We start from the raw sequence: 512,364 nt of genomic DNA, 5'->3' as shown, positions 1-512,364 counted from the left end.
AATTGAAAGCAGGTTCTCCAGCTAACTAATATCACATGCAAACCATCTAAAGCTATTACGGCGAGAGGCATCGAAACCACAGATCAGGTTTTTGGGGATGGGTGGAGGGATGAGGATAATTTTGTTAAGTAGAGCAATACTATTTTTTTTTATTAAATAAAGTGAAGCCCTGTAATGAGATATTACAGCTGCTGCTTCCACCACATGATGGAGAAATGGATACCCCACCCCTCACACAAAACACTAACCATATGCTGCGATGCTTCCAAACGTTGATTGTGTTCCTCAAGAAATACATAGCAAGAACTCCTGTAAAGAGGTCTTCAGAAAACAGCGAGGAAGGGGATGTGCGGAGCATTCTTAGGTCCCATGACATAAAAAGAAGAAATTAAGATATTGAAGAGTAAAGGAATTGCCAGGGGATTTGCAGTACTGGCCCGGGCACAGGCAGCCCACACCTGGCATCCATGCTGCGCTCCGGCTCCGGGGGAAGCCGGTGGCCTGCTCTTCCACGCGTGCGGTGGGAGAGCGCCCCTCTGCATTTCTCCCCGGCTGCTAGTGTGATTTGGAGGCACTGGGACACTAGACCCCACTGTTGCTATGGCCAGGGGGTCATGATTGAAGGACCTGGGGCCCACACGTCTTAATAGAAGGTCTGTGCACAGCGGGCAGAGGGACCTCGTGTGATTGTCCTTGCAGAGACACTGGAAGCTCAGAGAGAGTGGGAAGTGCGTTGTCCACAGTAACACCTGATTTGTCAAATGTTTAGCAAAAATAGGAAATAAATTTTTCCTTCCTTCCTTCCTTCCTTCCTTTGTTCAATTAGCAAACATTCCTGGCGAACTTAACTGTATGCCACGCACGATGTTAGCTATTTGAGGACCTGGAAAGGTCTGATACAACATCTCTGCCCTCAGGAACAGTCAAGTTGAAAAAAGAAAAAAAGAAAATTCAACACAAGGAGGGAAATAATTTAATAGTAACATCCTAAGGATCTCAGGGGAGCCCAAAGGAAGGTAAGCTTAACTCTGGGAGAAAAGCCATGGGGCAGGGAAAGTGTCACAAAGATGGTGGTGTTTGGGCTGGTGTTTAGTCTTGCCATATGAATGTGTTTGCCAAGTAAACAGATAACATTTCTAAACAACTGGAGCTTAACTTTTTGTGTGCTGAACCCTTGTTTTTTTTTTACCAATGGCTTAAAGAAGGAAAATCTTTTTTTTTTTTTAGATATTTATTTATTTATTTATTTATTTATTTATTTATTTATTGACAGAGAGAGAGAGCACAAGCAGCAGGAGCAGCAGAGGGAGAGGGAGAAATAGGCTCCTCCCGAGCAAGGAGCCTGACATGGGGCTCGATTCCCAGGACCCTGGGATCATGGCCTGAGCCGAAGGCAGCTGATTAACTGACCGAGCAACCCAGGTGCCCCAGGAAAATCTTATTTAAAAAACAAAACAACTGTACCAAAGGCACAGAGAACAAATCCTGAAGACAGACTACTTAATTTTAAATCCTAGTTCTATCACTCCCTAGCTCTGGAAACTTAGGTGAGTTAGCCTTTCTGTGCCTGTTTTCTAATCTTTACAATGGGGTAGCAATAGTACATAGCACATGTATTATTATGAGAAGTAAATGAGAGTTAATATCTGTAAACATCTGAGAACAGAGCCTAGCATATAAAAAGCACTGTAACCAGGAGCACCTGGGTAGCTCAGTCAGTTAAGCGTCCGACTCTTGATTTCAGCTCAGGTCATGATCTCAGGGTAGGGAGACTGGGCTCCATGCCTAGAAACTGGAAATCACCCCTGACTCTTCTCCCTCTCCCTCACCCCCAAATCCAATCACAAGCTTTTTAAATTTTCTTTCTAAAAGATTTCAGACCTCTCTCCCCTTCTGCATGCCGACACTGACTTCCGGAGTGCAAGCCCTTGCTTGACGTTGCTCTTCTGTGTGACTGCCGAGCCCCTGAGCCAGCCTCCAGTGAAGCCATCAGGCACCCAGCTGCCAGAGGGAACTTTTCAAAATGCAATCTGGCCGTGACCTCCTCACAGTCCTTTAAGTGCATCCTTATTGCTTGCTGTGTATAAAGCATGACACTCATGGTCCAGCCAAATCAGCCATCATCACATCCAACGGGGCCGCACACCTCGAGCTCTATCCCGAACCCCTCCCTGCCTCATATTTCATCCTCCACCACGAGGGTCCACTTCTGTCCCCACCATACTCCTCTCCTTCCTCTAGCACCTCTATTCCATCCCTCTGGGAAGCCTGCCCTCCCTCCGCTATGCCCCTGGCTTGTATTCGCACTGCCTCCCGTGCATGACTCTTTCACTGCACACAGCGCTTGGCGTTCGGGTAATTATGAACTCTGTATCACTGTGCACCACACCGCACGGTGAGCCCCGCGTGGCTGCCTGGTGCAGAGTAGGAGCACGAGCAATGTTTGCTGAAAGAATATAGCGCTCGATCAACCCTAGCATGACTTCTTTTGCCAGACGTACTGTTATTTTATATACCACTGAGGAAGAAAAAATGCTACCAATGAAACTGACCCTACGTATTCTTGCCATATCTATTTTTTCCCTTATTTTTATTTTTATTGAAGTATAATTTGCATACGGTCTTGCATTCATTTTAGGTATACAATGTAATGCTTCAACAACTGTATACATTACTCAGAGCTCATCAAGATACGCGTCCTCTTGCTCCCTTTTGTCTATTTCACCCCTTCCCCCCTACCTCCCCACTGGCAACCTCCAGTTTGTTCTCTGGATTTAAGAACCAGGGGGCTTTTTGTCTTTTTTGTCCTTTGTTCATTCGTTTTGTTTCTTAAGTTTCACATTCATATCTATTATATGGCACATCTCAACTGCAGAGATATTAAAATGGGAAAGATGGGCTTCTTAGAGTCCATGCACTATAGTAACTAAAATTTCCTTTCATGATTTTATCAGAATAATGCAGTAATAAAGCATGGGCTCGGCAGTCAGACCAAATTCCTGTCTTCAATGATTTTTAGGTTTGTGAACCTGAGCCAATTACATCCCTTCTCTGTGCCTTGGCTTTCTCGTTTATAAAATGGGGCATTTAGTCCTGCTCTGCTTTGTCCTGCATCATTCCTGAGTATTGGACTTTGAATGCTGAAGCCATTGCCTTTCTAGAATGGCCTATTATGTGATTAATAGATAAATGCTTGTCTGCCCAGTTTCCCTTCCTTTGGTGAGGCAGCCCTCACCCCATTCCGGTTATCCCGCTCAGTCCAAGTGGCTCGGATGGGACCTATGACATTTGTCATAGGGAGGTAAGGGGGCTGAGGTAGTGGGAGGAGGAGGACGGGCAGTCCCAGAGGCCTGACCAATCAGAGCACACTACGCAACTTGGCCACAGGGACACACTGGTTCAAGGGGAAAAAACAACACGAGGGCTTCGGTGAGGGCTAGAGAAGCTAATGTACAGAAAATGGACATCAGCCATTCATGGTTATCATCACTAGTAACGTGCTGGCTGAGCTGTGAGGTAATGAAGCCCCAAACAACTTGAAAATCCATCAGGGATATGCCAACATTCTTGACGTACCCATGGATTTTCCGTAACAACCCAGAACTTGCGAGAATGTAAGCTTTAGGAGAACAGAGATCTTCCTCTGGTTTGTTCACTGATACATCCTCGGTATCTAGAATAGAGGCTGGCAACAGGTGCTCAAAAATATTTGTTGAATAAATGAACTCCAGTTTTTCTTAACCTCCTTGCTGTCTAGATGCAAGATTTCATGTGTGCTGATTTCAGTGTGGCTGCCTCTAACAGTCCTCCACCCCCAATTTTTTTTCCTTTTGCTTCTTTTACATCTAATCTGTAATTCACTAAAAAATAAAAACAGCCATTCATATTAGAATTGTTTTTCAGCCGAAGTAAGGTGTCCCTATCTCTGTCCATGTCCACCTGCCAATCCTCATCCCTGTCCATCCCCTCCTGGGACACCACCTTGCCCCGGAGGGAACCCAGGCGTTTCTCCCTGAGCTGACCACCATGTTTGTATTGACAGAACCTCGCCACTGCAGAGATCATTGTCACACTAGCTTCCTCTATGTTTTGCTCCTGGTGGCTTGGCACTGACAGCTCACTACCCTCAGAGACATTCCAAAGAAGGTTTGGGCATTTCAGTCGTCCCGTTTTGCTTTGGCTTCTCTCCTAACTTGTTCCCATTCTTACCACCCATTCCCGGTTGATTGCAAACTTCAAACTGAGATGGTTCATGCCATCACAGCCCAAGGGACCTCAGAGACAAGTTCCCTCTCCCTTGTCAAAAGGAAACATACTACTTGGAGAGGAGAAGGGGCTCCCCTCATGCAGGTCCCATTCCAGGAAGTAACCCCCGGGGCTCACCCTCACTATCTGAGACCATGGGGAGCATGGAACTGCCCTCACTTACAGAGTGTAAAGCCCAGTAAGATCCCAAGGAGAGTGTCCAAGGACAAAATCCCAATAAAACCTCAATCCAAAAGGGTTGTCAGAGAGGTGACAATAGGATACAGAGCACTGGAATAGAAAGCCAAAACACTAGTTAGATGTTTGCCCTCTGACGATGGATGTGTATGTGGCTTGGAGATTTCTAGCACAATTCGGGTGAGCAGCGTACATTTTTTTGCCCCACATGTGGTGAGATACTATAGTGTGGAAGGTCCCCTTCTGGTCCCACCTTCTTGAGAAGGTGCCACGTCAGGCAGCCACACAGCCTTCCAGATGGCCAGGGATGAGTGTGATTTTATTTTGAAACCTGGCTTCTTAGGAGCCTCCCTAGCTCAGAGGCACTTACTGCTCAGCCCGTGCTTGGTCAGAGGTTGTGTTTAAGCACCTGTGCTAGTGCCCTGTCTGCCCTATGTTAGCAGCCCCCACATAGCACCCTAACTTGTCCTGAGCAAGGGCGGCTTGGCACACGCGTACATTCCTCTTAAGTCCAGAATTAACTGTGAGCCCAGGAAGGCTCTTCTTAACTATCTCTTTCTCCGGTTGATCCCTACACAATCCCTGCTCTGCCTTTTTTCCTTGTATAACAGAGCTGCAAGGCTCCTCCTCATTGGCCTCTACCAAGATCCCCGTTGTCTTCACCAGTGGCCTCAGGTTGAGTCCTCCACGCGGTTCCAAGTGAAGTCAGTCCCTCAGGTAGAGCTGTCGAGCCCTTTGGTCCTGGGGGCCTGCCTTTGCCCTGGGCTGAACCCCCGTGCCCCTGCAGCAGAGCTTGGGCAGAGACCTGCTCTTCCCGGAGCATCACGCCCACTCTACGAGGGAGCACCGTGCGCGCAGCAGGAGACGGCCGCCTCTGATCTTAGCTTGCCTCTCCTGGAATGGAACTTCCCTCTTACAAGCAAGCTCGGATGGGGGCAATGGGCTCCAGTGCTCTCAGCCTCTGCGCCTGGAGTAGAGCTGCCAGCCTGAGTCTTGGAGCTGGTGAGCAAGGGAAACTCAATCCCTTTGGCCATGCCTCCCTAGAATAGAGCTTCTCAACATGGGGCTGGGGAAGATAAGAAATAGCAGCCCGCCCCTCCCCAGGTGAAACCAACTCCACGCCGGAGGATAGAGGGAGAGGGAGTCCCTGTCTGCTTGGCTGCACGTGCCCGGAGTACGGCTGCGGGGAGGGGACAGGAGCCAGTTCTGGTTGAACCGCCACAGACTCGTTCTTACCAAGATGTAAGAATCTTTCTCCATTGGTGGTATCACCTTAGAACAATTTTTCAGTCTTTAGGGGATAATTGCTTATAATTTTCACCAGGGAACTTATTTTTCTGGGGAGAGGGTGTACCCAACTTTCTACTCCGTCATTCTGAACGTTTTGAATCCACACAATCAATCATTGGGTTGGAGATAAGCTCTCTTTATGCACTCGACAAATATTTATGGAGTATCAATCAAATGGCAGGCAGTGACCTTGCTGGTGGTTGGCCTCTGTTGTTAACCTGGTGCTTCGGGTTTAGGCGTATTTAACACTCACACCTCCAGTAGGATGGAGAGCGCCTCACTGGAAGAAGCCACGTCTGTCTGGTGCTTGTTGGTCTCCGCGGCACGCGGCACAAAGTAGGATGGAGAGTTAACAGTGCTGTTCAATTCCTTCCTTCCTCACGTCCCCGCTCGACTAACGTCTCATTTTCAAAACTATGTATTTTTTCTGAAGTGCTCATTTCCTCAAGGATTTATTTAGCCACTCATGCTGGATTTTCTCTTATTTGTTTCTGATATCAAAGCGATTTTTGAGCATCGAATGTCATGAGACTTTTACACATGCAAACTCATTAATGCTAGCATTAACCCTGTGGTTAAAATATTCTTTCTTTTTTTTTTAAGATTTTATTTATTTATTTGAGAGAGAGAGAGAGAGAGCAAGCACACAAATGGGGGAGGCAGAGGGAGAGGGAGAAGCAGGCTCCCCGCTGAGCAGGAAGCCCAACCTAGGGCTCGATCCCAGAACCCTGAGGTCATGACCTGAACTGAAGGCAGACACCCAACTGACTGAGTCACCCAGGCGCCCCTAAAATACTCTTATCCCATTTTGCAGATGAGAAGCCCGAGGCTCAGAGAGGTTAATGAATTTATCTAACGTTACAGCAAGTAAAGTGGCAGGGTAGCTCTCTGAGCATAGAGCTGCCTGCCGCCAAGGCCGTTTCTCTTTCCTCCAGACCAGCCTATCCTGAGGTCAGTCCTCCCTACTTCTGAGAGAGGAGAACTGCAGTGAGTTTAAGAAAAACCGTTTTCAACACCTTGAGTCATCTACAGCGTTGCATACTTTGGAAGCCTGCTGCTTTTCCCAAAACAAATATGCGATCTGGCCTCTTGGCGTGTGTCATGCTTTGGCGCACAAAATGACTAATGAGGAACCATGGGAGTGAAAGGAGTGACCTTGTTGCACCACCCTCAAACCCCCAAATGACCCTAATTAAGGCAATGATCTGGCTGATTTACAAAGACGTAGCCCACAAAATGGCAAATATAACTCAACCACAACCAATCTGGCCCTTGTTAGCTGTGTTGTAACAAGCACTTGTATGGATATCATTATGAAACACTTACTTAGGACAAGAATTGTGCTGAATTCAGAATTTTCTCCTACGGGGGAAAAAAAGCAGTCCGGGGAGGTGAAGCGTAGCTACACCTCTACTTTTTAAAAAACGGATTCGGAATGAACATCTTTAAACCCTGCGTCCAGGGGCGCCTGGGTGGCGCAGTCGTTAAGCGTCTGCCTTCAGCTCAGGGTGTGATCCCGGCGTTATGGGATCGAGCCCCACATCAGGCTCCTCCGCTGGGAGCCTGCTTCTTCCTCTCCCACTCCCCCTGCTTGTGTTCCCTCTCTCGCTGGCTGTCTCTTTCTGTCAAATAAATAAATAAAATCTTTAAAAAAAAAAAAAACCTGTATCTGGAGACTCTAGCTCTTCAATGGGATTTGAGTGGTTTGGTTGGATCTCGCTGGTTAGTTCCGCTGAACTAATCTGATCTCATACCTTCTCCACCAAGCTGCAGAATCAATAAAACAAGGAGGGGTAAAACTGGAAAGAATTTGAGTGGAAACCTCTGAGGAAAATGTGGGGTTTTTTCCTTCCATGGCAGGAAGAAACATCGACATCTCAATAAATTGTATTAGACTACAAACTTACTAGATGTTAGATTGCTTCTCCCCTAAGTTCCATAAAACACCTGCGAGAGTATCATTTACCTATCAGTATTATTTACCTATCAAGTAGCCGGTGATTATTGCAGCCCAAATCTTCCCTTCACTGCCCTAGCTGATGGGATCAGGGTTAAGTCACTTCAAGAGTTTGCCCCTCAATCTGCACTATGACCAGTCCTCACCCGCCATATGGCTTATTCAGACCTTCTTTTTTTTGCATCTCTCTGGGAGTTCCAAGGTGAGGTTGGAATGTCGCACATATAATTGGAGCCACTCTGTAGTCACCTCTCCCTTTCGGATCCTCTGACCCGTTTCTCTTGTCTAGTATGCTGTTCTATTCAACCTCATTGCTGTCCTCTGGGTTGGGTTGGGAGGGCCCAATAACACTAATCCCTTCCTTTGCCACCCAGTCCTAGGGAGCAGGTGGGATTGGTTTCCTGTGTCCCTTGTGGCCTAGAGAGGCAGAATAGAATGCATAGCCCTTGGGACAGCTTACTCTCAGAGAGAATAAGGAAGGGAGGAGCGCAGCTGACTTTCCATTTATTCTTCCCCACATTACCAATCAGTTAAGTTTTCCCAACTGTCCTGGGAGGGTGTGAACAAAGGAGCAGAAAAAGGCCAAGAGCGTTACTCTCATCTGGCTCATTCCACAAAGAAGAAAACATCAGGAGTGGCAGAGAAACACTTACCCTCAAATGCCCCGCAGTGTTTTTGGCTGAGAGCCCCCACCAGTAATGGGGTAATGCTGGGGATGCCCTTGGCCTCGCATGCTACTGGGTTCCTCAGTCTAGATCTCTGGCATTCACCTCTCTCTCCTTCCCCTGCCCTTTTCATAAGGAAGAGGGCCAGTGCCAAAGCGGGGTGAGAGGAGGGTTAGAGTTTCCATTCTACTTAGTTTTGTTTTGATAGTTTTCTTCTGTTTGTAGCCAGTTTATTGAATGGTGTAAATTCAGTAGAATCAAACATGAAAAACATTATTTCTTCCAGTGACTGCCCCTAAAAAGCTCTGTTGAATCTCATTCTCTTTTCCCTAAAAGACATTTTAGGTGAAACTTTTCACCATTTTCAGATATTAAAAAATGCAATATAATACAACTGATCCAGCTTAAAGCTTCAAACTCCTTTCCAACTTAATTATCTCCCTCCTAACTCAAGAGACTTAGTGTCTACTATGGAAAGGAGTGTGCTTTTTCTCTTTCACTTCTCTTCCTTCCTTCTCTTTCTTCTCCAGTGTTTTGGGACGTTAAAGAAAGGTGGGGAAGGGGGAAGCAAAATTCTTCCATATAAGTGTTGTCTGGCCTCTCCTTCCTTGGCAGTCAAGGCCCATGAACAGCCGAAGTCTAAATACTGCGTCTCTCCTGAGCTCACAGTGAGTCTCTACTGACATCCTCACACCACACTGTTCCTCTGTGGGACATGACTCTGGCCTGATGCCTTAGAATCCCCCACCCCACCCCGAGTTCCCACTCCCACTGGTAAACCCCACAACATTTTTCTGGATGGAATACCTGGAAAATAGCTTGAGCCTTATGTGTCGCCCTAACCCAAACAGAACCCAAATTTCGTTCTGACAAACAGAATGGAGCCAGGAGAGCTCTCTAGCCTGGGCGGGAAGCTCCACCCCACAGGGTCATTCAGGAACAAGGTCTCCTCCTCTATGTGGGCATCTCAGCCTGCGGGAAGGGGAAAGAGGAAGTCACCATAAGCAGTGTTTCTTTAAAATGATCATTTTTCTTTAAAAGACATCATTCCACTTTCGTCCCATTGGCCCGAAATTAGCTACATGAACATACCTAGTTGCAAGGGAGGTTGGGAAGATGTAATCTTTGGCTGGGTGCCCATGTGACCACCTGAAAACCTGGAGGTGTTTTGTTTTCTTTTTTAAAGATTTTATTTATTTATTTGACAGAGAGAGAGACAGCCAGCAAGAGAGGGAACACAAGCAGGGGGAGTGGGAGAGGAAGAAGCAGGCTCCCAGCAGAGGAGCCTGATGTGGGGCTCGATCCCAGAACACCGGGTTCATACCCTGAGCTGAAGGCAGACGCTTAACGACTGAGCCACCCAGGCGCCCCCTGGAGGAGCTTTTATTACTCAAAGATAAACAGACAATGGATATTGGGGCAGAGTTATCAATCTCTGCCCAGGCATTTTGGGGTACAGCCTCACATTGTACTCCAAACTACTTTGCCTTCAGGCCCCGTGATTGAGTATGGGCCTCAGTACTAGACTTCTTCCTGATTTTCTCTAGACTCCCAATGACCCTCCCTGCAACGCCTTCCTGCTCCCATCTTACCATGCATCAGCACATCTGTAGATACCAGAATGCCAGTTACAAACACGTGTCCATGTTCTTTCTTATGGTGGCACGTGCAGTTGGAATCAGTGTGATAAGTGACATAGGAGTAACTTCAGGGCTCTCTGAGAACACAGAGCAGAGACACCACCCATAAGCAACGTGGAAAGGAAAGAGTTGGAGAAGTTTGCTTGGATGATAGCAGCGCCTGGGCGGAGTTCCGAAAGGGGAGGGGTGAGTCGGTGGAACAGGAGCGAGAAGAGCACATGCTAGAACCAGAAGAGAAGCAGCACGTTTGCAGAAGAGCAAGTAGCCCACTGTTCCTTGACGGTCAAGTTTCAGTTGGAATGGGAGATGTTTTTAGAAGATGAGGCTTACAGGGGCAGACAGGAAGCAAAAAGATGAAGGCCCTTGTAGACTTGAACTTCATCCTGAGGGCAGATGGGATTTAACGGAGAACTTGAAGCAGGGAAGTGACCCAAAGCGATCTGCATTTGCAGAAGACAAGTCTGGCGGCTGGGTGACGGGTGCGTTGAGGCGGGCAAGGCCGGCTACCGCTGGAACAGTTGGGAGAGACAGTTGGACAGATCCAAAGGATGAAATTAAGGGCCTGAAGTAGAATAATGACAGTTCTGCCTCCAGAGCTCACATTCTTTCCATGATAATGATGGTTTTCTTCTGTTTGCTTGTTTGTTTGTTTGTACACTGTCTCGTTCCAAAACGGATTTGGGATGACTTTCACAGATTCATTAAGTAGTGTCCTGAATATGAATCCTACTCTGCAAATTGAGGTACACAAGAAATACTGTCTTTCTTTGTTTTCTATATATCAAATTAATTTCTAATCCAAGCCCACTTCTGCTAGGTGGGGGAGCTGCCACCCTACTCACCTGGGTTCTTGCCAGTTTTGTGAGCTTTGCTTCCCCCTGTTCTCTCTAAACCCACAGATCCAAATAGACTCTGGGAATCTTCTTGTCATTCTTGGGGAAATCCTCCTCTTCCCATGTGTCCCTCAGAAGCCCTTTCTCTTCACGCAGGACACTTAGCTCATCCTCCCTAAAGACTTTAGACTTTTCTAAACAAATCCAGAAAGGGAAGTAAACCATTAGTCTACCACCCCTGAAGCAAGAAGACGCAGAGCCTGTAAGCTACTTTCACAGAAAAGGGAAGAGAAGAAAACTCTTGAATTGGCTCGTCAAAAGCAGTCCTGTCATGATATGATTATTTCAAATATAAATACTTTGTGGTGAAGCGAAAACAAAATAAAATAAAGCCAGTGAGAGAATTAGTGTTTTGGTAATTTTAAACACTTTCCAAAATTAGAATCATGACTTCGGCTCTGAGCAATCAAGCGACCAAAGCAAAAATGGACACGTGAACTAATAGTACAACTGTCATGGTTTCCACTAAAGAAAGTATATCTGGTTTTCAGGAGTGACAAGGTTCTACCTGTCCCTGGGATGAGAGGAAAGTTCCTCCACTGGATCCTTGTAAAGGGGACACCACACGATACAGGCCACCCCACTTTCGACATCATCCCTATCATGAGTTTTGTCAGATAGTTCTTATAACAATATAGGCACCAGAGATTAAAAGAACAACTCAGAAACAGCCCCTGCTCTTGGAATGCCCAGGTCTAGTCAGGAACACAGGTGAACACACAACAGCCACATGTTATGAAAGTACCACGGTGGGGGTGTGGTAAAAAGTGCAAAGCGAGCACTTCTACAAGTTTCTAGAAGAAAGGATAGAGGGAGCCCAAAGATCAGGAGAGCTGGAAGGAGGACGGAAAGTGCTCAGGTCATGACAAGCAGAAAAAATACAATCTTATATTCAAAACAAACTTATACAAAATACTGAAAGGAAGTGCGCTCCTAAATTATTCTTAGTAGTTGTTGCTAGGCGATCATATTGTTGGTGATTTTTATACTTTGCCCTCAGCTTATCTACATTTTCAAATTTTTATGAGGAGAAAGTTATTAATATTTAGAGACTAGTTTTAGTTGTAACAGAAGACCCAAATAAAAGTAGCTTTCAGTTTTTGTCATGCATGATGTAATCCAGAATGAAATAAAATGAGGTCTGGGATTTGCTTCAAAATAATGTGGGGCAGAGGAAAAGTGGACAGGGGCACGAAGGAGGCAAGGCTGGCCATAAGTTGCTAATTGTTTAAACTGGACGATTGATGGCTACACGGGGATTCATTACGCTAGTCTCTACTTTAGCATATACTTTAAATTTTCTATAATAAAAAGCTGGAAAAACAAATAAGGAGAGAGACCTTGGCGCATTAACCCCTCTCTGGTTCAGGTGGTTCAAGTGTAAAATGGAAATAATCAAAATGCCCACTTCTTGGGTGGTTATGGTGATTGAGGGAGTTAACGTGCCTGACAATTGTCACAGTTGTAATTATTATTATGATGGCTTACGCCCGGGGCACGATGACCCCTTCAAGATCTCAGGTTCCTGCCGTCTGCCATCTCAGGAGTGCCCCCTCCCCATGCTCAAGCTAGCCATCGCTGCCTGCACAGCCCTGTCTAGAAGCAGAAGACACGCCTTTCCACATGTGTCCTCTTTTAAGATGCAGGAAACTTTGCAAGAAATCTCCTAGCAGCCTTCCCTTTACTCCTCATTGGCCAGGATGACATCACATACCGTTGCTGAAACCACTCACTTACCAAGAAAGGGATCCACGAGTTGGGCTGTAGCCTAATCAAAACTTCTACCCTGGGGCTTTGGGAGGGGCCCCTGAAGCTTCAGGTCTACGAATGCCTGGAGGAAGACACTCATGGCTCTGTTAGGGAGGAGGAAAGTGAGAAAGTGTCTAAGGGACCGTCAACTAATAGTGACTTCTCATGGCTTGTTAGGAAACGGGGAGTAGTTCCGTTGACTACTGAGTCGTGTATTGTAGGGAACACGGAAAGAGACGGCAACGGTAGGACGGGTGGGTAAGACTATAACGCACCGGGCAGAGGACACTGCATTTTTTCTTCCAGGCAATGGGAGCCACAAAGACTGAGGCACAAAAGCTAGGGAAAGCATAATTAGGGAAAAGATCACTAATTTCATTTTAACTCAGAATATTTCCGAAGACGGTATAATTTTATGCAAATTATATACATATCATATGCAAATGTACTTACTGCTCCCTCGAATATTTACACAATGGGATGTGGTCTGTGCAAGAAAAAAAAAAAAATCTTGGTGGAAATAACTGACTCAGCAAAAATGTCTCTAAGGGGGGAAGTAAACTAGCCTTGGATTCGATTTTTACATCCTGCAACTTTGTTTTCTACTAAGACCTTTTTTTAGCTTCTGTACTAAGTTCCTTTGTAATTTGCCTTCAAGGAGCTGGTGAATATCCACATTGCTCACCACAGTGTCTAGCCTCAGCGCTGAGTGTAATTAACCCTATGTGAAAATGAATTCCACGTGAAGCTTTTGAGGAAGGCGGAGCCACTTAAGGTATCATTTAATTATAAATGAGAAATGCATTATTTGATTCATTAAAGAAGACCATGATGCAAAGAGGTTGACCTCAAGCTGATGAAACTTTTCAAATTAAGATCCTGGGAGCTTCGTTATTGGCATACGTTTTGTTTACAGCGGGTGGGATGGGGGTGGGGACGGGGGTGGGGCTGCCTATGTGATGAAATGCACATGGATCAGGAAGGAGAAATGAGAGAGTGTGCTTGTCACATATGGGACTTTCTAGTATTTTTGAACAGAAAACCTTGATTTCGGCCAGATCTTAGTTAAAAAAAGGAAGATTATTTCTTTTATTTCCATGAAAGTCGAGGTGCTCCTTCTCCTCCATGGACAAAAATAGTGTAAAATAAGAAAGGTAATAAGTTTCCATGTATCTGATATGTTTGAGGTTGGGGATGTTCTCCTTGAGGCATAGAGACTCGCAGAAGTTGTTATATACTTGAATTTGTTGAAAAAATCAATACTACCAATCCTGGTTTAAGCCAAATCCCAAGCCTGGGCAACTGAAAATCACTGTATGTTTTACATGGATCACTACTTGTATCTTTCTTGTCATTTGCTCATTTATTCAACAAATTTCTACCGAACACTTCCATATGGCAGTTACTATTCTAGACACCGGGAACACAGCATTGAATAAAACAGGCTAAAATCTCTTTTTTCTTGAAGTTGACATTCTAATGGGGACTGATATAAAACAAGATAAACAAGTAATGTATGGTGTATGTGTAGATAGTGAAAGATACTAAAGAGATAAATAAAGTAGGTAAGGAGGATAGGGGAAGGCGAAAGTAGTAGAGAAGGCATGTAATTTTTTACTGCATGGCCACGGAAGGTCTCCGTTAGATGATGAACTATGATAACCATTAATGTTATAGTACTGTTCATCAGTATTTCTGGTTCTTCTGGGCACGTGATAGGATTGTATTTCCTTGCTACACTGGAATTAGAGAAGCCTAGTGACTTGCTATTGCTGATGAAATGTGAGTAGAAGTAAGGTATGCTGTTTTGGTGTGGAAGCTCTAAGAGCTAGTTAATGATTCTTCATGCTCTTTCTTTCCCCTCACCAGCCATGTTTCAGTAGTGAGCTTTCTGTCAGCTTGAAACCTGGAGTGAGGACAACATGGAGAGAGCCCCGCCACCCCCAACATGGACACGCATTATGACTGGTTTCAAGCAACTGAGGTGTTAAGGTGGCTTGTTACTGCAGGATAACCTAGCCCATCCTGCCTGACACTGGGATAATTGGTTGAAGACCTGAAGGGGGGGAGTGAGAAGTGTGGAGAACTAGGGAGGAGACTCCCAGCAAGAGTCATAGCGCTGATGCCTCAAAGTGGGAGTGTGCTTGGCATTTTAGAGTCAAATGAATGAGCATAACAGTAATAGAAGATGCAATCCGAGACGTAACGGACTTCCAGATCGTGTAAGGTTTTGTGCACCATTGTAAGGACTTTGACTTTTTCTCTAAATGAGAGATCAGTCATTAGAAGAGGGGTCACACTATCTGACTTCAATTTTTTTAAACATTCTACTTGGTTATTGGGAATAAACTGAGGTGGGGACAAGATAGGAGCAGGGAGAACAGTAAGGAGGCTAGTGCTCTAAACCCAGATAAGAGAAGAGAGTCGCTGGAACCATAGCAGTAGCAGTGGGGGCAGTGAGAAATGCTTGAATCTCGATATGTTATTTTCACAGAAAGCTGATAGGGTTTGCCGGTGGGTCAGATATGGGGTGGAAGAAAAAGAATGGAGTCAAGGATGACTTCCAGGTGTTTGGCTTAGGTAAATGGAAGGATAGAGCCTGTATTTCCTGAAATGGAGAAGACCAGTAAATTTGTTGGGGAGAGCACAGGACCCTAATTTTGAACAGTGTTAAGTTTGGGATGCCCATTAGATTTCCAAGCGGGGATATAGGGTAGACAGGTCGATAATGAAGACATAAATTTGGAAGTCACTGGAGTATAGGTAGTATTTGAGATCGTGAGACTCAATGATAGTACCAAGGGGAAAAGTGTAAAGAGAAAGGTGTAGAGCTCTACGAAATGAGCTTCTTAACTAAATGCTAAGGGATCAGGGAGAAAAAACGGAACAGTGAAATAGGCTGAGAAGGAATAAAACAAAACAGAAACAGGAAAATGTGTTGAAGAAAGAGTGTTAAATTCTGCAGGTCTGTCAGAAAAATGAGGCCTAAAGTGGAGCACGGGATTTAGAAGATGGAGGTCATTTGTAACCTTGATAAGAAGAGTTTCCCTGGAGTGGTGTGCCAGCAGCCTGAGGGGACTACACTCAAGAGCTAATGGGAGAAAAGAAATGGAGACAACTCATTTAAGGAGTTTTGTTGTAAAAGGAAGTAAAGAAACGGAGCTTTACTGGGCAAGAAACGAAGTCAAGAGAAGAATGGGGAGCAGATGGGACAATTAATAGCAAGTTTATAGGGAAGTGGGAAAGATCCATTTGAAAAGAAAAATTTGGTAATGCTGGAGAGAGGGGAGATTGCTGGAGCAGTGTCCTCAAATGGACAAGAAGAGATAAGACCTAGTCCACGAATAGGGAGTTGACCTTTGCTAGAGTTTCACCCAGGAGAAACAGGCATAGATGCGGGGAGGTGGCTGTATATGAGATGGGAGTGTGTGGAAACTGTCATCTGAGCGCCTGTATCTTCTTGGTGACACTGGAAGCAAGCTCATGGGCTCAGAATTGCTCACAGTAAGTGTGGCGATTTGAGGAGAGATGAGAAGGTATGAAATAGTCATTGAGGAGAGGGGAAGTGAATAGCTTAGGAAAATACATGGTGATTGCTAGGCAGCATTGAAGTGAGTGGACAAGAATTGGAAGGAGACCAATTAGCACGGTAGTGTGGTTTCCTCAGGGCACATTCAGCTGTGCGGGAGCAGGCATGGGCAGGTGGAGAGACGGGTTTACACAGGTGGGTGTTGTACCACAGCAGAAGGACAAGGAAGGAAAGGGGCAAGACAGTTATGGGCTTATGCAAGGGTGTGATGATATTGTAATCATCACAGTGATGGCATGGTTGCTGGCCAAGGAGGGAAGTGAGGAAATGAGCAGGCAGAGTTAAGGAAATGTATTAGGATCAGTGGATTGTAAAAACAGTAACAGTGACTATGGCTGACTGAGTGCTTATAATGGACCATCACTGGGGTAGTGCTTCCTATTAATGCAACTTCACAACAACCCTACAAGGTAGGTATTAAAATTCCAAATGTATAGATTGCTAATAGACAGACCTGACGTATTGTCACACGAGTGAAGCCATGAGAGATATTTGAAATTCAATCAGCTGTCATTTCAATATCCAATATCCAATGCATATATTCAATGTCAATAACAAGTGTTTTGAGACTCTAGGAACATGGAAGAAGCAGGGAGGCACTTACAGATCTTAAGGTTTTGCCAAGGAAATGCAAAACTCAACCAAGAGACTACCTGGGGTAGGAGTTACGGGCTTCCTTTATACACATAGGAATGTGCAGAAACGGACTCCAGGGACAAGAGCGACATAAACAACTTCGACCTGAAGTTCAGCTGCGATCATGAAGTTTAACACATCCAAGCAGCATCAACGGCCAGAGTCCAATCAGCACCCTGGCTGAAATCTCTAGTAACATAGGAAGCAACCTCAGAAAGCCAACCTGTGCATCACGTGGGAAGATACAATACTTTTCTAAGTGAGGTGTGAGAGGAGTCACTGCAGACAGCGGAAGTGGTTTAAATGAACTTGGGGACTCTCAGTGATGTTTGTACGAATACAGAAGGGTTTAATATTAAGATTTCAGGCTAAGGAATCTATATTCTAGATAGTGTTCTATATTTCTCATCCTTATGTGAATTTGACCAGGAGAGTGACGGTCTTGGAACTCCAACTTAAATTATGTCATCAAATACCTAATTAAATTTGTGATTTTAAATTTGAAGTCTCACTACATTTATTTAAGAGAACTACAGTTTCCCATATTTGTAAGCTTAATTTATTAGACGTATAAGTGGTTTTTTTTTTTAATACTAAAGAAGTTTTATTTGTTGTCAGGGAATTTACATAAGGAAGGGAGCAAATACATTAAATGTATAACCGCACTTTAAAATATTTGAAGATGTTCAATTAAGCCAGTTTGTAAATGAAACCACCATTAGTCACAGCCACCCCAAAAATGATTGTTAAAATTTGCCAGACTTATAAATGGATTAATAAGATTTGAAGCCAAACTGGAAAGCTTAGGGAAGTACTCAAGTTTTCAATTTGTAACTTTAAGAAAAGTACAGAATTTATAAAGCCAAACTAAGCTTCTGATTAATCTTTCTGTGCACTAAAACTGCTCTCGAACATACCCCAAAACTCTTCCCTACAAATATGAGGGAACTGAGGCACTTACTAAGCGGCAGAGCTGGGATTTGATCCCAAGTCCACCAGCTGCAAAACGCATGCTTTTCTCATCATTATTCATTGCCTTTCCCTGACAAATAATTAGACAACAGTAACATGCAATTAACATAGAAACTTGACAAGAAGACTTCATTCTTTCTCCCATGTCCTGCAATGCCTCAAGGTTATAATTATATCATTACCCCACAGTGCAGACTGAGGCGGAATAGGTGTTTAAGGATTGGGCTGATTTGTATGACTTTAATTATAACATACCCTGGAAACGGCTTTTCTTACTAAATCCCTAACGTCAGTGTGTGTGTGTGTATACTTTGCCAGTTTCTCATAAATGTAGTGTATAAATAGAGAAAAGGAATCCAATAAGCTATGGCTGATCATTTAAACTATGTTTTATAGATTAGCTGGAGTTTCCTGTTCTCAAGGTTTTTCCTTGGATTGGTTCTGTGTGTCCCTAGGAAGAGGGATTGCACGGAGGGGGGTTCCCTGTTGAGCATTCTCATGAAAAACAAAATCCAAATCTCCAAGCAGATAAGATAGGATTATTCTCCTAAGCAGCCAGCGCTTTTGAAGTGCCAGAGAGCTCAGCCTATTATCATGGACCGCGCTCCTAAGATTCAGCTCATTTTTGTGGAACTGTTGTGGTTTGCTCCATCCATGGCTTCTTCAGCAGCACACGTCGCCCACTGTCGCTTCATTTTCTGTTAATGAGAAGAAAGGCCAGTGATGGTTGTGGAGGGACACAGCTGGTGGCCTTCCCAATAACCATCAAGCCCTTCCTTCTTGCTAACAGATCCCCAGGGCTGCTCAGGTATCAGGCAGCCCCGGGCAAGGGCTGTGATTATCCCAGTCTTCTTCCGCAGTGATGCATGGACAGGTGGACGTGGGACTTAGTTGCAGCCAATGAGACATAAGGTAGTGGATAGGAGACTTCTGAGAAAGATTTCTTCCCTGATAGAAGACGGAGTGCTGTGAGCAAAAGATCCTCTGGCTATGCCCTCCCTTTTCCTGGGACACTGTCCTTTAACAGGTGATGACTGGAGTTTCAGTAGCCATCTTGGATCTGGATAAGGTAAAATTTCCACCCACATCAGCACTTGCCTGGAGACATCAAAACTTGTGTTTCATCACATCTCGTTCTAAGCAGCGGAACTTGATGAAGGACCATGAACTTTGAGGGACCCCAGGAATCAGATTCCTACCTGACCAAACTGAAGACCTTTTTCGGGCTGATGAACATTGAGACTGGTTTTGGCAAATCCTGGACAAACTAACAGATTTACTCTGCTTTATCCAGAGTACTAATTTTCAATCCTTAGTTAACCTAACTACCGTGAATCCCTCCTTCTCATCTAGCACTTAAAACCTCAGACTTTTCCCCCTCAAGAAACATTCCCAGTGAATTTCTTCACTGATACATGTGTCCTTGACTATTAATTTAATAAACTTGTATTTAAAAAAAAATTGTAACCTGGTGTCTTTGTTGTATTCGCTCACATGACTGTAAGGGAATCACAGAGCTCCTTTCTCCAGCGTCCTTACCCCATGATGTTGTTGGGCCAGCCCTGCAACTCCACTGTCACACTTCTTGCTAAGCGGGCCGTAAGTACCCTATGATATGCCGGAGAGCCACAAACTCCACCCCATGGGCCAATAAATAAAACTTTATTGGAACACAGCCATGCTCCCTTGTTCAGACATCGTCTATGGCTACTTCTGGGCTATACCTGCAAAACTGAGTAATTGCCACCAAAACAGCATGGCCTGCAAAGCCTCAAATGTTTGCAATCTGGCCCTTTACAGGAAAAGTTCGCTAACCTCCATTTTAAGTACTATTAGATGGGCTTTCTGTTACATTGTTTGAAAGCATGCCAAAATGATACAGCCACATTTCAGCTACCTCTTCCAACTCCTGGATTCCCCCAGGAAACTCCCAGTAAGCTCATGGGTATTCCTCCATACACTGCGTTGTGGACCATGAACTGAACCCAACAGCTACTTAGTCTAAAATCTTGCACAAATGACTTCACTACTGTCCAGTTGTCCCCGCTTTTGTTCAGGTTTGTAGCTGAGCCATGCTCTGCCTCAATAGGATAACACACATGTGGTCTGGAACTTTCTTATAACTTTCCCTTCCCCTTGGCTAGCGTCCATTCATCTTTTATAGCTTTGCTCAAATGCCATTCCCTCAAGAAAAGATTCCCTGATCCACTAAATAGGTCGTGTCCTTATTTTATGATCTCATGGGACCCTAAATTTCTCCATCATAGCATTTATCAAAAACGATAATAAGGCATGAATAGTGTAATTACTTTTTATTCTTTCCCTTCCTCTTTAGAACAAAAGCTCTGTAAGTGCAGGGCAGTCTGTCTTATGTTCTTTATCCCTAGTGCCTAGAACATTACCTTATTTGTAAAAGAAACAAAATAGATATGTAATAAATGAATGAGAAATAAGTGAATGGAACAAATAGTGCAAATTATACTTCGAGCCATTTGAAATCCTATGTTCTTTTTCGAACCATGTTCATCTTTCAGAAATACAGAAGCAACTTGGTTGTGTCAGGCTGGTGTGTTTTATAGGAGTCTGGGAGTGTCCTGACAAGTGTATCGAGATCTGGCACCTCAACCACCCAACCCAGCCAGCTGCCTCTCGTTCTTCTGACGCACCAATGGCTTCATCCACTCACCTGGCGATCTTGCACGTATGTGTATCAACCTCCACCCGACCACAGAGGGAGTTCTGTCCCTCACTAGCTATGGACCCTTCCAGGCTACTGAACCTCTGTTTCCTCCTCTGCAAAATGAGGACGCAGTACATGGATTAGAGACTTCTTCTCCCACTGTGAAGAGGACGTGTAAGGTTCTGCCTAAACTCAGACACCGGCACAGAAATAAGGAGGGAAAAGAGAAAACAACTGGAGGAGGAGATACAGTCATGGTGGTCCTACTAACAGAACCCACTGAGCATTTACCTGGGACAGTTTTAAACCTAGAGACTGCATTGCCTTTTCTTTTTTCTTTTCTTTTTCTTCTCTTTCTTTCTTTCTTTTTTTAAGATTTATTTATTTATTTGAGAGAGAGAGTGGAGGGAGGTGGAGGAGGGCAGAGGGAGAGAGAAAATCCCAAGCAGACTCCCTGCTGAGCACAGTGCCTGACTTGGGCTTGATCCCATGACCCAGAGATCACGACCTGACCTGAAATCAAGAGTTGGACGCTTAACCAACTGAGCCACCAGGCACCCCTCCTTCTTCTTCTTCTTCTTTCTTTTTTTTTTTTTTTTTTTGAGAAACTGTTAATTTTCTGTCAATCTTATTTCTGTGTTCTGTTTTAGAACCTGTGGAGGAAGAGCTGTAAACCACTCGGTGTTGTTCTTATCCATTCAGTGGCTGAGCAATGGCGGCTGCAGACCAGTCTTCAGTGGCTGGCCAGGGGCTCTGGTCTTCAGCAGGAGCTGCTGGACAGGCACAGAGGCCACCTGGGTGCTTCAGGCCTGTCTGCAACCCGGGCTCAGTAGCGGTCAACTCAAGCCATTTACTTGGGCTGGAGCAGTCCATTCACCCTGAAATTCCTCCTCAGTCATGGCCTTTTCAGCAGCGACCAATCTCTTTAGGGTCTCTGTTGAAATGCATCAGGCATGAGCTCCCACAGGTGTCCATGACGGATGGTCGCACACACGCACAGAACTTCCCCAGTCATCACGTACCACATTAGACCCATTGAGCACACAATGACGGTGTACACATAGAATAGGGAAGAGTCTGTGTTACACAGAGCAGTGGTTGGCAGGTTAACCTAGGATGCCTCTGTGGGAGGCTGGTGGTCAGCCCCGGGATCAGTGGCCACCAGAAGATGGGGCTCCTGGAGGGCTGCCTGTCTGGTTAGTGAGGTTCTGGGAGTGAAGTACCCAGCAGGAGGAGTGGCTCCAGGGGCAGCAGCAAACTTCAGGACAGCCCACTCACCATATGCTAGAGGGTATGAGGCTCTGAACAGTGTAAAAGCTTCCGTTGAAACCTCCATTATTTTTCGTTGGCTAATCTGAAGTTTTCCCCCTCCATCATCAGGAATGGGATCTTGAAAGCAAAATGGATCCACAAGGATCCATTTATATATTGGCAATTTCAATTATAATGGCAAGTTTCACTGAGTCTAAATCAAAGTTTCCATCTCGCTTTCAATGAGAACTTCTGCTCTCCCCAGCATCCCCCAATTTGGGACTCATAGGCCTGAGTTATGGTCAGCCCGTCTTAGTGAGGAGTGGGAGTTGTGTGTCTGGGTCTGATCTCCCACTGCAGGCTCTCCAGAATTGCGGTAGAAGAGAGGGAAAGAGGAAGAGAGAGAAACATCTTCTCCTCACGGCTGCTGCCCCTGCTTCAGTCTTATTAGATCTCTCTTAGCTAATAGGGCCTGTCTGTGATTGGAGGCTCCCACACCCTGGGTCTCTGGAGCTTCGGGCATGTGGGTTAGTGGCCGCACCCTGAGGTCCACCCAGTGCGCTCTCCCTGACATTAGTGGGAGTGACACACACTCCAGCTGACATCTTGCCATCTTCCACACCAAGTTTTTTCCGTGACCTTATACCATATTCTGCTGGGGTGATCTTCAAGGAACCTTTAAATCTAGTTACCTTCCAAAATACTCCCTTGGCCTGTGGAAAACTGAGGCATCCCTTCCACACTGACTAGTGGAGTCACATGGCCCCTCTGCTGCTGCTTCTCCCTGCCCTGCTGTGGCAAACTGCTCCTCCAGCCTCATACCTTCCGGCTGCTCAGACAGGATGTAGGCACAGTTCTCTGGGTTCACATGTGACCCCGCCTCTAGGAAAGGGAGTATGTGTCAAGCTCCAGGAACTCTCTCACTCTACTCTGCTTGGGAAGCAGCACCTCCATGGACCTGGAATGTCTGAAAGTCAGCCAGCATCCAGCAACGAGTGAGAAGCCAGGCTCCCCTCCTCTAGGCAGCCCTCATTTCTAGGAATTGTTCTCTTAGTGCTACTCTCATCTGGCCTGAAAGGTGGCTAACTTGTGGGGAATGGAGAGGAAGATGACACAAGAATCCCTATTCAACTAACAGCTCATTAGTATGCAGTTCCTAGCTTAGCAAATTGACTTTGAGTGTCTTGTCTTGGCTTATGTAGGCTGATTGAGGTAGTGGGTTGTTACAAGACTATCTGGTCTACCTCTTAATAGCATCTGCAGTTATGTACCTAGTGTCTCCTTTTTAGAATGTAAGGGTTCTTTCAGCTTTGCAGTTGTAGCCTAGAGTCCAAGACAAGAAGAGTCCCATTTATCATCCCGTTAAATAAATTTAATTATGTACACATATCATATTTTACCAGATTTGGATTGCATTATTTTCTAACTCGTTTTTTCTCACTAAGAATGTGTAGTAAAATATCCCATGCTACTCAAGAGCTTTGAAATTTTTTTTTAATTGGAATGCAGTTAACACACAATGTGATATTAATTTCGGATGTACGACATAGTGATTCGACAAGTTTATATGTCACGCTATGCTCACCACAAGTGTAGCTGCCATCTGTCCCCATATAACGCTATCACCTGTGAGAGGGAGACGAGGAATCTCTCACAGTATCAGTAATAGCTGGGCTGCATGCAAAAGGCTGAGTCACAGTTTTCTAGGGAGACAGAAAGGGAAGCCTTGTATTAAAAGATAATAGAAGTATGAAAGAACATTAAATGTTCTGGGAATGGGAAGGAGAAGGAGGAGGCTTGATCTGTACAGTCGTGTGACATTTGAGTGTAAAGTTTAATTATTATTATTATTACTATTAGTATTAATTTTATTTTCCAAAGAGGAAACTGAGGTATAGACAGAGTAAGAGATTTGTTCAGATTAACTAGCCAGTCAGTGGCAAAGCCAGAATTCAAGGTTGAGATTTCTGGAAACTCAGAGGAAATGGAATGCAAGCAGGAAAGGAAGAAATCAAGGAAATCCAAACCATGACAAAGGAGAGGAGATGCCCTAGCAGTGAGGAGTGGGAAGAGAAGGAAAACCGTCTGCTCTGTGTCCAATCCAATCTCTTTTGTTCTCAGAAAGGCCTGGGAAATTGACCGTCAACTTCCCTCAACTGATGAGTGAAGTGCAGTACGTGTGTGTGTGTGTGTGTGCGTGTGTGTGTGTGTGTGGTTTTTTTTTTTTTTGGACAAATGTGAAGTAGTTTCCAAAATTAGCTCTGTCCAACTGTTAAAATCCCCAAATTCCCAAACTCTCTCAACAGGAAACAAGCAGTGGACATCCAGATGTTTCTCCTCATGGTATTTGTCTGTGTAGTATTTATATTGATCTTTCTCTTGTCAAATCATGACTTTATGAAATGCTTTATTATGCTGATTGATCATTTGCACAAAAGAACTAAGAAGGGGAACTGAGGGAAACATGGGTACAAGGTGCCATGTGGCTCCTTAGCCAATGATCCATCTCAAAAAACCATACTTCCAGCAAATGCTCAGAGTTAAGAAATTCACCAAGTACAAGACTCAGTTGAGACTGCCCCTTTTCTGTATCAAGAAAGCTAGCACAAGGAGCAAACTCGATGAACCCACCCTCTGGAGATTATGAGGGAAAATGATCTGTCTGGAAATCATGGAGTCTACTGAAGCCTGTGTGACCAAAAGAATATCTTTCTGCAGGAAGAAAACTGAACAAAAGCCTGGAATGGAGAGTAATGAATAGGCCATCACCTTGGATATCATTAGTTATCTCATCTTTTGCCAGGATCTGGGCTATATAGGTAAGTGTTTGCATGCCTACTCTATTCGTCCACACCACAGTCCTAAGAAGAAGGTACTGGGGTGCCTGGGTGGTGCAGTCCATTAAGCGACCCACTCTTGATTTGGGCTCAGGTCATGATCTCAGCGTTGTGAGATCGAGTCCTGTGTTGGGCTCCGCACTCGGTAGGGAGTCTCCTGGACATTCTCCCTCTCCCTCCACCCCTCTCCCACTCTCTCTCTCTAAAATAATAAATAAACCTTGAAAAAAAAAAAGAAGGTACTATTTTCATGCCCTGTTTATAAATGAGGAAACTGAAATCCAAGAAAGGTTAAAAACCTAAAAGTTTACATACCTAGTGAGCAGCTGAGTCTAACCCTGGTCTACCTCAGTCCAAAGAGACTGTGCATTTAACTAACCATTATATTCTCAATGTAATGCTATATAATTCTGTTCTTAAAACAAAAAAAAAAGCTTGTGGACCCACTTTGTTGATTCTCCAAGGAGAGGATGGGATTTTTGCCTCAGTTGCTAATACTTCCAGAACTGTTTTGCTCTCTCTTAGCAACTATTTCGTGGGAGCCATTCTCCTCCCTCCGCCATGGCGGCTATTTTGCTTAGGCAATGGAGTCACTGTTGATCACTTTTTTTGTCTTCCTTTTGAGCTACCATTGTCTCATACTTTCTTCGAGCCCCAAAGAAAGATAAACAAGGTGAACAGCCTACACCTGGTAGGTCACAGTGATTAGCGATGCAAAACCAAAAACAAAACCCAAAAAACAGCGACAGGAGTGGATCCCAGAAGCCTTTCTCTTGCAGGTAACCGGTGACCAAAGAGAGAAAGTATCAGACTTCCAACTGATACCACGTTCGATTAATTAGTCTCTCTTCTTCCCCTTTAATTATAATCTTAGCCAAAACTCCATGTTGTTTGTCCCCCTATTAAAGGGAGGGAAGAAAGAAAAAAATGAAGATAAATATAACCAACTTTATTTGGATGGACTACGTCTCATTAGCAATTTAATGGTTGTAGTGTAGAGAACCCTTAGTATAGAAAAGGCATTTTCTCTTTCTATTTTTTTTTTAACTGAATGTTTAATTGGTGTATCCCCCTTTGGGCTAGCGAGAGAAACGCCTATATCCAACATGCACATACTGTATGTAAGAATGGGCCTAAACAAAAGTCAAACATCTGCTTACCAGACCTGCCCCTCGGTCTTCTTCTTAAGCACCAGGAAAAGCATCTCAAGTTAGTCCCCAGTTTGACTTTGCAGGAATGCTGGATTGGCTGTAGCGTTTTTGCCTCTCACCTTCCCTCGGAGTTTATAGGGGCTTTGAAGTTCCTCTGAACAAACAGGGTCTCTGTGTTTCACTTATTGCTGAGCCAACCCTGGGGTCTTGGTTCCATCAGCTCCTTATTAAGTGTTTAGTCATTTCAGTTTCCACCTTTTGGTCTTGCTCGCTTTGCAAACATCTGGAGAGAATTAACTCCCAGGCCTCTGTAACATACCCATTTTGTGGTTCTAGAGAGAGTTGTGGGCTAGGGGATGTTGTTGCCCTTAACGAGCTTTCTTTATGGTTTTTAACTGTAAAAGGTACCCTCGTTAAAATTAACAGACAAAGAGAAAGCGAGGCCACTCCATCCCTGTTTAGCTCTTGCCTTCTTGACTGTGAGCGAGAACTTGGTGCTGAAAAGGAAAGAAGAAATATTTTGAAAATGGGAATGAAGTACAAGATAAAATAATGCATAATACTAATAACAACAATAATGTCCAGACCCTTGAAACGAGCATGTCTATACCTGTCGGATTCATTGTGATCACCGCGAACTCTGTGTGGTAGTGGTACTGCATAGTAAGATTTACGGTTAGGAAATCACACACTAGATTTGGAAGACAGTATAAGAAATCTAAAATATCTCATTAATAGTTTTACACAGATTATATGTAGAAATGATAATAATTTGGAGATAGAAGGTTAAAATTAATTTTACCTGGTTTTTTTTACTTTTTTAATGCTATTATTAGAAAAATTTTAATTACATAAGACACTCACCTTTCTGGTTTGCATCATGTTTCTATTAGACACCAGGGCACTAAAGAACCAGACAAATTATTTAACGGGATATGAGTAGGACTAGCAAGACTCCCATGATGGAATCCATGGGACATCAGAGTGACTAGGACAGGTATTGAAAGAAGTGTTAAGAAAATACCCCAAATTTTAATAAACAGGAAAAGAAGGCTATCAGAAACTACCAATTGGTAAGGTAGTTTGGTGGTTCAGCTGGTTAAGCATCTGACCCTTGATCAGGTCATGACCTCAGGGTTGTGAGATCAAGACCCATACTGGGCTCTGGGGGTGGAGCTTGCTTAAGATTCTCTCTCTCCCTGTTCTCCTCCACCCACCCTGACTGCATGTCACTCTCTCTCTCTTGCTAAAAAAAAAAAAAAGAAAGAAGAAAAAGAAATTATGCGAGTACTGATTGGTAAGTTTTTTCTCAGGACAAAATTCTGGAATCAATGATTAAATACAACATTTATAAGCAGATTAGGAAACAAGTAGATAATCATAAGAAACTGGCCGAGTTCACTAAAAACAAGGCATACTACATTAAATTTGCTACCATTTTTGACTCAGTGACTGGACTTACAAATCTAGGGAATTATATAAACATGCCTGATTTCATCAAACTATTGGATAAAACTTCTCATGGCATCCTTTTCGCCAAATCTCAGAAATTTCTACTGGATAATAGTAATTATGTAAAACTACAACTGGTTGAATATTTGTATTTAGTCTTGAAAATCGATCTATAATGAGGCCTTTGGGGGGGAAACCACAAAACTAAAAAATTAATTTAATACAATGAATACCAAAATAAGTACTCAAAAATAAATAATGCATCCATCATGGGAATATGACATATAATTTCCATAAATGAAAGTGCTGAGCTCATAAAATGAATTGTGTTAGGTACATCACTGAGGTGGCCCAGCTTGAAAATGATGTCCATGCAAAGATTAATAATTTTTTAAGTACAACACAAACTAAATAAAGGTGTCATATGCTTGTGGGAAAATATGACAGGAAGTGGGAGTCTCGCTTGATCGTACTGAACTGGCCAAATCTAGAATATTTTGTTCCGTTCTTGGATAATGACATGGTAAGCATGTCTTAACAGCTGGAAGACAAAGGCCATACAGCCCAACAAAGACGAGCTCTGAGAGTGTCACAGCAGTGTCTCAAGGCTATCACTTGGAGGGTGTAGACATTCTGCTTTGCTGCAGAAAACAGGCAGACCCAAGAACAATTGGTGGAAGTTACAGGAAAAGTAGGAACAAGATCATTACGAAGGAGAATTTTTGAATAATTGTGGAGCTCACCATGAGAAATACTGCCTGGAAGATAATAAATGAGCTCCCTGTCCTTTAGAGTGTTGTTCTGTAGAGGCCAAATGGGCACTCATCAGGAATGTCAAAGAAGGTATTTCTTTTTTTTTTTTTTTTAACATTTTTTTAATTTAAATTCACTTAATTGACATATAATATATTACTGGTTTCAGAGGTACAGGCCTGTGATTCATCAGTCCTATATAACACCCAGAGCTCATTACATCACATGCCCTCCTTAATGTCCATCACCAGTTACCCCATCCTTCTACCTCCCTCCCCTCTAGCGACCCTCATTTTGTTTCCTATGATTAAGAGTCTCTTTTTTTTTTGTTCTAAGAGCTGTATTTTATTTTATTATTATTATTAACATATAATGTATTTTTTATTTCAGGCATACAGGTCTGTGATTCATCAGTCTTACACAATTCACAGTGAACACCATAGCACATACCCTCTCCAGTGTCCATCACCCAGCCACCCCATCCCCCCACCCCTTCCACCCCAGCAACCTTCAGTTTGTTTCCTGAGATTAAGTGTCTTTTATGGTTTGTCTCCCTCTCTGGTTTCATCTTCTTTCCTTTTTCCTCTCTTCCCCTATGATCCTCTGCCTTGTTTCTCAAATTCCACATATCAGTGAGATCATAGGATAATTGTCTTTCTCTGACTGGCTTATTTTGCTTAGCATAATACCCTCTAGTTCCATCCACATCGTTGCAAGTGGCAAGATTTTGCTTTTTGATGGCTGCATAGTACTCCATTGTTTATATAGACCACATCTAAAGAAGATATTTCTACCCTGGAAAGGAGGCTCAAGTAAGTGACATCTTTTAAGTTTCCAATTCTAAGGCTGGAAATCCTTTTATCAGTATGGTTAGTCTAAGATCCTCTGTAGGTTTCTGCTCTGGGAAACCAAGCTAAATATCATCTGGAAACTTCTTAAAAATGATGATGCACCAGAAATGAGACCCCCAAGACATTAGCACACAACTGGCTCTCTGTGTGTGTTTAGGGATGGAGAGGGAGCAAAGCCTTGAGTCACAGGGTTTGCCAATTCCTGTGGTGTAAATACTCCTATCATAGCAAAATTTAAAGTCTCCACAGTTTAACAACTGGCCCGCAAATTTCCCGAGAATTTAACAGGACTCGCACAAGCCAGTATGAGCTGGCTCCAGTACGCCACTGCTCACACGTCACTTCAAAGTCAGAACACAGTGTCAACAAAACAGAATCAATCAATCAATTTTTTAAAAAATATTTGCTATGGGTCACACACCCTGAAAGGTGTTAATATGTGACGTGGTATTTTCCCTCAAAGAACTTAAGGCCACCTGGCGGAAGAGGGAAACGGGTTGAGGGACAAAGATTAACACATACAGGAAAAAAAGAAAGTATTTTAGGACATGACCCAGCGCTGGCCATAGAGGTCCCTAATAGTGGAGCTTAGAAAGCAGTGAAGAGACAAGAGCTGATGTTTATTGAGCATTGAAATGTTCCATGTGCTCCACGAGCCACTACTTCTTACGTCTCAAGAAACAGAATCATACCCCTGTCAGGTAGTGATTGTGCCATCACATGGATGGGACACGAGAGCTCAAAAATGTCAAGCCACGGGCCTGAGGCCATACCACCGGTAGTCGCGTAAATCCATCTTTATCTACACAACAAGCTTGGGCAGCCCGTCCCTCCTGGGCACTGTCAGGGAAGGAGGTGGGAAGACGGAAGCTTAGGGGGAAGGATGGAGAGAATTTAAATGCCTCCTTCCAAACTAGCGGTTTGTGACGCAGAGGACTAGTCCCACCTGCTAGCCAGGCAGTCCGGCCGCAGCTGACGTGAGCAGCTTCTCCGTGTGTCACTCCCGAGTCACAGCTGACTCAGAAGCAAGGCAAAGCGAGCTGCAAGGTGGCCCTACCCCCCGCCTCACCCAGCCTTGCTAGACCACTTCTCCCTGCCACCGAATCACACTGACCTGGACATGGTTTTCAGTTTTTGTTCAAAATTCGAGTAGCTTGAGTTAGGGAAGTAAAAGCTCCCTGAGCCTCAGTTTCTCCTAATGTAAAATGAAAAGGAATACTATCCAATTCACATTTTGTTAAGATTAAATGTGTTCATTAAAAAAAGAAAGAAAGAAAAGAACGTCTAGCAGCGGCAAGCACAGAGAAACATTCAATAAATGTTAAGTCCCCTTCCCTCCATACAGGTGCACGGTTGTCTCCCTAGCTGGACTGTCACGTGTATCTTTGTGTCCCTGGGAACTAACTCAGTACAGGGCAAAGAGCACAAGTTAACCTTGTTCGGTTACAACACTGACTCATTACTCTGGGCCCAGAAACACTTTGTACATTAAATAAAACAAATATATGTGCACATGCAAAAATCCATTCCCGAGTCAAGAAGTCAGTACATCCCCTTCTAGGGCCCGGTCATTCCACGAAGATGAGGCCGTGCAAGCTCTCTGACGAGGCTTCCAGATTGTCAGCTGTCCTCAGTCTGGAAACTGCCTCTACTGGTTTATTTACATCAACAAGGTCTTATCTTTCTACCCATGGCCTTTCAATTCTAGTGAGCTGTTTGTCCCACTACACTCTCAAGGGCCGGGCCGGGGTGACCCCTAAGGGTACAAGGAAGAGGGTCGTGCCGGAGGCAAGGGTTCAAGTATGAGGGCAGCTTAAGGCAAGTTCAGTCAAGGAAACAGCAGTGAAGGTCACAGGGCTGCTGGGGAGGCCCTGGTGACCATCACCCCGTCCCGGAAGAATTGACCAGTAACGCAAGAATGGGAGCTGGAAGGAACGGCAGCCTGAGGCTTGTCATGACTCCAGGGGATAAGAAGGGAACAGAAAAGTGGTTGGCAAGGTACGAAGCTCCATAGGCGCAAGCCGAAGCACCCAAATGGGCACGTTCACCCTTTCCATGAACTCATCTCTCCCCCACCTGGCGCTGCTCACCGGGGCGTGCCTGCGGGCGCCCCCCGACCTGTGCTGCAGGAGCCGGCGATGAAATGCACCGGTGTGTTTGCTGTGGAAGCCGCCTCTGATTTTAGCAGACAGCGTGAGCTGTCATCTGGTTTTTATTAAATTCCATAAGTAAGAGTCATTCATACTCCAAAATGTTACAGACTCGCTATTTACATAATGAGACTGATTGAAAACTGCTTTGTGCTTTTCTGCTTTTCTCTCTTTTGCAAATTTTCTTTAATGAGCATGGAGTACTTTTATATTTAAAAAAGTAAACATCTTTTTAAAAGAGTAAGAGTTTCATGTCAACAGCAGAAGTCAAGGCACAGAAACGGCCATGACTAAACGCTTTGAGAAACATATTCCTACAGCTCCGATGATCAGCAAGTCATGTTAGTAAGATGTTTTCCTCGACTTTCTGTGAATTTGAGTGAGCTTTGTGCTGAGACTGCCAATGGAAGAATGGGAAGTACCCAGTATTAGTAGAGGGATGAGTAATTGAATTCCCTAGCACCAACTGCAGTTTGAGATCTAGGTTAAGTACTTGAAAATGATCATTTTCCTGGGCTTTCTCAGCATGGGATGACAAGATATATGACAGCCCTTTGTCCAATGGTTTACTGAGCAGCAACTGTGTGCCAGGCACTGTTCTGGGCATTGAAGATACAAAGACAGTTTGCGTCTTCACTCTAGTTAGGAGGGTAGATTTGAAACCACTATAGCAGTACCAGACGGTGACTTACATCCAAGAGGGTATGGGTGAATGGTCAGAGCAGGTGTCAGAAAGGCCAAGACATTTCAGCAGTCTTCACTTTAAAGTAAGAATTTGCGAAGCAGACAAGACATGGTTGGGTGGTAAAGGGATGGGTAGAGGTAAGGAGAATCCAGCAGAGGGAAAAAATGGGAGCATGATCAGGGTCCTGGGACCTAACTCATTTAAAGTTCTCCAAGGCATAACAGTTCTTGCCCCAAATGAGAAGTTAGGCTAGGGAACCACTGTAAACCACAATTCCATCGAACACCTATTAGCCCAGCATAAGTATGGTGAAGATTCAAGAAAACAACATGACGTGACCATCCAAAAATCACTTGATGACCAGAGAGTTATCTTACTGTGATGCTTCCTGTCCTTTCGGTGAAATCGCAGAGTAGAATTTAAATGCTGAGGCTGCATATGTGAGAGCGAGAAATCGTACTAGGATTAGCATCATAAATACTTTAAATTTGTATAATCTACTGGAGATGACTTTTCTTGAAAGAAATTACAACCTGGATACTGTCCTACCGCTTAGGTAGGGAAGGGAAGGGGGTGGTAACACGGATGGTGCTTTGCTAGGGGCCTCGGCAGCCTTCCAGTCCAAGAAATAAGAATCATTGTAAGGCAACTTTAATCTTCACCGAGCTCTCTTGAAGCATATCGAAGAGAGTCCCAAACGCACAGCAAAACGTCTTAAAATTGTCTTTCCCCGTCCCTCTCTAGTCATATCTATCATACATCTATGGCTCCCTCCTCCTCATTCTTTCACCCTTCTCCCTGTATGCCTCCAATCTCTCCTAAACCAACTGCAAGAGCACCTGTCCTTCACCCCCAGCTCCCTTCCCCCTTTCTGAATTGATTTCTCCTGTGGCTGGTGACGCTCTCTCCGCTTTCTAAAGTAAATCAATTTCACCTTCCCGCCCTGCTTCTCCAATCAACACCACAGTATTTTTATATTTGTGGCAAAAGTTTAATAGGCAGAATTGGGGGATGCTTTACAGAGGCTGGAATACCCAGGAGAATGATTTGTTTCCCTTGTCATCTGAACAGCAAGCATTCTTAGCCCCTGCTAAGTTTCTTTCTGATGGATCCCATATTTTAGGTCTTGATCACCCTAAGAACGTAAGGCTTCCCGTATCAGAGAAGTGCGATGGAAAATGATCTTCAGAAGTCTATTTTCCCTAAGACTTACTTAAGTCTCTCCCTTTTGTGGACAGCAAATTTGAGCCTCCATTCCTTTACTCCTCCAGGGTGGGTAACTGAGAATATCACGCACCTAGTGCCTGTCTTCCCCACAGTCCTCAAGAGCAGGGCCCTGGCCATCAGCGGGGAAAATAATCCTGCAAAATGGAATGCACTCCTTTCTCACTGTATTTAGTATTTGTTGAAGTGAATTGAAGGTGAGCATAAATTTCTCGAAGGATCTTTTAGTCCCTTGAACCAATCGTGAACCAAGTGTCATTGAAGTCATGAAACCTGGCACGTACACAATTGCATTTCACCCAGCCTCGAGCCACCACGTGAATGGGTGACCAGGAAGCAATCTTCCCTTCATAGGATTTCCTCCAATATCTACGCTGCACGCCAAGGAGCCGTAAGTACAGAAAAAGCCATTTGTTCTTCCTTTCCTTTGAGGGAAATGACCAGCTGCAAAGTTTTCAGACCCAACGCCTGAGGGCTCTGCGCCCATTCTGGCATTGGAAGAGTTAATCTGCTGCCACCTAGTGGCTCTCAGCCAACCTGCCACCCCCGCTCACAGAGGAGGAATGAGTGAGCGGGACCGGGATGAGGTGGCCTTGGTGAAAGGGGCAAGGTTCCGAGTGGCTTTGTCTTTCCCCCCAAAGTACTAGTTAGAAGTGTGGTCTTTTCGAAAGCAGATTCTCTCTCTTTTCTCTCTCTCTCCGCCTCTCTCTCTCTCTCTCTTTCCCCTACCCCAACCCCAATCCCTCCTCTCTTTCTCACTTGCAACTGCGGCCTGTTTCCTCTAGACCCGAGGCAAAACAGTAGTACAGGCTAGGATTTCTTGCAAGTTTTCCACTGTGGGGTGCCGCAACAGCTGTGACCCTGGCTTGATTTTGATGTAGACTTCAAGGGCGCCGTCCCCAGCAGGGGGAACATTTTTACCTCAGGAGCCTATTCACATTGGTAGCCTTGGCAGGGAAAGTTCCAGAAGCTTTGATTACACAAATACCTCTGCTAGGTACAGGCCCCTTCTTGGCAACCTGGGGAGAGAGAATGTGCACGTGGGCTGATTAAACCAAATGACCCGTTTCCTTTGCTGGGGTGGAGGCTGGGGGCTGGGGGCTGGGGGTCTTCAGCTTGGAAATGATTTTTTCCTTGGCTGTGTTGCCTGGAAACTTGGAGAGTTTAATTAGGACTGGGGAGGTTTTTGGCTTCTGCAGCTGCCTCAGCTCTCCCCCAAGGTTAGTGAGAGTGTGTGTGTGTGTGTGTGTCCCCTGTAGTGCAGGCCAAAGCCGTCTGGAGAAGTGAATTGTGTGCCATGGCAGATGTGACTCTTTTTATTTCAATTGATTTCAGTTAATAACTTTTAACCTTGTGAACCAGAGAGGCTGCGTGTGGTTTACGTATCGTGCACTGGAACCCGGACAACGGGGAGGAAGTGGTAGCCATTACCTTACTTCCTATACCCATCAAGGGCCAATCTTGGAAAATTTCCTAAATGTTCCCATGCAAGTCCAAGAAGGACTGCCCCAGGTCGGGGTCTCCCTGACTCTGTGCATTCCCAGGGAGAAGTCAGACAGAGCCCCGTCTGCCCAGATGCAGTTATCCTACTTTGTTAGGGAAAAAGACAAACAAATTAAAATACCATATTTTTATTCTTTATTAACCTCAATGTCATTTATTAACTGCAACTTCATCAATTAGTTATTCTCACATTTGGAGATTTTGAAGAATTAAAGAAGAGTTTTCTTTTCCATATTTTTTTTTTGGTACATGTGTATGTTTTATCTACTTACTTTTCAACTTATATTTTCAACATAATACATATGTATGTTCCAGTTATAAAAGAATTGAAGACAGAAGTAAAACCCTTCTTGCACGAAGACAGTTTTTCCCACTGGAGTCAGGGAGAGTCTAGGCGCATTTTGGTCCTTCTCTTCTTCCCTTCCTCCTTCTTTTCTCTCCTCTCTTCCTTTTCTTCTTCCTTCAGAGGAAGAGTCAGAGACATGGTCCTTCCCTTTATGGAGTGCACATAAGTGAGCCATCGCGTACCACGTGCATGAGTTCCCGAGGGCCACCCTAATAACATGCCACAGACTGGAAGGCATGGACAACAGAAGCGTGTTGTTGCATGGTACCGGAGGCCGGAAGTCCAAGATCAAGGTGTCAAGCTTCTGATGGTTTGCTGTCAGTCTCTGGCACTTCTTGGCTTATAGATAGATTGCTTGATCTCCACCTTCATCTTCACATGGCATTCCCCCTGTGTGTCTGTCTGTCTCTGTGTCCAAATTTCCCCTTTTTATGAGGATGTCAGTCATATTGGATTAGATCCCACCCTTACTTTAACTTGGTTGTCTCTATAAAGACCCTGTCTCCAAATAAGATCACATTCTGAGGTACTTTGGGTTAGGTCTTCAACATCTTTGGGGAACACAATTTAACCCATAATACCAGGTAAAACAATAGCTATGTGTCCTCAGTATTGGGATAGCACCCAGGAGAGAGCTTTTTTAAAAAGCTAATAATGGGATATACTAACACGCCTACTTTTTTCTTTTCCTTTTTAAATTTACTACTCATTTTTGTTAACATTATACACACACATATATGAAAGAGTCAAGTAGTTTTATAAGGCTTATTATGAAAAATATGAGTCAACAAGCCATGCAATGGTCCCCACCTCCATTTCATGTTCTCAAAGGCAGCCTCTTTCAACTCTTCTGATTCTGTTAATATTTAACTGTAAATCTCCAAATAACAGATTTATGTAGCTACACGATTTTTCTTTTTCTCTCTCTCTTTTTTTTTTTTTAATTTTATTTATTTCTTGGACAGAGAGAGACACAGCGAGAGAGGGAACACCAGCAGGGGGAGTGGGAGAGAGAGAAGCAGGCTTCCCACTGAGCAGGGATCCTGATGCGGGGCTTGATCCCAGAACCCTGGGATCATGACCTGAGCCAAAGTCAGAGGCTTAATGACTGAGCTACCCAGGCGCCCCATGATTTTTCATTTATAGATATTATCTATTGGTTTTCCAACATGGCAGATGGTGACTCAGCTCTCTATAGGTACACTCCACCTCTAACACGCACACACACACACACACACACACACACACACACACACACTTCTAGTATTCCATCTGCCCATTATAGTGGTGTTGTGATTCCGTTAGGTTGATATCCAATGTTTACAACACCATGACTGTAAATGCCATAGATAGCTCAGTTGTATGGGATACCAAGAGTACTTTTCTTTCCCGCACAAAACTCAGCTCACCTAGAGTGAATAATTGACTTGTTTCTTTCACTTGCTTTATTTTTAATATACTTACCGCTTACGAAACCCAAATTCTGCCTCAGTTGCAAAAAAGCCTCTCCATACATTCGAACACATTAGTAACTATTGATCTCATCTTCTCGAGGTCTCTTCCAGAGCCCTCTGACCTGCTCCAACCTGGCACCGGGGGTCACATGACCAGACTGTCTCCTAGGGAACCCTCAATGTAGGCCTTTCCTCTTGGTCTGCTCAGATGTCCATAGCGGAGTCCGCAGTCCTTTACTTGGCAAGTATATGCCTGACTGCTGTGTTCTGGGAGCCGAGGGTAGGAAGAAGCCTGGAGCCCAAATATTCAGTTAGGCCGTCTATACACCTTGAGCTCTCTGTGGTCAGTGCAGCACCCCCCATACCTCAACTCTTCCTAGCATCTCCACTTCAGAGACCCCTGTTCACTCTCTCGGAAATAAACCTCTCCTGTCACTTACTGCAGCGAAGAAGGAGTCAAGTGACTTCCTGGCACAGGAGGCCAGGGGCTCAGGGAACACCTACCTGCCTCTGGACCCTCTCCCCTAACCCTCCTGTTTCTGCCCCCCTTCACTCTCACTTCCAGATGTAGCAGGTGCCACTAATTCCTGCTTCACGTTTGCAGTTTCCCCACACAGGCCTGGCATGTGGCTCGGTCGGCCGAGTCTGCTAGGTCAGCTGTCGGTCTGATGGCATTTCCGTTCCCAGGTTTTGCTGTTTTCCCCTTTTCCATCCTCTTTGTTTCTGTGTTAGTAGGTTACCAGAAGAAAGGGAACTAAATATATGTGTCCAGTTTGCCAGCTGTAACTCTAGTCCTTTAACCAGCATGTTCTGGGGATATTTTCAAATCCCAAAGGAGTGATCCTATTGCTGGGCTGTCTGGAAGCAGTGGGTAAGTTTAGGGAGAAGAGAGGACTCCTGAGCGTGTGCACGCAAGCACCCACACCTGCCCGCCCTCCGCTCTGTGTCCTCTACGGCTAAGCTGGGCTGAAGGTCGGGATTCACTAGCTCTAGATTCTTAGTTAGTTCTTTGTGTCATTTTCTTACATTCCCCAATTTTCTTTCTCCCCCCCCTCACTGATTCTTGAAAATACAGCCAAAGCGGTCCTTTTACAGATGCAAATCCTATTGTTCTGTCATTCCCCTACTACAAAGGCTTTGTCCTTGTAATAAAGTCCCACACTCTACTCTTGTCTTATAAGATGCCACAGTCTGGGCCCTGACTACCTGCCCAGGCTTCTAGGAGTCTCCCATCTCTGGCAAAGCTTCAGCTTCTCTGACTACTCTCAGTTCCATCAGGCCTTTACACATGTTCTCGCCTCTGCCTGGAAAGCTCTCTACCTCAGCCCCCCAAAGGCCCTCATGGGAAAACATCCCGTTCCCAGGGAGACCGTCCCGGACTAACTCTCAGCCCCTCCCCATATACATTAAGTTCCATCCTACCTTACACACCCTCTGGACACCCCGCTCTTTTGCTCTGTTAACTCTTTCATTACATGTCCAAGCTAGACTGGAAGCATTAGGAGCACAGAACCCTTTTCTGTCTTGGTCACATCATAACCCTGGAAACGAACACCAGGCCAGGCTCCTAGAAAGTATTCAAAGATATTTATGCAATCAATTGTACTTTTCATTCTAGATTTTCCTAATCCTTGCTCCCACCCTCACCCCAGCATACTCTCCATTCTAAATCTACGGTTTTAATCAGGGAGCACATTAGCTAAATATCGAACGTGTTTGGCCTAGAAAGATATTCACGATCCCCCTTCTGGAAAACTAGGCTTGGTGCCTCTCCTTCTCTCTCCCTTGTAGAAAATAGGCCTAGATGTCCTCAGGACACTGGAGCTGGGGACCAGGTGTCTCTCAGCCTGTTCTGCTGGCTCTGAAAGTAGAGATTATAAAAATTATAAAGAGAAAGGGAAAGACTTGATTTTTGTTTTTCATAGGCAATTGGGGAAGTTGATTATAGTGATAAAGTTAGTAGGTCCTAGGAGGTTCTCATAAAAGGAACTGAGTGGAGGTCCCCATTACAGAATTATAGTTGCAGGTAGACATGTAAATGTTACCCTAGATTTCTTTTTCTCATTGCTTTTCTTACACGAGGAAAAAAAAATGTAGCCCACTGTATGCAATAATTGGAAGTTTGAAACTGAAACTATTTGTTTCTTCATCTGCAAAATGAGGAGGTTGAACTAAGGGCCCTCGAAGGCTGCTCTAAAACTCTCTGACCTTATTCTAGGATGCTTTATAAGAGCTGTTATCACAAGAACTTCTGGGTTTCTGAAAATACATTGCTCTTGAGAAAATCAAAGTTTTATTGCAAAGTTTTAAAAAAAACATATAAACACCTTTATGAACTTGGCAAACAATCAGGTAAAGAATAGTGTGGATTTGTGATCTGCCAACAATGGTTCTGCTCTAAGGGGTCAAGAGCCTGCATTTTAGTGCTCAGCATAGAATCGCGTAAGAGATAGAAGAGCTAAAATCTTCAATAGTAGCTTTCGAATTTTGTGCCTTTGCGCGGGGACAAAAGTGAAACAATACCTGCCCAATGCAAAGGATTATGTATCCTAGACTTTGCTTTAAAAATAAATAAATAAAAGTACTGTGTGAGTCATTGTATTCTTACTCAGTAAATATCCACTCCAATCCCCATCCTATTGTGGGCCTTCACCTTCCTCCTCCAATAATGTTGGGTTTGGCCCTGCGATTAGCAGATGACATGTTTGTGGACATGACACTTAAATGTGCTTTCTCAGTTTCACACATCTTGTGCACTGGTGAGCTGCCTGCCCCATGATGCCCTGAGTAACTACTGTCCCTTTAGCCTTGGCCCTAAAATAAAAATGTGGAGCAAATATAAACTGAACCCACAGACCCTTCCAGCTGAGCTCAACCTAACTCGGCTGGATCACAGCTGATCTGCAGACCTTTGAGCGTGAGATAAACGCTTGCCATTTTAAGTCCTTGAGTTTTGAAGTGGTTGTTACACAGCATTCTTGGGGGAAAGCTGACTATTACAGGATAAAATGTGTAGTCTCATGAGATAGAACATGATGGTTAAGAGTATGGTTTCTGAAATTCAGCACATCTTGTTTTGACTCTCACTTTTGTAATTTACTCGACATGAAATGTTATGCAATTTACTTAACCTCTCTGAGACTCAATTTCCTCACCTGCAAAATGGGAATAATCATAGTACCAACTTCACAGCACTGTTGTATAGACCAAATGAAACAATACATATTAAGCAGTTGAGACAGTGCCTGGTACATAGCAAAGATCCAGTAAATGCTTGCTGTTATTAACAATAATAATAATTTTAATTTCTATAAAATGAATCTCACTTTCTAATTAACCTACATTATAAAACTAGATATATTTTTTCTATAAAATTGGATACAAAGCCTTATTTGGAAATATTTGGTGAAGAAGGAAGAAGATAAATATCTTACCACATGGTATTAGAAGTTCCATATGGTATTAGAAGTTTCTTGTGTATGGGAGGCATATTTTCTACCTAGCAAGACTATCTGTGTGTGTCTGTGTGTATAAGACAGTTTTGAGTTACTTTGCAATGATTTCCCACATTTGAGCTCCTTTCACAATCAGAACGGACATTTCCATAGCCCAGGCTCCAGGATATGAAGTGTGGTGTCGAGTATTAACAGCCTGTGCCTCCCTTCCATGCTCTCAGCGCTCAGCCTTGTTCCTCCACGTTCACATCTAATAGTTCGGTGCTGTTGTACTTCGCCTTCGTGTACTTAATAGACATTTACTAAGTACTAGGTACTGCACCAAGTACCAGAGGTAGAGAGATAAGTAAGACATGCCCTGCACTCACGGCGGGTCAGAGTTTAGCTGCAGACTGGCTAATATGTTTCACACTGGTATCAACTCTCATGCATGTAGAGGGCTGCCCAGAGCACTGGTTCAACCCGATTATAAGCAGCACTGATCTTAGGAGGGAAAAGAACCAGGGGCATGGAAAGAAGGAATGGTTTTGAATGTTTGCTAATCCAGGTTTGGCTGGGGACAGAAATATACACAACAAAATATAACTTAATAGGGTGCTATTTGTGAGGTAAGAACAAAGGATCATCAAACACAAAGCAAGGAGTAATTAATTTTGCCAAGAGGAGAGTGGAGTAAGGAAAGCTTAATTGGAGAGGCGAAATTGAAGCTGGGCCTTGATGGCTAACCGGGAATTTAGTAGGTGATAAAGTGGGGAAAGAAGATCTCAGATCAAGAACACATCCTGAGGGGCGCCTGGGTGGCTCAGATGGTTAAGCGTCTGCCTTCGGCTCAGGTCATGATCCCAGGGTCCTGGGGTCGAGTCCCACACCAGGCCCCCTGCTCGGCAGAGAGTCTGCTTCTCCTTCTCCCTCTGCTGTTCCCCCTGCTTGTGCGCTCTCTCTCTCTCTCTCTGTCAAATAAATAAATAAAATCTTTAAAAAAAAAAAAAAAAGAGCACATCACGAGCGAAGGCACAGAGGTGTATAAATGTGTGGGGGTGTTCAGGGAACGGTGGGTAGTCCTGTTCGGTTGGAACACAGGGTGTGGGGATGATGCTGGTAAAATCAGTTGTAATAATGGGTTGGGACCAGACTGTACTGCTTTATCCTATCAGCCATAGGGCTCATGGAAGACTTGGAAGCTAGAGCATGGTATGGCCAAACACGTGCTTTACAGAAGTTACTCAAGAAGAACTAGACCATAGATGGAAAAAAAGAGGAAGAGGCAGGAGAGCAGAGGCCATAAATCCATGCAGACAAGGGGCACAGGGCATCTAAACTGAGGTGGTGGGGGCGGGGGGGGGCAGAGAGAGGACATAGCATCATCACACAGCATGAGGATGCTCTGGTCTCAAAAATGACCTGTAATTAGGGCTTCCATCAACATAGAGCAAATCAATGGTCTAACTGTTTCATTGCTCATGTTCTAAGATTACTGTTTGAATATGTATCCATGTCACAAAACGACACAGCAATGGGACTTCCAAGAGATTTTTAAATTGATGTCCTTGCAACAGTCCTACAAAGTAGATACTGTAATTCCCATTTTGCAGAGAAGAAAACCGAGGCTCACCACTGCAAAAGCCCAAGATCAGTGATCTTGGACTATGATCTTCTAAATGTCAAAGACTGCCTTTGAACCCCAGGCCACTTGAGTCTGGAGTCTGGAGTCGCTTCTCTATGCCACAGAAACAATGAATCCTGCAGTGCTGTTGTCCATTTCTCCTAAACGTTAAATCTCTCACTTACGGCTTCTTTTCAGTTTTCTGTATCGTGGTCCAGGAGATAAGCCAATGAGTATCCGAGAAGTGTTGAAAACGGGAGAAAGTACCACAAATTTGAAGACAACAGTGACTAAGACTAACCTCTGAGATAATCCAGATCACTTGGACTTGAAGTCTAAGAAAAGCTACTGATTTTTTCTGAGGGCCTGAGAGATTTGTCAAGTAATCCGGAATCTCTTACACCACTGGAATCAGTGCACGAAGCAACCGACTGTGAGCGTACCTGGCACTGTGCTGGGGAACTCTGTCACCGGTGACTCGGCCCTCAGCACAGACGCAGGAGAGAGCCCAGGACTAGGAGACGGGAGACAGACTTCAGAGTCCTGGCTCCGCCGCTCACCTGCCCTGTGGCCTTGGACAAGTCACTTCCCCTGGAAGGAAATCGCCCCAGTGATCACAAAGGTCCTTGCCATTCCTACAACATTTCTGCGCCTGCCTTGCAGGATTCATGCGAAGGAAAAAATAAAAGCACAGTTAATATTCAACATAAAAGTATGGTAATAGAACACATTCGATTGCCATGACTGGTTTAGCAATCACTTGGCTTCTGGAACGACAACCTAAAAATGTGGGGAGAGTGTTTATCATTTCTGCTCCTGTGAAGCCTGACACTTCACTAAGGGACTAGGCTTTACAATTTCTTACTCTTTCCATAACCGTTGCATGTGAATTCTTGCAAAATATTTAAAACTTGTTTTAGAGGACCAGAGGCACTTTTAAGCTGAGTTACTGCTGTATCGCTCCTTTCTTTCCCTCTGGCCTGGAGAATCCTCAGTGGTGAGGTTGAAACATGTCGAGGTACTTCATCGGGGCCCTTCGGGGCTGGGGCAGTGCGGAGCTTGCTCCCAGGCAAAATCGCAAGTAGATTTTTGCATCCCATTGCTTCCAGCGGGAGACCGGAGGATGAATGGAAACACAGACTTGCTTTTGCCACTTGAAAAGCACGGTCTGCCTCACTTGCGGCTCTCGTTCTGGCTTCCGGAGGAACCAAAGGAGCGAATGTGGAGCCTTGCAATCCCGGCTGCCTTCCAGCTCCAACAATCAAGATACGCGTCTCCAGAGAGCCCGGCTCCAAGCAGTTATTAGAGATGATGGCATCCCTGGAGTGCTGGGACCGCATGCTCTGCCCTCCAAAATAAACGCTTCTCTCAGGCTCCCCACTCTGCGTCCTCCTTATGCTAACACAGGAGCTGACAGATCGGTGGCGACGCTGCACCTAATATTTTTGAGGGCATAAGAGATGATTGTGCTAGTTCTCATTCCAGAGCCGATCTTTTTAGCAGATTATGATGGATGACTCGCCACGGTGGTCAGCGACTCCTGTATATTTTAGGTGGAAAGCTTTCTTTTGACACGTACTTTACAGAGACATATGTGTATCCTATTTTAATTAATGGAAGAAATGATTCATTCACAAGTGAAAGATTTAATTAAATAAAGGGTCAGCATGGGTCAGCCATGAATTGCAAAATACCTCCGCTGTTTATTATACTCTCCGCTGTCTCTGCATGCTGTCTGGAGGGGTACGCGGCCGTCAAGGCAGGCCCCGGAAAGAAATGAAATGAAGTTTAATGAATTCATTCATTCAGCTGATATTAATTGAGCCCCTCCTGCGTTCGAGGCGCTGTGCTAGGCTCTGCAGATAAAATGGTGAACAGTCACATGTGGTTTTGCACTGATGGCGGCTACAATGTTGCAGGGGAGACCGGAAAAAATGAGGAACAAATCGAACACTATTCTTGCAGGTTGATCGTAACATGTTTTAGGAAGGAAAAAGTCACGTGTGGGCTGTCCTCCTTGCAATGATTTGGAATGGTTTTTAAAGATCTTCATACCCAAGGTCACAGGGCCTTAATTAGTTAACTTGGGAATCTGTATCTGAAACCAGTCTGACCCCGGTCCGGGAGGTAAAAGCTGAGTTGCCCGAACCTCACTTGTCACACGGTAGCTCCTTCCTCTAAGTAAACCCTGTGCTTCAGAATCCGGCAAACATGAATTCAAATCCTAGCTTCTGAGCCTAACTGATTTCCGACCTTATGTTATTACTTTGCTTTTGTGACCTTAGTTTCCTATTTACAGGGAATATTCATAATAGTACTAAGACATTGCGTCATTGTGAAAAAAATACATGAATGGCACCTAGGGCACAGCATTACCGTGAACCTGCATTAATATTTGTAATTTGTGTTCCAATTTCGTTATTATTAGTGGTAGTATTGTTGTCTCTCTTCTGGAATTTTCTTCATTCCATTTTTGTTCTGGTTGTCCACATCATTTTATTATCCCCTCATTTGATGACAGAGGTCCCAACCTTATTTTTTTCCTTTTGGATTTCTAGATTTATATTCAAAGGGCAGAAACACTTAGACAATTCAAATACAAGTCTAAGCAGAATTACACCGTCAACGTCAGCAATAATGCCAAAAACACGTTCTCACTTGCAGACACTCACCAGTGTCTCCCGAGTCTTCTCTCAATGAAGAAAAGGAGGCTGATATTTTATTCGTGTTCGTCCTTTGTATCCGCGATGTAATCTATGATTTCTTGTGGACACGCGAACTTCTCTGCTTCTCCATCAGGAATTTCAAACCCAAATTTGTCCTCCATGGCCATGATAATCTCCACGTGATCCAAAGCGTCTAAGCCTACATCTTTCATAAAGTGGGAATTTACCAAGTTTTCCTGGGTCCATCTTGCCACAGAGTTTTACGAGTAAAAAATGTGTAATTGATGTTCTCTAACGTTGAAGGGGTAGCATCAGTGTGCTGGAGGCACGACTGTGTCACTCTACCTGGAACCCGCTTGAGCCCCACAGCCGGCTGCCGAGCCCAGGTCTGCTCTCGCCTCGGGGGGGCACAGGGTGGTGCTGGGCAGCTCGACCATGGCCAGCATGTGGCTCAGGGCACCACAAGCAGCCAGAGGACACCAGGAGAAAGGAGATGAGCTGCCGTGGTTACCTGGACCCCCAGGGTCATGGCTTTAGGCACTGGACCCAGCAGGATATATGGTTGGTTTCAGATGAATTCATCCATTCTTTCTTTTTTTGGAACTGGGTCAGGAAAAAAAGCTGACAATAAACAAAGGCTCTCAATGGCTTCCCATAACTCTTGGAATAACATCTGTATTGCCTATCATGGCGAACAGGAGCCTACTTGCCCTGGCCTCCGCCTACCTTCCAATCTCAGCCAGCACCACTTTCCCTCCTGTGCTCAGCTCCAGCCACCAGCCTTGCCTGCAATGCCCTTCCCCTAGAACCGTGCATGGTTCACTCCTGCCAGTCCTCAGGCCTTCAAATATATTCTCTTCCCAGGGGCCTTCTCTGACCACCTTGCCTACTCATTTTCTATCTCCTTACCCGCTTAATTTTTCCTCAGAGCATTATCACTGTTAGAAATTTCATGATACATGTCAGAGTTTACAATTTCACTATTTCCCCCACTTGTCACCTGTGAGCTCCTGAGAGCAGGAACCTCGTCTGTCCCTGTCCAGCCCTGAGTCACCACGCCACTGAATGAATCAAACAAATGAAGCATCCATTTTTCATTTTCCTAGGAAAATATACATATAAAAACTATCCAAATAGTTTCTATAGTACAGTGGCCTCGAAAATTTCCAAAACAAATCTCCTCCCCCCCAAATATTTGCTTGCATCACTGAATTTAATTTTTCAGCACAGAATGGCAGCAAGAGGGAAGATAAATTATTCTGGTTGTATGGAAAGTAGAGACACCGGCACTAAGGGAGATTTCCCGATGCCCAAATTTTCACTGAATTCCTTCACGTTCTACTTTCTCATCATGAGTCTGGCTCTTTTGTAAGTCACTTCCTTTGAGCTTAAAAAGTAGTTTGTTAACTCCTGTTCTCAAAGCCAGAAAACATGGATTTTCTTTAGTTTTCACATGATCTGGCTCAAAACATCAGGAAACTTGCATGTTTCGTTTGGCATCTTTCACTGACCGAGAACGGAAGGAACGGCAGAGAACACGAGAGCAAGAGCCGGTCTCCGGTTGCCCGGAGCGCCTTCGCGGCGGAGAGCAGAGGCGACAGCCGCGTGTAGCGCAGCGCCGTCCGGGCGGCCGTGCCGGTGGCCAGGTGTCCGGTGGAAGGACGGAGGGCACCGCGGGGGCCTTCTCCACCCCGAGCACGCGAGCGCGGCCTGGGCCTCGGGCTGTCCCCGCGGGCTGCGAGCGCGGGTCCGGAAGCCTCTCCAAGGAGCCGAGCGCTGCCGGCTGCGGCCTGGCTCCCTCAGCTTCGTGGTGCAGGAGAGGTGCTTCGGGGTAACAGAACTGGCTCCATTTCCACCATGACCACATCAGCCCTGGTTTCCGCTGTGCAAAAACAAAATTCTAAAAAATGGTACCATACCAAATTGTACGCGGCTTTTGTTTTATAAACAACTTTTTTTTTTTTCTGTCTGTGGAAACTTTAATAAAGACCAATACCATACCCAGTTGTTTTCCAGAAAGCCAGCCCCACTTGGGAGACTTTCTCTCAGCATGAGGTCCTATTCTTCTTTTCTAGCAGATAGTCTTAAAATCCGACCCCAGGCGGTCAAGAGCACAGCAGTGGGTTCTCAGCACCTCCTCTTGGAACGATGGGCTTCTTTCAGCTTCTGGAAGAGAAGGTTTCAGAATCCCTCACAGAGCCCCCAGTAGGAGATGGCTAGAGTCGAGGACGTGTTCTCAGAGACGATCTCAACTCTGCTGGGAAAGGGAGAGACTCCGTGGTTGAGTGCCTTCTGGGCTTGGCTATCCCACGGGCAGTGAGAATGCTTCCCGAAGGCTCTGATATTCTCAGATGCCCGACTCATTCCCTGAAGCTCATTGCTTCCAAATGCCTTTCTCCTTTCCGTGCAATTTCATTTAGGGCAAATGAGATGAAAGCTTGCCCCAGGACGTTACTGATTTTCAAACACAAGAAGGCGAGGATGATAATATTAATGGAATAAATATATTTTAGGAGAAAATCTAGCAGATTCTTATTATTTACACACACGACAAACCACAAAATAGAGATGAGTGCCAGCAGCCTTTCCCTTGGGACTAAGAAACTGCGGGCTCAGCGGCAGTAATCCCCTGAGCAAGGCTCCCGATTGCAGCTGACTCCCCCGTGCATGTACAAGGGTGGGAATTTGGGTCGTGCATTGCATCCCAGATTGCATGACACAGTGCTTAAGACTCAGACAGCCGTTTTCAAATCTGACTCTGTCACCTGCTCCCTGTGCCTCAAATTCCACATCTACAAAATGGGGATACTAATTCACATATTTCAAACTGTTGTTATGGGGGTGCCTACGTGGCTCAGTCAGTTAAGCTTGATTTTGGCTCAGGTCATGATCTCCCCCATTTAGGGCTCCCCACTCAGCGGGGAGTCTGCTTCCCCTCTCCCTCTGTCTCCCCCTCCCCGCCCCGCAGTTGTGCATACACACGCACACACGCTCTCTCTCAAATAAATAAATCTTTAAAAAAATAAAAATAAAATTATTGTTATGAAAAATAACACAATCCATGAAAGTGCTTGGCATAGGATCTGACATATAGTAAGTGCCCAATAAATGTTACTTATAAACATTATTATAACAATTATAATTTATGGCATTATTACTAAATCTAATATTAATTTTCTAATGAATCCTATCCATTTCTTTCTATTTTTTCTTCCGTTTTTTTCACTGCCTTTTGAATTCAGAATGTCTGGTATATTAAGTAATAAGATATAAAATCACTTCCTCAAGGCAAATCTCTCTGCGAAATACTATAGATCACGCTATAGATTTCTTTAAGCATCTGGCTCCGCTAATTCCAGCAGCAAGGTAACACTAAAATCAGCATTCTTCTGGGTGATAACCTCCTTTTATCAGAGTAAAGATGGAGTTCTTTAGTATTCCCTCTTCAGCTCCTGACACATGGGGCAGCTCGAAAAATATTTGTTGAGTAAGTAAGTGTTCTTAATTCATACAGGGGGAGAAAAACAACTACTACTGCCTTGGTAACCTCCACCATTCTTCCATCTACCACTTTTCTGACAAAGAAACGTCTCTGATGAGTAGAAAGTTCTAAGATAGAGGTGACTGGGAGCAAGAAAACCTCTCCACTCTTGCATTGCCCTCTTCCCAGTGGTCTGTGTTAAAGAGGTGGCTCTTAGGAAAAAAGCTATATGACTGGCTAGTACACATTCTTAGATATGTCATTTGAAATACGGACTCATTATTTTAATAGCCCCTTTCTTAACTTAGGGTCAGAATTCTTTTACCAGCATACCCGTTTCATCTATTTTAGGAAAGAGCTGTCACTGTCTCACATCCCCTCTAATCGGATAAGTGATTCTTCCTAACCTTGACAAAACCAAGTGGAAAGTATACTGAGTGACCTTAAAAAGCCTTCTCCCTTTCTAATTGGCATGTATAATCTCGAATTTTTTTTAACAGTGCTTTGAGTTCCCACACCTTCCTATAAAGGGGTGTGTATGTGAGTGGGTGAAAGATGGGACTGGTGATGGAAGCATCTATCGCCTTCATTTCAAGCCAGATGAAGAGCGCTTCCTTGGGCCCACATGGCGAAGGCAGCATGTGGGCAGGAACAACCATGGCCTGTATTGTGACTCCCACTGGGATATCTAGAAGCTGAACAATGGAATGACTGGCCACTTTGATGGTGGCGCCCAGAGAGTTCTGCTGAGTTGGGAAAGTCCTGCACACCCTTAGTCTGGGGGGGACAGAGGGGGAGTATTTCCCATGGAACAGACATGGCAATGCTAAAGAGAGAGCTGAGCCACAGACCTGTGAGGTTCTGTCCAACTGAACCTCCTAGGTAGGAGTGAGCCCATGGAGAGTGGCTCCTGTTAAGCCAGGGTCTACAGAAAGAGCATAGTCAAGCCAAAGAGAAATGATCATTGAAGTTGCAGTTGGAGGGCTGGGCTGGCAACCTCTAAAAAAGCCTGGAAAGCACTCGAGCTTTAAACATCTGTCTAGCCCAAGAATAGGAGGCCAGCCCATGATAGAAGGAATTCAAGTACAGTTGTTCCTGACCTTTATCTCTTCCACTCTCCCTCACTGGCACACGTTTTCAGAAACTGGAAAGCAAGCTGAGGGGCGGGGGGAAGAGAAAGGCAGGAGAAAGAAATATGCAAGGCCTCCCAGACCCCATCCCACCACAGTCTCCCTCGCTCACTGTAACAGAGTCCTTCTGACCTCTCCTCTGTTACTCAAACACCCTAAATTTGCTCCCAACCCATGGCCTTTGTACTTGCTGTTCTCTCTATCTGAAATATTCTTTTTTTAAGGTTTTATTTATTTGTCAGAGAGAGAGAGACCACAAGCAGGGGGAGCAGGCGGAGGTAGAAGCAGGCTCCCCGCTGAGCAAGGAGCCCGATGCAGGACTCCATCCCAGGATCCTGGGATCATGACCCGAGCCAAAGGCAGACGCTTAACCAACTGAGCCACCCAGACATCCCTCTATCTGAAGTATTCTTCCCCTAGATTATCAGATTGTTGGTAGATTTCATTTTCTGTAGAAACATGATCTGATTTACATTAAAAAAATTATTCTGACTACCTTGTGGAAAAATCACAGTAAAGAGACAATAGCGAAAACAGGAAGACCAAATTCAGGGTTATTTCACTGGTCCGCATGAGGTATAAGGAAGGCTTGGGCCAGGGCAACAGAAGTGGACATGTGGAGAATTGATGGAATTCAGAACATATTTTGAAGCTGGTGCCCACAGGACTTAATGCATGTGAGGGGAAAAGAGGAGCCTTCTTTGACTACAAAGTCTTTGACCTGAGCAATTCTTTGAGCGAATGAATTCATTACTGAGCAAATGAATGAATGGGGAGTTAAGATCAGATAAGATCAGATTTACATTTCAGAAAGCTCACTCTGGCATCTTAGTAAAAGATGGATTGAGCTTGAGGTCTAAAGGCCAGGAGAGAAGTTGGAAGGCTACTGAGACAGTCTAGGGGAAAGACACTGAGGTCTGAGCTCTTGTGGGAAGTACAGAAAGGAAGGGATAGATGTGGACAATATTCAAGATATCAAATTATTAAAATGTGGTGATGTGGTAATTGTGAGGGATGAGAAACAGAATGGCTTCCAGATGCCTGGGTGAGGAGTAGTTCCACCCCCATTGATGAAGAACATGGAAGAAAAAATGTGTGAAGGAGGAAAAAAGAGGATAGAAGTTGTGATGTCTAATTTTACATGTCAACTGAAGGGATGCCCAGATAGCTGGTAAAGCATTAGTTCTGGGTATTTCAGAAGAGATTAACATTTGAATCTATAGATAGAGTAAAGATTGCCCTCACCAATGCAGATGGGCATCAATCCAATATGCTGAGGGCCTGAATGGAACAAAAAGGTGGAGGAAAGCTGAGTTTGCTCTCTGTTCAAGCTGGGACATCCATCTCTCCTGCCCTGAGACATTGGCACTCCTGGTTTTTGGGCTTTTGGAGCTAGACTCTTTACACCATTGACTCACCGGTTCTCAGGCCTTCAGGTTTGGTCTAAAGCTACTCCACCAGCTTTCCTGGTTTTCCAGCTTACAAGCGGCAGATCATGAGACTTTTCAGCTTCCATAACTGCATGAACGAATCCTTTATGTCTATATCTATCTATCCATCTACCTGTCTATATAGACTTAAATAGATAGACATAAGTATACATATATATTCTGTTTTCTCTGGAGTACCCTAACTAATACAGATGTTGAGGTCACTGTTGAATGTGGTGGTGGTGGACATGAAGGTATGCCACCCAGATCCTGCTTCAAGGCAGAGCTTTTTGCCCCAGCAACCAGGAGTGCTATCAGCAGACAGCCTCCAGATGTCAGTCTCTTCAGGGTTTGCCTCAGCTGCAGAGAGCCACCTCACCCAAGATCATGTCCTTCCTAGGAGCCCATGTCCGATACTTGATCCCATGGGGCTATATAGGCCCAGCTAGTCTACCCCATGATGAGATAATTCTAACAGCTCATATACACTCTGGAGCCCCCTATAGAGTTGGCTGAGGCTCCGTCAGGCGTGCACCACATTCGGACTGCTTTCTCTGCCTAATCCTGCTACCTCGCCTGCCTTCCACAGGTGTTGACCCCTACTAAACACCCTGCATGGCAATCTCTGCCTCAGCATCTGCTTTCCGAGAACTCAACCTGTGACAGTTGGCACCAGGAATGGACGAAAAGAGCAAGACGTAGGTTGGGATTTGGGAGCTGGATCACTCATCATCTGGCTGGCAAGAAGGACTCCATCACTGGTGACAGGTGAAATACAGATGGACCTTGGCAGCAGGTGGTGATCTAGTTGTGAAAATGCTCCTATCTGGTCAATGAGAATGGTGTATCAGTGGAGGGGGCTGTGCTAGTTGGTAGAAAGCATCAGGCATTTGAGAAGTATGGGGTAATTATGAATTATAAGGAAAATAGGATTGGACACTTGTTGATAAGTGACACTGATAACTTAGAAGAAGATACTGAAGAGCAATGAGGGATCGATCAACAGGCATTTGAAAACCAAGTGTGAAAGCTGGAGGGGCTCCTTGATAGCTTCTAGCAATGCTCCCATCTGCTACAGCAGGAGCGCAGAGAAAGCTGAGGCCCAGACCCAGGACTTAAGTCAATGTGGCTGAACTCTAGAAAAGGTTACATGACCAACCAAACCACATCTGTTACACAGGGACAAGGCTCTGTTTGGGGACGGGGCGGGGGGGGAGGAGAGAGAGAGAGAGACCCAACAGAGGATTATCCAGCTGAATGTCCCTCCAAGTTTTGAACCTCGGACTCCTCTGAACTCTCTCAGGCTTCAGAAATGTCCCACTCTCCTTAGTAAGGGTGAGAATCCCCCTTGCTTGAAGACAATGCAGAGCTCTCTGCCCTGAAAGACAGCATGTGCCCCTCGCAGTATCTTCGCCCTCCTCCTTCTCACCCTTGCGAGTAGGCTGTAACTAAAAATAGGTCACCATGTAATCCAGCTGGAGACATACAAGGTCTAATAAGGGAGGAAAGGGACTATTCCCACTATTCCCCAAACGTGCTGCAAGACACGATCGACATGTACCAGCAGGAGCTGGAGAGTAGGTGTGGGCCAGATTCTGAGGGTGCATGATCGAGGGGGCTAGAACATGAGATTAGGTAGGGATGAGTTTATTTATTTCAGAACACTCTGCCAAAATGCAGGATTTAACATCTCAGCAAGAAATCCAAGAGATAATACAAACTTGCTTCTAGGAGAGCTCCTAAAAATATTGGGGTAAGCAATGGACCACATTAAGTGAAATCAAAATTTCAGAACTGTTGTGCTGGATGGTTGAGAAAGTGACTAGAAGGTTCACAGAAGTAGGCAGGCTGGAATGGATATAATAAGTAAGGCCTGAAGACTCACCAAAGGATTGTGCTCCGTGAGAACGCCAAGATACACATTTACAAAGACCAGAAGGAATGTTGTGGTGAGGATGTCAGAAAGCTGCCAAACTAACCTCTCTAAAACATACGTCTGACCTTATTGCCTCTGTTTAAAAACTCTTCAGTGACTCCCCATTCTTCTGGGCATCATCAGAATGTTCCAGAGCCTCATACAGTAGGCCAGGGCTATTAGTAAGAGTAGGCCACTTCAGAAATAGACTCAGATAGCAATGGGTATAATAAAACCCCCCAAAACAGTAGAGGTTGGGGGTGCTGCTTAAGTACAGAAGTCAAAAAGACATAATTACCCTAAAGAGACCATGGTTGATATGGTAGCCAAAAGGGTTTGACCCACAAAGATTTATTAAGATACCTAATGGAACATGGCATTCCTCAGCTAAAAAGGGTCCTAATCAGGTTTACCTCCTAAGAAATCAAGGATGGATGATAGGAGATGGAAAGCAGTTACCCCCCAAAAAAGTCACAATCCCTAGTTTCTGGACTTCAATCTGTTTTCAGACCCAGACTCACTAACTCAACATGAGGGCATGTCTCCAGGGGGAAGGACCCTCTAACACCCAAGCAAATATACATGGTAATGATTTCCCCATTCCTTCTCCATTGGGACCTATGACCATGTACTTGGGTAGCTGTACACTTAGGAAAAGGAAATATTCAAACATTTCAAGGACTACTGGACACAGTTGGCATGAATACTCAGAGATCTGAACAATCATCATTGGCCCCGCTCTTAGCGTAGGGAACTACAGGGACCAGGTAATGGATGAAATCCTGGCCACAATCGGGTTTACACTGGATCCATGGACCTACCCAGTGATCATTTCCCCATTCCTGAATGTTCACTTGGGTTTGATATACTTGTTGCAACTCCCATATTGGGTCCCTGAAAAACTACCATAGTGGGTAAAGTCAAGTGGAGGTCTCTGAAAATGCCCTACCTAGCTCAGCCAAAAGAATAAATCAGAAACAGTATCACATTCCAGAAAGAGGGCACAAATTAGTCACCTGGGAAATATCTGGTCTCTGAAGGGGCTAAACTGGAGAATTAAATGAAAATATGGTGGGACCTTCATGAACAGGCTACCAAGACAACAGAGGAGTAACAGCAAGAGAAGGAAGAAAACCAGGAAAGAGTGGTACCATGAAACATAAGGGATTAAAGCATGAGTACTGGCAGAGTAAGATAGCAAGGTCTGAAGGTGTCCATTCTCCATTTTGTAATGGCGTGCCTCTAATGGCCTTAGAAATGGCAATTCTAGGCATATCATTCACTCATTCCTTTAAAAAATATTCACTGCATATGTTATCTACTGCTGATAGGTGAGTGAAATAGAGATGACCCCTTCACCCATGAAAATGTATAGTCTAGTGGACAGTAGAGAAAGCCAGGTTGTGTGGAATAAATAATAGGAAAGGAAATGAAATCAGCTAGTATATATGACTTAGGGTTTGAAGATAATAGAAAAGAAGTATAAGAAAACATGCACACAATTAGAGCCAAAACCCACACCAAGCCCCATAATCACATACTCATAAAGCCCAGAAAGTACCTCCTGACCAGTCCTTAGTTGGTTTTCATGTGGGAGGGGCCAGCTTACCCACCCTTAGCAGATGTGCCTCGAACAAGCATCATGATCTGAGAAGTCAATGCTTGAGCTGAGATCTGAAGGATTAAGCACTAACTAGGAAAGCGAAGTGGGGAGAAGGGGAGGGAAGGAAGAAAGGGGAGGGGAAGAGAGTAGGCTCAGACCTCAAGGAATGGTGAGGCTGGTCCCGGTGTTGGCACTTCTATGGGGGAACGGCATAGCTGGTTTGGGGAGCACCAGATGAAGCTGGGGCTGGGAGCCACAGATGCACCTTGTTGCTGTTTGGCTGTAGGGACACTGACACTGGAAATAGCAAGTCCCTTCTTCCTTCCATCTCCCAATCCCCCTCCATTTCTTCCCATTGGCAGTCCATCAGCTAATAGGAAGCCAACTGGCAAGAGTTTCTGAGAAATGCAGTTTGCAGACCCTGAGCCCAGCGTCACAGAGCAGAACGTCGGAGAGCTGTGTCGGAACTGACAGACAAGAGGTAAATAAACACCACAACTGTATCAGAGGAAATGGATGACTGGAGGGGCTTCGCTTGGGGCTTAAACAGGAGGCTGGTGTACCGTGGCTGGGGGCCAAAAAGGATAGGTGCTCGTACCTCCCAGGGAGACAGCAGGTGGGAAGCAGGACCAGGCGTTCCTTCTCCTCTGTTGGCTGGTATGGGCAGCGGCAAAGATGCCGCAGAGCCCGAGGGGAGTGAGAAACAGCACTGGCAACGGTGTTGAGTACATCTGGCAGGTGCCCCTTGGGGGTCCCAGAACCAGCATTCTTTACGCGGAGGAGTTCAGGCAGATCACCACAGTCTCTTCCTCTTTGTTAAGATTTTCCTAGGTGGAAAAGCATGAGGCGGCTTTCTAAGAGAGCCAGACCATATGAACAAAATTTAGAGGAGAATAAATTGCAAAGCATGTTTAGAAGGTAGTCAGAGCATCTCCTCCTTTTTTTTTTTTTTTCCTTTACAAGATGGGAAGGAGATTTTTAAAAAAATGTTTTAAAATCAATTGTTTTCTTATGTGGTAGAGGCAGCTAATGAAAAAGTACAATGGGAAAATATCCCATTCTCAATTTCAGTAGAAATAAAAACCTAGGAATAACCTTAACAAGAAGTGTGTGTAACTTACCCATAAATGAAAACTTTAAAATTTAAAGGACTAAAAATAGCACTGACTGGAATAACTGGAAAGACATAGTCTATTGGAAGTTCAAATATCATTAATATATAAATTATTCTCCAACTTCTCTGGATGTTTAATAAAGTTACATACACAAAAAAACCCTACCAGCCTAGTTTGAACCTGACATATGCTTAAATATCCTGAAAATTAATTATTCTCATGCAATTTGATGATAATCATTCTCATATAATTTTTTTTTTAGAGGTGCCCGGGTGTCTCAGTCAGTTGAGCGTCTGCCTTCAGTTCAGGTCATGATCCCAGGGTCCTGGGATCAAGCCCCCCGTCGGATTCCCTGCTCAGCAGGGAATCTGCCTCTCCCTCTGCCTCGGCCCCCAATTCATGCTTGCTCTCTTTCTCTCTCTAGTGCTCTGTCAGATAAATAAATAAAATCTTCTAAAAAATTATTTTTTTAGAGAGGGAGAGAGAGAGGGGGCAGGGGAAAGGGAGAGAGAGAATCTTAAGCAGGCTCCATGCCCAGCACGGAGCCCAACGCAGGGCTCCAGCTCACAATCCCGAGATCATGACTTGAGCTGAGATCAAGAGTTCAATGCTTAACTGACTAAGCCGCACAGGCGCCCCTCTCATAATTTGATAAGAATATAAGTTGGTAAAATTATTCTAGAAAGCATTTGGCTATGTAAATCAAAGATCGTTTTAAATGTCCACAATATTTTGATCCAGAATTTTACTTTTACTTTTTATTTATTTTTGTAAGATTTTATTTTTAAGTAATCTCTACCCCCTATGTGGGGCTCGAACTAATACAACGCTGAGATCAAGAGTCGCATTCTCTAATGAACGAGCCAGCTAGCACCCCAGAATTTTACTTTAAAGAATTTATCTAAAGAAACAACCAGAGATGCTGATAAAATATGTCTATGAGGATATTTGTGGGATATTTATCATTGACAAAGACTAGAAACACCCTAAATATCTAACTACAAGAGAATGATGAGAAAACTATATCTCAATTGATAGCTATTTATACAGACAATTAAAAAGCATAGTATCCATGAGTACTCGAAGATCGAGAGAAAGTTTAGGATAAATGGTAAGTGAGAAGAGCAGAATTCAGCATTTTATCTAATGAGATTCATGTGTGCATATGTGTGCACACATGTGTGTGTATATATATGCACACATATGCTTCTACATACATAGAAAAAAATGGAAATTCACCTAAAAGTTATCAATGGTTAATCCTGGGGAATGAAATGATAAGTAATTTTTATTTTACTTTTTCTTTTCTTTTTATTTTTGTATGTTGTAATTTTTACCATAAAAACATTATTTAATTAGAAAAAGAACACGCATTTCAAAAAGAGGGAAAGAGAGCCACTTGATTTTCTCTAATTCTTCTTTCAAAAATGCAGTAAGTCTTTGAGTGTGGGTGTGCCAGGCACTTTGTCCCAGGGTCATTTGAAGTTCAGACCACCTCGATCAGAGTTGAGTATCTACATGAGAGAGTGGAAGGAAATGAGGCTGGAAAGATGGGTCAGATCAGGTTGGTCCTGGCCTTGTAGGTCAGACAAGAGAGCTGGGAAGCTCTCTTGTACACTTTGAAGTGTCAAAGGTAATCATTATGAAGAAACACTATAAATGTAGCAATTGCCTGCTGGAAAAAACTAAAGATAGTCTTTAATTCCATTCCAGAATGGAATGATTAAGCACCACTCCACTTTTCATATCACTAGGCTGCTATCCCTAAATTATGAAAACTAAATCAATAAAGCACAATATTAAAATTCTCTCCTTCAGTACAAGGTCCACAGATACAGGCACAAGCGGTATCAAAGCTGTATCAGATATAACAAAGGTCACGGGAACTTCTGACAGTAGGAAGATTAAATATGGTGAAAATTAGTGATGAACTTTCTACTGGGGTGCGCACAAGGGATCCTAAGAAGTCACATTGTCCCTGTTTCTACAGCAAACAACAATGTTCTCTGCAGTGTCCCTCATGAGTCCATTTAGCTTCTGGGGACACTTCAGGTTTGCATTATAAAGATGAGTTTCCAAACCAAAGTTCATGATCTACCATGGTTCTCCTGGTTCTTTATATTGGTGATTTACAGCACCATCTGCCAAGTTACCAAAGCTGGAAAACGTGTAGTCATCTCAGACTTCTCCCTTTCTCTCACTGACAACATCCCGTCAGTTGTCAAGTCCTATCAAGAATGTCTCCTAAATTGCGTTACTTCAATTAGGTCTTCACCATTTCTCCCTCAGCTTACTGAGTAAGGTCTCGTTCTCCAGTCCGTGTGCCTTCCAGTCTATTCACCTACTGCCATAAAACGTGAGCTTGATCACGTAACTTTCCGACTTTAGCTACTTTAGATGCTTTGCAAGTCGTGTAGATCCCTCATACTCTAGCTCTTTATACTTCTTTAGCCTTTTCTCCTGAAAATCCCCCAAAACATGCTGCACTGGAGACTTTTCCAAGTATTTAGTGTTTCTCAAATGGCCTTTAGGCAGTCTCATCTCTGTTTTTGTGTTACATCTAATGCCAAAAAATCTATTCTGCGTCCCCCTATTCACTGACAACCCCTATTTAGTTGTCTATTTCCCTAGTTAACCAAGGAACCATCCCTCGTGGTCCAAACCTGAGTTACGCTCCCCAGTCTGTGTTTACGTACTGCTCTGGGCTTACCTGCACTGTACCAGCTGCCGTCTGACTGACTATTGCAGCAGCTCCTACACTGTGCTCAGAGTTTCTTCAGGAAGGGGCTCAGTCTTTTGTTGTGGGCATCTGTTCTCTTTGTCTACTTAGGACCATTCTTTCCACTGTGAAAGTGCCACTCCTTTCCATGTGGTTCTGCTGAGACCGGGCCTCACAGTGCTCTGCCTACCTGCTTCCAGCAGGCTCGGGCCTGTAACCCAGGCCTGGCAAACTGTGTACCATGTCCTCCTGACAACAATGGTTGATGCAAGCACAGGCATGTGATTGAATAGTCTTTCTATGATATTAATATATGGATCTTGGAAAAAGAAGATCCCTGTTTTTCTTTTGGGCTGAATGCTGTAATGATAGAGGCCTTGGACCACCGCCATCCCCCTTTCCCATCTCACGAAGAGAGCATGTCCATGAAGTTAAGCCAACCCTAGAGAGAGAGGCACAGTTAGTTTATGGAAATAGAGCCCAAATAATTTAGCCCCTGGATCAGTATCTGAGAAGCAAGTACATTCTGCCTTTCCCTATTATATAGGGCAATAAATTCCCTCTTGTGCATAAGGCATATGAGTTACATTCTGATACTTGCAACCAAGAAGCCTGGCTCATATATCTTTGGAATTTGTGTCCCTTCAGAATTGCAGTAACTAGAATTAAGACCCAATAGAAACATGTTACATAGATGAACAAATAACTTAGCAAAAGGTTTAGGAGTTACTGCTGCATAAAGTGAATTCCTTCTACCCCCAAACCTGCTTAGTGTCTGCTGTTCATCAACACTGTACCCATTTCTCACAGCCTGATGCGGAGGCCATACTCGCTGTGTCTACATGTGGTTTCTCCTTAAATAATATTTGCCTGGTTAACCAGTGCCTAGAATGTTTATTAATCTGTAAACACTTGTAAAGCCTCCAGTCTGCATTCTGATTTTCCTAGCTTAAAGTACTAACTGAACCTAAAGTTAAGAAAGCTCTTACCAGAAAAGCCATCATGCCCTGTCCAATTCACTGAACAAAAAGATTTAGGGCTCTCCGTCTGACAGTGGACTTTGTGAAAGGAGCCTTGACTTAAGTGTGCTTGAGCCTCATGACTGTGGGGAAACGAGTCTAAGGAGTGATTTTCCTTCTTGCAGGTATTGATTGGGTAAGTCCTCGAGTGTGTAGCTACTGAGGACTCTGCCTTGAATGGAAGAAAGTGGAGCTTCTAAACCATAAGTAGATTAATCGTCTTTCTTGGTTTTTGGATAATAAAAGGCAGGGTTTCCTTTTTCTTTTAATAAACACATTTTATTTGATTTTTGAAACATTTTCTCCATACTGTGTAAGGTAAATGTCCTATTCAAATTTATTTCTCCCTTCTTCAACACAGCAAATCTAATCCTCTTTCAACATACACGTGAAAGTCATAGCATTTTATATACTAAAAACAATTCAAGGTTCTTTGCATCGGAAACAATCCTGCTTGAATCCACTTAAGTCATATAAATATTTAGCAAGGTCAGCAAGGATGCTTCCGAAAATCTTCCTTTCAATTGTTTCTTAAGGTCGATAATCTAAAATCATGGTCAGTGTGATATATTTTTATAGCAAAAGATAAATACATAAAGAAAAATAAAAGCAAAAATTAGAACTGCCTTATTCATGTGCTCTTGAGGAGTGAGGAAAATCTGAAGGTATCCAATAGTTTCTGCTTGAAAATTGGGTGTAATGGAAGAGCCAGAACCAGGCATGACCCATCCCACAGCAGAGAATGAGGAGGATTACCAAGAAATAGAGTGGCGTGAGCTCTTGCTCACGGTGATCTTTAAGCTTGGACAGAGTTCTTGTATTTACAAAGAAAAGCCAGGGATTGTGGGGATTTGGAATAGGGCGGAGAGAGTTAGACTGCTCCACATAGACAGTGGGAAGAACTGGAGAAGACAGGGGCACAGAAAAGAGAAGGGAATAGAAGCAGGCTCATAGCAGAAGAGCCTGATGTGGGGCTCGATCCCAGATCGCTGGGATCACGCCCTGAGCCGAAGGCAGACGCTTAACCGCTGTGCCACCCAGGCGCCCCTACAGAAGAGAGAAGGGAATAGAGATGGGAAATAATGGGCAAGCAGCTGGAAGACTAGAACTTTCAAGAAGACATCTATCTAAGTTTTCTTTTAATCTACCCATACTGTTGAAGCTTCCATTTGCTTAACCGAACCTCGGTTTGCCACATATACAGAGGCCTTTGGTGATTAAAACACACACACACGTATATGGATTCCATACACACATACACATGTTTCATGTATAAACACAGGCATATGTATATGTACATGGATAGGTAGATAGATGATAGATAGATAGATAGATAGATAGATTGATAGATAGATAGATAGATGGATAGATACGCATGTGGAGAGGGGTGTGTGTTTGAGTTCTTTTGGGGTCAAAACCAAAGTGAAGAAGAGAAATGACCAACCACAAAAAGACAGAATGGAAAATAAAAATGGACTAGAAATACAAGACTCAGAGATGACTATAAGAAATTCGGAGGGGCGCCTGGGTGGCTCAGTTGGTTAAGCATCTTCATTCGGCTCAGGTCATGATCCCTGATCCCGGGGTCCTGGGACCAACCCTGAGTCCAGTTCCCTGCTCAGTGTGGCGTCTGCTTCTCCCTCTCCCAATGCCCCGTCTCCAACCCCCTGGCTTGTGTGTGTATGTGTGTGTGCGTGTGTGCACGCTCTCTCTCTCTCTCTCTCGAATAAATAAATAAAATCCTTTAAAGCAAAAAATTAAGGTCCCTGAGAATCTGCACAAATGCTAGAAAGGGCATTAGACTTTCCTATAAGGGTGTGGAATGTGTTCAGGTTAATCCTAAGAAGATGTTAAGGGACAAGAATGCCCTAGAAAACACTCAGATTATATAAACATGTACGTGATATGCTTTTCCCCAAACCCCGAGATCTAAACACTCAACTAACTAGAGATGGGTCGTATTGATGACTCAACATGAGTTTATTCTATAAATAAGATAAGTATAGGAATTCACAGAAACAACTCATGATGTTTCAAGAACCAGAAAACAGGGGCGCCTGGGTGGCATAGCAGTTAAAGCGTCTGCCTTCAGCTCAGGGCGTGATCCTGGCGTTATGGGATCGAGCCCCACATCAGGCTCCTCTGCTATGAGCCTGCTTCTTCCTCTCCCACTCCCCTGCTGTGTTCCCTCTCTCGCTGGCTGTCTCTATCTCTGTCGAATAAATAAATAAAATCTTAAAAAAAAAAAAAAAAAGAACCAGAAAACAGAGAAGTATAAAAGTGTGGAATGGTAGACTCTCAAATCATGGTAGAAACAGGAAAGAGTCTATGAGGGCAATTGTGAAAAGTAATAAATAACTATGGACAAGCTTGGGCAGAGAAGGTTCAGATTGAAAAAAAAATCTATATACTCTGTATAGGAATAAAAACAGATTAATACCATGTTATTATTTCACTGAATGTAGACGCATCATTTGTAAATACAGCTAGAAACTGTAATTATAGAAAACATTGCACATGGTCTTTAATATTTCATTAGTCTCCCCACTGGAAATCAACCACCTAGAAAAGAAACGCTTTCTCAATAGGTTAATATTAATTACTTAACAACCCTGACATCGATATTTATGGAATACTTATGAAACAAGCATTCATGAACTGGAAACACGCTCATCCGTCTACTGGGAGGCTTACAGCATTTTTCAAAGTGTCAACTTCACTTTGCGCTCTGCCTCTTTATGTTGTGAAAATTTGAAATTACTGTTGATTTGAAGGCTCTTCAAAAGGCTCTTTTTTTATCCTTAGCTGAGGGAAAAAAAAAAATCGGAACAGATTAATCTGGTATTCTTTAAGTATGTCATTTCTTAATCTTGCAAAAGGGCGATGATAACCATATGAGGAAAAGAAATCTTACGGAGCAGAGGAAACGAGAGAGGTAATCACGTCAGCATAGGACACAAAGTAAAAGTTAAAGGCAGCAACCAGCCTCCCAAGGAGACAGAGGAGGAGGGTGAGTAACTCATATAATTTGAAAAATATTAGAAAAGATGCCTCACCATGAGGATGACTTTGTCAGAACCACGCAAGTGTGTTACCTAAGACTGGATCCGCTGTGCCTGGTGGATCACATCGTTCATTTGTTCAATCATTCCTTCAGCCATGTGTATTGAATCCCCACTCTGCCCTACCTGGCCTGGGTGCTGGGACACAGTGACAAATAAAATCCAGTCCCTGTCCTTAGGAGCTCAGAGTCCAGCTGGGGAGACATGCAAGTAAGAAACAATTGCAGTTTTCTGGCTAAGTGGCCACTGAGACAAATGAGACTAAGAATTCTAGGTAAGGAGGGATCACTTTGTGTGTAAATGTATGTCGATTCTTAAATTAATATACAATTCAAAAGACAGCTTTTCCCTTAGTCCCTGAAAATTCTGTTTTTAACTCATCATCTTGTGAGAGCTTGTGGGTAATGATGCAAGGTATACTAGACCCCAGAGGGGTTTCAGAGCCGGCTCTACCCCTTCCTCGCCCTCAGACCTCTAGCAAGTCCTGTGCGGCCTGGGAGCACCGGCGGCCTCCTCCGGACAGTCAGAGCGTTTGTCCCGATGATCTATAAGCTACTTGCTGAGCTTGACAGTCTAAGGAGCTTCATTTAAAATGCAAATGTCATCCTCAAAGAGTGATGCATGAAACCGGTGGGGCTTTATTGTGCATTAGTTAATTAAATCTACTAACCAGTCACCTTGCAGAGCCCTGAGAGAAAGGGACCCAGGTAGGATTCATCACAAAGGGCGCTAGGTTTGGGTGGGTCAGAGAAGAGGACAGCTAGGCCCACAGAGGTCGTACAAGGCATTCGGCCCCTGGTGGATGTCACGGAGAAAGGAGAGTCACAGACAGAATTTTTAACACATCATAGGAAAGTGTTTGCAACTTTGTTTTCCTAATAAAGCATTAGAACACGCATCTGGGATGAAAGCCGGCAGATCCAGACTATCTCTACAGCAAGGGCTTCGGGTCAGGGCTGGTAAGAAACGGTTGCTCCGGGACTGTCTTCAGGGCACATTTGCATTACACTTGCACAAACCACTCTTAATTGGATTGTAGGTTTATTTAGGATGATGGATGTAGAGGGAAAGTGGGGGGTGAGAGTATATGGGACAGTTTAGAGTGACCCAAGTGACGTCTTGACCCAAAACTGACTGAAGAAAACGAAGAGGGAAATTGGGAATCCTCTTACTTTCCCTTGGAAAGCTCCTTCCGAATCACCACTTCTCTCAAGAAGTCCGCTCACGCTTCACCTCTCTGCTGGCCACCTGGGAAGACCCATTCATATCACCTCAAGAGAAGAACTTTCTCTGCTTTCCACTTGCCCTTACACACAAAAGCCCCCTGCCTGGATGTTTTAAACCTGCCCTGGCAAAAGATAAATGTAAAGGCAGATCTCATTCTGTCCTAACCCCCTACTTTTGCTCTTTTTGCATAGCCTAGTTCAAAATGTCTGTTCTTATCATACTGATTTCTAAGGGTGGACATTTTTACTGCAGATAGAACCTCATTGTTGCATTATTTTTCCCAGCCAGAGCTAACTTGCTTTTCAGGGGCTTACAACGGGCCACATCAATGGCTAGAGTTAAGTAACGGAGATCTGGGCTGGCTAGCAGACAGGGAGGACTCTGGGTAGGCTTGAGCAGTGTGGAGTCCTGAGCAACCCACTGATCCATTGTTGGTTAGTTTCAAACATTTCCAAGAGTGAAGAGGGCTGCTTCACAGTGTTCCTCTTTAACACAACACAGTTTGGATCTAATCTGTCCTAAGTAAATATGTGACAACCAGTGGTTTAAAGTATTTGAAAGATGAAATTCCCCAAAATAAGTTATTCATTTGAAAACACCTGGAACTGTATGCACATCTAGTCATCTGTTTTACAAACTGCTCTTGTATGACTGATGTACATATGAGGTTGCCTATGAGCATGCTTCCTGGTTCCTCACATCTGGCAGGGTCCTGCATGTTCAAGGTCCTGGCAGGACCCCCATGGAGTAAAGCCGATCCTCTTGCTTCCCTGTTTGAGGCCAACCTTGATGCCTGTAACCCTAATCCTCACCTTCCCATCTCCTGCAGACCTTGTATGATCAATCATCCCTCGTGTCCTAGTCTAAGTCCTCAACCAACCTCTTCTCTACTCTTTACTCCCCCTCAACCCATAACAATGCTTGAATCCTTTACATCTAAATAAAACTATCCCTTTCCTCTGAATTCTCCCACTAATTACCATCTCATCTCTCTCTTCATATACAAACCTTTTAAAGAGTATACGATTTTTGCTCTTTATATGACCTCATTTCCATTAACACATCACCTCACTGTAGTTTATCTCCCATTTTGCATGAAGCAACAACTGACTGATGTAAGACCCCCCCCCAAAAAAAAGCATTTGGTTTTCTGATATACTGGATAGCATCCATTCTCACCTTGAAGAGCCTAGAAAGTTAAAAATGGCATTTCCCAGACTCTCTTGCAGCTAGCGTTCTATATGCAAATTAGGTTCTGCCAATTAAGACTCTCACAAAAGTTCTGGAAGAAAACTATGGAAGACAACTATCTTCCTATTGCTAACGAGTAAGCTCATAAAAACACAAGTGTCAAAAAGCAGGTCAGAGGCAATGACGACCAGATTCAGTGCCTGGTTAACACCTTTGTTAAGGGTGTCAAGAAAGTTTCAATGGTGACAGAGGAAGTGGCTTTCTAACCCCAGCTACCTGATCTCTGAGTAGCATCTATGATAAGCATTGAACTTAGATCTCCTGATTCATGCTACTCTAACATTTCTAGCCATTTCTTAAAGCATTCAATTTCTTAAACAAAATCATCTAGTGTTTAAAATACCTGGGATATTTTCCATTGCCTATACTGAGCCTTGACTAATACATAGTTTGTGAAACTAGAAGTGTTTATAGACAACAGACTCTCAACAAGGATTTGGATGTGGTTATCTGATTTGGTTGGATCTGAAGGCAGAGATGATTCGGTTCCCACTGAAAAATGGGAACTGACAGTCCGTGGCACAGTTGCAAATAGAGTTACTTAAATTATCACATTTTTTGGAGGACTTAATTTAAGTGCCTATTGAAGGTAAGTCTTTGGTGGATTCATATGGTTGGAATGTGGCAAACAAGGACTATGGGGCAAGCTAAATACTTCTGAAGCCCTGGAGAGCTTACAGAAAGGAGCTGATGTACATTTTTTAAAAATGCTACACTCTAGGCAAAATTAGAGGATTGGAAAGTTTCTGTAACTGCCATCAAATAATCTCTAATCTCTTCAAGCCAACAGGATGACATGTCCAAAAGTAAGATGCCAAGGCTGGTCATGTGACTATTGATTTACGAATGAAATTGAATTCACAGCCTCCCCACTCTTTTATGGTCAAGACAGACTTTGATTAGGGAAGGAATGGAAACTTGAGAACTGAGATGAGAACATCTGGATAAATTCAGATGAATATGATGAATCTCTGGAGCCTTCGGTATACATTGAGCCTTACTTGGTAGAAGTAGCAGTCCTTTCTTCTCGCATGAGAATGCTAGCTCCACCTTTTGTGGAAAGCCTGCACTGACCTTGCCAGAGATATCTACCTTGAAGGAGATGCCAGTTAACCTCATGTTTCACCGTAGCTGTGTGGCTATGTTCCACCATTTTCATCATTTCTTGCCCCATAAAAAAAAGTCAAATCCCATTATGCCTCAAGGAGACCAGTAAAGAGAGTTTACCGTTTAATATTACAATTTCCTGCTTACTTACATCTGTAGAAACCTGGGGAATATGTGTGATAATGGATTCAGAGGGGGAAAGGACTGGATCAATGAGAAGTAATTATCAACATGGATGCATTTACTGGAGATTTTTAATTCAGTAATCTAATTCAAGAGAATGCACCTGTTTGTTCAGCTGATCAATTTAAATCTGGTTTCAACACAGACCTACCCTGAGTGAGATTGAAATGTCAAAATTCCTTGGCAGAATGTGAAAGGCAGGGAAAATACAAAGACTTAGGGAGATAACAGTGTTAAAATGGAATTACTATTTATGACCTGTTCATTCAGCATCTAACTATGTTTGTCAAGAGGGCCCAAAGGATGCTTCCTTAACTAAGACACAGAGAAATAGGTCTGGTTGAAATACCAATATCCTTTAAAACACTAGAGTAGCTGCCCTATGTAGGAGATGCTGGTATTGAAATAGGTTTCCTGAGTTCAGTGGTGATGATATGACTCTGGAGTGACAGAGGTCAAGTGGTAATACTAACTGGTTACCATATAAGCAGCACGAATACAGCTGTGATCAGAATGGTCTGACCTTCAAGAATGAGATTATTTATGGCTGGATTTTTTATGGTTGAAGCAAATGGGTAAAAAAAAGTCAGGAAAAAAATCTGGCATATTTGAGCACTGGATTTGAGTTGCCTCAGTGAAAAGTCAGATTACCTTATCCAAGTCCCAAAAACAGATCCAGTTCACAGTTTGAGGTTATTGAATATAGAAGCCAGGGGCCCCTGAGCAAGGACCCTGTGGCATTGTCTCAAGCATGAATTGTAAACTTCTTTGTCTCCTTAAATAAACTAAAACCAATTGTCAGAGTAACTGCACTGGGAAAGGGAAGTACCCATTCTTTAGGGTATAACTCGACATTGGTTCTTAGCATTAATCCTTAGGGACACTAAAGACAAATGTGACCCACTAGTAAGAGTAAGAGCTTTCGAGGGTCAAGCAATACACGCAGTTTTGGCCAGAATCCATCTTGCAATGGGCCAAGAAAGTCCATGAACCCATTCTGTGGTTATTTTCCCATTCCAGAAAACCAAGTTGTAGTAACATTTCATCAAGTAGGAGATTATCTGCCTTCATCCTCTTGTCATGATGGGAAGGGACTAGAGAAGTGAACCAAATAGTGAATCAAAAACAATACCGCATCCCTGGGGGAATTACATATTAATACCACCATCAAAGACTCGAGGACCTCACCTGTAGCTCACTATAGTTTGTGTTTCTTGAATTGCAATTCCTCTGCTATTCCTGAAAAAAAACCTCAATTTCTGGTAATTCAGGAAGGAAAAATAACTTGAAAGAGGAAGATGATGGTCACAGGGGGCAGCGTAGTTTGGAATCTTGTTGGATTCCCACATAAAAACATATAGAAAAATTTATATATGACCAATATTTACAATAAAACTAGATGATGAGATATCCAGCAAACCCCAAAATACAAATGGGGGGGTGGGGACAATAACATGAACTACGTGTTATCATCATTTGGGTTGGAGAAATCAGAGAAATGTAACAATGCAACTGACGGATAGAAACCTCCTCAAAAAGGCAACAGATACTGACTAAAAGTACAACTGGTCAGTTTGAGAAAAGAGCAGAAACTCCACTAGTGAGTGAGTGTAAGGGGCCAGGAGTAAGGGGCTGGAGTTGTCTAATCCCCTTGAACTCCAGACAGAACTCCACAGGAGAAACTACTGCCAGTAGGCTTACATCTGAGTAGAATAGAAGCAACAGAAATAAATGTAAAGGAAGGTCTAGATCAAAGTGTGAGAGGGGGAAAAGAGCCAGAAAAATCTCAGAAACCAAACCACCATATTTTTAGACATTACATGAAAACAGAAGAGGACACTGTGTAAAATTAGAAGATCTATCTGAAACAAGCCTCCTCTAAAAGTGCAATAACAACCAAATTTATATTAAAATGAGTAACAAAAAAAGTGTCAAAATCAAGTCCCGTAAAATGTTACTATTTGAAAAAAAAAAGAAAAGGAGCAGAATGATATCCCTATAGGCAAAGAAAACACACCCAAAAGCTGTTCTCAAAAACAAACCAAAACTGTAATATACTATTTCAAAATGAGCTAGAAGATATTAAGAAAATAATACAATATAAGGGAAAATAGCATAAGTCAGAATCAGGAAAACTCAGAAGTGATGTGATAGAAGTCAAGGAAGAATAACCAATAAAGGGCAAAAAAAAATTTTTTTAATGAAGATTTCTGTAGGAGAAAAGTAAGAGCAAATAAATACAAGTGAAGCCTCTAAAACATGGAAAGTAAAAAGAAGGAAAATTTTTAATTCAAAAATAAATGAGGAAAAACAAAAAAGAAGTCAAGAGAAAGGGATAAATACTGAAAATAGGCAAAGAAAATCCAATATATGGATAATAGAAGTCCCTGAAGAAACATACCCAAAGCAGGGGAACAGACTAAATACTGGAATCTTTCCTGAAATAAAAAATAAAAGTTTTTGAAATTACGTATTGAAAGAGCACACTGCATGCTTGAGAAAAGATATGTAAGGTGGTCACGGCATTTATAAAGTTAATGTCTCTCTTTTATAATAAATTCTCTGTCCTAATTATTGGAACGGTTTTTGTCTCCTGACTAGACACTGATACAGAAATTGGTACCAGCAGTGGTCTCAGGAAATAGACACTCAAAGATTGAATCTGAGGATTTGGTGATGTCCTGGCTCTGGAAAAGAGTGCAGAACTCTTTGCCAATGGAAAATAGGATGTTAGGTAATCCATGGCATGCAGTGACATTCACAATTAATGAAATTATCATCGGTGATTGATCATGATAAAGTAGCTACACAAGCACTAAGACATATTCTAGTAAAATTACTGAGCTTTAAGGAAAAAAATATTTCAGGCTTCTAGGTAAAAAAGCACACATGCCATTTAATAGGGAAAAAAGTAGTATGATTGGATTTTCAACGGCAGCATTTTATGCCAGAAGAAAACAAAGCAACGTACTTAAGTTGCTTGAAGAGAGAAAATGTGAACCAAGGATTTTATATACAGTAAAACTGATCTACAAATATGAAAGGTGCAGACAAATTATTGTCAACATGCAAGGACTCCAAGGTACTGTTCCCGTGAGCCCTTCCTCAGAGATCTACTAGGGCTGAGCTGAGCAGCGTGCTAGCCACTAGCCACGTGTTGCTATTTAAATTTTCATTTTAATGAATTAAATGAAGTAAAGGTAAAAATTCAATCCTTTACTCAAACCAGCTAAATTCTAAATTCTCAAGACCCAGATGTGGCTAGTGGCTATCATGCTGGATAGCACAGGCATAGAACATTTCCAGCATCACAGAAAATTCTATGGGACAGTACTGTCTTAAGCCATTGAGCTCCAGACAACCAAATGACTGAACAATCATTGACATAAAGACTGACGGTGGGTATTAAATATATACTTAATTGAATAGCAGAAACTAAATGAGGATTAAGAGGGAGAGATGATAGTATATAAAAGCTGTAGAATTTGACAATTGACATACAGTAAAACTATTAAAAATGTGGGAGATGGAAATAGGGGTATATGCAAAATAAAAATATTTTTAAATTATATTTTCAATAATCATAATTGATGGTGTTATTATTAGAATTGTTAATCTGAGACTCAGTGTGATGCAGAACAAAACAAATTAATAATTATAGAATATTCTAATTCTATCGTGTCTTTGCAAACCAAAGTCTCAGTGTGGAAGAAAGGGATACAGATGTAATATAGAAGAGGTTAAATAAAAAATCTCAGAGCCTAAATTTAGATTAGAAATGTTAATATGAACAAGAACCCATGACCAACCCAGTAATCACAGGTATCCTGAGGGCCCATGTTATGGTTTTGAAATATCGTCCCTCACTAAAAGAAAACAGGGATTTCTGGAGAAATTACTGGATCCAGGTCCAGATCAAGACATACAAGACATGCCTGGAACATCTTGACATAATAGATAGCAAGGAAGCTATCAAAGACCACTGGAGTCATGTCAAAAGATCCAGGAGTTGACTTGAAGAAGCTCCTATTGGCCAAAGATGATATAATTTCAGCTTCAGAAAAATTGCAATAGATTGAAACTCACCAAATATGTTTAAATCCATAAGGTTATAATAATAATAATAACAAATAATAACCAATTGGTCACCTTCTGAGGATGAAAAGGAACTCGGTTTACTTCCTTGAGAACTGGAAAAATGAAAGAAAAGAATCAAGCATTTATCTTGCCTATTTTACATAAACTAGCTTAATAGATAGGGGGACATGTCCCTTTATAAAATTACTTTAGGGGCGCCTGGGTGGCTGAGTCAGTTAAGCGTCGGACTCTTGATTTCAGCTCAGGTCATGATCTCAGAGTCATGAGATGGAGGCCCCGTCAGCCTCTGCTCTCAGTGGGAAGTGTGCTTGAGATTTTCTCTCTCTCCCTCTCCCTCTCCCCCTCCCCCACTCCACGCGAGTGCGTGCGTGTGTGTCTGTGCGCATGCACTCGCGCTCTCTTTCTATCAAATAAATAAATCTTTAAAAACATAATAAAATTAGTTCAGCTAGTATGAAAACAAAATGACAGACTATCACAATTTTGATACCTCAAATAAATAAATGGACCTAAGCCTTGAGCTTCACCACTGTTGAAATCATTAAAAGGGTATAAAAATTGGACAGACATGCATCTTCTAATGAAAAAACACAATATCACCTATAGTATTGCCAAAGGGATTGAACCTGAGTCTAGGCCTCTGGATCCAGCGGCCAATTTGCAGGAGATACAAAGGGGGAAGAAGCATGTAGAATTGCCCCATGAATATGCGATAAAAATAAAATAAAATCCAGACTTTGGGACACTCTACAGTTCAAATAGGCTGGGATAAATTGTATGAAATGGGTGTAATTAAGCCATAATATTTAAGGATGCACATTCAGGTGATAAAAGCATAAAAAGATAAGGAAGTGATCACCACACAGAAGTAAGAAGAGTTGTTACTTTTGAAGGGAGAAGGCTGTGATTGGCATGAGGGACATGCAGAAGCTTCTAGGGTGACTGGCGAAAGTTCTGTTTCTTGACTCTTGTGTTGGTTACAAGGATGTTCATTTTAAAGTAATTCACTAAGCTATTAAAAAAAATAAGATTTGAAAGATGCTGGGGTGGTGACTTTTAATAAAGTCCCATTCAATTCACCACTACGACCATGGCAGAAGATGTATGGGTTTTGGAGAATGGCAATGGATTCTCTTAAATTTAGTCATGTAACAGCACTTCAATTGCAATTGCTTTTTCAGATATGGTCTTTTTATTAGAGCAAATCAGCCCAGACCCTGGCACTTGGTATGCAGTTATCAATCTGATAAATACTTTGTCCTCTCCACCAATAAGCAGAGAATACCAGAAGAGTTTGCTATCATCTGTCAGGAAAGCAATTCACCTGTACTGTTTTACTTCGTGGCTACAGCAACTCTGACTCTCCGTGAAAATGTAGTCAACGGGACATTGATTGCCTTACCATCCCACAGGATATCATGGTACATGGATGATAGCCTATCCTTAAGACACAGTAAATAAGAAGCAGCTGTAGTTCTAGACTCCTTGATAAAACACACGTGCATGAAAGAGTGTGAGATAAACCTCATAAAAACCCAGGGCTCTGCCACCTCAACACAGAGATGCTTAGAAGGTCTCTTAGGGTTTTGGAGGCAATTCAAACCACATTGGGATAAACTGCTGGACACATTTACCAAGTAACACCTAAGCACTGTCGACTTTGATTAGGTCCCAGAGCAAGCAACAATTCTCCAGCTGGTCCAGGATGCTGAACAAGCAGCTTGGACATACGATCTAGCAGAATCATGGTGCTCTAAGTGTGTGTGACTGATGAGGATACAGGACAGACAGCTCCAGTAGAAGAATCAAGATACAAGCCCCTAGGGTTTGGAGCAAAGCCCTATACTCTTCCACGAATACACAGTCTCTTTTTCAGAAACCTCTCCTGGCTGGTAGAGACTGCTTGCCTAGCCATGGGACAACCAAGGGATCATGTGACCTGAGCGGCCCATTACAACTGTGTATTTTCTAATCCATCAGTCTATAAATCTGGTGTGCCTAGCAACACTCCCAAATCAAGTGGAAGTGTTAAGTATGCGATTATACTAAAACAGGTGGTGAAGGCAGAGGTAAGCTGCACGGGCACGTCATTTACACCCCCAGTGCACCCACTCCAGTGGCACTGCCTCTTCTTCTATAACTCACCTGATTTTATTTTTTAAAGATTTACTCATTTATTTTAGAAAGAGAGAGAGAGAGCGGGGAGGAGGGGTCCGAGGGAGAGAGAGAGTCCTTAAGCAGACTCCCTAGAAAGCATGAAGCCCAACAAGAGGCTCCATCCTAGGACCCCAAGATCATGACCTGAGCTGACATTAAGAGTCACCTGCTCAATGGACTGAGCCACCCAGGTGCCCCTCTTTAACTTATTTTAATAGCTTTGCAGGGATTTGTTTATGAAAAGTGACCTGAAGAAGCAAAAAAGAAAACCAAACAAACTTGCAGGAACATGCACTGGTTAAAAGCGGACTGCGGGAACAGTGTGCCCTCCTGAAGGGTGGCTCCTGAAGGACACGAGGGAAAGCTACTTCCGGGAGGCAGGACCTCAAGCAGTACATACGACTGTCCCCTTCCCGGGAGGAAGCAGAAGAGGTACAGATCTGCAGACAGTTGTGGGTAGTGCTGAATGGTTTAGCTAGATGATCACAGACTTGGAAGGAACAGATTAAAGGGCTGGTAACAAGGACGAACGGGAGAGAGTAGTGAGGTTGGACCTCGCAGAATGCCCCGGAGCACGAGAATATTTGTGTCCTGCGTGAATGCTCATCGGAGGACACCCACCGCAGACGAGGCTCTCAGTAACAGTAGCAAAGATGATCTGATCTGTGAGTACCGTCAGCCTCTTTCCTAGTGATGAACGCCCGAGCCTACTCAAGGTGCTCACAGATAAAGCAAGGGACCATAGGGGCAGAGAGGGCTGCTATTTATGAGCTCGGTAACAGAGTAAGATTTCTCTCCTCCCTGTGTTGGACCCGGACGGCACCACTGCGGAGTGCTCACTCTTCGACAGCAGAGCCCCCAGCTTAGCTCCCTGTCTGATGCCACACCCGGGGAGAGCAGAGAACCAGCTGGTGGCAGACGAATCGGTCCGCGCCCACAATAGAGGGGCAACGCTTTGTCCTCACTGGAACAGAAATTTGTCCTACGTGTAGTTTTACCTTTCTTGCGTGCAGGGAGGTATCATCACCATATTCTCCCTTAAGAAGAAGAATCAGAGGGGCAGCTGGGTGGCTCCGTCGGTGAAGGGTCTGCCTTCAGCTCAGGTCATGGTCTCAGGGTCCCGGGATCGAGCCTTGCATCAGGCTCCCTGGTCAGCGGGGAGTCTGCTTCTCCCTCTCTCTCGGCCCCTCCCCCCTGCTCGTGATCGCTCTCTCACTCTCTCTCAAATAAATAAATAAATAAATAAATAAATAAATAAATAAAATCTTTTAAAAAATGGAAGAAGAAGAAGAATCAGATAGTGATGTATAGGGGAAAGATTAAAAGCAAGAAGCTCAAGTACAAAGTACTATTAAAAAAAACAAAACCCAAAAGCCATTCAAGGTCAGGTTATATCTGCCATGTGCTACCACAATTCCCGTGACTCCCTTGCTGTGGCACTTCTCATGCCTCTTTGTAATGCACACTCGTGAGAGCAGAGCATGGCTGTATTGCTGTCCCTCGTATCTCCAGCCCTAGCACTGTGCCTCAGACGTAACAGAGCTCAACAGTACATGCTGAATATTTGTTGAGTGTGTTCTATATTTTAATACTTCTCATAATGCTTTGAAAGTATTTGGGTCAAAGTAGGTGCTTAACAGACATTTGTTAAGCGAAAACAATATATGATCGGCTAGGTCAGAAGTCAGCAAACTACAGCATGTGAGTCCAACTTGGCCTGCCACCTGATTTTGTATGGCCCATGAACTGACAATAGTTTTTACGCTTTTAAAGGGTTGGAAAAAATGAAAAGCATAATAATATTTTATGACACAATCCAATTAAAAACGGGGAGAAGCAGCACTTGGGTCGCTCAGTCGGTTGAGTCTGGCTCTTGATTTCAGCTCAGGGCATGATCTCAGGGTCAGGAGATCGAGGCCCTCGAGCCCCACCTTGGGCTCTGCACTCAGCAGGGAGTCTGCTTGAGATTCCTCTTCTCTCCCTCTCCCTCTGCCCCTCCCTCTATGTGCCCCTCTCACTCTCTCTCACTCTCTCTCAAATAGATAAATAATCTTTTTTAAAAAAAATGGGCAGAGGATCTGAACAGACATTTTTCCAAAGACATACAGATCGCCAACAGGCACATGGAAACATCACCAATCATCAGGGAAATGCAACTCAAAACCCCAGTAAGATATCACCTTATAGCTAGCATAGAAAAGACAAGAAGTAACAAGTGTTGGAGAGGTTGCAGAAAAAGGGAACCCTCCTACACAGTTAGTGGGAATGTGAGTTGGTGAAGCCAACATGAAAAACAGAATAGAATCTCCTCAAAACCTTAAAAATAGAATTACCATATGATCCACGTTCTTGAGTTCTGGGTACTATCTGAAGAAAATGAAACCACTAATTTTAAAAGATAACATGCACTACTGTGTTCACTGCAGCATTATTTATAAGAGCCAGAGTATAGAAAGAACGTAAGTGTCCATCAGTGGATAGGTGGGTAAAGAAGACGTGAGATAGATAGATAGATAGATAGATAGATAGATAGAGATAGAAAGATAGATAACTCAGCCATTAAAAAGAATGACATCTTGCCATTTGCAACAACATGGATGGACCTTAAGGATATTATCCTAAGTGAAATAAGTCAGATAAAGACAGTATGATTTTCCTTATATGTGAAATCTAAAAAACAAAACAAACGAACAAGGAAAACGAAACTCAGAGATACAGAGAATACGCTAGTGACTATCAGCATGAAAGACAGTTGTAGGGTATTTGAAATGGTTGAAGAAGGTCAATTATATGGTGACAGATGGTGACTAGACTTACTGTAGTGATAACTTTGTAGTGTATACAAACACCGAATTATGTTGTGCACGTAACTAAAACTAATATAATGTCATATAACGATTTTCCTTCAATAAAAAATTAATTAATTAACCAATAAAGAGTGAGCTCACAAAACCCTAGGCTACCACTCTTGACCTGAATTAAAACAGAACCCCAGAGCCATGGGCTCTCTTTCTCTCCCACCCAGGACCTCGCTGTGTGGGCCCAGGTACACTGTGTAATGTCTAGGTCTTGTGAGTAATAAGTCTTTATTTTTTTCAAAGCTTCCTGATGGTCATTGCCAAAGGCCATCTTGCAATTTTAATAAGAACCACAAGGGCTGGGGCGCCTGGGTGGCTCAGTCAGTTAAGCGTCTGCCTTTGGCTTGGGTCATGATCCCAGGGTTCTCCAATAGAGCCCCTCATGGGGCTCCCTGCTCGGTGGGGAATCTGCTTCTCCCTCCACCGCTCCCCCTGCTTGTGCTCTTTCTCTGTCATATAAATAAATAAAATCTTAAAAAAAAAAAAGCCCACAAGGACTGGTACAACCACAACATTGGTTATCGATAGGCTGTGACTGGCACAAAACACTGGTCCTTTACAGAAAAATTTCTCCGACCCCTGAGCCAGACCTTCCAAAGTACAGAACACAGCAATGTTTAAGACAATGGTTAATACGGGGCTGCCTCCTCCCTTTGCAGAGCACTACCCCTCCACTTCAATTCCTTCTAAAAATACCAAACTGTATTTTTCTATGTCATGGCTTTCGGGTGAGGTTTATTCAGAGGTTTGCCAGTGCCTTTAGGCTCCGTTTGGCCGTATTGGAAACAACAAGACATGTATCAGCCGAGGGAGACAAATACGGAGAGGCAGGAGAGAATCAGCCACGATGAGGGGAGAAGCTGGGATGCCCCACTTTGACACAATGAATCCGTAAGAGAAATTTTACTTCTGTCAGCATCATTCCAAACTATGTAATGTGGCCTTTTCCAAGCTTGGAACTATTTTTACTACAGTAAACTGTTCATTGTGATTACTGAGAAAATTGTTGTCTGAAAACTGATGTTTACTGCAGTAGGGTTTCACCTGTATTTGGTGAAGCTACGTTTTAAAATAATTCACATCCACTTTTCCAAAAGAGAGAAATTGAAGAGTTTCTTTTCCTAAAATGATTATTTCATTAAATTGGAAAAGTTGATATCCTTTTGTTAACTTTTTCAACACTTTCCATAAAATACTCCACTGTGTGATACCTACTATTCATCTGAAATAACCACAGGCTAGTAACTGACTTCCCTTTATTTTTCGCTTTATTTATTCTTTATCATTTAACTTTATTACAGGCAGGCAGAGCCTGGTCTCTATTAGAGTGACAAGAACTATTTCCTTAATTACTGTACAGACAGTAGTAGTATTCTGGCAAATCCTGTGCTATTCAATCAAGCAAGATTCAATAAAAAAAAAAAGCTGATTTGCCAAAATCAGACATTTGTTAAGTGAAAAAAATTATGTAGACACTTATTAGCATAAGTGCCTACAGTGACATTCTATTTTTTGAAGTTTACAGCTCTCAGGGAGCACTTCTTGCTGGAAGTTCTATTTAAAAATTACGTAAGGATTACGATACTCGCATCTACCTGATAGAGGAAAACGAGAAAGGCGAGTGGGTCATTTTAGAAATCACAACTTTTAAGCTAATTGCAATTTCTAAAGTAAACCTAATGGGACTGCAGAGAACGAGAACATCTCTAATCTAATCTTGGCAGCGCTGTGATTTCAAACTGCTCAGCCACACAGTATATTCACTTTCCCTTTGTGTGGGCATGCATATTTACCCTCACCAAGGATCCTTCTCTGGGCTTCGGTTATGTACGGCAGCACTCATGATTGATGAATTATTGTCAAAGGCAAACGAAAGCCCTCGCTTTTTACCGAAACAACTTTTTAGGGAGCACAAATCTTTTTTTCTGAGGGAGAAATGCAGATTTAGCATTCCGGCTTTTTGTGAAAAGGGTAAAGAGGATGGTCTCATAGAAATGGTGAATGAGCAAACTTCAGAAAGCAACCACAAGTGACTGACTTGAATTAAGGGTAAATGTATGCAAATTTTTTGGCCTTGAAGCTGTCTTCTGAGGAAAAAGCCAATGCTACGGATTGTCTTTCAGAAGTTAAGACGCCTATCACCCAGTTGTTTTGCCTTTTATTTAGAACACTAGAAAGAAATACTTCCAACCTAATCCAAAATGTCGTTTATAACGAAAAATTGAGTACATACGCCCAGGATGACCACAAAACACGGAAACATTTTCCAATTTTTTTTTATCTTTTCTCAACTGTTCGGACAGTTTCTTGATCTCTCCACCCCCTCCCCCCACCTCCAAAAACCTTCCTTCTCTATGGATCCTGTGCGCTCACCTACAATCAGACACGGAATTCTTACTAAGTCCATTTCGACACCTGAAAAGACTTACAACTTACAGGTACTTCTCTGTAACCAGATGAACATCCTCCCGATTCAAGTGTATGGAAGTATGTCAGCACTTACTTGATAAATCTCATGAATATTATCCTTTAATGAATGGTGGTCTACCTTTGACCCCAAAAAGAAAAGAAAGAACACATAAGAAACATCAGACAAAAGAGCTGCTGGAAACAGGAAAAAACCATTGTTAAATCTGAGTGGTGGGTACAAGGATGTCTGATGTTTTGTCTATTTTTCTGTATTTGGAAGGCTTTATAATTTTAAATTGCTTTTCTAAAGAAAAATAAAGCTGAAGAAATTCCCAGGTACTCAAATTCTAAATGAAGAAATGAAAAGGAACAGGAAAACTTGCACAGCATTTTTCTTTTTCAGGGGCAGTAAGTTGAAGAAAACTCTGAACTGCTGTTGCATTGGAGGGACGGTGATCTAGGGGGTCCCTGGGAGCAATATTCTTATTCCACTGAAGGAGGTGAGCCAAGATACTTATAAGCTCTAGAGAACCTTTAACACAGGAAGCTATTTATCATAACAAGGTTGGTTGATACTGTTCCCATACTGAACCCATTAGGTTCGCCTATTTCGTCATACTTCATAACTTGGGATGATAGGTTTCCAAGTATGGTACAGTGTAGTAATTGAATTTTGATCAAACACACATGGCCCATAACCCAGTATGTGAAATTTTCAGAACAGTTCACAGCTTTTAAATATCCAGTCAACATGTTGCCAAAAGTACAGGATGTACTTGATACAAGGGGGAGAGGAGGGGAGGGCTGACTCTTGGTAGAGCTGTAAAACAAATATTTTTGTTCTTGTTCTCTTCTTATTTTTCAAATAGCAGTGGAGAAAGGCCGTGGGATATCATATCATAACTCAAGTCTTCCCCTTGCTTGCTCCATGTGCATAAACATCTTTGAGTCTCATTTCAGATTACCTTTTTTTTTTTTGCATGAAACTATTTTCATATCACAGGCCTGTTACACATGACCTGCTAGCATTTCTCATTGCAGCACTATCCAGAACGTTTCTTGACTACCTACTATATGTTAGGCACTGGTGGACAAGTACACTCTTTTGCATAAAGACATATGATCCCTTCCTTCATGTAATCTGCTGTGGATGGGGAGACAGGCATAAATTGAATAAAAACATCAATAATTTTTATCATTGTAAACCTGTGATAATTAACATAAAGAAAAAATAGAGCATCAGGAGAGACAAAAATGGGGAAATGACTTATCCAGGAGAGACGCAGTGGGGAAGAGAAGCAGGGAACACATCCCTAAGAAAGTGCCATTGAAACTGATTTCTGAAAGATGAGAAGTAATCTGAGAGAGTGGATGAGTATTCCCAGGAGAAGTAAGCACATAGATAAGCCTGGAAGTAGGAAAGACTTGGGCAAGTTCAAGGATATGAAGGCTAATATATTCATCAAGAAAGAAGCTAAAAAGACAGGGGAGAGCCAGATCAAACTTTGCCATGTGAAGGCTTAGGCTAAGATTATGTAAGGATTATGCAGCCACTTAAAGGTGGTCTGCCAGGGGGTGACATGATGGGAGGCAGGCAAGACAAGAAGCAGAAAGACAAACTAGAAGACTTTGACTATTGTCCAGATGGGAAGAGATAGTGGCTTAGAATGGAACAATGGCAGAGGTGAAGAACAGTGGACAAACATAAGCGATATTTTGGAGAAGAAGACTTGGTGATAACTGGACATGGGACGTGAGGGAGAGGAAGCTTCCAAGGACACTTCTGAATTTGTGGCTTCAGCAATTTAATGAATAAAGTCTAATAACTACCAATCTGCTAGCATAGCTCGTAAGAGTACCCAAAGCAATAGGAGAACTACGTCCCTCCCACAGGCTCCCATGTCTGCAGTGATGTTCTGCTCTTCTTGGATTGTGTACGAACAGATGCATTAATTAGATGGTGGGGATACAGAAATTTTCTACCTACAAGCACATCAAACTTTTCTTACCATAAGCAGGGGAATGTCTCTCAGATAGGAAAATCAGACTTCAACATAGACTTAAGATGTTTACTCTCAGCTCTACAGACACAGTCATAGATGTCTGGCTGTTGAACTAGGAGAACCTGAAAAAAAATTGCTCCTTTGAAAATAATTAAAAACCAAGCATGTTTCTTTATTCATTCAACAGATTTTCCTAAGCATCTTTAGTATGAGGGGTATGAGGTAAATACGATGTGCTCCCTGCCTTTGCAAAGAATATATTCTGTCAGGAGAGAAAGAGGGCAAAAAAATGTCTAATACAGTGCAGTATGTTATATAGATCTAACAATAGAGTTATATTTAACAGATGACAGGATAATTAATTTTACAGGGGTGTGGGGGACCGGCACATGGGCATGGCTATGAAGGACTTCGGAGAGGTTGCATTTAAGACAAGTCTTCAAGGACAAACAAGAGTTTGCTAAGCAAAGAAGAGGATAGGGGAGGTAGTCCAAGAGGAGGCAACAGAGCAAGCCAAGGCATGAGGGTCCCAAAGAACACGGGGTACTCACAACTAGAGCCCTAAGGGTGTCTGGTCCAAACTGGAGGTCATCCTTCCATTCTGAAGTCTGAAAAACACTACCAGCCTAGTCCGATTTATCTGCTATCGCTTGACCCAGGCAAAGAATTCTAATTCGTACAGACCCAAATCAACAAAACCTCTTCATGTGACTACTGCCTAAATGTCGCCCGTGTTCATGTGAGTTTGAGGTGGACCTGTTGAGATGGGCAGTCCTCCCTCCCACAATCATAATCAGCCCCACAGCTTGGCCACGGCCACAGGACCCAGTTTTTATTGTACCTAGAAAGACACAGCCACGGCCCAAGGTAATGCCGATATGGCCTGGAGAATACAGATAATAGAATGTTTCTGACACTTTGTCCCACAAACCGGCACAGCTGCCTTTGGACAACAGTCAGGCATAGTAACGGCCACCAAAAGAATAAAAGTATGTGCGTGTATGTGTGTGCGTGTGTACGTGTGTGATCTTTACATTTTTTTAATAGCTATTCAGACAGTCCTTAGGGAGTTGGCAGCTTCAGCTGGAGGCTGCTCCCCCACCTGTCTCCAGGCGCTGCAAACACAGCTGCGTAAGGAGCCAGCCAACGCTTCCAAGGAAAGACATGGTACAATCCGGGGGGTTGAGGGGAGTGGCGGGGGAGCCCGGCAGTGGGAGCGCCTTTCTCACAACCCCACTGGGGACACGGCCTGTCTAGCAACTGCAAAAATACACAGTAAGTAAAACCATTCAAGACCCAAGTCAACGGCCACTTTAAAACTCTCTTAAAAGGATGAGACAGAGGACGCGACTCCACGTCCAGGTTTGCTCCCCGCGTCCAGACCACACGGACAGACGACTCAGGCACTATCCCGGAACTGGGGGTTCGTGCCACAAAACACGAACTTCCCGGCGAAGTACCTAGAAACTTCATTTGTATTTCTCCACGCTGAAAAGCGCAGGCATTTTAAAAGTTCAGCTCTTGAGGAAAGTCAGCAGGGGCAAGATTTCAGCAGACGCGCATCCAAATGTTAGCAATTCTCGGGTGGTCAGGGGTTTGCCGCTCCCCACACGGAGGGGAGATTCGAAGAGGGAAAGAGACAAGTCGTTTTAGCAGATGAAAACCAAAGCAAGGAGGTATTTTCGGTATCATTTTAATCACAAAATAGCACGAACGCGGTCTGTGCCTGCGTGCTACCCAAACGTCGATTTGAATACCACTGAACGCTAGTTTGAAAATTTCCATTTTTGTAATTTGCTTTCCTTTGTGAAGCCAAGACTGGAGAGAGAGCTGGCAGCCGTCTCCAAGTCTGGCACGACTTCACCTCAGACGCACTCGGTTGGTTTGGCTGTGGAGGGAGACCGCACAAGAGAGAAGGGGAGAGGGGGGAAGCGACGCCGGGAGCCCGCGAGCTCGGCCGGGGCGGCCCGGCAAGCAGGCCTCCGCGCGCAGCCAGGGCCTCTGGCTCCACCTGCAGGAATCGCGAGGCACGCCGCTTAGATGCCCCGCTCCCGCACAACCCGGGTGGGGGGTGGGGGGCGGGGGAACGTTCCGGCGGGCGCGAGCGCGGCGGGAAGGAGTGGGGAAGTAGGGATGTGCATCACCGAGCAAGGGCGGCAGGCCAGATTCAGGACAGGGACTTGTATTTGGAGGAGGAAAGACATCAAACCCTTCCTCCAACCTATGCTCGGTAAATGTAAGCCCCATGTGAGGGCAAAGGCAGCATTTGGTTCTCGTGCAGACCCAGCACCTAGCATGCGCTCAACTATTGAATAGACGGATGAACAAATCCACTCTATCAAACAACAGAGACGGAATGTGATAAAAAAAAAAAAACCAAAACCTTCTTTTTTCAGGTGTATTTATGAGTTGTCACGCATTTTGTTAATGGTCAGTAATTGCTACAAAAATCCTGCACTATCTACACAAATGCAGGGTTCCGCCTCCAAGGTGGGCAGCACCAAGAACCACTCCTTTCATCTGAAGCCCTTGTTTTGCAGATGAGTAAGCGGAAGTATGAAGAGGATTCCCCCGCCCCGTCCGTCCGAGTTCAGCCGGTTTGTTGGTGATGGAAATGGTTTGGGGGAAATTTTTTCTAACCTCTCTTGTGTTCGGTTTCTAAGGCAAGAGAATTATTCCGCTCTACTGTAGATTGGCCTGCATGGATCCTCTCAGCTGATTGGCTATCTCGGGGGGAAACTGGCTTCCCCACCTACCTGTTGTCCTGTCCCTGAGCTTCTGTCCCAGCTTCTGCTCTGGGCCAAGGCAGCCGCTCCTGCTGCTTTACTCCAAATATCAAATGCTGCGTGGAGCTGATGCCAACCCGTTGCTACACTTATGAATTCATTTTTTCAAGCCTAAAGGACTGAATCTGAGCTTGTGGGTTTGTAACCTACAAACAGGCAGGTGCTTTGTTTTAGCAACACAGGTGTCTTATATCCAGTATCTAGCACATCTACTTATCCAAAGTGCTTAATAAGCAGGTACTGAGTAGCCCAGTGATAGTCACAGATGAAGATGGTGTTTACCAATTGAAAAGGAATTTTTGCTGTAGGCAGTTAGCGCTCAGTTTCCAAATAAAGTGAAGATCCTTCTTGTGAATGACTCCATTTGTGTTATGTCAAATGAATATGATCCAGGGTAAGTTGGAGTTCAAAAGATCCGGATTCCAACCACAACCCATTTATAAAATGGAAGTAATACCGTCACGACCTCTGAAAGGATTAGAAATGAATCATTTTTACAATAATAATCACAATATTAATAATAGCTTTGAACTATTATTAGTGCTTACTACATTCCAGGCTCTCTGCTAAGCCCTATAAGTACATTACCTAATTCGTCCTCATAACAGCTCCATGTGGGTTACAATTATCATCCCCATTTTACAGAAGGAGAAAACTGAAACTCAGATTTAAATACTCACCCGTGGGGGGCGCCTGCGTGGCTCAGTTGCTTAAGCAGCTGCCTTCCTCTCAGGTCATGATCCCGGGGTCCTGGGATCAGGTCCCACACCCGGCTCCCTGCTAAGTGGGAAGTCTGCTTCTCCCTCTGGGCTCCCCTTCCCCCTGGCTCGTGCTCTCACCTTACTTCTGTGTGAAATAAATGGATGAAATCTTTAAAAAATAAATACCCACAGTAACAGCTCACAGTGAGGAGGCCAGTATCGGAACACAAATCCTGCCTGACTCCAGACTCCTAAGCCTTACGCTATATAATAAATACCTATTGGCTGCTTTTCCATGCTGGTGACATTCAAATCTTTATCTCTAGTTCTGAGTTCTCATGGGAACTCTATCCTTTTATTTCCAATTACTGAAAGAATATCATTAATTATATATTTCATGACTGTTTAAAAGGGCCTAAGTTGAACTTCTTCCTTCTTTTCGTAAGCATTTGCTGAGAACCACCCATGTTCAGACCTCCAAGCTCAGTCTCAGCCGGTGGTTCTCAACTGGGGGGTGGGGGGGGTGGGGAGTGATTTTGCCCTCGGGGGGCCATTTGACAATGTCTGAAAACTCTTTTGGTGGTCACAGTTGGGGTGAGGGGATGCCACTGGCTTCTAGCGAATCAAGACCACACGTCCGCTCAGCAGCCTGCAACACACATGACATCTCCCACAACGAAGAATTACTCAGCCCAAAATGTCAATAGTGCTGAGGTTGAGAAACCCTGGTTGAGGAATATGAAGATGAATCAGACAGATGCCATCATCCGTCATCCGATGCAGGAGATGGGTGTGTAAATTTGAAGCACAAAGTTTGCATAGATAACTGTGTGTTGACATGGAATAAAAGCCCCCCCTCCCCCCTCCCCCGTCCATAGAGTCCATAAAGAGCTGTGGGGTTTAGGGGCTGGGGAAGGCTTGGTGGAGGAGGTGGCCTTTGAGCCAGACGCAAAGAGCTAAGATGGGGATTCCAGCTAAAAGAACAAACAATACGCAGGGCGTGGGTGGACTTCAGCAACGTTGGTTGATTCTCATTGGAGCGGAGGATGTGTGACGAGGGTTAGTGGACAAAAGGAGGTAATGTTGTGTTAGGGCCACATCAAAGCCCTGAGCAGAGAGAAAGACTTCGGACTTTGTGAGTAATAGGAAGCGTATCTCACATTTGCACATAGAGGAGTGATATCATCAAAACATTCTGGGGAGATGAATCCAGCCACTGAATGAAAAGGAATTGCAGAGAATCAGGAGCTGGAGAGGAAGCCATGTTGTAACACTACTGCCATCCACCTTACTGTAAAAAAAAACAACACCCAACACTTGAGTGATTATTGTAAGTCAAAGCTACAGTATATATAACATTACTTAGCGCTCCCCATTGTCACAGGGATTTCCCCCATCTTACAGATAAGGGGACAGTCTTAGCCTGGAGAGGAAGTAGCTGAGTCAGGCTCCGGCTTCCAAAAGCTCTGCTCCTAACTGCTTTGTGTGCTGGGTGCACAGTTGGGATTCTTAACCTGTTGACCAAAGCAGACTGTTCTCCTCTCTAAGGCAGGCAATGAAACGAGGCAGCCCAGACCCCCACTGGGAATGGGAAGGTCTGGGACAAACAGCCTCAGGAAATCTGCTTCTCCTTGGCAGTCAGAGCTGACTGTAGGGAGAAAGGGATGTTTCTCTGAGCTAAATTTAGGAGTGTGGGGAGCACAGGCATGTGCCTTATTACAAACACACCTGACAATAGATTCTCCAAATCTATTTGGAATTGAATCGGTTCTTCCTGGGAGGATGATACATGAGAGCAGAAATGGGGCATGGCTTGCGGCGTCGGAAGCAAGGATTGAGCGTCTAATGTCAGGCCTCTCCTGCCTGATGAGGTAGCAAGCAGAAAGATATCAAGTCGGGGATAGAAAGGCTGTGACTCAGAAATTCCTTGTTTACTTGGCTCCTGAACAGATTGCTAACGGGATCCAGGTGTGTGCTCTGGTTTTGTTTTAGAGCCTTTAGGCCAGAGGCAGGGAAGGAGAGGAAAGGTGTTGTCCGTATCTGTAGACAGAGTGGGTGGCAGCCCTAGAATTGGGGACGTGCCGAAAGAGGCGTGGCCATACATGCCGGCTGGCACCAGCAGCCCTGGGGGGCCTTTTGGTGGCTGAGGGCACCAGCTTTTGTCCTGAAAGAAGATTCATTACAAGGAGCTAGAGAAGTAAGAAACAAAATGGTGGCCATTGCCAAGTAACCGAGGACTGGTAGGTGGGTACCCGGGAAAGCCTTCTTAAAGACTTCTAGGTCTATGTGAAAGGAATCGAAATGGTGGAAATTCTCACACAGCAGGCAGGAAAAGAGAGAGACTTCAACGGCATGCAGTGGACATCCCTGTGGTTCTGTATGACTCCATTGCAGGGTAACTTTAAACTACTTTGGAAAGCTCGTGATCTACAGTTTAAAGGTCGAAGGTGCCAGGGCTCCAGGGTTCCAACTGTTCTTTCTAAAATCCCACAGCTTTAAAGAAACACAAATTCTTGCCACAATCTCAGATTTTGACATTCTAATACGGAGACTTTAAAAAAACATCAGGATACAGGCTTCTCTAGACTTGATCTCCTCAAGGTCGGGATTAACTCTGTAGCACTAAACTCAGGAGCTGCTCAAGAAGTGTCTGCTGAGTTTAACTCAGTAAAACTTTCTCCCAAAATATCAAGAGTGTTCACTAAATGCATTAATACAATTTTTAAATCCAAATTTTATGATCACCTAGTAAAAAAAAAAAAAAAAAAAAGCCTAACCTCACACATCAATATGCCTGTTTTCACAAAGCCTTTGCCCACAGTCTGTAAGTTGTCCTAATACTAAGACCAAATGCCAAAAAGCAAATTTTTTTCCTTAAGAAAATCTGGAAGAGGCAATTACACTAAAACACACTACTCAGAAGGATCTGTTTCTCTGTTTTTGCTTGTGTCCATGGCATAATTAGGCCTCTTCCAACCAGTGTCCTGAGAAAAGAGTCAAAACCAGAAATCAACGTTCTCATTCCTATGGCCTCTCCATTTTGTTGCCATACATGGGCTATTCCTTATGAACCTGAGGACTGAGATTACGCATAGCACAGCTATCAGCTCTTGAAGGTCTCCACGCAACGGGAAATGTCCCTGGTCACCTCACACACACCCCACACTTCAAACTAGCGTGCTTGAATCCAATCTGGTGGGACTAGAAGTTTCATCAGGTGGTCAATGACCCTCACTAGGTTAGCACCCTCGGAGGGAACAGGTAGCCTATCGCAGGTAGGCCATGAACCCCCTTACTGATTACGAAACATGTGCCAAGGGAATCTCAACGCAGAAAACCTGAAGTCCGAGTGAGCTGGAATGGTTTCAGCCCCAACATTATATGACATTTTAGCACCTCCTTCCTGCAACTTACCGATTCAGATCTGTCCACATTGTCAGGGTATCCTAAGCAGCCGATGAAGATGCCTCCCTCCAAAGACTATTTATATGCACCAAAGTCTTTCCCTCTAATGAGTTTCCAGTGGGGACAGTGCCCTCTTGTTAGATTGTCAATTGTTTACATTTCTCTGATCTTTTCTTGTACTTTCCATTGAAGCAGCCGTTGCCGCAGCCCCCTGAGCATCGAACAGGCAAGTAATTGGAACGGATTTTATAAGTGTACTGGAGAGGGAAGCTGACTGTTTATGGACCACCGTACTTTCATGGTCATGCATAATGGACCAGGCACGTTTCCACCCACCCGCTTATGCCACCCCAGTGAACACGGAATTTACATACCTGGAAGAAAACAGTATTTTCTGAAACGTTAATAATAAATGCAGAAAATTTGTCTGAGTCAACATCTCCATGGCTTCGCTTTGCGCCATTCCATTTTGGTTAGATGTATCTACCATGTTGCCCCCATATCTTCCTTCTAAAATACACTGGTGGACATTGAACTGGCCCTTCTGCAATCAAGAGTCAGCGTTTTATAAAACAGCAATGAGAAATCCCTCCATTGAGGGGGTAGGCAATGTTGAAAGTTCTTAGAATAAAATAACTCTAGAGCAGAAAGCTTAGCAACCAGGTTGTACTAACAGAGGTATAATGTTCAGAACGAGGGGAGCAATCGTCCCTATCTCCTCGGGGCCTGACACACCCCATAAGAAACATTTTTCATGTCATACTATAGAGGGATAACAACAGGCATGTGAAGGTGGTAAGCATTCTTGAAAAGAAGGCAAATGGCAGTAGCTCATACTCATGGAGTCCTTACTAAAAGCTAGGCACTGCACTCGGCTCTCTATTTTATCTTTATAACAACCCGATGAGGACATTACCATTATTCTGTCCATTTTACAAATAAAGAAACTCAGGGTCATGCAGACTGTAAGTGGGAGAACTAGAACAACACTGGCCCTGTCAGACTCCAATGGACCCTCAGAGTAGGCAGTGGGTGTATTTTCAGTGCATCTTGCTAGAGATGATTGGTGAGTATGACAATGAAGTCATGGCCACCGAGGGCATGCTCGTATGTGAGTGTGTACGTGCGCATGTGCGTGAGTCTTGTTTCACCAATTGGAACACACACACTGTGAGGGCAATGACTATATAATTACTCACATATTTACTTCTCGGGCCTAGCAGCACTGGGCGCATGGTAGGTCTTTCTTACGGCTTTTGCTGAATAAAATAACTAAATTCAAAATGCTTCGTAAACCAATTTACCCATCAGATTACTGAGAATGTGGGGAGAAAAGGACACTCTGGGGAAAGGAATTGTTACAGTCCTTTTAGAGGACATTTTGGCAATAATTATCAAAATGTGAAATGTGTGAACCCCTTGTCCAAAGTTATACATCTAGAAATTTATCCAATCAATTCTACAGAAAAACTGATATATATACACAAAGAATTTATACATGGGTGTGTATATACACACAAAGATATACATATATAAGAAGATACATATGAGCGTATACACACAAAGACATATGTAAACTTATATGCGGATACATATACACACATACAAAAATATGTGTAGTGTGTATGTGTGTGTGTATTCATTACAATTCTGTTTATATTGGCAAAATAAAATGGGAACAGCCTTAATGTCCATCAATAGGGGAATAATTTCTTTTACATCATGGTATGACCATCTAATGCAATACTATGTAACCATTAAAATACTGGAATAGATATATTCGGCTAAAATTCTTTCCTGTTTAGATCTACAGAAATATTAATTTTATATGATTCAAATTAATGTATGTATAGACATGAAACATTTCTAACCGTATTGGTAATTAGAAAAAGCAAGTTACACCATAGTACATATCGATGTTATAAATGAAAATATAAAAAATAAATGAGAAAGATACTCACCAAAGAAGTAACATGGATATTTCTGGGCCTTTTACAATGGTGATTTTTAATTATTTCCTTTTAAAATTTGTTTATTACAACTGATTCCAAACTATTTCTATAACAGTTTTCCTCGTTTACAAATTCCAGACACCCGGGAGCTCACCATGTTTCTCCACTGGCACAGATGAAGAGAGAAATGAAGAATTAGCCTTAATTATTCAGGCTAAAGAACCCAGATTATTATGAGAACACGGTAAAAAGCAAAACTTTGTCTTGGATTATCTCAAGACGATTGTCTGAAAACTTCCTGCTTATTTTTCCTGTTTGAACCTGGCTTTTCAGATTAAAGTGAAGTGATCTGTTTCTCTGTGATTCAGAACCTCACAGAACTTGGCAGGCAAAGAAATACAAAGAAAGGAAGAAAAGGAAAGGGGAAAGTGGGGGATGAAAGAAGATGGGCGGAACTTGAGAAGGCTTAATAAAGTAATAGAACACACCCCAGACCCCCCGGGAACAAAGGAACAAGGCTGGTGGGAGACAACAGATGTTCTCCTTCCCAAACCATGAAACACCACACTCTACACCTGAACTCCTCCTCACTCCAAGGAGTGGCTAATACCTCTTACCGGAATATCTGTGCAACAAAGGACTTTTTTTTCTGATGATGACTATTAAAGGAAAAATCACACTGCCAGGTACTGTGAAGAGCGAGTTATCCAAATTGTCAGTTTCTCTTGATTCTTATTTCTCTAACTCAACTTTAGGGAGGTAGAGTTTACATACAGTAAAAGGCCTTCATTTTAATTGTACATATCCATGACTTCTGACAAAGTCATAGACTTATACAACCACCACCAGAATCAATTTTACTGATCCCATCAACCAAAACCATTTATTTGCACCCTTCAGTCCTCGCTCTCACCCCTGGCTCCAGATGACCACTGACCTGCCTTCTAAAATGTAGATTATATTTGTCTCTTCTCACATTTCCTATTAACAGTGCCACACAGTAGAAACCCTTTTGTGTATGTCTTCTTTCACTCGGCATGTTTTTAAGATTTGCCATGTTGCTGTGTGCATCTATAGTCCATTCCTTTTTATGGCTGAGTAGTATTCCATTGTATGACTACTCTGAACCCACAGTTTATCCACTCACCTATTGGAGGACATTTTGGTTGCTTCTAATCTCTGGCTATTATAAATAGAACTGCTGTGAACATTAGTCTGACTCTCCTTTCTGAAGTGAAATTCAAATCTGTACATTTGGTTGGGACGTGGAGATAGGAAATAAAACTAGTATTGTGTAGACACCTACTAAGTGCTTATCAAATATTTGTAGGTAAGATATAAGGCAGATGGTATTATTTTGCCAATGAGAAAATAGAGGCACCAAGAAGTTAATTAAGGAACTTGCCCAAGGTCACGAAGGTAACAAATAGAAAACCATTTCAACACAGGCCCTTCTGACTCCTTTGGACTTTCTACTACACTGCTTGTCATTGCTGAATTTCTGGTAGACTTGGGAAAGAAAGAGACTCAAAGGCAGAAGGGTTTTGACTAGAGATATTGTGTTGACGTAGATGGGGGAAGCTGACAGGGGAAGCTGGCAGTGACTGGGCAAAGGAGAAAAGAGAAAGGAAATAGGAAAAGATAAAAGAAGAGAGAGGGGAGCATTTTCCCCATCTCCAAAGAAAGGACCATAAGAGGGATTCTAAAAATCCAGCATGGAGGTGGACTCCCTGGAAATGGTCTAAGGCCTGAAATATTTCTGCTCACAATTGAAGACAAAACTTCATCCACCCTTGGCAGCTCCTCCCCTTTCACCAGGTCCCCCTCCCTCAGCCACAAAGCTCACGGAAGGCTACAAGAGGAGTGGGAGCATTTCTCAGTTGGGCAATGTTGCTGGTTTGCATAGTGTGAATGCCACTCACATTTGTGTGAAGTCAAGAAAGAATCCTTGCTTGGAGTTAGGGGAACTGAAAATAAGTTGATTCATTGACATAGTTTGAAGACCATAGAAAATTGAATGATTTGACTCAAAATTAATTGAAAGCCTACTAAGAGAAAAAAGAGGCAAAAGTAAAAGAAGAAGATGAAAATGTATTGCCCTCAATATGTGTCAAGCAGTGAACTAAGAGCTTTGCCTATACTGAGTTACTCTTCATAACCTTATGAAGTATGTACTATTTTTATTCCCACTGCACATATGAGGAAATTGTGCCTCAAGGAGGTTAAATATCCTTCCCAGGGTTACCCAGTAAGTGGCAGAGTCAGGACTCCAACTAACTAACCACTACGCTCTCCTGTTCCCAGGGACTGTATTCCAGATACTCTGTGGGGCAAGAAAAATGTATAAGACATAGTCCTGCCCTTGGGAGAGCTCATAACTAAACGCTGGATGATACTTTCAGTTTGGGCAAGTGACCTACTATTTCTGATAAAAAAAAGGGAATTAATAACCCCTCTCTTACCCTCATTGCAAGGTTCATTTATTTATTGCACAAATTCTTACTAAACATTTATTATGTGCCAGGCACAGTGCTGAAATTCCCTCATGGAGCTTATATTCTAGAAAGAAGAGAAGGCAATCATCATGTATAAAATAGATATATAAGTCAAGAGAGCAAAAGAGAGAGAAAGAGGCAGAGGGAGAGAGAGAGAGAAAAGGTATTAGGGTTCTCCAGAAAATAGAACCAATAAGAGATATGTATGGATTTAATTATTAAAAAGATCAGATTTATTATAAGGAATTGGTTCATGCAATTAGGGAGGCTAAGTCCCATGATCTGTTGTCTACAGGCTAAAGATGCAGGGAAGCCAGGGTGTAGTTCTGAGAATCAGAGGGCCAGTGGTGTAACTCTTGGTTGAGGGTAGGAGAAGACCAGGAGAAGACTGCTCAAGCAGTCAGGCAGAGAGCAAATTCCTTCCTTCTCTGTCTTTTTCTTCTATTCAGGCCCTCAGCAGATTAGATGAAGACCACCCACATTGGGGAGGGTAATCTGCTTTACTGAATCCACTGATTCAAATGCTAATCTCATCTGGAAATACCATCACAGACACACCCAGAAACAATGTTTAATCCGGGCACCCTGTATCCCAGTCAAGTTGATGCATAAAACTAACCATAAAAGGAAAGAAAGAAGGAAGGAAAAAGGAAGATATTTGGGGCAGTAATAAGTGATATGAGAAAAAGGAAATTAAGTAACGGGACAAAGGGAGGTAATTGTTACTTTGCAAAAGGTGGTCAGAGGTCTTCTCTGTAAAGTGATGACATTGAACTGAGACCTGAATAATGAAAAGGAGCCAGTCATGGGCAGATCCAAGGACAGAGAGTTCCAGGTGAAGGGAATAGCAAGTGCAAAGACTGTAAGGCAGGCAAGGTCATGGCAAACTTGAGGAACAGAAGGAAGCCAGGGTGGCCAAAACATGATGACCAAGAAGGAGAGTGGTAGGATGTAAAATCAGAGACAAGCAGGGACCAGATCCTGGAGGACTGGAATTTGGATGTTATTGTTATCGTGGTGAGAAGTCATGGGAAGATTTTGAGTAAGGAAGAGACATGACCTTATTTCCATCTCTTACAGACACTCCGGCTACTCAGTGGAGAATGGGGTTTGGGAAGCACTTGGGGAAGAGCAGGAAGAGTCGTGAGAAGCCCATTGCAGCAGGCTGGGTGAGAGATGACAGTGGCTCAGACAATGGTGGGGACTATGAAATGGAAACTGGTGGTTGGATTCAGGAGTTATTTTGGAAGTGTAGCCCATAGGACTTGCCAGTGAACTGAGAAATCAAGGGTGACTTTCAGATTTTGGTTAGGACGATTGTTTGAACGGTGGGATCTTTAGCTAAGAATAGGAAGAGAACGCATGCGGTTAATTTTAGAACGGAAAAGCATCTGCAAACTGCAAAGTGTTCTCCAAAAGCTGAAGACAAACCACTAGGAATCCCACAGCTGCAAGGAACTGAATTCCAGCAACAACTTCAATGAGGATGGAAGTAGATTTTTCTCTTGTTGAGTCTCCAGATGAGAATGCAGCCCAAGCTGACCTCTCGATTGCAGTCCTGTGAGATTCTGAGCAAGGGAACCAGCTACCCTATGCATGTACTCCATACCCATAGAAACTGTGAGATAACAAATGGGTACTGTTTCAAGTCACTAAGTTTGTTACATGGCAGTAGAAAAGTAATAGAGTTAAAGAGTAAGTTACTGAGTAGCGGACAGCCCTGATGTGCTTTCGATACAAACCTAGAAGATAGGGACCCATTTGGTCCCCACTGGCCCCAGTCACACCTGGCTCCCCACTCCTGGGTCATGAGAATCTTCTCCTTCAGGGAAAGGAGATTTTATGATAATATGACAATTAACCATTGTTATTCTCTCTTCCTTGCCTACCACAACAGTCCCAAATGCTAAGGCACGAATGCTAAAGTTCTTTGCTCAGTCACCACACTTGGTTTTGTTACCCTGGCAGAAATGTACTTAACTCAGGAAAAGCTCTGTCTGTGAGGCTGACATCTCTTCTGCTAAAGGGATAAGATGGAGCTCTCTCAAAACTGAGACCACAACTCCCACCTGCTCCTTGAAATCTTTCCACACCATAGGACCCCGGATGGGGAGAGATGGTGATGAGCACGCAGTTAGCTCTCCCAACAGGTGTCTGAACCCTCCGCAGCCTGTCTGCCATGGCTTCCCACCTGAACACCTCCAGGGAGGAAGTGTGGAGACAGGTAGAGGTGATTCTAAGTTCTGACTTTGTTTCCGATGACCTGCGGATCGGACATGTTCCTTAACCTCCCTGAGCCTCAGTTTCTTCATCTGTAAATTTAGGACAGGAATCCCTTTACAGAATAGTTTTGATGTGACCTAATATACGTGAAGCTGACCCTTGCTTCTCCCTCTGTCTCCCTCTAGTGATGAGAAATTCCAGCTCAGTTTATTTTCTCTCTTCTCTGATTTCTTTCATCTTGTACTCTCTTTAACAACCACATCAGACACCTATCATACGCTGTGTTTTATTGTTTCAACTGCTTTGTATGCATGACTCGTGACCTGCTAAGGAGGTTGAGGACAGGCAGCCATATTTTATACTTCTGGGGGTCCCCCAAAGGATTTAGGTCAATCCAGGGCATATAGCAAGCATACAGTAAACCAGTAAAACCTGCCAAATTAAATTAACGATCCATCATCATCAGAGTAACTTAAAACTGGCTACACTCAATGAACTGTCATTTAATTGGAGTTTCTCGTAAAAGGGCCCCCTTTCTACAATATCCATTTTGAAGTTTAAAAAAAAATACCGACTGCAAAGGCCGTTGCTTTTAAAAAGAAATCTTTTCATGCACCTCACGTTTGCATTTGAAACACAACTTCCTAACCAAGGGGGGAAAAAAGAAACTGAAAACAAAGCACCCTAAATTATACAATTCAGGTATTGTTCCCTATCTTTAAGACCCAGACATACGGAGCCCCGCAATTCGCCCCTTTCCTTTCTCACATGCCTATCCATTTTTGCATTCAAGAGTTAAGATTTTTAAAAGGTTGGTTCTTAAAAGAAATGAATCCCGAATCTACATATGAACTGTAAGGTTCTCATTTCAAGTGGATACAGGTTAGAATGTGTTTGACCATAAAAGCAGAAAGCCTGGAGTAAAGTGCCACGAAGAATCTATTGGAAGAAATGGGATCAGATAGATGTGGTGCACTTCTCTTAAGTGCATATCACTTAACTGCATAATCAACTTGTGCTCCCAAGAATTATGCAGTCTCTGTCTGGCCCCCATTAGATTGAATGTGTTGCTACTCCAGTTAATTGCATATTGGCAAATTGCATAATTCAGCTCTATGCACCCTGAACCGAGTTCCAAATGCCATCCGGTACAATGTAATCAAACTAGGGAAGTGGAGAGCTAGAATACTTATGAGATTCTGTCCATTTGTCACATTTGGTTTGGATCGCCGGGGCTGTAAGGAAAGCAGCCCATTGGCCATAGACCTGTGTGCTTGGGATTCCTGTCCACCCACTCCCCCTCAACAGCACAACCTCACACGGCCCTATCCAAAGATTAATTTAGAATGGGTCCAAAAGAAAACAGGATGTCAACATGTGAAAATATGATTAAAAAGTAAAAACATCTGACTCATAACTATGGCGCTCTCCTTCCTGGGACTGACATCACTTACAGAGCAGAAAAAGCTGGGACTAGTCTCGGTTCTGCCATTAATTAGCTGCGCAAGTCTCTTCATCTCTCTAGGCTTCAGTTTGCTCTGCTGTACAATGGAAAGCGGAGTAGTAGCCTTGTCTACCTCACTAAGCTGTTATGAGGGTTAAATGTAGCACGGCTTGGTAACCTACCAAGTAATGTAGAAATCTTATTACTGCATACCGCAAAGTGAGGATAATGGGCTCTGTATCAAAGAGAACAGTCTGGGGGCACCTGGGTGGCTCAGTCGGTTAAGTGTCTGCCTTCGGCTCAGGTCATGACCCCAGGGTTCTGGGATCAAGCCCCACATGGGGTTCCCTGTGCAGCAGGGAGCCTGCTTCTCCCTCGGCCTCTGCTCCTGTGGTCTCCCTTGCTCACTCTCTCTCTCAAATAAATAAATAAAATCTTTTTAGAAAGAAAAAGAGTACAGTCTGTCAAGCTGATAGAAACACTTCAATAAGGATCTGGGATAACAGCAAGTGGTAAAATAGAAATGGAAAGACGGAAATGCTTCTGACATCGCGGAGGATTCTTAAAGTCACCCGTCGCCAAACTAGAGTAGTTAGCTGCTCATTTATAGGCAGTGGAGTGGTTAGGAAGAGTGGATTCCTAGCTCAGTCTCTTACTAGTTATAAAATCCGGAAAAGTTGCTTGATCTCATTAAGTCTTGCTTTCCATTTCCACAACATGGGTCCAAAAATAGTATCTACCGTTAAGGCTTTAGTGAGCGTTATTGAGTGAGATCCTGTATGCCCAGCAAGAAGCCCAGTGCTCCATGGCGCTACACTTCGCTAGCACAGAGTTCTGAAACAACAGTGGTTTCAACAAAAATTGGGGGATTTAAGGCAAGTCAGCCTGTATGCTGTTTGTCTGACTTAAGCACCTAATAAAGTACCTTTGCTTTGGAAGAAAAACATCATGGCTTAAAATAAAATGTGAGCACAAATTGTTCTAGAAAATTGCCAGGAAAAGCAGTGACTCAGTATTTCTACTCTGACCAATACTATGAGGTGCAGCCATGTTTCATAGTTTGAGAGGACGTGATAGTGTCTTCGAGGAGCTTGCCCAGAGAAGGGGTTTAAATGTTGGTTGCATTGAGTTCAGTATTGGTGGAGTTGAATTAAGGGCAGAAATTCAATTAATCAGTTGTCCCAATTGGAAGTGTATATTATTTCTCAAGAGATGGATCAAAAACTGAACAAATATTTTAGTCTGGCATTTAAATTCTTTCAAAATTTGGCTTTTCATTTATCACCATAGTGATAGCCTGGTACAGTGCCTGGTAGACAGCACTTAGTACAGTGCCTGGTGGAGAAAATATGCTCAATAAATAATGGCTGGCTAGGTTAATTAATTCATTAATTAATGCTTCCAATCTTTGTTTCTAACCTTATCTTCCACTATCTTCTAGCATAAGCCCTTCACTATAACCAGGCCCATCCACTCATGGTTTCCTAAACACTAACTTACTCATTCCCACCACCAAACCTTGCCCACAAGCCTTCCCACATGCTCTGCTCACTCCTTCTCTTATGCAGATTTGTGTCACTTCTTGAGGTGTGATGTTTTGAACTGTGTCAACTTGGCTAAGTTGGAAGGGCATTTCTCGTGATCTCTTTTCCTGTATGATTGCACATTAGAGTTGACCACAAGACAAATTTGCAAGAGTTCCAGAAGGTTGAAGTCTTGGTTAGATGTGATGAGAGACAAAAGCAGTGGCACTAGCTGGTTCAAATGTGTCCTAGCTTCCCCCTGCTCTGTGACCAGCTCTTGTTCCCAATTGCTGGCCCTGATGACCAGCCACTACTCCAGTCTACCACCAGATACAGAATCAACAACCTTCCACGAGCTTCTCCAGCACTTCCCCTGGTAGTCCCATCCCAGCAGCTAGACTCACCTGCCTCCCCAGATTTTCCTTGCAAGCTCCTACCTATCCATCAGTGCCAGGGTTTCAGGAGGGCTGGTAATTTTATTTCTGATCCTCCAGCAACCTTTTTTGGATCTTACTTCCCCAGACCCTCCCACAATGATGTCATGTCTCATTGCTATAATAAATCCCATATTCCATAACACTCACAGTGGTTCTACTTCTCTGATGAAACCTTGACTGATACACAAGGCTCCATTCATGGAAAAGCTATTCCTTGATGATTTCTGGGCCATTCCAGAGCAATTTCTCTACATTTCTGTGTAACTGTGTGTGTGTGTGTGGTCATCTATTGGCATTTGTCACGTATTGCCTTGTACCACATTTTTATCCACATACACCTTCACAGTGCTTAGTACATGGTTGGTGCTCCGTAAGAGTTTAATGAGCAAATGAAAGTCTATGTGCATCTATGTCACGAGTGTGTCCCTTCTCACACTTAGAGCAGACATAATTTTTTGATCTCGCCATGCTTCCCCTCCTGTGTGAGCCCAGCTCACAGTCCTTCGTGACATGAGGCCATAGACAGACAACGGGAGCTGGCACAGAAGAAACCGATCTGCCACACTGAAAAGCTCTGAGTTGACTAAGCGATGACTTATGCTTCCTAGGCACATTATCTAAGCCTAAACGGTCACAGAGCACGCACAACCTGAAGCTCAGTAGATGCCCGTCCCCTCCCTACTTCCTGCCCTCCTGCACCTAACTTTCACACGGTAGGTACCCAGGAAATATTTGTTGAATGAGAGAATGTCAGTGTCACCTTCACAAAGTGAGCTGTGTGGTCTCTACAAACCAAAGTGACTTACAAAAGTCTCACCTTTTAAAATAATGAATAAACGAAAGCAACCAGAGTGAACTTCCTGCACTTTAAGAAGGCCTCTCCAGTCACTGCTGGTCCTTTCGGAGCTAAAGAAGACAAAATACAACCAAGCCCAGACCCCAGCTGATGAAAACACGTGACCTGTTGCCAAGTCCTGGGAAAGACAGAAAACCTTTCTGGCTTCTGTCCTTCAATGTCATTAGCCCCCTTCTTGGCAGTCATGCAGGAGGAAGACCATGCAGGAGAAAAGAAGTTTGGAGGACAAGTCTGTGTTCAAAGAAGTCAGGAAGAATTATTCAATGGGAAATACAGGGTCTAGAGAGGGACATTTTTAATTCATTTCTGACAAGGGAATAGAAATAAAGACATGATTGACTTGTTACTTGAAAATATTATTTTTGGTTTGTTCTCTTTTCTAGCATGTTGCTTTGCCAACCACGGCCCATATCTCTAAGAATTCTGGCAGGTACTTCCCATTCCTGTGCTTACCCTCCCATTTTCTACTCCTGTGAATAGGATGTGATAATGCCCCTGGGTCAACCTCACAATCAGTAATTGAAAGCATGATTGTGAAAAAAAAAAAAAAAAAACAACGAAAAACGAACCAGTGTGTTTTTTCTAATGGGTGAGAAGGCAAATGAAATACGCCTACTCTATTGGGTAGGCGATGCCCTAGTAAAAAAACCTTTCTCCCTGATCCTTGCAATCCACACATACTACCTTGGTGATAAACAGAAAATAAAAGACAATATCGCCCTTCCCCATTCTCTTTCTCACTTTAAAATTGTGTGTGTGATTTCTTTTGGTTTCTCATCAGGAGAACAATTTCAAGAATACCTCAACCTAATTGACACGCATTCACACCCACAGGTCTAGGGTATGTTTAACCCATGGAGTGCTGTATTGGGTCCATTTTCTGCCTCTCCATTAATCAAAGTGGCACCAAGTTTTGGGTAACCGTTAAATGTGAGATATTCTCATTTCTCCCCCACGTTTCAAGAAGTACTATCATAAGATAGGTCCACTGCCAACAGAGTTTCTCCACTAAACTAGATACTATCTATCCACTAGATATTATTTGTATCTGTATTTGCAAACCCAGGGCCTAAAAGAAGGTCTGGCATATACTAGGTGATGAATAAATGGTTGAATGAATGAATGAGTTTTCCTTGTTCAGTAATAAAGGTCCCTCCCCTAGATGTTTACATCTTCATCCCCAGAACCTTTAACTATATTCTTTTACATGTCAAAAGGGCCTTTGAAGATGTGATTACCTGAAGAATCTTGGGGTGGAAGGATTATTATTTTTTTTTTAAAGATTTTATTTATTTATTCGACAGAGAGAGAGACAGCCAGCGAGAGAGGGAACACAAGCAGGGGGAGTGGGAGAAGAAGAAGCAGGCTCATAGTGAAGGAGCCTGATGTGGGGCTCGATCCCAGAACGCCGGGATCACGCCCTGAGCCGAAGGCAGACGCTTAACCGCTGTGCCACTCAGGCGCCCCTGGGGTGGAGGGATTATTATTACTCCCAACGGACACTAAGAAAACCGAGGTCCAGAAAACGGAAGTCGCTTGATCCAGATCGCAGTTAGCAAGCAGCAGAACAAGGGTTCGAACCCAGACAGCCTGACTCCTCGTCATCCTACCTCCCGTGTTAGGGCTGAGTGGCATGGAAAATAACAGAGAAATGTAAGACTCGGTCCCGGCCTTCGAGGAACTGACAGAGAGAATGGGAAAGAGCGCTCCACCGTAAATGCCACGTTCGAGAGAGTTCATCGCAGAGGCTAAGTGATCTATGACCCAGGTTTAAAGAAGAAAAGAGGACAAGAAAGCTGGACTACTCAGAACTGGGTGGCACGGGACCTTCAGGGAATGTGGGCTACAGACAGGCAGCACACAGGGGAGCTTTCTTCCTGCCTGAGGAAATGGAATGAGACAAGGAACAGAAGGGGAAATGGGGAGAAGAAAATAAAAAGCCTGCAAGGGGAAAAATCTGAGACAGAAAAAACAAAAAAGATAAAATACTTAATTGTTTTTACGGCAATGGCAACGTTTACTGAGCACCTATTCCACCCTAAAGGGAAGATTCACATTTGTTAACTTTATTTAATCCTCACAAAACCCCTGCTAAATGAGTATTATTAGCCTCATTTTTCCAAAAGAGGAAATTAAACGCCCAGAGAGATTCAGTAATTGCTCAAAGGCATATACCCTGTAAGTTTGATTCCAAAAGTCATGCTCTGTTCTCTGTTCCTTTTTGCTCCCATAATAATCATCTCAGACCCTCTCTGAGAAGGAGCAAATTCCCATTAGAATAAGACCAACAGGTGGAGCTGCCTAAATCTCTAGAAAGAGCTGCCTTGGACGGCAGTGGGTTCAGGGCGGCCACTGAAGCTAGCGTTACCAGCCAGTTGTTGGAGCGGCATTTGGGACAAGCCCTGTGCTAAGTGCTGGCAATGGAGAGACCACAGCAAAACGACACCTGTCTTCCCCACCTGCCCTATGGTGCCAACCGACTCTTTAGTGAGGGAGACAGAGCAGTAAAGACTTTCCTCACTGACTTCAGGTTAGTGCTTCCCTTCAGGGAGGACAGGTGGAGAAAGGTTTGGGAGGGGTGGGGCTTCAGTATGTCATAACCTCTTATTTCATTAGAGAAAAAAGAGAAATCTGAAACAAGTATGGCAAATCACTAACATATTTAACCTCGGTGCCAAATACACAGGTGTCTCTTACATTACTTTTCTTCATTTTAGTTTAGTCTGCCATGTATCACAATAAGGCCAAAATCAATGAACTTAAGGAGTATTGCTACTGTTTCCTAAAGAGACCATCACGATAATAAATCATCCGTACCGTGCTGGAGGGAAGCTTAGGGTAGTATGGAAAGACAGAAGAAGGCTTCGAACCTGACTCAAGGAGAAGCTGGAAACGGCATGGAAATGCATTCTGCCTGGTACCTCCAGTAGGACGTGCTCCTGCAGATACTTCCATCGTAGCCCGGAGACACGTGATTGGACTTCTGACCTCCTTCTTGTGTCTTCAAGCAACTAAGAGATTCTTCGAAGCGGGTGACCAGATGAGCAGCAGTCAGCACAAGTCTCAGGGTGAGGGAGAGCATCCTCCCCTCACCTCAAGGGGCCTGCTCACACGTACTGGCAGTGAAGAGAGGTGAGTCATGCTGGCTGGGACTCGGTCGGGATAAGCCTGCTAATCCAGCAAAAGGGATTTGGACTTCATCTGATAAATGAAATAGGGACCTGCTGGGCAGTTGCAAGCAACAAAGAGATGATCAGATTTGGTTTTCAGAAAGATCACTGTGGTAGGAGCAGGAATGGTGGACAGAGAGGAAGCTGGGACTGACCAGGTAGACCAGACAGGAGTTCGTTGCAGGTTCCCAGATGCCAGGGAGTCAGGAGCCTGAACAACAGAGTTGCAGGGAGGATGAAGTTATGACTTCAGACAGGGTAGGACTGAAAAGGTTGGCGGTCCATCGGATGTACAGCAAGATGGCGTCAAAGACAGCGGCTGAGGGGCACCTGGCTGGCTCCGTCCACGGGGGATGCGACGCTCGATCTCGGCGTTGGGAGCTCAAGTCCCACGTTGGACATAGAGATTACTTAAAAAGATAAAATCTTAAAAAAAAGAGAGAGAGGGAGAATGGCTGAGTTTCTCTCTTGGTAGAGGCGCTGCTGTCTGCCACCACAATGACACAGGAGGAATACATTTAGAAATGAAGATGAGTTTTCTACAAATGGTGCTGGAACAACTGGATATCCACATGTAAATATATATATATATATATATATATATATATATATATATATATATATATATATATATTTGACTCTGGCCTACCTTACACCTTTCACAAAAATTAACTCAAAATGGATCATAGACCTAAATGTAAAATGTAAAACCATAAAACTCCTAGAAGATGACATAGGAGAGAATCTAGATGACCTTGGGTTTGGTGATGACTTTTTTGATACAACACCAGAGGCACGATTCATGAAAGAATTAAATGATAAGCTGGACTTCGATAAAATTAAAAATTTCTGCTCTATGAAAAACACTTTTAAGAGAACGAGATGAGAAGCCACAGACTGAGAGAAAATATTTGCACAAGACACACCTGATAAAAGACTGCTATCCAAAGTATATGAAGAACTCTAAAAACCCCACAATAAGGACACAAGTAACACAACTAGAAATGGGCCAAACACCTTAGCACACAGCTTACCAAAGATCTACTGATGACAAATAACCATAGGAAAAGCTGCTTTGCATCACGTGTCATAAGAACAATGCAAATTAAAACAACGAGCTACCACGACATACCTATTAGAATGACTAAAATTCGAAACACTAGATCAAATGCCGGTGAACGTGGGGGGGCTACAGGAACTCTCGTTCGTTGCTGCTGGAAAGGTAAAAGGATACAGCTACTTTGGAAGACAGTTTGAAGGTTCCTCACAAAACTGAACATCCTCTTAACACACATTCTAGCAATCATGCCCCTTGGTATTTACCCACAGGTGTTGAAAACATGTCCACATAAAAACCTTCACCCAGATGGTTATGGCAGCTTTACACATAATGGCCAGAACTTGGAAATGACATCCTTGGAAACGATGTCCTTCAGTGGATGAATGGATAAATTAACTGTCGTCCATCCAGACAATGGAATATTATTCAGCACTAAAAGAAATGAGCTATCAAGTCATGAAAAGGCAGGGAGGAATTGCAGATGGAAGTTACTAAGTGAAAGAAGCCAATCTGAAAAGGCTACAGACTGCATGAGTCTAACAATAATCTGGAACAGGCAAAACTACGGAAACAGTAAAAAGATATTTGGTTGCCAGGGGTTGGGGGGCAGAGGAGGGAGGATGAATAGTCAGAGTACAGAGGATTTTTAGGCCTGTGAGAATACAGTAGCTGTGTGATACTATAATAGTGGATACAGGTTACAATACTTTCGTGCAAACCCATTAGAATGCACAACACCAAGAGCGAATGTGAACCATGGACTAATGTGAACCATGGACTTCGCGTGATTATGATGTGTGGGTGTAACTATGGTAACAAATCACTGCGCCACTCTCCCGGGGGATGTTGATAACGTGGCAGGCTGTGCATGTGTGCGGCCAGGATACGTACGGGAAATCTCTGTTCCTCCTGCTCGACTTTGCTGTGAACCTAAAACTGCTCTAAAAAAAAAGCCTATTGTAAAGAATCAAAAGGGCGCACCTTTGTGGCTCAGTTGGTTAAGTGCCTGCCTTCGCCTAGAGCCCTGATCCCAGGGTCCTGAGATCAAGCCCCACGTCACGCTCCCTGCTCAGGTTGGAGTCTGCTTCTCCCTCTCCCTCTGGCCCTCCCCTCGGCTTGTGCTCACGCTCTCTCTCTCTCTCTCAAATAAATAAATAAATCTTAAAAAAAATAAGAAGAAGCTGAGAGCAGTTTTGAAAATGCTGCATATAGGCCCAGCAGAAATATAAATAGCAATGTTTAATGAAGGGGGAGTATGCTATTACCACTTCCTTCCTAATTATGGATGAGGGAAGTGAGACTCAGAGGGGTGAGTATCTTGCCTAAGGTCACACAGCACATTAACTGCAGAGGGTAGAATTTGAGCCTGAGAAGTTTAACTCCTAAGCCCACAGGGATAGCCATGTGTGAAAGAGGTTTTGAGGCTTGTCTTAGTTCCTTGCTGCTACTGTACTATTTTAAAAGTGAAAAAAGTAAGGGTGCCTGGCTGGCTCAGTCGATGGAGCATACAACGTCTGATCTCAGGGTTGTGAGTTTGAGTCCCACGTTGGGTGTAGAGATCACTTTAAAAAACCAAAACCAAAACCAAAACCAAACCAAACCAAACCAAACCAAACCAAAAACAAACAAACAAAAACTTTTTAAAAAAGTGAAAAAGGTAAAGGGAACTAAACTGAGGTAAGCTTCCAATCTTTCACTAACAGTGGTAAAATACTGATACCAGTACACTGTGACAAGCTATGTATGTATAGTGTAATGTTGAGAGCAACCACTAAAGAAAAGTATGAGGGTGATATGCTCCAAAGCATTGTAAATAAAGGAATATCAATTTAAAAAAATGTTCAGGTAATGCCCAAGAGGCAAAAGAAAGAAACAGAATGAGGAACACAGAGAAAGACAAAAAACAAGTAATAAATGGCAGACTTTCGCCTTAACAGGTCAATAATTAATTTAAATGCAAATGGTCTAAACATATCCATTAAAGACTAAGACTAGCAGAATGGACAAAGCGGTGATCCCAAAACATGCTGTCTTTAAGTAATTCACTTCGAACATAACAACTGTAGTAGTTTCCTAGTACGGCAGCAACAAATTATGCTAGACTTAGTGGCTTAAAACAACCCACATTTATAATCTTACAGTTCTGGAAGTTACTAGTCTGAAATGGGTCTTACTAGGCTAAAATCACAGTGTCGGTTGAGTTGTGTTCCTTTGGAGGCTCTAGGGGAGAACCCCTTTCCTTCTTTTTCTAGCTTCTAGAGCCCACGTACATTCCTTGGCCCATGGCCCCTCCCTCTACCTTCAAAGCCATGGGTGCGGAATCTCCAAATCTCTCTCCTCTCTGACCTCAGGTCAGTCGTCTTTTCTTTGGCTCTCCTTCCTCCCTCTTTCCCTTGTAAGGACTCTTGTGATTGTACCGAGCCCACCCAAATAATCCAGGATGATCTTCCCATTTTAAGACCTTAATTTAGGGGTGCCTGGGTGGCTCAGACGTTAAGCGTCTGCCTTCAGCCCAGGGCATGATCCCAAGGTCCTGGGATCGAGCCCTGCATTGGGCTCCCTGCTCGGCGGGAAGCCTTCTTCTCCTTCTCACACTCCCCTTGCTTGTGTTCCCTCTCTCACTGTCTCTCTCTGTCAAATAAATAAATAAAATCTTAAAAAAAAAAAAATAAGACCTTAATTTAATCACATGCAAAATCCTTGTTGTCACATAAAGTAACATATTCCCAGGTTCTCGGGATTAGGACATGGGTATCTCCAGAAGGCTATTAGTCTTCCTACCAACCAGATAAACAGGTCAGGAAAGTACATAATGACACCTAATATGACACATATTAGGGAATTTAGAAGCGCCCCTCCCTCCCCCCCCATCTACCTCCTTCCTATTGTTTCTGATAATCTACTTGCTGGTCTCTTTTTGAGAACCACCTCTAGCAATCATCCATCCCATGGAAGAATTTAATGTTGATAAAATTCTTATACTGTTCCAGGCACTGTCCCAAGCACTAGGACCATCAAGGACTTGAATAAATCAGTATAAGCCCATTTCCTTAACCCTCCCTTCCCTGTAGACAATAATGAGGGTTGGGATCATGTTTGGATGCCAACTCCTAAAGTAGATTACTCAAAGCAGAAGGTTATTTAATCTCGAATTAATTTATATTCCTATTAACCCATTCTAGTGTTCCCATTCCAGTGGGAATATTCTTTGAGCACCTATTATGTTCCAGGGACTGTTCTAAGAACTGAAGTTACAACGATATCCAAGAGAAAGTCCCTGCCCTCACCAAGCTTACATTCTAGTAGGGGAAACAAATAAATAAGGGGAGAATAAATAAACGCATGTCATTTCAGCCAGCATCAGTGCTGTGAAGAGAAATGAAGAGCGATCGAGATAGAGAGTGACCAGTGGAGGAGAAGGACAGTCAGAGGGATGATTTGAGCTGAGACCCAAACAAATGAGGAAGCCAGGCTTGCAAACACCTGGGGAAAAGCACTCCAGGCAAAGTAAAGAGCCAGCATGAAAATCTGGAGGTGGGAACCAATTGGGCATATTTGAAGCATGACAGGAAACCATTAAGAATCAGCAGAAAAGTGACATGTTTTCATTTACTTTTATTACTCTGGCTGCCGCGGGGAGAATATTTGTTATCCATACAAGGGCAAGAGCAGAAGGGGTACACAGTAGGTCAATATATAGTTGAGAATTAATAAACAATAAATTCATGCCTTTTGAATACCTTTTTAAAGACTTGCTGTAGTTACTTAGAGCAATTTGTGTCATGTCCCCAGCCACTTCACTCCAACACTTTGACTCAATCACAAATCACATAAAGAAGACACATCACTTCCCCCATGTTTCTAATGTCGCGATCGTAAAGGAATTTCATTCATTCACAGAAATAGTCAAATGTTGAGGTTTGTCCTAAACCAGAGACAGAACCTTGAGCCTTCATATCACACCCTCTTAAATATAAAATGAGCTCACATGATTAAAAGTTCCAAACGCCACTTTCTAAAGTGTTCTGGTAAGACAACGTTTTCCTTTGGCATATGCAGCCCAGAGAGCTCTAACCTTAATCATTTTTCAAGTTTTACTCTCCACATGCTTGGCATATTCTGATAACATTGACGGGGCAAGAGCGACCTTCTGTTGCATGTGGAGCGATTGCTTGCAATTAACCTTAATTTGGGCTGAAAGTAGCAACGTTTCTGCCTCACGGCAACATTTCTAAATGTATTAGATAAATATCTCCAAAGAACTTCAAATGAAAAAGCAACAAAAGCAAAATCTGCCGCATCGCACCCTTCTCTTATGCGAGAAAGTCTCAAAGCACTGAAGGTGCCAGTCAGACCACTCTCTTCAGGGGCGCCTGGGGGGCTCAGTCAGTTGAGCATCAGCTTTCAGCTCAGGTCATGATCTCAGGGTCCTGGGATCGAGCCCCGTGTTGGGCTCCCTGTTCAGTGGAGAGTCTCCTTCTTCCTCTCTCTCTCCGTCTCCCTCTGGCCATTCCCCACCCCTATTCATGTACCTTCTCTCTCAAATAAATAAATAAATAAAATCTTTAAAAAAAGAGCACTTTCTTGAGAAAGGAGACATTTTTGGCCCTTATTACTCAGAGGGGTTACATGTAACAATAGCGATAATAGAGATAAGAAAAATGTAGGTAAGTAATGTCCCAAGAACACATCTTACCTTCCTTCTGTAAAAGGAACTTTCAAGTCCACTGGCATTTCACGCAAGGTATAATTACACTATAGCCCAAGTATGAGGAAGCCCTTGCAAATTCCAGATGCTCCCCTCAAAGCCTAATGAATTCCATTCCTCTAAAGTATGTTCAATAAATAATGACTGTTATCTCTGTCATTTTAATCTCTCAACATCCTCTAACTGGTATTATGATCCCTATTTATATGAAGACAGAGGGCCTCAGAACTGTTATGTGCTCAGTCACAAAACAAGTGACAAAGACAGGATACAGACGCGGGCCTGATTCCACAGTCCTGCTTTGATGCCTTTCCCATCCAACTGCACTGGTTGGATGTCAGACCTTTGGTATCATGTGTTAGATCTGCCTTTTTCTTTTGAACGTATTATCTAGTCCTTAAAGTCAGAGTCACATCAGAGATTAGGGTAAGTGTATCTTGAGGAGGAAGGAGAGGGGAGGAAGAGAACAAGATTTTCTTGGGTTCTTTGTTCTAATTTACCCATACTGTCACTTACTGCGTCAAATACGTGCATGCGAATAACGCTTGTTTATTGTGGAAAAGTTAGAAAATTCAGATAAGCCAAAAAAAAAAAAAATCCACCTTAAGTAAAAAACACCTGCAATCCCACCATCTACAGATTTCTGTCATCATCTGACCTCAGCAGGACTAAGCAGAGCATGACAGCATGGTCCTACCTAACATCTCTCTCCTTGTCATACAAGCATAAGCAGACTTTTGGTCCAGCAAGTGCTGCAAACGTCAGATAAGGTGGCAGCAGGAAAATCTTTGGGCTTTAGAAAATCATTCCTTTGTCATAGTCTCATTTAGATATTCATAAAGCATGTCGGCATCTGCACGATGCAAATTTGAGAAGTTTAAATAAATGAGTGTTTTAAAAAATCAGCAAACTATCGGTTAAGTAAAAAGGCTCGGCATAGGCTGATAATTTCCATACTGAAAACATTAAACAACATATTAAGAAAAACTCTTATTACAGTCATTAGCAGTGTCTCATAGAATTAGACAGTTGTAACTATCCCATGGTAGGCAGGATAGCAGGTACAGACCTGGGTCTCAATCCAGGCTTCAACATTTATTTCATGACCTTGAGCAAGTCCTTCAATTTTTGTGGGATTCAATTTGCTTATCTGGAAAGTGGGGATGATGATATTAACTCTTTAGAAAGACCCTACAGAAATGTTGTGAGGACTAAGTCATTTAAAATATAAAATGAGCTTAGCATAACATCCTGGACATGGAAAGTGGTAAAAGGACATTTTAACAAGTTAGAATCTTCTTGAAACTTTAAGAATTTAAGCCTTAATATTTTTATATCTTTCCTAAAAATATCTATTTTCTAAGAAGGTAGATAACATTGTCTCCATCAGACAAGGACTAGCTTTAAGAGCATTGCTACGTTTACTAAGTATTAAGATAGTAGGCTCTAGTTAAAAAGATAATAAGGGAGCACCTGACGGACTCAGTTGGTAGAGCATCTGGCTCTTGATCTCAGGGTAGTGAATTTGAGTCCACATTGGCTATAGAGATTACTTTAGAGAGAGAGAGCGAGCGAGCGGCACCTGGGGGCTCAGTTGGTTAAGTGTCCTACTCTTGATTTCAGCTCAGGTCATGATCTCAGGGTTGTGGGATCGAGCCCCACATCGAGCTCTGTGCTCAGCACAGAGTCAGCTTGGGATTCTCACTCTCCTTCTGCCCCTCCCCCTGCTCACGCACTCTCTCTCAAATAATAAATCTTACCAAAAAAAGAGAGAGAGAGGTAATAGGAATAAGTAACAGCTACTATGCTCATCAACTCAGCTACATTTGGGTACTTGGTGCTGTTCAGAATTCTTTGATTCATTCTTAATTAGTAACTTTACTCATTTTCTGTATTTACCTATCTTCCCTTCCCTCTCAGTAGGGGAGAATAAAGACCATTGAGATTAGCTTCCTACTTTTTTTTTTTTTTTCAAAACAATGTCAAAAAGTGAGTGTATTTAACCATACTCAGCTTATAACCGAGCAAATGGATAAAGGGAGTAATAATTCATGCCACAGCCTATTATTATATGAATGGGCAACAGAAAAAGTTGGTAAAGGAAGGCAGACGAACTCCTATCTTTTGAGAATTAGGACTGAGGGGCTCCATAATCATCTGGCATCCACTCAATATTGTACCTCTGGTTAGAAATGCACACGGGCACTCCAGGGATCTTTCAGATCCTTCATTTAAGGTCCTGGTCAACTGTGGCCACAATGTAACACTTGTGAGTTATTCTCTGTACTAAGCGGTCATCTGCATAGGTTCCTTTGTGTGTGAATGGTAGTCCTTCAAATCTTGGATCCCTGGCAATCTTTAGAGTCATACGATACTTCAGCCCCAATTTCTCAATTTCAGCCATTATGCAGTTATTCAAGGGATACACTTGGCAAACACATAGCCAATCATTGACTATACTAAGTCAAGTTTGGCTTTAATGGAAAAGTTGATAAAGTTGGTATCAACCAGGATGTGGCCTGGTGGGCCCAGCTACATGTTATATTGGAAGAATAAGCAGGAAGGATGTTGGGAGACTTCTCTTTCCTTCAGTGCACTGGGATCTTTCTTCTTTCTTTCTTGGATAATCTATTCCTCTCTTTAAGTCTCTCATCTCTGAGACTAAGCATTCACTTCATGGTCACATACTTTGCCTTCTTTTGTTTCCCCATGTTCACACTACACCGGTTTCTTTTGGGATCACCTCCTACTTACTCCTTCATAAAAAGCTTCTATCTTGAAGCTTTCTGGAGGGCATTAGATAATGTAATTATTCAGCATCCTGTGCCAAACTAATCAATTTGCTATCATTCCCCAATACTTCTCCATTACCCTGGTTAACTAGGACTGTATATAGGTATCAAGAACTTTAATATATGATTATTTTTTGACTAAGAATGGCAATTCAAGGGGCGCCTGGGTGGCACAGCGGTTAAGCGTCTGCCTCCGGCTCAGGGTGTGATCCCGGCGTTGTGGGATCGAGCCCCACATCAGGCTCCTCCGCCATGAGCCTGCTTCTTCCTCTCCCACTCCCCCTGCTTGTGTTCCCTCTCTCGCTGGCTGTCTCTATCCTGTCGAATAAATAAATAAAATCTTAAAAAAAAAAAAAAGAATGGCAATTCTAGAGAAAAAAAGAATCATACATGTGTGTTGCTGATTTATTGGAATAACTTAAATACCAAAGAATACATAAAGGAATTACATAAATAAATAATGATACAGACATGGAATATTCCGCAGCCATTAAAAATAATGTTGTAAGCCATTAAAAATAATGTTGTAAAAGAATATTTATTGAAACAGAAAAATCTTTACAATATGAAGAAGCAGGATACAAAACAGTATGGATAATATACCATTTTTGTGAAGAAGCTAATGCATAAAAAAACTACCAGGAATACATAAAAATATGAACGTCGTTATCTTTGAACTGTGAAATGAGTTTTTTTTCTTCGTACTCTTTTGGCGTTTTCCCATAATTTCTGCATTATACTTGTATTAATTTTGTAAATAGAAAAAAGCAAAATGGATGCTGACTTCATGAGAGAAAGGAAGAGAGAAGGTGCCAGAAGCCTGGGGAATATCTACATTTAAGGTGTCTGAATGAGGAATAGGAACTGACATCTTCGACGTACTTTTTAAGAACTAATTTTTCTTTTTGCTAGTTCTTGCTATTAGATCTATTTTAGCTTCCTAGCTGCCTAGCAGTATTAGATGCTTAACCTAGCCTTAAGCATCTAGGTTAAAATAAGGGGAAAAGACACTTTTTTTTTTTTTTTTGTAAAACAAAACATACCCACAAACCAATATTTCTTACAGTCCTAGGAATTCCATGAACAGATGCTGGCCATACACACAGCACAATCTTTGATGTCCTAAAGAGGTCTTTTATTTTAATACAGTGTAGGTAAGAAATCCTCCCGGGTAAAGAGGTACTTCTGGAAATTGTACTAATTCTTTCAGGCTAAAGTAGTATCATTTGAAAATATTTCTATAGAAACACTGTTTCTGTAGCATTGAAAGAACCCATTCCATCCCATCCTAGACGGTTTAGAAGTAACCCAAGGAACGACACGCTAATCCATCTCACAATTTTGGCCCTGCCCTAAAAGCAGAGTTATCATATGAACATTTCATACAGAGGCCTCAAAATAGGATCTGTACACACAGACACTACTAACAAACAGCCAAAATAAAATAGTGTTTCATGAAAGCAAAACAAGACAACAACTGCATTTGTATGCATCCGATGCATTTACATAAACAATAAATATAATAAGACACAGAAAAACCATTTGTTAAAGAATGACATATATTAGGCAACAGAGAATTAGGCAAACCGGAAAATCTGAACTGTTCTTGTCGTGTAAATTTAGGAAATTATAGAGAAAATAAAATCTATGGGTTTAAGAATATATTGTGAAGAGACTTTATTTCTAGATTTTATCTACAATCCTTTCAGAGTACAGCTTATATGAATAAATACTTTGAGAAGCACCTGCTTTGAAAAAGACTTCCCACTGGCCAAGTTAATAACTAACAATCATGCAAGAATCAAGATTACTTTTCAAGATTTGATTGCAGGTATTTCTTACATAATTGAACTTACATGGCTGTAGAAACATTAAGATTTTCAAATCTGGGCTTAGGGGACCCTGAGGTTAAACTCCAAAGCACTGTTTGCAACCAAAAGGACCTAGGAAATACTAGAAAATGGGCATCAACCAGCTAGCTTAACTGCAGCCGAAAACACTATCACTGTGAAAAGTCGGTCCCCAGGGAACATTAGCTCCTGAAGGGCAGGCATGTTTGTGTTTTGTTCACTACTGCACCCCTGCATCTAGAACAGTGCCTCCCACGTAGCAGACACTCGGTATTTTAACTAACGAATGAATCCAAGAGGCCATTCCTGGCGTACATGAGGAATGAATCCAAATTCATTTCACGTATCAATACCGCATCATCTCCCACCAACTGCAGAAGCCGTTACTGCATGACTAACGTGTTATGAAGCTAACTGTATTATAACTGTATACTTTTGAGTAAAATGAGGAATAAAATATCATGGTTCTTACTCTTGAGGAGCGGGTAATTGTGAGATCGTTATACCTGTTACTCAAGAAAGCATGACGATGACAGACAGTATTCTGAGGACATAACATTTCCTGTATTTCCATCCTCTTACAACCCTGCCAAACGTGGTGAGGGAGGCGGTGCAAAGGCACAGGGGTGGCCTCCCTCAGATGCCAGGGCATCCCGTAAGGCACTGTGCCCGCATCTGCCCGGCAGCGCTAGCAGATGGGAGACATTCATCATCTGTCTGGTGTTCCCACCTTGTCCATCCAGCTTCCAATACAACTACCGCGCGAGATGAGTCAGCAGCTGGTCTTCCGAAAGCTAGTGCGTCACTCCCAAAGCAAAAAGGAAAAGGTTCACACTTCAGAGACCTGAATCGGTGCCAGAGTATCCACATCGCCTCAAGGTTTCAGACTCCCTGGTGATCTTTCGCTCCACGGATACCAAGGCAGAGACCGAGCTGAAAGCTGCAGAAAAACAGGTGGGTTCTCATTACACAACTGCGGCCCCAGGAAGTATAGTGCATGGTGTTTGTTCACACTGTGGGTTAACTGCTTTGAAGGATCAAAATGTGGAAGACAGCTATATTCAACATTGAAGGTTTTCCTGATAATAAAGCACTAAAGAAAAAATGTGAATAAGTCATATTTTTATTTTTCAGAAGCGAAAATGACAAGTGGCAACTTGCCTTTGGAAAAAACATTAAAGAATATCGGGGTAATAAGCTATCTATCTCATAGAGACAGTAGCCTAAGACTCAGTCATCACATGGCTCTCAAAGAAAATCCAATTACATAAATCTCAGAATAATACGCTTTTAAGTAAAGCAACAAAACAAAAAATATCAACAACAACAAAAAGTTATATAGAATCCATAAAGTGGTATATGAAGAAGAAAGGAAAATCTGGAAATCCACATACTGAGAGTGCTCTATTGGAATCAAGGAAGCCCAAATCCTAAAACAGAAAAAAGAAATACGTTAAAACACCGGATTTTAAGACTCAAATGAGGTTACTGTAGATACACATTTTAACGCTTCATTTACTCAGGACATTTTTTTTCTTTGTCTTGGAATGCTTCTATATATTTCTGTAGGAGATCGTGTGAATGACAGTGCAGAGATCTGCCTTCTCAATGAGCCCCTCAAGTTTTAAATATCAAATCTGAGTCTGGAATCCCAATTAAAAGTTTATATAATAGACTACCAGAGAATGAAACTACTTTCTAAATTGCATTTGCTTAATTTTTCCACATTATGGTTTAAAAACAATCTGTATACTTTTGAAAGAGACACAACAATTTACAGTATGAAAATAGGGCTATGTGAAACTATACATGCTTTCTCACAAAGTTGGGCCTACAATTTCCAAAATGAAGATGCTTACTGCAAAATGACAGCGTTGGTGGAGGATGGGGTGGGGTGGGCGGGGCAGAAGCATGAAGGCAAGGCACCCAAACCCTGGATTCTACATTCAGCTTCGTACTGACTAGCCGTAGCTTAGTCTCGACTTACTCAGGCTTCAATGTATTCCCTGGTAAGAAGAGGCAGGTGGATCTCAAAGCTTCATTTAGATGTAAAGACTCTTATAGTTTATAAGAAAAGATTTGAAAAACTTTTTGGACAATCAGTTGAATAAATTCCTCAGATCCTAACAGGGTTCAACTCTCATGAAAATAATTATAGGGGCACCTGGGTGGCTCAGTCGTTAAGCATCTGCCTTCGGCTCAGGGCGTGATCCCAGAGCCCTGGGATCGAGCCCCACGTCAGGCTCCATGCTCCGCTGGGAAGCCTGCTTCTTCCTCTCCAACTCCCCCTATTTGTGTTCCCTCTCTCACTGGCTGTCTCTCTCTGTCAAATAGATAAATAACATCTTCAAAAAAAAAAAAAGAAAAAGAAAAAAGAAAATAACTATAAAGTAGATCCCATGATTTTATGTGAAAAAAGAAAAGAAACCTGCCTTCGTGGCAGAATTATACTTCATACCCTATTTATACACTACAACATAGAAAATAAATGTCTGTTCCTCTCCTGGCCTCTAGAAGCATGCTCTGAGACAGAATCAACTGAAAACCCGATGACTAGGACTATGGCCAAAACATCAGCCTGTCTTGGGGCGCCTGGGTGGCTCAATAGTTTGGGATTCCGGCTTTTGGTTTTGGCTCAGGTCATGATCTCCTGGGTGCTGGGACTGAGCCCATGGTGGTCTCCATGCTCAGTGGGGAGTCTGCTTGAGGATTCTGTCCCTCTGCCCCTCACACTGCTCGCACGGGTGCTCTTTCTTTCTCTCTCAAATAAATAAATCTTAAAAAAAAAAAACAACAACAGTCTAGCTTATCTTTCTCTCTGCCTTCTCCCTCTGAGAGCTGCTAGATGGTTCAAAGTGAACTATGACCTAAGAAGTACCCCGCTCCCTACATGTTATATAGGACTTCTCCACTGCAGAGGAGATTGTGCTAGGGAATCATTTTCCTGATAGTCTATCAAAATCCTGAGAAAAATCTAGCATTATTGGAAGATTATTTATTAGAATAGACTAATGTACAGCCCTGGAAATAAAAACCTTGTAGTAACAGAGCCTTAGAGAACCAGAGAGTTGAACCATGAAGACTGATGATATCTCTGACTGACCCAAGAGTACTACTTATGTAAAGCTACGGCCAGTTAATAATTCTCAAGGACACAGCCAAACTTTAGGTAGTAAGTACTTATAGTAGGTCTGGGTTAAGACTCAGTCAACCTTCAGGTTTAGGGAAGAAGAGAAGGAAGAGGTTTAAGGATCATATTGACCCCAGGAAAGCAGAAGAGCAGGAAAGATATGCTGTACTGAACTCTCTACAACACATACTTTCCTCATAACCAGCATGTAATACTATGAAATATCTTTTTGCTTTGATGTTATCTTTTTGTTGTGAACTCTGTCTTCTACCGTAATCTCTGCAAAAGAGAGACTGAATCAGGAACTGTAGGAGCAATAAAAATGCTTTACAAAAGATTAGAGATGTTTCAGGCAAATGGAGACCTGTTTCTAGGTAAGCAAAACTAGAGGTTTGTAACATTAGATGACCTCCTTAAATTTCCTGTGGCGCTCACATTTTCATAATTTTATACAGATAATATACCATAATAAAGATTATAAATGCATGTGACTTACTGTTTCTTTTTAAAAATATTTATGGATATAGCTGTGTTTTTCTAAATGTCTCATTAGTAATACTCAGTCTTGTAAGTCTGGTTCCATAATAATCTATAATGTAACTACTTCCATCTGAAGGTCCAACGATCTAGAAGAGAAAATTTCCAAAATTATCATTTTACAAAAGACGTTTTCACAATACTTTGTGTTTACTTTGCTCAGTTGCTACTAAATTATTTCAGCAGCACCAAAATGCAACTTAAACTAACTTAAGCAAAAAAAAAAAAAAAAAAAAAAAAAAAGTAACTTAGTGGCTCCTGTAGCTGAAAAGGATATTGGGGAGGATCACAGGATCAAAAGAGCTGCAGGAACCCAGGCCTCAAGGGTTTTATTCCATGCCCCCTGAGGCCCTTGGTCTGGCCTCTGGGCCTTTTAGCTCTTCCTGCCTTCATTCTGCAGAGCCGTACTCCTCCTTGCTTGCCAACAGCTCCAGATTTACATCTTCAAAGCTCAGAAAGAAAGTATAATTTTCTTCCTCAGTGTTTGTATACCAATTCCAGGGAAGGACTGATTGGGGGTTTTATGCCCACTGCTGGACAAATTACTATAGCCAAGGGAATAGGATTAATGTGATTGGCTAGGCCAGTCCCTGTGGAAGGTGAGGTAGTATGACTGACAGTCCTTCCAGAACTATGTAAAATGGAAGAGATAGAAAAAAACAACACATGCTCATTAGTCATCTTGCCCACTTCATCACATTTCTGACAATCCAGTTAACACGATCTCTACAAATTATTCTTTAAGGTAGCAATCTTCAAACTGTAGTTTTAGGGGCACACAAAGATTTACCAAGGTGTATGTTCGCCCAGATGGTTTCAGGAAATCAATTTTGAGATCCTTAATTCCCATAAATACTCTTTGTAAAAGTGATCCACCTGATACCAAGCTATGGTGGAGGCATCATGTTAGCTCCCCATTCCACTTCCCTCTCTCTGTGATCCCTTCTCCAACTTGAGGACATAAACCACACCTGCCATCAGAGCAGGTCTTATGATATAGGACATTGCCTCTGATGTGCCAAACAAAGGGATAATTCAAAATGGTAGACTTCAGGAAATCTCCTTTAAATCACTTTTTAAAAAAGATTTTATTTATTATTTGAGAGTGAGAGAAAGCACAAGCAGGGGGCACAAGAGGGAGAGGGAGAAGAAGGCTCCCTGATCGGCAGATCCTAGGACCCTGGGATCATGACCTGAGCCAAAGGCAGATACTTAACCAACTTAGCTACCCAGGTTCCTGAGGAAATTTCCTTTAATCAAGAGTCCAAAAATATGCTCGCTCTGCCTCATCTTCTTCAAAAGATGCATTCCCAGTAACATTTTACTTTTTTGCTTAAAAATAATTTGCAAAATTATTTTTATAATATGTAATATGCTTATGCTGTTTTGATCAATTGTGTATCAACAACTATGACAATCCAGTAATTACAGAAAATTTTACAATCTTTTAATTTTAATGAATCATGAAAATGATGATAATGAAACTGATCAGTAGAAGATTTTTCAAGCATAAAAATATATTACATTAGGATAAAATTCTGTGGGAGAAAGGACTAGAAATACACATTCAAGGAGAAAATGAAACTATGTAAAAATCACAATGGTTAGTGAAGGGTTCATTCATGTCTTTTTTAAATGAATGATATTTAAAATTCTATGGTATTTATATTCTGTTGGATACATTTTTAAATTGATGTAACAGTTTTATTTAAATATGTCAATATTTGCAAACCAGAAATTATATCCTTTGCAACTATTTAAACTTATGATGGAAAACTTAAATGTCAACTTAAAAACGTGTGGAGGGTAGGGATTTTTAAAAAAATTCTTTCAGGGGTTATACAACCAGAGTTTGAAGAACACTGTTGTAGTGCATGCTTCATTTTAAAAATAAGTTTGGTTTTTAAAACTATTTGACAAATACTGAATTCCTACAACACTCCAGGCCCTGTGCTAGGCATTATACATATAACAGTGAATGAGATACAATCTCTGCCCACAAAGAGCTTATACTAGTGAACTATAAATATTAATATTCGAATAACACAAAGCATTTTTGTGCTAAATACCATGCTGGGTACTGTTATGCACTTTGACTTATTTTCCAAAGATTAAATTCATTTGGTTTGACATTTATGAATGTTATTTAAGATTTTAATAAAACTTTGGGGTGCCTGGGTGGCTCAGTGGGTTATACGTTTCGACTCTTGATTGTGGCTCTGGTTCTGATCTCAGGGTCGTGGGATGGAACCCTGTGTCAGGTTCCGCTCTCAGCTGGAGTCTGCTTGAAATTCTCTCCCTCTCTCTCCCTTTGCCCCTACCCCTGCGCGCGCGCGCGCGCGCTCTCTCTCTCTCTCTCTCTCTCTCTCTCTCTCTCTCGCAAATAAATAAATAAATAAATATTTTTTTGAAGTTAAAAAAAAAAAAAAAAGAAAACCTTTTTAGTGGCCAAGGTCCCAGAGGAAACTACTCTGAGCATTAAGCCGAGAAAGAGAACAATGAGTGACTACGAGTCACAACATGTTGTGAGATTATATGAGGGGAACAAAGAAAAAGTAAAGCCCAGCCTGTAGAAATAAACCAAATCATATGGCAAAAAAACTGCCTAATTAGGAATATGTGTATAGCTAGGAACCAGGACTTTTGTCCCATTCTCTTTTTCTTCCTTTGTCATCTCCCCTAACAATCACACTTATTCCTGTTGAAAAAAAGTATTCAAGGTTGGAAATAAGGAAAATATAGGATTAGGTGATCTTTTCATATCATGCATTTCTAATAAGCCTACCTCAGGCTTACCTGCCTCTCTCGGGAAATGTAAAACCAACCAAAAACCAATTAGGACCCACATGTTTTACAATCCTGTAAAGTTAGTAGTTAACATGTAGAAAAATAGTAAGGGGTTGTTTCTGTGTTTTTGTTTTGTTTCCTCTGTTCTGTAGAGAAGAGAGCCTCAAAGGATACAGTTTTATCACCTGGTAATGCGTGATCCAACTCGGTATCTAACTTAGCCATTTTAGTACCATTTCTCTCCACTCAAACTATGTAACTGTGGCACCTCGACAACCAGTTCTATCACGGAATTCCACACCTCCTTCCAGAGACTAGGTCTGCTGGGCACGGAATCCAATTCTGACCAACCACCCAGGATGCAAGTTCATTGTTGGCATATCTGCCTTTAAGAAGAAATGGGGGGGTGGATTTTTTTCTGAAAGTCACTATATAATGAAGTGATACTAATCAAAGAATCTGAAGATGGCAAAGCGAAAGAACAAAGGATAGAGGGAGAAATGGAAGGGAGGGAGGGAGGGAGGGAGGGAGGAAGGAAGGAAGGAAGGAAGGAAGGAAGGAAGGAAGGAAGGAAGGGGAATGGGAGGGAGGGTCCTCCATTATGTCCTTTAGCTCTAAATGAACAAATCTTAAAACTACCTTATCTCTAGATTCTTGGTATGATATAGTAAACAACCATATTATTAAAGAAAATTTAAATTGAGGTTTCTGTTACTTGTAGCCGAAAACACGGGATAACTCACTAGTTTTCAGTGCCCCCTGCCAGATCACCAAAGCACGGCTCTCGTTGCTAGTCTCTGCTAAAACAATCTGAAGAGCTGCCCCAAAGACTAAGAAATTCAGTCACCGTGGGAAAGCACCAGAGGAAAGGAGAACTGGAAGAGAAGGCTGTCCATAACTAGCTGTAGGAGGAATCCTCTCTGGATCTCAGGTTTTTGTGTCCATATAAAGAGGAATAGAACAAGCTGATCCATAGGGTACTTTTTAAGTTCTACATCTTGTATGACCATGACATTAAATGACATCTAAAAGGTATTGTCAATATACTTTTCTATGAACTATCTCATCAAAGAAGAAATTGTTCATCCTACTTAATATTTAAGAAAACTACCTGTTGTAAAATTTTCAATTATTCATATCCATATTCCCTCACCAAAATAAAATTAAATGTTTTTAAGCATCGTATATATACTTATGTACAATACATGTGCCAATTATAAATTCCTTTGAGTATATTATTAAATTGCTAATTATAAAATCTTTAAAATATCCCATGCTGGGAAATTGTTTACTCAGTTAAATATGCCTATGTCCATTTGTTCATTGACAACAGAGTATGAAACCTAAAATTATAAGTTTGGTTCTCTGCTAAGAAATAGCCTGAAACCAAATTCTACAGCATGAAGCATTTCCATTCGATAAGCTGGGGCAGATTTCCAAAATCTGTGGGTCCAGTTCATGGACCAAGAGGTTGCTACAGGTCTTGATCTTCCAAAAGGGGAAACAGGAGGGCCACGACACTGTGGGAAGCTGTTTTGTATAATGGGTATCAAGGTCTCTTGTGTAAGAAGCCTTAAAACCACAAGAAAGCAACGTCATATCCCTCTCTGTTAGTTTCCTGTGGCTACTGTACCAAGTTACCACAAACCTTAGTGGATTAAAACAGGAGAAATTTACTCTCACTGATCTACGGCCAGACGTCTAAAATCAAGGTTATCTGCAACAGCCCCATGCCCTACAGAGACTCTAAGGGGGAGAATCTGTTCTAAACCTCTTCTAGTCTTTGACAGCAATCAGTACTCCTTGGCATTCCATGGCTTATGGCCATGTCACTCCAATCTGTCTTGGTCTTCACAACGCCTTCTTTGCTGTGTCTATCTTTTCCTCTTCTGTCTCCTATAAGGACACTGGTCATTGGATTTAAGGCCCACCCAGATAATCCAGGATGATCTCTTTATATCTAGATCCCTAACTTAATCACATCTGCAAAGACCCTGTTTTCAAATAAGGTAATATTCCCAGGTTCCCGGGATTTGACATGGGTATCTTTTGTCCTACCACACTCTCCTATGGAAATGGTGGTGGTTTGGAGGCACTGGCTGGAATTTAAATTCTTCTTTAATTTGTTTCTGATTCTCATTACCATGAAATTTTATTTGCAGCTTAAATGCAAAAAAATCTTGAATTGTTTACTTAAAGAGGTAGGTTTTTCTATAAGTGCAAAGTCTATAGCAAAAAGAGTAACCAGGAAAAAGGAATATACATTAAAGTTACGAATGTTAAGAAGTGGTCACCAAATTCCTTTTTTTGTTCTTTACCTCTGATCTCCACTCTAATTCTCTACAACCCCTACTCACCATCTGCCCACATAAATAATGAGCATACACTTAATTTAGTATATGAGCTGGATACATATTTATTTTTTAAAAACATGTTCTTTGAATATGTATTTTTAATCTGCCCAAATAATATTGTTGTGGACCTTGCTCAGTTTTAAACTATTGTCACAGTATGCTGTAATTTTAAGACATTTCCATGTGGCGTATGTACATCTAGGTAAGTGCCCGTAATTGCAGCCTAGTGTTAGAGGATGCGTCCATTCTCCTATTCGTGCACACATCTGGGTTGATTCCAAATTCCTGCTACCACAAACAGGCTACAACAGACAAAAATCTTTGCACATGACCCCTTGTGGAGAGCACTACAATTTTTTTAGAGTAAATGCCCTGAAGTATTTATTTATATATTAGTTATTTGGGTGATTCTGTGAATCACCTATTAGTTTACTATACTCATTTAACTACTAGGATCTATCTTTTCTTGTTGATTTGCAGAAATGATTTGTATATCCTACATATCAATTCCTGCTGCTAATATCCTTTTATTCAGTCTATTAAGTGTTAAGTTGGTCCACACCTATGGTATCTTTTTTAAAACACAATTTCTTAATTTTAAGGTATTCAAATTCACTAATTTTTTTTCTTTATGATTTACAATTTAGGGATCTTGTTTGAAAAGACTTAACCAATCTAAGGTCACGAAGATATTCTCTTCGATTAGCTTTATATAAAAGCTTATCTTGGGGCACCTGGGTGGCTCAGTTGGTTAAGCGTCTGCCTTCGGCTCGGGTCATGATCCCAGGGTCCTGGGATCGAGCCCCACGTGGGTCTCCCTGCTCAGTGGAGGGAGCTCCTCCCTCAGCAGAGCCTGCTTCTCCCCCTCCCTCTGCCACTCTCTCCCTCTCTCTCTCTCAAATAAATAAAATCTTAAAAAAAAAAAAAAGTTTATCTTCTCCTAAGCATATACCCAAAAGAACTGTACAGGGTCTTAATTAGATACTTATACACAAATATTCATAGCAAAGTGATTCATAATACCCCAAACATGGAAACAATCCGAGTGTCCATCAGTGGATGAAGAACTAAACAAAATGTGGTATATACATACAATGGAATATTCTTCAGCCATAAAAGGGAATGAAGTTCTAATACATGCCACAATATCAATAAACCTTGAACACATTATTTAAAATGAAATAAACCATACATAAAAGGACAAATATATGATTCCACTTATATGAAATACCTAGAATAGGCAAATTCATAGAGACAGAAAGTAGATCGGAGGTTACCAGGGACTGGGAGGTGTGAGAAATGGGGAGCTATTGCTTAATGGGTACACAGTTTCTGTTTGGGGTGATGAAAAAGTTTTGGAAATAGATCATGGTGACAGTTGTACAACATTTTGAATGTCAATGCCACTGAACTGTATACTTAAAAAAGGTTAAAATAAAAAATTTTATATTATATATATATATTTTTTACCATACCAGAAGAGAGCTTACTTTATGTGAACTTTATTAATACTGTAGTTTTGTTCGTAATTTATAAATTTTTGATTTTGTTAGTGGAATATGTATTTTTGCTTGAATATATTTAGGTGACATTTAATAAATTAATTAAAGAAAAAAATGTGGTTACTAGTAAGTACTTTAATACCTAACCTTTAACAATAGCTATCTACCTATGCTCCCACATTAATGTCTTTGCATTGTCATTGAAGTCATATCAGCTTAGGTAACTCAAATTATCTTACAACTTTCAAATGTTATGAATGAATTAAGGAGAAAAAGGAAAACTAAGAACACTTTATATGACTCTATCAATGCACCTTTTATGTGATCTAACCTACTTAAGAGTTTCTCCATATGAAGAATGCAAATACTAACACTGGCAAGATTAAATCATCTCCTAAAGACCTATTAACATGGTGAAAAAAGTAAAATGACTCAACTACCTGCAATTAGAGGACAATGATGCCACCTGTGTCCATCCCAGTTCTTTTCCCCAAAAATATATTCTTTTAAAAGTCAAATTACATTTTTGTGTTCATAGCTGACTTCTGTGTGTGGTTAATTTTAACATGAGGCCATTAAAACCATCTGATTAGTCACATTTAAATTAAACACCAAGATTCCTACAAAGTGCCAGAAGTTATGCATGCAGACCCCCTGACTCCATTTGATGTAAAGACTGGTTAGTATTAATCCTAAATAACCAATATAAACATCATTCCTCAAGAAATGAATAAGATTCATACATTATATCTCCTGAAGAAAACACAGCTTTGGGATTAGTCTCAAAACCAGTTTAAGATACTCTTTGTTTTTGGGGTACCTGGGTGGCTCAGTCATTAAGCATCTGCCTTCAGCTCAGGGTTTAATCCCGGCATTTTGGGATCGAGCCCCACATCAGGCTCTTCCACTGGAAGCCTGCTTCTTCCTCTCCCACTCCCCTTGCTTGTGTTCCCTTTCTCACTGGCTGTCTCTCTCTGTGTCAAATAAATAAATAGAATCTTTAAAAGAACAAAACAGGGCGCCTGAGTAGCGCAGTCGTTAAAGCGTCTGCCTTCGGCTCAGGGCATGATCCCGGCGTACCAGGATCGAGTCCCACATCGGGCTCCTCTGCTATGAGCCTCCTCTCCCACTCCCCCTGCTTGTGTTCCCTCTCTTGCTGGCTGTCTCTCTGTCACATAAATAAATAAAATCTTTAAAAATAAATAAATAAAAGAACAAAACAAAGATACTCTTCGTTTTTGAACATTTCCTTTAATTCACTAAATAAATATCTGTCCACAGGAAAAGTGAACTAAGTGAAATCTACCTAATTAAGGTCACATGACAGAGCAGAGGCTACACAAATTATCAGTCTCCTCAGTTTTCCAGTTTATTTCCCCAACAAATCACATCAGGATTAAATAAATAATACAGAGGGCTATTTGAAAGACTTGATATCTATAAAATGTCTACTGGTTTTTATATACTGCTGTCCTACATCTACTGAACTATCAAGGACTTTGATCAACTTTTGTAGTACTGGTAACAGATATTGGGTGATTACAGGTTTATTCCTTCCTTTGATCAACGGTATGTGTATGTTACAGGGCAAGGGAGTAGGCTATGTCTTGGACAAAACAAACTGGCTTACACACAAGTGAACCTACAACTTGAGCCCTGCTCATGCTCTAGACTGAAAAGCCTAGGCTTTTAAAATTTTTACTAAATTCAAACAATTTAAAAAATTCAAACAATTTAAACAAGATAAAATCAAGATAACTCACTTTTATTTTACATCTGCAGTTCCCAAGGAAACATTTTATTTCTGATAATAAATGGAATCTTGCTACAGAACACTTCTGGGATAGATTTAACTTCCTCTAGAGCAGGATCTCAACTTATTATACCTGACTGGTGCTCACTAAACCCATTTTCATCGATGGCATGAAACCTACTTTCTATAGCTTATCATATCAACTTTTATTTTATTCATTACTTCTCAAGTGATAACTATGAAATTTAGAACTTCAAGGTCCTAAAGAAAAAGCAAGCACTTTTAAAAACTACCTTTTTTTAGCTTCTCAACTTGCCTCTAATTGGTACAAAGCTACACTTTTCACAAGGTATATTGCATTCAGTTCAAATCAGCCAAAATTTTCGATAGTATATGCTATGCTTAGTGTACTCCAGTGCTATAGTAAAAAACTTTTTTCTAAAGAAATTTATGTGTGAAAAGTCAAACCTGGTGTCTAAAAGTTAAAAAATAACACAGAAGCACTATATAATTCAGTGCTAAAATGAATTATCTATATTAAATATCAAACTAATGAGATATTTTATAAATTTTAAAATTCATTAATGTCTTGAAATTATGCTGTTTCTGTGAATTTCTAGTTATTAGTCCCTTAAGGAGATCTACTCTGTAATGTTAATAGGAATAAAAATGAAAGCAATTTCTTCCATGATGCAGAGAATTTTTTTAAATTGTCACAAAGTACACTGACATACTTCCTTCCAACAACTTTCTACACTCCAAGTCATATTTCCATTTTCCCTCTACCCATCTTCATCTTTCTGATTTGTGGCTATCTTATCTCCACTTAACCGAGGAAACTTTCTTTTCTTTTTGTTTGGCAGACTCCACATCAGTGGGTTTCGTATAGTTAAAAACATCCAGATTGCGTGAGTGAGGAAAGAAGCTGAAATGAAATCAAAATAGTCTCATATTTTTTCTAATAAAAAATTAAATGTCTAATCAATCCATCATAACATATATATAAAATACATAAGCACAAAGAATGTTTGTTTTAAAATCTTCAGAACTGCCTTACAGTAATTATACACAACAGTTACCTATAATTGAAAGACTATATGCTACACATATATCACTGATTTAGATTTTTGTTGAATGCACAAAAGGGCTGAATTAATTCTATGTATTATTTTATACTACTAATTCACACTGCCATTTCCATATTTTTTAAGAAAAAAAGAAACTTCAAAAGTTTATTAATAAATAGATACTCATTAAAGTATTTTCAGTAAATATAGTGACACGTAAAGATTACTTTAGTAATATGTGCATTATGCTTTATATACTTTGGTTCAAAGATGAAATAACTAGACCTATTTTTTTTAAAGAGGATTTTCCTGGATTTTTGTTATAAACACTGTGAAGCAAAGTATGTTTTTATAGGTCTTGAGTTCATGCACAATATGTTTCTGGGATCATAGCCCAAAAGAAAAACATTGCTATTCACTGGGGAACAATATTTAATGGCAAAAAGAAAAAAAAAAAAAACAGGATGGAGAGAATGAGAAAGAAGAATAAACAAAAAGATGATGTACAAATGTAAACGGTCTATGAGAAATTGGAAAAAATATATTTGGGACAAAAACATTAATATCATTTATGATATTTATATTAAAAACATTTTATTTGCTGAAAAAATAATTCTTAAAAACTAAAGTAGTCAACGTCACATGTTAAGTATATTAAATGACGTGTAGAATAAGGCTATCCCTCATTTGGCTACATTTGAAAACTTATTGTTTCCCCATTCTGAAAGCGGTCTAAAGCTAACGTGGCCATACCTGTTAAAATGTCTTACTTAGGGAAATTTACTGCAGAAATTCAAACACTCTAATTCTGCCTCAGTATTCTTTTTTTTTTTTTTAAGATTTTATTTATTTATTTGACAGAGATGGAGACAGCCAGCGAGAGAGGGAACACAAGCAGGGGGAGTGGGAGAGGAAGAAGCAGGCTCACAATGGAGAAGCCCGATGTGGGGCTCGATCCCATAACGCTGGGATCACGCCCTGAGCCGAAGGCAGACGCCCAACCGCTGTGCCACCCAGGCGCCCCCTGCCTCAGTATTCTTAATGCAATAGGTTCAGCTAGAGATCTTTAAGAAAAGAACAATTTGTTCTCAAAAGTTCAGGCATTTGTGTACCAGAAAGCAGCTGCTGAATCAAATAAGCTCTATAATTTGATATAAGTAAAGCTTTATATAAAGCAATGACATCACCAAAGAAAGAACCTAGTGTGAAAATATTAAGTAAATGGGTTTCAAAGACATTGAATTCTGGATATCTTAAAGAATCCCAATAATACATGAAATTCCTTGGATCCTCGTTTAAAGTGAGAAATCCATTTCCAAGCATATGTGCACCAGTACCTTAGCCTCTTCATGCCTGCTTGCCTGTCCCCCAGTCGGAGAAGGCAGGATATTTGGTTAGGCATATGTTTATGAATAAAGACAGGAAAATTCCAACTTTAAAACCAAATATTTTCCTTGTTTAATTCTGGTATCTTATTGGTCCATATGCTGCCTCCTCCTCACAGTATGGTACCCTCCTCACAGTATGCTACCAAAATCTCCTGGATTTTGACTTTCTTTTAAAACATAAGGATTAACATCAAGCAGACAGAATTGAGGAGTGGAAATATTGTATGGGAAAGAAGACCAAAACTGATGATCTACATGCATACTGACACTCCTGCTGAAGACACTGGGTGCTCCATAAATGCTCACTGAAATGCTGTTCTGTGACATTAGTTGTGATAAACTCATCTCCTTCTCTAATTTAAGAATCCTCACAAGTTAACCACAATCGGTTCAGTGTAATTTAATGTAAAACATCTGGTGGCACTTTTAAATGCTAAAGGATAGCATTTCACACTCTGCCTGCCTCCACACCACTGCAGTGGGAAAAGATGAGGTTAACACAGAGAAGCAGAGAGGGGAATCAGAAGAGTTCCTGAACACATCGTTTGGTTGTATGAATTTGGTCTTGCCCGAGGCCAGCCCCACTCCCAGATTTTCTACAGAACGCCCAGACCGTCCTTTTTTCTTTATGGCTTAACCTAGCTGGATTTCAGTTTCTAACATTTACAACCAAGAGAACATTAATATACAGTACCTGTCCATTAAAAAAAAAAAAGGAAACACTGTTTCTGCCTCCATATGTTCATATGTGAATATCAGATCCCCATCAATATCCTTTTATAGTAATTGACAAATGTGGCTGTGACTATCAGGAAAAGAAATAATAAATCTGAGAAATAATCTTAATCCTTATTAGAGATCCATAATACAGATTATAAAGATTCTCAGAAGTTATTCAGTAAAAAAAATCTCATTTGAATTCACATTTACAAATCATATTTGAGCACGGAATCCTTTTTTTTTTAATGAAAAGATAGCAGTCTTTTAGAACTACTAACTGGTAGAACACAGGTTGGGAAATGTTACTTGGAAACATGGCTATAATCCGTTACACGTAGCATCTGAAGAAAAACTGAAAAAGTATTCCTAACTACTTTCTAATATATTTATTATTTTTTTACTTTCATTTTAATTTTTTTTTGAAACAAGAAAGGAATTTATTTCAGTGAGGTCAACACTGGGAAGACAGTGGACTAACGTCTCAAAGACTGTCTCCAAAGTGCTGAAAACACTTCTAAGTTTTTATCAGGAAAATGTGGGACAAAGGTCGGTGGGTACATGCAGCAGGGGCAGCAAAGTCAGGTTGATCACTCTCTTAGGGGTCAGTCACGTGAGGTCTTGCTGGTTTGGGGCAGTCCTTATTGCCTGAGGGGGTAGTTTCAGTTCCCATCAGGGGATAATCTGCCCGTGGGGTCTTTTGCCTCAGTTAAGAGATATAAGTGTGCTTTCTAATATACTTAAAATATACCAGGAAAGATCACAGAACTCAAATTTGAATGGAAAAGTAAATCATCTTTTAGACTGAAACTAACTTACCTGCATTGAAATAAGAATGAAATCAATTAGGCTCCCAATTCCACAAAACCCTACAGTGCAAAACTTTAACAAACCTGGAAAAAAAAGATAGAGTCACTTAAAATCCGGGAAGTCTTATGAATATTAACTTTTCTATTTCCCAATAAACCATTATGTATACTATACCACAAACTCTTTATATCAAGAATATAAAATCAATGCTTTAAAAACTCAAATCTTCACCTGAAAATATGAGAAAGGTTTAAAAGACCCTCTATATAGAAAAGGCACACAAAAATTAATTCACTTAAGTATTATGAACTGAAATAAAAACTCACTGTAATCTCACAAAACTTCTTAAAAGTCCTAAAGAAATAAATCTTTAAATTGCATTATGACAGAGCTACAGAACATCTCTTAGTCCTTATTTATTTAGACTTAATACATTATGTGAGTGAAATTTTAATACACATTTACATTAGAAAGTTCAAACAAATAAAGACTGTCAAGTCACAGAAAAAATTACCAAGATAAAACTTTGATCTTAAACTGAAAAATTTTATTAGCAACCCAATTATCTTTATCCTGTACTTAATTATCTTAAATTTATCCTATACTTTTTTCCTAAGCATCTCATGTTCATCAATTCTACACTCAAAATCAACAATTCGATGCACTATATACATCTCCACCTTCAGTCACAACCTTGGAACTAAGGTACTGAACAGATCATTACAGAGCATAGAATCTAGGACATACACAACGCTATAACACAAAACCATGATGATGGAATAAAGAGACAGGCTGGGGGTGGGGGTGGGATGAGTAATCTCTCCTCTATATTTAAACTTAAATTGCTTTCCAGACATATAAAAATGGTAGGAAACAAGACTCTTCGTGAAAGGGTAGTTCTAAGTATCAACTACAAACAGATGCCAGCTAAAATCACAAGAGTGGATGAGATCACCTCCTGCATACGATTTGGAAATACACAAATAAGACTGAAATTGTAAGTACATTAGATGATTATTTTTCCCTTTTTAGTATTAGACATATCGCAGAATAATGCTGTAAGTAGTAAGAGAACACATGTTGGAAATCACTTTAAAACTACTAAAATATAGAGATTATATAAAATTCTGCTTTCGATTTTCTTCAAAACACTTGTTACGTTACCTAATATTTTATATTTGTTCTATCTGTCTCATGAAGTCCCATTAGGGAAGGTCTTTCATCTGGTTTATTTACTCCTGTGTCCTCAGTGCTTACAACATCATCTACCACATAGCAGATGCTCGATATCTGTAAAATGAATGGATAAGCTGTCTCAGCTTTTCTGTTTCCTAAAGACCTCTAACTTTTTAGTCATTATCTTATATAAAAATTCCTTTAATTATTTTCTTCATTAGTTGCATGTTATTATAGTTGCCCAGGGAACTTGATCCACTCGATTTGGTATATTCTATCCATTCACTCATTCATTCTATTTGTGAAATGTATCCCTCTTCACACAGCATTTTAGTGTAAATTTGGAAATATCACAGAGGTCCCCTTTCTTCAATTTGCTTTTAAAAAGATTAATTTTAAGAATGGTTCTGGGGTGTGTGGGTGGCTCAGTCAGTTAAGTTCAGGTCATGATCTCAGGGTCATGAGATCGAGCCCCCGCCCAGCTCAGCACTGGGCATTAAGCCTGTTTAAGATTCTCTCTCTCTCCCTCTGCTCCCTCCCCAATGCTCTTCTCCCTCTCTATTAAAAAAAGTTTCAAAAAAAGTTTGTCTTTAATTACTTGCTACTCTATTAAGAAAAAATAACCATGTCAGAGCCTTTGCTCTTGTCATGACCTCTTCCAACAATATTCTGTACATCTTCTCATTTCTCTAGAGTTCTTCAGAGAAGTCTAACCTGCCTATCTAAAGCAGCACGCTGCTTCCCCCAAAGCCCCTTGCCCTATCACATCTCCCCTATTTATTGCCTTTTTGGTGCCAATTAAAAATCTGTAACACCCTCGTTTGTTGGTTTGTTCATTCATCCTCTGTCTTCTTCTGCTACGTAAATTCCTCAAGACAGGGTCCTTATCTTACTCAAGTCAATTCTTTGAACAGTATCTGACAGACAGTAAGATTTGATAAATATTTCTCGTATGACTATCAAAAAACTAGTACAATGTAAATGTTCAACAGGAGGAATTATCTCAGAAAACCCATATGCCTAATAAGAGGAGAGAATACTATGCAGCTATTTAAAACAATGACATAAAAGTATATTTATTGGCAAAGTAATGTGGTAACACTCAAAAAGAGAATGATAATAAGTCATTAAAATCTTGATATTCTGCGGATGAACTCCTTCTTAAGGGTGCTTCAGAAAAATGAACATGAGAGGTTCCTGTTCAGATGAAACATTAGATAAGGGCATGATACGTGTGTTTGGAACTTGGTGTCACCTACTCCTGAAGTCACACGTTTAAAGAAACCACAGAACAGATCCAAGATGATACTTAAGCATTTGAGGAATTTGCAAACTGACCTACAGTGACAGACAGCAGATGAGTGTTTGCTTGGGAAAGAGCAGTATAAGGAGGGCCAAGAGGCAGGGATTACAAAGGGCAGGAGGAAGTTTTGGGGAGTGACATATATCGTCATTATCTTGATTATGGGGACTGTTTCATAGGTGTCCACATATGTCTAACTTATCACACGGTACATTTAAAATATGTGCATCTTAATGTATGTCATTTGTACCTCAATAAAGCACTTTAAAAATTAAGGAACTAAGTTGACTATTAAAAAAATTTGAAAGTTCAGTACAGTGATTTACATCCTGTTTCACTCCAAACCTGTATTAACTGTGGTCCATCTATTTCTGCAAATGTAACACAAAGGATGAGTTTACTAATGTAAGTTGCTTATACTGCTATCTTAAACTTGTTTTAGCTTTCCAAATATAAAAATATTTTATGAAAATAAGATAGGAATGGGGTGCCTGGGTGGCTCAGTCATTAAGCGTCTGCCTTCGGCTCAGGGCATGATCCCGGCGTTCTGGGATCGAGCCCCGCATCAGGCTCCTCCGCTGGGAGCCTGCTTCTTCCTCTCCCACTCCCCCTGCTTGTGTTCCCTCTCTCGCTGGCTATCTCTCTCTCTGTCAAATAAATAAATAAAATCTTAAAAAAAAAAAAAAAAAGAAAGAAAGAAGATAGGAAGGACACTAAGACTTAAAGGAGATAATGAGAAAAAGTAAAAACTTAGAATAGTACATGACACATGGCAAAATCTGAAATGTTAGCCCAGCCATTATGTCTCCTACCACTGTTTCTACTATTCCTACAATTATTGTTCACTGAGAAATGTAGACAGCATAAATTCACATTCTTTATAGTAGGATCATTTAACCGAGTCTCATATCTTGCAAATTCCTTCTGCCTGGGTTACTCCTAACTACCCGAAGATCCCTTCCAATGTGCTGTGCTCTCGGATTCTCCTCAGCCATCTCTAGGTTTATATGAGCTATGCTACTGTCTGCCTGGACTCCTCCTCTGCCCCTCCATTCCCAGTCACCTAGCTAACCCCTAAGAGTTGTTTAAAACTCCTAGGAAGTCTTCTCTAATGTCCCCAGGATGAGTTTAATAATATTCCTAGATGCTCCCCAGCCCTGCCCTTAACGTTCAGCATCGCACATATCCCATCGTGTGATTTACTATATATTTTTATTGATCTGTCTTCCCCTTCCCTTCCGTGAACAACTGGAAGTCAGTGCTGTGTCATTCCAATGCCTAGTCAGTGTGACTACTGAAGGAAAAACTATATCAAGTGTAAATTACCTTATTTGCAAACAATGATCAACTTGACCCACACAAAGTTGCATATATTGACTTTATTTTTCCAAATAAAAAAGTGTCTCTTTGTACAGACATGATTTACTAACTTCTTATTGTGAAAAGGAGTATCAGTTTCAGATTTTAAAAACTGTTTTAAAATTCCAAATAAAAGTGCTTCTAATAAAGAAGGATCCATTTTTATCCTGAACCATTAGAGATACATTCTTTCAAAAAGATTATGCTGCCAGATGACATTAATAAAGCTCATGTTTTGAGTGTACTTTATACTTTAGTAACCTAAACTTTACATTTTAAAACATGAATTCAATCAAAGGATTTATTTGGGTATAAAATAAAAAGAACAGAGATTAATTTGGGATATTTAAAAAAATTCTGGTATTTTTTCTTTTATTACAGGTTGAGTCTTGCAAATTCTGCTGTCTGCATAACTGTTTTGGAGAATGCAGATTATTGCATATTAAAGTTGCTATTTGCCAAGCCACAGGTGTTCTATAATGACTTGGTAATTAGCTATCACTATTCTTTTTGTCTGTACTTATAAAAGGAGAGTTTTCAAATCTTAGAACAGTTTAACCTATAAATCCCTTTATTTGTCCCATGATCTATGGATATGATATACCAGTCCAAACTGGTAACTTTAAACTAAAAAAAAAAGAAGAAGAAGAAGAATATAACCAAAGATTTTTAAGATTTGGGCTTAAAAATATTTTGTTATTCTCATAAGAAATTATTTACATTTTAAAAGGAATACCACTATGGAAAGAGTATCTCTCTCTCCTGTTAACTGCTCCAAAAGAGCTATTATCTTCAGGAATCCATAATCTTTTAATGCTACAGATGGGCAAAGCAAAATATGCTAGCTACCGCATACCTAAAAAAATCACAGATGTTAACACAGTTAAGAATACAAAGATAGAATATTATTAGAAAAATAAGGTTTCATTGTAAAAAAAAAAAAAAACCTTTCTAGTTAATGTAGCACTTGCATACTGAGGGATAAATCAATTAAAGGAAATAAAGCTATATATAAAGTTATAGTCATGGGCTAAAAAGGAATTTGAAATATCTGAAAAGAAAATTTTGGGGGTGCCTGGGTGGCTCAGTTGGTAAGTATCTGACTCTTGATTTCAGCTCAGGTCTTCATCTCAGGGTCATGAATTCAAGCCCTTAATTAAAAATTTAAAAATTTTTTTTAATTAAAAAAAAAAACTTTCTTAAAGGAATTTTTAGATCTTATCAAATTTTATTCAGCCTCACCCCCCCAACACATTTCCCTTATTTAATCCTGAAGTAAAATTTATATAATGAAATATCATATTCAGGGGCGCCTGGGTGGCGCAGTCGTTAAGCGTCTGCCTTTGGCTCAGGGCGTGATCCTGGCGTTCGGGGATCGAGCCCCACATCAGGCTGCTCTGGTAGGAGCCTGCTTCTTCCTCTCCTACTCCCCCTGCTTGTGTTCCCTCTCTCGCTGGCTGTCTCTCTCTGTCAAATAAATAAATAAAATCTTAAAAAAAGAAAAGAAAAGAAATATCATATTCAACCATAAACAACTTAGAAAAAGCAAGTTTCAAATTGCATGATTTATATTATTTATTCTGTTCTTATAAAATTCCAAAGATCATAAATAGTTTTAAGGAAGTATTTTAACAAGCTACCACTGCTTTTCATAACCATGAAGATTAAATAAGATTGTAAGAAAAATAGGGGCGCCTGGGTGGCTCAGTCGGTTAAGCATCTGCCTTCAGCTCGGGTCATGATCCCAGGGTCCTGGGATCAAGCCCCACAATGGGCTCCCACTCGGCGGGGAGTCTGTTTCTCTCTTTGCCTCCACCCTCTGCTCATGTTCTCTCTCACTTCCTCTCAAATAAATAAATAAAATCTTCAAAAAAAAAAATAGAATGTTAGGGTCCATATGTAACTATTTTCATACCACTCAGCATTGTAGTAAGGGTAGTACTACAATGTTAGTAATCATTTTAATGAAAAATACCAAAATTCTTTAAGCCTGACTTCTCGGTAAAAATTAAAATTTAATTTAAAAACATTTAATATTTTAAAATTTAAAAACATTGTAACTTTACATATTAGATTAGTTAATAAAACATATCAAAATCCTTAACATTACGACAACTTAAATGTAAATAAGATACAATCGAAATATTTGAATGCTTAAAAGAAATAAGAGGGTTCTCGGTTAAATATCATGACTTTGACATGCCTACTTAGCTCCTCTCACTCTAAGACCCCACTAAAGGACGGTAAGGAATTTTTAAAGTCCACAAACCCAACAGAACAAAGAGAATAAAAGATAAGACAGTAGCAACAAAAATTCAGAAGCTGGAAAGCAGACAAATGAGAAGTGACAGACTTAATCTTGAGAAAGTTGTAACGTAGACCAACAGTCAAAATATGTGTTGAACTAATGAACACCCAAAGGTTGTTGTGATACACAGTAAGTTATTGGGATGCCTGGGTGGCTCAGTCTGTTAAGCATCTGCCTTCGGTTCAGGTCATGGGATCGAGTCTGGCATTGGGCTCCCTGCTCAACGGAGAGCCTGCTTCTCTCTCTGCCCCTCCCCCTGCCTGTGCTCTCTCTCTCTCTCTCTGACAAATAAAATTAAAAAAAAAAATACAGTAAGTTATTTAATGATTAAAAAAACAAACAAAAAACTTTTATACTGTAGCATAATGTTGAATGTTAAAAACTGCACTTGCAAGTTTATGGAATCTCAGCGTCCCAGGGAAAGGTTCTCTCTAACTAAAGCTCGTAATAGATCAGAGTAGCAGTGGCCAGAGAAAAGCAGCTCCTGGCAGGAAACTAACATTCACTAACCGGAGCCACTATACAGAGCTTTATTACCCAAAATTTCACTTTGCAGGAAGAAAAATTTACAACGTACACGCCGACATATTATTATGTGCTACAGTAAGACAAAAACATTAACTTACACATATGACAGGACAGCTCATCTGACACACATCACAAGAAGCCAAAAAGTCACTCATTATGCCAAATACATAAAATAGATTCACTATTCAAAATCATCACCGAATAAACTGTTCTAAAGAATAGTGTTTCTCCTTCCTTCCCAACCTTTTAAAAACTTTCTAAAAGTTAGAAATCTTTCCAATATATATACATGAGTCTGTCTTCTTAAAGAGAACACGGAAGAAAATATGAGGATAAAGGCAGAAGGCTTCAAGTGTATTCTTACCATCACCATATCATTTTACTTTCTCACTATGAATCTGGTTTTTCTGTCTAACCAGCCAGCCAGCCATCATCTAAAGGATTGCTACTTTATTTTATTTTTTATTATGTTCAATTAGTCACTGTATAGTACATCATTAGTCAACTCCGAGGCTTCTGTGCACATCACACGGCTTTCTGCTGTAGGGAAAGGTACAGCTGCTCTAACACACAGCAGGAAGGTGAGTCACGCCATCACTCAGGCCAGGACTATGACATCAATCTCCTTCCACCTTTCTCTGTCACCAGTCCTTCTCTGTTCTAAGCCATTTCCCTCAATTCCTCCAGTAGCATCTTCCTGAAATATGAGTCTGACCATGATTCTTCTCTGCTTAAAAACTTTTATGGCTTCTGATGTTCAAATGGTAAAGTTCAAACTCTATAACAAGACACACAAAGCCCTTTATAATCTGACCACAGACTACCTCTGCAGTCACTTTTCATCTCCAGCCATTATTCTTTCTATGCCAAAAGCTATCCACCATTCTCTCAGCATGCACACATGTTGTCACACCCAGTGCCTTTGCACATGCTGTTCTGTGTAATGCCCTCAACCTGTGTAATCTGTTCATCCTTCAAAACCTAGTTCAAATGTCACCTCATCTAAGAAGTCCTCCCTCATACCCCAAGGCTAACTAAATCAGCCCCTCTTCTGTACTCTCATAGCACTTTGCCATGGTTCTGTAATAGCTGTATCATAAATGGACCCAACATATTTATTTCATATTTATTTCCTTTTTAACCAATATGAACTATGATCTTCATCATTATTTCCAGGGCACTTAGTTACTTACATAACAGGTAGTAAGTAATAATGTAGAATAAATGTAGAATAAATGTCTATTAACTGAAGAAATTTGTGAGTTCCAGGTAAGGCTGTCAGAAACATACTTCCCACTAACAACACAGTAAAGATTCCTCTTTGATCTCTGGTAGTTAGCAACATGGAAAGAATTAAGATTAGTCTTGCTAGCTGGAAAACAGAGCATTCAGAAACTTTAAATTTTGCTCAGTAAAGGGCTAATATAGAAGCAGAGTACTATAGTAAATAAAGCACGATCTCTTGAGCCAGAAAATTTGGGTTCAAATTCAGGTCACTAGCAGAGTGTCCTTGGGTAAATCTTTAAATCTCATTGACGATTTCCCTATCCATAAAACAAGGATGATAACAACAAATATGTCACCGAATAAAACAAGGCCTCTAGAGTGAGTAAATCCCTTAACCTCTCTGGTGACAATTTCCCTACCTGGTAAAGAAGATTTAAAGAGGATGATAAAGTCAGAGAGCTGTAAGGCTTAACTAAGGGCAGGCATATAAAAGTATTGTTTAAACAAACGCTATCATCAAATATAAACAGTTTTCACAAGCATTAGTAACTATAGTAAATGGGAAGATTACAGCTGGAAGGAACGTGTCTGTGTGGGGGGGGGAGGCTAAGGTTAATAGAAGTCTGGCTCCACACCAGCCCATGCCGGTTGCCGTAGTTCCAACGCAAGCTTCTCCTGAAAGAAAGTTTCTGTTCCCAAGGGAACACTGACAGAGGTTCAGGTAGAAGGCAAACATTTTTAGAAAGATAGAAGAGATACGCATTTATTCATAAAATAGTTATTAAATGTCCACCATGTTGCCCAGTACTAACAACGACAACTCAAGCCTACTGTCCTAAGGAAGTTCCTTTACTATTTTGTGTTTTCATAAAGATGAAAATACAGGAAAAGTCAGTATTTCTTACCCAAGCTGAACTGTAAAGCTAACAGCTAGCTCTATATTCACAGAAGAACATTAACTATTCAAGTCCAGTTACGTGGAACCTGTCACTATTAATAGTATGCAAAGATTTAATCTATAAGAATCGATATATCTGGGGCATCTGGGTGGCTCAGTCGGTTAAGCGTCCAACTCTTGATTTCGGCTCAGGTCATGATGTCAGGATCCTGCAATGGAGCCCCAAGTAGGGCCCTGTGCTCAGCATGGAGTCTACTTGTCCCTCTTCCTCTGCTCCTCCCCCTGCTCGTGCTCTCTCTCCTTCTCTCTCAGATAAATAAAATCCTTAAAAAAATAATAAAATGGAAAGAACAGGCATATTTACCTGAAATACAAGTTTCACAAGGATTTTTTCTTGATGAAACATACTCACCCAAGGCAGGATATCCAAGGTAAAATCGATCTGCTCCCAACCATCCAAGGAAAAGAGAGAGCGCAACTGCCACTTTGTATGAATAACCGTTTCTGCACAAAATTAGAACCTGAGTGTTATATACATGTATTTCCAACATGTAAACATTTTAGGAAACAAAGCTGTTAATTATCACTTATTGGTTAATGTGTTCATTCATCCCTTCGTTCATTTAATTAATGCCTTCTGGGTAGTTAATGCATGCCAGGCACTATTCTATTCTATTGGGATTTATTAATGAACAAAAGAAACAAAGATCCCTGCCCCAAAGAGCTTTCAATCCATAGGCAACAAGCAAAAAAAAATAAACATTTTAAAAGTAAATCATATATTATGTTAGAAAGTCCTAAATGGGGGCACATGGGTGACTCAGTCAGTTAAACAGCTGCCTTTCACTCAGGTCATGATCTCGGGGTCCTGGAATCAAGTCCCTGGGATCAAGTCCGCATTGGCTCTCTGCTCAGCAAAGAGTCTGCTTCTCCCTCTCCCTTTGCCCTTCTGCGCCCCGCCCCCCCCCCCGCTTGTGCTCTCTCTCTTCTTCAAATAAATAAAGTCTTAAAAAAAAAAGTCATTAATGCTATTTAAAAAAGAAGTGCAGCAGGTCATTTAGGGAATTCAGTATGCCAGGGGTACAGACGAGGGTGATGTAAGATATAAATAGGGTTAGTAAGAGTAGGCATCATTGAGGTGATACATAAGCAAAGACCTGAGGGAGGTTAAGTGAGTTAGCATGCCACACCTCTAAGGGAGGACCATCTCAGGCAAAAGTAACTGCTGTGGCGAGCACAGTATACCTGACATGTTTGAGGTCTATAAGGGAGGCCAGTATAGCAGGAGTGGAATTAGAGAATAGGAGAATAGTAGGAGCTGAGGTCAGAGAGATGACAAGGGGCAAAGAGGCTGAATCATGTATGGCCTTGAATACCACTGTGAAGACTTTGGTTTGTACTCTCAAGGATATGGGAAACAACTGCAGGATTTTAAGTAGATGTGTGATATGATCTGATTTAGATTTTAAAATAACTCTAGCTGCTGTGCTGAAAACAGACTGTAGGGGAGTACTTGTAAGCTACTGTCACAATAACACTGTATAACAAACCACCCTGAACTTTGGTGGCTTACAACGATAAGCAATTATCCTCACACTTGTAGACTGCAGTTGGCTGTGGTTCAGCTGATCTAGGGTAGGTTCACCCAGGAGATGCTGCTTCGGGCTAAAGTTTGGGTCAGTTTAATCCAGGCTACTTACTTAGTTCGTTCCTCTTAAGTTTTTCTTAAAGGTGTAGCTAAAGGTGTAGCATTTACGTGGGACAAGTTCATTTCAGAACATATCACCAAGATTCAAGAATAAAGCTAAACCGGGGCGCCTGGGTGGTACAGCGGTTAAGCGTCTGCCTTCGGCTCAGGGCGTGATCCCGGCATTATGGGATCGAGCCCCACATCAGGCTCCTCCGCTATGAGCCTGCTTCTTCCTCTCCCACTCCCCCTGCTTGTGTTCCCTCTCTCGCTGGCTGTCTCTCTTTGTCTAGTAAATAAATAAATCTTTAAAAAAAAAAAAAAAGAATAAAGCTAAACCTACAAGCACATTTAAGCCCCTGCTTGTTTCATACCTGCTAGCATTACATAGGCCAAATACAACCACATGGTCAAGCCCCAAATCAAAAGAGTGGAAAGTATACACCACCCAGTTAATAGTGATTGAGAGGGATGAATTTGTTGAACAAATGCAAGCTACCACAAGGACAAAGGAGGAGTCTGAAGGCTCTTGCCATAACCCAGATGAAAATTAATAGTGGCTCGACCTGGAGTCATAGCAAAAGAAACAGTGAGAAGTGATGAGATTCCGGTTATATTCTGAAGTATAACAACTGGATTTCCTGATGTATTCAATTTAGGGAATGAAAAAAGAAAGGAATAAAAATAAAGCTAAAGATTCTGTCCTATGTAACTAGAGGGATGAAGCTAGCATTAACTGAGTTGGGGAAGGCTGAGGGTAGACTAGACCTCGGAAGGATGTTCAGGATTTCATTGTTGGACATGTGAGTTTGAGATATTTATCAGATATCCAAGTGGAGTTGTTCAAAGGACAGAAGGGTTTATAAGTCTAGAGTTAGGGAGAGAAGTCTGGGCTGGAGATATAAATTAGGGAGTTACAAGCATATAGGAAATATTTTAAACCAGGACATTTCCATATGGAAATGACAGACAGAGAGAGAGAGAGAGAGATTCACAGACCGAGCCTTGAGATACTCCAATATTAAGAGATCAAGAAGAGAAAAAACTAGAAAGGAGACCGAGAAAGAGCTAACAGTGAGGAAGAAATAAAACTAGGAGAGTGTGGTATACTGGAAGTCAAGTGAAAACAGTACAGTATATTAAGGAGAACAGAGTGATCAATTGTGCCAAATGTGACTGACAGATCACATAAGTAATGGCTGAGAATTTACCACTAAATTTAATCAAAAGGAGTTCATTAGTGACCTCAGCGAGGGCAATTTTGGTGATGTGGTACAGGAAAAAGACCAAACAGAGCAGGCTTAAGAAAGCCTGGAATGAAAAAAATTGAGGAACAGGAGTATTAGACAACTCTTTGAAGGAGTTTTGCTGCAAAAGGGAAGTAAAGAAACAGAGAGGTAGCCGGAGTTATCACTTTAAAGTCAAATCTGATTATGTCAGTCTTACAATCCTGTTTTTTTTTGCATTTCATTCACAATTAGGACAGTTGGGGGGAGTTGGGGAGATGGCAGATGGACCAGAGATCCTGCTTATGCATCTAATATTGCAAGGATGTCAGATTTTATGCTGAGGGCAGTGGTGTCCCATCTACCCTGGAATGGGGCACCAGACTACAAATAGAGAAATAAATTAGTAGGCTTTGTAGAAACTCAAGCTATGACCTACTGGGCAGTAGCAGTGGGAGAGAAATGTAAACAAAATTGGGAAATACTAAGAAGGCAGAAGTAACCACACTAAATGTGGGGAATGATGAAAAAGGAGAAGTCAAGAATAACTTCAAAGTTTCAGCTTAAGAAACTGAGTAGACCAGCCGCCACTCACTAAGACAAAGGAGGAGATGATTTGAAGGAGAAGATGATAGATTGAGTTTAGGACCTTAATATACATAAAGATGGTGAGAAAAGTCAAAGGGGTGAATGAATGAAAAAGGGAATAGGACAAGGATATAATCTTGGGGATGTCAAGATTTAAGAAAAAAAACAAAAGAAGAATCACAGAAAATAGAAGAGTGTTTTATACTAGAAGTCAAGGAAAGAATTTTAAGAGAAGGAAATGCCAAATGCTGTAGAAAGATTAAGATATGGACTATAAAGATCCATTTGATATAGAACAAAGATTGCTGGTGAATTTCAGCATGGCCAGAAGCTGGACTCCATTAAACAGAAAAATTCATAAAAGGTACATATTATAGGAACAAGCCTTTCAAAAAGCTTGAAATTAGAAACATAATTATCTATATATTATATCACCCTAAAGAATAACCTGAAAACGGGTGGCGTAGCAGAGACTAATTGTTCACTGAACCACTGTTCTTTTTCTCACGGACATAGAGCAAAGTTACATATTCTAGCCCATCTTGCAGCTAAGTGTAGCCATAACAGAGTTTTGCCCAGTGTAATGAGGACAGAAGTGATGTATGCCATTTCTAGATCTGGTCCATAAAACACTCCTACACGGGGTTCCTTTTCCTCTTCCCCATCTGCTGGCTGAATGGAAAGGACTCTGAGGACAAGAGGAAGCAAAGCCACAAGATGAAAGGAGCAAGGCTCCTGCATGACTGCATGGAGCAACAATCACTCCCCTTACCTCATCCAGCCCTCCCACGCCAACACCAACTGGACTATGATGTGGGTAGGAAATAACTTTTATTGCGTTAAGCCACTGAAATTCTAAAGGCATCTGTTACAGCAGTTAGTGTGCTCCAACTAAAATAGTTGGCCAGTATAAACAGGTGTGTGGTTTGGTGATCAATCAGACATGGTTACCAGACTTCAGGTGCTGGAGAATACATTATACAATGACTGTATCTGCAATATTAAGATGGGAGTTTAAATCAAGTATTAATATTATATACAGTTTGAAAAAGAATATGCTAAAAGGAGAAGGAAAATATGCGAACTGGGAAAGGAACATTCAATGAATAAGAATTTGTCATGAGTATTCAGTAGCTGACCAGCAGCTGGCTCTTTGGTAGACATATACTGAATATTCTGATACAAGAAAATGATTTATGGGGTGATCTTAATTTTGTGACTTATCATTAAAATTACCCATCAATTTAGCTCCACTAGTTCTGATTCAATGCTCATTAAGCAAATTCTACTTTGGAATTGTAGATTTTACTATAGGAGGGGAATAAATTGGCCAGTACACTTGCAAGTATCTGGTTTCCCTGATAGTTACATTTCTTCTCATAACTGACATCAGTGTCTTGTGAGCATGATTAGTACAGCTCAGTCACACTGAGCCTAATCTGCCCGGAGACACTGAAAGAAAAATCAGACTTAACTTGGAAATTGAATAACAGACCATTATGGTATTATCATTACAGGTAATATAAACCTGTGAGTCCAACCTGCGTGGTTAGCTGTTCTCAGCAGATGATTGATTTTCTAAGTTGTTGTATTATAACCTATGATGTCTTAGATCAGCACAATCCAGGTACGCCTGGGTGGCTCAGTCAGTTAAACGTCTGCCTTCAGCCCAGGTCATGATCCCAGGGTCCTGAGACCGAGGTCCACGTTGGGTTCCTTGCTCAGTGGGGAGCCTGCTTCTCCCTCTGCCTGCTGCTCCCCTGGCCTGTTCTCTCTCTCTCTCTCTGACAAATAAATAAATAAAATCTTAAAAAAATATATCAATCCATAAATTCAAAACTCGACTAAACCATATATAAGTACTTAGAAGTAATTCCTTCTAGCAATTTTTACTTTACTAATGAGAAATCTTAGAACCCAAAAAGCTTAAGTGATTGGGTTAGGATTACACAGCAAGATAGAATCTAAAGCTCCTCATTAACTCAGTGAAGGAGGGTCAAAAGAAAAATAAGACTTCACTAGTAATTTCTAGGAATTCTAGTAGAGCTGGTAGAAACAGCCAAACAGAAAGAAAGAAAGAAAGAAAGAAAGAAAGAAAGAAAGAAAGAAAGAAAGAAAGAAAGAAAGAAAATTTCTTGATACAGCTGCAAATAGGTGCCATCAAATAAAATGTAACAATGTACAGTTAAAAGATTATAGTGCCACCAATTACTAAGAATGGATAAAACTAAATCATGTTTTTAGTACAAGGCAGAAATATAAGAATAAGATTGCTAGCTTTACTACAGCAAAAATAAAAAGCAAACTTAAAAGGCCTTTAAACAAAGAACACTCCTAACAAAATAAAGCCACTTGTCTTAACATCCCAAACGAATTTTTTATTGTTTAACCATTCATCAACCATATCTATTACAAAGAATGAAACCAAATTTCAAAATGCCCTTAATATGCAAATGATTAATAATTAACATTCTTTTATTTTTTTTAAAGATGTATTTATTTATTTGAGAGAGAGAGAGACAAAGAGAGACAGGGAGACAGAGAATTTCAAGCAGGCTCTACACTGAGTGCAGAGCCCGACCTCACCACCCTGAGATCATGACTTGAGCCCAAACCAAGAGTCAGATGCTTAACCAACTGAGCCACCAAGGCACCCAACATTCTTTTAATACTAGAAGTACATGATTCCTTTTTTGTATTCTAGAAATTCCCCGAATTTTAAAAACAGAATTTTTCAGAACTCATTTAGTGGCTAAACTGACTGAATTAACATGGCATGAGGCTATTCAGTCTCTAGTTATCCCACATAGTGAACTACTATGCTTTACTTGGTGGTAAATTGCATTTATATTAACAATATGCACACTTAAAATAGAGGTTTTCTGAGAAAGGCAAAAAAGATAAATTATATTACTGCAGGATTTTCCCCATAAAGTAACTTTTTATCTCTTTACTCCATGCAGTCAAGATACAACATAGGCAAGTAACCTGAAAATTTAGCTTCAGTAATGGACTTACACATTTCGGCAAGATACAGGCTTGAGAAAACCAACTTCATTTCCAGTAAAATGTGTTTCATTGCCACCAAAATCCTTACAAGTTATGTTGGGTGCTGGAAAACAAGGAACTAAAGGCAGGAAAAAAAAAAAAAAAGCAAGAAACCACTGTGGTTTTTTCTGCAGGAAAGGTATGTAATCATGTTTAAGATTAGCAAAAAGCACAAGAAAATATAAAATTATAACACACTACCTCCCAATATAACATCTGACATGAGACTTTAGATAGGAATATCTAAATAAAGGATAATATGATATAGTGGTCTCAACACAAAAATATAAGAATTGTCACACTGAGTTTGATGCATGACACTTCTAGTTGAATCTTCTGCCTCTGACAAAGGTGATAAGGGAAGAATTGCAAAGTATTACTGCCCTTTACCTCATCTCTAGGGTAAAGAATACTGCTCACGTTTTTGTTGGTAACTCATTGGGTAATTCATTAAATTTAACATGATCTGATTTTGTATTTTCAGTTTATATTAACTCTTGCAGAAGACAGTTACTATAAACTAAGATTTTTTTCATCTACTCTAAATAGATTATTTTCTTTTGATTGTTCATTTTATTTATTAAGTAATCTCTATGCCCAATGTGGGGCTTGAACTCACCACCCCGAGATCAAGAGTCACATGCTCTACTGACTGAGCCAGCCAAGCCCCCCCCCCCCTCCGCCATTACTTGCTCTGAATGTATTTCTCTATTCCCTCCAGGAATTGATGTAGTATACCATTTTAGTATTTAGCATTTTTTATCTTTACTCCTACCCCAGATGACATAATAAGAGGAAGTAATACTTACAGAGCTTACTATGTGCTAGGCAAGGGCTGTCCTGAAGCCTTTATAGCCTCACTGTGTAAAGAGCAAGAACTTTGGAATGAGCATGACCTATGTGCATTGCCTCTTTGAGAACCTTGGATTCCTCGTAGGTAAAAAGAGCACTAAGATCATCTACTTCATAGGACCATCGTGGGGATTTAATATGATATAAAGTACCTAGTATAAAGCACAGCATACAGTAGCTATTCAATAAATGTTATTGTCTTTTCTTCCTTTACCATTTCTGATTAAAAGGTACTAATGCTTTTAGGCTAGTTTCAGACTGCTTATCTCTATGTTTAGGATCAATAATTACAGGATTGTGTTTTTTTTTATTTCAGAAAATGAAAATAGAACCTTGTATAATAGTCTAAAAAAGCCACAGAAGCCCTAGAGTTTTATCATGAAAGGAAAATGGTATTCATTTATGTGTACTTTATAATTATCTTAGGATTTCCTTTTATAGGCCACAGTAGTACACTGAGAAAATGATGTCGGAAAAACACATAAAATTACTTTACACACTTCTGTTGGGTTATTGAAAGTTCATACTACGTAACCTATAAACTTATCTAATGTATTTTTTTTTAAAGATTTTATTTATTTATTTGACAGAGACAGCCAGCGAGAGAGGGAACACAAGCAGGGGGAGTGGGAGAGGAAGAAACAGGCTCCCAGCGGAGGAGCTTGATGTGGGCCAGGCGCCCCTAAACTTATCTAATGTATTTGCATGTCCAAAACCAGGTGCTTACACTGTAAGACACAGATTCAGTATAACTGAGAACCAATTAAACAAGCAAAAAGTAATAAGATGAAGGGAAGACAAAGAGTGAAGAAATAGGGGCGCCTGGGCGGCTCAGTCGTTAAGCGTCTGCCTTCGGCTCAGGGCGTGATCCCAGCATTCTGGGATCGAGACCCGCATCAGGCTCCTCCGCTGGGAGTCTGCTTCTTCCTCTCCCACTCCCCCTGCTTGTGTTCCCTCTCTCGCTGGCTGTCTCTCTCTCTGTCAAATAAATAAATAGCGAGGAAATAATATACAGTTGACTCTTGAATAACACTGGTTTGAACTGCATACATATACTTACATGTGGATTTTCCTCAATGAATACAACATAGTACTGTAAATATATTTTCCTTATAATTTTCTTAATAACATTCTTTGCTCTAGCTTACTTTATGTAAGAGTACAGTATATAATACATATACAAAATATGTATTAAGCTTCTGGCCAACAGTAGGCTATCAGCAGTTAAGTTTTGGGGAAATTGGAAGTTATACACAGACCTTCTATTGCACAGGGGTCAGCGCCCTAACCCTTTGATTGTTGAAGGGTCAACTGTACTAGGAAACAAGTAAGAGAACACACTAATTGAGCCACAAACATAGATCAGAGCTTCCTGATAGTTAAGACAAAAATCTTTGCAGCGCTTTTGTGATACAACTGAGAGACAGCATTTCATTTCACCTCTGAGCGACTGCAGGAACTTGGATTTGGTTCATGACCCAAGGGAAACACAGAGAAAGTCCTCAATAAGAACGTTTACAAAACATAGAGGTTTTCCACACAGCCATTTCTTGACTCGAGATACAAGCAAGCATTTATAATCTACAGAGATAGGGCAAAAGTTAACAGACAATTTATACGTAGCTGTTTGGACACCTGCCTTGATACTGGGATAAAATGTATTGACTTTTGTGAATAAATTATCATGACGACCCTTAGGTGATATCTCTTGAAAATCTGCCATCTTGGGTCATGTCTAGCACTATATAGTAGATAACTCAAAACTGAGATTAGCAAACGCCTGAAATGCTTATATTCCATGCTACCAACTGAAAGAAGATCAATACGCTCTATTTCAATGACCAAGGGCAATTTCGCTCCCCAGGGGACACTTGGCAATATCTGGAGACATTTTTGGTTGTTACCTCTGGGGAGTTGCTACTGCCACCTTGGAGGTAGAGGCCAGGGATGCTCCTAAAGATCCTACAATGTATAAAACAGCCTCCTCGTAACAAAGAATTACCTAATCCAAAACATCAGTAATCCCAAGGTTGAGAAACCCTGCTCTAGACTAGTGGTCTTCAAAAAATTTTGCTTGCACACTCCCTAAAGTAACTTTTTACAACTTTGTACTTCCTTACACACTTAAGGTGATATCTAAAGTTTCTCATCATGGACTTAAATGGTTGGAAAAAAGATAATTTCCAGCATATTATAAATATTGCCATTAAATTTAAATGTTATAGCACACTTTACAATGGAATCTGAACACCACAGCAATCAGATAGCCATCATTATCCAACAGAGACTAGATATGAAAGAGCTCCTCTTAAAAATTCAGAAATTTGGGGGCACCTGGGTGGCGCAGTCGTTAAGCGTCTACCTTCGGCTCAGGGCGTGATCCCGGCGTTATGGGATCAAGCCCCACATCAGGCTCCTCCACTGGGAGCCTGCTTCTTCCTCTCCCACTCCCCCTGCTTGTGTTCCCTCTCTCGCTGGCTGTCTCTGTCAACTAAATAAATAAAATCTTAAAAAAAAAAAATTCAGAAATTTGGGGGCACTTGGGTGGCTTGGTCAGTTAAGCACTGAACTCTTGATTTCACCTCAGGTCATGGTTTCAGGATCTTGAGATCAAACCCTGCATTGGGCTCAGTGGGGAGTTTGCTTCACTCCCCCTCCGTCTGTCCCCCCACCCCCTGAGCTCCCTCCCTCTCTCTATCTAATAAATAAATCTTAAAAAAAAAAAAATTCAGAAAATTTACATCAATTTTAGGAAAAGCAAACACATACTATCTGAGGATCTGGAAATCAATTCCTTTAAAGACACCTGTCATGGGCTGAATTATGTCCCCCTAAAAGATATGTTTAAGGGCTAACCTTCAGTACCTCAGAGTATGACCATATTTGGAAGGAAAGTCTTTGCAGATTTAACCAAGTTAAAATGAGGTCATTAGGGTGGGTCCTAATCCAGTAAAGCTGTTGTCCTTATAAACAGGGGAAATTACACGCACACATAACAGGGAGAAGATGATATGAAGACATACAGAGAGAATGCTATGTGAGGACAGAAGCAGAGACCAGACTGATGCAATTACAAGCCAGGGAATGCCAAGGCTGGCTGGCCACCACCAGCAGGTCAGAAGAGCGGAGGATATATTCCACCCAGAGTTTGAGAGGGAGCATGGCCCTGCCAACACCGTGATTTCAGATTTCTAGCCTCCAGAACTGAGACCGTCAATGTCTGTTGTAACACTCTTATAATAGCCCTAGGAAACTACTTCAACAATGATACCTGTTTACCTCTTGGAAAGCTCTGTCTACCTCCAGGAGTACATGTACAAGAGCTTAGGCATCAGGCATATAAGTCAAAGAGATGTCTGGTTTAAAAAGTTAGTTTTTTGCCTTGATGAGGACCATTCCACCTCCACAAAGAAGTGATCTGCAAGAAATCTATAAACACACGTTTTTCCTCAAAATGGATTTTTAATTTTTTTTAAATCCTCACGGTAGTAAGTTCTGGATTGGCAAACTGTGCCATAAGATAGAATTCTATTGCTAAATTTTAGATAATCTTCCTCTAAATGTATTACCTTGCACTTACTTGCTCAATTTGAAGTGCTACTTTCTCGTCTTACAGCGTTGTGAGATCTTCCTGCAGACTAGCTAAAATCAGATCTTAAAGAGAGAGTTACAATGCAAAACGCTATAATTATGATTCCAGTTGGGGTTATTGTCCAATACACCTTGCCTAATAAAAATGCATTGTTTTTTGAGATGAGTTTCCTGCACAACATTCTAAAAAATCGAACACTAATAGGTGAGTTGTAAAAAGGCCTTATAAAAATATTAAATACTAAGAAATCATACCTATTTTCAATTAGATATTATTAATTGGTCAAATAACAAATTTTGACAATTACAGTTTTCAATGATATTTTTTCATTTCTATCATAGGAAATGATTTATATTTGACATGAGACATGAGAGAAAAATGCTCAATGCTCCAGGCTCAGAACCTCAGGAAAACTACAAACAGTGGAAAGAGGTACCAGAATGAAGAGGAAACCACATTCCTACAAGGATTCTAAAGTTTGAGAGAAGTATGAGCTAATTATTTCAAGGGATGAAAATGATGTACTTTAGGGGCGCCTGGGTGGCTCAGTCGTTAAGCATCTGCCTTCGGCTCAGGGCATGATCCCAGAGTCCTGGGATCGAGCCCCACATAGGGCTCCCTGCTTTGCTGGGAGACTATTTCTTCCTCTCCCACTCCCCCTGCTTGTGTTCCCTCTCTCGCTGGCTATCTCTCTCTCTCTCTGTCAAATAAATAAATAAAATCCTAAAAAAAAGAAAAAAAAGAAAATGATGTAATTTATTAAGGATAATCTGCTGCTCCAAATATATATAGAGATTACATGAGAAAATAGTAAGAGAAACATCAATACTGATTTAATCAGATTTCATTGAATTGACAGTGAACTCCAAAGAGCAGGACTTTAGAATTGGACAAATCTGGGTTTAAGTCCAAACTCTGCCAACTTAACTAGTTTGTTCCTTTGAGCAAGTTGTAAAACCTCACTGAATCTTGTTTTTGTCATCTGTGAAATGTGGATAATACTCTTGTAATGGTGTTGGGTATGTAGTAAAAGCATATGGCATGTAAAGCATGATACATGGTTAAAGAAAGTGTTCAACAAGTATTAGGTTCTCCACTCTAGTAAATTAGAGAACTTCAATATTAAGAAAACTGACATGAGAAATGAATATAACACTCGGAGTGGCTGTAACACTAAGGGAAGATTTTGTGTAAATGAAATTAACCAATCAAAAGAAGCCCGCAACCCTAGAGTTTCTTTTTTTTTTTTTTAAGATTTTATTTATTTATTTGACAGAGATAGAGACAGCCAGCGAGAGAGGGAACACAAGCAGGGGAAGTGGGAGAGGAAGAAGCAGGCTCATAGCGGAGGAGCCTGATGTGGGGCTCGATCCCAGAATGCTGGGATCACACCCTGAGCCAAAGGCAGACGCTTAACTGCTGTGCCACCCAGGCGCCCCTAGAGTTTCTTTTTATATACTTTATGATAATTTCTTTCGACCCTTATTTTTTTTTTTTTTTAAAGATTTTTTTTATTTATTCGACAGAGACAGAGACAGCCAGCGAGAGAGGGAACACAAGCAGGGGGAGTGGGAGAGGAAGAAGCAGGCTCATAGCGGAGGAGCCTGATGTGGGGCTCGATCCCAGAACGCTGGGATCACGCCCTGAGCCGAAGGCAGACGCTTAACGACTGCGCCACCCAGGCGCCCCACGACCCTTATTTTTTTTTTTAAGTAGTCTCTATGCCCAACGTGGGGCTTGAACTCATGATCCCAAGATTAAGAGCTGCATGTTCTACTGACTGGGCCAGCCTGGTGTCTCACTGACCCTTATTTTTTTTAAAATCCTAATAAGTAGACAAAACTAGTAATAGCTCCTTTTCTTTCACAAACATGAAAACTGAGATCCTAAGAAATTAAATGACTTGACAAAAGCCTTATAAGTAGGTAAGACTCTGGAAATCCTAGGCTGACACTCATTATTTCTTAATCAATACTCCTTCCATTATACCATAATTCCATGCTTACACTGATTTCAGGAACAAGCAAAAATAAACAAATCAATATGATAAGACTAAGAAAGCCAGTTACCAATAAATGTTACCTAGTAGACAAAATCAAGCAACATGCTACAACCTGAAAACTACTCAATTCACGGATTTCCTGTAAAAGTTTTGCTCTGGCCAATGTCTGTGATTTAGATAGCATCAGTTTAAACCAGTAAGTACACAGAATTTTCAATTATAAAAAGTAGCATTTTTTAAATGGAAAAAAACTATCAGAAATAAACAAAGATCATTTCATAACGATCAGAAGGACTGACCTAGGGAGTAAGTGGTTTGGGATCCTACTCCAGTTAACATCTTGGCTCTGGACTAGTCTTGATTTGTCAGATTTAAGGGTCAAAACCTGATCTTAGTACCCTGCACTGCAAAAAAAATGCTATAAAAACATTACTTAGGGTCACTGATAAAATTAGAATATGGATGGTAAAGTACAAATATTAATATTAAATTTACTAAAGTTTACATCAAGTAGACTATCTCTATTCTTAGGAAAAACAAACACGGGGCAAAATACATACAAATTGAAAGATAGAATGCATGAGCACACAATGATAAAGCAAGAAGAATATGTGTTTACAACTGGTGAATCTGGGCACAAGATGTATGGGTGTTCTTTGTACTTTTTTTTTTTTTTAAAGATTTTATTTATTTACTTGTCAGAAAGAGAGACAGACAGAGACAGAGAACAATTAGGGGGAGCAGCAGGCAGAGGGAGAAGCAGGCTCCCTGCTGAGCAAAAAGCCTGATACGGGACTCAATCTCAGGACCCTGAGATCATGACCTGAGCCGAAGGCAGGCGCTTAACTGACTAAGCCACCCAGGCGTCCCTCTTTGTACTACTCTTATTCTTGCAACTTTTCTGTAAGCTTGAAAATATCTCCAAGTAGGGATGCCTGGGTGGCTCAGTCAGTTAAGCATCCGATTCTTGATTTCAGCTCAGGTTATGATCTCAGGGTCCTAAGATTGAGCCCCAGCATCAGGCTGCATGCCGGGCATGGAGTCTGCTGGAGATTCTCTCTCTCCCTCTGCGTCCCACCCCCCCAACCCTGGGCTTGTGCATGTGTTCACACACTCTCTCTCTCTCAAAATAAATAAAAATAGGGGCGCCTGGGTGGCACAGCAGTTGGGCATCTGCCTTCGGCTCAGGGCGTGATCCTAGCGTTATGGAATCGAGCCCCACATCAGGCTCTTCCGCTATGAGCCTGCTTCTTTCTCTCCCACTTCCCCTGCTTTTCCCTCTCTCGCTGGCTGTCTCTATCTCTGTCGAATGAGTAAATAAAATCTTAAAAAATAAATAAATAAATAAATAAAAATATTTAATAAAGAAAAAAACATTATCCCCAAATAAAAAGTCTAAAAATAACATACTCTTTACATAACTAATGTATGTTGTTAGAAGTTAGGGTAATGGCTATCCATTAGGGCAGAACAGTGACTATAAGAGAGCACGAAGGGACTTTTGGTGTGTTAATCATGTTAGTTCTTGATTTGGAAGCATTCACAAATGTGTTCAGTTTGAGAAAAATCATTTGAGTTACACTTATGTGTACTTTCCTATAAATGCATTTCAATAAAAACTTAAAAAAATAAAAAAGATCTGCCAAAGGACCAGAGCAAAATTTTCTAGAGATGGAGTCTAAATACTTTTGTTTCACTGATCAGAAAATTGAAAACACTTGCCTATGTATGTCTGTACAATCTAGACAGAACATTCTTTGAGGGCAGAGATTTTGTCTTCTTTCATATATCATCTCTACCACTTAGTAGAAGCCTGCATGTAATCTCTCAATAAATACAGTAAATAAATAATTTCTCAATAAATAATAGATATCTTATAAATTAATTTTCATTAGGGTAATTGTCTTGATCCATTTATTTTAATCAATTTAATTATCAAATTGTCTATTACAAATCATTTCTCAGTAAGTAAATATGCTTCTTAGTTGGCATTGGGCTAAACGGAAGCTATTTTTCTTTTTAATTGTAAGAGTTTATTTGAGCAAAAATCAATTTGAATTGGGCTGTGCCAAAGTGGAAGTGGTTAGAGTGCTCTCCCCCACCTGTCGGAGTTAGCAGACTTCTATACAGAAGTGTAAGCAAAGCAAGAAAGTTATTTGATTGGTTACACCTTAAGAATTTGCCTTATTTGGAAAGTTCTCACTGACTTTTTGTGATTGGTTGTCCTTAGGGTTTTTTTTTTTTTTATTTTACAAATTGAAGTATATAGTTGACATACAATGTTACATTAGTTTCAGGTGTACAACATAGTGATTGGACAAGTCTATACACTATGCTACGCTCACAAGTGTAGCTACCATCTGTTCTGGACAACGCTATTGCAATACCAGTGACTTCCCTATGCTGTACCTGACATCCCTGTGACTTAATTCATTCCATAACTGGAAGCCTGTATCTCTAATTGGGAGCTATTTTAAGATCACATTAATCTAATGTTACAGTTGAATTACTTTGCCTTTGGTCCCAATTCTTCTACCTTGAAATCCCCTCTTTGTAAAACATTGTTCTTATTCATCCCTACCCAAAAAGTACTGTTGAAGAAAATTAAACTTAGTTTGAGGATTCTGTAATAGTCTTCGTATACATACTGAAAAAACTGAGGAAGAACAATCTTGGCTGGGAGGCTGAGAAAGATCATTTAACTCACCATTTTCACAACCTTAATACTTTTCTCCTGTTAATCAGTTCCATGTTAGACCCAAAATCATGTTTCGGGGGTCATTTTGATGTCCTTCCTATCAGGACTTAGAAGTGATTCACCATAACTACTCCACTAGCCCTTGTATGTTTTAAAAAGGTAATGAAAAGAAAAACTTCCCATGGACAGACACAGCCTCATGAGCATTGGGCTGGGATGGCAGAAATCTATCCCGGCTCACAGCTAGATGCCGGTGTCATGTACCAATTGTGTATCTATATGCAGCCACCCTGTGACTCATCTTTGTCTCAGAAACTTTATTTTCTTCTTAAAATCATGATAATGATTTAAAGTCATTTATTAATTAATCTACATTTTATACGTGTTCCCACATTCAATACGGCACTTGGTTTCTTCTCTCCAAATGAATAATCATATCATTCCCTTTTATAGAAAACCTTCCTTTTATTGTCCTGTAGCTCTCCCCTTACATCAACTATGAGTACTTACCTGATAAGCCATGATAGTACCATAATACCTCCAAGTCCTTTTACTTCCTACTAGTCTGATCATTTGATTTTGTACGTTTATAAACTTATTTATCAGTAATTGTACAAGTGGATTCAAACTTATCTTACACAAGAGACTCCTAAATGAAGGGCAAAGGTCTTTTGGGCAGAAACTATTCTTTTTAGTTGCATAATTTCCTTCAAAATCCTTGTATCTGCAAAGAACACTACAGGCTAGAAAATGCTTTTTTGAGATAGGTGGCTGCCTGCTTCCTAATTTAGTTAGATACCTGAGTCACAAAAGTATTCACAGATTTCTAATATCTTGCATATAAATGGTTGAGTATCTGAAAGCTGAGTCTTTGTTATATATGTTAACTCTATTCTGTGTTCAGAAAGCACAATATAAAACACTGAACTGTAAAACCAACAAATCAGAGTATACTTATAAATTAACTAAAAAAACAAAGTTCCTTTAAGTTTAACACATCTAAATTAAATAAATGTATACATACTAAGCAATATCTGCTATACAAATCATATATATAGATATATGTAAAACCTAATACTGTTTATACTTCTTCAGAATAGTAGCTAAATGCCAATTATAAAAGTTTAACACAACTTATTTTCAAGTATCTTTGTTGACTATAATTGGGCTCGTGTGCCAAAATATAAAGATAAAAAGATAAAAGAAGATTTGCTTTTTAAAATATATACGAATTCATAATCAAGAGTTCAATTATTTGAATAGGTTGAAAAACGAAAGTTTTTTGCTGTAAGAAAAACAATTCCTTTAATCTCATTTACATAATGAACCTGTTAAAGAGATTTTAAAAAGAAAACACCAATTACTGTCTTATTTCTTGCCTAATACATAAAACAATCAGTATATACTGAATAGGTGCTCGTTTCTCAAATTAATACCATGTAACTGCCATCATTACGTACCATGCCAAATAAGAAGGCTAAATAGTTCCAACATACATCTGTCTGCCTCCCTTCCAACACATTCCCCCATAGAAGAAAAGATCAGAACAATTCATTAGTTTTTATCTGGCATTCTACACATTTTAGAATAACAGAAGCTCCCCAAAATCATTAGGCTGAGGGTGGTATCTATTATCAAAACATCTCTATAATACTAAAAAGAAAAAAAAAAAAGAAAATACGGATGCATATTTAAAGTCCTAACAGTACGGTTTTCATGCTTAGGATGTACCTAAGTTTATTACAACTGTATAGTATGGGTGATGTAACTTCTCATTGGAACTGACGGGGCTAACAGTCCCATTTTAAGTTCCTTTTAAGTAATTAAAAATCTAAGCTAAGACATCTCTGCATAAGCTACATAAACTGATTCCAAAGGTTTAAAAAAAATGAATGAAAATATAAAAGTCCCCAGGTCACAAAACTAAGAATAATATTCTTCCTAAATTAAATATTAACAACTCTTAGCCAGTTCTCCAATTTAAGTTGTTCTAGAAACTGAATAATGTTTTAACTCAAGAAAAAGCACACATTTATTACTTTTAGTGATCATACATGGGATTTATGAAGTCATGTTTCAAAAATTGTTTTTAAAAACATGTTTCCAGGGGCGCCTGGGTGGCTTAGTTGTTAAGCGTCCGCCTTCGGCTCAGGGCGTGATCCCAGAGTCCTGGGATCGAGCCCCACATCAGGCTCCTCCGCTGGGAGCCTGCTTCTTCCTCTCCCACTCCCCCTGCTTGTGTTCCCTCTCTCGCTGGCTGTCTCTCTCTGTCAAATAAATAAATAAAATCTTTAAAAAAATAAAAATAAATAAAAATAAAAACATGTTTCTGGGAGTCTTACCATGAGCTGTGTAGTTTGTACAGTTAACTGGTTCTTGTGTGGCATCATTTATTTTTGGATCTTTACAAATATATGTGAGAAAAGTTAAGGAAATATGAATAACATTTCAACACAAAACATTATCACCTTGTCTTTAATGTCTTGTATTATAAACTCATGTTTACATCTACATGTAAGAAAAAGCTGTTAGCTGGTCCAAAGCAACAAGCATAACCACAAATATACTTTTAGCATCGCTAAATACTACTTGATCATTAATTTATTACAGGAAAAATATATTAACTTAATACGTATTAAAAGCTCTAGCAAGGATGCCATCCTTAAAGAACATTAGTCAGGGTTAAGCATAAAGAATAAAGGAAAAATGGAAATTAAAATCTTTACTAAATTATTGTAAGAAAGCTTCAGGTTAAAAAAAAATCAGTTTCTGGAGATTTGATTGAACTAATTTATGGGGCCCTATAACTTAGTAGCACCAAGGGCCCCCTTACATAACTTCATGTAGCACAAATAACCCTGTGAAGTAGATACTATTATTCCCATATTACAGAAGCACAAACTGAGGCTCGAAGTTTGAGAGACTTATCCAAAGTCATGTAACAAGTGATAGGGAGTAAAATCAGGTTTCCTGATTCCAAGCTAGAGCACTTTCCATTAGACTGCAGAGAAGATAGTTCTTTTAGGTGAGTCTACATGGTCTCCCCAACAGGATCTTAAGCTTTTGAAAACAGGTATAATAACTGTCCTCTAATAGATGTTCAATACACTTGCAGGCAGCTTTTGTATCCTAAATATTTTATTGACTCTAAAATGGGATAAATTCACAAGATGTCTCCGGAAACAGAGAACACGACATGCTTTTAAGGTTTTTTTCAGTACTACCTAATCTTCATACCAGGAGTAACAGCCATTTTCCATTTTTCATCACCAAATGCTCAGCCACATCTCTCTAGGGTTCAAATCTTACAACTCTTCATACCATCCAATTATTTCTTAGAATCGCTCTGACATTTTTGCCAAAAAAGACTCAACTTACTAGGTCAGTGATTCTCAAACTCCAAGCACAATGGTATTCAGCAAATTAGAGCTGTTGTGTAAGCATCTACTAATGGCTGCCTCTCCCCAATTCACATAAAAATACTATAGGATAGAATTTTCTTAAATTTAAAAATTTGTCTCCTAGAGTCTTTCTTATATCTCTGGCTTCTGTTATTAATTTTTCTGCTCTACAATTTGTATAAAATGATCTAATTTTGTACAAAAGTAGCTATTTTGACTGTAACTCCCATTTCATATTGTTCCTCCCTTCATCAGAGCTATTACAATGAGCAGATTCACTTACCCCTTCAGCCTCAGTTTCCTCATCCGTAAATAACACAGATAGTTCTTACTATGTGCCAGGCATTGTTGTATGTGATTCGCTTGCACTAATTTCTCACAACAAGCCTTTTTAAGTTGGTACCATTGTTATCTACATTTTTACTCAAGAGAAAACAGAGTTCAGATAATTGGCCTACAGTTACAACACGGAGCAGGAGTTTGCCCCCTGACAGTCTGGCATCTTGCGGAGTTTGACGATGATGTAAGGAGATACGCACAGAGTTAATGATAACTGGGCAACATACAAGGGTTATATCGTTATTAAATACTTATTTGTCTCCGCCCCCAAGTCAGCAAACTTCTAGGGTGGAGACTATCAATCTTTTTATTACTAGTGCCTAGAACAGGGCCTGACATACTTCAGGATCTCGGCGTTTGTTGAAAAATAAACCCACCGGTAATTAATAATAAGAACAGGTGAATCAGAAGGGGAAGCGCTAATAATCGATCTTTTTATTACTAGTGCCTAGAACAAGGCCTGGCATACTTCAGGATCTCGTAATTAACTAATTAATAATAAAAATAGGTGGATCAGACGAGGAAGTGCTAACAATCAGTAAAATCCCAAGGAAATCACACAGGGTGACCGCTGTCCTTCCCACCCGCACAGCTCTTTTCACCTCCCAGAGTTCCGCGGTCATTAAAAACCACAAGTCACCGATTCCTTAAGCACAACCCTGGCCCCTGTTGAGGGCCGCGACCCACTCGCGACCCCTAATCTACCTCGCCCCCAAGGCGGAGGGGGGGGCTCCTCACAGAGGATATTGTCCCAATTTGAGGTCCTCGCACTTAATCGTCTCCTCGCTGCTGGCGGCGGCGATAGCAGCAGCTCCCCAAGGTCCCGTGGTGACTGACACGAACCACAGGACACCCAGGAGCTGGGCGGCCACGGCCTCCGTAGCAACCAGCCCGGAGGGCCAGGTGGCCGCCATGCTGGGGACCGGCGCGTCCCCCACCACTTCCGGTTCCGCCTTTGCCTAGGCTGGGGCGGGAGAAGGGCGGAGGGAGCGAGGCTCTTAAAGGGACCATGCCTCGGTGGAAGGCTGTTTTTTTTCCGCTACAGGGCCTTCGGATTTACCTGGGAGAGCTGTGATTTGTCTTTGAGATACCCAAGTAGGCTCGCTTTGAAAATCAGCGGCCTCGCATCCACTGCTTCCTCCCGTGCTAACGCTGCTGTGACTTTTCCACCCGCAAATGTGCCAGCGGCACTCGGCGATTTGTTAAACGCTTTACAAACACTATCTCGGTTAGTCCTGGTAGGATTTGGGTTTACAGATAATGAGCCAGGCTCAACGACGCTAAAAAGCATGTCAACCTTAGTTACTGAATTGGAATCAGACTGGTCTTTGCCGGATTTCAGAATCTGTGCTCTTACTATTATGATATAATGACCTATCTGTTCGCTTAGAGAAGAACTTATGGAAGGCTCTTAAACAGAACTTAAGGACTCCATCACAAAAATAGGCATTACACTTTTATTTTTAGTAGAGGACATTTATGCGAGCGAGAGGGCCTATAACAAAAGATTAAAGAATTTACGACTACACTAAGTGAAAAGTTGGAGTTTTTTCCCTCCATCTCTTCTTTCTAAATTTCTTTATGTTCTAAAAGTTCTGTAGTGGGGATATCTTTTACCTTGGGCAACACGTTTACTTTCTTTAGTCAAAGTTTAAGCCATTTTCTCTAACATAAAAATATTTGAATTCGGTGCCTCCTCATTCACAGTAGTACTAATTTTGAAGAATTGCATTACGCAGTGGTTCTCAAATTTTAGGGAGCATCAGAATTATCTGGAAGCTTTGTTAAAACACCAAGAATGGGACCCACCCTCAGTTTCTGATTATGAAAATTTAGGGTGGGGCAGGATAATTTGCATATTTATGGGGTTTCCAAGTGATGTGAGTTTGCTAGTCCAGATACCACACTTGGAGAAGCATGGGATAATGTATTATGCAAAGTATCATTTTGGGAATAGGAGGACATGAAATGATTTGTAGTAATATTTTAGTATTGTAACTACAGTTAAAATTTTTCTTAAACCAATTTTTCAGCATTACTATGCTATTTTTATTTTTATTTTTTTGAAGATTTTATTTAAAGTAATGCCTACAGCCACAGTGGGGTTTGAAACTACAAGACGGAGATCAAGAGTCACAGGCGCCCCTATGGTATTTTTAAATTAAAATATTTATGCTTAATTAAAGATTTAAATGATAGGAAATTTGAAATTTACTAGTTCTATTTTAAACTTCCTGTTTTAAGTTGACTTCTCTCTTTTCTCTCTTTCCTCCCTTTATCCTTTCCTTCTTTGCTCTCTCTTCCCCTCCATAGAAATATTTATCAAGCATTTACTATGTGCACAACATCAGGCAAGACCCTACAGACTCAAAAACTGAAGAGACAAGAATCTAATAATTAAAAACGTTATGTTTACTAGGAGAAAAGATAAACAATTAAAGTACTATTTGATAATTGTTTAAATAGAAGCCTGTACTAGATACTGTAGTAGTACAAGGGTTTTGATTAAGATATTCCCCCCAAAACAGTACGTAGTACACAATGTTTTGTCACTAATATAAGAATAATTAAAAATCCAGGCCAAACTGGAGGAACAGAGTTGTATCTTCATAGGATACATGATGATCTAAAAACATACAACCTAGAGGGGCGCCTGGGTGGCGCAGTCGTTACGCGTCTGCCTTCACGTTCAGGGCGTGATCCCAGCGTTCTGGAATCGAGCCCCACATCAGGCTCCTCCGCTGGGACCCTGCTTCTTCCTCTCCCACTCCCCTTGCTTGTGTTACCTTTCTCGCTGTGTCTCTCTCTGTCAAATAAATAAATAAAATCTTAAAAAAAAACAAACCTTTTAAGTCCTAACAGATGCTTTCAATAAGCGTAGTCTCTGTTTTCTGCAAGTTCTGGGTTCATTGTCTTTGGTAATCTAAGTTATTGTATAAATTGATTTCCCTTAATAGTTTGTTAGCTCCTGACAAGCAGGACCAGGCTGCAATTGTGTATCTTTTAAGCAGGCCTAGCAAGTAATATTTCCTTTAAAACAAGCAAACTAACGACACTGTAAAGTGCCAAGTGCTTTATCTTACAACAAATATTCTTATGTTGCAGCTGTTTTGTATATATGCCTCATCTTCCTTGAGGACAGGTATCCCCCCTTTTTTTAAAACATTTTACAGAGTCAATCACAGTGCCTAACAAATACTGCATCTGTTCAATGAATACAGACTTGAAGATTGATTTTCTTTATGGTTAATGCATGGACCTTATTATACAAAGTAAATCATCAAAATTCTTTAGTTAAAGCGAGTGGAATAATTAAAGAGAGTGGAATTGTAGGTTTTACACAGAACTTTCTCAAAGTCAAGTTATGATATCAAGAATAAAAATGTTAAAATGTATAGTGAAGTAAAATACGACTTAAGAGTCAGAAGATCCCATGTAGTCCCAAACGTTGGGGAAATCACTTAACCTATTAGGAGTGCAGTTTCTTCACAGAGAAAATGAGGTATGGAAAATGAGGTAGGAAAGACGTTAGGGTTCCAAGTCCGCAGCCAAGAAAGAATTCTTGAGACATCTTTGGTGCAAAAAGGTGGTTTTATTTAAGCTCGGGGACAGGACCCGTGGGCAGAAAGAGCTGCACTGGGGTCATGAGAAGTGGCCCATTATATACTTTCAAGTTGGGAGGGGGCTTAGGAATAGCGTAAGCCTCCCAGGTATTTTGGAAACAGGGTTTCCAGGATCAGGAGGGCGCTAGCTGTTGTTGGGAAAGGTCATTTATTACTGTTTAGTAAACCCTCAGTCATGAGACCCTTCAGATGTATATCGGTGGGTCATATGCTTGGAGGATGATTGCCTACATGTATCCTGGGGGGTAGAGATAAAGGAAGTTTCCAAAGGAATTTTTATATGTTAAAAGTAGACTTACAGGATCCTGGGGGCTGGGCTAAGATTGCCTCTTGCCCTTAGCAAAGTATTAACATTGATGCAGCGGAGTTCCTGAAGGACGGGCACTCTATCTCAAGGACTTGTTAATGGGCTATAGGTAGTAAGGAAATTTAATAATTTTTCTTCTGCCCTTATTTCCCACATCAGTATGTATAAGTTAGTGTCCTGCATATTACAGACAAATATTGTTGGATTCCTTTATTTCCCCAACTAAATTTCCCCAGGTAGACGTCTTAGAATTTAATTTTGGGTCATCCGATATAGAAAACACAAGGGACAAATGACCAAACTGAAAGGAAAGGGACAATGGGGGACTAATTAGATCTGACCAAGTTTTCATCAATATACTTTCATTTGCCTGACTTTGGGTCTCTTTCTCCGCCAGCCCTCCTACAACACCTGCCCAGCAGGATCTCCCCACCCCATTAGCACGGGCTGCCCCCACCACTTGGCCCCCAGACCCTACCTTTTTCAGGCTCTTTAACCCTCCCTCGCCCAGACAAATTTCACCTGCAGAGACCGGGAAAGCCCACCGCCCCCGCACTCCCCTCCCCAGAGTCGGCCTCCCTCGGCCCAGGCTCCCCCGCCCGCGCCACCCCGGCGCCCCGCCCCGGGCGGGGAGGGTCGGTGCTAGGGAAGGGCCTGCCAGGTGAGGCGCGGTCACCCTGGGCCGCTCACTTCCGCCCAGGTGAGGGAGGGCCGACGCCGTGCCCGCCCGCTCGCCCGCTCCCGAGCCTCGGCCGGACCAGGTAAAGCGGGGGTCCGGGCTGTGCGGGCGCATGCGGTGCGGGGTGGTAGTCCCTGAGTCCCGAGGCCGGCGGGGGGCAGCTCTTCTTCCTGCGTGGGAGCCCGCCTCCCCTGCCCCCGGCGCGCTCTCCGCCCCCCCTCCGGGAGGAGCTGGACACCGGAGACCCAGGGCGCGGGTGGGCGCCCCGCCAGGCCCACGGAGGGTGCGGGGCGCGGTCCTCCGGCGTCCGGCCTGGGTGACCCCACCGTGGCCCCCCACTTCCCCCCCCCCCACCCCCCGGCTCGGTGCAGAGCTAGCCGGAGGCCGCCGGCCGCGGAGCCGCCCAGCCTCGGCAGGCCCTGCCGGCCCTCAAATCTCGGCCCACTTCTGTTCCGGGATTGGCAGGGATCAAATTTTGCACCCAGATCGGTGCCTGCGCTTGGCCCCAGAGCTGGGCGGAGTCTTTTCCTCCACTGGTGACGGTGAGAGGAGTGAACAGGTGGTGGCCTGACACAGGGGCCCGGAGAAGGAGGGGGTTCCCAGATCTTATGAGAGGACGACTTGGCCCCAGCCCCACCTGGGTGCCGGGTGGTCACGTAGCCGAGTTCCCAGGCCGGCGGTCAGGCTTGGGCTCTGCTAACCTCACTTTTTAGGTGGGGAGGATCAGATGGAAAGTACTGTGGCCTCCAGGCTCTGGGGATATTGCTGGATTCCTGCTTTAAGTCAAGCTCAGGAAAACATTTTCAAGTCCTGCCCCTCCCCCCACCCCAAGAGCCCCAACCCTCCCGGCACAACTAGGAGGTGTGCCAAATTTATCTCCCCCAGGAGTGTTCATTTGGCACTTTGTCATATCTCCAGATGGCTCTTATCACTTTGGATTCGAATTAGTTGTTCACTGGTTTGTCTCTGCAATTCGGAGCGTTCGCCTTTCAGGGCCCTGTTTCTCTGAGTTGATTCTCAGGTGTATTTAGAGTCTGGCCATTGATAGGTGAGCATCAAACAAGTGTTTCTTCATGAAGAAACCTCCTGGAGACCCAGAAGAAAGAGAAATCTCAGTTACACCGAGCATGGTTGATACCACATTCTAGTCTGTCTAAGCTCCTATTGCCTGCCAATTCATTTGTACACATCTTTTTTAGAAAAAAGCTAGTGGGCGTAAAAACTCAAATTGCTTCATTGTGCAGTATCAGGAAAAAGTTAGGGGGGCTTGTGACTTTTAACTAAAATGGACTTGATGTTTCTAGACCCCTGTGGCCTATATAAGGGTTATTAAAAATTTAAAATAACTAAAAAGTTAATATCAGAGCTGGAAGGTACTTTAGGAGATAGAATTTGTAAACTCCGTTCTGAGGAGGTTTGCTAATTGAGATCCTGTTAAGAGTTACATAAGATGACCTTGGCATTAGAATAATAGTTGTGTTTAAAATGGAAGAGAAATTGTATTAAGCTCTTACCTGTGTTTAGAGGCCTTAGTACGTTTATTATTTTTAAAGTAAACTCTACTCCCAAGATTGGGACTTAGACTTACCACCCGGAGAGATCAAGTGTTACATGCTCTATGGGCTGAGCCAAACAGGCACCTCTGAAGGCCTTAGTAAGTTTAAGTCATGTATTGATATTAAACCATAAAGCTAATCTATATTCATTGTAGAAAATTGGAGAAAATAAACCCACCTATCGCTGAAAGTAACCACTAATAAAATTATGGTATATTATCTTTCAGTCAGTTTTCTTAAAAAATGGAAACCTGTGTATTTTTCCATAGTAGTGAGATCACTACTAGAATCTTGTGATTATTAGAGGTTCAGCATTCCATAATCCTTATAATTGCATTTTTACTTAAAAACGTTTAGTAATGGGGCGCCTGGGTGGCACAGCGGTTAAGCGTCAGCCTTCGGCTCAGGGCGTGATCCCGGCGTTATGGGATCGAGCCCCACATCAGGCTCCTCCGCAGGGAGACTGCTTCTTCCTCTCCCACTCCCCCTGCTTGTGTTCCCTCTCTCGCTGGCTGTCTCTCTGTCAAATAAATAAATAAAATCTTAAAAAAAGAAACACGTTTAGTAATGGTCCTTAAGCTAAACAACCAAGTAGTTTGAGTTTACATGCTTTGTTTAACAAAAGTACATTAGGGTGGGGAAGCCAAAATGGTGTTTAATTTGTAAAGATTTTGCTCACCTTGGTAGTAAATTTTCAGAGACAGAACTATCCCACCTTTATATTCGAGATTGCTTGACCATTGCTACGGTTTTTTCATACTCAGATATTTTTGTGTAGGTTTGGATGCCTTTTTAAAGTCCTCATTTTAAGTTCCGGTGCAAATAGAAATTTAGACCCTTACTTGAGTCACCGGGATAGATCTCTGCTGAGCCCACTTAGGTTTTGCGTTTGTACACCTGTGCAACCTGTGGAGTTTGGAGACGTGGTATTGGGCCCACTTACTGTCAGACTTGGCAAGTCACTTAACCCTGGTCCTCTGTTTTCCAGTCTGTAAATGATCTACCTCACTGAGTTTCGGGGAGGTTGAAATTAAATCCTTTTAAAGAATGTGTTGTAAACTGTGAGCCATTATTCTCCCCCTCTTTGCTCCTCCACGGTAATAACTTCTGATAACATTATGGAATTGTGCTATTTTTATTGGGAAGAACTGAAGTTTGTGAGTTACTTTAATAAAAGGCATCAAGACTTTTGTTTACCAGCTAAAAACACGGTACAGGGATCTTCCTGAAAAGCCATGGGTGAAACTGTGCTGTCAACTTGGTGAGCTCCCTGCACATGTGACGGGACTATTGGGCACTTTGAGTAGGGCCAGTCGAGATGGACATGTGCTGCAAATGTAAAGGACATGTCAGATTTTGAAGATTTAGCGTAAAACAAAAAGTAAAATACCTCATTATTTTTAATATTATTTGCATCTTGAAATGATTGTATATATTGGGTGAAGTAAAATATATTATTAAAATTAACTTTCCCTGTTGCTTTTAACCTTTTTCATGCAGCTACTAGAAAAATTGAGGTTACTTACATGGCTCACATTTTTCTGTTGAACAGCACTGGGTTAGGATTCAGTATGAGTATGTTTATCCTTGAGAGGGTTTAGTGGACTGAAGCGCTTACATTCCTACTTATAAACAGGTTTTTTTAAATTCCCAAGTTATTTGCCTTCCCACTCTCCCCTCCCTTATATTTATTGCATTACTGAATTTCAGTCTTCTGAGCAATAACCATTATGGAGTGCATAGCAAAATCTCAGCTAAAAAAATTTATTAGTTTTTTTGAAGGCCCTAAAATACCTTAAGTAATTTTGATTGAAAGGAGATGTTGTTGATAACAATAGTAGCTACTCGGTATTGAAGGTACACTGTGGGCCAGGATGCATGTTTTCTAATACCTTAGTTAGTCCTTTCAATGGTGAATATGTGGTAATTTTCATTAACTCTATTTTACAAATGAGAAATCTGAGATATAGGGAAATTTAGACAGGGGGTGCAAGAACACAGAGCGGGTCCCAGCAGTAGATCCCAGGTCTCCAGGATTTCAAAGCTCCTAGGCTATCGACTTGGTGACTGAGTCAGCTAGAAAACAGTAGATTAGTGAGGTAGGTATTTAGTTCTAATCCTGTTTTTGTGTTTGTGACCAATAGGAAACAATTAAGTGCTCATTCGCAGGAGACTGGGGGAATAAATCATGGATTCCTACAGTGGAATACTATTTAGTAGTTACAGTGAATGAAGAGAAGCTGCATATAGCCTCATGACTAAATCTCAAAACTTTAGAGATAAGGTAAAACAAATTGCTGAAGGATGAATATACAGTATGATGACCATTTATATAGTTTAAAGACCTGTCGAACAACAATATTGTAAACAAAGGTAGAGTGTGTTTTAAGAATTTCAGATTTGAGTTCTCTGTATATTGATTATGTGTGTTTATGAAGCTGCCTTCACGTTAAACAAGTTTGTAAGGGGCACCTGGCTGCCTAGTTGGAGGAGCGTGTGACTCGGTCTTGGAGTTGTGAGTTCGAGCCCCACGTTAGGTGTAGAGATTACTTAAACTTAAAAAGAAAAAAAGCTTCTGTGAGATGAGCATTCTCTCATGTTGGTCTTACTCTTAAAAACAAAACCAAAGTCCTGCCCTTTGTTTTGGGGCTCTGCACATCCTGCCTAGTTAGTAGATAGCTTTGAGGGGCAGACCAGTTTTCATTTAGCTTTGACCCCTAATTGATGGGCGTGACTTGGACAGTAGGGGCTGAGTAAGGCTTCTGCCTTGAAAAGGGCTGTCAATCCCCTTGGAGTTATTTTCTGGAGATTTTAATGAAGCTCCAGGACAAGAGTCTGGTAGGGGAGGGAGGGCAGTTAAGTGGATGTTGAGGGTTAGGTTGGCAAACATTCTCTCGCTGTCGAAAATGTGAAATATCCAACTCTCCTTTTTAAAGTCATTAGTGGTTGACTTTCCCTCCTCCCAAGGTGAAGTTTCCCCCTTGTTTTTTTGAAATCGTAGCAAGTTCTCTGCATCTGCAAAATGGGGGTGATAATACTACATTGTTAAGAAAATGAGATGTTTTACAGAATGTCCTTGCATTTGGTGCATAGTAGACACCAAAAGGTGAATTATGTGGCTTAATGACAGATTAAATGGTCTGGTGAAAAGGTCAGGAGGAAGAAGGAGAGGAGGGTGAACATTGGTGGGAAGCCTAGTTTGGTCTGTTTCAAAATTTGCTAGGATTGTTTTGAATATCACAAGCATGCCAAAAATGCCATGACCGTATTTCCGGAGAGAAGGGCATACAGCCTGCAGTGTGGGGAGAATTGAACAGAATATTTGAGGTGGAAGCTAATCATTTATGAATGCTTGGTCTTCTGCACAGAGATCCATAAGTGTGAAAATTGCCCAGATTTGGGGTTTTTTTTGTTTGTTTTTGTTTTTCGTCAATCGTTAGAGAAAACTGCCACCAACAGAAATACAAAAGCATACCATGAAACAGTTTAACTTTGTTCTCATTCAGTGGCCAAGTCACAGGCAGAATATTGATATACATTTATTAACTTTGAATAGTTCAGTAAGAAAATTAGTATTTAGCCAAGTGAATTATTCTGAAGAACTGACTCAATTTTCAGTTCTGATTCTGAGTTTAACATGGTATCTTTCATCTTCAATTTCAACATGTCCCGAATACCTACCATTAAGTGCAGTTAATTAAGCATTGGTTATAGCTTAAGCATACGGCCCCCAAAATATCAGGATTGTTCTGAAATTTATATATCTGTTTCCAGAATTCCAGGAATGTAGTGTTTTGGCAGCAGCCAAAAATGTATTATCTTTTATATCTTAGGGGTTTACAAAAGGCCTTGTCATTTGATAGGGACACAAGGCTATGACAACTGTCTTGAATCCGCATTAGCATGGTGGCAGATGTGTTTACTTTGGCTTGGAGAGTTTGTTTCCCACTTAATTGGTACCTCACAAATGCTGAGCTTTGGGGACAAAGCCGTGATAATTAGATACAACCTGAGCTTTGCACTTCAAAGGAAGCAATAGAAACTTTAAGTTGTTGGGAGCCTCGGTGGCTCAGTCAGTTACCCCAGAGTGCTGGGATTGAGTCTTACATTGGGCTCCCTGCTCAGGAGGGAGTCTGCTTCTCCGTCTTCCCCCACCCCACCCCCATGGTTGCACTCGCTCTCTCTCACAAAAATAACATCTTTTTTTTTTTTTTTAAGAAAAGAAACTTTAAGTTGTTTGCGGACTTCTATTTTTGAATAACTTCTGAAATCCTGACTTCGCTTATAGTTAATAGCTTTTAGATTGTTCAAACTCCCTGGTCCCTTGCGCTCTGGGGAATTCCCAGTGAGGAGTTTGTGATCTCCCAATTCATATCTGCAGTGAGATGCTGGATACTTTGCCAAACTGATTGCCAGTGATCTTTTTCTCTTAGATGTTCAAGATACAAGTATAAGATGTCCTGGGGGTTCTATTCTGTGTGCTATTGGGAATCTGAAAAGTATGTTTCTCAGGGTCCTTAGTTCACTTAAATTCTTGAACTGAGGAGGTTAATAAACCTATTCAATAAGTTTCCTCCACCTAGAAATTTAAATCAAATTAAATTTCTATCTCTGCATCAGCTTTTTTCAACTATTCCATTAATTGGTAATGGCTAAAGGCATGGGTATAAAAAAAAAGCCACAATATTATAATAATTTCCTTCAGTCAAATCCTACAGTGAACCAGACATGAAAAATTCATGGCTCAGACTCTCTTGATCAATGATGGAGTGGAAGCCGCCGAGCATAATAACTATGCCTTCTCTGGAGGCTGTGCAACTGTGAGGACAGCGGCACACTGTGGCATTTTAATATCTAGGCGAGGGCCGATTCTAGGTGGCCTGTCTCTGACAAGTTAGACTCCGCTTTACCATGTTTACACAAACTTGAGATTCCTTGCTGTAAGCCCTGTTTCTCAGCCTCGTGGAATAGTTGAAGGTTGTTTGTTTGAATACTTCTTATGACCATAAACTGAGAGACCATTTAGCCTGTACACTGCTTACTGGACGTTGAGCTATAGAGTTATTGCATTTCTCCCTTCTGTCCTCATAGATTCTTAAGGCTTTAGTCCCCTTCCCTAGATATTACCTAACACCATGGACTGTAGTAATTTTCCAGGCCTGCTTGGTGGACAAAGTTTAGCCTTTATTAAATATGAGTCAGAAGGTTGGCTCGCCAACCAGTTTCTAATCTTAACCCTTACTGAGGGATACGCTACCATCATGGTTTCCAGAATGTACAGGATGGTCCATGGGGATGGTAGGAAGATGACAATAACACTTTGCTTTTTAGTGTTTTTATCTTCCTGTTATGGCATTTTTTATTTTATGTATATTTTAAAACATGACATGTAAATAATAGTATTATGTGTATATAATTATAAAAAATAAGGTGAATGGTCAACATGTCTCACTGATGGGAATGTGTGTTTAAAAATGTTTGAAGACCACTAATCTATCCTATTACCAGAATTACCTTTTTAAATAGAAATCTGGACTCAATACTTCCCTACTTAAAAGCCTTTAATTACTTCCTGTTGCTTACAGGATAAAGACCAGTCTACTTAGCATTATTTACAAGGACCCTCTCAAAGTCTATTTAAGTCTGTTTTTCTTCAGCTGCCAGTGGTAAGAGATCAGGGTTCCCCTGCACCCCCAGTCTTTCAAGGACTGATATTTTTGTAACATAATTTATCAGAAAAAAGGATTGTTAGAAAAATGAAATTAAAAAAAAAAGAAATAAAAGGTTAAGTCAAGGTTTTATAAATTGAATAGGTCAACATTACTCTGCAACATTGCATGGTTTCTAAATGCTTATTCCCAAGTTTGGTACTTACCTCTTTGTGAACCAAGCACCAATTTGCAGTCCACACTTGCAGAAAACTAAACAAACCAGCAAAATGAAATAAAAAAACCCACACACAAACACAAAACAACACTATTTTCTTTGTCCTATTGTCAGAGACCTTTATACAGTTATTTAAAGCTAGTTAATATTCTCACAGAAATTCGTGAGCTTTTGCACCTGTGTATGGTAGTTCTTAAGTGGTGGTCTCTGGGCTTGCAGCGTCAGATCACATGGGAACTTTGTTGGAAATGCAGATTCTCTGGCTCACCTCAGACCTACAGGATCAGAAGGTGGGCCCTGGCAACTTGTGTTTGCACAAGCCTTCCTGGCGATTCTGATGCATGCTAAAATTTGAGAACCACTGACCCAGGGTAGTCCTACATGTCATTCGAACTGTGACACTTAAAATTTTTAGAAATTTTATAACTGGAAGTTTGTACCCTTTTTTTTTTTTTTTTAAGATTTTATTTATTTGTCAGAGAGAGAGGGAGAGCTAGGGACAGAGAGTGAGAGCACACAAGCAGCAGGAGTGGCAGGCAGAGGGAGAAGCAGGCTCCCCGCTGAACAAGAAGCAAGAAGCTGATGTGGGAATTGATCCCAGGACCCTGGGATCATGACCTAAGCCAAAGGCAGATGCTTAACCCACTGAGCCACCCAGGCATCCCTGAAAGTTTGTACCTCTTAATCAGCTTTATCTATTTCACCCATCTCTCCACCCACCTCCCCTCTGGCAACCGTTATCAGTTTGTTCTTTGTATTTAAGAGGGTTTTTTTGGGTTACTCATTGTTTCGTTTTTTAGATTCCACATCTAAGTGAAATCATATGGTATTCGTCTGTGACTTATTTCACTTAGCATAATACCCTGTAGGTCCATCCATGTTGTTGCAAATGGCAAGGTCTCCTCCTTTTTTTATGGCTGAGTAGTACCTGTTGCATGTATTTGCCACTTCTTTTCTATCCATTCATAATGGCAGCACTTTTGCGAGTGAAATGGAACACCATGCGTAGGTTGTTGTAGGCAAATGAGGGCAAATGACCACTCTCCTTTTACGCCACATTCTTTTTCTTTTGGGAGAGAAGTTTCTAATGTGTTCTCTTTCCAGCATTCCAAACATCCCCACACAGGTTTAGTCCACCTCCCTTTGTGATTTCACTTAGCATATGGCACACCCCTCTGCAACTGTCGGTTATGCCTTACAATATAATTATCCTATCGTGTTGTCATTATCTTTGTATCTGCTTGCTCTCTCATTAGGCCATCTCAGCCATTATCTTTTTGTCTTTTTAGTTTTTTTTTTTTTTAAAGATTTTATGTATTTATTCGACAGAGATAGAGACAGCCAGCGAGAGAGGGAACACAAGCAGGGGGAGTGGGAGAGGAAGAAGCAGGCTCATAGCAGAAGAGCCTGATATGGGGCTCGATCCCAGATCGCCGGGATCACGCCCTGAGCCGAAGGCAGACGCTTAACCGCTGTGCCACCCAGGCGCCCCTGTCTTTTTAGTTTTTAAGTTATAAAATAGGGGTGCCTGGGTGGCGCAGTCATTAAACATCTGCCTTCGGCTCAGGGCGCGATCCAGGCATTCTGGGATCGAGCCCCACATCAGGCTCCTCCTCCACTAGGAGCCTGCTTCTTCCTCTCCCACTCCCCCTGCTTGTGTTCCCTCTCTCGCTGGCTGTCTCTGTCAAATAAATAAATAAAATCTTTAAAAATAAAATAAAATAAAATAAGACATGCTTTTAAGATAAAATTCAAACCGCTAAAATCTATAAAGTAAAAGTCTATTTTTTTATCTCCCATCTGCATTTCTACTTTCTAGAAGTTATCACTATGAAATTATCTTTCTAAATCTAAAAACCCACACACAAATACATTTTTTTTCTTACAAAAAGAAAATATTGCACATACCCTGAAACTTGCTGTTTTCCCTATTCAGTTGTGTGTTAGATAATGTCCTTGGGTTAACATAGAGGATTGAATTGTCAAAGCATGCTCATGTGAATGAGGTCAAACTTTGTTCCCAAACCCAAACTTCATCCCAAACCTTACTCATGATTCAGCGGTTACAGGCAGGAGGTAGGCACAGACATTCCTTGGTGGAGGAATACCCAGCCAGTAGGCATTCCAAAGAATGTCACTTTTTTTCTTAGGACATATTATTAACACACTTAAAATACCTAGTTACATATAGATTGATATTAAGTCATTTATAAATATATTTTTGACAGACCTTAACCACAATTTTTAATTTGCTTATGGGAGTAAAATTCAACCTCAGGACACATTTTTGTTTGGGTTACTAGACAAGTTCTCACAATATATATAGAAATGTTTTTCTCAAAGGAAGCCTTTTGTGTTTAGGAAATCCTCAGTTTTATACTCCATTAGTTACACAAATAGAAAATGTCTGTGTGATTATCTCCTATCTTCTAGTTGGCCATGACCCATAAATCCATACATTTTCAGATTATTTACAAAAAGCAATTAAGACAGCTCAGGTATTTCCTGACATTTAAAAATGAGGGGCTGTTATCTATCAAAAACCTTTAGGATGTTTGCAAGGGGTTCTGGTTATCAAACTAGGAATCCTTCCCTGAGGGAGGGAGCCACAGGCTTACTGTTAACTGTTTCCCTCCCATTCTCATTTCAATAGGGATTCAGACCTACTTTATTATTGCAATGACTGATTGCTTGTGATACTTTAATTTTTCCTGGACTTTTGTTCTTAACAATGAAGTAAATATCCTTGTACAACACATCTGTATGCCCTTTTGCAAGTATATCTTTAGGAGAGACCCACAGAAGTAGCTCTTCTGGGTAAAAGAGAATGCAAATTTAATATATTGATAGCTATTGCTAAAGTTGCTCTCCTAAAAGATTGTGCAAATTTATATTCCCACCTGCTTTTCCATGACATCTAGAGTATGTGCTATTATTAATTTAAAAAAATTGCCAATCTGACAGTAAAAAATTACATCTCCTAGTTTTAGCTTGCATTCTTTCTTTCAGAGAGGTTGATGTATTAATGACCACAGAGCTGCTCTTGTCAATCCTCTTGGGCCTTAGGCTGCTTTAGAAAAGGACATTGCCATTGTAACGGTCTTTTGTTACTCAGTTACCTGTCAATGGGTAGTTGTAAAGGTTGCACAACTGAGATGCTGAGCTCATCAGTGGCGGTTCTGTGATGCTCTATTCAGCAGTTCTTTGGTAGTTCTCACTGAATCCAGTGAACATTTGGATGGAATACCTGGACCTTTTATCAAAATGCAGATGGCATCCCTTACTGGCTTTTAATACACTTTCCTACTTAGTGACCTTGAATTAGAAAAGAAAGACCTTGTTCAGCAACTGTATCTAGAGTTGGTTTAAGAGAATTTTGGCTATATAGTACTCCTATTTCTTTGATGGTTCACTAGTGTACTATTAGTATGACCACCGTGGAAGTGCCGGTTTGGTCATAGCAGAGGGTTTGTGCTAGCATTTTGAGTTGTGATTATATTACATTTTAGGCTAGTTTGAACAAATCACTGGAATTAAAAACATAGAAAATGCCAATATGTTGGGTGGTTACCTTTTGGAGACTCAGATGATTAGTAGGAATCTGGGATTGTCTGTGCATCTTGGGGATTTTCCCCCCAATCTCTCTAAAATCTTCGTCTCTTAATGGAGATGTTCTTTTCCAGCCCAGGATTTTTTTTTTTTTTTTAACACAAAATCAACTTAAGTAATTTGTGTACAATAAAATACTGATTTAAAATATGTAGGTCAGTGAATTCGGACAAATGTATACATCTGTGTAAACAGTAAGTACCCCATTCAAAACTTAGAACATTTCCATCACCCCAAAAAACTCCTTCAAGTCCTTTGCCAGTCAGCTCCTTTCTACCCTGTCAAGGTAAACTAATCTATAACTACAGATTGAACTTCATGTGAATGGAATCATACAGTCTGTAACCTTTTTGGTTTGGTTTCTTTCCCTCAACATACTATTTTTGAGATCAATCCATGTTTTTGTATATTTGTAATTTTTAAATTTTCATTCCTGAGCATTCCGTTTACATTCTATAATTTGCTTATATATTCATCTGTTATTAGACATTTGGATTTTTTTTAGTTCAAGGCTTTTATAAATAAAAATGCTATGAACATTCATATGTAGGTTTTTTGTGAGTTTTCTTAGTAAGTATTTAGGAGCGGAAGTGCTGAGTCATCTGCCAAGTGTATTTTTAACTCTGTAAGAAACTACCAAACAACTTTTCAAAGCGCACGTGCCATTTTGCGTTCCTCCTAGAGATGTTGAGAATTCCAGTTGCTTCATGTCTTTGTCAACACCCAACAGATTGCTTATCTTTCTAGTTTGGAGCCATCCTAGTGGGTATATAATGGTACCTTATTATAGTTTGAATTTGAGTGAAGCCTTTTGATGAAGAATGTTCTTGAGGTTTTCTATAATTTTTTTTTTTTACAGAACTGTAGACAAGTATATGCTAATGGAAAATCATCTTTTGTATTTTAAATTTTTTCTTTAGGTTTCTTTAAAAGGGATTGAAGACTATCATTCAAAATGCCTGAAAATCCTGCTCCAGGTATACTAGATACATACTTCTATCAGTAGATTAATTAATGATTCAAAAATGGAATGTACGATGGGATTAACTTGTGCTCTGATTATCCTTCAAACAAGATAAACTGCAGGTCCTACAAGTTCTTGATCGCCTAAAAATGAAACTGCAGGAGAAGGGAGACACATCGCAGAATGAGAAGCTCTCTCTGTTTTATGAGACACTAAAGAGCCCTCTCTTCAATCAGATACTCACACTTCAGCAGTCCATCAAACAACTGAAAGGGCAGGTAAGTTACTCATCAGGGTTTTACATGTTGGTTTGTTCAAACCAGCAAAGAAACATAGAAGGAGATGGAGACAGAGAAGCTGTCTCTAAATACACTTAATTCAGCAAGAAGACTGTACTGGGACTTGGACCTGTAGGTAGCATTGGCGTGGAGAGTTTAAAAATGTTTATGAGGGGTGCTTGGCTGGCTCACTGTCTGTAGAGCATGCGACTGTTTATGTTGGGGTCTTGAGTTCAAGCCCCACGTTGGGTTTGAAGCCTACTTAAAATGTTTATGATAAATTTTGTGTTTGGTTTTGGAATATAAGTTGTACTTATTTAAATATGTAAAGGTCAGATGCTTTCAGATTTCCCAACATTTTCTTCAAAATATAAAATAGTGTTTAGCTTAAATATATTTTCTTTATGAAGTCTTTTTTTCTAGCAAGAAGTGATCATACCCTTGTAGCATATTATTTACACCTCTCAAATATCAATTATTTATCAAATAATTATCAAGTATTAAATGTCATGGATATTCTGATCAGAAAGTTTTCGGAAGCATTATAACTGATGTTTTAATATTTACCAGTGTTTCCTGTACTACATATAGCATAGTACCTGGACTCTTGCAGTTTCTACATTCATGAGTGTTGAACTATTGGACACATAGCACCTCTTCTTAGAGTAATGTAAATTAATAGTTTTAGCTGTCCTCTTGGTTGCTGTGTTTTGGGGTCAGGGATGGCAACTGATTTTAAATCATCTATTCTAGAAGCTGGGCTTGAATAGTAGCTATCTTATGGATTACTTTTGGGCAGAATTTTAAATGTAATTGGAGATATTGTAGCAGAAATGTTAAGAAAATGAATAAAATCTGGGAAAACAATGTTTTTTGCTGATAAATCAAAATGGCTGCCCATAAATATTTAACAAGTGATTTTTCTTATAACTAAGGATTAAACTCTGCACATATGCCTTTTAGTGAATTTCTTTCTGTAGATCAGAATTCATACCATAATTTTAGCACTTTGCATATTGATGGGCTGCTTTCTGTATTCCCTGGTTGTGGGATGAGTCCTGTAGTGCAACAGTGAATTCTGTTGGTAGCAACAGAACTGGGGAAAGGTCACTACCAATCTGTTACTCTTACTGGAGTAAGAGTGGACTTAAACAACCACTCCATCATAATAGTCTTTTATATTTATGTAGTTTGCAGTTTTTATATGCATAATCATATTTTTATCCATTCAACTGTAAAATCTGGTTTTTTTTTTTTTTTGAGTGTTTCATTGAGTTTCGATGGGTGTTGATTTTTTCTATGAGGTCCTGTTGACATTTTTTTCTTTTTTTTTTTTATTCACTTGAGAGAGAGTGGGTGAGAGAGCGCGAGTGGGGGGGGGGGGCGGTCAGAGTAACAGACTCCCAGCTGATTAGGGAGCCTGCACTGGGGCTCAATCCCAGGACCTTGGGATCAGGACCTGAGCTGAAGGCAGATGCTTAACCGACTGAGCCACCTAGACATGTCCCCCCCCAACCGCCCCCCAACCTTGTTTCTTGATGTTATGTTCATTCTACTGTGGTGGCACTTACATCAGCCAATGATACTTTAAAAATTAACTTCTATTTTCCTAGTCACCATAATTACAGAATTCTCTCCCCCCTTCTTCTTCTTCTTCTCCTTTTTTTTTTTTTTTTTCTATGTTTAAGTGGCTCTGACTTACTTACCTCTAATCTTGGGCAAGTTACTTAACCTGTGTGTCTTAGTTTTCATGTTTGCAAAATGGAATAATAGTATCTCTTAGGGCTGTTGTAAGCAAGAGTTTGGTATAGTACTTTGCTTATTGCAATCATTCAATAAATATTGTTATTATTTTTGTTTAAATTACTTGTGGATCTTTTGTGGCTTTTTACAAAAAATGCAAAAGGGCTCAGTGTCTTACATGTTTATCTGACCGGGTGTATCTGTGTATGTGAAGTGTAATGATCTATTGTACATGCTGTTAACTTGAGGTAATGGTAGGCGGCAGGAAGCAACATATATATTTTTTAAAGATTTATTTTAGAGAGAGAGAGAGAGAGCACGTGAGCTGGGAGAGGACAGAGAAAGAGAGGAGAGGGAGAGAATCTCAAGCAGACTCCATGATCTCACAACCCTGAGATCTTGCCCTAAGCTGAAACTAAGAGTCACTCAGCCACCCAGGTGCCCCAGGAAGCAACACATTTTAACCTATTAAATATTCTGTGTAGTACTAAATAAAAAGATTTGTAGCCTTACAAACACACAGATTCATGTATCTGTGTCTTTTTTTTTTCATGTATAAATATTTAATATGCAAATTATACATGTAATGGGCAAAATAGAATATTTAATACATAGAAATAATTTATTTTCTGTAGGTTTCTGTTGATGATTCTCTTTTGTTTTTCTTTCCAATAGCTCAGCCACATACCTTCAGATTGTTCGGCCAACTTTGATTTTTCTAGGAAAGGTCTGTTGGTGTTTACAGATGGTGCCATTACTAACGGGAATGCGCAAAGACCCTCTAACAACTTGACTGTCTCTGGGTTATTTCCTTGGACTTCTAAGTCAGGAAATGAAGACTTTAACTCAGTCATTCAACAGATGGCTCAGGTAAAGTTATATCTTGTCATGGGAGTATTTAGCTATATTTCTTCTGTTCTAGGTTAAAAAAGAAAATAATACTCTTTAAAAAGAAGAATATGCTCTTTTTGCCTTAAAATTTGCTACTATGTGTGGTTTCCTTGCATTTTTATTTTGTTAGGAGAGATTGATACTATTTTCTAACCTTTGCATTAGAAATTTATTGGCTTAAAATTATGGAAGGAAAATATCTGTGTGGTAAGGAGTTTTTAGACAACTACTCCAATTTGACACATATCTGCACTTGAAAGAGATTCTTATGATTTTGATCATAGGAAAATTGATGTCTGTCGGAAGTGATGAGATTCCTTTGCAGCTGTTTTTAATTTTTTATCAAAACAGAATTAATGGGAGTTAGAGTTAATATGATTCGGAAAATCTTGGAAAATATTTGAGAGTGTACTCCAGTTTTATCCCTGATACCTATTATAAATGAAATAGTCGGATTTTTGGATGTGTTAGTTTTGTGTTTGTTCAACTCACCTTCTAATAAGTGTGTTTAAAAAATGGAAGTTGAGTTTTAAGGTCAAAAAGAATCTGTTTAAGGCGTAATACTTAAATAATCTATACCTCATTCCTTTTTTGACTTTATAGCTCTATCCTCTTAATTTGACTAATAAATATTTTTATGTGATGCTTTTGTTATGTGATTACATTTATGAAGTACTCATGTCGTAAATGTAATTATTAACTAAAGCAATCAAATATTTGTTCATTACACATAGAATCCATTTGAATGGTGGCCTATCCATAATCTTTTGAATTAACCTCATAAAGTGGAATATTAATTCATCACAATGTAATTAAAAACAGGAACCTAACAAATGCAGCTGGTTCTAACTTAGGCTGAACACTAGCATATTTTTGATATCTATTTTGCTTTCCTCATTTAAAAATATATTTTGCATGAAGAGACATATTTTGCATTAGAGAAATTCAGTGTAAAGAGTAATTTAGAATTTACTGTGGAAAAAGTTGTTTTTCTCAGGAATTTTCATCCAGTTTGGTCTTCATCTCATAATGTGAATGAAGTGTGAAAATACCTCTCTGAATCCCTGAGGTTGCAGAACACTGCACACTTCCTCTTGTGTCCTACTGAAAATAATCAAGTGAGAGGATTTCCAGGAATAATTTGTTGCTGAAATGCTGAGTTTTTTTGGATAGAGATGACTTGGGAGAAGCTGTTTTTTGTGTTACAAAAATAGCAATTACAGTTTTTTGGAAAGGGTACAATGGTTAAATGTACTTCCTTGACTTTTTTTTTTATCCCCCTTCATTAGGGCCGGCAAATTGAATATATCGATATAGAACGGCCTTCATCCGGAGGCCTTGGATTCAGTGTGGTGGCCCTTAGGAGTCACAGTCTGGGAGAAGTTGATATCTTTGTGAAGGAAGTGCAGCCAGGGAGTATAGCAGACAGGTGAGGAGGACATTCCTTTTGCATTTTGCTCATCTTTTTATGACAGTTCTGAAAACATTATTCTGAAGAGTGTAAGAAACTAGTAATTAAAACAGCTAACCATATCTGCCTTTAGCAGATATCCTCACGTGTACTTGTGGCAGCAATCTAGTTAGTAGTGCCATTACCCTGTTCTGTAGATGAGAAAGCTGAGTTTAGAGAGGCTCAGTGCTTTACCTGTCGTCACAGAGCTATTGATGCTGGAACCGTGAGCCATGATATGACTCCAAGACAGTCTGATTGGCAAGCTGGTGCACTCTCTATTCCACCATACTCTCCCACGATTGAACATGGTATTTTAGTCAGTAAGACGGAAATACTGAAATTTGCATAAACAACTGTTTTGGTCATATCACACTGTTGATTGTTTCTCTTGTCAATGAAAAACCTCCTCAAATCTATGTGATTCCCCCCTATTGCACTGTGCTGTTGTTTTCGTATCTTAAGGGGTACGTGCAAGCCTTATATGTTGTTTTTATTTGATTTCAGTCCTTTGGTTATTTATTTAACAAGCACGCTGTTTATTACATTACTACTGCCTGTTAAAATAATACCAACAGTAGTGGTTCTATTATAAAAAAGAATTCTGAGCCAATAATAAATTTTGAATTCATGTTCTTCATTCATAGGGGATCAATTCTAGGCTCCCCACCTGAATATTCAGAAATAATGGATTTCCATGACTTTGCACTTTTTTTCTGCCATTTCATGCAGCATTTCCTCAAGTATGTTCTGAGGAACCTTAGCAATGATTAGATGTATTTGTGAAATTCTGTGCTGTTCCTGGAGATTGGGTATACATAATTCAGATAACTATATAGTTTATTGTCCATGTTGGGATAGTTTCGGGATTGAGAGGGGCTTCTGTTAATGACCCAGGTATAGAATGGGACTATTCTGGCAAACCTAGACAGTCCCAGGTGAGCCCGGCCTTAGGGTCACTTACCATTAGTTTACTTCAGGCTATGATGTCTCTTGACAAAAAGCATATTTAACTTTTACTGGCCCAACTTTTCTTCTAATTTTTTAAACTTAAGTTATTATTGGTATATAGTGCATATACCGTAAATGTCACCATTTTAAAGTGTACAATTCAGTAGTTTTTAGTGTATCTTCAATGTTGTGCAGCCTTTTTGTGGTCAGTTCTTATGTCTGGGGTACTCTGTACCAAGTCTGTAATTACACATTGAGGCGAGCATTTTCAAAAAGAGAGATTTGATATATTAGTGTGTAAAGAGCCTTGACCAAGGCTAAGCAGTCAGGTGCCTTTCCAGAGACAGCAGTGCTTACAGAGAAACTTGAGACAGAGTGGGACCTGCAAAGAGCAGAAGGTGTCAGAGGAATAAAGAGACTGTCTTGAGCAGTAGTCCTATGGAGGGAAGGAATACAGCTCCTATCCTTTGAGTGAAGCTGGTATTTACCTGGTGTGGGAGCTTAGTGCAAGAGAGTACGAGAAAGGACTGGAGAGATGTGGGGTCAGTCATGCATGACCTTCTAGGTCATGTTAAATTGTTTTCATGATCAGTTCTTCCTTTCTCCTGAGGACTTTCCACATAGAATTGTGTTTTTTTAGGAGCTTACCTAAGACCCATTGGCTGTCAAAGTAATGGGAATCCATTATTTTTGAATGTTGCAACGGAGAGACAAGAACTTATCTCCCCTTAAATGAAAAATATGAATTTAATATACACAACAGCATATGGGAGTTAAATTATAAATAATAATAGCAGTAAAACTAATTCTGTTCAACTTTAGAATACATCAAAATCATATTTTCCAAGAGATTTCTCTTCTCTACAATTTGTTTATCTGGGGTTGAGGTTATATTCCCTGAGCAGATTCTAACTGGAAGGAAATTCAGGGTTCTTGCAGTCTATTGGGTGGGGGCTGGGGGGAGGTAGACCAAAATAGATTGATTTCCAGAAAGTAGAAGATTTTAATGTGAGTAAATTAAGAACTTATACTATGAGTTACATCAGGGTTGAAAAGATTCAAGAGTATCTCATTCATTTGGGATTAATTAAGAAATTTTCCTTAATGAACAAGCTGCGAATAGGAATTCAGGTGAAGAAGTCAGAGAAAGAAGGACATTGGAAATGAGAAAATGGAAATGATTTCTGGTTTTGTTCCATAGTGGTCATATTTAAAAACAAATGTTTCTTTAGGACTCAAGAAAGGTTCACAAGCAACATTCTCAATTTATAAAATATATATTTCAAAATTATGAAAGTAATACATACACATAATAGGAAATTATAAAATATATAGAAATATAATAAGCGAACTCTAGAACTTTGACTACCCTAAGACAACTAGGAAATACATTAGAATATTTTCTTTTTATAAGGAAAGGTCATGGAGCATATACAGTTTTATATCCTTATCTCAACATAATAAGCCTTTCCTAATATTAATAAAAGGATGTATAAGCAACATTTTTATTTTATTTTTTCTAAAGAGAGCACAGGAGCAAATGAGGGGTGGGGGAGGAGGGACAGAGGGAGAGGGAGAGAGGAAATCCCAAGCTGGCTCCATGCCCAGTGTGAGCCTGATGCAAGGCTTGACCCCACGACCCTGAGATAAGACTGGAGCCGAAAGAGTCAGACACTCAACTGACTGAGCTATCCTAGCTCTGTCAGCAGCATAGTTAGTATAAATGAATATTCAGTGAGTGGTAGATGAGAGATTCAGAGCACTGTGATAATGAGGTAAGTGATGGGGAGGGTCGGGGAGAGAGGGAGACTCAGCCAGATCGCAGAAGGTGGATTGATTTGGCTGAGTAGAGTCAGAAGGGCATCAGCGATGGAGGAAACCATCTACACAGGAGTGGGGAATGCCAGACATGTTTGAGTGGGAAAGAGTAGATCAGAATAGTTGGAAAAGGGGTTTATGTGGGGGAGGGAGCCAAGTTGGAAGGAGTACGTGGGGACCAAATGGCCTTTGAATACCAACCAATTTACACTGTGTCCTTGAGCCCAGAAGTTACCAAATTGTGGGGGCACCTGGCTGGCTTAGTTTGTAGAGCATGCAACTCTTGATCTTGGGCTTGTAAATTTGAGCCCCATGTTGGGTGTGGATTACTTAAAAATAAAATCTTAAAAAAAAAAAAAAGTTACCAGGGGCACCTGGGTGTCTCAGTTGGTTAAGCATTAGACTCTTGATTTCGGCTCAAGTCATGATCTCAGGGTCGTGGGATTGAGCCTTGTGTCAGGCTCCTTGCTCAGCAGGTAGTCTGCTAGAGATCTCCCTCTTCCTCTCTCTCTCCCCCCACTTTTGCTCGCTCTCTCTCTAAAATAAATAAATCCTTAAAAAAAAAAAAAAGTGACCAAATTCTGATCCATGACAAAGTTTTGCTGAGTCTGCTGTGACCTGAGAAATATAAGGACAATTTAATGGAATTTTCATAATTCTAAATTTATGAATTAGATCAATCCCTTCTCAGGGAGATTTTGTGTTTTGAAGGTTAATAATGTTCATTTGTGAAACTATGATGACACGAGTTTGTTTTCTTTCCTCTGGCGCTCTTCTTATTGGTCAGTAATCACAAATAATCATTATACATTTTCAAGTTGGGTGATACCAGCATAAAGAGAGCCTAGCAAAATAAACCTTGAGAAATTTTGGAAGTTCGGTTTTAGGCATTAGATAAGGATCTCCACTGGATGGTTGACATGGGGAATGGAAAAAGATGGGTGGAGGCAACAGAGATAAAGAGGGGTAAGAAGGAATTGAGGGGTGATGATGGAGAAATGGGAAGAGGAGGAGTGGTGTCAGGGAGATAACTCATGTGTAAACCAGAGTAAATCCTACTAAAGTGAATATGCTTCAGAGCCAGCTAAAATAAGATGCTAAGCTTGTCCAGGCTTTGATTTCTTGCTTGTAAAATGTAACTACTTTTAAAAATTTTATTTATTGTATTTTATTTTTAATTTTACTTTTTTAAATTTTAATTTAGAGAGAGAGAGTGTAAGTGGAGGGAGGAAGAGGGACAAGCAGACCCCATGCTGAGTGCGGGGCCTGACGTGGGGCCGGACGCAGGGCTCGATCTCAGGACCCTGAGACCATGACCTGAGCTGAAATCAAGAGTCAGATGCTCAGCTGACTGAGCCACCCAGGCGCCGCTGTCACTAAGTAGGAGGTGGTTGTGAGGATTAAATGAGATAATGCCTGTAAGCCATCTAGCACAGTACGTGCCTTCTAACAAGTGCTCAGTAAATATTAACTATAATAGTGGGTTTTTTTCCTGAAGGTTTCGCTAATTTTTTTTAAAAATAGTTCTTTTTTACCTTGGTTAGCAGTTGGGTGGTTGGAGATTGGGACAGAGAGAAGGGCTTAAATACAGATTTAGAAGTAACATCCGTTATTTTCAAAGAGAGTTTGGCCTAACAGTTGACAGATGTCGGAGAAGCAAAGGATGACCGAGACAGGATGACTCTGCTGGAGAGGAGGTTATCGGTGAACGTGAGGATACAGTTACCCCAGTGTGGTGTATGCTGAAGTCAGGTTGGAAGGGGTTCAGGAGTATAGGATTTGTGCAGTAATGGCAGCTCTGTTCTTATTTGCAAAACCTTGGCAGTGGGGCCCCACACATTGTTTTTGCTTGTTTTTCTAGCCAAAAATGGTTGTCTGTGTGTGTGTGTGTGTGTGTGTGTGTGTGCACATGCACACATTTAGGGATGCACCACTTAATTGGTTAATTAGCTAACAAGCGCTTTGGTGAAAAGCGCTCTGAAGAGCTCTGTCATACAATTATTTGAATAAATGCACTAAGTGAAGTCGTGCCATAAGAAATAAACTGCTTCACTTGAATGAAAGATTTTTTTTAAATGATGCTATTGTATCACTTACAATAGAATTTTCTTATTATATCAAGGGATCAAAGATTAAGGGAAAATGACCAGATATTGGCTATTAATCACACCCCACTGGATCAGAACATTTCCCATCAGCAAGCAATTGCGTTATTACAGCAAACCACTGGATCTTTGCGTCTGGTCGTGGCCAGGGAACCGGTCCGCACAAAAAGCAGGACTTCTGCCAGCCTCACTGATACAACTCTGCCTGAAACAGTGAGTTACAAATTTGGAAAAAAAACTTAATTTTGAATTATGCTCCTGATTTTAAGAAGTATAAAGACATTTAGAAGGTGTTATTTTCATTGTCATACTTTAGGAAAGATGATCCCATCTCTAAATACAGGATTAGCATATTAAACAAGATACTGTACAGAGGATTCTGTTTTGCTTTTTGAATGTTCTGTCTTTCTTCTTATTTAAGATTATTATTTAACGTAGCAGGCGAATTGTTGTGTTATGCGTAAGTTATTTTGTGATGGAAAAAGTCTCATGTTCCTTGGTGATATAGGCAGTTCCTTAATTAAGCTGAGACTTTTTATTAGAGATTTACTGTTGAGAATCTTAAGTAAGATTTAGTTATTTATTGCAAAAACATTATTTTTGTAAATTATATTGGGTGTTTATGACTAGATTATTGACCCTGCAAAATTATACAAGTTTTCCATTTCATATAAACATGTATACTGAGCAATTTAAAAGAATAAAAGCATATATCTCTTTTGGGAGTCTTTCAACTTGGTTTATAACGTTTTACAGATTTTGGCCTCCATCTTCAGAATGCAAGCTAATAAATCTTATTTTCTTATAACACTAAGTGCTAGCTGATTAATTTTCATTCATTGGGACAAAAGAAACAATAGACCGTCTGGGTACAGTACAAGGTCACAACACAAATTAACGTATAGACATTTTCCCTGTTGTAATCAGTGATATTTATACAGCACAATTTACATAATAAATACAGTGAACAGGGTGGGAAAATGTTTTGCATAGTGGTTAAGAACAAGGGCTCTGGAGCCAGGCTAAGGTGGGTTCAAGTCCCGTTCTTCCACTTCCTAGCTGCGTCGTATCAGGAAGGTTCCTTGGCTCCTCGACTCCTCAGTTTCTTCTGCTTTTCCTTGGAGCTAGTAACAGTGTCCATTCACAGAGATAATATGCGGGTTAAATGAGAGTGCATGTGAAGAGCTAAGCACAGTGCCTGGTGCAGAAATATACACTCTATGAATATTAGCTGTGATCATTAATTCAGGCATATTTTAGCAAATCTTGGTACATCCCACATATTGTTCCAGTCCTGAATTGATTATATATCCCAACATTCCTGGTTATTTTAGCCTTGCATAGTAACTGTCCAACTTAGTATAATAGTAAAACCAGTAAGTATACCCTATTGAGCTTGAGGTGGAGAATTTTGTTCTGCAGTTAGATTATGTGAATTTAATTCACATTTTTTTTTAAGATTTTTAAATTTATTTGGGGGGAGAGAGCAGGTGGGGAGGAGGGGCAGAGGGAGAGAGAGAGAGTCTAAGCAGAGTCCCCGCTGAGCACAGAGCCCGAGGCTTGATCTTCACTACCCTGAGATCATGACCTGAGCTGAAATCTGGAGTTGGATGCTTAACCAACTGAGCCACCCAGGCGCCCCTAATGTACATTTCTGATAGAAGCCTACTGGTTAGAGGAAAAATGCTTACATCTCTCAGTCTGATTCGTATATCATGTCTTCATTCGGGCCTACCTTTCCTTTCCTGCAGAAGAGCCTGCTTAATTAGTCTCTTTACCTTGTGTCCTCAGCATTTCATCCTTCATATTGCTGCCAGATTAATTTTCCTAAACCACTGCTTTTTTCCTGTCCTTCCATTTTTTTTCCTAAAGATTTTATTTACTTGTCAGAGAGGGCGAGCACAAGGGAGGGGAGCGGCAGGCAGAGGGAGAAGCCGACTACCTGCTGAGCAAGGAGCCTGATGCAGAACTCAATCCCAGGACCCTGGGATCATGACCTGAGCCGAAAGCAGACCCTTAACTGACTGAGCCACCCAGATATCCCTGTCCTTCCTTTTTAAAACCTTCAGTTATTCCTTTTGCTTATCCAGTTAAGTAAATCCAATCTTTTGACCAAATCTTTGACTCATTCTGTTACTTGGCTTCACTTTGCTCTTATATTTCCCTTTTCCTTGAATGTGTTTCTTTTTCTCCCCATACTGCAATTAAAATGCAACCTTTTCCTCACAGCTTTCCATAATTCTTCATTGGATTTGACCTCTTATCTCTGCCTCCCACCCCCCCAATCTTTATAATATTTTGAGATTCAATTCAGGTAAACACATATTTATTCGTTCCTCCTGTGTGCTGGGCATCATGCTAGATATTGGGTACAGACTGAAGAATGAGGTGACATGTCTCTGTCCTCTTCAAGCTATGTATCTTATTCAGTATTCTGTCTCATATTTTAATTATTTGTGCTTTAGATTATCTTTCTACTGGATTATAAGATTCTCAAGGGCAGGGACCATCTGATCATTCCTAGCCTCTAGGAAGTTGCCCTGATTACTTGTAGGCATGTTCATTTTGTGATATGTCTTTTACTTTAATAATTATTGGAAATTATTGGAAAGCTAAGCATCTGTGTTTCACTAACATGTCTGCTTTTATTTGCCATTAATTTGTAGGTTCATTGGGGCCATATTGAAGATGTTGAGCTCATTAATGATGGCTCTGGATTAGGTTTTGGAATAGTTGGAGGAAAATCAAGTGGCGTGGTTGTGAGGACGATCGTTCCTGGAGGATTAGCGGATCGAGTAAGTTGACTTGTTTGTTCCCATTTTGGTGTCATACGGTTTAAATTGTATGGTTTGAAATGTAATTTTACAACATCGGTTACTAGGATATATGATTCCATGACTAGAATTTAAATATTGCTAAAAAAACTTTTATTCCCATAAATGTTAATATACACTCACTTGGCTTTATTTGAAACATTTCCTAAGTCAACTTTTTTTTTTTTTTTTTGGCTTGTGGTTGACAGTCTTTTTGAGTCCATCAGAGAACAATATTTTTTGTTGAAGAGTTGTTAATAGGTATTGTATTTTGAATATGTGTATTCTCTCCCAGTGTATCTTTCAAGGACTTAAATGCTAAACTCAGAAGGTACAGTGATTATAAACATTTGTCCCAATATTGTATGTGGTAGATTTCATTTGAATTACAGTTTTCTGGTATTATAAGCCAAATGACTACACTTCATTATTTAGCAGTGTTTAAACTGAAAGTGGGTCTTTTTTTTTTTTTTTTTCCAAACAAGGCTCCATACCTAACATGGGGCTTCGGTTTACAACCATGAGATCAAGAGTCACATGTTCCACTGAGTGAGCCAGCCAGATGCCCTGGAAAGTGGGCCATTTTAAAACTTACGAACTATTTCTGCTTAGTTTTACATTAAAGAAAATGTTAAACATTGCATTTAGTTTTTAGAAAATAGTTTAGAAATTTGGTTATGATGCCACTTAGTAGTGAGCCCATAGTATATGAACTGTCCATGAGAACCAGAATAATATGTAAATTTCACTAAGTGATGTTCAGTTACCTACAAATGTATCCCTTCTAATAAGCATAAGTAAAAATGGACTTGCCTTGCAAATGCAGCTTTGAGGTAAATTCCTCAGCCCCCCATTTCTGTTCAAAGGTTGTTCCATCTTTACACAAACTGTGGAGCTGCTAATATGCCTATTTTCAGCCTCCACTTGTATTTAGAGAAGCTGCTCTCAGTTTGCTTTGTGGGGCTCCCTGAGACTCTTGCAGGGGACCTATGGGATTAAGACAAGGAAATGGCATCAAATCATGCCAGTGGTCACTGCATTCTTCACTGTGTGGTTGCAACAAAGAGGAAAAATTAAAGTCAGTCTTACTTAAGAAAGTGCAGCAAAAAATTGTTATTTCTAGCAAACTTTGACATTGAAGTGCTTGTCTTTTTAATATTGTGTGACAAAATGGGACGCACCATACAGCACTTCTGCCACATCCTGAATTATGATAGTTGGTTTGAGAAAAATATTTGTGAGACAAACGAGCCACTTTTTTATTTGGAAAACATTTAAATTTTAAAATTTTTGCTCTCATTCAAAAACGTTTTTGAAATATGACATACAGTGTTTGAGTTTTAGCCGTACAACATGATTCGATGTTTGTTTATGCTGTGAAATGACCACCACAGTAGTCTGGTTGACATCCATCACCACACATAGTTGTGTTTTTTTCTTGTGATGAGAATATTTAAGATCTACTATCTTAGCAACTTTCATATATACAATACAGTATTGTTAACTGTAGTCACCACACTGTACATTATATCCCAATGACTTAGTTATTTTATAACTGGAAATTTGTCCCTCTTGACCATTTTCACACACATTTTGCCCATCTCCTACCCCTGCCCCCCAACTTCTGGCAACCACCAGTCTGGAATAGCATTTTTATTTTTGAAAGAATAATTGACAGAAAAATTATGGTTATTCAGAGTTGGGTGCTTGGCAGACATTTCTTTGAAAATGAATGAAGCAAGCCTGTCACTTCAAGGAAAACAACTGACAGCATTTGTGGGTGATGATAAAATTTGAACTTTCAAGCAAAAATTAGAATTCTGGAAAAGTGTTTTACCACAAGCTTGACATTTTCCAATATTTAAAGACTTTTCTGATTAGATTATTGCTGATATTAATATGATTTTTAAAATATTATAATATGAAATATGTCAATATTTGGAAGATCTGCCTGAGTCTATGGACCTATATTTTCTGAAGACCAGTGTGTGATACAGCAACATATAGGGAAAAGGTCCACTCAGGATTCAGGATTGATCAATAGATTTTAATGAAACAGTATTTGAAAGTTTGTTGGTGAAGTTGCAGATTCCACATTGCAACTAATCTTTCAGAAACCACAACTTGTCAAGTTTTGGTGTGTTATCAAGCAAGAGTGGACTCGAACTGCTATTAAAATACTCCTCCATGTTCCAACTATGTATCTAACTGAGGCCAGATTTTCTTTATATACTGCAGCCACAACAACATATTGCAACGTACTGAATGCTAACGCAGATGTGCAAAACCAGTTGTCTTCTTTTAAGCCAGATATTAAAGATATTTCCAAAAATATTTTAAAATACCACTCTTCTCACGACTTTGTTGTAGAAAATATAGCTTTGATTTTCAAAATAAAGAGTGTATAGCGCCTGGGTGGCTCAGTCAGTTAAGCATCTGTCTTCAGCTCAGGTCATGATCCCAGCGTCCTGGGATCGAGTTCCGCTTTGGGCTCCCTGCTTTGCGGGGAGCCTGCTTCACCCTCTGCCTCCCTCCTTCTCTCTCTCTCTCTCTCTTTCTGTCTCTCATGAATAAATAAATTTTTAAAAAGTGTATGCATCAATAGATAGAAATATATATTAGTATATTAAATGTATTAAGTATTTTTAAAATTTCTTCTGTGCTATTTCTTTTTTTTTTTTTCTTAAAGATTTTATTTTTTCATTTGAGAGGGAGAGAGACAGAGCACAAGCAGGGGACGAGGCAGAGGGAGACGGAGAAGCAGACTCCCCACTGAGCAGGGAGCCTGATGTGGGGCTTGATCCCAGGACCTGGAGATCATGACCTAAGCCGAAGGCAGATGCCCAACCATCTGAACCACCCAGGCACCCCTGTGCTATTTTCTAATTCAGTAGATAACAACAGAGAGAACCAAATAAACAAAAGCTCTTTGAGATTCTCAGTAATTTTTGAGATATAATTGATATACAATAAACCAAACCACACATAGGTAAAGTATACAGTTTAATAAATTTGATACATGTTTACTGGCAAGTTAAAATGTGTAGGGCTGGTTAGCAGGGTAGAAACTCAGGCAAGAGTTGATATTGCAGTCTGGACTTTGAAATTTGTAGGGCTGGCTGGCAAGATTTCTTAGGAAACTCAGGTGGGATTTCTGTTACCATCTTAAGGAAGAATTCCTTTTTCTCAAGGAAATCTCAGTTTTTGCTCTTAAAGTCTTCAACTGATTTGATGGAGCCCCTCCCCAGCCTACTCATGTTATCAAGGGTAATGTTCTTAAAGTCAGCCAGTTGTAAATGTTAACCATATCAGCAAAATACTTTCACAGTAACATCTAGACTAGTGTTTCACCAAAAAACTGGGTACCATAGCCTAGCAAAGGTAACACATAAACTAACCATCATACAATCTGTCTCCTCAATGAGGAAAATGAACATATCCATCACCCACAAAAGTTTCCTGTGCATCTTTGTAATGCCCATTTCCCTATCCTCAATAATTAAGAGTGTGAAGTGTCTTTGAGGCCAAAACGCCTGAGACCGGTCATTTTATGGATCTTCATAACGCATCTGTGGCCGAAAAGATATTCTTAAGGGTTTTTGGAAATTTTTTGTAACCTGAAAAAGAATGAGGTATTGAGTATTTTGATATCTTTTCCCACATTCCCTCCCACCCCCCCCCCCCACAACTTAGCAATTTTCATAGGCTTGTTTGCTGGAGTAGCATTTTTCAAGATGCAAAGTAGAGTAGTTACTGTGAAAAACAAAGGGTCAGATAAATTTAGAAAACACCAGGTTAAACAAAATCAAATAGACGTTTTTACTGTAAGAATTTTCTGAGCTTTTAATATCCTAATGTGCATTAAGAATTGTCACAAGGAGAATATGATGTGCAGTTTCCCAAATTAATCCCTTTGAGACACTGTTGGGAAAGGCCCAGGTCTGAATTTAAGCCTTTACTGGAAGGGATTGTCACTATTTCAGGTCATCAAGGAGGGGGTTGGGGTATGCCCATCAGTCATGATGCAGAAGCAAATGTTTATACCAGACGTTGTTATCTGCCTAATATACATTATTCTCATGTGATCCTTAAAACAGTCATAAATTTTATTTTGAAATTATAGATATGGAAACTGTTAAGAAATTGCCCAAGGCTATTCAACTAGGAAATGACAAAGTCAAGATTGAGTCTACATCTGTCTGACTCGGAAGCCTGTCTTTTATTGCTTAAATCTATTTTATCTAAAGTTCATCTAATGTTTTTCTTTTCCAGATGTATATTTGTCCAGGGTTGGTCTAAGCTTATCAGTAAATAGCCAGCTCTAGAAGCAATAGAGCTATTGACTTTTTCCTGTAGGGAGTATGGTGAGGCCTAAACATAGGAGACAGAGCCATCCCCTCTCTCTTCTCATCTCAGCTAATGGCAGATAAGATCTCTTGAACTGGCTCTGTGCATTGTTGCTAAGCCTGTACAAGTTGTTGCTCATGTGTACTGATCATAGCTTTAAAAGAATGAATGGAAATTATTGCTTTTAATTAAAATGTACTCCTGTTTTGAATATTAATGCTCACTGTTGAATATGGCAGTCTTTATGGTAAGGGAATATACATGTCTTAGGTCATTAGTTTAGATGTGATCAAGATTGATCATAAAGTGATACCTATGTTCAGCTAATGGGGTTAATCAATCTTACTTTCTTCAAAGAATATAAAATGAGGTAATAGAAAGTTAGAGAAGGAAGTCAGTATTTCTTATTTAGAAGAGTTTCATGATATAGCCCTCTATTATTTCCTTTTGTGTTTACAGATAATATGTATAGTTAAAAGATGAGTACAATTGAGGGACTGTGCCTAAGAAAACCTAACTGAGATCACTGCAGCCTAAAGGGGTGTCAGAAATGGATGTATTTGGGGTGCCTGGGTGGCTCAGTCGTTAAGCGTCTGTCTTCGGCTCAGGGCGTGATCCCGGAGTCCTGGGATCGAGCCCCACATCGGGCTCTTCTGCTGGGAGCCTGCTTCTTCCTCTCCCACTCCCCCTGCTTGTGTTCCCTCTCTTGCTGGCTGTCTCTATCTCTGTCAAATAAATAAATAAAATCTTAAAAAAAAATAAAAAGAAATGGATGCATTTGATGATTTGGTATAAGCAAGGCATTAGGCTAAAGACTTTACATATAGTATTGAGTTTAATGCTCACAAATCAATGAGTGAGGGATTTATTCCCATTTTGCTTAAGAGGGATCTGAGATTTAGGGAGAATAAATAACTGACGTTTGACTATACAGCTTGATCAGAGTAGAGCCAGGATTTGAACTTGGGTGTGTCTGACTCCAAAGCCTGTACTTGTCCTTCTGCTATCTACTGCCTCTAATGTTATAAAGTAAATGAAATTGAAAAACATTGATTCGTAGGAGCTTTATAAGAAATACTTGTTGAGATTTAGTTACAATGACCAATCAATAAATGCAATTAGGGCCAATTCCATGGATAGGAAAAGTACATGATATTGTGTAAAGGGAGCTGAAAGACTTATAATCTATATTCTAAATCTATAACCTATAATATATAATATTACATCAGTCTTAAAACCTGTAAGTCTGTAAGCCCTATGTACCTGTAAGCTCAGTCTCCCAAACTCACAGTAACTGAAACATACATCTTTTGAGCATTCTATTCAGCTATGACAAAAACTTCAAAAATTTTCAACCGAAGTTTTTTTGTTGTTTTGTTTTTAATTAAAAATGCACAGTGTAAAACTTCATTTGACGGAAGTGGTCTGGAGAAATTCTAGGGTAATGAGGTGCACTGAGTGAACCCCATTTTCCCTGGAAGGTAACTCTAACGATGCAGTCTATTTAAAAGTTGCCCTGAATTACTGACTTTTTGGTATTAGGCAATTATATTATGAGTCATGTTAACTATCCAGTAATCTTTCAAACTAAGAAGGAATGTAACCAAGCAGAGATTGGAGGGTGGGTGTGTACTATGAGGAATTTTCAGTCTAGGATAAGCAAGGCCCAGCTTGAGTCTGCTGCCTAGTTGATTATTCTCAAGAAATTTTGCTTTGAGTGAGTCTGTAAACAGATCTTTTCCTTATCCTTAAAAATCAGTTGAAGAGGGCTCTGGGAATTTGAGGAGGATGGGATAGATGTTTTTAGATGTAGTATCTTTAATTCTTTGAGGGAAAGAGTGTTTAAATTATAAAGTTGCTATTTTCTGCCTATGTTATGTTGCCTTTTAATTAAAGACCAATGATAGAACTGGCCTGGAGTCAAAACTAGTAATAATTGTATTTTCTGTGTTTTAGTTTTCAAAGAAAAGGATGTGCTTTATTTTGTAGCTCAAACCTGAATTCATTTAGGTTTTCAAATATTTTATTTATTAAAATACATTTAAAAATTTTTTTATTTTTTTTTTAAGTAGCCTCCATGCCCAACGTGGAGCCTGAATTCACAATCTTTACGTCAAGAGTTACGCTCTACTCACTGAGCCAGCCAGGTGCCCCTCAATTATTTTTTTGAATTGAAATTATCCAAACTGCCTATCATGAAATTTAAAATGCAAACTAATATATTTTTTAGCCTGTACCTGCTAACTTGGATTAAAGTATTTTATCTTTTTTTTTTAAAAAAAGGTAAATAAATGATACTTTTAGCCTTTTCTCTATGATGTGGGGTACCCTATTACATTAGCTGTTTTAGGGGTGGCACAGTTGTTAAGCATCTGCCTTCAGCTCAGGGCGTGATCCCGGCGTTCTGGGATCGAGCCCCATATCAGGCTCCTCCGCTGGGAGCCTGCTTCTTCCTCTCCCACTCCCCCTGCCTGTGTTCCCTCTCTCGCTGGCTGTCTCTCTCTGTTTAATAAATAAAATCTTTAAAAAAAAAACAAAAAAACTTTAGCTCTTTTAATTTTTGTGACTTCCATACTATCTTAGGCTATATACATAATTATGTTTCTCTTTTGAAAGAACCTATGGGTTAATAAACCTTTATATTTGAATGTTTGATTAGCACACTATATCTCTAATCTTGGCCTAGCTATTTATTGGCTATCATTGATTTATGATTTCTATTAAAGAACAGAAAGAACTCTATGTCTTTTAATTTTCTTGCACAGTAGACAGGTTATGGAAGGAGAATGTTGATCAAAAAATATCAGTAAAATTCGATGTTTAGGGCTGCTGGACTTCAACAAGGTAGCTGTCATTTTGGTGTCTTTCCTATCAATCTGACTAATGATTGTGTTTGCACTTATGAATTCCTTAGAACACCTGTTTTTCTGGAACAAGAAAATGTTTGACTTTCAGTGACAGATGCAAATTATCTACATCATTTTAAATTGAATTGAGGTAAAATAGGAAAAAAAAATAGTGCCTAGGAAGTGACTAAATATGTATTTACAGTGAAGTGCCCTTCTTTGGCCAAACCAAGTTCACTTATTTGACATATTCTTTATTCTTTGGTCAGGCCAAGGATGGTTTGATTTACAGAGGCAGCTTTACTGGTGTTTTTCATCATGACCACTGACTTTCTCTTGCATAGTTACTTGCTTTATTTCAGGTTGTTACATTGATACAATATCAAGTTATCAGTGCTTAAAGTAGAAATCCGCCAATTCTTACTTCTTCTTTGCATCTGTTTTTTCTCTAGGTCTTTGCAAATGTTTCTTTTTTTTTTTTTTTTTAAAGATTTTATTTATTCGACAGAGAGACAGCCAGCGAGAGAGGGAACACAAGCAGGGGGAGTGGGAGAGGAAGAAGCAGGCTCATAGCAGAAGAGCCTGATGTGGGGCTCGATCCCGTAATGCCAGGATCACGCCCTGAGCCGAAGGCAGACGCTTAACCGCTGTGCCACCCAGGCGCCCCTTTGCAAATGTTTCTGACTTGAATTGCATTTCTCTTTTCCTCCTCTTCTCCTCTTCCAGTTGCTTCTAGGGCCTTCTGCAGACTTCACAACAAAGTCCATAGCTTTTTACTCAGTATTTGGATCTAATACCTTCATTCAGGTTCCTGCAAAATTGGAGAAAAGGAAGGATGGAGAGTAGACTTTTTAGTCTTTAAGGCTTTTCATTTATTTTTATTTATTTTTTCTTCTGAATTTCATCTACACCTTATAGATGGTACCTCCTGGAGCCAGGAATAGGAAGCCTAGCACCGTACAAGCCTGATAATGGTCATTGCTCTGTTCTCAGGCTGTCCTTCTCTCCCAGTTGCAAAATACCTACTTTTCATCTTCATTCGGTTTAAGTGTTTTGACAGTAATAGGCGTTTCTTGGAGAATAGGAAAACAGTAAAGTTATTGTCTACTACTGTCACTCTGGAGGTATCAAAGTGTAAGACAAAGGACTAAATGAGAACTGGTCTTCAGTTCAACTGGGTTGAACTTTGGTTCTCTTACTAGCTTTGTGACCTTGATTAAGTCAGTCAGCCTTTCTGAATCTCATTTGCTCATTTAAGGTTGTCCCTCTTTGAATGACATGATATATGAAAAGTGATTTTCGACCTGTAAAGTGCTAGGCAGGTATAATTTTTTTTGTAACCAGCTATGTTTACACCTTGGAATCTTTAATATAGTAAAGATAAATAAAGAGAATTCAAAATTTTGATGCAACAAAATGCAGATGGATCTGCTGTTTCAAGAATTTGACAAATGGAGGTAGAATGGAAATGTTAAACATTTTGAACTGATGTGCTTTTTGATAAATTGTGTTTTAAACTTTTCTGGGTATGAAATATACACATTTAAAAGTATATATAAAAAAGTGTGTATAATGGCTGTGCACATTTTAAATAATGACAGTAATCACCAATGTATGTATCACTTAGTTTAAGAAATAAAACATTTTAAATAATAACAGCAATAATAATTACCCATGTATGTATCCCCAGCTTAAGCAGTAGAACATGATGTATCCTTTCTCTAAATTCCCCCAGAGTCCTGACTTTAAATATGTTATATATGCTAATGACTCCTAAATTTAAATATGTGGTCTGGACTTCTCTCCTGAACTCCAAATCTGTATATCCAGCTGCATATCTGACATCTCCACTTGCATGTCTAATAGGATCTCAGACTGGATATCTCTAAAACTGAACTCTTGATTTCTATTCCCACCCATCCGTTCCTCTGTAGTCCTGTATCTCTCAATTAATAGCAGCTCTGTCTTTCCAGTTTCCTAGGCTAAAAACTTGGAGTTTTAAGTCTCTTTTTTTCCCTTCACACCTCATATAGAAGTTATCAGTAGAGCCTGTTCGGAGTTCATTAAGAATACTTCTCAACTGCTAACCCAGCCTGCAGGCTGTTGGTATCTCTTTCTAGGTGGTTGTTTTAGCTTCCTAACTGGTATCTCTGCTTCTGTTGCTTCCTGTCCTATAGTCTATTTTCAGCACAGAAGCTTGAGGGATCCTGGTAAAAGTAAGTCAGGTAATGTCCCTTCTCTGTTCCAGACCCTTCAATGACTTCCCTTCCTCCTGGCTCAGAGCAAATGCTCAGCACTGCTGACCTCCAGTTAACACTTCCGTCTCATCCCAATTACTCTCCTCTTTGCTCCTCCTCTTCCAGCCACACTGACCTCTTGCTGATCCTTAAACATGCCACTGAGTTTGTTGGCCTTCAGAGTTCCTAGCTCGATGCCAGAGGCCTCGGATCCAATCTCCTTCCCTTCTTGAGGCCCAGGGTTTCCTAATTTCTTCCTTATCTTTGTGGCCATGAATACCCTGGCTCTAGGCCAGTAGACATAAAGTGATGCCCTCAAGCAAATGTCCATTTTAGACTTCTAGTCACTCTTCTCCTTTTGAACACATCCTCCTCTCCATCTTTTTTTCCCCCCAAAGTCTTGCTTTTCTCTGTTGCCAATTCAGCATTCATTAAAATGGTTATGTTTTATTTAGCATATTATAGATGGTTTCTCTGTCAGCCATTCTGCCAGAATTGAAAGTCCGATGAATTGGTTATGAGCCAGTGAAGTTAGATCATTGGTTTCTTGGAATAATTTTGTCTTGTTCTTCAACTAAAGGATGGAAGACTCCGGACAGGGGACCACATCTTGAGGATTGGTGGCACAGATGTGCAGGGAATGATGAGCGAGCAGGTTGCGCAAGTGCTCAGGAACTGTGGAAACTCAGTCCGGATGCTTGTTGCAAGAGACCCAGTTGGTGCAATTTCTGTAACCCCTCCTACCCCTGCAGCCTTACCTGTTGCCCTGCCTGCTGTAGCTCACAGGAGCCCTAGTGCTGTGAGTATGCAAACCTTTCTTTCCCCTTAAGCACTGGTGTATGAGACCCTGCAAGATTAGAAGTGCCTTCAACTCAAAGTGCCACATGGGTGGGAGTAGTGCCTCAGTGCTCACCAGTGACGCAGAGGAGAACCCAGTTTAGAGACATTAGACAAGTTTGATTTTCTTTTTTTGCTGTTTCTCAGCGTTAAGTCATCCAAGCTCCCTGACCTTCAGCTACTCATCTGTAAATTGGAAAATAATATTTGCCATTTCTTTTTTTTTTTTTAAATAAAGGCTTTCTAAAAATTTTATTTATTTTAAAGTAGGCTCTACACCCACTGTGGGGCTTGAACTCATGACCCCAAGATCAAGAGTCACATGCTCTACCGACCGAGCCAGCTAGGCACCCCAATACTTGTCATTTCTACTTCATTAGGGTGGTGAGGAGACATCCACGTGTTGGAGGGGAAACAGAATACTGGTGAATGTATGAGTTAGGTAGGAACAGGATGAACAAAGGGAATAGATAATATTTATTATAATCATTATAATAATGTAACAATAATCATTACTGTTATCAAACACCTAGAATTGTTGAGGTCATCTGAAATCCTCACAGGAATTCTGCAAGATAGGCCTATCCTTTCATTAAGATAAGATCATATTAGATGAAGGAACTCAAGTCTGAAGTACTCTTTTAAAAGTTGTATAGTGAGGGGCCAGGCATCCACTCTTGATCTCAGTCCGCTCATGTCTTAAGCTAAAAAAAAAAAAAAAAAGGCCATATAGTTAGTCAGTTGCGAAGCTGGGATTTGAATTTCTGGTCCATTCCAAGATCTCTCCAGCCATCTCAGAGGCTCTGAATCAAGGGGTAATAAAGCGAAAGGAAAGAAATGGTTTTTAAAAGGAGGGGCAGGGGAAGAAGAAAGAAGTGACTTTGGTGGGAAGAAGTGGAAGACCATTATTCATGTGCATTCGAGGGGCTATTCTAGAAAGTTGTTTGCCTCTCCCTATTTGGAACCTTGTGAGTGGAAGTTTTCTGTCTGAGATGTTATAACATCATTTTTGTTTTCCTCTCCAAACTGGTTACAGCCACTTTTTCCCCTCCATTACTTTTGCTCTCCACAGCCTTCAGTTCAGCAGTGGGGACCAATGTAGCTGTGTGATAAGTAAGAATTTGATTCAATCAACTGTTTCCTTTCTAATGTTAGTGTTTTGAATTGAATCGTGTTTTTAGATACTTTATTCTTTTAAAGACGTATTTTAAATTAGAGGCAAGTAATGAAAGTATGCTTCAGTTTGATCTTTTTTGCTCCCAGTAATTATTATTCACAGTCATTCTTCCCATTTGTTTCTAAATTTTTCTTTACATTTTTTTTTTAATTTTCAGATAAAAATTTATCCTGAGGTTTTTTTTCTAAGTGGCTGTATTTGCTATTGTTGTGTAACTAATTACCATAAGGGGCGCCTGGGTGGCTCAGTTGGTTGAGCATCTGACTCTTGATTTTGGCGCAGGTCATGATCTCAGGGTCATGGATCAAGCCCCGTGTCTCATGCGTACTCTGTCTCAAAAAAAAAAAAAAAATTATCACAAACTTATTGGCTTAAAACAGCACACTTTGTTAGTTCACAGTTGTGTAGGTCAGAAGCCTGAGTGGGCTTGGCTGGGCTCTCTGCTTAGATTCCTATATGGCCAAAATGAAGGGCTGGCTGGACTCTTACCTGGATGCTCTGGGGACACTCCATGTCTAAGCTCATGTAAGTTGTTGGCAGAATACGGTTCCTTGCAGCTGTAGGACTAAAGTCTCCTTTCTTTGCTGTCAGCTAGGGACCTCTCTGTGCTTCTCCAGGTCCCCTAACATCTCACAGGACCTCCTCATCTTCATCCCACAAGTCCAGCCTTTACGCTTCAATTTCACTTCCTTTTCTGCTGCCAGCCAGAAAACTCTGCTTTTGAAAAGCCCCTGATTGGATTAGATGGACCTGGATAATCTTCCTTTTGCCACACAATGGAACATAAACACAGGAATAGTACCAGGAATCAAAAGTCCTTAAGATTCTGCCACAGGTTCTGAAAAGAAATACTTGACAAACCATGCACAAACTGACTACACACGGTTATGGAACTAAATACTATGTATAATTAAAAGTGTTTTTTCCTTTTAGGACAGTTCTCTTTTTGAAACTTATGATGTTGAACTCATTAAAAAAGATGGACAGAGTCTTGGGATTAGAATTGTTGGCTATGTTGGAACTGCTCATACAGGTAAATGAATCATTTCTATTTTATATTTGGAAATAATTGTAAAGGATGTTGAGGTTTCTAGATAGTAAAATTAAATATCTACAAATTTTAATTTCAATACTAAACAGTAAAACCATGTATCTATTGTTGCAGCCAGTTACTTTTCAGTGATTTGGGAATTAGTTTTATCTCAGTTTTATAGCTGACTTGATTGTCATTAACAAAAGGATTTAATTGTCCAACTCTCTAACATTTGAATTGTATCTTCTCTTTTTCTAAGATAGATATATTTAAAATATTGTGACTTACATATTATGACATTTTAGATGTGATAACGTAAAAGGATTACTGTATATATTATGAATGTCAAAAAGTATTACTATAATTACTAAATAAATTAATTCTTTAATTAGAATTATTTTCCTGTCATATAAAGGGATTCTATTATAAGAATACATACATGGCTCAAGTATCTCTGAATAACACTCTCAATTCCTATATGCAAAGTTTTGGTAACTTTTATTGTAAGACTTACTCTATTATTATAAGACAATCCTTAGAGTAAGGAAAAATAAACCTTTAGATAAATATTTGCTAGTAACATGAATTCAGAGTTATTAAATGTTCTAGTTTTTTAAAAATAGCAAGATTAGAAAGTTAATTTTTTTAAAAAAATTATTATTTTGCATACTTAGAGCAGGTGGAAAGATTAAGAGTGCTAATGTATTCAAAGTCCTGAATGAAATTCATGTCAGACCACCTTGTGCTATTTTAGCCTAATGAAATAGCTGTTTTTAAACCTTTAGATTTTTCTAAGTGCCACCTTTATTAGGTTCAGAATTTAAATGAATTCCAAAAGAGCTAAGTATGGATTGTATAATAATGTTGGGGGGAAAAAAACTATATTGAATAGCTCTTAATATGCTGTCAGGTTAGAGAAATCATGGCTTAGTTGCTAAACTTGTGGCTTATGAACCTTTATTATATTAAGTTTTTGGAGCCTTCTTGTAAACCTCACAATACAATATACACACCAAGTAAAACGAAAGTGAATAACCGATAAAAAATTGAGAAAATCTGATGTTTATGTTACTGAATAAAGAAAAGAATCATTTTACTTCTTTACTCTCAAAAGAAGTTTTGGGGACTTTGGGGGGGGGGCAGTGGTGAATCCCAAAACTAGAACATTTAAGAATTCAGTATGCTATTTGATATGTAGTCTTTCAGAGTAACTTTTGCTTTATTCTATTCATTGGACTTTTGAGGGGGGTTACTTTGCTTAGTTCTGAAAGGGATAGAAAAACGAATATAAGAAAAACCTAGTCAGAGAAAGAAATATATAAGTAACTTAATTGTTTAAGGATAAATGAAATATGTGTCTTAGAGCCATAAGCAAACTATCATCATATGGCAGATGAAAGATTAAATTTGACGGAATAAAGAATTCACAAAGAGGCATTTGTGCTAGGCATGAAAAAGGATTTTGGTAGAAGGGATGACATAGGAAGAAAAAATGAATAAGAAAAGGAGTAACATCATGACAATACTTAATGCTTTGGTGAAATATCAAGAGTCTTGTGTGTGTGAACTTTTGTCTTAGAGGGATGGCAGTTGGAAGATAAGTAAAAAAAAAAGTGTGGGCAGATTATGGAGGTCCTTGAATTATGGAGGTCTGTGAAATTTACATTTTATTATGTAGGCGATAGGAATTCGTTGATGTTTATTTTTCTTCTATGGACAATTATTTTAAGTTCATTTGAAATGAATGAAAATATAAAATCATCCTAAGTTATGGTTTTTCATTTTCCAGCTTCTCTTCTAGTCTTTGCTCATTGGCATGTATACTTTTTATATAGGTGTAATTTTTATTTAGCCATTTGTTTGTATTTAAATATTTTATAATGTGGAGGTGATTTAATGTTGCTGAATTTTTTTTCTTTTCTTTTCTTTTTTTTTTTTGGAACACTGTGTACTTTTCTGTGTCTGGGAAGCTAACATGAGCAGTGAACTAAATGTAGGTAGGAAGACCAGGTAGGAGACTCCTGTCTTAGTGCTGGTGAAGTGATAAGTCTCCGAGGCAGCAGGAAGAAGGGGGACAGCCCAAGAGAAGAAGATGAGACTGCCTGGGCTCTCCTGAATTCCAGCTTATAGTAGAGTGCATTTCATCAAGCTTCCATTACTGATGATTTTTCCAGAAATAGTCATCAGTCACATCATTTCAAATTCGGGTCACTTGTGATGGTGACAGTTTGTAATAATCCATCAATTTCTCTGCTTGTGTTCAAAATAGTATTTATCAAGCCTCAAGTCAGCCCCTGTAGCTAATTAACCTCTTGATATGAATTTTGCAATCAAGGTCTAATTAGAGCTTTCTTCCTTTTTCCATATGTTTTTGTGCACCTCAGGGGAGGCTTCAGGGATTTTTGTGAAAAGTATAATACCTGGCAGTGCTGCTTACCACAACGGCCAAATTCAAGTGAATGACAAAATAGTTGCTGTAAGTTACTGCCCTTTGTTTTAGATTTGAATCAAGTTGGGGGGAAAAAGTTATCTTGCTTATAGTGTATATGAGAGGAGAATGGCTTCATATAATCTCATAATGTTTTAAAAAATTAAGTTCAGTGAAATCTCATTGATTTGGCTCTTAGGATCCTAGATTTGTTTTTTTTTTTTGTTTTTGTGTATGAAGAAAGGAGTCACTAACCATATTGGTAGAAAAAAATTATATCTATACACACACATACATCTGAAAGATGTTCTAGCATTCTCCTAAAAAAGACTTTCAAGCACCTCTGTGTTCTTTAAACTCACTCATTTTATATACATTTTAGTAGGCTATTAACCAGCTCTTTTTATCTCTTCATGAAAGTAATTTTTCTACTAACAGTAAGTAATTTGAGTACATACAAATTTGAAATATTTTATATATTAGAGAATATAGTAATTACCTTTTGTCCATTCCGGCTGGTCTTTCTCCATTTAGTAGAAATTGTTTAAATTTTAAAGTTTATTTGAATGATATTTTTGAAGCATAAGCACACATATCTACATAGATACACACATTTAATTTAGTGATTTACATAGAAGCAAATGTTTGTTGGCGTCATTTGCATTTTTGTCCTTCAGGTCCATCTAAGGAAGCATCTTTCATGACCCTTGGCTTAGGAGATGTCTTGTGATTTGCAGGGGATAGAGGCCTAATTTTATTCTCCCTGCCAGAATTGAAAATAGCAGCTAACTTGAAACCTCTGTGTAATGTGTCTCTTAATATTTTAGGTTGATGGTGTGAATATTCAGGGTTTTGCCAACCAGGATGTTGTTGAAGTCTTACGAAATGCAGGGCAAGTGGTACGTCTAACCCTCGTTCGGAGGAAGACGTCTTCATCTGCTTCTCCACTTGAATGGCCTTCAGACAGAGGTAGTTAATGCCACGATCCCTCTCCCCACCCCATAGGCTGGGCTTGGAAGAACAGTTTACTTATGGAAGTTGCTCTGTGAGTCTGGGAAGGAAAAATTGCCCATCTTTTGTAATGCAGTGATGGAGAAATGAATCAGCTCATTTGTGCTTTGAAGAAGAGTGTCCTTTGCCTGTTATGATGTGCTAGTCCAAATGTCAGAACACGGACCCTGACATGCATTAAGCTCTGAGAGCTGTTCTAAATGGAGATGGAAATCATTTTTCCAAAAAGCTTCTAAATTTCATTTATTACTTATATTTGAATAATAAAGCTTCGACACCTTTTGTTCTAGGGGCTCTCATTTGTCTAATGCTTTGACATTTTGCACACTTCAGAGTTCATATGACTTCTAACAATATATTTGATTCTAATGTCTCCTGATTTACTCTTTGAAATAGCAGAGGGGAAAAATAAAACCTGGATTTTTATTAAGGACATTTTTATTTGTGAAATATTTGTTACTTTTAGTAAAGAATAACAAATTTTCATTATAGAACAAATACATAATTATATGCATGCCAGTTACTTAATTACCAGGTTATTAATGGGTAGATCAACAAAATTTGACAATCCTGAAAACAAATTCAATTTAAAATGAATGACTCGTTATAGAACTAGTGAGTAAGAAATAATTCCATTAGAATTTGTCAGAAGAAGAAGAATACATTTTTCCCCCTCTCTTTTGAAGATATAATAAGCCTGGAAGCCTTGCTTTCAACCGATGTTGATTTATATTTAAATTGGAACTTTTTAAGTTTTATGTGATAGTGGAAATTTTTCTGCTGAAAGACAGATGCCCTGTCAACTGCATCGTATGTATGAAATTAGAAATTGCCTAAATAGTACAAATTGTACAAATGCTATATTGACCTTAAAAGGTTTACATAAATATTTATAGCAACATAATGGTTTCTAATAGCTCTGATAGAGCTGTTGGCTTCAGTCTACTGTATCAAATAAAGTATGTCATCTGCGAATTCTTTCCTGCGCATGCCTACATTTTAAATTTATGTTGGGATAAATTTTGACTCTACATTTGCACTTCTTGCATGGTTGAGAGGTCCTTCCCGTGGGTTTTACTAGCACCCTTGGTAGAGTGCTCTACCGTAGCATTTACCACATCTTGTAGCAGTCACCTGTTTTATGTGCAGCCACTGTAATGTAGGGGAACGGTGATGCCTTGGTTCCCTGCCCCATGTAACAACATTTTTGTGTGCCTTCCAGAGCCAGCATTTGTCTCTTTCACTGAAGCAAACCACACAACTTCTAACTCCACCTTCCTCTACCATTCTAAATCTTTTTCTCCTCTAAACTCCTGCTGTGTATATACCTTGTATATCTTATTAGTGTACCAAGTTGTATACTGCTCGTAGCATACATTTACATCATATACTGCTCTGTACTATAAACTCTGGTATGTAACTGTTTTCCCCAGGGACACTAGCAACTTCTGGCCACAGTACTTTGGCTAGCACTAGGCTGTGCTTTTCATATGTATCAGTGGATTAATGATCTAAGAAATTTTATGTGTGGTTAAAAATGTCATATTAAGATCATAGGAACTTTTTAAAAAAAACTTTTTTACAGTATTTATTTATTTTTAAAGATTTATCCATTTGAGAGAGAAAGTTCAGGGGAGCACAAGCACCTGGAGGGGGAGGGGCAGAGAGAGAGGGAGAGCAGCAGACTCCCTGCTGAGCGGGGAGCCCCACATGGTACTGATCCCAGGACTCCGAGATCATGACCCGAGTGGAAATCAAGTCAGACACTTAACCTTCTGAGCCACCCAGGCACTCCAAGATCATAGGAACTTTTAACTGGTTATATTTTTCAACTTTTTATAGTTGACCCTTGAATAACACAGGTTTGAACTGTGTAGGTCCACTTATACATGGATTTTTATCCAATACAGTACTGTACTGGTATTTTCTGCAAATGTGTTCTCTTATGATTTTCTTAACATTTTCTTTTCTCTAGCTTTATTGTAAGAATACAGTATATAATACAGATAATATATAAGATATGTTAATTGACTAAGCTGTCAGTAGGGCTTCTGGTCAACAGTACCTTATTAGTAGTTAAATTTGGAGGGGAATCAAAAGTTTTATGTGGGTTTTCAGTTGCATGGGGTAGGGAAGTGCCCCTAATCCCCCGATTGTTCATGGGTTAACAGTATTATAAAAAAATTTTAAACATACAGAAAAATCAAAAAATAATATAACAAATACCCACAAACCCACCATTTAGAGTCAACAGTTAATGTTTTACCATATTTGTTTCATCTATTTATCTTTTTTCCTTAATCATTTAAGAGTGAGTAGTAGACATCAGGCACTTTAGTCCTACGTACTCAATCTATAGTTTCTAAAGGTAAAGATATTCTCTTGTAATAATAATATCATTATCACACCAAAGAAGATTAGTAGTAATTCCCCAATATCAAATACTTAACACCTACTTATATTTTCCCAGTTGCCCCCAATGTCTTTTGTAGCTTCTTTTCCCACTCTCTGAAAGAAAAACCTCATAAAATCAAGATGCAGTCACACATTGGACTTACTGCCTGAGTTATGTTTCTTTAATTTCTTAATCTAGAAGAATCCCCCACCCCTGCCTCTGTGGCACAGACTTATTGTAAAGGGATTTGTCCGTTTGTCCCTAGAATACTACATTCTAAATTTAATTGTCCTTGTATAATTCAGCTTATTCCTCTATACACTGTGTTCCGTGTGAGAAGTTAGCTATAAAGCCTTAGTTAGATCCAGGTTAAACATTTTTGGTAGGAATACTTTATAAGTCACGTGTGATCATTTAAAAATGACCTAAAATGGATTCCTGTTCAACCTTTCTTGTGTTGAAGAGATATGTAATGACTTGCATGCGTGAGATCAAAAGCTTTGGATATCCTATTACTTAGCTCAGTTTAGCTAAGGGAGGAGCCACTGAAACCAGGGGCATTCTCTCCAGTTCCCTTCCAATTCATAAAGTTACCCCTATGTAGAGTTATTATTATTATTTTTTTAACTCATGATCATGTCATGCCAGAACCTAGGAGAGCCCAGAGCCCTGGGATGGGCTTATTCTGCGTATCTTGCTCCTTACGCACTTTGACCACAAGAGTGTCAGACCTTAGTGTTCTTTTTCTTTTCTAAGGCTATGTGGAAAAGTATCTACTCCTGCTTTGTCAGTGACTTTATCTTGATCTTACCTTCCCAGCGCCTGGTTCCTTATCCTTTTCAATAAAGGAATCCTATATGTAAGTTACCTGAGATGTTTGTATTGAGGTTGTGAACAGGACTGGAATAAGCTCACTTAAATATGGTCTTCAGCTGCTAGTGATTCAAGTTAGCAATTCTTATTTTAGGAACTGCTGTGGAACCATTGGATACACCAGCCCACTACCTAACCGGAGCAGTGGAAACGGAAACTAATTTGGATGGTGGGAATGAGGAAACTGAAGAAAGAATGGATAATCTGAAAAATGACAACATACAAGCCTTAGAAAAATTAGGTAGGCACAAATCATTCAATTCAAAACAAAGTAATATGACTTTCTCAATTGTTAACCATTTTCTCTCTTTATAGTTAATATGAGAAATTTTAGAGGCATTTTGAAGATACAAAATAGGATATTCTTTTTTTTTTTTTTTTAAAGATTTATCTATTTGAGAGAGAGTGAGTGAGAGAGAAATTGAGTGCATGATCAGGGACAGGGGCAGAGGGTGAGGAAGAAGCAGACTCCCCGCTGAGCAGGGAGTGGACACAGGCCTTGATCCCAAGACCCTGGCAGATACTTAACTGACTGAGCCACCCAGGTGCCCCCAAAATAAGATATTCTTTTTTTTTTTTTTTTAAGATTTTATTTATTTGAGAGAGGGAGGGAAAGAGGCAGAACACAAGCAGAGGGAGCAGCAGGCAGAGGGAGAAACAGGCTCCCCACTGAGCAAGGAGCCCAACTCAGAACTCAAACCCAGGACCCCGGGATCATAACCTGAGCCGAAGGCAGATGCTTAACCCACTGAGCCACCCAGTCATCCCCAAAATAGGATATTCTTAATATCAACATTTTAACACTTGTGGCAGTTGGGGACCAAGCATGTTATTGTTTAATCTTTAATTAATTTTGCATGCATTTTTATTAGTATGTGTTAACTATTTTTTAATCTTGTCAGCATTTTTAATTAGTGCTTATGTTAACATGTATTATCATTGATATAACTATAGATATCTAGCTATCTGTATACATATAGCAGTGTTTCCTTTTGCCATAATAATTCATAACGTATACATATTTACATGGTTTATCAAATTGCCAGTTTGCTATACGTTTATACTTTAATCTTCTTTTCAGTTTATGTGCAACTTTGTCCTTTTACTTTGTACTTTGATACCTTGGCTACATAGTTGACTGTTCTGCAAGCATTTTGAATAACAGTCTCACACAATTCCCTGCATAGAGTTGCTCCAGAAAGCCTTGACAGTTGAATGAAATGGAATACTTAACACCATCCTCTTCCAGAGAAGTTTTGGCTTTGATTATCTCATCTCAGGAAAGGATTTCCTGAAGGAAGGAGTAACCCCTCATTCAAGTTAAAAAATTTCCTATAATTTGGAAATTTACCTTATTCTTTTTGACCCAAGTGGATTGTAGTTAGATCTTTGCTATTTAAATTCAAGTGAACCCAGATAGATTTTCATGGAACTATTGCATGAAAATCAAGTACATTCTGAAGTTAGAAGTATTTTCAGACACTTTAATCTGCTCTTTTTGGATCAATCTTATTTTTTTCTTCATGAGTATGTGTAATTTCAGCTTGACAGTAAGACCAAAATCATTGAACTGCTAAGAAGTTAGCTGTCTTTTTCATTATAAGGGCAGAAAAACTCCCCCTTCTTCCCTTCTAGGTTCTTTGGTCTAATAATTAAATTGATATAAAACAGATTAATGGGAGAAAAATTTGATGAGGAAACCCCATAAAAATATGAGACCCAAGAGTAAGTTGGACAGTTGAGGCTTATATGCCATTCTAACTTAAGGAATGGGGTGGAGGCCTGGGTCTTTAAAGATGAAGAGGGTAATTTGCAGCATGTTAAGAAGAGCAAATGTTTGGTAATTAAAAGTTTGCTCTGTCATGCCAATAGGTCTTTCAGATAAAAAAGTTATCTCTGGTAATAGCTCTTTCTGGTCTAGACCTCATATCTAAATTCTTCTAGGTAGTTAAAGGAGAGGTAAAAGTTTTTCCTGAGTCTGCTGGGTCTTGCAAAAAATACTCAAAATACGCCACATGCAAAAATGGCATATTTTGGGGTGGCATATTCTCCCCTTCATTGCCATTTGAATAATTGTTTCAGATAATCCTACTATTAATTTTTTTAAGTCATTTTGTGTAGCCCAGGATTTATTGGGCTGTGAAAATAGTCTTTTTCCTCTGGTACTTAGCTTTGTGCTATGCTTTAAAACTCATGACTATCTGTGCTTCCACTGTGCAAATGAAAGATGAAAGAGTTAAAAGAATTGTAGGTGAGATGTCATTATTTTATACATGTGTACGAAATGTCATTTTTATGCTTACAGTTCATCCAGAACTTTGCAAATTAGCCTACTGGATAAGAAGCTGCTGCACGAAAGAAATTTAACAAAGATGGTAGAACTCTTACCGTAATTTCTTACGGAAGTGTTGACAACAATAGATAGGCACAAAGGTGCAGAGCCCACATTGAATGATATTTTGCTTTTAATAAGATCTTCCGTTAGTTATCCCCAACATGTCAGTTGATATAGTTATTTCATGGATATTGTTTTGTACGTCCAGTGAGTTAAGCTCTTTAGTGTTTATTAGTCTTAGTCTCTGAATTCTTAGGTTAGCCTGTTTTACTTGATGATTTGCATTATGTAATTAAGCATTATATGCATCCAAGATGAGCTGTCCGTGCTGAAGACTGAAAGAGCTGATATTGCAAGTTATGTTTGATTTTAGACAGATGGTTATGTCAGCTGGAGTAAGTGTTCTGTGACTTGTTTAATCTTGTGACAAAATTGAGAGAGTTTTTCTTTAACTTAGAGGAAAAAAGGTGAAGGTTTGTTTATTTTCTGCTACTGCTTTGGATATAAGTTGAAATTGTATTTTTAGTACTTTAACTTTTGCCTATGAGTCATTCTTCAGACTACGAACTGTGTCCTGAGCTTCTGGCCAAGATCACATGGGGGCCAGGCAGGGCACTTTAAATCTGTCTTAGTTCGTCAATATTATCTGACCTATGCAAAAGCAATATTATACTCAAGAGTCACAAGGGTATAACCAAGTAACCACATGAGACCAAAGTACACAGAGTTTCTAGGACGTTAAATCTCATGCATCTCCCTGGTTGAATTAAACCAGACATGGTTTTATATCTGCCCAAATGAGAAGTCTGACTGGATTGTGTTGATATGCCCAGCTGATGGTAAAGATGTCTCGGTAAGTTTTTTACTTTTCCTGTGGGTGTTGGAAGGTATTACTTTGAAGTGATTAACATTTAAATTAAATCCTTGTTTGTCTTAACATAGTGTAAAGCAAAGCCAGATGTATTTTACTTGTAAACTGCAGGATGTTTACATATAAAGTGTATATATTTCAAATTTCATTTCTAACTCATCAGTTCCTCTTCCCTGTAAAATAAAATTGAATAAAATATAAAATTTTTCCTTAAAAACAAAAACCCCTCTATAATTTGGTCATAAGTGGCCTTACATTCTACGTTAGTCTTGTAAGTCACCTCTGACTTACTTTACCTGGTGGACCCATGTTCGTACATTTTCCTTTTTATTCATTTCCCTTTTACTTACTGGAACTGTGCTATTATTGAGGAATTTAGTAGTTAAGTTTGGCTCACAGTAGCTTCAACTTTTTCTTTCCCCTCTAAAATCCAGAAAATGTTCCAGACTCTCCAGAAAATGAGCTGAAATCTAGATGGGAAAACCTGTTGGGCCCGGATTATGAAGTAATGGTATGTTAAAATATTGTAATAAAAAAAAATTCATGTCTCATTGCATGTCAAGCTCCTAACATTGCAGTTTAAAGAAATGGGAGAGCCCAAGATTAGCCAGCTTGCCTTTATTTTTCTCCTGCCTTTCTTCTCTAGTGGATTGATTGATTTTTTTCCTCCTCTTTTAACATTTTAAGCTATAAGAGCAATTAAGGACTGCACACAAGTTTCAGTTATAATTAGCAGACACTCGGTTCATGTTGAAAACATTTAAGTCAACAGTAGGCAGAAGAATCTTAGAAAACTTGCTTTAAATTTATAACCTCTATCAGCTGCTTAAAATTGCTGGCATTTTTATGATTGCTTTTATGATCTGTTTGTTTTATTGTTCACTGAAAGGGCTGTGGATATTAGTCCTATGTTTCACGAAGAATCTTACAGTTTTATGAGAAAAATGAAAGAATGATTATCAAATGTATTAGGGAGAACAGGAAGTAATTTAGGTTAGGTATAAGTTTATAGCACCAGTGGTCCATTAGACTTCCTTTCACCTGTTATTAGATTCATTGAGTAAGGGATTGATTACATTTCCCCGTATGAATCCACGTGAAAGCAGAAAGCTGTGCTTAGAAAAGCTTCTATAGTGTTCACTAAATGCGTTAGTAATAAAATATTCTATTTCTATTGTCATTCATGTTTTCTTACATATGTTTATCATTAGTACTTGTTGGCTGGTTGGAGATTTTTTTTTCCTCTTATTGGTTCAGCACATACAGTCACTATCTATTGTCAGAAAACTTCCAATGTTGTTGAGTTAAAACACGCCATACTCTATTCTTGCTAATTTCATACTCGCATTTGGTCCTCATGAAGTGCTGCTGCTTTACTTCATAGCTTTCAAATGCTGTTTTGTCATTAGGCTATCTATCACCTTAGCAAATAACTTTTTCTACTATTCTTAGTGGTTTGGTATTCAATTTGGTGTCCCAGTATTTATAAATGGGACACTTTCGTGATGGGCTCTTTTTGGTTAAAATTGTATTCTCCTTATAACTACCCCTCCAAATTTCATTTATCACACAGTGAGGGCATAACATAATGGCGAGAAAAAGGGGACAGAATTTGAGGTTGGGAATTTAAAGTGACAACTTATTCATTAAGGATTCTTGCTATTTTGAGGGATGAGGATCAGAAAGGAGAAACCAAGCAAGATAAATAAATGCATGCATGCACTCATGTACTCCGATGTTTCTGATTTCATTTTTCTTCTAGAATCTGCTTATGTGAAGTACAGTACTTTTAGAAGCTTAGTTGGATCATTGTGTAACTCATCCCCTCCCTCCAGATGCACCGTACTTTATTAACAACTTACACATGCAAATCATCAGTATTTTGCTTGGTAGGAATTCACTTCTGGGGATCTCTACCACTGAGGCTTAGGACAATAGTTTTAGGCCAGGATTAAGAGCTTTAAGTATTCCATGAGCTTCTCACCAGGCCAGGTCTTTCTGTTCGTGTCCTTGCCAGCTATTTCTCCTAGGGAAATGGTGGGGTTTGCTGTGGAAAGTCAGATGCTTCAATTTTTCCAAACTCATCTCACTCTACTGACCTCGCAAACTTTGTTTTAAGGCCTGAATTTAAAAGCAAAACTGATTATACTCTTGGCTTTGTTATAGGAATAAAATTTTTATGGACTCCTTATAACAGAGGATTATATTAAAATTTTAGGGGTCATGGATTTTTAAAAACAGTGTATGTGTTTTGCACATCCCCTTCTGGTTCAACTGAGTAATTTAGGGGAAAAGATTGCTGAAGAAAACAGTAACAACAAGAAAAATATTCTCTGAAATTTTGCGTTATGTATTATACTTCTGGATGTCAGAAATAACGGAAAAAGATGAGAATGCAGATCAGGTGGTATTATCAATATATAGGGTTTACAAGTTTTTTTCAGAAAACCTAAGAAGAAATAATGTTATGCTTTTACAAATACTGGAGTTTTTTTTTTTTTTTCTTGTAAATTTAGGTTGCTACTTTGGATACACAGATTGCAGATGATGCTGAGTTACAGAAATATTCAAAGGTAAGCATTATTTTTTAAAAATGTTATCGTTTTCTGTTGTTTGAAGAACTTTAAGTTCGGGGTGCCTGGGTGGCTCAGTCAGTTAAGTGGCTGCCTTTGGCTCGGGTCATGATCCCAGAGTGCTGGGATCAAGCCCCACATCGGGCTCCTTGCTCAGCGGGGAGCCTGCTTCTCCCCTGCCTGCCGTTCGCCCTGCTTATGCTTGCTCTCTCCACCCCCTGCCCCATGTCAAATAGATAAATTTTTTTAAAAACTTAAAAAAAAAAAAGGTTTAAGTTCTCATTGAAGAAACTAAGTTTGTGCTGTGACTAGAAGTTTCCAGAATTTAGTCTTAGATGTTTTCTGGAAATGTGGTGGGCTCTTACTGTTATGAAGGGTGTTGGTTAGATATGCCTGGGAAGAACATGGGGTCCCTGTGCCACTTTCAGAAGCCAAAAGCCCGGTTTGATTGCTTCGCCCACCTTACGGGTAGTACACAGAGTAGCATCGTCCAGAGCCAATTAGCCTTTCAGACATTATCAGCAGGACTTTTAAAATGTTTCCTAAAAATCAAGACCACAAACATAGACTTCACAAAATCTTTCGGGTCCGGATGTCTAAAGGCAGAAAAGTGCATTATAGGCAGTATTTTTTCTTGAACTTAAACAATTTTGTAGCGAGAGCTTTATTTCTAATGGCAAAATGCCAGGAGGTGATGATAACAGTTTTCCCCAACACTTTTAGTTTTTTCTCACTACAAATTAACTTTATAGTTTCTATTTTCGATGATCAGAAAGCAGGGCATTTGGTACTTAGAGAAGACTTCTTGGTGGCTTTCTCAACAAATGATGAGAAAGGAAAGGTATTCTTGTTAAAATAGTTTCACAATTTATATTGTAATCCCAAACGGGTATATGAACTAAGCCGGGCTTAAACTCTGCTGTCACATGCACTATTCAAGAGGAGTTCTCTGTATCCCATGTGGGTTTTTTAAGAAGCTATCTCTTTAGATAGTTCTGCCATTTCTTTCTTTGAGTATTTGTGCTGAATGTTTCTCCTCCATAATTTTATATTATATGGGCTGTCATTTTATAGGTTTGAATTTTCAAGGCTGAGACTGCAGAGAGTATTTCTTTCCTCCTGTGCTAACCTGCATTTTGAGTCACTACCTTGCGTACCTATGGGGCCAACTGACCAAGCTTTTCTCCGATGGGCAATATAAAATCATCGTGGCACAATTTATAGTTAATTTTAAATTATTTACAAAATCATCATTAGAATAGTCACTAATTATTAATTCCATCTAACTATGCTGGGAGGGGTTTAATTTAAGAAGATAGTAAGAAATAGAAATACTTCACCAAACTTCAATTGTTATTAACCACTGCAGTACAGTTTACTAATTACATGGACTTTGGGGTCAAACTGCCTGAGTTCAAATTCTGGCTTATGCATTCAGTAGCTTGCAAAATTATCTAAACTCTGTGTCGGTTTTGTTGTCTGTTAAAGGGAGATATTAATAGGATACTACCTACCTCATTGGTTTTATAGGGATTAAATATGCTGTGCCTAGAAGAGTCGCAAGTACATACTAATATGTGTTACTATTTTTATCATTCATAAAAATCAATGATGCTGTCCCCTAAGACCGTTCTTTAATAAACACTAAACTCTTGGATACTTCTTTCAGTTTACTAAGTTTCCTGTGCCTAATCTGCTGCTAAAGCCCATCGATTGAGTCCTTGATTTTAGTTTTTGTTACAGTTTTCTATTCTAGAATTTCTGTTTTATTCCTTTTTAGATTATATTCTTTGGTGGAATTTATAATTTAAAAAAATCTGCATTTGCCATAGTTTCTTCTATTTCTTGAACATATTACTCACAGTTTATAAGGACTTGAAATGGTTAATTTCAGCATCTGGATGAACTTTGTATGTGTTTCTATTGTTTGATATTTTCTTTTGTTATTTGGTTGTCTCTTTCCTCATGTCATAATGTAATTGACTACCTGACATTATGTAGGACAACTACAGAGGCTTTGGGTGATGTTATCTTTGTCCACGGACTCATTCTTGTTTCTGATGAGATTGTGTGTGTGAGTGTGTGTGTTGGGGGTGGAGGGGTGAGGGTGGGTGATTATCTCTGAGATGAGATGGAGGTACCATTCTGGTAAGTTTCAGACCTTTCTGGTTTGCCTTTGCTCCTAAGACCTAGCCTTTCAAGTATTCCATGAGTCAGGAATGTATACTGGTTCCCTCTTCTTAGTGGGACCTGAACTCCAGTTCTATCTCCTCAGTACTTTGGGGCTGCTGAAATCGTTGTTTTTCAGAGTTTTCCCGATTAGCTTTTAGCCTCCTTGCCCATATAGCTTTAGGACTCAAGAGACCTCCTTGGGGAAAACATACCTTAGCTCAGACTCAGCTCATCATGCAGCTCAGCTTTAGTTGTCTGTCCTCCCACGTTCAAAGCCATTAAGACCCTGTATCATCGTACTCTATGATAAGTAAAAAAAGATAATAACCACATTTTGTGTGCACATCTTAAAGAATGGCATTGTCTTTTTTTCAGACAGATGTTCTGTCTCACCTTCATTTCCTAGTTCCTTGTCACCAGTCTTACTGATTTTTTTTCTTTCCTGATCAGCTTCTGTGCCATATATATCTATATCTGTTTCAGTATATATCTGCACACACACATATACACACACACACACGCACATGTGTGTACTCAGCAAATTTGATATAAACACATGAAAAGGCTTTGAATCGAACAGACTTTCAGAACTTACTCATAGAAACTCACCAATGCATTCAGCTGTACATTCATTCATTCATTATTCAGTTTTCAAATACTTATTAATACCCTACTTTGTGTCAGACCCTCTACTGGGTGCTGGGGTTTCAGAAGAGAACAGAGGAAAAAAAATTGCTGCCTTGTAGAACTCATATTTTCATAAAGGGAGATAAAAAATAGGATACATTGTATTGGTGATATGTGTCATGGAGAGTTTAAGGCAGGGAAGAAAAATAAGGAATTCAGGACAGAGGGTGGGTTTGCAATTTTAGATAGGTTGACCAGGGAAGGCCTCATTAAAAAGGTGACATCTGAGGAAGCATTTTAGGAGGTGAAATAAGCAGCCTAATTTTTCTTCTACAGAATATGAACAATAATACTTATGTTGGAAGATTAAGTATAAATATGTATAATATATGCCTTAATTAATATAGCTCAGTGCTAATACATAAGAATTGTTCAATAAATGGTAATTTTGTTTCCCAGTTGTGTGCTTCATTTTTAGTCTCTAAACTTTTAAAGTCTCCTTTAAAAAAAACTATTTTTTTTTTCAAATTTTTATTTAAATTCTAGCTAGTTAACATATAGTGTAATATTGGTCTCAGGCCATAGAATTTAGTGATTCATCTCTTATAACAGCCAGTGCTCATTGTAAGTGCCCTCCCTAATACCCATCACCTAGCTAGCCCGCCCCCCCACTCCCCTTCCTCCATCAACCCTCAGTTTGTTCTCTATCTTATGGTTTGCTTCCCTCTCTCCCCCCCCTTACTATATGTTCATCTGTTTTGTTTCTTAAATTCCACATATGAGTGAAATCATATGGTTTGTCTTTTTCTGACTTATTTTGCCTAGCATAAGCTCCTTCCACATCATTGCAAATGGCAAGATTTCATTCTTTTCGATAATTGAGTAATATTCCATTGTATATATATATATCATCTCTTCTTTATCCATTCATCAGTCAATGGATATTTGGGCTTTTTCCTGCTTTGGCTATTGTTGATAATGCTGCTACAAACATCAGGGTGCACGTGCCCCTTCAAATCAGTATTTTTGTATCCTTTGGGTAAACTCCTAGTACTGCGCTTGCTGGATCATAGGGTAGTTCTATTTTTCACTTTTTGAGGAACCTTCATATTGTTCTCCAGGGTGACTGCACCAGTTTGCATTCCCACCAACAGTGTAAGAGGGTTCCCCTTTCTCTGCCAACACCTCTTGTTTCCTGTGTTGTTGATTTTAGCCATTCTGACCGGTGTGAGGTGGTATCTCCTCATGGTTTTGATTTGTACTTTCCTGATGACAAATGATATTGAGCGTCTTTTCATGTGTCTTTTAGCCATCTGGATGTTTTCTTTGGCAAAATGTCTAATTTATGTCTTATGCCCATTTCTTAACTGGATTATTTGAGTTTTGGGTGTTGGGTTTGATAAGTTCTTTAGAGATTTTGGGTACTAGTCCTTTATTAGATATGTCATTTGCAAATACCTTCTCCCATTCCATACACTGCCTTTTAGTTTTGTTGTTTCCTTCGCTGTGCAGAAGATTTTTATCTTGCTGAAGTCTCAGTAGTTCATTTTTACTTTTGTTTCTCTTGCCTCTGGCAGTGTGTCTAGTAAGAAGTTGCTACAGTCTCAAAGAGGTTGCTGCCTGTGTTCACTAGGATTTTGATGGTTTCTTGTCTCACATTTAGGTCTTTCATCCATTTTGAATTTATTTTGTGCATTTTGAATTTATTTTTTTGAAACAAAATGGTCGTTTCATTCTTCTGCATGTTGCTGTCCAGTTTTTCCAATACCATTTGTTGAAGAGACTTTTTTCCATTATATATACTTTCCTGCTTTGTTGAAGATTAGGGGACCATATAGTTGTATGCCCATTTCTGGGTTTTCTGTTGTGTTCCATTGATCTGTGTGTCTGTTTTTGTGCCAGTACCATACTGTCCTGATGACTATAGCTTTAAAAAAAAAAAAAAAAGATTTTAAAACATTTGATTATTTAATTTAAGAAATTTTGTTGTGCCAAGGTATTTATTTCTTTAAAATTTTTTGCCCTGGAAGAGTCATCCATAATTGTACTATTCTCTTTTCGTATTTAGATGCTACCTGTATGTGTTTACATATTTGTAGTTAGCAGGCCCATCCTTTTATGTAATGTATGTGTGAGAGAGAAGGGATGTGTACTTTTCCCATATAACATTATCATACATATTTACTTTTTTAAAAAATCATTTCTTAATTATAAATGTCCACAGATTATTTCTTTTTATTGATGAGTTATGGTTTTTAAAAATCCTCTTGTATGGGGCGCCTGGGTGGCTCAGTCATTAAGCATTTGCCTTTGGCTCAGGGTGTGATCCCAGTGTTCTGGGATCGAGCCCCGCATCAGGCTCCTCTGCTGGGAGCCTGCTTCTTCCTCTCCCACTTCCCCTGCTTGTGTTCCCTCTCTCGCTGGCTGTCTCTCTGTCAAATAAATAAAATCTTTAAAAAAAAAATCCTCTTGTGATTGGGAGTTTAGTTCTTAACTTAGGAGCTTTTCATTCCCAGCGCCCCCCCACCCCTCCGCAGTATGTAAATGAGCCTCTATCCCTGCAGAACCTCACAGAGGAGGATGCCAGAGTTTGCACAGGTGCAATGACTCACCTCAAATTATACAGCTAGATGGTCGCAGGGGCAGGCTGCAGTTTAGAGCACATTCATTTATCTCTGAAGTATTTACCGAGTTCCTGCTCTGTGCCAGACACTGCTCCCAACGGTGGGCAGCATAATGGAAAAGGTCTTTGCTCTCATAGAGCCTGGACTCTGGGCTTGGGTTAGGGCATGATAGTAAGCAAGTGAAAAATAGCTTGATAAAATAGTTGTAGATTGTTAGGAATGATGCAAAGGATTAAACAGGATGGTGACAGTGTAACTGGGGAGGAGGGAGCATTCTGGGGATAGAGCCAGAGAAAGCCTTTCTGAGCTCAGGCTTGAAGGATAAGGACGTGGGGAGCTGGGAAACTGGTGAGTGGCAGGTATAAAAACTCTGTGGGAAGACAGGGCCAGCTTGTGGGGAGAATGGAAGCTGTTTGTTTCAGTGTTAGGGTCAGACTAAGTGAAGACTGGAATGTTAAATGTGGCTGGTGAGGAAGACCCGGTGCTGCAGGGCTTCCAGATCCACGGTGGTAAGCCTGGGCTTCGGTTGCAATGCCAGCTAACACCAGTGGACGGTTCGGTGCAGTGTCAAGATCTGAGGTCAAGGCTGTAGGTTTTTCTTCTGTCTCGTCAGGTTTCTGATTAGGAAAGCCACGTTTCTTTCTTTCTTTTTTTTTTTTATAACTTTTATTTTGTTGTATTAGTCACCATACAGTACATCCCCAGTTTTTGATGCAATGTTCCATGATTCATTATTTGCATATAACACCCAGTGCACCATGCAATATGTGCCCTCCTTACTACCCATCACCGGCCTATCCCACCCCCCCCCCCCGCCCCGAAGCCCTCAGTTTCCCAGAGTCCACAGTCTCTCATGGTTCATTCCCCCTTCTGTTTACCCCCCCTTCATTCTTCCCTTCCTTCTACCAATCTTCCTATTTCTTATGTTCCATAAATGAGTAAAACCATATAATTGTCTTTCTCTGCTTGATTTATTTCACTTAGCATAATCTCCTCCAGTCCTGTCCACATTGCTGCAAATGTTGGGTAACCGTTCTTTCTGATGGCTGGCTAATATTCCATTGTATATATGGACCACAACTTCTTAATCCAGTCATCTGTTGAAGGGCATCTCGGCTTATTCCACAATTTAGCTATTGTGGACAATGCTGCTATGAACATTGAGGAAAGCCATGTTTCATGGCCAGAGCTGGTGTTCCTAAGGGTCTAGCTGTCTTCAGATGGTCACTCCAGTTTACTACCCCATTGCCACTGCTCTGGAAGGGGTGACGATTCAAGAAGCACCTTCATAAATTACTGGCCAGTGCTCATAGATAAGGTTTTCTTGTGAGGTGGATGAAGTTGTGGGAAAGAGGGAGGTGAAAGCAGTTTGCAGTGGTTTGAGCATTAGCTGCCCTGCTTCTAGGAAGCCGTTAATCATGACACGAGAACCGTTTTCCCGCATCTGGGGAGACTTGCACTTTTAGGGATGGCTTTCTTGGCAACTGTTTACTATTAAGATAATCACAGCACTGTGAGGAAGAAGCATTAAGCTCGTTCCAGTGACCTTTCGGCTGGCCATCAATTGTGATTCGGACTGAGCGTTAGGAAGATCCCCGGTGTGGGAAACAAAAAGAACACGTCCTGTTCTCTGGTTTTGACAAGACAGGCTGACAAATTTCACTTTATTTCCTCCCTGAATTAGATTCTCTGAACCAGAGGACGTTCAAACATGCGTTTCCCCCTCACTCAATGTGAGCAAATCTAATTTTTAAGGCAGTGGGATGTACCGGACCCTCCCAGGAGTTGCAGTGGGTGTTACCACTCGATTACCAAGATGGGTTCTTTGCTTCAAATACAGTTTCTTCTTTATTTGTCACAGTGACCCTGTTGGTCAGCCGGTGTTTTCTTCTTTCCAATTATGATATGTGGGAACCGAGCGTCAGGCAGGCAAAGTGTCTTACCCAGGCTCATATGCAGCTAGGAAGTGTCAAAATTAGGAAACAAATCAGGCATTATCTGGCTTCTGCACCTGTGCCATTTTTTTTAATAAATAATATATGGACAAGACCAAAAATTAAAAAGTTACAGAAGTACGTCCTGCAAAAAATAAGTATCTCTCCCATCCCAGTCCCCTTGTTCTCCTCCCCAGAGGCAGCTACTGTTAATGGATTCTTAGGTGTGTGAATTTACACTTTGTTGGTCTCTTTTTGAGTGGGGAGCACAAGGCACAGAATGAAGTAACTATAGTAACTGAGGTGCTTAGCTGGGGTAGGTGGCCTCTCGGAAGCAGGAGCTTTTTAAAAATACATGTGTCTTTGGGGCACCTGGGTGGCTCAGTTGGTTAAGCAGCTGCCTTGCGCTTGAGTCATGATCCCAGGGGTTCTGGGATGGAGCCCTGCATTGGGCTTTCCTGCTCAGCAGGGAGTCTGCTTCTCCCTCTCACTCTGACCCTCCTCCCTGCCTGTGCTCTCTCTTGCTCACTCTCTAATGAGAAAATACACATGTCCTATTTTGTCCCTCCTGACCAGTATTCTAATTCTGTAGTTTGTGGTGAAGTCCCTAAAGGAAATTGTGATTCTTTCCTTGCCTCACTCCCCTGAGAACTCTACTGTTCAGGTATTGCTAACAGGCCTTATATTTGCTCGAGGAAGGAGGTGGTACTTCTTTAAGAAGGGTGAAGGAGGGTTATTGGGAGGATGGCGTTTGTAGTCTACCCTGAAGAGTGGGTTCGGGGAAATAGTTGGATATTCCAGGTGGAAGAACCACCAAGAACAAAGGTAGTACAAGAGCATGTGTGCAAAGTGTTAGATCAGGTGTCAAAAGCTCAAATATCATGTGGGCCAGGCAGGTAACACCAAGGATATTTAAAATGATAACGCTAAACAAAACAAAATGATAAATGCGAATTGACTCTTGACGTTGGTGTTAGGCCACTAAAAAGAACCTTCACTGTATTTCTGTATAAAGGAGTACACTGTGTGTATTTTTTGAATATTCAGAATTAAAAATTTAGATGGGCGAGAAGCTTAGGCTGTGTTTCGCTGTTGGAAAGTTGTAGCTTCATTCTTGGAAAGTTTGTTTTTTACTTATGGTAAAATTAGTCATTCTTTCCCTCTAACTGTTTAACATAAATGGCATTTAACATCTTAAGTGTGTGTGTGTGTGTGTGTGTGTGTGTGTGTGTGTGTTACAAGAACCAATCATGGGGTTCTTTCTGTCCTATTTTGAGTTCAGCTTTTTGGAAGCAGCCTCCCCCATCCTATTGACATATCTGTTCCTCTCCAGAAGGGCTTTTTCCCCCGAAGCAACACCATTTATATTCTCACTTGAGCATTCTGATATCTTGGTTTAGGGCCCTAAAAGTAGAGCTTTTAGCAAAATGAATGAATTGCGGTTTGCTTCATGACCGGTCTCTCCACTCTCAGGTTGAAGGGCTCTAGCTTGCTTGGTCTCATTTGGTCTTCATCATTTTAGCACTGACAGTATATCACACAATGGTCATAGTTTCCCTCGGATATATTTCCTTGGATCTTTTACTTGTCACATCGGGATCAGGAAAACCCTGCCGCTCATTAACTTTGTCAGTTTAAATAGGACCCCTTGAATTGAATAAGCATCAATAAAGCATAACATGGGATGTGTGTGAAGGCATCCATCATCTGTCTGCTGCACCCACTTCTGTCATTTTAGCACTTTCTGCTCTCTAAGAACTCAGAATACTGAAGGGGTGGACAACTGAGAGAGACAGATGAAACGGTTGATTTGTTGAGTTGCTAAATGCAGCTGGGACAGGTAATTAAACAGTCCTGCTCCCGCAGAGAAGCCTGCAGCAATGTAACATGAAGTCTCAAAACCCAGCTGTACTCAGATTTAGATTCAGAACTAATATTAGGTAGGCCTCTTTCAGATTGACAGATTTTGTAAACATCATTTCTGGTTTATTTGTTCAGCGTGACTGAAGATGGAGCATGTGTGTTTTGTTCATGGTTTAAGTTTCTAGGAAGCATGTGCTGTTTATAGGTATCTGGGAGAATGGCCTACACGGGTAGAGCCCTGTATCTGGAAGGCAAGGGATTCCATGGGTGACCGTCTGCTGCTCCTCTGTGCTCCCGCCTATTCCTGACTTCAGCTGTTGCATGGATGTGGTGGGTTAGGGGGACAGCTACATGAATAGGTCAGGATTAGAAGGGGGGCTGAATGAGGAGATTAGATCAGTTCCCTCCTTAATCCTTTTATTTTTTTTATGGGGGCATATTTTTATGTAAGTAGCACTAGTCTGTGTATAGGGCAATGTCTTTGTTTTAATTTGGGTACTTCTATCCAGAAGTTGCTATCCCCATCTACTCAGTTGCTCGAACAGAAATCTAGCAATTACCTTTTTCATTGACCTTCCACAGGCAGCCCCTTGCAGGCTCTTTGTAGGGCTGATGTGTTCTTACCCTTCAGTTCTTACCACAAATGTCCCCATCTCTGGGAAACCTACCCTGACCAACTTTCCAAAATGACCTCTACCAGTCATGTGTGGTATCTTGACCCTGATTAGTTCTTTCGTAGCATTTATCACGATTAGTAATTATTTGGTTTACACTTGTTTGTTGGTGAATTGTTTTTTGTTGTTGTTGTTAAAGATTGATTAATTTGAGAGAGAGGGAGATTGAGAGAGCTGAGCAGGGGGAGGGGCAGAGGGAGAGAATCTCAAGCAGACTCCCCTTGGAGCACAGAGCCTGACTCGGGGCTTAATCTCATGACCCTGAGATCATGACCTGAGCCGAATCAAGAGTCGGACACTTAACCAACTGAGCCCCCCAGGTGCCTCTGTTGGCAAATTGTTTTGTTAACTTGTTTGTATCTGCTTGCCCTCTTGCTTATTTATTGTCTGTCTTTCACACTGATATTAATGCTGTCCGGGGTCAGGACTGTTTCTTTCATTCACCTTACGATTCCAGCTCATAACTCAGATCCTTGCACATCGTTTATATCCTATAAATACATGATGGATATCAAGTGCAGACTAGATTGTAGATCGGTGGTATGCTAGTAAATGTCTAGCTCTCAAAACAGCAAAAGAAATCAAACAAAAAGCAGCCCAAATTTGTAGTATTTACCAGTACCTGTGGTGTAAGTAGTCCCACCATGGCAGATTTCAGGCTACCTGAATGACCTCACTGAACACTGAGCTGGGAAATGATTCACAATAGCACTTCATCGTTTCAGATTTCTCTGTGGGAACAGAGCTATTTAATTACTTTGCCCAGGTTCATTTAGCGACTCAACAAATCATCCATTCATCTGCCTTTCAGTTCACCCCTTCAGTAGCATATAGAGTATTTAGGTAGTTTTTAGACAGTATTTCCACTGTACATAGTAGTCCCTTAAAGAAGGTAGATAAAGTGTAAGCAAAAATAATTAGGAAGTGATGGATTTTGAATACTTACTACATTTATTTTTAATATCATTTATTTAACTATAGTTGTATAGAATTTAATTTTTAGTGATGGCTGCATTTAACAGCTGACTTGCAAAATTCCTGAAAATTGAGCAATCTGTTCTTGCAAGCAGCCTTCATACCACTGGAGATGACGTATGGTGGACGTACTGACCACTCTGCCCCAGTGTTTGCCTTATAAACAAAGGAAGGGAGAGAGCTGGCAGACATGGGTGATTAGTTCTTATTATAGAAACATTTCTCTGAGAGTTTTTATTTAACCTTTCACTACTAAGGAAAAGACTTAAAAAAAAAAAAAAACCACCACACTGATAATAAGGAAACTGATGTCGTCTTCTGGTTTGATATGCATGATTAGGTTCAGTGTCTAGGCAAGAGGATGAGGGGACCACAGCGAGAAATAAAGAAATCACACAATCACACAGAGGGAACAAGAGCGAAAACAATGCTAACCTCCTATTTAGATCCTTGTAGATCCTGAAGTGCTTGGTGGTCAAGAGCACGTAATTTTCCGAAAACTAGTCCAGGGCCAGAAGTCCCTCGTGCCTGTTTTAAGTAATGACATCTTGGTGTGCTGGACTGCCTGCCACTTCGTGTGTGTGTGTGTGTGTGTGTACAGTGGGAAGGACGTGAGCCCCAGATGGTGTCTGAAGCAAGACCTGTAGAACTCTGGGGATTCGGAGCAGATGACGAAGGGGAGGTGACAGGCTCAGAGAAAAGGGGTCACAGGGAGTAGGAAATATGAAGAAAAGAACCATGTTGTGGGTGCATTGCCACGCTGTGTAGGGTTTTCGCCTTATCAAATATATAGTTAGAGGGGGGCCTGGTATTTTTAGATAAATGGACTATTGATATAGGAAATATAAATCATAATTATTAAGTACCATTTACCACATTAAAGTTTATACAGCCACAATGAGAAATCATGAGCTCCATCTTCAAAAGTCAAGGGAATAGAGCTTGGTGAGTGCATTTGACCTTTAGAGCCAACGCCACCAACTCCCGTCTGTTTACTTCGACAGGGGCTAGAGTTTCTTAACCCTTGACTCATATTTGAGCCCATACGAATCCTTCTAAGCCAACAGCATCAGTCCTAGGATGGAATAATAATTGCCTTCCTTATTGCATAGCCATCCTCCCCCAACTGGAAGTTTTTCTACTTAAGTTGGTGACATGGAAAAGGAGTTCCTGAGTGAGGCATCAGTTTTCACAGATTAGTTCAAAAAAATATTTAATGAGTCTGTGTTTAGTGCCTGGTACTATTATAGGGCCTGAGGTTATAGAGAGAAAATATAGACTTTGCATTTAAGCAGGGGGAACAATCAAGAAAATAGAAATTCTAAACACAGTAGGTTGTGAGCTGTGATTGAGATCTGTACAAGGTGGTCTTGGACCCCAAACAGGGGCACATTAACTCAGATATCAGGAAGGACTTCCTGGAAGTGACACTGCCTTGGTACTGAAGTGTGAGTGGAGATTAGGTAATAAAGAGGAACTAGAATGTTCTGGGAGATGGGAAGCCTGCAGAAAAATGAAACCTAGAATCCGTACTGGGAACCATAGAAAGTTTGTAATGCTTAGAAATGAAGGCTTAGATGCTTAGAAATGAAGGCAAGACTCCATCCCTAGGGAATCTGAAAGGAAAAGAGGAGTGAGAGCAGGAAGACAAATTACTCCTATTTTATTAGTGGCAAGTTTTCCCATTATTGTCCTCTGTTGGGATCTTGATGATCTGATTCAAGAGGTGGGGATTTCATGTCAAAATAATACTTGATGGAGGATTAACAGCTGGCTGTGTCCTTGTCAGGTTTGATGTTGTTGCTTTGTATTTTGCTGCAGCTGCTGCCCATTCACACTCTGAGGCTTGGCATGGAAGTGGATTCCTTTGATGGGCACCATTATATCTCTTCAGTTGCTCCAGGTGGTCCTGTTGATACATTGAACCTCCTGCAGCCAGAGGATGAGCTTCTTGAGGTAAAATTTCTGAGAGATAAAAGACACAGGACAGGAATTTCTAAGTTGTAGGAAAATGTATTTTTACCAGAAATGCACTGAATTACATTATTGCCAGTGTAATGTGAACACTTACATTGAAAAATACTTGGGGACTATCCTTTCAAGTATACAACATAGTATTATTAACGATAGCCCCCAAATTGCTTTAAGAGTAGATCTCAGATGTTTTTACCACACATACAAAATGGTAAGTAACCATGTGCGGTGATGAATGTGTTAACTAACTTAATTGTGACAATATTTCACAATATAGATGTATGTCGAATCATCACACTGTACACCTTAAACTTAATGTTTTGTGTCAATTTTATCTGAATAGAACTGGAGAAAATGAAATAAAATAAAGGCAAAGAAAAATATAGCCTATGTAATGATAAAGAGAATAGATAATATGCTTTCAGTTCATTTTCCCCATCTTTTGGGACTCCTGAGATGTTCTTTCAAGTGCTTATTTAAGTGATTGAGAAAGAAGCTAATGTCTTGCTTTAGTTTAATAGCAGAATTAGGATTTTTTTTTTTTTTTAGCAAAATTCTTTTTTAAGAGACAAATCCCTATCCCTTGTTTGCAACATGTAGTCACATTCACTTGCAGGTTTTATTGGTTATTTCTAATAAGAATTAGGCTAGCTGGATGACCTCAGGCTTATGTATTGCTGACTGGTATTCAGATTGTCTCCTTGGGGCTCACTTCTCCAACATGGCAGCCTCTGTGGGCTCACTCAGGCTCCCCAGCCTGTCTTCAGCTAGAGCAATTCTAGAGCACTTTTGCTCTGACATAACGTTCTTGAGAGATTTTGTTAGCTTGGATAGTCTTAGAGCTAATGTAATGAACAAACAGCATTGAATCCCCTAATTTTACAGACAGGAAAATAAGGCATTGATTTCCCCCAGCTTTATATACTCATAGCATGATGACTTTAGTTCATATTTTCTACCTCCCATTTCACTGTTTTTTTTTCAAATACACTACTTCCTAAGCTCCTAAAAAAACAAATGTGGGGAATGGTCAAACTTAAAGAAGGCTGGTAAAAGGGTTCTGCCAAGAGTTAGGAACCACAAGAAGCTCTAATTTGGGTTTAATAGAATCAACCTTGTAGCCTTAGCCAAGATTAGACTCCCATGGGCCTTGATTTTAGAGATGTCTTTCTAAAGTTGATGTTTACTGAAAGTGAGATGACAAGGATAGCAAATAGGGTTGTTGTTGGGTGCAACTGCATTTTTGAGTTGTGTCTGGCCACCTAGAGAAGTATGTTGAGAATTCTGGCTGACTTTTGAGGTCAGAGGGAAAGCTGCCATGACTAGTCGTTAAATTTTGTCATAAGCATAGGACGGCTGGATGTGGGAGTCCGGTTTTAAGCTGTAGATAAGTGGCTTATTTTTAGAAGTGCTCAAGGAATCCTACTGGGATGCTTATTATGGAATAATGCCTTTAAGTTTTACTACATGACTGAGGGGTTTTGTTTTTTTGTTTTTTGTTGTTTTTGGTTTTTGTTTATTGTTTTGGTTTTGGTACTAAGATCATATCTTTCTCTTTTGATTGTCAGGGTGTATACTAGCTTTATGGATATCACACATAATAATCTGTAGATTGGAGACCATTTCTATAATGTATAGTTTGTAGGTATTGAGAAAGGAGATATTTTTGTTTGGAGAGAAGTGGAATTTGTAAAAACCAGTTTGATTCTTTTTTGTGAGAAATACACATGTATTGTCCTGTATACCTGAAACTAATGTAATGTGGTATGTCAACTACAGTTTTTGAAAATTTTAATTTCAGAGTAGTTGACATACAGTGTTCTGTTAACTACAATTAAAAATTATAATAAAAATTATAATAAAATACTTTTTCTCTAAGGAAAAAATATGCATACACAAAATTACCATTTTAACCATTTTGGTGTACAGTTCAGTGGCATGAAGCATGATTCACTAATAGTATGTGGTAGGTGATAAAGAAATAGTGGCAAGTATAGAGGAAGTGTGCATGATCCCAGCCATCAGCTGAGTCCTCTGTGCTTCAGCCAAGCCTAAGATCCCATGGGCCTTCCATCTTATAAGAGAACATGGTATAATAAGGTAGTATACTGTAATTCTTAATTAGAGATTTCTGGTGAAAACAAGGGAGATAGGAAGTGAGGCATAGGTTTGAAGTCAGAAGAGCTGCCCCTGTGTTTGAATTTGCCACAGCTTCACAATCTATCCTCTGACACGTCACTCAACTGTTTTGAGAGTTGTTTTTCATCAGTAGATGCCTACCTCACCATGTTTTTGTGAGAGTCTAGTGGAATAACAGCAATGTAAACTTTATTTTATTTTAAAGATTTTATTTATATGAGAGCGTGTGTGAGCTGAAGGGGGCAGAGAGGAGCAGAGGGGAAGGAAGGGGGAAAGAATCTCCATCAGACTCCGTGTTGTGTGTGGAGCCTGACCTGGGGCTCGATCTCACGACCTGAGCTGAAACCAAGAGCCCTGCGCTTAACTGACTGAGCCACCCAGGTGTCCCTTAAACTTTATTTTTTTAACATACAGTGTTTTATTGGTTTCAGGCATACAATATAGTGATTCAACAATTCATACATCACCCTGTGGTCATCACAACAAGTGTGCTCCTTAATCCCCCTCACCTATTTCACCCACTCCCCACTCACTTCCCCACTGGTAACTCTCAGTTCTCTGTAATTAAGAGTCTCTTTCTTGATTTGTCTCTGTTTTTTTCCCTTCCCTCATTTGTTTTGTTTCTTAAATTCCACTAGTGAAATTGTATGGTAATTGTCTTTCTCTGACTTATTTCACTTCACATTATACTCTCTAACTCCATGTCATTGCAAATGGTAAGATTTCATTCTTTTTTATGGCTGAATAATAGTCCTCTGTGCGTGCACGCGCGCGCGCGTGTGTGTGTACACACGTATACCACATCTTTTTTTATCCATTCCATTCACCAGTCGATGGACACGTGGACTGTTTCCATAATTTGACTGTTGTAAATAATGCTGAAGTAAACATTGGGATACATGTATCCCTTTGAATTAGTGTTTTTGTATTCTTTGGGTAAATAGTACTGTGATTGATTGTAGGGTAGTTCTGTTTTTAACTTTTTGAGGAACCTCCATACTGTTTTCCAGAGTGGCTGCATTCATCCATGTAAACTTTAAAGCATTATCTCACTGTGAGATCTTGGCAGTATTATCGCTGTGAAAAGGCATAAACAGTCTTTATGGGATAAGATGAATGAGGATTGAATGAGGTAATGTAGTGGGACAATACTTGTACAGTATTATGTACTCTGCAAATGTGTATGTGTGTGTGCTTTCTAATCACAGAGCCTGAATAATTAAGACTTGATAGCACTTAAGAGGGTCTCAAGTTGGAGGGCCTAGAGAAATACTGTGAACTCTAAAATAAAAATTGGCTTATTCTGAATAGCCAAATATAGAAATAAAAAAATCTCTTAAGTTATCCAAATAAACTCCCTGAACCTAAAGAGTGTGTGTGTGCGCGTGCACATGCGTGCTCCTTAGAGCTTAAAACCAGAAACACAAATATGCTTTGGGGTTAGAACATTGTGCCAAGTCTCAGCCCAGAGCAGCTATTTACAGCAGCCATAAATCCTCTTAGATAGGAGCTGGTAATGGGAAATGTGACCAATCCCTTAACAGTAGAGAACAGTGAGGAGGACTACCAGGCCCTGCTATAATAATTGGAGACAATTCAAATGAATAAATAATGAGCTAAATAAATATTTAAATGTACTCCAAGATAAAAACCTGAAAAGTGATTTTCTAATTTGTTGAAGTAATGGGAAACACAAACTAAGACTTGCGTATGGTAGAATTCTTGGCTTTGGTTGTATCCGCTTGCTTTCTTCTCAGTATAGAGTACTGTGTATTCAGATGATTTGAGAACTTTCTGTGTTTGTGGCACCACTTGGCACTGGGGACGTGATATGACCAGTGAAGGTTGACTTTCAGTTCTTCCGGGGAAAAACCTGTCAGCCGCTGAACTTGCTGTCCCCCGGATCCCTTTCATCAGTCAGAAAGTCTTGGGAGATGCTATTGACTGTTCTACCGGGACCAGCTCCCTGGAGCATATATGGATCTCTTTACTCTGTGGTGGTATCTCTGTAAATAATTAAGAGGCAGAGAGATGGTGTCTGGCCTGATGGCTGAGTGCTTGTATGTTGAGGGCCTGAGAGTGGCTCCCAGCGATGATTGACTTGGGGCTGAGGCTGCTGCTGCTGAGATGCGTGCAACAACCCAGAGGGTCATATTCTCTGAGAATGACAGATTTTGTGCAAAGGTTTCTCCCAGGAAAGTCAGCCCCACCGGTTATCTGGACATTAGCACGGCACCTGTCAGAAGTTGATGCCAGCCCAGAAATATCTTTAAAACGAATAATGCTACTGACCCCTCCCAGGAAGATAGGAGTCAGATGTGAAAAGAGTGGTTAATGCCTGGATTACGTTCATGCCTCAGCTTTTGGGGAGTAGCAGACAGATCAGTTTTTAGGGGCATTGAGTCAGAACTGAGAGAGCTTCTGGAGCTTAAGTCAAGTAGATAAAAAAATTAGATTTATCTTTGTAAATCATCTTTGGTGCAAAGTATTACTGTGCACTAAAATATGAAACTTAGATAATTTTGTGGTGATAAGCATTAAGCATTAGTAAGGAGTAGCTGGTTATCATTTTGTTTTAAGCACATGGAACACACATCAAACAATTCGAAAACTGACACACATCCTATACTTGATGGCTGTGTGAGCAGAACGTGCAAGAATAGAATGGAGGCAAACTTACATGTATTTCTTTTCTGTAGACATGATTTCTCTAGGAAGGTATTAAGCGTCAGAGGGGAAGATGGACCATGAGAAACTACGGACTCCAGGAAACAAACTGAGGGTTACTGGAGGGGAGGTGGGTAGGGGGATGGGGTAACCAGATGATGGGCATTAAGGAGGGCACATGATGTAATGAGCATTGAGTGTTATATGCAACTGATGAATTCCTTGAGAGCTTGTTTGGAGGTTCTAGCAGGGGAGCGCAGCTACTCGTATACCCTTGACCGAAGAACGGTCCTCCTCTATCGGGGAAGGTCGTCCTCTTCGACCGAGCGCACAGCTTCGGGAGGGACGCACATGGAGCGGTGAGGGAGGAAGGGGACACCCGCCTAGCCAGCCAGATCAGCCGAATCAACCCTGGCGATCAATGGGGTGACAGATGTCGCAGCCAGATCGCCCTCACATCCGCAACTGATGAATTCCTGAACTCTACATCTCAAACCAATGATGTGCTGTATGTTGGCTAACTGAATTTAAGTTTGAAAAAAAGTTTATGGCATGTGAAAGAAAATTGTGAAATTGATGCTAAATTTTGACAGCTGAGTATCCTAGATTTTGTTACCTACACATTGTAAATTGAGCAGTTTTTAACTACAGCCTTAAAATTAGTGTTAATATCTATAGTGGTATTTTTATGAAATGAAAAAGCAAAAGGAGGCATTCTTAGGAAGACTAGCAGTGATATTTAGTGTGTTTAAGGAGAGATGTGTAGAAGTAGATGAGAGAATTCAACATTGGAGGATAGAGAAGAGAAACCATGGAGGTGTGAAAAATTAGGCAGATCACTTATAACCCTCACACGTCTTAGACTTTCTTCACTGAAATTCAGTAAAGATTTAGTCTTAATTTTTGTACATTTGATTTCTAATGTTTTTAGTTACTACTAAAATAACGTTTAGACCCTTTGTTCATGGGGAAAATAAAGCAATCCGGTTTTTATTTGGATAAATCCATGTGAGCATGGGACTTTGGTTTTTTCTTCGGGGCCTGCTCACTTCTAACTTATCCCTTGTCTTTCTAGGTCAATGGTGTGCAGCTGTATGGGAAATCTCGCCGAGAAGCAGTGTCTTTCCTCAAAGAGGTGCCTCCTCCCTTTACCTTGGTTTGCTGTCGACGACTGTTTGATGATGAAGCTTCTGTGGATGAACCAAGGGCCACTGAAGCCCCTCTTCCCAAGATGGAGGTACTAACTGAATATTCCGTGGCTCCCAGAGGAGTGAGCATTCATCAAGAATGCCCTGAACAGTGTGTTTGGATATGAAAGGAGGGGAGAATTTTCCATCTTCTTTTATTTGACTACAGTAGCACTCAAAGGCAATCATGCATAGCTTTACAAACCGTTACTTTTCATTTCACATCATAAAACTTTTTTTCTTCTTCTTCTTCTTTTTTTTTTTTTTTTTTTTTAACCTGAAATGTTGGTGACGTTAATGTGCATGCCCTTTATCTTAGAGAACCTTTTTTTAGTAATTTCCAGGGCTCATTACTTTTGGCTCCCAGTTCAGCTCAGTTCATCTTAAGTTGAAGATATTGGTGAGTGTTGAGTATCTAATGGACTTCCCTTTTTCAGAGCCTTAGAAATATGAAGATCTATGACCAGTTTCAAAGTGAGTAAAAATTGCTGTAAAAGCCTTCAGAAGGTCAGAGAATAAAATAACATTTTCTGTGCTCTTGGTACACTTCTTTTTTTAAAAAGAACATTGTGATTATGAGAACGGTTTTAAGCACGTGCTTTGCCGTCTTACGCCAATTGTAACCTCATCTTTTATGCCACTTCCCCTATCCTACTCCCACCCCCCCTTTCCAGACCCTTACAAATTATAATTCCATTAACACCAGTTTACTTATTTATTTTTATATTTTTTAAGATTTTCTTTATGTATTTGACAGAGAGCGCAAGTAGGGGAAGCGGTAGGGAGGGGGAGAAGCAGACTCTCCGCTGAGCAGGGATCCCAATGTGGGACTTGATCCCAGGACCCTGGGATCATGACCTGAGCTGATGGCAGATCCTTAACCAACTGAGCCACCCAGGTGTCCCATTAACACCAGTTTAGACACACAGAGTCTTCGCTTTACCTGCTTATGGTGTGAGTTTCAAGATAATCGTGCCTCTACCACTAAGTGATTATGTATCTTTGAGCAAATAACTTGACTTTCTGTTCATCCCCTTTTTTTGAAAGTTGGGAATACCTATAGTACTTACTGCCCTCATCAGTTTATATGAGAAGGAAATGAAGTAATATGTGCCCAACTCTTAGTGCAGTAACGCCTTGCACATGAAAAGTGCTCAGGAAAAGTTAACTATTGCTCTTGACTCCACCAGTCCAGCCCTCTGTGTTTCCTGATTTCCTGAAGTATGTAAGAGGCTAGCCCTGTCTTAGGGTCACAGATACTTTCATGTGTATTAAGCTTGCTTTTACAAGAAAACTCAGCTCCCGTGAGCAGAGTCATATCTTAAAATTATTTTGTCTCTCATAGTGTTTTTATTGTATACTGGGTGTATAAGAATTGCTTAATCCATTATTGATGGAGAATCTTTTTTTTCTTAACGTTTATCTTTGGTAAAACATATTTCAAGGAAGGAACTGGAATATCACTTTTGTGATTCTTAGTATCTTTACTAAAATTCAATGTGGATGAGGGCTTACCTCTAAAGATTGATAAAAATGCCTTTAATCTCATCTTACAGGGTGTGTAAATCACCCAGCTTGCTGACTCAGTGCTCCCATCTGTCATCCTTTACCACAATGGGTAAACAACAGCTTTGAATTATTCTAAATGTCAACCTTGCTGCCCATTAGTTGATTGCTTTCCATTCTGTAAATACAGGAGTTATGCAGAATTGATTGTATCAAAGTGATATATCTCAGGTTGGACTATAATATCTTATGTATCTTGGATGCCTTGAAATTTCTATAAACTTAGGTTTTATAAGTGTGTGTGGTTTCTTAAAATCCTGGCTTTCTTTCCTATCTTTTTTTTTTTTTTTCCATTTATCCCCATATCATCTTAGGTTCTTAAACCTTATCTGGTTAGGCAGCTCAGCCAGAATTCTAATGCTCATTAATCAGTGAGGGTATTAAATGCCCCAGTAAAACATCAATCATATTGTATTAGGTATTGGAACTTTACTTTCTATTGGAAGGTATGATGTTTTCTTTTTAAATATCATTTCCTCACATGAGGCTGATATATACAGAGGTTATTGATCCAGAACATCCCACTAATTTCAAGTTTTGTAATTCAAGAACCCCAAAATTGTTCCCATGTTTAGACTCAATCCACCGTGGATTGAGTTTTGACTTTCCATGTCCTGCGGGGACAGTTTGAGATCTGGACCAACCCTAATTTAAAAAAATTTTTTGTACTTGCTATGGTTCCTTACTCTTCCCTGTTAGAGGGGTCTCCTTTGATTTCATTAAATGGATTTTTTTATGCAACTCACTCAAAATTATGTTCCTAGGAATGACGCACTTTGATTTTGTTTACTAAGAGCACCCTAAGTTTTAAGAAGCCTATTTTTAAAAATTACTATTTAGTCTGTAGCTTTATTTAAAAAGTTTCAAGGAATATGCAGTCAAAGATGGATGATTTGTTAATGTACTGGACAAATATTTATCAAGCACCTACTGTGAGCCAGACTGTATTGTGGGCTGAGTGGATAGCTATTGGTAAACCCCATGGTAGCCCACACAGAAGTCTCTATTCTAGCCTGTCATTTTGTTAGTTGCTAGGGCTACAAAGAAAAAGAAGATAATCTTTGAGCTTCAGATAGAAGTTCAGAGTATTTTGAGGAAGATAAATCATATGAAAACACTGTATAGTGCTATAAATAGTATTAAAGAGTTAAAGCAGCTCTTCTTCTGTGTAGTCAACTCATTGACCTGCTATCATTTAGCTTCCTAGAATTCCCTATAGCAGTGACTCTCCCCGAAAGGAGGCGGGAGCCTGGAATCGGGGCATTGGGGGTACGAAGTCAAGGAAGATAACCAGGGCATGTGTATTGGATAGTTTTGCCGACTTACGTCCTCCAAGATGAGATTTTCCTTATTTCAACTCAGTGATTTTTTTTTTAAGATTTTATTTATTCATTAGAGACAGAGGGAGAGAGAGAACACGAGTAGGGAGGGGGGAGGCAGAGGGAGAAGCCGACACCTGGCTAGGCAGGAGCCCTGCGTGGGGCTTGATCCCAGGTCTTGGAGATCACAACCCGAGCCAAAGGCAGACGCTCAACCATCTGAGCCACCCAGGTGCCCCTCAGTGGTTTTTTTAAAACTGGTTTTTAGACTAAGACGATTCCTAAGGACTTGGATTTTTTCCACTTTATTTTTCTAGCGAAGAGTTTCTTGAAAATTTCCAGGAGCCAACGGAAGTGGTTTCTCTTGGGTCTTGTCCTGTCCTCTCTCTGTGTTGGCATCTTTCTGTCTCTCACTGTCATGATGAATTCAGGTATTGCTACTTAAATATCTTATAAGCTTTGACTTTGTATGATATTTTCATTTTTTCTTTAATTGCATATTTTTCCTTTTATGCTTCTAATGGGATGACAGAACTCATTGAAGTATAGGAGGTCAGTGTTAATATTTTGGAGGAAGCAGGTACTTTACATTTAAAAAAATTTACCTGTATGAACAGTCTGCATTTTTAAGTACTTGAATTTTCATGAAGATGTTATACTAGAGTGTGTGTGCCCCAGTGCATGCCCCTTCGAAGATTAAAAAGATAAAGTATGCATGCCAAAGAGAATTCCCAGTTGGAGAGGAAGCTAGGAGATTCCTATTATGTTAATTCTTTTCAGAATTGAAAGGACAGTGTTTTGAAGCATTTATCTTCTTTGGTGTTTCAGGCTGACCACAGTATAGACATCAATACTGAAGAAGACGATGAAGGGGAATTAGCACTATGGTCTCCTGAAGTCAAGATTGTTGAACTAGTAAAAGATCATAAAGGCTTGGGATTCAGCATCTTGGATTACCAGGTATAAGAATCTATATTGAATTTTTGGAGGGATTTGTTTTAAAGGTATGTGAAGTAGTAATTATTTAAGGCACCCACTAGGGCAAACTGAATGATTTGATCTATAATGCTACCATCCGAAGGCAGGTGTTATAATTTCCATTGTTACCCTTGCACTTGGTAGCTTTCTTAGTGAATAAAATGATGGATGATATAATAATTGAACAGTGAGGGAAGCAGCAGTTTTATGCCTATGGATGCTTTTAAGAGACTGGAGTTTGAAGAGTTTTTTTTTATTATTTTATTTTATTTTATTTTATTATTTTAAAGATTTTATTTATTTGATAGCACAAGAGGGGGGAGGGTCAGAGGGAGAAACAGACTTCTGCTGAGCAGGGAGCCCGATGGGAGACTCGATCCTGGGACTCTAGGATCATGACCTGAGCTGAAGGCAGTTGCTTAACCAACTGAGCCACCCAGGCGCCCCTGAAGAGTTTTTTTATGTGGAGGGATTTTCCCTCCCATTTTTATTGAGATATATTTCATATATCATAAAATTCATGCTGTTTGGTTGTTTTTAGTATATTCAGAGTTGTGCAGCCATCACGACAGTCTAATTTTAGAACCCTTTCATCACCCCAGAAAGAAACCTGTCCACATTAGAGTCATTCCCAACTCTCACTCTTCTCTCTCCCCTTCACATGAAGGCTTTTATTGTTTTGCTTGTCTGTTGATCTCAGTGAGCTTGAATAAATAGAAATGTTCTTGATGAAATTATATATTTATATTTAATACAGAACACATACTATTTATGTATTTATATGTACTCCAATTATAGCTAAAGTCACTAATGCATTTGGGGGGTTGTGTGTGAAAGATCGCAATAGGACACCTATATGTTGTATCAGTTTACGGGTTTACAGTATTTTTAGACCTTCTGATTATCATGGGGAATTTAAAAATGTTGGCAAAAAACCTCTTCACTTTTAAGATGCATATTTTAATACTTTAGTGCTGCCTAAACACATTGTGGTTTAATAAAGCAAAATGTACTCTATCAAAGCACATAAAATGCCAAGTGATATAAAAATCAATTTTTTTTATATAATGAGGCATTCGGGAACAGATTAAAAGAAAAATACTTTGAGCATTATGTAAGAACATTAAATTCCGTATTTAGATAGTGTGATTTAAGATTACTGAAATAGATTATTCGTTTTCGCTGGCATATTTCTGTGCAGATAACCCTCTCTGTTATTAGAACTTTTCTTTGGCATATTACTGAATTATGATTTGCTGATTGTAAATAATGCGTATTTGGGGAAATATTTTTATCAAGAAGTATCAATACTGTAAGATTCTAGAAGTTTCTATATTGGTTAATATAAGGGCATATAAGGGGGGGTAACTGGGTGATGGACATTAAGGAGGTTACATGATATAATAAGCACTGGGTATTATATAAGACTAATCACTGACCTCTACCTCTGAAACTAATAATACATTCTATGTTAATTAATTGAATTTAAATTAAATAAAACTATTAAAAAATATAAGGGTATATAAAACATTGGAGGTACCATCTCAATTTTTCTTCCCCAATGTACCCTTCTTATCTACCACTTGGTAAATGATAAATAAGTATTTGCAGAATATTGAATAAAGTTTAGGTTAGCCAAAATTAACTGGAAGTAAATGAACACATTCAGTGAGATTTTTTGTTAACCATTTTGATAATTAGGATTTAGTTTAGAAAACACCTTTCAGATGAAGTGTTAGATATTCAGCTACATTTCCATTATGATTGGAAGCTATATGTATTTGCATTCTTATATAATGGTTGCTCTTACCCTCTTAAATGACATTGTGTGCAAGTTTTATATTTTCAATATTTCCCATGTTAAAGCAGAGAAGTGCTTTAGAAATAAAAACAAAAACAAACTTCAGTAAAGGAGAGAAAGAAAAAGTTGGGAGTCCTTAAGAGTTTAACCTCTAATTTACAGAAGAATTTATATCAGTTCTGAGCTTTGAAAATATGAAAATATGAAAAAAATTTTTCTTCACTGCATTCCTTTAGGTATGCCTTTTTGAAGCATACTTTGGTTTTTATAAATTTTATTCTTTTAATAAAATTCTAGGTTTTCCCCCCTACCCCTTATCTTCCTCATAATCATCGTTACATATACTGACATTTCTGCACAAATAAGTGATTTTGCTGTAAAAGAAGTAATTTACCTTTGTGCTTCTCAGAGAACTGATAGAAAAATATTAAATTTTTGAAATGCTACTTTGATTCATATTAAAGCACTCAGCTTATTTACTTCCGTAGCTAAACCTTGGAAGAAAAAAACATTCAAACTTAAACTGAATTTTTTTCTTAAGTCAGTCTTAAGTACATTTACTTATAATTGTATTCAGCACATTTTCACCATTTGTCAGTGGCATGTGGAACTGTTAAACACTATGACATTTAGATGACACATAAACACAATTTAAAATTTGGTTTTGGGCAAGTTAATTAATTGGTTATATTATCCCTTGTTGTAATTAGGTAATAAATTCTAAGTTCAAAAAAATTTTTTTTGCAAGGGCAGGTGAAGGTTTAGCAAAAGTCATGAAAGGCCATGTTCCTGGCCATTACTGTATTTGATGCATCCTGTATGAATTTATTAGGTAGCTGAATGGGGCCAATGCAGATCCACCCACATCCCCTTTCCCCCCTTAGCACATTTAGAATAAGAATACTTTAGAAACATTTTGGCCACAGGGAGAAAGTTATAGGAGAGTGGGAGAGCTTCCAGGTTGTAAAGGGCTGCATTAGCAGTATTGAAGAGATTGAAAATTTACTTAGCAATATTAATTTCTCACTAACTGATTTTTCTTTAAAATAGTAAGAACTTCCTCAAGAACCTGACAAAATTATATTCATCTCTTTCATTGCTGCTTATGTAATTTCTTCATCTATTTTGTTCTGGATTAAGTAAGTTAATGTGTAAAGAAGTAGGAAATGTTAACATTACAATGGGTATCTGAATATTGATAATCATCCAATTTAGAAAATAAACTACGGAAGTCTTGATATTGTCCTTGAAGGTATAGCCATACTACAATATATTTGAACCCTGTCAATTTTTAGCTATCTGGTTAGATTAGGAAAATTAATAAGTAGATACCTTTGTTTAGTGAAATCTAAATTTAATTGTAAAAATTACATTCTAAAATGGAGCCAACTCCTGATGAACCATCGTGAATTATCCAGTTGTGGATTATGGGCCGGCAGTTTGCTTTTTACATAAATTGAACTGAACTTTAGGAAAAGATGAGTGAGCAGATAAAGGATCTTGAATTGGCCATGGAACTATGGGGTAGCTGTTTGGACAGGCGAAAGTCTGCAAATTCAAAGAGCAAAGAACAAACTGGAAATTCATTTTCATGAAAGGCATTTAAAATAGATTGGGGCAAAGGAAAAGGAGAAAGCAATAGGGAATTATTTACTATAACCTAGTAAACAATGGTTTACGTAGTTTTTATGTTATAGTAAATATGATTCAGGTGGTAAGCCGCCTCATTAGATTTTAGGATAAAGTGATAATAGCTTTATTGGCTCTGATTTGAATGAAGGTAGAATATTTATTAGTCTCAAATATTTCTAGGTACTACTCCATGTAGCGGCTAGTTAAATTCCTGCCCTAAATGTGTACCATATTAGAAGGCTCATTGGTCACTATAGTGTCATACCTTATACACTTAATGTCATGGAAAACAGCGATGTGCATAATTTATCAAGAACATGAATATTACGGCTTAGCTATGTCCTCTGTTTCTAAGCAATATAAAACTTCAGAAATTTGGTTATAACTTTTATAGTATAATTTCTTGCCGATTTCTAGATATGGTTTACATATTGTGCTTTAGTTATTGTTGTCTTGAGTATATGTAATGTCTTTATTCCTTGGTATATTACTAATACTCATACTAATCCTACTACAAGTAAAACTGACACAAATCCAATAATAATAGCTAACATTTATTGAGTGTTTACTGTTTGCTGGGCACTGTTCTGATTGCTTTATGTATTCCTCACAAGAACGCTGTGGAGGAGGTACTCTTATTATTATCCTCATTCTTGAAGTAAGGAACCTGAAGCACAGAGAGGTTATGTAACTAGTCCAAGTTCACACAGCTAGTATATGGCAGAACTACAATTTGAACTCAAGCCGTTAGCTCCCAGAATCTATGCTTTCAACTACCATATTATGTTGCTCCTTTCCTTATGAGGGCATTTTATTACAGGAGATGTTTGTACTAAATTTATTACAGCAGATCTTCCTGTTTTTCCAGCTTGTAAAAAAAATTTCATATTTTAAGGGTAAGCTGCTAGGTAGTATTCTCATTTTTAATGCTTATATGAAAATTTAGTAAGTATTAAAGATTAACATAGTGGGCTCATGCATTGTGTAAGAGCTAGTGTTTGTTTATTGCTTCAAATGAAAATAATTACAAATTTAAGAATCATAAATTAGTGCAACGAATTTGTTGTGGGCCAGTGTTCAGTAATGAAGCAGCTGTTAGGTAGTGTGAGCCTGTGATTTTTAATTTCTACCAAAAAGCTTGAAATAAATTTAGAGTTGTCTGGATTTCACCTTGGGTTGACCTTATATATTAAACATGGCAAGTGGGTATTTTCTGGTGTTTTGATTTATGTTGAACTTTGAATAACCCCTCATGATTATAATTCACTGGAAATGTTTGACATTAGCCAATTTTTGAACATTAGCCATGATATTGCCATTCTTAATACTTTTGGATTTCAGTGATTTAGAAGGTAAAATTTATTAACCAATAATTCTCTTCCCTACCACATCCCAATCTTCATTTCTCTCCCCTCCTGATGTGGACAGACTCAATTTTTGGCAAAGCACGTATTTTTAAAAGACTTTGGGTTTATCTCATACACTAAGATAAAAATTAGAAAGCATTATAGCATAGCCATTGAGAGGTGATTCGTACAGTACATAATGATACATAACAGTACATAAATACTGTTAGTAATATTTTAAAAAATTGTTTGAAAGACCAAAGACAAATGATGACTCACTAAAAACAATAGTGAAAATATTCCTCCCTATTAAAAAAACAGTGATTAATTTTTCTTAACAGAAGAAATGGGTTATAAAGCCCAAATAGTATGAATATAAAACATTGAGGTATTGCTGAGTCTTGAATATGGTGTGCCTTACTATTTCTGAGAAAAACTTAGTGTGCAGTTTTTGCCTGATTCCCTCTTACCTCCATTAGATAAATTCTTTTAAAAAGATTTTGGGGCACCTGGGTGGCTCAGTCGTTAAGCGACTGCCTTCGGCTCAGGTCATGATCCCAGGGTCCTGGGATCGAGCCCCACATTGGGGGCTCGCTGTATCTCTCTCTGTCAAATAAATAAAATCTTAAAAAAAAAAAAGATTTTAAAAGTTGTAGGAAGAGATTGTGTAAATTTTATGTATGTGGCTTTAAATTGGCTTTTTTCTTATATGTGCAACAGAATGACTTTCTCTGCACATTAGAAATGTATGTATATATTATTATTTTTCAAAGATTTTATTTTTAAGTACTCTACATCCAGCGTGGGGCCAGAACTCACTACCCCGAGATCAAGAGGCGCATGTTCCACTGACTGAGCCAGTGAGGAACTCCTAGAAATGTTTTTAAAATAAGTAGTAAAGGGACGCCTGGGTGACTCGGTTAAGTGCGCGACTCTTGATTTTGGCTTAAGTCATGATCTCAGGGTTGTGAGATCGAGCCTCGCACTGGGCTCTGCACTGGGTGTGGAGCCTGCTTGAGATTCTCTCTCTCTCCTTCTCTAAAAAAATAATAAAAATGAATCTAAATAATGCATACATATGGCATAAAAATTCAAAGGTACATAAAGGTATCCTGTGAAAAGTAAATCTACCTCTAATCATAGTCCCTCACTTCTCTTGGATAAAAACTCCTGTTTTTCTTGTCTGTCCTCTCAGATATTATACATACACAATTATAAAAGTAATAGTTTTTTTTGTTGTTGTTGCTTAATGGTTTTTAAAAAATTTTTTACACATAAATGGAATATATCATTACTTTTGATCTCAATGATATGTTCTTTCATTTTGGTATTTATAGAGCTGTTCTATTCTTTTTATAGTAATTCTTTTTAATAACTGCATAGTATATTATTGTGGATGTTCAATAATTTATTTAACCAATGTCCTGTACCCAGTTAGTGGGTATTTCAAATGAAGCTGTGTTGAATATCTTTGTCCTACTCTTTTGTAACAAGGTGGAAATAATCCTTGTGATGAGTCCTTACAATTGCTCATCAAAGGAGCACAGGTCCTTTTGGATTTGGGTACCTTTGAATTTGGGTACATTTTTACCAAATTGCTTGAATGTAACCCATTTGTGAGACTCGTGTATAGACCACTTAAAATTGATGCCTTATGTAGTGTCATTTCTTTGATTAGATAATTCTCTTGGAAAACAAAGTGTAAGCAGGTGCCTAAGTCATGAATTTGCTAATGGTTTTCCATAATATGGACAGATTAAGTGATAGTGATATAGAACTATCCATTTTGTTTCGACTTTATATTGGCACTAATTAATTTATTGATCTTTGTAGCTAAGAGGGCATAAATGGTTTATATTCAGACAATGCTATTAGTGCCCAAGAGTTATTCCTATTTCTTTTGCCAGTTTTAATCTTGGTTATCAGAAAATTGAGTTTATAAATGGAAGAAATTGAGGGTTTTAATTTTTGCTATTTTCGGTGGATGCCTCTACTAGCACACAGTGTTTCCTAACTTGTGGAAGCCCAGTATTGTTATGTTCCTGTTAGCTGATTAGTTCACAGAATCTAAGATAGAGAATTAGATAGGTATTAACAGAATTTTAGCGTATAGTAGTACATATAGTAGTCATATTGAAAAGTCAGATACAAACATATACTACTTCCAGAATCTAAGACACGGAGGACAGTCATGTGTTGCAGGTTACTATATATGTGCACTTTCATGCTCAATGGGCCTCATAACATGGACACCAATATCTAGGTTGGTTTTTTCTTTTGTTGTTGTTTTTCTTTTTTTTTCCCCTCCGAAAGATTTTATTTATTTATTTGTCAGAGAGAGAGAGAACACAAGTAGGAGAGGCAGGCAGAGGGAGAAGCAGGCTCCCTGCTGAGCAAGGAGCCCGATGCGGGACTCCATCCCAGGACCCTGGAATCGTGACCTGAGTGGAAGGCAGACGATTAACTGACTGAGCCACCCAGGCATCCTTTTTTTTTTTTTTTTTTAAAGAATTCTTTGTGTTCATTTCATCCATGTAGGATTAAGATAGTAAGAGGAAGAAAAATGGCATCAATCTACTACTAATGGCAGTGTCCACGTTCTTGCAGATACATAGCTTGCTGTTGAACAGACCACACATCTGCATTTAAAGGTCACTTTTGCTTCATGGAACGTGGGACTGTTAAAGGCTATTCGATGCCCATCCCTGATTCCTATCCACATTTATTTTTATTAACATCAAAGTACTGTAAGCTCCAGTGCCAACTGGGGTGAAGATTTCTTTTTACAGAGGATTTGCTTCCTTTCCCTCTATGGGAAAGTTCTGTATCCTTTAAATCATTTTAAGCTGCTTCATTTGAAAAATAATTCTTAGTAGTGTGTTCATGGAGTGGATTGATTGTGGCTAGTGGGGAAATTCTCTTATGGCTTAAAGATTGCTTTTCAAGCCTGCGAAGTGGGTGAATGAAGGGAGCCCACTCCTGGTGTGTGGAGTTTGTAGTGCGCTCAGGATGATGACTGACTTCCAAAAACCACAGTTCAGCAAGACTAAAGGCATCAGGAGACCAGAAGCCACTTAATAAGAGATCAAAGAGGCTGTGTGTATATCAGCTTGAAATCCAGATAGTACAGATCAAAAGCTTGCCTTAGTGAGGCAGCTGCAGGGGGATGAAGTTAGCAGGAGGCCCCAAAGATCTTAAGTCAGGCCTGATGTTGAACTTTGCGGGAATTTCATGGCTCCTCTGGAATACGAATTTGGCAAAAAAAAAAAAAAAAAAAAAAAAAAATCCCATTGTGTCTAATGGGGCAGGGGTGGGGGTGGAATAGAAGGCAGGCAGCAAATGCTTGTCAGCTGGTTGGTGCTTTCTCATAGGGTGACTCCCCTTTTAACAAATGTTTCTTAAGGACTGTTTCTGCTTCATACTAGAAGGCATTGCTGAGGAGAAGGAGATCCTGAAAATGCTATATCTGTTGTATTACCTTTCATGAGTATTTCACAGATAGCCAAAATGCAAATATTAGTGTTTATGAAACAGCCACAGAGAGCTAAAATAGAGGCATAAAGATGCTCAGATTGACTGCAAAACCTGGCAATTACATCTCTCTTGTGAAATGCTGAACGTATTCCAGGAAGTTAGTGGATATCAGTCTAGCTGCATATCTGTCTCCCATGTAATTAAAAACAGAATAATAACTGTCAAAAAAAAAATGTTGCTCTAAAGAAGAAACTCATTCTCCAGAGCTATTTCTTCACCAGGCTTCCCCTCCCTCTGTGGGTGTGAGTGTGTTTTGGAAGTCCTCACTTGATTCTGATGTCACCATTGAGAACCATGGTGGTGGATGACAGTCATAGCCCCTCCTGCAGTATGGCCGAAAGACTGAATCAGAAACACCAACACGTGCTGAGGCTCTCTTTTCCCAAGGCGTGGCGATTTGTACTGCTCTGCCCTATTTGTGGGTGTCATTTGGAGCCAGGCAGTGATCCAAAGAGGCCATGCTCTCCCCAGCAAGGGCCAGGAAGTGGTGCTGCCTCCTTCTGGTACCAGAGGCCTAATTTGTTAATGATGCATGAAAGGGGATTGGCTGCCTGATCTTTATATACCATTTTCTAGGGCTCAGGTTTCCCTTTCAACTGTTCCTTTTGTATTTTCCTTTAGTCAGATATGACACTCACCCGTACACCACTGTGAGCATATAGGATGGTTAGCAGCACTAGCTCACGAGTCAGAGAGGACCAGGATTTTCATTTTGGCTGTGCCCCCCTACTAGGACTTGGGACAGGCTTAGTCTTTGTTATTCTCAGTTTACTAAAATAATAATTTCTGAAATAGAAATAATATTTGCCTTATAAAGTTGTAAAGACTAAATAAAAGATGAATATCAATGCCCACACTTTCCTAGGCATAAAATAACATGTTACCAGTTACTGAAGAATGATGATGATTCTAGAAAATAGAATCTGAGCATGCAATGGCTCTTCCTGTTACTCATTCTCTCCTTCAAAAAAAGTTACTATTCATTTACTATGAGCTAGTATGGGGTATACGCAGATGACAAGAGATGTTAAAGGTCTTTGATACGGATATTTGAGCATCGTCTATGGCAGGCACTGTTCTGGACATGGAGAATATAGTCGTGAACAAGCTCAACCATAGACTCCACGTCCTTATGGAGGTTAAATTCACAGGAGTAGAGAGTCAGCAGATAAATAAACATGTTAAATACACTAAAGGAAAGAGACTTGAGAACAACTCTGTATAATACATTATGGTTTTAGCAGTGCTGAAAGTGAGACTAAAGCCTCTGTGATGATTGCTTTTTAGGATTCAGAGGGGCCTCACAGGGAGCTGAGGTAAGCCTTGACAAACAGGTAGTGGACATTCCAGGCACAGGAATGTCCTGGAATTGATTACTTGGTCCTTATTTCAAGTCGTCTTCTTCCTTTTTTTTTTTTTTCTTTTTTTAGTGGCTGTTAACTGTATGTACAGCTATCTATACTTTTTAGTTTTATTCATTTTAATGAAAAATCCTTTGAGAAACTTTGTGTGCTCGTATTTTATTTGGAAACCAGGACTACCATTTCCCATGGTAGTAATAGCCTGTGATTGTGGATTATGTACTGCTTACGCTGGGGCAGGCATTGCTTACAGCCTTGCTACATGCATAACTGGTTCGATCATCCCCACAACCCCACGAGGTAGCTCCTGTGATCATCTTCATTTTATGGCTGAGGAAACTGGATGACAAGAGGTTAAGGAATTTGCTCAAGATCACCCAATTAGTCGGGAGTGGAGCTGGGCTTCTAAGTCTGTGCTCCAGTGGTGTGAAAATACAGTCTGCAAAAACGACACTGGTTCTTCATAACTGTGGCCTAACACAATGATACATGACAAAAAATTTCCAGTTGTCTTTCCAGAGGAAAATACTTACTACAATTCCAAAAGATTTACTTGAGATCATTTCTGAATCTTGTGGTTCCTTGAGTTTATTCCTCCCACCTGGCCAAAGCTCTTTAGAGACCTGTCTGCTTTCTTCCCCGCCAGAGAGTACAAACAGTGTGCTGCGTCCTAGATTTCCCGGCAGGACTCCGTGGCCTTTCTCCTGTACAGTTCCAGAGTTGGCTAGGTTTTATTCTGCATGTTATATGCTACATACTATACAGAGTATTGGTTGCCCATTCAAGGATTTTTCTTAAAAAAAAAAACAAAACCACAGAATTTTTCTAGAGTGCAGATCATATTATATTCTTGATACGGCTGTGTGTGTCAGCAAACGTCCCAGCCTGGAGAGGGCTCCCATCTCTTGGTGTCTGCTCCAAGGGACAAAGAGGGCTGAGGACGCCACGCTGCTCTGAGCTTCTCTCAGATGCAGAGGTCTATGTATCTGAGAGTTATGGGGTCAGCTCTGTATTTTCACATGTTACCACATAAGCATAATATCACCAGTGGTTTAGTAGTTGATAGCACTGTTGGTTTAAATCACATATGCTCAGTTGAGTTTAAAAGACAGTAAACTCCACGGTAATTGTTGACTCCTCAGTCCCATATTTCCTGCTGAGCTCTTCTCTGTCATCATCTTCACAGTTTTAACCAAAGAACGGTAACAGCACTTACGAAGTGACCTCTACGGACTTAGAAAGCACCTTTCGTGACCTGTGTCGTTTAATGCTTTGCACAACTCTGTGAAGTCTGTACTCTTGTTCTTCCCACTTCACCAGTGAGAAACCCAAGTCTCAGCTAGTATTTGTTAAGTGCTTAGGCTGAGAACGATTTGTTTGGAAAATGAAAATAAATTCCAAAACTAACATTAGAAAAGCTTTTTCAAGTTTTATGTGTCTACACTTTCCTACATCATAACAACTTTCAGCTAACGTAGATTTTTTTTCCCCCTGGAATATACTATGATATTTATTATTTATAAATTCATCTTTCTACTTAAAATTTTTTCTGGTAAAATACACATAAAATTGACCATCTTAGTCATTTTTAAGTGTGCAGTTCCATAGTGTGAAGTATATTCACATTTCAAGTAATGTAATTTTAACAGAGGGTGCGACTTTGTACTTGAGTACTACTGTTTGCCTGGTGGACCTTTCAACCAGATGTTGGGACTTGTAGCTAAAGAATTGTTGTGTGGTTGATTTTATTTTTGTTAAAACCAGAAAAAGTCCTGGGCCAGGAGTGAATGGGAAACAATTATAGCATGACAAAAAATTTTCAATAGATAAAACATTCAAGCAATAGATCTAATATCCAAGGAAAATATCTAATTGGGGACTAGAAAGGGATAAGAAAAAGAAATAGTCTTCAAGAAGTGATTTCCACGGGACTCCTGCTTGAACCATTTAAATTATTACGGTGCTTAAAATAGACTTTTAAACTACCAAGCTATGCAGAATAAAATTATGTGCAAACTGATGTCTTTTTTTTTCCCTCTTTACAATGTATTTTGATTTTTTAGCAAGTTTCTCTGTCCACTTCTCTTCCCTTGCACTTTAAATTGCCTGACGTGCTGTGCTTACTCTGCTGCTCAGGGACTGTTTAGTTCTATGCATCATGCATGGAGAAATCTATTCTTAATGCCTAATAGTATTTAGGAAGTAATAAGACACAAGGAGCCAGGAACCGTATCAGTTTAATCTATCTTGAGTGCACTGGATGTATTTTGTGGGTACTTTGAACATGATGGTGTTGCGGTAATTGGTATGATTAGTGTAATACTTGGCTATATTATAAAATAGTTAAAAATGGGATTAGATTCTGATAAGGTAGCTTGCTCATTATTCATTAAATCATTTATTTATTGCCTTGCATTCACTATAAATACATTTATTTCTCTTTCCTAAAAGTAAATGCTTAGCTTGTTGGTCAAATCAGAAGCTCTCTGAGTATAATTAATTACATCCCACTATCTTAAACCAGAACTATTCTAGTGATTTTAATTCAACTAATAGTCCCTGACATGTCTTCTGATGCAATCTAAAAATGGCAAAGGAAAAAAAAAGTTGTTTTAAGATTCATCGTATAAAAAAAAAGGCACAGGTCATAAATACTTTGTTTTATGTTTTGTTTCAATGGTAGAATACCCAGGAAGTTAGATCTTGTGTAGTCATTGGCCTTTTTATGAGTTCTTAAAAGACATCACTAACTAAAATTATACCATATTTGTGACCATAGTGCGCATCTCTTTTCATTACCAGTGCTGTGTTTTGAATTAACTTCCACCATTCCCTACTTTTTATAGTGGTTTTCTGAATGTTTTGGTAGAAATTAATGACAAATTTGACTCAAGATACTCTGTCAAATTTAGTTACAGGATTTTTGAGTTGGGAGAAACAGATTCTAACTGTCATGTACCCAATGTTCTCATTTTCCAATTGAGGAAACAGACTCAGAGAAATGAACTGGTGAAATTACACACAGCCAGGCTGGCACCAAGCTGGGGCTCAAAACTTGTCCCCTGACTTACAATCCACACCCATCCTACCACTAGTGGATTGAATAGCTGTCTTCCTTGTCTTTCTCTCCTATGTATATTTTCTCCTTTAAAAAAATACCTTTGGATTCTGTTTCCTGATTGACGTTACTTGCAATGGAAATTTTAATTCATGCCGGCTGTATATCAGAGCTTCTGCAGATCACTGGTTTTTCTTTAAGATATCTCTGTGTGTGTGTGTGTGTGTGTGTGTGTGTGTGTGTGTGTGTGTGTGTGTTTAAAAGAGTCTTTGCTTTGCTTTTGTACCAATTCTTTCTTCTGCCTACCTCCAGAATGAAAGAGTTAGTGGTCTCCCTTTTAAATATATTGTTGGGTTTTTTTTCCCCCAGTATTCTCCATCTTAGTAACTTCCTTGAGATCTTATTTTGAAAATTTACTTAGTTGTTAATTAATTTAGATTTTAACTTAATACTCTTTAGTTCAAATAATAATGGCCACACTTAAGAGCATACTCTTCAAGAAACAAATATTTGCCACGTGTTGCTTTCTCTCAGTTAACCATTGTTTAGTTGGAGTAATTCTCTTGTCAAATGTTCCGGAGCTATCTACCTCATGTTATCCAGAAATTAATGCCTGTAGACCCTTTAAAATTATCTTTAAAATACACTTCCTCACCCTTCTATGAATATATATTTGTGGAGTTAGGCTCAGTAACCTCATTTTGTGATGATGTACAACATTGAATTCATCGATTAGGAAATCTGTTCATTCATAGAGCACTTTTTATTTTGTAATTTGAGCTTGTTTTCCCAGGCATTTTTTGGAATCATTTCATTTTAGTGAAGGACTCCAGTAAGAGAGGAGAGCAGTTATTTTGGTGTGGTGACCTATACAGCAGCACAGAACCTTGAGAACTAATTTGAGTAATTAAACATAGGATTAAGACTATGTGACTTAACCGTATTTCCTCTCCTGAGTTTACTGTAGGCCAACTTTATGTTTTGATATACTCAGTTGACAATAGTGTCAAAATTATCAAAGGTGAAGTAATTTATAAGTAATTTTTTTTATTATGTGTAGTTGACATACGATGTTATGTTTCAGGTGTGCAACATAGTAATTCGACAGTTCTATGTATTTCTCAGTGCTCACCATGATGTGTAGTCACCATCTGTCTCCATACAACATTATTACAATATTATTGACTTATTTCTGTATGCCCTACTTTTCATTTCCTTGACTTATTTTATAACTGGAAGTTTGTACCTCTCAATCCCCTTCATCTATTTCACTGATTTCCCCTCCTACCTCCCCTCTGGCAACCACCAGTTCTCTGTATTTGAGAGTCTGTCTGTTTAATTTGTTTTTTAGATTCTTACATGTAAGTGAAATCATATGGTATTTGTCTTTCTGTGTCTCACTTATTTCATTTAGCATAACGTCCTCCAGGTTCATCCGTGTTGTCGCAAAATGGCAAGATTTAATTCTTTTTTTTTGTGGCTGAGTAATATTCCATTGTGTGTGCATCACATTTTCTTTATCCATTCATCTCCTCATGGACACTTGCATTGCTTTCATATCTTGGCTGTTATAAATCCCAGCAATAGGATTATTGGATCATAGGGTATTTTTTTTTCCAGTTTTTTTAGGGTATTTTCATTTTTCATTTTTTGAGGAACAGCCATACTGTTTTCCATAGTGGTTGCACCAATTTACATTTGCACCAATGGTGTATGAGGGTTCCCTTTTCTCTACATCCTTGCCAACATTTGTCATTTCTTGTCTTTTTTTTATTAGCCATTCTTATTAGTGTATGATGATACCTCATTGTGTTTTTGATTTGCATTTCCCTGATGATTAGTGATGTTGAGTATCTTTTCGTGTGTCTGTTGGCCATCTGTATATGTTCTTTGGGAAAATGTCTATTCAAGTCCTCTATTTTAAAAAATTTATTTAGGGTGAGGGAGGGGCAGAGGGAGAGGAAGAGAGAGAATCTTAAGTAGGCTCCACATCCAGCCTGGAGCCCCACGGGGGTCTTGATCTCACGACCCTGAGATCATGACCTAAACTGAAATCAAGTCAGACACTCAGTTGGTTAAACTGAGTCACCCAGTGGCCCTATCCATTTTTTAATCAGATTGTCCTTTGGTGTTGAGTTGAAGAAGTTCTTTGTATATTCTGGATATTAATATTTAGATACATCATTTGCAAACACCTCCCATTGGCTAGGTTGCCTTTTTGTTTTGTTGATAGTTTTCTTTGCTGAGCTAAAGTTTTATTCTGGTATAGTCCCAGTAGTTTATTTTTGCTTTTGTTTCCCTTGCCTGAGGAGACATATCCATAAATATGTTGGTTAGGCTGATGTCTAAGAGATTACTGCCTGTGTTTTAGTTTTATGATTTCAGGTCTCACATTGAGGTCTTTAATCCCTTTTGAATTTATTTTTGTGTATGGTGTAAGAAAATGGTCCAGTTTCACACAGCATGTAGCTGTCCAGTTTCCCCAACACCATTTATTGAAAAGACTGTCTTTTTCCTATTGTATATTTTTGTTTCTTTTGTCATAGATTAATTGGCTATATAAGCATGGGTTTATTTCTGGGCTCTCTATCCTGTTCCATTGATCTATCAGACACACATTTTTATCTGAAATAAAATATCGTCTATCTCTATGTCATTCTGCTATAAAAACTCCTATTTCCTTAATGCTTTTAAAAGTTAGGGTTTTGAGTACAGAATTAAAAACAAACAAACCCAGACGTTGTTCTTTATTTTGAATCCATGGAGTTAAGTCATTGTTTACATCTTGATTTCTGTTTTTCTGCATTGGAGTAATACTACAAAGCATATAAATGTTGAATGTCAGAACAGTCCATGGTATATGTCTCATGTTCCTCTTTAAAAAATACCTCTCGCTGATGCACTGCCAATGTTATTAAATGTGACCACTGTTCTTGTTCATTTCTTCTGTCTCCTCCTCATGTAGCGTTCCTTCCTCTGTGCCTTTCCACTGAGCTTGCCACATTTGCTTACATGGATTTGTGGTTTTACTTATGGAGCAGCTTCATGGCCAGAGCTCCCCACCTCTTCAGGTCGATATGTCTCTCACAGAGCCCACGTTTCCACTGAGCCACCATTCTTCCCCGGGTGTTGCTCCTGCACCCTGCCTTAGTTTATGTGAACTCGGATCTTTTTGGTCGGTGGGAATGTACACAAATCCTCATGTACTACACTTTATAGACCCTGCAGAAACTTTGGAAATTATGTCCATCCATTTGGGCATAATTATTGCCACATGCTTGTATCTGTTCCTGTAAAGGTGTCCTTAGTTCACCAAATGAATGGATTCTCGAGAAAGCAGATATAAATTGAAATTTGGCAAACAAAGCCATGCGTTATTTGTACATACAGCCATGCTATACGTTCTGTGCTAACCCTATCAGCTAGGTACTGAAGTAGAAACCTGTGGTGGCCAAGTGTGGTAAATAAGGGACTCAGTTCGCACACTTTGGCAAGGCAATAAATATCTCTTCTATCGGTTGGCCTTCTTTCAATATTAATTCATTTGGCAAATACCTGAAGATAGAGAAGCTGCATCACTTAGAGGCTGAGAGCATAAACTCTGGAACTTAACCAGCTAGTTTAAATTCTGGCTGTGCCATTTATCAACTCTGTGCCTTGGTTAATTTTCCTCTTAATTTTCTCATCTTGAAAATAGGGATAATAATGGTACCTACCTCATGGTGGTTTGAAGGTTAAATGAATTCTAGTAGGTAAGATTCCTAGAATATTCCTGACATGGCAAGAACTCAGTAAGTGCTAACTCTTGTTGTTCTTGTTCACCTATGATGGGATGTGTCCTTTGCCTTTGATGTACTTAACAGTCCAGTGAGGAGAGAGAAACTAAATAGTTTCAGTCATTCAATATTTCAGCTACTATTGAGTACCTTCCATATGGCAGTCACTGTAGTAGGTCCTGAAAATAAAGCAGCAAATAAGCAAACATATCCTTGCTCCTGTGAAGCTTATTTTTAGGAGGTAAGACAGTTAAAATAATTTCTGTAAAATGTCAAAAGTGTTAGAATAGAGGAAATGCAAGGTGCCGTGGATACATCTAGCAGGAGGACCTAACTTACTCTAGGAGATATGGGACAGTAAGGAAAACTATATCATGATGAATGCTCTATGGAAGTCCTCTTTTGGATTTAGGGATATCACAGAGTAGAAGGTTCCTGAGTCAGGGAAGCCTTCTCATTGGTGGAAATACACTGGAGCTGACTCTGGTAGTGAAGATGGAGAGAAGTGGCAGTGGGGCAGGGAAAGTATTCCTAGCAAGTGGAATGGTTTGTAGGATGTCATGAAGCATGTCAAAGCATTTCACAGTCCTTGGATTTCAGTAGTTCTGTATTGTTGGGACTTTGTGTGGAGCAAATGGGGGTGTGCAGTGGTACATGTAAGGGGAGAGCAAGAAGAGTTTAGATTCATCTGCAGATCTGAGGGAATTACTCTGCCAAGCAGTTAGGAATGGATACTGAAGGCACTTGGGTGTCGCTGAAGTGTTTCAAACAGAGAAGAAATTGTGATCACATTTTTATATTTTAAATTTTTAGTATCTTTATTTTTTAATTCTTTTTTAAAGATTATTTATTTGAGGGGGGGCAGGGAGAGTGTGAACAGGGGGAGGGGCAGAGGGAGAGTGAGAGAGAATCCCAAGCAGACTCCGTGCTGAGCCTGGACTGCTCTGAATCCCAGGACCCTAAGATCACGACCTTCATTTAACTGACTGTGAGCCACCCAGGTACCCAATTTTTTTTTTTTTTTTTTTTTTTTTTGAGAGAGAGAGCATGCATGTGAGTGGGGTGTGGTGGGCACTGGGAGAGGGAGAGAGAGAGAATCTTAAGTTCCATGCCCAGTGCAGAGCCTCATGCAGGGCTCGGTCTCAGGAGCATGACCTGAGCCAAAATCAAGAGCCGATGCTGACTGAGCCACCCAGGAGCCCCAAATTTTTATCTTTAAAGATAATTCCTTTATCTCTGTGGAAAATAGACTGATGAGGGCAAGATCGGAGATAGGGAGATTAGCAGTTGCCCAGGCAAGAAATAATGGGAAGCTGAACCAAGGTAGTAGCAGCAGAAATGGAGAGAAAGGGTCAGATAGAAAAGATGGAAGATCAAACTGACATCCTTTAGCTAGCAACTCAGTGGAGGGGCGAGGGGAGAGGGTTTAAGTGAATGCTTGGTTATATGGTAATGCCACTCAGGGATTATGGGAGGAGAGGAGTCTGTCAACTTGGATTTCCCCTACGTGGAAACATCTTGTGTTTATAATATCAAACATTAGTGTCACTTCAGCAAATCTCAAAAATTCTTATATGCACTTTTCTTCAGGCAGGTACAGTGATTGTATTCATTTGTGAGACAGCAGTTATTTGGGGTTTCAGGATCTCATAGCTAAGTAGTGAGAAGAATTCAGGTCAGATCTCCTGTCTTCTGGTCTGTGTATTCTGAGGGAGGTTAGCTGTTCTTAATTGATTGTAGGAGTTTGATAATATTTTTAAGAGCTGTAGGGAGCAACTTTCATAAATGGTTGAGTTGAGGCAAACATAGGGGATACTGTTAATAACGTATAATAATATAAGACTTTCGAATAAAGGAGAAAAAATCCTTCAGAAGAGAATGGCTAGCATAGGAAAAGACGCTGTTTCTTGTGTTCTGTGATTAGTCTTTAGTGCCCTCTATTGACTGCTATGTCTAAAACAATGTTGATTCTGGAAAACAATGTTCTTTGCAGTGTTTTGACCAAAACAGGAAGAATTAGAGGTATTAAAATTGTGATAAAAGGTGATAAAAACTGATGGGGACTTTAAAAAAAAAATCTGCATGGGGTCTCAAAGTTGGGTAGAGGTCTTAAGAAATTCCATGCTAACATTTTGTTTGCTACAACATGGGTATGCTGTTGTGGGCTAGATTTTCAGAAAACAGACCTTCCTGATGACGAGTAGTCTAAATCAGGCTGGTTTTTCAGCATTTTTTATGCAGCAAAGCCTCAAGAATAGCAGTCGCCCCAGTAGGCAGGAGCAGCTGCTCTCTTTCCATAGGGCAGCTACTACACGTGATGAGCCTGAAAGGAAATGACCGTTCCTCATTAAAGCAACTTCATTCAGCTGCGTGGGAAATCACGCAGTCAGAAAAGTCATCACAGAAAATGAAATAGTGATTATACATAATGGGGCATCTTCAGAAGTGGGGTGGTTTGTCTTTTTTTCTTTTTCTTTTTTTTTAATGACAAAGGAGCTGCCCTTGAGTTCTCTCTTCCAGGAAAAGAGGTGGTAGATTAGACTTAGTGTTAAGAATAACTAGAGGTCTAAGCCTGAATAAATTTCAGTAAGCAAGCACACCTGGTATAGTTTAAGGTCTAAAGAAGACCGCTTTGTATAAATGAATGCTCACCGTGACTTTTCTATAATAAGGGAAATCTATTAATCGTTCAATTTCTGTTATTGCCCGGTTAATCTTTCTTTGAAATGTTTCTAATTATCATTTCAGCTGGTTGCATTTTGAAAACCTGTTCACCGAGTTGGGGTAAAAATAGTGCTTTTTGATTTGGTGTTATATGAAACTGCAGAGATTGCTTGCACCAAGCTGGTGAAATCATTTATTTGCTTTTGGTCTATTTTACTGTTGCAATTTTCTCTAAGAAAGTTTAGTAATTATTAATATGAAGTAATGCTAGATGCTTTCTGTGCATTTCATGAGGGGAATATGCTATTATGTAGTTTCCCTTCCCCCCTAATAAAAAAGCCTTTCATCACAAACTGACATCTTAAATGAAGGACATAATTGTACAGCTTATTTATTAGTGTGTCAAACTTAAAATGGAATGGTTTCATATTTCAGAATGAAAAGTGTGTTGTGATTCATGGTTGCTGGTGACAAAACAGACAGCTCTTTTATATCTGCACTGATTGCCTGCTGATAGACCACTGTACTTTTTTGTTGTTGTTCTTTTCTTTTCTCTTCCTATGCAATAGCTCCCTCTACTTGAAAATATTGGTGTGATTATAGTTCAACGCTATGTACTTTATTAGTGAGTACTCGTGACTCTTTTTACTTTCTGTCCCCCATATAAGTATGAGGTGTTATACATCAGAGCATGTTAGAAATTTACCAAGAATCTCTTGACCTTGGAGCAGAAAAGCAAGGTGAGGGAAAGTAAGATAAGTTATGTTTGAAGGCATTTTTCAAGGAATTAGCTGTGTAGCTTTTCTTGATTTAAATATATTTGGCGAAAATTCCATATAGTCCTTGAAAATGAACCTTGATGTCTGAATCACAGAGGTCTATGAAAAGTGGATCAGTAAACTCCAAAAGAACCATCAGCCACTTCAAACTGACTGGCTGGAACTTGGCAGATTCTCACTTTGCTAATTCCAAAGTCTTCTGAGTCTAACACAAAACATGACCGTTTCTCATTTGTCAGGAAGCGTTCAACAGTAAGAGAATCTCATGTTACTACACCTTGGCTTTATGGAGGAGTATGTGCATAATGAAACAATAGGAACAAAATAGACAGAAGCAAGTGTTTCACCTGGGATTTGATGATTTTTTCCCTCTCCCTCGCTAAGTTTGAGGTTTAGTAGTTGTACCATTATTTTAATGTGGCACAAGTGGCAGAGCATGGTGGTCAAGAGGAAGGACTTGGGAGCCAGACTGGTTGGGTTTGAATCCTAGCTCTGCCAGTTACCAGATGGGTAATCTTGGCAAGTTTCCTTAACTATCTGAGCCTTAGTTCCCTCATCTGTAGAAACATAGACAAGTGTTAGAGTAAAGCACTTAAAATAGAGCGTGACACACAGTACTATATATCAGTGTCCAATAAAATAAAAAATAATGGCTTATAAATTGGTTCTTATTAACCAAATGTATTTACTGAATGTCAACATTATCTTTAGGGCTGCTTAATAAAAAGAAAAATGGGGCCCTCCCAGTGGATGAGAATTATTTACACATTGGTTTTGTTCATGAAGTGACACTCATTTTCTTGTATCAGAGGAGTTCTCACCGAGGGGTCCCTATACTGTGTTACAATTTATATATTATAAGTTATAGCTCTGTTATTTTTAAACTACTTTTTTCATGCAGTGGAATATTCGGTGGTTTCCACCTCTTTTTTGAACTTCATTGATTTAGCAGGAGGATTTTATATTGGTGGAACATATAAAAAATGAAGTATCACTTACCATAGTACACTTCTCTTAGAGCCTACTTATTGCCCAAGAGCACTGGTCTTTGGTCTATAATACGACTGTGCTTGAGAATGTCAGGGAATCTTGCTCAACTGTCAGTAGACTTCTTGTGGCCCAACAAAATATCAGTCACCAAAAGTTCAAAGAAGAAATTTTTATGTATTGAACCCTTAGACATGTAACTGAAATTGTTTAGATGTTTCCACCTTGATATAAGCTGATACTTGCGGGGGTATATAGCGTGATAGTGTAATAGATGTTGACCTCTTTGGAAGAATATCACCCCAAATGCCGATACTTAATGTAAATAGTCAAATGAGATTCAGGAGTATATATGTTTTCAGAATCTGACTTCTCTTTCCTCTTGGCTTGACCCTTAGGACCCTTTAGATCCCACAAGATCAGTGATTGTGATCCGTTCCCTGGTGGCAGATGGTGTCGCAGAAAGAGGGGGAGAGCTGTTACCTGGAGACCGCCTGGTCTCAGTTAATGAATACTGTTTGGAAAACAGCACACTTGCTGAAGCTGTGGGAGTGTTGAAAGCTGTGCCACCAGGCATTGTACGCCTTGGCATCTGTAAGCCTTTGGTGGTAAGTGTTCAATTTTGTTAATATAGGACATGATAATAGTGTAATACTTAAGAACCTGGATTTTGGAGGCAAATACACCGGGTTTCGAATCCCTCTTCAACAACTTACTCTATGTGTGTCCTAATACAAGTTTCTTATGTCCTTGACAGAAACATAATGTCTGTCTCATAAGATTTGGGGAACTAAAGATTATATTCATTAAGTGCTTGTACATTATTATATAAATAGTAGCTGCTACCATTGCTAGTCCTATTACCACTTTTACTACTATTTTTATCTTCATGATTTTAGCACAGATCTGTAAGTTCCCATCACATTCCTTAGGATGTAAATGAAAATAAGTCTGTGCATTTTAACTTTCACTTGGGAATGATGTTGAGATGGCATGGTAAGTTGAAATCCAGTTAACTATATCGTTTTTTTGGTTGTTGTTGTTTAAAAAATGTAAAATATCTTATTAATAACTTTTGTATTGATTACATATTGAAATGTTAATGTTGTAGATATATTGGGTTAAATAAAATAGACTATTAAAATTAATTTCATCTGTTCCTTATTTAATTTTTTAAAATTATAATAATATTTTTTATTATATTATGTTAGTCACCATACAGTACATCTCTGGTTTTTGATGTAAAGTTCGATGATTCATTAGTTGCGTATAACACCCAGTGCACCCTGCAATACGTGCCCTCCTTACTACCCATCACCACCCTATCCCAATTCCCCCCCCCCGAAGCCCTCAGTTTGTTTCTCAGAGTCCATAGTCTCTCATGCTTCATCCCCTCTTCTGATTACCCCCCTTTTCTTTATCCCTTTCTTCTCCTACCAATCTTCCTACTTCTTACGTTCCATAGATGAGAGAAACCATATGATAATTGTCTTTCTCTGCTTGACTTTTTTCACAGCATTATCTACTCCAGTGCCGTCCATGTTGCAGCAAATGTTGAGAAATCGTTCTTTTTGATAGCGGAGTAATGTTCCATTGTAAAGGTCCCTTAAAAAGTTAAAAATTGGGCTACCCTATGATCCAGCCATTGCACTACTGGGTATTTACCCAAAGATACAGACCTAGTGAAGAGAAGGGCCATATGCACCCCAATGTTCATAGCAGCATTGTCCACAATAGCTAAATCATGGAATGAGCTGAGATGCCCTTCAACAGATGACTGGATTAACTATATCGTTTTAACCATAGGCGACGAGATTTCAATATGCTTTTCTGCCCATCAAAGTGCCTCATAACACCTAACATCTAGAACTCTGTGTGGTCAGAACATCTTGAAGTTCTCTTGCTGCTTAATCTTATGTCCTGGGTCAGATCAGTGTTCATGTCTAAGGGCCATATTACAATTGGGGTGCTTTTGAGGTTCCCCAATGCAACAAAATACCTGATGATAATTTGCAAGCAGTATGAAGATATTCTTGAGTGCTTACTGTATATCAGTATTTTAAAACCTATACATGTATTAACTAATTTAATCCTCCTGGCAACTTGAAGAGGTAGTCCTCTTGTTACCCTCATTACAGCTGAGCCCATCAAGAGACAAGAGAATTGAGGAGCTTATCCGTGATGATGTCAGCAGTAAGGGGCAGAGTTGGGATATAAACTCAGGTGGCTTCAGACCACAGTACTGTATATTTAACTTGTTGCAACTTTAGTTTGCATGCAGTGTGTCTTGAAACAGATAGATGGTCTTACTAAAGTGTTAGACTGGGTTTCAAGAGACCTGGACTCCATTTCTAGCTTTCCTATGAGTCAGTCCAGTGGGTTTCGATGCAAAGATATGTAATATACACGAGAATCATCTGGGAGATGGTAAAAATGCCGTTTCCGAGGTCCTAAGCTCAGAGAGTCTCATCAGGTCATTGAGATGTACTGTTTAGGGATCTGCTTCTTCAGTGAATCATCCATGTAGTTCTGATGCAGAATTTCACACTTTGAGAAACATTGTCCTAGTAATTTGATCATAGGCATACCACTTTTCTTCTCTGAGCCTATTTTTTCATCTCTGAAAAGACTGAACAAGACTAGAGGACTCCTAAAATCTTTCTTAACTCTAAGATTCTTTTATTCTATGAAATATATTAATATACTGTATGAATATGTTAACATACTACATGTGTCCATATGTATAGGTAAATATAGATAAATATGTTCACTTATAAATATGTAGGTATAGATATATAGATAGAGATAGATCCTGTATTACACATAGTATTTATGCATTGGGGAACCTCAACGTGGCCTTCATGAATTCCCTGTAAAGATGCCAGTACGTTATACTTTCAGGCACTCTGAATATTTCAGAATGGAGTATAGCACATAGCTAATCAAGTTCTTGACTTTATATCCTGTATTTGGTGTATGGGTGTTGCCATAGCCAACATGAGACACCAGGAGATGCCTGGTTTGATTTCTGGATAATAAGTTGCAGGGAGGAATTCGATATTTTTATGGGGATCTCATCTTCTTGGCATTTTGGTTGTGGGGGGGATTTTGTCTTGATTTTCCCTGAGGATTGCTTGCCTGATTATTTGGGCTGCCAGAGGAAATCCCAAACTATTTACGTCCTAGAGGATTTAAACAGCGTGACTTGACTCGGAAGCAGTTTAGGGATGTGTGAGGTGGTGTAAAAAAACAGAGCTTAGTGACCAGCCGGGTGTGGGTTCCTGTGCTATTTCTGGCAGACGTAGAGCTGCAGAGACTTCGGGATCTTGGCCACATTCTGAGAGGGCTTTGGAATGTAGTAATCGTGAGGTGGACCTTTGCCTAGGCTTCCCTTAGTGAGCAGAAGGCTTCCAGGATACTTGGGAGTGGGAAGCCACAGAAGGGATGAAGACAAAGGTCACTTTCAGGACTGTAAAAAATTCTTAGTGGAGGGGCACCTGGGTGGCTCAGTCGGTTAAGCGTCTGCCTTTGGCTCAGGTCCTGACCCCAGGGTCCTGGGATCGAGCCCCGCTTTGGGCTCCTTGCTCAGCAGGGAGCCTGCTTCTCCCCCTCCCTTTGCCTGCCGTTCTGCCTACTTGTGCACATTCTCTCTGTTTCTGTCAAATAAATAAATAAAATCTTAAAAAAAAATTCTTAATGGAATTACCACTAATTCCTTCTTTAATGTCTGGGTCCGTTTAGCAAAACTGTTTGCTCATGAGCTGTAAATAGTGATGCACGGACCTTCTCTGTGGTCTCTGTCTCTCTGGTGGTCCACTTGGCCACTTATCACATAATGTTTACTGAGCATTTACTCAGTCCTCTGTGGAAGTGGGGTAGAGAGTGTGAAGAAAGTGGCCCAGAGTCAGCTTGGGCCAGAAAGACTATGAATATATAAAAGTTAGGAGAACACGATATTTTATTAAGTCATTTATTATATTGATATACATTGTCTATATAATGTGTTTCATATTATATATTTTCATATTAACCGTGAATGGGGCTTATCTTCTCTTTTCTGCAAATTCATCTCAAATGTATCAGATGTAAAAAAATGAATGAACTGACTTCAAAAACTGTATCGTATCTTCAGAACTAATAGGTCAGAGCTGGCAATGGGGTCCTTGAGCCGGACAGCTGTGGGTTTTTGCTTAGTTCTGTGATTTGCAAGGGCAGGGGGCCAATATAATTGGGCCAATTATTTAACCTCCCCAGCTCCCACTTCCTTGTCGATAATGTGGGGGACTGCATGGCGTGGTAGTTGCGATCCCAGGCCCTAGGGCCAGACAGCCGGGGTTCCAATTCTGGGTGTGTAACTGATGAGCTATGTAACTTTTTACTCATCTGTAAGCTGGGATTAATGGGAATACCTACTTTCAGAATGTATATTAATATATTAGTAAATATACTAAATGAATATTTAAAATGCTTTAACCTATGCCTGGCACATAGTACCATAAATATGTATGTGTTGCCATTTTTATATAAATATAAAATATAAAATCATGACTTGGATTGCTGTGAAGACTAAGCTGAGACAAAGCAATGAAGTGTTTACCGTAGATTGTGATTTAGAGCTAGGACTCCATAAATAGTGGCTCTGTTCTGACCCAGGACCGCTGTTGAGCTGGTGAACACTCGGATGGCCGAACCTTTTCTGAGGGCAAATGACTGCCCTGTACCTTTGTTAAATATTTTGAATATTACCCTGTGTATACTGATACATTTTTTAAAAATATTTTATTTATTAGAGAGAGGGGAGGGGCAGAGGGAGATGGGAGAGAATCTCAAGGACTTGGGGCTCGATCACACCACTCTGAGATCATGACCTGAGCTGAAACCAAGAGTTGGGCACTCAACCAACTGAGCCATACAGGCATCCCTATACTGATACATTTCTTAATATTAAGGCCCTTTTTTGGAAAGTGATGTTTCTTAATTTAAGGAAATTTTTTTTTCCTACATAGTATGTCTCTTTATTTTGTCAGATCTTCTTTTACAGTTTTCTCCTTAAATGTGCTGTGCAGTTTTTTTAGTTTAATTCTGAGATAATTTACTGTTTTCCCCCCCTTTGTGAATGATGTCTTGTTTTCTCTTACATTTTTAAATTAGCTATTGCTGAAGTAGAGATAATGATACTGACTTGGTAATTTGATCTTATATCTGACAAACTTGTGAAACTCTAATTCGTGCTTCTTTAAAAAAGTTAATTTATCTATCTGTCTATCTATGTATTTATCGTCATGATTAAGTGTACTCTTTCATCCCCTTCACCTATTTCCTCCATCCCCCCACTCTGGTAACCATCAGTTTGTTCTCTGTAGTTAAGAGTCTGTTTCTTGGTTTGTCTCTCTCTCTTTTTCCTTTGCTAATTTGTTTTGTTTCTTAAATTCCACATATGAATGAGATCATAGGGTATTTGTCTTTCTCTGACAGACTTATTTCACTTAGCATTATACTCTCTAGCTCCGTCTATGTTGCAAATGGCAAGATTTCATTGTTTTTTTAATGTCTGAATAATATTCCATTGTCTGTATATACAACACATCTTCCTTATCCATTCATCTATTGATGGACATTTGGGCTGCTTGCTTCCAAATCTGGCTATTGTAAATAATGTTGTAGTAAACATAAGGGTGCATATATTTTTTCAAATTAGTGTTTTCATATTTGTTCAGTAAATGCCCAGTAGTGGAATTACTGGGTCATAAGGTATTTCTATTTTCAACTTTTTGGGCAACCTCCGTACTGTTTTCCATAGTGGCTGCCAGTTTGCATTCCCACCAGCAGTGCACAGGGGTTTCTTTTTCTGCACTTGTTTCTTGTGCTTTTGTTTTTAGCCATTCTGACAGGTGTAAGGTGATATCTCATTGTAGTATCTCATTTCCCTGATGATGAGTGATGTTGAGCATCTTTTCATGTGTCTGCTGGCATCTGTATATCTTCTGTTTATGTCTTCTGCCCATTTTTTAATTGGATTATTTAATTGGATTTTTGGGGGGGTGTTGAGTTGTATCAGTTCCTTATGTATTTTGAATACTAACCCTTTACTGGATATGTCATTTGTAAATATCTTTTCCTATTCTGTAGGTGGCTTTTAGTTTTGTTGATTGTTTCTTTTGCTGTGCACAAACTTTTTATTTTGATGTAGCCCTGATAGTTAATTTTTGCTTTTATTTTCCTTGCCTCAGGAGACAGATCTAGAAAAATATTGCCACAACTGATGTCAGAGAGATTACTGCCTGTGCTCTCCTCAAGGATTTTTTATGGTTTCAGGTCTCACATTTAGGTCTTTAATCCATTTTGAGTTTATTTTTGTGTATGGTGAAAGAAAATCGTCCAGTTTCATTCTTTTGCATGTGGTTTAAGGGCTACTTAAAAAAATGTTTGCAAAGCTTTGACTCAAATATGGCTTTCTTTTTAATTATTAAAGAAAAGTTTATTCTAATAAAACAATTTGCATAAGTTTTATTGTGTCCTTGCACTTAATGGAAAGATGAGAATTAATCTGAAGAGAGTTCAAAACTAAGGTATTTTCTTTGATTATAAAAGTGCTTCGGATGGTAGCCAGAGACGCAGGGAGTGGTGGGTGAGATAGGTGAAGGTCGTCAAAAGGTGGAAACTTCCAGTCATAAGATAAGTAAGTCCTGGGGATGTAATGTACACCATGATGACTCTGGTTAACAAGAACATATTGTATATTTGAAAGTTTTAGTATAACTAAATTTATTGTGATAATTTTGCAATATATACATACATCTAATTGTTGTACACCTAACTAATATGATATATGATGTTATATGTCAGTTATATCTCAATAAAAGATAGCTTCATGGTTGACAAAAACATTTCCTCAATTATGCTAAAAAATAAATTTAAAAAATTGTTTCCAGGGGCACCTGGGTGACTCAGTCAGTTAAGCATCTGCCTTTGGCTCAGGTCATGATCCCAGGGTCCAGGAATTGAGCCCCTTGGGCTCCCTGCTCAGCGGGGAGTCTGCTCCTTCCTCTCCCCTTTGCCTCCCCCACTCGTGCTGTTGATCTCTCTCTCTCTCAAATAAATATATATAATCTTTTAAATAAAAATTGTTTCTGTTTTCAGGAAGATGATAAAGAGGAAGAAAGTCATTATATTTTACATTCAAACAATAATGAAGACAAGACTGAACTTTCAGGAACAATTCATGATATAAATTCATCTTTAATACTTGAAGCACCCAAGGTATTTCGTAAATTGATTTCCCATTTGAATGGTTTGCTGTGAGCCAGAATTTCTATAGAGAAGACAAAAGCTTGTTCCCACTCTCAGCTTACGAGATAGAAATTAAATGATCCTCCTCTCGCTTTTTAATTTTTTAAAAAAAATAAACTGTTTTCCCTCTTGTATCCCAGTGGCTTCATAAACGACATAGGCCAGATATAAGGCATTTTCAAAGCACAAACATACCTTATTTTATACCATAGATACACTCTTAAAATTTTGAGGGTAGAACACAATATTCAAAAATAGACATGCATTTAAAATGCGTTAGAAAATAGAGCTATATCAAAGGACTTCTTACTCAGTACTTTTTAAAGAAAAGAGTTATTTAGTCAAACCCTTCTTTACACTTTAATTTTAGAAAGTATATTTTGAAGCTTTTCCTTTTTTTTTCTGAAAATGAATTGTGCTTATTTTGCTCTTTGCAGGTAGAGTATGGTATTGCTTTACCTGATAACAACCGTCTGGTGATATTCTTTGCATAATTTATTGACAGTGCCTCAAGCTGATATTTATTTCTATACTGTATATTGTGGGGTTTTTTTAGTGTAGACATTTTTTGTTAAAATTTCATAAGTGTATGACATCTTCAAATATACCCTGTAAACGCACCCGTAAAAAAATTAACTAGCTTACAGTATTTGATACACTATAATAATTTAAAGGTGGGAAGTAATAGATTCATTTCATGAATTTACATTTGGTAATATTTAATGAGTAGGTGTCCAAATAGGAAATGTCATTGATCCCTCAAGAGGAATTGGGCCTCGTTGTGCTCAGCACTCTTGAGGATCCCCAGGGTTAGGTTAGAGGCTCAGCAAATCCATACATTCCTCAGGCATTACCTAGGAACTCAGCGAAGTTTCTACACATGTATGACTAGTTTCAGTTGTATGTACTTCTAATTAGTGAAATATAAATTAATTAAAAAGCATACTATATTCGTTCCTTTTTTCCCGTATAATTTTAATACAGTTGAAAAAATATATTTCTGTTACAGGGATATTATAAAATAGTCATACTCCAAGTTGTTGAGACCTGTGTCCTGTATCTTTATAGAGAATGCTTTTTGATAATTCCAATAGCCATAATTTCTTTTGAGTTTTACATACACTTGAAAATCCTGACTTTTTCAGTCTCTGCTTTCTTAGGTAATAGTGTGATGTGTGTCTATATTTATGTACTATTTCTGTATGAAATGAATGAGTTAAATGTTCAGTGCAGCAGGTTAACAAAATTCCTATTTCTGATTGAGAATTTTCAGGTGGTTTAATGTATAACAAACCTTTTGGAATAGTCATTGCCTTTGCCAAGGGCAGATTTTGCCTCTTTCTGTTTCCCTTTCTTCGCTTTGAGGGTTGTGTGGGAGTGAGCATTTATTTTTCCTCCTTTGTAATGGAGATCTGTTCAAGTTCACTGTGCCTTGGCATGGAATGTAGTCATTGAGGTTATGTCAGGGGTTAACTTCCCAGTTAATGCGTAGTGCCACTTTAAGGCAGGTGGGGTTAAAATTATTTTTGCAACTTTTATTTACAGGAATTCAGAGATGAACCCTATTATAAAGAGGAACTTGTAGATGAGCCGTTCCTCAATTTGGGAAAGGCTTTTCAGTCCCAACAGAAAGAGATAGACAACAGCAAGGAGGCCTGGGAGATGCATGAATTTCTGACTCCTAGATTGCAGGAGATGGCAGAAGAAAGAGAGATGCTTGTTGATGAAGAATGTGAGCTCTATCAAGATCCCTTTCAGTCCATGGACTTATATCCCTCATCGCACCTTCAAGAGGCTGCGCCTGTTCCCTCTGTGAAGGAGCTTCACTTCGGCACTCAGTGGTTACATGACAGTGATTCCCCTGAGCTTCAAGAAGCAAGATCCATGATGAGTGTGTATTCCCAGGAGACACAGCAGTATGGCTATAGCACTGGAAACATGGTAAGGGACGAGAACACATCTTCCACACGCCCCCTTCTCTTCCCTTCCTTCCCAACCCCTGTTCCTAAGTCATGTAACTTTCAAAAGAACAAGATGTAATGGAAAATAAGATTGCTGTGATTAGTCATTTTTCCAAGACATACCATATAGTGAAATGCTGTATATATAAACTCATCTTTTCTGTATTACACAACTTCTAGTAAGAGTCACTAAGTGGCAGTTGCCTTTTATAGTGGTTTATAGTGGTTTTTTGCCTTTTTTTTTTAATGATGTATTTCTCCAGATTATCCATTTCAAAGAAGAGATCTTTTGCCATTTGTGATTTTTTATTCCCTCAGAAAGATACGGCTCTCTATTTCTCATATTGTGTATTTGTATTTATTGGGGAAAATCAAGGCAAAATGGACTCAAGATACGTTGTTTATGTCTTGCTTATCCACACTGTTCTCTGTGTTATATATGATACTAAATAGAAGGTCACTAAACTCTTAAAAATGATCTTTACGTTTGTGATACTGCCTATTTTCAAGTTGACAGGAAAGCATTATGTTTTGATAGGTTTGCCCTTTTGCCATAGATCACCAATAAGCTTTGTTTTTATAAATTAGAATTACCTGGTCACCAATGGAATCTTTCATCAGGGACATTTTTTATTTTTTTAAATTTATTTTTCCAGTATCATTTTTAACTTTTAAAGCAGCTTTGTCGAAGTATAATTTACACACCATAGCATTTACCTTGTTGTAAGTGTACAATTAAGTAATTTTTAGCAAATTTATGGTTATAAAGCCATCACCATCATCCAGTATTAGAACATTTCCCAACACCCCACAAAGTTTTACCCTCATCATTCATTGAAATCCACAGGCCTGGGCAACCATCAGGGACAGTTTTTAATGTTTTAGTTTTGTTTGTTCATTTCATGTCCCAGATTAACTTCCAGGCGAACGAAAAGAAACTTATTAAATAGAGTTTTGGGTTTTTTTTGTTTGTTTGTTTGTTTTAGAGAGGGAGAGAGGGGAGGTAGGGACAGAGGGAGAAGGAGAGAGAGAATCTTAAGCAAGCTCCATGCCCAGTGCAGAGCCCCAACAGGGCTTGATCTCATGACCCCGAGATCATGACCTGAACCAAAATCAAGAGTCAGACGCTTAACCAACTGAGTCACCCAGGCGCCCCTAGGGATATTTTTTTACAAGGCCACTTAGCAATATATTTATATACAGCATAGTACTTCCCTCACAGAGATCAGTAACTTTCTCGCAGTGCTGTGGGGAGTGTGCTTTTCTTTGCTCTCTCAGAGGGCCCATTGGGCTGGTTTCTTTGCTTTCTCCTTCCTCAGACCTATCTTCGTTTTCCCCCTTTTGCCAGTGCTATGGGTCCTTCTATGCAAGGTGCTATACTAGCTGTATTTATGGAATGCAAGAGGATTAGCGGACTCTGGGCAGTCTACCAGAGAACAGATGTTTTGGGATTATGTGAATAATGCCTGGATATGGGAAGAGGTGACAAAGGATCACCTGGGGTGTGGCCATTGACTTTGGTGTTTTCTTTCCTTGCCAGTCCCATTCCTGTATCTGTAAGTACTCAAACCCAAACAGAATATTCAGTTATATGGAGCAAATTCTAATCACAGGTTAATGAATATTCATAAATACTCATTTGTTGTGACTTTCTTCTATAAAAAGAAAATTTTCCATTTACCCAAATATAAGGCAACCTGAAATAATGGCCCATTTTAGTATATAAACTTTTAGGGTTCTAGATGAAATAGTCAAAGGTATGTTCACAGTATTTACTTCATAAATTTAAACACTCATATTTTAAAAACTGCCAAATGTTAAATTTTTGCCTATTCTCACATTTAATGACATAATTTTATTTGGATTCTTTCAACGCATATATATGTTTATAAATACATTATTATTAGAATCACCTTTCTGTCATTTAATACAGTTTTCCGAATATATCATCTTAATTTTCATCTAGGTTGTTTGAGATACAGTAATTTTTGAATCCATGCTATCAGTCAGAATTTTATCCTGATCTCAAAGCACTCATTTGCATAACAATAGACTTTAAAAGAATTCCTTTTGTAAGCGCATAGTGATGATCTTCACAATATAACCACTTACTCTGTTGTTTTTAAAGTGCTATTTAGAAAGCTTGTTTATAACAACATTCAGTGCTCACAATTTGAAAGGCATGCATCCTAATTACTAAATCTGTGTTAAATTTCCTAACTTGCTTCTTTTTATTTTCCATTTCTGATCCTGTCAGGTGACCTGTAAGCTCCCTAAAATGGCATTAAAATTGTTTCCACCGCAGGGGTGCCTGGGTGGCTTAGTCGAATAAGTGTCCATCTCTTGGTTTTGGCTCAGGTCATGATCTCAGGGTTGTGAGATCAAGCCCCACGTGGGGCTCCATGTCAGGAGCCTGCTTGGGATTCTTTCTCTCTCCTTCTCCCTCTGTTCCTCCCCTCACCCCCAACTTGCACACTCTCTTAAAAAAAAAAAAATGGTTTCAGCCCTAATGTGTTTTGTCTGCACAATATTTTATTATCTTTAAATAATTATATCTTCTTGTTTTGGGCATTCTTTTCTTCCTTTCCTGAACTCCACAATGATGGCAGTGAAAGGGGGGAAAATTTTTTTTTCTCTACCCTCATTGGTTCTCTGGCTGGGGCCCTGGAAATTAAGCTGATGAAAAATTAACAAATGAAAAACAATTTGTTAGCAAGTGTGGCATGCACTCATGCAGTAGAAACTCAGTGATGAGTAACTCAAAGGTGTGGTTAGAACTTGGGCTTGTAGAGCTTCTTAACAAAGAACAATAAATTTATAGAGAAGTGACAAGACAAAGGAAAAGGGGTTTAGGTTTAGGGTCAGAGCTGTAGGAAGATAAAATCAGGGGGGAATTGATGGAAGATAAGGGCTGTTTTAGTTAGGTTTTTATGTATGTTCCTCTTGCTGCCATCTCTGAGCTAAAAAAAATCTAGAGTCATCTCTGGTAATTAACAGTCAGGGAAGATAGCTTTTCTATGTGTGCTGTTTCTCATTTGTTTCCTCTTGGAATAATCCTTATGCCAAAGTGGCGTATTTTTGATAGAATGGTCTGATTCTCTATAACAGTTACACACATAATATCAGGATGGGCTTGAATCTTTATTTGCCCTTCTCTCAGAAAGGTGCTTGTGTGATGAAAATTTATTATCTAATACTACAAGCCTTGGATAGATTGTTAAAACATTTGAATACCTTACAAAATACGTAATTCTCAATACTCCTTTAGAGAGTGCCCTCCAGAAGGATAGAGTAATATTATCACTTCTATCTTCATTATAATATCCATTTTGGGCTATAGATGTAGCTGTATTTGTGGAGCACAAATAGTACCCAACTTCTTAAGTTTACCTTTCTCTCCTACTCCCTTACTCCATTTTAATTGATGGATAAAACCATCAAGATTTATAGATATGGTTCTTTCTCTCTCTCTCTATCTTTTCTCTTTTTCTTTTCTTTTCTTTCTTTCTTTCTTTCTTCCTTTCTTCCTTTCTTCCTTTCTTTCATTTATTTATTTGACAGAGACACAGCGAGAGGAGAACACAAGCAGGGGGAGTGGGAGAGGGAGAAGCAGGCTTCCTGCTGAGCAGGGAGCCTGATGCAGGGCTCATTCCCAGGACCCTGGGATCATATCCCGAGCCGAAGGCAGACGCTAAACGACTGAGCCACCCAGGCGCCCCATGGTTATTTATTTTTAGGTGTAGTAAAATACACATTGCAGTAGCCCCTGCCCCCCCCCCCCCCAATCTCTGGTTTCACTTTCACAGTTTCAGTTACCTGTGGTCAGACGAGGTCTAAGCAGATGATCCTCCTTCTGACAGATTGTCAGAAGGTCGGTAGTAGCTTAACACCTGCCTGCATCATTCACCTCACTACATCTTATCATGTAGGCATTTTATCATCTCACATCATCATCATAAAAAGAAGGGTGAGTACAGTACAATAAGGTATTTTGAGAGAGAAAGAGACCACATTTACATAACTCTTATTACAATATAATTGTTCTCATTGTCAGTTATTGTTGTTAATCTCTTACTGGGCCTAATTTATTAATTAAACTTTATCATAGGTATGTATGTATAGGAAAAAAATAGTATATATGGGGTTTGGTACTATCCTTGGTTTCAGGCATCCACTGGGGGTCTTGCGATATATTCCCCAGAGATAAGGAGGGGCTACTGTACATGAGATTTACCATTTTAACCATTTCTAGGCTTACAGTTCTACTAGCTTTAAATACGCTTGCATTATTTTACAGCTGGTACCACCATCCATCTCCAGAACTTTTTCGTCTCTCCAGACTGAAAGTCTGTACCCATTAAACAGTAACTATGCATTCTCCCCTTCTCTCGTCCCCTGGCAAACAACCACAGTTCCACTTTCTTTCTCTCAGAATTTGACTACCTTAGGTACCTCAGTTAAGTGGAATCATACAATATTTGTCCACTTGTGTGAGGCTTATTTCATTTAGTATAAGACCTTCAAGGTTCATCCACATTGTAGCATTTGTTGGAATTTTCTCCCTTTATAAGGCTGAATAGTACTGCATTGTATGTATATACCACCATCTGTTTACCCATTCATCAGTCGATAAGCATCTGGATTGTTTCTTCCTTTGGCTACTGTGAATAATGCTGCTGCGAACACTGGTATAAAGTATCTGTTCAAATCATTGTTTTAAATGTTTTGGACTATATACGCAAAAGTGAAATTGCTAGATAATATGGCAAGTCTGTTTCATTTTTGAGGAGCCACCATCCTCTTTTCCACAGTAGCTGCATCATTTTATATTCCCACCAGTAATGCACAAATTTTCCAGTTTTTCCACGTGTCTGCTAATAACTGTTTTCTGTTTTTATTTTTTTAAGAAGGTACAAAGTAGTATCTTATTGTGGTTTTGATTTGCAGTTTTCTAGATATTATTATTAGGAAAAGTTGAGCAACTTTTCATGTGCACATTGGACATCTTCATATATTCTCTGGAGAAGTGTCTTAAGTTTTTGCCCCTTTTCAAAAGATCTGACTCTTGACTGAGGATTATTTACCTAAGACCAATTGTGTGTTCTTATTCTCTTCTCTATTTAGAAAAACTCATTTTTTTTTCTAAAGAGCTAACCCTCTATATTGAAATTCAGATTCAGATATCAGTTTTCTTACTCCTCAGTTACATAATTGCCATTAACATTTTTTTTAAGTCCAAAATTACTGTAAAATTTCTTCTAAGTACTCAGCACTTACCGCTTCCTCCTTACTCACTTCTCTAAGAAATTCTTCTTCTTTTATTCTAGGCACCTAGGTCGTTGTATCTCCTTTCTCACCCCAATTTAATATTGGAGTTGAGTTCTATGTTCTGTAGGCTTCATTAGATATCTGATAGAGTTCTATACTTAGCTATATTCATAATCTATATGGAAAAAGTTAGCAGTATTTGTTACTTCAGTTTATGAGACCTCCCTCTCTTACCGTTGAAGCCTGACCAATATAACGTTAATATAAACAAGGGACCATGTAAAAGATGTCATTCACCTTTTTTGTTTTGAACGACGTACACTTCCAACAATAGAGAGTAACGGTGCTGTTCATCTTAAGTGAATTGCGGTATGTTCCTCTGGTGGCCCTAATGGTATCATTTAATTTTATGCCTATAAAAATTTGTATGATATCATAATAGGGGCGCCTGGGTGGATCAGTTGGTTAAGTGTCTGCCTTTGGCTCAGGTCGTGATCCAGGTCCTGGGATTGAGCCTCTGGTTCTCCCTCCTCTCCCTGCCCCCTACTCATGCTCTCTCTCACTATCTCTCTCTCTGTCTCTCAAATAAATAAATAAAATCTTTTTAAAAACTCATAATAAAATATGTTAGTGAAGATTGTATGTTCTGGAAGATTATAACTTTTGGAAACCATAGAAGACATATATCAAAGGAAAACAAGCAGAAAACCCAAATTCCTTGATTGTGCTTATCTGCAGGTTTTAGGTTTGGATAACTGGTATTCGCTAGGCAGATTAAAGTGATAGGGAGGGCAAAGCAAGAGCTTAGAGCTATGAAAATCTCCCAACCAGGTGTTTTGGGATTGTCAGTGAATCTATTGAGGTTGTGATCCAACATGATCCATGAGTTAGTGTGTGTCAGCCATTGACCTTTCTTGGTTGGATAGATCTTTATTCTTATAACTATGTGATCATTTACTTAAATCCACTCATTAATGTTTATAAAATGATTTTTTTTGTTAAAAAAAAAATCCAGTGTTTAAAAAAAAAACAACAACAGATTTTATTAGCCTCTACCCTTGGAGATAAAAAGGTATCAGCGTTTGTAACTGCTTGCCACTGTATAAACCATTAACTGAGAAGGCCTGTTTGTAGGACCAGTTTTCCACTATCATTGTTATCTGGTTTGAACAACATTATAATGTTCCTCACTTTATCACAAAGTAGTAATGCATTTCTGTCTTTCTTCCTCTCAAGATGAAAGAAAATTTTGGCATCAGTTCCTTACCCTCCATACCCTCATCTGAAGGAAACAGTCAACAAGGCAGATTTGATGATCTGGAAAATCTTAATTCATTAACAAAAAGCAGTCTGGATTTAGGTTTGTGGTTTTTGTTTCTCATAAACACAAATTACATTATTTTGCAATCTATTGTTTTATTTATATATATGATAACTCTTACTGTCATATTTTAATTCATTGTGATGCAAATTTAAATCTGTTTATTAATCTGCTTCAGAATATCTGGAAGAATAAACATGGCTCGTATGTCAATGGAGAACTTTCAGATTCTGTTGTCTGAGAGGACTGTATTTTCAATGACTGATTTTGCTTTTTATGAGCAGAGTGGATTAAACCTAAAACTAGTACCTTACATGCTAAATCTGAAATAAGTCTCTACTAATATATATTAAAATCTCTGAAGCTATTAAGTGATACTGTTAGCTCATTGAATGGGGTTGTTAAATATTAATAAAGAGAGGCATATTTTAAACATTTATGAAACATTTTTATAGCCATATATTATGGTCAATTTTGCTGCATTAATAACTTAGTTTCCATTAAAGAATCCTAAAAGTATAGTGCCTCTCTTTGCCTACCCCCAATATTGATTCTTACATAATTTTGAAAACTTGACTTTAAAAAATAATTTTTCTTCATCCAGCACTGAAATATCAAAAGCTGTTATATTATTAAGATCCTTAGGTGAGACAGTTAAGTTCTTTCATAGCACTGGGATTTATAGAGCCATTGTTCAGGATTTATGCTGTCCTTCACGTGTTATGACTCTGCTTATAGGAAAAGTCTCTTTGGGCAGTTCTCGTGTTGTATGGTAATACATTGTAGGGCCAGAGTGCACTATAGAAGGTTATATAATAGTTTCTATGAATTCAGCATTATATTGAGTAAAATCTAAAGAATGGAATCCTTACTGATAAAGATTGAAGTCATCTGGGAGCGCTCTGGGTGGCTCAGTTGGTTAAGCGTCCAACTCTTGATTTCGGTGCAGGTCATGAGCTCAGGGTCGTGAGATCAAGCCCAGCATTGGGCTCTGCTCTGAGTGTGTAGCCTGCTTCAGATTCTCTCTCTCTGTCTGGCCTTCCCCACCCTCTCTTGCTTGCTGTCTCAGAAAAACAAACATAAAAGATTGAAGACATCTATGAGATGGTAACAATTGTCAGTTCCCTGTGAGTTGAAACACAGCACAGATAGTTAATTTTGAATATCTAAGATTAGATGAGTGTATCCAGTTTTTCATGATATGTAACCAGTTGTGACTAGGATAAAAATGGACTTTTTCCCCCCACAAGTGTCCCATTATACTGTTTTTAAAAAATTTACCACATTTCTATAGTCCTCTGGCTAAGTACTTGGAGAAGATTTATGGCACAAGTGGATGAACAACTGAATTAATAGGCCATATGTCTTTGATTGCCCTTGATACTTTATAGCAATGTCATTACTGTTTTGGACCAGGTCATTCTTTGTTGTGGAGAGCTGACCTGCTCATGGTAGAATGTGTAGCAGCTTCCCTGCCTTCTAACCCTGATGCCAATGGTACTGTCATTCCCGTCATGATCAAAATCAAATGTCTCCAGACATTGCCAAATGTCCCCTGGGGGGCAAAATTTCCCCTGGTTGAGAATCACTCACTGCTTTATACTGTCAGGACTGAAAGGATAGACTGGCCATATGGGGTGAGCGTCTGTGGGGAGAAGCAGCAGGGTTGGGAGGAACACAGGGAAAATAGTCCCTCTTGAGCTCTGCTCTGTGTATTATCCCAGTGACTTCAGAGTTCCTTCCTCTGACTTCTGCCCATATAAGTTTCTTAGGGCTCCTGTACCAGATTGGCACAAACTGGGTGGCTTAAAACAACAGAAATTAATTCTCTCACTGTTGTCAAGGACCGAAGTCCTAAATCAAGGTGCTGTGCTCCCTCTGAAGGCCCGAGGGAAAACTCTGGTTTTTGCCTTTTCCAGCCGCTTTTGCCGCTAGTGTTTTTTGGCTCATGGCTGCATCAGTGTGATGTCTGCCTCTGTCTTCACACGGCTGTTCTCTCTTTTCCCTGTGTCTTCTCTTGTTTGTCTCTTCTAAGGACATCTGCCATTGGATTTAGAGTCCACTTGGGTAACCCAGGATGGTCTCATCTCACCATACTTAGTTGTATCTGCAAAGACTCCCCCCCCCCCGCCCCCAAATAACGTCACATTCATAGGTTCTGTGGCTTGGGTATGTCTTTTAGAGAGGTCCCCCAATCTGCCCACTACACTGCCTTAATCTAACACTTTGCAGGGCCCGGGGAATTTATTTTTTTAGATATTATAGTTTTGGGAATGAAGTTAGACTTGTATATCTTAGATCTGTCCTCACTGGAAAAGCTTCATAAGTCCTTGCTTTTTTTTTTTTTTTTTAAGATTTTATTTATTTATTCAACAGAGATAGAGACAGCCAGCGAGAGAGGGAACACAAGCAGGGGGAGTGGGAGAGGAAGAAGCAGGCTCACAGCAGAGGAGCCTGATGTGGGGCTCGATCCCACAACGCCGGACCACGCCCTGAGCGGAAGGCAGACGCCCAACCGCTGTGCCACCCAGGCACCCCCATAATTCCTTGCTTTTAGGAAAATTTTTTGAAAGCCTCTGGAATGCTGTTCAGTAGGCATGACTATTTGGATTAATGCTAACTGTGGGTAGGCTGAGAAATTATTAATACAGAATTGACACAGATTTCAGCAGCATACATATTGACTTCATTCTACTCAAGATTTGATTTTGCTCTTGAGATCCTGTCCAGCAGGTGGCTGACTCTTTCAGTCACTGGTCGCTCTGTGTCACCAGGCAATCCCACAGGCTTCTCCAAGCCTCTCTGTTTCCTCAACTATAAAATGAAAGATTTGGGCTAAGTGTTCTCTAAGTCCTCTTTCAAATCTGTAATTCTTTGACCACTTTATTAGTAACAGACAATTTTAGATTTATCTCTGAACAATTAAATTTCTTTTTCTGAACAATTAATTTAAAAATTATTTTTTGAGAACCTTATGTGTAAAGGGCTATTCTTGACCCTATACTTAATCTAAAATTTTGTATCCTCTAAGAGCCTCTACTCTTCATGGGCTGTGAAACTAAACCTAGAAATTAGCATAATTAATAAGGTGAAGCATGCAAGATAAATTCCAGATCAATAATGCATTTAGTGTTACAGGTTTTCAGAAGGTCTCAAACAGAAAGTAGTTCTGTTTCCTAATCTTCCACTGTGCCTGCCTAGATCGTGCCCCAGGGAACCCTGGATGAGTATCACTGCACCCAAGAGTCAGGCACACTTACTCATTTGTATGCCTAGCTCTTCCTATAAACTGAGCTTCTGGAAGGCAAGGCTTGTATCTGATTGTGTTACCATAGCAGGTGCTCAAGAAACATTTGTCGAATGAGAAGGTGAAATGCTGCTTATGTGTGGTTATTCAACAGCATTGCAACTCCCAGCCCTCCTTCCCCCTGCAGTGGCCAGGTTACACAATAACCCCTCCTCCTCTCTACTTGGATTCTTCTTGCCTTTTTTTTGTTGACTTTTCTGTTCTTGCACCTCACCAAGTATAAACCTTTTGAAAATTTCCCCCAATTCCTCTCCTATAAACATTAATCTCCGTTTGTCCAGGAACTTTTTTTTTTTTTAAACTACTTTGTTTTTCTAACCTTTGTGCGCCGGTTATGGCCCCTACCCAACACCTGCATAGGCCCTCGAGGACTCGGTTTGTTTTATGGGCTCTGGGTGCTGCAGTGCACTTGGTGAACAGCTCTGTAAAGTGCGAGTGTGTCAAGCACCGTGACAGCTGAGAAATGTGTGCCTGAGCCCCAGCACCGGCAGTCCGTGGAGGAGGAGTAGGACAAAGGGCACGGGCAGCCTTTGTGTGGAACAGGTAATGAAAAGTTTTAAATGGACTGCAGCAACCTATGAAACCCAATGCTGTAATTTAACAGGCCGCTTTTACCAGAGTAAGTGCACGGGAAACCGCTCTGCAAATAGAGCCGGTTCCCTCTTCCTAACACTGGGGTCTGGCCATTCCAGCTAGAGTCTAGTCCCACCCCGGTCTCTCCTCAGTGGGCAGGAGGCAGACACAGGCAAAGCTAGAACTCTGAGGTGATGGTATTGATTAGAGTGTTCTGCAGGAATGTAGGCCCCCGAGGACAGGAGTGAAGGGTACCTGGGGCTGGGGGACAGGCACTGAGACGTCCTATAGAACCACCTGAGCCTTAGAGTGACTTTCACCCCCTCTTCAGGTTCTGTTGCATGACCAACTGATTAGATCCTGATTCCAGAGTTTCTAGACAAGATAAAAAGCAGGAGTAGTGAGTTTACTGAAGATTTGTTCCGAAGAAATGGAAAGAGTTTAGGTGATGCTTATATGAAAAAATTTAGAATAATATCTCTATTGTTTAGGATAATATCTCTATCAAGATCGTTTCTGGTTTTCTAAAAGGCCAGAGCTCCAAAAAATACTATAAATGCATGGATTTAAGGAAGGCATTTGATCACAGTTCATCATACTTGTCCCATATGCTGAAGAAAGATTGGCTGAAAATTCCTAATCAGTTACTGGGGTGTATCCTAAGGGTGATTAATGGACTTATGACAGTATGGGCACAGGTCTCTATGTGCCATAGGACTCTATGCACAACTCTGCCCTAGTCTTTTTTTCGGTAAATGGGAGAATGACACAGGTGGCATGTCAGGTAAATTTGCACATTCCAATTGGCAAAATGGCTTAGCCTGAGTTTCTCCATCTGTAAAATATGGTTGCTAGTATCTTTTCTCTCTAACTCATAGTTTGATATGAGAATCAAATGTGGTAAACAAATGCAAATGAATTCAGGAATTTGTAAACAAAGCCCTGTTAAAAATGTGTTTTCTCAATCTGATAAGCACTGGGTGATGCATGAAGTTGTCAGATCCCTTTATTGTAACACCTGAACCTCATGTAACACTGTGTTAACTATGCTGAAATTAAAATTTTTTAAAAAAAATTTTATTTGGTTATTATTCTGTGGAATTATTTTTTTAAATAAGTGAAATGTGGGAGTTCCTACAGTTGGGACAACTTAGGTTGGTAAGGGAAAATGTGTAGTGAGTTAGAGTACAATCATTAAGGGGGTTCTTTTGATAAAATATTTCTATTGCTAAAATGTCATCTTTTCCGTGAGGCCATATATAAAATTGTAACTCCTTCCATTGTGCAGTCCCTGTCCCCTTTCCTTGCTTCATTTTTCACCGTACTACTTGTCACCATCTGACATATTAAACATTTTATTTATTTAGTTTAGTATGAATAAGATTTCTACCTTGAAGGGCGTGCCCCAAGCGGATACCCATAACTATTTATTGAACGAATGAAGGATGAATGAAAGCATCTTGTATTCACTGTTATCTGGGTTTGCTCTTTAGGCATGATGATTCCAACTGATGTCCAAGGTCCTGGCTTGCTTGTTGAACACCCTGATGTGGCTCAAAGAAGGGAGCAGGAAGATTTGCCCTTATACCAACTCCCCAGGACCCGAGTTGTTTCCAAGGCCTCGGCATACGCAGGAACATCATCTTCTAGATATACCACTGATGCATGGTATGATACCATTTATCTTTGTTTTCACATTAGAAAGTAGTTTTGTTTTTGCTCTTATTTTTATAAATATGATTATGGTGGCACATTTGGAAAATACAGAAAATATGAATAAAGCTGAATATTAGACAATTTCTATGAGAATTTCACATACTTAAAATTGAAGCCTATATACAATTTTGTATTCTTGCAGTTGTGTGGAAAATGGATTATGTAGAATATTTATTAGAGAATATTATTAGAGAATAAGAGTTAAGAGTTTATTTTAACAATGTAAGCAAGACATACAGATTAAGGAGGGAATGGATTTAAGAGTTAGAGAATTTGCTGAAATTGGAACTGATAACGTGTCAGGGTGAGAAGACATAGTTGAGGATGACTTGTGTTTCTGGACTGGAACAATAAATGGATTGCGACACCATTAATTCTTTCATATGTGATTGTAGGAGCAAAGGAAGCAACTTAAGTGCCTGTTGATAGATGAATGGATAAAGAAGATGTGGTATTGTGGCCCCTGGGTGGCTTAGTCGGTTAAACATCTACCTTCGGTTCAGGTCTTGATCTCGGGGTTCTGAGCCCCACGTCAGGCTCTCTGCTCAGCAGGGAGTCTGCTTCTCCCTCTCCTGTGCTTTCTCTCACTCGCTCGCTGTCAAAGAAATAAATAAAATCTTAAAAAAAAAAAAAAAGACATGGTATATATGCCATGGAATATTACTTAGCGATAAAAAAGAATGAAATATTGCCATTCTCAACAGCATAGATAGATGTAGAGGATATTATGCTAAATGAGATAGGTCAGATAGTGAAAGACAAATGCCATATGATTTCACTTATATGTGGAATCTAAAAAACAGAACACATGAACAAATGAGCAAACTGTCTCATAAACAGAACAAACTGGTAGTTGCCAGAGGGGAGGGGGAAGAGGGATGGGCAAAATAGGTGAAGGGGATTAAGAGGCACAAGCTTCCAGTTATAAAATAAGTTACGGGGATAAGTACAGCATAAGGAATACAGCTAATAATATTATAATTTTTATGGTGACAGATGGTAGCTACAGTTATGGTGAGCTTTTCGCAATGTATAGAACTGTCGAATCCCTATGTTGTACACCTGAAACTAATAAAACATCGTGTATTGTACTTCAATTTAAAAAATTGTATAGGAGCATGAACAGATTGGAAGGGGAGATGATTTTAGTTTGGGACATGTTGAGGGTTCCACAGAGTGAAGTGGAATCAATTAGATGTGTGATTCTGGGGATTATCCTGATGTGGATAATCGGGAGCAAGATCAAGTGTAGGTAAAACTGCTAGATTTGAATAGTCATCATCCGTTGTAAGCTCAAATAATAAGAAGAACATAGGGCCAAAATTGTAGTCCTGCAAAGCAGTAATGTTACAGGTATGAATGGAGGAAGAAGATAATAGAGTGAAATGAACAAAACGTTGGAGGAAATTGATGAACCTAGAGATAGTCATAGAAACCAGGAAGGAGGACATTTTGTTTTTTTAAGATTTATTTATTTATTTATTTATTTATTTATTTATTTATTTATTATAGTGAGTGTGTGTGCAAGCAAGGGGAGGGTCAGAGGGAGAGGAAGAGAGAATCCTCAAGTAGATTCCCCGCTGAGTGCAGATCCCATCATGGGGCTTGATCCCATAACCCTGAGATCATGACCTATGCTGAAGTCAAGAGTCAGACACTCAACCCACTGAGCCACCCTGACACCCCCAGGAAGACCATCATTACATGCTTCAGAGAGATCAGAGCAGATAAAACAGAAAAGTTTGCACGGGGTTTGGCCACACGGATGCCCTTGGTAAACACAGAACAGTTTCAGTAAAGTAGAAATTAGAAAATAGTGGGTTGAGAATTGAACAGGTCTGAAACCGGGCATAGTAAGTCCAGTAAGACTAGTGTTTTCAGAATCCTGGTCATGAAAAGAGATAGATATAATGCATGTTACTACATAGCTAGAGGGTAGTACTAGATTGAGGTAAAGGAGAAGGAATTATATACTGCATATATAGTGTGTGTGTGTATGTGTGTGTGTGTGTATGTGTGTGTGTGTGTCTGTCTGTCTTTGTTTCTTTCTGGGAAAGATCCAGCGAAGGAATATGTCGATGCTAGAAAAGTGATGATTAAACACTGTCCCTGGCGAGGGTGAAGGGAGAGAAAGACATTGCACACCTAGAGAGATGAACCTTTGATGGTTTGATGGGAGGAAGTTTACCTCCTCCACAGACACAGGTGCCAGGAATGAAAAGGAAGGTATAAATATAAGTGCTATTTGTGTCCTGCGAGCAGGAATCCCAAGAGATTTTTTATTTTTTATATTTTTTGTGATTTAGGTAAAGGTCATTTTAAAACAGTGATGAGGTGGTAGTAATGTGGACATTAATAGGAGAGGTGTCAGAGTAGGGATTCACTTTTGAAACAAGGTTAGGAGAGTAACGGCTTAGTGGAGGAAGGGAATTTAGAAAAATCTTGCCCCTCCTTTTCCAACTTCCCCAAGTGAGACAATGAGCATCCCTCACTTGAGCGTGATATCTGTGGCAGGGAACCAGAAGCTGTAGGGAGAACAGAAGAGGTCGGGAGAACATTCGGTGAAGAGGTCAGGGTGTGGAGTAGTTTCTTGACAGTTCAAGGATATTCCATGGAGTGTGATGGGTAGTTTGGCTGGAGGGTCTTGGGGGTGGGTCTGGGAATAGAAGCAAGGAGAAACCAGAGCAGCAGGGAAGGAAGGAGTTGGAGGCGTTGGCCAAGCATAGCAGGGATGAGAGATAGGGTAGATTTATTGGCCTTCATGTTTTTATTAAAACCTTAGTCCAAGAATGGTTTTTTGTTGATATATGAAGTGTCTTAGTATGATATCACTTCTCAGTTCAGCAACCTCGTGACCTTTGCCTATAGTTTTAGATAGAAACTTCATATCACAAAAAGTTGGTCCTGTGCTTCAGCATAGCTCCTCTCTGAGTGGAAAGGAAAGACTCAGATCAGCTCAACTACTTGGAGGAATCCGGTGGCTTTTTATTCGGCAGAGAACCAGTGTGCAGAGGGGAGGTGCTGACAGGTCCTGTGTCCCGGTGCGAGTGATGTAACCAGCTCCTTGGGAAGCACAGTCTTAAACAGGCAGTGGGTTTGTTTCTTTAGGAGAGATGCCTGGAGGTGTAAGTACTGAGAGGCTTAGGAATATAATTTTATGACTTTTTAAAAATTAAAAAAGTTTTTAAGTAATCTCCACTACTTGTCTTGAACTCACAACCCCTAAATCAAGAGTCACGTGCTCCACTGACTGAGCCAGCCAGGTAGGTGCCCCTAATTTTATGACTTTTTACATGGTCAAATTACTTTTCAAATGAAACATCTTTATTTTTAAAATTTCTCTTAGGCTTGGTGTTAATAATTGAATCTGGTCAAAGAATTCGGAGATGGGGCTGCTTCTTTAAAGGTGTAGAACTGTGACTGCAGAATTGGACAACACCTAAATACATTTCCTAGACCACCCCTCCTTTCTTATGCAGAAGACCAAATGGAACATCCATTGTGTCTTACTCGCTTCTTCAGCTTCTGAGAAGGAAGATGCACTTGACTCCTCCCCCATCCATTACTTTTTCTCTTAAAGTAACTTTGACAAGCTGACTTCTTATGCAGGCACAGGCATCCCAGAGTTTTGACCTAACTTTTATCTTGAAAGATCAGTTTTGCATTTGAATATTGTTGTTTTGTTTTTTGGGTTTTTTTTTTTGACTTGCTGTCATAGATGTTGAAATTTCAGCCCGTTCTAGAAGAGTTCCTGTAAGTCGTATTTCTTCTCTCTCAGTCTTTCAAGATGTGCCCCATGGAGTTAGGGTCATGGGAGAGTATCGATTGCCACTCAGGAGCTCTCCTGAGTAATGCATAGATTCTTTCGGAAGACAGTCTTTCAGACCAGGGTATCATGAAGTGCTGAATGATATTTTATAGTTTCTACTTTGCATTAATTTTTGTGTAGGACCCAGCAAAGTTATTTAATGTGCACCATGCCTCTGCATCACACCAACATGGACCTCTCTGTACCTTTGGAGGCCTGTTTTTTGGTTTGTTTTTAATATTCAATTTGAAGGGGGCCAGTGGTGCAATGGATGATGTGTCTGACTATGGGTCAGAATGTTTATTCAATTTATTTAAACTAAAAACAAAACAAAAACAGTTCACCTATTTCTCCTGCCTTTCATCCCCTGCCTCTTGCAATCACCAGTGTGTTCTTTGTATCTATGAGTTTGGTTTTTTGGCTGCTGTTTGTTTTAGATTCCACATATGAGAGATCATGTGGTATTTGTCTTTGTCTGATGTATTTCACGGAGCATAATACTCTCAAGTTCCATCCATGTTGTCTCAAATGGCAAGATTTCATTCTTTTTATGGCTGTATAATATTCCATTGTGTGTGTGTGTGTATTTCATTTTTTCAGATAAATACCCAGAAGTGATATTGCTGGATCATACAGTAATTGTATTTTAAAATTTTTGAAGAACCTCCATACTTTTTCCAATTTACCTTTCCAACAACAGTGTACAGGAGTTCCCTTTTCTCCATATCTTTGCCAAACAGCATTTGGTGTTTCTTGTTTTTTTGATAATAGCCATTCTAACAGTGTGAAGTGATACCTCATTAGGGTTTTGATTTGCACTTCTCTGCTGATTCATGATGTTAAGCATATTTTCATGTACCTGTTGGTCATCTGTATGTCTTTTGGAAAAAAATGTCTATTCAGATTTTCCATTTTTTAATTGGATTGTTTTTTGGTATTGAGTTGTATGAATTCTTCATATATTTTGAATTTTAGTCCCTTATCAGATAGATGATTTGCAGTTATTTTATCCCATTCAGTAGGTTGCCATTTTATTTGCGTATGGTTTCCTATGCTGTACAGAAGAAGCTTTTTAGTTTGATGTAGTCGCATTTGTTTATTTTTGCTTCCGTTGCCTTTGTTTTTGGTGTCAGATTAAAAATAAAATTACTAAGACCTATGCCAAGGAGTTCACCACCTATGTTTTCTTCTAGGAATTTTGTGGTTTTAGGTCTTACATTCAAGTCTTTAATCCACTTTGAATTAATTTTTGTGTATGCTGTAAGATAGTGGTCTGGTTTCATTTTTTTGTATGTGGCTGTCCAATTTTCCTTACACCATTTATTGAAGAGACCATCCTTTCCCCACTGTATGTTCTTGGCTCCTTTATTGTAAATTAATTGATGATCTAAGTTTGGGTTTATTTCTGGGCTCTCTATCCCATTGACCTATGTGTCTTTTTTTATGCCAGTACTGCCATTTTAATTACTATAGCTTTGTAATATAGTTTGAAATCTGGAAGCATGTTGCCTCCAGCTTTGTTCTTTTTTTTTTTTTAAAGATTATTTATTTGACAGAGAGAGAGACAGCCAGCGAGAGAGGGAACACAAGCAGGGGTAGTGGGAGAGGAAGAAGCAGGCTCCCAGTGGAGGAGCCTGATGCAGGGTTCGATCCCATAACGCCGGGATCACGCCGTGAGCCGAAGGCAGACGCTTAATGACTGAGCCACCCAGGCACCCCTCCAGCTTTGTTCTTTCTCAAGATTGCTTTGGTTCTTCTGGGTCTTTGTAGTTTCATACAAATTCTAGGATTGTTCTGTTTCTATGAAAAATACCATTGGAATTTTGATAGTAGTTGCATGAATCTGTACATTACTTAGGATAGTACAGACATTTTTACGATAATTTTTCTAATCCATGAGCATGAAATATCTTTCCATTTATTTGTGTCATCTTCAATTTCTTTCATTAATATCTTGTAGTTTTTAATATGCAAGTCTTTCATCTTCTTGGTTATTTTTAGGTATTTTATTCTTTTCGATGGCATTGTAAATGGGATTGTTTTCTTAATTTCTCTTTTTGATACTTTGTATCAATATAAAGAAACAGATTTTTGCATGTTGATTTTGTATACTACAACTTTGCTGAATTTGTTTATTCTAACAGTTTTTGGATGGAGTCTTTAGAGTTTTCTGTATATAATAAATATCATGTCATCTGTAAATAGTGAGCTTTACTTCTTCCTTTCCAATTTGGATGCCTTTAGTTTCTTTTTCTGGTTTAATTGCTCTGGCTAGGACTTCCAGTACTATGTTGAATAAAAATGTTAAGAGTGGACATCCTTGTCTTGTTTCTGATCTTAAAGGAAAAGCTTTCACCTTTTCACTGTTAAGTCTGATCTTAGCTATGGGCTTGTCATATATGGCATTTATTATGTTGAAGTACATTCCCTCTATACCTGCTTTGTTTAGAGTTTTTATTATAAATGGATTTTGAATTTTGTCAAATGCTTTTTTTCTGTATCTGTTGAGATGATCATGTGACTTTTATCCTTCATTTTGTTACTGTAGTGTATCACATTGATTTGTGAATGGTGAACCATACTTGCATCCCTGGAATCAGTCACTGGATTATGGTGTATGATCCTTTCAATATATTGAAAATATGCTCTACTGACTGAGCCAGCCAGGCACTCCTATATAAAATTCCTAAATAAAGATTTGGTGTATGGAAAAAAAAATTGGAGCTCGAAAGAGTGTATAAGCTCCTTTTGGGGAGATACCAGGGAGCTAGAGCAAAGCAGAAGGAGAGTGCCAGGATGGCGTTCACAACCCAGGTTCCTTTAGAGCAACACTGTAGGTTGCTGAATGTGTGCCAGACCTAAAATCTGCCCCTCAGCCTGAAGCTCCAGAATAAGCAAAGTGACCTTCAGAGGAAGACTGGGGCATGTGCCTCAATCTGTTATCTTTGAATTGCCCTGGTGGTAAGCCTGCCAAGAATCATCCTCTGATTGCCATAGTCCTGTGGGATCCGGGAATGCAAGACCCTTCATCCACCAGAGCCAGGCAATCAAGGGGCATCCCCTGGACGTCAGCTGCAAAAACTGGGTATCAGACTCATGGAATGCTCCCCTCCAAGAGTCAGTGGCACTCCTGGAGTGTGGCAGAGGGTGAGCATGATGAGAGCACGTGCCCTCTGAGGTCTCTGGAAAGGATTAGTCAGCCTCAAGATGAGTGCTTCATTAGAACCCCACCTCTCAGGCCACAGCCCTAATGATTAATAGGCTCCTCCATGGAAGGACCAAGCTCCTGGGTCTGTGCCTCTTGTTATGCTCTAGGGGTGGTAGCTGTTGAAGAATTTGTTGTCCATTGGTTACAACTTAGTGGGACTCATGAATGTAAGCCTAACTGGCCCCAAGAATCAGGCAATATAGAGGTGTCCCCTCTACAGCAATCACAAATATTGGGCACCAGATTAGGGGTGTGAGCTCCTTTTTGGGTGACACTGATTATTACAATCCCATGTGACCAAGAACATGAGCTCCTCTGGCTTCTAGAGTCAGATGATCAAGAGGATTGGTAGTAAGAGGTCAGATGCTCCTTGAAGTGGAGATCTCTAGGAAGGGGCCTTTGGGCAAGCAGGGTGTGATAACTCTGGAGGGAATCCAAGTGATTTTTGTTCCAAGTATGCTTCTTTCCTTATAAAGCCTCTTGAGATTCTGGCTTCAGAACGCACTTGGCTTCAGTCTTTTTTCTGACTCATCTCTGTCATCACCTACTGCCTAAAACATATGGGCACCCATAATGGGGAACATGCATATTTCTCAGACTAATGGCAGATCTGTAGTATAGATACAGCATAGGTACTATTCAACCATTTCCTCTGTTATCTGTAGCTACCTGACCCTGAGAAGGTTTCCCTTGTGTCTGTATTTCCTCACTTACAAAGTGGGTAGTTCTTTGAGTTAAGTAAGTGTGCATATAAAGGACTTCATATAATGCCTTGAACAGTGCTTAATGAAAGGTTGGCAATGATGCTAGATGACAAGGATAGACTCGTGGGCTCAGAGGTTTCAAGGGCAATGTTCTTTGTTGCTGAGTTTATTAGAGATTGTGGTTTGTGTGTGTGTGTGTGTGTGTGTGTGTGTGTGTAAGTGTAATGAGTAGGATCAACTATAGTAAGGAAAACAAGGTATCAGCCTAAAGCCTAGGAGGAAGAACTTGAGATGAAACACTTGTATTTAAAATTGAAAAAAATCATGTTATAGGCATACTAGTATACAAATGAAAATAAATGCTTTCAGGTATCGATCGTTTGCTATGAATATGGCAGGTGAAATAGGCAGGGTGTTGTAGTTGGGGAAAGGATTAAGTGAGTTAATGTTACGTTTTGAGCCCCAGTACAGTGCCTGGCATTTAATGCCTTCGAAGGCAATGGTGGATATTTAATAGATTTACTTTTGAGGCAAACTGCCAAAAATTATGTGTAGATTCAGAACATTGGTAGGAGGCTGAGGATTAGGGGAGAATAAATATGTACATTTGAGCAAAGACTACTCTGAAATGTTTGAGTTGGGAGGAAAACGGGAGATTTCTAGTATAATGCTGTTGGAGCTGTTGTCTACTCTGCAGGCGAAGACAAATGTGAGAAATTAGGACAAGAGGCACATAGAGCATTACACTAATGTGTTTGAAAATATAATTAGATCTTTGTTTACTAATTCAGGCTCTACAGAAGGCCAAATGAGAAGTAAATTTGTTGTAAGAAAGCAGCTTACCCATTATGGCTTGAGTTTTTTTGTTTCTTAAGAAAACTCTTAAACATAATTTTATGTGTTTATATAAAATGCACAAATTTTAAGGGAGAGTTTAATTTTGGTAAATTCATGTCATCAACAGCCTGATCAAGATATTACGTCCATCACTCCTTTGGCAGTGTCCCGCCCCAGGCAGCTACTAATATGACTTTTAACACCGTAAATTATTTCTCCCGTTCTAGAACGCATGTAAATGTTATCATGCAGTAGGTACTTTTTTGTGTCTGGCTTCTTTCCCTCAGCACAGTCTGTGTCCTTCTAAACTTGAATGTAAGGGAATGCCTATTCCTTATGTATACTGGTGTCATATAATAATTTCCTTTGCAAACTTCAAAATCACCGTGTAACATCTGTGTAAGTAGCCCTACTAGTTTGAAAAACACTAGTGCCTACCATCCAATTCCCTATGGTGTATCATGGAAAATTACCATATAGACTCTGTACTTAAAGTGGAAAAAGAAATCTCGAGATAGTTTAGTCACCACCAAAACTCATCCTGCTTGCATCATTTTAGAGTGCTGAGTTTACTTGACTCTCATTTTGGCTTTGTACTTAGTAGGTAGAAATTTTATATGAAAAAAGTTATGTTGGAAAGAAAAGGTCTGATTCATCTCATTTTTGTATGATGCTGAAAATTTGATTTGCAAACAGATTGTATATCATGATCAAATCTTACATTAATATCCACTTGTTCATTAATGGGGTGGTCCCCCTTTCCTCCCAGTTCTGTAAAAAAAATGGTAACTTTGGCCATTTGTTATAAAAGTCTAAAATAAAAAGCACTGTTTCTATTGTATGGTTAATTCCTCTGGGGGAAAATGGGTTATAAAACTGGATAAGTGTGAGAAGTAAATTTCATTTATTTTAACATGAGATTCTAACTGATTGAACTATTGACCATATTTAATCAGTGCAAATTATAAAATTTGAGGTCAGAAATCCCTTGTTAAAGTTTTAAATATGTTTGTGTAAATTTAGATCTTAATATGTGCAGTAAAAATATTTTACTTTCTCAATTAAATTTTAATTTGGTTGTAAAGGTTGCATTCATCAATGTAAAGTGATCACATTAGTTTGTATAGTTGCTTATCTCCTGTAATGGTATTTCCAAAACAAATCACACTATCTGGTTAAGCTTTTGCAAGATAGTTTTTTTGGGGGTTGGTTTGTTGTTGCTATTTAAAGATTTTAAGTAATCTCCACAACCAACGTGGGGCTTGAACTCACAACCCTGAGATCAAGAGTCGCATGCTCCCCCGACTGAACCAGCCAGGCACCCCTAAGCTTTTGCAAGTTTTATCTTTCTCTAAGTATGAAATAATCTGAATAAAATATGTGTAAACTTCCTAAAGAAATATGCTTCGAAAAAGTCAGGGAGTTTCTTCCAACAGAATAATCCTTTTGTTACACCATCAAAGAAAACTAAAATTTTGCCTATTCTAGACAGGGTTTTCTTTCCCTCCTTAGTTGTATATGAAAGCCAGCTGTTTGGGGAATCTTTGGTTTTCATTTTTTTTTAACAGGGAAACTAATAGTCCCTATTAATGTTAAAACTTGGTTTCCATTCTATTTTAGGTTTCTAAAAATTGAATAATAGTAGCATCCATGTACCATAGTAAAAATACCTATGTGGGTTTTTTTTTTTTCCTAGTGCTTCTTATGAACTGTTTTTGCTCACAATACTTCTGATGCCAAATGTGTAGGATTTCCCCTCTGCCCAACTACTGATTCTCTGGGCACTAACTGGTGTCTTACAGTTCAGTTTCAAATTCTGACACTAGCTACTCAGAGTTAGCGCTGATCACACAGGCTAAGGGCTTAGTTCCACAAGACTGTCCTGACTTCAGATGCCAGTCACAAGTAGCCACGCTGCAAGCTGTACTTCTGACCAACCAGCTACAAATTGGGAGTTCCCATGATCCCTTTCTCAGGTTTGATGATTTGGTAGGACAGCTCATAGAATTTAGGAAAGTGCTTTACTTACTCTTACTGGTTTATTATAAAAGATACAACTGAGAAGTAGCCAAATGGAAGAGATGCGTAGGGCGAGATATGGAGCATGCACAGAGCTTCCATGCCTTTCCTGGTGCAATACCCACCCCCGAGCCAGTACATCAGTACCTTGATGTATGTGCCAATCTGGAATTTCTCTGAACCCTGTTTATTGGTTTTTATGGACGTTCCATTATGTAAGCATGATTGATTACATCATTGGCCATTGGTGACTGAACTCCATCTCTAGTCCCTCTCCTCTTCCCAGACGAGGGTGGGACTGAAATTCTAACTAATCATATGGTTGTTTTTCTGGCAACCAGACCCCATCCCAAAGCTACCTAGGGTCTCACCAAAAGTCCCCTTGTTAGCGTAATAAAGTCAGGTATGGTTGAAAAGGGCTTGTTGTAAATAACAAAAGATGATCCTATCACTTCTGTCACTTGAGAAATTTAAGGGTTGTGGAAGCTCAGTGCTGCTGCTTATTATCACACCTATTATGATTTGGGATACAGGAAAGTAGAAAATGGAGAGGAGGAAGGTTTCAGTGTTGGTTTGCTTTTTGGATTTTTAAATGTAATCTTTAATGAATATTTATTTAAAGGGGAATTCTAAAATACAGCAGAGTGGGGTGCCTTGGTGGCTCAGTCAGTTAAGCGGCTGCCTCTTGATTTTGGTTCAGGTCATGATCTCAGGGTCCTGGGATTGAGCCCTGTGTTGGGCTCCGAGCCCAGTGCGGAGTCTGCTTGAGGATGCTCTCTCTCCCTCTTCCCTCCCCAGCTCTCATGTGCTCTCTCTCTAAAATAAAAAAAAAAAAATAAATCTAAAAAATAAAAATAAAAAAATACAGCAGAGCATGAAGATACTCATGAAGGTTAGACTGAAGCTTAGGACTCCTGACTCCTCTTCCAGATAACATATGGTAATATGTCTACCCTATTTGATAGCATTACCTTTGTAGCTATTCTGTAATTCAGCATTTTATGTTGTTATTTCTTGCAGTAATGTCCACATTACAAAAAACAGGATATAATCTCAGCGTATCATATTTGGGATAGCAAATAAATTACGTCAGTAGCATGGGCTATTAAGATGCTATTAAATAGGGGCGCCTGGGTGGCTCAGTCGTTAAGCGTCTGCCTTTGGCTCAGGGCGTGATCCCGGCATTCTGGGTTCGAGCCCCACATCAGGCTCCTCTGCTGGGAGCCTGCTTCTTCCTCTCCCACTCCCCCTGCTTGTGTTCCCTCTCTCGCTGGCTGTCTCTATCTCTGTCAAATGAATAAATAAAATCTTTAAAAAAAAAAGAAAAGATGCTATTAAATAAAAAATGATGATTATAATACATGGGGAAAATTTTGATGCAAATTCAAATGAAAAAAAATTGTAAAGGAAGTGAATGTTAAGCCTCAGTTAAATGCCAGTCATATATCATTTACCCCTTACTATTACATAGGGTAATCAGAATATGAAAGTGTCTGTTATTACAACCATCCAACAAATATGCACAGGTACAAAAAACAATGTAATGTGATAAAATGAAGACTTAAGTTGGTAGAATCATGAGTATCATTTAGGGATTGCATTCAGCTGCTTACAAACAAACACCTCAGTGTAGCTTAACCAAACAGGGCCTTAATTTTTTTCATGTAAAAAAACCCTGAAGAAGGTGATCTGTCAGGGTCTTAAACACCTTCTTCCTTTCTGCTCTGCTGTTCTTAATGTATTGATTTAGTCATTGTTTCCTCATGATTTTAAAATGGATGCTTCACCGCCCGTGTCATCTCTGCCTTCTAGGCAAGAAGAAAGGGAAGGTCCTAGAAGAAGGCTCCTGCCAGATGATTCTCTCTCCATTTAATGAGGTTTTCTGGAAATCTCTAGGGACTTCTACTTTCATTTCAGAACTCTAGCATCCAGTTACCATTAGCTGAAAGGAAGTCCAGAAAATGTATTTCTTTAAAGCTGGGCATAGTGCCACCTGGAATAAAAGAGAGGTTATGTTGGTAAGGAAGGAGGGAGGGGACATTAGATAAGTAATTGGCAAGTATCTGCCAAGCTCTTTTTCCTTAAATATTGTGATGCTCTTAATAATAAAAAATATACTGTCTGAGGCAAGAAAGCCATCTGGCAGTGGATGAGATGTTAATGATCCCAATCCCCTTTTTTCTTTTTAAGATTTTATTTATTTAAGAGTGAGAACAGGGGGAAGGGGGAGAGGAAGAAGCAGACTCCCCACTGAGCAGGGAGCTCAATGCGGGGCTCTATCCCAGGACCGTGGGATCATGGCCTGAGCTGAAGGCAGACACTTCCCAACTGAGCCTCCCAGGAACCCCATGATCCCAATTTCTTAACTGATTTTTGGATTGTCTAGATCCTTTCAGTTTTCTCTTTCTCACTCAGCCATAAACCATTATATCCCAGAAAGTCTGTCCGTAGAAGCAGCAAATAGGTGGAGTTTTGTTACTTTTTATGGGACTTATTTGAGAGTTCAGAGAAAAATGGAGCATTGAAACTTTGAGTGCTGCAACAAAGATTGGGATACTATGAAGAGGTTGTGTAGGAGCCTTCCGTGAGCCTCGGTTCCTCACGTGGAAAGTATAATACTATGACCTGCAGTACTTCACGGGGTTTTTGTGAACATGGAATGGAAGAGGTAGCGCCTATATTTTTGTGTAGAGTAATACAACGTACACTATCAGATCTGTTATCTCATTTGGTGGTCCAGAGTCACACACCGATTTTATGGTGCAGGTTAGACTGAAGCTTAGGACTCCTGACTCCTCCTCCAGATAACATATGGTAACGTGTCTACCCTATTCAATAGCATTACCTTTGTAGCTATTCTGTAATTCAGCATTTTATGTTGTTATTTCCTTACTAACATAACTTGGTGGTGAAAGTATGGTGGTGCTAGGTGGGAGGATCGAATTAGATCTAACATAAGTAAATCTCTCTGCAAACTGCAGAATGATGGATAATGACACAGAATATTCAGGGGCTAAAATTGACAAGGGCATTATTTAGGGCCAAGGTGACAGATCTAGAAAGAGGGATTGTGCTTAAGCTGTTTAGCCATTTCCACTATTGATGTTGGTTTATGCTGGAGTGTTCTCTTTGCTGGTCAATCAGTACCAAGTTTGAAGGACTATAGTTCCTAATATTTTATATATTGATAGAGAAACATGTGAAATTGTACAAATCAAACACAGATTTTTAGAAAATAGCATCTGGAGTGTCACAAATTAAAGTGTTTATAATAGTTCTATGATTTTCTGGTAGCAGGTGGATATTTACTGAGTTGAACATTAAAGCAGTGTTCTGGTTGATGTACATACTTTATTGATGTAAATATTTTAAAAGCTTAGAAATTAAGACCTATTTAACTACATATAGATTGTTTAAATTCAAAACTTTCTGGGAACCTTTAATACAACACTGTGTTTTACAAGTTGTGTGTGTATTTTTTCCTTTCTCTCCCCTCAGTGAGTTACCTGAGAGAGAAGAAGGTGAAGGAGAAGAAACTCCAAACTTCAGCCACTGGGGTCCACCAAGAATGTATGTTGATTGACATTATTGGCTTTCTCAGTAGGAGAACACAATCGAATAGTTGCTCCTTAATTCTGTAGTGTCATTTGAGCATGTACTGATTGAGAAATTGCCGTCATTCACATGTAGGCTGGCCTAAATTTTAGTTTCATTTTTGTCTTATCTAGGGGCTTTTAGCCAGGCAAAATGACTATAATCAACATTAAATAGAAAGTTTTTATCACACTTTTTCAGGAAAAGCAATTTACAAATGTCCATGTATGATAGTAACCAATGGACTAAGTATACTTTATAATTGCATCACTGCCTTGAATGCAATAAGATTTCGTTCTTTTTTTTTTTTAATATACAGCAACAGTAGTTGAGGCTTCTAGCATGTATTCATTTATCTCTAACCTCCTTCTCTTGTGTTCGTCCAAATTTGTGCCTCGTTTGAGCTAACAGAACCTAAAAGTCTTCCTTTAGCTGCTCTTTCTGTTCTGCATTCATTATTAATTCCACATGGTGTTTTCTTCTTGCACTTCCGAGTTTTGTCTTAAAGACTCTTGGGAGCTGTTTTCTGAACTCCTTTTTAATTTCAGTTAATCATTGGCCACATCTGTGCAGTTTGAGTAAAATTCATAACCATTCGAAGGGCAAGTTTTATTCCATACTTTATTTTAAAAAGTGATGTGGGGGTAGGAAGAAAAGAGAGCCAGCCAGCTTTAAGAGCAAAATCTTCCTCTACTTAAGCACAGGTTAGACCTCGTGACTGGAAAAGGCAGTTTAGGCAACAAGCCTTTTAGTGGCAAATTTATTTTATCGTGAAAGTCTGTGCTTTTTGCCAAAATGATGCATGCAACTTTCTTGATTCTTTTTTTCACCCATTTGTTATTTCCTTCATCCATTCTTTGCTGTTATGGATGTGGATTAAAAGAACTAATTATAGAAGATATATTGTGGTCGGAGATGCGAACATTAAGGCCTAACAAAATCTCTGAATATTAAGAGGTGTACTTATTGTTTTAGAAATCTTTTTTCCAAATTCAAGCTTTCGCATGTGCCGTGAATGATTGATATGTCCTATAATTTTGAAACTGAGTACAATTTCGATAACATTTGTAAAAAATATATTCATATAAAATATGAGTCACAAGGATATGGTCCAAATCGACCACTTGCAATGACAGTCCAACAAATTATATTAACTTGCTCATAAGTGAATTTGTTTTCTTTTTATAGTGTTGAGATATTTAGAGAACCCAATGTGTCTCTTGGTATTAGTATTGTTGGTGGACAAACTGTTATAAAACGCCTGAAGAATGGAGAGGAACTTAAAGGTATATTTATCAAACAAGTTTTAGAAGACAGTCCGGCAGGAAAAACAAATGCCCTTAAAACAGGAGATAAAATACTTGAGGTAAGTGATGTTAAAATTCCATGTTTGTTTGAAACCTCCTTAAAGACAGTAATTAAGCCAGAAGTCCTTCCATTTGTTGGGGTATATGTGGGTCCAATTGGTGTATTTTCTTTCAGTGCCCTAGTCTGTATGTTGTTTGCATAATTTCATGAGATTCCCAAGTTGGGGTGGTAGCATGTAGCATATCCAAAGGATCAGCTTAATAAAAAACAATTTCACAATTTAACAGCATGAGACAGCTGGGTGAGCATTGTGTTTTTCCCACAGTCGTTAACAAACTCTAAATTTTTGTCATCATTTAAAAACTTTCTAATCATCATCTTTTAAATTGAAGTATAGTTGACATGCAGTGTTACGTGACCTTGCAGGTGTGCTAGGTGTACAACATAGTGATTCGACACTTCTGTACCACACCACAAGTGTGGCTAGCATCTGTTGCCGTACAACATTATTATAATATTATTGACCGTATTCTCCAGAACAAGCTCTACATTTTATAAATATGTGTCAGTGGGATAGCCATGCTTATCCTCCCAGACTCCATTGGAGGAATGGGTGACTCCATTGTTCACATGTGATAGGCTTTGCAGAGTTTAGGGCACATCAAGGCACTGAGAATGTCCTGAGGTCTAAATCTCATGCATTTCTTTGCACTGGGTTAATTGGATGACATCATATTAAGTATCTTTAATCCCAGAATCTGTATGTTCTTGATACATGCTTTATGATGCTGAACTTCAGCTGTGGTGCTTTAGTTCTGACAGAATGAAAAGAGCCCTGGAGGTCATGGGCTGAAGTCTTGATTGTCCTGTTTATTTTGTACCTGTTCTTGGACATCATATTAAACCCACCTCATTCTCAGTTTCAAAATGAAATGGAAATGAGAATTTAAAACCTGTAACATCATTGTGAGGATAAAAGCCAAGAACTGTGTAAAACTGCTCTATATATACAAATATTAGGTTATATTTGTGTTTTTGAAATTAAAAGAAGATTTCAAACACACTGAGGATATGGCAATGAAGAAAATGAGCAAAATTCCTACTCTTAGGGCATTTACACAGTAGTGGGGAAGGTAGATAATAAGTAATTTGTAGAGTGTGGGATTGTAGTAAAGAGTAGAAAGATAAGGAACAAAGGGTGGTGGAGGTAGTGATTGCAACTGATAGATGGTTATGGAAGGTGATGTTGGGACAAATATAGGAATGAGAAAGTGAGCCATGGGGATGTACAGGAGAAGAAGTCTCCAGGCAGAAAGAACCAAAATGCTTAAGCTCTGAGGTAGGAGTTTGCCCGGCTATGTTGAAGGAACAGAGAGAAGTCCAGCATTGCTAATGTAGGTAGAGTGAGCAAGAGACTGAAGAGGAAAGTCGGAGAGATCGTGTGAAGCCACATCACAGAAAGCTTGGGAGTTTGTCGTCCCTGAACGTAGCGAGAGTCCATTAGAGAATTACAAATGCATACATATTTTAAAAGGATATCTCTGGCTTCTGGGCAGGTGCGGTTTCCTTTATTTAGTATTTGCATGGCACATTGTTTTTTTCATTCCTTCATTTTCACCCTTGTGATTTTGTTTTAGTTATATGTTTTGTAAGCAGCCTATAACTGGATTTTGCTTTTTTAAATCTACCTCGGTAAACTTCATCTACGAAATAAGTGACACTGATTCTTTTTTTTCATTACTGATATATTTGAACTTAATTTTTAAATGTATATTTTGTGTTTTGTTTGGTCTTTTTTCTTCCTCTTAACTTTCTGTTTTGAAACAGCCATAGGAAATTGTAAAGAAATGTATAAGCAAGTCCCAGGTACTCTTCCCTCAGCCTCCCCCAGCGTTAACGGGTGACCCAGCTGTAGTGCAAGAGCAAAACCGAAATGCTGATATCGGCACAACACCAGTTATACGTGCACTGACGTAGAACTGTGTGTGTTTTTATAGCTCTACACAGTTTCTTCACATGTGTAGCCTTGCATAACCACCCGGCAATCAAAGAAACTCAGCAATATCGCCTCAAGACTCCCCTGTGCTACTCTCTACCGCCATGCCCCTTGCCCTGCCACATCCCCCCATACCCAGCCTCTGGCAATCACTACTCTGTTTCTACATGCCTGCAATTAGTTGTTTCACAGTTGTCACATAAATGGAATTATGTATTCTGCATCTTTTTGAGATTGGCTTTTTTCACTCAGCACAAATTCACCGAAGTTCATTTAATTTGTGTGTCCATCAATAATAGTTCATTCCCTTTTATTGTGATTGAACACTATTCCATGGTGTGGAGGAGGCACCACAGTTTAACCATTCACCCGTTGGAAGACACCTGGTTTGGGGTGCCTGGGTAGCGACTCTTGGTTTTGGCTTGGGTCATGATCTCAGGGTAGTGCAATCGCCCTGGGTTGGGCTCCGTGCTCAGCGGGGAGTCTGCTTGGGACTCTCTTTCCCTTTCTCCTCCCACCCCACCGTGCCATGTGCGCTTCTGTTCTCTCTCTCTCTTTCTCAAATAAATAAATCATATATATAGGAAATATTTCATATATATATATATACACACACACACACACACACACACACACACACACACATATATATATATATATATGGAACTGGAAACTACCCAGGTGTGTGTGTATATATATATATATGACACCTGGGTAGTTTCCAGTTCTTGGCTATTATGAATAAAACTTCTATAAACATTTGTATACAAGTTCCTAAGTGAAAGTAAGTCTTCATTTGTCTGAAGTAAATGCCCAAGAATGCAATTGCTGGTTGTATGGTAAGTCCATTTTTAGTTTTGAAAGGAACTATTTTCCAGAGTGTCTGTACTATTTTACATTCCCACCAGCAATATATGAGTAATCTGGTTTCTCCACATTCTCACCAACATTTGGTGTTATCACTTTTTTTCATTTTGGACGTTCTCATAGGGAGATAGTGATATCTCGTTTTGAGTTTCCCTAATGGCTAATGAGAAAGAACATTTCATGCCATCTGTACATGTGCTCTTTAGTGAAATGTTTGTGCATGTCTTTTGCCTGTTTTCTAGTTGCATTGTTCATTGTTTTATCTTTTTAAATTGTGTTTTTTCCCTCATCTTTCTCTGCTGTGAGTTGAATACAAAGTATTCTCTCACTTATCCATCACTTTTATATACTAATAAGAACCCACTGTTTTGTCCCAGATTTAATAATTTCTTTAAACTCACAGCAGATTTGCAATGTTAACACTTTAATATTTTATTTTATCAAGCATACTGAGTCATTTGTTTACTTTTTTTCCTGTGAAAAGCATTATTCATTTGTTTTTAAGTAAAGCTTAATAATCATTTCTTTCTGCCTTGAGACAATTCCATAAAGGAGCTGGGTCTGTATAAAGAAGAATTGGTTGACCTGGGAAGTTAGAATTTAATTTAGTTTTGAGAAATGGGTCTTACCTGTGTGAATGGACACACTTCTGGGTTATACATTTAAAGCCGAGAAAAACTTAAAGATTATATTTCTGTGATAATATAACAGAACTCCATTTTTTCCCCCTAACTTCCCAGCTTCAGTGATTCCCACTTAACCCTATGGAACTGTGTGTTGGGGAAACAAAAGCTGATGATTACTGGAAGATGAAATGGTTCTATAGCTTCTCCTTCTCTTACTGTTGAATGTTTAGGGGATTAGGTTATTCATAAGAAGCTTCACCAAACTGTTGTGATAGATTTTAAGCTTCAGTTAAATTTTTTTCCCCCTATGTTCATTTACTATTCATTACTATCATTCATATCCTTCCTAAGTTCATACGGGTAAAGGGGTTTTGCAGAGCATGAAAACCTTCCAGTGGATGTCTGTTAGAATAAAAGGCCAGAGTTCTTGCCACGGCCTCTGCGTGGTCGTGTGGCTTCAGCTGCCTCCCTGACTCGCCTCTCTGCACTCCCCCTTGCACTGTGCTTTACACACACCTGCTTTTAAACCCCTCTCCCACACCGGGCTGCTGTCTCCTACCTTCAGGCCCTTACCTCTGTGTCCCTCAGCTTCGAATGTGTTTGGTTTTCTCCTCACTGTGCAGTGACTCGGTGATTAATCGTCCTCATCACTTCCAGTTCCTTGGATCCTCTGTGCCTTTACTGAGCTTGTCCGGGGAAACCACATCCTAGTTAAGTGCAACTCTTTGCTTATTTCAAGTCCCTAGCATGGCTGGAGAAAATAACCAGCTAGGCTGTCTGGTCTCATTTTAAATTCATGAGCTCCTTCTCAAGTGAGCCTTTAGTTCTGCCTTGCAATCCTGTAATATTTCCCTAGTTGCTTCACTCTCCTGCTTCCAGAGGTGACTCCTTCACACCTCCTAAACTGCCTTCCCCATCTTAATCTCAGTTTATGGTCCTTGTTTCTTGTTTCATGGAGAAAACAGAAGCAGTCAAAAAGGAGCTTCCCCTTGCTCTCACTGCATGCCAAATCGTTTTTCTAACTGTATCTGTAACAACATATGAACTATTTGTGCTTCTGACTAAAGCCAATCTCCCTAACTTGTGCTGCGGAAGTCATTCCCTCTTCACTGTACAAATATTTACTTCTACAGGTGTCACTTCTCTCTCTAGCATACATTTTCCCTCTCCTTCACACCTTGATGACTGTAATACCTCCCATCTTAAACACGAATGCCAACCTTGATGCCACAGCCCTATCCATGTACCCTCCTATTTCTTTGGTCTCCTTATGGCAAAGAAGTATTCACAAATTGTCACTATCCACTGACCATAAGCCACCCCAACATTTACCAGGGCTTTGTTACATTATTGGTTTGAAAAATTGGTTCTGTTAAATATGGTAAATACAAAATGCTCTTGGAGATTATGGACATGTTTGCAAGTTAGGTTCTCTGAAATTTGTAGGACGAGGAGCTGTTTATACTTTTCCCAATTTACTGAACAGAGAACACTTTTAGTAAAAAGAACCTATGGATATTTTCATGGTTCTTTTTTAAACACAATTTGAGAAATGTTCAACTACTCAATTAAAATAATGGACAATTTGCTTAAAATATTGTACTTTCCCATTTGAGAGAAGAGTCCAGACTGCCCTCCCCTGTCCCCACTCAGGATTATATGCTATGTTTAGTGTCAAAGGTGGCATCACCGCTCAGAAGCCTAAGCTTCTGGCATTGGCCAAGCTACCTCTTTTGGGTAATTGTATTTAACCAGGGCTATTGTTATTAAGATACTCGTCTTATTTGCTTTTCTTGAAGGTGGAATGTTATTTTCCTTAAAGATGTTCTTAAGCAAGCTTTTTATGGGCAAATCTTTTTTTTTTTTTCTTTTTTTGGCTTTGGTCTAATTCATTAGACTCTGGCTGTTCTCATAACTGGATAATACATGTGAACTCTACAGCCTTTCTAATTGAAATAAAATTACTTCTGTGTTTTAGGTGTCTGGAGTAGATTTGCAGAACGCCTCACACAGAGAAGCAGTTGAGGCCATTAAGAATGCGGGCAATCCTGTGGTGTTCGTGGTTCAGAGCTTGTCATCCACTCCAAGAGTAAGCTTTAGTTGATATTTTCAAAAAATTTAAAAATATCCTCTGTATATCTATGGACCCAGCTTTTGCCTCCATGTTGTTTTCCCATACGTTTTCATTTTGATCCTGCTATTACCTAGAAAAAGCATCACTTCATAAAAATTAACTATTAACTTCACTTTCTCTTTTTTTCTTTGGTTTTGGTCTTTTGGTCAACTTTGAGTCATTCCAGTCTGCCTTGGTGTAAGTCACAGGCTATGGAGTCAGACAGACCTGCTTTCCATTCCTTAATTCCCTGTTGACCAGCTTTGTTAACTTAGAGACAAGTTACTTTGTTTATAAAATACTTTGAACATAAGGGGGGTCAGATATGAAAATGTTCTCGAGGTACCTCCATGCTCTGTGTAGTTATTAAAGAGTGTAAAAATGCAAACATGGTGCATTGTTGTATGTTCTGTTGGACATCCCAAATTCAAAACTAGCAGTATTTAATTGTAACACTTTTATCTGAAATACATTACTCCTTCAGTATGGAATTAGAACTCTGATACATAGATGTCAGTGGCAGGATATGTATTTTATTTTGCAATATGCAGCAGAAATATCACCCCTAAGCCCTGTGACTGGAAGAAATGTTTATTTTTCTTTTTTATAGTGGAAGACAGCTGTTCAAAACATAGACACTTCTGAACAGTAGAAAAACTGCATATTTTTAAAAAATGCTTTTCAATAAGTGATGTGGTGCTTTTCAACCTTTTGTATGTCGAGGCATACGAAAATAATATTTGTATGGCAACCTGGGCAAACAGATGTTTGGCTGCCCTGAGGGCTGGGACATCAATACATTTTGACATGCTTGTAACCTGCCTGCACACAGGGAGCTGCACACTCACCCCTCTTGGGGCAGCTCTGCTGGGATTGCTGCGTTGCAGCATGACCCCTCCCAGTCTTAGTGCTGTGTTTATACCGTGAGGACTCACTGAGAATGGGGAACTGAATGATGTCTTCTCATTTTCATACAATTTGAAATTTGGGGGGAATCCACTTTTTAATTCTTTTCTGGAACCCAGGTTTTTGGAATCCACCTTTTAGCTCTTACAATATTGAGAAGGTAATTGAGGCTGTCACTTTTATTTCTGGAAACTGAGTTCCATAGGAAAATTGGCCAGATTATTCCTTGCCAAATGGTACTTCCAAAGAAACAGTTTCAAACGAGAATGAGCCAATCACTTGAAACCTTTGTGTGGCCACTTGTGACTGCCCTGCCAAAAAATATTCAAAGCAAAGAAGTAGGTTATCAAGTCAACCAAAAAGGCCAAGCAAGCATTTAATCCAGCCTTTGCTGGTGAGCTGAGGTGGAAATTTTCACTTAGATGACACAAACATTGCAATTTCTCTCACTGCTCACAAAAAGAATCTTTTTAGCATCATGCTATGTTCAAGTCCTTGCTCCCCATACAGCACCAGAGACTGCCACATTGTGCATTGGGTTCATCAAGCATTGAACTTTCTCTGGTTCTAGGTGAGGGAACACATTCAGGTGATGGAGTCAATTTCTACGTCCATTATTTGTTCCATATTTTAACACAAAGTGATTCCTGCTTAATGAGGCGTTGAAAGAAATCAAGTTTCATAACTTTGCAAAATGGCGTGCTCTTTGGCTTGTTTATTGTTGCAAGTAGTGTTGGTCATCACAGGCATAGAAAATATAGCCAAATGCTTAGTCATTTTTGACCACTTTACATTAAACTTTGAGACTTTCTGCAAAACCCCCAAAGAAGTCATTTTCTAACATTAGGACCATCAGGAGCCCTATGTCTAAAGTGCCCTGGCCACGTGGAGATTGTTATCAACATCATAAATTGAGCAGCGGTGTTTATATTTGTACTTTTTTTTTATTCTTTGTATTATACTTTACTTTTTTATATTTGCGATTTTAACAGATGATTTCGGAATATCACCAATACATTACCTTTTTAAGCTTTTTCTCCTGAATTCCTCGATAGTATTTTCAGCATGCTAGAAAGAAATGTGTGTATCCACTTAGATTTATTTGGCAAATGCTTATTTGAGAGCAGAACCGATGATTTACACTGCACTCCTCTATAGAAAGTTTTTATACCAGGGTATTTTTTTTCCCCACTTAATAACTTAACTACATTTCACATATTATTTTTTCACATGCCAAAACAAACCCGTTTGAAATTGGGATCATCCCTTCAGTTCCTTAAATTTATTTTGCTATGTTGCTTTCTATTCTCCTGTATTCCATTCCCTAATACCATGATTTCATAGTGGCACCTTTTTAAACCTTTTTATGTGTACATTTGCATATTAAACATACAAAAATACAGTTTTTACTTTCACAAGAAATATGCTGTCTTTTACTTTTATTAAAGATGCAGTCTTCTTGCTGAGCCTTTGGTCTTCCAAATTTGGCTAATGATACATTTACAGAGATATATTTCTGTGCTATTCAAAAAACAGTGTAAACTTATGAGTGACAGCTGACGTTGTGTCCCATCCCAGAGCTTCTGCTGTTCGGCTTCAGCTGGTTTTTCCCATAGGAGAAAGTAGGTCCAGTGTGGACAGGCATTCTGACTTGTCAGGGAGGCAAAGTACTTTAAGATTCTTCAGGACAAGAAATATATGCCTATAGACCTACCAGGTTTTGAACTTGAGCCTTTGATGGTCCCAGTGTTAGAAAATTACTTCTTTTGGGGTTTTGCAGAAAGTCTCAGAGTTTAATGACCTTGGACATGGACTTGGATTGTTTGTATTAAATAGAGGAATAAATACTGAGCACTAACAGTGTCTGTTCACGTACAAAACATTAAATATATGTTGATGTGTCATTACTATTTTCCTTCTCTCTCTCTCTCTCTCTCTCTCTCTCTCTCTCTCTCTCTCTGTCTTTAAGTAGGCTCCATGCCCAATGTGGGGCTTGAACTCATGACCCTGAGATGAAGAGTCGCATGCTTTACAAACTGAGCCAGCCAGGCGCCTCTGTTGTTTTTTATTTAAAGGAAACATTTCTGAGACTTTCTCATTTATCCCAAAATTAGTTTATTTCTTTAGAGTCTATATTAAAGGTGAAGAAAATTTAATCTTAAGTTGCATTTAGAGAGAGGTGTTTTTTGCTCTGTTTTGTTTTTTAAATTATCCCTAGGCAGGCAGTTTCTTTACATTTCTGGGAAAGGAGATTTGTTTTTTTCCTACAACCTTCATGTCTGTCATCAGATTCTATGCCAAGATTATTTGTGTTAGCTATTTGAGGACCTTTTTAAAAAAAAATCACTAAAAATTTTATATTTTCCCAAGATGTTTCATAGATTATTTTGTAAAAAGAAATGAGTCAAAAAGTAATCTATGCTGTTGGCACCATTGAGAATTAAAAGTATTTCTATGAAATGGAACTATTTTGTTCATGTATAAACATTTATTGAGTACAACTATGTAATACGTTCTTTTGGAGCACTATAGATAGTGATAAATCATTAATTCCAGCTCTCATTGAGCTTTTATCCAGGGATGTAAATAGATTTTAATTTATCTTCATGCTAACAGTAATAGTGAAATATTTATTGAGTGTATACAGTGTGCTAGATAACATACTTGAATTGGGATACAATGGTGAATAACGTAAGTCTATCAAATAAATGATGCATCCTGTGTTCTAGGGAGGGGTTCGTGTAGGTCACCCCTCAAACTGTTTGCAAAATAAGATGTTTGGATGACAATCAGTATTATGACTTTCTTTTTCGTCATCTTCATTTTCACTTTCTGGATCTACACGTATCGTGAGTTTATTGTTCTTTGATGGTACGCACACAATATTTTCGATAATCTAGCTTGTGATATTTTTGAAATTGTATTGTTTGCCTTGAATTCTACTTTTCATGTCTTTACTTTTTAGATGAAGTCAGAAACTTAAGATTTTAACTGTTTAAAATTTTAAGAAATGTAATGATTGTGACATTAAATGTTTTATTCCTTCTCCTTTTTTTTTTTTTTTTGTGGTCATAGGTCATTCCTACAGTGCATAACAAGGCTAACAAAATTGCTAATAACCAGGACCAAAACACTGAAGAAAAAAAGGAAAAGGTAATGAACCTCTTAAGCCTTTAAAAAACGTTTGAGTCTTTTTGCCTATCTGAGCTGCAGTTAGTAAGAATGGTGTTTTGACTAGTATCAGGCTAGAAGGACTGTGTTATAATGTCTCCTTCCTGTGAATATAACTGGTTCTGGCCAGACTGAAGGCCAGAAACTTAGTGAAACATAGGTGCCAAAATGTGATAAAGCACCAATCATCCCTCGTCATCTTTGTCTGTCTTTCCTGTTCAGTTGGGCTGGTTGTCCATTCCCAGAAAATGCCTCCTACTCTTGGGAATTTATGGGACTTTGATCTTGCTGTTCTCTCAGCCTGGAAATCCATTTCCCACATTGCTCCTCCTTTTATCTTCCAAGGAGGAGCTCAGAGGTCATCTTTACTGAGAAAACATTCCTTACCATCAATCAAAGTTAGTCATCCATTCCTGTTCTCCCACCTCTATTCTAGTAGTGAAGTTGATCTAAAATTTATTTTGGGATATGATAATAGGTAGGGATGAATTTTTATTTTTCCCCCCATAAAGATAACTATCCTACTGTTTTAATATAGGCCCTCTTTTACCTACTGACTTGTAATGCTCAGTCCTAGCTCAGGTTATGGGGGGGTCTGCTTCTGAGCTTTCTCTTTGTTCCCCATGTCTATTCCAGCACAAATGCTGCACTAGCTCAATTATTTTTTTTTTTTAAGATTTTATTTATTTATTTGACAGTGAGAGAGACAGCCAGCGAGAGAGGGAACACAAGCAGGGGGAGTGGGAGAGGAAGAAGCAGGCTCATAGCGGAGGAGCCTGATATGGGGCTCGATCCCAGAACGCCGGGATCACGCCCTGAGCCGAAGGCAGACACTTAACCGCTGTGCCACCCAGGCGCCCCTGCACTAGCTCAATTATCAAAGCCTAATAATAAACCTTGTTTCTAGTAAAGCAATTTCCTTTACATATTTCTTCTTCTTTAGGGGTGCCTTACCTATTTGTATCCTTTTCCTTTTCCCTATGAATTTTAGGACTAGCTTGTCAAATTCTACAAAAAAAATCTCTTGGAGAATTTTGATGGGAATTGTGTCATATCTGTGGATTAATTTGTAAAGAAGTATATCTTTATGATATCTAACCTTTTTAACCGTTAACATGATATATCTTTCTACATATTAAATTCTTATTTTCTTTCAATCTTTGTAATTTTCTTCGGAAAGGTATTGTAAATCTTTGGTTTATTCCTAGATACTCTTACATTTTGTATTGCTTTTAATTTAAATTGCATTTTCTGTTTGTTGCCAGTATGTAGACATAGAATTGATTTTTTATGTACTCATTTGACATCTTGTAACATTATTCCATTATTCTTTTATAAAATAAAATAATCCAGTGCAGAACACTGGAAAAACTGAAAGATTGAAACAAATAAAATCACGCATAAACCCACCACCTAAAGATAAACTTACTAAATATTTTAAATACTATATGTAGAGCCTTCTAGTGTCTTTATGTCCTCTATAAATGTACATAATTTTAATAATGTGAATCTCAAATTCTAATACTATTTAGATTTTTATTTCTGGATTTTCTTTATGGGTAATAATAATCACTCTGGATAAAGGCAGTTTTCTTTCCCCCTTTTTTCCAATCTTTTTCTTATTTATCTACTAAAACCTCCTCTGTGTTTAATAAAGAAGTAATAATAGCTAACATTTTTGTTGTTTTTCCTCCTGATATTTAAGAAATTGCTTTTAATATTTCACCATTGAATATGATGTGTGCTGTAAGTTTTTGTAGATAATCCTTCAGGTTAAGGAAGTATCCACTTTCATTCTTATTTTGCTAAGAATTTTTATCATGAATGGCATTGGCATTGAATTTTATCAGATGTATTATCTGCATTCACTGAAATAATTGTGTGTGTATACATTTTTTTTCTCTTTGAATCCCTTAATGTGATAAATTACATTAATAGATTTCATAATCTCAAACCAATCTTGAATTCTTAGATTAAACTTAATTTGATCATGATTTTTTTTGCACATTGCTGGCATTATTTCCTTAAGGATTTTTGCATCTGTGGTTAGGTATGAAATTGGCCTGGAATTTCCCATTTATGTACTATTCTGTCTGCTTTTGAATATATGAGATTACTAAAATGAGTAGTAGGTATATTTCCTCTTTTTTAGTTCTCTGAGCATTTGTGTAAAATGCTAATTATTCATTCCTTAAATCTTTGGTCACACTAGCTTATGAAGCCATTTTGGTCCTGTGTTTTCTATGTGGGAAAAATCTAAAATGCTGATTCAGTTCTTTAATAATTATGGAACTATTCAGATTTTCTATTTTGTCTTGAGTCAGTCATGGTTATTGATTCTTTTCTAGGAATATCGATATCACTTAATTTTTTACATTTGTTAGTATAAATTTGTTTTTTTCTTAAAAAAAGATTTTATTTATTTATTTGACAGAGAGCACAAGCAGGGGGAGCGACAGGCAGAGGGAGAGGGAGAAGCAGGCTCCCCGCTGAGCAGAGAGCCTGATGCAGGGCTCAATCCTGGGACCCTGGGATCATGACCTGACCCAAAGGCAGACACTTAATCGACTGAGCCACCCAGGCTCCTCAAAGTTGCTTGTTATCTTAGCTTGAATTATATATGCTCTATCCATAGTTCTTTTTCATTGTAAATATAGTTTCCTTTTTACATTTTTTTTTCCTTAATCTTGAAGGTAATTTTCATTTAATTTCTCAAAAAAAATTTTTATTATAGTTGACATAACATTACATTAGTTTCAAGTGTATAATTCCTGTGTTTGAAGTTTTAATTTTTGAACTGTGTTATCTCTTTTGTGTCTTTATTCTGCTTAATTTAAAAAAAAATTTTTTTTTAAATTTATTTATTTGTCAGAGAGAGAGAGAGAAGCAGGGGGGAGGGCAGGAAGAGGGAGAAGTAGGCTCCCTACTGAGCAAGGAGCCCGATGCAGGACTCAGTCCCAGGACCCTAGGATCATGACCTGAGCCAAAGGCAGTCGCTTAACCAACTGAGCCACCCAGGCGTCCCTATTCTGCTTAATTTTGTTCTCATCTTTATATTACCTTACTTTGTTTGGTTTTCTTCTTCTACTCCCCCACCCCGCCACTGTAACCTTTAGGTAGTTGTAGAGTTTATTAATTTTTAGCCATTTTTTCCTAAAACAATCATTTAAGACCATATATTTCCTTCTAAGTCACTCTTTACATCCCAAGATTTTAAGTTGAGTATCTATTACTCAGTACTGGTTTTTTTAGTCCCCACGATTTCTTTTTACCCAAATTTATTTAGAAATGTATTTTTAAATTTCCACATGAATGTTTTTAAAACCCATTATTTTCTAACATATTTCCATTATAATCAGAGATTGTGGTTTATGTAGTATTCTTTTACATTAGTTGAGACTTTGTATGGCCTATCAGATTCTCCATTATTATAAATGTGTATCTGTGATTTAAAAGAATAGCATAGTAGTTTTTCTTTTTAAAGATTTTATTTTTAAGTAATCGCTGCACCCAACGTGGGGCTCGAACTCACAACCCCAAGATCAGGAGTCGCACGTTCTACTGATGGAGCCAGCCAGGCCCTGCTAGTGTGATAGTTACTGGGTATAGGTTTATACAGAGTCACTAGAGCAAATTAATTAAGTTGTTCAGATATTTTGCATAATTGTGTTTTTGGTGAGGGGAGGTCATGGTAATCTAACAGTCTCCCATTTTGATAGTAAAATTAGTCTATTTTTCATGTAGTTTTTCAGTTTTTGTTTTACATCTTTTCAAGTAAATTTATCAGATGTCTACAAGTTTTAAATTATCTTTATTCATATGTGGCATTATTTAGTAATGCCCTAACACCTATTTCATCTAATATCACTGAACCTGTGCCAACTTTATTTTCGTGTTTGCCTGGTTTTTAGCTTGGAAATTTTTGAGCCACACACAGAATGAATTCAGGTCTCCAACCTGAGAGAGTCTGGACTTGTAAGGAATTCTGAAGGATTACCTTTTTTCTTTTTTTCCACCTCAAGCTAAGGCCAAGGCCAGGAAATATCCTTACTGTCTTCTGTGGTCAAGATTTTGGTCTGTTTGTTTGATTTGTTTGTTTTTAAACTTCATCCATTGCAGGTTTCACCATATTAAAGAAAAAAACTGTAACTAAATTAAATACTTGGGAAAACTTTAATTGTGGACATGTACACGGGGATCAGTCAAGGCTCCTTGAGGATTTGGGGGGAAGCGTTCTTAAAAGGATAAGAAAAAGTAATATTAGTTTCCTTACCACATTATAGGGTTGTGTTTTAACCTGGTTGGCCACCTTCTTTGAATTCAGATTTTAATCAATAGATTATAATCAGATTAGCAGTAGCATATGCTGTGTGTTCAGGATTCTGTAGCTGTTCTTGGCAGTCCTTAGTAGACACAGATAATATGTAGATTCTGGAAGACCATGGTTATGGCTTGTAGAAATATTATGTACATGGTCGAGGTCATTACCTGCAGAGATCTTTCTCAGCCTTTTGGAGGTAACAGACCTAATTTACAGGGATTAGATGTCTAGAAAAATAAAACCTGCTGACAAAAAGGAGATTAGTAGTTCAAGAGAATGGGGGACCAGGGAAAGGGGCAGGAAGGAGAAGGGATTAAAAAGAGGCGTGAAGAAACTTTGGGATTGATGATTGTATCCATCGTCCTGATTATGATGATGAATTCAAATTGTACACTTTAAAATGTGTGTAGTTCTTCATGTCAGTATATCTCAGTGAGGTTTTTAAAGACAAACAAAAACTCCCTGCCCTCCTGGAACTTCCCTTCTAGTGGGGCAAAGCAAACAATGGAGAGTTCAGTGACTGCTACCTTAAAGCAATCTGGGGACAAGACATGTAGATCCACAAAATGGGGCATCTGAAAGGCTGGAAAAGGAGCTCCAGGAAGACAGGGGGCTCATCTGTCTCATAATTACTCTGTCTCCTTTGCCCAAACCACTGCCTGGCACCTCATAGACACAAGCATATACTTGTTGAATGAATAAAGGATCCTAAAAACAAAACATCTCTGACTTCGGGTCACCAGCAATAACATGCCCTCTGGGCACATGCCACCTTTCTGTGCCCCATTTTACTTTATGATTTGGGATTTGTGGTTGTTTCTAGCTTCAGGCACATGTTACAAAAGCACATTTTCAAAAGTTTATCTGTCATCTTTTTGTGGTTAAGATGGATTTCTCAGAATATTTAGTCTATTCTGTTGCTAGAATTTTGTCAGTTCATATCTTGATTCAAAGATCTGAGCTTTCATCAAATGTCTGTTGGAATCCTGTATATAGTGGGGCAGTTAGGACTGTGCAGCAGTCTGGGAATATAACATCACAAAGGAAGCAGACAAGGAATCAGTGTGGGGACACAGATAATAACCACACACAGATGAATAAACTGGTTACCAATTTAATTACTTTAGGGAACAAGGTAATTTAGTTGATTCAGGATAATTCCACATAAGATCCCAGAAGTAAAAAAGATAAATATGTGGTTCTTACCAACTTTGGCTTGTTCCATTAAACCAAATTGAATCTCAGTACAAAGCAAGGATATTTGCATTCTAATTTTAAAAATACAAGTAAGTGTTCAGTAATACCAAAAGTCACGAAAGTCTGTCCAACTGAATTTTTTGGTATAGAGAATAACCATTCAGGTTAACATTGCAATGAAAGAAGCCATACCAGTATCTGTGTCTCTGTTACAGGATGATGTTTCAGTGGTTACAAGATATACTTAACTGTTCGCAGTGGTTACAGGATGTACTTCACTATGTCTCGTCTCTGAAGTTACAGTTTACATGCCAAGCACTATACTACCTTCTGGAATGATGAAGCACCTTTACTCCAGGTGGCGCACTGATGAATGTGACATGTAGTGAAATAAACAGAAGTATAATTATGATGATAGAAGCACGCACAGGATGCTACGGGAGCAGAGATGGGGACCTTCCCAAAGTTGGGAGGTCAGGTGATTACAAATTATCTCCTTGAAAATCTCTTTAAAAGGGATCATCATTAGAAGTAATTCCTTTTATGCATTACTTCCTCCTTAATATAAAAGCAATACGTGTTCTCTAGAATTACCAACAATCAAAAAAGAGAGGATAAAAAGCATCTGAAACAAGGCGCTTGGGTGGGCTCAGTCAGTTAAGCACCCAACTCTTGATTTCGGTTCAGGTCATGATCCCAGGGGACTCCACGCTCAGCCACAAGTCTGCTTGAGATTCCCTCCCTCTCCCTCTGTCCCTCCCCCCCTGTTTACTCACTCCCCCGCCCCCAATAAATAAATAAATCTTTTAAAAAAAAAAGTCACCTGAAACCAGTTACTAGGAGGTGTAGGATAGAAATCTAAATTTTGGCTTGAGATCATTCCCATTTAAACAAACAAACAAAAAAAGAGTGTGACTAAGAAACTAAGTTATCCCCCCCCCAAAAAAAAATCCATAAAGAGGTCTTGAATAAATCCCTAGTCTTTTTCTTGTTTTGTCTCGGTTCACTATTTTCTGTGCTGTTTTTCATCATGGAGTGTGAAATGACAGGCCATCAGGAGTCATAGACATACTAATATTAACTATATGCTCATAACTCTTTGGTATTTTCCCTCTAAAATTTTCTTCAGGGTTACTTCATATATTCTTTGTCTTAAAGGAGTCACGGAGACTAACACAAGTGGAAGACGTACATTCACAGAGAAGTAGTCTCCTGCTGTTAGTTCTCTTTTCTTTTTGCGCACCACCCAAATGAAAGTATCATCTCCCACCAAACGTAATAGTCCCTCAAAATACAGTCATGTTAAACTTATAAAGATGTATCTATTCCAAGTAAGTCCTTAAGCGGAGTACATTTCATTGTGTGTAGATTACTCCTCCCTAAGGTTGATGTGAAGACATGCTTCTATTTCAAGGGAGAAATCCGGACATGCGAGAGCCTGGGGCTGAGGAGAACCTCATGAAGGTTTTTGCAAAGATAAAATGGTTTCTTGTGATCCTCCTGGTGACACTTAGAATGTTACAAGATGTGCTCTTTGATTATTCTTAACAGCAACAGATAATGCAGTGTTCTCTCGTGATATTCCACATTGTGCTAGGTCTTAGACTTGGCTGACAGTACTCTGCAATGTGTAAATATTTGTGATATTCTTTTTTATATATCTGTATACATACATAGGATGTAGACATGTGGGGATCATGCAGCATTGGTGTCAATGTTTTTATAGTCTTACATATTTTTGCTTTATACTCCAATAAGATCAAGGATATCGGGGAGAAAGTGTAACTGTTTCTACACTTAAATCACCAAATCGCTTTGATTTTGTGAATCCGGATTGTTACATTAAAATGCTTCTGAGTTAGTGGTTTCTATAAAAAGGGATTTTGATGTTTAATTAGAAGGCTGTCACATCTAAGGTAGTGTGAGTTTAGTTTTACTATTTTCCAGAAAATTCTAGGAATATTAGATTTTCAGTAATGATTATTAGTCTCTACAAACAGATCAGAAAGAGATTTTTTTCCCCCTAATTTATTAGCACCCTTTGAAGGTAGGAAAATATTTCTCGCAGTGAGAGGTAAGGGCTTTTCTCACTTTCTGATACACAGAGCACCTTCAGCTCCTGTCCTCCAGCTTCAGCCGTGTGACACATGCAGACCTAGACGTGCACAAACCCCTTGGTCTGAAAGCTGTTCTTTCCAGTGGACTCAAAACCTGTTACTATCCAAAAACAACAACAGGCAAACAAAGACTAACAACTTTTGCCATTGTCTCTCACCCTATAGAGAATAGATCCCTGTAGAACCAATATATAATAATCCTCAAACACCACTAAATTGTCAGACCGTAAAACCAAACTCCATTTATTGCTGCTACTGATAGGAAATAACAGCCCGAGTGCAGATCAGAACCAAACTTGGCTTAGTATCAGACACAAAATCATAGGGTTAGAAGTAAGAGAAAGAGAGTCAAAAAGACAAAGTTCTATTGCCACTGGGGATTTACTGTGGGTGCCAAGAAATGATGAATCTGGGCTTAAGCAGCTCATGAATTGCATACTTCGGGCATCACTCTTTAACTGGTTCTGGGAGGTGAGTCTACTTGAACATCTCAGTGGGACCTTCATAACTGACAAAGTATAATTTAAGAAAAAAATGTGACCTATTATGCAAAATGTATGGTTATTTACTTAACTCATTAATGAGGGAACCAGCAAGGTGGTTCGCTTGGTTCAGAGAGAATTGGAGAGAGTGAAGTATTTATTAATTGTTCAAAGAAAGAATGCAGGAATGCCTGGGTGGCTCAGTTGGTTAAGCATCTTCCTTCAGCTCGGGTCATGATCGCAGGGTCCTGGAATCGAGCCCTGCATATGGCTCCTTGCTCAGCTGGGAGCCTGCTTCTCCCTCTCCCCCACCTGCTGCTCCCCCTGTTTGTGCGCTCTCTCTCTCTCTGTCAAATAAATAAATAAAATCTTTAAAAAACAAACAAAAACAAAGAATGCATAAGTTAGATTCAAATTTAGTACAAAACTAGTTAATGTCTTACAGGGCAATAGAACTATAACTTTTGGAATTATCCTCCCTACGGGACTAAAATAATTTGCATCTCTACCAGACAAAATTAATATGCACAGCTATTGGACAAGAACCTTTTCCATCATTGTCATTTTTCTGGCAATTAATATGTTAGAAGACCTAATCAGCATGACTGACAACCAGTTATTCACTCATTCAGCAGATAGCTAAGGGAGGCCTGCTTTGTACCAGGCTCTGTTCTCGGAGCTGAGGGATACCACACTATTTTCTCTGCCCTCATGGAAATCACATTCACCTGGCCTCCTTGCGTGTACCTTGCTCCAGCCTTCATTGCCACAGAGAGCCAGGTCCTGCCTACAACCTTCCCTCGTGTGCCGTAGAGAGATGCCCCAGGTATATGGCAACCCACGTTCAAACTTCAGAGGGACCGAGACATGCTTATCCTATGTTCTTTTTGAGAGTGTTGGTAGAAGTTAATTTTAATAAGTCAGTGGTGTAAAGAGTTTCCTCTTAAATATGTTTTTAAAACATATTAGAGAGAATTTATATCTCTTAATGTTAAAAGCTGGCTGTCCTTGTTCCAAGTATTGTTTTTGACCTAGAAGGATCTGGTTCTGAGGAAAAGGTTTACTGAAAGGAATTCATTTGCTGCCTTTACTCTTCATTTAACTCACTTTTAAGGTTTTCCAACCAAAAATAAAGACGTGGCGTGATCACAGTTCTGTATTCTTTTGTTGCTTAATAGGCATGTTGCATTTAGCATCTTCTCTTCCTTCATCATTCCTGCATTTTATTGATTTTTGGATTTTCTACATATAGATGAAATACTGCTTTGGTTAGACATTATCTTAAATAAATTTGGGTGTGTGTTTTTGTTTATGGATCCCAGATAGTGTTTTCTGCTTTGGAGGAATTTATTACATGCCTGCTTTCTGTAATGGACCAGTCATTGTCCATTTACTGGAGTGTATCCTGCCATTAGTGGTTTTGTCGTATAAAGCATAATTGAATGTACTCTGCTGAAATCCTGTAGCAAAACAAATCTTAATCCAGTTATTTTGGTATTTGTGGACTGCATGGGTATATCAGCTCCTATTCTTTTTAGCAGCTTGGATCTCTGTAAACTTAGCATGTTTTATTTTTCCCAGCGCTCAAGAAAATGTCTACATTCTGTGAAGGTAATCTGATCGTTGAGTTTTGTTCTCTTTAATTAAGTTTGAACCAAATATTTCTATGCTGTATCACTTGGTGTGTAAATTTAAAGAATACTTACACAGAGATACAAAAAGTATTCATCCTAAAGATGTCTTTCTTTTTTAAAACATTAAAATGTATGTTGACTATAAATTACAGATGAATGTTTTTTCACTTACAAAACCTTGGTATTTCATTTCAACTATTTTTTTTAAGAAATAAATCTGTACCTTCTACAATTGAATAAACTTTAAATGTAGAATTAATACAGTGGATACTTTTTACATTTATTTTGAAACGTCTTTCATTTGGATTACTTGGTTGGTAACAGTGTAAATAAAATATACGTAATCGACTTTCTCACTGGTGAAAGGAATGCATTCTTCTGGGTAGGTCCTACAGTCTTAAATGTTGTGCTTTTGAATTCCTGTTTGCTGTAGCAGTGTGCTTACATCACGGTCAATTACATAATAACATAAATATAAGAAAACAAATTGTCTTCCAGTCCTTGTTATGTGACTGAAGTTGTATACCGTCAAAATATTTCCAGATTATCTTTTTAGCCTGTTTGTCTTTGAGGAAGAGGATTGTGCAAAGGCGATTAACCCTTCTCTCAAATTTTGCATTTTCAGAGACAAGGAACTGCGCCACCTCCAATGAAACTCCCACCTCCTTATAAAGCTCCGTCAGATGACAGTGATGAAAATGAAGAAGAATATGCATTTACCAACAGTGAGTTCCTTTTCATTATTTGAAGTGAATGCAGACTTCGTTAAATTGTGCTTTGGGGAGTATTGTCAATTATCAAATGCAATGCTGTGGGTTCTTAGAAAATGTGTAGAAGCAGATCATGCTGAAAAGGAAAATGTTATATCTCCCCAACTTTTGTGACTTTATTTTCCTAAACTTCCCTCCTCAACACAATATATTAGAGTGACTGTCAAAGACAATGGGTTATACAGTATTTGATCTACATTTCCTCCTAGTCTTACTATTTGGCTGTGAATGCAAAAATGCTAAGAATTCCTTTAACTCCCAGTTTGACCCACAGTAGTCTGGGTTGGATGTGGACGTCAGCTCTTGATTACTTGCTCTATTCAAACCGATGGTGGTGTTGCTAATATAAAATTAGAAAAGACCCAAGTCATACTTTCTCCTTTAGAGTTCCTTTCATGACTTTCTTTGCATTAGGTTTATCAAATACACATTCATACATGTATTTAATGGAGGCTTTATTTAAAAGAATTTGCATTTCTTTTATGCACGTAAAGTATATGTAGTTAGATCCAGTTGCTATTGTACATGGAGTTTCTTTTGGAAGGATGAAAATACCCTAAAGTTAGATTGTGGTGATGGTTGCACATTTTGTGAATATAGTAAAACCCACAGGATTATATATTTAAATGGGTGGATTTTATGGTTTGTGAAATGTGTGTATATATGTTCTTTTAAAAATAATCTTGTTCCTTCCACAATTTAGAAACAGAGTTTGATATGGATATGGAAAGAGTTAAAATTCTGGCTGCAACACTTTTTAGTGTATGACCTTCAGCATGCCCTCTTCTATAAAAATCATGGTTCTTCCTTCAGAGGGATGTGGTGAAGATTAAAATAAGGTGATAAAGCCTTTAGCCTGCCGTATAGTGAAATTTTAACAAGTATTATAGCTCTTACTAATGATAATTATTATGCTGATTTTATAACTTCATATTTTTTTAAATACAGTAGTAAGTATATAAATTTGAATATAAATAGTGTTTATAATCATTTAGTTGGCTTTATAAGAAATTGATTTGCACTTTGGTTTTACAGAGCCTTTTTTCTGGTGCATTTTTTTCATTTATTCAACACATCTCTGTTGAAAGCCAACTGCTTTTTACTAAGCGTGTTAAGTAAATCTGTTCTGAAAGAAATAAAACAGCTCCTTTTTTCTTGTTGGGGTCACCAACCTGGAAGGGAGGATACAAAGGTATGGGAAGAAAATTTGATCAGTGTGCTATAGTGCCTTGGTTCTCCACCTCTTTTGGAGCGTTACACATGATGGAGGTGACTGATATGTGTGTGTGCATGTGTGACATAATCCCTTGTTCTGATACAGGTATTAGGACAGCTGCAGCAGAGAGGAGATAGCTTGTTGGTTATTCATAATTTCTGGGATGCTAGAGTGCCCATATTTGCATAGTTGTTAGGAAATCTGGTTTAGGCATGTGACTAAAACTATGTTCTAATCCTAGTTCTATTTAGTTGTGAATTCATGGACGAATTAATTAACCCCTTCATGGCTCACACTTGCTCATCTGTAATAGGGGGAGGGGATGTCTTGTGATAAGCTTCCTCATAGGATTGTTAGAATCTGAGGAGCAGAGGATTTAAAGAGCTCAGTATAAGGATTGTGATACTTAGTAAAAACTCTGGTGTCGATGTGGCAGGCCTTTATGTACTATTAACTCAGCCGACATACTAACCTGTGAGGTCTCTAATTAATCAAATAAAGAAACTGAGGCTCAGAGAAATTATGTTCAATGTTACACAGCCAGTAAGTAGTAGAAATGTAATTTAAACCCAGACTCTCCGACTCTAGAGCGTATGCTCTCATCTATACATCTCGTTACTTAAATCTCATTTACCCTGCCAGATGTGGGTACAAAGTGCTTGGAGTTATCTAGTGAATATCACTTAGAGGCCATAAGATACAACAGCAGCCCTCTCCCCAAGGTTCCAGTCATGTACATGTGTGTTCGCACTTGTGCACAAACACATTCATAGCATTAGTGGGGTTCAGGGAGATACCGATTTGCACTGCTTGCAGAAAAAGCCTTCTAATTCCTAAATCATCTTCTAACTAAAACATTTCACAGATTCTCCAGCAAATATATTTAGGCCGTGAATGTGACTTCCCATTCATTTTGCTCCCTTAGTTTTTCCTTCTCAGCATACTTTCCCCTTCCCATTTAACTCCCCATTGAATTCACTGTTCATCTTTCTTCGGAAGAGTTTGAACTGTATGGGGTGTTAAAATGTAGGTGAGCCTAAGGCCTCTAGCTTTCTCATATTTCTTTGTGAAATGGATCCCATGGTTTTTCCTTTGTTCCTTAACTCTCATTAAATGACTACTCTGCTCCTCCATCCAAAACCAAGAGTGGATTGGTTCACTGTTTTATCAGATTCTTATTGTCCCAAAACTAAGAATTTCTTTTTACAGTTGTGAAAATATGATTTTCTTTCTTTCTTTCTCTCTTTCTCTCTTTCTCTCTCTCTTTCTCTCTCTCTCTTTCTCTCTCTCTTTCTCTCTCTTTCTCTCTCTCTCTCTTTCTTTCTTTCCTTTCTTTCCTTTCTTTCTTTCCTTCCTTCCTTCCTTCCTTCCTTCCTTCCTTCCTTCCTTCCTTCCTTCCTTTCTTTCTTTCTTTCTACTTTCCCATGGTCCAGGATTGTGAAGTGGAAGGCTGGAATCCAAGCCTTAGGCCCACCAGGAAGTGGTGATTGCATTAGAGAGATCACAGTCATGAGACACATAGGATTTTTAAAGTATAGTTAAAATCTGGGGTGCCTGGGTGGCTCAGTCCGTTAAGCATTTGCCTTTGGCTCAGGACGTGATCCCGGGTTCCTGGGATTGAGTCCCACATTGGGCTCCCTGCTCCATGAGGAGCCTGCTTCTCCCTCTGCCTCTCTCTCTGTGTCTCTCATGAATAAATGAATAAAATCTTTAAAAAGTAATTTAAGTTAGGTGAGTTTTGGTAAGTTACTTAGTCATAAACTTCATTGTGCCATGGAATGTTTGTTGAGTGGATATTATAGGTGGGCAGACGTTGTTCTAGGTATTGGGAACATGGCAGGGAATAAGATCGCTCTTCTTATTAGCTTATATTCTAGTGGGAGAGAAAGATTATAAACAGTAAGATAGTTAAAATATTGATAGTCTAAATAAAATAAAACAATGTAGTGTGAGAATAAATGCTTTGGAGGAGTCAACATTAAGTAGAATGGGAACGAAAGACCAAGATAATACCAAAGTGACAAGAAGGAATCAAAGAGCTGGCTTATATAGTTCTGTAGATCAGATTTTTTTTTTATTGTGATCCATAGTAACCTATATTTTACTTAACAATCAAGTATAGATGTGTACACATACACTTAGTGCATATATAATTGAAACAAACCAGGACGCCTGGGTGGCGCAGCCATTAAGTGTCTGCCTTTGGCTCAGGTCATGATCCCAGGGTTCTGGGATCGAGCCTCGCATCGGGCTCCCTGCTCAGTGGGAAACCTGCTTCTCCCTCTCCCACTCCCTCTGCTGGTGTTCCCTTTCTTACTGTGTCTCTTTCTGTCCAATAAATAAATAAATAAAATCTTTTAAAAAAAATAAAAATAATTGAAACAAAGGTTTCACAAAATATTACTTTTATAACCCTATAAAAACTTTATTTTTCTATTCTGTTACATTTTTTTAAATGCTGTTTGCAAGTCTATTTCTTTTTTTCTTTTTTTTTTTTTAAGATTTTATTTGTTTGACACAGAGAGAGAGACAGCCAGCGAGAGAGGGAACACAAGCAGGGGGAGTGGGAGAGGAAGAAGCAGGCTCCTAGCGTAGGAGCCTGATATGGGGCTCGATCCCAGAATGCCACTATCACGCCCTGAGCCAAAGGCAGACACTTAACGACTGAGCCACCCAGGCGCCCCTGCAAGCCTGTTTCTTGACTGATGAGTCACAACCTGCAGTATGAAAAACACGAATCTAGAGCTCTGGTTTTCAAACTTCACAGTGTATCAGAAACACATAAAGAGCTTGTTAAAGAACTGGTTGCTGGGCCCACTCCCAATTTCTGATTCTTTACACCTGGGAGGACCAAGAATTTCTGTTTCTAGTAATTTCCCAGGTGATGCTGATACTTCTCATCCGGGGGCCATATTCAGAAAACTACTGGTCTAGCTGGCATTTAAGGTCATGGGAGCCAGTGAGTTTCTTAGGAGCGATGTGTAGACAGCAACAGGAAGCCAACCCAGTATGGGCCTCCTGAACCAGCAGAGGAGCGTCCTAGCATAAGAGCATTTCCAGGAGGTGGTCGAGTCAGGCTATTTAAGAGAAGAACGTGTTTCAGGAAGGGTTTTGTCGCTGAATGTCAGCAGCGAACTGTGGAATGATCCTGAGAGGTTGAGGAGGTTAGAATCATGGAAGCAACTGTTGAACTTAGCAACATAAAACTGATAAGAAAAAGAACACTTGATAAAAATAACGATTGTAGAGATTGTTATGAGAATTAAATGTTGGGGCGCCTGGGTGGCTCAGTTGGTTAGGTGTCTACCTTCAGCTCAGGTTGTGGTCCTGGGGTCTTGGGATCGAGCCCCACATTGGGCTCCCCATTCAGCAAGGCTTCTGCGTCTCCCTCTCCCTCTGCCCCTCCCCACTCCCCCCTTACCCCTGCTCATGCTCTCTCTCGCGCTCTGTTTCAAATAAATATAAAAAGAGAGAGAATTAAATGTTACACTAATGTAGAAAGTGTGGTATATGATAGATATTTACGTCATAGATCCCTTATCTTGCGTAGTTGGGCATAATTCATGAATTCTAATTATAGGAAGTCTATTGGTCAATTGAATCAAAAGTGCTTACATTTTAATTAAGAATTAGGAAACAATTAAGAATTAAGAAACAATATCTACATAAATGCTCAGCTGTAAAAAACTACCATTATTAGGGGCACCTGGGTGGCGCAGTTGTTAAGCGTCTGCCTTCTGCTCAGGGTGTGATCCCGGTGCTCTGGGATTGAGCCCCACATCAGGCTCCTCCACTAGGAGCCTGCTTCTTCCTCTCCCACTCCCCCTGCTTGTGTTCCCTCTCTTGCTGGCTGTCTCTCTCTGTCAAATAAATAAATAAAATCTTAAAAAAGAAAAAAACTACCATTATCAGTCCTGCAGGAGTTGTCAAAGGGAGGTTACCAATGGTACAGAACATCAGACTTAACTTTATGGTAATAGTCTTTAATACCTGAATTTAAAAGTTCTTGTCAAAGGTTCAGGATCACTGAGGGTATGAAGTAGCACTGAGTTCACTATCACATGGTGACTTTCAAATCTTCATTTTCAGGCATAACTTCTCTCTGATATCCTGACCTGTTTTCAGTTGGCTGTTGGAAAGATACCATGTTGGGGTGCCTGGGTGGCACAGTTGGTTAAGCGTCAACTCTTGATTTCAGCTCAGGTCATGATCTCAGGGTGAGATCGAGCCCCATGTCCTGACTCTGTGCTCAGCAGGTAGTCTGCTTCCCCTCTCCCTCTCCTTCTGCCCCTCCCCACACTCTCTGAAATAAATCTTAAAAAAAAAAGATACCACATCTTTTTCCCACTAGCACTTTAAATCTTTTGTGCAAAACAAAATGTGTTTCTTCCTGAAGTCTGAACTTTTTCCTTATATTCTCAATTTTTCATAAAGTCCTTATCCCAGACTAAAACTTCACTTCCGCTTATTATCTCTCTTCCTAGATTAATCTTCATTCTCAGTCTCTCCCACATTTGTAGCTTCCTTTGCATTTTCATTGCCACAATTTTAGTAACTATATAGTTGTAATCACAATTTATTGAGTACCTACTATGTGTCCTACATTTTCCCCAAGTCTTTAAATGCTTTCTCATTTGATTTACAGAAGAGTCTATGAAAGGAGATCTTATCTTTTCTGCTGATTTCAGCTTAATCTCACCTTCTTTGGAAAACTTTGCCTCACTCCTTAGTCTAATAAATATTCTTGTATTTTTTCTTTTTAGCACTTAACAAAATGTGATTTATGTGATTATTAGTTTAATATCTGTCTTTCCCTTCAAATTCCATGAGTCTCGCAATCCTCTCTGTTTTGGCCTGGCACATTATAGAAACCCAGTATTTGGGCAAATTAATGACGGAGGGTGTGTGACTTGCATAGTGATGGGGTGGGAGTGTGATGAAAATCCACTTGGGCTCGTGGGGCTTCAGGATACCCTTTCTACTGAGCTGTACCATCCATCTTGCTGCAGAGCCTTCTGTCCAGAACAGCTTGCCTTCTGTCTCCCAGTATGTCACCCCTCACCTTATATAAAAGTATTGATCCCCAGGGAGAGAAGGCACTATCTCTAAAAAGTCCTGCTTTGTTCACTTTTAATCCCAGACATTAAATGCTTTTACTTCACCCCGTCTTTCTAACCTGTTGGTATTCATTCTTTCAACTACATATTTAAACATCAGGGAGCAGAAGTTTTAGAATGACTTTTTAGTAACCTCTAAGAGAGTGATCATAAAGAAGCAGTGAGAATCATACAATAGACATGTCTCTTGATGCATATTAAGTTCTAGAAACTCAGAATATAATTGACTTCTTTGACACTTGGCTTTTAAGTGGTATAGCAAAGATGTGAATGGAACCACAGGCTGAGTGAAGGCCTCTTAAAGTCTTTTTTTTAATACTTTAATTTTAGAATAGCATATTCTCCTTTGGTATTTTGTTTTTCCACCTTTTTCCCCCCTCAGAAGGACCCAGTTTAATTATTGATCCTGGTACATCTTCTGCTCAGATTCCTCCCCCCCACCACCAAATTTTATGTCATTTTTAATATTTGGCAAAAAGTATATATTTAGGCTATGAAGCATAATAAAATTATCCTGTGAATTACACCATGCAAATAAAAATTAGATTACTAACACTTTGCATCTTCGTGTTTTACTTTAATTGCTTTATTTCATTTTTTCAAAGATTGGATATTAGCTAAGACCCTCTGAAATGTGATATATTAGCAAATATTCAGAGTCACAATAGTTATAAGTTTAGAGGGGTTGCTTTTTTGGAAAATTACAGCTTTATTGAGATATAATCCACATTACTATATAATTCATTTACTTAAAGTATACGGTTCAGTGTCTTTGATTTACACTGTTATTCAACCATCACTATTACCAATTTTAGAACAGCTGGAACATTTTCATTGCCCCCCCCCCCAAGAAAGTCCTACTCATTAGCAGTCAGTCCACTTCACCATATTTATTCAGAAATTCTTTATATTCATACGTAAAATATACATACATATATATTCTAATTTTTAAAAAGACTTTATAGATAATCCACATATATGGGGGTGGGGATCCTGCCCGAAATCCCTTTTCCTCTTACCAAAAATAGAATCTGCATCTAAAGTTGGAAGAAGACAAGGTTGCTTGCTAGCTCTATTGTCCTCAAGAATCTAGCAGGGCATTGAGCTCAGCTCCTTTGCTCATCTCCAAAAAAAAAAAAATGAGAGAACAAATTATTCACAGAGGGTGTCGTAGACAATCTCAAAAATTCAGACCTCCCCAAAAATTTGTTGGCAAGGTTAAGTAAGACTGTATATGAATTGCACTTATGAAAATATTATCTAATCAGTATTATCTACTGAAAAAATGTAAAACTTGTCTAATAGTGATAATGGGCAAACTACAAAATATCTAGGAATAATAGAATTAGAAATGTTAAACTCATGGCAGTAATCCATAATAACTCTTTGTCATTTATTCTTGGGCACTGTGATGAAAGCTCTAAACCCACCCCCCAGAAAAGTGTATATAGACACACAAAACCATTGTCACCCATGCACGCACCCTCACACACGCACACACACACACCTCATTTTAAATAGACATCAAGGCATTATTTTGCCTATTTAGTGGAAGTTCTGAAGCCCATTTAAGAATTCATGGACCATAGGTTGATAACCCCTACAGTTTCTTTTTTAAAGGAAACTGTGGAACTTTATTAAAGAAGATTCAGGGGGAAAATAGAGACATGTTCTTTTCCTGATTGGAAGAGTAAGTATATTAAAGATTTCAATTATTTTTACATTAGTCTGTAAGTTTAAGATAATTTGAATCCAGATACTAAATATATATAGCCTGGGCTTGAAAATTGGTTTGGAAGTGAAATGCTAGACGGTTTTGAAAAGTCTCTCCCCGTATCTGAATATATTCTAAACTGGTAGTTTTCAAACTGAACCTGGAGTTTTAGAAATGAGTGGGAGTGTTTTGGTTGTCTCAATCAGCTTTTCTCAACCCTGGCACTATTGCCATTTTGACCAGATAATTCTTTGTTGGGTGGGGGAAGGAGGCTGTTCTTTGCATTGTAAGATGTTTGACAGCATCCCTGGTCTCTACCCACTAGATGCCAGTAACACTCTCTCTCCCACCTCAGTTGTGATGACAGCCAAAGATGTCTCCACACATTGCCAGGTGTCCCCTCTTCTAAATGGTTGGGGGATTCTACTGTCATTTATTAGTTGAATTGCCAGGAGCACTGCGTTGTATGGAATAGTCCCATACAATGAAGAGTTAACCCTGCCCAGAGTACCAATAGCCCTTCTGATCAGAAACATTGTTTAAAACTGCAGTAAATAGGGGCGCCTGGGTGGCACAGTGGTTAAGCGTCTGCCTTCCCCCTCAGGGTGTGATCCTGGCGTTATGGGATCGAGCCCCACATCAGGCTCCTCTGCTATGAGCCTGCTTCTTCCTCTCCCACTCCCCCCTCTCTTGCTGGCTGTCACTATCTCTGTCGAATAAATAAATAAAATCTTTAAAAAAAAAAAAACTGCAGTAAATAGGGGCACTTGGGTGGCTCAGTCAGTTTAACAGCTGCCTTCGGCTCAGGTCATGATCCCGGGGTTCTAGGATCGAGCCCTGCATCAGGCTCCCTGCTCAGTGAGTATCCTGCTTCTCCCTCTCATCTGTCCCTCCCCACTGCTTGTTCTCTATCTCTCTCTCTAATAAATAAATCTTTTTAAAAAACTGCAGTAATTCGTTCAATATTTGCAAATAAAAATGGTCTAGAAATAAACCCAGGTGTTAAGAATTTAGAACATAAAAAATAATCTTTTTTGAAATAGCAGAAATAGGATTATTCAGTAAATGATGGGATATATAATAATTAGGGGGAGAAAATGTAGAGATCTCCATTTCTCATCAAAATGAGAAATTAATTTTGAATATTGTTTGCTTCCAGAAACAAACTATAAAAAGTCTATAAAATTTTAAAAATGTAATCTTGGTAGAAGGAAAGGCCTTTCATATTATTATACCAACACTATAAAGGAAAATAATTATAAGTTCACTTACATAAAAATTGAAAACAATTATAACAATAAATATATCTTTAAGCAATATCGTTGCCAGTAAATATTCAAAATGTTCTTAGGTATTCTCCCACAAAATTTACATTCAGATGTAGAAATAGTTTATCCATGTATAAAAAACAGAGTATGAAAAGTAGGGGATAATAAAAAAATATGTATACATCAATATATATACATGTCAAAAGAAAAAGACACGTACGTCAATAGAAAAACAAGCAAAGATCAGACAGTATGAAACAAAAGAAATAGATTTGGACAGCAAATACAAAAAGTCTTTTCAGCCTCACTAATAATGAGAGATACGTAAATTAATAAGTCAGATTTTTTTGCCTACCAGATTACTTAGGATTTTAAAAATTAATATTGCTCATTGTTGGAGAGGTTGTAGAAAAATAGGAGTACTTACGTACTGTTGGCAGGAATATGAACTCATGTACCTCTTTTTGGACACCCATTTGGCAGCATGTATAAAAAATTTAAATGTGCATGTTCTTTGCCTGAATAATTCAACTTCCAGTGAAATAGCCTAGGGAATTCATTGCCCATGTGAATTTCTGTATATGCATATGTGTATATTCCTACAAAAATATGTTCTGCATTTTTCACTAATAGCAATTATAGCAGTATGTATTATATGTAACTAATACATAATAAAGCCTTGATTAAGTCACTTAATCTAAACATTTTTAGCCATCCGATTTGAAACAGGTTGCATCCTTTTCATTTAGATTCCTCATTTGTAAGGTGGAGATACTATTAGTACTCCTTTCACTGAGTTGCTGTGAGAGCCTAGAAGAGGTAATGTATATAAAATCCTTATATAGGAAGTGACATGTATGAAGTATTCCAGAAATGTTAGCTACTACTCTTTCTTATCATCAGTAGTAATACAACGTTCTTCAGTGTTTGCCAGATATTGTCACTACAGAATGAAATTTCTATGGGCCCTCGGGTGGCTTAGTCAGTTAAGTGTCCGACTCTTGATCTCAGCTCAGGTCTTGATCTCAGGGGCATGAGTTCAAGCCCCATGTTGGGCTCCACACTGGGCCTGGAGTCTACTTTAAAAAAAAAAAAAAGAATGGAATTTTTGGCATATGTATATATTAAAATTTTACTAAAACTTACTATAGCTTAATTTTTTAAATGTTAACAGGTTTTTTAAGTTTAACACCATCATGTAGGGGGGCGCCTGGGTGGCACAGTGGTTAAGCATCTGCCTTCGGCTCAGGGAGTGATCCCGGCGTTATGGGATCGAGCCCCACATCAGGCTCCTCCGCTATGAGCCTGCTTCTTCCTCTCCCACTCCCCCTGCTTGTGTTCCCTCTCTCGCTGGCTGTCTCTGTCTCTGTCAAATAAATAAATAAAATCTTTAAAAAAAAAAAAAAACAACAAACACTATCATGTAGGATCAGTAGTACTTCATTAACAACTCTGTGCAGCTGGGCTGCTGCCTGGTCACCATTGTGCGCTGTGACACTGACTCTTCCACTTTCAGTTGCGATCACTGGAACAGAAAGGCATTTTGGAATACTTCCTTTTTCTCGAGTATTTTTCTCTTTATTTTCTTTGGACCAAAGGTGGAATTATCCTAGAGGTATTTGTATATGATTTTGTGGTTTTTTCTTCCAATGGAATTTTACCATTGCAGGGTCGACATTTCCCTTCATTCTTCCCAGTGTAGGGAAAATACACAGCAGAATTTTTTGAGAAAAATTCATGGTCCAAATGGAATTTAAAAACTAAAAATATAGCTTTTAAAGATTACTTTCATATGAGTGCTAGTTTGCCAAACAGTCCTACAAAGTTTATGACATAATCTCCCTTATTTTGCCTTGTAGTATTTAAATATTTATAAATTTGTTGATTCACAAAGGTCATGATGTTCTTTATAGAGTTAATTCTCTTAATATTCACATTAACTGTTAATATATTTTCCTACTTAACCTTTTAAGAATTTTAATTTTTCATACAAAATGGTAGCAGCTTGCACCCTCGTCTTTAATTATTTGTAGCGTGTTACTCTTATAGTAATGAACATTTGTATTTCAGTCAACTGAGAGGATTTCAACATATCAAGCACATAAAGAAATTTTTCACTCTAAGATACATCAAGAATTCTAACCTAGGAATTAACAGTAAATGAAAACATCAGCCTTGTTTGAGTTATTGCCATTAATACACAGTTTATTCTCTATTGTTAATCCATGCTGTCCCGGGATCACTGATCTTGCATGGGTTCAGAGGGACATGAATGACGTCCAAGAGTCTTTCAAATCTTTAGCCTTCCAGAAGCCAATGCTGAATAGCAGAGTTAAAGTCAAATTTTATAGCCAAAGCTGGATTTTGCAGAATCCTTAGTATTTTTTATTTATTGGACAGAGAGAGAAAGAGAGAGAGGGAACACAAGCAGGGGGAGTAGGAGAGGGAGAAGCAGGCTTCCTGCCACGCAGAGAGCCCGATGAAGGGTTGAATCCCAGGACCCTGGGATCATGACCTGAGCCAAAGGCAGACACTTAACAACTGAGCCACCCAGGCGCCCCAAATCCTAGTGTTTTTTAATTGATAAAAGTACAAAAGCATGTACACTAACTACTTTGACAGGGGAGTTTTGAGGAAAATCTTCTACTTTTAAATTTATTTAATCCACGTAAATTCTGTATAACAAAATGTTTGAAGAAAAAAAAATCTTACAGCTTAATAAGAAAACAACCCAATTTTAAAAAATGGACAAAGCTGAAATAACATTTCACTAAAGAAGATATACAAATCGCTAATAAGCACAAAAAATGCTCAACATTATTTATTAGGGAAATGCAAATTAAAACCACTACACATTCACAAGAATTATTTTATTTTTAAAGATTTTATTTATTTATTTGTCGGAGAGAGCAAACGCACAAGCAAGGGGAGCTGTAGGCAGAGGGAGAAGCAGGCTCCCCACTGAGCAAGGAGCCCGATGCTGGACTTGATCCCAGGACCCTGAGATCATGACCTGAGCTGAAGGCAGACGCTTAACCGACTGAGCCACCCAGGTGTCCTTCCCAAGAATGACTTTAATAAAAAAGATGGGCATTACAACTAGATCCCTCATACACTTCTGGTGGGAATATAAAATGGTACAACCATTTTGGAAAATAGTTCGGTCATTTCTTAAAAAGTTAAACATGTGGCACCTGGGTTGCTCAGTTGGTTAAGCATCCAACTCTTGATTTTGGCTCAGGTCATGATCTCAGGGTGGTAAGATTGAGCCCCACATCTGGCTCCATGCTGGGTGTGGAGCCTGCTTAAGAGTCTCTCTCTTCCTCTCGTTCTACTCCCCCACTCCCCCCACAGTGCTCTCTCTCTCTCTCTCAAAAAAAAAAAAAAAAAGAAAAGAAAAAAAAGATGTACATTTACTACACAATCTAACAATTCTTCTAGGTATATACCTAAGAGAAATGAAAACCTATGTCCACGCAAAGACTCCTACACGAATGTTCATTGCAGCATTATTCGTAATAGTTCAAAACAGGATTAGCCGAATGTCCATCACGGGTGGATAAACATAACGTGTAGCCACACAGTGGAATACTACTAAGCAATAAAAAAGCAAAATACTTACGTATGCTGTGATGCCAAGTAAAGGAAGCCCAGTGCAAAAGACTACCTACTATATGATTCCACTTATATAGGATATCCATAAAAAACAAATTTATAGCTCTAAAAAACAGGTCATTGGTTGCTTAGATTTGGAGTTGGGATTGGGCTTGGTGGAATGTTTTGAGGTGGTGGAAATGCTCTAAAGCTGGATTGTGGTGATAGCTGCACACAGCTGTAAGTTAACTGAAAATCATTGAAATAATATGCTTGCAGCTGTGAATTCAGTATGTGAATTATATTAAATAAAGCCTGTTAAAATTATTTCAAAGTTAGACATGACATTTGTAGGTGAAGGAGGTTAAAAATTTAAAAGCACAAACTTCCAGCTATAAAATAAGTCTTGGGCATGTAATACACAGCGTGGGGACTGTTGTTAACAGTACTCTATTGTATATTCGAAAGTTGCTTAGAGTAAATCTTAAAATTTTTCATCAGTTTTGCAACAATGTATGGTGATAGATGTTAACTAGACTTATTGTGGTGATCGTTTTGCAATATATACAAATAGCAAATCATCATGCTGTACACCTGAAGCTAATATAATATTATGTCAATTATATCTAAATAAAAATTTCTCTGAAGAGTCATATTTGTAAGGGATAGTTAAAAATTATTATGAGAAGGTCTGTGTTGAAGGAGGAGGGCAATCCGATAGCAAACTACTTTGAAGAAAGGAATAATAGTATCTTAATATCTTCCTTGATAGTGCTGATTTGAGAACCTTACAACTCCTCTGGTCTAATTTTACAAGAATCCTAAGACACCCCCCACCCCCGAAGTGATTAATTTGCCCAAAGTCACAAAATTAGTTATTGTGAGGTCAAGAATGGAGTCTCGGTCTCCTTTGACGTTCAGGGCCATATTTAAGCTTTCCCTCCCGGGCCATCCTGTGTGCGCCAAGCCAATTTTTAACATGAAGCAGTGTCATGATCAGCAAAGATTTATTGAGCAACTAGTAGGTTTTGGGGTTTAAATTTTTGGTGTTTTGTATCATTGTGGACTCTGTAGTTGATCTCTACCTTGCCAATAGATGTCACTACAATCAACAGCAATTATTATCAAGGCTTTAAGGAGTGTTAAGAATGCTCACCTCAGATAAGCAGACAGCGTTCATTAGTGGCTTCTAGCAATATTTCTATGTTCATTTTACTAGATATATGGATTTTTTTGCTCTGTCCTTTAATTTGTTTTTGATGATGCAAAATAGGAGAGGAAAGATTAAGAAATAAAGGCTAAGTTTTAATTGTTCAGTTTTATGTAAATTCTTTTTCTCATTTCCTATGGTTAATCATCCTTTTCTGAACCCTTTATCTTTATAATTAAGTAAATTAAGTAGAATTCTTATTCTGGTCCTATAATTGGAGACTGGCGAATGTTGCTTTCTATTTTAGTTGATTTTTTTTATTCTGGAAACTCCGAAAGCGTCAGCCCTTGATAGAATTTGGATGCATTTATTGTAACTATAAATAAAAAATTGTATTGTTTAAGTTCTTTTGAGAACCATTTAAATTATATTCAGGTGTTCTTAACTTTAATAATACTCATCCATATGATAGGTGATGAGGAAGATGACTTTGTATTCTACCTTTCACAAAGAAAGGTTAGAGAGCACTGTAGTAATTGATAGATAACGGTGAAGTCATTGCTGTTGGTCATGATTCTATTCTGGTGTGCTGGGAGGGTGGGAAGGAGTAGGGGTTGCAATGAGGCATTTTTAAAAAGTTTAAGAAACCACAACCATTTTTCTCATGATTTCTCTGAAGCTTCAATTTTTTTCATAGTTTTTCCCCCCAAGAAAGCTAACTTAAAGACTTGACTGCTTATAAACTGGATCTTTACTGCACATTTAAAATGCTACTGAGACACAAATGAATCTCACTAGGGACACCACATGTTCAGTGCGGTTCACCAATTTCTTTGTTATCAAAATGATTCAATGATGTGAGCAATAAGACAGTAAGTTGACGACTGTTTCATTCACTTCGGATAGGTTAAACTCCACCCGTTTCCTTTTAATCTGCATTCGAGAGCTGCAACTAATGCCCTGAACTATTTCTCAGCAGGGAACTGGGTCATTAAAATGATATTAATTGAAGCTGGCCACAAAATAAATGGTTGTGTTTATATTGTCTCCTGCTCTGGAATAGAGCCATCATCCCGATGTGAGCAGGGTAACTGAGTGCCACAGTCGGCAGTGTGAAGCATCGAGGGTCAGATGTTGGAAACCAGGGATTTTTGCTTCTCCCGGCATACTTTCCCAGGCAGCTCTTCCCTCCTGACAGATGTGACTGTTAGCTTGAGTGGTAGCTTGAAATTAGCTTAATTGATTGCTTCTCATGATAGAAAGAGACTGACAACTTGCCCTTAAGGAGAATAAAATCCGAGGGGAAGGAAAAAAAAAATAGGCCCAAGGTCGCCAGAAGAGAGAGGACAGAGTCTGGTAAGGATTTGAGCTGCTTCCAGCACTGAATGTTTATCAGGAATGCAGATACCCTGAAGGGAACGCTGGTACAGCAATGGTCCAAGGGGGTTTCCCAGGTAAGCGATCTGTGTCTCTGTGATCTGTGGCTCTTTGGGAATGCAGTCTGAAGCCGTTTCAGCGTTGGTGCAGAATGTTGTGTTAAAGCTTTGAACAATTGTAAGCTAAGGCATTTCTCTTCAGTGAAAGGGTGAGGGTCCATGTGCATGCGTCAGGCAATTGTGTGTTAGAAACAAACCTCTAAAAATTCCCTTTCATGTGTATTGTAGCTGGAATTTTCCCTGTAATGTTTTTGAAAAGTAGAGCAGTTTGTCAGACTGTCAGGAATATACTAGTGAGTTTCAGTGCCAAAATTCTTAACACTGTGTTCCTGTGGTATCCTCTCCTTTCAGAATGGTAATTGAGAGGTAGATCTCCTGGACATTTATTATGATTGTTGCTGTTTGTGACTTCACTATAATCAAAAGGGAAGATGATTTACATTAGAGCAAGGTTATTCTGATTAATTTTTAAAAACTGACCATTCAGCATTTTGTTGTGGATGAAAGCAGAATATCGTTAAGGTATCCTAGTAGTAAACAAAAGGCTGCTTTTTCTACATGGTAATATAGCACCTTAAATGTTATTTGCTAATGGTGATCAAAGTCCCATTCATCTAAACCTACAAATTCAAATTCATTAAGGGTGGGGGCTCAGCGCTTGGAAGTATTATCAGGGACTTCCTTGTTAACACACGGTTCCTGAAATCATTGCTAGATTGGTAATATAATTTCATACAATAGGATACTCTTTAGTGTATGTTTTTGCTTGACTTTTAGAAAATTAATTTATTAACAGAGCTTTTTATCCAAGTAAGATGTGGAATATTTAGACCTAATTGGGGTAGGGGGGTCTTCTCACCCCCTAAGGGAGGCAACTATAAACTCAAAGAATTAGACATCACATTATAGCCTTTTTTTTTTTTTCCAGCAGTGCACACGCAAATTAGGTTTTTTCTATTGCAGTAGCAGAATATATAGTGCATACCTGATCTAAGCTAGCAAGCCTTATTCTTGGCTATGCTGTCAAAATAATCAAGCAAGAACTTTTCTTTTGCCTAAAATACAATTTCTGAAGATCTCATCATTGGCATCCTGAGCTATTTAGTCTCCAGTTTTGTGATTTTGATTTGAAGGAAATGTTAGCCCTTAAATGGATGCGTCACAGATTCCCTGTAGTGACAACTGTCCTGATTGTGTTTCTTTTTATTTATAGTTGGAATTGATTTCAGTTGCCGAAAGGTCATCTTTTCAATACTACTTTCTCAAACTTGTATTCACAAGACAACAATAGGAATGATCTCAGGTATTGCTGGGACCCTCCCTGCTTGTCTTCAGACTCCCTGGAGCAGTTTGTTCCTATTCCTTTTATTTTAGGAAGTTTCACTTTAAATCTCTATTTCTCCAGATTAAAAATACGTGTGTGCTTTAGTCTCCTCAGTGTGACCTGTCATCCCTGACGATTTCCTTAATCTCTATTTCACCTGTTCAAAGTTGCCACTGTCCAGCCTCATAAGCCACAGTAGAACCCTCATGAATCCCCACAGTGGGTTTCCCAGAAATTGCACACAGTATGTCTAGTCAGTAGGAATTTCTGTATCTTTTGCATTTTATTCAAATAATAGATGAAAATATTTTTTTATGTTATTAGCTGGAAATGTGTCTCATAAGTAGACATATATGTATGTGTTAAATCTAAGTTATTTTTCCAGTGCTCCTGCTCAGGATTCGTTGTTCATGATTTTCATGAAAACACATTCAGCATTTATTAAAGGTTTCTATTTACCTTTAAATGTGTGGACACATTTAACTCCAGAATATTTTAATGCTTGTAATAGTCTTTATATTATGTTCACTGCTCTGCATTCAGTTAATTTGAAAAGCATCCTTCTATTTCATGTCTTTTTCTGGCATATTTTACAAATAGTTATACATAGAATGATAAATAAAAGATGAGGCCTCAGTCTGCAGAGAATTTACTCTTTTTTTGTACTTGCTTGGAAGCATGTGATTTTAAATGAGTTTACGTTGCTTTGGTATAGGTGGTTTTAAAACAGGCCACTTTAAAATATTTCGTGTTTGCATATGAGTATAGGTTAAACATTCATCAATTAAATTGATCTAATGTTGAACAAAGAGAGTATTATAATTCAAATTAGGGAAGTAGTGTACCAAAAAAAGTACATTTAAAGTCGTTTTTTTGGCGAATCTACCTCTTTTTTGGTGAATACAATGGGGAGGGGAGGTAAGAAATACCATTTCTATGTTTCTTTTATGTTTTCTTATTTAGATAGTTATGTGCTTTCTTGCGCAAGTATTCACTTTATCTCTTTTCCTTTACCTTTATGCTATGACAGGACTCTAAGATATTTGCATAGTGTGAAGACTTCATATTGTATATTCTGAATGTATCTGTGCTAAGTCAGTTGTTTTATTCTCATTTTGTAGATAGTAAAACTCTTTTTCTAGAAAGCCTGGAGTGCTTTGTCATGGCTTGGTGGAAGTATGACATAACCTCAGTTACTATGATGATGTGAAAAATTTTTGGAGCTTCCTAAGCTTCCTAATACCTTCCTAAGACAAAGGGGAGAAATACACCAATGGAATCTCTGCCTTCAGGAAGTTTATAATCTTCCTAAAAAGAGAACATGCATATAGGTGGAGAAGCAAAATGACTCAAAATCCCTCTGGAAGAGCTTGAGGTGGAGAAGCTGGGAGGATTGGCGGAAGTACCGTAGCTCCAGATGTGGGAGTCCACTCAGGCAAAGAAGTGTCACAAGCGGTAAAGCAGAAAGGACAGAGCAAGACCAGAGTTTAGAGGAGCAAGAATTTTAAAACTGAAAGCTCACAAATTGATTATTTCCTGAAATGGGCATTATAGTGGTAGCTGACCCATGGAAACCACATTTCAGAATCATTGGAATAAAATTTGCAGTTTCACTTCTTGAAATTTGTTGAGTACTTCTGTTCTGAACACTGTGCTAAATGCTTTACATAATTTTCTTCAGTTCCATATAATTTTGTGTTTCTTTTTTAAAATCTCATTATTTTGTGGATGAAGTCTAGAGGACTCCAAAGACTGTACTTTTACTAAATTTTAACTTCACATATTTTCAAATATCTTGTGAAGTAATTCATTCCATTGGCAAAGACAAATTGATTACTCTCCTCTTTTCCAATAATTGGGTAAATAGACACGTAATTTGAATTCCCCCCCCCAAAAAAAAAAAAAGTGCTGAAGTTCTGAATTCCAAAAAATGTTCTCCATATTCTTTAGCAAACCACATTTTAATATTGAAAGTTCCAATGTAAAAGAAAAAGTCACAAACCAAATGAAGCTGAATTGGGGAAAAATACAGTCATGGAGATGTGCCATTAGTCTTCAGGGTACACATCACTGTGGCATCACACACTGCACAGCATGAATCAGGCTTCTGAGCATAAACACATTTCTCTTCCATTACTGAAAAATTTCTACATTTGGAAGAGAAATAGCCAATCTCCCAATTCTAACCGGAGGGGAATGGGTAAGTATCGAAGGTTAATCAGATACTTAGATGAAATTTTTTAAAAATTCTATTTTGAGTCCTTCAGTATTTTCAGGTTCATCCTAGGTGATATAGAAATGTATTAGCACTTTGGTAAATGTTTTGAATTGCATTTGGGCTTTGGCTCTGTGTTGCTTCTACCTGCTTCGGGTTTTCAGTATCTGCTCCCTCCAGCATTTCAAAAGCCAGTGCAGTTATAAGAGCATGCTGGGAAGGAGAAGGTAGCACCTTTCAGCTTCATAAAGCAAAAGAACATGAGTTATAAAAGCTTTTTAAAAAAAAATTTCTATCTAATGGACAGTTTACTAGCTTCCCATTGAAGTGTTTGCTTGAATACATCTGATGTTTCTAGGAGATGTTTTGATTATACCTGCAGGGATTAAAACATGCACATACTGATAGTCTAATAATGAAATTACATTGGTTATGGCTGTTCATCTGTGTTCTAAGAAATCTCTGAAAAAAGCTCTCTGCTCCTGTGCAAAATTAAGTTAAAGGCTTTGGTTCCTCAAATGACAGACATTTGACTTGATTGATTGCCAAGGCACATTTATATAATAATTCACAAGTTGCTTAGACCTGTTTTGATTGTTCTTTAAGAAGAATCATTTTGGCAGGTAGATAATCTGTGTTTTCACAGATCACAGAACCTACAGAAACTAGCTTTTCATTCTTCAGTCCCTGTGGAATCTATAACTTTCATCGTGTGTCTGTGCTCTTATTTCTTTCAGCTTATGCCTAAATAATCGCTTCCCCTGTGTGACTATGGCTCTTAATGTGCCTTATGGTGCTGTGTTGAGGTTAGGTCGTTAGGCATCCGTTTCCTCTGCAGCCAAAGCTTAGGTCATTGTAGATGTTCAGTAAATGTTCTTTGAACTGATGTAGAAAAGCCATTTTTGCATGTAACCTAATGAATATTCATGAGGGAATGGCCAAATCTATTCAATTTATAAAGGAAGCATTCTTGTGGAACAGTGGTTCACTAAAGAAGATGAAATTATTCTATCATCTACATGTATTACTTAGACGTTTCTTTTAATGGGCTACATAGTGTGCAAAGATAGTATATAAGGAAGGGACCTTTTCTCCCAGTGGAACAATGATTTTTCTTAGAAAAAAATTTTTTCAATAATCAAAAACAAGTTCTTAGGAGAAATTTATATACTTGGGGAGGGTGGGCAGTAGAATAATGGGTAGATGAGTTCATTTTCCTGCTTTCATTTTTCTTTTTTTTTTTAATCAAATATCTTGTGTGCTTCTTCAGTGGTTTCTGAACAAATCTATAATATGATTTATGCACTGTTAACATGTTCAGGACAAGTAACAGTATAGTTTCTTGGTCAAGTAGGAAAAAGTAGCAGCTGTTTCATTTTGTAACCAGCAGACTTTTGGTGCAGGGTGAACATATTTAAAAGTAATCATTTATTCCAGGATTCAGCAAACTACAGCCTATGGGCCAGATTTAACCTGCTGCACATTTCTGTAAATAAAGTTTTACTGGAACAGAGCCACACCCATTCATTTATCTATTGTCTCTAGTGCTTTTGAACTATAAAAGACAGCAGAATTCATTAGTTGCAAAAGAGACCGCAGAGCCCACAAAGCCTAAAATACGTACTATCTCTTTCCAGAGAGTTTGACAGTCCCTCAGTTATACCATAGAAGTTAAAGCTTTCAGTCAGGTATGGGTTCAAATCCTGCCTTACAGCTTGCTACCTATGTAGGCTTGGGCAAATTAGTTACTACAAAATTGTCTGGCCTTTGATTTCCTTCTCTGTGAATAGAGGTAATACCACCAATCCCATACATTTTTTTCCTGGTGATTTAAATAGCATAAAATATATAAAGTATTTAACATGTCACTTTTATAAATGGTAAGCCCTCTGACAAGGATAGCTGTATACAAAATGTGTACATATTAGTTGGTATATTATTTTTCCTTCATGCAAGATGGAAAGTTGTTAATTGTGGTATATTCTTACTATGAAATAATTTGTTTACATGCTTATTGTGCTATATATTTGTCTTCTAGATATGATTAGTGATATGCTCACTATCTCTAATCTTCTGTACTTTGATGGCATAAATTATCTCAGCCAGGTTATTCAGGTTTTTACATGCTGTAAAAAAATCAGCTGTACAAACCTTGAATTAATTTGTAATTAAAACATGGTCCTAATTCTTTCCAGCAAACGGTGGTATCAAATATTGAATCAAATTAATCAGCTTTTTATGGATCAGAAAATTTTAATATAAAATATTAAATATTAGTCCCCATGTGATTGTTTAATGTTTGAAAAGTATCTGTAGACCTAAAACCCACAGTGTTTCAAGTACCCTATGATTTGAAAATCAGGAGCACCATCCGACTCTTGATTTTGGCTCAGGTCATGATCTCAGGGTCGTGAGATGGAGCCCCGCATTGGGCTCTGCACTGGTTGTGGAGCCTGCTTGAGATTCTCTCTCCCCCGTCAGTGCCCCCAACTTACTCACTCTCAAGAAAAAGAAAAAAAAAATCATAAGAGATTTACTTTGAAGATTTTCTCAAGATTCAAGCAGTGTTTTCTGGTTTGTTTGACAAATTATTCTATCTTTGTATGAAATACGAATCATGGATCTGGCCTCAAGTATGTGTGAGATTCTCATTTTTGTCAGGGATCATAGAGAAGAAATGATCCAAAGGGATTCCCTGATATTCTTGGTAGAGCTGAGTGGGTGACGCCTAGAAATCAAGGTACTGCCTCTCGTTGTTTGTGGGGGTCACTAACTCTGATGTAGCACTTTCTTAATCTCTAAAATGAGTGTGAGACTACATTACCTCCTAGATTCCTTCTAGTTCCGTGACTTTTAGGGGGGGAGGGCATACTCTGGTAAGAACAGACAAAACCTTGAAGATACCTATTTTCACCTAATGTGAAGAGCCTAAATTTATTTTTATTTATTAATTTTTTTTAAAGATTTTATTTGTAAGTAACCCTACACCCAACCTAGGGCTCCAACTCACAACCATGAGATCAAGAGTTCCACCGACTGAGGCCAGCCAGAGGCCGCAAGAGCTAAAATTTTAATCTGGGCTTTTTAACGTGGGGTCTTTGAGCCCATAAGGAGTCTGAGGATGACTATGAATCCTTTGAATTTTCTATTTAAGTTCAGAATGTATGTTTTTGGGGGTAGGATAGGGGAGTTCTTCTCGGTATTACATTACCCGTGAAACCCATAAAACACCACTGTTCTTTTTTTTTTTTTTTTTTAAAGATTTTATTTATTTATTCGACAGAGATAGAGACAGCCAGCGAGAGAGGGAACACAAGCAGGGGAAGTGGGAGAGGAAGAAGCAGGCTCCTAGCGGAGGAGCCTGATGTGGGGCTCGATCCCATAACGCCGGGATCACGCCCTGAGCCGAAGGCAGACGCTTAACCGCTGTGCCACCCAGGCGCCCCAACACCACTGTTCTAATCTATAAAAACCATGATGGATAGAAGGATTAGATGACACTTTAAATCGGAACAGACCAAATAGAACCAGACAGCATAGTATGACTTTTGAAATTACTGCAAGATCAGTGATTACATAGCAGGTAATAAATAACACATAACATTTCATCTCCAAAATTAATGTCAGCTGCAGTGTAACTTAAGAAAATTAGAGGAATCTTCCAAGTTTGGGAAGTAACAATTTCCACTTCTATAAAGAACTCTGCTGCCCTGTTCAGAATGGTTCTGTCACATGGGTCCAACACAGTCCTTGGTGCATAATAATTGCTTAATGTATGAAAGAATAAATGATGTTTTAAAGTTATTTACTCAACATCAGTATTTCTTATATATTGTTCAGATGAAGGCATTATCTTTGACTTTTACATAAATGCATATAACTCATAATTCGGTGGCTAAGAGATTGGCCTTTGGAGTTATTAGCCCCACAAAGGGACGTCGTGCATGCGACGTTCATAGCATCCTGCCTGCTTGGAGCAGGTATACCGCACATAACAGACGGTAGTTTCTCATCCTGAGCTGCCTTTCCCTCAGGCTTTTCTATTATACAAGTCTAACTTCATCATAAAAATTGTTTTACCTTTGAATGAAGTAGAATTTTTATGGAGAACATTTCAAATCCCTCTTGATTCTTTGGAAATTTCCTACAGTCTTGATGCAAATTAGTACCCTAGAAAAGTTCATTTCACTGAGCGTTTGTCTCAGTATTCTTGATTTCATTCATTTCCAGATGGAGGAAACACTGACTTCTGATGCTTTTCATTTGAGCCAGATGCATTGTCGCTGAAAGGGGCGGAGTTAAAGGTGCGAGCATGGATACCTCGTAACAGTAAACATTCACATAGAATGAGACAAAAACCGTATTTGACAGAGAGAATTTAGGCAGATCTGCTGACTGCAGGGTCAACAAAAGAAAAGCGTCAACCTGACAGCAAAAGACAAGGCAGAAAATCTCCATACAGCAGACACAAGAAATAGGGAGTACAGTAGTCTCTGGTTGTTCGCACAGGCCAGCAGCCCTTCCTGTCAGAGCTCAAACGCTACCACCTTTTCTTCTTGCTAGGAAACCTTTCCTGATTATCTTAGCTAGAAGTGTTGTCTTCCATAACTCGCTCTCCAGCTCTTCTCTTCATGTTTACTCTTAGAGCCTATTGTGATGATATCGTTATTCGTAGGTGCTTTTTCATTCTATTTATAGCTTCACAAAGATAGTATGTCTTGGTTTATTTTTAATTCAGCATGCCTTGTTAATGCCTTATCCAGAGCACCCACTCAGTAAATATTTAATGAATGAGTAAACGGATGAACATCAGGTTATATAAAATCATGCAGAAGGTATGTGAACGGTTTGGCATTGACTGTGTTCTTCTGTTTCTTTGTTTTTTTTCTTCTTACAATATTCCTTTCAAATACCCTATCTGGAGTTTAGGTTTCAGTTACTTGCACAAAGCAGTTGGTTTTTTGTTTTTGTTTTTGTTTTTAAGATTTTATTTATTCATCTGAAAGAAAGCACAAGCAGTAGGGGGGAGAGGGAGAAGTAGGCTCCCTGCTGAGCAAGGAGCCCGATGGGGGACTCGATCCCAGGACCATGGGATCATGACCTGAGCCAAAGGCAGACGCTTAACTGGCTGAGCCACCCAGGTGCCCCAACGCAAAGCAGTTTTGTAGCTGTCAAAACAGATGTAAGTTATATCAACCCCTAGGTGTGTAGGTACGGTAGTTGGCAAAGTTTGTGGTTTGATGCTGCAGGGTTTTGAACAAAGAGACTTGTTCTTATATTCAGTAGAGAACTATTAAAACTCTTGAGCCAGAGGAATAATTGGACTATAATCTTAAAGGAGAATTAACGTCACAGAATACAAGGGGACGATACAGAGAATTGTGTAGAAGGTGTATCAGGATTAAGTTCCAACTGTGAGTGAAGAAACCCCAAAATTAGAGTTGTTCTGGAGTTGTTCTCAGGAATTTATTTTTCCTGTAGGTATGAGTCTGGAAGCGGGCACTGTACAGTGTCTAGGAGCCAGGCTCCTTTCGTATCATGGTGCCACTTCCACTCCCTGCATCCCCTCAGGGTCGGGAGGACACCAGCTTTAATTATCAAAGCTGCATTCCAGCAGCCAGGAAGGAAGGAAGAGAAGGGAAGGACATTCCTCCTTTAATGCTATTTCTGGAAATTTGCCCCTAATTCCTTAGCTTATATTCCACTGTCCAGAGTTTAGTCATATAACTAAGTACAAAGGAGGCTGAGAAATATTATATTTCTTGCAGAAACATGGCCAGCTAAAAATTTCTGCATTTCTATGAGCAGGAAAGGTAGAATAGGATGGATGGAGAACAGATTAGCAGATTTTCCAATGGTGGAATTTTTAATATTCTAGGAAACATGGAGAAGGCCGTAAGCTAATGTAAGTAGAACTTTTCTTAGAAAAGAGGATATGCATTCATTCATTTGACAAGCATTTACCGGAGCTGTCCTGAGAGCCTAGTGTGCTTCTAGATATTAAGGGAGTCATTGTTGTAGAGCCAGTGGTGTAAGCTGTGAGAGCAGGTGTGATGGTCACAGCGAATGGGTAAGGCCTGGGACATCCCCCCCCCCCCCCCCCCGACGTCAGAAGGAATCTTCAAGAGCTCAGACAGTGTGGGAGAGGTGAAGCTTTTAACCTTAGGCAAAATGGTTAGCACTTCTTTGAATTTCATGAGAGGGACTAAAGACCTTTAGGCCTATGTACATATTAGAGCCCAGCACCCTCACCCTTCTACCCATCAGCCTATAATTTATTAACTTCTTTTCTCTTCAGTTCTGGCCCTGACCATCATTTTAGGCTTATGACATAGGTTTAAAACTTTGGAAATAAGAGTAGGGACGAAGCTGTAGTATAATATTACATTTCCTCCATTCTAAAGTGCACATTTTTCTATTTGTGGAATGAGACCAAAATATACTTTCTGTATAGAGCTTCAAACACTTTGTTTAAGAAGGATAGTATAAAAGGCAGCATACGTCATCTCTTTTGTTTGCTTGCTTGTATTTATCCAAACCGGAAGAGCGTGAACATTGAGGCCTGTATAGTATTTTGGTTTTGGTTTATGATTTTAGTTGAACCATAGTTTATTCTAATGATATCTAGAAGGTAATATGTATTTTGCTTTTACTTATTTACTTTATATTAAGGTATATTAAAAAGCAATATAATTTCTTACAAGTTCTTGACTATTCTTAAAATAGCTAGTTAAATAAAAATGTGATGGTTTGGCAGATTAAAACTTTCAGAAGAGATTTCTTTGACATACAGAAAAGATATTTAAGTTATTCCTAAATTGGAATTTGGAAAGAAAATAAGGCAGCATTTACTCTTAATGAAGTTTGTTAAGTTGGAGCTAAAATCAAATCATGTATAAGGGTCACACTTACATACTATGCTACCCGATCATTTGATTATATATGCTTGAAATAGTATAAAAATGAGGGGTGCCTGACGGGCTCTGTCGGTGGTACATGGGACTTTTGATCTCAGGGTTGTGACTTTGAGCTTCACATTGGGTGGAGAGATTACTTAAAAATGAAAAAATCTTAAAAAATATGAAAAGGGGTATTAGACAACTTAATTTTATAACTCAAAATTTTAAAGCCTCCAATCTGTGGTTGTATTTATGAACAAGATTTTATATTGATGTCTTACATATTAAAATGTGCTGAGTTGGTGAACATTTTAAGATTTATTCATTTATTGATTGATTAATCTGCTACAAAATCTGTTTGCCTGCTCTGGAAGTTAACATTGTAGTGGCTTTAAAATTTAATTGGATTTTATATATAATCTGTAAGTAAGAATTAGGTTTCGCTTAGGATATAGTTTAGATTTGGATACCTCTGTAGATAAGTCATTCATCCCTGCCCCACAATTCAGTGGCTTCCCATTGGAGTTGTCCAAAGGTCCTCAGGATCTAGCCCCAGGATCTCTCTCCACATCTTTCCAGTGTCTTCATGCCTCTTGCCTTCTGTTCTATCCCAAGTGGCGGTTCCTCCAGCATACTATCCTCCTCCTTGCGTGAGAGCCTTTGCACGCGTTTTCCCCCTGCTTAGTTAATATTACCCGTTCAACTCTCTTAACCCGAACCCCACTTCCTTAAGGAAGCCCTTCTTGATGTCCATTTCAGATACCAACACTTCTGCACACTCCTTGTGGTGCTTTTTCTCTCTACCTTTTATCTGCAGTAATTCTGTGATTATTAGATTAAACCCATCTCTTCCACGAGGTCATCAACTCCAGGGTCAGGCCTCCATTGCCCATCAACATCTAGCAAGCACCATGCTTGCTGTGTAGTAGGGTATCATTAAACAACTTTTTTGAGCGAATGAATAAGCATAATTTTCAGCCTTTATACTTCATACCAGGGGGCTAAGCGAAGTTCACTTTCACATTACTGATCCTGATCAAGAAAAATACATACATTTAATCCACTTTTATCTCTGGAAGTAAAAAAAAAAAACCAAAAAAAAACCACCAGATAGTATAGCCAAAGAGCCTTTGTGTTGTAGAATCAGAAGATCTGTACTGAAATTTCACCTTAATCACTCTTTAGTTGTACAGCCTCAATTATGCCGTTTAAATTTTTTGGGCTTTGGTTTATTCATCTTCAGTATACATAGCTAATGCCTACCTTGGATGTGAGAAAAAAAATATATGAAAGAGCCTGGTGCATGCCTAATAGAAAACTCATTCTCAACAGATGTTATTTGCATTTGAATATAATTACTGTCTTTAATGTCTTCTGTATTCATCTCATAACTGGTTTTGATATCTCTAAGCTAAAAGTTACATAATCATGTAGTGAACACCACAGTTCTCAAAGTGTAACCCCACTCCCCCTCCCCCTGCCTGTCCATCAATGGAGCTTTTTTTTTTTTTTATTCTTTGAACTCAAGGCGTAGAAGTAGGGACCAGGGAGTTAAGTAGTTCAGATGACCAGGGACCGAGGAAACCAGTGACAGGGGCAAAAGGCAAGGAGTATAGGGAGGGCATAGCAATCTGTGGGCTATAGGGTGATTATGTGGAAAATTTGCAGATGTGGGGAATTACGGGATTCTGCAAAATAAAGTGTAGCGTGAAGCTGGAAATAGGACCGGGTATTGTGCTAGGCTTCAAGGACATTACCTCAGATAATCCCTCCAACAACCCAAACGCATAGTTACTATTAATATTTTCACTTTACACGTGAGGTAGCAGAGGAAAGACAGAGATTAAACAGCCCTAGTTTTTCTATCTACAAGTGACAAAAGTGGGATTTGAACCCACAGTCTCACTCCAGAGCCCTTGCTCTTAGTCACTAGGTTTTACGGCCCAATTTAACTGAATGGAGCATTGCTTTGGATGGTCAGAGCATGAGAGATTTGTACCAGGAGAGTTTGGGAGGGTGAGACAGGAAGACCCAGGCTCCCTGGGAGCATGCACCTGGGAATTTATCCAGGAAGCTATTATATAGACTTTAGAGGGGGGCCTTTTGTACCAGGTACCTTGGATTTTCTCCTGCCAGTGCCCCCTTGTCTTTATTCTCGAGTGGTAATCTATTAGGGGCATAGAATTCCATCAAGATTTAAGCAAAAGTGAATTGCCAGGAAAGGCAAACCTGAAAAAATATTCCATCTGTCATCCTTAACTTCTTGTGGCTGCAATTCACATATTATTCATTTAACTGAGTGTCTACTATGTGCCAGATACCATGAGAGGGGTCGGGGAGACAAAATGAGTTCCTGGTTGCCAAGGAACCCTGGTCCTATGAGGAAGAGAGATAAGTAAATCAGTTTTCACAGTGGAAGAAGAGCTTTGAGAAAAAAGTCTCTAGTATCTTGGAAATAAAAGAACAGACTCGTGCCAGAGGGGTCACGGAATGCTTCTTTGATCACTGTACAAAGTTACTAAGGGAGAGAAAACGGAAGAGCCATGATGTTATAATGTGACTTCAGTGCAGCATGCAAGGGAACATGGCAGAAAACAGAGCTACAAAAGAAACATCCCACTGAACCCTTTCATGCATCTTGGGAGGAGCTAAGAGTGCTAGGGACTTAATGAGGTTATCAAAAATATCCGGGGCCATTTTATTTTTATTTTACCCACACTAAGTTAAGAACTCTTTTTTTATTCCGAAAATTGTTGTCTTTCTCTAAACTTGCTTGTGATACTTTTATTTAATAATTTTACCTTAAATTATCTTTTTTTAAATTAAGGTACAATTGACATACAACATTTAAATTACCTCTTAAGAGTTGAACTTTCTGGTCAAGGAAAGATACCTTTAATAAGCATTCTGTACCTGCTTTCCAGCGGATGAAGTTGACTATGCATTAGAAAAAAGATGAGCAGAGTGCTAGATACAGTTTTATATTACCTTTTAGAGAAACACGTGTGGTTTATACTTTATAAAAGGGGCAGTGATTTATGTTAAAATATCAACTCTGCCTTTTGCTAGCTCATGTTCTTGGGCAGTGCACTTAATCCCGCCCAGCCTCAGTGCTTCTTATTTCTAGAAGGGCTGTTGAAGTACTAAATGAGATCATTTATTTGAAGGTAACTGTCGCTGGAAAGGCAGCATCTGTTGTCGTTATAAATCCAAGTTCAGAATTGCCCACAGGAGATTTTAGATTAGTCTTCAAAAGATATTTCCTTGCTTGCTTTCCTCCTCTGCTGTTATTTTCGCTTTTCTGTTTTGCTTGCTTCCTCCTCTCCGTCCCTTCCCCTCTCATTTATCTTTTCTTTTATCTCAGGAGAAAGCAGTTGGTCACTGATGTGCAAGATCCTGTCCAGGTTCTGATGGTTAGCTTCTCTCAGTGTGAGATCAGTCTAAAGATGAGACATAAATGAGAACAGACTGGCTATGATGCCTGAAATCATTCCTTCTTCCTGTTATCATCTTGACTGCCTGAAAAAAGCCAAGATGATATTAACACCCAAGGGATAAAGAATTAAACGGTGGAAAATTTCCAACACCAGAGAGAAAACAAGTATGTGTTCCTCTGTGGGAAGGACATGAATGCGGAATGTTGGCAGTTTATTTTGACGGCCTTTGGTGTCTTCTCTGTGTCTTTATTACAATCATCTTAGCCGCCAGGTTTTAGAGCCTAATCTTTTGGCATATCTGGGTGTGCAGGATACGTGCTTCCTTTCTTCGCTGCTTTTGCACAGAGTGTACATGCAGTCCCTTCCCCACTCGCAGTTGTCAGTTTGGCACATGCAGATGCTAGATCACGACGTAATCTTAAATACATTGTCAAGGGTCAACTTCTTTTAGTCGGTTCATTGATTCATTCACTCATTCGTCCGTTTATTGTGAGGAAAAACCACTATGAATAGTGCTGCTATGAACATGAGTCCTCAGATATTTCTTCAAGACCCCACTTACAGTTCGTCTGGATATATACCCAGAAGTGGGATTACTGGATCAGATGGTAACCTTTTTAAAAATTTTTTGAGGAACCTTCGTGCTGTTTTCCAGAATGGCTGCACCATTTTATGATCCTACCAGCAGGGCAGGAAGATTCCAACTTTTCCATATCCCTACCAACACTTCTTATTTTTGATAGTAGCCATCCTAATGGGAAAGAGGTGCTGTCTCACTGTGTTTTGATTTTCATTTCTCTGAGGATTAGTGATGTTGAGCATTTTTTCATAGGCTTGTGGGCCATTCATAGATTGTCTTTGGAAAAATGTCGAAGTCCTTTGTCTATTTTTAAAGTGAGTTATTTAATTTTTTTCTTGTTGAGTTGTAGGATCTCATTACATATTCTGGATGTTAACCCCTTATCAGAATTATGATTTGCAAATATTTTCTCCCATTCCATAGGTTGCCTTTTCATTCTGTTGATTGTGTTCTGTGATGAACAAAAGTTTGTAAGTTTGAAGTAGTCACATTTGTCTATTTTTGCTTTTGTTGCCTTTGGCGTCATATCCAGGAAATCATGGCCATATCTGAAGTCACGAAGCTTTTCCCTCTGTTTTCTTCTAGGAAGTTTATAGTTTTTGATAATATACTTTGTATTTATTTACTTATTTATTTTAGACTTGATTTTTTGGAATAGTTTTGGTTCACAGCAAAATTGAGCAGAAAGTACATAGAGTTTCCATGTATCTCCTGCCAGCTCCCCTTTCCTCCACTCCCCTCACCCTCACAGTTTTCCCCTATCCACAAGTGGCACATTTGTTGTAATTGATGAGCCTACATCGACACATTATTATCACTCAAAGTCCATAATTTACATTAGGGTTCACTCTTGGTGTTGTACATTCTGTGGGTTTTGACAAATGTATAATGATATGTATCCACCATTCTAGTACCATACGGAATAGTTTCCTGCCCTAAAAATTCTCTGCTCCACCTATTCCTCTCTTCTTTCCCCCAAGGAGTTAACTTTTAGCCAAGAAAGTTTTGAAATGTTCAAAAGATATCACCATCCAAGTATTCAGTGTCTGACATTTTTCACTCCCCTGGTTTAGTTGTCGATTGAAGTAGAAATTTCATCAGGATGACGCTTCCTTATTCTCAATAAATCTTTATTTAAAAAAAAAAACACAAACTTCAAAACCAAAATCTTTATATACAAGAAGATTGCCATGTTCTTTACATTGTTGTAGAGCATGACTGTTTTTAATAAAGAATTTCACAAGTACCGCTTATCTGATCATTTCAAAAATCCTGCTGAAGTCAGGCAAGATTATTTTCGTTCAACTCATGACCAGACAGAGGCTGGACTAAGGTAAATGAGTTGCCCAAGGTTTCATGGCTAGAAAGTCGAGTCCAGGTTCTTCACCAAGTTCTGTTGCTTTTCTCCACTACATTAGGTAGCCTCCTGTTGGACTTGGAAACAGGTGAATATGCCATCAGCCTGCTGCAGAAGTAAAGGAGATCTTTCCGGTGACTGGTTTTGTTGCCTAAGCTCTGTTTAAAATATCGTGGAATCTCACATGCTACGGGATGAAATGTTAACCAGTTTTGCTATTGTTTGAACAAAATTATGTTTAAATCATCTTATGACAAATTATGGAATTAGTATTGATGTATCTTCTAAAATGATTTAAAAAGTTTCATGGGATATTTCCTTGTCATTATTTAAAAATTAAATGTACCGTGCAACCTTATGCCTGTCACTTAAATTCTCATAGCCTGTTTCCTCATTTTTAAAATAAAAATGACAACTTTAAAAAGCAGTGCAATATAATTAAAACTGGTTTATGTGGTACATTCAGGAGCTCTCCAACTGCAAGACATAAGGAAGGAAAGTTTGGGCTGGTTAGGGAATAAAGCTTTTGTGCGCTAGGCATTATGCTAAACATTTTAGTATGTTCTTTAGTTCTGTCTTCTCAAATTCCTACGACAGGAAAGGTTATTTTATTTCAAAGATGGGAATTTGAAGCTAAGTAACTTGGGGGAGGTCAAACAGATACAATGTGGCATCGATGGACTTTGAACAGTAGCACTTTCTGACTTCAGTGTGTGCCTTTTGGCGAAGATCTTTTTGACTCTAAACCTCCTGTACTTTTGTTCTGACTGAATCTGGTGTAACATACCTAAAACATAATGTTTCTAATGAAGATGAAACATGTTAATTACTCAGAATAGTTGATGTTCTCAGTTTAATCTTGGAGTCTTTTATTATAATTTAATTCTTTTTTTAAGATTTTATTTATTTACTTGAGAGAGAAGAGAGGGAGAGTGAGAGGGTGAAGCAGACTCCCCACTAAGCAGAGAGCCCAATGTGGGACTCGATCCCAGGACCCTGAGATCATGACCTGAGCCAAAGGCTGATGCTTAACTGACTGAGCCACCCAGGCGCCCTATAATTTAATTCTTAGGGAAAACATAACTCTGTACTAATTAGAAATTTTATTCATTTAACCTGTTTATTGACCAATTCAGATAATGAAGAATTTGTAAATTTTTGTTTCCATAATTTATTCATATATTTATGCTGCACTTGCTCTGGGCCAAGAACTCTGCCTACACAAAACAGGTAGTTTCTTCTTTCATGATACTGGGGGAACGTAACCAATAAACCACTAACGATGACTACACAAAATACTGTCAGATCTCAACTAGAATTCTGCTTCTTCCCTAAACCTTGCTCTCATGGTTATTGGAACTAATATGTATGTACAGGGCCCTGGGCAAACAAAGCCAGATGGTTTCCTAAAGCAAGTATGCAGAGGGAAGTTTGCTTCCAAAGAATCAGTCCCTTAACGGGACCAGGTAAACTCGGAAAATACCGTGTTATATTCCTTTTTCTACATTCTACTACAGTTCTCTTTAATTATTGCAAACTGCCACTCTTTCCCTTCCAGAAAATATAATTAAACACCTTAATGCTGTCAGTGCCACCGCTGATTTCCTGATGTGTTGCCAGGGTGGAGCTTGGCTGAGAATTACTGCATGACTGGGTAATGACCAGGGAGCAGAATGGGCGGCACTCCAGCACATTTCTCCCACACTGTCACCATCATGAGCTTGCGACTCGGCGCTTTTAGGGTGATTAAAGAACCATGTTCTGTGTTTTCCTGATATTTAAAATGTACGACAAATGACTATAAAGAGTGTTTTTAAAATTGCATTTGGCTTTTCTCAGTGCTGGTTTCAAAATCAAAATGTTTTTCCTGGTTTCTCTCAAGACTTAGGAAAAATTTAAAGTCAGCGATAATCAAATCATTTTGTATACCTTGTTTTCAGTCATCTCTAAGGTCCATAACAGTATTTGGAGCTTGGAGGGGCATCTATCTTAAGCTTTTAGTGTTTTTTTAATGTGAATTGGAGATATTTATTTAAAAAAAAAAAAGGTGGTGATTTCTTGTTTGCACCCCCAAATTTAGATTTTGTAGATAAGACACGGAGCCCAGACAGGTGATTTTTCTGTGGACCACATTTTGGGGAACGGTGGTTTGGGTGTGATGGTGGTCTAAAGAAAGCCTCCGTGGACATATCCATCAAGACCAATTGTGTGAGCCTTTGTGTTTGAGCACAGGTGCAAATGTGATCATCCTCCCTAATTAGGGTAGATACACTTTACTCTGTACTAAACTAATTTCATTTCTTATTTTAAACCTAAAGGTGGTCAAGGAGCTTGTACTTTGTAGATTAACTTTTACGACTTCCTGTCCCCCACTGAATGTTTGCCTTACCCCACATCCCTCATTATCAGAGGGATTTGGCAGAGTGATCAGTTTTTTCACAGCATGAAATAAAGAAGGAATTGGAGTGAGATTTATGAAAACGAGAGGTGAAAGTAGCCCACCTCTAACTTCGGTTTAGACTGGGCCTAATTGCCCCAATATCTGACACTTAGAATAGCGAAACTAATCAATGAGGGCTTGTGGATTCTGTTCCTGATTTTGCCATTAGTTTGTGATCAACTTCAGTGATCCTTGGTATCCTTGTTTGTGGGTGCTCTGGACTGGTTTCCTTCTGTCTCCAAACTAAATATGGTTCTTAAGCGTTTAGGTACTGAATACAGAAGTTGAATCTTTGCTGTTATGTGACGGAAAGATCCTGATCATTTTGGGGATTTCTTATGCTTTTGATAGCACCTAATTCAACCTTTATTCTTTTATCTTTTAATTCGTCCTTACTTACATCCTTAGCAAGTAGCACAATGCCTGGCCCAGAGCAAACATTCCATATTTTTTTACTCCTTTCTTTGACTCTGCGTTCATTTTTCTATTTCAGTTGACACCTAAACCCAATTTATATGTACTTCCTCTCGGTGGATAGAAATGACCTCCTAAATGGTCAGGTTCCCCATCCTTCTCCCCTGAGCACTCCTGTAGCTGGGTACAGATTCATTCTCAGACGCTGCTCAAAGGGTTTCACCCCCCGTCTTTGCCTTATCAGCAGGAGTTCTGGGCTTAGCTCCCCTTCATTCTGGAGCTCCAGGCTGAATTCAGCAGCTCTCTGTTAGTGATACCACCAACCAGTCCATTCAAACTAAATTGTCATCTCTTGGTGCTTCACTCCTTGTCTCTGAGGCTCAGACCTCAGTTTCCTTCTTCCCCTTCTCCTTGCGCTACTCCCTTTTACCTCAGACATATGAATCGTTCACAGCCTTCCCGGTTTTGTGTATCCGTTGTTTCCTCCCACCACACACTAGCCTTAACTCTGTTTCCCCCCATCATTCTATTTGTATAGTCTTCCTCTTGGTCTGTCTGTGTGCTCAGCTCTCCCTTTCAAGTCACCTTATGTGTATTGCTCCCAAAGTAAACTCCCAAAGGCTGGACTCTGGGGATTGCCTATATGTGTTTCAGGTATCCCACCAAATCGTGAATTCCAAAAGGACTAAGACAGGTTTTAGACTTCCCTTCTGCCACTCTCCCAAATGTGAACACAAGAAAACTTCTCTATCTTCCTTTTGTGGTGTGCACGTGGGATTTGAGTGAGGCAGACCTGAATCTGAACTCCAGGTCCACCAATTACTAAATGCAAGTTTGGGCAAGTTCCATAACTTCAGTGAGCCCCAGTTTCATCATCTGTACAATGGGATGATTATACCTTATAGGATTGTTAGGAGGATTTGTTTTCTTTCTTTCTTTCTTTCTTTCTTTCTTTCTTTCTTTCTTTCTTTCTTTCTTTTTTTTTTAAGATTTTATTTATTTGTTTGGCAGAGAGAGAAAGCGAACAAGCAGGGGGAACAGCAGAGGGAGAGGGGGAAGTGGGCTCTCTGCTAAGTAGGGATCCCGACTGGATCATGGCCTGAGCTGAAGGCAGATGCCCAACTGACTGAGCCACCCAGGTGCCCCATCCACTAACACTAACATTTTTAAAGAAGAAGAATTAGTTCAGGTTTTCCCCTCCTTTAAAGAAACTATCTTTAGAATCCTTATAATACCTCCATACAGGAAAGAAACATCTTGTAGTTTGCCATGTCCCTACACCTCTGTAAACTCCTCCATTTGCACATTAGTGGACTGACTGAGAGGTAAAGTGATGTGGTCAGTGTTTGGGCCAAGTCTGCTGAGTCCAAGTGCTGTGCTTTCTTCATCACACCACAACTATCTCTTAGACTGGTAGAATTTTAAATAATGAGGACTCCCCTAAAAGAGCTCAGACAATGGTTCCCAGGCCTAGTCTTCTTAGAATTGCGAGGCTGGATCCCTAAAAATCACCCTGAGAGCCTATAAAATAGAATCATGACTAGGCTCTGCGAGCTGAGATTCGGAGCCAATGACACCGGTGAAGTTTAGTGATGGGGTAAACTTCTCTTTCTAACAGGGTCCTTAGATGACTCTCGTGGGCAGCTGGATCTGTAAAGAACAGATTAATCTCCCATGCAATACAAACATTTTTTCTGTAGTGATCATGACCATCAACCATAAAGTTCACAGATGCCAAAATTTAAGGCAGCCTTTAAATACATCCTTTACAAGACTAATCGAATGTGGAGGGTATCTCTGGCTCCACCATCATGCCTCCAGATTAAATAAGAAATGTTTTGACTGTATAATAGGTCACTTTAGGGTTTCAGTCTCCACCTTCTGCTTCTAGCTCCCACCCTCCCCAGCCGCCCCCCTCCTTCCCCTACCGCAGATGTTCCCTGCCATTTCCATGACTACTTGTTTCTACTCTGCAGCAGTAATAAAAGGTGAGCTAGATTTTCAAAAGGGGAGGAGGAAAGCAAAGCTAGTCTTTGCGGGGAAAGCAGAACTGAACCCTCATCTTTGAACAATCAAGACACCGCATGCCAGCTTGTTAATTCAGAATCTGAGAAATTGTAGTCGGGCTCCTCCGGCTGAGTCAGCACCAACCGCTCTGCAGTGGCTCTGCTGCAGGGGACCCCACGCTGCCTGGTATTTGCTTTGGGGGCAACTGGGAGTCCTTTCCAGGGTGACCAGTGGCTGAGCCAGGGGCATTTCTCCAGCTGAGGAAGGGGATAAGTGGGAAGACAATGTATAAAGAGAATGGTTTTCTTAAATCTTTTCTTCAGTTTCACAAAAAATACAGTTGAAGAGGTGGGGTAAAGAGTGTTATTTTATTTGAAGCCATTGGGGTTCTCCCCTGAACTTAAGAAAATAGAACCCACACTTTGTTTCCTGTACACAAGCACACGTACACACCCGCATAAATTATGTAAGTCCCAGCTTTCAGCAACAAAATATTACAAGTGTTTACATTGATCCAGTTTCTTACTATCCCCATTCCTGGTATTTTCTGGAAATATCTGTGACAAATAGCCAACCTTTATACTGATTTTCATTGACTTTCACAGTGTATTAGTCAAGTGACGTAGTTTCTATCCCAAATAACCTAGATGCCCTTCCATTTCTAAATACAAATCACATTAGAATATAAGGAAACTACTTCTTGGGCACCACACTTTATTTAAGTTCCCCTGAATGAACATCAGCCTAGAATAACTAGAGAGAGAACAGTCTTTTCCACTCAGCTGAACAGTCATGCTTGTTTTAAACATGGATTTTCTAGCCCCATGACAGTGTTATCTGAAGAAAGGAATCTCAAGTTGCTCGTAATTCTGTATCAAAGCAACAATGCCTTTTCCTTGTCCAGGAAAGCCAGTAGGATTTCTCTAGTGTCATCTCAGGGTGTTTTCCTATCATCACAGGATACCAGGTGTTGCTAAGTAACAGAACCTTTCCACCAAGGAAGAAACTTAATTCAAGTCACTGCCCAGTATTTTAATAGAAAATGTTCAACCCACTGGAATAATGACCTGATACAGTTTCAGAAGCATTTAGTTATCTGGTCCGTTTTTAAATAACAAATAATACAGAGAAAAATAGTTAAATACATTTTCTTTACATTAAATACAAGGATCCCACTTTTAAATAATTGTTATAATAAAGATCTCTTAATCTAATCTAATTTTCTTATGCAGTTACCAACTTTTAATTCTCTATGAGTTGGTGAGTACATGCAGATTTGAGAAATAAAAACATGAAAAAAATCATAACTAATCATAAAAAACAGCATATGAACTTCAGTAGTAAGGAGCAAATCTCAAGTCAAAGTCCAGACCAAATAGAGCAAATAATGAAAATAAGTAAACTTAAAGAAACTATATCTTACATAACAACAAATAAGCAAACTCCCCTCTTACATGTTGTAGATGCTTTTGCCAGGATATAAATGTGATAATATCATATGGATCTATAAATAGAAATTAATAATTGAAACACACAAACATGAGAACTAAACTTAAGTATAATAATAATAGATATCATTCTAAGTACTTCATTATTAACTCACTTAATCTTTATGAAAACTCCATGAGATGGGTATTATTTCCAACTTTATAGATGAGGAAACTAAGGCACAGATCAGATAGGTAACACACAGTTACACAACTAGTGAATGGTAAAGCCAGGATTTGAAACCAGAGAGTCCAGCTCTGGAGTCTGTGATCTTAGGTGAATGCCAGGGCTGGAATTAAACAAAAAGTATTATTCACAGAATTCAGAAGAAAAACAGAGAAGTCAAATCATTTCATTTCTTCCACTCACAAAAATTCAATCCACTTTAATAGAAGAATGGAAAGAAAAATCAGCCATAAATCTAAAGTGAAGAAATTCAGGCAGTCAGAACAAGAATCAGGGGTGCCTGGTTGGCTCAGTCAGTTAAGGTCTGCCTTGGGCTCAGGTCATGATCCGGGGGTCCTGGGATTGAGCCCTGTGTCGGGCTCCCTGCTCAGCAAGGAGTCTGCTTCTGCTGCTGCCCCTCCCCCAGCTTGTGCTCTCTCTCACACTCACTTTCTAATAAATAAAATCTTAAAAAAAAAGTAAAAATGTTATTGGAGAAATTGAACATGATTTGGTAGAGAAAGAATTTACCTATATGTTAGAAGACTTTAGTTTCTAGCTATCAATTAGCTTCATAACCTTATACAAGATCTTTATTTCTTCAGTCTTTTTATTTATAAAATGGAATCGGGGGGTGACGGTGGGGGGTTGCTGTAAGAGAATGTAGCTTTATACAGTTTCTTAGTATGTTTTCCCTGAATTAAAAGTCTCCGATTCTGGGAAATGCCATGCCTGTGGTTTTTGCCATCACTTGCTTGTCCCTGATTGCAGTTTTCTGTTATTCCCAAATAAACCCATTTTTGCTGGTTAAAAAAAGGTTTTAATTTCACACTTTATTAGCACACAATTTTAAAGGCACCTCAGTGGCCTACGTAGCATGGGACAAACGCTTGACCTGGTGGCGGTATTCCTCTGCACCTGCAGAAGTTGTCCCAGGACTCTTCAGAACGAGTAACTCAGGGAAGAGAATCTGAGGCACAGTGAGGCTAGCCCCTTCCCCCAGTGATTCCCATTGAGGACTGTGTGACTGCTTCCTTTATGTCATTGTGGGGCGGGCATTGCTTCCTTTCACAAGTCTCAAGTTTCCTCACCATAGACAAATTTAAAGAAGAAATCATTTTATCACCAACTTAGGCTAATTTAAAACTTCAACATAATAAAATCATGAAAACTAAGTCATGGCTATATTTTTCCCCTCCCATTATTTGGACCCTGTATCCTCAGGCATTTTTAGCTAACATCCATTTTCAAGGTAACAACCCCATTTTACAAATAAGAAATTGCTGTACATGGAGGTTCCGTCAGTGGTCAGAGGAACCAGGGATATACGTGCCTCCGCTAGGATTGACTGAATCCTCGCCCTTTAGCCTCTGCCCTTCCTGTTCTGCCCCAAGAACGTGTTGATTCACCATTTGTTAATGGTGAGTTAATGTGAGTTGTGCATAACTGTGATGGAGCCATATTTATCAAAGGAGGGTCCCTCTTGCCATTAATCATTGACACATCTAAGCACTTGCATAGATGGTTAATGGCCATGAAGGTTAATTTTTTTCTCTGAAGGTTGAACAAGTCAGACAAGTTTTAAACCTGGAAGGCTTTTTATATTAATACTACACCGAAGTTTTTCTCAGCGTCTTTCTTCTTTTAGTCGCCAGGGGCAGGGAATTGCATTAAATATAATCCTTCATATCACGTCACCATCGTTAGTCTGATGGGGGATCCCTCACTAGTTTTCTTTGCTCCCTTGTATTCCTTTTTCCACCCACCATAATTAACCCCTCTAACGTGTTAAATATTTGCAACTTTGAGTATACACTTCCAAAACACATATTGTGGTTTTTGTGTGGTAATCTTAGTTTGCATAAATGGTATTACATAAATGGTATTGACCCATTGTTTTCCTCCCTGTTTGGAAATCTCTTTGTCACTACTTCCAATTAATTGTGTCTGCCTGCTGATGGGACACTGTGATGTCCATCCACATCTCATCTATCCTCTCTCCCAGTGACGGATACCCACATTACCTCCAACTGCCCTGCTGTCTTCAATAACATCCCCTTAAGACCCGTGTGAGAATGTGTTAGGATATTCCCAAGAGCGGAATTGCTGGTTTGTAGAATATGTGTATGCTTAATTTGATTAAGTAGTGTCAGCCTATTCTCCAGAGGGCTGCGCTATTCAACACTCCCAGCGGCAATGGCACGGGGATTCCTATGGCATCTTCCTCACGTTTCCACTAAGGCTTCATGATGTAGCTTTCAGACATTTGCCAATCTCATAGTGAAACTGGTATCTCACTGTAATTTGCATTTCCATATTTACTAATGAACTTGAGCATTTCTTCATACGTCTTTTGAGTTTTGTATCTTTTGACCAGATTTCTATTGGTTGCTAACCTTTTTCTGCTTCTCTGTATATTAATTCCCTTTTTGTTTTAAATATGCACATATTTTTTCCTGTTGTATTTTTATGTTTGTCGGTTTAAGTCCAGAAAGTACCTTCTATTCTAGTTTGCCAACAGTTTGGGGTTTAAAAAAAATCTTAAATAGATATTGTACCTTCTCAAATGCTTTTCTCCATCTATTAACATAATTTTCCAGCTTTTCTGCTTTAATTTATCAGTGTGCTAATTTCCTTGAAAAAATTCCTGATATTTAGCTCTCTTTGAATTCCTGGAATGTGCCTTTATTTGTAATATATTCTTAAGTTGAATCGTATAAAATTGCTGTTTCTTAGGTCAGAAAATGGTCAAATACTATATCATGGAGGTGAAATTAATATTTTCAATATGCTCTCAAATTATTTAAAAAATATTTTTAAATCTATGACCCTAAGTTAAATAAGACTGAAATTTTCTTTTCTTTATTTGTCTCTATTTTTGGAAGGAGAATCAGGATTATATCACCTTCAAAATATGAAGTGGATAACTCCACCACCCCATGTTCTGGAATAGCTTACATAGATAAAATTCATTAAAACTTGAAATGTGATAGAATTCAAAATAAAAATATCTAGAACTGTGTGGGGTTTTGTTATCTTTTTTAAAGGGAATACCCTTGACTACCATTTCATTTTCTTTAATAATTACTAGTCTATTGCAGTTTCACATTTATTTTTACACAAAATATGACATTTTAAATTTTGAGAAATTTATCTGTCTTCTAGATTTTAAAGTGTGCCAGCATTTCATATCAATCCACTATTTACAGTAATCTTATTTTACGGATCTGTCTGTAGTTATTTCCCCTTTCTAGTTCAAGAATTTATTTCTCTCATCTGTTTTTTTTTTTCCCTGATCCATTTTTGCAGTATCTATCTTGTTAATGTTTTTAATTGATCCTTATTGTAGTGTTTTTGTTCTGTGGATTGTTTGGTTTTTGATTGATGGTGATGGTTTTATTTTCATTAATAACTTACTCTTATTTTACTATTTTCTCTTTTTTCTTTGCATTTGCTAGGTAGTCCTTTTTCTAATCTCTTGGGTATAATGCTTATTATTGTTTAACTCTTCTTGTTTTTTGAAAAAATCATTCAGAATTACAACTAGCCTTCTAAGTTCTGCTTTGGTTGAATCCTTCACGTTTGACATCTAAGTAGCATTTTTATTCATTTGTTAGTACTGTATTTCTTAATTTCCTTTGTTGTTTCCCTTTTAAATCTTGGGCTTTTCACTAACATTAATGTTCTAGACACTGTGGAGTTTTAAAGTTATTTTTTGTTGTTAATTTATAGTTTTTCAGAGTTTTATTGCACTGTGTCCAAAGACATAGCCTGTATGATATTGATTCTGTGAGAGTTATTGATGTTTCTTTTATGGCCTAACACATAGTCTATTTCTGTAATTGTTCTGTGCACGCCTCCCCAGATGTGTGTATTTTCTGTCTGTCTGATGTAGAGTGCTCTTATATCTGTTGCTTTGAGCTTGTGGTGGTGTTAAAGTCTTCGATATCTTTTTTTTAAAACAATCTCTTTCTGTTTTATTATTTTCTGAGAGGGGTGTGTTAAAATTTTTGTTCTATTTTGTTTTCTTAGCTGTAGTGGCATTTCTTAACTGTCTTACCCTGTAACTCCAACAAAGTGGATGAAAGCATTAAGAGGTCTGCTTGAATCTGGGAAAAGAGGTCTTACATTAAGTGTCCTCTCAAGGCCCATCCCTGGGGGGGCCCCAGTGCACTTCTGCAGAACCCCCAGTTGGAATTTCTCTAAACCTCGTACTAAGATTTCTTATCACCCACCCACTAACCCAAAGAATTTCCAGTTGGCAGCCGAGTGGGCTCTCGCATTCTTCTCCTTGCTCCACCACCATATATGCTTCTCCACTTGCCAGTCCACCTACAGGATTCTTCTTCCCATAACTAAATTCTGTACCTTGTTCAAAGCCCTTCTCAAATTCTGCTGCTTCCATGAAATCTCTTCTAGAAATCTCATTTCTTAAAACTGTAAAAGCAGTTATGGCTCATACAATTAATTTAGTATTTTTTCACTGACCTTATTCATAATAAATTAGTATTTATTCAGTGACCAGCCCTTGTGGTGATTGGAACTTCTATTTAAATAATTGTAGTTGTCTAATATTTATTGTTTTTTTTGTTTCCCTGATGTTGCTATGTAAGCATCTTGTAATGTGTGTCTTATAGGTCTCTATTCGTTAATATACCCCCATAGTGTCTTGTTCTTGGTAGTTGACCAACAAAAACACTTTGAGCTTATTTACTTCAGTGTTAATATGACTTTATTTTTTTCCTATCTAGAAGGCAGTTTTGTTACATTGCAAGACCTGTATTTTACTGTATTTTGCTAAACGTGTTCTTTATTATTAATAATAAGCTTTATCCATGAAAGTTAAGATTCTTTTCAAAATCATTGTAAAGCAAACAGATATATACTCTTTCTAAAATCAGCAGCCATTTATATGGTTAATTTTTTTAAAGTATTTTTATGAGTTTAAATGTATCTACTCTCCTAAGGCAGTGTTTATTAGGTCTGGTAAAGTGATACAATGGCTAGGCTGTTTGCCTCCCTGTCCCCCCTTAACACTAATTATTTGAGTTCAGCTTTGAATCTGCAAGGTGCCCTATAAGGATGGTGGACCGAAGTCGAGCATCAGACTGAGCATACAGTTCCAGGATAGTCACAATCTACCAACTGGTTAGTCAACTGATAAGGTGATTGCATCATACCATGGTAGATGGTGTCAGCCTTTGAGCCCCAGAAACACACCTGGCCTGAGCCGGTGCTTTGTCGGGGACAAGACATGTTGAAAGCAGTATCATTCCCCACGCTGATCTGCCAGTGTGGTTTTGTTGCACATAATCAACACAAGTGAAGCATACCCAGCCAAATCCTAAAACAGGTAATCTAGACCAAAAAGTAGAGGTAGCAAGGAGAGACAAAAGATTGAATTTAAAAAAAAAAGGGGCTTCAGAGGGGAGGGGGGTGGGGGATTGGGATAGGCCGGTGATGGGTAGTAAGGAGGGCACGTATTACAAGGAGCACTGGGTGTTATACGCAAACAATGAATCATGGAACACTACATCAAAAACTAAGGATGTACTGTATGGTGACTAATATAACATAATAAAAAAAATTTTTAAAAATACCTATAAGCCATGAGACAGCTGTTAAGTCCTTTAACATGTATATTATTCATTTTCCCAACATCCATGAAGTGGGTATTACCATGCCCATTTTACACATGAAGAAATGGAATTCCATAGAATAAAATAATGTATTAATTATTGGACATTGAGTAAATGGTTGGTTTGTGTATTGAATTCAGATCTGACAGCTAAACCAACATCCTTAATTCCCCTCGTTTTATTCACTTAACGTAAAATACTGTTTTATACCATTTGTATAGTGTAAAGAAATATAATTATGTAGAAATAATTGTTGATTTTTTTTTCTTACTGGAATGCAAGTCCATGAGAATAGGAACCATGTCTGTTTTGTTCCGCATGATATCTCCAGGATCAAACACTTTATTGGCACAGAGCTAATGCTCAGTATATATTCTTTGTTTCCCACCCACCCCCTCTGTTTTTGGAGGGGGTAGGTAGGCCAGGTTTCTACCACATTGTGTTGACTGTCACAGGTAAGAAAATAATGCACAGAAAGTCTAGGCCAATGTGAACCTGAACAATAAGAGAGAGTTTTACTGGTGAACTAAACTTTTTCAATGGAGATGGAATAATTAACTGTAACCTATAGGTAAGGCTACGAATCACTTCAACTACTTCATTCTCAAAAAAGTATGGCGTGGTAAGAAGGGGGACATGCTGACGCCCTTGTCATGTAGATGTAAGTGCTCTATTTAAATTTTTTTACCCTTCTTTTTTTCAATAGAAAAAATCAGGCAAAGATATGCAGACCTGCCTGGAGAATTGCACATTATTGAGCTTGAAAAGGATCAGAACGGACTTGGACTCAGCCTTGCTGGTAACAAAGACAGGTCACGCATGAGCATATTTGTGGTGGGAATTAACCCGGAAGGACCTGCTGCCACGGACGGGCGAATGCGTATTGGAGATGAACTGTTGGAGGTGAGGCACATAGATTTTTAATTTCTCTTTCAGTAAGGCGAAGGGGTGAAGGGGATAGTCTGCAGGAAAATGAGGTGGCAGCAAGGAATGTTACAAATTACATTTTCTTCAACTCTTCAAAATCATTTTCAAAAGGAAGAGCGAAATCATATTGTCGCTTGCAAATGTTATTTGCTGCTTGAGTAAGAACTAATCTTGCAAAATAATTTAGGGACCCTTCAGTTAAAATCTCATGAAAGCCTATTAAAAGAGTAGGATTTGTTCTTAACACAAATTCCAAAATGTTCAAAACTAAATTGCGTATTAATCTATTACTAGTATTTATCAAAATTCTCTTTAGCTTTAGAATAAACCGTAAGTATGAAGTTTGGTTTTGTTGTTGTCGTTTAGTTTTTTGGGAAAAAACCAACAGAACCAACAGAACTTTGTGAACTGGTTGTCAAGACTTGGTTACTGTCTGTGAAGTTGGTGATGTGGGTTAAGACCACATGGATGCCTGGGCATCTGGGTGGCTCAGTCGGTTAAGCGTCTGCCTTCTCTCAGGTCATGATACCAGGGTCCTGGGATTGAATCACGCATCAGTGGGGAGTCTGCTTCTTCCTTTGCCCTTCCCCTTGCTTGCAATCTCTCTCTCTCTCTCACTGTCTCTCAAATAAATAAATAAAATCTTAAAAAAAAAAAAAAAGACCACATGGATTCCTTATTTAGGAATAGGATAGAAGTAAGAGAGGACTAGAGATGGTGGTCCTTTGCTAATTACTCTTTAGATAATTTCATCAGTAGTCTTATTTATTCCTGTTTTCCTCAACTCAAAGTCAGGGTTTCTGTTCCGAGTTGATCTTACTTTGGTGTTCATTTGCTGTTTCAGTCTGTCATTCAGCTAACATTGTTAGAGTGTCTCTTAGGACTGGACACGCAAAGGAAGATGATTGTACCCAGTCCCTTCATTCAGAGAGCTCACAGTCTAGAGGAAGGAAACAGACATGAAAAGATTGTTGCGCTGCAAAATGAGAAATGTAGTAACAGACGGACAGCAGCAGCAGCTAATCTGTACTCAGTGTCGGACACAGCAACCTCTTTTACTGGTGGGGTCACAAAGTAAACGATGGCGCTGGGATTCAGTATCAGGCAGTTCAACTTAGCTTTTGTTAACCAGTGCACTCTGCAGCCTCTTGGATAAAATGCTCCAACACTTGGACATTTAAAGGTCCAGAAATAACAGAGACACTGAGTATCAGACTGCTCACTTAAAATGAGTGTTACTGATTTTGCATTTTATGATCTCGTCAGACTTCGACTCAGAGTAGAATTCAGTCACCCATAATCTGATTTGCTTCATAATAAATACAGCCCAAACTGGTCAGACAGCACTGTGAGACCATTAGCATCACGCCTCTCTCCCAAGCCTCAGTAGTTTCTCCCCCTCTTAAAGCCGTTTCCACAAAGAGATCACTTCTGGAATTACTTTCCTTGTTCTTTCGTAATACAGCATCATGAAAGGGACCCACTTTGGGTAGTAGCAGTGACCAGCATAACCATTAAATACGTACAACTCAAAGCCAGCAGTACGTGTTAACCAATACAGTTCATCACTTCAAGTTTATTTCCTTTGGTTGATGCTTGGAGACTTCTTCAGGGATGAGACTAAAGTGATGGTGGTGGTCATCAAGGTGAAAGGGAAAACTGATTTACGGAGTTATTACTGGTACTTTACCAACGTGCTCGCACATTTGTATTCAGTGTTCTTAAGAGACCTATCTGGTAAGTACTCGTACTATCCCCATTTTATGGATAAGAAAACTGCGTAAGTCACTTGTCTAATGTTAAAGAAGTAAGTTACCAAGTTTCGATAAGAAGCCAGGCTTGCCGGACTCCAAGATTCATGCTCTAACCACTGAAGTGTACTGTGTTCCCCGCGGTACATTGCTTAAATCCATGAGAATCCCGATTTATGATGCTCTAGTCTTTAAGAAATCATTATATGTAGTTACTGTGTTGTGTTATATGGACCTAGACATGGACTTCCTGTCTTGCATGGTGTATGAAAATGTTCCAAAGGCTGTAATTTAGAACATGAAGATTCTAGTTCTGTTCTCTCTATCCTGCTAAGACTCAAGATGGAATAATGGCCCATGGGATCTAGACCAACAGCTGGTATTTTATTTCTCTGCCTGATATTGTGTTAGATGTGGCTAACAAATGAGCAGTGGCTGCAGAGCAACGAGGGCGTGTTACAGTCCATACACAGAAGTCTACACTGCGGACACAGCTGTGAGCGCAGAACTCGGGAGAGCTGCTTTCACTTATCCCAGTTCTTGAAGTTATAGTTGCATTTCAGAAGGGGCTTAATTAACGCGGTGCACTGCACATAGTTGACTGTTGATTAGATCACATTTCCTCCCTCCTAGACAGAAAATTGAGGTCTCTGTTTTCTAGGTGAGAAGCTGGAAGAGCTCTCTTGTCTGAAAAAGGATATTAACATCCTGCCATGTTGGACCCCATCTACTTTTTTTTTTTTTTTTGACTTTCCGAATTTGGCTCTTTTGTTGCTATTCAGCAACTTTATCTTCTTGTGGAGATGGAAAGAGCAAGAAGATCAGACATGGCAATAAGTTGATCCTCCTCCACTCCCCATTGATTGTCTTGTCTAAAAAAAAAAAAAAAAGATATAAATATGTTGCAACATACATTCTAGCCTCCCATGTCTTTGGCTAGTTACTTATCTTCTCTAATCCTCGGTTGCCTCCTTTATCAAATGAAAATTACTTACTCAGCAAGTATCTTGCCATGCACCTGTCATGTAGGAAGCAGTGTATGAACAAGGTGCTGATTTTACGTTGGTGAACAAAATCCATGGTCCCTGTTCTCACAGAGCTTACAGTCTAGTGATTGTATGGCATTAATTTTAGAGGGTGTTCTGAGCAGTAATGAGAGAGATAGGTCAGATTTTGCCATAGTATCTGGCGCAGAGTAATACGTTTGAGCTGATAATATTTGTAAAATGGTATTTTCATGTGGATTTGTGTATTTGGAGTTTTTTTTTTAGTTTGTTTGTATGAATACATTTGTCTCTGAAAGTCTGTCCCAAAGGGAAGCCACCATCTTCCTCGATAGCTCCATGTAGCATCTTGAAAAACTGAGAGAACAGAAAAATGCATAGACTGGATTCTTAAGCAGTTACAAGCCATCTTTTCATGTGACTTTTGGCTCTAGGTCAGGGATGATGGGAAAAAATTTGTGTGGGAAACATTTCCCTCGTTTCTTTTTATAACTGAGGAAAAATTTTAATTATTCCTCTATGATATGTGAGGAATTTGTATATCGCATGGTATCAAATCCAGTGTCCTTTTGAACAGAGAATAGGAAATTGATGTAATGATGAGTACCAGGAAAGCTACAAGCCCATGTTAAAATAGCTGTTCTTTGGCTATTGCAACGCGTTAGATTGTAGAAGGACACTGCATTGGGTGGGAGGCTTTTATAGGGGGCTGTTAGACTATGCTTACTAGATTTCTGGGCCAGAGCAAATCTTGCATATTTGCTTACTCACCCACACTCCATTTAGTTTTGTGGCTTCTCTACGAGGTCAAGTTATCCGTGTCTTGATTGTTTTTACAACTCCACCATTTATTCCTATTATTTCTCAGGACGGCTTTGTTGCTATTTTCATGTTCTTACTCTGTTCGGAGCCTCCTTTTATTTATAGTGGATCTGACTTATTTTAGGGCCTCAGATGAGGCTAATTTATAGGACGTAAAAAAGAGCATGGTCGAACATGCATTGTGGCTTCTTTGAAGTCAGAAGCCCTGCTTCTTCCCGAGAGCCTGTCCATAACCGATTTTCCGCATGCCATTAGCCAGCAGTTTTGTTGCTGTGGAACTGCTTCGTTAACAGTGCAGGAACAGCCAGTGAGTTCTGTCCATCGATGGCCCAGTTCATGTATAAAAGAAATCTTAAACCCCCAGAAGACAATGTGATTAAATCTCAGCTTCTTTACCCTTTACTGCGATGCTGGTGTGGGGGGTTCTGAATTAATTTCAAAAGGCATTAGCATATAATTACCACGTAGACTGCAATGAGACCTGCACCAGAGTATTGGCTTTCCCTGAGCAATTAGTCCCAGAAAATACACAGGCCTGGGCATGGTGCTGTCATATGAATATAGGATTTATTTATAATCTTCCCTATGGTGCAAGTGTGGGATGAGAGAGTGGATAATGTTGCGTGGGGAATTGGAGTGATTTGTCAGGTTACAAAAGCAGCTGAAAAAAGCAGTGTGGGTGGCACGAGCCGGTACCAGTGATGGGGCTAGCATCGGGAGCCGAGTCTCGTCTGCCGCCTGCACCCTGCAAGGTAGAGGCCTCACATTGCCTTTGAAACACTGACCTGCAGAATAATCAAAGTTAAATGTTATTATTTTACATGTGTCTAATATGTTTACTTAAGAACCACTACAAATAAAAAGCAGGAAGTCTTCCCGTATTTGCCAGGGATGACGACATAGAACCACAGGTAAACTCAGATCTTATTGTCTTGTTACATTTATTTTATAAGAGAAAAAAAAACCTGAAGTGATAAACCGTCAGTATCTGGCCCAGGTCCATGGAGCTGCGTCAGGACAAAGCTCCAGCCTTGGGACTCTATACAGCACCCCGGTCTCAGCACCTACTTTTCACTCTCTTCTTCTTGCCAGTGAATTATTCTTGAGATCTTTTGGAAGACTTCAATGTGATTTAGAAGCGCAAGATAACAGTAAACAAATCACTAGCTTTTGTGTGTCTGCAGATAAGATTCTTTCTGATTTTCAGTCAAAAGCATCTGTCATCTTAGATCAGCTCATTTAGATTATTACCATACATGGATGTAATTTTATAAAGTGTGCTTCTTAATGCAATAATTATGCCCTAAGAGACTTCATGTAATAAAATATCCCATTGTAGAAACTCTAGTTTGAGGAGCAGAAAGAAGACTAAAAGATTAGCAAAATTGCAATAAAATGATTTTCCCTAGTTTTATTAAGAGATAGGTATTTTATAATAGCTAAAAGTGCAAGAATCAATCGATCGACCCAATTTTTTATTGTGGCAATGGTTTCATAAGTGTTAAAACATACTTGACATTTTAAATAAGTAATGTGCTATATGTCTGTTATGTCTCAAGGCACTTGTTAAAAATTGGTTGATTAAGCCTGACAAAAATAAATACTGTTAGCAGATCCTGAGTATGACCTTCCCATATGCAAAGTGAAAGTGACCCCATTTGGGGACTCTAAAAATAGTCGACAGCCTACTTCGCGACTCTGAAAGTCAACAGAAGAATGTGCTGCTGGCTGAGGGGTCAGCCTCACACATAAAACTCTGGGGTCTCTGCTGTGTGTGTAACATTTTTCCTTTCTTCAAAGTGCAGCCCCCTGGTTATTCCAGCATATAATCAATAGCTGTCTGTGTCTTGTTAAGTCCTCTCTCACCCATTGTGTGATATCCAGTGTGAGTTACAAAACAATGTACTCGTTAAGAGAAATTTGGGGGTAGGAAAGCCGTACTAGCTCACACTGAATGCTTACGATTTTCAAGTCAGTGCTAAGTTCCTTACATGCATTCTCCTAACTTTTACAACAAACCTATGAAAGTGGGTGCTATTTTAATCCCCATTTGACAGATAAGGAAACTGAGGTGTGAAGGGGTAGAATCAGCCTGCAAACACGACCTTTCCTGACTCTAAAGGCTACGTTCTTAAGTTATTTCATTCTGGATTAATAATGATTCTGAAAAGTGGTCGGTGGGGGCGCCTGGCTGGCTCAGTCGGTAGAGCGTGCTACTCTTGAGCTCAGGGTCATGAGCTCAAGCCCCACATTGGGAATAGAGCTTAACTTAAAAAGTAGTAAGTAAATTTCTCATCATTTTGTAGTTTCGTAGATCTGGATTAACGCAGTTAGTCTGGTACTAGTTCAAACTATCTGAGATAGCTTCTCACAATACAATACCTTGTTACTCTTGCTGTCGTCTTAAAATCGAATGCCACTTTGAATTCAATAAAAGATGAATGCAGTCAGTGAAATTATAGCCATCCCTCAAGAATCAGAGAAGAAAAATATTCCTTTTTTGAGGTTTTTCTTGCCCAATTTGAGAATGTCTCTGAACTTCATATGTTAGGAGCTTTCCTCCTCAATACCATTGTAAAAAGGTTTTATTTTCAGGCTGCAGGAAATACTCTGTAAAACCTAGCCATATTGGGTGGCCTCATTCTTGTCTGTTGCCCACCGTGAAGTCCTATAGCTCTAGTGCTGCCATTTTGGGTTTCTGTCCATGGCTTGTTGGGGGAAGAGTTTTGAATTATTTAGTCACACTTCATTGTCTTTATACTGCTGAAATATTTAGGCTAAAAGTCTGTATTCTTACTGATCTTTTGGAGGAATGACAATCATTTAATTTTTATTATTGCAGTCCTCATTATCACTGTGCAAAAGCTTTATGTGTGATTGCTACAGTGAGCTGCATTATCTTAAAATCAGAGATAAAGTACATGAAAGAGAAAGTGCCATAGAAGCAGAAAGTAAAAATGAGGATAATCGAAGAGAGATTACTGTGGAAAGAATATAAAAAGCAGGGATAGGAACGTATGCTGGAGGGAAAAGTTGCCACTTGGAAAGACTAATTGGTTTTTAGCAAGACTCCTTCCTGCAGTTTTCCCTCAGCTCTTACGTAACATATTAGGGTAGTTTTCCAGGCCTCTGTTCCTGCTTTTTCCAGTTTCCTCTCTACTTCCTTCCAGTCCTACTCCTTGCCGTATTAGTGACCGTACTGAAATGCAGTCAAGAAAGATATGCTCTTATTTTTTTTTAAAAGATTTTATTTATCTGTTTGAGAGAGAGAGAGCAAGGGGGGAGGACGGGGGAGAAGCAGGCTTCCCGCTGAGCAGGGAACCCCACCTGGGGCTTAATCCCAGGACCCTGAGATCATGACCTGAGCTGAAGGCAGACGCTTAACTGACTGAGCAACCCAGGTGCCAAAGATACGCTCTTAGATTATCAAGGTTTTCCTTACGTCAACCTCAACATATAACTTAAATGTCTATATTTTGCTCCATTTGCACAATGGAAATCTCCTGCAATCTTAAAGCACGAAGCCTGAAAGAAAAGTGTTAATGAAATTTATTCCAGGTTTGACCTACTAACAATGTCAGACAGCTGCTTAAACTCATCCAAAATGTGGTTGTGTATGTGTGTTTTAATTATAGTTTTTAAGAGGTAGGCCTAAAATCAGTAACCCAAAGTGAAAATCAGATGTTCCACACCAAAGAGTAGCCATGCGCCTATTTCTCATTATTTTAAGTCAGGAGAATTTATGCATTACACATCAACCCCAATCCTCCCTCCCACCAATTTTCTAAAATATTAGTGAAACGCAATAAAAATAATTGCGGTCGTGTTAGGATGTGACGCGTCTCCTAGCACTTCACAATCACCAAATAGTACAATTGCTAACACAGTTGCATTGTGTGCAATAACATGGTTTCCGTTCACTCCACCAACATCCAAACTGCACATCCTCCTTGTTACTGAGTCTGGGTTCAAAATGTCACCCTACGATTCTGTACTTGGAATATGCTTGGGACGTTTTTGTTGAAAGTGTTTTACTTTAGGGGGCGCCTGGGTGGCTCAGTCGTTAAGCGTCTGCCTTCAGCCCAGGGCGTGATCCCGGGGTCCTGGGATGGAGCCCCGCATCAGGCTCCCTCTTCCTGTGGGAGCCTGCTTCTCCCTCTCCCACTCCCCCTGCTTGTGTTCCCTCTCTCGCTAGCTGTGTGTGTGTCTCTCTCTCTGTCAAATAAATAAATAAAATCTTTTTTAAAAAAAGTGTTTTACTTTGTATTGGGGATGTAGATACAAGTTTTTCCTATATAAACACGTACTGAAAAATGCTTTATTGAGAGTATACGTAGATCCTGTGACATTTGAGGGTTAAAAATCAGAAGGTATCCTATAAGGAAAATCTAACCTAGGAACTATACCCATATGTGGTTTTCCTCCTTTAAAAAAAACAAAACCAACAACTCTTGTTAAGGATATTTTTTGGCATCTATAAAATAAGCTCAATGATGTAATGAAATCCTGTGTAGCCATCACATAGTTCAGCAGTGGCCAACACTCGGTCATTTGTGTGTCACCTACACCTCCAGGTGCCCACCCCTATGCAATTATTCTTTTTGTAGTTGAGGGGGAGGGGCAAAATTTACAAAAAATGAAATGCACAGATCTTCTCTATATAATTTTGACAACTGTATACACCTCAGTAATCGAGACATCTATCATTTCTCTCTCCCCAGAAACTTTTCTCATATACTTTCCCATTGGAACCTCTCCCATCCTGGGAGGTAAATACTGCATTGATTTTTTTTCCCCCTTTCATGAGTTTTTCCTGTTCTAGAACTTCATATATATGGGATCATATGGTATGTAGTCTTTTGTGTCCAACATCTTTCACTTTGCATGTCTGTGATTCGTCTATGCTGTTCCATGTATTAGTAGTTTGTTCCTTTTTGTTGCTGAAAAATATTACATTGTATAACTACCACAGTTGATTTATCGGTTTACCTGTGGATGGACTTTTGGATTTTTTGCACAGTTTTGAATACAGTTGCTAGGAACATTTATGTGGCAGGCCTTTCTGAGGACAAATTTTCCTTTTTTTGGGTATATATTAATAGTAAATTAGTGGGACACAGGGTAGTTGTGTGTTTGACTTAAAAAGAATCTGCCAGCCCTTTTTCCCCCAAATAGTTGGGCCATTAACCATTCCCACCAGCAGTGTATGAGCATTCTGGTTGTTCCACAACCTTAGCTGCTCTGGTGGGTTTGTAATAGTTCCTCATTGTGGCTTTAATTTTACATTTTCTTGATGACTGATGAAGTTGAGCATTTTTCTTCTTTAGCAGCCATTCAGGTCGATTCTTTTATAAAAAAGTGTCTAAGTCTTTTCCCCATTTTTAATCAGGTTGTTTGTCTTTTTATAGAAGTTCTTAGTTTTGATGAGATCATTATTTATTCATGTTCTCTTTTATAGTTACTGTCCTAAGAATCTTTGCTTACCTCCAATAATTACAATAATATTATCCTATATTTTCTCCAAAAAACTTTATAGTTTTAGCTTTTATATTTAGTTCTGTGGTCCATCTTGAATTAATTTTTGTGTGTGCTGTGAGATAAAGGTTAATGGATTTTGTTTCCATATGAGTTCATAGTTGACACAGCACCATTTGTTGAAAGACTTTTTTCCCCTCATTGACTTCCCTTGCACCTTTGTGAAAAATGAAATTACCCTATAACTGTGTGTCTGTTTTTGGACTCTCATTCCTCTTCTATTAATCTGCCTATTGTTGATGCCATTACCATGCTGTCTTGATTACCATATCTTTATAGCAAGTCTTAAATTCAGGAGCACTACATCCTCGTTTTTTTTCTTATTTTTGAAAATTGTCATGGCTATTCTAGGTCCTTTGAGTTTCCATATGAATCTTAGAACCAACTTGTAAATTTCCATTTTTTTTTTTTTAAAAGGCTGCTGGGATTTTGATCGAGATTGTATTGAATCTATAGTTTAATTTAAGGAGGCTAGACATCTTGACCATACTGAGTCTTCCAAATTATGAATGCAATATCTCTCCATTTAATTATTTTTTCTGAAATGTTTCATAACTTGTAGTGTAGAACTTTTCCATTTTCAGTTAAGTGTATTCCTGTGTATTTTATATTCGTTTCATTCTTATTTGTTGCTAGTATATAGAAATACAATTGATTTTCATGTATTTGCATATTGACCTTGTAACCTATAATCATGCTAAACTAACCTACTAGTTCTAGTGGTTTTTTGTTGATTCCTTAGCATTTTCTAGAGGTAATTGATCATTTCATCTGTGTATAGGGAGTTTTATTTCTTCCTTTTCAATGTTTATGACCTTTATCCTCCTTCCTTCCTTCATTTTCCTCTCTCTGTCTCTCTCTCTCTCTCTCTCTTTTTTTTTTTTTTGGTCCCCAGTCTCAGAGAGAAGCCATTTGGTGTTGAATGATTAAATAATAAGACCTTAGTATTACGCAGGTTTTTCATACATGCCCTTTATCAAGTCACGGAAATTCCTTTCCATTTCTGATTTGATACAAGGGTTTTCCTTTTAAATCACAATTTGACATTGTATTTTGTCATATGCTTTATCAGCACCTATTTAGGTTATTTATATATGTATATTTTTTTAAGATTTTATTCATTTAGAGCGAGCACTCATTTGCATGCAGGCAAGCAGTGGGGATGGGGAGTGCAGAGGGAGAGAGAGAATCCCGAATCTCTCTGGGCTGAGCGGAGAGCCCAGCACAGGGTTCAGTCTCATGATCCTGAGATCATGACCTGAGCCGAAATCAAGAGTCAGACTCTTAACTGACTGAGCTACCCAGACGCCCCCGTACCTTTTTAAAAAGATATTATTTATTTTGTTTTAAAATGAAATTTAAGTATAGCAAAGAAGGATACTCACTAATGGGATAATCAAAACCCCTTATCATAATATTCAAAGTCCTTCAAAAGATATCTTTGACCTGCCTTTCCAGCTTCTGCGACTGCTTCACCATTATATGGTCCAGCTGCATTGAACTACTTAAATAAGTCCTTGATACAGATGTGCATTTCCCTCATTTCATTCTTTTGCCCATGTATTTTATTCAGTGTACTTCCACAGACACTTAAAAAAACCTAGCCCAGCTGTTTTGGCATGAGTTCATGACATTATTTTTGTTATTACCCTAAATAAAAATCCTATTGAGATCACATATCTCTTCTTTGTATAGATTCTTTTTAAATGCTTCATAACTTTAAGTAATTGACCTGAAATTCAAAGGTAAAGATGACGGAATGGAAAAACAAGAATACTAGTTATTATTTGTTAAAAATGTACTGTTTTTTTGTAAGAGAGATAGCTTGTGATACCAGATGCATTTTCAATTAACTATTTTTCTCAGATAAATCCTTTAATTCCTCTTATCTCTTAACTGTAAAATATCTTGAAAAATCTTTCAAACTTAATGTTCTGTGATTCTGGGGTCTAAATTTTGGCTTTCAAACTTCAGCACGTGACTTAGCCTAAGGAATTTCTGATCTCTGTTCTGGGGAACATAAGAACTGTAAACCCTTTCTCAAAAATTTTACTAGACGGATCTCTTCAGCTGTATAAGTTGCTCTCAGCCAAGTCTGTGTGTGAGAATCCTAGGACAGTTTCACCTAAATAACAACACTCCATCCCATCCTACTAGATGAGAGTCTCTGAAGGTGGTGCTCAGGTGTGCTTTAAACTAGTCAGTGTATAACAAATCTTATTAGGAGCCTAGATGTGCATTTTTCCTCCTGTCATAGAAGGACATTGACAAAAGTACCAGGAACTTATTATATAATATATAACTATTTGCTATTCAGTACAGATTACACACCAGTTGCGTGAAATAAAATAGTGTGTTCAGTGATGGAACTAGCAGTTTTGTCAACCAAGTAGCATTGGCTGTGTCCTGGAATCCACAGAAGGCAAAGGAGGAGAGATCCTTACATGGTCCGTAATACTTCCTGCTCTTCAGCTTGAGTTTCTGTCTCCATACTTCTCTTCTACCTGCCACATGAATGGGATTGACAGAACGTAGGGGCTGTGACTAGAAAAATTAGGGCAGGAGAATAGGATGATTTCTCAGCTGAAGGCCCAAAATTTTGCACAATATTTAAATATCATAATTTAAAATCATTTTGACTCTGCATTTTCTTGCCCATCCTTACTTATGTTTGTATGATTCAAAAGTATTAGGTTAGGAAATAGATTTTAATTCTAAATGATCCCCTAATATACTGAGTTGTCATAAAGATGTTAATTCTCACTGCTATTTTTCTCTTCTTTAACTCACCGATTACACTTTTTTGCAGGTTTTTAAAATATCAGGTAATCATAAAAGATTCTAATGGTACAGGTAAAAGTAATAATCTTCCCTCTTTTACCTCTGTAATACTATTCCTCTTACAAGTAACCCCTGTCAACTTACCATCTTTCCTATTGGTCTCATGCATTGTCACATTCATTGTGCAAAGGATAGATTTCAAAGTTAATGTACACCAACAGAATCATATTGTATATACCTTTTTTACTGAATGATGTCATTTTTTATATATATTAGTTATATGTCAGTAAGTAAGACTAATACTGGCGCATATGTCTCTGTGCAGTTGTTTGAATATATGGCATAAAAAAAATATCAAAATCATCTTTCTTCCGTGTTTTACAAACTGTGAGGTGGAAAATTTGGATAAGAGGCTATTTCCCCCCCAAACCTAGCAAACAATGTATGTAATCAGACTGTAGCCAACCTGCCAGATGCAGTATTTTTAGTTGAAAAAAATTCTTTATATTATACATGTACACATAAGGAAGTGACTGAGAAAGTAGGACTATACTCTGATGAGGCAGTTTTTAAAGTAGCCACTTGGATTTTTATCTGCCTTCACCACTACAGAGTTTAGAATGAGAATTGGGTGCTAGGAGAGAGAGGAAGGTGGTTGGGCTATGGGTGATTTGGATGAGTATTAAGTGAAGTAGCAGGACGCCTGGGTGGCTCAGATGGTTAAGGGTCTGCCTTTGGCTCAGGATCCAGCCCTGCGTCAGGCTTCCTGCTCAACAGGGAGTCTGCTTCTCCCTCTTCCTCTGCCTGCTGCTCCCCCTGCTAGTGCTCCCTCTGGCTCTCTCGCTCTCTCTCTCTGTCAAATAAATAAATAAAATCTTAAAAAAACAAAACCAAAAATCAAAGTAGCAGGAGTCCCATTCCAGCCCCATACCTGCTAGAAAGAGGCTTTGGAATCAGGAGATGTGAGTTTGGATTCTGGCTCTGCCACTCTCTTCCCTAGAATCCTCATGCAAGTCCCTGAGTGTGAGTCTCAGTGTCCTCGTTAGCAAAGCGCGGGAGCACCCACCTTGCCTACCTGTCATGCAGCACGGCGTGGCAGTGCCTGACTCTGTATGAGATAGACTTTAGAAGTTACCAGATGTGCGTGATCTAACCCTGACTCTATAGGACTGACTCACTGACAAGACTTGTGTCAATTTTTTAATTTTTTTAAAAGAAGCTGAAGTTGGGAGAAGGGGAGTTAGGAACTTCTATCAAGTCCTTGGATGACTGATGGGGTGTGTGGCTGGCTGTGGGTGTGTCAAGGAAGATATTTTGAAGTCAAGAGAGGAAAAAGTCTAGTAACAGTGGGACTTGGAGTAGAGCTCTAATTAGATCATTGTATGAAAGAGGCAAACGTTAAGCTGGGCCTTGCTAGTTTGGGTGAAGTCTTGACTCAGAGCATGTACCAGTGTTCTTGGAAGAAGGAATTCCAGGTCAGTGGTCAGCTGAGTCCTATTCACTTGTGTGACTAACAATACCACTAAGAGAGGTGGGTTGTAATGCCTCAGCCTCCTAGGGCAACTTGATTCCTTTGCGACATTGATGAGCTGTTAAGAGGTAGATTATACTTCTGCCTCCCTTCACTCCCTCCTATGCCCTGCAGGTAATAGGAAATTATCCACAGGCACCTCCTTCACTTTGATCAAGTGAACCAACCTGTAGCAATTGGGGCAGCTTCCACAGAAACACTAACCATCAGAGCAAAACATAAATATATTTCTCTGCTTGCTTCCTTGAAGTCAATATTTTTCAGAATTGTCAAGGTTTAGGATTCAAAAGAACATCCTGTTTTCTGAATATATCAAATTTAGAGAGATGTGAGCTACATATTATTATTACTTTGCCTTTAGAAGGTATTTCAATTTAATTAGATTTGTTTGAGAGAAAATAAATCTCTCACGCTTAAGCCTTTTAAATCAATGTGTTCCTTTGGGAACATTGTACTTCACAAGAAATAGATTACACTGAAGTTGCAGACCTCATTTCAGCACTGCGTCATTAAACTAAGTCCTTAAAACCTGCTCCTTTGCCCAAAGTATTAAATTATTGGAGCTTGATGTGTATTATTTTGTCTTGCTGAGAAAAAGATTAATGTGACAATTTATTCAGAAATATTTTTTCATTAGAATGAAATTATTTTCACGTGAGTTTCAGTCATCTTCCCTGTTCCATCCCCAGCCTTGCTGCCTCTCTCTTCCCTTCCTCTCTCCCACCTGCAAAACCGAAATGGTGGTCTCTTTGAACGGGACCTGGTTACTCCTGTAACACGCCGCCTCCCCTCCCCAAAGCTATACTACGCTACCTGTGGTTCCTAGAAAGAGACCTGCAGGTTCCTACCTGTGCATCTTTTCCTAGGCTTTCCCCTGGTCCTGGTGCTCTTCCTGCCACTCACCTCTCTCCCCCTGTGCCTGCTAAGTTTCTGTCTGTGCCTCAAGTCCAATCCACCCATCTCCAGCAAGAGACAACCACTTCTTGCTTTATGCCGACATTCATCCTATGGCAGTGCAATTTTTTGTTTCTAAAACTGTGGTCACTTACTAGAGCATAGGATGCTGGCGTGCAGGAACCATATCTGACTGAATAAAATAATTCCTATAAAGTGACTTTCAGAGAATTGGCATCTGGAACATATCTGGTCCTCAATACATGGTAGCTTTGGTAATGATGGTAATGAAAATTCCTGTGTCCTCATCACTTGTACCGTGACTGTTGAATAAATGAGTAGACGGATGGAGATAACATAAGCTCTCATACTTCCATTGACTATTTCTGAGTCTGGGGTTTCTATTTTGTGAGGTCCTGTTAATTGAATTTAAAATTTCACAGGATTAAAAATGAGTTACTTATCTTATGACTTTTTTTTTTTTTTTAACCTCAGATAAATACCTTTAGGAATGTTTCCTGGGGCGCCTGGGTGGCTCAGTTGGTTGACTGTCTGCCTTCGGCACAGGTCATGATCTTGGGGTCCCGGGATTGAGACCCACATTAGGCTTTCTGCTCAGTGGGGAATCTGCTTCTCCCTCTCCCTCTGCCATTCCCCCTTCTCGTGCTCTCTCTCTGTGTCAAATAAATAAATACAATCTTTAAAAAAGGAAAAAAAAAAAGAAATGTTTCCTAATTGCTTAACAGAACAGGCTTTTGGACTCAGATTTGGCTGTTAATACTAGCTATAGACATGTTAATATTGGTTAAATTCCTTAAACTCACTACACCTCAGTTTCTCCATCTGTATAATCAGGTGATAATGCAATCCTCTGCTGATTTGTGAGACTTAAGTGAAATAATGCATTTCAGATATGTGTATATATGCACGTGCTGTGTGTGTTGTAAGCATTTATTACATGGTGTTATTACAAAGTAGTAATAAAATATCAATAGAGAAGAACAAACTTGAAACCACCTCAGATCTCACCAGATTTGAGATATCATCATTGTTGGTATTTAGTAGATACTCATAGAGCTTTCTTTAGACTCAGAACTTTTACATAAATGAAAATAACATGATCGATAACATGGTATTTTGTCATTTCCTTTTTTCACTCAATAATTTTATCTCTCTGTGGCAGTGGATCTAGGTCTGTGTCATCCTTCACCTTTCAATGCCACAGGTTTCCATTTATCAACATAACGATGGCAAGTATAATAAACCTTTTGTTGACGAGTGTAGAGTTTTTCCATTTTTCTCTATTATAAGTATATAGCCATGATAGACATTTTGATCCCAGATTTTTAATCTTTTTAGGATAAATTTTTAGCAGTGAAATTGTCAGATTAAAAATTAACCTATGGGGGCGCTTGGGTGGCTCAGTCAGTTAAGTGTCTGACTCTTGATTTTGGCTCAGGTCATGATCTCAGGGTCATGAGCGCTGTGTCAGGGTCCGCACTCCGTGGGAAGTCTGCTTAAGATTCTCCCTCTCCCTCTGCCCCTCCCCCCACCCATGATCTCAATCTCTCTCTCTCAAATAAAATATTTTTTAAAAATTAGCCTATAAAAAGATTCATCAAGTTGTAAACACTCCTTATTTGTGATTTTTTTCTGCATGTGTGTTATACTCAATAAAAGAGCTTAATAAAAATGTTAACCTGTAGATTCCAGTGTCATGAAATGTAAAATATGGAATATATCAGAAGCAAAGTAGGGAGAAGGACTCTCAGATTTCATTATCAGAAGTTCCAGTTACCTGAATCCCATCTCAGTTTTTTAATAATTTCTCAACTGTTCATAATAAATCCTTCTACTTTAATAAAAGTACGGGCAGAGGTGGTGTTGTTGAGTATTGTATTATAACACAATATTCAAACCTCAGGCAAATCTGTTGCTCGAACTAAATTTTAGTTTTTGTATAATTAATATCTCTAATCCCAGCTTAAGTTAATTATCTTTGACTTCCAATTTGGTAAGTTTTTTGAATAGATTTAATTGAGTTGCTCTCCAGCATAAATTTATATTCATGTTCAGTTGAACTATGGGAAATTGAGTGATATTTTTGAATAATTAATTTTATTGAAACAAATCTCATTAAAGACCTCTTAAGTGAAAGTTTATGTAATATAACAAAAGGATTTACATCCATTTACTTTTGCTGAATCTTGCTGTATTAACCCTAATTCTACAAACTATAAAATAATGCAAGTAAGTATCCTGTCTTTGGTACCTAAATATAGAGGGTTTACCTCAAAATAGTGTTTTCTGGATCCCCCCCACACACACACAGTAGCAGAAACCAACCCATGAAGGGAAATACGAATCACATAGAAAACCCATTATAATATGATTTCTGAGTTTTATAGAAACAAAGGTTTCTCATTTGAGGCTATTGTCTTCAGTTTCTAGACCTGCTATTATTTGTCCCTGAGTGATACCTCTTTGAACTGGAAATTCAGAATTTAAGAAAAGATGAGCTAATTTACCCATGATAAAATATTAGTGTCTTTCTGGGACCAGGAATCACTGAGCTGAGATCAAAGTTATTGACCGTGTGGAGGATCTCAGAAAGCCCTTTCTGTCAGTATTCAGGAGAGGAAGCCAAGCACAGAAAAGAAAACCAGAATTGTAGCCCAAGAGCATAGAATGCTCCTTTGGACAGAAGGCCTTTTTTCTTTGTCTTTTTCTCCTTTCTTTTCGTTCTGAATGCCAAGATAAATGTCTGAAAGAACATAAGATTTAGGAGCTAGAGGATGTCACTTGAATATATAAGTTAATATTTAAAAATACGGGCGGTGATACTGTATGGGTGGAGACTTTTTGCTGGCAAAGAACAGAAATTAGTTAAAGGTAATTTAACCAAAGAAGAGAATTTATTGTAGTAGTATGGGTGTCCTTCCTGGAGCTCAGAGAATAGGTTGCCTGGGGGCCTCAGGAAATGATGGCTTTTCCTGCTCCTTCATCCACATGGCAGAATATGGCCACCTCAGAGAAGCTCAGAGAAGATGTAGAGAATCATTATAAGTCTCTCAACATGCATACACTGGACTGTCCCAGAAAGAAGTAGGGCTATATGGTTATCCTCGAATAGAAGAGTTGTAGATCTCAGATTTTAAGATAACATAATTTAGGTGTAATGGGAACACAAAATCAGAACTAAGGGTAGTTCTTCCCACCAATAAGAATACTATAAAAAAGTAAGTACATATCTAAGTAATTTATTACTCTTTTTATATATTATTGAGTCACCTTTGAAAGGAGAAACTTTGGGAAAGCCACTTTTCTGCTTCTCAGTTTACTGAAAGTAAATAGAAAATGATAATGTTTTTCTATTTTCTAGATAGTCTGAATGATCACTCATATTCTGTAAGAATGGGAGCAATATTTGCCCCAAAATGAAATGCTATCTTCCTTTGGCATGAGTCAGAAAAAATTAAAATGGTGATCAGTCTATACAGTCTATATATCTGTACAATGAAAAAAAAGTGTAATAAGTGTCTGTTATTATTCAGGTTGTAGTTTGTTTGCACAAAGAGAAAAGTACAGTCTTAAGGGATTCCACATTGCATTTAGGACTTGAAAAGCCTAGCAGTCAACTATGGGGCATTTCCTCTTTGCATTGTGGTGAAATTATCTCAGAGTTCTAGGACCTAAGGTGGTAGGTCACCAGCGTCCTCCTGTTCCCATTCAGAGTTTATTTAACAGGCATCTTTATAAAGATGACTTTCAAAATCATCTGATTTTTATGTGCACCATACAGATGGGACCTCTAGGTGTGCCTTAGGATTATGGGCTTTTAAAGGAAAGCTAAATCACCAAGGGCAAATTGCTTCAACTCTTGGAATTCCGTAATACCCCAGTTGCTCTTGAGATTTAAATGAGATACTGTACCTAAAGAGCTTAGCATAATGTTTGGCACAGAGTAAGCACTGGATAAATGGCAGTTGTTATTAATTAGAATTAACCTGAAAGGCTTGCAGGAGGTGTAGAGTGCTTTCTTTTTTACCTATGCTCTACTCAGAGGATGTCCTACATCTGGTGTTTAAAGAATAGTGCCCTCAGAGAACAGCAGCTTTTCAGAAATAGAAAAAGTGACAGTCTAAAGTTAATTGTGCATAAAATGCATCATATTCTTTCTAATTACTTAACTGAATTTTCTCTGGAGTGTGTTTCCTTTAGTGATGAAGAAATAGAAAAACTGCTTATGCAGTTGGAAGCTATATGTGCCTCTCATTTAAATGGTGAAATTATTTTATATTAAGTAAGATCTATGAAAACACAAAGAGATCTTACTGTCTTGGAACTCAGAGGCTGCGAATGTGTTCTTTCCGAGGTCAGAAGAGAGGCTTTGTGTTAGATTTTTTTAATCCTAAAATCTGCATTTTCCTTTCTGATGTACACCAGTTACATCAGGTTTCCCTCCGTCTTGAGTTTCTTGCTCTGTTCCCAGTCTTGCACTGCATAGCAGCGTTCCTCCAGAGGCCTCCAAACGCTGGCGGGAGCAGCTGCCATCATCATAAACCGCACAGTTGTTGGCACTGGAAAAAACATCCGCAGCAAGCAAGCTGTCCTACCTTTCTATAGCCAGAGCGCCTGAATATTCACAAACAGCACCAGGAAGGCATCACTGGAGATTTACTCTTAGATAAATTAAAATTAATGACCTGTTTTCTTCATTCAGGCTGTAATTTTTCCTCTTAGAATAAGAGGACCATACATTTTACGTTTTATTCTATCCAAATGGAAGATCACAGCTAACAAGCCGGCCTATCCATAAACATGAAACAGCTTAATTTTCTGTATGTTCAAGCTTTTGCTAATAAAAAAGACCTTAAAAAGGAAAAACCTCAAACTCTTTGAAGGCTGGAGCCCACCTCAGAGAAAGCCGACTAGCAGTTGGCTAATGGAAGCACCACTTCCGTTCGGGGCTCTGCGACCCAGTACATCCTCGCCGAGCGCCGCTGTGCGTGGGCTGCGCAGGACAGGCTGGCGGGTACCTGGTGGGGGACAGAGTTCCTGCCCTTAAGAAGTTGAGCTCAGTTCAGTGCGTGCCCTGTGCCTGCGCTGATGCTCACCACCTAACAGGGATTGACTGTACCACGTAAGGTGAGCTCTAAGTGCGATAGGAGAACATTTTTAAATGCAGTGCCAGGGAATTCAAAGGCAGGAAGATTTGATGGCTCTGCTTTCTGAAAGCACCGGTCAGATACAGTGGGGAAGACATTCACAAATAATTACCTGAGCACCAGATACTGAATCAGGCATATTTCACATGTCCTCTCATTTTAAAATTGTGATTTAAATTTCTTTATTCATGGGGCGCCTGGGTGGCTCATTCAGTTAAGCGTCTGTCTTCGGCTCAGGTCATGATCGCGGGGTCCTGGGATGGAGCCTGTGTTGGGCTCCCCACTCAGTGGGGAAGTCTGCTTCTCCCTCTCCCTCTGCCCTTCCCCGCTGCTCATGTGCTCGCTCGTGCTCTCCCTCTCTCTCAAATAAATGAAAATAAAATCATTAAGTTCCTCATTTATTGTTCATTGTAAATGAAAGAGATTGAGAAATATGGTTTGCAAAAAAGCGATCATGGCAGACATACTATTTGGTAACTAGGTTTTGCTGCTTAGTACATTTGGACATTTTCTATGTCATTAAGAATTCTTTTTCACACTGATATTAATAATTACATGACTTATTTAACCATTTTTTTGTCTTATAGCTAAGTTAGGTAAGAAGATGTAAATATGAGACTAATAAAACCATGAAAATACTAGGAAAAAACATAATTTAAAGGGTGGGCACTTTATATATATTATTTAATTTTTTTTTTTTTTTTTTAGAGCAGTGAAGTTAAGAGGAAGGTACAGAGATTTCCCATATGTCCCTTTTAGATTACCAGCATCCCCCTCCAGAGTGGTACGATTGTTACAGTGGTGAACCTGCACTGACACATCATCATCGCCCAAGTCCATACGGGCTTCACTCTTGGTGGCGTACATTCTGTGGTATCAGACAGATGTATAATGGCACGTGTCCATCATTGTAGTATCATCCAGAGGGCGGGCATGTCTTTAAATACATGATATGAAAAAGGCACAAACCTCAACAGAAAAGAGTAATTTTGAACACCCCCAAGTTAAAAATTCTTTGTGTATTAAAATACTATAAATAAAATTTAAAGGCCCTATCATGTAATTCTCACAACAGTTTTGGGAAGTAGGTGCCCAGATTCCTTTTCAAGAAGAAAAAACTGAGGGGCCCCTTGGTGATGCAGTCAGTTGGTAGGCGACTCTTGGTTTCAGCTCAGGTCATGATCTTAGGGTCCTGGGATGGAGTCCTGTGTGAGGCTCCGTGCCCAGAGTGGAGTCGGCTTGAGGGAGTCTCTCCCTCCCTCCTTCTGTTCCTGGCCATCGTACTCATGTGCACATGCGCACTTTCAGGCACAGAAAAATAGTGCGGAGATCACTGGGTCTCTGGGAGGTTGATCATCTTGGTGAATACGAGAGCGGGTAGAATGAGGGGCATGTGAGGACATGGTCCTTCTGCAGCAGGCTTTGATGTGCATACACGCTTTACCCCTGCAAGATGGTGGAGGAGCTTCATTTCAGACAACTGCATCCTTTGAAGTGTTCGTTTCCATACACTTTTTCATTATAATGGCTATGACAAAAATCTTTTCCAAGTGTGTCTTCAAACAACATTTCAGAGACGTCAAGGATGGACAAATGCAAATTACAAAAAGTGGAAATCCCTCTTTATTATTCCTTATATGGTGTACTCTACTATCCCTTAAATAGTAGAAAATTCCAAGGCCTCAGTTACATTGGGACAGTATAGATCATTAACTACTTATTAAAGAGACAGGAGAAGAAAAGCCAAACTGTGTGAGCTATTACCATTTGGATGAAATAAAAGATTGATTATGGCCATCATCATAGTTTATCAGTGGAAAAATCTGGAGTAAAAAAAATTTAGAATGTAAATGTTTTTAGATCATATTTAGGTGAATTCAGTCAAGTTAAAAATCCCACCATGTCTTGGATAAGAGCAGATGGCTCATTGATTGTGTATAAGTAAAATGTTTCTATGCAGTTGATCTAAAATTTGATTTAAAATGGGGATATAGTATTTACCGCCTCTGTAGTAACAAAATTTATGCTATGTAATAACCTTGACACATTTACAGAATCATGTTTAATGGGCCCTCCAGAACTCTGGTGAATAAAGCTTGGTCTGTTTTCTACATCTCTTAGAAATCTGGAAAAGCTGTAAAAAATATATCTTTCATAAAGTTTTTGCATTTAGGTCAACTACTGTTCTCTTGAAGTTTAACAAAAGAGTCAAGGACTATATATACTTTATTAACTGTATTCAAAACTGAATTTAAGAGATGTTAATAGCTGTTTAGAATTAGTATTTGAATCCATACTACAAAGACTAATAAGATTTTTAGATTATAGAGTCCTACATGGACCCACTTAAGAATGAGTGGACTTCATTTTTTAATTCCAAATATATACACATCTATTTGTATGAATTAACAAATAAATACATCTGTATTTTTATACAAAGTATACATATTGCATTTTTACAAGTGCATTTATTTTTTCCCAAATAGATAAACAATCAGATCTTGTATGGAAGAAGTCACCAAAATGCATCTGCCATTATTAAGACCGCCCCATCAAAGGTCAAGCTGGTTTTCATCAGGTAAGATAGAAATACATCCGGTTTTCTAAAATCTAAGATCTCTTCTGAAGATGTTATTATTTTGTAAGACTATCTTATCTTTGGTTTGTCTAACAAAATCACCGTATCCTAAAAATATTTTCCTTTTTAAACTGTCACTTTAAGGAAAGTATAGATTGTATTCAATTTTTTAAATTTCTTCCCTTCCTGGAGCTGATCGGCCCCTCAGTAGAACCTTCTAGCTTCCCTTCTTCCTGTCACCATCATGTGGCATATCTGCTGACTCATTAATGTCTTCATCGAGGAAGAGGCAGGAAAACAGAACCCAGAAACATTTTAGGCGCTCCACAGAGTGCTGGTGAGAAATCCAGAAGGAGCAGATGTGCGCTTTGCTGTCTAGAGTCCCGTGGTATATTTGGGGTTCCACATTTTCCCTTACCCTACCTGCTACCTGACTGCATCTTTTTGTCAGTCAGAATTGGGAATTCTCACTGGTGATAGCTGTTGTTGCCTTGTCAAGAATGGAATTTGATTTCTTTTATTGAACTAAAGTGACTGATGAATCTGGGTTATCACTGAGTGATATAACTAACCCTGTACATTAACTTTCACTCTGTTTCTTTTCCTTCTGAGTCTCAGGTATCAGCTGTAAAATGAGAATAATAAAGCACCCACCGCCTTCATTGTGATATGTCAAAAATTTGAAATGTTGAACACACTCTCTCACATAGACTAAGGGCTGAAAGAGCGTTGGCTGGTATTTGGTGACAGTGAGGATCATTCTTCTTCTTCCTACTGTTACTGGTTACCTGTCCGTGAGACCTGTCCATTTGCGGAGACCCTGAATCCCAGGGGTTTTATTCCTGGATATGGGCACTAATGTAGGTGATTGACCTATCCTTTCCCATGCCATCACTTCAGCTTACAGGGTGTTGTTGCTGCTTTGCTCCTAAAGAAATCCTGCATTAGTAACCTCTTCTCCCGCTGTGGCACTTCCTGGATTTCCAGGGTTTTACTCTTGTTTCCAAAGGGAGAATCCTTTCTCCTTCTCCTCTTTTGATGTTAAAACAACCTCCTCTGGCTCACTCACTTTGAAGTCCTCTGTTAGGCTCCAGTCTCCTTTTTGGGTTTCTCTGCCCTTCCTGTCACCAGAAGTTACAAAATTAGAGTTAGATGCTGAAAACATGAACAGACTTGAGGAGAGGTCAGCCGCTCAGAGCCATGAACGTGTCCATCGACAAGAATGCACGCCGGCATGAACACTTCGCAGAGAGTCACATGAGGGTTCGTGAGCAGGCACCCACAGCACTCGCCAGTGTCTGTGCTTCATGCTCAGCACGTGGGGGAACTGCTGCAGGTGCTGCCCTCGACGTTGCTGTCACCTCTTCACCCGTATGGGGTCATCCCATTTTAAAGAACAAAAAGAAAATTGAATGGGATCCAAAGGAAACCATCAATACAGTTAAGTAGTTGGGAAGTAGAACCTTCCTCTTTCAAGAAAGAAAGGTTACATGATTTGAAATTGTTTAGAATACAGAAGAGAAAGCTGAGGAGAATTTTAATAATAGTAGTGAAACCCCATTAATTTAGTGTCTGATGATTTCCATTTTGATCAGAGGAGATCAGAATCGAGGAAATAATTTGTTCAGTAAACTAATAGTGTAAGCATGATTGAGGATGCCACAGAATACTTATTTACTGGAAGGGATTTTAAGCAATTTAGAAGTACCAATGTACATTCAAAATGTGTGATCTAATTATGAACCTTTTTTATATGGTCATTAAATTGTAGTGCCTAAGCACATAGGCGGCATTCAAAAAGCTTTATTGAATAAATTTCCTTTCAGCTCCTTCTAAGCAATTCCAGATTATTCTCCAAAGGCAACAATCATAGTAAGTTATTTTGTGGACTTAAAGGCACATAGAAAAAAAGATACATATAGATAAAAATAATTCATTATTTTACAAAATTTATCATACTTAAGTCCCTCTCCACAGTACTTTCCCAAATAGTCTAAGTTGGGAAAAGTTTCTCTATTTTACTTTGTAGACAGAAAAAAAGATGTAGGTGTGATTTTGAATAGACTATTTTCGCCCACTCTGAGACTGTGTAAAGGAAAACGAGTTTAAATTGAATCAAGACAGATGTATGCCCTGCTAACAACGTTTTGTTTGATTCAGTAGATATGTATCTGGTAATTTGTGTGCCAACATTTTATTAATTAATGCTTCAGTTTCCATAAGGGAAGGAACTGTTCATCTGACTGAGAGCCTGAGAGCTCTTACCTAAGTGACAAATTCTTTTCTGAAGCAAGCCTGAACTCTCAGGCTTAGTGATTAAAAGAGGAAACCCTAGATTCACCCTACGTCATGAAACCCAGCTCTAGAATACCCCCAGTATGTGAGCTTGTGCAGTTTCTTGACCTGCAGTATGCGGATTATATAGCCGGCTCAGGGCGCCGGGGTGGCTCTGTCAGTGAAGCGGCCAACTCTTGATTTCAGCTCAACTCATGATCTCAGGGTCCTGGGATCAATCCACATGTCAGGTTCTGAGCTCATCGGGGCTGAGTTTCATTCTTGGTCTAGTTTCATTCTTCTGCATGTGGCTCTCCAGGTTTCCCAGCACCATTTATTAAAGAGACTGTCTTTTTTCCATTGGATATTCTTTCCTGCTTTGTCAAAGATTCGTTGACCATAGAGTTAAGGGTCCATTTCTGGAGTCTCTGTCCTGTTCCATTGATCTATGTGTCTGTTTTTGTGGCAGTACCACACTATCGTGATGACTACAGCTTTGTAACATAGCTTGAAGTCAGGCATTGTGATGCCTAGCCGGTAGGATCGAACAGTACATTAAAAGGATTATTTACCACAGGAAAAAAAAAATCTTCTGCGGAAGGATTCGCTTGCCCTCTCCCTCTGCCCCTCTCACTGCTCACGTGCTCACTCTCTTTCTCTCAAATAAATAAATCTTTTTTTTTAAAGTCAAGTGTTTAAATGTATATATGGCTGTCTCATAGATTGTCTAATGTCTTAATATGTATAAATTGCCTGGTGATGTGGGCTCAGCAATGTTTGCTGCTATGGTGATGAAGGTGATGGTGGTGGCAGAAAAAGGGAGGTAGAGAGACAAGGAGGTAAAAGAAGTTAGGGAGAAGGAAAGAGGAGGAAAAAGATGAACCACTCCTTCGTATTTCTTTTGTCTCATTCCAGAATCTTGAATATTTTTTTAAGTGAAGCACATTCACAGTTTAAGAATTTTAATTAACATTATAATGATTAAACACTGGAAGAGATAGAGCACTGGCTATTATATATAAGTGATGAATCCCTGAATTCTCCTTCTGAAATCAATATTGCACTATATGTTAACTAACTAGAATTTAAATAAAAATTTTTAAAATCACTAGAAGAGATAGCTACAGATATTATATAAAACCATTTCTAATAATGTTAGAATAAGAGACCTGGACATAGCCTGACTAAAACATCTCTCTTAGTTCTGTGTTTGCAACTGCTTCTCCCCCTCTCCTCCTCCTCCTCCCCTTTTTTTTTTTTTTAACCAGCATGGGGCTTGAACTCATGGCCCCGAGAGCCCAAGAGTTGCAGGCTCCACCAACCGAGCCAGACAGGCACCCCTCCTCCTCCTCCTTTTAAATGATGACCTGATATTCTAATAAGGAGTAGAAAACCGGTTAATGAAAGAATGTATAAAGAGAAATCTAATTAACATGAATGAATCCCCATGCCAGTAAAATATATATTATAATAGATTTTACTGAGATGAGTAGTATCAAATAGTGTTGGAATTTAAAACACTTGAGGAAATCAAAGAAAGAAAATATTTTATGCTCTTCCACTGTGTACATCACCAGTGGGGATATAATGGTAGATTGGTGACTTATTTATGTGTGGTAACCTGTACGTTTTAGGTGCTGTCCAACACATCATCCTCTCTCCTTCAGGCTGATTATCTAGTTCCCACTCCTTTAGATACACCTCTCCCTATAGGTTACCTCTTTCAGACTATCGGTAGGAAAACCCTAGTTGTGCCTACTTTGGAACCAAATCCTAAAGCAGTTAAATATTGGTTTGCTATCAAGTTTCAGGAAGTTAACACTTAAATCATCTCAGCACAGCAGGTGCAATTACACTTTTAATGTTAAACACTGGTGTTTAGAAATTGTATTTCTTTATAGTTAGTGCTTCTATTTGCTTATACTTCCTTCCTTAGTTGAAATTATTGATTCTCTGTGCATTTCTATAATAGAGAAATTTTTGGCCTCTATCCCTCGGCAGCTCTTTTCCAAATTTATTGACAATTGAGATAAAAATGGGAACTGGCCACAGATTTGGAGTATGATTAGCAGTAATCACAGAAAGCTGTTAAAATGTGCTGCAGACAACATTTTAATTAACAGGGGCATTTAGTCTATAGTGATGTACATTTGTGTGATCACGTCCTTGTCATATTCTTTTAACACTTGTATTTATTCATATACTAATTGATCTGTAATTCACAAGAAGTCCGTGAGTCATTAGTGAAAATTAGCAAGTTGCTGCTATGTATACATGACTTACATAATCACTTTTTCCTCCCCCTTTTGTCCCCACATTAGATTTTGGACAATCCGGTAATCACATACTTTTGTCTATTGTACATATGGACTTTGGTAATCTAAATTATTCTATGGTGGATAATCCAGATGTATTTTACAATCTTGAGTTCTTACTATGTAGCACACGTTCAATTCTGTGGATTTTCCTACTCGACATTATCCCCTCTACGCAAGCGCTACAATTTTAAGTACAGGAGGAGAGCTATATTAATCCAAGAAAGAATGAATTGCTGTATTTGGCAGTGCAGGGATCCAAGGAGATTAATGATCTTGCCTGCAGCTCTTGTCATACCTTCCCCCACTATCGAAAATTAAATGTCATGTATAACAACTCACTCTCCATTACTTAATTACATGTGGAAAATGTGTACTGTATAAAAACTCCTGGGGCTAGAGGAGGCCAAGTGAAACTGAACCCCATGGAAAAATTTAGTGCTGGCTGTCAAGCCCTACTGAGTCAAAGTGGACTCACCGTGGGAGCCACCATACGGTATTGATTGAACATATGTCTTGTTTTGTAATTAAAAATATAGTGTGGCCTGTTATCCTCTGGCCATATCCCTAAAAGATGATATTGACTTGAAATTAATGTGAATGTCAGAGTCATCTGTGGGAGAAGTCCATCCGAGGAAGCAAACTGAATGCCTGTTTTTAAAATCCTGATTGTGCTCTCAATTCTTTATATCTAAATAAGAGGGAGAAAAGATGGTGAGAATAAGCGTGAGTTTTACTTCCATAAAGAACTATTCATGCATTTATTCAACAAGTATTTGCTGAGTGCCTACTTGTGCTGGGACTGTGGAGTCAGTGATACAAAGAACACAAGCTCCACCTTGGAAGGAGGAGGCAGAGAGTAAGCATCTGGCACCTCATCTGGGCATAAAGGTGCTATGGTACTTCAAGTACATATAGGAGACACAATTAACCTAATCTTCGGAGCCTTCGGGACGGTGTTACAGAGAAAGATGCTGGAGCTCAGGCCTGAAGGGTAAGTAAACAAAGTTGTAGTATGTACAGAAACCCAAAAGTTTCTGGAATTGGGTAAAATACCCAATTATCTGAACATTTACTTCTAGGGGAAAAGCAGTCCTTCTTTAGGAAAGTGTCATTGGATGAGTACAGCTGTCTACATCGGCCACTTTGAAATCTATGAGGAAGCATCCTCCTGACTCTCGTGGACCATTAAAGAAATTTAAGTACACAATAAAATACCATCCATGGGATACCTGACATGTTTTGAGGAAGAGGCCTGTCCATTAGCATTGAGTTCTTACTAGGAATTGCAGGAAAAAGAAAGTTAGAGACACTCTTCAACTTCAGGGCTCTTCTGTTTTCTCCTTTTAGTTGGAGCACGTGATAGACCCATAGGAGTCTCTCAAGTGCTCTGAAATGCTGATTCTTGCTTAATTTATTCAGTGCTTGTGTCCTGTATTCTCCATATTCAAGAGTAACTTTATTAATCTTATATTTGTAATTAGAATTTATAAGACTTGTAGTTCAAAGACAAGGTGGAATTGGAGTATTTTGATCTTTTGTCAAGACATCGGAATTTATCCAAATAAGAAGCATTGTTCCCTTTGATCTGCTGTGGTCACCTGGGGAAGCTGTACATTTAATCCACTTATGATTCCATTAGGTCATACATTTGTGGAATCATCTTGAAAGCCTATGCTATATTCTTTTGAATAGCCACAGAAAGCTTAGTTTTCCCTCTTCTGAGGGTCGTTGTAGCTAGTCAATCTGAAGTGACCCCAGATTTTGCAGGATCATTCATGAATCTGGTGCATTCAGTGTATTAGGTAAAGTGTTGCTACCAAACTTTCTTGCATGACTTGTAAAATATCTTTGAAAATCATTTTTATTTCATGGACAGAATTGGTAATTTTCCTCTTTGCCCCCCGCCCCCCGCCTTCCTTAACATGGTATCAGCTTGAGGGAATTAAGACTATATTTGTTTGATTCCTTTTAACACTCAGAAACACCTAATTGTGTCTGGTTACAGAGAGGAAATGGGCAGTTTTCTCTTTTCTTCATTTTTGTTTTTTTGTTTTGTTTGCTGGTTAGTATTTATACTCCTATCCTCATAGAATGTCTGTTTCCTTAAGTAGGCCTTCTTACACACGCACGCGCGCGCGCACACACACACACAGTGTATGTACTGTGGTGGAACAGGAAAGGCGGTCCATCGAGACGCCTCTCTCCCTCTGCGGAAGCTGGAAGAGACATGTATTTCCCTGCTGAGATGTGGCTGGGGGTTGCATGTGACCTAAACTTGGGCAATATGATACTTAGCTTAGAATAGGAAGCAAGTAATATGAGTGATTTTATATGAATGGTGTTTATTCATGAAACCACAGGGCCTTACTGGGAGGTTCCTACTATGACATCATTCTGTTTTCCTGCTTCCTTGTCCTCTGGAGGTCTCCTAGTTTCTTTATGTTCCAAGTCCAATCATCGAGCCTGCCTGTGTTTTGTGAGATCTCAGTATCCCTTTAATAATTTCCCTTTTGCTTTAGTTGGTCTAAATTCATTTCTCTTGCTTGCTGCCAGAGAATCCTAATGAATAGTAAGGGTGATAAAAGTGAGCTATCTGAACAAATCATGAGCAACCAGGGTAAGATATTTGGTTCCTTCTGCACATTTTCTTGTCACCTGTAGGCTTTTAGCCTTGATTCTGAAAAGTTTTTCTCCTTCAGACTTCTTTAGCAAAGCACAAGACCCCTGAGCAAGTCTCTACTGAGGATCTCCAGTGTGACACATTTCCATTGCCAGACCATTCACTGGCTCTTGAAATGAGATTGCCATGATTATCTCAGACGAATCAGGATTTATCCTGGATTTATACCTAGGGTAGGGGAAAGTCACCTTTCCCCAGAACGTGGCCTTATGGTGAGGGCTGGATATCTGAACATTAGGCCTTTGCCAGCCAGGATAAGGGGAGGGTGGCTGAGGGTATCTACTACATTATCTTTCAGAAAGAACTTCTGTGAGAAAATTATTAGGCTAAGTCATCCCGTCTATCTAGTCCTGTGATCCCCACATCAACCCTTCCGCCCACCCGCACTGCCAAATATTTTATGAGCCACTTTTTTCTCTGCACACTGGCAATAATTATTTAGAACTTGCCTGGGGCCGCCTTTGTGAAATGTGAGTTACTCCCAACAGCCCTCATTAGTGATTGGCATTGTTTGGAATGCCAAGTAAATAATAATTCTATCATTGGTCATTTGTTTCAGATTCAGCATATTGCTGGTTTGGTGGTTTCATTCAATTGGAAATTGAAAACTATTCAGTCTGTTCATAGAGCTAGAGATGTCTCCTGGAACCTTTTCAGAAAGTAGTTTTGCTCCCACTTAAATATAATGATGTGCTTTATATGTGACTTCTGGTTCATTTATATCAAGCTTCCCGACCAAATGTTAATTCAGTGTCGTGTCCCAATTAACACAACAAATGTAGACTTTATTTTTTTCTATCCTCGAGTGTCTTACATCACTATATTTAGTGCAGTCAGAAAATAGTATGTAGGCCTGTTTAGCTGTGTTCATGTGTTCCTCATTTATTCATCGTGTGCGTGCGTGTGTGTGTGTGTGAGAGTTCAAACAATGTGCTAGGCACTAGATTGTAGTTGTAACCAGTGTGTGTGTGTGTGTGTGTGTGTGTGTGAGAGAGTTCAAACAATGTGCTAGGCACTAGATTGTAGTTGTAACCAGTGTGCGTGTGTGTGTGTGTGTGTGAGAGTTCAAACAATGTGCTAGGCACTAGATTGTAGTTGTAACCAGTGTGTGTGCGTGTGTGTGTGTGAGAGTTCAAACAATGTGCTAGGCACTAGATTGTAGTTGTAACCAGTGTGTGTGCGTGTGTGTGTGTGAGAGTTCAAACAATGTGCTAGGCACTAGATTGTAGTTGTAACCAGTGTGCGTGTGTGTGTGTGTGTGAGAGTTCAAACAATGTGGTAGGCGCTAGATTGTAGTTGTAACCAGTGTGCGTGTGTGTGTGTGTGAGAGTTCAAACAATGTGCTAGGCACTAGATTGTAGTTGTAACCAGTGTGCGTGTGTGTGTGTGTGTGTGAGAGTTCAAACAATGTGCTAGGCACTAGATTGTAGTTGTAACCAGTGTGTGTGCGTGTGTGTGTGTGAGAGTTCAAACAATGTGCTAGGCACTAGATTGTAGTTGTAACCAGTGTGCGTGTGTGTGTGTGTGTGAGAGTTCAAACAATGTGCTAGGCACTAGATTGTAGTTGTAACCAGTGTGCGTGTGTGTGTGTGTGTGAGAGTTCAAACAATGTGCTAGGCGCTAGATTGTAGTTGTAACCAGTGTGCGTGTGTGTGTGTGTGTGAGAGTTCAAACAATGTGCTAGGCGCTAGATTGTAGTTGTAACCATTTTAGAACAGGTTTCAAAACAAGGTGAAGTCTATCTACTCAGCTATCCAGGCTGAATTCAGGGACATAACTTCTGTTTTTGACATAGTGCTGTTTTGTTGGCATAAAGTCAGATCCTCTGGGTTTACCGAAAGTGAATTTCCAAGTGGCAGGACCACAACAATCCAGAAGACAAAAATGATATTTAAGTGATAGTCTAAGTATTTCAAATATATTCTCATCACACTTGCACTTTCTCTTTGGTCTCACGTAATTTTAAAATTGTGAAATCTGTGTAACATGAACTCTCCCGTCTTAACCAGTTTTAAGTGTGTGCTTCAGTGACGTTACGTATGTTCGTGCTGTTGTACAGCCGCCGCCCCGTCCATCTCCAGATGGGTAAAAATCTGTACCTGGTTGAAAATAACAGTAATAACTCCCCGTTCTTCCCCCCGCACCCCCAGCCCCTGGCAACTATCATTCTGCTTTCTGTGCTTGTGTTTAACTATACTGGGTACCTCATGAAAGTGGAATTATACAGCACTTGTCCTTTTGCTACTGGCTCGTTTCACTTGCCGTAATATTTTCAAGGTTCATGCATGTTGTAGCATGTCAGAATTTCCCTCCTTTTTAATGCTGAAAAATAGTCCATTGTTGGTATATACTTGTATTTATCCATTCACCTGTCAGGGGACACTTGGGCGGCTTCGGCCTTTTGATTATTGTGAATAGTGCTACTATGAACGTGAGAGTACAAATGACTTCAAGACTCTACTCTTGTTTCTTTAGGATATATACCTAGAAGTAGAATTGCTAAGTCATATAGAATTCTATCTTTAATTTTCTGAGGAGCCTTCATACTATTTTCCATAGCATCCATACCATATGACATCCTACCAGCAGTGGACAAGGGTTCCAATTTCTTCACAGCCTCACCAACACTTGTTATTTTCAGGTTTTTTGATAGTAGCCATCGTGTTGGGTGTGAGGTGGTATCTCACTGTGGTTTTGATTTGCATTTCTCTGCTCATTAGCTTTTCATGTGTTTGTTGGCCATGTGTATGTCTTCTCTGGAGAAATTTATTTTCAACTTTTTTGCCTGTTTTTTAATCAGGTTGTTTGTTTTGTTGAGTTATAGGGATTCTCTATATATTCTGGGTATTAAACCCTTATCAGATCTATAATTTGCAAATATTTTCTCTCGTTTCATAGGTTGTCTCTTCATTGTGTTGATTGTGTCCTTTGATGCACTGAAGTTTTTCATTTTGATGTAGTCCAATTTATCTAATTGTTGTTGTTGTTGTTACTTGTGTTTTTGGTTCATATGCAGGATATCATTGCCAAATTCAATGACACAAAGCTTTTCCTCTAAGTTTTCTTCTAAGAGTATTACAGTTTTAGCTCTTATGTTTAGGGCTTTGATCCATTTTGAGTTAATTTTGAATGTGGTATAAGGGAAAGATCCAATTTTATTTTTTGCATATGGTTATCTAGTTTTCCCAGCACCATTTGTTGAAAAGATCAGCTTCCCCCGCCCCCGCCCCCCCACCCACATCCCCACCCTGCCATTGAATGGTTCTGGCATCCTTGTTGAAAATCGTTTGGCCAAATATGTGAGAGTTTATTTCAGGGCTCTGTCTTCTATTTCATTGGTCTGTGTGTCTCTCATTATGCCAGTACTGTTTTCATTGGGTGAGACCTCCAACTTTGTTTTTCTTTTTCAAGATTGTTTTGGCTGTTCAGGGTCCTTTGAGATTCCATATGGATTTTAGATGGAACACACTCACTTTGCAAGATGTAGAAATGCTTCTTTTGGAGAGATCTCTGACTATGATAAATGAAAAGTTAAGGCATTCTACATACACATACATATACCACCCATTATATCAGATTTTCTCTTCTTCATTCATAAATTGTTGTCATGAGTTCATCGTGCTTGCCTGAAGGGTAAGTATGTTCTTATCGTAGCCCACTAATCTTTCTTTTACCATAATTTGTCATGTTCTTGTAGAGGTTATATTGGAGAGAGTATCTCATATTTATCCTAAGGAAGTAGTCAATAGTTGTTGGATAAATGCTTCAAGTAACATGTTAATGAAATCCTAAGAGATTTACAATTTGAATTATGGTTACAACTTTGATAGATGAGCAATAAGTGTGAAGGGTTTTATCAACAAATCCCTGTGTATAACATGTATGTGCTTCCAAGATTGCAGCGAAGTATTCTTGGAAGAATAGAATGAAGTTACTGAGAAAAGCTATGTAAGTAGTTTAGAAATGCAGAGGAGGGAGAGATTACTGTTGGAGAAGCGAGCACAGCAAAAGCTAGTTAATGATACCTGGGTAGATTTACATAGGAAAGAATTGAGTCCAAACTGCATGAACAAATTTAATTCAAGCATTTATGAAGTACCTTCTGTATGTCAGTTGCTAATAAGACCATAGAGTTAAATAAGAAGTTCTTTAAGAACTTCTAAGACATACAAATAAATAATTATACATCAAGCAAAATAAGCACCTATAGGGGGAACTCTGTGATATTGAGTTATTCAGATTGCATGTTCAGGCTTGTTGAAACAGAGTGTTTTTCATAATTGAGAAAGGAGTGATTTGGATTTTTTGAGACAGCAGAACAAGGAAACCAGTAAGGTTACTCTTGCCATAGTACAGACAAGGTGAAAAGTCCATGAATTAGGATGGGGGCCATGGGCCTAGAAGAAAAGAGAAGAAAGAATGAAGTCTAGAATGAAACCATCAGACTTAGTGATTTCTTTGGATATAAGGGTCAATGGGTGAATGAATTAATGGTAACTGAGCACTCTTAGGCCCTGGAAATTTAAGCATGTGAGACTGAACATCATGAAACCATAAAACAGTAAATGTTAACAACTGTTGTGCTTTGGTGCTTTGACATTGGCCTTATCTTACAACAATTCTGTTAGAAGATACTATCCCAATTTTAAAGATTTTATTTATTTGTTAGAGAGAGAGAGAGAGCCTACAAGCAGGGGGAGTGGCAGGCAGAGGGAGAAGCAGGCTCCCGCTGAGCAAGGAACCTGATATGGAACTCGATCCCAGGACCGTGGGATCATGATCTTAGACAAAGTCAGGTGCTTAACCGACTGAGCCATCCAGGCATCCCACCATCCCAATTTTATAGATTAAGAAACCAAGATTTTTAAAAAGTTGTTTAGAATCTTGCTTACATCTTAGTGATAGAATCTGTACCTTTGCCTAGATCCGCCTCACTCTAGGTTTCTTTCCAGAATAGCATAGTTGTCCTACATTGATGTAACAATGAATTAATTTTTTAATTGGGGCATTATTTACACTCAGTGCAATAGACTTGAAGTATTCAGTTTGTTGTTTTGAGAATACAAAACCGATACCTGTGTAACCATCAGCCAAAACAGAAATATGCAACATTCATGCATCCCAGAAAGCTTGCTGGTTCTCATTTCTGGTCAGTCCCTCTGGGCCCTAGAGAAAACACTTCCTGATTTATTTCATCATAGATTAGTTTAAACTGTTCTTGAACTTATGTAAATAGAATCAAATAGAATTAATTCTTTTGTGTCTGGTTTCTTTCATTTTACATAATTTTTTTTTCAAGATTTACCCCTGTTTTTATGTGTATCTGTAGTTTGTTTTTTCAGTTACTGAGTAATATTCCAGTCTATAAACATACCATAATTTGTTGTTCCATTTTCCTGTATGTGGACATTTGGTTTGTTTCTAGTTTTTAGCTATTCTGAATACAGTAGAAGCATGACTTTTAAAAATAATTATTATAGATTCAACTTGTGTAGAGCATGTTGGAGTCAGGATAAACTCAGTTATGCTTCAGTGAACTTACAGCCAAATCTCAGTGGCTTGAAGCAACAAAGGTTTATTGCTTTATCATGTTACATGTCCATCAGGGTTCGGCAAGGGGGCCTCGCTGCTCACCTTGATCATTGAGGGACCCAAGGCAAGATCTCAACATGTATTTCTATGATTACTGATTATTTGGTTCAAGTTGTGACTCAGCTTTAAAGGAGAAGAAACGTACAAACCAGAGGTTCATGAACAGCTCTAATTACTATCACAGAAGAGTACTGAGGGAATTACACTCCACTGTATTTTTTACCGTGCTCCCTGCACTATCATGTTTGATAAGTATTTTAAAGCACTTTACAGTCATTATATCTATACAAGGACTAGGTAATGAAGATATGACACTTGGATCGTAAGTATGAAAAGTTGATAGAGTGAACAAACTCAGAATCTTTCATGCTTCTTACCCTAAGGAAAATTATGAAAGAGCTTTAAGAGTAAATTGTGACCTAGTCAAACTTTTGGTTTGGGAATATTAGCCTGGATATATAAGAGAAGAAGATATATATGTTTCTGGAAGAGGCTGCTAAAATGGGAAACACTGTAGTGTGGTAGTCAAAAGAATAGATTGTGAAAGTAGACTGCCAGGTTTGAATCTCAGCTCTGCTGAATAGCTTTGTGAATTTGGTCAGTTTGCTTACCCTCTGTGTAAAATGAAGAAAGTAATTGTAATTACCATGTAGAGTTGTTATGAAAGTTAAATGAATTAATCTGTGAAAAGCATTTAGAACAGGGGTACGTGATAAGAACGCAAATGTTATGGCTTTGGTGACCTGTTTTCCAAATCAAAGAGTTTTGTCATGTATTCGTTTTCTCTTGCTTTGTAACAAATTACCACCAATTTAATGGCTTAAAACAACACCTATTTATTAGCTCACAGGTCTGTCAATCAGAAGTGTGGTACAGTGTAGCCGGGTATCACAAGGTATACCCTGCTCAGGGTATCACAAGACAGAAATCAAGGTGTTGGCCAAGCTGAGTTCTCTTCTAGAGCCTTGGAAAAAAATCAGTTTTCAGGTTCATCCTAGGTGGTGTCTTTTAGTTCCTTGCTGAATCTCAAATGAGGACTACTCTCAGCTCCTAGAGGCCGTTCATATTCATTGTTACGTGCTTCCGTAATCCTCAAACCAGCAATGGTGCTTCTTTTTTTTTTTTTAATGTTGGATACATCCATTGTTTTTTTTTTTTTTAATTTTTTAATGATTTTTTATTATATTATGTTAGTCACCATACAGTACATCCCCGGTTTCCGATGTAAGGCTCGATGATTCATTAGTTGCGTATAACACCCAGTGCACCATGCAATACGTGCCCTCCTTACTACCCATAGCAATAGTGCTTCTAATCTCTGACTGCCTGTCTCTAACTTCCACGCATTCCTTAGGGTTCAGGTAACACCGACTGCTAATTTCGGACATCAGGGCACTGAAGCTCTGAGAAGTGAAATCTCCAGATTGAAAGGACCCATGTGATTAGGTCAGGCCCAAACTGATAATCTTAACAGTCAGCTGTGCTGTATAGTATAACCTAATCATGGAAGTGAAATTGATCCTATGCAGTATGTAAACTAGGGGGCAAGAATCTTGGGAACCTTCTTAGAACCTAACACCAAGTACCAGTGGGTGTATTTTATAACAAAGTAAAATTGAAATCAGGAGGTAGATTGTGTAGAATATATAAATATATTCTACAGACAAGAAACTGAACTGGGGGTGTTCCTAGCATCTTTTTGGAGAAAAACTAAATTGACAGTCCCTGTATAGTAATTCCATTATTGTAATTGTTTACTTATTTAGCTATATTCCTCACTAATTGCTATTATCATCAAAGACAGGAATAATGTTTTATTCATCTTTGTACCCATAGTATAAATACTAAATGAACTAATACCTATATTCAAAATCAGAGCTATATTTTTGAGTTTCAGCCAATTAAAGTAAATCCTGACCAGCTTAAATTAAAAGGAAAATGCATTGTAAGAATACAGGGATATCTCAGGGACTCTTAAGAAGGAGCCATACAGGGGCGCCTGGGTGGCTCAGTCATTAAGCATCTGCCTTCGGCTCAGGGCGTGATCCCAGGGTCCTGGGATCGAGTCCTGCATCGGGCTCCCTGCTCTGCTGGGAGCCTGCTTCTTCCTCTCCCACTCCCCCTGCTTGTGTTCCCTCTTTTGCTGGCTGTCTCTCTCTCTCTGTCAAATAAATAAATAAAATATTTTTAAAAAAGAAGAAGAAGGGGAAGGGGAAAAGGAAGAGGAAGGAAGAAGGAGAAGGAGAAGAAGAAGAAGAAGAAGGAGAAAGAAAAAGAAGAAAGAAGAAGAAGAAGAAGCCATACAGCTGAGACTGAAGAAAAGGAGCCAGGATGACTCCAGAGATATCAGCAGAAGGAACGTCCGAACCCCCTCTTTAGCCTTGAGCATTTCCGTTGGTATTATCTAGCTACTACACTCTAGACCTTTGTATCTGTTCTAAATTTTGAGTCCCTGGGAAAGAATCTGATTGGCCCAAACTGAGACAGGTGTTTGCCCCCTACATCCACCGAGGTTGAGGCAGACTGTCATTGTTACACAGTATAGACATTGCTACTGTGATGCATTCAGGGAGTCACTGTGAGCTGGTCAGACAGCCCAAGAAATGTCCATTAAGGTGGCAAATACTGATAGCTGGCTGGCTAGAGGCAGTATACCGTCATTAATTCATTGAAGCAGCTCGAAAAACTCAGGGCATAGTTTTGATAGTTCTGCTTCCAAGTCTTTTTCTTGCCTTGTTAAGATCACTTTTATTCAACAGATATATAGTACACCTACTCTCTGTCAGGTCTCTTATTGCAAGCTTGGGGGAGGCAGAGATAAGATCCCATCCCTGGGCTTGGAGAAGGAGAAAGAACAGCACAGATAATTTTAATAGAGCACGGCAAATACAATGATACATGCGGGGTTCTGTACTCTGGAAAACTATTCTCTTACCCATGGTGGCACTCCATTATCTCTCTCACCAGCTGTTAAAGATAATTATAAAAATACCAATAAGCAATTACAATTTCTGATTGTGTCCTGTATGGGGCACCTGGGCCTAAGAAGCTTATATTAATTATATTGGAAAGGAAAGGAAAGTTATAAAGCAAGTAGACTTTATTCCTTATGAGAATCATAGGAGAGGAGGGGTGGGAGGGTCCCCAGAAGTCATTCAAGTTAACTGCTTGTTTGAAGTATAAATGCCTTCTCTCCTTTGGCTTCCCTCTTCCCTCATTTCTCTTTAAAATTGTCAAGTCTCTGCTTGCTTAATGTGGAGGTGTGAACACTCCCTACTAAGTGGATTCTAAAGGATTATGAAATGTAACTTCTTAAAGCAGCTTCCTTCTCTCTATTGAGAGTAATTGTAGGTTTTCTATTTTTTTGTGAGGTTTAAAAAAATTAATGTGGAGTTTAAAGGCCATTAAAGTCATACTAATTTAGAGAAAACCATTAAATTATGAAGGGATAACTTGGCTGATTTGAAGTAACTTGGTCCAGGTAATCATGACTTCTCAATAAGAATTTATGTGCAGCCGTATTTTTAATGCTAGTAACCTTTGAAAGAGGTATGAAGAGCCATCTGCTTAATTACTGCCAAATATACTCTGCCCCATAAGCTCTGAATCTGGAGCAGACAGGTCCTGTTGGCTTTCAGCTCTAAGGTAGAGCTGAGTTCTGTTGTGTTACTCAATGAAGGAAAATGAATGAGAAAGGGAATTACCACTTTGAAAATGCTATTACTTATCCCGAGGTAACTGATTACTTCTTCTGTGTATGAGCAAACTGCTGAGAAATGGATTGTAGTCCCTGAAAAACAATAGCCACCTCTTAATGTAATCGTGCATGCTCAATGCATCTGTAATACTGTGGAAAAACACAGAGATATTCTTCATGCACTGTGTCACTTGATGGTTTTAGTTTTTCCCCCTTTTGCTTTGGTTTGGCTCATATGCCAGATAATCCAAGAATCTCAGAAGGTTAGAATAAGAAATGGTGCCTGGACTTCATCTCTTTATACTCTGCCTCATTCCAATTACATCAGCCCGGAATTCTTGCAGTTCAGTTGAATTCTTGCAGTTTAGTTCATTTAACAACTATGTTAAGTACAGACTGTTTGCCAGGCACTGTTTGCCCTAGATAATATAAGAGAGAGTGAGAAGGACATGCTTGCTGTCCTTGGAGTGTTTACCATCTCGGGGAAGGCAGATTGGAAGCACATTTCATACAATTCTCTTACGTAAATTACAAAAGACACAGAACTACGGTCGGTCTTTGTATAGGGTGCTATACACATACAGTGGAGCTCCTGGAAGGCTTATTTTAGGAAATGACATTTGTGGTCAGGTACAAAGTAGAAATAAGAACATAAATCAGACAAAGGATTTGGGCAACAGACATGCAGAGCAGAAGAGGATAGGGCTAGAGAGTGCCCTGAGGTAGCTGGAGCTTAGCTCCCCTGAGAAATGGGAAGAAATCTTATGTAGCTAGACTGGAGCAGAGTGAGCCAGGAGAAGAGGGAACAAGAGGAAGCCAGAGATGAGGGCTGGGCCAGATTGCTCAAGGCCTTACAGCCTCCCTAACAATTGTGGACTTGATCCTAAGTGTAATAAGAAGCCATAGGAGGATTTTAAGCAGGGGATAGAAATATAATCAGATTTATGTATTAGAACCGTAATAACTCTGCTCGGTGAAGAATAGATTGGAGAAAGGATTAAGAATATAAATAGGGAGACCAAATAGGATGCTCTTATATTAATTCTGGTGAGAAATGATAATAGCTACGGGCACCTGGGTGAATCAGTCTGTTGGGTGTCCAACTGGGTCTCAGGTCTTGATCTCAGGATCATGAATTCAAACCCCACGTTGGGCTTCACACAGGGCATGGAGCCTACTTAAAAAAAAGAAAGAAAGAAAAAAATTATAATAGCTTGCCCTAAGATAGAATGGAAATAAGTGGAAAGACTCAAGATACGTTTTGAAGGTAGAATTAACAAGACTTCTTGATTGGATATACAGTTGAAGGGTTAGAGGTTTCAAGATTGCCTCCTCAGTTCCTGGTGGAATAACTGGGTGGACATTGTTGACATTTACTCAAATGACGCGGATTGATCATGGAACCCTCTGGTGACTGAGTGGGAATAAGAGATCTATTTTATTTGAGATACTTGTAAGACATCCAACGGATATAGAAAGTAGGAGTTAGAGATAAGATATTAAGGTCAGAAAAAGACCTGGGCTAACTATGTGAATTTGGAAGACATCAATATATAGATGGTCTTTTGACTTAAGGGAATAACTCACCTGGTTGAGCCTATTGAACTTACACTGGAGAAGAAGGACGGGTAGATTATAAATTTAATAAAGAAAGGCATTTCAGGTAAAGGCAGTGATAGGATTAAAGCATCAAAGTAGGAATGACATGGACCAGTGGATCCTTTTCCAGTTGGTGAGAAGTAAAAGATAAAATGGGATTGGATTTTGAGGCCCTTCCAAATCCAGTAGTGCCTATCCTGAATATATTGGTCATATGGAGAGAGATCTGTGAGCGGCCTTAGATCTTTGCATACCAGGGAGAAACGTTTTTGTGATCTCCCTTGGTTTATGCTGTGAAACCTAAAGTCAAACGTCACATAAATCTTGAGATAATTATGTTGGTTTTGCGCCATGAGTGAGTGGTAAAGTTTAGATCCCCCACAGAACCACTGCGTATCATTTGCTGGTAACATCATGGAAATAGATCCAAATAATTAGAACTAGTATTATAGGAGTTGTTCTGTGCCTGTGACCCGGGTGATGAAGCTTTAGCTCCTACCGTCTCTGCTTCCATTAGGATGAGGAGGAGTGGAATTAACCCACAAAGCATTATCTGTCTGGATCTCAGCACTCTCCATCCATCACTCCTCCTCACTGTGTCCACCCATGGAGGGCCTATCGTACACATCGCATCATCCTTCATTTGGCAGAACAAAGTTAGAAGCCAAATGAGGAGACCGGGAACCTATCCAGTTCAAAGAACAAAAATGCTCTGGACATGAATGGGCCTAGAGGTTAAATGTGGCCATTTGAAAAATTTATGCTCCACAGTGCTGAAAGAGCTGATGTCTTTCCAAAATGATCCTCAGCAGCACCTGACTTACTGAGCAGGATCTAGCTAATCCCTGGCATCATCATTCTCTGTCACTAGTAACCATATCCTAGTGTCCCTGGGGTAATATGTACCTTTTTGTGCTTAATAGCTTTGCATGCTTAAAACTATATATATTTGTACATATTTTTATTCTAAGGTGCTTTGTATACATTTGCAACAGAAGAAGTGGTTGTAATTTGAGCCAGAAACTTAGCATTTGCTGTGTGCTGATTCTGCCTATTTTCACATCCACAGAAATGAAGATGCAGTCAGTCAGATGGCCGTTGCTCCCTTTCCAGTACCCTCAAGTTCCCCATCCTCTCTTGAGGTAAGATGGCTCCTAATTAGCGTGTAGTGATTTAGATGGATTGGTCATGATTATTTTTTCCAAATCTAGCATTTTTGATTTTCAGCATCTGGTATTGCAAATTCATAGCATTTGTTAAATAGGGAATTTCCCCAATCAGAAAGTATTTGAGGTAGGATTATAAAGTAATATACAAATATTATATTTATTATATTATATGTTTATTATGTTTATTATATATTATATATTATTATATTATATATTTATATATTATATATATTTATACATTATATATAAAGTAATATAAGTATTATATAATATATATATAAATATAGTAATATATATTACTATAAAGTAATAGGGGCACCTGGGTGGCTTAGTCAGTTAAGTGTCCAGCTCTTTTTTTTTTTATGTTCAGTTAACCAACATATAGCATATCATTAGTTTTTGACGTAGTGTTCAGCAATTCATTCGTTGTGTATAACACCCAGTGCTCATCACAACACATGCCCTCCTTAATACCCATCATGTGGTTGCCCCATCTCCCCACCCCCCTCACTTCTATAACCCTCAGTTTGGTTCCCGGAGTCCAGAGTCTCTCATGGTTTGTCTCCCTCTCTGATTTCTTCCCATTCGGTTTTCCCTCCCTTCACCTGTGGTCCTCTGCACTATTCCTTATGTTCCACATATGAATAAAATATGATAATTGTCTTTCTCTGTTTGACTTATTTCACTTAGCATAATCCAGTCCCATCCATGTCGATGCAAATGGTGGGTATTCATCCTTTCTGATGGCTGAGTAATAGTCCATTGTATATAGGAACCACATCTTCTTTATCCATTCATCTGTTGAAGGACATCTCGGCTCCTTCCACAGTTTGGCTATTGTGGACATTGCTGCTATGAACATTGGGATGCATGTGCCCCTTCTTTTCACTACATCTGTATCTTTAGGGTAAATACCTAGTAGTGCAGTTGCTGGGTCATAGGGTAGCTCTGTTTTTAACATCTTGAGGAACCTCCATACTGTTTTCCAGAGTAGCTGTACTAGCTTGCATTCCCACCAACAGTGTAAGAGGGTTTCCCCTTCTCCACATCCTCAGCAACATTTATTGTTTCCTGTCTTGTTCATTTTTGCCATTCTAACTGGCGTAAGGTGGTATCTTTTGATTACAGCTCAATCATGATCTCAGGGTCATGAGATTGAGCCCAGCTTTGGGCTCCATGCTGAGTGTGGAGCCTGCTTAAGATTGTCTCTCTTGCTCTCCCTCTACACTGCCCCCCACCCCTCCCTCTCTCTCTCTCTCCGCTTCCTTAACAAACAAACAAACAAGCCATGGGAAAAAATGGTAATAGATAATAATGTGAAACACATTAAAACTTAACATATGAATATAGCCTTCCTCAAAGTTCTTCAAAGTTTTTTCTGGGCCTATAATTTGTCCTAATTGAGCATTTCAGAATTTATTAGGAAAAAAATTATCTTTTTTTTTTTTTTTTAGCTTTTATTTAAATTCCAGTTAGGGGCACCTGGGGGGCTCAGTGGGTTAAGTGTCTGCTTTCAGCTCGGGTCACGATCCCAGGGTCCTGGGATCAAGTCCCATGTGTGGCTCCCTGCTCAGCAAAGAGTCTGCTTCTCTCTCTACCCCTCCTCCTGCTCGTGCTCTCTCTCTCACTCTCTCTCTGACAGATAAATGAATAAAAGTAAAGCATTAAAAAAAGAACATAACAAAAATAAATTCCAGTTAGTTAAGTTACAGTGCAATATTAGTTTCAGGTGAACAATATAGTGATTCAGTAATTGCATACACCATCCAGTGCTCATCAGGACAAGTGCTCTCCTTAATCCCCATCACCTATTGAATCCATCACCCCATCCCCCTCCCCTTTGGTCACCATCAGTACCTCTTTCTTTATAGTTTCAAAACACTTTAGTACCTATTATCTATGATCACAAGTATCTTTAAATAATTACTTTAATCTACTAATGGGGAAATGACTAGTACAAGATTGTTATATCACTTAGATCTGCTTCTAGAGTTAGACTGACATTAGATAGCTAACTAGCTATGTAATCAAGTATCTCTTCAGCTGAGGGAATATTACATTCTCTTTACATTTTTTATTTATTGAATTATTTTTTAATTCCAAAAAGAAATATATACTTATAACTAATCAAAACTAATCAAACCATGCAGAGTTACTAGAAAAAAAAGTTAACTAATGTTAACTAATGAATCATCAAACTTTACATCAGAAACCAGGGATGTACTGTATGGTGACTAACATAATATAGTAAAAAAAACACTAAAATTTTAAAAAAAAGAAAAGAAAAGAAAAAAAAAGTTAATTTTCCTTTACCTACCTCCCCGAGGAAGTTAATGTTTATGGTTTAGTATCTTTCCATACTTTTTCCTTTTGTTCTACCACAAAAATAAACAGTTGTGTATGAATAATATCTCTTTTAGTAAAAACTCAGTTGTATAATACATTCTTTCCATTCAGCAAGTATTCAGTGAGTGCATATTAAGCATCAGGCAGTCTTGGGTGTTAGAGACATAGGTGTGAATAAAACAGAAGCCTCCTTGCTGTGGTTCCGCTTACATTCTAATAAGGAAATTAATAAATACACCAAGAGAATTATCCATAGTGGTCAGTGCCTTGCAGAGAATTAAAATAGGGAATGTAGCTTGTGACCACTTCAGCTGGTGTTCAGGAAGCGCTCTTGGACAAGGTGAAATGTAAACAAGATCAAAATGATAAGAAGGAGCCAGACACAGAAATAAAGGGGAAGAGCTTTCTTTGCAGAAGGGACAGAAGTAACTCTCAAGTGAGAACACGCTGGGGCATTTGAGGGATATGGCTAGAGGCATATTGGGAGCTTGGAGAGTGGTAACGGTGTGGGGAGCTTTGTGAGTCAGAGTAAGAAGTTTGAGTTTAGCCTGTGTGTGCTGGAAGCCAGTAAAGGGGGATTCGTTGGCTTAGTGTACAGTCTATTAGGTAGAGAATGGACAACTGGAAGGTAAAAGTAATATACTAGAAGGTGGAGACCCACATGAGACCCGTTTGCAGTTAGATGAGGTTGCAGTTTCGTATTGGAGGCGAAGGAAAGTGAGTGGATTCTTGGTGTTCTGAATGTTGAATCAGACTTGATTGATTTAATGTGGGAGCTGAGAAGAAATAGAGAATCATGAATAAATCTAGATTTTTGGCTTGAGCAATTAGGTGGATAGTGGTATGATTTATTACAGTCTATTGAAGAATAATTGTTCTTCAACAGGAAAGCAGAAATTAAGAGGTTTATTTTAGATAGATTAAGTTTGAGATTCATATTATACAGACTTCTGGAATAGATTCTATTCATTGTTTTAAAACCTTGCTTTTTTTTGCTTAATGTAATGGCCATATTTTAATATGCTGTTATTATACTTTTTTTTTCAAACTGACAAATATTCAGATGATTTTCCAATGTTTTGCCAGTCAAAGAATACCAAAATAAAGATTATGAGTGTGTGTGTGAGAGAGAATTACTAGGTACTAGTGCTTTTATTTCTATAGCAAAGATTTCCCCCAGAGTACAATTGCTGAGTCATAAGCTATACAAGTTGAAATTTTTCACTTATATTGACCACTTACTATCTGACAAGATTATAGTGATAGGTATTGACGCCCCACAAATAGCCATTTAGCCAAAGCTTGCCAGCACTGGGTATTTTCATTCTAATTAAGACCTGGGGTGGCAGAAAGAGGGGCCCCAGACCTGTACTGCTTCAGTTCAAATCCTAGCCTAACTGTGTCCTAGACACACGGTCTTGAACAGTACATTACCTGTCCTGTCATCTCTTTACTTATCTGTGGAAGGGTAACAATACTTTCGCCTCATAGGGTTCTTAAGATTAAATAAGACATATGTATCTTGTGCCTGACACATGGTAGCTGCTCAGTAAACGCTAGTACTTAATTTTTAATTTTTTTGTGTTTATAGAATGTCATCTAAGTCTTTGGGGGGGAGTGGGGAAGAATAAGAGGAATCATTTTAGAATAATTTTTTTCTATTGTATTGTTAGTTGTGAATGTTCCCATCAAAATATCTCCTTGGAACTGAATTTTAAGCAGATGGTTGAATCTTGTGTCTACTAGGTCGGACACTGTCGTAGAGGCCTTCAAAATGTGGTCTTGTGTCCCACTTATATCCAGGCCTTTGAGAGACAGTAGTAGCATTACTTCCACACTGCAGAAGAGGAGATGGGGTCTAAAGAGGCTGAATAGTATGTCCACACGCCCAGAGGTGGGTATGTTAGCAGCGGCAGCTTCTTCACCTGCACCTACGGTGTCACCATCAAACATTCAGAGACTTGTAAAGAGCAAAGGAAGTAATATATATAAAGCATTTAGTACAGCTCATGGTGCGAAGCAAATGCTCAATAAATGTAAACTGCTTACCCTTTCTTCAAGTATTTAAGTATATTTAACTCAATTTTAAGTATATTGTACAATATTAGCTACTGTTTTCATTTTTTTAATTGTGCTAACCACAGAAATGGGTTCTAATCATCAGTCACCAGTAAAAAATAAGTTGTATTATATTACAGTTGAATATATGAATTGAATTATATTATAAGGGGGTTTTTAGTTTTTCTCTGGACTGTCAGCCTCCAACAACTGCCACCAAATGATGAGTGATACCCCTCTTCTGGGTGGTATGTTAAGTCTCTGGGTATGCTCTGGTCCCGTGTCCACTTCATTATCCCTTCCCTCTCGCCTGTGTGACCCTCTCATGAGGCCTTTTCCTCCCTCAGCCCTTTCTAGTAAGTACTTAAGCATAACTCATGTCTGACATATTGCTGAAAGCACTGGCCCATTTAAATCAGAACTAAATAGATGAAATACAGCCATATCATTATTAAGTTGGGCCTGATAATAGTTCAGCACATTGAATAGCACTATTATATACGAATGGGATCTCATATTCATTCCCTCATTGAGCAAATATTTTTTGAGCCCTTTCTATGTGTCAGGTACTGTTTTAGACACCAAGGATATGGCAGAGAACAAAATCACCTCATGCAGTCGTGTGCTAGCAGAGTGAACAAGAGTGCTAGTAGAACATTGAACAAAAAGTCTGAAGATGTGGTTCTTGTTTTAGCTTTACCAGTTACCTATTGGGCACCTGACCTCGTTAAGGTAGTTAGCCTCTCAAAGTCTTGCTTTTTCTGTAAAGCCACATTCATAACCTCCCCTGTCTGTGTCAGCAGGTAGTTACAAGGATCAAACACTGAACGCAGGTAAAAGTATTTTATAATCCATGTAGCTATATACGTATATAAGGGATTATTAGCATTTCTGTTGCTATATTCTTGGTAATTGTAATACTGGGGCAGCCGTATGGTACAGTGATTAAGAACATAAGCTTGGAAGTTGGACAGATCCGAGTCCTAATATTTGTTCTGCCATTTACTAGCAGAGTGAACTTGAGCCAGTTAAGCTCTATAAGCTCCCATTTCCTCACATTTAAAGGGGGGGGGTTGATGATAATAATTAATTCTATGGATTTGTTGGAAGAATTGAATCATGTTTATAAAATGCTTAGCATTATTCTTGGCACACAGTAAGAACTCATTTTAGTTGTGATTATACTCATATTATTATAGCCCTTTAGCAAAACTCCCAGCCTCCAGCATCTTCCATTTTCGACAGTTACACGTAACACAGGATTTATTTTCTTACTATATTATTGTATTTGTGCTCTTGCTCAAAAACCTTTTATACCTCTTGCCTAGCAGATCTTTGTTTCAGAATCTTTGTTTCAAGGTTAGTATAAAGGTTTTGTATTTACCTCCCAATCTCTACTTATGAGCTTTCTTTTCTCATTAATGCATACTAAAGCACTAGACACTCTCCATGTATCTGTCGACTCCACCCCCCCACACACACGCACATCTTGGTCTCGCCAATACTTATGTCTTGGTTCCTATTGTCTCTAACACCTGGGGTGCTTTTCCACTTCCTTTTTATTTCACAACGAAAATTTCATGAAGGATTGTTTTAGAAAGACTCCTTCAAGTTTTCTTTGATTCAAAATGAGTAAAATAAGGGTGCCTGAGTGCCTCCGTCAGTTAAGCCTCTACCTTTGTCTCAGGTCATGATCCCAGAGTCCCCAGATCTAGTCCCATGTCTGGCTCTCTGCTTAGCGGGGCATCTGCTTCTCCCTCTCCCTCTGCCCCTCCTCCCTGCCCCCCCCCCCTTTTTCTCTCTCTCAAATAAATAAATAAAATATTTAAAAAACTGATTAAAATAATGCCTAACACCTGGAATATAAGTGTTCAGATGTGAGATATTATTATGACCAGCTTCATCCCACATCATTCCCTTCAGTAATCTTAACTCCCCTCATAGTTAAGTAATATTCGTGGTTCATTTAAAAAATAAAAATTGTCCTTTATGTGATGTCACCTGGGCCTTATAGAAAAGAGGGACCCGTTTCTGAAGGAGTTTCTCAACTAGGAGTATGTTGCTTGTATTCTCTCACTATCTCAACATTTTAAGAATGTACGACTATAGAGAAAGACAATTATCATATGATCTCACTGAAATGTGGAATTTAAGGACGAGGTGAGAGGAAAAAATGAAAGATGAACCCAGAGAGGGAGACAAACCATAAGAGACTCTTAATCTTAGGAAACAAACTGAGGGTTGCTAGAGGGGAGGGGGGTGGGGTGATGGGGTAACTGGGTGAGGGACATTGGGGAGGGTATGTGTTGTAATGAGCATTGGGTATAAGACTGATGAATCACAGACCTGTACCTCTGAAACTAATAATACATTATATGTTAATTTTAAAAAATAATAAATATGTGACCAAGAATAAAAGTCTCCATTAAAAAAAAAAAAAAAGAATGTACGACTATATGCACCACACTAAACTGTAGTCTTCTGGTGGGCTGGCCTTACTGTCTTCTTGGCCACTGCATTCCTAGCCTAGCATATAACACTTCCTTAATGTTTGTTGAATCAGTGAATGGGGTGAACCATATTTAAGCTTTTCTACCATATCCTGATGCTTTCATTTAATGTTGGATACCTCTTACTGATTTAGTTTATTCTGCTATGTATCAGATATCCACTTTGTAGATCACCTATATAGTCTCTCATCTCAAAGAACTTCTAGTCTCATTAGGAAAATAAGACATGTATATCACTAAAATAAGGTGTCCCAAGAGATAAAGCTTTAGGAGGAGTTCAGAGAAGATGAAAAGTATTTCCTGGTAAGAGAACAGCTATTTCTGATGGGTCGATTGGATTTTAAAATAGGAATATGGTTAGATAAGAATGTGGGAATAGCACAAACAAAAACATGGAAATAAGAAAAATCAGGTTGTGGAATGAGGAGAAGAATCTAAGGGTATGTAAAAGAGAGTAATAGAAGGTGAGGTTTGAAAAATAAATTCAGGTCAAATGAGACAGACTTGAATTTAAATCTCAGAAGGTTTGAATTTCATGTATTCAGCCCTTGGAGCTTTCGAAGGCATTTTAAACAATGAAATGGTCTGATCAGAGCTCTACTTCAGGTAGGTTCATCTAATAGCAACATCGAGGACGTCTTGGAGAGGGAAACCCAGTTAGGAAGCCACTGCCGTGGTCTTGTAAGAGGTGCTCAAGGCTCAAGTATACTTGGGTTGCAAGGTATTTGGCCCCATTCCTCGACAAGGCAGGGTGACTCTTTTAGAATATCTTTACAGAAGCAAGCGACTTCATTTTGTCTTTTTCTCAGAAGTTGTGCTTTTTTGAATACTAAGGGAGATGAGGCAGGCCTCCTAAAGACTGGACAGGTTGACTACCCAGAGAGCACCATTAGCATAATTCCCATTTTACCTTTTCATTGTGCACCGCCTTCCTGCAATTCTGAGCAGCCTAGAAAATACGCTCAGGATGGCGTAGAAGAAAGAAATTCAGTTTGTCACATCCAGTCAACATGACTTTGCAGAAAGGAATATTTGTGAATTTAGGCTGGCAACGAAATGAATAAATCATCCTGTGGTTTTTTGGAAGAGAGCATTGGGTTTGGGAAATATGGGGATGATAAAATTTAAACCAATATAAGTTTCTTATTTTAAAAAAAAACTTTCAATTGTACCAAGGAGTTGTAGTTGCTATTGTTGTGGTTTTTTTTTTTTAATTTGCTTAGTAAAACCTTAAAAGAAAAATAGTTGTATATATTAATATACTGTTTCATCATTTTTTAAAAAGATTTTGTTTATTTGAGAGAGAGAATGTGTGTGTGACCAAGAGAGAGAGAGAGCATGAGCAGGGGGTGGGGCAGAGGGAGAGGGAGAAGCAGAGTCCCCACTGAGCAGGGAGCCAGATGTGGGGCTCGGTCCTGGGACTCTGGGATCATGACCTGAGGTGAAGGCACATGCTTAACCAACTGAGCCACCCAGGCGCCCCTCATGTTAAATGGGGAAAGAGGGTAGGGAGCAACACTGTGGAGCATTTAACTGATCAGAAGTGTGGCTTTTCCAATCCACAGTAACATCCTTAACTAATTTAGCTTTGATAACCTGCTTGCTTGCTTTCTTTTTTTTTTTTAAGATGTATTTATTTATTTTGAAAGAGAGAGAAAGCGAGTGGGGGTAGGAGCAGAGGGAGAGGGACAAGGGGACTCCCTGCTGAGCGCAGAGCCTGCTGTGGGGCTCGATCCTAGGACCCTGAGATCATGACTTGGACAGAAACCAAAAGCCAGATGCATAACCGACTGAGCCGCCCAGGCGCCCCTGATAACCTGCTTTCAAATAAAAACATAAATTCCTGTTCTCAAGGTTCTCCCACTGTCTAGCTGGGGAAAACTATAGGTAAGTAGTGGGTATGAAAAAATTAAGTAGTATAAAATTAAAACTATCATCACTTAATGTAGATTTTGAGGAGCCCAGGGGAGGGAATTTCGAACTTCCTGAAGGTTTGGAAGGGACTTCTCTGAGGATTGAACAGCACTTCTTATCTTTTTTTTTTCTTTTTTTTTTCTTTTTTTTTTTCTTTTGGTAACAGCTGTGTTAAGCATACAGTCATGAGCCTTGCTTTTTCTTTTTATTCATCTTTAAAACATAATCCATCACAGAAACTACTGTCTGTGGTCTTGTGGGGCAAGGTCATTGTCCACGAGCAGCCTTGGCTGCACAGGCAGCTTTGGACAGCTGGTTTGAGGATCAGCAAGAAAGGAAGTGAACACCCAGCTATCCAAATTAGCTGAATCATCTTGGGTGACACTGGGCCACCATCCATCAGCCAGATGGTCTTCAAACCACCGTGATACAATTGTGCTTTGGAAGTCATGCTTGCTGACCTATTTTCCTCTTCCCATCCCTGACTGATTGCTGATTTCTAAGCTCCTGGTCAGCGGGGTATTTTAAAGGTTGCCTAACACATGTGAGGCATTCTGTTCTCAGAACAGAACCCACATTGTTTCGTTCTGTGCCTCATTTAAGCATGAAAACCCTTCTATAAGCGGGAGCTCTCCTAGGAAAGCACATGCTTTATTGCTAACCTCTCTCAATTCCAACTTCCTTTTTTACCTGACTTCTCTCCCTCTAGATTTTGACTTCAAACCCTCCTCTGTGGAGCGGTCTCAAACTAACCCAGTGACTGAAAACAGAGGAAAAGCTTTAGAAGGGGTTCATAGTAGAGTTATAAAGAGCATTGACTTTGAAGTGAGAGAGACCTAGGATGAATATAAAGAAGGATCAGACAAAGGAAATCAGACAAAGGAAATGAATGAGGCACAGATGTTGGATTCAAGGATCTTTCAGCCTCATCGGGAAGATCAATGCTGTACATACGTAATTAGGATACAAATGAGATGATAAGTGACACAGGAAGTTCAGGTAAAATGTCAAGTGAGGTTAGAGGAAGAGAGATGTCTTCTAGCTGAGGAGAAGGAAAGGGTTTATGGAGTAAGTGACATTTGAAACTCGGCTTTGTGTGATAATTCTGTAGCTATAGATGTAAAGGGTGTTCTTTTTTGTTTTTATTCAAATCATAAAAGATCTACAGCGTATTTGCAACCCCGACTGCCTTGCCCATGTTTTCTTACATTTTCAAAGTTGAAGCATCAAACAGCTCTTTTCTGTCTGACATCAGTATTCCTTTTATAAAAACCAAGACCACCTCACTTCTATACTCACACTGCTGAGAAATGTAAAAAATTCCTGTGACTTATTTACACAGCACTTTGCTTTCCGCAAGAAGATATATGCATGATTAGATGAATGACATCAGCTGACCACTGGCCTGGTGAAAATCTCCTCTCATTTGGGATCAGAGGAGCTCCCTTTGTGTTTGTTCTATAACTGAATGTGCTGTAGTTACAAACACTGACTGTCTTGAAGCCTCGGTGGCATAGCAAAGCGCCCCCCTCCCCAGGGCTTCTTCGTGGCTCACCACAGCGTACAGAAGCAGACACACGAAATATTTGGGGAGTTAAAGGTTTCCCATAGAATAAGTACTGTTTTTTAAAAGTGTAATTCAGGGGCACTTGGGTGGCTCAGGGAGGTTAAGTGTCTGCCTTCGGTTTAGGTCCTGATCCCAGGGTCCTGGAATCAAGACCCAGGTGTGGCTCCCTGCTCAGCGGGGAGTCTGCTTCTCCCTCTCCCCCTTCCAGCCACTCCCTCTGCTTGTGGTCTCTCTCTCTCAAATAAATAAAATCTTTTTTAAAAATAAAAATCAACGTGTAACTCATTTCTTCTGAATTTTTCTGTCTCTAGAACTTACCCACTGTCTAAAATGCTGAAAATCAATGTATTCTCAAGCTTCGTTTCTTAACTTGGGCATGCTTACTTTATATGGTGACTTCTTGCTTACCCAAAATTCACTGAGAGGAGGATGCTCTACCTAATGAAATTTTCTGGTTAACAAATGCTAAAATATTGCTTAAAATTAATGGTCTGATGATTTTTTTTTTAAGCTTGTGAATCCTGTTTTCTCTAAGATTAGTTATCAAAAAGAGAGAAAAGAAACAAGAGCATCATTTACTTAGGACCTAGGGCTTAATTAAAAAGCACGACACCTTTGATATCAGTCTTCCCTAGCTTTGAATCCTGGGTTTGCCTTTCACTAGCTAGGCAGGTTCATTTAAAATGTATCATCTTCCCGTCCATGAGTTGGAATGACGTTGGTACATATTCATATGGGGTTGTTACAAAGACCCCACGGAATGGGGGATGGATAAAGAACCTGTCTCAGCAAAAAGCTGGAAACAAATTAACTGCACCTGATGTGCTAATAGACATTTTGCATGTTAATGTATTAATCTTCAAGGCAACCTGATTGGGTAGTATTTTTAATCTGGTACTTTTATCTGTGTGTTAAATATAAGTACTCAGAAGGAACCTTGCATATAGTTCTAATTTGCAAGTTGAGATATGAACCTGGATCTGACCAGTTTAACATCCATGCTTTTTTTTCTCCTTAGGTTTTTTGTTTTTGTTTTTCTTTTTTGGGGTTTTTTGTTTTTCTTTTTTCTTTTTTTCTTTTTTGTCTTAGTAATCTTTACACCCAGTGTAAAGAGGCTCAAACTCATGACTCCGAGATCAAGTTACATGCTCTTCTGACTGAGCCAGCCAGGCGCCCCTATGCTACCTTCTTTATTATATTTTTTTTCTTCTAAATATTTCTCATAGCTCCCCTTTATTTCTTAAACTTGCAATAATACATGTGAATTCTTCTGTAATCAAACAGTACAGAAATAACTAATGCAACAATTTCCCATTCTTTAATCCTATTCCCCAGAAGTAAGCAATTTTAAAAATTTGTCCTATATGCTGACAGATATTTTCCTGCATGCGTATCTATATATGTGTATATTTTGTATCTTTTTTCTGAAAGGTTGTTCAAACCTACATTCTTTCAATGGCATGTAAAAATTCCTCTTTCTCTACATTATCAATACTGAATGTTCTCTTTCTATTCTCTTGTCCGTTTGATAGATGAAAGAACGCCATGTCTTTGCTTTGGTTTGTACTACTTAAGTTACAAATGATGTTGAATGTCCCAAAATCAAAACTATTTTCTCTCCAAACAATCCCACCAAATCTGTAGTAATCCCAAAATGGTGGTGTTTTAATATAAAAATCCAAATAAATACAATGTAGATATTCCATGTATCATCCTTATCCTCCCCGTGTGCCCTCAGAAAGTAAACAAACTCCTCGTTAATTAAGTATAACATTTAATATGTTACAATTCAATTAAGGACATACTGAATGTGTTTTGGAATTTTATTTTTTAAAGATTTATTTATTTGCGAGAGAGGGTACACACCTGCAAACTGGGGGAGGGACAGAGGGAGAGGATCTCAAGCAGACTCCCTACTGAGCATGGGGCCCAACAGAGGGCTCAGTCCCAGGACTCTGAGATCATGACCTGAGCCAAAATCAAGAGTCGGATGCTTAACTGACTGAACCACCCAGGAGCCCCCATTTTGGAATTTTAATGGGGCTTATTCTTATGTCTCATTTATATTACATAAATATTTTCAGAATTCTGCAGAAAATAACCATGAAGAAAACAACTGTTCCATTCTTTGGTTTACCAGGATGTGTCCCGTGTTTTCCGTGTACCAGACATAGTATTAGGTACTTAAGTTTCAGAGATAAACAGGATAAATAGTCTCTTATCTCAAGTAGTTTAATCTTGCATAGAAGATAAACAAGCATCTCAGAAAGTTTTGGCTAGAGGGAATAGAAGAGCTAACTGGCTGAAGCTGTAAGTAAATTTATTCTCTCTCATGTGAAGGCTGCTAAGAATAGGACTGTACTTCAGGTCAGGTTGATGGAGTGGCCCACTTTTGCCATCAAAGTCCACTTTTTCCATCTCTAACTTGGCTCTGTCATTCACAGTGTCAGCTTCATCTCAAGGCTGGTTTCCTCAGGACTGTGGGATTGTTGCCCATGGCAATTTGAGCTTCATGCTTTCTTGTTAATTTGGGAGGTAGGGGGACTTCTTGTGGTTCTTTAAGACCAAGGAGGAACTAAGGAGGAGCTAGGGCACTTGGCTGACTCTGTCTGTGGAGCACACAAATCTTGATCTAGGGATTGTGAGTTCAAGCTCCACACTGGGTGTAGCAATTACTTAAAAAATAAAAATCTTAAAAAAAAAAAAAAAAAGATCAAGGAAAAACGTTTCTAGAAGTCTCTGTGTCTCATTGAGCAGAACTGGATCACATACCCATTCCTGACAAAGTCATTGGCAAAAAGAGTGGGATTAACCGTAAGACAATCAGGCCCAACCTTGGAACAGAGAATAGGGATCAGCTTTTTCCAAGGCATATCTGGAAACCTCAGGGACAGATTGGGGGCAGGGGGGGGCAGAGGTTGAGGGGATGGCCTTCTAGGGGAAAGGAGGAAAATAGGAATGGCCACTAGAGAGGAAACAATCTACAACAATAATAAAACAAGCTTTTGTGGTTGAGTATCTATATAGTTTTAGGCAGTGTGAGTGAAGAATAATGTCTTTACCATTTTTTTCTTAATGTCCCAAAGGATCAGAGTGGTACGGAACCTGTTAGCAGTGAGGAAGATGGCAGTCTCGAAGTTGGTATTAAACAATTGCCTGAAAATGAAAGCTCCAAACTGGTGAGAATCCTTTTTAAAGGCATATCATTTATATTTTGTACCACCATGGAAAGGATCAACTTGCATTGTATTTACTTCTCTAGGAATCTTGATCTCTGAGCTAGTAGAAGCTTTTCCATATGGAGTGACCCATTAATTCCAACGAATAGCATATACTCCTATTTTCTTCACACTTGAATTGTGCTGTCTGGGACAAAAGAAGCAATTTCTCTTTTAATCTTGTGTAATATTAGGTTTCTTTAAGGCTAGGGCTGTCCTCGATTAGTCCCTAAAGGCACAGAAAAAGACATTAAATGTAATCCATTGATTCATAGTAAAAGATGGTTAAACTCACCCAGGGGCTGGAGCATTAGAAGAGAGTCAGTTTTGTTTTGTTTTGTTTTTTAAGTTAATTACTGTTTTTTCAGTAATCTTTACACCTAGCGTGGGGCTTGAACTCACAACCCCAAGATCAAGAGTCACATGCTCTTCCAACTGATCCGGCTGGTTGCGCCAAAGAGAGTCAGTTTTAGAGAACCCTCCCTCCGTATATATTTTAATGCTTGATATTTTATTTGACACTTATTGAACTTTTACTGGGTACTGGGTACTGGGTACTGGGTACCGTGCTGCATTCTACATTCATCTCCTCATCCTTATATAGTGCAGGTGGCGATACCTTCCTTTTACACATGAAGCAACCCAGGACTGACGATGTTCACTAACTTGCCAGAGGCCACTCACTAGAATGTGGTAGACCTGGAGATTCACCCCCATTTGGTCTGACTCCCATGCTTTCATTCACAATCCATCTTTTTGTTTTGCAGCCTTATGCTTACAGGGTTAGACTACAAGTTCTAGAAAGAAATGTGGGCTTTTTTTCTCTCTATTTCAAAATGTCTTACAAATCTCAAAGAATTATCACTTGGGAGGGTCACCCTGATTTTACGGCAGCACCGAGTTGTTCATTTTACTTCAGGGAGTTTGAGAAATCATTTATCTTCTTTCAGCCTTTAGAAAATGTATATTGGGACTGTCTTAGATTCTGTGTCCTAGAAAAGAAACTATTCTTTCAGGCTGAAGGGAAAGGACATTTCAGCAAAAGTGGAAATGACAATGGGCTACTCTTGGACAAATTGTAAATGGGACTCAAGAACTCTGGGGTCAAGAACACGACTAACAGACTGTAGCCATTGTTCTTGAACAAGGTGTCCCTAGGTTACACTGTTCCCTTTCTAAAAGATAAACAGCACATTTCCACTGGAAGGGGAGAGAGTAACATCAAGAAGGTTTGAACTCAAAGCTCCTTCATTTAAAAACACTATTAACGTGGTTTTTTGGGGCACTGTATCTCTATAGATAGGTTAGAGGAAAGTCTTGTAAAGCAACAGGATTTTCTAAGTAGGAGCCTCCAACACAATCCACAGAGGAAATGGTAAAGAGGATGAGAACACTTCCTTGCTTGCCAGAAGAATCTGGTAATCCAAAGAGATTCACTTGTAGGCTACAGGCAACAGCCATCCATTATCCACTGCCAGTGGTGGGTCTCCAAGTGTCAAGACAATTGAAGGCTCCCACCCTCAGGCAGAGGACTTGAAGGGCTGGGGGTAATTTTTAGATACTGTTTTATACTCCATTTCACCAAGATGGAAGCCTTCCCATACCCCCTGACTGCTGTCTCCCTTTCTTTTTCCCTCCCCTCCCCTCCTCACCTCCCTCTCTTTTTAGTATTACAATTCTTTCTCACTGTTTCCAGTAGAATCAATGCATGGTCTAGTTGAGAGAGGAAAGATAGCCTTAATTTAAACAACTTTTATAGTATAAATACAGATGCCTACCATAAAACATTAGTCAATAGTGTGGTCTTGGACGAGTTACTTGACCTCACCAACCCTCAGTTTTCTCACCTGAAGAAGTATTGTACTCAGGATGTTACGAGGAAACAAATGGGCTATAAGGTATAAATCATGTAGTAGAGTATAAGGCAAACAGTTGGTGTTTAGCAAGTTCATTCATTAATTCAACAAATATTTACTGAATGCCACTATGTTCCAGGCGCTAGAGGTACAACAGTGAACAAAATGTAGAAAAATGCCTGCTCTCAGGGCGCCTAAGTGGCAACAGTTGGTTAAGTGTCTGACTCTTGATTTTGGCTCAGGTCAGGATCTCAGGGTTGTGATCTCAAGCCCCACAGAGCCCCACATTGGGCTCCGGGCTGAGACTTGCTCTTCTCTCTGCCCCTCCCCCCCATAATTAAATAAATTAATTTTTTTTAAAAAAATGCCTGCTCTCGTGTGGTCTCTCTTCAGGAATAAGTAGGGGAAGGAGATAGATAACAGATTAGCAAAATGTTAGTTTGGGTCATAAGAAATTGCTGTTTTTGTAGGTAAGAATTTCATATGGTACAACCTAACATGTGTTACCATGTTATAAAGTATTAATAACTGTTAATTGTCACTAGTTATCATGATTATTTCTATTAAAAGATTGGTGCAAGGGTTGGTACACCATCCTAGGATTGTTGCCCAATGCATCTTGTCAAAGGACAGCATGTGATATGTATGGGTCTTGACTCTCTTCACCCCTGTTTATGTCAGGACAGTTGGAAACACTAAGCCTTAACCCTCTAAAAGTTGCTTCCTTGCTTCTTATGGGGGACATATGTCTGTCTCAGGCACTATGCTGGCCCCTGCAGGAATGACCAGGAGAAACACCAGCCTTGAGGATAATAGAATTTGTATCTGGAAAATCATACATGCAGAAGTATATTAGAGAAAAAAAAGCACTATGTTGCATGTGTTCCAAAGTGGGAGGAAGACCATCTCATTCAGGGATTAAGAAGGGTTTCTTAACATCATGGCATTTAAGGTAAACCTCTGAAGATGAGAAGACAATTGACTGGTGAGGTTGGCCTAGATAGGTTTACCAGCTCCGTCAGTGTGGATTATGGAGTAGAGAGTAAGTGTTGGGCTTTTGTAGGGCAACAATGGGCAATACGGTTTGAACAGTAGACTCACAGAACTGAAGGGACTATATGCTGTGAATTATAGATGAATTTATTCATCTTTATGTGCTCAGTGCTCCGTCAGTGTCTTCGGTATTGCATGGATCCATGGAGACACAAGGTACCACCTCTGAGAAACTGTCCTTCAGAGAGCTATTAAATTCTTCAAGACTACCTGCTTTCAGAGCTAAGATTAAACCGTGGGTCAGCATATTCCAGGACTGTTTCCACCGTTCAGTTCTGGTTGGCTTTGGTCCATATCTCAGTAGTCCCCAGATTCACAGCCAAGGGGTTTATAATAACTTCAGTAGGTACTGGCTTTCTCTAAAATATTTTTAAAGGGAGAATAACTTGTTTTTAGACAACTGATCAGATGATGGTTTGTGAAACATAGATTCCAATTGTGAGAGACTGGAGGCAGGGAAGTGTCTGGAATCTATTTCAGAAGTCTAGGTGAGAGCCTGTTAAGACTATGTTTTTAAGCCTTTTGAAAGGAACTTTTAAAAAGCTATCTGCACAGAGCTTTGTGATTTGCAAAACAAAGCGTCATTGCCTCATTAGCTTAATTTTTTAATATCTAATTTTTTTCTAAAATGATACTTTGTGATCTTATTCAATTTTATCCCCAAAATAACCCTATGTAAAAAGTAGGGCAGGACTTATTTATCCCAGACTTACAGATGAGACCTTAATCTGCTTAGTGGAAGATCACAAAATGGGAAATGGGAAAAGCTGGGGCTCATACTGAAGGGTCTTTGACTCCCTGGTATCTTGACACAGAAGGTCATGAATCCCTAAAGTAATTATCTTAATCTTTTGGATATCAACCTATGTTCTTTGGTTGGTTTTTTAAGATTTCATTTACTTGAGAGAGAGAGTGAGAGCGAGAGAGAATATAAGCGGGGTGGGGGGGAGGCAGATGGAGAGGGAGAAGCAGACTCCCTGCTGAGTAGGAAGCCCAACGTGGGACTCAGTCCCAGGACCCTGAGATCATGACCTGAGCCAAAAGCAGATGTTTAACCAACTGAGCCACCCAGGCGCCCTTCAGCCTGTTTTTATCATGTTGAGAATATCTGCATTAATATACTCTTTTGAAGCAGTATAACTAAATTATGAAGAGTACAAACATTAGAGCCAGACTACTTAGATTCAAATCCTGACTCTACCATTGACTAGCAGTATAATCCTAGACACGTAACCTTTCTGTGCCTCCGTTTCTGCATCTATAAAATGGGAGACAGAAACCACAGTTGGTGAGAACTGAGGAGGTACCAGCTATACGGTAGTGTGCAGAACCCTGTCAGAGTGCACTGGAATCTCTGTGCAGGGTGAGTTGTTGTCAGTGCTGCTGCTGCTGTTGTTCTGATTAAAACATTTAGTGTTAGCCACAGAAGGATTCGCTGTTGTAAGTGAAGCATTCAGGTGTAACTTAGAAAACCGAAGTCAATTTTTCAACCTGAAAAATGCAAATGCTGATCATAATAGGCAGTGTTTATTGAATGCCTATGTGCTAAACATACTCTAAGCTCATTTACATAATACTATGAGGTTAGTACTAGTATTATCCCCATTTAAGAGGTGAGGAAGCAGAGGCAGTGAGACATTAAATAATCACCCAGCGGGGGGCGCCTGGGTGGCTCAGTCAGGTGAGCACGCGACTCTTGGTTCCGGCTCAAGTCATGATCTCGGGTTCCTGGAATCAAGCTCTGCATCCTCCGTGCTTAGAGAGGAGTCTGCTTGAAGATTCTCTCCCTCTACCCCTCCCTTCCTCAAATAAATAAATCTAAAATGAAATAAGCAAATAAATAATCCATCACCCAGTGAAGCAAAGATCCAGGTCCATGCACTGTGAGGCTGGAAGCTAGTCTCTAAACCTCTGTGCACTACTGCCTTTCAGAGAGATACAGACTTGGAACAACACTGAAGTCAAAGGACAACGAGAAAGTTACATTGGGATCCGAACTTCATGATTTTCATTCCCTTTTATCTAAATCTTGAACTTCAACATAGAAAATTGGCTAATAGAAACAGATATACAGAAATGCACCTTTTACATCGACAAGTAAAGTTATATCGACCTCCAAATAGATGTATCATAAAACGAAGGACTCAAATTTTTCGAGAAGCTGACCTGTTAGTTGTTTTCATGCTGGTTATCTTATTTAACCCAACACTGCATGTATCATTGGCCCTACTTTACTGACGAGGTAGTGAGGCTGAGAGGTGGCAGGTATGTTCCTAAGGTCTCGCAGCAGGTGGGTGGTATGGCTGGGACTCAACCCCAGTTCTTTTTGCTCCGAAAGCCCATCTTCTCTTCGTTGTATAGTTCACATAGAGAGTCTTTCTGGAATATCAGAAATAATCAACTGTGTGGTCTGTTTGTTCAAACAACAAATATTAATCGAGTATGTTTTGCTGTGTGCAGAAGAGTCAGTGATGAGCAGAACTCTTAGCACTTCTTAAAGAGCTTGAGGTGTTTGAGGACAAGTGTTCACATCAACTTGCTGTGTTTCGAAGCTCAGTGGCTAGTGGGAAGGAAGGAGCGACGGAAGGGAAGGAAGGGATAGTACCCTCTCCTTCTAAGTAGCTAACCTCTGTTCTTGCTACCACCTTTGGGATCTCTAACTCTGTCAAATACCGTAATTGTCAGCTTTGATGTAAAACCAGTTTACTTTTTTTTTGTTCTTGTCTGTCTCCTTCTTCCTGCTGTAACAGATATTAATAGCCAGTAAAACCATTTTAAAGCAACTAGCTTACCACAAAATAATAAAAAGACAAAGCAATTGAAAAGTGGGTAAGGATCTGAATAGGCATTTCTCTAAAGACAAACAAATGGCCAGTAAGCACATGAAAAGATGCCCAACCTCATTAACCATTAGGGAATTAAATGCATACCAAAACCACAATGAAATACCACTTTACACCTACTAGGAGGACTGTAATCAAAAAGGCAGATAATAGCAAGTGCTGGCGAGGAGGAGGAGCGAATGGAACTCTCATACGTTGCTGGTGGGAATATGAAGTAGTGTCGCCAGTTGAGAAAATAGTTGGCAGTTCTTCACAATATTAAGCATAATTATCATAATTTCACTCCTAGGGGTACACCCAAGAGAAAAGAAAACATATCTACACAAAAACTTGTACACCAGTGTCCATAGCAGCATTATTCATAATAGCCCCAAAATGGAAACAGCCTAAATGTCCACCAACTGACAAATGAATAAATAAAATGTGGTATGTTATGCAGTGGAATGAAAGATAATGAAGTCCTGATACTGATACGTGGTGCTACAACCACATACTATGTGTATGAAATGTCAAGAGGAGGCACACCCATAGAGACAGAAAGTAAATTAGTGGCCGCCTATGGCTGGGGGTGTGGGCGGGGGATGGGAGTGACCCTAATGGGTATAGGATTTCTTGTTGAGGTTATGAAAAAGTTCTAAACTTAGATTGTGATGATATTTGTACAACTCTGAATGCAGAAACCATTGTGTTGTATACTTGAGATGGGGGCGTTTTGTGGTATGTTAATTATATATCAATAAAAACATTTTTAAAAAACAGGAGCAGGAGAGGAAAGAGGAGAAGTAAGAATATAGATAATCCACAAAGTGAAATCAAACGAGCAATGTTGAGGTAACCTCTAGAAATTCTGTGAATCTGTTAAATAACTACAATGTGATCCTATGCATGGAACTTGTAACGTATAGTCTTTCCACCTTCTGGGATGTTTTGCCAGTGTTCAATAATCCCTGGTGGAAAAGGCCCAGATTCTTTGTCCATCTTATAAATTCCTGCACTTTGCCTCTTACTGCATTCTGTGCTCGATCCTGGGACGATGCTACAGAAGGTAAACCGACAAAACTCTCTTCCTGTGTTGTTTCCAGTCTTCATGGGAGACAGACGTCATTCAAATAATATCACAAATAGATTGAAATCTCAACTTTGAGCAAAGCTAAAAACTGGAGGTGCTTGGTGCTAAGGGAGCATTTAAAGGGGGATTTGACGTAGTCAGGGAGGGCTTTCCCAGGGAGAGGAACTGAAATCGGAAGGAGAAGCTGATGGTACTGGGAATGTAGCAAAGAAGAAAGAAGGAAGGGTGCGAGGTGATGTTAGAGCCTTGGGGCGTCTGGTGAACTGAAAGTATGAAAGTTCATGGTTACCAGGACTGGTGACACGAACACCAAGCTGGAGCCAGGCCACGTTAACGAGGGGATCTCTGCGCTGAAAGCAATGGGAGGCCCTGCGGGGCCCTAGAAGGTGACTCTGCACTGGAGCTGTGATGTGGTGGTTAGCTTGGACAGGGGCTGGGCTGGATGCTGCCTGACGAGCTGGAAGTTCATTGTGGCAGTGGCCATCCAGAAGCAATGGTGACAGCTATATATTCTCATACTCTGTGCAAAGATTTTAATGAACAGCAAGGTAATGCAAGTTCCACAGAAAGTTGCCAGTAAAGGAATTTACCTTTCTTGCCCTCGGTATGCAAACTTTCTGCTCTATGTATACTTTAAAACGTTCCTCTGAAGGCAGGTGTAGAGCTATTTAAATGGCAACTGTTGTACCGTCTGGGTCTGGAGAACAAGCATCATCCCAGCCCTTGGCCAGCAACCCAAGACAGACCTGCTAGGAAATGCCCCTAACAGATGTGCTCAGCGTTCTTTCCCCAATATGTGAAACTGCTTCACAACAATATAGTCCGTGTGTCTATGTGTCCAGTGATCCTTGTCATCACAGATCTGATACAGCTGTCTCAATAACATTTTAGATTTTTCAGAAATTTTCAAAAACGTTTAGATTTTTCCAACCGTATTTTTACTGTTATCTTTCATTGTGAAATAGTTTTGCTCCTTAGGGCAAGAACAGAAAAATGAGAGTGTGTCAGTCAGCTCAGAGTGGCCTCAACCTATGGGTTCTTTGTGGAGATTTTGGAATGTACGGGGTAACGAGATGCCTGAGGAAGCATGAGTCGTTTCTGAATTAACTATCGCTAACCTCAATGAGCTGTGACATGGAAATTCACGCTGTAACTGGCCATGCATTCTACCATTTCAGTCTCCACCAGCTCCAATAGCAACATTTTAGGAACACTTTTTACTCTCCACTTGCTATGCTTGATCCATATAAAATTTTCAAACACACCTATTGAAAAATCAGTGTTGAGTGTTATAGATACTACCCATGTCTCCAAATGGCCTGATAGTACTCGCTTTCTCAGATGACAGAGGCAATCAGATACAAATCGTGGGCTCTGAAATCTGGACAGACTTAAATTTCACCTGTTCTCTTCACTAGGAAAACATGCCTCATCCTGTCTGTCTGCATTCTTCATCCAAAAATGGAAGAAGAGGATGTCCACCTCTGTTGTGAGAATGGAGTATGATTTTAGACATGAAATGCTTAGCACAGTGCTTGGCATGCAGCAAGGGCTCCGTAAATGTAGCTATTGTTAACCCCAGATTTTGCCTATAAAAAATCTAGGTGTGCCAAGACTCTCATTATTCAGTACACAGTTCCTGAGAACCTGTGATGTGTCAAGCTCTAGGAATGTAAAGGTAAATAAGACCTCTTTCATTCGGTCTGATGCAGAGGTCACAAACTGGCTGTCAGAGTCCAGTCCAGATCTTAATTCACCTCCGTGATGAGTTCTTATGATGTTTGATTTTATAAATCAGGAAATACTTACATAAAAATCCTGGTTTTGCTTTTCTCCTCAAAACAGACCAGTATTCCAAGCTGCCCCATAAATCATTTATGCACTTCCAGTTTATTTCTGCCCCTACTTTTCCAGCATTCCCTCACCCCAGCCTGCTTCCCGCATCCCCATCACCTGTAGACACCTGAGTCTGCATCCCGGGACTAATACTGGAGACAGAGCTGTGGCCATTCAGGCAGAGTGGCCAGGGGCTGGGTGGTGGAAAGCCTCGGGGACCAATGGAAGCCTTTGGACTGGTTTTTAACAGATGATGATGGGGTGAGCCATTTGAAAAGACCGAATGCCCTCTGAAAAATCCCTTAGAAAATGTCAAAGCTTGAAGGCAGGGAGAGAATTAAAAAGTTGGCAGAGTAACTGCGATGAAAGTTGATGGAGGAGGACAGGGACCAAGACTGACTTCCATGCATCGTGGCAGCTGACTGACTGGGTGGTGGGTGCTTCTACTGAGAAAAGAAAGCTAGGAGAAAGAACACATTTGTGGGGAAGGATGAATGAAGTGGACTGGGTATAAGACAACAGGCTTGAGAGGGCTGCTCAGCCTAATCCAATTCAAATTCGTGAAAATCAATGATTTTTAAAACCTGCCTCTCAGACACAAATTGTCTCCTGCGGATTTGGGTCCTTGGACTCCCACTCTGTAGCATGTGGATACACTAGAAAAGGACAGCTTTGCCTCAATCAGTCCCACCCTAACCCCCCCCCACCTGACCACTTGGATTAGCTGACATCCTATCAGCAGGAGCTCCCCAGCACCTTCCTGGGCCCTTCTACAGTACTTGGCAACACTGGGAATTACTTAGGGAAAGTTGGATGCCAATCCTGGCTGTGACACTTAGTTAAGTCTCTGAGCCTTAGTTTCCTTATCAATCAAATGGGGATAGTAATAGGCTCAATCTCCTATAAAACAGAAATTAGTACACTTAGAATGATGCCTTTTGGAGCACCTAGGAAGTGCTGGGAAAGCGTAGCTGCCATTGATCTCATGCATTCCTTCTTGTATACTGAATTTCAGATTTCTCCGTAAGAAGGAAGGCACTTTTAAAATATTACCTCATTTGTCCTGACAAAAACAGTAGTAGTAATAATGATAATACCCTCCACCATTTATTGAGCACTTACTATCTGTTAGGGCCTGAACAGGGTGTTTCTCTCCATTCTCCCTATCATGAAAGCATTATTATTACCGTCTCCGTTTTGCAGATGAGTGACCTGAGTATTCCAGAAGTTAATTCACTTGCCCAAAGGCTTAGGGGCACTAAGTGTCACAGTAAGGATTCAGAGCCTTATGTGCTGGACTCACATGCCTGATCATGGCACACTGCCTCTCCAAGAGATCGTTGACATTAACCTATGAAGAAGCTGAAGTTTAGAGAAGTCTAGTTTGTCATAACCTAGAGGTAGAGAAATTTGGATGTAAACCACTATCCGACTCCAAAGTCCAAGCTTTCTCTTCTATTCAGATAATACTAAAGAGTTAGACCCATGGGGATCTGTGAGTTTCCATTGATTTATGGGAAATATGAAAAACAACCACATGGAGAGTTCTGCATAAAGCTAAATCTATTCAATTTCATGGACTGCCCTTTAAAACTGTGCCCTACCTAAATTTTTAGTGTTAAAATGGCTCTTCCTATGTGACATTATGGTAATGATATATGGTAGTAATTGGGAGGAGAGGACTTTAATAGGTTGAACCCTCTGAAATCACTGATACTTGACCATTTCTTGACTTACAAAATGGCAAATTCATGTGCTCCAACCTATATTTCTTTAGTTTTCATTACTTGGGGCGGGGGGGGGGGAGGGGGAAGAGTATCTCTATAATCCCAATGTTCTTTTGACAATTTTCTGGTCTGTGAAATCCCAAAGTCTGAAAGGATCTGTTTTGCAAATGATTGAATCAAAGCAGGCAAGGAGAGAGATTAGTAAAAGCTGACTTTGGTTTTGAACCTGGGTAAATAGGAGGCTGATACTGTCTCTAATTTTTAAAACAATAACATGAAAGAAATGAGAAAAAATAGATTTGTAGAGGAAGATAATGAGTTCAGTGTAGAATTTTTTTTTTTAAAGATTTTATTTATTTGAGACAGAGAAAGAGGGAGAGGAGAAGCAGAGGGAGGGGCAGAGGGAGAGGGAGTAGCAGACTCCCCCACTGAGCAGGGAGCCTAATGCAGGCTTGATCCCAGGGCCCTGGGATCATGACCTGAGCTGAAGGTAGACACTCAACTGACTGAGCCACCCAGGCGCCCCTAGAATTTTAACTGTTAAGGTAATAATATGCCATGTGATTTCTGGTGCAGGTTCATTTTATCTATTTTTATGTTTCATTTTGCTTTAAAAATTTTTTTAATGAAGTATAATTGACATTAGTTTATCGATTTTGACTACTGGGCTTGATTAAAAATTATTCCTAATTGTTTTTAAAGTGCCAGCATCCAAGTTTGGAAAAATAGGTTAAAATATGTGTCTGGTGATTATAGGTCTTAATTCCGGGCTGGAATTCTCAGATGTATATCCTGCTCATTTGTAAACAGCTGGACTGTGTACTTAAAATCCATTTTTATCCCCAATTTTTAGTCCTTCAAGAACTGCAGGATTTCTAGTTTGGCTAAGGGAGCAGATGTCACTGTGTGAATCCTATTTTCTGTTTCAGATCCAATATGAAAATTGCGTCTATAACAAGAGCCTAGGAATTCCCTTGTATAGAAGCCAGAGAGAATGTGTCTGAGTCAGCACCGGCCTCTCTTTTGTGATAGTACGCAAATTGCCAATGGCAGAGTTCAAGTGCATTCGAATATGTGGCATTTTTCACAGCTCATTGTACTTTATATCTTGTATTTCTGAAAATCACTTGAGATTTGCCTACATGATAAATTTCCCTATCCTGGTCATAAAAAAAGACAATAGATTTACAGTCAAGTCTATTCCCTTCGTGAAAGTCACAAGAGGAAAGCTTTTGGCTTTTTCCTCCATTCTCTCTCCCTCTGCATCGTAAATGAAGATAATATAGAGACCCGAGGGTAGCAAGTAAAGGTAACCTCATGAACTCAGAGACAGCAGAAACAGAGGTGCACATTTTTAACACAAATTCCCATCTTTGACGTCTGCTCGCTTGCTTTCACTCCCAACCCCTTTAACTGGTCTGCTGTGAAGACTCGTTACGTGAAATTCAACTTGCCTGGAAGGAAGCTATTGCTTATCAGATTTTTCTAAACTGAGAAAATAACCTTACAATCATAATTATTAGCACAATTGCAATCACAATTATTAGGACCCAGCGAAGGAAAATGACGCGTTGGCAGAGCCCAGAACTCGGACCTTCTTACCTGTGTCTAGGGCCCTAGTTTCTGAATTCCAGAGCTTGTCAGAAACCTTGTGCTGCTCACACTTTGTTCTTTGAACCTGTAAAGTTTTCACTTCTCTGGAGATGTCTTACTTGTCACCATCTTTTTTAAGGTCCTATAATCCAAAACCCATATCGTATATCTTATCCTTCAAAGGCAGCAGAAATTAAGCAAGTTTAGTATTGAAGGCCTATTATGTCCCGGACACCATGCCCGCCACAGGACATACCACAGTGAACAAGACGCATAAATCTTATCTTGAAGGTGCTTTCAGAACTGCTGAGAATAATGTCAGCTAACGCTTTCACAGCATTTCCTAGGTGCTCCAAAAGGCATCATTCTAAATGTATTAATTTCTATTTTATAAGAGATTGAGCCTTTTTTTTTTAAGATTTTATTTATTTACTTGACAAAGAGACAGCGAGAGAGGGAACACAAGCAGGGGGAGTGTGAGAGGGAGAAGCAGGCTTCCCACCTAGCAGGGAGCCTGATGCAGGGCCCGATCCCAGGACCCTGGGATCATGCCCTGAGCCGAAGGCAGACGCTTAATGGCTGAGCCACCCAGATGCCCCAGATTGAGCCTATTACTATCCCCTTTGATTGGTAAGGAAACCAAGGCTCAGAGACTCAGCTAAGTGTCACAGTCAGGATTGACATCCAACTTTACCTAAGTAATTCCCAGTGTTGCCAAGTACTGTAGAAGGGCCCAGGAAGGTGCTGGGGAGCTCTTGCTGATAGGATGTCAGCTAATCCAAGCGGTCAGGTGTGGGGGGGGGGGGTTAGGGTGGGACTGATTGAGGCAAAGCTGTCCTTTTCTAGTGTATCCACATGCTACAGAGTGGGAGTCCAAGGACCCAAATCCGCAAAGGACCCAAATCCGCAGGAGACAATTTGTGTCTGAGAGGCAGGTTTTAAAAATCGTTGAATTTGACTACTGTTGACTTTGACTACCTTTAAGCTGAGCAGCCCTCTCTAGTTTGCTATCTTAGGCTCCGTTCACTTCCTTCATCTCCAGTCAGCTACCTTGCGGCTTGACCCCTGTGAGTTTGTTCCCTGATAGACCTTTTCTGGATTCCACCTCATTTTAATTAGTAGTCTCTTGACTGCAAGTTGTAAAACCTCTGCTTGACCTGACAAAGGGAGATTTACTGATAGGCTGCAGGTCCTTTTTACATAACTACAGGGAAGGCAGGGGTGAAAGCCTTAGGGACAGTTGGAACCTGAATCCTGGTGCTGCCAGAGGTCTCTGCATGTCTCTTTGACTCTCTTCTCCCTCAGACTTGCTTCCTTAGCCTAGTGGGAGTGTGGCCACCGAAAGCTCCTAAGCTTCTCGGCCAGGAAAGGGCTGACTCTCTCCCCTTGGGTCCACTTTGGAAAATCCACAGGATGTTCTTGTGTGGTTCAAATGTCTACCGTTGGACTAGTTACTTCGGCTGGACAGACAGGGCATGTTGATTACCCAACTTTGGGATAGAAGTTAACCAGCTTTGGTGATTGTAAACTGGACATCCCCATTATTATCTATTATATAGAATATTCCCAGTCTTGCTTTTTATGTCCACCACTCGAAAGCTCCTTCTCTTGATCAGAGTAATTTGCTTGGCCCACAAAGCATTTTCTTTCAGGAGCTTATAGTACTGTGCTGATGATTATAACATAACGCACACAGAATGTGCTCTATCAGTTTGTTTCACAAAATGAGTTGATCTTTCCCCACTCCTTCCTCAGCCTTCTTATTTAGGGGGTCCCCTGTGCAAAGTCAACACCTTAGAATGTCCCAGAACCTCAGCTTTGAAGGCACTAAGAACTCCCTTGGTGCAGTAGTTGGAAAATTAGCAAGTTCTAAATTTATGTCTAAACACAAAACACAGAAAAAAGTCGCACACCCTAGGTCACTGCAGTGACTAGTACCATGAATTCTTTTTGCCTGCCCACGCTCAAAATAAGGTGGCATGACTCGTTCTGAGTTAATGTTGTGTCTAAAAATGGAATCACTGTGTTGAGGCTGGCTCCTAAGAATCTCATGTGTGTCGTTGGGACGAGGTGAACAGCACTTTGCCTTTCCCTTGTGGTTTATCCTCAGGAGCAGGGGCTCTGCAGCACAATGCATCCGGATCAAGTTCTGGTTCAGCATATGCTTTAGCCTCCTGTGCCCCAGTTAACCACGCACTGAGGATGATAATAACCCTTATCCCCTAGCTCTCTCGTAATACATCAGCATCCAAAATAGGGATGGTATCTAGCTCAGTAATTGGCACAGACAGTGCTCAGTAAGTTTTAGCTGTCATCACCATCATCATGCACTGGCCCCGTCCCTTGGCCCAGAGGTTTAAGGGGAATCAGCATAAGAAATGGAACAGGGGGCGCCTGGGTGGCTCAGTCTGCCTTCAGCTCCGGTCATGATCTCAGGGTCCTGGGATTGAGTCCCCCAATGGACTCTCTGCACAGTGGGGAGTCTGCTTCTCCCTCTCTCTCTCAAATGAATAAATAAATCTAGAAAGAAAGAAAGAAAGAAAGAAAGAAAGAAAGAAAGAAAGAAAGAAAGAAAGAAAGAAAGAAAGAGAAAGAGAAAAAAGAAAAGGAAGGAAGGAAAGAAAGAGAAAGAAAGAAAGAAAGAAAGAAAGAAAGAAAGAAAGAAAGAAAGAAAGAAAGAAAGAAAAAAAGGAAGAAAAGAAAGAGAGAGAGAGAGAGAGGAAGGACATGGAACAGGGTGTTGGACCAGATGCTTTTCAGAGCTCTGATTTCCTCATCTCATCCTTCCACATTTTGAGGACAAGAGAAAGGGAAGGAAACTGTCACTTCTCAGGCACCTGCTGTCTGCCACACACCTTCCTGCAGATATCATTCACTTATAATTCAAAGTTTCCATAACTTTTTTCTCTACTATCTGTCGCACCAGATATGTAAATGTCATAAGCGCAAGGCTCCGTTAGTCGTCTTCCTTGCTGGCACAGAGTAGATGCTCTGTAAGCATGTGCTGAGTTCAACTTTGCTGGCAACCCCTTACTTAGGTAGCTGTTATCGTATTCTTCCTGATGCTAAAAATTAAGGTTTCCGAGCACTACTGCTGCTAATAAGTAGTGGAACCAATCTGAACCCAGATTTTTCTGGCGACCGTTCCAGTGCCCTTTTTATTTACAAGTGCAAATGAGGATGAATGCAACCAATTAGTAGTAGCTCTGTGTGATATCCAGATTGGGTTTTTAAGTCTTTGGCTGGGGAGGTCAGCTCCTTCCCATGCTAGTTAATCTGGGTTTAAGCAAAGGCAGCATTGCAGACTTGCAGTATCATTTTCAAATAGAGGCACTGTTGCTCTTCGGAAGGCTATTTGATCCACACCGGAAGGAATAATACCAGTGGTTTCCATTTATAAGGCAGGTTAGAAGTTTGATTCTAAAAATTCCCGTGAGCACCGTTTATTGACCTTCCCATGTCTGTCTTTTTTTCAACTGTGGTCCTTTTAAGTGCGAGCCACAGGATCACCTTCGCTGTGCATCCTTTCTTTCAGGGCTGGCTCTGAAGTCCACGCAGGTGCATTTAAGATTTGAGTTCCTGAACTTTGATTCATTCAGCACTGGCCCTTTATCAAGCTCACAGTCTATTCTGCCATATTTTGAAGAAACAAACAAGACAAAGTCAATCATATTAGTGTATGGGAGACAGACACATAAAAAGATACCACACAGTGTTGCATAAATTGTGAGAAAAAACTTGGTCATGCTATGGAAGGGGCACTGCCCAGGGCCTCAAGGAAGAATTACAACATGAAGTAACTTGTGAATTCATGTCATGTAATCTGTTTAGGAGCACAGCTTGGGGGGGTAAGTTGGGGAGGGGGTTGTTGGGGAGGAGTTCTAGAGTGCTTGCCCCCTATGGGAGAAATTGAGAGAGAATCTATATCTAACTGAGAAAGAGCTATGGTCCTAAAAAATAAGTGGACAGATAAGGGAAATCACAACCATCCCAGGGACCTAGGCTGTAGGCTCCGGATATTATGTTCTGGTGTTGAATTTCTCAGGTTGTAAACCAATAGAGAATTGATGAGACAGGATGAGATTGTAACCTAATCTAATAATAATGAATGGGTGGGCATGACCTCATCATTATCTATTATATTGTTACAAATCTGATGGGAGGCTGTTGAATCAAGGGTATGTCAGTTATGTTCAAAAAAGAAACCAAGGTGGGGGTGGGGGATGTCAGATTGTACTCCAGCATTCGCCAAAGGAGGAAGTGTCCTGTCCATGTAATTATTTTCACCAACTCTATAGTAGAGTTAGGAATATGGGTGCATCAGTGCTGGATCCCATTTACTGTCATCATTAACATCTTTATTACGTATTTGTTGTCTGCTCAGTACCAAACTAAGTGCTTTTCATGCATTGCCTCATTTAATCCTTACAACATCCCTAGAGCATAACAACCTTTTTATAAATGAGGAGACTGAGCGAGGCTTGGAGATGTCAGATAGTCTGCTCGGGGTTGCAGAACTCTTGAGTCAAGGATCTAAGGTCACAAACTCCTGCTACTTTGCTCTACAAGTCACACCTCTCCCCATCTTCAGATAGCTTACCTACCTGCAGTCTGTATGTTAGACCTGCCACCTGGTGTCTCTCAGACATCTGCCAAGGGCTACAGTAAGCCCATCCTTTCTCCTATCCCAGTCAGTCTGTTTCCAGGTTCCCTGCCTTGTCCATGTCCAAATGCAGCAGTTCATGCCTGAGAGTAAACCATCAGATGATAATTTCCCCTGTAACTTTGCCTGTAAAGAAGGATGGGATATGGTGGGAAGCAGACATAAGCATTCTGGCCAATCTGTTGGTGTCAATAAACTGCCCTTTAGGATGCATTGGTTTCCTGTGTGTTTTGGTAGTTTATTTCTCTCAAAAATCTGGCCTCTGCACTTTTCCATGGGATTCAGGACTAACTTAACTCTGTATCCTCCAGTGTCTTTAGTGACTTTGAGGAGAAAAAAGTTCTAACATCAGAGTTCAGACCCTGAAAGAACTAAATATTCGGTATGAATACAGAGTTAGAGATTACTGGAATGGCAAAAGAAGAGCAAACTCTAGCTGAAGTGACCATGAATGGGTATCTGATAGGGTTAAAGCCTGATCTAAAGGGCCCAAAAGAAGCATTTGGAAATGACGAGGCTGCCTTCATTAATGAGTCTTAGTTCAGATGGAGGAACAGAACTTTTATGACTGGTGCTTTGGTCATTTTTGTAGTGGAGCCCAAGCCCCGTGGTGTTTGCTAAAGTTGGAGCGTGCACTTGAGCTCTTCAATGCTGTTAACTGTTGTATCTTTTACGTTTCAGGAGGACATCTCCCAGGTGGCTGGTCAGGGCATGGTGGCAGGTCAGCAGAAGGCACTGGAGTGCCCAAGTGATGATGTACGTAATTTCCACTTTAGGTTTTGCTCTACTGGGATGGTGTGCATTATAAATGGGTTCCAGAAGAAAAGGAAGTGATTGCAATGAAATCAGACCCTTTATTACTTGCTAGGAGGTTATGGTGTGTCTTGGAACTTGAAGTCAACCCACAGCCATATCACTGATTCTGTGCAAGGTGTGTGGAAATATTCTGTGTGCATTTCCTGGACCAATACCCTGAGCAGGTGTTTAAAAGTGAGCCATCCCTACAAACACACCTGCACTTAAATCCTAAGAGTGCCGTGTCTTAATGTCATGAATAAAAATCTGAAGTGTGAGAATTTGCAGTTCTATAAAAATATAAATACAGTAACTTTGGTGTTCCTTATGTTTTATGTTCACTTCTCTTAAAAAAAAAACAACTAAGTTTCTGTCTGTCAAATTTTTGTACTTTTGTTGCTGTTGAGTGTTTCCTTTTTTTTTTTCCTTTTTAAAATCTTGATTCTCATTTCTATGTGCTGGCTAATACTTTCATGCTACTAAAATTTACATTATTACTGTATTAGCTATTTCTATGTTTAAGGAACTAGAGCTCCCATGATATTTCAAACACTGCCAAAGAAAATACCTTTGAAAATTCTCCACACTTAAATGCTAAAAACCTAAATAAAAATGAGTAGTTGTAGGGGTGCCTGGGTGGCTCAGTCAGTTGAGCATCCAACTCTTGATTTTGGCTCAGGTCATGATGTCAGGTTCTTGGAATCAAGCCCTGCATTGGGCTCCACGCTCGGAGGGGAATCCGCTTGAGACTCTCCCCACCCCCTGCTCGCTCATGCATTCTCTCTCTGAAATACACTTTTTTAAAAATGAGTAGGTGCAAGGGTGCCTGGCTGGCTTACTCAGTAGAAGATGCAACTCTTGATCTCAGGGTTTTGAGTTCGAGCCCCACGTTGGGTGTAGAGATGTTATTTATTTGTTTGAGAGAGAGACAGAGATGGCGAGCCAGGGGAGGGAGAAGCAGGCTCCCTGCTCAGCGGAGAGCCTACTTCTCCCTCTCCTCCCCGCTCTTACTCTCTGTCACCGTCTCTGTCGCTATCTCTGTGTCTCTCTCAAATAAATAAAATCACTTTTTAAAAAATGAGTAGGTATAGAAAGAAGCTTAAAAATAACCAGATTTGGTTCAAATGGAAATGTGTAAGCAAAAATTTTTTTAACTTAAGACCAGACTTTATGTGATATATTTGTGAATACTATTAATATGTTAATGCTTCATATGCTGCCACTTATCTCAAGGCATGTATCAGGCATCCCTAAAATGTTATAACCATAGAACTTTAGAGCTGTGACAAATCCTAAACACCACCTGTCCTTTCTTTTCCATGCTGAAAAATGAGTGCTTAAATATCTAAAGTATTGTCCTTCGGGAAAGTGATTATGACCCTTTTCCATGGCTGCTGAAGAGAACCAGCCGAGGTCAGTGGACAACACCTGCTGTGAGGCTGTGTCAGTTCCTTATGAAGAACTTCCCAACCCCCTGAGCTGTTCCAAACCACCCTGGATGGTTTTTAACCAGGAGCTGGCTGGTCATTTATTACCAAAAGACATAAAGACATTAATAGCTATTATCAGCTGAAATCTTAAACTGCTCTTGGCATAATGATAGGTTTATTTATGTCCTTTTCTTTTTGATCTTTGGAACAAGCTCTCAAGGTTTAGAAATATCCCTACCAATTTACAGATGAAGAAGTTTAGGTGTAAGGAGGGAAAGTGACTCGCCTGTGGCCACACGGCTAATCAGTACTAGCAAACTCAACAATTCATATCTTCTTTAAATGGTGATTTTTGTTTTCCCATCATAAATGAACTGTAAACTTTTTCCCCCAGAAAACCCTGATAAACATAATTTTGGCACAACACAGGATTTTTATAATTCCCAAAATGCCCTTTGTGGTCTCTTAGAAACCCATTTACCCTGGGTGAAGAATCCATGGATTAACTTGAAGCAGTCATTCCTAAAGCAAACAGAACTTGCCTGGGCTCCACCTAGGTGCCGATTTATTTGGTCTAGGATGGGGGGGGGGCTCCCAGCTCCCAGCATCCATAAATTTAAAAAGCTCCCTGACAATTTCTATTATGAAGACAGGGTTTGAGAACCACTGGTTTAGTTAGGTTGGATAACCTAGAACATCCATTCCAGCTCTCCTGTTTGAGTTAGAAGACGTTCAACAGCGAATCCAGCCTTTCTTATCTTTCATTCTTAGTGGTGTGGATTTGTGCCCACGGGTGAGTCACAGGAGCACACACCCATCACCACACCTACCAACAAGAGGTCGGCCTCTAAAAATACATGGTGGGTGTTTCACTTGGTTTCTGTGGACTGTCTCCTTGTTTTTCAATTGAGTTCAGTACTATCACTATCTGTTGGAAACGTGTTATGCACAATGCAGTGGGATGCTACCTGGAGCTGGGATGTAATGATTAGCACCGACATTCCTGTTGTAAAAATCACATGATTCTGGGGCCCCTGGGTGGCTCAGTCAGTTAGGTGTCTGACTCTTGGTTTCATGATCTCATGGGTTGGTCTGCTTGAAGATTCTTTCCCTCTGCCCCTCCCCCCTCCTCATGCGCTCTCTCTCTCTAAACTAAATTAAATAAATCTCTTTTTTAATCACATGATTTTTGTCACAAGAGCACTCTCTAGCTTGCATTCAGCTTTGTTATTGATGGTCTTTTTAAAGGTGATACAAAACAAAAGTTGAACGTAAGTACTGTTCAGATGAGGCTCAATCTCTGCAAGAAGTTTCTCTTCTACGTCAAGTATGGGTGTAATCAGTCTGAGGATGATACGGTGTCTCCACAGTGTCACACACTCAGGCGCCTCTTATTTGATTACTGCTCTCAAAAAAATGCGTCCATTTTTTGGTCTGAGATGGCTGCTCTGGTTATTGTCATCCCATCTGCATTCCAGTTAGGGAGAAGAGAAGGCAGGATCCTTTTCCTGTAGAAAATGACCTGAAAATTGTACAGTTCACATCCGTGTACATCCTACTGACCAAGACTTAGTCTGCAGATGCATCTAGCTTCAGGGACACTGGGAAATATGGTCCTCAGAGTAATTGATATCTAGGTGGTTCCAGTGTTCAGTTTTCTGGTAGTAAACCCATATTTGTCATTTTTCCACTAACCTCTTTTTTAAATCACTGAAAATATGTCTTTGATTAAGTCTTTTTAAGTAAGTATACGGTCGTCGTTAAACGTTGGTGAGAAAAACTACAGAAAAGAAAATGAGCATCCGTAGAATCAGTGCCTAGCAGCTGTTTGATAAGCATTTTAAATCTGTAGCATTCTGGGGCACCTGGCTGGCTCAGTCGGTAGAACACGCAACTCTTGGTCTCAGAGTTATGAGCTCGAGCCCGATGGGGGTAGAGATTGCTTAAAAGTACTGGGTGTTATACGCAACTAATGAATCATCGAACTTTACATCGGAAACCGGGGATGTACTGTATGGTGACTAACATAATATAATAAAAGAAACATTAAATAAATAAATAAAATAAAATCTTTAAAATATAAAAATAAAAAAATAATTTGTAACATTCTTTAGCTACTACTGACTTTCAGTCTGACCTCTTCCTCTAAATAATGGTGTGATTTCAGACGTGTCACTTGACAATGGTTCCTTTATCTGGAAAAGAAGTAATATTGTCTACCTCTCCAGGTTGTTTTCAGGATTAAAAGAATTCATGGATGTAAAAGTGTTTTTAAAAACTGGAAAGCACAATACAGATACACAATGCTCGTGGTGTTCTGGCTTTTATATACTGCATGGTGCCTTGAATTGAGGCATAGCCTTCCACGGACAGAATCTTGAGGTATCATTGTTCTGGAGCAGTTACCTTGATCCTATTTCTAGACTCCAGGGACAGCCTGGTGCTTCACTGCCTCCACCAGAATCTTCCAGCTGGGGATGGGTTCCCTGGCTAACTACAGATCCAGAAGGCAGGTCAGGTCACTACCTATGTTTCTTAACTGCCTGTTAAGCAAGCATGGAGTCCTTTTGGTTTTTCTCAGTTTTCTAATACTAATATTCATTGGCGGTATTATTAACAAAGATCCAGAATTACGAGTTAGCTTTCCAAAGCTCACACAGCAAAGGTCTCTGTACCTTCATTGATTTACAAATTCATTTTCAACTGTGAGATTCCATGTCTTCAATTTTGCTCTTCTATATCCATTCATTGACTCATTCATTCATTCATCAAACATGTATTGAGGCTCTACTATGTTCCAGGTACTGGGAATCAAGGGTGAATAAGATATAGTTCATTGAGGTGAATTAAAATGTAGTTGGTGTACCTGGCACTTAGTAGGCTTTCAGTGGATGCTTATTTCCTCTTCCTGGCCCTCATGTTGCTCAATTAACCTGCCTAAAGCATTTAACGATTGTGGGTGTATCCAGAAGAGAAGGACATCATTGTATGCTCAGAACATCTGCAACATAGATTGCTTTTCAGTGGGCCCAACATGGGTATGTGGACTTCACATCGACTTCATCAGAATCAGTGGAAATTGTCAAAATTTTTGTTCAGCTTCCCGGCCCCAACATCATATACAGACCACAGTGATAGAGTATCGTCAGCTGTTAATACTTCTTCCCTTCCTCCATCCATCCTTTACTGGAGCATCTTAGATGTAAAGTTAAATAGGGAAGCATGGGGGGTGGGACAGAAATCATCCTGACTTCCTCCTGCAACCTTTCCCGCTCTAAATTCTCAGAAGACATTATTGGAGTGCCACCATTGTTTTGGTAACAACACACCAGTTTTAAAGTCTTATCCTTTGGTTTTCGTTCTCCTCTTTGACATTCATCTTATTTTCCCTTCTTTTGTAGGCTGTCAGCCAGATGAAACAGCAAAAATATTCAACAAAAGTCTGCTTCAGTTCACAAGAGACACCTTTAGCACCAGCTCCGTTGTACCATTCAACGGATGCGGATTTCACAAGCTATGGTATGATTCTTTCTGTGAGCCGAACTGAATTGACTCCTCAAACATGAGAAAAGGAGGGGATTGTGATACCCTGGAAAGAGCACTGGATCAGGAGTCAGGAAACCTGGCTTTGCACCCCTTCTCCACTTCCTTAGCTCTGGGACTTGGGCAGGTCACCATTTTCCTCACCTGCTACCGGGATTGCCTATTGCTTATTGAGTAGGAAAGAGCCAGAACAAAAAAAGGCCCTCAGTAAATACTGTTTGCATATGAGGCTTACAAATTATTCTGTAATCTCTCCAAAAGAGTGTGTTTAGTGTATGAGTATTATCTCCTAAAAATCATATTCAGTCAAATTGTTAGCCTTGCATATGTTGATGTAAGTTATTTGAAGACTGTTAATTTTCAGTGCTTAAAGACATGAGTATTCACTTTCTCTCTTTGAATTCCTGGCATGAATTATGCTGACTGGCAGTTGAAAATAGAATTTCGAAATGAATAATGAGTATTTCCACTTTGCTTTTTATGTGATATAAGTCCGTTAAAAAAAACAAAAAGTGGCCTATTTAAAACACTGTGCTCACCAGTGGCAAAGCATACCCCTGCATGAATTTAACGGGCCTGACACCTTTATGCATTTGTCTTGTGCATATTTTTCATAAATATTAACTCAACAAAAACTTTAGAAAGCAGGTATTATTCTAAAGTACTGGATTTTTACGAAAATACTTAATGAATGTGGTCAGCAAACTATGACCCGTGGGTCAGATTTGGCCCACCATCTGGTTTTGTACGGTCTGCAAGCTAAAAATGGTTTTCATATTTTTAAGAGGTTGGAAACAATCAAAAGAATATTTCATGAAAATTATCTGAAACCCAGACTTCCATGTCCATAAATATAATTTTATTGGAATACTTATTTGTTTACCTGTTGTCTAAGGTTGCTTTCACAGAATAAGGATAGAATTGGGTAGTTCAGCAGAGAATGTATGGTCTGTAAAGCTCAAAATACTTACCACCTGGCCTTTTACTGAGAAAGTAACCGCACTGTAGACCAATTGAGTTTTGATAAGATGCATCACATATTTATATCTTGATAACAGAAATTAATCTCCTATAATTTAATCTGTGGAAATTCTACTCATTCGGTCATCTCCTCACCAAGCATTTATCAGGGGCTTGATATGTCAGGCTCTGGGCTGGGCTGTATGGGAGAAGTGCGTACCAACCCTGACTCAGGACTGGCTTGGGGGAGGCAGAAATGGAGGAAGAGAACGACATCCCCAGCATCTCTGACTATGTGTTCTCTCTTCTCACTCAAAAGGCTAAACTGGTCATTTATAAAAGGAGTATAAACTTTGTAATGCATTCATGAAATTATGCACTATCGCACATTGTTTTTATTGTAAATGAATGGAGAATGGAGTGTGAAATACATATGCTGCCAAAAGATCTAGAGTCAAATTAGGTTTATAATTTAGTATTCTCCTTCTAATGGGGCATTTTTTATTGTTACTGAGGTTGCGTCACTAAATTTCTCACTCTTAACTAGGAGGCCATTAGATTAATAAATTCCGTGTGGTCAGAAAGAGCAACTGTGTGCGTGCTACGTTATGCCAGCTGCTGGGCTGGGCACCTCACACACACTGTTCGTTTACTTCCTGTTGGAAAGCAGTTCGTTACATGCATTTTTTGGGTGAGGAATGAGCCTCCATTTCACCCACCTATTAATTTCCTTCTTGGGAACTTAAATCCACGTCCCCACCACTCCAAAACCTGCTCTGTTATTATTGCTGAGTCAGAGCAGAGCCCTCCACAGGCTTACCTAGAGCCTGTTTCCTTTTGTTTAATATCAGGGATTGGCAAACTTTTTCTGCAAAGAGCCAGATAGTAAATATTTAAGGCTTGTGGACCATATGGTCTCTGTTGCAACTACTCAACTCCGCTGTCGCAGGGTGCTAACAGCCGTAGACTGGAAGTAAATGGATTAGCAGGGCTGTGTTCCAATACAACTTCATTTATGGACATTGAAATTTGAATTTCATGTAATTTTCACATGTCTTGAAATGTTATTTTTCTTTTTTTTTTTTCTTTCAACCTTTTGAAAATGTGAAAATCATTCTTAGCCTGCAGGCCATAGTCTGCGGGCCTTTGCTTGTACAGATGTGTAATGAGCTTTGTGGATCCCAAGTTGGCCCCTGTGCATTAGCTGCGGCTGACCAGCAGGTGGGGCCCTTTATTATCAGCCCTTAACTAAATTCTATCCCAGGGTAAGAGTCAGTACTCATGAGGATCGAACTTAGTTGTCAAAAAAGATGACATTCTCTGGAGGCTGTTATTTGTACAAGAATCTCTTGAAGCTAACATTTTGAATATTTTGGTTTTTCAATTAGTTAGGTTCAGTCATCTGGAAAATGCACATATGTAGAAGTTATGCTAGATAAAGGGGTTGTATGAAACATCTTGTCCTAGCCAGTAAATATTTTTTTCTCTCATTTGTTAGAGAAACCCAATTTAAAACAATGATTTAGGGGCGCCTGAGTAGCTTAGTCGATTGAGTGACCGACTCTTGATTTCAGCTCAGGTCTTAATCTCCGGGTGGTGAGTTCAAGCCCCACATTGGGCTCCACGTTGGCTGTGGAACCTACTTAAGAAAAATAAATAAATAAAATAAAACAGTGATTTTCAAAAGTAAACCTTGGGGCACCTGGCTGGCTCAGTCAATAGAGCATGAGACTCTTGGTCTCCAGGTCGTGAGTTCCAGCCCCACTTTGAGGGTAGAGATTACATTAAAAAATTTAAATATGAAATCTTTTTTAAAATTTTAAGAAGTAAAAAATAAACCTTTATAAAGTAGCAGTAACTCTTTTAAGAAGTTTTTCAGCTATGGACCCAGTAATTAGTCCTTGAATGTTGTGTTTATGACACTTTTTATTCATTCATTCATTCATTCATTCATTCATTTACTGTGTATATATTTCAGGATCATTCTTAGGGGTAATTCTTATTTTCAGCCACGTCATACTTTATTGATGAAATCCTTTGTGTATGTTCATTTGTGATATGCTCTAATTGAAAGTATTTAAGCACTAATTCTTCTTCGTGTCGTCTAACTATAACTCAGAATCTTTTGTCATACCAGTCTTCATTTTCATTATAACATACGCCTATATGTACTTAGTCATTGAATCATCTTACATCTTTCCGTATGAGTTTTCAGGGTATATTTTAAGATTTAAAAATTTTCAAGTATACTTAAAATAGATGATTAAGTCAGGCGGTAGTTATTGTTTTCATCTCAAAGGTGTCGCGTTTCATCCCTTCCTGAATAGGCATTAAGGACCCAGCTCTTTCCTTCATGGTGCTTAGCAGGAAAAGAGTGAAGTAACAAATACGTGCAAACCATGTACTCCCCAGCTAACGGAGTGTGCATGCGGGCTGCCTCTCCTCCTTGTGTGTCATTCTGTGTTTCATCCTTCTCCAGGTGGTTTCCAGGCCCCTCTGTCAGTGGACCCTGCCACGTGCCCCATTGTTCCTGGCCAGGAAATGATTATAGAAATATCCAAGGGACGTTCAGGTCTTGGTCTCAGCATTGTGGGAGGAAAAGACACCCCTTTGGTAAGTTCCTAGAAGTGAAGTATATCCGCTGTCACAGAGTTCGTTGTTGGGCCTTTATCACTTCTGTGGAAGACTTGGCTTTCTCATGGTATAGAAAAAAACTAAGGATAGATATGCATGTATATTCTGGCCAGCTTTCAAGTTTTTCTCAGTGTTGAATTTTCACCAGGATTTTCTCTACATTGAGTGTTTTTTATAAATGCTTATTAGACTAACAACATTGTAGCAGCATTTAGAAATATTGTAACAGGATTTAGGGGTGTCTGGGTGGCTGTCAGTTAAATGTCTGACTCTTGATTTCGGTTCAGGTCATGATCTCAGGGTCATGAGATCAAGCCCCAAGTCAGGCTCTGCACTCAGCACAGAGTCTGCTTAAGATTCTCTCTCTCCCTCTCCCCCCAGCTCACATGCACACTCGCCCTTTCTCTCTCAAATCTGCTAAATTAGAAAATAAACATTAAAAAAAATAACAGGATTTAGGCCAGTTCCGGTACATACTAAGTGTAAAGTAAGTATGAACTGTTATTATTATGATCATCACTATTATTTCATGGAATGCTAGATAAAAATATATATCAGTTATTCTAGCACAACAATTAAGGTTTTGCTTTATTCTAACTATGTTCATGTCTACTCATAATTTTTTTAAAAATTAGTCTAGAATGTTAGTTTTTGAATGGATGACAGATCTTTGAGTATTCAGTGTGCATGTGTATATATATATATATAGATATGCATGTATATTCTGGCCAGCTTTAAAATATATATATATATTATAGAGCGGACGGGTTAGAAGGAGAGAGCTTTATTCTAACTATGTTCATGTCTACTCATAATTTTTTTAAAAATTAGTCTAGAATGTTAGTTTTTGAATGGATGACAGATCTTTGAGTATTCAGTGTGCATGTGTATATATATATATATAGATATGCATGTATATTCTGGCCAGCTTTAAAATATATATATACATTATAGAGCGGACGGGTTAGAAGGAGAGAGAGAATCTTAAGCAGCCTCCATATCCACGCAGAGCTCGATCTCACAACCCTGAGGTCATGACCTGAGCCAAAATCTAGAGTCAGACACTTAACCTGCCGAGCCACCCAGGCACCCTGTTTAGTATATTTTGATGTTACTACTCATTACCATTTTTTTGTAAAAGTTTCTGGATTTTGATTTATAAAAATGTGATGAATCAATGCATATATATTTGAATAGGTAATACGTACATATTATACTCAGTTAAATTGACACAAAAGCATATAAAGTAGAAAGCAAATCTCCCTCCAACCCTTTCGCCCTAGCCCTGCCCTCCACACCCATCCTGGGCCTCTCCCTAGAGACGAGGCTTCTTCTTAATAAATATGTTTTTAAATGAATATTTTGGTATTTCTTTTGCCCATATTATTTAGTAAGGAGTAGAGTGTATATGCAGATTTACAGATAAAACAAGTGTAATAGGATCAGTAAAAATCATTTTCATTTTTGGCAGGAATATAATATTTCCACGTTAGTACAGTCGGGAGGCGGGGAGATCCCGTTATATTTTTCTGTAGTAACTATTAGGCTCCTGAAGCCCTAGCCAACTCAAGAACCGCGCGGTGCGGCGGAAACCCAGGTCTCCGTGCCTTCTGCCCGCTCCCTGGCCTCAGCCTTCACCCTCCCACCGTCCCACCCGATCTCGCAAAGGCGGCACCACGCACTCTGCTAGTGCGCAACCTAAACAGGACTGTGCTTAGACGCCGGGGTTTATTCATTAAAGGATTTTAGCTCCATCCACCTGATTAAAGTATTGCTGTAACTTTCCTCCCGAGTTCAGGATTATTTATTTCCTGCATTAACTCTCCCTTTGCCTGTGTAGGCAAGGCCTGAGGTGTGTGGCCTCATGCATACACGGGGATATTTTTTCATCAGCTTGGATGGAACTGGGAACACCTGGAGTTAACTAGCTCAGCAGCCAGTTTTAGCCCCCACCCTTTCATGGGGTGAGATTTAAATACGATTTAAAAATATCGCCTAGACCAGGTCACTTGAAGGGAAACTTCTAAAGAAAAGTTTGTCCCTTTCCTCAGCGACAGAAGCTGAACAGATAGCTTTCTAAGCCAGATAATGAGAAATGCAGAAAAGTTCTGGGGTCATAAGGAATGAATGTATATACATATTCTCTATTTTTAAAGCATATCATGTATAAATTGTTATCCCCAGGTCTTTGGGGTAGTATGCAGAAGCTTTTGGCCAACCCTGAACATTGGCTGTTTCTCCCTTCTGGAGCCTGTTTTCTCATCTTTCCAAAGAGATATTCCTGAATATTGAATAAACTGAATTTGTATAAATCTATATTTGAAATGAACCAGGGAAATTACACTTTAGAGAAATTCTGTAGTGAATTCTTTCATGAAGAGGTAACCTCTGATTTATTTTTTGTGAATCTGCGTCCACCCTGCTTAAAATAAGGCAAAGCTAGAATTCCTCATAGGAAATACGGAAATTTTTTCCCATAGGAAATCCCATAGCCTGTTTTGCCCAGCTGAATGACTTTGTTAGCTGATTTTTTTTTTTTTTTTTGGCTTTTTTATTAATCTGCTTTTGCTCTATGTGGGTGGGTTAGAAATCCTGAACAAGATGCACCCGTGCCACTGTTGGGGCTTCACTGTTGCTTACGCTTGCGTTGCTGGCTGCCGGCCTGGGGGTTTCCGCTGTCCACGTCACCTCCTGCTTCCTGGCTGAGGCTGTTCGCTAAATACTGTGCTCTGCTCCCGCTTCTCTGGCCACACGACGCAGCCCACCCCACCCCAAAAAAAATTCTGTAACAGCATTCTGAAGTTCATAATCTGTAAGTCTGCCTTGTGAGACTGTAAATCCCATTGTCCTTGGAAGGATAAGTACCACTTAAAAATGAGAAATGGGACACAGCTTCTATTTCTTAACCTCAGGTACCTTATCAAAAGCTGGAAGTTAGACTCACGAGTTATTTACAGCCATGCCGTTTTTTGGCGAAGATGAACAGCAGGGGCTGGTGGAAGGTGCTTTCACAAATAAAACCATTGTTTACCACAGTGAAGATCTTTTTTTTCCTTCCAAATTTTGACATGGAACATGCAGCCTTGTTGACACTCCAGGCCACATTATCCAGTGAGGTCACGCGACTGCGCCCAGCCAGCAGGAAGTTAGCAAATGCAGATGAGAGCATCTGAAAGGAAATTTGGACAGTGTTGACCCACTGTCAAAAGTACCTTTGCACTTGTCTTTGCACCTTTGATTGTGTGACGCACCCTCACTTCGGCTCTGATGCGGGGAAAGAGCACATTCTGAGTGCTGGTGACCCTTCTTAAGCTCCCAGTTAGGGTTTCTGGGCCTTCCTTGTTGTGTGTCCAACAGATACTTTTGCCATCTTTGGAGGAATCAAGCCTCTGGGACTTGGTCTTGACACCACATCAGTCCTATCTGCTATAAATAATAGCTCCAGAGCCAAGGCAGATGGTTTCTGAGAGCAGAGAGGGAGATCTACTAGCATCCCAGTATGTTTGCAGCCAGTCATCTAAATAGGCTTTTTAGGTACCGAGATAATGGTGAGGGTGAGCCTCTTGGGAAGGTTTATGAGCGCACCTGCACTCAGTCCTCAGTGACAGACTTCTGCCTCTGTTGTTTTAATCTTCTGTTGCGCTCCCGGGTCTGCTTTTGGTGGTTGTGGCTCTTCTATGATCGCTTGCATGTGTTTGCTTAAAGGCTTGCCCTTTTCTTAGTGCCGAAGACATAAAGTTGAGTGAAATAACCCTGTCCGTACACGTTCAATCAAGTTTATTCTACCACCTTTGGTGTTTATGGTCTAAAATAAGGGACCAGCCAATGAAAAACCCTAATAAGGACTATTAAAATGGGGATTTTCTCTGAAAAGTAGAAAAAAGTACAACTAGCAGCATCTGGGTGGCTCAGTCAGTTAAGCTTCCAACTCTGGATCTCACCTTAGGTAGTGATCTCAGGGTCGAGAGTTCAAGCCCTGTCTACCTACAGAAAGGAAGGAAGGAAAGAAGGGAGGGAGGGAAGGAAGGACTACAGTACACACTCTCTAAGTTTAATTAATATGGATTAGTTTTTATGTGTTTCTTATAAGCCAGTATCTTAGTCTGTTCAGGCAGCTGTAACAAAACACCACAGACCAGGGGGCTTATAAACAACAGAAATTTATTCCTCACAGTTCCGGAGGCTGAAAGTCCAAGGTCAGTGCCGTCGTGGTCAGATGAGGGCTCTCTCTGGGTTGTAGACTTCTCATATCCTCATGTAGTAAAAGGAGCCTCTGTGAAGGCTCTTTTATAAGGGCACTAATTTCACTCACGAAAACTCTGCTCTCAAGACCTAATCACCTCCCGAAAGTTCCACCTCCTAATACCATCACATTGGGCATTAGAGTTTCTACACGTGAATTTAGAGGGGCACACGGCAGGGAAATCAGATAAGGTATGAAATAGGTAGTATATTTATTCATATCATTTCCTTCCGTGCATTCATCCACCCATCATCCTCTCTCCCCCCACTACCACCACCACTCTTTTTGGTCTTGGAGTGCTAGTCTGCATGAAGTCCTGCAGCTCAGAAGACTTGACATATTCTGCTGAATGAAAGACTGAAGACTCCTACCTCTTATGAAGCTCACCCCGTATTTCTACCCTCTCCCTGAATCCTGCAATTCCTCCTTCTCTGAAATGTTTGCTTGCTGATGAGAAGTTTTATCTCTAGTGTCCTCAGAAGAAGTAAAACATAGTTCTCCAGTGTCATCTTGTTGGGGTTATTTTATTATCAGCTTTGGGAAGAGAAAGAAAAACTTAAGAAACAAATCTTTTATCTCAGATTATTGGCAGACTTGGGCTGTTCTGAAGTGCAGAAAGAATGACAAAAGTTTCTCCAGGACCCTCACTTTGTGCATTTTCCCCTCTCTGGTTACCATTGCCAAAGGCCCCAGACTATAGGCAGTGTGTTGTATCATATCTGATAAGGCTGAGTAATAATGCTGAATGTGTGGCATCTGAATCCCCGGTCTCTAACTGTAGGGCCGCGGACAAGCAACTTAACCCTTCGAAGTTAAATCTGCTTTTTCATTTGTGCAATAGTGGTGACAACAAAATCTATTTCTTAAGGTTGTTATGTGGATTAATAAGATAAAGAATATAAAGGACTTTTTCCAATGCCTGTATACTGAGTTCAGTCATTACTTTTTTAAAGATTGTATTTATTTATTTGAGGGGGGCAGAGAGAGAACACAAGCAGGAGTGGGGGGGAGGGGCAGACAGAGAAGCAGGCTCCCAACGTGGGGCTCTATCCCAGGATCCTGGGATCATGACCTGAGTCAAAGGCAGATGCTTAACCAACTGAGCCACCCAAGCACCCCATGAGTTCAATTATTATTGATTATTGTTAAACATTCGTATTAAAATATATCCTCAGTTCCCTTCATCTGTCTTTGATATATCAGCTGTACACTGAGAAACATGACTTTGTTTCTGCATGTTTAAATATTTTTCAGCATCACACTTTTAAAATGTGATTTGACGCTTTTATTAATATGTAATTAATACATATCCTCTTAATGCTCACAACAACCCTGGAGAAGAGGTAGTGGTATTATCCCCGTTTTACAGATGAGGAAATGGAGATGCAGATAAGTTAGGTAACTTCTCCAAGGACTTAATGCTGGCAGTTGGTCCAGTTGTGGTTTAATCAGACGATCTGACTCCAAAGCCACACGATTGGGCTCCTTTTCTAGTGCTTACCTCCATGTGTCACCGACCTTCACCTGTAAAAGGGAGTTATTCATCTCACCCACCAGACCCTGAGTATCTTGAGAACAGGCCTGTTTTATTGTATTTTGTACCCTTAGTACTGGCATACAGTGCCTTGCACACGTAACAATATGACTGTCTAGCCTCTGTGAGCCACTCTGGACTCCTTCCATTCCTCTCAAGATATTGGCCCATGCTGTTAGATCTGTCTGGAATGCTTCCCTGATCAGTTTTAACTGTAGCTTGAGTATCCTGTTCAGTTCTGGGTATGGTTATGTGGTCGACAAGGACATTGTTGAAACCACATCATTGCAAGGAAGAACTGAATAGCGTTGGGAGAGGGAAGATCAGAGGGGACCGCGACAACTCTCTGCAAACATGTAGTTATCTTGTTGTGGATGAGGAATAAGAACAGGTTCTTCCAAGGGGCCTGGTGAAAACAGATTTCACATTTTCATAAGGAAAGACCTTCTAAACATCAGCTGGGCAAAGGTGGAATGAACTCTGTAGTGAGTGCCAAATCTTGAGAAATATTTTGACAAATGCAGGCAGCCGCTCTCTGAATGGATATTAGTAGGCTTTATTTTTTAATCAGACAGGAACATTTACATTGGTAAGTGTCTTTCTCAAGGTTATAGCAGTCTAAGGAAATTCATTCTCTCTCTTTACATTCCCGTCTCACAGATTTCTTAAAACTTCAGTCTTGAGTTTCTTTTAACTAGAGAATAAGGCTTAATTGTTTAGTTTTGTTTTATGGAAGCTAGTCATTGTTATCACTTTTGGAAAGGTTAAATTTATGAATATAAATAAGCCCTAGTTGTTACACTTGTGTTGTTCCTCGGGGCTGGAGATAAGCTTGTCTCTTTGTAAGAGGAAAACAGTTAGCCTAGGGCATTTGTTTTGTCTTTATATTCTTGGTACCATCCAGTGTTGTAATTGAGGTCAGTGAATGCCCAGGGTAGATCGTAAAATTTAAATGCTCGTAATATTTAGAAGGCCTGGGAATGTCAGATTCCAAATCTTATTTCTCTCCATGTTTCAAATCAGTATTTTTTTCACCACCTGAGTTAGTACCAGTTTAATTCAGTCTCGTTAAACAGAAGTTCTATAGATAGGAGAGAGGTACATTAGCAAGAAGCATCGAGGTAGAAGGACTATCACATTTGGATACTATGTGGTAAAGTCACCCATCTAGAAATTGAAGTGAAAAATACCTGTCTTTTAGCGCTAACGCTATGTCCAGCTCTGCAGTGACCTCCCTTAACCCCGATTCACCATGTTGCATGCCATTGTTTAGCTGTTAACTGCTTTTAACCATTTACATGTAGAACTGTAGCAATTTAAACCACTAGGTATTTTTTTTTAAGTAAGCAGAATAGAAAACTATTTTACATTTGATTAAGTGTTTTATTTTACTTTTCCCCTTCAAATGAACTTTGCACGGTCTGTTTCATGAGGAGTGTGGTTTGCTTTGGCGTGTAATCCCCCAAAGCCAGGCTCCTTTTATCATTATTGCTTAAGTCATATATTTTTACACAAAACATCTTATTACCTTAGTTTTATTTTAAAATCAAAGCAGAGTTTGCAAAAAGTCTATGAATCACACTGAAAGAATGTTAACGAATAGTACCTCTGAATTTCCAGATTTGGGCATTTCTGATCTTAAAGAATATGACTGTAAGCAAAAATATTATGCAAGCTGAGTAAAGTTTAGATAAATAAGGACCAGATGGAACTATAGAGACTTATAAAATATAATGCAAATATTATCCCATTTCCTTAAAATAAATCTATATTTCAGTATGAAAAATTATATTCATATGATGAGTATCAACCTTTTGCTAAATCAGTCTTGGCAAGGGAACTCCATTTTAAGTAAATATAAAACAGTTTCTTTTCTGAGTTTGAGAAGGGAAAGCTTTTCAGAGTCTTAAAATGTGAAACTTTTTATATATTCATTGCAGTTCTTATATTAGCTGTTTTATTGCTGTGATTTTCATTCCACATTTTTGTTACTATAGTGTGCAAGAGTTTGCAATCCCTGAGCTTGAGTTTTAGGATAGCTTATATAGTCCATTGCTTTAACACACACACACACACACACACACACACACACACACACACTGCTGTTACTGCTTCCTGTGTAACTGATCATTTAATCCATACTTTTAGTCAAGAGCCACTAGGATTGCTGAGCTAACACTCATTTATGTCGTCTATAATTTATTACCCAAGGAAATTTCAGTATTTCAGAATAGTAGGTGCCGGACGTTGTGATCCGTTTTCTTTCTCTTGGAGGGTTTGGTCAGTATGAATCTTCATACCCGACCCGAAGCATATTAGAATAAATGAATAAGTTGAGATTAGGATATAGAGAATCACTCTTTGTTCCTTTCATAGCATAGTTTTATGGGGATTAGTTAAAGACTGTGATTTGAGATTCATAGAAAATCTATGTAGTGAACCCTAATTTATTAGAGTATCCAGATTTCAAAAAGTAGGATTTCAAGTATTATAAGTTCTTTTGACTTTTGTTGACTTCCCTTGTTTAGCTACGGCTTCTTCGGGTTTTGTGAACAGAAACAATTATTCAGCCTATGAAGTTGGCAAGCAAAGCTATATCAGTTTGACAAATACTGTACTTCTTCTAAAGTAATAATCTTTTACTGTATCCATGGTAGGAAAGCAGTATATTGAATGTACACTTGACTCTGAGATTCATCAAAATTATAAAATTAAAATAAAAGGAGAAAAAAATCCTCTTAGAATAAAGGAAATGTGGCATTTATGGACTACGTTCTGCCACAAGTCCTGCATGTTCTTATGAGATACTGAAAGTAATCTAACATTTTGCTTCTTGTGAATCAGCAAGGGCATGCCAAATACCTTTTGCATCAAAGCAGGGGGCTTAAAGGTGGGGAAGATTAGCATCTTTGCAACTTGTCTTGAATCATCTTTGCCCTTTACATTTGTAATGGGTTCAAAAATATATGGAGCTACAAAACACATGGAACGAAATTATAATAACATATGCTGCAGCTGGAAAAATGCATTCAGTCTTCCATCCTTGGGTTAATCAACCTACTGCCCCACAATAGGGAAAACAGAGACCTGCCTTTGTTGACAGTCCTGCCATCCCTATTATAGATAGCCCATGTTTGCGTGTCTACCTTTATCACCTTTCACGTTAGACTTCCCAGCTATGTCGTAGAGAAGTATCGGCAGGGAGAAGCAACAGTAGGAAGTACAGTCCGTTCTTGTTATTCGTGGCAATTATGTTCTATAAAATCATAGCAAACCCTGAGTTCGTGAATACTGAACCATTACTTCTAGGGTAAATACAGAGATAGCTTCCTCTGGTCACAACATTTTTTAACAGTCAATAAATACATAACCTTGTTTTACATGTATTACTTTTTAAAGATAGGTTATTTTAATATCTGTTGTTGATTCATTAACATTGAACTCATGGCCAGCAACACTGTAACTCATAGATGAACAAAAGTTATCTAATGTGTATTTTTCCCATATGGCACATCACAGCCTCCTCCTGCTTAGAAACATACGACAGCACTTCAGTCTTGGGCTTGGGGGCTGTTCTAAACAGCAAAAGAACAAACAAAAAGCACAAAAATACAAAACCTGTGGCACTAAAAAGACCACAAAAAAGATGCTTATTCACAATATGAGAGCTGAAACCCGAAAGCAAAATGTCACCTTGTTCGACTTCAGCTGGGAACAAGTGAAATCGGGCAACTCAGATTTTTCACCACTTTGCCCATGTCCACACATGACTGTGAATGCACCAGGAACATTGTTTTGGGGGAGTGGGTGAATTTGCAAATATGGAACCCACAGACAGTGAAGACTGACTATACTTAATGAAAACAAAAACATCAGAATCCTGGGAACAGGACTTTTGCAGTCTGGCTTAGATCATGTTTGCATCCAGATGGTCCCTTGTGGGGGCTCCTGGATGGCTCCCTCAATTAAGCATCTGCCTTCGGCTCAGGTCATGATCCCAGGGTCCTGGGATCAATCCCTGCATCAGGCTCCCCGCTCAGCAAGGAGCCTGCTTCTCCCTTTCCCTCTACCTGCTGCTCCCCTACTTGTGCTCTCTCTTTGTCAAGTAAATAAATAAAATCTTTAAAAAACAAACAAACAAAAACAAAAAAAACAAATGGTCCCTTGGCCTTAGCCCTGAGCAGTCCATGACTTCAGAAAGAATAACCTAAAGGGTTTCCTGGGTGGCTCAGCCAGTTAAGAATCGTTCAGACTCTTGATTTCCCCTCAGGTCTGATTTCCCCTCAGGTCATGATTTCAGAGTTTTAAGATCGAGCCCACATTGGGCTCTGCACTGGGTGTGGAGCCTGCTTAAGATTCTCCCTCCCTCTCCCTCTGCCCTTCCCTCTTGTTCTCCCTCTGAAAAAGAGAGGGAGAGAAAAGAAGAAGAACCTAAAATATCCTGTGTATAATCATTCTCGAAAAGCAATCAGGGGGACCCTGGCTGGCTCAGTTGGTAGAGCATGCAACTCGATCTCCGTGTTGTAAGTTCAAGTCCCACGTTGGGTGTAGAAATTACTTAAAAAGAAAATCTTGAAGGAAGGAAGGAAGGAAACAAGGAAGGGAGGAAGGAAGGAAAAAAGAAAAGGAAAGAGAAAAAGGAAGGGAGAGAGGGAGGGAGGGAAGAAGGAAGAAAGAAGAAAAAGAAAGAAAGCAATCAGTTGTATTCTCAGTTCACCATGATTATAGGAAAAATAGAAATTAAAAAATGGACCGAGGCTGGCGTCATTCATCCTGGGAGTCATGAATTTCAACCACTGTGACATACATTCTTTCCTTCATGTCCCGTGTAGGCCCCCCTCAACCTTAGAGATGTGTGTGTTGGGAGTCCTCATTAGCAGTTATTCAACATTTGTTTGGCCGACACTTTGTTCACATTACATACATAATCTCATTTCAGCCTCAAACCCTAAAAGGTAGGATTTTTTCCGTTTGACAGAGACGGGAACACTGGTTCAGTGAGGTTAAATACCTTAATAGAAGTATCACAAAGCTGTGGTAAGTGGCAGAGCTCAACTCTGAACGCAGGTTTATGTGGCCATAGCCACGATTCCCACTGTACGTTGCTGCCTTCCATTGTTTACGGGCTGGAAAATTCCTCTGGCAGACTTGATAGAGTCTGTAGGAGGTTAAAACTGATCATAAATTTTGTGCAGCTCTTTAGTTTCGTTGAATTCGAGCTGGCCAGTTGACTTGCTCTGACCAATCATAGTAAAAGTGGCATCAAATGACTTCCAGGACTTAGCCTCAAGGCCTTACGGTTTAGCTCTCTGCAGACAAGCCTGGACAGGCCTCCTGGGGGATGACGCACCTTGCAAAGAGTACATGGGGGGAGAGGGGCTTAGCTATCCTGCTGAGGCCCCCGCCAACCTGACTACAACTCATGTGAGCCCAACTGAGACAGCAGAGAGCAGAACTTGCCCCCTGAACCCAGCCCAAATTGACAGCCCACGGAATCATGGACAGACAAATGGTTAGTTTTTGTTTTAAGCCACTAAGTTTTGCAGCAAAAGATAATGGAATAGCCAGCATTCCCACCCCCTACCCCCCACCACCAGTCTCTTTCTTTTATTTTTTTAAATTTTTTTTTTTTAAGGATTTTATTTATTTGACAGAGAAAGAGAGCCAGCAAGAGAGGGAACACAAGCAGGGGGAGTGGGAGAGGAAGAAGCAGGCTCCCAGCAGAGCAGGGAGCCCGATGCGGGGCTCGATCCCAAGACCCTGGGATCATGACCTGAGCCGAAGGCAGACGCTTAACAGCTGAGCCACCCAGGTGCCCCGCCAGTCTCTTTCTGAACTTTCTTAGCCTTTGAGAGTTGGGATTCTTCTGGTCTGCCATTTAAAAGGAGGTCTTATTATTCCTAGGCAGGGCCTAAGTATATGCATAAAACAATGGCTTTCTCTGCTTTGCTTTGCACTATATATGAGTTCACTGATGTCTAAAATTTTAGAGGTGCAATGACTTTAGAAACCATGTATTTCAACTCTGTGCTTTACTGATAAGTGTCCCATTAATGTAGACCCACTTGCAAAATTGGCCGGTCAGAGCTATGAGAAAAATTAACTCCTTCCACTCCCAGTCCTGGGTTTTTCTGTCCTTCTTCCATACCGTACTGCCCCCCTACTTTTTTTCCAAATCACATTCTAATTAAAATATAATAGGGAAGCTTGGTTTTTCCATTTGTTTGGTTTTTTTGTTTTTTGTTTCCAAAGAATCTTTACACAAAGGGTTTGAGACAGAAAAGCATCATGTTGTAAAGACACTCATCTCTTTACTCACATAAGTACAGTCAGCTTTGTTCAGAGTGAGATATTCGTTTGCAGCTTTAACCCCCACTTTTCTTTTTAAACTCTCGAACTGCGGTAGACATCACAAATCAGTAACTTGTACATCTCCATGTGCTTTTTAGTGTGGAGGTGAATGTCATTCTGATTTGCACAGCACTGGACTGAGCATTTTACTACCCCCACTATATTACAACCCCTCGCTGGTTTGGCCTTCCTGCTGAGAAAGTCATCTACTATACAGAAGACACGTCTGTATCATTTCTGGGCAGCAACAGCCTCAGAGGGGAGCACTATTAAATGATGTTTAAAAGGAGCATTACTCTTCTAAGAGCACAGATCTGAACCATGGTTTCTTGCAGACAAAAAAACAATGCCCATTTTATACACAATCTTCCTAATCCTTCTTTGGTCCTCATGGGTCTTTCTTATTAGGAGGGATTTTTCCCATAAAGCAGGGAAATAAGACATAACACTCTTTGGGGACCACTGATAATATGTTTTCCCCCTAAATGTGAAATCTAATGTGAAATTTTTCTGTAGTTAAAATGTCCCTTAGGATTTTTTTTTGAGGAGAAGGGGGGCAGGGGCTTTATGAGTATGGCAAAGATTGGGTTTAATTCTAGAGTGATCCAGATTAAGCACACCTGCAAGCAGGAACTAAGCCATATATAAAGGGTCCTTTATAGTAATATCTACGACATAATTCTTTATCAAAGTTTTGTTCTGAAATGCTTGTTGAAACAACCCACTGAATATCTGGAAACATAATCTGTAAAATCTCGTTCTGTGGAAAGAGTTCACCCACACAAGGGTGCTTACTGATAGTCTTCTGCCCACAGGAGACCCATAGTTACTTTTTCTAACACGTGGCTTCTTTAAGGGTTCCGAGCCTGTGGTGACAATAATCAGATTGCCTCTTGCTGAATGTTGATACGTTGATGAGTTGCTTTATCTACTTGCCGGCAACTTGAACAGTAAAGAAAAAGGTGGCGGATGGGCTGAAGTGTGTGATGACTTTGACTCTAAATCCCCTTGGAGGAGTTTGTGATTTTTGTGGGGCTCTGATAATTAAGTCCCTCACCCTTGGCTCTTTAAGTTGCTCTTTGAGGGGCACCTGGTTGGCTCAGTTGGCTGGTTAAGCATCCAACTCTTGATTTCAGCCCAGGTTGTAATCTCAGGGTGTGAGATCGAGCCCTGAGCTGGGCTCTGCACTCAGTGCAGTCTGCTTGGGATTCTCTCTCTCTCTCTCCCTCTGCCCCTTCCTCCCTCTAAAAAAAATTTCTTTTTAAGCTAACGTAAATCCTCTGGAAATTCACATGGATTCAGCTTCCATGTGTGGTGGGCATTTTGGTTGTATATCACTAATATTTTGCCATCAGAAGCTTGGCTGGGATTTTAAAAAAAGAGAGAGAGAGAGGCTTGGTTGGATTAGAGTAAGATTATGACACGCCCTGCCAGCCTCCTCTTTCTGGGTCATTTTGATCCCATTTCTATCCCAACCAATTTCTTGATAATCATTTAGCAAACATTTATTCAGCGCCTACTCTGGGCTCAGCACCAGGATGCAAAGAGGAGTTAGAAGGGTTCCACTGAGGCTAGGACTCAGTATAGTACCTAGATCCGTGAAGAAGCTATTGTGATACTGTGATAAGTTCGGTAAGAAAGACAGCAGTGACCCACAGGAAGGTTGATCAGCCTTGCCAGGGGGAGAGAGTCAGAGAAGGTTTCATAGAAGAGGTGCCACTTGGCGGGCTCAAGTAGAATTTCATGAAACAAAGGAGATAGCAAATAAGAGAGACCATGGTGCCTTTGTATTTTCCAAATATATATAGCCTATCTCTATAAAAATACACGAGAAACTTAATACTGTTTGTTTCTAATTAGGGAGATATGGTGGCTGAGGGACAGGTGGTACAGAGAAACTTTTCAGTGTGTACTCCTTTGAGTCTAGTACCATATGTGTATATTATCTATATTTAAAAGATACTTTTTCTTTAAGAATAGAGACAGTAAGGGGTGCCCGGGTGGTTCAGTCAGTTAAACCTGTGCCTTCCACTCAGGTCATGATCCCGGGGTGCTGGGATCGAGCCGGGCATCTGGCTCCCTGCTCCGTGGGGAGCCTGCTTCTCCCTCTCCCTCTGCTGCGTCCCCTGATTGTGCGCACGTGCTCTCTCTCTCTCTGTCAAATAATTAAAAATCTTAAAAAAAAAAAAAAAAAAGAATGGAGACATTAAGACAGTGGTCCCTTAAACAATATGTGAAATTTACTAGTCAGCTACTTCCTGGGTGTCTGGTTTTTTTAATATTATCCCTAATTAATGGAATAAAGGAATTTTCCTCAAGTTAAACATGTTTCAGACAAAAACTGATATGAGAGAATTTTTAGGCAGAAGACTTTTCCTACATCTCTGAAATCCTGCCCGACCCTTCTGATGAGGGAAAACCCAACATTTGTCAGATTCTCCAACTCACCGATGAAACTCTTCTCTGGCTACAGAGTTGGCCTGTCAGTGAGAATGTAGAGCGGCCAGAGCGTAATTGTTGGTCTCATCTCAGGCAGTAAATAAGCAGACTATCTTACTTAAATTTCTCTTGTCCCAGTGAAAATCACAACTACCAAGGGGAAATTAGTTTTTTATCGTATGTCAGTCTTGGTCATCTGTACATGATTCTTAAGTCTGCCATTAGGAGGAATTAATCTGGTTTTTTTGGACTGAACTCAGCTTTTTATTTCAAACGTCATTGCATCCCTTGTATATAATTTTCTTTTATATCTGCTCCTGTAGAAAAAAATCACTCAGTGAATAATCTGGGTACACAGAAAGAGGATGAAAAAGAAATGAAAGAAAGAAAGAGACAAGAATAACAAACAGAATTAAGAGAGAGACTCCGTGTTGCATTGGGGAGAGGGCTTCCCCATCGTGCTTTGTGTAGTGCAAACCCCTAACCAGGTACCAGCACCAGCAAGTGAGGTCCATAGATCATCACCCCACCCCATCAAGGCTTCAATTTTCACTTCCACAGTGGTCTTTTTGTTCACTCTCTATAAAATGATCAGCTCATGCCCTCAAGGTTTTTACTGTGGAGTTGAGGAGACAATCATTCAACAGAATTGATGCCATATGGAAAATCCCAAGTTAGCTTTTATACAAGTGCAAAATAAAATATTCAAAACAGATGAGATGCTTGCAATAGTGGTAGGAACACAGGCTTTGGTGTTAAACAGTCCCAAGTTGGAATTTGATCTTTCCTACTTAGAAGCTGCAAAGACCTGGTCAAGTCTGAATCCTTCTGAGCCTCCATACCCCCAACCGTAAATGAGACTAATAATACTGCACTTGCTTCCTTGTTATGAGGATTGGATGGCACGAAGGGGAAGCATGCAGCGGCTTCGGCACAGAGGCGTTAAATATAATGAGATGTTCTCACTTCCTTACTATGTGCCGGCATTGTACATAAAGCTTTATGTGTAGATAATATTGTTGAAACCATATAAACATGAGGAAGCTAAGACCCGGAGAGGTTAACAGTCTTCCCGAGGCCCATGGCCAGAAGTAGCAGGGCCAGGATTTGGACTAAGAAATCTGACTCCAGAGACCTAGCTCATAATCATTTGTCTCTACAGCCTGTCCTTGGTGTAAGCCAGTAACCCACCCACAGGGAGATGATTAATACACTGCTTCTGGAATAGATGAGTTTTAGAAGAAGTCATTGGTATTGGTAGACAGAGTCACTGAGGTATTCTAGGGTGAAGGAGCGTTACTTAAATATGCAGAGATAGGGAGTGGGAGAGAAGCCACTCAGAACTGTGCCAACAAGCAGTTTTGTGTGACTAGCTCAAGACCATTAACATTTAAGAGGATATACAATGAGGAGATAAGAATCCTATGTACAGTCAACTCCAGATTTTTTGTTTAAAACAATAAAGGGCAGTCTTTCATTAATGACCCATTATTTCATCTATTCACAGTTGTTTCAAAGTAGAAAGAAAATTTTAATGTTGCCTTGTCAAATAGCTGCCTAAAATATCTCAATGCAGTATCTTTTTTTTATTATTCTGTCCTACCTTATGAACCATGTAGGTTTTGAAAAATAAATCCATTTTTCTTTTCAGTTCACTAGTCCACATTTCTAATTTAGCTGTTGGCCCCCACCTCTCACCTCTAGCGTCCCCAGCTAATGCAGCCGCCCAGAACCATAACTTCACAACACACTTTCAGCACACAGGGCACATGGTAAGAAATGTGACTTTTTTCTATTGATAGGTCAGAGTGTCTCATGTTTTCTTATATTTTCATTGATGACTTTAAGAGAAATCACAGCAGTAGTCAAGGTACGAAATAAATGGGGAGTTTTTCACACAGACTCGTGGACCAAACACAGATCATCAACCATGAGTTTGGCATTTGATGTATATTAATTTTTTTAAAGATTTGATTTATTCATTAGAGCAAGAGAGCGAACACAAGCGTTGGGGGAGCGGTAAGGGTAGAGGGAAAGGGAGAAGCAGATTCCCCACTGAGCAGGGAGCCCCACGCAGGGTTCGATCCCAGGACTCTGAGATCATGACCTGAGCCAAAGGCAGACACTCAACCAATTAAGCCACCCAGGCACCCCAGCAGTGTATTTCTTTTAAGTACAAGAGTTCACTAAATACCCAGTTCACTAAACACCCAGAAAGTATTGAAGAGTTTTGGATTCAGGCTACTTTTATGAAATAAAAACTCCATTAGGTCTTCTTCTTCCTTTTAAGTATAAACAGGAAGTTTCCCATTTGACTTTTGTAATGTTGCAGGATTAAAGGAGTTGAGGCTGAACGTTTAACGCTGTAAGAACCACGTGTAGTAGGAGTTCACTCTGATTCTCCCAGTCCAGGGAAGATGGGGTGTTTGGCCTCCAAACTTGGAAAGCCAGTATGATGTGGGGTGTTACCAGACGCTTGCATTAGTGTCTCCTCGCACTACTTTCATAAAAGTGACCCTTGGCGTCATCTTGGCAGTGTTGTTGGGGTCACCTGAAGCCTCTGACCCAGCACGTTTCCCCAAAACCATTCCCCTGAAACAGTTCAGAGAAACCAACTCTTGGCAGTGTAGATGCTCCCTGGGTCTGAAAATTTCATAAATCAGAGTTAAAACAAAGAATGGTCTAAAATCTGTTGCTGGTACAGAATCCCACAATGCAAATTGGATTAAGGAACCTTTCCTGTCTCCTGGGAGCTGCCTCTCTAACTGCTGTAATAAAGAATGTTTTCAGAATCGTGTGGTAGTAAAATGAAAGTGTTTAATAATGTAAAGATATTTGGAATCCAGTAGGGTCATCTGGTTGAAGAACCTCTTAATATTCTCATGTATTTCTTCTCTACTCCAGAGTTTGTATACAAACCTTTCTATTTTATTTTTTCAAGAAAGTAGATTTGGGGTGTGCCTGGGCAGCTCAGTCCGTTAAGCGTCTGCCTTCGGCTTAGGTCCCAGGGTCCTGGGTTGGAGCCCTGAATTGGGCTCCCTGCTCAGCAGGGAGTCTGCTTCTCTTTCTGCCTCTTCCCCTCCGCCTGTTTGTGCTCTTGTATCTCTCTCTCATAAATTTTTTTAAAAAATTTTTTAAAAAGTAGATTTGTCTTGTGTCTTTTTCTCCTATTTGTTATATTTTTGCAAGGAATATTTCTTTATGTTGACTTCTTGTCAATTTCTGATTCTGAGGCTCCATATTCCTGGACTAAAGCAGTATCAACCTCAGTCATTCTGGAGGCCCCTTAAACTCTCAGAGTTCTGGTTTCTTTACAAAGCTCCCGGACATCATTGATAGGCCCCTCATTATCATCAGTCCTCCGGTAATCATCAAGCCCTGTCTTACCCAGACCTTTATGATCACAAGTCAAGAAATCCTGCTATTTCCAAGCCCCAGTGCTTGGAACACAGGACTGCTTTCAAGGTGGGATCCATTATGCCTAGAGTTTGCCCCCCTTGACCATTGCTTGCAGGGTTTTACAAACAGCATGTGTGTTGGGGGGTGGTGCGGAATGGGGGGATACTGGGCAGTGCAGGGCTCAAATCCGCACTTCTCATGGAACCCACAGATCTGTTTCTAGTCTCCATCAGAAGCTCGTTTCCTCTCCCAGAAGCCCTCCAACACACCTGGCATCATCCTTCCAGCATCGTTTTTTCAGTGCCCCTCAGTTTGATAAACAACAGAAGGAACCAGTGACTTCTGGTTCAGTTTTCAGCTCCATAAAAATCCCCTGCTTGTGGGGCGTCTGGGTGGTGTACTCGGTTTAGCATCCAACTCTTGGTTTCGGCTCAGGTCATGATCTCAGGGTCGTGATGTCAGGGACATGACGTCAGGGTTGTCAGATCAAGCCCTGTGTCGGGTTCTGTGCTCAGCTCAGAGTCTGCTTCAGGTTCTCTCTCCCTCTGCCCTTCCCGCTCATGCGCGCACATGCTCGCTCGCTCGCTCGCTCGCTCTCTCCCCCAAATAAATAAATAAGTCTTAAAAAATCCCGTTTGCTCAACATGAGGGGGAAGAGTTGTGTGAACATATTCAATTGAATATTTTAAAAATAGTCTCAGCAAAGTCCATATCCGTATAATATCAGTATTTGGGTGTACAGGTGTAAACTGCAGGGATCCTTAGGAAACTGTTGGTGGTGATTGTCTCTGGGGAGTGGGACTGAGGGGCACGCAAGGGAGGCGGTCTCTTTCTGTGGTTTACTACACCTTGTGGTTGTGCTTGAGTCCTTTACATGTGTTATTTTTATGATAATAAAAAATGTAAGGTTATTGATTTGAAAAGATAGGAATCTTTTACATTCATTAACCATGATAACGCTTTCCTCAGCCTAAGCTTACCTACCTTGGGTATCATCCTGATTTTTATGGCTCAGAATGCTAAGTTCAGGAGTTTATTTGCGCACGGTTACACAACGGCAGGTCCGAATTGGAACCCACTGCTGTCTTACACTTAGGTTCATGAACACCCTTTCCCCTCCTCCATGCTCATTTCATTCCACTTCAGTTCTTTTCTTTCATTGCCCAAGTAATGAGGCCTGACAGACCCCCTGCATCAGGCCACACATCTATGCCAAATCCTTGAATACTAATAAATACCTGAAACCATGTTTCAAAATATACCATAAAATGTAAATAAGAATGACACATAGTTCACCTCAAGTTCATACACAGCAGCAATGTACAGGTTAACAGTAAAACACATGGGGGAAGTTTAACTTGAAATATTAGGCAAAGCCAGTCCTAAAGGAATGAAATAATAAACCTAGGAAAAATTAATTATACCTCTGAATGTATCATAACTGTGTGTTTTGTTTACCTTTAGGTCAAATAAAATATGACATTATTAGCAAAGAGCAAATTATGGGTTGCTGCCTATGGTTTGGTTGTTTGTGTAAGGAAGCATTTATGGTTGTTGAAAATTAATCAGAATTTGTTTTTTATAGGATGCTATAGTTATACACGAAGTCTATGAAGAAGGAGCAGCAGCCAGAGATGGAAGACTTTGGGCTGGTGACCAGATATTAGAGGTATGGGACTATGCATTTTATTTACTACTAGCAAATACAGGGGCACCTGAATGGCTCAGTTAGTTCACTGTCCGCCTCTTGATTTTGGCTCAGGTCATGATCTCAGGGTTGAGATTCAGCCCCGCTAAGCATAAAGCCTGTTCCTGCTTAAGATTCTCTCTCTGTCCCTCCCAGCCTTCTTAAAAAAAAAAATAAAAATTTTTTAAAGTAATGTAATTAATTAATTAATTAACTTAAAAAAAATACTAGCAAATACAATTCCTTTCCTGATCTTGATCCACTATTTACTCACTGTCTTGTACTCAACTGTATCCTCACTTCTCTGCCATTTAGCAAAACATGGACCTTACTTTTTTCTTTTTTTAATGTACATTGAATAACTGTCATCAGAATCATGGCAGATTATCTGTCTAAATCTGTGAAAACTTTTTTTCAATGCAAGTTCTGTAGTTCTAATAGTTCTAGAATCTTAATATCAAATGAGAGCGTACAGTATTGCAATTCGACGTTTTGCGCCTCCATTATACCTGTCTAAATTCTCTCCTAAACAAACAGACATACAGACACATATGCATAAACATGCACAGCTGATGTTTTAGAGACTTTTATTGCAGTTGTAAGTATTGTTTTCTTACTCCTAATAAATCTGTAAGTAAAGTGGAGGTCCATGCCTTTCCTCTTCTGTTTTCTAGTTGATGAAAATGTAGAATCTTCTCCTTTAGGTGGTACATGGTACTTATTAATAATTTGAAATGGTTAGCTTGCCTCTTTCAAATGGACTCTCAATTAGCAAAGGCATTAAAGCCTTTTAAAAAATGCCAAGGCAGGCAGTGTCTAAACTAGGGAACGGATGAGTGGCAGGTCAATGCCAGGCATTCTGGTAGGTGGAACGAAAGAGCTTTTTTGATGGTGTGAAACCTTTAGGCAACATTTATTTCTTTCATTGGATGAATTTAATTGAATAGTTAACATTTTATGGTGGGCATGTGCATTTTTGCTTTGCAGCTTTAATACAGCACATTATGAATGACATCATAGAATTTTATTTTCCCTTTGGTGGTTCAAGTCTGCCTCCCAAGATGAAACCACAGATATAATTAAGGGCAGAAAATATAGGCAAGAAGGAGTTAAAGGAGAAGCCAGGCTTATTGCAAATTAAATTCAGGGTTTCTCTGCAGACTTTTACTGTGCTTCATCATTGGATTAGGACATATTCCCAGTACATTCATTAAGGCGCAAGTGTATGAGGTTAGAAAAATAAGCGAGACCTCTTTGGGAATTGGCTTGACTGCTTTAGCGTACAACACTGGTTTTTAGTGGTCAGAGTTTTGAGGGTTTTTTCCTCCCTAGGTTTTCTAATTAACTGGTGTTATTGTAATTGGCTCTGTAAAATAAATAGATTGAATATTCAAGAGTACAGTTGCATACATGCCTAGATACTTATGTGATCTGTAAGCCCATGAATTATTCTATAATGGTCACTTGAAACAAAATCTAATATGTGCATTTTCTTGATTATGGTGATGGTTACATAGGTTTAAATCACATAAATTCACAGTATAAATTGGGCACTTTAAATATAGTTTATCTCAAATAAAAAAAAAGGAAAAAAAAATAAATATAGTTTATCTCATAATAGTTATACCTCAATAAAAAACTTTCTTAAAAAAAAGTTTTTTAAAACTGTATCTATTTGTATTGGATAGACCTCAGCCGTAGCTGCTGTCTTCTGTAAAGTATATTCACATACAAGGGAACACTCGGGACAGGTTAACATGAAGAAAGCAACTGAATTACAATACCCGATATGGACGGATGGTCTACACTTCTCATTAAAGATGACCAGGACATAATGTAACACTGTGTGTCAACTAGAAAGTTATTTTTTTTTAATTGGTCAGGACAGGCTGTTCTTTTACCCCATGTAGTGTCTAGTCCACAAGAGCATATGGTGTGTTTAGTTAAGAAATAGCTGTTTGGTCAAGTGACTTGTTTCTTTTCTAAGCAACTTAGGCCCCACATTTGGACTTGTTCTAGTTGTGGTCGATGTGTATAGATGCATAATGATGCCTAATCAGCCTGTGGCCTGCAGGTTTGCCTTAAGAAGACAGGCCAGCTTCGGTCGTATATTTCAAGACCATGAAACCAGAGAACTCTACACCAGTGGAGTTTCTTTCCAGACAGTGGCCTTTCTGCTTATGAGAGTCCTCTGCATTGGCAGCTGGTCTTTCATGGTTTTAATTCTATCCTCATGTTAAAATTAGGATAAGCCATGGGGCATCTGGCTGGCTCAGTCAGTAGAGCACACGACTCTTAATCTTGGGGCTGTGGGTTCGAGCCCCAAGTTGAGTGTAGAGATTACTTAAAAAAATAACAACAACTGGGACAAGCCAGATTTTGCTTGCAAAGATATAGTCCAATAATGTTTTAGCACAGCAAGATTAATTATTCCATAATTATCATGGACTGCCTTCTTTCTGATTCTGTTTTTAAAGTCAGTCCCTCAGGGCATCTGGGTGGCTCAGTCGGTTAAGTGTCAGACTTGATTTTGGCTCAGGTCATGAACTCAGGGTTGTGAGATCGAGCCCTGCATTGGGCTCTGCACTGGGCATGGTGCCTGCTTAAGATTCTACCTCTCCCCACCATCCCACGCACATGCACGTTAGCTCTTCCTAAAAAAACCAAACAAACAAATAAAGTCCCTCATCTAACCCTACCCCTACTTCCGTCATCCTCTTCTATTTTTGTGCATGTGGGAGCAGAAAGAGTAGAGGGCTAATGCCTGAACTAAAATAGCGAGGAACTGCTGCCTAGTTTGGCTATTCTTTCCTTCTCAAGCAGCGGTTCACCCACTTCCTCGTCCTACCCAAGAGATGTGGTACACATCCATTGACAACTGGGGCCTCCTATGGCTCTTTGTCTCAAATAGGGAGCCCTGCTATTACCACCCGTGCAATCGATGCTCTAAATAATGCATATAGTGCTTCTGTAAGGCACTTAAGGTAATACATCACTCCAGAATATTCAAGCTATGCGGCGATATTTCTCTGATGATTCCTGGTGCATTTAGTGGTGCCTCTTGATAAGCAGAGGAGGAAATGGAAACTATGAACTTGGAGCAGATTACTTGGATTTGAGCAGGCATCGTAATCCTGGAATTTAGTATAAATGGCTTTTATAATATTAGTTTCATGACAGTGCTTTTTATTGGAAGTATAATTGTTAGGGCCTTTCAAAAGGTATTTTAGAGGCTTAAGAGAATTCACCTTCAATCCGTGGGAGTAACTGTGCTGCAGTGGAGTAACAGAAGTGGTCTTGTGTGCCATCTATTGGAATACGGGAAAATAATCAGCTCAGACCACATTTTCTAAAGACACTGTTTTCCCCTTTGTTCTATGGATTTACCTCTCAAACAATGAGAATGCAGCATGGGCCCGAAGTAACAGTGGATGCTGGCGCCGACAGAAAACAGTCCTGACTAGGGTTACTTCAGTCCCCCGTAAATTACCAACTTCTAACTTACGCTGAGCTTAACTGCGGGCCAAGTCCTGTCCGAATGTCTGAGAGGGTTTATTTCACTTAATCCTCACAACACTAAGTAGATACTGTCTCCAATTCATAGAGGACACAGTTGAAGCTTAAGTAATGTACATGAGGTTTCACAGAGTAAGTTAGAATCAGTGCTTAAATTGAAGCCCATCTGTATCCAAAACCCATGCTTAACCACTGTTTTTTGTTTTTTTCAATTTTTTTTTAAAGATTTTATTTATTTATTTATTTATTTATTTATTTATTTATTTATTTATTTATTTGACAGGGAGAGAAAGACAGCCAGCGAGAGAGGGAACACAAGCAGGGGGAGTGGGAGAGGGAGAAGCAGGCTCCCAGCACAGGAGCCTGATGTGGGGCTCGATCCCAGAACGGCGGGATCACGCCCTGAGCCGAAGGCAGATGCTTAACGACTGAGCCACCCAGGCGCCCTTCAATTTTTTTTTTTAAGTAAGCTCCAAGCCCAACATGGGGCTTGAACTCACAACCCTGGGATAAGAGTCGCATGCTCTACCGACTGAGCCAGCCAGGCGCCCCTTAACCACTATTATGCTGGATGTAATTAGTCTAAGTGAGAACACAAACCCAAGATATACCAGAAATGAAAAAAGCACCTTGAAAATTAGGCTTTTCAAACATTTTTCTGGCTCATAGAATCAGCTTTAAATAATAGGTCAAAACTCACCTTCTCCGAGAAGGGCTCATTGCTCTCTTCTCCCTTCTCTGTAACCATTCTTCATGCCACGAGTCATTCATCTTTGGAATGTTAGCACTGGGGAAGCCTGAGACCAGTCCCTCACTGGACAGATGAAGGATGGGAGGACCAGAGATAAGCCTGACCTGCCCAGGACACACAGGGAATGACCAGAATGTGGAGTGGAACCGGCATAGTGAGGGACCTCTTCCATTCTGCCATCCCCCCGGCCATGACCTGGGCCTGTTCTTCCCTTCGTTTGGCTTGTTTCCTAGCTGTGACCTTGAGGGAGTGACCCATGACTCCCTTCCTTTGAGTGCTCGGCCATTCTGTCCCTCAGTCTCTCCCTTGTGTTAAATCCACTAATCCACAGCGCTACTTGACTCTCTGTGGCAGGGGGCTCCAGGAACTCATTCTGAGAGGAAGGTGAGGCAGAATGGTGTAGAGACTAAGGGTGGGAACACAGTCTGCGTTCAAACTGTGACTCGCCCTCTGCTCGCTGTGTAACCTTGGTCAAGTCTCTTAGCCTCTTCATGCCTTACCGTCCTCATCTGTAAAATGGTAATGGGACCTATTTCAGAGAGTTAATATAGGGATTAAATGAGTAAATATTTATAAAGGGTTGATTCGCAAGCACTACACAAACATTTGTTAAGGAAAAAAAAATAAGTTGGCTATGATCCCCGTTTAGCCAACGAGGAAGCAGAGGCTTACAAGAGGTGACACGGCTTGTCTACAGTCGCATGATTTGCCAGAAGCAGAGCCATGGCCTTATTCAGTGCTGTTGCCAGTATAGTTTGTCTCTAACTCGTGGTCCTGTTTGTGCCCACTCAGATCCAGGTTCAGAAGAGTGTACTTCAAGGGGCTTTTGACGCTGTTGAAAATCTCTCATTTCCTTCCTACTTATTCTAAAGTCGTTGTGATGTCTGCAATTAAGAGTGAGGATGTCAAATTCAATAAGCGAACTGAGTCTAAAAATGCTGACCAAACACTAATGTTTATTTCCCTTTCAACCTCAGTTAAATGAGCCAGTCAGCCCCTTGCACCCCTCCTGCTCCCTCTCGCCCTCCCTCCCCAACCATGTTGGTCCCATAGTAAAGTTCACAGCTATGCAAAATTGCATTATTGTGTGTACTAAGCTTTTTGGGGGCTTGGGAGAAGCATAAGGGTTAACCTCCTTTACACATGAAGCAGCTACTACCACTAGTAGTCACTGCCTGTGTGCCTCGGGAATGGCTGGAAATTTCTAGAGGTTTTCCACTGGTTGGATTAAGGAGCTCAGCAGACAGAGCAGCCATAGAGGCCTCTGCGGTCAGCAGCCCATCTCAGATGCCCGTTGTTCCAGGTTAATGGGATTGACCTGAGAAGCGCCAGCCACGAAGAAGCCATCACAGCCCTGAGGCAGACCCCCCAGAAGGTGCGACTGGTGGTGTATAGAGATGAGGCACACTACAGGGATGAGGAGAACTTGGAGATTTTCCCGGTGCATCTGCAGAAAAAGGCTGGCCGAGGACTGGGTCTGAGCATTGTTGGGAAACGGTAAGGAAATACAAGTCAGGACAGACTGGCCTGTCCCCCCGGAGCCCTAGGGAGCCTACGAACACCAGATAAAGTCTTGTGTAAACTAATAATATGCTTTATAAAATTAACCTACTTATAAATATTAGAGTGACCTTAACCTAAGCAAGATCTTAACCGGGAAAGCATGTGTCATATGAAGATAGAACTCAAAGCCCAATCAACCCAGACTGTATTTGCTCCCATATAGGATAAGAACAGAGTCAAAAAGGTTTTTCACCGTGGAGTCCCTTAGGGTGAATTAAAGACACCATACCCGAGAAACAGCAAATATCAAGAGAGAGGTTTATACAGTCTTGGGTTAAGAAAATTGCTCTGCCATGGAGTACCATGTGAATTTCATGCTATGTTAACTACAACTAGTTGGTGAGTTTCAAAAATTAGCTGAGAGATGTAGTTGAGAGACAAATGTACATTTTTCATGAGAGTAGTTTTCATTAAGAAAGTTGTCCCCAAAGAAGAACTTGCAACAAAAATGTAGGTAGATCCTGTTGGCTAGGCTTTTCTTTTGAAGTCTGGGCTGCTTACCCATACGATGGGCATTATAGAATAATAGTAGCAGATTAGAGAAGTAAGTAAATCTTGAAACTGCAATTCCAGCTTCCATGGTTTACTGGTTTTCGATATTTAGTGTGTATTTATTCCAACAGGGCTGCAAGGTTTCCAAGTGACATCCCGATGTGGCCTTAAATGATTATCAGCCATCTTCCTAGGAAGAATTGAAGTTGTTTTTTCATATATTATGTCTCGTGCCCTCCCAGACCTCTGATGGCTAGCCTAGTGCTTTTTTCCAGCAGTCCAAGCCATTATTAAAATAAAAATATCAGTGACAGTTTTTGAGAGCACTGATTTTGTGCCAGGTACTGTGCTGTCATGATCATCACTCTGAAAATGCATTGTAAATCAAAAAAGCTGAGACTCCTATTTCTTAATACATTCAAGGCACACCTGGGTGCAGAGCACCTGACAGAGCCCATGTTGAAGTTTGCTTGCTGGTTGTGACACATACATATGCCTGGGGAGATTCCACTTAGAGGAATGTGTTTTACTTTCTTGTCTTGTGCTGGATTGATAAAACAATCTTCATACAGCACTAGTATTTCAGATTGAGTTTATAAGGAACAGTCACATTCCTGAGCCCAGAAAGTTCCACTGTGAAAGGTCAGGTATATAAACTCTCACGATTCGTAATTCTTTGACTTAGCGATTCCATGACTAGAAGTGTATTCTAATGGTATGCTTGTAGATATTGTATCCATTGCACATTGTTTACAATAGCTAGTGAATGACAATAACTTGTATATTTTTTATCAATAGTTTAGTTATCGTGAAATTGAGGAACATCTGTAGAATAGTATACAGCCCTAAAAAACAATGAGGAAGCCCCAGGTGCTCATAAAGACCAATTCCAAGGTGTATCAAGTGAAAAAGATAAAGAAAATAAAACTGGAAGAAAAAACTCTGGAGGAGAATATGTGTGTGTGTATCTGTTCACACACATATGTGCTATACGTACATGCATTTGCTGATGTATACACAGAATATCTCTTGGAGATACACAAGAAGAAGGGAACATACTGGTTACCTCTGAAAAAGGAACTTGGGGACTGGGGAACAGAAGTGAGGGGGAGACTTTTCAACCTCTTTCTCCACTTTTTAACCTCTTGAATTTTGAGACATACATTTATTTACTCCTCAAACAAGTAAATATAATTAAAACCATAATAAGGGAAGGAATAGAGAGTGAGAAACCAGAACAGATCAGATGCTAATAATTGAGCTGATCTATAAGGAAATAACTTGTACATTTTAAGAGTACTTAGCTCTGCTTTTTAAAGTGGATTTCCATTTCATTTCACTAAGATTATCCTCTTGCAGAAATGATGCCCTTGGGCCAATAAAAATGAATATTACAGTAGGCAGCATAAATAGTTATAAACTATTTAAAGGGCAAGCGCTCTGAGGTTTATCATTTTGGAAGTCAGTGATATTACTGGATGAGATGGCTTTGTAGGACCCTTATTCCAAGCTTTAGGATTTAGTGAAACTGTATAGAATGTCCATAATTTCAGATTTGCTCAGAAGTACTAAATTGTGCCATTACCCACTGCTTTGTGGTATTCACAGAAATGGAAATGGAGTGTTTATTTCTGACATCGTGAAAGGTGGAGCTGCAGACCTTGATAGGAGATTGATTCAGGGAGATCAGATCTTATCTGTGAATGGGGAGGACATGAGAAATGCCTCACAGGAGACAGTGGCCACTGTCCTCAAGGTGAGTCCTCAGGCTGCTGTCTGCCCGGCTGGTATAACTGACGTCCAGAGGGAACCGGTCTCATCTAGCTTGGTTATAAAATGGGTTCGACTTTATGCTAACCCTGGTTTTCACTAGAGATCTAATCTCTGATTTTTTTAACCCATCATAAGTAGCTTTACAAGAAGGCTGTTACGTTGACTTAACAGGATTGACGAGAAACCTCTTTGGGGATTTCTAAGCTAGTTTTTATATTTGTGAGAAACCAAGTACCCACAATTACCTTCCAGATGCATTAGATGGAATAAGTTCTCCTGGAATCCAAAAATTCATCCTTCTCTCTCTAAAGTGGTATTGTCATGAATGTACCAAATTCAGCTTTTATTGCTTGAGGGACCATTAAAGACTATCCAGTCTTATCCAGACCAACTCCTGTTTCACAAATGAAGTTTGAAAAAGTAGAGCAGCACACCCAAGATGACAAGGATCTGCTTGAGTGGGTTTCCCACCACGCACGCTGTTTCTCACTGAAGTTGCAGAGAGGCTGGGTTCAGAATTCCCTTCCGGGTGCCTCTGCCACATGGGCGCTGCCTCCCTTGGAGGAAACGGATCCAATAAAAATTCTTGTAAATTTCCATTCACCTATAACCAGCTGCATCTTATACTGTTTCACAAATAGCTGTGGAAGTTTTTGCAAACACAAATGAACCTTGTTTATTTTAAAATCCTGATTTCCAAGTGTAGTCAGCAGTTATGACTTATGAGAGAATGTGTTATTTGTAGATTACCTCTATGATTTTTCTGTGCTCCTTTCACTACTTTTTCTTAATTATTTCACTGCTCATGAATACTTTCATCAGAAGGGAGAAGGAAGAGGTGAATTGAAATGTAATCCTCTTACCATGTTTAAAGAAGTCATGAAGTCATGAGATGAATACCACAAAGTTGATGAATTTTTGTTATTTTGTGTGATTTTTTTGCTTACTGAATTTCCTTTTTTTCCTCTTGCTTTCATCACCCATTTACAATTCTTGGTGCAGAGATGAGTGGACTCTCTGCCATGATAATTTAGAATATAAATGCTGTTTTTCACCTCTTTTCTTGTCTTCCCAAGTGTGCACAGGGGCTGGTGCAGCTAGAGATTGGAAGACTCCGAGCTGGTTCCTGGGCCTCCTCGAGGAAGACCTCACAGAACAGTCAGGTTGTTGATGGCTTCCTGTCAGACTGACTCACTCACCTATCCCCACCGGGAGAAAGCCCCCCATTTCATAAATGATTGGAAATAATGTGTACTAGACAGCATATTCGCAAGACCACGTTCAGTGCATTTTCATGTGTTTGAAATAAAAATGAAAGGTGGAATAGAAATTCATTAATATTCGTTAATCCCTAGATTTTTCTCTTCTTTATTGCCTGCCAGTGTTTCCTTAGAACCACTTTTCTCGTCCACTAGTAGTTCTGTATTGCCCATGCATGCATGTACACAGCTGTGTTTATTTAAAAAAAAAAAGAAAGAAAGAAGCAACATCTGGTGGCAATTTGACCCTCATTAGCACAACATTGTTCTATTCATTCAATTAAATATTGCTATAAAGTTAACTTGTGAATAGCCACTCACACATGCTGAGGGCAATTAATGGCATATTCCTAAGAGAGCAAAGTGTGGGGGGTTCTCTTCTGAGAGGGAGGCCTTAATGGGTGATATTTTGTAGGTTAGCAAGCATCTTACGTTTATTTGCAAGGCTGATGTAAGTGCCACATTTTTTTTAACAAAGTATATTTCAAAGTTTTGGGATTTTTTGTTTTGTTTTGTTTTCATTATGATGGCTGACAAAATCAAGATGGTAGACTATATGTTTGTCCCATTTGGTATATAATGAAGCTGTAGAAACTTAACATGTGACCTCCATCTCCTTTGTGGGTTATAGATGGGCCTTTGTTTTGAGGTTAAAAGCATGAGTTTTGGTCCCCTCCCTGGCTGCCTTAGACTTAAAACCTCTCCAAGGCCTTTGTTCAGAAGTCGTTCTGAGTTTGTGGTTAGCACACAGAAGCTTCTGGAATGCTATAGAACTGCTTCCTTTGCTCCACTAGAAAGTGGGTGAAGAAAAATACCATTGTTCAGCTAGGATCCCAGGCTAGCTATCTTGTTTTAGAGAATCTTCAAAAAAGTGAAACCCAATAAACATCATATTAAGCTTAGAATATATTTTCTCTTTCATTTCTGGCCTCCACAATGAGCAGCAAATACCATGAGTACTCAGACCCAGTGTTGCATTGCGACTCCAGGAGCAAATGGTTGATAATGATTCTGAACAGACTTGTATCAACAGTGGGAACTTCAGTTGCAAAAATAGTTGTCTCAGCGTCTTCCTCAGTGGAAGTTCCACTTGTTGAGGATTTCACTAAAGCCTTGTTGTACGCAGGTTAGAATTCAGACTGAACAATACTGGCAATAAGATTTTTCTTCTTTGGAGCATATGGGAGGGTGCCACAGGGGAGGCTCGTTGAATCTCACTGCACAAGGAGTTTGATAGGTTGAAAAGAGGAAGAAGGCATCCCAGACAGATGGAACAACATATGCAAAAGCATAAAGGGATACAAAGAATCCCACTATTTTAAGAAAAGTTTGAACCGAAGGCTGAGGTAGTAGGTAGAACTAGATTTCTGTCCTTGAGGAACATGTGTAAGAATGTCTTAGTGGTTAATAAAGTTCACACTCAAGTTAAATACAGAGCTAACAAATTTAGAAGCTCTATTATTAAGTGTCAATAAAACCATCATCACCATTTAGCTGATCTATAAATGTGAGCTGTCCTATTTTGGAAACCTAAGACAAAGTATCAAACACTTATCTAACCTTCTGGCACGGAATTTTTACCTGAGGGGGCAGAAGTTTAATTCCGCTTTTTAAAAAACAGTAAATATGTTTTATCCTTACTTTGTCCTTAAAATTTTGGCTGAGATGATAGGAGAGTCTGCAGTGATATTTGGCTAATTGAAAGAAGGCTCATAGCCAACTGTGAAAAGGAAATGGCCTCCATTATCACAAGCTGAAGACCAGCCCCTGACCTGACTGGAGAAAAAGAGGATCCCGTTCCCAGGCATTTCTACCTTCAGACCCTCTAGGGGCACAGATTTTTTTCTGGGCAATTATAAGATGGGGAGATAAATGTCTTCTTTTGAGGGCCAAGGAGAATTATAATTTGTTGACTTGGCCTGGAGAAAGTGGGTTCATTAAGAGGGATCTTCTATTGTTGGGGCCACCAAGCCTCTTTTTTTTTAAATGTCTTTTCCCACCAACCAGAAAAGAGTGTCTTTACTCTGCCGAGGAAAGTGTGTCATGGAAGAGCACTTGAAAAATCTTTTCCTCAGGTAACTGAGGGAACACTTCGTATTTATAAAGGCCATGGCAAACACATTGTTCTAAGATTTTTTTTAGGCAAAAGTTATAATATGCTATCCTCCCTGAATTCTGAATATTTTTATAGCACTATTGATTTAAATCAAAAATATAGAAAACACTCCTTTAAATATATATATCCACTGTGAAGTGTATGATGTCTATAACTTACTTTGAAATGAATTTTTTAAAAAATGATGAATAGATGAATGAATATGTGATAAAGAAAATCCAGCAAAGTATTGATTGTGGAATCTAGGTGGCATGCATATGAATGTCAGCTATATAATTTACCTTTTCTTTATGTTTGAGTATTTTCATACTTAGGGAATTAAAATATTAAACAACTATGCATCATAGAACTAAGGAATTGGATCAAATTATAATTTATCAGATTATAATTGTGATCTTAGGTTTAGCTTAAAATTTTGAGGCAATTAGGCATAACCTTGATAATTTGGTAGAAAACATTCTTTATTCATTATTGGTTACTTTTTGGGTGGGGGGGTTACATTATTTTCTGCATTGGAAAGGTCCTCCACTGTGTATATGATTCTCATTGAATAGCTACTAGCCATACATGACTATACAGTGTAGACCTCAAATATTTATTTAAATGAATAAAAGGACAATAATGGAAGTATAACAGATTGGGCTCCATTACCACTGACTCTAGGAAAATCTTTGAGAAAAAAAATTTAACCCACTCCTAAGACAAAATATTCCCTTGATATTTGCTGCTTTCTCCTACAACTGAGGAGAAAGTTTCTGTTAGTCAAGATTTTATGATACTTGTTTTAGCAAAACAGATCATGTAATTTGGGTAATAAGGTAATAAATGTTGACTGCAGCCCCAAATGACACACAGCACCGTTAACTGATCATATATCAACAGTACGTAACAACAACCTAGGAAAATGGTTTTTTATTTCATGGGGAGCAAGAAAAGCTTAAATTATTGCATGTTTTCTATCTTGATGATTGAAACCATATATAAAAGCTCATATAAGGGGGAAGGCAACGGAAAAATGTCAAATGGGATTGGGTTGGAGTGGTAAGAGAGTGTGAGGAGGGGTCACTTCTGTTTTCTTTTTTAGCCTCTACAGACTTTTCTGTCACATGGTTATGGCTACTTTGTAATTAAAATACTAAGTCTGAATTTTTAAGACCAAGTCAGTGTGTGAGCACAGCTGACGGTGGGGTTTCTTTCCAGGGAAGCCAGCAGAGCGCACATAGCAGCTTCCCTCCCTCCCTGGCTCCTGTCATCACCAGCCTGCAGAACCTGGTCGGCACAAAGAGAGCTACAGATCCTTCCCCCAAAAGTTCAGGTATGACTTGGACACACATCCAGCAGGACCTGTGACCCGATTTTTTAAAGTATTAATATTTTTTAAAAACAATTTCTTCACCCTCAATTCAGATACGTTGAAATCTTCAAACGTGTCCACCTACGCCCCAAGCTTGATGAAAAGCCTGTTCTAAAGGAAGGAAAGCCATAGAGACTCATTTTGGGAACGTGCCTTTAACTGTACAAGAATCACATGAAAACCAGGAAAGCGGAAATCTAAACTACTTCAGAGAGGAAAACCATTTCCCAAAGAGAAAAATTTCAAATGACAGGTCACTTGAGGAAGGTCAAAGCGCATATACCATTGCGGGTAGGGCAGGGCAAGGAGTCCTTTTTAAGCCTTTCCTTGAGGAGAGGGTTGTCTTCGATCAAGGCAGAAAAACGGACAGTGACACAGAGATAGCCCATCCCTCAAGCCACTCAGGCACCATATCCCCGGCAGCTCCTGGTACCGCCGTCAGCTTCTGTCACACCACGTGGTTATGACCACATCTACCTCAAACAGAGGGCCTCTTTAAAATAGCACCCCTTCAATGGTTACCGGTTTGGATTTTGAGAAAGTATGTGATAACTGTTCATATTCTGTCTTGAAAGGCCTAGAAAATGATACTATTTTTTAAAGGATAATATTTTTATAGGAGAATATTAAATCCTAACTGTGTTATCTCTTTATTTTAAAAAGTTAATTGTGTTGCTTCCTTATTTGTAGGCACAGATATGGGACCAAGGACCGTTGAGATCATCAGGGTAGGTCAATAATTTTGCTGTTTTTCAGATTTGTGTTGTATTTCCCTTAAAATGAATACAATTTGTTGGATTGTTAGTGTGCTCTTTTAAGTTACGGAAGGCCTGAAATGGTGTGTGTGACATACATAGACTTAGAAGTACAGTAAAGCCACATAGAGGACCATTGCGAGTTTGTTGGTATATCCCATCCACTATGTTTTGTGCATGTATTTAAGTTTATAAAACAAACCAAAAAAAAAAAAAAGGTATCATATTAAACATACTCCTGTAGCTTGTCTTTTTCACTTTTTTTTTTTTAAGATTTGTTTATTTAGAGAGAGAGCGTGTGCACAAGCAGGGGGAGGGGCAGAGGGAGAGAATCTCAAGCAGACTCCATGACAAGCCTGGAGCCCGATGCGGGGCTTGATCCCAGGACCCTGAGATCACAGCCTGAGCTGAAATCGAGAGTCAGACACTTAACCAGCTGAGCCACCCAGGTGCCCCTGTCCCATTTAAGGATGAACTTTTAGCCGTGCTGATATTTTTTGACAGCACACAGCATGATTTTATTGGTTGCATAGGATTCCATCATATAAATGTGCTGTGATTTTCTTAATCAGCTTCTTCCGACTAAACAATTAGCCTATTTCTCAACTTTTGCTCCTTTATAGCAACATCCTTGTTCTTCTTTTTTTGTCTATATCATGGGTGATTTCCTCAGGACTCGTTCCTAGAAATGGAATTGAGTCAAAAGCCACACTTATTATTTAAAGGCTCTTATGCATATTGCTAAATTGCCTTCTTGAGAAGATTGTGTAAGTTGTATTTAAGTTCATAACGTTGTCAGTCCTGATTTTCAAGCTCTTGCGTGGTATCCAGAATGTTGGAAAGTACTTTGACCACTTTCAACCATTAAATTTGGGATTCAAGAAATACTTAAAAAAGAAATTATGACCTTGTTATGATCATGGTTCAACTGCAGTAAAGAGATATCCAGGGGCGCCTGGGTGGCTAAGTCATTAACTGTCTGCCTTCGGCCCAGATCATGATCCCAGAGTCCCGGGGTCGAGCCCCACATCGGGCTCCCTGCTCAGCGGGAAGCCTGCTTCTCCCTCTCCCTCTACCCCTCTTGTGTTCCCTCTCTCGCCATGTGTGTGTGTGTCTCTCTCTCAAATAAATAAATAAAATCTTAAAAAAAAAAAAAAAAAGATATCCAGCATAGCTTAGTTCTCTGGAATCAGTCATAGCTGTGTTTGAAGGCACTCTACCATTTATTAGCTCTGTGACCTTCAGCAAGTTACTCAGTTTTTCTCGTTTGTAGACTGGGGATGACAACACTTACCTCACAAGGTAAATCTTCTTGTGTGGATTAAATGAGATAACGCAAGTAGTGTATTTAGCATAGTACCTAGTGCGTCCCAGATGTCCAAGAAGTGTCATTCATTATTACTGACTACAATTTGAAATAAATCTGCTTCATCTGTTCCTAGTATCTTTCCACCATGTGGCAACTCAGATGTACCTATGATGGGAAAGTTAAATCTACCAACGTGTACATAATTATGGATAAATTATGAAAGCGTTATGATGGATTTGAACAAAGCCAAGTTATTCCATAAATTTCTCCTCATTCCAAGGTTTATAAAATATCATTTTATAAAATGGTGCAGTTGGTTGAGCCTCTGATTCTTGGTTTTGGCTCAGGTCATGATCTCACAGCAGTAGGATCAAGCCCCGTGTCAGACACGTGTCAGACTCTGAGCTCAGCAACGAAGTCTGCTTGAGTTTCTCCCTCTCCCCCTCCCACTCAGGCTCACATACACACTCTCTCTCTCAAATAAATGGATGAATCTTAAATATATATGTGTGTGTATGTATATGTAAATATCATTTTATGTTTCCTTAGTCATTTCAGCCACTTTTTTTTTATAGGCTTTTATAAAAAGGCCTGCTCCCAGTAACCATATTCTCCCACACATGTTCCAAGCAGAAACTTTTGTGATGAAACTCTTCTTGCCGTTTTGCGTGCACTGCTCTACTGTTGATGCATTCAAAAAACATAAGCCAGACACAAATGTGTTTGAAAACAGGATATGAATTACCCATGACTGGAGAGGTCAGCTTTGCCATTCTTTTTTTATAAGCATGACATGGCAGCATTAGTAATATTATTAATAGTAAAGAATTCCTCAAACTTATTTGAGTTTTTAAAGTTCTTTCCTATGTGGTTTTTGTTGTCATTTTGTTCTTTTCCCATCTTCCAACTTGATGAGGCAAAATCGAAGCACACTAAGCTGTGTATATTTTTAAATAATCGATTAAAACGTCAGGAGTCTTGCTACCACGTAAGCCCCTTTACCTCACCCACGCCAGTAATATTTATGCCATAGTCGTCATGTTTACATTTACAAAAATTGAGAAACCCACGAAGCAGTGCTATAATTTTTTACTTTCAGCAGTCCTACATATTTTATTTGTTTATTTATTTATTTATTTATTTATTTGAGAGAATGAGAGAGAGAGCACAAGCAGGGACAGAGGGAGAAGCCGACTCCCTGCTGAACATGGAGCCCGATGTGGGGCTTGGTCCCAGGACCCTGAGATCATGACCTGAGCCGAAGACAGATGCTTAAGTGATTAAGCCGCCCGGGTGCCCTGTCCTGCATATGCTGAAAAAAATTGGTCACACTTTCTTTACGTACTGAGCAGTTTAGGATTGTATCGTGGACCTCAGGAATGTTACACTGTATAGACCGTGGAGAGCGTTGATGTTTATGGCTTAGCAGGCAGTCAGCCCACTCGGGTTCAGACTGCAAGTTCCATCTCACCTTCCAGGAGCGGCGGTGCAGCTCCCAGCTCAGGTCTGTGGTGAGCGAAGCGAGTCGCTTAGAATGAAGCCAGAGAATTCTGTGGCTCCCCTTCTCAGGCTCTGTCTACTCCAGCTTTCTTCCTTTATTCTCCAGCCACCGGGGGCCCCTTTGCCTGGTTCCTCTGACCAGCGAGATGGGGCGAGATGGGGCGAGTCAGGCATCCACACAGAGTGTTACCCTTGGCGCCACCTTTCCGGCTCCTAGACCGGCTCTGGTGCTCAGGACAAGGCTGCCAGGAAAACAAGGGCCAGGTCCACCCCCTGCTGCTTTTTCTCCGAGTTTTGGCTCTCCACCACAGTTTGTTTGTGTCTTTACTTTTCCGAAGCCTCAGGTAGTTGTTTGCTGTGTTTGACAGAGTTGTTCATTTTCATCAGCAGGAGAGACGTGCTCTAGCTGAGCGAAAGCCACCAGGCTGAAACTGGAACGCGTCAGTCATTCTTCCCCTGATTTTTAAAATAGTAAAACCCTGTGATACAAATGTGGGGAAAACCTGGACGAGAGCCAGGATCTCTTCACCAGGGTCCGAGCGAGCCAAGCTGCCTCACCTCATAATCTCAGCGGACACTTCCAGCCACATCTTCCTTCTCTCTGCAGACTCCGCTGTCATTCCAGTGGGTGTCCTCTCAGATCTTTTGTTGTAATGCAGCCGTGCAGCTCTTTTAGAGCCAAGTGTGTTTGTTCACACCCAGAAGAGCATGATATGTGTGGCAGTTTAATCATAAACACCATATGAGAACATACTTGCCAAGTCTGCATCAAAATTGGCCACTACACTGAGCAGTAACATAGGGTTGTTTTGTATTTTTTTTTTTTTGTTTTTACTCCTACTGTTGCCTTTTACTGAGCGTCTTCGGTAGGCTAAGACTGCACTGTATCATCTCATTTAATCCTCAAACCAACATAAAGATGGAAACTCTAAGAGGTTAAGGAACTGCCTCGAGACCCTCCCCACCCCCAGCTAATTAAGTGCTAGAGCTGAAAACACAGGTCTCTTCCTGACTCCACAGGCGCTGTGCTTACCTCCCGTTACCCTGGCCTCCTGCATCATGGAAGGAGTCTGTGCGACAGCTGTCCGGGGGCAATCAGGTTGTGGGTTTGTAGTAAATATATGAGCCTGTGTTTTCCGTCTTTTTTAGGAGCTCAGCGATGCCCTGGGAATCAGTATTGCCGGAGGAAAAGGAAGTCCCTTAGGAGATATCCCAATATTTATTGCCATGATTCAGGCCAGTGGTGTGGCTGCACGTACCCAGAAACTTAAGGTAAACAAAAGGAAATGGTGAAGTGCTAACAGCATGTGGTGGGGGACAAAGTTGCAGCCATGGGCGGTTTATTTAAAGTTGGAATTCCAGCAGAGACCCACGCTGAGGGCAAAATGCATTGGAGAAAGTTTACACCTAAAATTCATTAGGTCCCTGGGCATATAAAAATATTATTGTTTGTATCAAAGCTTCTCGATGAAAGAAGCTCATTTGCAAAGCCTCCCATACCATTTTTAGCACTTCATTCCACCCAAAATTAATTTTCACCTGAGAGAGATTTGACCTTAGAATCGTCCTTCAACCAGAAGAATTAATGTTCTTAGGATTTTTTTCCCCATTGCCCCTTAATCTTAACTTAGGTAGGAAAATAAAGGAGAAAATATTTGGCTTCCTCATTAGAGCTTTATTGAACAGTTAATTTGTATGCCTCACTATTACTGGTGAATGGATGTGTGAATCACCACCATTGCCAAAATACAAAAGTGGCCTGCTGTGCCTTCCCCTCATCAAATCTGACCCCCTTCTTGTTTCTCTGATTGGTCTGTATTTGGGGAAAGCCATAAAAATTCCTCATGCTTCTGGAACATGCATGCACAGGAGAAACACAGACTCTTCACAATAGCCACAAATGGGAAATATGACTTACAAAGAATCTTAAGCATTCTCCTCAAATTTAATTTTTCTTAATGATAGTGATTTTCTACCACTTTTGTACTTCCAGGTTGGAGATCGGATTGTCAGCATTAATGGGCAACCTTTGGATGGGCTGTCTCACGCGGATGTGGTTAATCTGCTTAAGAACGCCTACGGGCGCATTATCCTGCAGGTATTGCGATCAATGGAACACGCAGCTGCGCGAGGCAGATAAGTGGTGTGCAAAAAAGATTGAGCGTCACTGGCAGTAGGCATCACCGCCCAGCAGGGTGCTTGCTGATGTGAATTATGAAGGTTGAAAGCAAGAAATTATTATTTTTATTCAGAAATTCTTTAATGCCACCCATACAGGCAGTGAGCATGATTATATGAAAGCATAACAAGGGGAGAAAAATTACTCTTTGCTTCACATGATAAATCAACAAGGCTTTTAGCTTCCAGCGTTCTATTGTAAATCAAAGTTTGTGAGGAATAGCAAATGATTTCTTTTCTTATGCCCAAAAACTGTTACCGAACTGCCCAAACGCTGTTTCTTCCACTCCCTTTAGAGGAAGGAAGAAATACAATGCTCTTTTTCCCCCTAGCATAAATGATTGCCAACACTGTTCAGTTCTCACTGTGTGGTTGTCATCAACTGAGGCAGACAATTGTTTATCAGCTGTGGTCCCCAAGAGTATTGTCCAGATGCACGGAAAAGTATAGCAGGAAGTAGAAATGTGTGCTGTTCGTTACCCCTCCTTCTATTTCAGTACTCTATATGTCTCTGAGATTGACATGGTGCAGTGAGAGGCAGGGTACTGCAGTGAGTTTTGCTAATGAGTTTCTTCCAAAATGTATGATTATAATCACCACACTTCTGCAGGTAGTAGTGAATGCTTTACAGGTGAAAAGAATAAAACCCACCATTTAGTGCCTGAGAGAGGGCTAGCCAGCCCCTCAGATCATTCTAGCCTTCAAATAATAATTTCAGGGGTGCCTGGCTGGCTCAGTCAGTAGAACATGAAGCTCTTGATCTCAAGGTTGCAAATTTGAGCCCCGCATTGGGTATGGAGATTACTTAACACTAAAATCTTGAAAATAATAATTTCAAACTGAAAAGCCATTGCATTGGGGAGAACCAGTTTGTGGTGCTTAACTCTCACATCTCAATGGTCTAAATCCAGAAGGCCAAAACGGACATTATGAAAGTAAACGATGGGGCACCTTGGTGGCTCAGTCGGTTAAGCTCTGACTCTTGAGTTTGGCTCAGGTCATGATCTCGGGGTCAGGGGGTAGAACCCCACGTTGGACTCTGCACTCAGGGGGGAGTCAGCTCAGGATTCTCCCTCCCTCTCCTGCTGCCCCTCTCCCCTCTAAAATCCTTTTAAAAAAATTACTTTCAGCATGTATGAAGGGGATCATAAAAATACTGTCAGTAGTTTCAAGGGAGTTTATGTGATAGGCAACGTATTATTCAGTGATTTGGGTCCCGGGTTTCTGCAGAACGCAAACCAGAACACTGTGTGGACTGGTAGAGTCAGCTTCCCCTCTCCTCCTAGTCCTCACTTTCATGGAACTTAGGCCTCTGCCTCAGATTCCTCCCTCCACCCCACCTCAGTCCCATCAGACCCTGTGTGTCCTTGCTTTTCTTCTGTGCTGCGCTTGTTCTTCCTTCGAGTTATGCTGACCCCTAGAGGCCTAAAAGTGCAACTGCTCAGTCTCTGCCTGGGGACCATTAGTTACACAGAATTTTAAAAGGAAGTTATTTGAATGAATAACTATGTCAAGACAAAAAAAAATGTCTCTCTTAGCAAACTCAGGTATTACCAGTATTTCCATACACCAATATAATTTGTTCAGCTCCTCCTTCTTCACAAAGTAATAAGAAGCCACAATGTAAAACTGTAACATTAACTACAAAAGCACCTTAAATGACAATGAACTCAAGCTCTCCCATGCAGAATTAACACTTCATTCAAATTACCTCTATTCACATACCTTTGAAGGAGTTCCTTATTTTTCCTATTTCTGTATTTTAAGAAAATGACATTTGGTTTAAAAATTCTCTTGCATTAATCACATTAGTTCATAGTGTTATTTTCTAACCTGTGCTATTAAAAGCTTAATGGAATCCTTTGGGATTTTTACAGTTATAATCTACACAGTTATGGGTATGGAGCATATGTGCTGCCAAAGGCTTTAGACTCAAAACCCGGAAAACTCCTATGTCCTGCATCAGATGCCTTTCAGTTACATAGTGTATTTGCCCTAATTAAAACAATGTGCATATAGTACCAGCAATATAGTTATTACAGCTGACTTGGCATAGGTAATTATTTTTATCAGGTGAGCCAGCCCATTGGCAGAGCAATAGGGAAGGTCAGGTAATTGTGTCTGATGATGTGGAAAAGACTTAGTGTCAGTGTATCATGCAAAGCAGTCAGCAACTGCTGGTTGCATGGGGAAGATTAAGGTCTGGGTCAGCAGACTGCAGGATGGTGAAGGGGAAAGAGTGGAAGAGACGACCAACACTTCCAGAAGCTTCTCCCCACAGTATACATTACTGTCTCTGGGTGTTAATAAGCAGGTAGATATTCCTGCCCTTAGAGTCTGATGGTTTCTTATTCTCAATCATAGATTGGTCAGTGGAGACTGATGTGGCTACACGGTGTCATTTTAGATGTTCCCAATTATATTTGCGTTTCTAGTCTGATAGTTTGTCTGGTTAAGCTCTTTTGTCTGTAGAATGACCATGAAACCTTTTTTGGACAAAATCAGGTAACCCAGACTCTCTGCTAGAATTTTTTTTTTTTTTTGGTACATCTTTCTTTGAGAACACAGAAGATAAAAAGAGCATATCAGAGATTTTTTGTCAGTAAAGGAACTTGTGAGGCTTGTTCTGGGTCCATTAAGAAATTTTGCGAACAGTCGAGAGTGTAGCAGAATGGGTGGATTGAGGGAGCACTAACTAAACTAGGGGGTATGGGAAGAGGATGTTGGGAGAGAACATTGTAGTTGGAGATGTCCAATAGGCAGAGGAAATTTTACCACCAATACTCAGGGAGACTTCACTGCTGGGAACAGGGTAAATAAAGCCATCTGAGGCTTTTCCATGTCGACATCCCCACTGCCTGGCACATTATTTATCATAGATACTGGTTGAATATGAATGAAAACAGTGTGACAAAGACAGGACAAAGGCTTGGAGTCAACAGCAAGTAGGGAAGGCAGAAGAAGAGTCTGAAATCAGGGAGATTCATTAGGGGTCTGTCTACAAAGTAGTTTGGGAGGCTTTTTGGGGACATTCTCCAGAACAACAATGACAAAATTGATATAAGAGGGTCAAACTGCTGGTTTGGAGAAAGAGAGTGTGTCATATTTATTAAGATAATATAGAGAAAACAGTGACTTCTTTTTGAACCCTCAATTGAAAATGGAAGAGAAAAAGACGTGGGATTAATTCAGGAGATCCAATATCCAACAAATAGGAGTTGCAAAAAGAAAAAAAAATAAGAAAGAAATAAAATAAATCTTAGCTTAAGGTCCATAAATCTAAGCAGGATAAATAAGTATAATACCTATATACATTCTAAAACTTTCCAAAGGGAAAAATAAAAGCTACTTACAAAAGAACAAGAGATTCAGATGGCACCTCTTTTTCAGCAGTGTATTTCTGAGAAAATCACTTTAGGATGTAATCCAGCAAAAGAGCAAGTAAGAAAGAAAAAAGAGGGAAGCCAGTGGATTCAATGCTGAGAAACATGGAAGTCCCAGGGCAGCTGTGTAGCAAGCATAGAGAATAACTTACCCAAACTGGAGCAGGGGGAGAAGATACTCTAAGAGAGATGCCTGTGCATCGAAAGGAAAGAACAGGAACAGATGTATTATCTCATCTGTTTAACTAAATCGGAAGTTTGAGATCACTGGGAGAATCTGGGGCTCAGTTGGTGGTAAGTATATCAAAATTAAACAAAATGAGATCATTGTTACCTTGGAGAAAATAAACTTGTACCAAGAAAAGGAAATGTAATCATAGTACAGTAGTTGACTCAGTATAAATAACGTTTATATAAACAATTGTAAGTCATAATAATAAAACCAATACAACCAAGCATAATGCATGAACTGTTAGTATCATGGTTATTTGGGATGTGTTAGTGAAGAGGAAAATACGAGAAGTAAATCTTTAAAGCTGAAATAAAAGAGGTTGTTGGAAATTGTTAGAACTGTAGAGGTTTAAGTATATTTAAGGAAACACAGGAAACAAGTAGAACTTTAAAATAATATAAAGTGGAAGAGTTTGGCAAGCTAAATTTTCATCCACTGGATTATTTCATCTGTTGAAATAGGGAGTTGATAGACATCAACAAGATGATAAATTTTAAAATAGGCTTGTAAGCATATTACTTAGCTTATGCCTCTAGAATTGAAAAGAGAAATGTTTAGTGTGTCTCCAGAGAGTGAAAGTGTTGAATTTTTTATCATGTGCTGTACTATTTAATTTTTTATCATGTGCACACAAAAATATCCTGGAAAAATAAAATAGAAAAGAACCAGGAGTCAAAAATACAGATTCTAGACACTTAAGGAGAAAAGAATTTTAAGAACAGCACACTTCCAATGAAGCAGAAATAAATAAAATCGCAAAAATCAGTACAACTGGTAGATAAATCACTGGCAATCTTTAAAGAAATTGATTTTCTTTCAGAGTTGGTGGTGAGTCAGTAGAGAGCAAAGGAATAGTTGGGAGCAAAAAAGATAGAAGACAAGGTAGGGATGATGTTACCTCTGAAAAAGAAGATTACAAGTTCTGTAGTGAAGGGGCGCCTGGCAGGCTCAGCTGGTAGGGCACGAGACTCTTCATCGCGGTCTCATAAATCCAAGCCCCACGTTGGGTGTAGAGATTACTTAAAATCTTTAAGAAAAAACAAATTTTCCGTGAGCTGATTATTGCAGTGCTGCTTCTAGTTCAGAAGCCGAGCTGAGACCCACTGGAGGGTGCATTACTTAGAGAGAGGAAAGCACGTTATTCTCTGTGCCTGGAATACCTGTAACACCCCACTTCCATGCCCTCTCTATAAATCCTGTGAAATCCTTTGTTTTAGAAACTCTCCAACCAAGAAGTTGGGGAATAGGGAGTGCCTGGGGCTCATTTTGCCCTGAGACCATGAACTGCTCCAAAGTAATGTCTGTGCCCCCAGCACAGGGCCTGGCCTAAAAAGTGTTGGTCACGTCGAGTGGGTTGCTGAGCTATGCTGATCGAGTTAAAAGATACCAACTTAGAGAGAACTAATCAGCACGGTTACCAATTCGGTCTGGAAAAATTCTACTAGAGGTGAGAGATGGATTGGGTTGGGAACGGAAAAGGTGTGTGATGGAGGGCGCAGGGCAAGCATCTAAAGGCACATGTGAGCATCAGTAAAGGAGGGGCTTGTGAGCAGTTCTTAACCTTGGCTGTGCGATAGAGTCACTGATCCCAATACTAGTCCTTGGTTCTACCACAGGGATTTAATGGGTCTGGGATGTGGCATGGACTTTGAGAGTCTAAAGCTTCCCAGGTGTTTCTAATAGGTAACCAGCTGACCGGTGGAGGTCATGATGGATAGAAAGCCAAGTGATGCTGGGAAGGGAGTGGTAAGCTCCAGGAAAAGGACAAAGAGCTGAAGGTTTGAAAATTGAAATGAAGACCAGTGGGAGTTCTATAGAACCAAGTAGTCTTTAATACCAGAAAGTTGTGTGTTTGAGTCCTCTCACTTATCTCTTCAGTTTTCTATAAATAGGGATCATAATTCCTTTCTTCCAAGGTTGCTGTGAGGATTAAATGAGGTGTAATTTTTAATAAAACAGTGAATTGCCAATGGTAAGCATTATATAAGTGGCTTTGTATTACTTTCATTGTAATAACATGAGCTCGAGGTCAGCAGATGCAAACATTTCTAGGACCCTGGAAGTGGGTGGTTTTCCAGGTGGCACGTGAGATGTGTGCCACTGGATGGTGATGTCACTAGCAGACACTTGGCCCCTTGTTTTACTCCAAACTTAAAACATTTGACACTTCGAACCATTATATTTTTCAAACAGATACATTGAGGTCAGTGTTCTCTGATGTCCCTGGAATCAGTGTCATTAGACTCTAAATAAAATCTTGAAGCAGATGTGCTTCCTACTTCATTAAGTTACACCAAATGTCAGGCATGGGCCAAGGCAAGCTTTTCTTGATTGCTCTTCTGTTCTGTGCCCCGTCTTAAGTTGCCAGCTTTCTCAGAGAGCACCTTAGCTTCCTGTCGGCTTTCAGCGTATCCACACTGTGGATCTGGGATCCAGGTCGGGTGTGAGTGCTGAGTTCGTGTTCTGTACTGCAGGGTTGGAGCCCTAACAAGTCTAAGGGCTAATCTTACTCTTCTACAGGAGCCACAGCTCGGGGGACTTGTAAGCAAGGAGCTCAAGCTTGTGTGCGTTGTGATAATCCTACTTACTGGAAAGTATTTCGACTTCTCAATTCTCCAAAACAATCCCCCGAACCTATTTTTTTTTTAAAAGATTTTATTTTAGAGAGAGAGAGAGAACACAAGCGGGGGAATTAGGCCAAGGGAATTAGGCCAAGCAGAGCAGGGAGCCTGATGCAGGGCTCAGTCCCAGGACCCTGGGATCATGACCTGAGCCTAAGGCAGACGCTTAACCGAATGAGCCACCCAGGTGTCCCTCCCCCCCCCCCCAAAAAAAAACTATTTTTAAGGAAAAGGTACTCAGCCTAGGGTCCATGCAATAAAAATTGTGCTTTATTACTCAATTAGAAAGCATCACGCATATATCATTTTAATATAGAACTTACAATTCTAATTGAATTTAGTTTTGCTTTTAACCTAAATTAGTAAATGCCACAGGAAGCCAAGGCATGAGAAAGCATATCAGAATGAATACCCTCCTGGAGGGGAAAACACAGTTTGATGAGGGAATCCATTTGGAGGGGGAAACACGCTGTGAGGGGCAAGGACAGTTGGAGGGGGAAACACGCTGTGAGGGGCAAGGGCAGTTGGAGGGGGAAACACGCTGTGAGGGGCAAGGGCAGTTGGAGGGGGAAACACGCTGTGAGGGGCAAGGGCAGTTGGAGGGGGAAACACGCTGTGAGGGGCAAGGGCAGTTGGAGGGGGAAACATCCTTATTGGTTCTTCCTCTTCCACTGATTCACAAGTCTCCACTTTTTCATTAGACTCGGATAAGGCTTCTTCCTCATCCTTCATTTCACAAGTCTTCCTCTCGGATAGAGTGACTTCCTCCTTCTCTTCTTTCATTTCACAAGTTTCCCCCTCCTCAAGTGGAGTAACTTCCTCCTCTTTCATTTCATGAGTCTCTCTCCCCTCAGGTAGAGTGGCTTCCTCCTTCTCTTTCATTTCACATGTCTCCCTCTCTTCAGGCACAGGGATTTCCTCCTCGTCTTCCTTCAGACCAGTGACCTCCCTCTCCTTAGGTAGGCACTTATTAAATGTTTGTCATAACAAGGTTGGGGAGAAGGTGAGGAGACAAAGTACTTTCATTAAAGCCCGGTAAGAGTTCAAACTGCTGCAGCCACTTGGCAGCTTCAGAAGATCTATGACATTTACTCTGTGCATACCCATCACCCAGCGCTTCCACACCTAGCTGTCTGTCTTAAAGAGCCACTCAAGGTCTATGTAGCAGCACTATGTGCAGGACCCACAGGTTTTGAACCAAGTGAATGGTTTTAAAGGGTGAGTGGGAAGCAAGGAAGACATCTGTCATATCTCCAGTCCCTAGGGATGAGGGACGAGAAGAAAGGTTGCTGATCTGTGTAATGTGGAAATGGAGCTGGCCCTAGCCGGGTCCAAGGACTCCGGACACCACAGCTTTTGAACCATGTATTCAGGTTGCGCAGACCTTAATATGTGTTGTCTGAGGACTTCAAAGACGCCTTTGCTTTACCCAGAAAACCTATTCTTCCCCTCTTCTCTCTCCTTTGTACAGCATGTGTTCAGATCTGCCCCCCATACTAGATAACATCAACTGCAAGCCTGTCCATTGAAGGGACTGAACACATCTGCTTTCCCTTGGTTTCCTCTACTCCCTTCTCTATCCTCAGAACCTACCACAGAAGTTTGTACCCGAAGTTCTAGATTTACTTTAAAAAAAAAAATGAATAAACCTCCCATTAGTCTGTTTACCTTCCCCTTTTCATAACACACGAAGAGACCTTTCCCAGCCTTACCTCCATGCCGTTCAGTTCCTGAACTGAACGTGTTGATGGGGGACGAGCACTTCAGATGCAGGACTGAACTAAGACTCATAGGCCACATCTCCTTGGACTTGTACCCAGCTGAATACACACACCCTTCAAAATCGGATCAGATTCTCATCTTTCACAAATCAGTCCCTGGGAAGACCAATCAACTCTGAGACCAAGATGGTAATGCAAACACCTTGGGGCTATGAAGTCATTCTGGGGGTGATGGGTTTATGGTCTCCTTGCCTTCCTGCAAAAGACTAAGCCATTAGTGAAAATCTTCACATTTCCCATCTAGCTTCTTGGCTTCCACTCCTACAAAACAGGAGCTTAAACAGCCCCAAGGAGCCTAGGTAAGCCCCTAGGATTTAATATCATCAGTGGCTGGGAGGCACTTTTTATTTCAGGGTTGGGGGTAAGCAAGAGGCCTTCAGGTTTTAGAGGGATGTGAGTTTTTCTGTAAGATGGTGCTGTTAGAAGTGTTCTTATATTTTCTAGCTAGATAAAAAAATTTAATTTTTACCCAAATAGAACTGTGACTCTGGTATCACAATTTATATGGCCGATTTCATAGACTCTTGAAAGTGTATTCTCTTTCTAAAAGTAAAAAAAAAAAAAAAAGCGATCCTTCTGGAACATCCATGGGCATATGTCTCCCACGCCCTGAGTGCTCTTCTTAACAGTACCTTCTGAGAGCCAGGAAGTTTTCCTGCCTGTTGTCAACCACACGCCATGATGATCTGCTCTATTTGCAACTGCTTGTTCAACTATCTCTCTCCCCTCTTCCTCCCTGACACCATATCGAGACTGTGCTTAACTACATGCAGTGTGAGTCAGATTGCCTGGTGTGAGGGTCCAAGGCCAGGTCTATACCCTCACACTGCATATGATTAAGAGCACAAGATTCTAGTGTGAAATGACATGGAAATGAAACCAGCCTTCACTCCTTAACAGACTTTGGGAAAGCTACTTAACCTCTGCTCCAGGTTCGTCCATCTGAAATACAGAAATAATAGCGGCACCTACCTCTATAGGGACTCAGGAGAGTGCTTAGCGTAAAGGAAGTGCTCAGTTGATACCCAGTTGTCATGGCACTGTTACAGATTGAACAAATGGGCAAAGAAAGGAGCAGGTTGCCATCAAATCTTCGCTTTTGAAGACACCTTGGAGAAGACAATATTTTACTGACTTTCTTTGTCAGCCCCATAATGGATGGTCTCTTTCTTGGTCAGCTGAGAGTACAAGTCCAAATTCCCACCAAATATAGGAATCCCCTTTACTATATCCCAAGTTAATAGATTTTGAGCCTCTGTTTGAGGATGCTTATGCTGTAACAAGCTGTGCCGTTCCGTTCTGTAACTGCCTCACTAGAGGTTTTTTCTCCTTAAAAGGACCCAAAACCAATCTCCTTGTAACTTCTATCAGTCTCACTCTGTTCTGTGGAAATTCAGAAAATTGAGTCCCATAATCCTTATTCCTTAGGAAGGTTTTGGGTTCATTCACTCCACAAATACTCATTAAGCAACTGTTACATGCCAGGCATGTTAATACTGAGAAGCAGTCCTTATCCTCATGAATCCTGTGATGGGGCAGTGGGGGAGATACGGAAATATGTATCATCACAGTTTGTGGGAAATATTTGGAGAGCGCTGCAGAGAGAAAAACAGGAGAAATTAATTTAAGCACCAATTGTAAAGAAGGCTGGTATAAGGAAAGTGACTTGTAAGCTGATACCAGGCCAACTGGTGGTTTTGGGGGGGGGGGGCAGATTGCAGGCAGAGAGAACTGGAATGTGGGGTGGAGTGGAAGGAGAATGATGGGATTAGAGGAGCAGGCTGGGGGGGGGACCTTTGTGTATATAATTAGGGAGTCTGAATTTTATTCTAAGTACAAAGAGAGACCACTGAAAGGTTTTAAGCAGGGGAGTGCCATTATGCAGTTTATATTGAAAAAGATAACTGGCTGTTGTATAGAAGAGAGATTGGAAGAGGATGAGTGGGGATGCCGGTTAAAAGGCAGATGATGATGATTAATTGATTAGGATGGTCGCCATAGAGGCAAAAAGGAACAGGTTGGACAAGTGTTTTAGAGGTAGAATCCAGAAGACTTGATGGTGGATTGCATAAGGCAGGTGAGAGAGGGATGTATCAGGTTGATATTCAGAGAGTAAGCACCTGTGTGGTTAGCATCCCTGCATCCTTTCTTGTTAGACAGTCATCACCAGTCAGCCATCAAGCATTTTCAGTTTTATACCTAACACATTTTAATCAGGTAGTCAGAGGTGCCATCTACTAAGAGGGAAAACTAAGGGGAAATGAGTTAGAAAATGGTTGTTGGATCAAGAGTTTGAATTTGGTTAATGCAGATGGTAAGTTGGCAATTGCATATAGCAGACTAGGCTGGGAATTTTCAGCACCTTGTTGCCACCTAGACCCTGAGTGTGCATGTGGGAATTGGGAACAGGACTGAGCCACAGGAGTGAGTAGAATAGCCAAGAGGTGTAAAAGTGGGCCCCAGCAGCAAGAGGAAGGCCAGAAAGTGGGTCATAGAAGTTTAGGTCTGGTGATGGGGATGGCTGCTGAGATGGAGTGGTTCAGGAAGATGGTGTAGGTTGAGATTACAGAGGTCAGATGCAAAGACAACTTCTCTGATACGCTTGCTATGGGGAGAGTAGAAAAAGGGCTGGTGGAAAGTGGAGGGGCTCTTGTGGACAAGGCGAATCTGTCTTTTCCTCTTTGTCTCTTATCCTAAATATTTGCATAGTTCATTCAGTCATTCTGTATATGGTGGTATTTCCAGAAGATTCCATACCTTGCACACAGCTGTGTTTTCCTCCGGAATAGGATACTTCACCAAAATGTGTTCTGACTCGCCATGGCCGGCCTGTTGCTTTCCTTGTTGTAAAAACTCTATTTTAAACAGATGCAGCTAAGCTTAGCAGTTTAGGCAGCCATGCCCTCTGTTGGCTCATTCTGAAACTGCAGTCAAATCCAGTTCCTTTGCATTGGTGTCAAGTTCCTCACTCCATACTTACTTGTGTACTGACTATTATAACCTAAAAGAAGAACCATTGATCAGAGGTAGGAGTAGCCCAGGAGCTCTGGAGAGAGAGAGGCTCGGAACTAGTGGAGATGGAAGACATCTCCAGGCTAAGTATACAAGGCAGGCTTTTATGATTCCCATTCAACAGATGAGAAAGCTGAAATTCAGGAACTGAATGCCAGAACCTTTAAATGGCAGGAACTGAATGCCAGAACCTCATTCTGTGTCCTCGAATGAGCTGTCAGAGCTATACCATATTTCTTTTGAATGCCTTTGGATGTTATTTGAAGATTACCAATATAGAGTGAATGTTTACATGTCATGTACTATTGTTTGGAACCATCTATAAAAACAAATAATAGGGAATCAGAGATAGTCATTCATTCTTTCTTTCATTTGCCAAATATTATTTGAACATCTATATGCCGGGCACTGTTGTACATAAGGCGGATACAGTAGTGACTGAAACAGACAAGCTTCCTGCTCTCGCACTCTCATATGAAGTGACAATAAGATGAATACGGTAAAATAGGTAGAGTTTACTAGGCAGTAATGGTGGTAAGAAGGAAGCACAAAACAGAGAAGGGTATGAAATGCTGGACTGGGTGTTGGTGCGGAAATTATAGTTATAGTGGCCCAGGGCCTGAGGGAAGTGGAGCCGCCCATGCGGATGCTGACTGCAGCGTTCCAGGCAGAAGGCAGAGCACCGGCAGAGCACGGAGGTGGAGACGCCCTGGCATGGTAGAGGGACAGCGAGGAGGCCGGTGTGGCCGGAACACCGGGACTGCAGAGGAAAATGTTAAGAGCTGAAGGCAGAGACATAACTGGGCAGGTCATCTGCAGATGACCTTGTGGGTCACAGTAAGGACTGAAGCTTGTGATCATAGGGAGCTGGCTTTCCTTTGGACAGTTTTAAGCAGAGGAATGTAATAATCTGTGTTTGAACAGGACCATTCTAGCTGCTGTGGAGTGAGTCGGGGAGGGGCTAAAGCAAGGAGAACAGCAAGGGGGTTTTTGTAGAACTCCAGGCAAGAGATGATTTTGTAGAAAGACCAATAGAGGGGCGTCTGGGTGGCTCAGTCGTTAAGCGTCTGCCTTCGGCTCAGGGCGTGATCCCGAAGTCCTGTGATCCAGCCCCCCACTGGCCTCCCTGTTCTGCTGGGAGCCTGCTTCCTCCTCTCCCACTCCCCCTGCTTCTGTTCCCTCTCTCTCGCTGGCTGTCTCTCTCTCTCTGTCAAATAAACAAATAAAATCTTTAAAAAAAAAAAAAAGAAAGACCAATAGAGGGATGCCTGGGTGGCTCAGTCAGTCAAGCGTCTGCCTTTGGCTCAGGTCATGATCCCAGGTTCCTGGGTCTGGCTTCCTGCTCAGTGGGGAGTCTGCTTCTCCCTCTCTCTCTCTGCCCCTCCCCCTGCTTGTGTGCTCGCGCATGTGTGCACTCTCTCTGACAAATAAATAAATAAAATCTTTAGAAAGAAAGACCAATAGAATTTTATGAGGACTGAATGTGGGTTGTGAGAGAAGTAGTCAAGGATGACACCAAGGCATTTGCTGAAACTGAAAGAATGAAGTTGTACTTACCTGAGATGAGGAAGGCTACAAGAGCTGAGGTCGGAGGGGTGGGCTCGGTGCTGCACGTGTTAGCTTTGACATACGTGCTGGACATTCCACTAATTGGTGACTGGATAGAGAGATCTGGAGTTAAGAGGTGGTGCTGGAGATGCGGACTCAGGAATTATCATTACATAGATGGTATTTAAATGATCAAATAGGGTAAGATGAGATAGGATGAGCTAACTAAGGGGAGGTGTGGATGGGAGAGATAAGAAACTCAAGGACCAAGCCCTGTGGCACTCACACAGAGGTTTAGGAGATAAGAAGGAAAGGAAGCAGGTAGAAGGGAAACTAGTGAAGTATGGAGTCATGGAAGCCAAATGAAGACAATAGTTTGAGAGAATAATCCATTTGTGTCAAATGCTGCAGATAGGTTGAGTCCGAGGAGGATGAGAACCAACCATTGAATATAGTATGGTTTCTCTAATTTTCTCCTGACTTTCAGTGGATTTTCTTGTTCTAATTTTCCCCCAGGTTGTAGCAGATACCAATATAAGCGCCATAGCAACTCAGCTTGAAAACATGTCTACAAGCTACCACCTTGGTTCTCCCACAGCTGAACACCATCCAGAAGACACAGAGTGAGTATTCTAGATGCAGAGTGCCTGTTACATGTGTGGGCAAGGCTCAGCGAGACCTTTTCCAGAATCTAGAGTGTGCTCTCTAAAGAAGATGAGGGGGAAGTACACATTACCTTTTCTAACTCCTAGAGAATCTCTAGGAACACACCAGGGTTTCCTGATTTCTCACCAGGCTTGGTTCCATGTAGAATCTTAAGAGACGGCTGCGAAGGGCCTGCACACACCCGGCATCTGGTCACTTTGACACAGTGCCTTCTTCCTTAGGAATCACAGATTTACAACCCAGGTGCACCCTGCTTTATTATGCAGGGAATTATGTTTTCTAAGCTAAAGTCCTGTTCCAAGATTTAATCTTACTGTTATACTTGCTGGCATTCTTCATTAAAACCAGTCATTGCCATGAAAGCAGTATTTCTCACACTAGAATGCATGTATTAAGTATCTAAGGAGCATAGTTTAAATGGCTCATTTCTCTGGCCCCATTCTTAGAGACTCTCATGAGTGGTCTGCAGTGAATTCCCCAGAGCAGTTTTGCGAGGACAGAGGATCCGTACTCTCGGAAATGCTGCCCAAAGTTATGCCTCTCAGTACTGCTAGTGCCTGGTCACCAGTACGTGCTCAGTAAATGCTTGTTGACGGATCTGAATGTGTCATTGGAAAGCTTTGATGATCACAGACATTTCAGACTTTTTCCTGGTACTTCACAGGAAAGAATATTAAACTGAGCTCATTTTACTTTTTTCTCATTATGAAAGTAATAAATGCATGCTCTTAAAATATGACAAATATATAAATTATGCTGTTTTCAAGTCACAATGGCCCTTTCGTGGGGAAAAAAAAAAACCAGGACTCTATTATAGGCAGAGTGGTTAGTGCACCTTCAGCACCCTTTACTGTCCCGATGGAGGTACAGAGATGCCCTTGTGGTCTTGGGTCCTTTGCTAAGAACACAGCTCCTGGCAAGTTGGGACCCACTGGCATAAAAGAATTTATAAAGTATTTAGAATCTGACTACTGTTAACATTTGGAGATTTTTTTTATTAGTCTTTTTTATGAAAGTAAATTAAAACAAACTGAAAATGTGAGATAAATGGAGGCAAGCTCCATCTGATGTTGCCAACTGAGGAGTGGAGTTACATTCCCCCGCCCCCGAAAACAGGTCTTTATTTGTGAAGAAGCACAATTATGAAGGTCTCTAATGATTTGGTGGCTCCCAGGGCCTAGCTCTAAGAAAATGACTTTGGACGTCTCAATTCCTATTTCAGGATCCTTAGAAACAGGGGGCTGCATGTGAAAGAGGAACCATGAATCCAATTCATGGCTGGCCAGTGCGCCATGACTGAGAATACTTAACAAGGCCACCAAGTCATGAAATTGTGGAGCTTTATTCATGACATCATTACCATGTGGCCATAGGATATAATTCATCATTATTTCAGCAGATCTTTATTGAGCACCTTCCGAAGGCCAGATACTGTACAAGTACTGGGTTCTGAGGATTCGAACTTAAAAAACATAGGTGAAGGCATTGCCCCAGTCCTCAAGGAATTGCCAGAGAATTGGGAAAAGAGGCCCATAAATCTACGTTTGTAAGAGTTGATAAGTATAGGGGAGTCCAGTTCCAAGAGGAAGATTATGAAGCACAGGGTCCTGTGAAACCCTGGAAGTGGGACACAACCCCGTTAGGGCGTGTCGTTGGAGACACTGGTGCTTTGGCTTAGTTTTAGAAGAATTAGAATAAGCAGGAGTGGCATTCAGAACAGTTAACGATTTCTGTGACATGGACATTCAGCCATTACTATGGATTGCCAGCTGTAAACAACCAGTAAGTACCTCAACAGACAACCTGTATCGGTGGGAACCAGCTGACAATCAATCCAAAAATAAGCCGGGCAAAATTGAGGAGGGGGAGAGGGAAGAATATTCTAGTCAGACAGAACAGCGTATGCAAAGGTGGCTTATATCCCAGTTCTGCAAATTTCTCTAAAGCCGCGAACGGCTGAGTTGGTGGGACCCGGCTCTGCCCCTCGGACATGCATGCTGCCACAAACCAAGTGAGGCGACCAGTGTGTAAATATGAACCTCCCACGAGGAAGACAGCAGGCGCTGGGATGCCAGGGTTCCTTTAGGTTTTTACCCTTTGGACAAGGACATTTGGGAAGAAGAAATTGCCATTCGCTAAGCTGAACTACTTGAGCCCACGTAGATCATTTAATTTTTAGCCATGTTATTTCTAAGAGAGAAGACTTCCACACTGGACGAAACCTTGAAAATCTAAATTACCCATTTGGAACAGACTGTCCTTTATCCATTTTGCTTCTCTTTGGTTTCTCTCTTTTCTCCTGGATTTCACGTCTCACGGACACAGTCATGATCCTGAGTTTGTGACAAGCACAATGCAGACAGCTGGGAATACTGAGATGACAGAGACTTAAGGAGTTCGTAGTCTGGTAGAGGAGAAAGGTGACTCAGCGGTCACGCCACAGTATAGCGAGGACTGTAGTGGGACGTCGGGACCCACTGCAGAGGGAGCACGAAGCAGGATCGGCTAACTCTCCCAAGGGAAAGCATCACCTTGGAGGTGGGCTTTGAAGAACGAGTTCCCACCCTGGGTCCCCTAGGTGGAAGTGGTGGGCCGGGTGTGTGAGGCTACGGAGGCAGAAAAGGAGCCGCGGCGTACTGAGCTATTGGGCTGGTGTCCCCTGCCCTTCATCCAAGCCCACCTGCAGACTGGCGGCCTGCCACTAAGCTAAGCGATACCCCACCTCTCCGTCTTCCCGCACCTTCTTTGAGGGTATAAAGACAGTCTCATTCAGCTTTAAACAGGAAGTGTCAGAGTTAAAAACTAAGCATGGAGAAGGGTGCTGTGACAACCTCAGCATCATGACTTTATTTTTAATTAAAAAACAGTGAGTTTTATGAAAGAGAAACCCCTTATACGTCAAGTCATTAAAGACCTATTGCTCATCAGTCCCACATGACATGGGAAATGTAAAAGTAAGTTTCTAGTTTGCCAAGAGTTCGATTTCATAAACTGGCCTTCATAGTTTTGCAGTATGAAAGTCTCTCTCAAATCTGTGTTCTTCCATTAAAATGAAATTCCCTCTCAATATCTATTCTTGAATTAAACAGCGTGCATTGTGTTTTCAGAACACCTCCACCTAAGATTATTACTTTGGAGAAAGGCTCTGAAGGATTGGGGTTTAGTATTGTAGGGGGTTATGGAAGTCCCCATGGAGACCTGCCAATTTATGTCAAGACTATATTTGCAAAGGTATTTTTTTCCTTTTTACTGTACTTTTTTTTTTTTTTAACCTAGGTGAGATTTTTTTTAAAGTGCTTTGCTTTGCTTACTTTTAGCTATACCTGGGTGTGTGCTTGTATGCTTATTTCATTTTAACTTTGTGTAGGACATTCCCGCACCAGACTAGGGAAAGAAGAGTTCTTTTGTAAGAGTGGAGTTACAGGAAGTGTAATTTTCTTTGGACCCTATTATAAAAGTAGATTTTAAAGAGTGTCTTCTTTCAAGAACACAAGGAGCAGTGTCGTGCTCTTTGGAAGCTGACCTTGGAAGTATTATTCTGAGCTAGAACAAAAGTTTGGCTTTCTCCTTCAAGAAGAGATGACAGCAGAGGACCGTGGCAGAAAGCTCTGTACGAGCCTCGGGTCGGTACAGCATTAATGGCTGTCCGTCTCCACTAACTTCAGGATGCTTCAGCTTAAATTGCCCTCTCTCTTCCAGTCCTCTGCTAAGGTACTTGCAGGATCAGGCCACTAAAGTAGACTCCAGATGGGTAGTAGTGCTTTTCAGGAACTAAATACCCCAATACATCCCACTTGATACATAGGTCATGGTGTACGTTCCTACTGCTGCCTCTAGATGGCTCTTAGATAAGTTGGGGTTTTTTTGTTTGTTTTTTTTTTTAAGTTTATTTATTTAAGTAATCTCTACACCCTATGTGGGGCTCAGACTCACGACCCCGACATCAAGAGTTGCATGCCCTTCCAACTGAGCCAGCCAGGCGCCCCTTAGATAAGTTATTTTTCACTTTGTTGTGATTTTTAAAAGTTGGAATTCAATTTTATTATAGATTGTGGAGGTCTCTGAAAAGGACTTAGTATTGCTAGTACAACTTTATTCTTCATTGGTTTTATGGTAGTCATTTGTTTATTAATTGATCCCTCCTGCTTTTTCCTAAAGAAATAAAGGTCTTCAAGAGAAGGAATAAGATAGATACTCTTTCTAGAAAGCTACACTATACATTAAATAACAAGTTCACTTTTACCTGTGCAGCTCTTATCACCTGTTAATTGAACCTAACCATGACCTGACATACTCCTTAAGTCATTTGGCATTTCCTTTTGGAACATGTTAGGCAGCTGCACGTTTACCCACCTGTTTCCAATTTGTTAGGGAGCCTATTAAGAAGACATGTTATTCCCAAACTACACATCTGTTGACCTGGTCGTGGGCAAAAGGCGAGAGGGAAGGCAGATCAGAAACATTCTGGATAGCAGTGCTGCCCTAGTCTGATAATTCCCAAGGTGGTAAGCTACGTACAGACCCTCCTTTTCCAAAGACAACACCATAAGTAGTTGTGATAACTATTCTTTGGGAGTATTATTATACTTGCTTTTAAAAGAGCCAGCTACATAGATAAGAATCGTGAAAAACACGTTTACTTCCCTGCCTTTGCCTCCATAAAACCCTTCCAGAATGTTTGTAATCCCCTGCTCACTTCATAACTGTAGAGCTGGATCCACGATGTTCAAACAGAGGACCGGTTAGCTTCTCAGGCTTTTGACCCGCAGCCCAGAGTTAGCAGCCACCCAGCTCCACCGATCTAGACAACTCATAGACAGTGGGACTGGGGCCAGGCACCTTCGGTCAGGTCAGCAGAGCATACAGCTGAGGACGAAATGGCCGTGCCTGGCTAGTGGGTTTGAAAAGAAACCACCATCAGATCACAGTGGGACAAAGTAGTGGGGATAATGAATGGACTGAAGCTCTGACAGAACCTCTTTTCAAAGGTCCTCATTGAAAAATGCTCATTTAGAAAGCACCTCTGCAAGTGGTAACCCAGGAGGAAATCTTGAACATCCTTGATATGTTTATTTTTTAAGGAATGGACCTTTGTTTGTAAAGTGAGGCCCACCTGAAAATGAAAAGCTCTGAATTAAAAAAAAAAAAATGTTCTAAAGCTCTAGTCAATGGCCTGCTTAGTTCAGTCTCAATAAAAGAATATTCTACTGCAAACAATTATTATTTTTAGATTGTTCCATGGTGTTTATTATAATGATACCTCATTGGGTGACTTTTTCTTTTTTCATTTGTTTGAATGAACCAATATATCCAAATTTAAAAATTTTCTTTAGAGAATCAATAAACCAAAAACTGGCAAAAGAGTTTTTGGGTTTTTTTTTTTAAACGATGAAATCCTTCTAAAAATGAATTTTGACACTAAGCTTAACATTTCCCCCATAGGAATTTTGAGGAAGGACCTATAGCTATATGTTTTCCGTGTTTTTAAACAATGAACATAACCTCTTTTTTTTTTTAAGTTTATTTATTTAAGTAATCTCTACACCCCAACATGGGGCTTGAACTCATGACCCCGAGATCAAGAGCCACCTGCTCTTCTGATGGAGCCAGCCAGGCGCCCAACAACAATCATTTATTCTTAAAAATGTTTGTCTTCTCAAGTTTCTGGATCTCAGATGCCCACAAGGTGTGGGTTTTTATGGGACCTTTTTAATGTCCCTAAGCTTCTTTTAATAATTCTCTTGCTCAACTAAGAAATTAATTTGGCCCGTTGAGGTCTTTTTTCCCCTCCAGAAATAGGAAGCATGACAGGCACTTTGAATGTGTAGGATTTTTGGGACTTAGTCAGTCTGATTAACGGGCTGTCAGAACCTTCCATTTTCTTTCAGGTGTTTGGTTGGAAACTTCAAAGTCAAAGCCAGCTTTAGGTCTCAGTCTTCTCAGCAATCAGATTTTACCATAAGCCAACAAGAAATTGGCTTACAACGACCGCAACAATCCCGAACGTTTAGGGAACAGCTTTTCAGAGACTGTGAAATCTGAAAACATGAGCTCGGTTCACTTTATTACACTACCACCATTATTGAGTAAATACCGTGTACCATGCATTCAATCCTTAGAACAGGCCAAGAGATAGGTAGTAGATGCCTATTTTACAGCATCAGGGAGGGCTAAGTGCCAATGCTGGGGACACAGCAAGTGGGTAGAGCCACATTTCCGAAGTAGAAGGAGGTCTGTCTGTGACTCATTTATTTCTCCCTTCCTTCGCTTAGTGTGCAAATGCCATACTGATGAAGTAGGAGACGTCAGTGAAGTCATCCTTTTTTGCATCCCAGAAAATGAAAACTTAAAAAACTGGACATGCTTTTCAACTAACTACATAGATATCTGAGGCTTCCTAAAGCCCTTAGATGTAACATTTAATAAAATCAAGTTAGCCAAATAATTGTGATTTTATCCACAAGTTGTTTAATCTTATCCGTATTGCAGTTAATATACTTTCTTTAAAAAAAAAATTTAATGAAGTTACAAGTTATTTAATTTTGGTATTTCCCCCCAGTACAGACCTGGTTTTGAATATTCTTTAAAACTCCATTATACCAGAATTTCACTCTTTTCACGGTTTGGAGATTCTAGGTAATTCACCCGTCACCTGAGGACCTTCGTACTGCAGGTGGACACAGGTCTCTGGAGCATTAGTTAGTCCCTCAGTTTGACTCCTGACTGAGTCCATCAGGACAGGCCACCTGTGGGCCTTGATTATTTTCCCCAGCACTTCAACATCATTTAGGGAACTCTTCCGGCACTAATTTTTCAAGGGATTTTCACAGCCCAACAAAAGGAGAAAGCCTCCCACAAATCATTTCCTAGGTTATTTTTTTTCTTTACTCATCCAGAATATTTCTAGTGATATGGTATTTTTAGATACTTGGCTTTAGAATTTTAAAAAGCCCAAGTTTCACTGGCTTCATGCCATTTTGAGGAGCCATGCATGACTGAGTATATAATGAAAGTAATCATTTAGAACCCTAAATGATCAAAGATAAATGCAGTGGAAGCTTTTGAATATGATATTGCAAAATTTTAGAGATGCTACACTTTGTGTACTTTCACGTAGAACAACTCTATTGAGATAGAACACACATAACGTACAATTCATCCCATTTAGAGGCTACATTTATTTTTTAAGTTGATTTACTTAAGTAATCTTTACACCTAATATGGGGTTTGAACCCTTGACCCCAAGATCAACAGTCTCATGATCTACCAACTGAGCCAGCTAGGCGCCCCGAGGCTACACTTATTTTTGACAGATCACCTCAATGCTGATATCTTAGTAATGCAATAGAAACCCTATATAAATGATGGTATTGGCAATAAGGCTAACACCAGATTCAGCACTGCCTTTGTCAGTATATTATGTATTCATGAATATGACACTCAAATTCCATTCCGTACTGAATATTGAAATAAGGTCCTACTTGTATTAAACGAAATGTGAATATCAGGACATTTCTACTAGTATGTTACCTAAACTAGTATGTAAACTAAACAGTGCGTAATTATGGTTACCATTCAACCGTTATTCAAATAACATATCCTACATTCTTAATTTTCCTGGTTGAAAAACATTACCTAGAAATCACTTTACCTGGTAGTTTTTAAAGTTACTCTTTTCATGAGCACACCATAATATTAATATTATCTGTGAACTGCTTGGTCCCGGATTAAACTGAAACGTCTCTTGTTTGTAGGGAGCCGCTGCAGATGACGGCCGGTTGAAGCGAGGCGATCAGATTTTAGCTGTTAATGGCGAGACGCTGGAAGGTGTTACCCATGAGCAAGCTGTGGCCATTCTAAAACGCCAGAAAGGGACTGTAATCTTAACTGTGCTGTCGTGAGCCCCGGGTCCTAATCACGAGATAGATGCCGTAGAACATCCGGCGGGGCGCGAAGCTCTGAGAGAGGACGAAGAGCAGCCCCCACTAGAACCGCCCTCCTTTAGCACCTCACCCTCTTTGCTCGGGAGAGGCGGCTAGGTTTCACGTGAATTGCCCAGATCAGTCGTCACCTCTGGGTGAGGTGAACTTCTAAAGCTAGAACGAGTCTTACCTGATCTGCATCTCACATCCATATTTAGCCACTAGTAGTAACTGGTTCTGATTATATTTGCTGAAACCGAAGTTAACCGCCTCTCATTCCCGTGCCCTTCTCTGCCCATCCCTCCTCACTCAGAGGCTTAACAGCAAGCTCACGTGTCCTCTGATGAACAGAAACAAATGTTAAGCAACTTGTCATCTCACTCATGATTTACTTAAGCTAATTGTCTCTTCGAGTATGCCAGAAAACAGTAGTAGTATAATTAAGTTACCATTGATCCCCAAGATGAAACACCCACTTCTCCTATGGGAAATTATTGTGCTCTTTTCTGCACAACTTAGAGTCAAATAAGTCTCAAATTTATTTCTCTGGTTAGATCTTTATAAGCTAGTCATTGGTGATTATGATGAGTCAGTTTACAGACTGTAATCTGAAAATTCTGGAAGGCTTTCTAATTGTTTTCTTGGCTACATAAATGTATACCGCTGAGCAAATGCACCTTATTCTCCACAGGAACAGTTAGCATCCGTGTTCTGAATTCTCACCATGCTAAATTATGTTCAAGTCCAGGAAGTTCAGCTGGAGTTAATGGCATCCCAGTAGGCAGCCATCATTCCCCCCCTTCAGTCTTCACACAAGGAGGTAGAAGCCCCAGAACCAGTCTGCAGAGATCAGTAAGTTTTCCCTCAAGTCAGACAAGGTCTGGGTGGCCTTGAACTTGTGCAAAGTGGAGTAGCAAATTTGAGGGTCCTTTCCCTTGGCTCCATACTGGTCAATCTAGCAGCACAAACTGTAGGAACATAGGGATGGAGCAATGTGCTTAGCCACAAAGTGACTGTGGAAATGAACTCAGCCCAAGAGTCAGTGAGGGGGGCTCCTTGGCTGATGTTTCCTGATCTTCAGGAAGCCTCCCATTTGCTAAAGTTTTACATGCTAAGAAAGCAACTCCAGCAGAAAATACAAAAAATACCTTTAAAGTTGAATAGGGGCATTCTTATTTAAGTATCAGCAGAAAAAGGGGGGAGATGTTTATCAGTGAATGTTATAGGTTCTTCTGTAAAAAAAAATGTACCATGAAAGATGAGTGCCAGGATCAGTAGTAGTAGTTTAGCATCTTTGAACTCAAATACAATGCTGCAAATAGTTCACAGTCGTTATCAAAATGGAATGGGCTCTAATTTAAAAATTTTATTTAATAATTACCGATTTTAATTGAGAATTACCTTTGAGTAGACGTAATCACAAAGTGCATTAGCTCTTGTCAGAATATTTTGTGGCTATTCCAAAGTATTGAGTGCCTAAATTTTACGTTGACAATGTCTTTCGTGACTGGTATTTAGTTTTCTGAAGTTACATACGGCTTTTGGAATTTCTGATGCATCCAAGATGTGCAATGTCGTTAGGATCTTATCTTTCAGTGCATGAGAAGCTCTCAGCCTCAGAAGTTCTATGCGAATTGTACCTGCGAGAACACCTGAGGCAGCCAAGAAGAAATGAAGCCCAAATAAAACTTGAAAATGCACCTTAAAAAAAGTGTGTGTGTGTGCACACGTGTGTGTATACACACACACGCAAAAGACTTCATATATTACTTTTAAAATGTGATTCTGCTTGATTTTGATGAAATGGCCATTAAATACACATTTGGAAATAATACATTGCTGTTGGGTCTCATACACATTATGCTCTTAGGTCATGCCACTGAAAGTCTACTGAGGAATTGTGCTTTATACTCCCTGCTGCTGTAAATTGACCAAAATTCTCATCACTGGTTCTGCCTCTGCTCCGTGACTACTAAATAATTGCCTTGCCAAAAATGCTTTTTTGCATCAGAACTTACTGACAAGCTAAGACGGCACGAAGATGGGGATTTGTGAGAAGAGTGGTTGTCTCATAGCCGCATCTATTGTCTTGGCCTCACCATTTGGGAAATCTATTGTGATTGGAGGCAGCATGAGAGGGAAGTAAATCAGGAGAAGCAAAACTGCCGAATGTATGTGTGCGTTGTTTCCAAAGATTCTAAATAAGTGTAGTTGCCTAAAGGGCAAATGGAATCTTATTATATATGAAAAAGTGTAATTTCTACATCTGATTTGGTTTTTTCTTAAGCCATGTTGTTCCCTCATGGGGGTGGGGAGGCGGATCTGACTTCTCAGAACGTTTCCCAGTCCTGTTAAAGTCCGGGCTCCACTAATGGCTGCCTCGTGACAAGTGTGTTGCCAGGCGTTAGAACAGGTGCTTTATAAAAGAGCCAGTATAGTCATCCAGAGGGCAAGTCTCGGCATCCCCCCGAGTTCAAATCCCGACTCCCCAGCCTCGTGACCCTGTCCAAGTTATTTAACTATCCCTTGCTTTAGTTTCTTCAGTTAGAAAAGGGTGAAGGTGGGTGGTTTCTAAGTACTGCTGTGGGTAAAGTCCAGGTCGAATCCTTAGTGCCTGGCTCATGGTGAAGTATTACATAACAAACATTAGCAGTAAACCTCTTTTCCCATTTATGGGAGTGGCTTGAAATTAGACATTTATGCCAATGATTTGTGTTTCAATCGGTAATGACCTTTAAAAAACATATTTCTGAGGGTGGCTTAGCTCAGAACTACTGCCCCAAATCAGCAGCTTGTGTCACTGTTTATAATGGCGTGAGCTTCAGGAGCGAGAGCCTGTGCTATCAAAAAGCCACAACCGAACTGAAACCAGGGCTCCTGCCATCGGCCAGGCCACTGGGATAGGGGGTAATGTCCACTCCATGGGCCTGCGCTCCTACCTCCGGAACCGGGCAAGGTGCTTCAAAGACCATCAACCCTTTGGTGAGGAATCTTAACCTGCTACACACCTTAATTCCAGGAATTCGGAATTGCAAACTGCTCCTCTTTTAACCAAGCCACACACTTCCCGCCCCTCTGTTGTCAAAGAGGTCAGCCTACCCCACCAGATCATGAGCTTCTTTGAAAGCAGATTGGGTCAGATTCCTCTTTGTGTTCATTCCATCCAGTATGCCAGGAAACTTTTCAAACACTGTATGTCCCATCCTTAGAAGTTTTATTTGGGATACACACACACACACACACACACACACACACACACACATCTTTCATTTCCCTCCTCATGTTCATGTTTTCCTTTACATCAGGGGTCAGCAAACATTTGGTATAAAAAATCAGAAAATAGGGGCGCCTGGGTGGCACAGCGGTTAAGCGTCTGCCTTCGGCTCAGGGCGTGATCCCGGCGTTGTGGGATCGAGCCCCACATCGGGCTCCTCCGCTGTGAGCCTGCTTCTTCCTCTCCCACTCCCCCTGCTTGTGTTCCCTCTCTCGCTGGCTGTCTCTATCTCTGTCGAATAAATAAATAAAATCTTTAAAAAAAAAAATCAGAAAATAAACATCATCGGCTTCGCAGCCCTTTGCCATCTTTATCACTACTCAGCTTTACCATGGTAGCACGGAAGCAACAATGGACAATACATAAATGAATGATCTTGGCTGTATTCCAATGAAGCTTTATTTACAAACACAGGCAGCGGGCCAAATTTGGCTCATAGGACATGTGTACTTGGCCCCTGCTTTACATACCTGAACATATCTGAAGACTTGTAGTAGTTTAAGGTCCTTGTCTATTATAGTATTCCGTTGTCTTTGACATTCCTAGGGCTGTTTCTGTTGATTGATTTATCTTTTCTAATTTTGGATGGGTCTTATTTCTCTGCTTCTTTGCATGTCTGATTTTTATGGGATGCCAAACATTGTAAATCTACATTTTGGGTGGATTTTGTTGTATTCCTTTGAATAGCAGTGGATGGTTCTTACCTGCAGTTTAAATTGTGATCGGTTGGATCCTTTCAAGTGTTGTTTTTAGACTTTCTTCGGCTGGGTCTCATGCGGCTTGAGTTTAGGGCTAATCTTTCCCCGCTTAAATTAAGGATTTATCCGGAAAAATTCTACCCAATGCCGGTGTATTATTAGGTCTTTCCATCCTGAACATTGGAAACTATTCACAGCCCTGCCTAAACTCCAGGTGGTTCTTTCCTGGCCTTGAGGACTTCCTCTCATGCACGTACAGATGAATACTCCAGCCAAGACTAAGGGGGTCCCTCTGCAGATCTCTAGAGCTCCGCCTCTGTGGAGCTCCTTCCTGTCCAGTATTCTGTCTTACAAATTCCAGCCACCTTGGCCTCCCTGGACTTTGATCTCTCCTCTACCAATGGAGTCTCTTCAGTTTCCCCTTCCTGAGCTGCAGCCTGGATATTGCCTCCTGGCGGGACACTGGGGCCATTGTGGGCCTTGTTTCCCTTCCTTCAGGGACAAAAATCCTTCGCTGCCTATTGTCTAATATCTGAAAACTGTTGTTTCATCTATAATGTCCACTTTTCCAGGTGTTTACTACAGCAGGAAGGCAATTCCCATAGCACTTAATTCTTCATGGACAAAAGCAAAATCCCTTCAGCCCTTTATCCTTGATCAAATCAAAGGGATTTAAGATGCTGACGGGAATCAAGTTCTCATAAATATGATGATTCAATTTTCTGTCAGCATTTTGCACTTAAACAGGCAGTATACCAGTAAGCCCCTTGGTTTTTCCCAGCTTCTGGAATTGATTCCAACCTTCGGTTCCTTCCCACACCTCTGCCCACAGCCACACCTGCCCGTGTGACCTAAGGAGGCAATCCCTTCTCAGGAACACGCTTTTTTAAATCAGGATCAGAACCCCCACCACCTTATCTTGGGAGCTCAAGCAACATTGCCTTCTCCTTACAGCATTAGTTTTCAAACTTTATAAGCAACTGAAACTTTTTAGCTCCAATTTCCTCCTCTATTTTGTATTTTATTTTTACTTATATTTTTCTATGAAAGTCAATCAGAATAGACTTTTTTGAACATAAAATTTTTAATTTAGGTAATAGTTACATTTTGTCAGCCTAATGCAAAGTTTTTGACAGCTTGACTCCCAATTGTCAGATTCCCTATATTTAAGTAAAGACTAAAAAAGAAACGTTTTACTGTCTGCACAATGCCAATATAAACTAAAATTTGGAAGAGGGGTGTGCGTGTGTGTGTGTGTGTGTGTAAAAGACTTTAACTTTCACCCCTTCTCAGCAGTATTTTATTCCCAGTCACTTTAAGGAGCAAGTAAGCAGCTTTGGTCTTGAATCCCTGAGATGTTGCTGTCACATTTTAGGACCCAAGCAGGGCCAAGTTATATAGGAACAAAATTTTCTGTGATCCTCTTTCTAGAATCAGATTTTAGAGATGGTGGCAGACTCAGAATTGGAGTGTGCCCTGCCTGCCACACTGCCACTCCCATTTCACGGTGGGAGCGATGCCAGGGGAAGTAAGCGGCCCAGGTGCCCAGCTATCTGCAGGCAGAGGAGTCCTCAGGAAACCTCAGTGGGAATCCATCAGTTTAGCAGAGGCTATGGTAGAGCGCCCCTGCAGGGCTTCTAAGTTAGCCCCAATTTTTAAAGCGTATTTCAGTTCTGCCTAACAGCTCTGCAACACAAGGCACTTTCAAGACAAAAATAAAAACAAAGCCTAGAAAATAAAAATAGACCTATCTTTTAGCTGTTGACAAAAAAGACCTGGTCTGGGACTCCTGGGTGGCTTAGCTGGTTAAGTGTCTGCCTTCAGCTCAGGTCATGACCAAGTTCCACGTCGGGTTCCTTGCTTAGCACGGAGCCTACTTCTCCCTCTGCCTGCCGCTCCTTCTGCTTGTGCGCTCTTTCTGATAAATAATCTTTTTTTTTTTTAATTTGAAGAGGTCTTTCTCTTAAAAAAAAACAAAAAACAAAGACCTGGTCTACCAACTCCCCGTATACCTCTACATTCTGGGAAGAATTTCCAAGATAGGACTTCCCATAACCCTCATGCTTTATGCATTCTTCTTCCCAAGGTAGCCATAGTTGGTGACAGGTACAGTGTCAACTACCTGATGTCTTGGCCGGTCCTGGGCCTAGCTTTCTTCTGGGAGAGCAGAAGAAATGGTGGACTAAAGGTGGGCCTTCTAGTATTTAAGGCCCCTCGAGGCCAGAGTCATGATTTATTTTCCTGGGAACTTCAGGATAGCTGTTTGAAAACAGGCTCCAGGGCCACCCTGAGGTGAGGAATAGGACTCATCGGTTTTTAAAGATTGAGAACTGGACCATAAAATTATGAAAGCTGGCAGGCCCAAAATCTACAGTGTGAGCTGGCAGGCTCATCTCCCAAGAGAGTCAATGGTGCAGATGAAGTCCAAAGAATTTCCTCTTGCTCAGGAAGGCCAGTCTTGGTCTATTCAGGCCTTCAACTGATTGCATGAGGCTCACCATATTATGGAGAGCAATCTGCTAACTAAGTCTATTGATTTAAATGTTAGTGTCATCCAAAAGCACCCTCAAAGTTGACATATAACATTAACTATCACAGACATCATGGGACTTTGAATTGCAACTCCTTTATTTTATTTTTAATATTTTAAAGTAATCTCTGTACCCAATGTGGGGCTTGAACTCATAACCCCAAGATCAAGAGTTACATGCTCTACCAACTGAACCAGTCAGGTGCCCCAGATTGCAACTCCTTTAGGGATGGCCTTGCCTTAAGTTAAACACGGAAGTGGTCTCTGTCCTTGTTCTCAACCCTTTCCCAGCCTCCCACCCCCTCTGGTGTCCTCTGCTGTGGAGCAGTCACTATCACCACTACCACCTGCCCCAATCCCCCAGGAGCAGACACCTGAGCTGCTACTTCCGCTGTCTCATCACCAGGGACCCCCAGGTATTTATATACCTAAGGAGATGACTTCTCATGCGCTCAGAGTAAAGTCCAAACTCAGCATGTTTTTGAAACACTTTGTGATTAGCTTCCATCTAAATCTCTGGCAGTTATATAAACACTCATGCCACCAGATGGTTCCCAGAATAAGCCAAGGTCTCACTCTAAGGACGTTGCATGATCTGTTCATTAGCATGGAAAGCAATGCTGCTTGAGCTATGACCACATCACCTGGGAGACAGGCAAATGTATCCTCTGCCCTGGACCAACCCAGTCTCTGGGGTAGGGCCCAGAAATTTGTGTTTGTTTTGTTTGTTTTTGAGAGAGAGAAAATCTCAATCAGGCTCCATGCTCAGCCCAGAAAGCCGGACTTAGGGCTTGATCTCCCAACCCTGAGATCATGACCTGAGCCGAAATGAAGAGTCGGACACTTAACCGACTGAGCCACCCAAGTGCCGTGAGAAATCTCTTTTAACAGGCTCTCCAGTTGATTTGGATACACAGTGAAGTTAGAAAACCCCGAGGCTAGAGCGCTTTCCCTTTTTTCCTTCCTGTCTGGTAATTTTCAATCGCCAAGTTCTTTTTGGTAGATACCAATGACCTCCAACAGGTCAGAGGCAGACAGGAATGCAGGCCTCCTCCCTCACCGCCTTCCTGTCTGAGGTATGTTCCATCAAGACCAAGTCTGACTGAGCTAGCTACCCATATAAACAAGAATTAGCAGGCGGCACAACACACAGCCCCCACCCGTCCAGAAAGCTCAGCGAGCTGCCCACTGTGTCTCTTTTAGGCCAGTACCTTCGCTGTACATTAAAATCACCTGGGGCTATTTTAAATGCCCAACGCCTGGGATACACCCCAGACCAATTAAATGAGCTCGGGGGGCACGGAAGGTGAGACCCAAGGATTTTTTTTAAGCTTCCCAGGGAATTCTAACGTGCTGCCAGGGTTAAGAACAGTTGTTCAAGGTCCTTTCCACAAACACCTGGTTTAAAAAGTTTCACTCCCAAGGCAATTGCAACAACATTGAAACTTTGTGTCCCATCAGATAATAAACCCTTCCTGAGGAGGTGGCTGGAGGTGGGAGGGGGAAAAGCAGAACTAGGAGCTCCAGACCCAGCAGGCTCCCCTGAAGGTGTTGGTCTTTAGATCATTAGATGCTGTTTAAGCAAAGGGGAAGGGGGTGCCTCTTCCATCTTTCTACCAACAACAGATTTTGAATACTTTTTTTTTTAAGATTTACTTATTTATTTATTAGAGAGAGAGCCAGCGAGAGAGGGAACACAAGCAGGGGGAGTGGGAGAGGAAGAAGCAGGCTCCCAGCAGAGCATGGAGCCCGATGTAGGCTTGATCCCAGGACTCTGGGATCACGCCCTGAGCCGAAGGCAGGCACTAACGACTGAGCCACCCAGGTGCCCCTGAACACGTTCTTTTCATGCATTTAAAAATTACCCTTAAGGGAGGCCTGGCTGTCCTAGTCGGTAGGCCATGGGACTCTTAATCTCAGGGTTATGAGTTCAAGCCCCATGTTGGGCATGGAGCCTACTTAAAAAGAAAAAGGAAAAGAAAACGTTACCCTTAAGGTAATTAATGCACCCTTTAGTTTTAGATGATGTTTAAAGCCATCCCAGGAGTATATGGTCTTTCAATTGCTAATTATCCATCTTTGGATATAGATTCTTGATTGGGTACATCTCCAGTGTTAGCTCACCACCCCTGGAGTGTAAAGCTAGTTATGGGCACATCACACTATGTATATAACAGTATTTATAGACTATAATAAAGCCTTTTAAAAGCCACTTCCTCGGGGAAGTTTTCCGACCCCCCAGATGCAGATAAAACTCTCTCCACGTCTTCTGATCATCCTGAGCTTCCCTATAATGTCAACTAGATGGTGGGAGAGTTAGGTATCTTGTTTTGTGGGGGTTTTTTTAATTTTATTTTTTGAGTAATCTCTTCACCCCATGTGGGGCTCAAACTTCTAACCCCAAGATCAAGAGCTTGTGCTCTACCAACTGAGCCAGCCGGGCGCCCCTGGGAGAGTAGGTACCTGTTAACCTGCCTCTTGTTTGCGCCAAATTCTAAATACCTTAAGGACAGAAACAATGTCTTGTCTCATTATTGCATCCCCAGCTCCTAGCATAGTTCCTGGCACAAAGTAGTTTTTCAAGTATTTGTTGAATTGAAATATCTGGCCAGGCAAATATGCCAAATACAATTTTTTAAGTTTATTTTTTTTAGTAATCTCTACGCCCAGTGTGGGGCTTGAACTCACAACCCAGAGATCACATGTTCTTCCGACTGAGCCAGCCAGGTGCCCCAATACCATTATTCTAAAAAAAAAAAAAAATCTCTACAATTTACTTTTCTTTTTTAAGATTTTGTTTATTCGTCAGAGAGGGACTGAGAGCACAAGCAGGGGCAGTTGAGAGAGAGGTTAGAAGCAGGCTCCCCGCTGAGCAAGGAGCCCAAGGAGGGGCTCGATCCCAGGACCCTGGGATCATGACCTGAGCTGAAGGCAGACACTTAACTGACTGAACCACCCAGGTGTCCCTGCAATTTACTTTGAAATGCATTTTTTAAAAGATGGATTCATGGACGGATAGGAGGTGTTACAAAACAAGTCTTGTAAAATGTTAATGACATAATCTTGGAGTGCCTGGGTGGCTCAGTCTGTTAAGCGTCTGCCTTCTTCCTCTACTTCTCCCTCTGTCACTCCCCCTGCTTGTGCACCAACCCCTCGTCAAATAAATAAAATCTTTTTTAAAAATGACACAATCTTGGTGGATACTCTGTTAAATTCTCTACTGTATGTTTGAAATTTTGCATAAGGAAATATTGGGAGGTAGGGAACTCAATGAATCATCACAGCAATACCTCACGATAGGTATTATTGTCTCCATTGCTTACAGAAGAGGAAACTGAGAACCAGGTAAGTTAGAAACCTGCTGGAAATCACACAACGGGTGGAAGCAGGCTTCGCGCTGTCTCTATAAAACCAGCTCCCCATCTGCTCTCAGACTTCCTTCTCCGGCTGTCAAATAGAAGGCGGGCCAGACTGCCCAGTTCTGACTCATGAATTAAACTGAAAACGGGTTGCTTTCAGGAGTGGGAAGGCCACAACACACTTGTTTCAAGCCATTGCAGAAGGGTGGGAGAGGGGCTCCCTGTCTCCTCAGGGGGTTCGAGGACCACCCCCCCACCCCACCTGCGCCGCATTCCCCTAGCGTCCTGACTGCTCAGATGATTTCCTTATCTGAAAGCCCCGCCCACTGCACAGGCTTTGTGATGCCATTATTTGTGATCATTAAACAAGGCAAAGCCGCATCAATACAATATGGCTTAAAGATCTGAGCGAGAGATCAAGTGCTTGTTGGAAACACCACTGCGATTTCTCTCCCACAGCCTTTGGAGTTATGTGTCCATAGCTGAAATATAATTACGTCCTCTTTACAACCCTCCCTTGATCACTGGTTTTCTACCAGCCATGTGAGCCTTCTAACCAGGGAGGTTTGCCAGGCGTTTGCTTTGCTGCACGCTGATGAGGACAGGACACGTGCTTCAGTAGCGGGTTGATTCTCTTCCCCCTGCAGAGGCTAGAAACGAAAACCCCGGACCACTTGCACCCAAACTTGCTCCCTTCCGACTCGCTGCAGCCGCGCCACGGCCTGAGGCAGCCTGCGAATTCACAGGCGGCCGCGCGGGGGCGCACGAGAAGCAGCGAGTCCCCGGGTCTCTGCAATCCCAGGCCGCGCCAGCAGAAAAAAAAAAAAAAAGTTCATTTAGCTGAGCCTTCGGTGGGAACCAGCTGGAGAGGCGAGGGATGGCAGGGGAGTCCGGGCTGGAGTGAAAGCTTGCATGACCTCCAGTGCGGGCAGAATGTCAGAATGTTGGCGCTCGCACCTGGCCACGTTGTTAACAAGAAGGTAAACATCATCCCCGCAGCTGTTGGTGGTTTGGTCCTGACTATGACCAAGCTGCATTGCCTTGAAATCTCCGCTTTTCCATTACCTAAATTGGATCCGTTTGCGTGGCCCTTCACACTGAGCAGTAAGAGCTTGGGCATGGAGTTCAGTCCTCAGCTGTCGCCCCCTGCCCCCTTTATCCAGGCCCCTTCCAGGACCTGCACTCTGGAGGAGTCCTCCTGCTGGAATTTATCATTTTCTTGTGTATCTTATATAAAATTGCTATTGTAGGATTCGCTTACAAAGTGCTAGAAGATTTAGCAGTCATTAAAATTAACTTTTAAAAACACACATGAGGTACAATAAGGCTTTTTCAGTTACTCATGTAAGACTTTATTTCAAGCTGACTATATGTTAGGCTCAGGGGATACAGAAGTGAATAAGACCTATTATCTGCCCTTGACTTGCTCAGTTGGGGGGGGGGTCGAGTGTGAACGGAAAATGTGGGAAGGGAAGTGGAAAGATATAACTGGGCAGACCAAAGAGTCTAAGTCAGGAAGGACCCTCTCGGCCACTTGACAAAGCCTGGAACTCGTCCTTTCCGCATTCTGGAGTCAGTGAGATCATTTCATCTGGGGAGTTTTGTGATCTCGTGTGCCCTTGAAAGAAATCACTCTAATAATGGAGTCAAGAACAAGATTTCTGGGGCTTGAAAATCTCAGATAGCTGCACCAATGTTCAAATTAGTCCTGCACTCCCCTTTGAAACTGGTTTGCAAATAACATGGAGGCAGAGGGGGTGATAAACCTACCAATTGTGAATGGGGAGGACTGGCGGGGAGTTCACCAGGGAAGAAGACAGAAAATAGAATGTGCCCCTCAGAAGAGGGACACATGGGTGAACAACCAAAGAAGAGTTCATATTCTGGAGTCATAGCACAAGCGCCTACAAGAGGAAGAAAAGACCAGTGCTTATTTGGGGGTGATTATGATTGTTTTTAGAGATCGAAGAGAAGAGGAATTGGGAGGCGAGTGTGAATTAGGCTGAAAAAAGCAGCAGGATTTAAGCCAGTTGAACTCCAGTGAAAGCTCATTTCTGGGAGTTGGATTTTTGAGAGATCTGTGACCCCTCCAAAATCTGTTCACCCCCAGGCTCCTTCACCTCAGTAGACAGCTTCACATCCACCCAGGTGGCCAAGTCAAACCCTTAGATGTCACCCTCAACATCTAAGCTACCCAGCAGAATTGTTAGCTGTGCCCCTAATGTATGTCTGCAGGATGCCCACTTCTCTCCGTGTCCAGAGCCACCAGCCTGGACCAGGCCACCGTGATTCTGTGCCTGGACCAACTTCTAACTGCTCTCCCAGTTCTTCCTCTCTCCCTCAACTCATACTCCATAGAAGCCAATGATCCTGAAATATTCATAGAACCTTGTAACTTCTTCCCCACCCCTGCTTCAAATACTTCCTTGACCTTAGAATAAGCCCTGTTTCTTTAATGTGACCCAGAACGATCTGTTCTTACCAACACCTCCCTTGCTATCACAGCCTCTCTTTCAGTCCCTCTTGCCCTGAGCTCCTGCCCCCTCTACTCAAGCTCTTCCTCCCATTTTTGTGTCTGGCTAACTCCTCATACTTCAGCTCCAGACCTGCATGTCACTTCCTCAGCGAGGCCATGCCTGCTGCCACCGTCATCTAATTCCTCTTCCTCAGCCTGTTATTATTATTTTTATATTAGTACTTGGTTCTTTGCCTTCATTACACACATACACACACAATATATATATAAAGTATATAATTATGTATCCATTTGTGGTTTTATTTATTTGCTGTATGGCTGCCCCACTCAATTGCAAGCTTAATAAAGACTTGGACCGTGACCGCCTTTTTACCACCGTGTATCCAGCTCTTTGCACAGTGCTTGCCATTTAATAGATGCTCAATGAACGTTAGTTGAAAGTTTTAATTTTTAACAAGACTTTTTGATCCCCCAGAGTTATAGTCTTTCCCTGCTTGGTATTGCAGAGAGACATTATTGTTTAATGGTTATGTGCTTGGACTCTGGAGCAGGAACACCCAGGTTCAAATCCTGGCTCTTAGGACTTTGGGCAAGTTACTCTGTGCCTTAGTATTCTCATCTGTAAAATGGAAATGATGATGATAAGAGTAAAACCTACTTCAAGGGATAACATAACATAGGAAAGTTAAATGAATTACCTATTATTAGTCTATCTATACCTTGAGCATTGTTTTATTAGTGCATCCATCACTTCTTTTCTGTAATTATTTTCATACCTATGTTACTCTCTAGGTCGTGAATTAGATCACCACTTACTTGATACCCATGGGGCCTAACGTAGTGCCTTACCAAGTTAGCACTCAATAAAGTAGGACTGGACTTGGTATATCACATATACTTCATCATGAAAAAAGGTATATCTTTTTTTTCTCACCAAACTCTCCTATTATTCCAACCTCTTCATTAAAATTAGGCTAATAGGGATGCCTGGGTGGCTTGGTTGGGTGTCTGCCTTCAGCTCAAGTCATGATTGGGATGGAGTCCTGTGTTGGGCTCCTTGCTCCGCAGGGAGTCTGCTTCTCCCTCTGCCCCTCCCCCTGCTTGTGCTCTCTCTGACAAATAAATGGATGAAATCTTTAACAATAAATAAATAGATAAAACGAAGCTAATAATGAAAAATCATCAAACTCCAATTTTTTTTTTTTTTTTAGCTTGGGGGAAAAGGAGAAAGGGAAATAAAGAACAGAAGAAACTATACCTAGAGAGGAACTACCTTGCGGGTTGTAAAATTCCATCCGACATTTGGAAGGATAGTCTCTATTATTCCAATTAGAGACGGTTACATTTGTAGAGGGATTGACTCCCTTCATCTATGCAGTTCCATGTTCTGGAAGTTCTGGCCAATGTATGGAAACAAGAAACAACAAACTGGCAATATTACCATAATAAGTCTGTACCGGAGTCATTCCCATTACACTCTAGGGAAAGAATCACAGTTGTACACAAAGATTAATATAAATGGATGGTCACACCAATACTATACTATTATTTATAATAGTGAAAACGGCCTAAAGGGCCATCAGTAACCCACGTGGGGATGGTTAAATACCATATAGCTTGGAGCCCCCCAAAGGAAAATGATGCATATTTTCTAAGAAAATTTTGCACTGCAGACACAAAACTGAAAAAACATTAAGAAAGACTATAAAACGATGCTTTTGCCAGGATTATATGTGATTTTAATTTTCATCTTTCATATTCTGTACTTCCCAAACTTTTACACTTTAATGAAAAATGGGTTTTAAAAAAATATTTTATTTTTAAGTAATCTCTACACTCAACCCACAGGCCCGAGATCAAGAGTTGCATGCTCCACTGACTGAGTCAGCCAGGCACCCCAAAAGTGTTTTCTTTTTTAATTAGAAAACATTTTTAAAAAAACAAAACAAAACCATTTTTCGTTTTACATTTTGGACTTCATCCCATCATTGTTACTGTTTCTGAGAGTGTGGTCCGTGAACAGTTTCATCAGCACCCCGGGGCAGGCAGGTGCAGGAGTCAGAATATGCATTAACCTAACTCAGGTGAGTCTTTGCTGAACACACGCTGAAAGTGCTCAGAGCCTCAGATTTAGCGACAAGAAGGGAAAAACCTGCCTTTAATATGAAAGAACAATGGGTTTTGAGAAAGCTACTCACACTCGTGGCCAGAAGGTGGCGCAGGTTTTCCATTTACCTGATTCATGTGCCCTCAGAAGGAATCTTGTTCAGAAGAAAATTTTTGCTCTTATTACATGAATACAGAGGAGCACCCCCACCCCGAAATTGTGATGAGAAACAAGAAACCAGAATCTTTAATAACAGGTAGGACTAAGTATCCTGTCTCCATAGAAACCATTCTTCTCCAGAGAAAGATTAGTAGTTTAGGATATGTCCTCTGGGCTAGAACAGTACTACATCCCAAAGGAGAGCTGCAACCAATCCCTTGGGGTTTTTGGCTGCAAATTCAGGGCTAGCTGTTAGAATAAGGTGTTCTCTGTGAAATTTAGGAACAAGAGCAGTGAAAAGGAAAGGGAGAGGGTCTCTAGTCCCAAGACAGATGTTCTACTTGAAGTCCTAACATCAGTGGGAGTAGGAGGCAAAGCCCCCTCACCTTGGCACCTTCACTGAGGAACAGGTAAGCAGTTATGGGAGCACATCACTAGCAAGGTGTGCAAAATGCCTTGTCCTTCAAGGCACAGTCCCCTATTACAGCTTCTAACAAACCTTCCCCAGACCTCCCCCGCAAGTTTGGCTGACAGCCTTCTCTACCGTTCATAGAACCACTGCTTATCATTATCTTTTCAATTAATATGGTATGTTAAAATTAATCTGTTTGCAAGATCTGTCTTTCCCAGGAGATGCTAGGCCATGAGCTATTAGCAATAGGATATCAGCTACTACTTTCCCAGAAAGAAAAATGGGGGTGGGGGGACTATCATTCACAATAGCAATGAAAATAATTATTACCCAGAAATAATGTTAACCAAAAAAAATATGTAAGACCTGTTTGATGGGGGGAAAAACCTGCCAAGCATTTAAGCAATTGATGAAATTAACAATATTAATAGCAAACACCTGAGGATTACCATGCCTGCCCTAGGCACTATTCTAAAAACTTTTGCATGTTTTACTCCATTTAATCCACAACCTATGAGGTAGGTACCATAGGATTTCTAATTTTACAGGAAACAGAGCTGGAGATCCTGAATTATACATATATATATATATTTCTCCCCCAATTATTTTTTATGTTTAACTCGAATCTCATCAGAATCCCAAAAGAAGAAAAGGTCACTAAGAGGTTCATATTTTATGTAAAGTACGTGTGTGTGTAGAAAAATCTGAAAGAATGTGCATCAACTTGTTGGAGGTGTTTTCGCTTCTCTATACTTTCTTGTATTTTATTTTTTAAGTGGGCTCTACGCCCAACGTGGGGCTCAAACTCATGACGCTGAGATCAAGAGTTGCATGCTCTATGGACTGAGCCAGCCAGGCGCCCCTGTACTTTCTTGTATTTAACAAATCTATCTCAATATGCATGTATTACTGACTTCTAAGCTCTGTGAAAGGTACTTTAACTGAACTATCTCCAATTCTCCCAACACCATGAAGTAGGTACTATCTTGCCTACTTTGTAGATTTTTAGAAAAGACACACAGAGAGGGTAACTCATTTACTCAAAGTCACATAGCTGGCAAAGTGGTGATCTCAACCCAACTGCCTGAATCTGGAGCCAGCTTTATGAGTGGGCATTGGTGAATTCCAAGGAAACTTGCAGAGTAATGAGCCCCTGAAATCCCAGCATGCTGGCCCTCCGAAGACTTCCTAACTGAGGCTACAGAGTCCAACAAGGCTACTTCTTAGAGGAGGTGTCATCAAAGCCAAACTTTGAGAGAACAGTGCTTGGCACATAGTACATACACAATATTTGACAAGTGAGTTGACTGACCCAGAACGGAGGGTAGAATTAGGGTGAGGAAGGGCATTCCAAGGAGAATGAGTGTATAAGGGCTGTGTCTCAGCTGGAACTCCAGGTTGGTTTTCTTCAGCATTCTGCTACAAGTTCAAGAACACCTTCCTTTCAGGCTTAGGGTTGTCCTGGCATGAGGAAGGGGTGTCAACTTGGTCATCCAACTGGAACCAGCCAACATCTTCTCTCCCGACAGGCAAGTCAAGTCTGAAGAGGTGGGCAGACTCAAAGATGAACTGGTGGTCATCCCTGGGAGCCTGCTTGTTCACCCTGTTTGCCCAAAGCTCCTGGGTAGTTTGTTTTAAAGCTACTTGGGCACCACCAAGTGTAGGTCAGGTGACTGCGGCGCCATGATCTTTTCCCTCACCTTCCTGCTACTATCAGGTGGGCGCTTGGGCAGAGGACTCAGCCCTGAGACTGTCCAAAGCCACAGGGAAAATGGTGGAAAATTCACTGTTGCCATGCCAAAAAAAGTGATTTATCCAGGTCCTAAGGTTTTCTTACCCCCCCAATTTGGCTTCATACTGTATCTGGTATGGGCTTTTATTCCTGAATCTTAGCTAAACTTCTTGAGCTTAACCTATTGGCCTCAAAAACGCTGGGCAGTTGCATGACCTGACTACCTCCTTATAACTATAGCAATTGGCTGTGTACTTTTTTTTGGAATTAACATAAGTACCTCTCCAATCAATCCCATTCATAAAATCATAAAGGAATAGCAGGAAGAAGCCAAGGGGGACACCTGGGGAAAGCATTGGGTTAGCATCTGTCTTCCACTCAGGTCATGATCCCAGGGTCCTGGGATCTAGTCCCTTTTGGGCTCCCTTGCTTATCGGGGAGTCTGCTTCTCCCTCTTCCTCTGCCCCTCCCCCTGCTCATGCTCTCTCTCTTGCTCACGCTGTCTCAAATAAATAAATAAAATCTTACAAAAAAAAAAAACAACTACTGAATGTAGGCATAGTAGCACTAAGCATTGTAAGTTTTTGACATTCTAATGTTGACCGTGATTATTTTGACTGTCTCTCTTTTTGAAATGTATTGAGATGTAAAACAAAATGTAAATTGAACTTCTCTTAGATTAAGTTCCATTAATATTGTAAGTGTTCTCAAATATTAATTATTAATGGATAGAATAAATAAGGTACTATGTTACCATAAAAAGCCCCAACTGTTCAGGCCCACATGCCCTCCGGAAGGTCTCCGCATACCCCGGGGACAGCGGGCTCCAGCTGGCACCCTTGTGCTCTAGGTTGCAACCGAAGCCGACTCCACTTCTTACAATAAATAGACCTTGATGGGCCCATTAAACCCAAGGCCCAAGGCTCAAAGCTTTTCACCCCCAAAATTGCTGCACACAGGGCTGGGGGAGGTCTTACGCTCTTAAACACCTAATCACAGTACCCTTATTACACTTAATGCAAATGAAAGCTAATCTCTTCAAATCATCAAATATCCAGTCTGTTCAAATATTCCTTTTTGTCTCTGTTTGGTGTGCTCTTCTGTGGTTGAGTTGGGATCCCCACATGCTGTGTTCAGTTAGTAACAACTGATACTGTAGGGCCAAGGGCAGGCCGCCACTTTGGCATATTGATTATTCTGAATAGAAGTTACTACAGAAATAGCTGGTGCAAGGACACTCAGACCCTCTTCCGTCCTCCTGAAAGCGAAACAAATCTCCCCTATGAAAGACACTCTCCCCGCACTACGAAGTAAAAAGACATCCTGATCACCAGACACAGGAACTTTAAAGCTAAGAGAGCTGAGAAACAAAACTTGCTACTTTTCTCCTCATCTAGCTCAGCCAAAATTCTGCTTAAAATCTTTACTAACTCAGGGCTGCCTGGCTGGCTCAGTGGGTAGAGCATGCTACTCTCCAGCTCAGGGTTGTGAGTTCAAGCCCTGTCTTGGGTGTGGAAGCTTTGAAGGATGGTTGGAAGGCAGGAAGGCCAGGATGGGGGTCCCTGCCCTAAAAGGAACCACCATTACAAGGATTTTATAGCACCCTGGAAGGAGCCCTCCGCCGTTTCCCCACATGATAGTAGGTGACAAAAACCTGATTGGGTGACAGGTGCAGGGAGGATTCATCAGATTAAACAGCCCTCCAAGAAGCCCATAAAAACCCCTAGACTTAGAAACTCTGACGGCAACCCTCTAGGGTCCCCTCCCTCCTCGGGAGCATTGTGCTATCACTTCGCTCAGTGAACCTTGCTTTGCGGCCCACCACTCTGTCTGGTCTCCCTCTTCATTCTTCAAAGCCGGGTGACCAAGAACTGTGGGCACCGAAGGAGAGAAAAATCCTGTAACGGAACGTACTTGAAAAATAATCCATACTAATTAAAGCTCTCAAACATCTGTTTTCTCTAGCCTATCAATTCCTTACAAATTTATTGTCTCTGTCTAAAAAAGTATAAAAACTGCCTGTCTCGATCATTTCTTTAGGTTTTATTTCGTTCTTGGGCCTCTGTGCGCACAGAATAAAACTGGCACATTCTCCTGTTGACCTCTCTCA

The 512,364-nt window shown here is 40.0% G+C and overlaps 2 protein-coding genes and 1 pseudogene across 8 annotated transcripts; 1 reads left to right on the top strand and 2 right to left on the bottom strand.

Annotated features, from left to right (window-relative positions):
* Positions 1–106,770: 106,770 nt before the first annotated feature.
* On the bottom strand, positions 106,771–108,526 carry LOC113254261 (rRNA-processing protein FCF1 homolog; annotated as a pseudogene).
* A 79-nt stretch (positions 108,527–108,605) lies between these two features.
* TM2D1 (TM2 domain containing 1) lies at positions 108,606–155,291 on the bottom strand. 4 transcript variants are annotated; one of them, XM_026497954.4, is made up of 7 exons: positions 155,089–155,291; positions 152,944–153,017; positions 141,428–141,536; positions 135,321–135,412; positions 126,119–126,192; positions 113,691–113,820; positions 108,606–111,494 (listed from the first exon to the last, which is right to left on the bottom strand). In XM_026497954.4, the coding sequence occupies exons 1-6, from the start codon at positions 155,253–155,255 to the stop codon at positions 113,710–113,712; spliced, it is 627 nt and encodes a 208-aa protein (XP_026353739.2). In that variant the 5' UTR covers positions 155,256–155,291; the 3' UTR covers positions 108,606–111,494; positions 113,691–113,709. The 4 variants fall into 4 exon arrangements, with proteins under 4 accessions (XP_026353739.2, XP_026353741.2, XP_044239742.2 ...); XM_026497956.4 differs by lacking the exon at positions 113,691–113,820 and having other exon boundaries at positions 108,606–111,004; positions 111,459–111,494; XM_044383807.3 differs by lacking the exons at positions 108,606–111,494; positions 113,691–113,820 and adding an exon at positions 113,992–114,181.
* Positions 155,292–158,879: 3,588 nt separating this feature from the next.
* On the top strand, positions 158,880–495,339 carry PATJ (PATJ crumbs cell polarity complex component). 4 transcript variants are annotated; one of them, XM_026497950.4, is made up of 45 exons: positions 158,880–159,032; positions 170,922–170,978; positions 171,077–171,243; positions 173,662–173,856; positions 175,167–175,306; positions 180,219–180,414; positions 182,868–182,996; positions 193,025–193,243; positions 195,392–195,491; positions 197,876–197,967; positions 198,747–198,888; positions 202,293–202,439; positions 205,839–205,915; positions 207,921–207,977; positions 220,668–220,802; positions 226,702–226,863; positions 230,527–230,658; positions 252,013–252,222; positions 258,755–258,874; positions 260,450–260,845; positions 267,370–267,493; positions 272,828–273,002; positions 287,125–287,196; positions 288,409–288,586; positions 293,996–294,106; positions 298,112–298,189; positions 308,584–308,683; positions 352,895–353,091; positions 375,088–375,179; positions 394,409–394,481; positions 407,990–408,082; positions 425,443–425,517; positions 430,388–430,505; positions 433,969–434,102; positions 453,675–453,758; positions 459,347–459,540; positions 461,707–461,854; positions 462,948–463,034; positions 466,447–466,561; positions 467,291–467,328; positions 471,314–471,436; positions 472,158–472,262; positions 485,436–485,542; positions 488,693–488,816; positions 493,340–495,339. In XM_026497950.4, exons 2-45 carry the CDS (start codon positions 170,957–170,959, stop codon positions 493,484–493,486), a joined length of 5,730 nt encoding a protein of 1,909 aa, XP_026353735.2. In that variant the 5' UTR covers positions 158,880–159,032; positions 170,922–170,956; the 3' UTR covers positions 493,487–495,339. The 4 variants fall into 4 exon arrangements, with proteins under 4 accessions (XP_026353735.2, XP_026353736.2, XP_026353737.2 ...); XM_026497951.4 differs by lacking the exon at positions 407,990–408,082; XM_026497952.4 differs by lacking the exon at positions 488,693–488,816.
* The last annotated feature ends 17,025 nt before the right edge of the window (positions 495,340–512,364 follow it).

Source organism: Ursus arctos, unplaced genomic scaffold (genome assembly GCF_023065955.2).
Source record: "Ursus arctos isolate Adak ecotype North America unplaced genomic scaffold, UrsArc2.0 scaffold_12, whole genome shotgun sequence".
NCBI lineage: Eukaryota > Metazoa > Chordata > Mammalia > Carnivora > Ursidae > Ursus > Ursus arctos.
This window is presented reverse-complemented; position numbering and strand designations above follow the sequence as displayed.

What these genes read in the sequence shown, in the direction of transcription:
- TM2D1 (XM_057310613.1), bottom strand. Translation starts at nt 155,255, where the DNA reads ATGGCGGCCACCTGGCCCTCCGGGCTGGTTGCTACGGAGGCCGTGGCC. An exon ending in TACAAACTACACAGCTCATG is followed by an intron (nt 141,537 to 152,943) that starts GTAAGACTCCCA and finishes TCCTGCCTTTAG; the next exon opens with TTCCTTGTTTTCCAGCACCC. An exon ending in CCTTGGATATCCTGCCTTGG is followed by an intron (nt 131,437 to 135,320) that starts GTGAGTATGTTT and finishes TCTTTTTTTAAG; the next exon opens with ATTTTATTTATTTATTTGAC.
- PATJ (XM_026497950.4), top strand. Translation starts at nt 170,957, where the DNA reads ATGCCTGAAAATCCTGCTCCAG. An exon ending in TGAATGGCCTTCAGACAGAG is followed by an intron (nt 198,889 to 202,292) that starts GTAGTTAATGCC and finishes TTCTTATTTTAG; the next exon opens with GAACTGCTGTGGAACCATTG. An exon ending in TGCGGATTTCACAAGCTATG is followed by an intron (nt 430,506 to 433,968) that starts GTATGATTCTTT and finishes ATCCTTCTCCAG; the next exon opens with GTGGTTTCCAGGCCCCTCTG.